The following is a 576,716-nucleotide window of genomic DNA, read 5'->3' on the forward strand; positions in this document are numbered from 1 at the left end:
TAAAATTCTTCAGGTCGAGAAAGATATCCTGAAAAAAAAAAGGGTATAATACGGGCCGCTACTGTTCAGTCTATACATCGAGGGAAGCAATGATGGAAATAAAAGGAACATTCAACAGTGGGATTGAAATTGAAGAGGGAAGGAAAACAATGATAAAACTAGCCCATGACATTGCTACTAATGATTAGAAGAATTATAGGATCTGTTGAATGGAATGAACATTGAAATAAATACAGAATATGGAATGAGAGTAAACCGAAGAACGAAGGAAGTAATAAGAAGTAGAAGAAATGACAGTATGGAGAAGCTTGATAAGAAAACTGCTGATCACAGAGTAGTCGAAAATAAAGAATTCTGCTACCTTGGAAGCAAAATAACCCAAGACGGACGAAGCAAGTAGTACATAAAAAGCAGACTAGCTCTGGCTAAAAGGGTCTTCTGATCAAGAGAAGTCTATTAGTATCAAACAGGGGCCCTAATTTCTGAGGATGTAAGTCTGAAGCACAGCGTTTGTGGTAGTTAATCAAGGACTGTGGGAAAACCGGAACAGAAGAGAATCGAAGCATTTGGGATGTATTGTTACTGAAGAATGACGAAAATAATGCGATATTGTTGTGCTTGTGTTGTACAGAAATTCAATTCAAAATTCCTTTGGACGCGTATACATGACAGAGGAAAGTCACTTCAGCGAGCACATCCGATATGAAATACATGAAATTTATTCGCATTTGCGAATATGGACAAACATCAGCTGTATAATGGGATGACGATAACGAAAATTTGTGCCGGATCGGTACTCAAATCCGGATTTCCCGCTTCTTTCGAGCGGTCGCCTTGCCAATACGCTATCCGAGCAGGACTCACGGTCAGACCAAAGCTTCAACATGCCGTCAGCCATGCTTCAAAACCAGTACTCGTTCATTGATTTTGTATACTTCCGTAGAGGGTAGACATTTAAACTGAAAGTCGCCTTCTCGGCGTCGGCTGATAAATACGATATCGCAGTGGCTGTGTAGTTCAGAAATACGATGCAATGTTCCTTCGGACATGCATGCATGCATGCGACACCGGGCAAGCGACTTTCCGTTACAATGTCTCCCCTGTACAGAAATATACACAGTGATTATAGCAGTACATGTTATTGACACATACACTACTGGCCATTAAAATTGCAACACCACGAAGATGACGTGCTACAGACGCAAAATTTAACCGACAGGAAGAAGATGCTGTAATATGCAAATGATTAGCTTTTCAGAGCATTCACACAAGGCTGGCACCGGTGGCTACACCTACAACGTGCTGATATGAGGAAAGTTTCCAATCGATTTCTCATACACAAACAGCAGTTGACCAGCGTTGCCTGGCGAAACGTTGTTGTGATGCCTCGTGTAAGGAGGAGAAATGTGTACCATCACGTTTCCGGCTTAGATAAAGGTCGGATTGTGGCCTATCGCGACTGCGGTTTATCGTATCGTGACATTGCTGCTCGCGTCGGTCGAAATCTAATGACTGTTAGCAGAATATGGAATCGGTGGGTTCAGGAGGGTAATACGGAACGCCGTGCTGGATCCGAACGGCCTCGTATCACTAACAGTCGAGATGACAGGCATCTTAGCCGCATGGCTGTAACGGATCGTGCTGCCACGTCTCGATCCCTGAGTCAACAGATGGGGACGTTTGCAAGACAACAACCATCTGCACGAACAGTTCGACGACGTTTGCAGCAGCATGGACTATCAGTTCGGAGACGATGGCTGCGGTTACCCTTGACGCTGCATCACAGACTGGGTGCAGACCTGGGTGCACGAATGGCAAAACGTCATTTTTTCGGATGAATCCAGGTTCTGTTTACAGCATAATGATGGTCGCATCCGTGTTTGGTGACATCACGGTGAACGCACATTGGAAGCGTGTATTTATCATCGCCATACTGGCGTATCACCTGGCGTGATGGTATGGGGTGCCATTAGTTACACGTCTCGGTCATCTCTTGCTCGCATTGACGGCACTTTGAACAGTGGACGTTTCAGATGTGTTACGACCCGTGGCTTGGTTCAAATGGCTCTGAGCAGTATGGGACTTTACTTCTAAGCTCATCAGTCCCCTAGAACTTAGAACTACTTAAACCTAACTAACCCAAGGACATCACACACATCCATGCCCGAGGCAGGATTCGAACCTGCGACCGTAGTGGTCGCGCGGTTCCAGACTGTAGCGCCTAGAACCGCTCGGCCACCCTGGCCGGCAACCCGTGGCTCTACCCTTCATTCGATCCCTGCGAAACCGTACATTTCAGCAGGATAATGCACGACCGCATGTTGCAGTTCCTGTACGGGCCTTTCTGTATACAGAAAATGTTCGATTGCTGCCCTGGCCAGCACATTCTCCAGATCTCTCCCCAATTGAAGACGTCTGGTCAATGGTGGCCGATCAACTGGCTCGTCACAAACGCCAGTCACTACTCTTGGTGAACTGTGGTATCGTGCTGAAGCCGCATGGTCAGCTGTACCTGTACACGGCATCCAAGCTCTGTTTGACTCAATGCCCAGGCGTATCAACGCCGTTATTATGGCCAGAGGTGGTTGTTCTGGGTACTGATTTATGAGGATCTATGCACCCAAATTGCGTGAAAATGTAATCACATGTCAGTTCTAGTATAATATATTTGTCCAGTGAATACCGGTTTATCATCTGCATTTCTTCTTGGTGTAGCAATTTTAATGGCCAGTTGTGTAGTTAACGACATACTGAAGTTCGAATGTGGCCGGGAATAGTGCTCGGATAGCCTAATGATTTGGTGGCCGATAGCGTTAAGTGAAAAACACGGGTTTGAGACCCGGTCCGGCACAAATTTTCACTGTCGTCATTCTATTATGTTGTTGGTGGTTGTCCACATTCGCAACTGACAATACATTTTATGTGTTGAAAGGACTGGTAAGGCAGGGAATGAGAAAGTAATCCGCAGAATCGTCGAAGAAAGGAAGATACGGGAAACACTGGCAATAAGACGTGACAGGACGATAGGACATGTTTTAAGCCATCAGGTCGTACCTCCTTGGTACCTGAGGAAGCTGTAGAGGATACAACCTGTAGGGGAAGACAGCGATTTGAATATAAAAAGTAAATAACTGAGGACGTAGGTTCCGAGTGCTACTACGAGACGGAGAGTTTGCCACAGCAAAGTAATTCGTAGCTGGCAAGACCTCTGTTTGCGGAATCCAAGTTGATTTCTATAGAGTGGATTTCGTCCTCCAAAAACTTCGTGTGAGAATAAAACGTACTGTGTAATTCTATAACAGCGTTATATGCCTATAATTATACGGCCGTCCGGAGTGGCCGTGCTGTTCTAGGCGCTGCACTCTGGAGCCGAGCGACCGCTACGGTCGCAGGTTCGAATCCTGCCTCGGGCATGGATGTGCGTGATGTCCTTAGGTTAGTTAGGTTTAATTAGTTTTAAGTTATAAGCGACTGATGACCTCAGAAATTAAGTCGCATATTGCTCCGAGCCTTTTGAATCTTTATAATTATGGGCATCTGATAAACGACCACTCATGAAAACGGGAACAACCTGTGCTTTTTTTCCCAATCGCTATCTACCTTTCGTTGCACCTGGGACCAACTGTTTAGAAGTGGAGAATTACATCATCTCTTTAACAACAACTTTAAGATTTTTTTTGTTACTAAAACCGCATTATAGGACGTGCTTCACATTTGGCGATATTTGAAATAAAACGCTTATCTAGGACGCCTGCTGCGCGAGAAGCAGTGGGACTTTTCTCGGTATCACAGCTCTAATCACACATGACGTGGCGTCTCGGGCACGTTGACATTGTTCCGTTTCGTCGCCAGTCGCCCTGTTACGCAGGGTAGCCTACTCTCCGTGTCTGCGGGTTGGGATTCTAGTCTTGCCGTGCGTAGACTGCAGACACTGGCAGAATAATTTTTGTTTGATTCTTAAAGTGCTCAAGGAAGTTAGGTCTTAGCCTATCGACTTGGAAAACTGAACTTCTCTCTTATGTGAGAAGGGAAATTCCTGTGAGCTGCGTTTTTGCGGCACTCAGTGCATTCACTTCCATTAGATCGTCGCTGCTCTCCAAATGACCCTCTTCTGCATTTATTTTGTGACAAACAAGATGTGCCTGCAGTGGGACGAAGCAGCTTCCAGATGGAGACGGCCTTGCAGGTAGCGCATAATCGCGAGAAGACTTGGCGCTGATCTTGCCGGCAACTTGTTACTCATGGTTTGCTGTTTTGCGGATAACTCTGTCAACTCAGATTCTCGTAATTGTTTCAACTCTGAGTCGGCCAGAAGAGTCGCTTCAGCAACGCGACCTCTTGCTCTAATGACGCATTTATATGACTTCCTGCAAACGACTTCACGTCACACTTGCCCTCATCGTAAGGATACTAGGCAGTTAAATAGTTAATTACTTGTTTTGTTGATATTATTAACGATCAAAGTGGGCTGTGGAACGTATCAACGTAACAATGATGGAATATGAAATACAGAGGGGGTGTGAACACTGACAGATGTTTAGTGGTCACTATGATGGATAAAATTTATTTTTAATTTTTATTTATTTTACTGTCTGATCTGTCAATTTGAGACGAGATTTTCTTATTCCTGAACTGTTTTTTAACTTTTATGAATATTTTACAACACTGTTTATAATATTCATTTATTCTGGATCCCTAAGAGCGCCACCCATTTTATACAAGTCCATGTTTCGCTGTAAACAGTCACCGATACCTGTAGTGATCGAAGAAGGTATCTCTAATGATTTTCCATTACTAAATTTAATGACCTGTTTAGGAACACTACTTTCAAATATATTTAATATATAGTTACCATTAGGTTCATTGTAAACTTTAATCCTAGTCAACATGTGTTAATTTTTTTTCTCAGAATTCCCTATAGTTTTTTCATTAATCAGCTTCACTGATTTCTTAGAGTGTTTCTGAACTGTACGTGGAGCTGAGGCACATAAAGTGACTGTGTATCGGTATCTGACAACTTATTAATCTCAGGAACAGGACAGGCACATGTCGTTTTAATTTGCAGCTTGTTGCATGAATGTAATACCTTTTCAGCCTTCAGTAGCACTGGCAGGAGAATCTATGGCTGATACTAAATTGTAAGTTGCTAGAACACTTTTCTTCTCAATTTCCTTTAAGATATTTGCATTAAAATCACCACAATTCAGTAATCCCTTTCTTTTGTCCGACAGCCAGCACAACGATCCATCAAAAGTTTTCATGAACATTTCCCATTCACCCAGTGGTCATCTGTATACTGTAGCCATCACATGTATTTTCTAGTATTAACTCACCACCACATGCACCTATGGTGTGAGCTGTACATAATTCACTGATTTGTAAATTTTTCCGTTGATATTCCTTCTTTTATAAAAGCAAAAACTTATCCTCTATCCATGTTGCATCCACATGAATATGCAGCTAATTTACGATCACTTACATTAAAATTTTCTACACTTTTGGTTGCATATGCAGCTAACTTGCAATCACTTACATTGTCTTCTGTTCCTGTGTTTACATGGTGTTCAGACAGACGACGTCGATTTCTTTCCAACTACTAAGATCTTACAGATCAACGACCCATTTATTTTATCTTTGTGATTGGTGCATTTAATGTTTGTGGCACACGACATGTATCTTACTATATACATATTGTGCAGGTGCAGGTAGAATGCCTAACTCTTTACAGATGTGCCTACAACATGACTTCGAGTGAGTACCACACATTTTTCTTACTATTCACTCTTGTGCAATCAATACTTTCTTCCTAAATGATAATTTACTCTAGAAAATTATTCCATAAGAAATTATTGAGTGGTTCAAATGGCTCTGAGCACTATGGGACTCAACATCTGAGGTCATCAGTCCCCTAGAACTTAGAACTACTTAAACCTAACTAACCTAAAGACATCACACACATCCATGCCCGAGGCAGGATTCGAACCTGCGACCGTAGCGGTCTCGCGGTTCCAGACTGTAGCGCCTAGAACCGCTCGGCCACACCGGCCGGCAATTATTGAGTGGAATTATGCGAAATATATTAGGAGCTTGATTGGTTTGTTTCCGACACAAGTAATTATACGACGACCAGGATAAGCGAATGCATGTTATACGTAGAGAATGTAGATCTCGGTTCCGTATTAGGTCCTACCCTTGTTTCATTCTACGTAAATACCATTTTGTCCTACTGAAAAAAAAAAAAACCACATGTGTGCTGATGACCTCCATTTGTCTCTAACTGAAAAACCAACAAAAATCTATCGAGGACCTGAAGACCGACGTTGTCCACTATCTAAAACGGAGCGGAATATAGGGTTAAAGCTGAAGCCAACCAGAACCCGAGCGGTACTATTTGGTCATTCTAGGCTCATTAGCTCGAAATATCTGGAATACCTGCTGTCTTTCACTCTAAACGAGACAAATATCAAGTTCTTTCCTTCAGCAAAGAGTCTAGGAGTAATAAAGTATGAAAAACTAAATTGCACTGAACGTGTAAGTGTAATGTACAAGAACGCATCAGTGTCTCTACATGTCCTACAAAAATAAAAATATAAAAATTGAATAAAAAAAGGCGATTGGTTGCAGTGATGCCTGAAAACTCTTACAAAAACTATTTCCTCTTGACCTGAAAAAGAAACTTGTAAAAACACTTATACATCCAGTTATTGACTAGAACGATGTTGTTCTGAAAGGTCTTTCTCAGAAAGCTCATGGTATCTGGAACTGGTTGTGACTACCTGTGTTTGCTATATCTATGATGTTCGACTCTTTGATCATATTTCACCATCATGTGCATAGCAGATCCATTGCGTACAGACAAGCGCACAGATTTTCATAATTTCTGTCTCCTCTACTGTCTTATGGACGAACACTGTCCGTCATATCTCTCCTCGACCTTAACACTCTTATCAGAACAACTTGGCAGAAACACATGTCTCCATCAGAGCTAAATCCTTTCTGAGCCACTCGATCGTTCACACACTTTCTCCAAGTCTTTCTCGGCAGCAGGAACCCGACTCTGGAATAACGCAATGTGTTATATGAGAGAACTGAATAACATCTCCAGCTTTAGAAGACAGTTAATGATATATCTACCAAAGCAACCATAAGGGTCACCATTGCTCCTGTATGCTCTCGTTACCCGCGTACATTATTCTTTCCAAACAGATCTTCCTCATTTCTCTTATATTTACTTTCCACAGAACTCGTTACATCAACAAACATCTATTTTATACACCTATAAATTCTTTTTATATCTGCCACTATTATTGTTCTTGGCGAATTCTCCCTAGTAATGGACGACGCTAAGCAAATAACTCGATCAATTTTTCTTTGAGTTCTTCTTGTTCTTCCAATAGGCTTTCATTCTTTCCGAAAAGGCTTGTTTACGTTCATCTGACCACTTTGGTCTCTACTGTTTTTCTTTTGGTTGCTCTGATATAACTTCCAATTTGTGTACTTTGTGTCTGAAGGTGTCTCTTTCTACAATGTCGGCTGGTCTTATGTTTGCATTATTTAGGTCCTTTCGAATTTCATCTAGCCAAGGTGTGGAATTCTTAAGTGAGGTTACAAAATATATTATTCTCTTCGTCAATAGATTTTCTGGTAGTCGGCTGAGGTGGCCAAAGAATTACATTCTCCTTTTCCTAATATCAGTTTCGATCCTTGAAAACTTTCCTGTTGTTTTAATTAACTGTAGCCTATAACCGTCGTGGGTATGTCGTCCTCCTAGAATTTTCCTGATGATCATTCTCTCTTATTTTCTGATGTCTTCAAGTAGTTGTTTTCTGTTAAGGGTTAGTGTTTCATTTGCGTAGAGGACTGCTGGCTTTATGAAAGTAGACTAGTGCCGAATTTTTGCTCTCTTGACATTGAGTTTTTGTTATAGAGGTTGCTTTAACCCTATTCCATTTTTAATTTTTTGGAGGCGATGTTGCTGTGAGATTTTTTCAGTACCTGTCGGTTCGATGAATTCTCCAAGATATTTAAAGAATGGGACCCTGTTTATTTCACCATATTTTGTTTTCAAGCTTGCAATTTCTGTTATGAACAAAATAATTCAGTTTTCTCAAATGAAATTTGTTAACCTGCTTTTTCTGCACATTCTTTGTGTATTCCAGCTGTTTGACTGCAGTCTGCTCATTCTCTGTTAGTATCGCCAGGCTGTCTGATGCTACTACTACTACTATTACTACTACTATTATTATTATTATGACTATCAGTTGCAGCAGCAGTAGTACAAGTACTGCTAGTAGAACTTCAATAGCTTATAGTCACTATTCAGACATTCAAATCATTTTAATACAATTTGTCATATTAAAATAATTATTTCTTCGGAAAATATGGAGTAAAAAGGTACTGTAGGTATGAAACCCTCTTCAGATCTGAGAGAGGGCCTAATGACCATAATCGGATCATATTAAATAAATAAATATATAAAAATGAATATATCTGAGTTCAGAACAGATTTCTAACCTAACTTTCCCCCCTCACTTTTTACGTTTGAAAAGTCCCAATATACGTGATTAATGCAACACACAAATTAACATTACTAAATACGCTAATGATCGACCACATAGCGACAGAGTTCAGCATTGACATAATACCGGCTAGTTAATTCTGACCTGAGAGGGTAATGACGGAAGGAACGCTCCATCGCGTCAATTAGTTTCTGACCTCGCGCTCGCAAAGCTTCGGTTCTGGCTTTTGTTTAAGCCCTACCGACAGCAGAAATTAATTCATTCCAGCAGCTAATGGATTGCTCATTTCCTGGAAGGAAAAGCGCAGATTGACGTCACAGGTGGGGAATTTCCATCAGAAATGATTTCCTGCTAATGTGTATTTTAGAAAGATTATTTCGAGTTTCGCTGTTGGCTGCGCCGTTTAATAGCGTTCGCGTGGCTTTGAAATTGCCAATATGGCCTCGATTACGGTGCGCGCCGCTTTCCGGTAGCCTGCAGGTCAGCTGCAGGTGGGTGCAGCAAACACACCGAACGCACGTCTGACGACTGCTAGTCACTCAAATGGTTTCTGGGCGGAGATCGGAGGAGAACTATCAATTGGACTCAGAGTTTTCGTGTTTCTACGAGTGTATTTATTCAAGTCTCGTACGAGTCTTCTTTCTGTCAGATGGCTAACAACTAACGAAGCACCAGCTACGCTTAAGGCCCTCTGCGAATCATGATTACTGTGCAGTTGAAGAGACAACTTGTCGTTTTTAGTTTATTGTGTAACATCCAACAAAGAATAAAAGCACTGCATGAATTTATCGAAATGGCTAATTTGTTGTAAGTTCGTTAATCACCGAAGCCTCTAATTCCTCAGGGTATTTCCGTTCTGTCATTGCAACTAAAAGGAAATGCGGTTTTTTTTTTCACATCAGACGCGTTTCTCTTTATTGAGGTAAAGCATCATCAGTGGTCTGTAGTTAAAGATATTTATAATCTGATTTGTTTACAAGATCGAAAAACAGTTCGTTAACAACACGTTGCTTTTTTACTTACCGTGATTTCTGCTTGGTTTCTCGCCTACATCGGGGAATGCCGTCTGCTAGCACGTCTTTGGAGTTTGTCTTCATTAGACACGGATAGCCCTACTTGTAGCCTAATTTTTATATTCTCTGCAGAACCATTCATTTCTCATGTTTTACACACCACGCTTTTTCGCACACCAATGTTTTCTGTTTATTTTCATACTTCTAAATATGTATGGTGGTTTGTGTTTTGTAGTATTGTCAACATAACATTGCCACTAGTTTGTCTTTCACCTATACTCTTCTTTTTGTTTTTAGTTAATTGTACGTGAGTTCAAATGGCTCTGAGCACTATGGGACTTAACTTCTGAGGTCATCAGTCGCCTAGAACTTAGAACTAATTAAACCTAACTAACCTAAGGACATCACACACATCCATGCTCGAGGCAGGATTCGAACCTGCGACCGTAGCGGTCGCCCGGCTTCAGACTGTAGCGCCTAGAACCGCACGGCCACTCCGGCCGGCTGTACGTGAGTAACTCTAATTACGTGACTGTGTATTCATATACTGCGTAAGAATAATGAAGTAGTACTGCTCTTTTTTGTGGGGGAGGGAGAAACCGTGATGAGGAAACGCGTCTGGTGAGAAAAAACACACACATTTCTTTGTAATGGCAACGACACAATGAAAATACCTTCAGGAATTGTATAGCAGTTACGGACTATATGGCCACACAAATGGAGCCTCTAAATGTACTGGTAAAAGGGACCTTTAACGTAAATTTAAGTTGTTACTTGCTCGGTTCTTTAATTTGATTAGTTTTTGTTAAATGATAAGAAGGCGACATTGCATCGACGAGAGGTAAAAGTGATTTTGTTCTGTTATTTTACTAACTAAATACGCTTCCTGACAGAAAAGCGAATAACTCAGAAGATATGGTCCGATTTCAATGTCATTTTGTGGGCGTACACAGCAACGGCGTCTACGTAAATGATTATAGTTACAATTTATGATCTGTGGCAGGTAGAACGTAACAGGTAGGAAATTTTCACCAGCAGTGATTTCCTGCTTATGTGTATTAATGTTGTTTGTGTTTAATGTGCATAACAGGCATGGTAGGATAGATAAGAGATCGTTGACAGCGACAGATGTCGACTATGAGGGACACGGAGACGCTGCGTAACAATGTGAGACAATGTTATCAGCACCTCACAGATTTTGGAAGGGACCTCAACATAGGTCTCAGTTTACCCATATGGTCGAAACGTGCAGTATCCAGAGTTGTGAGGCAATAGGATGCGACTGTGACCCGACGCTGGAGAACCTGGGAACGTGAGTGCAGGTATACACCTCGTGAAGGTTCCGATCGATCACGTCTGATAACCATGAGGGAAGATCGCCGCAACGTCCACCAAACACATTCTGTTGGTGTTGTTTTGTAGTCTTCAATCCTAATACTGGTATGATGCAACTCTCCTTGCTAACGTACTCTGTGCAAGCCTCTTCATATTCGAATAACTATATCCTGTGCTTACTGTATTCATCTCTTGGTCTTCCTCTGCGATTTTTACCCTTCACCACACTTCCCTCCAGTACTAAGTTGGTGATCTCTTGACGTCTCAGAATGTCTCCTATCTGCCGATCCCTTGTCTTAGTCAACTTGTGCCACGAATTCCTTCTCTCCGCAGTTCCGTTCAATACCTCCTCATTAGTTACGCGATCTACCCATCTAATCTTCAGCATTTTTTGCAGGTAAGACTTTTCAGCACTTTCATCTATATTCGATGTTAACAATTTTCTCTTCTTCAGAAACGCTTTTCTTGCCATTTCCAGTCTACATTTTATATCCTCTCTACTTCCGCTAGTATCAGTTATTTTGCTGCCCAAATAGCAAAACCCATCTAGTACATTTTAACCCAGCACATCTCTACCTGCTACCGGCGAACACGTGCTGTACTCTCTGCAACCTCCTGTGCCATCGACAACCACTGATCGGAGACCAGTGGCAGTTGGACTAGGAAATTGCGGTTGCATGCGTAGACTGACTTTAACATTATGTAACCTCCCCCTTACTAATCGGCCGACTGGATTGCGATATAGCTGACAGTGATCGCGTATGCCTGACCAAGTTTTAGAGTCAGTAAGGCTGTAGTTACCCAAGGAAAATAATAGCGGTTAGTAGGAAGAAAGTGTACAACCGCCCCTTCTGAAGTAAGAATCTATTCTAAACCTAAACTAAATACTGATGGTAATTCTGAAATGGGTGGAAATTTAGTGATCGCCCATGTAGTACACGGGGGAAAAAGGGTACCTCGTAATATTTTTAATACAAAAAATATTGATAAAACAAAAAAATTACTGATTAGCTAAAAAAGAGATAATTAAACACTCCCCAGTCCACTAGGGCAATGAATCTCCAGAAGCTTAAGAAAGATAAATCAAAGAAATTTAAGCAAATAATCACTGCCGTGGCAACAGAAGGTAGTCATTCTTTTCCACAGCACATCAGTTCAAGAGAAAATAAATGAATGATAAAGCATTGATTTTGCAGTTACTTATTCTGAAATACTAAATTCTGAAAGTAAACTGAAATGAAGTTACTAGTTAAATAAATACAACTAAAAGTTTGTTCTGTAAGAAACAAAAAATATTTTCAGTAACTTCAGTGTAACGTAACACAAAATTTAGAAAAAGGGAACCAATTTGCTCTTGGTTATTGAAAGACTGAACATCACACACATCCATGCCCCAGGCAGGATTCGAACCAGCAACCGTAGCGGTCACGCGGTTCCGGACTGTAGCACCTAGAACCGCACGGCCACACCGGTCGGCTAACTATTGTAGGTTATTATTCAAGTTAGTCATACTTTCTGAAAGAAATTTAATTGGGTAATGCCTGTACGTATTAGTTGCACTGTTGGTTAACGGTCTTACGATGTTGTAGTTGTGCTAACGACGAGGAATGTAGCCGACGAAAATTCTGAGCTATCGCTGGTGCTGCTGCTGCTGTTCTATGAGAACCCCGGGTCGTCTCCAGAGCCACTGAGAATTGTGGGACAGGCAACAGTCGGAACTGCAGCTTCCCCCGCCTGTCTACTTCTACTGGGCTCTCAATAGCCACGAGTTAACGACTTTGCTGATCCTACATTGGCGTGATCAAAGCTGCACACTGTGTCGTTGGGAGCGCCCAACAAACCCTTTCTCTTTCTTTCGTAACTCTAGCTGCTCTGCTTCCTCTCTGCGTGCAGTGTGACGGAGACCCTCTATACGCAAAGATAAAGAACGACACAGCTACTGCGATTTCGTCTTTGCTATCGATATATTAAAATAAATTTCGTTTGGCTAATACCCAGCAATTTACAGTATTTACATGATAATTATAGCGAGCAAGCAGTAAAGGAAACAAAAGAAAAGTTCGGAGTAGGCATTAAAATCCATGGAGAAGAAATAAAAACTTTGAGGTTCGCCAATGACATTGTAATTCTGTCAGAGACAGCAAAGGACTTGCAAGAGCAGTTGAACGTAATGGACATTGTCTTGAAAGGAGGGTATAAGATGAAGATCAACAAAAGCAAAACGAGGATAATGGCATGTAGTCGAATTAAGTCGGGTGATGCTGAGAGAATTGGATTAGGAAATGAGACACTTCAAGTAGTAAAGGAGTTTAGCTATTTTGGGAGCAAAATAACTGATGATGGTCGAAGTAGAGAGGATATAAAATGTAGACTGGCAATGGCAAGGAAAGCGTTTCTGAAGAACAGAAATTTGTTAACATCAAGAATAGATTTAAGTGTCAGGAAGTCGTTTCTGAAAGTATTTGTATGGAGTGTAGCCATGTATGGAAGTGAAACATGGACGATAAATAGTTTGGACAAGAAGAGAATAGAAGCTTTCGAAATTTGGTGCTACAGAATAATGCTGAAGATTAGATGGGTAGATCACATAACTAATGAGGAGGTACTGAATAGAACTGGGGAGAAGAGGAGTTTGTGGCACAACTTGACTAGAAGAAGGGATCGGTTGGTAGGACATGTTCTGAGGCATCAAGGGATCACCAGTTTAGTACTGGAGGGTAAAAATCGTAGAGGGAGACCAAGAGATGAATACACTAAGCAGATTCAGAAGGATGTAGGCTGCAGTAGGTACTGGGAGATGAAGAAGCTTGCACAGGATAGAGTAGCATGGAGAGCTGCATCAAACCAGTCTCAGGACTGAAGACCAAAACAACAACAACATGATGATTACAATTAATTATATAAATTCAGAAATAATTACACTATAACATCCATTACATTTTAAATACAGTTTTTGCAATAAAGCTTATAGTTTCAGAATTAGAAGTATATTACAAGTTATCAATGGATATTAATCAGCGAAAAATTTTGGATGGTGCAGAAGGTATTTTATCTGCATTTTCAGTGGTACAATCACAACACAAATGGCCACATCTGGAGCGGTACCGAGACTGGGAAGGTTTGACGACCGATGAATAGTGTCGCACGATGTTCAGCGATGGATTCCGCTTCCATACTACCTCAGACGATCATCGTCGGCGAGTATGGTCACGATTGACTTCCGGTCATGGCTGATAGTGACTGACGGAACTCTGACGGCAAGTGCTGGCACGCCAGGGACACCCTGTGTACTCCTGTCCTACCTCTCATGAGTATCGTGGTGCTTTTTTCAGTAGATTAATGCTCTTCTACGCATGAGAGGTGACTCTAAGAACTGTCTGCGTGATGCCGAGGTACTCCAATGGCCACCAATATTCCCAGATCTCTCCCTGACACAACTTGGATGGGACCAGAATGAGATTTTCACTCTGCAGCGGAGTGTGCGCTGATATGAAACTTCCTGGCAGATTAAATCTGTGTGCCCGATCGAGACTCGAACTCGGGACCTTTGCCTTTCGCGGGCAAGTGCTCTACCATCTGAGCTACCGAAGCACGACTCACACCCGGTACTCGCAGTTTTACTTCTGCCAGTATCTCGTCTCCTACCTTCCGAACTTTTTTCGATGGGACGAGTTTGCACGTCAGTCCGTTACAGTACCTCGTTCAAAGATATCAAGGACCAGTTACAACACCTGTGGTCCAGCTTGCCTCAGGAGAGGACACAACGGCTTTATGATACGGTTACAAACGAATCAGTGAATCCGTCCACGCCAGAGGGTGTGTAACGTCGTACTGATAAGTGCGTTTGTAGTGACACGTTCGTTGTAAATTTGTCAAACAGTGTCGGCTATAGTATAGATCACATTAATTTTTCTTTTCTGTAATGCACAGTTTCGACTGAATTACGGCATCTTCAAGTCTAAACTACAGAAAGAGATGGAAGCTGGTCCCGACGTCGTCTAGACCATTCGTCACAGCTCAACGTTTGCTGGTGACAAAGCGCTCCAACCGACTCCGATGATAGGTGCCGACCTCTTCTGTATTCTGTATCTGAAATTGGTCTAATTCGATCAAAACTATTCGTCAGAGTAACAAAAAAAATGTGAACTCGACTGAGTTCTCTTCATTATGATTTGTGATAACACCATATCAATAAGTGTGTGTGAAGTGTACAGATATTATGCTAAAATATTTACGCTAATTCCGAGTGCTACATACGTAGCATCTTCAATTAACCTTTTCTCTTACTCTTGGAATCGTGTATCCGATTGTACGGTATATCGCCCGAAATCATTTAAAGTAATAAAATAAAATAAACCTACAATGACTGAAAGAAAACATGTATCTTCGTTTCATTTTCCTCTTGTTGATGTTTGTAGGAGCTGAGTAAAACAATAAAAACTGTCATGATTCTTGCAGGTACTGCAGAAATCAAAGGAACTGTTTCAATAATATGGACTAGTACTTCATTCACAGATGAAATGATCCAGGCATACACTCATTACACTATAATTTATGTACGAAAATAGTGTTATTTAGGTAATTAGTCGGCGACTGGAGAAACAGTGAATCATGTGAGAAGAGAGAAGTCGGAGGGGTCGATGACACATGTCTTCATTAAAAGTGTTGAGAATGATAGGAATAACGGGATACTCAAAATAAAACACATTCATCCTAGAAGAGCCCTAGTATTGCACTATAGTCGCACATACAAAATCAGATGGAAGTATTAGGCAAGAAGAAAGGATGGATGGAAAATTAAGGCTAACTTCCCGTCGATTCCGAGGTCTTTAGAAACGAAACATACGCTCGGAATGTCTGAAGGCTGGGGAAGAAAATCGGCCGTGTCCTTACAAAGTGACCACCGCGAGATTTTCCTGCAGTGATTTAGGGAAATCACGGAAAATCCAACTTTTATTCCGTCATTCTAGCCTTGAAATTACTTATCTCATTGCTCCTCCATTCACTGTACGAGATGTCGTGAGTTAATGTTAATATGTAGTGATTTCCGTGTTTATTATGTATGGGTGGTTATTGCGTTTTCAAATGTACTACATTCGCTTTACTTGAGTTTAAAGCCGATAGAGCGTAATTTGACATTACCAGTCATCACATTTTATTTTAAAAATATTTTCAGCTAATCAGTTAAGTCTGTTTTACTGTTGAACTTCAAAACATGCGATAGTAGAGGCGAAGACTTCAAAATAAATTTCTATTGTTACGTTAACTTAGATCTTTCCAATTTACTAGGTGCTGTGGGACAAAGAGAGCAAAAATATTTCCACCACATAAGTTACGTAAGATGTACTTCCTGGAGTTGTGTAGTTAGCAGCTGTATAAGGTCTACTGTAAGGACTATAGAACCACTTTTGTCTAAGTTTAGCTCTTGTTAAACCCCACTGTAGTTACTCCGTTACGTTTTGTGAATTTTCTTACCACTTGTTACTACGATAGACTGCGCATCTTCACATTTGGGTCAGATTCTATATAAAAGAATATGTTACACGGCATGTGTCATAGTCTCTTATGAACTGACAGGTTAAAGTAAGAAGCACTAGAAGGCCTTAACAGGACCGAAGAAGGCAAACCATCAGTTTAATAACTCATGGTTGCAAAATAGCAACAATAATTATCAACAGACGGACGGGACGACTGTTAGACGCTGACGTGGTGGAAGATCAGTTTGGGTTCCGTAGAAATGCAAGAACACACGAGGCAATACTAATATAATGAATAAGCTTAGAAGATAGGTCGAAGAAAGGCAGAACTACATTTACATCATATGTAGATTTAGAAAACGGTTTTGGCTATGTTGACCGGAATACACTATTTGCAATTCGGAAGTTATGATGAATGAATTACCGGTCATGCTGTCTGAGTAACATCAGACATGCCGTGTCACCTGGTTGCATAACCTGCGAGGGGCTGGCACCATTGCTTCGTGTTCGTTCACCGTTCCTCCAGCATTCGAAAGATGCCCTTCAATGGTCCATTCCACTCACTATCCTCGTGCGACTCATGGACACGCAGTTACCCTTCGGTCTCTCTTACAACAAATGAAACTCCTTGCAAAAGTTGAACCATAAGTCCAGTCTTTTCCCAGGTAACATCTCCGATCTGCAGTACCCAACAGCAGAACCTAAACGAAACGCTGTTGCTTTGTGTTTCCTGATATTCAGAAATGTTCTTATGGATGGAATCGAGGGACTTTAATAGGATACATATCAGACAAGAAGGTGATATAGAGTTTTAGTCTATGTTATTCAGTCTCTAAATTGAATGATCAGTAAAGGAAACTGAGGAGAAATTTGTAATTGGTATTACGGGTTACCGATGACACTGAAATTCTGTCAGGAACATCAAAGCACTTGGAAGATAACCTGAAGGTCATGGATGGCTTCCTGAAAAGAGGCAACAAAGCGGACTTAAACAAAAGTAAAAATACTGTAATAGAATGTAGCCGAATTAAATCAAATGAGCTTGGGGAGATTAGATTAGGAAGTGAGTCTCTATAAGTAACATATGTTTTCACTTGGCCACAAAACTACCTGACGATGGTCTGAAATGCAGACATCCCAGAATGGTCCTTCCCATTCACTATCCACGTGCGACTAATGGTTACTCCTTACTTTCACTCCCCGTTGTAACAACTGAACCACGTTGTAACAGTTGAAACAGAAATCCGGACTCTCCTCAGGCAATATCCCTGTTCTGCACTACCCAACAGCAGAATGTAAACGAAACGCCGTTGCGTTATGTTTCTAATATCCACAAATGTTCACGCTGTTGGACAAGTTCTAAGAGTCCTGGGACATCAATAGGAGACATAATAGACGAGGGAGTGATGTAGGGTTGTAGCCTACGTTATTCAATATGTACACTGAGTAACCAGTGCAGAAACTGAGGATAAATTTGAGAATGGTATTACGGATTGTCGGTGATACTGTAATCTGCCAAGGATTCCAAAGTTCTGGGAAGACAACCTGAAGGTAATGGATGACTTCCAGAAAAGGGCCGTAAAATGAACTTAAACAAAATAAAAAATACTGCAATGGAATGTAATCGAATTAATGAAGTGATGGTGAGGAACTTAGACTAGGAACTAAGTCTCTATAAGGAACCCATATGTTTTACATTTAAGCACCAAAATACCTAACGATGGCAGAAATAAAGATTATCTTGAATGATGACTGGCAACAACAAGGAGGTAGAAGAATATTGCCATTGAATATAAAAATAAAAGTGTTAGCTAGCTTTTTCAGAAGGTATTTTTCTGGAATGAAATCTTTAATATATGTGAAATGCTGACAAGGGTCACTGCATTGTACTTAGGAAAACACAGGCACTGCAGTATCGTATTAATCCGCCGACATTGGGCAAGCGACTTTCAATTAAAATGTCTTCCCTGTACGGGATTACACGTAAAGGAGGTACGAGTGCAGGTTGTACACACATGGTTGACGACGTAAGAAATTTGGGTCTGGCCCTGAGTCGTGCTGGGATAGCTAGATGGTAACGTGACTGATCGCGATAAGCGGGAAATCCGGGTTCGAGTCTCGGTGCTGAACAAATTTTCACCGTCGTCTTTCCACTATACACCTGACGTTAATCCACAACCGCAATTGCGAATACTTTTCATGTATTTCATAACGGCTGTATTCACTGCAGTGCCTATTCCTTAGGACATGAATGCAGGATTGTGGGAACATTGTATCGTACGTCTCAATAACAGAGGAACTGCAATATCGTAGCATTCATTACTGCTTTAAGAGAATTGATATATGACACAGAACAGAAATCAAATATACCACACACACACACGTTACTCTCCCCGCACACGACCAATGTCTACTGATCAGAACTCGCCAGACTTCTTTTTTCAGCTTTAAAAATTCTCGCGATACTCGATATGTGTCGTGACAAACGCTAACTTGAAGATTTTCTAATATTTCAGTTACTGCCGAAGTGAAAATTATGCTTTTACTGTGAGTTTCGAAGCCACTAAAGTAGACTAAACACCGACAGACGAGACAGAACACGTTGTAACCTAGTATCCACCGAAATTGAGTCACAACTCAGCCACAAATTTCATTTCAGTAACTCATAACATTTTAAGTTGATATTTTAATTTTTTTGATGACAGACGCTCATGACAGAGCGAGGTGGCGCAGTGGTTAGCACACTGGACTCGCATTCGGGAGGACGACAGTTCAAACCTGCGTCCAGCCGTCCTGATTTAGGCTTTCCGTGATCTCCGTAAATCGCTTCAGGCAAATGCCAGGATGGTTCCTTTGAAAGGGCACGGCCGACTTCCTTCCCCATCCCCCCCCCCCCCCCCCCGCCACCTTATCCGATAGGACCGACGACCTCGCTGTTTGGTCCCCTTCCCCAAATCAACCAACCAACAGACGCTTATGCCTTTCCAGATGACGTATTTTATGCTGAAAAACGACACTAAATATAGGAATATACAGCGACTATAAAATAAAAGTTGGCCGCGCAGGGTAGCCACACGATCTGCGGCGCCTTGTCAGGGTCCGTGCGGCTCCACCCGTCGGAGGTTCGAGTCCTCCCTCGGGCATGGGTGTGTGTGTTATCCATGTGTAAGCTAGTTTAAGTTAGATTAAGTAGTGTGTAGACTTAGGGACCGACGACCTCTGCAGTTTGGTCCCAGAAGGCATTACCACAAATTTTCAGTTTTTTTTGTTTTTTTGTTTTTTAAAGTTGCTAAAGATTATTCCCACATATATCTGGAACGAAACTCTGCGACACATATTAACATATTCTCGTAATTCGATGTAACGATGTTAATTTTCAACTTTTAGAATAAAGAAATCCACTGAAGATGACGGTGTTCCCCTGAAAATTGTGCAATTAAAAGCAAAAAGTGCCTGCATCAAGGCGGACGCACAGGACTCGATATACAGGGTGAACCAGAGCACCAGAGACAAACTTTCAGAGTTGGTAGTACGGACTGAAACGTGGAAAACATGGGTTCTGAAACGCATACCTTAAGAGCTATCAGTACTTGTTCAGTAGAAGAGGGCTTTCACAGTAATGAAGATGAACAATTGCTGATAGCTCTTAGGGCATGCGCTTTAGAACCCATGTTTACTGGATTTTTTTTTCTTGTTAAAGCCCATACTACCTCGTCATAAACTATGTCTTTGGAGTTCTGGTTCACCCTGCATATTTTAATGTTTATCCGAAACTGCCTGATTGTTTGTATTTAGTTGCCACCTCATTTCGGCAGCTCGGCTCCCCACCTTCTTCTTCTTCTTCTTCTTCTTATTCTTTTTTTTTTTTTTTTTCCTGGAGGTGGTTGAGCAGTATTGTTTCCGTAATGCATCTAAATGGATGATTGTCTGAGCCTAATTAGGCTCGTTTAAAGATATAATGACATAGTTAATTCAAGACAGGGACATACGTTCCAAACACACACTATCAAATCATAAAGACACAACACAATTTTCTCTCTTTTATTTGTCAACTGGTTTAATCATTCGAGTTTTAAGTATTTCGTGGTATACACAACTGTTCTCAGTGCTGGGTATCCCGGAAAGAGTGGCCAATATGTAGGGCTATGAAAGGAATAATAATACCAAGCAAAAATGTGTAGTAAGAGATTCGTTTTGCAGTATCGAAAATGAAGTAGTGCTTAGAGCTCCTAGGGTATACGTTGTAGAACCCATGTTTACTACTTATTTTTGAGTCGAACGATTGTTCCTGTTATATCCCAAACCATTTCTCTTGGGACAACCTGTGTTTCACGCATGAGTGTGGTGCAGAGAACTAGTTGTGTCAATGTTTTTACATGATCTGTGCAAAGTTATTAGTATTTTATTATTGTTATTTTTACTTTTTCTTTAATCGAATTTTGATGTTGTTCACAAATTGCAATACCGTCTAAACGTTTCACGCTAATTAAGGCCATAAAAGCATGGTCTTCTCCAAATATACTTCTGGACAAAAAGCGATTCTGGTAGCTGGAGTCTAAGGTTTTTTAAATCATGCTTTTAGCGTTTTTGTTCCGACATTTCGATTTAAATTTTTGTCCCCTTACCCATATTTTTTTACATCCAACCGAGAAGTGAAATACCGATTTTCATAGATTTAGCTTTAAAATTTTTTAATACAACGAAATATTATGGTAAAAATTTTCATCCTCTTTTTGACACCTTTAGGGCTTGAATTTCCAAAAACACTGAAACACGTATTTTTTATTTCTAAATGAGAAATCAGTTACCACTTTTCATGGATGCGGCTTTAAATAGTTTCAGTAGTTCTTTACTAATGATTTGTTTTAACCCCTTAATGGTTAAATTTCCAAAAATACCGAAACACACGTTTTTTAAAATTTCTGACTGAGAAACCGAATACCAAATTTTGTAGTTCTGGCTTCAAAATTCTCTTAGTGAAGCGACGTGTTTTCAAAAAGCATTTCATCCTCTACACCACTCCCTTAGGATTGGAATTTAGAACAATCCCTCCTTAAACTATGCCTACAGTGTAAGATCCACACCATCTCCATGCTGCTGTTCTTAGCGGTTTGGGCTGGGGGATGACAGGTCAATAAATCAGTCTAGCCGCATTGAACACTTTAGGTGTTGAATTTCCAAAACCAGTGAAACATGCAGTTTTTCTTTTCCAACAGAGAATCCAAATACCAGTTTACATAGATTTAACTTTAAAAATGCTTTTGCGATGAAATATTTTCATAACTGCATTTCTCCCCTATTTCAACCCCATAGATGTTGAATTTATGAAAACACAGAAATATGTATTTCTTTCCAACCGAGAGGACGTACTCAGATTTTCATATAGTTAACTATAAAAATGCGTTCATAAGGAAATATTTCATAAAAGTAAAACATTTCATCCCCTATCACCCCCTTAGAAGTTGAATTTCCATAAACACTGACCCAAGAATTTTTTATTTGTAATCGAGAAGTGAGCTACCAATTTTCATAGATGTAGCTTTAGAAATACTTTAGTAGTTCTTTAATAATGATTTATTTACAAAAGACTTTCACCCTCTGTTTTTCCAGCATGGGAACTAAATTTTCGAAACTGATGACTACTGATTCATGTATTTGTTTATTTCCGACCGAGAATTCAAACACCACTTTTCGTAGGTCTAACTTCAAAATTGCCTTAAAAGCGACATATTTTCAACAGCATTTTGTGCCTTGTTTCACCTCCTTAGGGGGGGGGGGGGAGGGCAGGATTTCAAAAACATCCCTTCTTACACGGCGCCTACAGTATAAGATCAAGACCCTGTCCAAATTTCAAGTTTCTATCCTTAGCAGTTTGGTATGGGCGATGTTCAGTCAGTCATTGAGGACATTGCCTTCCAAAGCAGAATGAGTTGCATGAAACTAAAAGATCCACAACACTTTTGGTGACATGCCAAAGAGAACGGCACTGGGGAGAGGAAAGAGTTCTATACTGCTAAAAAGAGTAACAGCCTATGGTCTGGGGCTGACAGTCTTTGTTGTGCGAGTCAGTGCACGTGAATACGGCTATGTACGTTACGGTGATTGGAAGAAGGCACGTCAGGCAATGCATGTGTACTGGCAGTCTGTCGGGATGTCGGAAGAAGAGAACTGTCACACTGGATTACACTACAGCAAACTGCAACGGGAGTGCTGAGGGCGAAAGCAAGCATCTACCACTAAATTCGCGATGTCCATTGCAACATTTCAGATAATTTGAAAGACAAACTGCGGAGTGTGGCTTCTCAATGACTATTTCCATACGTTCTTCACTACAGATTCATTACAAGATAAAGATATTTAACGAACTTGCTTATGGTTAACACAGCCGAAACCGGTTATAACGACATCGAAGGGACCGACGGCTTACGGTCACTAGTGCCGATAGTCGCACAAATTTGTTTTTCGGCTTTTTTTTGATAAAAAATTGTATCTGTAAATTTTAAAATTTTAAGCCGCCTTAGAGCTACCACTTCAAAAAGTAGGAGAAATATAGTACACCTAAACTATTGACAATTCAATATTTGTGGAGGGGGATTGAAGAGGTAATTTTTCTTGTGTTTATGGAGTACATAGAGCAATGAAAGTCATAAAAATGCAAAAACCTTTAATAAGTAGAGAAAGTCATAGTGACAACGTAAATTGTTCAATAATGTGGAACACGGTCTTGGATAATGAATGAGATAAAATGTTGAGCATGTTTAAAAGTTACTGGAAATGGTGTACCGTATAATAAACATGAATGCCACAACCTAATTCCATTTGCTCTGTTATAAAACGTGATTAGCAGAAGCAAAATGAAATACAGTATTCTATATATAAATTACTCGAACGCCTACGCTTTCTCCTGTGTTTCTCTTTAAAGTATTGTGATATACTGTGCCTAACACGTTGAAAATATCTAACACATAACAACAAAAAGTCAATGACGAATATATAGTATTCCAGTTCCGTAGTTTGAAAAAATAACACATATTAGTATTTAATTTTCTAGTTTTCTACAATCACAGCAAAGACAGGGTTGTTTAATTTTTTAACGAGTTTCTTTAACTTTAAAATGCAGTACAGTAACGCATGCTATAGTGTACTGTCATACTTGATGTAATCAGTTATCTCTGTTTGCTTTTTGCATTTAAGCTGCGCGTACGCATTTGGCAATACATTCGTTTTAACGCCGTATATGAAACCAACAAACAATCTGCAGAAAACAAGAGCTGAAAATAAGCGTTACATTGTTGTTAATAATCACCAAATACGTAACAAACTAAAATGAACACTGGACGTTATAGCCGAAGTATTTCTCCGAAAATGCAATAAAAGTACATCGTTTTACACGATATGTCGCAATAAGCGATGTCGTGCTGGGCGATTTTTTAAATATAGTGTTTACGTAGAATTTAGACGGGTCTTTTGGATTTCACTGTTATGCCAATACGTCGTTTAAAGCAATGTCGCTATAAACAGTATCGACTGTAATTTATCCCAGAACCTGTCATCACAAAACAGTAGTAGCTATCATTTGAGAAGATAAAATTGAGATAATTATTATTTGAAGTCACTTTGTTAAAATATATTTTTATAATATTTTAAACTGCATTGTAGTGATATAGTAGGTTTCACGAGCTGTATGGTATGATTTGTATAAATATTGACGTTGTTTAGTGCATGATTAGTACAGTAATTTACGTATATTGATATGTGAATCGTGATATATTATTATGCCATATTGCAGGTATTCAAGGCTGTACTGCAGGAAATTACATCATTAGCAATACCTACGTTAACCTTCCAGTTACGAACTATGTTTTCTTTATATTTTAATTTAGTTTCTAATTTTTATGCATGTAGAAGGAAGATATTATTACCGTGTATACTTTAAATTTCTTTAAAATACGGCGTTGGGTATCCGATGCTCGCGGCCATTTTTCTTAATTAAGGAGGATAATTAAACAGTAAATGTCGGCGTCCGGGTTACAAGGGCTTGTTATTTTCCATGCTGGCCATTGTTTTCCTACACCCATTGGTAAGAAATATTCTGAGGTTCCCGGCGGCAAGCTGAACATGGTAGAGGGAGCAGCAGCTGCCCTGAAGGCTGATTAGCTGAAAGGATTGAAAGTTAAAACAACTCCGTGCACCGATGTGGAACTCATGAAACCGGCAGACCTGATCAGATACAGAAGTAGTGTGCCCTCTGGGTCGGAGATGCTGATTCCGTAGTATATTTCTGAAGGTGGCAGCTGGCAATCCTTTGTCGACAACTAAGTTGTTTCTTGCAATACGAAAACTGAGAGAATCCGAAAATGCGTTCCCGTGAGAGGGCGTGGATACCTGGTTCAGTCTTTGCCGATCTACACTCCTGGAAATGGAAAAAAGAACACATTGACACCGGTGTGTCAGACCCACCATACTTGCTCCGGACACTGCGAGAGGGCTGTACAAGCAATGATCACACGCACGGCACAGCGGACACACCAGGAACCGCGGTGTTGGCCGTCGAATGGCGCTAGCTGCGCAGCATTTGTGCACCGCCGCCGTCAGTGTCAGCCAGTTTGCCGTGGCATACGGAGCTCCGTCGCAGTCTTTAACACTGGTAGCATGCCGCGACAGCGTGGACGTGAACCGTATGTGCAGTTGACGGACTTTGAGCGAGGGCGTATAGTGGGCATGCGGGAGGCCGGGTGGACGTACCGCCGAATTGCTCAACACGTGGGGCGTGAGGTCTCCACAGTACATCGATGTTGTCGCCAGTGGTCGGCGGAAGGTGCACGTGCCCGTCGACCTGGGACCGGACCGCAGCGACGCACGGATGCACGCCAAGACCGTAGGATCCTACGCAGTGCCGTAGGGGACCGCACCGCCACTTCCCAGCAAAATAGGGACACTGTTGCTCCTGGGGTATCGGCGAGGACCATTCGCAACCGTCTCCATGAAGCTGGGCTACGGTCCCGCACACCGTTAGGCCGTCTTCCGCTCACGCCCCAACATCGTGCAGCCCGCCTCCAGTGGTGTCGCGACAGGCGTGAATGGAGGGACGAATGGAGACGTGTCGTCTTCAGCGATGAGAGTCGTTTCTGCCTCGGTGCCAATGATGGTCGTATGCGTGTTTGGAGCCGTGCAGGTGAGCGCCACAATCAGGACTGCATACGACCGAGGCACACAGGGCCAACACCCGGCATCATGGTGTGGGGAGCGATCTCCTACACTGGCCGTACACCACTGGTGATCGTCGAGGGGACACTGAATAGTGCACGGTACATCCAAACCGTCATCGAACCCATCGTTCTACCATTCCTAGACCGGCAAGGGAACTTGCTGTTCCAACAGGACAATGCACGTCCGCATGTATCCCGTGCCACCCAACGTGCTCTAGAAGGTGTAAGTCAACTACCCTGGCCAGCAAGATCTCCGGATCTGTCCCCCATTGAGCATGTTTGGGACTGGATGAAGCGTCGTCTCACGCGGTCTGCACGTCCAGCACGAACGCTGGTCCAACTGAGGCGCCAGGTGGAAATGGCATGGCAAGCCGTTCCACAGGACTACATCCAGCATCTCTACGATCGTCTCCATGGGAGAATAGCAGCCTGCATTGCTGCGAAAGGTGGATATACACTGTACTAGTGCCGACATTGTGCATGCTCTGTTGCCTGTGTCTATGTGCCTGTGGTTCTGTGTGATCATGTGATGTATCTGACCCCAGGAATGTGTCAATAAAGTTTCCCCTTCCTGGGACAATGAATTCACGGTGTTCTTATTTCAATTTCCAGGAGTGTATGTGGGCGAGAGGTGCTGATTTGCGCGTGTGCGCACGGGCAGTAAGCAGAAGCCTGAAATTTATTTGTTTATTGCTTACAACCTGGATCCGACCACGAATTGCTGTGACTCAGTCTGCTTGAACAGGAAACAAAGAAGAGAGAACTCACGCGTTCCTCTAAAATGAGTGAGAACTGGACATACGTCACAATCTCCTTTTCTCCCTTGTCTCTGTCTATCTCCCCTACCCCTTTCTTTGTCCATATCCTCCTCCTTCATCCTCTCTGTGTCTATATCTACCTTCCAGTTTTCTATGTTCATTTACTCCATCTCTCTTCCTCCCTCTGTCCCTCTGACTCACCTTGAGCCTTGTTTATTGTTATTACAATTTCAGGTCTTGTAGCAGTATTCTAATCATAAACTAATAAGCCATAAATACAACTGCCCTGTTTCCTAACAATATTTCACTATACTATGTGATCAAATGTATCCGGACACCTGGCTGAAAATGACAAGTTCGTGGCGCCCTCCATCGGTAATACTGCTGGAATTCAATATGGTCTTAGGCCACCCTTAGCCTTGATGACTGCTTCCACTCCCGCAGGCATACGTTCAATCAGGTGCTGGAAGGTTTCTTGATGAACGGCATCCCATTCTTCACGGAGTGCTGCACTGAGGAGAGATATCGATGTCGGTCGGTGAGGCCTGGATCGAAGTCGGCGTTTCAAAACATCCCAAAGGTGTTCTATAGGATTCTGGTCAGGACCCTGTGCAGGACAGTCCATTACAGGGATGTTATTGTCGTGTAACCATTCCGCCACAGGTACTCGATCAGACTGAAATATGCAATCGCCATCCCCGAATTGCTCTTCAACAGTGGGAAGCTAGAAGGTGCCTAAAACATCACTCTAGAACTGTGCTGCGATAGTGCCACGCAAAACAACAAGGGGCGCAAACCCCCTCCATGAAAAACACGACGACACCATAACACCACCGCCTCCGAATTTTACTGTTGGCACTACACACGCTGGCGGAGGACGTTCACCGGGCATTCGCCATACTCACACTCTGCCATCGGATCGCCACATTGTGTACCGTGATTCGTCTCTCCACACAACTTTTTACCACGGTTCAATCGTCCAATGTTTACGCTACTTACACCAAGCGAGGCGTCGTTTGACATTTACCAGCGTGATGTGTGGTTTATGAGCAGGCGCTCGACCACTAAATCCAAGTTCTCTCACCTCTCGCCTATCTATCAAAGTGCGGATCCTGATGCAGTTTGGAATTCCTGTGTGATGGTGTGGAAAGATGTCTGCCTATTACACATTACGACCCTGTTCACCTGTCGGCGGTCTCTGTCAGTCAACAGACGAGGTCGGCCTGTACGCTTTTGTGCTGTACGTGTCCCTTCACGTTTCCATCCCACTATCACATCGGAAACAGTGGACCTAAGGATGTTTAGAAGTACGGAAATCTCGCGTAGAGACGTATGACGCAAGTGACACCAAATAACATGACCACGTTCGAAGCCCATGAGTTCCGGAGTTCCGCAGAGCGCCCCATTCTGCTCTCTCGCGGTGTCTAATGACTACTGAGTTCGCTGATATGGCGTACCTGGCAGTAGGTGACAGCACAGTGCAGCCAATACGAAAACTTGTGTTTTTTGGGGGTGTCCGGATGCTTTTGATCACATAGTATAACACATTAAAAAACAGAGGCAAAAAGGGTATAAGCTTGGGCCAAGGAAAGAACAAATTTGAAGTGAAATGTTTAGCCTTTGCGTATGATATGACATTGATAACTGAAAACCGAACAGACGCAACAGTTATGCTTGATCTGTTACACGAGATTGCTGAAAAGACTGGGCTAAAATATCCTATGAAAAAACCGAGTATATAGAACGCAAACATAATACAGAAAAGTTTATGAAAACAAAGTATGTGTAAGTAGGCTGTTTAGGTTTTTATATTGGTAACGCCACGTAGCGCTCTGTATGAAAATCACTGGCTGTGCTGTGTGCAGTCTGTGGCTGGGTGGCATGGTTGGAATAGTCGCTTTTGTAGTGTTGGGCAGTTGGATGTGAACAGCGCGTAGCGTTGCGCAGTTGGAGGTGAGCCGCCCGCAGTGGTGGATGTGGGGAGAGAGATGGCATAGTTTTGAGAGCGGATGATCTGGACGTGTGTCCATGAGAGACAGTAAATTTGTAAGACTGGATGCCATGAACTGATATCTATATTATGACTTTTGAACACTATTAAGGTAAATACATTGTTTGTTCTCTATCAAAATCTTTCATTTGCTAACTATGCCTATCAGTAGTTAGTGCCTTCCGTAGTTTGAATCTTTTATTTAGCTGGCAGTAGTGGCGCTCGCTGTATTGCAGTAGTTCGAGTAATGAAACTAAGTGATTCATGAAAGGTGTAGGTTATTGTTAGTCAGGGCCATTCTTTTGTAGGGACTATTGAAAATCAGATTGCGTTGCGCTAAAAATATTGTGTGTCAGTTTAGTGATGATCAAAAAAAGTAAAGAGAGAAATGTCTGAGTACGTTCAGTTTTTCTCAATTGTTTGAAAATCAAATAACGTAATGGGTTTATCATCACAGTAATTCACTGATTTTTCTAAGGGTACGTTTCATATGGAAAAATTAAAAGAGTTGATAGATTCAAATAGTTGGGGGAGTGGCTCCAAGCCAATGGACTGGATAACACAACAAATAAAGAAAGAATAAAAAAGTTAGAATTTGCATAAAATTTAACACAAAACTACTACAATAATAAATCAATATCCATACAAGCGAAGATTAAACGTTATAATTCAGTTACTAGGACACAAACAACGTATGGATCAGAGTGCCTAACATTGAATAAGATAGTCGAATTAAGAGAACTAGAAAAAAGAGAGAGAAAAACACTAAGAAAAATTCTAGGTCCTGAGAAAAACAAGGAAAATAGGTGGATTAAAAAGGAGAAATGAAGACTTATACAAAAATGCAGAAAAGATCACAGATACAATGAGGAAGAGACGGCTAAAATTTTATGGAAATTTAAAAAGAATGGAAGAAACACAGATTACAAAGAAAATTTTTAATTACGTTAGTAAGCTGAAAAAAACTGTAGGATGGATAGATGCAGTAAAGACAGACGCCAACAAAATAGGCGTTACAGAAGAAATAATACGTGACAAGAATCACTTCAGGCTACTGATAGAAAAAGCAAACTATGAAGAAGATGAGCCAAAACCTCGACCCATGAGAGTGTGGACAGATGAGCAGAGACGAGCAGTTGGCGAGAAAATGAAGTACTGGGAAGAACGGAAGAAAAAGGAACACCATAAGTCTTAAGTTGTATGAGGTCCATAGCTGGCCAAATATATATATATACACACATTGCATTAAGGTCCTCTCTTGCAACACGTATCAAAGATATTACGAAACCTTCCACATAACACTAATTCTAATACTACTACTACTACTAATAATAATAATAATAATGATGATGATAAGGGTACTAGTTTCTGACATTTTATTATTTTGTTTTATTATTTATTTTATGGCCTTCATTGGACCACTCTAGTTAAAAATACAAAGTTCAAAACAAGTTGTTACATAGAGATACAATTTGGTTCCACAATAACTTAATATGATATTTAGGTAATATAATTATTAGAGTCTATTCTTATATGAAAGGTGTTTTGCTCTTCTGTCTGCCCAATATTTCTTCATTCTTTCAGATATTTCTTTTTTTCTTCATCTGAGACAACTCTTCCTGTACTCCTTTTATTGATTTTCATTTTTAGTCTGGTTTGCGGGTCTTGCAGTATTCTCGTTTTCTCTGTCTTGTTTTTTAGGTCATCTACTGTAATTTGAAGTTCTTTTATATCTTCCTTAATTTATGTGATCCACTTAATGTCGCTCTTGCTATTCCACAATTTTTTTTATTATTTTTTGACTAATTCTGTTTTCTGGAGTTCTCATCAGAAGTCCAAAGAATGAGATGCGTTTCTTCCTGATTGTGCTCATGACTGGTTCTATTTTCTTATATACTGTTTCATTTGATGCTATTCTCCAATGTCCATTTACTTTATACTGTTTATTTATACATGTCCTAATTATTCTTCTTTCTATTTTTAGTATTCTGTCAATTTCTGCTGTATTAGTTGTTTTGAAGATAGTTTCAGCTGCATACGTTATTTCTGGTTGTGTAACTGTTTTATAGTGTTTCAATTTTGCATCTATAGATAGGATTTTTTTGTATGTAGTTTTGGTAATGTAATTTGCATAGTTCAGTTTTTTTATTCTATTCTGCCATGATGGCTTCTCATTTAGATTGTATGTTATTATTTCGCCTAAATATTTAAATTTATCAACAATTTTGATTTCCTGTTCTCCTATTGTAATTTTGTTTGCAAGTAGTGGATGAGTTAGCATAATCTCCGTTTTTTCAAATGATATTCTAAGGCCTACTTTCTCTGCTATTTCTTGTAGTGATTTCACTTGTTGCCTGGCTTCTTGAACGGTGTTGGCTAGGAGAGCAAGATCATCAGCGAATCCCAAGCAGTTTAAGCTAATATCATCTTTTGCATTTCCAATTATTATCCTCTTTGGATTGTCCTTGTACCATTCTCTCATTATGTATTCCAGTGCACATTTGAACAGTAATGGTGATAGGCAGTCACCTTGTCTTATGCCTGTTTTTATGAGGAATGGTTCCGCAATTTCTCCTCTAAACTTCACTTTTGATTTGGTTTTGGTTAGAGTGAGTTGTATTATTTTGATTAGTTTTAGATGGAGTCCTAGATTTCTTAAAATTTTTAATACTGAAGGTCTGTGGAGACAGTCATATGCTTTCTTAAAATCTACAAATGTTATTGCCAGAGGTTTCTGACACTAATAACAATAACAAAATAACAATAATAGTAAAGGGAATTTAGAATGATATAGATTAGCTTACCACATTTGAAGTCATGTGTAGTATCATCGGAAACGGAATGGATAAAGGGATAACAGAAGACTGTAGTGACAGTGGTAGTGGCTGTTGGGAAAGAGCAGAACGTAAACAGGGAACTCTGTCGATAAGGGGTAGGGACAAGTTCTGGGAGAGAGGGGCTGGCGAGAGTCATCTGCACAGAATGTGGGAGAGATGGCTATTGTGACAGAACGTGGACCATTCGTTGTCTTTTTAAGTTTAATTTTGAGAAAGAATGGTCCATAGTCGACTTCCTGAAACAGGAAATGATTTAGAAACTCGTTGAAGCCCAGTAGCTAACTGGATGGTGTTGCGTGATAAACGAGACTGACTCGACGATATTTAATTCAAGCTCATAAACTACACTCCTGGAAATGGAAAAAAGAACACATTGACACTGGTGTGTCAGACCCACCATACTTGCTCCGGACACTGCGAGAGGGCTGTACAAGCAATGATCACACGCACGGCACAGCGGACACACCAGGAACCGCGGTGTTGGCCGTCGAATGGCGCTAGCTGCGCAGCATTTGTGCACCGCCGCCGTCAGTGTCAGCCAGTTTGCCGCGGCATACGGAGCTCCATCGCAGTCTTTAACACCGGTAGCATGCCGCGACAGCGTGGACGTGAACCGTATGTGCAGTTGACGGACTTTGAGCGAGGGCGTATAGTGGGCATGCGGGAGGCCGGGTGGACATACCGCCGAATTGCTCAACACGTGGGGCGTGAGGTCTCCACAGTACATCGATGTTGTCGCCAGTGGTCGGCGGAAGGTGCACGTGCCCGTCGACCTGCGACCGGACCGCAGCGACGCACGGATGCACGCCAAGACCGTAGGATCCTACGCAGTGCCGTAGGGGACCGCACCGCCACTTCCCAGCAAATTAGGGACACTGTTGCTCCTGGGGTATCGGCGAGGACCATTCGCAACCGTCTCCATGAAGCTGGGCTACGGTCCCGCACACCGTTAGGCCGTCTTCCGCTCACGCCCCAACATCGTGCAGCCCGCCTGCAGTGGTGTCGCGACAGGCGTGAATGGAGGGACGAATGGAGACGTGTCGTCTTCAGCGATGAGAGTCGCTTCTGCCTTGGTGCCAATGATGGTCGTATGCGTGTTTGGCGCCGTGCAGGTGAGCGCCACAATCAGGACTGCATACGACCGAGGCACACAGGGCCAACACCCGGCATCATGGTGTGGGGAGCGATCTCCTACACTGGCCGTACACCACTGGTGATCGTCGAGGGGACACTGAATAGTGCACGGTACATCCAAACCGTCATCGAACCCATCGTTCTACCATTCCTAGACCGACAAGGGAACTTGCTGTTCCAACACGACAATGCACGTCCGCATGTATCCCGTGCCACCCAACGTGCTCTAGAAGGTGTAAGTCAACTACCCTGGCCAGCAAGATCTCCGGATCTGTCCCCCATTGAGCATGTTTGGGACTGGATGAAGCGTCGTCTCACGCGGTCTGCACGTCCAGCACGAACGCTGGTCCAACTGAGGCGCCAGGTGGAAATGGCATGGCAAGCCGTTGCACAGGACTACATCCAGCATCTCTACGATCGTCTCCATGGGAGAATAGCAGCCTGCATTGCTGCGAAAGGTGGATACACACTGTACTAGTGACGACATTGTACATGCTCTGTTGCCTGTGTCTATGTGCCTGTGGTTCTGTCAGTGTGATCATGTGATGTATCTGACCCCAGGAATGTGTCAATAAAGTTTCCCCTTCCTGGGACAATGAATTCACGGTGTTCTTATTTCAATTTCCAGGAGTGTATGTTTTTTTCACGGAAACTTGAAATGTGGTGTTTCAGTGTGAGCTTTTTCCGTAGCACTTACTTTGAAATACACTAATGGAAAAGAAATAGCAACTCCAAGAAGGAATTGTGCGACATAAACGAAAGTTAGTAGGTGTGTTTCTACATCTGACATGTCACTCCAGTAGCGTAAGAGTCGTGCCAACAGTGCCACTCTGAAAATGTGAATTAGGTTTGCTTTAAATATACGCTTTAACGGTCGTGAGCATTAGTTGCCTTTGAGAGTGGTCGTGGTGAGTTGATATTACTCATATACGAGTTAAGACGGAGAAGACACCATTATCATCATACAGGGTGTTTCAAAAATGACCGGTATATTTGAAACGGCAATAAAAACTAAACGAGCAGCGATAGAAATACACCGTTTGTTGCAATATGCTTGGGACAACAGTACATTTTCAGGCGGACAAACTTTCGAAATTACAGTAGTTACAATTTTCAACAACAGATGGCGCTGCAAGTGATGTGAAAGATATAGAAGACAACGCAGTCTGTGGGTGCGCCATTCTGTACGTCGTCTTTCTGCTGTAAGCGTGTGCTGTTCACAACGTGCAAGTGTGCTGTGGACAACATGGTTTATTTCTTAGAACAGAGGATTTTTCTGGTGTTGGAATTCCACCGCCTAGAACATAGTGTTGTTGCAACAAGACGAAGTTTTCAACGGAGGTTTAATGTAACCAAAGGACCGAAAAGCGATACAATAAAGGATCTGTTTGAAAAATTTCAACGGACCGGGAACGTGACGGATGAACGTGCTGGAAAGGTAGGGCGACCGCGTACGGCAACCACAGAGGGCAACGCGCAGCTAGTGCAGCAGGTGATCCAACAGCGGCCTCGGGTTTCCGTTCGCCGTGTTGCAGCTGCGGTCCAAATGACGCCAACGTCCACGTATCGTCTCATGCGCCAGAGTTTACACCTCTATCCATACAAAATTCAAACCCGGCAACCCCTCAGCGCCGCTACCATTGCTGCACGAGAGACATTCGCTAACGATATAGTGCACAGGATTGATGACGGCGATATGCATGTGGGCAGCATTTGGTTTACTGACGAAGCTTATTTTTACCTGGACGGCTTCGTCAATAAACAGAACTGGCGCATATGGAGAACCGAAAAGCCCCATGTTGCAGTCCCATCGTCCCTGCATCCTCAAAAAGTACTGGTCTGGGCCGCCATTTCTTCCAAAGGAATCATTGGCCCATTTTTCAGATCCGAAACGATTACTGCATCACGCTATCTGGACATTCTTCGTGAATTTGTGGCGGTACAAACTGCCTTAGACGACACTGCGAACACCTCGTGGTTTATGCAAGATGGTGCCCGGCCACATCGCACGGCCGACGTCTTTAATTTCCTGAATGAATATTTCGATGATCGTGTGATTGCTTTGGGCTATCCGAAACATACAGGAGGTGGCGTGGATTGGCCTCCCTATTCGCCAGACATGAACCCCTGTGACTTCTTTCTGTGGGGACACTTGAAAGACCAGGTGTACCGCCAGAATCCAGAAACAATTGAACAGCTGAAGCAGTACATCTCATCTGCATGTGAAGCCATTCCGCCAGACACGTTGTCAAAGGTTTCGGTAATTTCATTCAGAGACTACGCCATATTATTGCTACGCATGGTGGATATGTGGAAAATATCGTACTATAGAGTTTCCCAGACCGCAGCGCCATCTGTTGTTGAAAATTGTAACTACTGTAATTTCGAAAGTTTGTCCGCCTGAAAATGTACTGTTGTCCCAAACATATTGCAACAAACGGTGTATTTCTATCGCTGCTCGTTTAGTTTTTATTGCCGTTTCAAATATACCGGTCATTTTTGAAACACCCTGTATCACCGAGTTTGAATAACGTCGTGTAATAAGGCTAAGTGAAACTGGACGTTCCTTCTGCGATACTGCAGAAACAACAGGCAGGAATGTAGCCATTGTACATGGCTGCTGGCAGTGCTGATCACGAGAATATACGGTCGCAGGAATGCCGGGCTCTGGATGGCCACATGCCACTACCGAGAGGGCGTACGGCTCTAATGCATCGTACTGCGCCTGCAGCAGCAGTCTGAACAGCAATTGCCACCACTGTGACGCAACGGACTGTTACAAATAGCTTACTTCAAGGACACCTAAGAGTCAGACGCCCGTAGGGTGCACTTCATTGACCCCAAAACACTGCCGTTTTCGACCAGTGGCGTCAAGCGAGAGCTCATTGGAGGTCTGGGTTCGGGTGTCTTGTGTTTTCTAATGAAAGCAGATTCCGCTTCGGTGCCAGTTATGGTCGTGTGTTGGTTGAGAGGAGACTAGCTGAGGGCCTATAACCAACCTGTCTGTGTGACAGACGCACCGGACCTACACCTGGAGTTACGGGCTGCGATGCGATTTCGTGTAACAGCGAGAGCACTCTCATGGTTATCTCACACACCATGACTGCAAATTTGTACGTCAGTCTGGTGATTCGACATTTTGTGCTGCCATTCATGAACAGCGGCCGGCCGAAGTGGCCGTGCGGTTCTAGGCGCTGCAGTCTGGAACCGCGAGACCGCTACATTTTGTGCTGCCATTCATGAACAGCGGCCGGCCGAAGTGGCCGTGCGGTTCTAGGCGCTGCAGTCTGGAACCGCGAGACCGCTACGGTTGCAGGTTCGAATCCTGCCTCGGGCATGGATGTGTGTGATGTCCTTAGGTTGGTTAGGTTTAACTAGTTCTAAGTTCTAGGGGACTAATGACCTCAGAAGTTGAGTCCTATAGTGCTCAGAGCCATTTGAACCATGAACAGCATTCCGGAGGGTGTGTTCTAACAGGATAACGCTGGCCCACATACCGCTGTTGTAATTCAAGATGCTCTACAGAGTGTCGACATGTTGCCTTAGCCTGGTCGATCGCCAAGTCTGTCTCCAATTGAGCACATATGGGACATCATCGGACGACAACAGCAGCGTTACTAAAAACCAGTATTACCAATCCCTGTATCGACCGACCAAGTGCGACAGGTGTGGACTCTATCCCACAGACTGACATCCTTCACCTGTACATCACAATACTTGCACGTTTGCATGCTAGCATTCAACATGCTGGTGGTTAGACCGGTTACTGATGTACCGGCTATTGACATTTGCAATGGCTTATCTCGTACTTACATTAACCTGTGATCTTGCAATGTTAATTTCCTAAAAATGTTACCTACACAAACGTATTCCCGAAATGTCACGTTTCTACATTAATCATCTTTTGTGTTGCGATTTTTTCAGTCAATGTATTTTATATTTTTTTGCTGTAGATTTTATGGTCAAAGTTGCTAGGATCCGGCTGGAAGACGTGCACGAAGTTTTATAAATGTACATTTTACAATCTAGTGTTTGGATCACGGAATGGTTCTCAAAAAAGAACTTACATTTGTTACTTTTAATTCTTATTGACGTTGGACTGGTGAGAGGTTTAACCCTGTCTTACGCATCAAAGCAAAACTGGCGACCGTGATTTATAATTAATAGCGTAGCACACCGAGGATTAACCCGGGTCAGCCGGTTAATGTTTCCCATTAAATTCGCGGAGCAGTTCGTCGAGTAATTTGTGTCGCACGCCACATGTCGCCAAGAATGGTGTGGATTCCGGCCACGAGCGCGGGTGTAATTTCGCGCGGAGCCACAGGACAGATCCTTAAAAATAACTGACGAAATGTCGTCGGCCAACCAGTCAAAAGGCCTTTGGATATGGCTCCATATCAGTAATTTTCCACTTCTTCTCACGTCATCTCCTTTCTATACCGACCTCGCTAGGCACCCAGTGGTTTTTCAGATAGTGTAACAAAGTTAACAAATTTGATAATATTCCAGGTGCTGCAGAGTTGAGCGTACATTCTACCATTTTCCCCACCCCTTTGTTTTTTCCCCCTCAACCCGAAAGTGGTCGCTCTCACTCTTACTTCCTCTGTTGTTGATGCCAGCCTTTTGATGGTGTTGTATCTTCTGGTAGCTTTTGTTGCACTCAGTAAACCCTGCCTGGGTTGTCCTGTCTTTCTCCTTCTTTCCCTCCACCATTCCCTCGACCAGATTAGTGAACTACGACCGAAGGCTACTTTGAGTTAACTCCTTCCCTGTCGTGCTCTTCTCAGCACTCCATCGCTGTACTTCTGTCACCCTACGCTCTCTTCAACGTTACCCTCCAGCACCTGTTCTCGAAAGCTTGTAGGCTTCCCTTTTCCTCACGGCGCGGGCTTCAAATTTCTTCCCGTTACAAACACATGCTTCGTATGTACCTCTCTAACAGTAGTTTCCTAGCACACTAGCAGATACTATTTTTGACGTTAGTGGAGTTATTTCCTGGAGAGGTGATTATTTTCGCTGACAATGTGCCCTGACCTCTATATTCGGTTTCGATTTTTCTGGTCAAACGCTTTCTATAGCACCTCCTCTATCCTGGACAACAATGTCATCTGCAAAACAAGGAGTTTTGAAGCATTCCCAAGCCGATTCCTACAAATGAGGACGTCTAGCAACTCTTTGCCTTACAGTATTTTTCGCTAGACAGCAGGCCGTGTTTATTAAGATATACCTGGAATAATTATAAAGCAAATACAGACAGTATGGCCACAAAACGGAACGAACTAAGCTGAATTTGTACAAAGAATTTGTTGAATTTTCTCCCGGCGCTCCAGGGTTCTATTCACACTTACGCACACACACACACACACACACACACACACACACACGTCACACGTCAGCTCCACTTTACAACGATTCAAAACTGCCCGTCCATAAAACATTCAACTGTTCAACTGCCTGTCATGTTGTTTTACAATTACAATGAATATTTAAATAATGCAATTTGTCACATTGGAGACACGAGGAAAAGTAAGTGAAACATATTGCATACACAGACATAAAAACATACGCACACAAAAACAAAAACTTTAATATAGGATTAATTAATGTCAGGACTATCCATAACATCCCCAATCGTAAAACTGCGATGTAAACAGTTCTTCACTATTAAGTTCTATTTGGCTGCAGATGACGAACAGTGAAAAGGGGGAAAAAGAGAAATCACAGTATTTGGTGACAAGATGACTAAAAAACATTTGCCTATTTTCAGTTTTGCAGATACTTTCTTAAAAACTATAATTTATTTAGATAGAGGCAGTAAGGAACAGTTTTCCGGTTTTTAATAGGAAGACAATAAAAACCCATTGATGGAGCTCAAGCTTCACCGAAACATGCCTGGGCAATTAAAAAAAAGAAAAATTGTGTTTTTCTCAATGTGTATGTCATCCAAAAACGAATTTATGTGTAAGTAATCACGGACAGAACAGCTTCAACCTCAAGATGAATAACATACATAGTTCAAAGAATCCTATGGCACAGCGGATAGTTCGGAATAAATGTTCGTACAATCTATACACATAGGGGCTCACCAGATAAGTCTAAACACCGCCTATAACTACAGCTCACCTAATCCCACTTCGCCTGCGAATTCAGTAGACACAAAATTTCCACTAAGTCTCAGCGGCGTGATTCCCGGGCACGTAAGTGTGGTATTCGACTTCGGAAAAAGCTCGTAGCATCCACGTGGTACACGACTGACAACTCCTGCCCTTGGGTGGCCATTCCTGTAGTTATCGATGGAGGAAAATGACTGAATGGGGGCTCTTGCGCATTACCATTAACCCCATAATCTACATTTAAGTTCCAACGGCTCGGGCCCAAACTGTAAATAAGTTCGCCCGACCTTCGAGCTATTCCGCGGTTCGACATCTCTGTCCCACGTTGAATGAATGGAACATGACTTACGACATGTAAGATCCAGCTGGTTTAATTCTGTGAAATATCTCATAAGTAATCACTAGCTCACGTAATAATTGTGATAATTGTGTTAGAAATACCACAAAAGATTTATTATCAATCAATACAATGTGAGCCTGCCGGAGTGGCCGAGTGGTTCTAGGCACTACAGTCTGGAACCGGGCGACCGCTACGGTCGCAGGTTGGAATCCTGCCACGGGCATGGATGTGTGTGATGTCCTTAGGTTAGTTAGGTTTAAGTAGTTCTAAGTTCTAGGGGTCTGATGACCTCAGAAGTTAAGTCCCATAGTGCTCAGAGCGCAATACAATGTGAGTCAATAACATTTATCTCCAATTCCTGAAAACACTCACAAATTCACATAAATAGCACTATTACAGAGAGCAACTACACAAATCAATAATCGTCAAGGGTGTGATATCGTTGGAGTCATACGGGTAAATGTAATAGAACTCTGCATCTCTTGCAGTCCCTCGTTGTTTCACTACTTCTTTTTATGTTTTGTGCAAAGTTTACCCGACCGACGGACGATGGGCCACGCTCGTGAAGTCAAATTTGGCCCGGATACCGGACTACGAGTCCCACACGTGGTTGTAGGCTAAAGAGTTCAGTCGGCGCGGCAGAGTAGTGGGACACGAAGGAGGTGGTTGCCTAGCTACAGAGGCAAACAGATCATACCACGCCTCAAGTCCATACCGGAGCACCACATGGATCAGTCCATATGGAAGCAAGCAGGCAGGCAGGCAGGCAGGCAGGCAGACAGAGAGAGAGAAAGTTAGGAGGCGGCAGCAGTTGGGGGCCTCCTCCGCTTCCGCCTCCGCCCCCTGGGGGCGGAGCCCCCGCCCGCCCACCCACCGCCACACACTTTGTCCGCTGGCCGCGCTGCCTGCGCGTGTTAATTAAAGCCCACCTGCAAATCCCGCTAACGATGAGTTACGAGGGAGTCCGCCGGCAGGCGGGATCACCGCTAAGGATGATTCACACCCTCCGCCACCTACCGCCGCGCCGGCTTTCTCCCCGGACGCTATTAGCAGCCGGCGAGGGCAGTCCCTGCCGTGCCGCGGTGCCTGGGGAAACCTCGTCCACCGACTCCCGCACCGGAAAACACCGCTACTTGTCAAACACACGACCCTAATGCAACAGCCATAAAACAGTGGTCTAATCCCTGTCTGCAGTTGCTAACACCTTGTTCACTAATTGGATAAACACGGACGGTTTCTCCAGCACAATGCCCTCTACAGATCCTTACTTGTGACACAAACAGCAGGGCACTGAAGTGTTTTACACTATCGGACTGCAAATGTTATTAAATCTTCAGTTTTTGAAATATGAAACTTAAAGATTTAAAACACAAATTTTCCGTTTTTTTCTTTTTACTGTTATATAGGTGGACTTAAAAACTGCGTTCCTGTAAGCTGTCTAAATTGTACATTACCGCATTGTAGTCATTGATAACAGTGCAGTCATCACGACGCTAGCGCCTTACTCCATGTGCTTAAGGTAATGTCTCTTCCGTCTGGTGATGAGCCTCCACAGGCTCGGAAACTAGTCACAGGTACAAAGAATAAAAAGTAAAGAAATACAAAAATTGGCCAGGTGCTAGATGGACTCGCGCCCTGAACGTTCCATTTAAACTTAATTAAGTATACAGGGTGAGTCACCTAACATTAATGCTGGTTATATTTCGTAAACCACATCAAATACTGACGAATCGATTCCACAGACCGAACGTGAGGAGAGGGGCTAGTGTAATTGGTTAATACAAACCATAAAAAATGCACGGAAGTATGTTTTTTAACACAAACCTACGTTTTTTTAAATGGAACCCCGTTGGTTTTGTTAGCACATCTGAACATATAAACAAATACGTAATCAGTTCAGTTTGTTGCATTGTAAAATGTTAATTACATCCGGAGATATTGTAACCTAAAGTTGACGCTTGAGTACCACTCCTCCGCTGTTCGATCGTGTGTATCGGAGAGCACCGAATTACGTAGGGATCCAAAGGGAACGGTGATGGACCTAGGTACAGAAGAGACTGGAACAGCACATTACGTCCACATGCTAACACCTTTTTATTGGTCTTTTTCACTGACGCACATGTACATTACCATGAGGGGTGAGGTACACGTATACACGTGGTTTCCGTTTTCAATTACGGAGTGGAATACAGTGTGTCCCGACATGTCAGGCCAATAGATGTTCAATGTGGTGGCCATCATTTGCTGCACACAATTGCAATCTCTGGCGTAATGAATGTCGTACACGCCGCAGTACATCTGGTGTAATGTCGCCGCAGGCTGCCACAATACGTTGTTTCATATCCTCTGGGGTTGTAGGCACATCACGGTACACATTCTCCTTTAATGTACCCCACAGAATGAAGTCCAGAGGTGTAAGATCAGGAGAACGGGCTGGCCAATTTATGCGTCCTCCACGTCCTATGAAACGCCCGTCGAACATCCTGTCAAGGGTCAGCATAGTGTTAATTGCGGAATGTGCAGGTGCACCATCATGCTGATACCACATACGTCGACGCGTTTCCAGTGGGACATTTTCGAGCAACGTTGGCAGATCATTCTGTAGAAACGCGATGTATGTTGCAGCTGCTTGGGCCCCTGCAATGAAGTGAGGACCAATGAGCTGGTCGCCAATGATTCCACACCATACATTTACAGTCCACGGTCGCTGTCGCTCTACCTGTCTGAGCCAGCGAGGATTGTCCACGGACCAGTAATGAATGTTCCGTAGATTCACTGCCCCGTGGTTTGTGAAACCCGCTTCATCGGTAAACAAGTAGAACTGCAACGCATTCTCTGTTAATGCCCATTGACAGAATTGCACTCGATGATTAAAGTCATCACCATGTAATTGCTGATGTAGCGACACATGAAACGGGTGAAAGCGGTGACGATGCAGTATGCGCATGACACTACTTTGACTCAGTCCACCGGCTCTCGCAATGTCTCGTGTACTCATGTGTGGGTTCATGGCAACAGCAGCTAACACACCAACTGCACCCGCTTCTCCTGTGACGGGCCTGTTACGGACCCGTGTGCGTGCTACGACCATACCTGTTGCATACAGTTGGCGGTAGATGTTTTGCAATGTGCGGCACGTTGGATGCTCTCTGTCCGGGTACCGTTCTGCGTACACCCTGCAGGCTCCAGCTGCATTTCGTCGACACTCGCCATAGATGAGTATCATCTCCGCCTTTTCAGAGTTCGAATACACCATGGTCACAGTTCCTACAACACTAAACTATCACAGACGTCTGGTAACAAGATGTACTACAGTTGGTCTGCGTGCGGAGACGAATGCAGAATAACAATAGCAGCAAGCGCTACATGCGGGCACTGCGACAGCTAGACCAAACCACAACAAACAGTGCACTACAGCCACACTCGTAAACACGGTCGTCATCGTAAACATGTCCCTGCAGATGCTGCTCGCCGACCGTGTCCCTTGTTTGTTACAACACGCAACTGAACGTCGGAGGTTTCAAGCGTCAACTTTAGGTTACAATATCTCCGGATGTAATTAACATTTTACAATGCAACAGGGACCGATGACCGTAGCAGTCTGGTCCCTTTCATCCCCCAAACCAACCAACCAACAATGCAACAAACGGCACTGATTACGTATTTCTTTATATGTTCAGATGTGCTAACAAAACTAACATGGTTCAATTTAAAAAACGTAGGTTTGTGTTAAAAAACATACTTCCGTGCATTTTTTTATGGTTTGTATTAACCAATTACACTAGCCCCTCTCCTCACGTTCGGTCTGTGGAACCGGTTCGTCAGTATTTGATGTGGTTTACGAAATATATCCAGCGGTAACGTTAGCTGACTCACCCTGTATACAGAGTGGTCCATTGATCTTGACCGGGCCAAATATCTCACTAAATAAGCGTCAAACGAAAAAACTACAAAGAACGAAACTTGTCTGTCTTGAAGGGGGAAACCAGATGGCGCCATGTTTGGCCCGCTAGATGGCGTTGCCATAGGTAAAACGGATATCAACTGCGTTTTTTAAAATAGGAACCCCCATTTTTTATTACATATTCGTGTAGTAAGTGTTGTGCTGTGCACGCGTGGGTTCGAATCCCATCCTCGTCGCCAATGTAGTGTTGGCTGAAGAGCCAACACCGTGTTACAACTGGAGGCCGAAATGCACGCGTTTTAGCTCACGCAGGATGGCGTGAGGAGGGAAGAACTATACTGACGTGAGGTCTGGAACATGACAAGGAATGAGAGTTCAGAAAGCGGACATAATTAGTTTGATAACTTTAATCCATTAATGATGAACGTCGCTTTGATTGTACATGAGTCACAATATTATCTGTTCAGAAGACATAGTAACTGAATATGGCGCCTTGCTAGGTCGTAGCAAATGACGTAGCTGAAGGCTATGCTAAACTGTCGTCTCTGCAAATGAGAGCGTCTGTAGTCAGTGAACCATCGCTAGTAAAGTCGGCTGTACAACTGGGGCGAGTGCTAAGGAGTCTCTCTAGACTAGACCTGCCGTGTGGCGGCGCTCGGTCTGCAATCACTGATAGTGGCGACACGCGGGTCAGACGTATACTAACGGACTGCGGCCGATTTAAAGGCTACCACCTAGCAAGTGTGGTGTCTGGCGGTGACAGCACAGTACGTAAAGAAATATGAATGTTTTAGTTGGACCACTTTTATCCCTTTGTGATAGATGGCTCTGTAATAGTCACAAACATATGGCTCACAATTTTAGACGAACAGTTGGTAACAGGTAGATTTTTTAAATTAAAATACAGAACGTAGGTACGTTTGAACATTTTATTTCGGTTGTTCCAATGTGATACATGTACCTTTGTGAACTTATCACTTCTGAGAACGCATGCTGTTACGGTGTGATTACCCTAAATACCACATTAATGCAATAAATGCTCAAAATGAGCCTACAGATCTGCTTCCAAAATAATGCCACAGACACACAAACAACTGGTAAATTGTCAAAACAGTGCAAGTAAAAGACTCAGCAAACACACTCACAACGCTTAAACAGTCAAAAATAATGCTGTGCACAAACACTCCATGCATGTAAAAAACGCTTTCGAACTAGCGTCAATCGCGACGTATCAGCGAACTGTTGCAATGCGTGCACATGTCGACGCCGCCGTCACCACACAGGTGCTTTGCAACCCGTAGCCAGCACATGAAAGTCGCATCTGTTTTCTGGTATACAAAAAAATGGCTCTGAGCACTATCGGACTTAACATCTATGGTCATCAGTCCCCTAGAACTTAGAACTACTTAAACCTAACTAACCTAAGGACATCACACGACACCCAGTCATCACGAGGCAGAGAAAATCCCTGACCCCGCCGGGAATCGAACCCGGGAACCCGGGCGTGGGAAGCGAGAACGCTACCGCACGACCACGAGCTGCGGACTTTAGGGTATACAGTTAGAGTTCTTTAAGTATTATACTGACATCACATGTCTATATGAATAAAAGCCAAGTCAGCCTCGTCACCCTCTGGACACACATGCCAGGCAGCATGTTCACGCAGCTCCCATATGTGAGACGCTTCTGAGCCGCACACGTGTCTTTACTGTTGCTGGCGTGATACCTGTCTACCTATGGACACTGATGTCACAGGTCGCGCTATAGATATCCTTCCAATGCTTCCCAGAATAGCACAGGGTGCATTGTTCCTAGCGATCCTAACAGGACATACAAACTGCATCTAGCTGTGTACGCATTTACCCCCCAAGTGTGGCTGATGCATAGCCATGAAATATCCCAGAATAACATTGACTGCATTCTTCCTGATGGTCCTAATGAGGCACTTCGTCCATTACTTGTTACTCTTCCTACAAATCGTTAAGTCCTGCTTTCAACAAACATCTCTGAGACACAATGTTCTCACCGCTATGTAGAGGCTCCTATGTCCAAGTGCACAGTATGTCTTGTGAATGACTGCATCCTGATTGACTCCTACTGAATTTACCTGCCAAATTACTGATGCTGCTGGTGTGGAAGCACCATCCGCCTTTTTTTCTGCAGTGAGATTTTCAGCAGCAAAAAACTATTTGGTACAGATCACCATATTGCACTGACAGTTAAACCGTGCAAAAGTGATCTACAGATAGTCAAATATACCCCGTGTCACTGTGCAGCGGCAATGGAGGAAACTACCAACGTAAATGTGGCCCATGACCACAGCCGTGGAAGAGTGTGTCAACCAGAGAGAGAGGCCAGCTGGCCATGGATGACCCCACATCCTGGGAGAACGCTGTCAACGCTCCCAGTGCAAACACTTGTCATATTTAATCTTCACAAATTTCCGCAGAATTATAACCATGACACACGATGTCCTGAAGGCAACTCAACATAAACTGGGTATTATATCACTATTCATCCGCCCAGGGGACGCCGAAAACCAAATCATCTTAAGCCATATGCTTTATTGGACTCTCTGAACTGATGTACAAAGTATGGGAAAGACCCATCTCGGAAGAAAGGCGTTACTGTTTCCGGCTCTGACCTGCTTGCTTACTGCTATGCTTTCTACGGCCATCTTCAGACTCAAAAGAATATTGGGAACCAGACAAATAGTTATCAATGCAACTACAATTAAATATTAGGATTTCAGCCATAGTCTGACACCGAGCAATGTACGGGATATGTCTCCTCTTTACGACCATGGTTCTGGAACGAATCTCAGAATCTATAGCCCGCATAATTTTCCACATAAAAAAGTCTTTCATTCCTCTTATGGCTATCGATGTGCTGAATCTATACCTCCTTCACGACAGGACACTCAGTAGCGAGCACCAGACACTCGTACATATACCGCGAAGACTGTTGTACAAAGGCTGGATCAATTTCCCTTGGAACAAAGACATCACTGCTTCTCGCCCTGACCTATTTGCGTGCTTAATTGATTTCTACACACATCTCCAGACTCTGGGATTACAAGAACACACATATTTCCTCATGGTTTGCCAGAATAGTATACTATTTACGCGATACTTCTCGATATCAAGGACATAGCAGTATACTACCGATTGCTCGCGCAACATAATTTTGAAGATATAGACTGGATATTATTTCTCTACAAACCTGAAGCTTTAGTGAGGTGTAGCATGCTGTAAACCATTGAGTAACTATAAACTTTTCCCTTCTACGAAGACCTTTACGCGAAAACTCGAAAAAAAATAGAGGAAACTGATATTTCCACTGGCGAGTACTGATGTCGGTGGTATAATAGATTCCAAATCATCCTTATAATTTCCAAAGTCAACTAAGGTGTTTCTCATGTCCAGAGAACCAGCAAATGTGTCCTCCACCCGTCTTTGACCTGCTATATACGCTCAACTCAGAACACAGTCGATGTTCTCTCAACCAAATAAAGACAGAAGCAGTCAGTCGAACAATTTACATGGGAGGGAATAACAGTCAGCGCAAACACATGTCGATATTGAATCTTCTCTAATTTCATCGTGCGATCACGAAAGCTGTCCAACACATATTAAGTATTAATTTGCTATTCGGCCGTCTAGAGAACGACTCATTCAAGTCAGCTACATTCCTGCATCCCTACAGGCATTTCCATTCGGACGGCTTGTGCTGTTAATGGGAAACATAAATCATTCTCGCCACAGGCCACTGCTGGTGCGCCACGCACCCCTAGGACAGAATCGTCCTAGGAAATCGGTCACATATATAATTGATCGCTATACTTACAATTAAATGTTACTATTGCGGTCTCAGTTGAACGACATTCGACAATGAGCAAAGTATCGGAAATACACCCTTCTGATGGCTATGGCTCTGGAAAGAGAAATATCTGTACCATTCTTATGACTTGACATACTCTTCCCTCTGCTATCACAGTAACCCACAGTCATCTCCTTTCCACATGTCAGAACACAAACACATATTTTATAAGCCTGATGCTCAAGGTGAACCTATCACACATCCCCCTACTACTACTAAGTATAATACTTCACCAATAAATGATTGTCTACGATACAAAATAATACTACAGAAAATCAGCGATGGGTGGACATGTCCCGTAAGTTTTTCTTGCAAGTGCTACCACTGTGTCTTAGAAAGAGAGACGTAATCGATCAGATGTTAAAAAACCCAATCGCAACAGCTACTGTATGTTACTGTCCCAAGCGATCTTGCTTCTACAAGTGCACACAGGTATCCATGTTAAAAGCTATACTAGCTTTATAAATCGATGTACGACATTACCTCTGAATGAGGTGGTTTTTCTGGATAAATACCGAGACAGTGATCGTAGGAATGTGTATCATCAGACCAGCACTCAGGTTACATGTAGTCCACGATGCAACCTCGTGATAAAATCGCTAAATTTTGAAAGTGATTCAGCTAAGGAACATTATATGTAAGCGATATTTTCGACTCCCTCACGCTGCCGCCACTAGACATTTCTCCCGTATTTGTATTGCATTCTGTCTAGATGCCATGTCAGAGGTTCCGTGATATATCGACTGGGTTATAGGCGATGGTTGGTGAGAAGGATCACAAACAGTAGATGGTGTGCTGATTGAGGTCGTAAGAAATGTACACTAGATTTTCAGATCTATAGTGCTATACTATCCGCTAGAAATTCTGTCTGGGATTTGGAATCAAGTCTCTCCAATGAACCACATACCTGCATTGGATCCTATAGAGAAGTCCTTCAATCATTACAGCCACTAGTGAATCATATTTGTGACACTCTCATATCTCGAAAAGAGACACCTTTCTATAACCTATCTGCTACAGTAAAATTTCAACGTCATTTTAGGTAGTCCCTATGCATCTTGCAAGTGCTGCCTTTTCTGCAGCTTTATGCATCTCATCTTTCCAATTTAAGTCGGAACTGAGTAGAAGTCGGAGAAAGCTATATCAACCACCTTCTGCAACCCATGTAGAAACAGGCTAAGCTGAGTTACTGCAGCAGGACTGTATTTTGACCATTCAATGGAAACAGGAACATATTGTGATAGCTCCACCAATTGTGCATGCGGGTAAGGTTAGTACCAAACGAAGCCCACTCATGCAACATGAAGTAGTATATAAGACGGTATGGGAACTGGGAGAAGAACGAGGATTTTGCTACTACATTATGTTGCATCCCCAAACTACATACGGTACTGCTGTCCAAAACAGATCCGCATCCCTCAGGACCCATTCACGTCTATCACCCCAACATGCTATCTTCGTTATTCTGTACCATCCAACAGAGAAAAATTACGAACTATATAAGCTCCCCTACCTTCCTCCGATAGAGAACTCGATAAGATTTTTACCACATCTCTCTCCTTCCATGTATCGAAACTAAATACCGTCTTCATACCAGCATCAAGCACATGTGACGGTCCCATTAAATATAGAGCTATTGATCCATTGCATGGACCAGTGTAAGGGTGCATCGCCTGTACTGTAGGAGGCTGACAATATCCCACAAACTATACTATAAGTCGAGGTGACATCCCTGTGACCCTGTGTCGTTGTTTGTAACAATTTTTTTTTCTGTTGTAACACACTTTGTACACTGCCATACATTTTGTTTTTTGCACCACGACTTCGAGTTCTGAGTTAGGTTCCAAACTGACATTAACACGTTCTGATCCACTGCTTCTCACAGAAAACTAGACGTCGCACGATATACGTCATGTTGTTACTGTGCTACCATACACACTGGGCGATTTTAAATACAACATAAGGAAACTGGAAGAGTCTGGCGGTGTTGGAGAGTTTCCAAACTACTTTCCGAAGGTGATGAAGACATCTACATTTAAACTCATCTGTAACAGTGATGGAAAAGCTGATCGCTCTGCATTCTGTTTCGACTGATTCCTCGCATTGCAGTCAAGTATGCGATCACTGTTTTGCTGCTAGCCATCCTCAGAAGGTGTTGCCCCTCCACCAAACTCTTTCTCCAACTCAAAAAATCGATTTCAGTCAATCATTATGTGGTAATCAACAGCGTACCAGTGGACAGATGGGATGGAAAAAGACACCGTCGATGTACTGAAATAATAAGCATCACAGTTGATAGTGCAAGCAGTTTTAGCAATTTCAACACCGACTGAGGATGCGATAGCATGTTTCCCAATTTCAGTATCATAGCTAAACCGTCACTTGTCTACTTTGCGAGTATCATTGCGAATGTTGATAGATGATTGAGCAGTATGTCCATTCATTGTTAATTCTCGAACAAATACATCATCAAAGTATACCAGACAGCACTCTACATATTTCTAGCACCTCTAGCATAGTGCTTAATTTATGATCTGCCTCTATGCGGACGGTAGCCACAGAGTATTCTCGCAGTCTTAGGATAAAATTAGAGACTGAGAGACCCCCTCGCACTGTCTTTGACCAACCTGCCCTGCAGCACTGTCAGCGATTTAATCTGCAGCCGACCAGAAGTAGACCGCTACATTCCACGTCTCGTGAATGAATGGAGCTTCCCGAATCTTCACACATCCAAGTGCACAAGATTTCTCCAGATGCACCTATGCCGAGGTGGTTAGCACTCCTTATCGATGTGTAATAACAGTTTTGAAAGTGTTATGATGTGATAGCAGATGGTTAAGAAGAACAAGAAACGGGTGATTTTTATGTATGATGGAGCTCCAGATGGATGGAATTCGAAGCATTTTACGTAAATCAACTACGCTATCAGTTTTAAAGTATTCTTCTAGTGTCTGGGATCAGTACCAGTATGGAACATAAACACACGCACTCCTAAGGCTACGCGGTTCTGCACTTACAGCAGATTATAATGTTAGATCGCCTCAGTTTCCGACCTATCAGTCATGTGGAATGCAGCGCTGTTAACATTCCAATGTAATAAATATTTTTCCAGCGCATGACATACCTTTCTGCAGGTTTCTCTTCGATAAACTATGGTAACAAACTGTAAAATGAAAAAAACTAGTTCCTTAAAATATCGGTTCTGTGTGATACGTGCACAATGTAGCTTTCCAGAGATGTATAGCGTCCACTGTTCACATCGGATCATGGTTCAGAAATTATACTATGCTCGCAACATTCCTATATAAAATGATCGTTAGTAACGAAGAATACCTCTTACAAGGAAACAGATAAATGCATAGCAGCGGCGTCCTACATGTGAGATTACACGTCATGCCCCCACTAACTCTGTAAACAGCACACCTGTCGAACAGATGTATACACGGGAATTGCAGTGTCTCATAAACACCTATTGCTACTTAGAAGCGCCAGAAAAGGCAGCAGTTGCAAGATGCATAGTGACTACCTAAAACGACGGAATTTTACGGTAGCAGATAGGTTCGAGAAAGGTGACTCGTTTCGAGATATGAGAGCGTCAGAAAAGGCATCAGTTGCAAGATGCATAGTGACTACCTAAAACGACGGAATTTTACGGTAGCAGATAGGTTCGAGATAGGTGACTCATTTCGAGATATGAGAGTGCCAGAAATATGATTCGCTAGTGGCTGTAATCATTAAAGGACTTTTTCATAGGATCCAACGCAGGTATGTGGTTGAATGGAGAAACGTGATTCCAAATCTCACACAGCATTTCTAGTGGATGCTTAACACTAGAGATCTGACAAGCTAGTGTACATTTTTTATGACCTCAATCAGAACACCATGTACTATTTGTGATCCTTCTCAATCAACCATCGCCTATAACCCGGTCGATATATAACCGAACCTCTGACATGGCATCGAGACAGAATGTGTTACAAATGGAGAAATAGCTAGCAGCGGGGGCGTGAGGGAGTTACAAATACCGGTTTCATACCACCATAGGTGGGTGGTTGGTTTCCTCTCACTACAATACAAAATGCGTTCTTGTTTAAAATATACTTTATTACAGGAACCAATTGAGTACTAAACTTCAGTGATGTACAATCGGATGTTCTGCAGTTAACAGCAATCAAATAACATGTACTAATTCTTTAATCTTGTCCGTGTCCAAGTCACAACTATATACCATAACTAACGCTCCCTCACAGCTAGCTAAGGTGCGAGGCGAGGCGAGGCGAGCACACTGCGACGTACTGAGGTGCAGTGCGAGCTGAGTCCCGATGCGACTTACTGAGGTACTGAGATGGAGAGATTGAGATACCTCGGTCTGCGGCGTCGGCCTATATGCACGCTGCCCAGGGGGTGTTATCGGAGCGTAGCCTGGGGGCGTGTCTTGATCTTTTCGTATCATAGGTGCGCATAGGTGCGCCTAGTTAAGCGCGTGCTATACAGTTTTTCACAGTGCCTACCTGTGTGATGGCGAAGGCGTACGCCAGCACAGTTCCGTGTTGCAAAATGATTCCTATTGCTCAGAAAGCTTATATCATTATGCACAAGTGGTTTTGGAATCTGGAGTTTCTCCAGCTTTTATCCTAAGTGTGACAAGACGTCAGTGTCGTATGCTTGTGAAGTCTATGAACGCAGTTATCATATACTCGTAATTATTCCGAGAGAAATTTCGCAATATGTCGGTAACTAACTGTAAAAGGATTTCAGTTGTCCATTTTCCTTTTCGAGGCCCAAGTCGTTTTTCCGCTAATAGTTTCTTGTTTTCATACAACCATTCGAAGCACCGCTTAATAATCTTTTCCATGATCTTCGCCGAACACTGTAGTAAGATGATAGACCAACATGACACGGGGTTATCACACCTTTTTCCCGATATGTGGCTGGGGACGACGCAATATATTGTTAACGAGTCGATTTTGATTTTCCTTGTCTATATACTACTGTAAATTTCGAGCAGCAACAGTTTTCCTTCGTGTGGAATGTATCGTAGCATTGGGTAGTCAGTATAATCTGGATCATGTGCAGTACCCTTAACTTGGAAGAGCGCATTCTGGATTTCTTCCATTGAAAGCGTTATGTAATGACACTGTTGTCCTTTCCATAGTCCACCTCGTCTTCCTTATCCATTACATCAGGTGTAGCTATGATATACAAGAACGACTCTAAAAGTTTATCGGATGGTGGATGTGTGTGCATGTTCATTGTCAGACCGATTTTAATGCTCCGTATTACATTACATATCCTCATTAATCGATATTGTTTCTAGACTGCAGCGTAGAAATTCTGTCGCGATTTTCTTTTTGTGCTTCAGTATTTCCTTGGCTGCAACTAGTGCCTTCTTAAGAGCAAGAAGGTGTCTGTACTTAGAGAAATTTTTATGTTTTTTTAGTGCCACCCTCGTTCCTTGAAGGGCTGCGTCACATTCTGAATCCCACCAACATGATGATGGCCGATGAGCAGTCAGTGTATGTCCGTTTTGAGGTATTCAGACTTCCGCTGCTTCACTGATAAACGTTACCAAGATCTCACGGACTCTTTCGGGATTTTCAATTTCGATGATCGATTCCAGTTGTCTACCAGTAGCTTTTCATATAGTTTCCAGTTGGCTTTGCCTGTGTTACATTTCCGGATAATTGTGTGTTTGACTGTGTCCCTAGGTTGTGCCTTTATTATGACCTGAATTGGCAAGTGATCCGAACCTAAAGTACCCTGCATCAGTTCCCTTGTTGTTTCGTTAGACAGTGCAAGGGATGCTATGCTGAAATCCACTGCCGTGAGGTCTTCATTTGGTTTAACTGTTCGTGTAGGCGGCCAGCTATCACTTAGTAACTGTATGGTTTTCCGAATCTAGTAGATCCACTAGTATTTTTCCCATTGCTTTGGCATTTCCGCAGCCCCACAGCGCATGGTGACCGTTAAAGTGACGTAGTACCAGAAGGAGTTTTCTGAGGGAGGCAATGACTGTTGTTCACTGTTGTTTGGAAAGTCTTCCGTCAGATGATTTGTATGCTGAGACCAAATTCAGAGGGAGGTCCTTGATCGATAGACGGACACCCACCGTATGCGGTGTGCCATGCTGATTGCCTGTATTGACAACAGAAAAGCGGCTGTCCTGTTTTACCAAAAACACTGCACTGCCGTAGCTATCACCTCTAATAACAGGGTAGGATGGGAGTGCGAAGAGTTCATTCGGTTTTAACCATATTTCGGTGATGTCACAAATACCTACATGAATTTCGAGCAGAAAATGTCAAAGGCTACCACTGTTTGCCTTGAGCGGTCTTGCGTTCCATTGAATGATTTTATAGACCATTTTGGGGTTAAGAAATGGGGTCAACATATTTTGGGTTGACATCCGAATCGAATCTCTTTGTAGTACTGGCGTGTGCCCGTTAGTAGCCTGCTGATACGATTACGATATATCAATTCATCACTGCCACAATTATACTCAAAATTACTGAAAGCTGTCATTCCGTTTAGGCAGTACCAAAAATATTTATATATCTCGGTTGAAATTTTGATTTTTGTCACCATCAAAAGGTCTGGAAGCAATCAGTCACACCCTCGCCCCCCCCCCTCCCCTCACACACACAAAATTATATAAAGTTTACAAATAGCACCATAAAAAATTTGTAATTTCTTATGTGTAGCAATGGAGCAATGGTACCCACTTAAAAACATCAATTGTCATGTACGGCAACATGGCACCGAACATTCCGAAATAAACACCATACGATGGTGTAAATCTCTACATTCTTTCGAACACCACGCGAGAACACGTATCACCACAGGTTAAAAAATGACAAACACTTGACATGATGAAAAAGCCCATGTTCACAATAGACAAAAGAGACAAGTCCCACTTAATCAGCGTGGTGAAAGAAATACAAAAGTTACCTAAATGTTACAACACTAACTGGAGACTGTTTTCTTACCTTTTCTCCGTCCAGAATTACAATTTTATTAAATCTCCTGACAGGAATAACTTCGCAGCAACATGTCATTTTTGCTATCAATTGGCCGGCCGCGGTGGTCTCGCGGTTCTAGGCGCGCAGTCCGGAACCGTGCGACTGCTACGGTCGCAGGTTCGAATCCTGCCTCGGGCATGGCTGTGTGTGATGTCCTTAGGTTAGTTAGGTTTAAGTAGTTCTAAGTTCTAGGGGACTGATGACCACAGCAGTTGAGTCCCATAGTGCTCAGAGCCATTTGAACCATTTTGCTATCAATTCGTCCTCCGTAAGAGAGGTTTCAACATTACTGATCATATTTTGTTTTGTAGTGAAGAACTTCTAAATGTAGGCCCCTAAATTTGCTTTGTCTAAGTGCTGAACTAAGGTATTAGCAGTTAATCCAGACATAAACTCAATTTTCACACGGTTTTTCGCAGCCGACGTAATATTTCTTATGTGCTTCAATAATGACTCGCAGTCCCGCCCAATGAGTTTGCCTAGTGCAATAGGCAACGTGGTACCGAGCATTATAAAATAAACAACATATGGTGGTATAAATCTGGTAATATACGTTTGGAGCACAGCAGTGTGTGGTAGTGAAACATGGGCTATGGGAAAACGGGAACAGAAGAGAATCGAAGCAATTGAGATGTGGTGCTACAGACGAATGTTGAAAATTAGGTGGACTGACAGGGCAAGGAACGAGGAGGTTCTGCGCAGAATCGGTGGAATCGGAGACGAAAGGAATATGCGGAAAACAATGACAAGGAGAAGCGACAGGATGATAGGACATCTGTTAAGACATCAGAAAATGTCTTCCATGGTACTAGAGGGATCATAGATGGTAAAAACTGTAGAGAAAGACGAAAATTGGAATACGTACAGCTGATAATTGAGGATGTAGGTAGCAAGTGCTATTCTAAGATGAAGAGGTTGTCACATGAGAGGACTTCATAGTAGGCCGCATCAAACCATTCAGAAGACTGATGACAGAAAACAGTACTATAGGGTGCCATAGGGTGGAGGTTACCTATGTTTCTGTCTCTGCTTTCAACAAATAAGATGAAAGGCCCTTTGTGGGTAACTGCGTATAAGTAAGCTAGGCAGCTTACATATTGGTTGATGATGGTTCCTTCTTCTGTGAAGTAGATACGTATCACTTTCTCCATTTCGTCCCGTTGATCAACTTGTCCTTTCACTGCGCGGTCCCACCGGTGATCCTGCGAAGACTGCAGGTCTCTTGCTAAAGTTGTATCGATAGGTGAACACACACACACACACACACACACACACACACACACACACACATATATATATATATATATATATATATATATATATATATGTGTGTGTGTGTGTGTGTGTGTGTGTGTGTGTGTGTGTTCACCTATCGATACAACTTTAGCAAGAGACCTGCACACACACACACACACACACACACACATATATATATATATATATATATATATATATATATATATATATATATGTGTGTGTGTGTGTGTGTGTGTGTGTGTGTGTGTGTGTGCGTGTGTGTGATTGCGCCGCTAATCATTTCACTGAAGAATGGAAGAAATCCTTCAGTACCGATTGCGTCACTGTGCGGCTGGTTTTGTGAAGTTTGTGGAGAAGGAGAGGGGGACGGGGGCGTCTGTTACAATCGCCACCGTCTATGATAGTGATCACAGCATAACAAAAGTTTTAACGATTCGGCAGAGTCTATGGAAGGACAACAAATGCCGGAACGAATTATCACTGTATACTCTTTGCAAGCACTAGCTAGGCGGGAAGTGTTTATACCGTTGCGCGCCAATGCTGTTGTCTCTTCCGCCTCCAGGAGCGAACTCCACTTGTTCTGGTTCATGTGATAGAACGAGTCCGGCTGGGAGGGCCGTGCGAGTGACTCTGCCACAGGCGGTGTAATTCTCGGCGTCATGTGAACACGCGAACATCTCTGCCTGCACGGCAAACATTACGGTACGGAGTGTGAATGGTATTCGTGTCCCTTTTCTGACAGATACGTGATGCACGTCTTGTCATGACACTTGATTGCCACTCACACGTAACGTCGTCTGAAAAACGTTATACACCTAATCGCTATACAGGGTGTTACAAAAAGGTACGGCCAAACTTTCAGGAAACATTCCTCATACACAAAGAAAGAAAATATGTTATGTGGACATGTGTCCGGAAACGCTTACTTCCCATGTTAGAGCTCATTTTATTACTTCTCTTCAAATCACATTAATCATGGAATGGAAACACACAGCAACAGAACATACCATCGTGACTTCAAACACTTTGTTACAGGAAATGTTCAAAATGTCCTCCGTTAGCGAGGATACATGCATCCACCCTCCGTCGCATGGAATCCCTGATGCGCTGATGCAGCCCTGGAGAATGGCGTATTGTATCACAGCCGTCCACAATACGAGCACGAAGAGTCTCTACATTTGGTACCGGGGTTGCGTAGGCAAGAGCCTTCAAATGCCCCCATAAATGAAAGTCAAGAGGGTTGAGGTCAGGAGAGCGTGGAGGCCATGGAATTGGTCCGCCTCTACCAATCCATCGGTCACCGAATCTGTTGTTGAGAAGCGTACGAACACCTCGACTGAAATGTGCAGGAGCTCCATCGTGCATGAACCACGCTGACATTAGGGTTATCGTCAACTGCACGAAGAATTCCCTCGTCCATTGCAGGTGTCCTGGTCGTTCTAGGTCTTCCCCAGTCGCGAGTCATAGGCTGGAATGTTCCGTGCTCCCTAAGACGCCGATCAATTGCTTCGAACGTCTTCCTGTCGGGACACCTTCGTTCTGGAAATCTGTCTCGATACAAACGTACCGCGCCACTGCTATTGCCCCGTGCTAATCCATACATCAAATGGGCATCTGCCAACTGTGCATTTGTAAACATTGCACTGACTGCAAAACCACGTTCGTGATTAACACTAACCTGTTGATGCTACGCACTGATGTGCTTGATGCTAGTACTGTAGAGCAATGAGTCGCATGTCAACACAAGCACCGAAGTCAACATTACCTTCCTTCAATTGGGCCAACTAGCGGTGAATCGAGGAAGTACAGTACATAGTGACGAAACTAAAATGAGCTCTAACATGGAAATTAAGCGTTTCCGGACTCATGTCCACTTAACATCTTTTCGTTATTTGTGTGTGAGAAATGTTTCCTGAAAGTTTGGCCGTACCTTTTTGTAACACCCTGTATAGCAGCATTTGCTAAAAATGACGAGAAAATTGTAACTTCAGTTTCCTGCCTCATATTTTATATATTTCTTCGTGTGTCTTCAAGTCCACTTGAGGGATATTACTGCCAGTAATGCTAGAGGAATCAGAAGATAATAACAGCACTCGAAACATTTAGCTCGAATTTCCTCTTTGCTGGGCATAAAAGCAACCGTTTTAAAAAGCAGCTTGTACTTTCAAAAGGAGAGGGACAATTGTTCTTACAGAATGCACTGCCACAGCAATTATCTTGTCTCGTCCGTTCCTTTTTTCTGTCTTTTTTACAGACATTTCGCGAGTGCAATATTTATTCCCTAATGAGAGCTGCTGCGCTTTCATTTTCGCCGGAGAACTGTCGCAGACAAAAGGCGCGCTAATTGAAAATGGGACGTTCGTTTTAAGTTCATTTCAGAGGATGGAAAATGGGACCGTTTCCGTCGCTGCTCTGCTGTTTGACATTTTATCGACTTTCGGAACATTCAGATTCTTGTCTTTCTTGAAAACGTATTCGTCTAAACGCTACTACAGTCCTCGAAACTCACTGATTGAGACAAAAGTTTGTAAGATACATTAAGTAAAGTCAGCAGGCAGCATTTTACGACCACTGCCTGTTGGGTAGTGGGACGCTAGGCGTCTTTTTGCTGTGCCTTCTTTCTAAAACCGTACAAGGAAAAACTGTACAGTACAAAGAAATGACAGCAATATTTGCACACAGATTCGTGAGCTAGCGTCTGAGAAGTAGCTAGCTGTTTCGCTCAGAAGAGAGCCTGGTCAGGCTAGAGTTCTCCAGTTCAGAAAGAAAATGTCTGGAAAGTAACCCACTCTGACAGCACTTTGTCCCCTCCACCATTGCTTTAATGTCACGTCGACAGCCTGGTCGCTAGACAGAGCACAAGCTCAGGGTAGGCTTGGATGGGGAAGAAAAATGGCCGTGCCCGTCTCAAATGAACCAGCCATTGCTTTTAGAGCGAGTTCAAAAAAATCCTACAGAATTTGCTCTCTTTGTAGCTTACGTTTGTTAAGAGTCCCTTCCGACGAACATACTCACTCACTCACGAGCTGTAAGCATGAGGTATATGCACGGCAGGTCCTGTGTCACTGCAAAAGCTGATACAAAAACAGATGTGAAGTTATATGTACTATGCATAGGCGCTGCTATCAGGCGATTCTTCTAGACTTCCAGGCACTGGGCATATGGGTGGAGAATGTGCTTCCTTACTGTGGGTCATATTACAGCTGAGGCAATTGTGCGTCTTGTATTTCGCTGACAACGGCATAAGCACTTCCTTACCTCCACGGTCATCCCCTTGGCCTCCCTAGGTCATCAATGGTCACAGACCAAAGCCAAGGAAGGAAGTGGGAGGACGAGGGAGGGGGAGGCGGAGTGGGAGGGGGAGGGGACCAGGAATCATATGATATTAGAAGCAGCACCATCTTATCTCCAAGACCATTCCAGGATTCATGACATCAGCTGCAGTGCAGGCAGCCACGTGCTAAGGGGATGCAATAGGAGACACCACACACACCTGTTCAGCAGCCAAATACAATGAAGCGTTTGAACAGTATGAAGTACCAAACAATTTTTAGCATTACTGACTTCCAAAAATTCGATTAACGACTGGGTCACCAGTCACAATGGTAATTTTTTTAAATGTGTTATGGTAGAATACAGGATCACCAGTCTTTCGTGGACTAACTGTGTTGGTACGGCAGAAAATTTAACCACAGGGCAGTGACGCTGCGTCACTGTAGTACACTTTGGAGATGTGGCAGTTGGACTTGGAGTCTCGTACCATCCTCCAACAGTGACGGTACTCATCAGTCAGGCAGAAAAATTTAACCCGACATGGGCAGGTAGTGTGGGAAAATATTGGACGTAGAATGGGTGGCTAGTCCCGCCGAAGGATGTAGCCATGGTGCGCGTGCCAGGCGTTGGCTAAGGTCGGTATCCGATTCCTCTAGGATGGTTAGAGGAACCGGATGCCGATGCCAGCAGCATGGAAGTGTGGTCCCAACGTGGCGTAACCCATGGACAGTGTCCCGAAGCGCATCCACTTTATCATAGAGCCGCCGCGCATTGTTGCGTATGGTCGTCTTGAGGGGAACGACATCCGCTTCCTCGGGGAGAGTCACAATTCTCGTGAGTGGTGGGGAGTGCAGGCTCCATCAGAGAACCTTGTTCTGCAGGCGCTGCAGCGTTCGCAACTTGGTGACACTAATCGTGGCCCACGCAGCTGAGCCATACGTGAGGGCAGCCAGAATAACTGCCCGGTAGTTTTGGAGCTTGGTACACAGGTTAAGGGGTACAAAGCCCTGGTCAGCTTTTGCCACTTGCTGGAGACATACTCCGCATGATCTTGGAAGAGCAACTTGTGGTCCATCCAGAGCCCTAGATAGGTGGTCGTCGGGGACCAGGGCACCTGCACGCCTGCAATCGAAATATTGCGTCGGAGGACTGGGCGTCATTGGCTGAAATGGACTGCGTAGTTCTGGCGGCATTAAGAGCGATTTTGTTTGTCTGGCACCAAGTGATGGTGGCGTCCACCTGTCGCTGGAGGCGGGCGACGACGGCGACAGTGATATGGCCAGAGGTATACAGGGTGGTCAATTGATAGTCACCGGGCCAAATATCTCGCCAAATAAGTATCAAACGAAAAAACTACAAACAACGAAACTCGTCTAGCTTGAAGGGGGAAACCAGATGGCGCTATGGTTGCCCCGCTAGATGGAGCTGCCGTAGGTCAAACGGATATCAACAGCGTTTTTTTTCAATAGGAACCCCCATTTTATTACATATTCGTCTAGTTCTTAAAGAAATATAGATGTTTTAGTTGGAGCACTTTTTTCGCTTTGTGATAGACGGCGCTGTAATAGTCACAAACGTATAAGTACGTGGTATCACGTAACATTCCGCCAGTGCGGACGTTATTTACTTCGTGATACATTACCCGTGTTAAAATGGACCGCTTACCAATTGCGGAAAAGGTTGATATCGTGTTGATGTATGGCTATTTTGATCAAAATGCCCAACGGGAGTGTGCTACGTATGTTGCTCGGTATCCTGGACTACATCATCCAAGTGTCCGGACCGTTCGCCGCATAGTTACGTTATTTATGGAAACAGGAAGTATTCAGCCACATGTGAAACGTCAACCACAACCTGCAACATATGATGATGCCCAGGTAGGTGTTTTAGCTGCTGTCGCGGCTAATCCGCACATCAGTAGCAGACAAATTGCGCGAGAATCGGGAGTCTCAAGAACGTCGGTGTTGAGAATGCTACATCAACATCGATTGCACTCGTACCATATTTCTGTTCACCAGGAATTGCATGGCGACGACTTTAAACGTCGTGTACAGTTCTGCCACTGGGCACAAGAGAAATTACGGGACGATAACAGATTTTTTGCACGCGTTCTATTTAGTGACGAAGCGTCATTCAGCAACAGCGGTAACGTAAACCGGCATAATATGCACCATTGGGCAACGGAAAATCCACGATGGCTGCGACAAGTGGAACATCAGCGACCTTGGCGGGTTAATGTATGGTGCGGCATTATGGAAGGAAGGATAATTGGCCCCCATTTTATCGATGGAAATCTAAATGGTGCAATGTGTGCTGATTTCCTACGTAATTTTCTACCGATGTTACTAGAAGATGTTTCACTGCATGACAGAATGGCGATGTACTTGCAACATGATGGATGTCCGGCACATAGCTCTCGTGCGGTTGAAGCGGTATTGAATAGCATATTTCATGACAGGTGGATTGGTCGTCGAAGCACCATACCATGGCCCGCACGTTCACCTGATCTGACGTCCCTGGATTTGTTTCTGTGGGGAAAGTTGAAAGATATTTGCTATCGTGATCGACCGACATCGCCTGACAACATGCGTCAGCGCATTGTCAATGCATGTGAGAACATTACGGAAGGCGAACTACTCGCTGTTGAGAGGAATGTCGTTACACGTATTGCCAAATGCATTCAGGTTGACGGACATCATTTTTAGCATTTATTGCATTAATGTGGTATTTACAAGTAATCACACCGTAACAGCATGCGTTCTCAAAAATGATAAGTTCACAAAAGTACATGTATCCCATTGGAACAACCGAAATAAAGTGTTCAAACGTATCTACGTCCTGTATTTTAATTTAAAAAACGTACCTGTTACCAACTGTTCGTCTAAAATTGTGAGCCATATGTTTGTGACTATTACAGCGGCATCTATCACTAAGCGAAAACAGTGGTCCAACTAAAACGTTCATATTTCTTTACGTACTACACGAATATGTAATAAAAAATGGGGTTTCCTATTAAAAAAACGCAGTTGGTATCCGTTTGACCTATGGCAGCGCCATCTAGGGTGCTAACCATAGCGACATCTGGTTTCCCCCTTCAAGCTAGACGAGTTTCGTTCTTTGTAGTTTTTTCGTTTGACGCTTATTTCGTGAGATATTTGGCCCGGTCACGATCAATGAACTACCCTGTATAGCGCTGTGTCATCAGTAAAATGGTAAACTTCATTTGACTCTATATACATTATTCACCATGGAATTCTGGAACGAGTAGACAGCATATTTATGTATAAAAAATTAAAAACCAACATTTGCTTATAAAATATGAATAACAAATTATGCATTCGTATTTGTTGAGAATGAATTTTACCTTAACTACCATCCCCCAAACCCTGAAAATGTGAAATAAAATCAAGCCCTATTGCACACCACAGTTGGTCCTGTCATTAGCAATGTCTGCACTGTAGAAATCAGTGTTCTTGTCACCATCAGATAGCTAGACTGTAGAAAACCACCAAAGTTTCTTCTTTGTACTACTATTCACTTTAGGCTTATTACCGTCACCAGCAGATGGCTCCACGTGGCAAATAGGAGTGACTTCCAGAATGTCCATGGAGTTAAGGAAGTGCCAACACTGTTGACAGTGCAATATATTATGCTGAATTGTCTCAGCTGTAATATGATAGTGCAGATAACATAATGCTAATGCTCATGTAAGCGCATTCTCTACCCATGTGCTGAGTGTCCCACTACTCACAGCTCCTTGTACCTAAGGGTGAAGGTTAACAAATGAAATGGTAAAAAGTGGTACTGTAAAATCGTTTGGCTGAAGAGCGGTGGACTGTGCTGCTGCCGGCCCTCTCCTGGCTGTGTGGGGCAGGGGCATTAAATTACAATAAAGAAAAAATAAATAAAAAGTGGCAGAATGTCATAGAAGATGGTATTCGAAGTAAGTATCCCATTATTTGATGTGATGAAGTAGATTACTTTGAAACATAAAATTGCTACACTCTCCTTATTTCTCCGTTTGAGTGTGGCAACCTATCATAACCCGTCACAGTAGACTGTGAGATGTCGACCACCCATATAAGGGTCATCGAGTAGAGCACTCATACGACCTCGGTTCTGAAACAGAGAGCTATTACGTCTGCTGCTAGTAACTTGCAGTCAGAGAATTAAGAAGGAAGGTGCACATGAAAAAATCGTAATAAATCTTTGTCCTGGGTACACCACTTACACATGCACACTTGGCTATTCTGCTATCAAGGAAAGCACGATTTGTAATGAAGCCGGCCGCGGTGGTCTAGCGGTTCTAGGCGCTCAGTCCGGAACCGCGCGACTGCTACGGTCGCTTGTTCGAATCCTGCCTCGGGCATGGACGTGTGTGATGTCCTTAGGTTAGTTAGGTTTAAGTAGTTCTAAGTTCTAGGGGATTGATGACCTCAGCAGTTGAGTCCTTTTGTATATGTATAGTGTGTGCAGTATGTAGCAGTAAATTATTTTTCAGAATGAGATTTTCACTCTGCAGCGGAGTGTGCGCTGATATGAAACTTCCTGGCAGATTAAAACTGTGTGCCCGACCGAGACTCGAACTCGGGACCTTTGCCTTTCGCGGGCAAGCGCTCTACCAACTGAGCTACCGAAGCACGACTCACGCCCGGTACTCACAGCTTTACTTCTGCCAGTATCTCGTCTCCTACCTTCCAAACTTTACAGAAGCTCTCCTGCGAACCTTGCAGAACTAGCACTCCTGAAAGAAAGGATATAGCGGAGACATGGCTTAGCCATGTCTCCGCTATATCCTTTCTTTCAGGAGTGCTAGTTCTGCAAGGTTCGCAGGAGAGCTTCTGTAAAGTTTGGAAGGTAGGAGACGAGATACTGGCAGAAGTAAAGCTGTGAGTACCGGGCGTGAGTCGTGCTTCGGTAGCTCAGTTGGTTGAGCGCTTGCCCGCGAAAGGCAAAGGTCCCGAGTTCGAGTCTCGGTCGGGCACACAAATTATTTTTCCTTTACTAAATATTTATTTACAAAATAGAAGAGTACACTAAAGATAAACCGAATGAGGTTTAGCTGTTTTAAATATGACAGGGGCTGTATTCTGGAATATTCAGGTTCCAGTATGGACAGCAAGTGTGTCCGAGCCTAACTCCAAAGGCGAACAAATGATGAGGTCGAAACCCTGACTCTAGCCTTTCCTAAGTCCTAACCCCACATAGACGCTGCTTCAAGACCGAGAATCTCCACCTGACCTCGGAGCGGTGTGTCCTTGACTTGCCCCCGACCAGTTGCTGGGCAGAAGTGAGATGCAGACACCAGTGGAAATAATTAAAAAAAAAAAATTATCCTCCCACTAGCGGATTCAGCAAAATACAAGCCTGCCACACCCGCCCTCATCAAAGGCACCCTTCCAACTTCCTCTAACCACAGGAATTTAGCCAATTACCAAACATGCGATTCTGAGTTTTTATCTGTTATTATAAGTCCTTTTCAGTAGTTGTAGGGGCAACAGTCTGGATCATTGACTGATCTGGACTTGTAACACTAACCAAAACGGCCTTGTTGTGCTGGTACTGCGAACGGCTGAAAGCAAGGGGAAACTACAGCCGTAATTTTTCCCGAGGGCATACAGCTTTACTGTATGGTTAAAAGATGATGGCGTCCTCTTGGGTACAATATTCCGGAGGTATAGTCCACTATTCGGATCTCCGGGCGAGGACTACTCAAGAGTACGTCGTTATCAGAAGAAAGACAACTGGCGTTTGTAATGTCTCTTGCAACGGTCTCTCCGCGATATTTTCACAAATTTTATAAATTATATAACGCAGTACATATCTCGAAATATCTCTTCGTATCTTACCGATTCCTAAACTTTAATATACGATGATTATCAATGCAAAGTAGTTTCAAGCCCTATTATTCCTTGGAGCGTGCATTTACTCCATGGAATAGCTTCTCTGCTATCTATGTTTTCTCTTATGAAAAGAATGATTGAGAGCTTGCCGATTAGCCGTGAAGGAACGAAGATGTATACGTATGTATTGTTGAGCTAGTCGCCATCTTGATGAGATTCTGTATGAGAAGGAATTTAATACATGAACTAAACTAAAGTAAGTGTGTTCGCGTATTATTTAACTGATTATGATTGACAGTGTCTGCTTACTACGTTGTGTTGCACGGGATCAGTGGGAACGTCTGATTTACACTGGACGAACCTGCCGTTTTGTATGCTCAAGATATCCAGTTTATTACTTTCAATAAATGGGCTAACACGGTCTTACCAGCAGATCTCCGGTCTTCCCCATGTGATCACCGAAAGTTAATAATTATTACAAATGTTTTCAGGAGATCGACTGACAATTTTCTTCGCACCGAGAGTTCGAAATTGCTTCACTGCCTTATGAAATTTAAGTTAAGCTCTATTTAATCACGATAGAACAGTATTGAACTGTGTGAATACGATAACCCTGCTTTGTGAATGAAAATTCCCTTAATATACGCGTGTTTTTTACTATCCTGATCAGTGAAGCTAAATCAGGCCGTGTGAGAGAGTTTTTTAAATTTCAGATCCCACAAAAAATATTAAACGTTCTACGGATCGGAGGGTGGAATGTCAGATCCCTTAATCGGGCAGGTAAGTTAGAAAAATTTAAAAAGGGAAATGGATAGGTTCAAGTTAGATATAGTGGGAATTAGCGAAGTTCGGTGCCAGGAGGAACAAGACTTCAAGTCAGGTGAATACAGGATTATAAATACAAAATCAAATAGGGGTAATGCAGGAGTAGGTTTAATAATGAATAAAAAAAATAGGAGTGCGGGTAAGCTATTACAAACAGCATAATGAAAGCATTATTGTGGCCAAGACAGACACGAAACCCATGCCTATTGCAGTAGTACAAGTTTATATGCCAACTAGCTCTGCAGATGTTGAAGAAATTGATTAAATGTGTGATGAGATAAAAGAAATTATTCAGGTAGTGAAGGGAGACGAATATTTAATAGTCATGGGTGACTGGAATTCGAGAGTAGGAAAAGAGAGAAAAGGACACTTAGTAGGTGAATATGGATTGGGGGTAAGAAATGAAAGAGGAAGCTGTCAGGTAGAAATCTGCACAGAGCATAACTTAATCATAGCTAACATTTGGTTCAAGAATCATAAAAGAAGGTTGTATACATGGAAGAATTCTGGAGATACTAGAAGGTATCAGATAGATTATATAATGGTAAGACAGAGATTTAGGAACCAGGTTTTAAATTGTAAGACATTTCCAGGGGTAGGTGTGGATTCTGACCACAATCTATTGGTTATGAACTGTAGATTAAAACTGAAGAAACTACAAAAAGGTGGGAATTTAAGGAGGTGGGACCTGGATAAACTGACTAACACAGAGGTTGTACAGAGTTTCAGGGAGAGCATAAGGGAAAAATTGACAGGAATGGGGGAAAGAAATACAGTAGAAGAAGAATGGGTAGCTTTGAGGGACAAAGTAGTGAAGGGAGCAGAGGATCAAGTAGGTAAAAAGACAAGGGCTAGTAGAAATCCTTGGGTAACAGAAGAAATATTGAATTTAATTGATGAAAGCAGAAAATACAAAAATGCAGTAAATGAAACAGGGAAAAGGAATACAAACGTATCAAGAAAGGGATCGACAGGAAGTGCAAAATGGCTAAGCAGGATGGCTAGAGGACAAATGTAAGGATGAAGAGGCTTATCGCACGAGCGGTAAGATAGACGCTGCGTACAGGAAAATTAAAGAGACCTTTGGAGAAAAAGAGAGCCACTTGCATGAATATCAAGAGCTCAGATGGAAACCCAGTTCTAAGCACAGAAGGGAAATAGAAAGGTGGCGGGAGTATATAGAGGGCCTATACAAGGGCGATCTACTTGAGGACAATATTATGGAAATGGAAGAGGATGTAGGTGAAGATGAAATGGGAGACATGATACTGCGTGAAGAGTTTGACAGAGCAGTGAAAGACCTAAGTCGAAACAAGGCCCCGGGAGTAGACAATTTCCATTAGAACTACTGACAGCCTTGGGAGAGCCAGGCCTAACAAAACTCTACCACCTGGTGAGGTGAGGAAGATGTATGAGACAGGTGAAGTACCCTCAGCCTTCAAGTAGAAAATAATAGTTGCTAACCTAAAGAAAGCAGGTGTTGACAGATGTGAAAATTACCGAACTATCAGCGAAAGGCTATTTACAATTTGTACAGAAACCAGATGGCAGTTATAAGAGTCGAGGGACATGATAGGGAAGCAGTGGTTGGGAAGGGAGTGAGACAGGGTTGTAGCCTCTCCCCGATGTTATTCAATCTGTATATTGAGCAAGCAGTAAAGGAAACAAAAGAAAAATTCGGGGTAGGTATTAAAATCCATGGAGAAGAAATAAAAACTTTGAGGTTTGCCGATGACATTGTAATTCTGTAAGAGACAGCAAAGAACTTGGAAGAGCAGTTGAACGGAATGGACAGTGTCTTGAAAGGAGGATATAAGATGAACATCAACAAAAGCAAAACGAGGATAATGGAATGTAGTCGAATTAAGTCGGGTGATGCTGAAGGAATTAGATTAGGAAATGAGACACTTAAAGTAGTAAAGGAGTTTTGCTATTTGGGTTCAAAAATGGCTCTGAGCACTATGGGACTCAATTGCTGTGGTCATAAGTCCCCTAGAACTTAGAACTACTTAAACCTAACTAACCTAAGGACATCACACACATCCATGCCCGAGGCAGGATTCGAACCTGCGACCGTAGCGGTCGTGCGGTTCCAGACTGTAGCGCCTTTGACCGCTCGGCCACTACGGCCGGCTGCTATTTGGGGAGCAAAATAACTGATGATGGACGAAGTAGAAAGGATATAAAATGTAGACTGGCAATGGCAAGGAAAGCGTTTCTGAAGAAGAGAAATTTGTTAACATCGAGTATAGATTTAAGTGTAAGGAAGTCGTTTCTGAAAGTATTTGTATGGAGTGTAGCCATGTATGGAAGTGAAACATGGGCGATAAATAGTTTGGACAAGAAGAGAATAGAAGCTTTCGAAATGTGGTGTTACAGAAGAATGCTGAAGATTAGATGGGTGGATCACATAACTAATAAGGAGGTATTGAACAGAATTGGGGAGAAGAGGTGTTTGTGGCACAACTTGACTAGAAGAAGGGACCGTTTGGTAGGACATGTTCTGAGGCATCAGGGGATCACAAATTTAGCATTGGAGGGCAGCGTGGAGGGTAAAAATTGTAGAGGGAGACCAAGAGATTAATACACTAAGCAGATTATGAAGGATGTAGGTTGCAGTAAGTACTGGGAGATGAAGAAGCTTGCACAGGTTAGAGTAGCATGGAGAGCTGCAACAAACCAGTCTCAGGACTGAAGACCACAACAACAACAGCAACAACAATGATATGTCCAGAGGAGATGCTATCAGTCCTGCAAGCTCAGCCGCCTGCATTCCTCTGTCTGAGACTTAAAGGCACTACTATCCTGGCGCCCCTCGCCTGACTCACACAACTGAGAGCTGAATTCAATCTCCTGACGCTACACCTCTGCACTGTGTGTTCATTCCATCTAAAGGGAAGGCTACAAAACCAGTCTGGCCAGGAACAAATAAAACAACGCGTCCTCTTGTTTGCAGACCCAACTGCGCCACAGATGTAGTTCCTGAAGCCGCTTACAAGATGCCCAAGCCCATTCCTGTAGAGTGCCTCCATGCCAGCCACCTGACAGGTAAGGACTCGCTCTTCAGTTTGCATTGCGCAACACAGGTGGCTGAACCAAACTTCATCCAGGAAGCTACTCCCCAGAACATCACATGTACTATTGGAATCCTAACTGCAAGATGAAACTTTGAAAGAAATTAAATGAAGAACCCTTGCACATGAACATCAAGCCACTCATTGATTGACTGAGAAAAAAAGAAGCTGAAACTAAAAAGGAAACAAAGTTGTGTACACTAGAATTTATTTTGTATCAACCTGAAATCAAAGCTGGAGGGGTAGGGATCACCCAGTCCTACACCTCACATTACCCTTACCACGACGGCAAAAATTGACGCCAAAGTGGTTATACTGAGTAGAGGGATGTAGCCTTTCCTAGTCGATTTATTTCCTGAGGCACCTGTAATGAAGAAAAACAAAAAGGATTGGTGGGTATGAAAAGAAAAGTTATTTAGGGCTCTCTTCCACATAAGCAAGCTTCCCACATCCGTTCATCTTGGGCCACCATCACACACACACACACACACACACACACACACACACACACAATGCTGGTGGACTCCCAACACAATTTATTAACCAACAATATAGTGTCCAGCTACTAATCCCCTTTCATTTCAGTTTGTTACAACAATGTGGGTTTAACATTAAATCTACTCATACTGCTTTACATTAAAAAGGCAAGACTTCAGTGTTTGATATCAAACGTTCACTTTCTTTCATCCTATGATGGCTCCAGACTACTTGGGTTAATGCAGTGCTACACTGTTCCATTCACCTAACACCAAATATTAGAAACTCAAGCATACACATAAATGCTTTAGAGTTGTAGATTAAAACAAAATTTCAAAAATTCATAAACATAATACAAGCAGCATCCATAATTAACCAATGTTAGATTTATCTTCACAAATTCTAGATTATTGTTTCATTGACATGAATAAATATTATCTATTCAGTTATGCAAACCATCAATAATCCTGTTTAAGTAAAGTAATTAAATATACACGCATTTTCATTAATTGGGTTTACATTATAGAAAACAAGGTTGTTTTTTTCTCCTAGTTAGTGCATCACAGTAAAAGCATTTAGTGTCACAAGAAAAACAATAAATTTACATCCCATAATTAATGCAAATCATAATTCCTTAATTTTAAGCGAAGATTTTCGTATGAACGCACTGTAAGTGCATTCATACGAAAAACTGGTATAGGCATGCGTATTCAAATATACAGATATGTAAACACGCAGAATACAGCGCTGCAGACGGTAACGCCTATATAAGACAACAAGTGTCTGGCGCAGCTGTTAGGTCGGTTACTGCTGCTACAATGGCAGGTTATCAAGATTTAAGTCAGTCTGCACGTGGTGTTATAGTCAGCGCACGAGCGATGGGACACAGCATCTCCGAGGTAGCGATGAAGTGGGGATTTCCCTGTACGACCATTTAATGACTGTACCGTGAATATCAGGAATCTGGTAAAACATCAAATCTGCGACATCGGCGCGGCTGGAAAAAGATCCTGCAAGAACGGGACCAACGACGATTGGAGAGAATCGTTCATCATGACAGAAGTGCAACCCTTAGGTAAATTGCTGCAGATTTCAATACTGGGCCATCAACAAGTGTCAGCGTGCGAACCATTCAACGAAACATAATCAATATGGACTTTCGGAGCCGAAGGCCCACTCATGTACCCTTCATGACTCTAAGACACATAGCTTTACTCCTGGCCTGGGCCCGTCATCACCGACATTGGACTGTTGATGACTGGAAACATGTTGCCTGGTCGGACGAGTCTCGTTTCAAATTGTGTCGAGCAGATGTACGTGTCCGGGTATGGAGGCAACCTCATGAATCCAAGGACTCTGCATGTCAGCAGGGTACTGTTTAAGCTGGTGGAGGCACTGTAATGGTGTGGGGAGTGTGCAGTTGAAGTGATATGGGACCCCTGATACGTCCAGATACGACTCTGACAGGTGACTCGTACGTAAGCTTCCAGTGTGGTCACCTGCATCAGTTCATGTCCATTTGCATTCCGGCGGACTTGGGCAATTCCAGCAGGAAAATGCGACACTCTACAAGCCCAGAATTTCTACAGAGTGGCTCCGGGAACACTTTTTTGAGCTTAAACACTTCCGCTGGCCGCCAAACTCTCAAGACATGAACATTATTGAGCATATCTGGGATGCCTTGCAACTTGTTGTACAGAAGAGATCTCCACCCCCTCGTACTCTTACGGATTTATGGACAGCCCTGCAGGATTCATGGTGTCAGTTTCCTCTGGCACTACTTCATACATTACTCGAGTCCATGCCCCGTCATTTAGCGGCACTCCTGCGTGCTAGCGGGGTCTCTACACGAAATTAGGTAGGTGTACCAGTTTCTTGGCTCTTCAGTGTAGCTAGTCATTCTGCCAAAACATAATCGAAGGTGTTTATTGTGTTTCCTCAGGGCTACAGTCTGTTTCAAAACAGGTTGTTACATTACTTACAGGTACGGTACATGTAAGTGTATCAATGCACATTCCAGTACATCGCACAAAATTGAAAATAAATAAATAAATCGTGTTGAATGTTCGATGAAATGAACAACTGACATTATAAGATTGAAATTTCGTCCCTCGGAGGTCCGATACTATATTTCATTTGCTTTGAAATAAGCTCTAGTTTTGTATACAATGTCACACAGGATTTGCACTGCGCGCGTGCAAGATTTCTGTTTCTGACTTCCAACTTAACAGTCTGCATTGCTTCGTTGACCGTTGGTCTGGCGATGGGGTCTGATCGGCAACACTCACTGTTTTAGACACACACACACACACACACACACACACACACACACACACACACACACACACACACACACACAACCATTATTCAGTGTGAAAATTACTATCCCTCAAAGAAAACACCACATTACAAATTATGCAAATGTGAGGCTGGCATCATGACGCAAATACGAAGCTGAAACTGCATTAATCTTGCAAGATAAGTTTACAAAAAGTGAATACTTTGTAACATCTAACGCTTCCAAAATATCCGTGAGGTCTAAAATATTCTGGCAGACGCCCCAACGTTTTGTAACTCTGTGATGGGTCGAATTTTTGCCGTATAACATGGACTTTCTGTAGCTGTGACCTTCTTATTAAACGAAGACAGCACAGTACTCAACATAGTCTACCTGTTCCTGAGTCCAAAATCGCCGAAAGTCCCACGATTATTAAGTAAAAGTTCTACTCTTATTTTGTATCATGAAGAAAAAAAAGGACCCCAACGGAAATCTGAAATCAAAGTACTGAAATTCACATCCACCGATCAGGGATTACACTTTACTTAATACACTCTAAAAAGACAGAGAGATACGACGCACGAAGGAAATATCCGAATGGGACGGAAATTTGTAGATGTGACATGCGTTTACAGACAAACAAATCATTACAATTTCAGAAAAATTAGAAGATTCTTTAAAGAGAAAGAGCTTCGCAAACTGAGCAAGTCAATGACGCACTGGTCCACCCGTGGCTCTTATGCAAGCAGTTATTCGGGTCGGAATTAATTGACAGACTTGTTGGATATCCTTCTGAGGGATGCCGTGCCAAATTTTGTCCGAATGGTGCGTCAGATCGTCAAAATCCCGAGCTGATTGGAGGGCTCTGCCCGCAATGTTCCGAAGGTCCTCAACTGCGGAGAGATTCGGCGGCCTTGCTGCCCAAAGTAGGGTTTGTCAAGCGCAGAACCAAGTAGTAGAAACACTGTGTGTGGGCGGATATTATCGTGCTCAAATGTAAGACCAGCATAGCTTGCCACGAAGGACAACAAAACGGGGATAAGGGTAATGCGGAAGACAACTTAAAGGGTCCTGCTGAGAAGCGAAGTGGCGCTCCAGACCATCACTCGGTTATCAAGCCGTATGGTGGATGACAGTCACGTTGTTTTCCCACTGCTGCCCGAGGCGTCTCCATAACGTCTTTGCAGCTCATCGGGACTCAGTTCGAAGCAGCATTCATTGCTGAAGACAATACTACTCCAGTCAATGAAATTCCAGGCCGAAGACGGATGTGGAGACGCTCCGCATGGCGATGGAATGCCGACGTGACTCTCGCCCGTCATATAGTCCGAAGAGTAGCAGCTATAATCTGGTATACAATTTCTTTTCACAAAATGGTTCAAATGGCTCTGATCACTATGGGCCTTAACTTCTGAGGTCATCAGTCCCCTAGAACTTAGAACTACTTAAACCTAACTAATCTAAGGACATCACACACATCCATGCCCGAGGCAGGATTCGAAACTGCGACCATAGCGGTCGCGCGGTTCCAGACTGTAGCGCCTAGAACCGCTCGGCCATCCATGCCGGCTTTCTTTTCACAGCAGGAACCTTTGTCATTCAGGACCCCTTCAGCACAGAGGTACTTAGACGATATTGTGCCCCTCGTTTTGCTGCCCTTCATGGCACGTCATCCTGGGCTTAAATTTCAGCAAGACAATGCCTGCTGGCACGCATTGAGAATATCTACTGCTTTTCTTCGTGCATGATAAACCCTATCTTGACCAGCAAGGTCGACGACTCCGTCCCCAGCTGAGAACGTTTGGAACGTTGTGGCAGGAACCTTCAACCAGCTCGCGATTTTGTCGATCTAACAAGACCAGTCGAACAAACTTTGGAGCGAGATTCGTCAGGAGGACATCCTTCAACCCTATCAATCAATGCAAAAGCGTATAACTGCTTGCATATGGGCCAGTGCTGGACCAACGCGTTTCTGACTTGCTCAATTTGTGAAGCTCTTTCTCTTGAATAAATTCATTCAGTTCTTTCTGAAATTGCAAAAATTTGTTTGTATGCACATGTACGTCATATCTACCGAATTCCATTCCTTCGGATAATTCATTCTTGGTGTGTCGTTTTCGTTTTTATTATTTACTTACGAGGTGTTCAAAAAGTCTCTCCGCAGTGCCGTATGATTGTTAGCCGCGCGTGTCGTATGCCGCAGTGAATATACAGAAATGAAACTCAATGAAATACAAGTTATTAATTTATTAAATATTCATTTTTACTAAAAAAATTTCACATTCAGTGTTGAAAGTGTCCCCCCCCCCCCCCCCCTGTTCTGGAATACACAATTCAATTCGTCTAATCATGTTTACAAACACAAGCTGTAACACTTCTTCTGTAACAGAAGCAGTGAAAGTGGATATTGCAGTTTTCAAATCATCGATGAATTTTGGTCGGTTTTTATAGACAGTTGCTTTCGCTGCACCCCAGAAGAAAAAGCCGGGTGGTGCTACGTCAGGCGATCGTGGAGGCCAAAGTCCCTGTAAAATTATGCGATCACCAAAAATATCAGCAAGCAGTGACATTTATACGCGAGCTGTATGCGCGGTTGCACCATCTTGTTGGAAATAACCGTTCAGTATTTTACTTAACACAAGTTCTCCTATGAATGGGTACAGAATATCACTGCAGTATCATTGTGCGTTTATTGTTTCGTTGAAAAATATGGGACCCACAATCCGACGTCTAGAAACTGCAATCCAAACACCTATTTTCACAGAATGAAGTGGTTCCGCAAGAATACACAATGGATTTTCAGTACTCCACAAACGAGAATTTTGCGAGTTCATGTACCCGGATGAATGAAACCACGCCTCATCAGTGAAAAACGTTTCATAAAGAATATCCCTTGCATTTTGTTGAACGAAATTTTTGAACCATTGACAATAATGCAGTCTCTTGCCTTGATCTGTATCTTTCAGTTCTTGCACGACTGTCACTTTGTATGGGAAAAGTTCTAATTTTTTCCTTACAGCCATGTGGGCTCTTCCGACACTAACATCCATTTCCTGGGCGAGTTTTCTTACAAACTTGTTCGAACTCCTGGACATTTTATCGGAGATATCGAGTAGTTTATCCTCAGACAAAACGCTAAGACGAGCACTTCTCGGTGCATCTGTCACTGAACCCGTACTTCGAAATATGTTAATCAAATCTCGCACAGTATCGCGATGTGGCAACGTTGTCTCCGGGAAAACTGAATTAAATGTTTGACGAACTGAAACTGAGTATCCACCGCCAGCTTTGAACACTTGTTCGACTAAAAACACACGTTCTTCAATGGTTAGCATTTTAACAGTGACAATAACGAAACAAACGAACAAACGAACTAAACTTAAACGTTCACGTCAACACGTAACGACACACACCAACGATACTACTGACGCTGGCTGAGATAAACGAAACAGTGGAAAGTTGGGAGAGTCCACTTGAAGGGTAGTAACCCAGGCAGGCGAACAATCATGCGGCACGCGCAGCTAATAATCATACGGCAGTGCGGAGAGACGTTTTGAACACCCCGTATTTATTTAGAACGTATTTCGAAGTAATTTTCTCTTAGAGGTTGCTTGAGGTTAGAGATCACAAGATGAGGGAAGGCGTGCTGGTATGCAAGTTGTGACGAAGTCTGAGGAAGTAAATAGCTGCATGAAACACTTTTATTCACAAAGATGTAGTGCACTACGGGACTGCATTTAACATGGGATACAAATGAAACCTGGCACCCTGCCATTATGGTGCCTTAAAAACAAACGTCAAATCGTCAAAGCCGACTTGCGACACCCGCGACAGGAATCATGAAAGTTAACTGGGCACACAATGCGGGATGTGAATCGTAGCTGATTAAACAGCAAATTTGGTTCCATGTGAGCCTAAATAAATCGGTAAGGGAAATACACTACTGGCCATTAAAATTGCTACACCAAGAAGAAATGCAGATGATAAACGGGTATTCATTGGACAAATATATTATACTAGAACTGGTATATGATTACATTTTCTTTGGGGGCATAGATCCTGAGAAATCAGTACCCAGAACAACCACCTCTGGCTGTGATAACGACCTTGATTCGCATGGGCATTGAGTCAAACAGAGCTTGGATGGCGTGTACAGGTACAGCTGCCCATGCAGCTTCAACACGATACCACAGTTCATCAAGAGTAGTGATTGGCGTATTGTGACGAGCCAGTTTCTCGGCCACCATTGACCAGACGTTTTCAATTGGTGAGAGATCTGGAGAATGTGCTGTCCAGCGCAGCAGTCGAACATTTTCTGTATCCAGAAAGGCCCGTACAGGACCTGCAACATGCGGTCGTGCATTATCCTGCTGAAATGTAGGGTTTTGCAGGGATCGAATGAAGGGTAGAGCCAAGGGTCGTAACACATCTGAAATGTAACGTCCACTGTTCAAGGTGCCGTCAATGCGAACAAGAGGTGACCGAGACTTGTAACTAATGGCACCCCATACCATCACGCCGGATGATACGCTAGTATGGCTATGACGAATACACGCTTCCAGTGTGCATTCACCGCGATGTCGCCAAACACGGATGCGACCATCATGATGCTGTAAACAGAACCTGGATTCATACGAAAAAATGACGTTTTGCCATTCGTGCACCAGCTTCGTCGTTGATTACACCATCGCAAACGCTCCTGCGTGTGATGCAGCGTGAAAAGTAACCGCAGCCATGGTCTCCGAGCTGATAGTCCATGCTGCTGCAAACGTCGTCGAACTGTTCGTGCCGATGGTTGTTGTCTTGCAACGTCCCCATCTGTTGACTCAGGGATCGAGACGAGGCTGCACGATCCGTTACAGCCATGCGGATAAGATGCCTGTCATCTCGACTGCTAGTGATACGAGGCCGTTCGGATCCAGCACGGCGTTCCGTATTACCCTCCTGAACGCACCAATTCCATATTCTGCTAACAGTCATTGGATCTCGACCAACGCGAGCAGCAATGTCGCGATACGATAAACCGCAATCGTGATAGGCTACAATCTGACCTTTATCAAAGTGCCGGCCACGGTGGCCGATCCGTTCTAGGCTCTTCAATCCGGAACCGCGCTGCTGCTACGGTCGCAGGTTCGAATCGTGCCTCGGGCATGGATGTGTGTGATGTACTTAGGTTAGTTAGATTTAAGTAGTTCTTAGTCTAGGGGACTGATGACCTCAGATGTTAAGTGATATAGTGCTCAGAGCCATTTGAACCATTTTTATCAAAGTCGGAAACGTGGTGGTACGCATTTCTCCTCCTTACACGAGGCATCACAACAACGTTTCACCAGGCAACGCCGGTCAACTGCTGTTTGTGTATGAGAAATCGGTTGGAAACTTTCCTCATGTCAGCACGTTGTAGGTGTCGCCACCCGCGCTAATCTTGTGTGACTGCTCTGAAAAGCTAATCATTTGCATATCACAGCATTTTCTTCCTGTCGGTTAAATTTCACGTCTGTAGCACGTCATCTTCGTGGTGTAGCAATTTTAATGGCCAGCAGTGTATATCTCGCGAGGATCTCGCACTGCTAACGACAGGGTTAATCGTTATACATAATTCTGACTCAAAACTGAAGAAACTCGAGTCCAAAATCGCGGTTCAAGTAAGCAATGAAGCCGCGCATCACCCTTACGGAAGAGCGACTCACTGCTGCGACTTGTTTCGTTCGCGTCTAGACAAATACTGTCCAAAACCCAAACTTCCTCGCATTTACGTATGGAGAGCGAACAAACTTGGCGTGGAAACGCTGACCAATCAACAAGATGAGTTAGCCGGTAATGGCAGGCGTTGCTCCTCTTAAGCCTCAGAATTATGCAGTCGGTTTAACGTCCGAAATTCGAATAAAGCGACAATGCCGTGCGATCTGGGACAGCCAGTCTGGTACGAAGACTCGCGCCAAAAACCCTGCAACTCCAGCCAGACTGGTGGCTCGATCCAGCTTAGAAAATTTAACTGCCGTTCCCAGGCTGCTACAGCGAGGTTAAAGGGCGAGATTTGGCTTGAATTCAACCATTCGCATGTGTTCTGAATCATAACGGCTTGCTGCGTGGTCATCCGCAGACAAACGTTTGCATGTTGAATAAAAACTGCTGCAGCTGTTGGAAATCCTTTGGTAAAGGGATCACCAGTTTAGCAATTTTAAATTGCTTCATCAGATGCCAGTCTGAACAGAAAGAAGAAAGAGATTGTAAACAATTTTACGCATACGCCATCTGACTGTGACAAAAGTGTCCGGAAGACCCAATACCTGTGTTATGCCGAGCGAGGTGGCGGAGTGATTAGCAGACTGGACTCCCATTCGGGAGGACGACGGTTCAAATACGCGTCCGGCCGTCGTGATCTAGGTATTCAGCGATTTCCATAAATTGCTTCAGGCAAATGCCGGGATGGTTCCTTCGAAAGGGCACGGCCGACTTCCTTCCCCATCCTTCCTTAATCCGACGGGACCGATGACTTCGCTGTTTTATCCTCTCCCCCAAATCAACCAACCGACCGGCTTACGTGATCGGACTGTGACGGTTGTCTGGTCACATGAGGTACCTTCTGTCTTCTGGACGCTTTTTGTCAGAGTCAGATGGCGTTTACGTGAAATTGTTTACGTTCTCTTTCTCCTTTCTATTCAGATTTTCACCTGATGATGTAAGTTAAAATTACGAAACCTGTCGTGACTTAAATAAAGGATTTACAAGAGCTGCAGTGCTTTTTATTCAACATGTGGTTTTCAGTTACACCAACATTCATTCACTCCAGCAACCATTCACGTGGATACCCGTATATAATATTTAGTGTAGCAAAGATGAACATAAAACTGACTCAGTTCCGGTTCCCAGTATGTTCCTCCTCCATGGCATGTAAAATATGAAAAAACACGTGCAGAGAAAAGACGCTTTGTGTACTTCACCGAGCCATGAAATTCTAAAATTACAAAATTATGTGAAGTTGGACTGCTAGACGCCTTACAGTGGGTCGATATTGGTGCCAAGAGGAGTATTATCCAGGCTTTAATACGGGAATCGTAACTGATATGCACTCTTAAGTTCAACTGTAGGAGGTAGTAGCTGCTTCCAAAACGTCGGAGGTTCATTTTCGGGATTTTTATTAACATTTGAAATTATCACGTTCTGCCAACACTGTAAGTAGATGAGATGACCTTGGCTCGCCTAGTTTCGAGACGACCACTACACTCGTTTTGCTAAAACCAATACGCCACTTGCGACAGTCCAGAGAACAGGTCAGAGCTGCATTTGGCGACCAGACGCTGTCTCTCCAGCGTTGGTACCTGCGCAGCCATGGACACAGCGATTGTTTCATACGTGAAATACGGTGTGCTTCACTCTGTTGGTATGAGGAACTGGTCGGAAGAACCTGTAAAGCTGGAAATCAGGACTGTAGGCTCACCAAGGGATGTTGTCAAATGTGATAGCTTGATATTTCTGTGGGATCACTTGGAGTTTCTTTTGACTACGCCACTTGAGCTGATCATTCGACACACCATAGCCGGTGCACTTGTAGAGGCGTCGGAAGCGGAGGGCTTCTACGTCACGTGTCTGCCTCACCTGCTCTGTTTGTTTTACTCTGGTGAAGTCTGCTCTCGCCCACCGAAACTAACGTTTATCAGTCTAGATAACGGTTCGAAAGTTCTCCAGCCTTCACGTCCGGGCGTTTTCTTAATAATTGAAACCGGAAACGGAGAGGAAGGACGTAATTTGCATGCGGGTTCCCCAATAATTAGCCAGAGATAAGTGTGGCCCCGCATAATCGAGTAAGGGGTGGAGAGGGGGAAGGGGGGGGGGCGATCCAGCTGGCGGCTAGTGGGTCGGCTCCGTTGATAAGCCTGGCGCATGCGCAGTGAGTCACGGCGGCGGACTGTTATTAGGGAACACGGCGTATCTTCCTGGTTAGCGCGGAACGCCGCAGCCAATAATTAGCGGCGCTGCGCGGACGCCTGGGGGCGAATTTATGGGGTCCGGGGGGGCGGTCACGTCCGGGGGCGGGGGGCAGCGAGCGCCCGGGTCGTGTAAGTGCGCCGGGCTGCTGAATAACTCCTTATAAGCCATAAATACTGGCCTGCCGCGCTGACGTATAGGGCGCCGGCACGGAAACCTCTCCAGGCCGGACACTTGCCGCTGGAGAGCTGAGAGTCCGTCTTCTCACTCTCCAAACTGTGAGCAAGACCTCAAAAAGTGAGAAATATAGAAGAGGGGATCCCTTCTTTGGTATACTTGTCTTAATGCAGTCAGTGGGCAATCTTTCCTGCGTCTATGCCTCAATTGACGGGACCCGAAAATTTCGGTAGATCGGGGACCACATCATTTGACATGTTCGTGGGTGCTTTACGTGTTCCCACCTCTGGCCATATGAGATATAAAGCTACGTCCGGCACTGTGCAACGTGAACGTATTGGTGGTCCAGCTGTTATGGAGGGGTTGGCTCTGAGCACTATGGTACTTAACTTCTGAGGTCATCAGTCGCCAAGAACTTAGAACTACTTAAACCTAACTAACCTAAGGACATCACACACGTCCATGCGCGAGGCAGGATTAGAACCTGCGACCGTAGCGGTCGTGCGGTTCCAGACTGAAGCGCCTAGAACCGCTCGGCCACACCGGCCGGCTTGTTATGGAGTGGAGAGGCAAAATGTTGCATGGGCATACTCGAGTTCAGATCTTTGAACATAGGACACTCTCTGGACAACGTTACTATCACACTGTACTCTTTCGCCCCGTTTGCCTTTTCAGAGCTGCCTTTTGCCCTGAGGTCATACAGGGTGATTCAAAAATGACCGGTATATTTGAAACGGCGATAAAAACTTAACGAGCAGCGATAGAAATACACCGTGTGTTGCAATATGCTTGGGACAACAGTACATTTTCAGGCAGACAAACTTTCGAAATTACAGTAGTTACAATTTTCAACAACAGATGGCGCTGCGGTCTGGGAAACTCTATAGTACGATATTTTCCACATATCCACCATGCGTAGCAATAATATGGCGTAGTCTCTGAATGAAATTACCCGAAACCTTTGACAACGTGTCTGACGGAATGGCTTCACATGCAGATGAGATGTACTGCTTCAGCTGTTCAATTGTTTCTGGATTCTGGCGGTACACCTGGTCTTTCAAGTGTCCCCACAGAAAGAAGTCACAGGGATTCATGTCTGGCGAATAGGGAGGCCAATCACGCCGCCTCCTGTATGTTTCGGATAGCCCAAAGCAATCACACGATCATCGAAATATTCATTCAGGAAATTAAAGACGTCGGCCGTGCGATGTGGCCGGGCACCATCGTGCATAAACCACGAGGTGTTCGCAGTGTCGTCTAAGGCAGTTTGTACCGCCACAAATTCACGAAGAATGTCCAGATAGCGTGATGCAGTAATCGTTTCGGATCTGAAAAATGGGCCAATGATTCCTTTGGAAGAAATGGCGGCCCAGACCAGTACTTTTTGAGGATGCAGGGACGATGGGACTGCAACATGGGGCTTTTCGGTTCCCCATATGCGCCAGTTCTGTTTATTGACGAAGCCGTCCAGGTAAAAATAAGCTTCGTCAGTAAACCAAATGCTGCCCACATGCATATCGCCGTCATCAATCCTGTGCACTATATCGTTAGCGAATGTCTCTCGTGCAGCAATGGTAGCGGCGCTGAGGGGTTGCCGTGTTTGAATTTTGTATGGATAGAGGTGTAAACTCTGGCGCATGAGACGATACGTGGACGTTGGCGTCATTTGGACCGCAGCTGCAACACGGCGAACGGAAACCCGAGGCCGCTGTTGGATCACCTGCTGCACTAGCTGCGCGTTGCCCTCTGTGGTTGCCGTATGCGGTCGCCCTACCTTTCCAGCACGTTCATCCGTCACGTTCCCAGTCCGTTGAAATTTTTCAAACAGATCCTTTATTGTATCGCTTTTCGGTCCTTTGGTTACATTAAACCTCCGTTGAAAACTTCATCTTGTTGCAACAACACTGTGTTCTAGGCGGTGGAATTCCAACACCAGAAAAATCCTCTGTTCTAAGGAATAAACCATGTTGTCTACAGCACACTTGCACGTTGTGAACAGCACACGCTTACAGCAGAAAGACGACGTACAGAATGGCGCACCCACAGACTGCGTTGCCTTCTATATCTTTCACATCACTTGCAGCGCCATCTGTTGTTGAAAATTGTAACTACTGTAATTTCGAAAGTTTGTCCGCCTGAAAATGTACTGTTGTCCCAAGCATATTGCAACAAACGGTGTATTTCTATCGCTGCTCGTTTAGTTTTTATTGCCGTTTCAAATATACCGGTCATTTTTGAAACACCCTGTATTTATGGGTGACAACGCGCGACCGCACCGATGAGTTCTTCAAACGAGAGGATGTTTGGCGATCGGTCTGGCCCGTCCACACCTGCGACTTAAATCCCATGGAGCACGTGTGGGAAGCGGTGGGGAGACTTATTGCAGCACACCCACACTCCCCGACGGCCATCCAGCAGTACTTAACTGCACTGATGGAGGAATGGAATGCCCTACGACAGCAATTTTTTACAAACCATGTGACCCGCATGGCAGCACGTTGCAGAGTACACAAAATGCCTCTCTGTTGAGCAGGTACGCGGGTGCCGATGGTACTGTTACCGACGACTGTGCCGCTAAATCGGAGTTATTGAACGCAGTTTTCCGAAATTCCTTCACCAGGGAAGACGAATGGAATATTCCAGAATTAGAAACACCAACAGCTGCTAGCATGAGTTTCTTAGAAGTAGATACCTTAGGGGTTGCGAAGCAGTTCAAATCGCTTGATACGGGCAAGTCTTCAGGTCCAGATTGTATACCGATTAGGTTCCTTTCAGATTACGCTGATACAATACCTCCCTACTTAGCAATCATATACAACCGCTCGCTCACCGATAGATCTGTACCTACAGATTGGAAAATTGCGCAGGTCGCAGCAGTGTTTAAGAAGGTTAGTAGGAGTAATCCATCGAACTACAGACCTATATCACTGACGTCGGTTTGCAGTAGGGTTTTGGAGCATATACTGTATTCAAACATTATGAATCACCTCGAAGGGAACGATCTATTGATACGTAATCAGCACGGTTTCAGAAAACATCGTTCTTGTGCAACGCAGGTAGCTCTTTATTCGCACGAAGTAATGGCCGCTATCGACAGGGTATCTCAAGTTGATTCCGTATTTCTAGATTTCCGGAAAGCTTTTGACACCGTTCCTCACAAGCGACTTCTAATCAAGCTGCTGGCCTATGGGGTATCGTCTCAGTTGTGCGACGGGATTCGTGATTTCCTGTCAGGAAGGTCGCAGTTCGTAGTAATAGACGGAAAATCATAGAGTAAAACTGAAGTGATATCAGGTGTTCCCCAGGGAAGCGTCCTGGGACCTCTGCTGTTCCTGATCTATATAAATGACCTGGGTGACAATCTGAGCAGTTCTCTTAGCTTGTTCGCAGATTATGCTGTAATTTACCGTCTAGTAAGGTCATCCGAAGACCAGTATCAGTTGCAAAGCGATTTAGAAAAGATTGCTGTATGCTGTGGCAGCCGGCCGAAGTGGCCGTGCGGTTAAAGGCGCTGCAGTCTGGAACCGCAAGACCGCTACGGTCGCAGGTTCGAATCCTGCCTCGGGCATGGATGTTTGTGATGTCCTTAGGTTAGTTAGGTTTAACTGGTTCTAAGTTCTAGGGGACTAATGACCTCAGCAGTTGAGTCCCATAGTGCTCAGAGCCATTTGAACCATTTTTTTTTGCTGTGGCAGGTGGCAGTTGACGCTAAATAACGAAAAGTGTGAGGTGATCCACATGAGTTCCAAAAGAAATCCGTTGGAATTCGATTACTCTATAAATAGTATAATTCTCAAGGCTGTCAATTCAACGAAGTACCTGGGTGTTAAAATTACGAACAACTTCAGTTGGAAAGACCACATAGATAATATTGTGGGAAGGCGAGCCAAAGGTTGCGTTTCATTGGCAGGACACTTAGAAGATCCAACAAGTCCACTAAAGAGACAGCTTACACTACACTCGTTCGTCCTCTGTTAGAATATTGCTGCGTGGTGTGGGATCCTTACCAGGTGGGATTGACGGAGGACATCGAAAGGGTGCAAAAAAGGGAGCTCATTTTGTATTATCACGTAATAGGGGAGATAATGTGGTAGATATGATGCGCGAGTTGGGATGGAAGTCATTAAAGCAAAGACGTTTTTCGTCGCGGCGAGATCTATTTACGAAATTTCAGTCACCAACTTTCTCTTCCGAATGCGAAAATATTTTGTTGAGCCCAACCTAAATAGGTAGGAATGATCATCAAAATAAAATAAGAGAAATCAGAGCTCGAACAGAAAGGTTTAGGTGTTCGTTTTTCCCGCACGCTGTTCGGGAGTGGAATGGTAGAGAGATAGTATGATTGTGGTCCGATGAACCCTCTGCCAAGCACTTAAATGTGAATTGCAGAGTAATCATGTAGATGTAGATGCAGATTCCTCCTTTGTTATACTTGTCTTATGACAGTCAGTGGGCAATCTTTCCTCCGTCTATGCCTCAACTGACGAGACCCGAAAATTTCGGTAGATCGGGGACCACATCATTTGACATGTTCATGGGTGCTTTACGTGTTCCCAACTCTGGCCATATGAGATATAAAGTTAGGTCCGGCACTGTGCAACGTGAACATTTTGGTGGCCCAGCTATTATGGAGTGGAGAGGCAAAAGTTGCATGGGCATACTCGAGTTCAGATCTTTGAACATAGGTCACTCATTGGTCAACGTTACTGTCACACTCCTTAGCCCCGTTTGCCTTTTATGAGCTGCGTTTTGCCCTGAGATCATATATGTGGATGACAACGCGCGACTGCACCAAAGAGTTCTTCAAACGAGAGCCCGCATCTCGTGGTCGTGCGGTAGCGTTCTCGCTTCCCACGCCCGGGTTCCCAGGTTCGATTCACGGCGGGGTCAGGGATTTTCTCTGCCTCGTGATGGCTGGGTGTTGTGTGCTGTCCTTAGGTTAGTTAGGTTTAAGTAGTTCTAAGTTCTAGGGGACTTATGACCACAGCAGTTGAGTCCCATAGTGCTCAGAGCCATTTTTCAAACGAGAGGATGTTTGGCGATCGGTCTGGTCCGTCTACCTGCGACTTAAATCCCATGGAGCAGGTATGGGACGCAGTGGGGAGACTTATTACAGTACACCCACATTCACCGACGGCCATCCAGCAATACTTAACTGCACTGATGGAGGAATGGAATGCCCTACGACAGCAACTCTTTACAAACCATGCGACCAGCATGGCAGCACGTTGCAGAGTACACAAAATGCCTCTCTGTCTAGGAGGTATGCGGGTACCTCCAGCGAACTTCTCAATATATCTAAGACCCAGAACCACTCCTCCAGTGACACTATGGTGAAAATTACACGCAACGGATTGCAAACACAAATAACAAGAAATGTGACCGTGTGTAGTGTAATTGAAGATCACAGATTGTAATTTGTTTTCCAAGACTATTCTTATTATTCCCAAATGGAAATGAAGTCCCATGCTCCGTGACAGAGCGCAGGGGAACGATGCGGGAGACCCGCACCGCCGTACTAGGCAAGGTCCTAATGGAGGTGGTTGCCGTTGCCTTCCTCCGACCGTAATGGGGATGAATGATGACGATGATGATGATGACACAACAATATCTAGTCATTTCGGCGCAGGTGAAAATGCCTGCCGCCACTGGGAATCGAACCCGGGACCCCTTGCTCGGTAAGCGAGAACGCTACCGCGAGACCACGAGCGGCGGACTTATTCCCATATATATTACTAAGACGAATAAACGGATCATGTATAGGTGAATAATGGTATTCAGTATCACCACAGGTTTATTTCTAACAAGGGAACCTCCCCATCGCACCCCCCTCAGATTGTATGGAACTATGAAAAAAATAAGCAAAATATAAAAACTGAGTAGTCCATGTGCAGTATAAGCAACATCAAGTAGTACGTGAGCTCAGGAGCGCCGTGGTCCCGTGGTTAGCGTGAGCACTTGCGGAACAAGAGGTCCTTGGTTTAAGTCTACCCTCGAGTCAAAAGTTTAATTTTTTATTTTCACACAATTATCAAAGTTCAGGCACTCACACATAATCAACTTCGCTCTCCAAAATTCCAGGACATGTTCAGATTTGCTTGGACATATGCAGGATTTGACGGTCCACACACGGAAAAATTTGAAAACGTTAAAAACATATGTTTTGACAGAGCACAGGGAAAACTGTGCGACTGTGAAAAAAAAAAAAAGAAATGGTTCAAATGGCTCTGAGCACTATGGGACTTAACATCTATGGTCATCAGTCCCCTAGAACTTAGAGCTACTTAAACCTAACTAACCTAAGGACAGCACACAACACCCAGCCATCACGAGGCAGAGAAAATCCCTGACCCCACCGGGAATCGAACCCGGGAACCCGGGCGTGGGAAGCGTGAACGCTACCGCACGACCACGAGATGCGGGCGCGACTGTGAAACTGTTGCATTCATTTGTTGCAGTTTATGTGACAAACACCTATGTTTTCATCACTTTTTTGGGAGTGATTATCACATCCACAAGAAAACCTAAATCGGGAAAGGTAGAAGAATCTTTTTACCCATTCGCCAAGTGTACAAGTTAGGTGGGTCGACAACATATTCCTGTCATGTGGAGCACATGCCGTCACCAGTGTCGTATAGAATATATCAGACGTGTTTTCCTGTGGAGGAATCGGTTGACCTATGACCTTGCGATCAAATGTTTTCGGTTCCCATGGGAGAGGCACGTCCTTTCGTCTACTAATCGCACGGTTTTGCGGTGCGGTCGCAAAACACAGACACTAAACTTATTAGAGTGAAAAGAGACGTCAATGAATGAACGGACAGATCATAACTTTGCGAAAATAAAGAATTTAAAATTTTCACTGGAGGGATGACTTGAACCAAGGACCTCTCGTTCCGCAGGTGCTCACGCTAGTCACGGGACCACGGCGCTCCTGAGCTCACAATATCCTTGATGTTGCCTATCCTCCACATGTACTACTCAGTTTGTACATTTTGCTTCTTTTTTCATAGTTCCACACAACTTCTTCCTGTTTTCTCGATTGATCTGTGTTTAGTTTTTCAAGGCCTATCCACTGTGCCAACTTATAACTAAATCTGAGGGGGGTGCGATGGGGAGGTTCCCTTGTAAGAGATATGAGTTAAATGGAACATAGTTCAATATAACACATCGATTATATTCTTCCACCTGTACATAAAGTGACGTGTTCTGATAGACAGTTGACAAAGGTGAATGAAGACTCGTGACTTGACTGTAATTCTGACTTTAAAAATGGGTAATCCGATCTGAATGTGATTAATGTGAATGACAGTGATTGTGAGCTTTACCCCGAAAGAAACTTCCACAGTACATCTGAATGAGACAGCGAGTCGTGCTGCTGCTGTGAAGCAAAAGAAATTCACTCTACAGCTTCCCAGGGCTGGTGCTGCAAAATGCTCTATACGAGCAGTTAGAAATCTCCAGATGTGGTGTCCAGTGCAGCTCAGCAACGGATCGAACGGTGGGTCCACGTCTCCAGTTTCGCGACCAGACTCCAGTGCCAGAGCTCTTCTCCACGACTTAATCAACTACTCTCCCCCTCAGAGCACGATCGAGTTCCCGGCTTCGACACATATAGTTTGCGCCAAAAACCGAAAATCACCAGCTGAAAAGCGGTAAAAAAAAGAAGAACGCCACAGCTCTCTCGAGCACCCAGTGGCCGCCCTCCTGCAGTGTCGCCCCACTTCGGCCAATCCGCCGAAATGTTTACCGATCTTACAGAAAGGTGGGAATTTAAGGAGATGGGACCTGGATAAACTGACTAAACCAGAGGTTGTACAGAGTTTCAGGGAGAGGACAAGGGAACAATTGACAGGAATAGGGGAAAGAAATACAGTAGAAGAAGAATGGGTAGCTTTGAGGGATGAAATAGTGAAGGCAGTAGAGAATCAAGTAGGTAAAGAGATGAGGGCTAGTAGAAATTCTCGGGTAACAGAAGAAATATTGAATTTAATTGATGAAAGGAGAAAATCTAAAAATGCAGTAAATGAAGCAAGCAAAAAGAAATACAAACGTCTCAAAAACGAGATCGACAGGAAGTGCAAAATGGCTAACCAGGCATGGCTAGCGGACAAATGTAAGGATGTAGAGGCTTATCTCACTAGGGGTAAGATAGATACTGCCGACAGCAAAATTAAAGAGACCTTTGCAGAAAAGAGAACCACTTGTATGCATATCAAGAGCTCAGATGGAAACCCAGTTCTTAGCAAAGAAGGGAAAGCAGAAAGGTGGAAGGAGTATATAGTGGGTCTATACAAGGGCGACGTACTTGAGGACAATATTATGGAAATGGAAGAGGATGTAGATGAAGATGAAATAGGAGATATGATACTGCGTGAAGAGTTTGACAGAGCACTGAAAGACCTAAGTCGAAACAAGGCCCCGGGAGTAGACAACATTCCATTAGAACTACTGACAGCCTTGGGAAAGCCAGTCCTGACAAAACTCTACCATCTGGTGAGCAATATGTATGAGACAGGCGAAATTCCCTCAGACTTCAAAAAGAATATAATAATTCCAATCCCAAAGAAATCAGGTATTGACACATGTGAAAATTACCGAACTATCAGCTGAATAAATCACGGCTGCAAAATACTAACGCGGAAAACTGGTAGAAGCCGACCTCGGGGAAAACCAGGTTCCGTAGAAATACTGGAACACGTGAGGCAATAATGACCCTACGACTTATCTTAGAAGATAGATTAAGGAAAGGCAAACCTATGTTTCTAGCATTTGTAGACTTAGAGAAAGCTTTTGACAATGTTGACTGGAATACTCTCTTTCAAGTTCTGAAGGTGGCAGGGGTAAAATACAGCGCGCGAAAGGCTATTTACAATTTGTACAGAAACCAGATGGCAGTTATAAGAGTCGAGGGATATGAAAGGGAAGCAGTGGTTGGGAAGGGAGTGAGACAGGGTTGTAGCCTCTCCCCGATGTTATTCAATCTGTGTATTGAGCAAGCAATAAAGGAAACAAAAGAAAAATTCGGAGTAGGTATTAAAATGCATGGAGAAGAAATAAAAACTTTGAGGTTCCCCGATGACACTGCAATCGTGTCAGAGACAGCAAAGGACCTCGAAAAGCAGTTGAACGGAATGGGCAGCGTCTTGAAAGTAGGATATGAGATGAACATCAACAAAATCAAAACGAGGATAATGGAATGTAGTCGAATTATGTCAGGTGATGCTGCGGGAATTAGGTTAGGAAATGAGACGCTTAAAGTAGTAAAGGAGTTTTGCTATTTAGGGAGCCAAATAACTGATGATGTTCGCAGTAGAGAGAGTATAAAATGTAGACTGGCAATGGCAAGGAAAGCGTTTCTGAAGAAGAGAAATTTGTTAACATCGACTATAGATTTCAGTGTCAGGAAGTCGTTTCTGAAAGTATTTGTATGGAGTGTAGTCATGTATGGAAGTGAAACATGGACGATAAATAGTTTGGACAAGAAGAGAATAGAAGCTTTCGAAATGTGATGCTACAGAAGAATGCTGAAGATTAGATGGGTAGATCACATAACTAATGAGGAGGTATTGAATAGAATTGCGGAGAAGAGGAGTTTGTGGCATAACTTAACTAGAAGAAGGGATCGGTTGGTAGGACATGTTCTGAGGCATCAAGGGATCACCAATTTAGTACTGGAGGACAGCGTGGAGGGTAAAAATCGTAGAGGGAGGCCAAGGTATGAATACACTAAGCAGATTCAGAAGGATGTAGGTTGCAGTAGATACTGGGAGCTGAAGAGGCTTGCACAGGATAGAGTAGCATGGAGAGCTGCATCAAACCAGTTGCAGGACTGAAGATCACAACAACAACAACAACAGGGAGCTTCCCAGAATACAACGTGAGGAGCCTTGTCGAAATGGTGGAATGCGATTCATCTCGTCCGGGAATCATTATCACTTCCTCAGCGCATCGCAACTTGGCGAATGCAGTCGTGAAGTGTTTTGCCATTGGCCTCAGGCACAGTATACTGTGGCCGCTCTCCAGGCCCCCTCGTGGCTTATGCACAGTCCTCGGCAGTGGATTCCGCTGTGGGAAGGTGCAGGCCTAGGTCCCCCTTCACTGTCGCTCTATAATTGCCACTTGCTGTGTTCTCAGAACTGGCATCACCAAGCGCCACCTGCTACAGCCAAGGCTGTCCACCTGTAATGACCTCATGCATCTGACTACCAATAAATTCGGTATCATAACCACTGTCAACCCCTTCCTAATAGCCTCACTTACCATGGAGTCTGTAACTGTCTGTTCGATTGGGTAAATAAATGAAATAAAAGGGGGCTCGAAATGACCTGTCTCCTTTGAAGCATGAACTGCCGTTTGTGATGACTGCAACAGTATTAATAACTTTGGCATGCCTTTTATAATCTTGAGGGAGCCTTCATAAATCCCAGTAACTTCAGTGTAATTACTGTCTTTGAATAAAAGTGTCATTTCTGTTTGTGTCATTACGTAATTCTTTCAGCTACCTCCTGTACTATACTGTAATAATACTTTGTATGTATGGTTCAAGTTTCATCGAGCTACGTCACAAAGCAGTTACAAATTATGCAAAAGTTATTTTAGTCTTAATTTTTGCGCACCAGTGTGTTACATCAGTTCATTATGTCACTAGGGAAATGTAGTTTCTAAAACACGTAGGACTGCTGATATTTGTAAAAGTATTGGGAATCCGATGTATCGATATTAAAATAATATTGTCGGCCTTCGATGTGTCGCGTATAACAAACGATATATCGACGAAACCAACGTCGATGTACCGGCCTATAAAAACATTGGCTGCAGATCGAAAATATACTGCCGGTTTTAGGGCTCTATATTTAAGTATTGATTTATTATTCCGTAGTCTGTACATCAGTAACCTAGCAGCCTGCCTATTCCCCCTTAGAGCGAACTGAAAGGAGAACGATGCACGTTCACGCTTGGCGATAACTACTTTCCGAACTGTGGTAACTGCATGCAAGTGGCGCAACAAAAGCTGTCCGATGGGTCCGTCGTTCGGTTTTGTCACAAATCGGATTTCTCCGGAATACTTCATGTTGACTTCCCATTTTTTTCCAACGCCAACGATCGAGCAGTTGTAGTGTCAAAATTGCTTGGTGAAGCTAAATGTTGCAGTTTCTGTTGGTATCGCCGAGAGCCGATTACGTCAGCATTTCCCCTCAAACGTCTCCGCCCACCGCACAGGCCAGTCTTGTGATTTAGATTTTTGTTCGTCAGTTTCAGTAACTGTCCGCCCAGATAGCCGGCACGGTAGCTCAGGGTGTTCGGTCAGAGAAGCGGTGGCCCTCTGTAACAAAAAAACTGAGTAAAGGAATCAACGATCAACTTGAACGGATGTCATATGACGTCCGCCCACACCAAACGCAACGGACAACATCGAACAAAATAAAGAAAAAAGGAAAAAAGAAGAAAAAAGATAGCTGATAATTAGCGCGGCGGTCTGTCACGCCAAGGGGCCCGGGCTCGATTACCGGCCGGGTCAGAAATTTTCTCCGCTCAGGTACTGGGTGTTGTGTTGTCCTCATTATCATTTCATCATCATCATTGGAAGGCAACGGGAAACCACCACTGCAATCACTTCCCTAGACGCTCATCCGGTGGACCTCTCTGAGGAGGCTTCCCCCTGTAAGGCAGAACACTTAAGTTTTTCTTTTTAGTAACTGTTTTTGAAGAATGAGGATATGCAGGAATTGCACACTAGGTGCACTACAAATTGTTTTTTGAATCAACTGATCTGCTATTTATGGACATCGTAAATGCTGTTATTCCACTAACACAGTCCCGCCCCCGCCCCCTCCCCACTCGGACTTCTTCTTTTGTGCCACATGTTCTTTCTTCACACAGAAAGACTGGACGTGATGAAACCTCAAGAAGTATTAAGATTCCTTCACGAAGTGAAAATAAAATTACGGTCTACTATAATTTCGAACGAACAACTTCAAACAGTTACCGAAAATTGTTGGAAAAATATAATATGGAATAAAAAAATCGGCATTCGATATTGCCATTTTGATATGGACATATCGTTGGTAGATATACCGTTGATGTATATCGATATTTATTGTAACAATATCGATATATATATCTTTATTGTATCAACAGCCCAAAAACACGTCGGCATTGATGTGTCTGATCAGAGAACGTCGTAAGAGGCTTTGAATAGAAAACAGTTGACTGGTGGGGGAAATTTGAGTTCCATTGTTTCCTTACGTGTCGGGTGAATCGTTACATTCTCCATAGTAAACTAAAATATAAGAAGGTACCTTTGTCTTAATTCGTACATGTACCTGTGCGCTGAATCACTAGTGTGCCAAGACACTCCCAGACCGAATTCTCTACTGCCAACTTAGCAGCCTGTCTGCACGAATGACATTCCTGGAAGACAATTCTGTCTCTGCCAAGTAACACAAGAACCCATAAGATGTGCACGGTAAGCTTAGCTAAATGCAAAAAAATAAAAAAAAGCCTAACCAGAAAGGCTGCCGGAAAACACACAACATACTAGTTAGTGCAGGAGTGAAAAGTCACCTGTGCAAGTAACCATGTTTCAGAATGTATCATGTAGAAACATTATACTATGTGGGAATAATGTCGAATAATTTATAATTAGAGTTTCTACATATTATTTTTCAGTTACTGAAATGAGAATAATAAATTAATAGCACTGGAATGACTGGTATGCACATTAAAATTTTTTTTACTTTGGTATACCACCTTTTTTCTTGGAAACGTAATATTTCTTAAAATGTAAGGAAGAAACTAAGCATCCAAAGAGGCGTAACCCAGGGCGAGATGTCTTAGGATTTAATAATAAGTATCATACATACGCGTCTTCGAAGACTCTTACCATACATCTTGAATTCTGGAAGTATCGACGTTTAAGAGATTGCGGAAATCTGATGCATTTTTACCAATGACTCTTTGCGATTCTACAAAACCACAGAGTAACCATTTCGGAAAGCTGTGGGAAATTTTGTGGCTTTGATTGTTTGATGGTCACACTGTTGTGCCACGGTTGGCACTGTTTCAACGTATGACGTAAGTTGGCAATGCTTCCACAGTCTGCGACTCTCGAGATCGCAAGCAGAAAGTGTGTGTATGTGTGGGCGTCGAGGGGGAAGTGGACAATGACAGTGGGGAGCGGGAGGGAGAAGCGGGCGGCTGTGAAGGATTTCCTCCTAAAGAGACGACCACAGCTGGTCTAGCGTGCCCTCAAGTCTGTGCACTGAAAAATCGCATGTCGGATGTCTGTATCCTGCTGGGACTGTACGATGGAGAAGTGTGCGCTTGTATCGTATGTAGCGAGCCTGGGCTGCGCTTTCTCGTCGTACTAAAAGGTACTCTCACAGCTGCTGAGTTCTGTCCTGGATGGTCGTGAGCCGTAGTGAGTCCACCGACAGACTGTGTTCCTGTATTAAAGAACAGAATGTTTCTTCAGGCGCTGACATTTCTGCTTGCTGATTACGTATCCGAGTTGCACCCGCGTGATTAACTGTCGGTTGCTGGGTTGTGTACTGATTTTTACGCTGGCCAGCAGTTGTGAAATGAAGACTTGTTGAACTTCCTTGATGTTCAAGATAATGATTGCTGGCTATTAATTATAGTATGTTGCAGGTTCGATTCCATTTACATTTATTACTTGAAAGAATCGATGCGCTAAATGCCTGCCACATGTGGGAAGCAGAGGGACGCTGGTGTAGCATGCAGCGGACAAGGCAAGATAACGTTGTTTATGGCTTCTCATGAGTGTACTGTACCTATTATAATAGTATTTTCTAATTTAGTTGGATGTGTTGAGAGATAGTTTTCCTTAAGACTGCTGTAACAATCTCTAAGCAGCTTCATTCCCAATGTTGACATAATAATGTGCCGAAGAGAACCATTTGATCAAGAACTACGTTTGGTAGTTATGTCTGTATGTTTGTACTGTCTGGTTTAATTTTTTGCAATAGTCCGCACTTGCTGGCCAGTCTTAAATAAAGCATATTTCCCTCAAGGACAGTAATTCTTTCTTCAGATAAGAGTTTTTGAGTGTTGCGTTACGTGCCGGCCTTTCCTTTCTACAATATTGTAATTAGTGTTTTCTGAATTCAATGTTAATAGTAAACGCGCTTAAATAACTGAGAGGCATGTTGGATAAAGCTGTCTTGATGAGAGGTTATTTGCTGAATTGTTGTCTTAAGTGATTCATACAGGTGAAGGCTTGAGTCTTTTAAGTAATTTTTGCTTGTTCTTAAATTCGCATTTTTTTGAGGTGTGAATCCATGTGAGTTGGCTTTGGCATGTTGAAGTGGATTAATACTAAATTTAACAAAAGTTTCAATAATGTTCAAATGTGTGTGAATTCCTAAGGGACCAAACTGCTGACGTCATCAGTCCCTAGACTTGAACATTACTTAAACTAACTTCAATTAACATATACTAAGAACAACACACACACACACACACACACACACACACACACACACACACACACACACACACACGACGGACGACTCTAACCTCCGGCGGGACGGGCCGCACAATCCGTAACATGGCGCCTGAAACCACGCGGCCACCCCTCGCGACACAGAAGTTTCAATATACCTTATGCGGCGACAGTTTCGGAGCTGTCCTGGAGACAAGACGGATATGATTCTTCACAGAACAATGCCAGAGCAATTTCTCCAACGTTCTTTCTCTGTCGCTTACTCGTACAGTCCTTACCGAGTTGCCTGCAACCACCAGCCCAACGCCACGGCGTACACTTTCGAGCAACATTTCTGAGCACAACGAAAACATGTTCATGTTAGCAGTATACTTCTCCGACCTCCGTCCCCAATTCGCACAGGGTGGCCCCCTCCCCCTATAAAACAATCACCACACTAGCTTACCACTTGCCTGTACGCATTCCTGTTTTACAAGCAAGAGCTATAGCAGTAGACTGAAGAACTCGGCCATTGCGTATACTGTCGGTTTCTACATAAATGTATCTACGGATGCCAAGACACAAGTTGATAAGAGAGAGAGAAATGTTTAAAATTTTAAATTCGGAGGACGATCTCATCTGCAGTGAATGAGACCTCTTCACACCCTCAACGTCATCCAACACAGCGCAGAACGCAGCCATGGTTGCGAACCCAGCTGTCCAGTTGGCATCGCTGCACAATGATTTCTCAAACCGGGGAGAGGGGTGGGAGGACCACGTACGCTCGTACTTGGCTGTCGGGAGTTGTTTCTACCGGCCAATATGACGATGGCTGTAAGAGGTTTTCCACTTTCATCTAGTCTGTCCCTGAATAATGCTTTACCCAAACAATCCAAAAAATCTACCGGTCAAAACACATTTTTCTCAAATTTTGTCGTGGCATCGACAATAAATAATAATAGGAGGCACGGAAGTAATGCAATAAGGCTATCAACATAATCAGATGTGAAGCTTTGTAAACAAACAAAGTACAGTGAGGTGACAAAGGTCATGGGATAGCGATATGCGCATATACAGATGACGGTGGTATCGCGTACACAAGGTATACGAGGTGTGATTAGAAAGTTTTAAGAATGGGTTTGTAATTGTTAAATGGTGGTACTTACATGCCACTGTGATGCATCTCCTTTAAAATAGTTCCCTTCTGACTAAACACACCGACTCCAACGGTGTTTCCACTTTTGGAAACATTCCTAGAAATTTTTTCCTGGAGTGCGTTAAGGACGCTCTCCGCATTTGCCTCGATGTCGTCAATCGAGTCAAATCTCTTCAATTTCAGTGAAAATTTCAGTTTAGGAAACAGGTAGAACTCCGCGGGGCCAAATCAGGGGAATATGGTGGTTGTGGAAGCACAGGAATTCTGAATTTGGTCAAAAATTCAACGATGGAGAAGGCACGATGAGCCGGAGCATTGTCATGGTGAAGCACCCAACTCTTGTCTCTCCACAATGCAGGCCTTTCTTTCGGCACCTTTTCGTGCAAACGCTCAAGGACACATTTGTAGTATTCCTGGTTAATTGTCTGTCCTCCAGGGGTAAATTCATGATGCACAATACCGGTAGAATCGAAAAAAATCACCAACATTGTCTTCACCTTAAACCGACTTTGTCGTGCTTTTTTCGGTCGCGGTGAACCTGGAGTCTTCCACTGCGAAGACTGCTCTTTGGTTTCAGGATCATATCCGTGTACCCACTATTCGTCACCCGTAATTACCCTATTTAACTAATCTGGGTCATTTTTAGTCCGATTAATCAGTTCTTGGCACACTTCAAGTCGGTATTGTCTCTGGTCACTTGACAACACTTTACGAATGAATTTTGCGTACACTTCACGCATGATCAAATCTTCAGTTAAAATTGCCTGAACTGCATAGAAACTTAAATTAAGTTCATCAGCCATCTTCCTAATTGTAAGTCTACCATCAGAGCGCTCTAAGTCGCGAACTTTCACATTTTCATTGGTTTTTGAGGTGGGTGGCCGGACCGTGGTTCATCATCAAATGATCGCGGCCATTTTTTCTGTTGACCCAGACAAAAACATTTGACTGGCTCATCCAATTATCTCCGAAAGCTGTTTTTAATAGGTTGTAAGTCTCACAAGCTGATTTCTCGGTTTTAAAACAAAATTACACACATACGCGTTGCTCCGTTTTTACTTCCATTTTCACGCAGACACAATCTAGCAACAAGCCCTAACAGACCCGCACGCAACCAGCTGCCACAACGAACTGAATAAAGGAAACGCAGTTTTCTGTTAGAGTGAATTCAAGGACAAGGCAATGACTTACTCCCCACCCTCCGTGTACCTGCCCACCAAACTAGTAAGCAGTAGCCGATAAATTCTTAAAACTTTCCAATCACACCTCGTAAAAGGGTAGTGAACTGGCAGAACTGTCATTTGTACTCTGATGACTGATGTGAAACGGTTTCCGACGTGGCTATGGCAGCACGACGGAAATTAACAGACTTAGAAGGCGGAATGGTAGTTGAGCTAGACGCATGGGACATTCCATTTCGGAAATCGTTAGGCAGTTCAATATTCTGAGGCGCCGCGTGTCAGGGGTGTGCCGAGAATACCACCTGCGAGCATCACCTCTCACCATGGACAACGCTGTAGCCAACGGCCTTCACTTAACGACCGAGAGCGGTGGTGTTTGCTTGGAGTTGTCAGTGCTAGAAGACAAGCAAAACTGTGTGATATAACAGCAGAGATCATTGTGGGACGCTCGACGAAAGTATCCGTTAGGACAGTGCAGCGAAATTTGACATTAATGGTCTGTGGCAGCGGACGACCGACGCGATTGTCTTTGCTAACACCACGACATCGCCTGCAGCGCCTCTCCTGGCTTCGTCACCATATCGGTTGGACCACAGGCGGCTTGAAAATCGTGGCCTGGTCAGATGCGTCCAGATTTCAGTTGGGAAAAGCAAGCTGGTGGTGACTTCATGATGGTGTGGGCTGTGTTTACGCAGATTGGTTGAGTCCTCTGGTCACAGTGACTGAAAGTGGTTATGTTCGGTTACTTGGAGACAATTTTCAGCCATTCACGGATTTCACATGCCCAAACAACAACAACTGGGTCAAAACGATTCGTGATTGCTTTTAAGGACATTCTGGCAATTCGAGCCAATGATTTGGCCGCCCAGATCGTCCGATATGAATTCCACCGAACGTTTATGGGACATAACCGAGCCGCCTGGGGTGGCCGAGCGGTTCTAGGCGCTTCAGTCTGGAACCGCGTGACCACTACGGTCGCAGGTTCGAATCCTGCCTCGGGCATGGATGTGTGTGATGTCCTTAGGTTAGTTAGGTTTAATTAGTTCTAAGTTCTAGGGGACTGATGACCTCAGATGTTACGTCCCATTATGCTCAGAGCCATTTGAACCATTTGACATAACCGAGAGGTCAGTTTGTGCACGAAATCCTGCACCGGCAACACTTTTGCAATTATGAATTGCTACAGAGGCAGCACGGTTCAGTGTTTCTGCAGTGTAATTCCAACGACTTGTCGAGTCCTTGCCATGTCTAGTTGCCACACGTCGCCGATCAAAAGCAGATCCTGAATGGTATTAGGAAGTATCGTATGACTTTTGTCACCTGAATATATTATACTTGTACGTAGCATCAACTTTAAGCGTTTTTATTTCTATTTTTCCACTTTTAGGAATATTCATGCTGTATGTTTTGCAGATTTTTTTTTTTTTTTTTTTTTTTTTTTTTTTTTTTTTTTTTTTTTTGTTGGTGAGATGTGGTGTAATTGATGGTATAGCTGTTCAGGGCAGGATCTCTACGCCATTCGCGCCGGTGCGGGAACGTCAGACCACGAGAGACGGATGCGCCCTCTGCACGTCTTTCCGCACTCTTGTATTATAATCTGACAATGTCTCGGTGTGATTCGCGCGGAATTTTGAAACTGGGACGGATGAAGCAGTCACTGAGTACTTATTGGCTGTCTTCTGTAATGGCTTCCGTGTTAAATACCACGCGGCAAGTGGATTATTTCCAATCAGACTGTGACAGGTGTATCGATGATCTCCACTTTGGACGACCAACTTCCTTGACTGAACTTTAGAGATGGAAACTACGAATCGTCCTCCCCGCTTTGCGTAAAAAGTAGTATTTGGGACCTCTGAAACAGCACTAGTAGGAAGGAACATTTCTATTATTCCATTTTTAAATCAATTAGGGAGTATAAGTGACTTGATGGTAGCGATTGTAAAATTTTTAATTCAAGTAAACTAAGAAAATTGATGATATTTTAGCTAATGATTTGGCTGGCACGGTTAACTACTTCCGTTAGTGGATTCTCCGGCACAGTTCAACTAAGACGGAGGTTTCACGCTTTCACTTCAACAATAAGCCTGCAAACACGGAACTTAGAATTCCCTTCAGCAATCTCAACTGACAATACAATTTAATATTTATGAAAAATCCGCCTCGATTGCACAAACTACCTGGTGTTTACCTAGGTTTCAGCGTGGGTAACCACGCCTTCTTCAGAACAAATATAAAACAGCTTGCCTAAATAGGCATAGTCAAAGACTAAAATCAACACCTACAGCGGCAAGACCCCATAAATTTTTTTACAAATACACGGTACATATGTACCAAGTCAATAATATTACTTATCTCAGCCCTGTGTGTGCTGCTTCGCCCCAGCCAACGTCCCATGGTCACAGGCTCTCCACCGAACTGAGGCACCGCAGGCTGCTCACGTGCCCGGCTATCGAAATCACTGCTCATGCGCGCGGCCAGGAAACTCTCTTCTTACGCATGGGAGCGGGATTACAAAGTTAACACGGATCGGGACCTAACTGATAGCAAAAGTTGTCGCACAAATAGCAAATTGAGCAAATGATAAAAGCGATGATGCGGGAATTAAGACATATTTAACAGCAACGAACGACAAACTTTGTGCACGGATGGTAAATCAGCCACAAGCTAATATGGAGGCCCTAGAATTAAGTAGAAATTACAACTAAACTAAAAAGCCAGCTATGCTAAGGACGTTATTGTTAATGGATAAGACCGCGCTAATAATATCTGCAGCTGAAACAACCACAGTCGCTACATCGCTATAATACTAAGCGGCCGACCAGGCCGTAATCAGAAGACGTTAAAAATTTATAACATACCTTGGCTCCATAGTCTTATAATTACACAGAAGCCAACGAAGATACATAAAATACCTCCTAAAAGCGCGCGGCAATAAGAAAATACAAATGGTGTTCTTCTTGGCTAACCAAGCCCTCAACACAGTAAGAGGGAAAACGCACAAAAATGGGGGGGGGGGGGGGGCTCGTTACCATCCGTGAACAATCAACACCGTGCGCGTGCATCAACCTACTTCCACGTCATGAAACTTAATGTAAAGAAATTTCCGTTTTTTAATTGGCGCTGATCGTTAAGGACATCGTCTTTGGCATACTGCAGGTGTTTAAAAATCTGCATTTCCTCTAAGATGTCCAATTTCGAACCCTTAACTTCAGCATGAAGCAACTCGATATTAGACGGAGGACTCGGCGCATGAGCCACTTGTGTAAGGTGTTCTGCATAAGTGGAACCCCTCGTGCCATCACCGCTTCTAGTGGGGAGGGGGGGGGGGGGTGCTCTTTATATCTAGTCGTGTGAGCTCGGCCTGTCTGACCTATGTAAAATTTCGGACAGTCACAGCAAGTAATTTTATACATTCCAGACTGAGACAGTTTATCATCTGTGATCTGCAACGAGTGGATTAAATTCTTGTGCAGATTATTGTTGGTGGAAAAGGCTACTCTAAAGTTATAGGCTCTAAGCAAACGCCCTAATTTGTAACTAACATTTCCTACAAAAGGGATAGATACTCTTGCCTTTGGTTTGTCATTTACTAAATCTCCTAATACGGAAGTCCTACAATTATTTTTATTTATTTTCTTATTGTACAAACGTCTTACCAGTTGCGAACTATAACCATTATTTCTAGCGATAGCCTCTAGTGTGACCAGTTCGGTTTCTAGCGCCTCCGGTGACATGGGGAAAGCTGTAGCTCGGTGTATACTCGAATGGAAAAAGGCCATCTTATGGGCATGCGGATGCGCCGAATCTACAGAAATCTAGGTAAACACCAGGTAGCTTGTGCAATCGAAACGGATTTTTCATAAATATTTCGATACTTACGATTGCTGACGCGCTGTAATGCTGAAAGTTCTTAGACAATACAGTTCCTATGTATCTAAAAGTAAGTTTAGACAGTACTTTAAGGAACACCTCACAGACAGCTGCAAAACTCCCTACAGGAAACCGTATCATACAGAAGCTATGAGGCGCAACATGGGGTTACGAACAACAACTTCTGCTCTGCTCTAACCCACAACAGAAGACTGCTGACCCATCTGGCCGCACGAAGACGATAGACATCTTAGTAGATGAGATAACTCGAATGATTTTTGGCACGTTAAGAGGACTCCCACCATTTGGTTACTAGTCACAAGCATCTACCTACGCCACAACTGCGAAGACAAGTACTTCCTGTAGACTTCACAAAAATTCAAAACTTTCATTCGGTCTCTGATCACATAAATATTTATCTGCGGTGATTGTTTTTGCTAGCACTGTTTTGTTATTGTCACGATTTTTATGATGGCAGGTTTAAAGCGAACAACTTGCATCTGTTAAATTTTGTTTTCTACTCGGTAAAAATGCTTCTGTAACTGTTTCAATGTTGAACACAGGTTACTGAGATGTTGCTATACGAAAAACTCAAGTGTACCTGTGCTTCGCTTGATTTCAGCTGCCCGAATCGACGAAAATATTGAAAAAATTCGAGAGCTTGTCCTCACAGACCGTCGACGGACAACTATCAACAGTTGCAGATTAGTGGGTTATCTTTGCGCTCTGTTGAGCGAATTTTAACGGAAGGGTTGGGAATGAAAAGTGTTGCTGCCAAGTTTGTTCTCCGGGTTCTGGCTAATTTAATGTATTATGATTATTGGTTATTTAATTTAAAATATTATTTATTTATTTATTATTAAAAATAAATATTCTTTGTGTGTTTTTATTTTAATGATTGGTTTAGCTGTTGGTTTTAGTTGGTTTAGTTTAATTCCTTATTTCCTTTTATCTTTATTCTCCTGAAAAACTGAAAAATATGAATGTTTCGTTTTAAATACCACGGGAGAGCAATAGAAGTATTCCGCAGCGGCGATCTCGCGGAAATTTCTCGTCGTTAACTGCTCCACCTGAAATCTCTTAAGACCTTTACTCGCCGGCCGTTGTGGCCGAGCGGTTCTAGGCGCTTCAGTCCGGAACCGCGCTGCTGCTACGGTCGCAGGTTCGAATCCTGCCTCGGGCATGGATGTGTGTGATGTCCTTAGGTTAGTTAGGTTTAAGTAGTTCTAAGTTCTAGGGGACTGATGACCTCAGAAGTTAAGTCCCATACTGCTCAGAGCCATTTGAACATTTGGACCTTTACTCCCTACGCAGAACATTCGGCACAAACATGTGCTATGTTTTTTGATAAGTCTGGATGATAGGTCCACCTATTTAGCAATTTAAAGTTTATTAATTCGGAGATAATCTTTCGACGAATTATGACCGCGAAAAATACAGGTTCGCACTATCGTTCCAAACTTCACCTCCAAACGATCTACATCTCGTAATATCTGTAACGTGAGATACAAATGGAGGTATACACACCTTGATTACTTGATGTTAGTTGTGTGTGTGTGTGTGTGGTCTTCAGTCCAGAGACTGGTTTTATGCAGCTCTCCCGGCCGGAGTGGCCAAGCGGTTCTAGGCGCTACAGTCTCGAACCGCGCGACCGCTACGGTCGCAGGTTCGAATCCTGCCTCGGGAATGGATGTGTGTGATGTCCTTAGGTTAGTTAGGTTTAAGTAGCTCTAAGTTCTAGGGGACTGATGAAATCAGAAATTAAGTCCCTTAGTGCTCAGAGCCATTTGAACCATTTTTTTGATGCAGCTTTCCATGCTACTTTATCCTGTGCAAGCTTCTTCATCTCCCAGTACCTACTGCAACCTAAATCCTTCTGAATCTGTTTAGTGTATTTATCTCTTAGTCTCCCTCTACGATTTTTACCCTCCACGCTGCCCTGCAATACTAATTTGGTGATCCCTAGATGCCTCAAGAATATGCCCTACCAACCTATCCCTTCTTCTAGTCAAGTTGTGCCACAAATTTCTCTTCTCTCCAATTCTATTCAGTACCTCCTCATTAGTTATATGATCTATCCATATAATCTTCAGCATTCTTCTGTAACACCACATTTCGAAAGCTTCTATTCTCTTCTTGTCTAAACTATTTATCGTCCATGTTTCACTTCCATACATGGCTACACTCCATACAAATACTTTCAGAAACGACTTCCTGACACTTAAATCTATACTCGATGTTAACAAATTTCTCTTCTTCAGAAACGTTTTCGTTGCCTTTGCCAGTCTACATATTATATCATCTCTACTGCGAACATCATCAGTTATTTTGCTTCCTAAATAGCAAAACTCATTTACTACTTTAAGCGTCTCGTTTCCTTATCTAATTCCCGCAGCATCACCCTATTTAATTCGAATACATTATATTATCCTCGGTTAGCTTTCGTTGATGTTCATCTTACATCCTCCTTTCAAGACACTGTCCATTCCGTTCAGCTGCTCTTCCAAGTCCTTTGCTGTCTCTGAGAGAATTACCATGTCATGGGCAAACCTCAACGTTTTTAATTCTTCTCCATGGATTTTAATTCCTACTCCGAATTTTTCTTTTGTTTCCTTTACTGCTTGCTCAATATACTGATTGAATAACATTGAGGATAGGCTACAACCCTGTCTCACTCCCTTCCCAACCACTGCTTCCCTTTCATGACCCTCGCCTCTTATAACTGCCATCTGGTTCTGTACAAATTGTAAATAGCTTTCCGCTCCCTGTAATTTACCCCTGCCACCTTCAGAATTTGAAAGAGAGTATTCCAGTCAATATTGTCAAAAGCTTTCCCTAAATCTACAAATGCTAGAAACGTAGGTTTGCCTTTCCTTACCTTTTTTCTAAGATAAGTGGTAGGGTCAGTATTGCCTCTCGTGTTCCAACATTTGTACGGAATCGAAACTAATCTTCCCCGAGGTCGGCTTCTACCAGTTTTTCCATTCGTCTGTAAGGAATTCGTGTTAGTATTTTGCAGCTGTGACTTATTAAGCTGATAGTTCGGTAATTTTCAAATGTGTCAACACCTGCTTTATTTGGGATTGGAATTATTATATTCTTCTTGAAGTCTGAGGGTATTTCGCCTGTCTCATACATCTTGCTCACTAGATAGTGGAGTTTTGTTACGCCTGGCTCTCCCAAGGCTGTCAGTAGTTCGAATGGAATGTTGTCTACTCCCGGGGCCTTGTTTCGACTCAGGCCTTTCAGTGCTCTGTCAAACTCTTCGCGCAGTATCATATCTCCCATTTCATCTTCATCTACATACTCTTCCATTTCCATAATACTGTCCTCAAGAACATCGTCCCTATATAGACCATCTATGTACTCCTTCCACCTTCCTGCTTTCCCATCTTTCCTTAGAACTGGGTTTCCATCTGAGCTCTTGATATTCATGTAAGTGGTTCTCTTTTCTCCAAAGGTCTCTTTAATTTTCTTGTAGGCAGTATCTATCTTACCCCTAATGAGATAAGCCTCTAAATCCTTACATTTGTCCTCTAGTCATCCCTTCTTAACCATTCTGCACTTCCTGTCGATCTTATTTTTGAGACGTTTGTATTCCTTTTTGTCTGCTTCACTTACTGCATTTTTGTATTTTCTCCTTTAAATTCAGTATCTCTTCTGTTACCCAACGATTTCTGCTAGTCCTCGTCTTTATACCTACTTGATCCTCTGCTGCCTTCACTATTTCATTCCTCAAAGCTACCCTTTCTTCTTCTATTGTATTTCTTTCCCCCATTCCTGTCAATTGTTCCCTTATGCTCTCCCTGAAACTCTGTACAACCTCTGGTTCTTTCAGTTTATCTAGGTCCCATGTCCTTAAATTCCACCTTTTTGCAGTCTCTTCAGTTTTAATCTACAGTCCATAGCCAATAGATTGTGGTCAGAGTCCACATCTGCCCCTGGAAATGTCTTACAATTTAAAACTTGGTTCCTAATTCTCTGTCTCACCATTATATAATCTATCTGAAACCTTCTAGTATCTCCATGGTTCTTCCATGTATACAACCTTCTTTCGTGATTCTTGAACCAAGTGTTAGCTATGATTAAGTTATGCTCTGTGCAAAATTCTACCAGGCGGCTTCCTCTTTCATTTCTTACCCCCAATCCATATTCACCTACTACGTTTCCTTCTCTTCCTTTTCCTACTCTAGAATTCCAATCACCCATGACTATTAAATTTTCGTCTCCCTTCACTACCTGAATAATTTCTTTTATCTCATCATACATTTCATCAATTTCTTCATCATCTGCAGAGCTAGTTGGCATATAAACTTGTACTACCGTAGGAAGCGTGGGCTTCGTGTCTATCTTGGCCACAATAAGACGATCACTATGCTGTTTGTAGTAGATTACTCGCACTCCTATTTTTTTATTCATTATTGAACCTACTCCTGCATTACCCCTATTTGATTTTGTATTTATAGCCCTGTATTCACCTGACCAAAAGTCTTGTTCCTCCTGCCACCGAACTTCACTAATTCCCACTACATCTAACTTTAACCTATCCATATCCCTTTTTAAATTTTCTAACCAACCTGCCCGATTAAGGGATCTGACATTCCACGCTCCCATCCGTAGAACGCCAGTTTTCTTTCTCCTGGTAACGACGACCTCCTGGGTAGTCCCCGCCCGGAGATCCGAATGGGGGACTATTTTACCTCCGGAATATTTTACCCAAGAGGACACCATCATCATTTAATCATACAGTATAGCTGCATGCCCTCGGGAAAAATTACGGCTGTAGCTTCCCGTTCCTTTCAGCTGTTCGCAGTGCCACAACATCAAGGCCGTTTTGGTTAGTGTAACAGGTGCAGATCAGTCAATCATCCAGACTGTTGCCCCTGCAACTACTGAAAAGGCTGCTGCACCTCTTCAGGAACCACTCGTTTGTCTGGTCTCTCAACAGATACCCCTCCGTTGTGGTTGCACCTACGGTACGGCTATCTGTGTTCTTGAGGCACGCAAGCCTCCCCACCAACGGCAAGGTCCATGGTTCATGGGATCAGTGCATCGTGCTGATAATGAAAAGAGAACGTCGAGCTGAAACATCCCTTATTCCAGACAACAGCTTGAAACTTATTCAGATCCTCTGTCCAAGACCATTATTGGTGATGGTTACGACTCGAAATCAAAGCAACAGTTAAACCAGTGGAAGACGACATAGGCCCCCGGTCTACAAACAAATGTCGTCAAGTCAAATCCAACATCAAAGCAATGCTGATTTGTTTTTTTGATGCCAAGGGGATAGTTCATTCAAAGTCTGTTGCCCCAGGTCAGACCGTCAAACAAATCTTTTATTTGGAAGTTTTAAGAATATTGCACAACAGTGTTCGTCAAAAAAGACCCGATTTGTGGCAGACAGGGGACTTGTTCTTCCACCAAGACAATGCACCTGCACACACAGCCATCTTTGTTAGACAGTTTTTTGTTAAAAATTGCTCGGTTCCGCTGCCCCGCGCACCTGGCCTGCTTCCGCGTGACTTTTTCTTATTTCCACGCATGAAAAGTGGCATTAAAGGTTTGACAACATTGAAGGTAAAGTCAAGAAAAAAACGTGGGAGGGGCTGTCAGCTATTTCTAAAGATGAGAACAAAAAAGTTTTGAATAGTGGAAGTTCAAATGGCTCTAAGCACTATAGGACTTAATATCTGAGGTCATCAGTCCCATAGACGTAGAACTACTTCAACCTAACTAACCTAAGGACATCACACACATCCATAGCCGAGGCAGGATTCGAACCTGCGACCGTAGTGGCAGCGCGGTTCCGGACTGAAGCGCCTAGAACTGCTCGGTCACAGTGGCTGGCGAATAGTGGTAGTACTACCGGTGGGAGAAATGTTTTAGTTGTAATGGAGAGCATTTTGAAGGGGATAAGGTGGTTTTGTAAACAGTTTGAAAATACACCGAAGAGCCAAAGAAACTTGTACACGTGTCTAATATCGTGTAGGACCCCTGCGAGCGCGCAGAAGTGCCGCAACACGACGTGGCATGGACTCGACTAATGTCTGAAGTAGTGCTGGAGGGAACTGGCACCGTGAACCCGTAAGAGTACGAGGGGCTGGAGATCTCTTCTGAACAACACGTTGCAAGGCATCCCAGATATGTTCAATGACGTTCATGTCTTGAGAGTCTGGTGGTCAGCGGAAGTGTTTAAACTCAGAAGAGTGTCCCTGGAGCCACTCTGTAGCAATTATGGATGTGGGGGGTGTGGCATTAACCCGCTGGAATTGCCCAAGTCAGTCGGAATGCATATTGGACATGAGTGGATGCAGGTGATCAGACAGGATGCTTACGTACGTGTCACCTGTCATAGTCGTATCTAGACGTATCAGGGGTCCCATATCACTCCAACTGCACACGCTCCAAAGCATTGCAGAGCCTCCAATAGCCTGAACAGTCCCCTGCTGACATGCAGGGTCCATGGATTCACGAGGTTGTCTCCACACTCGTACAAGCCCATCTGCTCGATACAATTTGAAACGAGACTGGTCCGACCAGGCAACTGATACCAATCGTCAAGAGTCCAATCAATGTCGGTGTTGACGGGCCCAGGCGAGGTGTAAGGCTTCATGTCGTGCAGTCATGAAGGGTACACGAGTAGGCCTTCAGCTCCGAAAGCGCTGAGTGGTTCGAACGCTGACTCTTGTTGGTGGCCAGCATTGAAATCTGCAGCAGTTTGCGGAAGGGTTGTCACGTTGAACCATTCTCTTCAGCCGTTGTTGGTCCTGTTCTTGTAGGATCTTTCTCCGGCCGCAATGAAGTCGGAGATTAGATGTTTTACCGGATTCCTGATATTCACGGTACGGTACACTCGTGAAATGGTCGTACGGGAAAATCCCCGTCTCATCGCTACCTCGGAGATGCTGTGTGCCATCTTGATAACGTGCCATTGCAGCAGCAGTAACTGATCTAACAACTGCGCCAGGCACTTGTCGTCTTAGATAGGTGTTGCCCCCCGCAGCGCGGTATTCTGCCTGTTTACATATCTGTGTATTTGAATACCTATGCCTATACCAGTTTCTTTGGCGCTTCAGTGTATATACCTTTTAAAAAATAATTGCGGTTTTTTCGGGTCCCCCTCGTATGCTAAAAAAATATTGTGCAATACTGGAAGAAAGCTGCTAAGATACTGTAACAGCGGATCTCTAGAAATTCCGATGTATCTCTGAAAAGGCGACTGTTTTCACCCCAGGAAAATTCTGGGTGCGGACTCACTTTATAAATGGAAACTAATCACGTCTCCGAAATGCGACTGTGAAGGGGAAAAGCAGACGCTCCAGCTTGTAGTGCAGACATGTTCTCTAGAAACCGACACGGGACAGTTTAAAGTCTTCCTGACTATGACTGACAGGGCTTCATATTTTTTTACTGGGTTGCATTTAGACAAGTAAGGCCCACCATCTGATAAAATATCAGAACGGATACACGTGTCCAGTTGAAATTTATACCCCATACTAAGGTGTACAGTCCTTGGCAGTGTAAAACTCTCAATCTTATAACTCAATGCAATCAAAAGATACTGCCATTTATGTCACGTATTTCGACACTCGCAAACTCACTCATCAAAATCAGTAAGCTACTTCCCGTTGATATAGAATCAATTTGGCAAGAAGCAAGGTTTGGCAGTACAGGTAAAAAAAAATTGTTAAATTGTAATTACATCATATAAAGAACATATTTTTGCCGTTAGAACCTTCGTTGCATTTATTATCCGTCAAAAGCATAAATGAAACATATTACTGCATGCAAACATAAAATGTAACTTGTAGTCATGATGTTTTAAGAAAATAAAAAATATTTCACTAAATCTTCTCTCTCTCCCTGCATATGTAAACGATCTCCCCCTATACCGATGTCTATACTTTAGTCTTCTTCTTGTTTCTTGTTTATCCGGGCTTCTTGAGATCTCTTGTGAAGAGACACGATACTACACGTTCAGTAGTGGCGCGGGAGAATCAGTGAAGTTACACAACAGTTAGTAATTTATCTTTTGAAACCGCCGGTTTATTGACATCCCTGGAAATAAAATCACTCTCATACTCTCATCCGGTCAGTAAATTTCGTGTAACAGTTTGTATCTGTAACGGGACTTATTACGTCGCAAATCGATCTAATGAATTAATCGATGTGCATTACAGTGTTGCAAGCAACGTGATCAACGAGGCGATATGTGTCTCAATTAAAACAGAACGTCGATATTTTGAATAAACTTTCGGTTCATTTTTTTCAAAATCAGCACTTCTCTCAAAATTAATTTCCAACTTCGTGCATTAATTCCAAGCTAATTTACAACCATTGTACGTGATTCACTGGACAACTCAATCACGTACTAGCGTGTAAAGTATTTCAAATCGAGCGAGCAGATTACAGTGGTCCCTAATGGGCTTAACGACTCTTTTGTAATAACGTGATGTGTCTATCTCACGTAAAGTCTAAATGAAACTGGATTTACTATCCATTCGGGTCAACACCACAAAATAAAATTCACTGTGCAGGTCAGCGAACTGTACACGCGCACTTTTTGCACTCTACGTGATAACTCGTCTCAACGTAGAAGCCGCACATAGATCCACACTTTTCATGCACACAAAATTCAAAACACCTTTGTATTAAACAGGTAATTTATCGCCTGCAATTACTAATTAACATTTCCCATTCTGAATAAACTTCAAGAACTTGTATTTCATAATCAATAAAATTTCATCGCCTGAAAGAAACTATTATGTTATTCTTAGTTTATATTCATTAATGTGATTTGTAATATTGTCTCACAATAAATAAATACTTAATTAAAAAACATAATCTTGCTTTTATAAAAATGTGTGTTGAGGCTGTCAGTAGACAATACTATTTTCCCTTTTTAATGAGAAATTGTCTTACAAAACTTCCCTGAAGGAGAAGTTGCAGTTCTAATTAAAGACACCTGAAAGAATCCCACAAATTTAAGTCTTACAGAGACAGTTTTTCTTCCAGTACATGGTGTTTATAAATTAACTGTATCTTAGTAACCTTTAATTGTGAAGACGGGAAATAACTAACAGAAATGCTTGAAACAGGACTGAATGCAGTATGTCTACAAGTTTTATTCCCGCTTAACACAGTTAGTTTCAGACGTTCCCGGTAGGTGGCATGTGCGTATTAGCTATTGCAACGGTCACCATAGACCATCTCGTCCGCATTGTTTATGGTTTCATGAATCCAAATTGACTACTACAGTTCAGAGACAGTTCACAACTAAATATTGCAAGCCACGACCTCAGAAACAAACTGTTATTATTATTATTTTCACTCGTTGCCGTTGACTCCGCACAATGTCTCGATACAGTTGACATCAATAATTCCTCTCCTTTCCATCTCCCCACTCCATCTTCAATTTACATAAAATTGTTGTTAACTGGTACAGTCGTTTCATGGAAATTGGCTGTCTACCACACAGATTTCCATGTCAGTGTCGGCCAGCACTCTTTGACGCAACAATTGAACAAATTTTGGATGTTTTACGTTCATAGTCTGGGTAAGTCAGCGAGCCGTGTCAGCTTAGAGCTGAATGTGCCTAGTGTTACAGTGTAGAAGGTACTACGGAAACTCCTGTCATTCAGACTCTACAAATTGGGACTGATGCAAGCTTTAAGAGAAAGCGACAAGCAAAAACGAATTAAGCTTTTGTAGAAATATCTGACAAAATGCACACTGAAGATGATTTTCTTTTCTTAATAAAATTGTGTTAAATGACGAAGCTACTTTACATTCCTGCTGTAAAGTGAATCGACATAATGTTCGGATATGGGACGAGCAGAAACCAAGTCACATAATCGATTGTGTACGGAATTCGCCTAAGGTAAACGTTTTTTGTGATCTAAGTTATGACAAGGTTTATCGTCCTTTCTTTTTTGCCGAGTCGAGTGTAACTAACATATCGCATCTGGACAGGCTTGAACATTATCTACTGTCGCAATTACGACAGGATATCGGCACAGACTTTCTTTCGTGGCGAGATGTTGCACCACAACATTATGATCGAGACGTGTATCTGTACGAATGTCCGACGTGAACTGACGTTGCGGTACAATATGTTACCCACCAAGAGCACCCGTTTTAAATCCAATGGACTTCTGTGGATGGGACTACATTAAAGACAGGGATTTGTTCCTCCGCTTCCGGGAGACGTAGACGAGCTGCGACAACGAACACCACAAGCAGTTGCCACAGTGTATCAAGACTTGCTTCATAGGATTGGAGTTGTTTGTGGGAAGAGACCAAACTGCGAAGTCATCGGTCTCGTCGGATCAGGGAAGGACGGGGAAGGTAGTCAGCCGTGCCCATTCAGAGGAACCATCCCGGCATTTGCCTGGAGCGATTTAGGAAAATCACGGAAAACATAAATCAGGATGGCTGGACGCGGGATTGAACCGTTGTCCTCCCGAATGCGAGTCCCGTCTGCTAACCACTGCGTGCTTCATAGGATTTGGCAGGAAACTGATTACAGATGGGACATTTGTCGTGTTAAAATAAGATAGCCAGATCTAATATTTGTAAATAAACCTTGAGGATATACTGCATTCAGTGCTGTTTCAAACATTTGAGTGAGTTATCTACCTTTTTCGCAATTAAAGGCTACTCTTGTATAACTAATTTACATTTATCCTGTATTTTTCATGTATCATTTACACTACACAGTGGTAACCAGAGGTAATGTCGCAGCTGGACTATATAACTAGGCAGAACAATTGGACCAAAAAGTATTTCGTAAAGAGAAAATGTAAGTACGTGGTCCGTTCAAAATATTCCGCAACCTCGTCTACAATTTTTTTCTACGTTTACCTTTTACTTATTGTGTGCACAGTCTCCTTCGAAATACTCTCATCCGCAACTGATACACCGCTCCCAACGCCGTTTCCACTTTCGGAAGCAGTCTTGGTACGTCTCTTTCTGGATCGTCCAAAGCGCCGCCTGTGAATTTTCCTTTATCTCGTCTATCGTTGCAAATCTTCTTCCTTTCGATGGGGTTTTTCAACTTCGGAAGTAAAATAAAGAAGGTCCACAAGGACTAGATCTGGTGCGTACGAAGGAGGAGGCAGCACAGTGATTTCGTTTTACGAGCAGTGGACACGCACCAAGAGGGATGAATGTGCGGGTGCGATATCGTGAATTGTCTCGCCACATTTCAGGCCGTTTCCTTCTCATATTTTCTCACAGACGTCGCAACACGTCCGGATAGGACCATCGATTAACAGTTTGTCAAATGGCTCTGAGCACTATGGACTTTAAATCTGAGGTCATCGGTCCACTAGCACTTAGAACTACTTAAACCTAACTAACCTAAGGACATCACACACATGCATGCCCGAGGCAGGATTCGAACCTGCGACCGTAGCAGTCGCGCGGTTCCACACTGTAGCGCCTAGAACCGCTCGGCCACCCCGGCCGGCAACAGTTTGTCCTGGCAGGAATTAATGATGAACTAAAGCTTTAAAGTAAAAAAAAAAATCAACATGGCTTTGGCATTTGACCTTATCTGACGAGTTGTTTTTGGCACTGGTGAACCTATCCCGACCCGTTGTGAAGATTGAACCTTGTTCTCGACATCATAACCTTCGACCCACGATTTTGTTAAGGAACATCTCGTTCTCATTTGCGCTATCCAAAAGCTCTTCACAGATTCCGAAGGAAAGGTCTTTCTGGTTTTGACTCATGCGCCGTCGGTCGATTTTGGTTGCAACACGATGCATTCCAAGATGCTGTGTCAGGACTTCATGACATGATCCAACTGAAATGGTATATTCTTCTGCAATCTCTCGGACACTCAGTCTCCGATTGGCACGCACATTTTCGTTGGCGTTCCCGACATGAGCGTCGTCGTTAGACATCGAAGGGCGTCCTGGACGAGGGTCATCTTTAACTTCTGTCCCGCTATTTTTAAATCGTGTGAACTGTTCGTAACACCGAGTACGGCTTAAGCACTCATCACCGTACGCTTCCTGCATCATTTGGTGTGTCATTTGTAAAGGTTTTTTGAGTTTCATAAAAAGTTTAATGCAGACGCGTTGCTCCTCTAACTCTGCGTTCTCGAAATTCGCAAACTGTGCGACACAACGTCCTACTCCATACAGCACTCAACATAACTAACAGACATACAACAAAGTGACTTCCGGTAGTTACACATTAAACACAGGTATGCGTAGAAATGGCAACCACAATTCGCTCCAATACATCATCAGCGCGAAATTACGAATTTTCGATTATTTTTGAACAGACCTCGTACATAATCCCCTCGACGAAAAATGCCGCCGCATCCGCGCAACAATGTCACCGCAAAGCCGCGAGCAGCGGTGGAAACTTCAGAAAGCCAGCGGCGTCGTTTTAGGGTACGGTTCGACTACCTGGGTCCCCCCGCTGCCGACACACACAGCCCCGCTGGCGCGGCGCTCTCGCCCGCCGCCCTCGCCGCTGCTTCCCCCACTTGTTCCCCCTGTCCACCCCCACACGCCCGCCCCTATCACACGAGTCCACACCTCAACGATAGCGCCGTGCCCACGCCTGTCGCGAAGCGATAGCGCAGTCGGCGTTGAGGGGGCCGAGGGGTCGCTACTCGCTTCCCCTCGTGGTGGCTTCGCTCTGGCGCAGACATATTGCGCGGCAATACAACACAGGTCAATCCCTACCCCCAAGTCAAATACAAAGCGCAGAGAATCCACTTGCAAAGCTTACTGTTTCCTAATGTAATGATACGGTTCGATTATACAACGTGTACCAAGAGAGCGGCTAGAATTCTACATCTACATTTATAATCCGCAAGCCACCCAACGGTGTGTGGCGGAGGGCACTTTACGCGCCACTGTAATTACCTCCCTTTCCTGTTCCAGTCACGTATGGTTCGCGGGAAGAACGACTGCCGGAAAACCTCCGTGCGCGCTCGAATCTCTCTAATTTTACATTCGTGATCTCCTCTCGAAACCTGGCGAGCAAGCTACACAGCGATGCAGAGCGCCTCTCTTGTAGAGTCTGCCACTTTAGTTTGCTAAACATCTCCGTAACGCTATCACGCTTACGAAATAACCCTGTGACGAAACGAACCGCTCTCCATTGGATCTTCTCTACCTCCTCTGTCAACCCGACCTGGTACGGATCCCACACTGATGAGCAATACTCAAGTATAGGTCGAACGAGTGTTTTGTAAGCCACCTCCTTTGTTGATGGACTACATTTTCTAAGGACTCTCCCAATGAATCTCAACCTAGTGGCTGGGGGCTGGGCTGTTTGGAGAAGGAGACCAGACAGCGGGGTCATCGGTCTCATCGGATTAGGGAAGGAAGTCGGCCGTGCCCTTTCAAAGGAACCATCCCGGTATTTGCCTGGAGCGATTTAGGGAAATCACGGAAAACCTAAATCAGGATGGCCGGACGCGGGATTGAACCGTCGTCCTCCCGAATGCGAGGCCAGTGTTCTCAACCTAGTACCCGCCTTACCAACAATTAATATTATATGATCATTCCACTTCAAATCGCTTCGCACGCATACTCCCAGATATTTTTCAGAAGTAACTGCTGCCAGCGTTTGTTCCGCTATCATATAATCATACAATACAGGATCCTTCTTTCTATGTATTCGCAATACATTACATTTGTCTATATTAAGGGTCAGTTGCCACTCACTGCACCAAGTGCCTATCCGCTGCAGATCTTCCTGCATTTCGCTACAATTTTCTAATGCGTCTCTGTATACTACAGCATCATCCGCGAAAAGCCACATGGAACTTCTGACACAATCTACTAGGTCATTTATATATATTGTGAAAAGCAATGGTCCCATAACACTCCCCTGTGGCACGCCAGAGGTTACTTTAACGTCTGTAGACGTCTCTCCATTGAGAACAACATGCTGTGTTCTGTTTGCTAAAAACTCTTCAATCCTGCATTTCGCAGTCTGATATTCCGTAGGCTCTTAGTTTGTTTATCAGGCGAAAATGCGGAACTGTATCGAACGCCTTCCGGAAGTCAAGGAAAATCGCATCTACCTGGTAGCCTGTATCTAATATTTTCTGGGTCTCATGAACAAATAAAGCGCGCTGGGTCTCACACGATCGCTGTTTGATTCCTACAGAGTAGATTCTGGGTTTCCAGAAATGTCATGATAGGCGGGCAAAAAGCATGTTCTAAAATTGTAAAACAGATCGATGTCAGAGATATAGGCCTATAGTTTTGCGCATCTGCTCGACGACCCTTCTTGAAAAATAATGGTTCAAATGGCTCTGAGCACTATGGGACTTAACATCTGTGGTCATCAGTCCCCTAGAACTTAGAACTACTTAAACCTAACCTAAGGACATCACACACATCCATGCCCGAGGCAGGATTCGAACCTGCGACCGTAGCGGTCACGCGGTTCCAGACTGAAGCGCCTAGAACCGCACGGCCACACCGGCCGACGACCCTTCTTGAAAACTGGGACTGCCTGAGCTCTTTTCCAATCATTTGGAACCTTCCGTTCCACTAGAGACTTGTGGTACACAGCTGTTAGAATGGGGGCAAGTTCTTTCGCGTACTCTGTGTAGAATCGAAATGGTATCCTGTCAGGTCCAATGGACTTTCCTCTGTTGAGTGATTTCAGTTGCTTTTCTATTCCTTGGACACTTATTTCGATGTTAGTCATTTTTTCGTTTGTGCGAGGATGAGAAGGAACTAGAGTGCGGTCTTCCTCTGTGAAACAGCTTTGGAAAAAGGTGTTTAGTATTTCAGAATTACGCGTGTCATCCTCTGTTTCAATGCCGTTATCATCCCAGAGTGTCTGGATATGCTGTTTCGATCTCCATACTGATTTAACGTAAGACCAGAACTTCCTAGGATTTTCTGTCAAATCGGTACATAGAATTTTACTTTCGAATTCACTGAACGCTTCACGCATAGTCCTCCTTGCGCTAACTTTGACATCGTTTAGCTTCTGTTTGTCTGAGTGGTTTTGGATGCGATTAAATTTGCAGTGAAGCTTTCTTTGCTTTTGCAGTAGTTTCCTAACTTTGTTTTTGAATCACTGTGGGTTGTTCCCGTCCCTCGCAGTTTTACTCGGCACGTACCTGTCTAAAACGCATTTTACGATTGCCTTGAACTTTTCCCTTTTGTCGCTTTGTGATAATAAGCAATATTGGCAGCGTAATAATGTTAACTGTGCTGAAGGGAAACGTATCGTTAGTGGCTTCTGGTGTAAGATTTGCTGCGGCGGAACCGACAGACGGTGCAGTGACGCACATAGGTGGTCGAAGTGCTATGAATACGGGACAGCAGAAGTCCTCACCTGGTGGCCTACTGATTTGCAAAAACGTTGTGGCCACACGCTGACCAGTTTCCGTTGTCCACGCGGTGAGCGTTTCTGGTCCGACGAATCTGCATTTTGCCGGCCGCGGTGGTCTAGCGGTTCTAGGCGCTCAGTCCGGAACCGCGCGGCTGCCACGGTTGCAGGTTCGAATCCTCCCTCGGGCATGGATGTGTGTGATGTCCTTAGGTTAGTTAGGTTTAATTAGTTCTAAGTTATAGGCGACTGATGACCACAGATGTTAAGTCCCATAGTGCTCAGAGCTATTTGAACCATTTCAATCTGCATTTTCGTTCGGCGGTTGCAAATGGATTACACCGCCATTGTTCTGTGCCCAGTGTGGGATAATTCCGGAACCTAGTCGTCTGAATGATGTCACCCAACCCATACGGGTTATTGGCATAGGCGCTGGAGCGTAAATGTGTAGACTAATGGCGGAGATCCAGCATACAGGGTTTTTCCTTAAGAGGGTGCAAAAATTTAGGAGGACATAGAGGATGGTGCACTGAACAACTTGAGGTAGAGAACCTGGGGTCGGAGAAGCCAGCAGGAGAAATATAATCACATTATTGTGTACTTTTTTTATTTGCATTAACTACCGTTAATTGCTAATACCACACAATGAACGTGCCATTTGTAGTGTATCTTACAAAATCTGCTGAAACTGACGGTCATCAACATCAATGCAAGCATGACATCGGCGAACAAGATTCTGACGCACCCTGACAAATATTCCTGGCGATTTCGAATCACATCACTGACAGCTAAAATTCTGGCACCTAATTTCATCTCCGTATCCACTGGAGTCTCGTACACAAGTGACTTTAGATGTTCCCGTAGGAAATAATCAGGGGGAGTCAGGTCAGGTGACCTCGCAGGCCATGGAATAGGAGATACTGTACGGTATAGCTCCATCGTATTGTAGTGTACGTCTCTCAATAGTGTAACAGTTGTGTTACTAAATGTGACACTTCTGTCACTAAATGTAACTGGGTTTTCTCTTTTGATGCTGTCAATTGTCAGGATGAGCATTCTAAAGCATTCTGTCAGGGTGAAAATATTAAATAAATTAACTTTTCTCTCTTAACAACATGTGGGCAGGGTGGGTTCTTCCTTGGCTCGGGTATAAGGTCGAATGAAACATCATTTTTACATAAGATAACTTTTATTGAAGATTCGTACAACTGTATCTTACGGGATGTTCTGGTTCGGAGAGCGGCAGCTGTGTCGTTTGTGAAGTCTTCTGCTGCGGCAGCGGCGGCGGCGGCGGCGGCGTCTGATTACGCGTAGCGGTGTGTATCTCGTGTCGCCGTCTCGCCCAGTTGACTGGAGACACGCAGCGCGAGGTGGCCCGTTTAATTATTGCGAGCGAAATCGTGCATCGGATGATACCTTGGGTGTCGCGTCCCAGTGTTTCTCTTCTCTAAGCGGCCGCGTGTGTTCTGCGTCGGCCAGCGGAGCGGCGCGGCGGGGGAAGGCCAGTGTGGCGGACTCGAACCACGGACTCCCGCTTGCCAGTCTTCGGCTGTCAGGTCTTCATCCCAGCTCACAGGTGACTGCTGATGTGAGGCCGTCTCCTTCCCGTCCTCACGAGTCACCCGGGTATGTAAAAATCCGACTTCAAATACCTTTTAACTTCTGTCTTCTGGCGCCGCGGCTGCTGCTTGCTATTCCATTACAGCGGCGGACTTGGTGCGTCTGTGCATGATGCAGTCTCTTCTTGCATGACGGTCTTCAGCACCGAAACTGACTGAAAACTTCTTCGTCTTCTTCGTCTCTCCTCTCCGTCTCCGTCTCCGTCTTCCTCTGTCTGCCCCACTGTGTCTCGCGTATTTATTCACTTCAGTTTACTGGAGGTGAACGACTTCACGGTCATTGCCTCTTCTGTCACGTTGAGAAGCTCCTCGAAGAATCTTCTTAACGTCGGTCATTGGCTCTTGGAATGTAGGCGAGGGCTTTTGATCCCATGTGACGACTGAGAAACACGTGAGCCGGTCATTGCCTCTTCTGTCACGTTGAATAGCTTCTCAAAGAATCTTCTTTACGTCGGTCATTGGCTCTTGGGATGCAGGCGAGGGCCTTTACTCACATACGACAACTGAGAAACACGTGAGCCGGTCGGGCGATGCCCTGACGGCTGAATCGACAGTGCCCGCTTATGTGGAACTTGCTGACTTCACGGTCATTGTCTCTTCTGTTCTGCTGTTCGGCCCGCTGTTTGCGAGTATGTAACTCTCTAAACTAAACCAAGTTTTTCATTTATATTCTAATTTCTAGTTCACTTTGATTTCACTAAATTATTTACTTAAGTACCACTCAACATTCCTCCACCCTTCGGAGAAATTCGCCCTCGAATTTACCACTCAACATTCCTCCACTCTTCACACGGCAAAAGCACAAGCAATGAAAACTCTCGACCTAGAATATTGCACACGCTTCACATTAAGTATATTGAAAATACTTTCTCACTTTACAAAAGCACTGTACGCTCATGAATCACGTAGTTCACACATAAAAGGTTGTAATATGTGTAACAAATCTTGATGACAATGAATAACAAAAATATATTATTCACTTAGAAATTTACATAGCAACACCTGTTTAATCAACCCTATATGAATGCAAAAATATCTATTCTACAGTATTGTTTACTTTAACATAAGACTGTTTAGTAAAGAGTGAAGTACAATAAACAAAATTAATACACTAATACTCAAAAGTAACCACTGAAGTACACCAGTTAAGAGTGTGGTATCCAATTAACAGGGATTTGATGAAGTGGTATATTATTATTTGGCTTATTTTTTCGTCTTAACTAAAAGAAAACTGTACAAAGTAGAAACACCAACACAAAGTTTCCAGATATACCCGTTCCTAGCATTATAATTTTAGTTTTGCGTTCACCTTTTAATTTTAAGACATGTTTCATCATAACATTGGCATCAATTTTGCCTTGCTGTGAGTTTATGAACGTATCTAATGACTTCAGAAGGGAACTGTCAAGGGAGTAATTGAGGTAGGATAGGTTTTGTGTAGGAAATGCTTTGCATGGCGTTTCCTGAAAAGAGCAAACAACATGGTTATGAACCTACCAATCTAGTAAAAACAAAAACAAAGAAAAGAAGGAATACATTGTTAACTACAAGATCTACATGTTTCTACGTTCAAATTTATTTTCTTAGAAAATAAACCATTATAATTTATTAATTATTTACATTTGTATACTGTCCACAGTCTACTAAGATTCAACTAGGACATTCGCACCCTTGATCGAAGATTGTATGGTGCCATGTCTGTATGTTGTGCTGGCGTGGCCACTCTTTTTCCTTTACGGGAACTTCCTCCACCCTTCGGAAAAGCAGACACTATTGTTGAAGGAATTACATCTGGAGCGCCCTTAAAAGGTTTTAAACGACTTGCATGGACAATGGTAGTTCGGGTGGGCAGTTGCAGTTTAACGTTGACTGGTGACGTGATCTCAATAATTTGATAAGGACCTCTGTAGTTTGTTACAAATTTCTTCGTTTTTCCTCTCACAACATATGGAGTTGACAACATAACCCACTGACCGATTTTGTAATTTGGATATTTAGCTTGGGTATTACCTAATCTTTCCTGTCGTTCCAAAGCCTTTGTATTAGATTGTTGAACCTTTTTCCATACATCCTTCATCATTCGACTGAAATCTCTTACTGTTTCTCCGACTTTTCCGTTTTTCTGCCTGATTACATCAAAAGGGGACGGCATTTTTCTGCCATAGACCACGTCATAAGGTGACATGCCAGTTGCTTCATGCGTTTTGGCGTTGTATACCGACACGATTATTGGTAAATACGTATCCCAATTAGAATGTTGTTCGTTAATATAATAACTAAGCATCTTGCCAATTGTCCGATGAACTCTTTCTGTGCGCCCGTTGCACTGCGGGTGTAACGGAGTTATGCGTAATTTACGTATTTTTAGTAAGTGGCATAGCTGTTTCATTAATTCAGACATAAAATTAGATCCCTGATCTGTGATAATAGCTTCAGGTACGCCAAATTTAAGTATCCAGTTGTTAACTAAAGCTTGGGCAACTGTATTTGCTTGCTGATCTGGGAGACTCACCATAGCTAGATAGCGTGAAAAGTGATCTATAATTGTAAGGACATACTTATTACCAGCCGGTGTTTTATGAAATGGCCCGTAGAGATCCATTCCGCAGATTTGATATGGACATGAAGCCTCGGGGAGCCTCTGTAAGGGTATTTTTGAACGAGAAAGTTCAGCTCGTTGTGCGCACGCAATGCAATTACGAACGTACTGCGCAACATCCTGCTTTCTGGTTTGCCACCAAAATCGCTCTGCTACACGTCTTTCGGTTGTCCGCTGTCCACCGTGTCCTGCAAGGATATGATCATGGGCCTCTGCCATTATTTCTTGTCTAAGGTGTAGGGGAACAACAATTCGCGGTCCAAGTTTTGTTTTACGGCATAATACACCATCTTCAAATCAAAATTGTTTTTGAGTTGCGTATTTTTTGCATTCTGTATCCTCATCTTGTGCCTTTCTCCAGTCCTCAGTATCTCGGCCTGTTGCTTCCAAAAGTGCTATTTTCCGACTTAGGCAAACTGCATTCGTGTGTTTTTTGCCTGGTTTATGGATAACTTCGAAATCCATTTCGGAAAGACATAGGGCCCAACGCGTAAGACGACTAGATGGATCCTTTAACCCAAGCAACCATTTTAAAGCTGCGTGGTCTGTAATAACCTTGAATTTCCTACCATACAAGTAGCATTTAAAGTATTTGATGCCATAAATAACACTTAACAATTCTTTCTCCGTTGTTGAATAATTTCTTTCTGCCCTTGTTAGTTGTCTCGAAGCGTAGGCTATGGGGTGTTCCGTGCCATTAATATTCTGACTCAAAACAACTCCTACTGAATGACCACTTGCGGCACAGGATAAAATAAATTCTTTATTATAATCTGGGTAGGCTAATACTGGACTATGTGTTAACTTATCTTTAAGGGTTTGAAATGCTGATTTACAATCTTCAGACCAATGAAATTTTGCACCCTTTTTCAATAATTGGGTTAAGGGTCGGGCAATTTCAGCGAAATTTTGAACATATTTCCGGTAGTACGATGCGAGACCAATGAAACTTTGTACTTCCTTAACGCGTTGTGGTGTTGGGAAGTCCTTAACTGCCGAAATTAATCGAGGATCTGTTTTAATTCCTTGTTCACTAATCACATGCCCTAGGTATGTAACCTCTGTCAATGCAAAAGTACATTTTTCCATATTTAATGTTAATTTAGCTTTTCTAAGTCTCTGAAAAACATTACGCAGACGCACAGCATGTTCATTAATGTCTTTAGAGAATACAATAATATCGTCTAGATATACACAACATTGCTGAGTTTTGAGTCCTCGCAATACTCCATCGAGTAGTCTTTGAAAAGTTGCTGGTGCATTTTTCAAACCGAAAGGCATTCTTTTAAATTGCCAATGGCCTCCAGGGGTAGAAAATGCTGTTTTATGCCTATCTTCAGGTGCAACTTCCAATTGATGATATCCGCTACGTAGATCGATTGTTGAAAAGTATTTACTGTTACCCAAACTGTCAATGATATCTGTAATGTTTGGAAGAGGATAAACATCTGAGATAGTTTGTTTGTTAAGGTGTCTGTAGTCACAACAAAATCTATATCGTTTCGTACCGTCGGGAGACTTCTTTGGAATAATTACGATATTTGAATTATAAGGCGAATCAGAATATTCTATAATTCCATCTTTTAGATGCTGTTCTATAAATTCATCCAGTACTGGCTGTAAGTGATGCGCAACTCTATACGGCTTCCTATAAACTGGGGGGCTATTTCCTGTTGGGATCCTATGCTGTGTGATATCTGTTGCTGGCAGTGGACCTTCTGCATTAAATAAATCTTGAAACTCAACTAAAACTGCTTCTATCGTGTCTCTATCATTTCCTTTCAAATGCTCAATCTTCTGGCGTAATGCGGTTTTATAGGTGTCTGGTTTCTGACCATCGTTAATATCTGACCAAATGAAATCTTCTTCTTCAAAAGTACTGACTGTAGCTACTAATATTCCCTTATGCAACTCTTTGTCCTCCACTCCGAAATTGTCAATATGTACCGGTACTTTTCTTTCACCCTCAACGTCTTGAATCCGTACAACACTCCTACGTACAAAACAATGTGATACATCTAATTCCTCATTTTCCTCTAAAGGCTCTATTAGACACACTGTATCTGTAGGTACTTCGGGGTCAACGGTCATCCAGAAAAGTTTTCCTGAGCCAGATGGTATCTGATCCCGCGAATCAACCTTCAAGGACGTTGCACGCAGTATAGTTGATTTCGCCTTCCGGTTAGGGAAATCTTGCGGCAGCGGGCCCTTTGCAGCGGTGTCACCTAGCTGAAACACTATTCCGCTAAGTTCTACAGTTTGCTGTCTGAGGTCGATTTTAGCGTGATGTTTATTCAGGAAATCCAGTCCTAGGATCGCGTCGTACCCGTCAGTTACCTTTGTTACCACTTCTACATCTTCTTGAAATTGTACACCGTGAATATAGAAAATCAGTGATGTACATCCTAATGACTTCACTGTACCTCCTCCTACTCCACTCAATCTATACCTTGGAGGGTCATATTTCTTTTCTCCAATACATTCATTACTTACTATTGATACGTTTGCGCCTGTATCCACTAGTATCCTTGCCTCTTTATCCTGTATGGTAGCAGATAACCAGCATTCCGCCTTCACATTCGCCTTAATGGCATGAAATTTTATTGGGAACGCCTGGCGGCGGCTCCGGCATTCCCGTTTGAGTTTAACTGATTTCTATTTCCAAACACTTTCTTAGACCTGCATTCCTTGAATGTGTGACCTATTCTTTGACAATTAGTGCATTGAGGTTGTCTGCAGTTTTTTGCTGTATGTCCCTGTCGATCGCACCTAAAACATCGTACTCCTGCTGAAAATACATTTCGCTTCTCCTTGTATCTGGTGGCAATGTCTATTTCTTCGAAAGCCGTCGCCACAGATACAGCTTCCGCTAAATTTTTAGGAAACTCTGCCCTGACACGACGGGACGTTTCAGGAGGTAACCCACGTAAAAATGTATCCAGAGCTCTATTTTCTGCCTCTTGTAAAATAACTTTATTTGCTTCATCACTAGTTGTCAACTGATAGGTGTTAATATTAACTTTTCTAATCCTATCTACAAAGCTTTCTAACGACTCGTTTTGCCTCTGAGTGATAGTGTTTAACTGTTCCCTATAAAATCTACAGCTGTTCTGTTTATGAAAGCGTTTAAGCAATCCTTTCTTCAATTCCTCAAATGTTGGAGCATTCCGTAATTCTTCATGGTATAAGACGTGTGCTTTAGCCTCTCCTGTCAATCTTAACTTTGTCTTTTGTAAGAGCTGTTCATCTGACCATGATCCTAACTTTGCAGCTGCTACTAAATCATCAAAAAAGGCTGTTATGTCCTCGCCAGGTTTACCTGAAAAAGGAGTTACTAAGGCTGCTGCCGAGGAATCTAAGGTGGGAGGGATTGAACTGGTTTGCCTAACCTCACACAACTGCTTAAATAATGCATTATTATCATTCTTAAGCTGTGCTATCTGATTAACTAAGCTCTGAATAGCTTCCTCAGTAGAAACCGCTTGTGGTGCTGACTCTGACTTTGTACGATTTCGTGTCATCATTTTACAAACTATTAGTTACACAATATTACCACACTGAATTCAAAAGATGTTTAAATATTATCGACAAACTCTTAAAATTATGAGAGAGAATACACTTCTAAATAAAGAAAATATTACGACTGCTATGCAAACCCCTGTCCTTTCACACATTAAACAATACTAACTGTGGACCTTTACTGACTGTCATTCACACCTCATATTGAGCCAAGGGTTTTTTCTGACACCAAATGTAACAGTTGTGTTACTAAATGTGACACTTCTGTCACTAAATGTAACTGGGTTTTCTCTTTTGATGCTGTCAATTGTCAGGATGAGCATTCTAAAGCATTCTGTCAGGGTGAAAATATTAAATAAATTAACTTTTCTCTCTTAACAACATGTGGGCAGGGTGGGTTCTTCCTTGGCTCGGGTATGAGGTCGAATGAAACATCATTTTTACATAAGATAACTTTTATTGAAGATTCGTACAACTGTATCTTACGGGATGTTCTGGTTCGGAGAGCGGCAGCTGTGTCGTTTGTGAAGTCTTCTGCTGCGGCAGCGGCGGCGGCGGCGGCGGCGTCTGATTACGCGTAGCGGTGTGTATCTCGTGTCGCCGTCTCGCCCAGTTGACTGGAGACACGCAGCGCGAGGTGGCCCGTTTAATTATTGCGAGCGAAATCGTGCATCGGATGATACCTTGGGTGTCGCGTCCCAGTGTTTCTCTTCTCTAAGCGGCCGCGTGTGTTCTGCGTCGGCCAGCGGAGCGGCGCGGCGGGGGAAGGCCAGTGTGGCGGACTCGAACCACGGACTCCCGCTTGCCAGTCTTCGGCTGTCAGGTCTTCATCCCAGCTCACAGGTGACTGCTGATGTGAGGCCGTCTCCTTCCCGTCCTCACGAGTCACCCGGGTATGTAAAAATCCGACTTCAAATACCTTTTAACTTCTGTCTTCTGGCGCCGCGGCTGCTGCTTGCTATTCCATTACAGCGGCGGACTTGGTGCGTCTGTGCATGATGCAGTCTCTTCTTGCATGACGGTCTTCAGCACCGAAACTGACTGAAAACTTCTTCGTCTTCTTCGTCTCTCCTCTCCGTCTCCGTCTCCGTCTTCGTCTCCGTCTCCGTCTTCCTCTGTCTGCCCCACTGTGTCTCGCGTATTTATTCACTTCAGTTTACTGGAGGTGAAAGACTTCACGGTCATTGCCTCTTCTGTCACGTTGAGAAGCTCCTCGAAGAATCTTCTTAACGTCGGTCATTGGCTCTTGGAATGTAGGCGAGGGCTTTTGATCCCATGTGACGACTGAGAAACACGTGAGCCGGTCATTGCCTCTTCTGTCACGTTGAATAGCTTCTCGAAGAATCTTCTTTACGTTGGTCATTGGCTCTTGGGATGTAGGCGAGGGCCTTTACTCACATACGACAACTGAGAAACACGTGAGCCGGTCGGGCGATGCCCTGACGGCTGAATGGACAGCGCCAGCTTTTGTGGAACTTGCTGACTTCACGGTCATTGTCTCTTCTGTTCTGCTGTTCGGCCCGCTGTTTGCGAGTATGTAACTTTCTAAACTAAACCAAGTTTTTCATTTATATTCTAATTTCTAGTTCACTTTGATTTCACTAAATTATTTACTTAAGTACCACTCAACAATAGCACTGAGTAATGAATGGATCTGTCGTTGATTCATAGCACGTTCTATCATGGGACAATATAAATACGGCACAACAGAGCCACCTTATGGACAAGTAAAGCAAACAAAACCTGCTCATGACTTCCTGTCAATCAGGTTCGTCATCATTGTTTCCTTGCAGGAAATAAAGACTGTACATGTAAATAAACAGAGCAATACGTGTAAACTTGAACGCATGTTAGCTGTACCATAAATAAGCTGGAAATCGGTAATGCTAGACAAAGGGGTATACACAAGTTTATTTGCGTATCTCCTTATTACTCGTGTTACTTATTCAGATTTTGGAGCCGGGTTTAACTTGTGTTTGCGAACTGCACAGAGTTTCGAAAGCCAGTCGCGGTTCCATAGCAATCTTCTGTTCAATTACAGGTTTTCACCACTTGTTCAGAAAAAATTCGCTGAAGGAATCATTTATTGTACTTTTGAGTCCATTAGCGTGCGTTCCATTGTGGAATATAATTTGTCGGATTTTCCAGTAGTAACTACTCTTTCATTGTGCTTCAAGCAAGCAATCATTTTTGTCTCAATTACGAAGAAATATTCATGTTGATTGTGAAGCAATATAGAGGAATAAATTCATTGTTTAAAAGAATTAGTAACTTTTGAAAACATTACTGTAAATTATCAGCGGTCTGGTAGATACATAAAATACTAATCACCTTTGCTGACGCGGCCTTGCGATCAACATTGGTTAGTATTTTAATGTATTTACTTATTTAAAGGAATTGATTTTTTTCCCGTATTATGTTGTCCTACAACCGTTCAGGTCAGGTGAGACTCATAAAAGAACAAATACGACCGATTTATTCTCCAATAATGATTATGCTCTCACTGTTGCGGCATTCCGTTGCAAAGCAGGTGCCAATCTCTATACATGTGTGGTAGAAATATTGCTTCATTTATGTAAGAATTGAGTAATGAAAATTCCTCTCATTTGCATTCAGTGTAGTGTTGAGATGAAACAGCTTTTTCATGTACTATGAAGTGAGGTTTACAATAGCGCTGAGCGTTGAGTACGTAACTATGACTGCCAGACAGCCCTCCCCTATTGTTGATCCCCAGGAAGTCACGCTCACAGCAACAACGGACAACAGACGCTGCTCGTTTCGCATTGCGAACACTTTCTTAATGGCTAAAGTGTCGGTCCACCTTTGGAATGCATTATAGGAGTGATTCTGCGTGTCATGGATCCTACAAGATCTTCATAGGTTTCTGGAGGTGCCTGATACCGAGGGTCCACGCACAATACGCAATTCCTTAAATCATGGGCCGGTGGTTAACGAGTGCGGAGATGGCTCCTGGTACCGTCCAGATGCGTTCCATGGGGTTCAGATCGGGTGAATCTGGTGGCCAAGACATCAACCTGAGTTCACTATCGAGCTCCTCGAACCACTGTGCCACCATTCTCGCCTTCTGACTCGCACAGTTTGCAACACTTTTCGCACAGTACTGATCATTTCACTTCACAATTAGATCGGTAGCCGAGCTCAAAAACTCGTCGGACTATTGTCATTATAAGTTCAACTGATAAGCTTTCGCTACAAGTGAAACATTAATACTCGTAAGCGGAATATTAAGTTCCTCTATGCTGCCCATGATGGTAACGTCCACTTATGTAATAGATGATTTAATCTCTTCCATCTTGCTACGTTTGATGACAAACCTAATTTCCTACCAAGACTGAAACCACGTAATAAAACAATACTAATAAACGGTGAAGCAAATTAATGCACAATGATTCTCAATCTAGTCTGTTACTGACCACAACTCGTAATTAGCCTTCAGAAATTTCGTAACACAAAAACTGTTTGCCTTCTCAGAAGTTTATATCTCACTAGAAAGATCAGGCGACCGAGAATCAAGAAAACTCCCATTTCCCTTCATACTTGATGGACTGAGGATTATTCGAAATAGGAAAGACATATACTGCGCCGTAAATAACACATCCAAAACACAAATGAATTACCTCGATGTCAAACCAAAATTCCACTTACATTTTTATGCTATTAAATAAATCAAACATAAGTAGTAAAGTCACAGATTAAAAGAAAATAAATTATAAAACTGATGATCTCACACACAATTTCACACTCTAGTCGAATTAAATGTACTGTTGACAAACCAAATTGTAAAATCATATTTCCATATTTAAGTGACGATATTGTTGTTGTTGTGGTCTTCAGACCTCAGACTCGTTTGATGCAGCTCTCCATGCTACTATATCCTGTTCAAGCTTCTTCATCTCCCAGTATCTACTGCAACCTACATCCTTCTTAATCTGTTTAGTGTATTCATCTCTTGGTCTCCCTCTACGATATTTACCCTCCACGCTGCCCTCCAATACAAAATTGCACAAACTTCTCTTCTCCCCAATCCTATTCAATGCCTCCTCATTAGTTATGTGATCTACCCATCTAATCTTCAGCATTCTTCTGTAGCACCACATTTCGAAAGCTTCTATTCTCTTCTTGTCCAAACTATTTATCGTCCATGTTTCACTTCCATACATCGCTACACTCCATACAAATACTTTCAGAAACGACTTCCTGACACTGAAATCTACACTCGATGTTAACAAATTTCTCTTCTTCAGAAACGCTTTCCTTGCCATTGCCAGTCTACATTTTATATCCTCTCTACTTCTACCATCATCAGTTATTTTGCTCCCCAAATACCAAAACTCCTTTACTACTTTAAGTGTCTCATTTCCTAATCTAATTCCCTCAGCATCACCCGACTTAATTCGACTACATTCCATTATCTTCGTTTTGCTTCTGTTGATGTTCATCTTATATCCTCCTTTCAAGATACTGTCCATTCCGTTCAACTGCTCATCCAAGTCCTTTGCTGTCTCTGACAGAATTACAAGGTCATCGGTGAACCTCAAATTTTTGTATTTCTTCTCCATGGATTTTTATACCTACTCCGAACTTTTCTTTTGTTTCCTTCACTGCTTGCTCAAGATACAGATTGAATAACATCGGGGAAAGGGTACAACCCTGTCTCACTCCCTTTCATGTCCCTCAACTCTTATAAATGCTATCTGGTTTCTGTACGAATTGTAAATAGCCTTTCGCCTCCTGTATTTTGCCCCTGCCACCTTCAGAATTGGAAAGAGAGTAATCTAGTCAACATTGTCAAAAGCATTCTCTAAGTCTACAAATGCTAGAAACGTAGGTTTGCCTTTCCTTAATCTATTTTCTAAGATAAGTCGTAGGGTCAGTATTGCCTCACGCGTTCCAATATTTCTACGGAATCCAAACTGATCTTCCCCGAATTCGAGTTAGTATTTTGGAGCCGTGACTTATTAAACTGATAGTTCGGTAATTTTCACATCTGTCAACACCTGCTTTCTTTGGGATTGGAATTATTATATTCTTCTTGAAGTCTGAGGATATTTCGCCTGTCTGATTCATTTTGCTCACCAGATGGTAGAGTTTCGTCAGGGCTGGCTCTCCCAAGGCTGTCAGTAGTTCTAATGTAATGTTGTCTACTCCTGGGGCCTTGTTTCAACTCATGTCTTTCAGTGCTCTGTCAAACTCTTCACGCAGTATCATATCTCCCATTTCATCTTCACCTACATCCTCTTCCATTTCCATAATATTGTCCTCAAGTACATCGCCCTTGTATAGGCCCTCTATATACTCCCGCCACCTTTCTGTTTCCCTTCTGTGCTTAGAACTGGGTTTCCATCTGAGCTCTTGATATTCATGCAAGTGGCTCTCTTTTCTCCAAAGGTCTCTTTAATTTTCCTGTAGGCAGTGTCTATCTTACCGCTCGTGCGATACGCCTCTTCATCCTTACATTTGTCCTCTAGCCATCCCTGGTTAGCCATTTTGCACTTCCTGTCGATCCCTTTTTTGATACGTTTGTATTCCTTTTCCCTGTTTCATTTACTGCATTTTTGTATTTTCTGCTTTCATCAATTAAATTCAATATTTCTTCTGTTACCCAAGGATTTCTACTAGCCCTCATCTTTTTACCTACTTGATCCTCTGCTGCCTTCACTACTTTGTCCCTCAAAGCTACCCATTCTTCTTCTACTGTATTTCTTTCCCCTATTCCTGTCAATTGTTCCCTTATGCTCTCCCTGAAACTCGGTACAACCTCTGGTTTAGTCAGTTTATCCAGGTCCCATCTCCTTAAATTCCCATCTTTTTGCAGATTCTTCAGTTTTAATCTACAGTTCATAACCAATAGATTGTGGTCAGAGTCCACATCTGCCCCTGGAAATGTCTTACCATTTGAAACCTGGTTCCTAAATCTCTGTCTTACCATTATATAATCTATCTGAAACCTGTCAGTATCTCCAGGCTTCTTCCATGTATACAACCTTCTTTTATGATTCTTGAACCAAGTGTTAGCTATTAAAAGATTTAATTTGATATTAAAAGAAACTTTAATATCTGTTCTGATTTTAGAGCAATATCTATTTGTTCTGAACGGCTGCGCGAGAAAGTAATATTGTATGAGTGCGTTTGCTACTGGAAGTTTTCCAACGACCTGAAACATTTCTGAGGTAAATCTCTCAAGAAATGTGTACGTGCTGAATGTTAGATATATGCGAAAGCTGCTCTGTGAATTTAACTACCGCGCAGCACTGGTGGAAGTGTTACAGTGCACACACTGTGTGACTATCTGCCTGCCAGAGAATAAATCGAGATACCTATGTATGTAATGGCCTTTTTATTTGTTTAAGAGAGAAAGGAGGCCATTAATATATAAAAGCCACGGAGAACTTCGAATCTGGGAAAAACTATGCAACTTAAAGAAAACAACGCACAAAAGGTAAGTACCGAAATTTTATACTTGTTGTCACCCAGTTGTCTTGCAGCAACGGATTTTGTTGTGCGAATCTCATGACCTATGAAAGCACGTACCAATAGAGACAAGGAAACCGATTGCAGCTTACAAACTATCGTGCTGCAATACGCCATCGCTACACGCGAAGACATCAAGAGTCAGGGGATGCACAAGTTCTACAGTAATGTTCAGGCAGCCGACAACTGTCATGGCGCCCTAGGTTACCACCACAGGCTCCATGGAGGCTCAGAGGAATGTCCTCTGAAATCATAACACTGCGCCAGCCATCCTGCATCCACGTAATAAAACTTAAAACATGAGCAGCCGTCTCTTTCGAATTTAATTTATTTTCACGACCAATTTCCGTGTTCCATTATCCATCTTCTGGCGCCTAGAAATTGGGACGCTTTCAATATCGTGTGCAGTCCTAACAGGAGCCGAATTAAGCGAACGGTTACCGTAGATCTCTGGTTTACGGTACACTATCCCTCCGTTCATCAAGTGTCGTCGATCATCTTAACCGTCGATGACGAGGATAGACATACAAAGATCGTGCATCCGTGGAGCCGTATATGTTTCGAGTCACCATTTACCTGCATTACAGCGTGTTCAGACACATCCGTCGATCTGGTGTGACAAGAAACATGATTAGTTGGACCAGGCGATGTGTTTTCACTGCTCCAGATCCAATCTCGACGATCCCAAGCCTACGGCAGTCGTAGCTGAAGATGGTGTTGGCTGAAAATGGGGCACGCAGGGTCACCATGCACTGAACGGTGTGCTCCAAAAAGCTTGTGCCTGCACCAGCACTGTACTCTGTCTTCAAGTCTGCCACACAACGTCCACCCATCCTGCATTACAGAACGGACAAGCCTCCCTTGGTCCTTCACGTTCTGTGACGCGCGGATGTTTAAACCTTTGTCGCCTACTCGTGGTCTCATCATCCTTCAGCCACTTTCTACAGATATTCACCACGGCATAATACGGTCATCGGGTCGTCATCTTCCCAAAACTCTCGTTCCCAGATGCCGGCCCCTGATAACCTGCTCTTTGCCAAATCCTCTCATATCTGTGGATTGCCCCCATTTGCAGCCCATATCGTCGCAAGAGTGATTCTCCACTCGTTTCTGCTTCGCTTATACACACGCTAAGACGAAAAAACGACGAACCACGAAAGAATTACCCGCATGGGACAGAAATCGATAGATGTGACGTATATGTATAGACAAACCAGTGATTATTATTTCTGAAAAATTTGATGATTTATTCAGTAGAAATGGCTCCACAAACTGAGAAACTCAGTAACGGATTAGTCCACCTCTTGCCCTTATGCCAGCAGTTACTCGGCTTGGCACGGACTTTTAGATTTCTTGGATCTACAGGGTACCCTCCGCCGTGCACCGTACATTGGTTTGCGGAGTAAAAGTGGATGTAGATGGCCTCCTGAGGGATATCGTGCCAAATTCTGTCCAATTGGCGCGTCATATCGTTAAAATTACTCCAAACGTTCTCAACTGGAGAGCGATCTGGCGACCTGGCTGGCCAAGGAAGATTTCGACAAGCACGAAAACAAGCAGTAGAAACTCTCGCCACGTGCAGGTGGGCAATATCTTGCTGAAACGTAAGCCCAGGATGGAATGCCATGAACGGCTCCAAAACGGGGAGGGGGGGGGGGGGAGGGTGTAGAATATTGGCGATGTACCGCTAAGCTGTTAAGTGTCGCCGATGACAACCAAACGGGTCCTGTTATGAAAAGAAATGCCACTCTAAGCATCATTCCTGGTTGTGGGGCCGTATGGTGGGTCACAGTCATATTGGTATCTCACCGCTATCTAGGGTGTCTCCATACACGTCTTCGATGGTCATACGGCTCAGTGCGCCCATCACTGAAGGCAGTTTTATTCCAGTTAATGACATTCCAGGCCGAAGACGTGTCTGCAGAGGCCGCGGATAGCGGTTAGATACAAACCTGACTGTTGCCAGCCGTATGGCCCGATAACCAGCAGTGATGGTTTCGTGTGCCATTTCATTTCCTACCAGGACAGCTTTGATTGTCGTCCGCTGCACCCTTACAACAAAGCGGTACGTCGACGATATTCTACGCGCCGTTTTCTTTGCTCTTCAAATTGGAAATTTGTGGTAAGGTGTTATGAAACCAAACTGCTGAAGTCATCGGTCCCTAACCTTACGCGCGGGCCGGGGTGTCCGAGCGGTCCTACGCGCTACAGTCTGGAACCGCGCGACGGCTACGGTGGCGGGTTCGAATCCTGCCGCGGGCATGGATGTGTGTGATGTCCTTAGGTTAGTTAGGTTTAAGTAGTTCTAAGTTCTAGGGGACTGATGACATCAGAAGTTAAGTCCCATAGTACTCAGAGCCATTTTTGAACCTAACCTTACGCACTACTTAAACTAACTTACGATAAGGACAACACACACACGCATACCTAAAGGAGGAATCGAACCTCCGACGGAGGGCGCCGCGCGGACCGTGACAAGAAGCCCTAGACCGCGTGGATACCCCGCGCGGCCTTGCACTTCATGGTAAGCCATCCTGGGCTTACATTTCAGCAAGAAAATGCCCATTCCACACGGGGAGGGTTACTACTGCCTTTCTTCATGCTTGTCAAACCCAACAGCCAGCAAGATCGCCAGATCTCTTCCGAGTTGAGAAAATTGAGAGCGTTATTGGCAGGGCTCTGCAACCAGCTGGGGATTTTGATGATTGACGCGCGAATCGGAGAGAGTTTGGCCCGATATCCCTCGGAAGGTCATACGACAACTCTATCAATCAATGCCAAGACGTGTAAGGTAGCAAATTTTGCACCTCACATGATGCTAAATCACTACTAATACACCGAATAATAATTGATAATTGGCCCACCGGTAGGAGTGAATGGACACAGAAAAGGAAGTTGTGTGTGTCATGTCAGATTAACGAGATGGGCTCAGAAGCTGGAACACGGCCGGAACCCCTAAGGAAGGTGTTTATGTCGTGTCAAACTAACGGGATGGCCGCGGCCGGACCCCTTTGTCGGCTGGCACTTCAGACCACCAAAGACGTTCGGAGAGGCTGGGCCATCACAACAAGAAGCGAGAAGGAGCTATATGCGAAAGAGAGAAAGACGATTTCGCGCCACAGTGGAAAATTTGCGGAAGACTGTGACGGGATTGGCGCAGAGCGCGTAGAGATACGTGTTAAAAGTTTGGTCGCAACAGTAACCGCAGGAGAATTCTGTGTCGTGGTTGGGTACAAACGCGCACGGATACATGGAAGTCTGTGTCGTGACTGGCTACCAACGCGCAAGGATCCATGCGGCGAAGAACGGCCAGGTTTGCAAAAACTCTGAAGGAGGACTCTGGGGTCGGCTGTGGAGGAGAGCAGTCGCGGTGTCTGGCTGCCCTGCTTGGAGAGCGTGGAGAGAAGTAGGTTGGAGAAGTTACCGGCATTGAGTCCAGTGGTTACTCTCCAAGTCTAAATAGTGTAGAGCATACGACTCCACACACGTAGCATTATCTGTTCCTCTGATAAGAGAAAGAGATTTGTGCTAACTTGTCGTGTTCATATGCAGTCTGAAGTGTACCTTTGCTGCCGCGCGCTTGAGTCGACCAACTACTCTTGGCATATGTGCAAGTAGCTTGAGCATTGACTAGTGACGGAGTACGCAATTGAACACTTCCGTACAGGAGTTTACGGACACAAACCACGTCCACGTTGGAGGTTAAAGCCAAGCTCGCTCACCGGAAAGACGGCATCACGACGTTGGCTGGGCCGACCGTGGTAGTCATCACGGAGAATTACGGTGATATTAGCAATCTTCAGCCAAAGTAGGGACTGTAATTCTAAATGCGTTCTTATTCCGCTAGATCTTTGACTGGCGCTCTCTAAGTCTGTGTCCGTTCAGGCAGAACTTCAATAGAGTCACTTGCGGGTTCAGTGTTGACTTAAGTAGCCAATGATAGGCTAGTTAGGTTAGCGAGTGTATTGTATTGTCATGTTAGGCTAGAAATATTGCTCATCCTGTTTTCTGAATAAATCTTAATTTGGTATCATATGCTAATCACCGCATTATTGATTTCGTAGCTAGCAATCACCATATTTTCGTTTAATAGTGTAACGATAATTTCGATGCGAATGATACTGGGGGCATAACCGCACGTTTAAACAGAGACAACTTAAGTCAGATAGCAACTCATGGTCGACTAAGACTACCAATAGATATTTTTCAATATATCGGTAATTTTACAATAAAATCCCCGTACGTTGCAGACGAATAACTGCTTGCATGAGGGCCAGAGGTGGACCAACGCGTTATTGACTTGCTCAATTTTTGAAGCTCTTTCTTTTGAATAAATCATCCATTTTTTTCTGAAATCTTAATTATTTGTTTGGCTTTACATGTACAGCACATCTATCGGTTTCCGTACCATTCTGACAATTCCTTCATGGCGCGTCGTTGTTTGTTTCATTAATTTTCATTGACCCCTCTTCTTCATGCCATTTATGAAAGTATTAATATATATCCCACATTGAGTACGGTTATTTGCACAAAAGGCAACGTAAAAAGCGAAAATAAAAAAAAAAGTTTCCACCTAGGGACTCGACCCCACGAGCCGCAGATTAGCATTCTGTAATTTTTCCTCTGCGCTAATCACAGCCTGGAAACTAACTAACTAAAATAAATTGCTTATGCCTTGCCTTTCCTACGCCAAAATGGAATTTAAACGGTTGGACATCAGGATCTGCCGTTTCTGTCACCTTAATTTCTGGCCAAGCGCTGCATGTACTATTAATATGCAGTAAGTTTGGTAAGGCGCGGACCCTTTGTCGGACTAAACAGCGTATCGCATAGTGACGCAATTGTCAGCAATACATGGGTTCCTGTCCGAGCGCACGCCGTTGCATAGCAACAGTCTGAGTGGAGGCGATTAGCGAGCGACATGAATGTGCCCGCCCCAACTCAGGAGCATCTCAAGAAAGCCGTGAAGCCCAGTGAGGGCACGGAGCAACGGCAGCAGTTAGAAGGTGAGCCATCAAGAAACATTTGAATCCTGGTAATTCTGAACACTCAAAACACACCATAAAATCGACTGTACCTTCCTGAGGGCGCACAACACAAATAATCACTTGGGTACGTACGTAATGAATATGCAGGTTTTTCTACAGGGTTATTATATTCAGGGTAATCTGGATATGCAAACCAGTCGACCGAACAGTTTATCACGGCTTGTGGGGTACACTTTATTTTGGAGAAGCTTGGAGTTTAGAAATATTTTACATTCAAGAACGTCGCTCTAGTATAAATTATCCACTCTCTCCTACGACGTCTCCGTTCGAAGTGCACTTCTGTACACGCTCGTGTAAATAATGTTCGACCAGTCGAGTGTATCACCAAAGTCTTTTTTAATACACATTTTCAATGCATTCGTCATAAGATATAATACGTTTTATAAACATTCGGAACGCATTATAAATTTATTTCGTGCTGTAAGCCCCATTTTCCCTTAAAAAGTAATTTGCGTTTAAAATCGAAGGCGTCTGGTGGAGTTCGGCGGTAATTATCAAGAATGATACCCTATCGAAGTTCCGGTGTCCAAACGATACATATCGTAAATCGATCATGTCACACTGGTGGTGGGCGTTGTGATCAATTATGTGTGATCGTCATTTTTATCTGTTTTCCGTCGTTCCCTCGCTCTAAATCACATACCTCCGCGAATTATGTGTGAGTTGTCGGGAATCTCAGACGATTTACGTCGTTAGTGAGTGGGATGTCTGGTGTTCTTGGCGTTTGTTCGGCGGATTCTCTCACATGGAAAAATCTTATTCCATGTTTAACCGGCGTACGAAATTGTTCGACTTTTAGTGGAAAATATGGAGTACCACCGAACTAGGAAAGAAGGGACTGTGTAGACTGTAGTGGTGCGAAGCGTGTAAAACTTCGTGAGAACAGTTTTGATGCTGAAATACCGTTTACAATTTCATTGCGGACAGTGCGGAAAACGAACGAGCATCAGGAAGAATGCATGGTTCGACTTTTCCAAATTATCCATCCAGACCACCGTAAAGGACTATCACATCACTCCTTTGCAATTAGAAGTACTTTTGTAATGCTCTTCTTTTGTCGTTGCTGTAGCGAGCACCGTAAACATACTCATAACGCCCGCTACCAGTGTCGCATGATCGATTGACGATCGCACGTCAAATACGTATCGTTTGGACCCCGCGACTTCGATAGGCAATCATTCTTGGAAATTACCATTTCGGCTATTAACGGAACGAAATGCGATATGGTGCTTGTGTTGAAAGATAATTAAATTTATCGGCTGTGTTTCACTGCAGTTCGTACCCTCAGTCCCAGTTGAATGCGACAGTATTTTCAAGACATCTGGTCTCCTTAATACGAGATAGGTAGAGGTCGCTTCCAGCTTCGACGTTCAAACAGAACTGTACGTAATAGATGTGACACTAAAGTGGACATTGCCTACTGCTCTGTTTCATTTCGGTGGAAAATCACATCAAGTAGTCCCGTAGATGATTCGTTCATTAAGGACGCAACACACGAACGATAAATCGCTGCCAATATCGGCAGCAACACCGACTGCGATCGATCGCTCTCACCGGCCCCGCCACACACGATGACTTAAGAAGGAATTTCCACCCGTACTTCGAATGCTACCTCGTCGAGAAGTTCCGTCATATTTAGCAGCAGTGGCAACTGAGCTGCGTATTCGACACAATACCAGGTAGTTATTGTTAAACTGCAGCTACTGACGGACGTCTAGTGTGGGTTATATTTATCGTATGGCAGCGGAACTTGGTAGATATGTTAATGCATTACTGCTGGACCGATTTATAGTGCAAACAAATTAGTTACAGTTGTGGCCAGCAGGAGCAAAACTGGCGCTCTACACTGTTTGACAATCCGCAAAATGAGTCAACAGTATGGCTATCGAGAAGAGAGACCGTTGTTATTAAATGGTTTAAAGAAAGTGAGAATGAAATTTGAAAACACGGGTGAGCATAGTGAGGCACTTGGAAGAGGCAGGCTCCCTATACTGATGGAAGTTATTCACGATGTTGCCGTAACTGGCCACGCAGTAAGTGCGCAGGGTAGTGCGCTAGTGCTCGTGCACTGTGAGAAGAATTTTCCATTCCACCGTCAACAGCACGGCAAGTTTTGAGGCCCGTTTTACACTGGTACCCGCAAAAAATCCATACAGTACAGCAACTGAAACATCATGATCCGCAACAACATTCTGAATTTGATCATCGGCTTCTGGCACAACGCGGAGTTGATGACTTATGGCCGGGCAGTAGTCTATGGAGTGACGAGGCGCATTTGGCGCTACAGGGTGCAGTGAATACACAAAACTTTCGAATATTGGGTGCCACGTGTTGTGCACCAAGAGCCATTGCACTCGCCGCATGTGACTGTGTGGTTCCCGGTCCGTTCTCCTTTGAAGAGAATACTCCCAGAGCCCATATCAAGCGTATCGTGGTGCCTCCACGTTGTTGATATCTCCTCGTACAGCATATGATCCCTGCTTTCTAAGAGCGCAACTGTGTGGAAACCACAGTAGATGTAGATGTTTTCATACAAGATGGGCAGCACTTTACAACGCTCGTCCGGTGAAAATCTTGCTTAATGCAACCTTCCACAAACGTGTTACCTCCAGAGATATTCCGAATGCAAGGCCTTGTTTGACTTTTTCTGCCTACTTGCCGTTCCTAATCCATTACCTAAGGGAACATTTCTATACTTCTATTTTGCATTCACAGCTCCAGATTTGCAAAAGAAATGGTTCAAATGGCTCTGAGCACTATTGGACTTAACATCTGAGGTCATCAGTCCCCTAGAACTTAGAACTACTTAAATCTGACTAATCTAAGGACATCACACACATCCATGCCCGAGGCAGGATTCGAACCTGCGACCGTAGCAGTCGCGCGGTTCCGGACTGAAGCGCCTAGTACCGCTCGGCCACCGCGGCCGGCAACAAAATAGCACTTTCAAGGGAATCCTTTGACGCTGGTACTGCTCCTCCGAGGGATGTCAACTAGGAAAGCTTTAACAGATAGGAGGAACTCCTACGCGACAACTCTCTAAGATAATCCAAGAACGGATTGTATTAATTTTTGCAAACGTTTAATGGCAAAGCACGACTGGTCATACTGACATCTCTTACGCCATCTTCTGCGTACTCACAAACTAAACCGGGACACTTCACAAGCTTTAGAAAAGTGAGGGGATGTTGCATCCGTACTGTAGGTTGAGCAGGATTCAAAAAATAGTATCTGCACGGTACTCCTACGTGAACAATGTTTTACACACGAAATTACCACTTCACAGTTTACTCTTTTGCTGCCTCCTACTGCTGTTCCACACTGGTCGACAGATGGCTGAGTAGTTGTTGAGTGCAGTTCGAGTGTTTGGGATTCGAAGCAGGTCGGATTAATGGAAGACACCGAAGCAATTCTCAGGTGGGCTGCTACATTTGCTACCGGTAGATTCGAACAAAACGTAAGTACACTACTGGCTATTAAAAATGCTACATACGAAGATGACGTGCTACAGACGCGGAATTTAACCGACAGGAAGAAGTTGCTGTGATATGCAAATGATTAGCTTTCCAGGGCCTTCACACAAGGTTGGCGCCGGTGCGACACCTACAACGTGCTGACATGAGGAAAGTTTCCAACCGATTTCTCATACACAAACAGCAGTTGACCAGCGGTGCCTGGTGAAACGTTGTTGTGATGCTTCGTGTAAGGAGGAGAAATGCGTACCATCACGTTTCCGACTTTGATAAAGGTCGGATTGTAGCCTATCGCGATTGCGGTTTATCGTATCTACATCTACATCTACATCTACATCTACATCTACATCTACAACCATACTCCGCAAGCCACCTGACGGTGTGTGGCGGAGGGTACCTTGAGTACCTCTATCGGTTCTCCCTTCTATTCCAGTCTCGTATTGTTCGTGGAAAGAAGGATTGTCGGTATGCCTCTGTGTGGGCTCTAATCTCTCTGATTTTATCCTGATGGTCTCTTCGCGAGATAGACGTAGGAGGGAGCAATATACTGCTTGACTCCTCGGTGAAGGTATGTTCTCAAAACGTTAACAAAAGCCCGCACCGAGCTACTGAGCGTCTCTCCTGCAGCGTCTTCCACTGGGGTTTATCTATCATCTCCGTAACGCTTTCGCGATTACTAAATGATCCTGTAACGAAGCGCGCTGCTCTCCGTTGGATCTTCTCTATCTCCTATATCAACCACATCCGGTACGGATCCCACACTGGTGGGCAATATTCAAGCAGTGGGCGAACAAGTGTACTGTAACCCACTTCCTTTGTTTTAGGATTGCATTTCCTTAGGATTCTTCCAATGAATCTCAGTCTGGCATCTGCTTTACCGACGATCAACTTTATATGATCATTCCATTTTAAATCACTCCTAATGCGTGCTCCCAGATAATTTATGGAATTAATTGTTTCCAGTTGCTGACCTGCTATTTTGTAGCTAAATGTTCAGAGATCTATCTTTCTATGTATTCGCAGCACATTACACTTGTCTACATTGAAATTCAATTGCCATTCCCTGCACCATGCGTCAATTCGCTGCACATCCTCCTGCATTTCAGTACAATTTTCCATTGTCACAACCTCTCGATACACCACAGCATCATCTGCAAAAAAGCCTCAGTGAACTTCCGATGTCATCCAAAAGGTCATTTATGTATATTGTGAATAGCAACGGTCCTATGACACTCCCCTGCGGCACACCTGAAATCACTCTTACTTCGGAAGACTTCTCTCCATTGAGAATGACATGCTGCGTTCTGTTATCAAGGAACTCCTCAATCCAATCACACAATCGTCTGATAGTCCATATGCTCTTACTTATACTCGAACATAATACGTGTTCCAAAATTCTACAACTGATCGACGTTAGAGATATAGGTCTATAGTTCTGCACATCTGTTCGACGTCCCATCTTGAAAACGGGGATGACCTGTGCCCTTTTCCAAACCTTTGGAACGCTGCACTCTTCTACAGACCTATGGTACACCGCTGCAAGAAGGGGGGCAAGTTCCTTCGCGTACTCTGAAAATCGAAATGGTATCCCATGACGGCCGCGGTGGTCTCGCGGTTCTAGGCGCGCAGTCCGGAACCGTGCGACTGCTACGGTCGCAGGTTCGAATCCTGCCTCGGGCATGGATGTGTGTGATTTCCTTAGGTTAGTTAGGTTTAAGTAGTTCTAAGTTATAGGGGACTGATGACCACAGCAGTTGAGTCCCATAGTGCTCAGAGCCATTTTAACCATTTTGGTATCCCATCAGGTCCAGCGGCCTTTCCCCTTTTGAGCGATTTTAATTGTTTCTCTATCCCTCTGTCGTCTATTTCGATATCTAACATTTTGTCATCTGTGCGACAATATAGAGAAGGAACTACAGTGCAGTCTTCCTCTGTGAAACAGCTTTGGAAAAAGACATTTAGTATTTCGGCCTTTAGTCTGTCATCCTCTGTTTCGGTACCATTTTGGTCACAGAGTGTCGGGACATTTTGTTTTGATCCACCTACCGCTTTGACATAAGACCAAAATATCTTAGGATTTTATGCCAAGTCAATAGATAGAACTTTACTTTCGAATTCATTGAAGGCCTCTCGCATAGCCCTCCTCACACTACATTTCCATTCGCGTAATTTTTGTTTGTCTGCAAGGCTTTGGCTATGTTTATGTTTGCTGCGAAGTTCCCTTTGCTTCCGCAGCAGTTTTCTAACTCGGTTGTTGTACTACGGTGGTTCTTTACCATCTCTTACGATCTTGCTTGGGACCTTGCTGCTCGCGTTGGTCGAGATCCAGTGACAGTTAGCAGAATATGGAACCGGGTTCAAGAGGGTAATACGGAACGCCGGGCTGGATCCCAACGGCCTCGTATCACTAGCAGTCGAGCTGACAGGCATCTTATCCGCATGGCTGTGACGGATCGTGCAACCACGTCTCGACCCCTGAGTCAACAGATGGGGACGTTTGGCAGACAACAACCATCTGGAGGAACAGTTCGACGACGTTTGCAGCAACATGGACTATGAGTCGGAGACCATGGCTGCGGTTACCCTTGACACTGCATCACAGACAGGAGCGCCTGCGATGGTGTACTCAACGACGAACCTTGGTGCACGAATGGCAAAACGTCTTTCTTCGAATGAATCCAGGTTCTGTTTACAGCATCATGATGGTCGCATCCGAGTTTGGAGACATCGTGGGTAACGCACATTGGAAGCGTGTATTCGTCATCGCCATACTGGTGTATGACCCGTTGTGATGGTATGTGGTGCCATTGGTTACACGTCTCGGTCACCTCTTGTTCGCATTGACGGCACTTTGAACAGTTGACATTACATTTCGCATGTGTTACGACCCGTGGCTCTACCCTTCATCCGATCCCTGCGAAACCCTACATTCTAGCAGGATAATGCACGACCGCATGTTGCAGGTCCTGTATGGGCCTTTCTGGATATAGAAAATGTTCGACTGCTGCCCTGGCCAGCACATTCTCCAGATCACTCACCAATTGAAAACGTCTGGTCAATGGGGGCCGAGCAACTGGCTCGTCACAATACGCCAGTCACTACTCTTGATGAACTGTGGTATCGTGTTGAAGCTGCATGGGCAGCTGTACCTGTACACGCCATCCAAGCTCTGTTTGACTCAATGCTCAGGCGTATCAAGGTCGTGGTTGTTCTGAGTACTGCTTTCTCAGGATCTATGCACCCAAATTGCGTGAAAATGTAATCACATGCCAGTTATAGTATAACATATTTGTCAAATGAATACCCGTTTATCATCTGCATTTCTTCCTGCTATAGGAATTTTAAATGCCAGTAGTGCATTACGGAGATGCTTCGGGAACTCAAATGGGAATTACTGGAGGGATCAGAACGTTCTTTTCCAGGAGTTCTATTCAGAAAATTCAGAAAATAAGACCGACTGCAAAGCGATGCTACTGCCGCCAATGTGCATCTCGCGTAAGGACCATGAAGTAACGACTAGAGAGATTAGGGCTCATACGGAGGCATATAGACAGTCGTTTTCTGCTCGCTCTGTTTGCGAGTGGAACGGGGAAGGAAGTGACTAGTAGTGGTACAAGGTAGCCCCCGCCACGCTCCAGACGGTGGCTTGCTGGGTATCTATGCAGATTTAAATGTAGAGTAGCGGCCAAGGATCTAGTTGTGGGTGTTACGTAGGACCAGGATTGTATGTGTTTCTGGGCAAGATCTTTCGCTAACGTGTGACTGTGAAGGTAAACGCACAGATTTCAAGTAATGTTTCCTTATCGACGTCTCTACTTTCTTATTTCACCGTAAAGTACAACGATCTCTGCCTTCTGCAATTTTGTTGCTAACCACCGTCTTTAGTGTTTGAACTTGGCAGTCTCCGTTTGCGCTGTCAGTGCGGGCTACTCTGTACGGACTCCACGCCTAGGGGTGGGGGTGAGCGAGGGGTGCGAGTAATTAGAGGCTGGTGTCGGCGCACCTAAGGGCGCGCCGCAGGAACCAATAAAACACTAGGGGGGTGGGTGGGGTGGCGACACAGACTGGCTGCCTCGCCTCGTGGCTGCAGACAGCGCGCACGACACGGGGTCGTTTGTCTGTCGGCTCTTAAAGGGGTGGCTCGGGGGAGGGGGGTGGATGTGGAAGGCGGGGCGCGAATTAAAATGACGCACGGCCCGCCGCCGGTTATTTCTGGTGGCACCTGCCAGTAGCTGCGCTGCGTGGCCTAGAGAGGAGGGAGGGAGAGAGCAAGGCGTGCAGGGCAGAAGTGCGGCGCTGAAAAGGGGTCAGCAGAAATCCGTGGGGGAGGTTGTCATCTATCAAGCTATCGTTAACTGGCCAAGTACTGGAAGCACCCATGCATGTAAATCTGTAGATCGCAAAATCCATAACTTTCACAGCTATACTTAACTTTTCAGCGCATTTTGTCTTCCAGATTTATGTAGCGTACTGCATATAAATCACGTGTGATTGCATACGAAGTATAGAAAAGAACTACTACAACAGCAGCTAGTAATGGTCAAAACTACCAGAAAAGTTCATATAATAACACACTGACGGAAAAAATCGCACCACCATTAAATAATTAATGCAGAGCAATGATATCTTGGGACTACCTTTGTCTACGTTAAGCACCATCGGGCAGAGTTAGTGAGGCAAACTGAGGAGCTACTTGACTGAGAAGTAGCGGCTCCGGTCTCGTAAACTGACATACGGCCGGGAGAGCGGTATGCTGACCACATGCCCCTCCAAATCGCATCCAGTGACGCCTGTGGGCTGAGGATGACATGGCGACCGGGCGGTGCCGTTGGGTCTTCATGGCCTGTTTAATTTAGTTTGACTAGGTAAAATATAGGGTGGTCCACTGATCGTGATCGGGCCAAATATCTCACGAAATAAACATCAGACGAAAAAGCTACATACAACGAAACTTGTCTAGTTTGAAGGGGGAAACCACATGGCGCTATGGTTGGCCGGCTAGATGGCGCTGCCATAGGTCAAACGGATATCCACTGCGTTTTTTTAAATAGGAACCCCCATTTTTTTTATTACATATTCGTGTAGTACGTAAGGAAATATGAATGTTTTAGTTGGACCACTTTCTTTCGCTTTGTCATCGATGGCGCTGTAATAGTTACAAACATATAGCTCACAATTTTAGACTAAAAGTTGGTAACAGGTAGGTTTTTTAAAATTAAAATACAGAACGTAGGTACGTTTGAACATTTTATATCGGTTGTTCCAATGTGATACATGTACCTTTGGGAACTTATCATTTCTGAGAACGCATGCTGTTACAGCGTGATTACCTGTAAATACCACAGTAATGCAATAAATGCTCAAAATGATGTCCGTCAACCTCAATGCATTTGTCAGTACGTGTAACGACATTCCTCTCAACAGCGAGTAGTTCGCCTTCTGTAATGTTCGCACATGCATTGACAAAAAATGCGCTGACGCATGTTGTCAGACGTTGTCGGTGGATCACGATAGCAAATATCCCTCAACTTTCCCCACAGAAAGAAATCCGGGCACGTCAGATCCGGTGAACGTGTGGGCCATGGTATTGTGCTTCGACGACCAATCCACCTGTCATGAAATATGCTATTCAATACCGCTTCAACCGCACGCGAGCTATGTGCCGGACATCCGTCACGTTGGAAGTACATCGCCATTCTGTCACGCAGTGAAATATCTTGCAGTAACATAGGCAGAACATTACGTAGGAAATCAGTATACATTGCACCATTTAGATTGCCATCGATAAAATGGGGGCCAATTATCCTTCCTCTCATAATGCCGCACCATACATTAACCCGCCAAGGTGACTGATGTTCCACTAGTCGCAGCCATCGTGGATTTTCCGTTGCCCAATAGTGCATATTATGCCGGTTTACGTTTCCGCTGTTGGTGAATGTTGCTTCGTCGCTAAATAGAACCCGTCATCGTCCCGTAATTTCTCTTGTGCCCAGTGGCAGAACTGTACACAACGTTTAGAGTCGTCCCTATGCAATTCCTGGTGCATAGAAATATGGTACGGGTGCAATCGATGTTGATGTAGCATTCTCAACACCGACGTTTTTGAGATACCCGATCCTGGCGCAGTTTGTCTGCTACTGATGTGCGGATTAGCCGCGATAGCAGCTAACTTGGGCATCATCATTTGTTGCACGTCGTGGTTGACGATTCAAATGTGGCTGAACACTTCCCGTTTCCTTAAATAACGTAACTATCCAACGAACGGTCCGGACACTTGGATGATGTCGTCCAGGATACCGAGCAGCATACATAGCACACGCCCGTTGGGCATTTTGATGACAATAGCCATACATCAACACGATATCGACCGTTTCCGCAATTGGTAAACGGTCCATTTTAACACGGGTAATGTATCACGGAGCAAGTACCGTCCGCACTGGCGGAATGTTACGTGATACCACGTACTTATACGTTTGTGACTATTACAGCGCCATCTATCACAAAGCGAAAAGAGTGGTCCAACTAAAACGTACATATTTCTTTACGTACTACACTATGCTATAAAAATTGGGGTTCCTATTCACACAAACGCAGTTGATGTCTGTTTGACCTATGGCAGCGCCATCTAGCGGGCCAACCATAGCGCCATCTGGTTTCCCCCTTCAAGCTAGACGAGTTTCGTTCTTTGTAGTTTTTTCGTTTGATGCTTATTTCGTGAGATATTCGGCCCTGTCACTATCAATTGACCACCCTGTATATAAGTGATTTAACACTGCACGCTCACAAGTTAAAGTAAGTTGCAGATAAGCAATTGAAAATGTGAAATGTTGGTACATTAATAACTGGTGGAACAGCCAGAATGCTGAATGCAAGCACTCAGACATGCATACATTGTGTTGGACAGGTGCCAGCTGCCAGTTCATTGGATGGAGTTCCATGCCTGTTCCACTGGTCGGACAATACAGCGTCGGTTACTGCTGTTTGTGGATAATGCTGGACGTCCGATGATATACCGTATGTGCTCGATTTGAGGCTGATGTGATGATCGAGCAGGTCAAGGTTGCATATCGACAGTCTGTAGAGCATGTTGGGCATCAACAGCGATATATGCGTGACCGTTATCTTGTTCCAGAAAAAACCCTGGAATGCTGTTAATGACACCACAACAAGTCGAGTCACCAGACTGACACAAAAATTTGCAGACTGCGTGGGATAACCAAGAGAGTGCTCCTGCTGTCATACGAAATCGCACCGGAAAACATAACCTCAGGTGTAGGTCCAGTGCGTCTAGCATGAAGACAGGTTGGTTGCAGGCCCTCTTCTAGCCTCGTTCTCGTCAATAGTCAGGCACCACTGGCACGAACTCAGAACCAGCATTCATCAGGAAACACGATAGACCTCCACCCTACCCGTTAATGAGCTCTCGCTTGACAACACTGAAGTCGCTGATGGCGATGGTTTGGGGTCAGTGGAATGCACCCTACAGGGCATCAGCTTGGTAGCTGCCCTTGAAGTGACCGATTTGTAACAGTTCGTTGTGTCACTGTGGCGCCAACTGCTGCCCAAATTGCTGCTGGAGATGCAGTACAATGCGCCAGAGCCATACTCTGACCACGATGATCTTCTCTCACTGTAGTGCCACTCGGCCGACCGGAGCCCGGACTTCTTGCCACCGTACCTTCTCATAACCACCGCTGCCAGAAGTCATCTACAGCGGAGCAATTCCGTTCACGCCTTTCTATAGTACCGCAGACGGAACATCGAGCTTCTCGTAGCCCTATTACACGACCTCCTTCAAAGACAATGAAGTGTTGATAATGGCGTCTTTGTCGCCTTAAAAGCATTCTTGACTAACATCAACCCACCATGTCTAATCTCAAAGGTAACTAACGCCCACGACCACTACAGCGCGTATTTAAAGCAAACCTGGTCTGCCTCCTCAAGACTGGAAACCGTCGAACATCAATTCACGAATACAGACAGCACTCAGAACAGCTGAGCCTTGGTTGGAGCGATGGCGCATTAAAGTAAACGTCGACAAGTGCGAAGCAGTTCTGTTCACACGCAGACCGAAACTACTGCGCAAACACCAACACTGTAGACCGATAACACTACATACACGCCCAATACGTTTCCGAGAGAAAGTCAGGTACCTTGGTGTCTGGCTGGACCGGAAACTTACATGGGGGGACCACATCGAATACGTTGCCAACGGAGCGCACGCGAGGCTCAAACAGCTCTGCCCAATGCTCAACAGGGAAAGCATACTGAATAGGAGGGTGTCGAGGTCCTTATACATGACACTGATTAGACCTTTGATGACGTACGCAGCTCCCGTCTGGGGATATGCAGCTCCTACACGACTGCGCCGCCTGCAGATCATACAGAACAAGGTGCTACGAATCATTAGCAACGCTCCACGCTACACACGCACCGTGGATCTTCACCATGAATACCGCCTTGATACCCTCAAGGAAGTATTCAAAAAACACGCCACACGACTATACAGGAACTCGAGACACTCGAACTATCCTTTCATCCTCACTCTGGGAAACTACGATCACAACCACAGGTGGAAGCACAAGCGGCCAAAGACACTGCTAGCTAGGGCATAGCCACCTATGTTAAACTAACATACGCAAACAGCGACAAACGTCGGCAAGCCCCTGCATATCAGCAACACTGACTGGCAACTACCAGCTGCTATCAGAGCCGACTAACAGGCCGCAGCAGGGACACCGACGAGCTCGCCCACAGACGCACAAACAATCTGCCAACATTCCCTCACACTGTGCTTCCGGTATATGACCTATCGGACACAAGATCGATAACAAACCTAACTGTTGCAGGTTGCTGACGCTGAACGAGGACTCTGTACCAGCACCCAGCGCCAGCCGCCGAGCAGCACAAACGCACAACGTTAAGGTATCGACATGCATGATACCCACTACTAACAAAGCCTATCCTTGTACAACCTACCGCAGGCAGCAAGACAACCGCTACTGCTCTTACCGCCCGACCTAACTTTCGCAGAGGTTTTTTTCCCCTGGCTCTTGCCTTGGCACTTTTTTTCCTCTGCCCTTCAAACCGCTACCCTTCGTCAGATTTCGACCAATCTATCTCCAGATGAGCGCGTATTAATGGTTAATCCTAACCAGACGTACGCAAACATCGCAGTACCCACATCCTGCGACACCTCACTTTAGTGAATACTAACCCTTATGCAGAGATGGCAGTAGACCTTTTGTGTTGGCCATCATGCCGGTGTGGGCGTGGAGGGGCTCCACTTCTTATAAAAAAAAGCCTCCTCATAGAGGCGCTACTACAGAAAGACAACGACCACGGTTGTCGTTGGAGAGGGCACCACCCAGTTTTCTACTGATCCTGCTACAGTACTTCAGTGCAAAGTTTCATGGGCGATGAATTGGTCAAGGTGGTCCGCTAGCGTGACCTCCGCGTACACCTGCCCTGAGGCGGCTGGATTTCTGGCTCTGGGGACATTTAAAGGCAATGGCGTGTGCCCACAACATCGACAATGCGCTGACGTTACAGGAAGCTGTGGCCAATTCATGTGAAGCAACCCAAATGCAGCGTGCATGATTCACTGCGAAGAAGGGGTGAAGTACGCATCAGGATGCGTGACAATCGAACGCAGCATTGCTTACAGTGTTTATTTGTAAGTAACAAACAGATGGCAATGCAACAGACAGATGGCAATGAGAGGACTGGCTGGCTCTGAGCACTATGGGACTTAACTTCTGAGTCATCAGTCCCTTAGAACTTAGAACTAATTAAACCTAACTAACCTAAGGAAATCACACACATCCATGCCTGAGGCAGGATTCAATGAGAGGACTGGCGAGCCCGTATCTCAACAGCTACTAGTTTCAAGGAGTATCATTATAGGGACTCTTCTTCTAGTTTTGATCACCTACGTCCTACAGGAATATGAGATAATTTTTTTTTAAACTCACTGTTTACATCGAAAGCAAACCTTTTGTTTTAGTCTGTAATTGGTTTACGCGATTACCAGTTCGTAGGATTAGCTCCGTATACCATGTAATCACCAGTATCGTGCTAATAATAATTTTCGTCGACGAGATGGGGGACTGGATGAGGGCATAAATACGCAAAAGTAGGCATGTTAAGTGATGGAAATATTCTAGAAAAACTTCTAGTGTCTATAAGTTAATCCTACGGTACACGTGGTCACGACAAACCAAAAAGTAACTGTAAAATAATGTAAATATCATGCAGCACAGATCTGCATGTAGTGTCAGAGGTACACGGGTAGAAATTACAAATAAAGAGGAGAATACAACAAATGCCATAACCCGATTTTTCAGGAACTTCGCTCAATGGAAATGGAGTCGAAATAAGCGATCATTTGCCCCAGCTTATCCGTATATACTCGACCGTTTCTGAGAAAACGACGGTCAAAGTTTTGAGAGTAATTTAGATGTGTTTTAGCGCACAACAATCTCAGTCGAAATGGTGGCATTGTGGCCACCGGCGTGGTTTCCCCGCTTACGTACCCTGTGCTCGAAACAAGATTATTGTTTATATTTATTTTATTTGTTCATTTATTTACCCAAATCCGTAGGCGTTTCTATACGAATGTTTCTTTTCAAGTTAGGGGATACAAGGGCGTTATATTATTGTAAAATTATAACTGCATTTCGTAATATGTATCATACATTTATTATATGCGTCTGTATAGTATTGTCAGGGTTTACAATCTTTTTAAATTGTCATAACCTTATGTTTCATTCATATATCAATTCTTATACTAATTTTTATGTTTTATTCTTATGTTTATTCTTCAGGAAGGTTTGGTGCATTCCATTGGATGATACAGACTGTAGAAACATTCGAAAGATAGAAATTCCGAACACCATGAGCATTGCGTGAAGGCGGGTTGGCCGCAGTGACATTTATTTATATGAATATTGCCGGGGAAAGAAAGGTCGTTAACAAAGCTGAAGATTTCCCGCGTTGGCAATAATTTCGCGAAGACCACGGATAACGAATCACTTTACTGATATCTCGCGCTTGTAATTGATTATAGACCAAGATACACTACAGAAATTTCATTAAAAATAATTTCAAATAACTTTCTCATTCATTTACTGTTTTTTCAAATTCGTTCATCAGACATACAGTTAGTAGACGAATGAGGACAACATTATTTCAGTGTACGCTGGAAAACATTCATGTAGTAATCTTCTACGGACATGGGTAAGTAAATGAAAAACAAAAATAAAAATAGCAATCGGGTTTCGAACACGGGGCTGAAAATTGTAAAGCTGCGACGTCCGGCACTGTGCCAGAGCTTCAGCTGAGCTATGTACTCGCTATGTGGCACATGATGTACCTAGAAAGCTTTGGCCGTCGTTTTCTCAGAAACGGTCGGGTGTCCACGAAAAAGCCGAGACACGGATTCGCTTAACGTGGCTCTAAGCACTATGGGACTTAATATCTGAGGTCATCAGTCCCCTAGACTTATAACTACTTAAACCTAACTAACCTAAGGACATCACACACATTCATGCCCGAGGCAGAATTCGAACCTGCGACCGTAACAGCAGCGCGGTTCCGGACTGAAGCGCCTAGAACCGCTCGACCACAGTGGTCTGCGGATTCACTTATTTTGACCCCTCTTTCACTGAGCGGAGTTTCTGAAAATCGGCTTATGGCACTGGTCGTGTTCTCATCGTAACAGGTATAAATATGCTAGCGTAGCCTTAGCACAGCCACGTACTCTTTAAAGATAATGAGCAAGCAGCCAATAATAAGAATAAAAATAATACCGTGGTGGGTTCAGAAAGGACCGCTCCTGTTTAGAACAATTTGAAACTCATCTTAAGGAAATATTGCCTGAGAACAAAAATCTTATTTTAACCTTTGTAGGTGACTTCACGTACGCCCATGGCCCCGTGAACAGACAGACACTCTCAAATACTCTATAAGAACTCGGAAAAAATACCTTGGTCGTAAATAAAGAAACACTGATGGAAGAAAAGTCCGAAATAAAATTATGCGTAGAGATTTCGGAACCATTTGAAATCAAAACTGGTGTTAAGACGAGGTGATGTCCTCTCCTCAATGCTCTTTAGTGGCGTTTTCGAAAAAGGTAATAAGGGAATGGAAACTTAGACTCCGAGAAGAAGGAATTCTCGAAATGTGATTGGGATATAACACCTCCAACGTCAAACTTCCCTTGGTAGTCTTTACAGGTGATTCAGCAACATTTTCCAGAAACGTCGATACAGCAACTGAGCAAATCGACCTGTTAAAAGAGATGGCGGGAAAGGTTCTATCACAAATTTCTTTCGAGAAGACTCAAATCATAACGAACATGGAAAATACACAAAAATTCCAGAGCAGAAGAGGTGGTAGAATCAACAGAGTGAATAAATTTACGTACTTCGGAGAAGTAATAAAGCCTAACAATCTAGGTAAATAAGCAAATAAAATCAGAGCCCAATAAATGGAAATGGCTTATCAAATAACGAAATCACTCTCAGTAAAAAGTCCAGCAGTCATAAAACAGGAATATCTTTGAGCAGCGGAACGGTTACTCCTCAACAAAAAGGGAGGAACGGAAGTGTTGGAGATAAAGGAAATGTAGGTGCTACGAACAATTCTCAGTCCAAAAAACGTTGAAAAAGTACGAGTTTTTACCTAAATGATTAGCGGCTGGGATTGGCAAGTCGAGTTTGCGAAAGTACAGAGGCGGCGATTTCGGATATGACGCCACAGGACTCCCTGGTGAGTTTAAAGTGTGCTTACAAAGCTCATTGTCGATTCCTAATGCGCATCCTTTTGTCCACTGTTCAAGGGAAGTGTTACCCAAGTGAAAATTATTTTTGGCGTCTAATGTTCAGTGAACAAATGTTTAATTTTCTTCTAAATGAGGTCGGTTTTGTAAAGAACGGATCCCATGACGGAGTGTACGTAGATGAATGGCTGTGTTTAAATTCTGAATCGCCTGAACAATGGCATACACCATGTGGCATCACATATCTCGTTAGCCCATGCTCCCTTTTTTTGGGATAAGAATATGATTGATGAGTTCATGAAGGCGGCACAAAACGTAACACCATACGAGATAACAGAGCGAAGGTAATCAAAGTAAACAAACCTTTGTGTTTCAGTGTCGTGAGACTGAAGATAAATAATTCTTGCAGCGAAGATAGCAACAATCGGTTTCTGCACAATATACGGGGTGATTTGGCTGCCCCTGCCAATGGGTTTTATGCAGCCCGCAAGGCCTTCTAATACCATCCAAAAGATTATCACGTTCTCTCGATTGCTACATGCAAAATCCTGCAAAAGAAATGAACAGGGCCTTTTGCGGAAAATTTAATGTAGTTAAATTTTTGTACTGAGATACGCTTTCGCTGGTTGCCACAATTTTTGGGTTATTCAAGGAATACGCATTTGAATGTTACTTTTGTACATTTTTCTTAAAATAATTCCTAAACTACAGCCTGTAGCGAAAACGCAAAATTTAACTCTACTACTTTTCCTACAAAAAGGTACAGTTCATTTTTTCTGTAGTTTGCATGCGGAGAGTGAAAGAATGTGAAAATCTTACAGGTGGTAAGCTGGTATATGAAGGTATAGTGGGTTGTATAAAACCCAGTGGCTGGGACAGCTGAATCACCCCGTAATGAATGCGAAGTTTGCAAGAAAGATTCTCATCCAGCCTCAGTGCTAAGAAGCTTAAAGCGCCGTCTTCATTAACCGCTTAGCTGTCTTTGGAGATAAAGATTTCGCTTCTATAATAGTTCCGTATGAGAAACTGTATGCATTGCGTTTTCTTCCAGTTAAGCATTAATCTGTTTGTAAAACCATAAATGCAGATAAGATACCTTCTGAACCATCCAAATTTTTTTGCCAATTAGGATCTGTTGATAACATGTCATATACTATTATTTCTGAGTCTGTAAGCTTTATTACAGAATCTACATTTAATACGTAAGGTACGTAATAGTGCATTTATTTGTGAACATGTACAATTGATTGTAATCATAATGTAAATATTGTAAATTTCTGGGTAATCACCAAGAGAACTTTGTTTAAATGTATCGATATCAATGACGAAATGGCAGTAGCTGTGGTTTTTTTTTTATCTTTGCGTTTGGAAAGTCTCTGTCGCGCAGCAAGCAGAGAGAAGGCACAGCACCCCGAGTCTTGAAAGAGTGCGGAGTGTTGTTTAGGCGCGGTGTGGAGCTATGATCATGCCAGTGTAGGAACACCTGCCTTATTAACCAGCAAGTATTGAGAGTAGCTCGAAGTAGACAGGTGGAGGAAATTGCAATTCTAACTATTGCCTTTCTCATAATTATCTGTGGCTCTGGAGATGACTCGGGCTCCTCAACCAGCAGCAGCAGCGGCTGCTCAGCATTGTCGTCGGCTACATTCTCCACCGTCCACGCAGCTAAAACATCCTAAGACTGTCGACTAACTGCGTTTAATTAATATTGTACAAGCGTTACCAAGTGGCATGTCTTTAAGAAACTTTAATGACTAATTTCCTCGAATAGTAACCTGCAATAATTTAAACTTGCAGGGAACCTGTGTTGTCACTGTCCTCAGACATTATTACCAAGTAGGGTCTGTTTCCTTATCCACGCAATCACAGAGTGTCGTAAAAATATGACAACTCGTTAAGTATTTACCGCCAGTTTTGTTTGTTTGCTAATGACCAGTTTCAGTGTAGATTTCGCTGCCTCAGTAACTGTTCATTCTTCACTACGAATTTGAAATTTGTAGTGTTAACTTCACTCACTTAAAGTAACATAAAATTTCACAGGGAAATCCAATAACTAAAGATACAGCACAAATTAACAGTGCATAATTTCATTTATTCTGTATTTAGCTTATCGAGTGACTTCTACTGGTTTGTTAGGTATTTTATTGTTCTTATGTTAAAACAAAGCAATTGCTCATTTGCTTAAGGTAAATTAAATTCAATCTTTCAATAATTCAAGTTAAACTGCTTGATTTTTCCAAATTTTGCAATACGTTACGCTGAGGTTACTGAAAGTCGTTTCTTAATAACCAACTTATTCATTGCCCTAGTGGGCTGGCGAGCGTGTAATCGTCCCTTTCGTTGCTGCTCGGTATTTTAAGCATTACATATTACGTGGTACCCTTTACTCCCCCGGGGGGTTCGTGAGCGATTGCGCTAAATTCCATCCACTTCAAAATTATTATCAGTATTTAGATTAGGTTTAGAATACATTCTTCCTTCAGAAGGGCCTGTTGTACACTTACCTCCTAGTAACAGCTATTATTTTCCCTCGGTAATGAGACCGTAATTCACTGTAAAATTTAATTAGGCATACACGATTACGGTCATTTGTATCGCAATCCAAAAGGCCGTTTAGTGAGGGCAAGTTACATGTTCTCAGAAAGCCAGGGGAGAGTGTAGAGTTTATTTCGATGAGATCGTGCCAGCTGAAACTGAGCGTTGCTTCTCGAAACCGATAAGTTGTCCTCGATGCTGAGTGTTAATGGGAGGTGAGGGTATCATCTGGAGTGCCCCAGGGAAGTGTGGTAGGTCCGCTGTTGTTTTCTATCTACATAAATGGTCTTTTGTATAGGGTGGATAGCAATGTGCGGCTGTTTGCTGATGATGGTATGGTGTACGGGGAGGTGTCATCGTTGAGTGACTGTAGGAGGATACAAGATGACTTGGACAGGATTTGTGATTGGTGTAAAGAATGGCAGCTAACTATAAATATAGATAAATGTAAATTAATGCAGATGAATAGGAAAAAGAATCCTGTAATGTTTGAATACTCCATTAGTAGTGTAGCGCTTGACACAGTCACGTCGATTAAATATTTGGGCGTAACATTGCAGAGCGATATGAAGTGGGACAAGCACGGAATGGCAGTTGTGGGGAAGGCGGATAGTCGTCTTCGGTTCATTGGTAGAATTTTGGGAAGATGTGGTTCATCTTTAAAGGAGACCTCTTATAAAACACTAATACGACCTATTCTTGAGTACTGCTCGAGCGTTTGGGATCCCTATCAGGTCGGATTGAGGGAGGACACAGAAGCAATTCAGAGGCGGGCTGCTAGATTTGTTACTGGTAGGTTTGATCATCACGCGAGTGTTACGGAAATGCTACAGGAACTCGGGTGGGAGTCTCTAGAGGAAAGGAGGCGTTCTTTTCGTGAATCGCTACTGAGGAAATTTAGAGAACCAGCATCTGAGGCTGACTGCAGTACAATTTTACTGCCGCCAAGTTACATTTCGCGGAAAGACCACAAGTATAAGATGAGAGAGATTAGGGCTCGTACAGAGGCATATATATAGGCAGTCATTTTTCCCTCGTTCTGTTTGGGAGTGGAACAGGGAGAGAAGATGCTAGTTGTGGTAGTGGATTGCGAAGTATGTATGTAGATGTAGATGTTTGAATGAATGCTATGTAAAGTAACTGGGTTAGTGTTCTTACTCGTCTATCGTTCTGTTTTCCGCAATCACGAAGTTGTTCGTAATTTTCCTTATGGATAAAATTAGCGACTAGGAGTACTTTCTGTGAGCTACGACAACTACCAAGACTCTAAAGACAATTCCTCCTGATGGAACGCTGTTTGGACGTTTCGCGACAGACTGCGAAAGCTATAACGGTACGGCACCGTTTTGCAGAGGCCCGATATTCCCACCAAGGCACTGCGATTCGTCGGAATGCTGGCGCGCCTGGGAAGGTGCGACATTTCAAGTTTTACGGAGTGGACGGCATTCTCAGTGAGAGAAACGACCGACCGACTGACTACACCTACTCTTCCCCCCCCCCCCCTCCCCCTCGCACTCTTATCTTTCCGGTCGCCACTTATCGCGGGAGATTTCCCTGGCCAAGCATTCTCCCCCCTCCCCTCCCTCTTACTCGGCCGCGATTTGCTTTAATTGCCTTAATTAAAACAATGGGGGCGGCGATACGCTACTCTCGCGGAGGCAATGTGCTGAGACCGCTTTAAATTAACGGAAAATTGTACCAAATCTAATTACGACCACTCCACTTAGCTCTCAATTGCCGGCGAGAATTAATTACCTGAAACTTTCTGCCCGGCAATTCATAACTTAATTTTTGGTGCGCGGGGCAAGTTGTCTGGCCGCGGTTCAGGCTGCGCGCCGTCTGTTATCGATGCGAGATGCCAGGGCAGAGAGAGGAATGCTGGCATTATCTGCGGTGTTCAGACAGCTCACCCCACCGCCGAATACTTGCGCCCAACAGGATTTCCGATATGAACAGGTCCCTCAAAACTCCCTGCATTTGGTGGTAAAGTGAGGCTAAGGACAGCAACGCAGTTATTGCTAAAATACGCGATCCTTCGTCCACTGCATACCGAATTACTTCCGTGGTAGCCAATCGGGCATAGAAGACCTAAAACAGTAGTTACAGTACGATAAAAACAGAACAGTTACTCGGAAGCTAACAAGAAATGAAGAAATACTTAAATTACATTTATGTACAGTAACTGCTATAAACAGCAATTCGTCGAAATGTGCATCTCGTCAAAATGTAATAAAAATTTTATATAAAACAGGTAACCAATCATAATCGGTTATGAGAACACCGATACCCATGTCTGGGCATTTATCGCAAACACGTAGATTGTGTGCCAGCAGAGATAGTGGTTCAGTGGCGCCAATGGTTCCCATGGAGGCGGTATGTCGCATCGATATGCGCCATTCTGCAGAAGAATGTTAAATATGTACTGGCTTGCAGGTCGACCTGTACAAATGTATACCGGTATTTCAGATTGCTCCTAGATAGAAGTGGCATTAAAAATACTGCTTGAGTTACGCCCTTATTTACCATGGTAGCGGCGTAGAGGTGTCGATATGCACGTTTCATCAGTAGACGAATTCATAGTTGCGACAACGACTACTCGATGCAAATACTGGAATGCGAGTAAGACGATTGTTGTAATATGTGTCAGATATCTCAGATGACGATGACCAAGTAACCAACGATATAAAAAGTAAAGTAGGGTATATAACAGATAAAGCATTGAAACATATGTTACATCAAAAGAACTGCGACACAAAATCTGATTGACGCACTGAGCTAGTCAAAAACATGTGATAGAACAATGGGCATAAGAAATTGATGTTTAAAAAACTGTAAACATAGTTGTTTACAGTCATAGACATTCCACGAAATTCCATAACACAGATGTACATAATGTCAGATGTACGGAAATGTAGATTACATCACTACAGTATAATACATCATACACCCATATAAGCAGTCATAAGTGTAAAACAAATGCTTAAGCAGCCAAAAGTTATAAGATACTGTGAATATAGTTCTTTACAGTCACGAAAAGTCCATAAAATAGAAATAAGCGTGAAGCTACAATTATTATTTGGAGAAACAAAAAAGAGGAACAGAAATGAACAGAAGTAAAATAGTGTTCTTTAGTTACCCTAGAGTAAAATCATGATATTACATGAAGGTAGGCACTGCACAGCAATTGTCGTAAAACAAACTGGGACATATAAGGTAGTCATGAATAAAAAATAAAAAACATAATGACGCAAGAGTTTAAAACATATTGATCAAAATTTTATACAATAATGAATACATTTCATAAAATGTAAAAGTAAGAGAATACGAGGAACAGAAGAGCAGGAACATTCTACAGCAAGTCTTTAAAAAGACCACATAAATATTATTCTTTGAGGTCTAATTGCTCGTTGAGCATGGACGAAGGCATGTTTTTGAAGTGATCATAGATTTCTATCTCTTCTAATGTGTTAAGTAACATTTCTTTAGTGCATTGTGAAAAACTTTGGCAGACTGTTATAATTTGTTTAGTTCTTTTTGGATCGCATCTGGTTCCAGAGGTAATTTAAGTAGTCTGTGAATTACAGATTTGAAAAAGGCTTTTTTTATTTATAAGGATGACATCAATTTGCATTAATAATTACATCAGCGGCAGTTGGCTTCCGGTAAATGACAAAACAATTTTTACCTCTGCAATTCGAAATGGTTGGATCAAAAATGGTTCAAATGGCTCTGAGCACTATGGGACTTAACATCTGAGGTCATAAGTCCCCTAGACTTAGAGCTACGTAAACCTAACTAACCTAAGGACATCACACACATCAATGCCCGAGGCAGGATTCGAACCGGCGACCGTAGCGGTCGCGCTGTTCCAGACTGAAGCGCCTAGAACCGCTCGGCCACACTGGCCGGCGAAATGGTTAGATTCAAAAAGTTAATGGTATTGTTGTTTCTGTGTTCTACTGTAAAAACAAAATTAGGATAAACGTTATTTAAAATGTTGGTGTGTGAATACACCTCGTCTCTGGAATCTACGTATAACAACAAAGTATTATCAACATATCTCTTAAAATATAAAATTTTTATTCGTGCTCTGCGGACTGTTCTTGCAAAAACTGTAATTCTGCAAGGTTAACCAACACGCCAGCTATTGGTACCTGCTAGTGAATTGGTCATGGCTAATCTGTCTTTTTGGAAATAGATAATGTCATTAAATGAAAAATAGTTGAAAGCAGGAATATTTTCAAGTGACTCAATGAACTCTGCTGTTCCTCCTGTAATCATAATCTTATTTTGAAGTAAATTATTTGTAATAATGGCTATTGTTTCGATGACTTGTATGTTCGTAATGCCTTATGACAGCAATCTAGCATCGCCAGGAATTTCATTGTTGTAGATTGACTGTGCTACTTCATAGCTGTTCTTTATGCTGAAATTCTCTTCAAAAACGTAAAAAGCTTTCAAAATTCATTCAGTTTTTTGTTTAGGTTGTGCGATGGACAGTTTATATTATTAACAATTAGAGGAAACGGTTTATTAAGCTTACACAGCTGTAGTTGGGATCTTCATTTATGTACTTGAGGATTCAACATCTTTTTTTTTCGGTAAAAGAAGTAAATTATTATCATCAATCGGTTCTTTAGTCGTGTTTTGAAATGTCGGAGCTGGATCCTTCTTAATTACGATAATGTCATTTTCACTAAAAAACGTCAAAGTCTTTGAGATATAACCATTTTCATTAATTTTGGACAAATATATTACCTGTATCTGGCTTTGTCACAATTGCTTTGTTAATTGTAAGCTTGACATTAAATTTTTTTAACTATTTGGGATTCATTTTCTCTTTTGTGTTTACTTTTTTATGATTATGTCTTTAGGTTTTAGGACAAGTTTGCAAAACGTCTGATTTACTCAAATGGGATCGTTCCTTCGCAAGGGGACTGATGACCATAGATGTTAAGTCCCATAGTGCTCAGAGCCATTTGAACCATGGCTTGGCTTGGTTCCTTCGCAACTTCAACATTTGATGTTTACATCGTTAAGAGTAGGCGTTAAATTATATTTTATTCTTGTGTTTAAAAGGTCTGTTTCAGCGCGAGTAAAATGAATGCCAGGGAAATTGAAAATCCTTGGATAGAACGTATGCACACTAATGAAGGAATCCCATGCTACTTTATGTTGCTGGCCGATAAGATTATTTTTTTTTCTTCTGACGCTTATTCATGAGTATTTCCCACAAAAATTAATTTTTTTGGTAACAAGACTGAGCAGTGTACAGAATAGAGAAGATCAAAGTACACATCTTCTTACTTAAGCACCGGGCTTGGCTAGCGCTTGGATAGGTCACCCGTCTGGGTCTGCCGAGAGTTGTTGGAAAGTGTGAAGCCAATTGAAGATGTACTTGACTGATAAGTAGCTGCGCCAATCACGAAAACTGACAACTCTGTACTGATCTCGTACCCCTCCATATCCGCATCCAGTGAAGCCTATTGGCTGAGCATGACACGGTGGTCGGTTGGTACCGTTGGGTCTTCCGAAATCTATTCGGAGGGCGGGAGTCATTACGATAACAAGTGTTGATTGTACACTATCTGTAGCGGAATTGAAACGTCCCCTTAGAAAAATTACAAATGACTGTGCTTATACTGACACACAATATTTTTAGCGCAACGCAATCTGACTCTCAGTAATCCCTACAAAAGAATGGCCCTGACTAACATTAACCTATACCTTTCATGAATCACTTACCTCACAAAAATCTTTGTTACTCGAACTACTGCAATACAGCAAGCGCCACTACTGCCAGCTAAATAAAAGATTCAAACTACTGAAGGCAGTAACTACTGATAGGCGTAGTTAGCAAATGAAAGATTTTGATAGAGAACAAACAATGTATTTACCTTAACAGTGTTCAAAAGTCATTATATATATATATATATATATATATATATATATATATATATATATATATATATCAGTTCATGATATCAAGTCTTACAAATTTACTGTCTCTGTCCAGATCATCCGCTCTCAAAACTCCGCCATCTCACTCCCTACATCCACCACTGCTGGCGGCTCACCTCCAACTGCGCAACGCTACGCGCTGTTAACATCCAGCTGCCCAATACTACAATGGCAGACAACAATGCAAACTAGCCACAGACTGCACACAGCACAGCCCTTGAAGATGAATGTGTAAGCCTTCGAATTATGTCGCGGGAGAAAATAAAAAGTGACTTAACACACGTAACTGTTTTAATTTACCTCTACATTGTCATCGTCTGGAGAAACTGCACATAGCACTAAAACAGTGCATCTGCGACTTTCAGTCCGTGTGCGAAAAGTTGCACTAATCGGGCTGTCCTACCTTGCACTGACCTTAACACCACGTGGTTTACCTACATTTTGTACAAAGTATGGTTCTCACCTGCTTACGTGCCTACCTCTCGCAGAGGCACAGAAACTGAACGCTTTTGAGAGCCGTATCAGGAACATCCCCTCGTGTAATGGAACAAAAATACGGTAAATTAAACGGAAACCATCTGCTGTTTACTGAACCGCTTGTAGCGAAATTGCGTGTAGTGGGAGGAACGTTCGCGCCCACACACGTGAACCCGTACCGCGGACGCAAACTAAAACGCATTTCGCTCGATTTGCTGCTAATGGCTTTGTGGTGTCGGAGCTGCAGATATACCCAGGTGGTGATTCCATCTCGCCGAGTTCCCGGCAACCGCCCCGCTGCCGCCGCGACGCAGGGTCACGAGATCGATGCCTCACGAAGACCTGCACAAAATTTCGCGACCGACTGGGAAAAACGCAGGGGGACGCCAGAAAAAATGCAATAATCTCTGTTAAATCACACAATCATTTCGCCTTCGCTTCAGTTTATTGACTTCTCCAAGACCTGTTGCATACTTACTGAAACATAAACCGTAAAACACATTGTGAAGGACTACAGCAGCTAGACAATTACAGACTTAGTAATGTAGTCGACGTGAAAGCGAAAATTATAACTGAAGAAGTAAAAATGCGCATTATACGACTTCAGTTACATCGGTATGTACATACACTGAAGTAAAGAGTGTGAAACAGGAAGCGAGTGGACTATAATGCTTAGATTCACCCTCTACAGTGCTTAGATTTACCCCCTACACTGGTGTACATAAAATATACTTAGATTATACATCGCCTCACACAGGCTGACAATTATTGAACTATACGAAATAAAATCGTCTTAACTTCTGTACGGTTTGCTTTAGGACGTTCAAACTGCACGGCTGGCAGCGGGGCATGATGGAAATTAGTATGAGCATGCATGGTTTGGTGTAGCGACGAAGCCCACTTTCATTTGAATGGATTCGTCAATAATCAACACTCGCACGTTTGGGGGACTGATAATCCGCATTTCGCTATCGAGGAGTCTCTTCACCGTCAAAAGGTGACCGTGTGGTGTGCAATGTGCAGTCAAGGAATAATCGGTGCGATATTCCTTAATGGAAGGGTGACTATGGAACAGTACGTGAAGGTTTCGGAAGATGATTTCGTCCCCTTTATACAAAGTGACCCTGGTTTCGACAAGATATGGTTCATGCAAGACGGAGCTCGATTCCATCGAAGCAGGAGAGTTTTTGATGTCTTGGAGGAGCTCTCTGGGGACCGCATTCTGGCTCTGGGGTACCCAGAGGCCACTGCCATGGGCCTTGATTGGCTGCGTTATTCTCCTGATCTGAACACATGCGACTCGACTCCTTTTTGTGGGTCTATATTAAAGACAAGGTGTACAGCAATAGACCCAAAACTATTGCTGAGGTGATGACAGCCATTCAGGAGGTCATCGGCAGCACCGATGTTCCGACACTTCAGAAAGTCATGCAGAGTTGACGATACGCATGTCGAATATGTCATAACCTAAATCCGAATATCTCTAGTGACGTTTACATGTTGATTAAAGTGTGTGCACGCCGTAGTTTGTAACTAGTTTACGTTTTTTCCTCTAATAGTTCAATAATTGTCACCCTCTTCATCCAGGTACATAAAGGGTGAACCCGAGCTCCATCGACATAATGTCGGAGGTTGTTCAGGGATATTTTCTGAATATTTGGTATGAGAGACCCGTGGTCTCCAGCAGAATGATACAAAGTAATAATGTAATTAGGATGTATTCGATTTTTAATCTAATTTGTGATTGTTTCTTTGAGAATGCCATCGCAAAAGTGAACAAGTGTGTAACATGCAATTATCATAAACTACAGCACAAAAGACAGAGTAATGCTACAACGCTCAAAACACCTTTATCACAGAGTGCACGAACTATTCCATCGGTGTATCGTACAGTTCATAAAAAATACGGAATTGTCTTCTTACACGTATTATTCAAACTGAAAACCACCATGATCACGGGATAGTGTGTGGGGCCGCACCATCATCTGTCTTACACGCTCATGTTGTAAGTAGGCTGTTTAGGTTTTTTATTGGTAACGCCACCTCTGTATGAAAATCACTGGCTGTGCTGTGTGCAGTCTGTGGCTGCTTTGCATTGTTGTAATACTCGCCATTGTAGTGTTAGGCAGCTGGCTGTGAACAGCGCGTAGCGTTGCGCAGTTGGAGGTGAGCCGCCAGCAGTGGTGGTTGTGGGGAGAGAGATGGCGGAGTTTTGGAATTTGTCTTGAACTGCTGTATATATTATGACTATTGAGGTAAATACATTGGTTGTTATCTATCAAAATCTTTCATTTGCTAACTATGCCTATCAGTAGTTATTGCCTTCAGTACTTTGAATCGTTTATTTAGCTGGCAGTAGTGGCGCTCGCTGTATTGCAGTAGCTTGAGTAGCGAAGATTTTTGTCAGGTGATTTGTGAAAGGTATAGTTTAATGTTAGTCAGGGCCATTCTTTTGTAGGGATTTTTGAAAGTCAGATTGCGTTGCGCTAAAAATATTGTGTGTCAGGTTAAGCACAGTCATGTATAATTCTTCAAAAAAGGGGACGTTTCATATGTCGACCCTTAGCCGAGGATACCTCACTGGAATCTTCTGATTTTTTCTTGTAGTTTGTGTAATTAGCGTAGATTTTGTTTATTGCTAGCGCGTAATTGTAGAGAGAATCTCCTTTGTAGTTGCAGTCTTTCATTGTTGTACAGTAAAACAGTTGTGACATGCATGTAGATTTGCACCAAGTATTTAAGTAGACATTATTTCCATTTCTATGTTAATGTGTTATCTTATTTTGCTTTTCAAATTGTGCTTTTCTGTGTTATCGTGTGAAATATTGTGACAATAATGGCGTGTGAAAAACGTAACACTAGGCTCCAAAGTAAACTGAGAAATAATAGTGACGTAGCTTGCGTAGCTTGCCAGCACCACTGTGTAATGAATTAACAGACGTTCAAAGTAGTAATTTGGTAACTGTGCATAGGGAAATGGAGCGGGCTGCAAACAGTGGCGTAGACAGTGAAACAGGTAGTGAACAGGGAAGCATTATCGATCGATCGCTCGGCAACAGCTCGCCTCAGGAATCCGAAATGACAGGACACAATTTTGCAAATACTGTAGATTCAGGTTTTGCGTCCTCACCGTTTTCTCAAATGAGTCAAGACACATTTTCCGCTTGTCAAAATGTGAATGTTGCCGGTGCAAATTCACTGCCGAAAAGCGCTAAGGAACATGTTTCAGACACCAGTGCATTGTTATTACAATTAATGCAACAAATGGGACAAAAGCTTGAAAAGTTAGACACAATGGAACAAAATCAGAGACGAACACAGCAACAGTTAGACGCAATGGAACAAAATCAGAGACAAACACAGCAAAAGCTTCAAAAGTTAGACACAGTGGAACAGAATCTTAAAAAGTTAGACTCATTGGAACAAACTCTTGAACAAACACGTGAATATTTAACTACTGAGTTACATAACATTGAATCGAAATGTCAAAAAGTCTGTAATGACGTAAAAACTCAAATTTGTGAGCATTTCCAACCTATTTTTTCGCGTCATGAAAATGCATTACAGAATCACGAAGCAGCCATAAAAGAACTGCAAACTATTGTTCATGAAAATCATGAGACCTTGCAAGCCAAATTTGACTCAGTTGCATCTACCGATTCGGTTACGCAACTTGCAAAAAGTCAGGAAAACTTAAAGGACACAGTAGATACTCTGAAACTTGGTTCAGAAAAACACACTGAGGAAATAAGTACACTATCGGAGAAAGTAGCCGAACTTTCGGATCAGTTCACTAATTTATCTACGAAGGTAGATGATAATCTGAATGACACAAAACCGGTAGTCTTTAATGAGACAGAAGAGTGCGAACAAATTAGAAAACTGTAACAAAATCTGAATCAAATTAATACGCAACACCAAAGAGAAATCCGGGAAGTACAAGATCAGCTGACACAGGTAATACAAGAATTACGTATTTCAGAGGACACTCGCGCCCCAACACGGGAAGAGGGACTTAGAAATACGGAACATCCACAAGATAATAACACAGGACACTTCGGAAATTATGGAAGAAATTGGCAAGGTGCACCGAATTTTGAGATGGAACCGCCGACACTACGTAACAATGACAGATATGCTACTCGCCGACACGATGATTTTGACTATAAGCTGTTTATTACTGCACGTAAATTCAAAACATTTAAGAATTCTGCCAACGACATTCATCCACAAGCGTGGCTCCATCAATTCTCTCATTGTTTTCCTCCCAACTGGTCATTGGAGCACAGGTTAGAATTTATGTGTGGCTACTTGGAGAATGAACCAGCTGTAAGAATGCGATTGCTCATTCACGACTGTCACAGTGAAGGAGAATTTTTTCATGCCTTCCTCTCAGCATATTGGTCTCAAGCTACACAAGACCGAGTAAAACATAGCATCATCATGAGGAAACATTTCGAACAATCTGAATTTTCCAGTCTTGTGATATATTTTGAAGACATGTTGCACAAGTATCAGTATCTGTCAAACCCATACAGCCCCTCAGAACTCATCCGCATTTGCTTACTCAAATTACCTGAACATTTACGACACATTATTTTGGCAGGACGTTGCAAAGACAACATTGAAGCTTTTCAAGGACTCTTACAAGAATTAGAAATTGACACAGAGAGTCGCCGGATGCGCAAAACAGGAAAACAATCACTACAGGTCACATACGTCACACTTCCGTGACGACAGAAACAATAACTGGACACGACAAGACTATTCTCACAACACAAATCGTGACCAAAACAGACACCACCCGTATGACAACCACTGGCAGAGTAATAGTTACAGAGAAAGATCGCATTTCCGTAGTAATGAATATGACAGAAATAACCATAGAAACAGACACTATGGTAATCACAACTATTATTATCAAGGGAGACAGAATAATTTCAGATGCAACAGTTCAGCGCGCAGTTACGATTCAGGGAGAAATACTCCACCACATGACCGACAAACAAGAAACTATGTAAACTACCGACATAACGACAGACCTGAATTCCATCAGAACTGGCGGGATTCAAACAGAGCAGGGTAGTTTCGACAACGTGAATTTGTAGAAGCTAGGTCTCCTAATCCCAATAACGACGCGCGCCAACAAAGGAACAGACAATGACTCGCACCGCAGGCAGCCACCTGCGCCAGCTGGCTCAGAGAAAAATAACACAGACGCTAACCTTGAGAAAAGATTTAGCATTCCTTACCGACGTATAAAACATGACAATTGCTTTTCAGTTGAAAGTCTGCGTACTAGGAAGAGTAAAGGCTTACACCACATTTCACATGTAAAACCGTTTATTGAATGATAATCTGCTGTTTAACTTAGTCTTTGCCATAAAACTTTTCACTTCACATTTCTAGTATGCTTTGTCAGACTTAGAATCTGCTAACATGCAACAATGTTTGAAGTTAAATATCCAGTCAAGAACCAAGAAAACTTATTTAAACAGAAATTACGGATGCATTGTTATTGTGAACAGACGACACAGTGTTATTGCGTGTGTACATTCTTGCTTGTTAGTTGCACGATTACGTAACGACTATCAGGCTTACATACTTAGGACACATACTGGTACTGCTAATGAGATTTTCATGCAACATTTTGGTTTACTTGAAAAGACATTCTTTGTTTGAAGTACTTTCTGTGGGACTAAAGATGACTTAGCACTTGGTTTCTTTGACAGCTACACAATTATATCACGACGCTACTAATGTGTGACGCAATTTACACAGTTGCTTTTGTGCTGTATCTGCTTTATATCTGCACAGTTTTTTTGAATTCTTCTGGAAAGTAAAATATGTTTTAGTAGTAACTTTTGTGGTATAGCTACAATGAGACTGCCTTTTCCGTAGCACAACAATACGTTACAGCACAGTACTTTCTTCATCATGCCAATAAGCGTAATAACTAAGATATCTATATGCAAAGCATTTAACTTTTGTTTATCATGAGGTAAGTACATTGACTTCTGCAGCACTTAGCTTTCGGAAGACGACAACTACGACACTTCCACAGAGATTATGTTGCAACAAGACACACAGTTTAGCGCTACAGGACACGTATTTGAGTGATTAATTTTGCACTTAAATCATTTATTTTTAAAGATATTTGAAGTACAATGATACAAAGGTTTTCCGTGATACATTTCATTCCACTGCTGTAATCTGTAACACCTGAGGGTATAATTACGTTAATCCTCTGGGGAGTACACACTTACTTTGTGTACCATGTGTTTGGCAAGCACAAGGAGCCCTAGCTAATATGGTATTTGCTTATACAACTTTACACATCGGTACCATATTTCTCTAACACACAAATTACACAGCTATCTGATCATGTAACTGAGAGATAAACATTTTTTTACTACATCAGTGACAGATGCTGGATAACTTCACACTTATGAAATTGTATTTTGTCTGTACTTTGTGAAATGTTCATATTTTTTCGGAACCATTGTGATACTATGAGAGCTTTGAATGATGTATTTGGTAAGGGATCATGATTTTTAAAGTACATTTGAGGTAAATGACACTACTGACATGAGCAGAGAATTTTTTTAGGTTTTCAAACTATTGGAGGAAGCTACGACGATTTTGAGATTTGTCTGAGGTTTTATGATGTTATTATTACAATGATGATGTGTATTATGCTGTTGAGGTACGTTTATGATCAATAAGCTGATGCTATATGAGAAATCTGATTATGCTATGTAGTTATTATGATGAAATATTGAAGACATGTCGACGAATATGTATATGTGTAATAAGGTAAGGAATAATGAGTAGTGGTTAGGGACTCTGGTTTGTGAAAAAGGTTGTTGGAAACCAAGGATCATACTTTAAGAGTTATGAAATGTATGTACCTGCGCGAATGTATCACAATGCCGGCGAAAATGTTTTGGGCACTGTTATATTTATAGAATTTTGTTTCTACACATTTGTAACGCAAATTCTCGACCTGTGAAATTTTTATATGAGACTGTCACTGTAGCGGAAACTGCTGTCGTAAATATTTCGGTAAGAAAGCTAAGTGACCTTGATGTAATGCGTTGTGGCGCCCAGCTGGGCCAGCCGCCTGGAGAAAAAGCCATTAGGTGGAGAAAAAAAAGAGGCCATTAACCTCGCTTCTGACATTCCTTTGTAGAAAGCATCGCAAATACGACACGCTCATTACTTGGAAACATATCGTACTTTGTGCTACTTACTGAAATGCTTATGAATTGATGGAAATATTCTTACATCTGCAAACCTGATAATGACAAGTGTCTTTCTACGAGAGTTGAGAGCTACTGACTTACGAAATGCCACATAGCTATTGAATGATGTTTTTATGCTTTGGTTTGCGTAATTGCTTATTTCATTTGATATCTGTTTTCCAGCTGTGTTGCAGCATTGGTTTTATAAAATAAACTTAAATGCATTTGCTAATGTGAAAACTTTCTGTCAACAGATCTATTAAATAATTATTTTATGATCCACATTCTTCGAAAAAAAAGGAGCTCTTGGAATGGAAAGAAGAATAAGAAGGGACTAATAACAGTAACTGCATATATAATTTTCTTTTCAAGTACTTGGTAATTTTTTGTAGAATTAGTTTTTGTGGTGCACCACTTTAATTACATAGACATTAAGATGTGAATAGATGTTTCCCTTATATTCATTGTTGTCTTTACTGTAATACTTTTTCTGCTTGAACTTTGTCATGTTTAGGTATAAGTTATGCTGTTTTCCAGGCATAGTGCTACTGAATTTTAATTTGTGTTACTCTTCTAAGCCAGTTTACTACTGATTTATTTTTCTTGTTTGCTGCATATTGCCTTATATTAGTTGTAATATTGCAATTGCTTTGCTAATTTCTATAATGCTGCTTGCTTCGCAAATCTGCACTTTTTTTCATTGCTGTTTGCGTTAATTGTTTTGTGCTGCTGCATTGCCTCGTCCCTTAGTTTAGCATCTGAGCTCAGTAGATTTAAGTTAGCTTAAGAGGGGGTAGAGTATATAAGAAACTGACTATGGAGAATAGGGAAAGAATGCATTGAGAAGTTATATGAAAAAGATTTGGGCCAAAATGAGTATTGTGCACTGAGAAATAATTATTTTGAAAGAAATATGAATAGAATACAGGAAGGAGGTATAGATAGGACTTTTTGGGAATAATGATGAATGAATGGAGATCTCCAAGAAGTAAAGAAAGTTTTGTTTGCAAAATACTGCAGTAAAACAAACCCCGTTCTTTCCTTGCGTTATCCCACTATGTGTTTGTGTACCCTTGCGTATTTGTCTTTTTCCTGTCTTTATGTGTTTAGCTAATAAGATTTATGTTGTAGAATTGTTCAAATACTATGTTATTTTCTTCATAAAGGTGTTTAGACATTATTTATTCTGTTTTGTTTTAATGCTTATGTGTAAAGTTGATGTTTCAAACGTTATTCTGATATTTTTTCATAATTCCTGTAACACTGATGTATATGTTTATTTCAATTCTTTTGTAAAGCCTGTACTACAAATGTTATCTGTATTGTTATGTTCTTTTATGATGTATTTTGTACCTTTGTTATTGTATTCCCATGTTATAAAATTGTAATTGACACCAGTTCATCAAATTAAGCAACTTGTAAGTTACATTTCACTGCACACGTTTCTGTTGGTCATCGTATATGGACAATATGTGAGAAGTAGAGACTGTTAGTGTTTGCACGTGTGTTAATAATTCAGCAAGGGACTGGATAACAGCATTGCTGGTTCTAAGGACAATTCCAAAAACTTTGTGAGTGCACGAGTGGTGGTTTATGGATTTGCTATATTATCTGCAAGACTCTTCAATGGTGATTGTGCACCTGCACAGTCACAACAGATGGCTGCTGGCCATCTCTACAAGGACTGCAGTGGGTCTGCACCTCTGGTGGCACACCAGTACCGAATCTCTACAAGGACTACAGTGGGTCTGCATCTTTGATGACCCACCAGTACCATTATCTCTACAAGGACTACAGTGGGTCTGCGTCTTTGCTGACTCACCAGTACCATTATTTCTACAAGGACTGCAGTGGGTCTGCGCCTCTGTTGGCCCACCAATACCGTAATCTCTACCAGGACTACAGTGGGTCTGCTCTGTGATGACCTACCAAACGATATTCTTCAAAACTTCGATTGACTCTGCTGTGGGTTTGCTCTGTTGTGGCCCATTACCTGTCAGTATGTCAAGAGTCAGCACTGTCTTTCCATTGGAAGGACAGCACTACTTCTTCAAGACTGCATGGAAATCCACTACTTCTGTGTGCAATTTCTTTTACTAATGAGACTTCGTGAAAAAAAAAACTGTAATTACTATTATGATGAATGATCAGGACTATCTTTATGGACTGTGAGAAAATTTTAGCTTTTGACCAACATTGTATCAATAAGTGTGTGCATTTGATTTCTTTGTTATTGTAATTACGATTATGAAACATTTTAACAAATATGTATTGCCCAGTGCCCAAAACAATTTGTAAAATTTTTTGTGGGGAGCATGGGGCCTATGTAAGTAGTCTGTTTAGGTTTTTTATTGGTAACGCCACCTCTGTATGAAAATCACTGGCTGTGCTATGTGCAGTCTGTGGCTGCTTTGCATTGTTGTAATACTCGCCATTGTAGTGTTAGGCAGCTGGCTGTGAACAGCGCATAGCGTTGTGCAGTTGGAGGTGAGCCGCCAGCAGTGGTGGTTGTGGGGAGAGAGATGGCGGAGTTTTGAAATTTGTCTTGAACTGCTATATATATTATGACTATTAAGGTAAATACATTGGTTGTTCTCTATCAAAATCTTTCATTTGCTAACTATGCCTATCAGTGGTTAGTGCCTTCAGTACTTTGAATCTTTTATTTAGCTGGCAGTAGTGGCGCTCGCTGTATTGCAGTAGCTTGAGTAGCGAAGATTTTTGTGAGGTAAGTGATTTGCGAAAGGTATAGTTTAATGTTAGTCAGGGCCATTCTTTTGTAGGGATTTTTGAAAGTCAGATTGCGTTGCGCTAAAAATATTGTGTGTCAGGTTAAGCACAGTCATGTATAATTCTTCAAAAAAGGGGACGTTTCATAATGTATCTCAGGAGATTGGCGTATCACTTCGGCTGCTGCAAAAAACCTGGCAACGAGATCGCTCTGAATACCGACCGTAGTCTGGTCCCCTAGGCTTTTCAGATGACCCCTGAAAAACATTGGTGCCACGTCTTGTACACGAACTGGCCATGGAAGTGGATCACCGTCACCAAGCCATTGTTATCCAAGCTGTTCTTGCTGGGAGCAAAATGAAGTCCACTACCCCTCACGCCCCCCCCCCCTCCCTCCACCCGCCCCAAGATGAGGAGGAAACGAAATTAAACTTCGCGGATTGAGACGGTATGTGATGGTATTTCAGTGATTACAAAACCGAGTCCAGCTTACAAAGAACTTGGCAGTATAAGCCGACTTAATACGCAGTTGTACCACCCTCTGGCCTGGATGCATACACTGATTCGGTTGGGAAGGATACCATGAGGCCGTCGTATCCTGTCATGAGGCAAGATGGTCCACAGCTGTTGTAGTAACTGGTCCTGCTTAGATATTCTGTATACTGGCTCTGGGACGCAGATGACGTTTGAACCGGCCCCACACGTGTTCTACTGGGGACAGAAGTGGAGATCATGGTGTCCGCAGTAGTATCTCAGCATCGCGCAGACGCTTTATAGAGACATGTGCCATATGTGAACAAGCATTGTGGTGTTGAAAAATGGCATGACCACACCGTCACATGAGCCGTAACACGTGAGGGCAAACGATGTCCGTACCGTTCTGTTCTGCCGTCAGTCACCCCCTGATGGCTCCACACACCGTGACACCGAGGGTAACAGTGCTGCGCGTCTTGAAAACATTGGAAGTATGGGACCTCTGCACAGATTGCCACCATAGCCACCGACGATAGTCATCCGGTGTAGTATAGAATGGCGATTGATAGCTGAAAGCAATGCAGTGCCATTCGACGGCACTGCGTACTCCCCAGCGACGTCTCCACTGCTAGAGCATTCGTCTGTTTTATGCTGTCAATGGCAGCCTACACATGGAACGGAAATCCGCTAGTCCGGCTGCTGCAGTCTTTCGATTGCTGGTGCAGAATGACGCAGAATACCGCACTAATTCCATTACTCGTTATCGGACAGCAGGCGAAGATTCGAAGAGGTTGCGATGAGCTGGGTGCAGAAAGCGGCGATCCACCCTTACGGTGGTCAGACTTGGTCGATTGAAACTTTTACAACGAGCACTCCTGCGCTCACGTCTCCGTGCAGTGCGTTATCAGACCACTGTCACACCCGAATGCTCCAGCGTATCCGACTTTCTTGCCAAATGGAGTCCCACAATGTAGCCCCTTTCAAACTCTGTTATGTGCTGATAACGCTGCCTCAAACTAGTAGGCCACAACTCCTTCGCAGTGTACACTTAAAATCTGACGCTATTCACGCCCCTCATTTAGGCTACCAGACCTGCGAACAACACTAGGCGACAGCGATAGTAATGCCGTCTTGTCGCCATTCTACCTGTGACAGGGAATTGTATCTCTGATCATCCACATACAGTTCGATGACGCCTACGTGTACCAACTTACACTGACATGCAACCATATCTTCTAGGTGCTTCATTCTTTGTCAGGCAATAGACACTGATGAGCCAAAACGTTATGCCCACCTGCTTAGCAGATTGTTTGTCCGTCTTTCGAACTAAATGCATCCCTGATTCTGCGTATCAGCGATCCGACAGTTTTTTGGTAGGTTTGTGGAGGTATGTGGTTTTAACTGTCTACACACAGGTCATGTAATTCGCCTAAATAAGGGACCGCTGATTAGCGTACGCGGTGATGGTACGCGCCAGTGACCCAGATGGCTCACACAGAATGTAAAGCATTCGAATTTGGTCGCCGAGACATCAACCGGAGTTCACTGTAATACTCTTGAAAGCACTGTTGCACGGTTCTGGCTCCGAGATACGGACAATTATACTGCTGAAAGATGACATCGTTGACGGGGAAGACATGAAGCGTGAAGCATGCAGGTGGTTCACAGCTGTCAGCTATCTTCGGTTACTACCGCACGTCTCACGCAAGTGCAGGAGAACATCTCCCATGGCATAACACTGCTGCGTCCGTGGCGCGCTGCACGTTCCGAGCCGCCGTTCACCTCGATGGCGGCGTATGTGGAGACGACCATCGACCTAGTGTAGCGAAAGTGTTATTCACCCGAAGAGCCGACACGTTTCCATACATCGACGGTCGAATCCCGATGGTCCCGTGCCCACTGCAATCGTAATTGCCGATGTTGTTGGTCAACATGTGGACACTTAGGGGTGATCTGATGTCGAGCTACATGTTCAACAATGTACGATGATCGCTGTGCTCCAAAACACTTGCGTATTGCGGACTTTCAAAAAAAAAAAAAATTAATGGTGGTCCTCTACTACGTACCCTCAGACTCGGAGTTGAAATATTAAAAGCTTTGGCTGGTTTCGTTGTCTAGGCGCTGGGATACGTAGTTGCCGCATTAAAAGCCAAATACTGTTGAGTCTACAGTACACAATATGAATATACACATGAATCGAATGGTCGAATGTTCCTATCACTCGACAATTGCGAACTTTGAATGTAACATAGAAATTTATAAATGAAAGATTGCAATTAAATAAAATCTGCTGGTACTATTTTTATCGACTTTATATAATGAGTACGATAGCAGAAGTACCTTTAAGAATGCCGTTTATTACTGCAAAACACTTATTGGTGTCGATGGTCCAGCAATTAAATAAAATATAAGTTGAATAACAGGGAAACAATAGATTTCTACGTCACTTAATTAGTTATGAGCAACAACATAACTCGCGAGATATTCACTTCTAAACGCATACTACGTCTTCACTGAGAAGCCACGGAAATCTCACAAGTGCTCCAGCCGGCACTACGAACTGTTTCTATCTCTCGCGAGCACGCGCAAACTGCTCAACACTCTCCAAGTCTTTCCCACGACTGTCCGTCGCGCCTTTCCGTCCAGCACTCCCCCGTGTCCTGTGCGACCCGATGCTCCTCCCCCACTTCCATACAGTCTCTCCATTGACTTCAGTAGTCACCTACAGTTGTAACGAACGCTGTGATTGGATAGAGCGCTCCCGCTATGTCTCCTTCATTGACAAAAGGCACAGTACTCGACACAGCATCAACACAGAATTCCCCTCTTGCTACGGCTAATGTTCGGCACCACGCAGTTTCTGACGAGCCCCAGATTGCCAAGCGGCCTGTGCAAACAACTCGCCCGTTACCTCACAGCCTGCACCAGTACTGTTCTCTTTCGGCAGAGATGCCACAGAACCAGCTATCCTACCTCAAAGGGCAGAGAGGTCTCCTAATCCCAAGATCTGTGATAGTGCTTAGTGGTAGTTGCACTCTCCTTTTACGTGTTTCCGTAGATGCTCGCGACAGTAGCACGCGAGCATTTGACCATCTTCGCCGTTTTCGGGATGCTCATTCACAAGCTCTGCGTGATAATCACCTTCCTTTCATCAGAGTCTGTTATCTCTATGGATTTCCTCATTTGCAGCCCATATATTAACTACAGTTATTCCCCATCTGTGTCTGCTCCGCTTAGATACTTTGGTTATCACACATACCCGCAACGCCAGCATGTGGCGTCCAATGTCGAGGTGGGCAGTGACCATAATGTTTTGGCTTATGAGGGTATGTATAAGTACACAGTACGCGACTGCATCTAGCACTGTTGTTTTATGTACCAGTCAAGCACAGGTAACAAAAAATACTTTTTTACGCGCTTTCAACTGATTCAAAGATGGTAAAGGTTCCGATCACCCATAGTTGCATGTAAAAGATCACTGCTGTGTCGATATATCTTACCTCTTCATCCGTGCAGAAGTGACACCAAAACGGAGATATGCGACCTCACCCGCAGGACCACTGTTTGAACGCACAGAGGAAGGGGCAGCTGTGACAGACCACGCAAAATAAACTCATGATGGGTAAATGTAAAGAGGTGCGAGGTTCTCTGAGCTATGGTTAGCAGTGCGGCGAGTGCTCTACTGTTGTAAGTAGGCTGTTTAGGTTTTCTTATTGGTAACGCCACGCAATGCTCTGTATGAAAATCACTGGCTGTGCTGTGTGCAGTCTGTGGCAAGTTTGCATTGTTGTCTGCCATTGTAGTGTTGGGCAGCGGCAGCTGGCTGTTAACAGCGCGTAGCGTTGCGCAGTTGGAGGTGAGCCGCCAGCAGGGGTGATGTGGGGAGAGAGATGGCGGAGTTTTGAAATTTGTAAAACTGGATGTCATGAACTGCTGTATACATTATGACTTTTGAACACTATTGAGGTAAATACATTGTTTGTTCTCTATCAAAATCTTTCATTTGCTAACTATGCCTATCAGTAGTTAGTGCCTTCCGTAGTTTGAATCTTTTATTTAGCTGGCAGTAGTGGCGCTCGCTGTATTGCAGTAGTTCGAGTAACCAAGATTTTTGGTGAGGTAAGTGATTTGTGAAAGGTATAGGTTAATGTTAGTCAGGGCCATTCTTTTGTAGGGGTTTTTGAAAGTCAGATTGCGTTGCGCTAAAAATATTGTGTGTCAGTTTAAACACAGTCATGTAAAATTTTTCTAATGGGATGTTTCATATGTCGACCCTTAGCCGAGGATACCTCATTGGAATCTTCTGATTTTTATCTTGTAGTTTGTGTAATCAGTGTAGCTTTTGTTTATTGCTAGCGCGTAATTGTAGAGAAAATCTCCTTTGTAGTTGCAGTCTTTCATTGTTGTACAGTAAAACAGTTGTGGCATGCATGTAGATTTGCACCAAGTATTTCGCAGCTGCAATTAACTAGATATTATTTTCAGTGTTATGTTAATGTGTTCTCTTATTTTTGCTCTTCAAATTGTGCTTTTCTGTGTTAGCGTGTGAAATATTGTGACAATAAGGGCGTGTGAATAACGTAACACTAGGCTCCAAAGTAAACTGAGAAATGACAGTGACGACGAGCGTAGCTTACCAGCACCGCTGTGTAATGAATTAACAGACATTCAAAGTAGTAATTTGGTAATTGTGCATAGGGAAATGGAGCGGGCGTCAAATAATGGTGTAGACAGTGAAACAGGTAGTGAACAGGGAAGCATTATCGATCGATCGGTCGGCAACAGCTCGCCTCAGGAATCCGAAATGACAGAACACAATATTGCAACTACTGTAGACTCAGGTTTTGGGTCCTCACCGTTTTCTCAAATAAGTCAACACACATTTTCTGCTTGTCAAAATGTAAATGTTGCCGGTGCAAATGCACTGCCGAAAAGCATAGAGGAACAGATTCCAGACACTAGTACATTACTATTGCAATTAATGCAGCAAATGAAACAAAATCAGAGACAAACACAGCAACAGTTAGACACAATGGAACAAAATCAGAGACAAACACAGCAAAAGCTTCAAAAGTTAGACACAATGGAACAAAATCAGAGACAAACACAGCAACAGCTTCAAAAGTTAGACTCATTGGAGCAAACTCTTGAACAAACACGTGAAGATTTAACTACTGAGTTACATAACATTGAATCGAAATGTCAAAAAGTCTGTAATGACGTAAAAACTCAAATTTGTGAACATTTTCAACATATTTTTTCGCGGCATGAAAATGCATTACAAAATCACGAAGCAGCCATAAAAGAACTGCAAACTATTTTCATGAAAATCATGAGATCTTGCAAGCTAAAATTGACTCAGTTGCATCTACCGATTCGGTTATGCATCTTGCAAAAACTCAGGAAAACTTAAAGGACACAGTAGATATTCTGAAAATTGGTTCAGAAAGACACATGGAGGAAATTAGTTCACTATCAGAGAAAGTAGTCGAACTCTCGGATCAGCTAAATAATTTATCTACGAAGGTAGATGATAATCTGAATGACGCAAGACCGGTAGTCTTTAATGACACAGAACAGTACGAACAAATTAGGAAATTCAAACAAAATCAGAATCAAATTAATACACAACACCAAAGAGAAATCCGGGAAGTACAAGATCAGCTGACACAGGTAATACAAGAATTACGTATTTCAGAGGACACTCGCTCTCCAACACGGGAAGAGGGACTTAGGAATACGGAAAAGCCGCAAAATAATAACACAGGGCATTTCGGAAATTATGAAAGAAATTGGCAAGGTGCACCGAATTTTGAAATGGAACCGCCGAAACGACGCAACAATGACCGACATGCGACTTGCCGACACGATGATTTTGACTATAAGCTGTTCATTACTACACGTAAATTCAAAACATTTAAGAATTCCGGCAACGACATTCATCCACAAGCGTGGCTTCATCAATTCTCTCATTGTTTTCCTCCCAACTGGTCATTAGAGCACAGATTAGAATTTATATGTTGCTATTTAGAGAATGAACCAGCTGTAAGAATGCGATCAGTCATTCACGATTGTCGCAGTGAAGGAGAATTTTATCATGCCTTCCTCTCAGCATATTGGTCTCAAGCCACACAAGACCGAGTAAAACATAGCATCATAATGATGAAACATTTCGAACAATCTGAATTTTCCAGTCTTGTGATATATTTTGAAGACATGTTGCACAAGAATCAGTACCTGTCAAACCCATACAGCCCCTCAGAACTCATCCACATTTGCTTAATCAAATTGCCTGAACATTTACGACATATTATTTTGGCAGGACGTTGCAAAGACGACATTGAAGCTTTTCAGGGACTCTTACAAGAACTGGAAATTGACACTGACAATCGCGGAAATCGCGGAACGCGAAAACAGGAACACAACAATTACAGGTCACATCCGTCACAATTCCGCGACGAAAGAAATAAATACTGGACACGGCAAGGCTATTCTCACAACAAAAATCGTGACCAAAACAGACACCATCCGTATGACAACCGTTGGCAGAATAATAGTTACAGAGAAAGATCGCTTTTCCATAGTAATGAATGTGTCAGAGACAATAATAGAAACAGACACTATGGTAATCAGAACTATTATTATCAAGGGAGACAGAGTAATTTCAGACGCAACAGTTCAGCGCGCAGTTACGATTCTGGGAGAAATTCTCCACCACATGACCGACAAAAAAGAAACTATGTAAACTACCGACAAAACGACAGACCCGAATTCCATCAGAACTGGCGAGCTTCAAACAGGGCAGGGCCCTCTCGACAAGGTGAATTTGTAGAAGTTAGGTCTCCTAATCCCAATAACGACGCGCGCCAACAAAGAGACAGACAATTACTCGCACCGCATGCAGCCACCTGCGCCGGCTGGCTCAGAGAAAAATAACATAGACGCTAACCTTGAGAAAAATTCCAGCATTCTTTACCGACGTATACAACATGATAATTACTTTGAAGTTGATACTCTGCGTACTAGAAAGGGTAAAGGATTGCCCCACATTTCTCATGTAAAACCATTTATTGAAAGATAATCTGTTTTTTAACTTAGTCTTTGCCATAAAACTTTCACTTCACGCATTAGTACAATTTGTCACACTGAGAAACTGTTAACATGCAACAATGTTTTGAAATTAACTGTCCAGTCTAGAACATAGGGAACATTTTTAAACAGAAATTACGAATGCATTGTTATAGTGAACAGACGACACAATGTTGTTATTTGTACATTCTTGCATGTTAGTTGCACTATTATGTAACGACTAAAAGGCTCACATACTTAGAACATTTACCAGTACTGCTAATGAGATTTTAATGCAACATTTTGGTTTACTTGAAAATACATTCTGGATTTAAAGTACTTTCTGTGAGATACCAGATGGCACAGTGGTTAGCTTATATGACAGCTACACGATTTTATCACGATGCTACTAATGAGTTACAATTTAAAATGTTGCTTTTGCGGTGTTTCTGTTTTATATCTGCACAGTTTTTCTGTATTATTCTGGAAAGTAAAACATGTTTTAGTAGTAACTTTTGTGGTATAGCTACAATGAGACAGCCTTTTAAGTAGCACAACAATACGTTACAGCACAGTACTTTCTTCATCACGGCAATAAGCGTAATAACTAAGATATCTATACGCAAGGCATTTCACTTTTGTTTATCATGAGGTAAGTACATTGACATCTGCAGAACTTAGCTTTCAGAGGACGATAACTACGAGACTTCCACAGAGATTATGTTGCAACAAGACGCACATTTAGCGCTACAGGACACGTATTTGAGTGATTAATTTTGCACTTAAATCATTTATTTTTAAAGATATTTGAAGTACAATGATACAAAGGTTTTCCGTGACACATTTCATTCCACTTCTGTAATCTGTAACACCTGAGGGTATAATTACATTAATCCTCAGGGGGTACACGCCTACTTTGTGTACCATGTGTTTGGCAAGCACAAGGAGCCCTAGCTAATATGGTATTTGCTTATACAACTTTACACATCGGTACCATATTTCTCTAACACACAAATTACACAGCTATCTGATCATTTAACTGAGAGAGACAAATATCAATTTTACTACATCAGTGACACATGTTTACGCAATTACACAGTTGGGTAACTTCACACTTACGAAATTGTATTTTGTCTGCTGTGAACTGTTCATATTTTTTCGGAGCCATTGTGATACTATGAGAGCTTTGAATGATGTATTTGGTGTGGGATCATGATTTTTAAAGTAAATTTGAGGTAAATGACACTACTGACATGAGCAGAGAATTTTTTTAGGTTTTGAAACTATTGGAGGAAGCTACGACGATTTTGAGATTTGGCTGAGGTTTTATGATGTTATTATTACAATGATGATGTGTATTATGCTGTTGAGGTATGTTTATGATCAATAAGCTGATGGTATATGAGGAATCTGACTATGCTATGTAGTTATTATGATGAAATATTGAAGACATGTCGACGAATATGTATATGTGTAATAAGGTAAGGAATAATGAGTAGTGGTTAGGGACTCTGGTTTGTGAAAAAGGTTGTTGGAAACCAAGGATCATACTTTAAGAGTTATGAAATGTATGTACCTGTGCGAATGTATCACAATGCCGGCGAAAATGTTTTGGGCACTGTTATATTTATAGAATTTTGTTTCTACACATTTGTAACGCAAATTCTCGACCTGTGAAATTTTTATATGAGACTGTCACTGTAGCGGAAACTGCTGTCGTAAATATTTCGGTAAGAAAGGAAAGTGACCGTGATGTAATGCGTTGTGAGCGGCCAGGTGTGCCAGCCACCTTGAGAAAAAGCCATTAGGTGGAGAAAAAAAAGATACCATTAACCTCGCTATTGACATGCCTTTGTAGAAAGCATCGCAAATACGACACGCTCAAACTTGAAAACATATGATTACACAGTGTAGCTCTTAATTTATGATATTTACTAAAATGCCTAATGAAATGATGAGAAACATTTTCCACCTATTGTCTTTGTAGTTGAGAGATTGCTCATTGTGTTTAATATCTAGTTTCTAGCTGCACTGCAGCATTGGTTAAAATAAAATTTTATAGATGTACTAATATAAATATTTTCTGTCTACAGATCGAGTAAATAATAATTTTTTTCAAAAAAATGAGGGAGCACAAAAAAGACATTTACCTTCACAGGAACTGCATTCATAATTTTCTTTTCAAGTACTTGTTAATTTATTTTTGTAGAATAAGTTGTGGTGCACCACTTTAATTACATAGACATTAAGATGTGAATAGACATTTCCCTTATCTGCATTGTTGTCTTTAGTGTACTATTTTTTCTGCTTGAGCTTTCTCATGTTTAGGTATAAGCTATAGCATTTGCTGCTGCTGTTCGCCAGGCAGAGTGTTACTGAATTTGACTTTGTATTACTCTGTTAAGCCAGTTTTACTACTGATTTATTTTTCTTTTTTGCTGCACAGTGCCTTATATTAGTTGTAATATTGCAATTGCGTTGCCCATTTGTATTTTTTTTTGTCATTGCTATTTGTATCAATTGTTTTGTGCTGCTGCATTGCCTCGTCCCTTAGTTTAGCATCTGAGCTCAGTAGATTTAAGTTAGCTTAAGATGGGGTAGGCTATATGAGAGAACGAGTTGTGATGAATTGGAAGAAATGCATTGAGAAGCTATAAGAAAATGGTTTGGCCAAAAAAAAAGTATTTTGAAAGAGGATATGAGCAAAAAAGTAGGGTTTAGGGACAACAGGTTTAGGTAGGATTTTCTTGGAAATAAATGATGAGGTAAGATAATGGAAAATAAATAATGAGGTAAGAAATATGTGAACATAAAAATACAGAAAGCATGCTTGGATAGGATTTTTTTGGTGGAAACAAATGTTGAAATAAGACGAAAGATCTATGGAATGAAGTTTTGGGTTGGACTGCAGTACCAAATGTTAACTGAAAACGAACCCTGTCCTTTCCATTGTGTTATTCCCCTATGTGTTTGTGTACCCTTGTGTATTTGTTTTCTTCCTGTCTCTGTGTACTGTTTCATAGAATTTTTTTTCTCTTCTAATACTAAGCTACATTCACTATGATGAGGAATACTGTTATCCTCAAATACAATTGGCATTAATAATATGTTATTTACTTTGTAAATATGCTTAGACATTATTTATTCTGTTCTGTTTTAATGCACATGTGTGAAGTTGATGTTTCGAAAGTTACTATCATCTTTTATGTATGTATTCATGTCATAATTCCTGTAACACTGATGTATATGTTATTTCGATTCTTTTGTAAAGCCTATACTACAAATGTTATCTGTATTATTATGTTTTTAATTATGTATTTTGTACCTTTGTATTTGTATTCTTATGTTATAAAACTGTAATTTACACCAGTTCATCATATTATTAAGTTGTAAGTTCCATTTCACTGCACACGTTTCTGTTGGTCGTAGTATATGGACAACATGTGAGAAGTAGGGACTGTTAGTGTTTGCACGTGTGTTAATAATTCAGCAAGGGACTGGATAACAGCATTGCTGGTTCTAAGGACAATTCCAAAAACTTTGTGAGTGCACAAGTGGTGGTTATGGACTTGCTATATTATCTGAAAGACTCTTCAATGGTGATTGTGCACCTGCACAGTCACAACAGATGGCTGCTGGCCATCTCTACAAGGACTACAGTGGGTCTGCATCTTTGATGACCCACCAATACCATTATTTCTACAAGGACTCCAGTGGGTCTACACTTTTGATGACTCACCAATACCATTATTTCTACAAGGACTACAGTGGGTCTGCACCTCTGGTGGCCCACCAATACCATACTCTCTACCAGGACTACAGTGGTCTGCTCTGTGATGACCTACCTACCAATATTCTTCAAAACTTCGACTGACTCTGCGGTGGGTTTGCTCTGTTGTGGACCAATACCTGTCTGCATGTCAAGAGTCAGCACTGTCTTTCCGTTGGAAGGACAACACTATTTCTTCAAGATTGCATGGAAATCCACTAGCCCGCATCTCGTGGTCGTGCGGTAGCGTTCTCGCTTCCCACGTCCGGGTTCCCGGGTTCGATTCCCGGCGGGGTCAGGGATTTTCTCTGCCTCGTGATGGCTGGGTGTTGTGTGATGTCCTTAGGTTAGTTAGGTTTAAGTAGTTCTAAGTTCTAGGGGACTGATGACCATAGCTGTTAAGTCCCATAGTGCTCAGAGCCATTTTTTTGAAATCCACTACTTCCGTGTGCGTTTTCTTTTACTGCTCAGACTTTGAGAAAAAAAAACACTGCAATTTTACTGTGATGGATGATCAGGACTGTCTTTATGGACTGTGAGAAAATTTTAGCTTTTGACCAACATTGTATCAGTAAGTGTGTGCATTTAATATCTTTGTTATTGTAATTATGAAAAATGTTATCAAATCATTATTGGCCACTGCCCAAAACAATTTGTAAAATTTTTTGTGGGGAGCATGGGGGCTATGTAAGTAGGCTGTTTAGGTTTTCTTATTGGTAACGCCACGTAGTGCTCTGTATGAAAATCACTGGCTGTGCTGTGTGCAGTCTGTGGCAAGTTTGCATTGTTGTCTGCCATTGTAGTGTTGGGCAGCGGCAGCTGGCTGTTAACAGCGCGTAGCGTTGCGCAGTTGGAGGTGAGCCGCCAGCAGGGGTGATGTGGGGAGAGAGATGGCGGAGTTTTGAAATTTGTAAAACTGGATGTCATGAACTGCTGTATACATTATGACTTTTGAACACTATTGAGGTAAATACATTGTTTGTTCTCTATCAAAATCTTTCATTTGCTAACTATGCCTATCAGCAGTTAGTGCCTTCCGTAGTTTGAATCTTTTATTTAGCTGGCAGTAGTGGCGCTCGCTGTATTGCAGTAGTTCGAGTAACCAAGATTTTTGGTGAGGTAAGTGATTTGTGAAAGGTATAGGCTAAAGTTAGTCAGGGCCATTCTTTTGTAGGGGTTTTTGAAAGTCAGATTGCGTTGCGCTGAAAATATTCTGTGTCAGTTTAAACACAGTCATGTAAAATTTTTCTAAGGGGACGTTTCACTGTACTCGTACGCAGCGAGTGTGCACTTGTTTGAAACTTTCTGGCAGATTAAAACAGTGCACTGAATCGAGATTCCAACCCGACTCTTGGCTTCCGTGGGCATCGCTTTTATTGACGAAGCCATAAGATACAACCATGATGAGCCGTGGAGGGTCGTTTCGGGTTGATACGCCGGCCGCTGTGGCCAAGCGGTTCTAGGCGCTTCAGTCCGGAACTTTGCGGCTGCTGCGGTCGCTGGTTCGAATCCTGCCTCGGACATGGATGTGTGTGGTGTCCTTGGGTTAGTTAGGTTTAAGTCTTTCTAAGTCTAGGGGACTGATAACCTCAGATGATATGTCTCATAGTGCTCAGAGTCATTTGAACCATTGGGGTTGATACATCGCTACTTGGTTTGACCAGCTGGTGTATCGCGGGCAAGAGGTAAGCTAAGCGAGGAGGAGCTGGTGTAGCGGCAGAGAGGCAAGTGCGCCGAGCCTGCCTAGGCCGTTTACGGGGAAGTGCGTACTATTGGGCGACCTACACGTCGGGGGTAGCTCAGCCGCATGTTCTTTTTTTTTGGGGGGGGGGGGTTGGCAGCATTTTTACAGGCGTTACTATCCTGGTGGTCGTGTGCAGCAGTTTGGTTGCATATTGGCCAATGGGCGGAACTGAATTTTGGTTCAAAATGGTTCAAATGTTTCTAAGCACTATGGGGCTTAACATCTGAGGGTATCAGTCTCCTAAAACATAGAACTACTTAAACCTAACCAACCTAAGGACATCACACACATTCATGCCTGAGGCGGGATTTGAACCTGCGACCGTAGCAGCAGCGCGGTTCAGGACTGAAGCGCCTAGAACCTCTCGGTCACAGTGGCCGGCTCATTTTTGGCATCTTGTGTTTGTCCATTAAGGGGGAACGACAGGTTGACGGTTGAAAAACTCGATTTTTTTTTGTAACGCAGTTTAAATGTATATAAACTGAAGAATTATTCCCTAAAATATTATGCACGAACTCCAACTAACGATTCTGTGAGCGCTACAGTCTGGAACCGCGCGACCGCTGCGGTCACAGGTTCGAATCCTGCCTCGGGCATGGATGTGTGTGACGTCCTTAGGTTAGTTAGGTTTAAGTAGTTCTAAGTTCTAGGCGACTGATGACCTCAGAAGTTAAGTCCCACAGTGCTCAGAGCCATTTTTGATTCTGTGAGCGTTTGAATCTGAGTGTGCACGGTACGCCTAGGCGTTAGAGGACCTGTTGTCACAAGTCGTTATCGATGCCATCACCCCTATTTATACCGGTCTGACTAAATATAGTTTGCTGGAGTGTTGTCTGGCAGGTTTTACTCAAAATGTGAACGAAAGTTTCAGTAGTCTCATTTGGAGATACGCACCAAAATAACATTCAGCCGAAATGAAATTGTCTACATTGCTCCAAATTTGGTAGTATGTCTGTTCCATGTAGGCCATACTGAATTAATGCACATGGCGCATGCCCTTTTCATCAAAAGCGCCGACGAAATGCGCCGATTCTGTGAAGATAGAGACGCCAGTGGCGATGCGCTCAGGGACGAAAAGGGCATTGAGGACTAAAATGAGAGCTCATCAGGTAAATGTAAATGTAAATGTCGTGTGACTAGGGCCTCCCGCCTCCCGTCGGGTAGACCGTTCGCCGGGTGCAAGTCTTTCGATTTGACGCCACTTCGGCGACTTGCGCGTCGATGGGGATGAAATGATGATAACACAGCACCTAGTCCCTGAGCGGAGAAAATCTCCGACACAGCCTGGAGTCGAACTCGAGCCCTTAGGATTGACATTCTGTCGCGCTGACCACTCAGCTACCCGCGGCGGACGGCTTATCACTTAAAAGTAGCAGAAAGCGGCCATCCACTAGCCGGAGCAACAGTTGTTATAGACAACGCATCGAAGATATCTCGTAAGTTTCAAGCTTTGTTCCTCTTTTTTTTTTTTTTTTTTTTTGATAAATACTTGTCAAGCTATAACGCGTTTTTCTCAAAACCATGTTTTTCGGTATGGTTGTCGTCTTCTACGCTACAATTTTCAGGCGATTTTAATGATTGTTCGTTTGCCTTGAAGCAAACTGAATTCTCTTCAGTTCATCGTAACTGATTTTTTTACGTTTATATTTAGTATCTTTTTCGGCCAAAAAACTAGGAGCCCAAAAATGGCAATTTTTCCAAATATCTATAAATTCGCCAATTTTTTTTTTTTTGCAAATTACATCTGTAGCTAATTTTGCCAATTTCTTTTTTTTCAAATCCCCACCATGAACTAAAATTACATCTGTAGCTAGCGGGGTGATATGATAATTTCATGTTTCAGATAACACAACCACAGTTACAGAGACAACCGACGGTCTACCTCCTTTTAGAGCTGCCTCGGGAAAATCCCAATTACACAGTGAAGATATTAATATTTTTCAATCAAAAAATACCAATAAAAATTTCAATGTATCCTTTATTCATTGCTGCAAAGCCCATTTCCCTACTATATTCCAGTATGGATAAAAAAATCCTAAATTTGTCAAAATTTTCGTCCGTCACCCTGTCGTTCCTCCTTAAAGCCATATTTTTGGAGAAGGAAGCCGATATTCCGGAAGCGCAGGTATTAGTGTTCAGGACCCCGTGTCCAAGCGTTGTGATTGTTTTCTTCTGGACTTGTACTGGCATCGTGACTGAGAGCTGGCTCGAGATTTTATTTTACGTGACTGCCTTTGCCTGCTTTGGCTCCGGCTGCGACTAATGTGACGTAGTTTAAGTTTGCATGTGAACGATTTGTTTTAAATCCATGTATTTTTTTACTGAAGTTTTTTGGAAACGTTGATGTGTTCTTGTATTGCCAAGTGGACTGCTAAGATTAAACTACGGTTACGTCACTTGTCCGCTGGGTGTATAAGACCTGTTATTTACTCGTGAGCTCACTGGTGGGACTCTGATAAACTGTAAGCTATTGAACCTTAATGTGTCTTGTTTTAAGTTCTCAAATATTCATGATTTAGTCATTTATATATTTGTTTTCTTGAAGAGACACATCGCGAGGTCTTGTCACAATGACGATAATCCACACACCGCACTGCTGTTTCGCGATGTTTGCAGTAAACGAAAATCATGCCCATTTTTTCGAATGCCGTACACGTTGTGAAAATCTGAAAATCTGAACAGCTTCACCAACAAAGTTGTCGGATCGCGATAAGAGAAGAGCACAGACCGACGGGCTTAAAAGACGAACACACAGGCATTTGGTACTGTAGGGGAGAAGTTTGTGCCAATTCTTCTGCTAAGGTAAAGTAGTTTTAGACGCCGCTGCCTTCTTACTATTTGATCAGCTGACAAGCCTGCTATGTCATGAAGTTCTATTTGAATGCTCTTTCTGACGCCACGGGAGAAAGTATAAAGTTTCATAAAAAAGTTGTCGTAATTCGTTAAAAATTACTTCCGTACGTCAGAAAATTCTCAATATTATTCGCAAGAAGTGCTCCATCTCCGTTCTATATACGTACTGCGATCCTTTAACTTGTGTCTTGCACGTTCTGTGTAGAAGACAACTGAACACGGGCGAAAATTTAAAAATGAAAGAAATGATCAGATAAAAATCGTTCCATCTGCATGGACAGCCACATTAAAAAATACGATCGTCTCTCTCTCTCTCTCTCTCTCTCTCTCTCTCTCTCGCTCTCACTCACTCACACACACACACACACACACACACACACACACACACACACACACACAGAGAGAGAGAGAGAGAGAGAGAGAGAGAGAGAGAGAGAGAGAAATGGTTCAAATGGTTCTGATCACTATGGGACTTAACTTCTGAGGTCATCAGTCCCCTAGAACTTAGAACTACTTAAACCTAACTGACCTAAGGACATCACACACATCCATGCCCGAGGTAGGATTCGAACCGGCGACTGTAGCAGTCGCGCGGTTCCGTACTGAATCGCCTAGAACGGCACGGCCACTCCGGCCGGCAGAGAGAGAGAAGGAGAGAGAGATCACGAAAACACATTCAGTAATTGGCAATAACTATCGACACCTCCACTGTAAGAAGTACTCAGTGCTGTAAAATGTTTTCACGTTATTTGGCATTTACCGATTACTTAAGGACAAAAGAACGCACCATAACCACAAAAAACACCGCCATACTGTACTACCACGTCCTTCTTACTTCACTGTTGCCACATCACACGAGGGCAGATAACGCTCTCCAGGCAACCCAGTTGTTAGCACAATGGACTCGCATTTGGTAGACGGTTCAAACCCTTTGGTTCCTTTGAAAGGGTACTGCCGACTTTCTTCCCCATCCTTCCCTAATCCGATAGGTCCGATAACCTCGATGTTTGGTCTCTTCCCCAAGCCAGGCAAATAACCAACCAAGCAAACAACCGACCAGCCAGGCAACTGCCTTACCAAAACCCTTCCATCGGATTAAAACACCGTATAGCGTCAAAAAAATGGCTCTGAGCACTATGGGACTAAACATCTGAGGTCATCAGTCCCCTAGAACTTAGAACTGCTTAAACCTAACCAACCTAAGGACAACACACACACCCATACCCGAGGCAGGAATCGAACCTGCGACCGTAGCGGTCGCGCGGTTCCAGACTGAAGCGCCTAGAACCACTCGGCCACACAGGCCGGCCGTATAGCGTCATTCAACATTACAAATCGCTCCTGTCAAAGCATCCGCTGTTTACGGCAACACAAGCGTCGCGTAGCACTGACCGCGGAAACATGTGGCTTATGGCGAGTCGCTCGCCCATTGTAGCACAAGGATTGCCTGGTCTTATGTTAGCTATGGCTGTTCCTTCGCTTTTCACTTCGCAGTCATATCGCCAGCAGTCGATTGGGCAGGTTTAGAAGGGTTGAAATATCCCTGATGGGTTTGCTGCTTAGGTGACAATGTCGAACGACTACTTTGCGTTCCAAGTCACTGAGCTCTCCAGACCCACCCATTCTGCTGTTTCTGCTCCTCTCCTTACAACACGGTACCCCACGCCGTTTATACTGGCGGATCCGCCTCCTGTGACACCTAGTCGTCAACTTGGCACTACACAGGTGTGTCCAGATTACTTTTGATCAGGCTGGCCTGAGTGACCGAGTGGTTCTAGGCGCAACAGTCTAGAGCCGCGCGACCGCTACGGCCGCAGGTACGAATCCTGCCTCGGGCATGGATGTGTGTGATGTCCTTAGGTTAGTTAGTTTTAAGTAGTTCTATGTTCTAGGGGACTGATGTCCACAGCAGTTAAGTACCATAGTGCTCAGAGCCATTTGAACCATTTTTGAATTTTTGATCAGATAGCGTCCTTATTAATATCCTTCGAGAGCGACCTAATGTGAAACGACCACTTGAAAGTAATTGTGTTAGAGGCAGATTGTAACCTCCCCCTCAGTTATCGACCTTAATGACAGTGAAAAATTAAACCGCGTGTACCTAATGGAAATTTGGGAAAAGCAATCGTCACCGAAGTTAATCTGTCGGTAAAGAGGGAGGAAGGGTTACATCTAAATAAAAGGTGTAAGAGGTGAGGTATGCGCTATATGTGCTGCCTGCAATAGGCAAGACTTAGGAGAGTCTCTGACCAGAGAGCAGTACGTCGTTAGTTGTTGCTTGTCGCTACTCTTGAGTAGTCTGCGCGTGTCGACAGTAGTCTTGAGTAATCTGCGTGAGTCGGCGGTAGTCGGCGCGTGTCGGCTGTCTGCTCTGCTCGGGACTCTGGTCAGGACTCTGGAGGATGAGTATTGTTGTAGAAGGTAAAGAAGCAGCCTTGCGCATATCTAGTAATGTATCTTAACTGTCATTTAATTTCTTTCAAAAAAAAATGCCCCAATAATAATTTTTGTAATATGAAGTATTTTTTTTAAAAAAAGCATTCATTTCAATTTAAAGATTTTATCCAATGAATAATTAATTCCTTTCACGAGTCACAAAGCATAGGCCAGCACTGCACGGAGCTGTGCCGAAAATTTTTTTAGGTAAGAGCAGATATATTCACAGGTTTTACTGAGGTAAGAATTTTTGCTTTTTTTATTCAGAATACAGGGCCGAGGCGCAGCGCTGCTGTCGTCATAAAATTTACCAGGTTACTGAATATTTTTTATTATTTTGGTGTTTAGGAATTTTTCTGTTTCGAACTTAACATTAAATGAGAAAAGAATTTTGTGGGAACATTAAATGTGAATGCATTTCTGCACAGAGATTATAAATGGGTGCCAATTTTGTTCAGAGGTTACAATATTAAAAATTCATTTAATTATTATTGTTGTGGGGAGTTTACGCATGGTTCATATTTTTAAATATTAAATAAATTCTGTGGGGAGGCTACACTTGGCGACATCTGGCCAGGATCGTATTTCTTTGTGAATCTTCTGATAAGTAGTCATATATCTGCTCTTATTTACTTAAATGTAGATTGCATCTGGCGCAACGCATTTACTAATTTGTCACTTGTCACTCTTTCTTTCACAGATCATCGGCAATTTGTTGCTGTTTCTTGTAATTGTGTGTGTGTTTTTTTTTTTAAAAAAATTTCTTTATTTCATAACACAATAATAATTATATAAGATTGACCCACCACCTTATTGATTAGTGGGTCCTATGTTCCTACTTTATACAATAGCAGCTTTTACATTATACTTAATTACAGACAGTTATGCGGTTAGTACTAGGCAGACTACTTCTTATTTTAGTTTGCTTGAGTTCTAGTTACTACAAAAGGGTTAATTCTAACTGCCTGCAGCGTTACAATTGTGCCAGTGTAATTATAAACCTACTTTGGAAGCCTTGCCCATAGAGCTAATCCCTATGGGCGTGCCCCTGGCACCGGGCAGGCAAGGGTGGTTTATCGCTGCAGGTTCCTAATTTACTATCCTATTCTAATTACCTAAATCTACTTTTTATTCTACATCATGGTTTAGTGCGTTGTCATATTCGGGATCATCCCTGTCCCCCTAGTCCCGGTCGTGGCGGATTCCAACTGTTAAGTCGACCTATCCACGAACGGGCGGTATGGGACCAGAGCTGTGGTCGCAATCGGTGTTTTCTATTTAGCTAGGCTTGTAGGTCTCTCAGAAAAGCTTTTAATACTTTTTGTGATACCTCGTTGGCTAGTATGTTTAGTCTTTGAAAGGTCTCCTCTTGTCTCAGAAGGTCATAGGTATTTGTACTTGGTAGTTGTCGTCTCAGTGTCCCGGCTACATCATCGAAAAGGGGGCACTCGTAAACCACATGGTCAGGAGTACCCTCCGGTGCACCACAGTCACACGCAGGCGTCGCCCTTTTCCCAAACCGACTTAGATAAGTCGGATATGGACCATGACCGGTGAGAAAGTGAAACAAACCCCTAGTTGGCTCAAAATACTTCATTTTTAGTCTTTCCTTGACGTCTGGTAGGAACTGAAAGGTTCTTCTACCAGTTTCGTCCGACTCCCATATCTCCTGCCATAGATCTGTCCCTCTTTCCCTTATCTCCCTTTTTTCCCTGACTATTAGCCCCATAATTTCCTCTACCTTGGTGTTAATACCCTTTCTGGCCCAGTACCAAGCGGCCTGTTCCCTGATCTTAATATCTAAAGGGCAGAGCCCCATTATGATTAGCAGTGCCCCACCCGGAGAAGTTCTATATGCTCCCACGGACCTTAATATCATGTTTCTTTGTACTCTTCTCACCGTCATGGCAGGCACCACCCTCGTGAGCCTGTGGGCCCAGACTCCTGAGCCGTAACCCACTATTGATGTCAGTATACTGTTGTGGTAGAGCTTGATTAAGTGAGGCGGGAGGTGGAATCTCTTGTGTCCTATAGAAATCAGGTTATTTAATAATTGTAGGGCTTTCTGGGTTACGGTTTCTATGTGCCTTGCAAAGTTCCACCTTTCATCGATGATGATTCCTAAGTAGCGCGTTTCTCGTCTCCGTAGTACGGGCGTACCGTCAATTCTCACGGTCGGGTTTCTCGTTAATTGTCCTTTAAGTAGCAGGTAGGTCGACTTGGTTGGTGAGATCGTCATTTTGGTGTTACGGCACCATAGTTGTAGTTTATTTAGTGTTCGCTCTATTTTAGGTTCTATATCCTCGCGACTTCGGCCGCCGACCAGCAGGAGGAGGTCGTCAGCGTAGGCTATCACCTCTAGCACTTCTTCGCTCTGTTGCAGGCTTTCCAGAAGAGGCTCCATGTGGATGTCCCAAAATAGGGGACCCAACACGGAGCCCTGGGGGCAACCCTTGGTGATGGTTTTCCGGACTTTCCCGCTAGGGGATGATAGCCATACCTCCCGATCTTCACAATAGCTCCTCAAACAGCCATATAGCAGCCCTGGACACCCCTTCTCCCGAAGGCAGGAGAAGAGCGAAGGCCACCATAGGTTGTCAAAGGCGCCACTGATATCCACCATGATGCCAAAAACATACTTACACGGGGCTGAGCTGCAGGTCTCGGCCGCCAGGGCGATTGCATCAGATGCCGATCGTCCCGGCCTAAAACCGAACTGTCTGTTGCTCATCCCCTGCAGCATGCGGTGAGCAGTCAGTCTGTTCGCTAACAACTTTTCAAGGAGTTTGCCAAAGCCGTCCAGCAGGCAAATGGGCCTGTAGGATTTGGCCTCAGCGGGGTCCTTCTCGGGGCCTTTTTTGATGATTACCACGTCTGCAGTTTTCCATATTTCTGGAAATTTGCCTTGTCTAAGGCATGCATTATAAAGATGTGTAAGTGGGGCAACTAGTTGTGGGGCCAAGAACTGCACTACCTCCGCCACAATGCCATCTGGTCCGGGGGCTTTCCCTCTCTTTAAGGACTTGATAATAGCAGCAACTTCCTCTTCCGAGAAGGGGAGGACCGCTTCGTCGTTTACGTACCTATGAAGGTCTTCGTTTCGTAATTGACGCTGTTCTTCGGTGTCATTATTCCTGTCATCGTCAGGCAGCAGCGACTGAAGGAGGACCTCGGCAGTTTCCTGTGTTTGTTGCATTTTGCATTCTCTTTGTTTCATTTGTGCTTAATTTTGATTTGTGTAAAAAAGCCGCGAAAAAAAGGTTAACAGTACATCGCGATGTGTAATGAGTGAAATAGCCGACTCAAATAATTTGACCGATAGTACTTGCGACACTCAGTGTAATGATGACAATCCTCCATTTACAGACAATCATTGCGTACCGACCACTAGTAATGATTTTGATCCTAGTGATGAACAAACATATTCAATTGTGTCCTCTGGTAATTTAACGACAACTGATGACGCGGGACGTTCTGTTACAATGAACGCTGCCCAGTTTGACACGCCCGGTTTGCAAAATTTACGTAACGAACAGACTAATTTTTCTAACGAAAATGAACAGTGTAATCAGAATACGTCAGATTTATTTAATTCCGAGGTAGTGACCAACAGTACACATCCGATTAGCAAACATTTTCAAGAATCACAGAATAACCAAATGGTTACACAAAGCGTGACACATGCAAATACACCATCACACAGTACAGAGAATAGAGTAGGTAATATTGGCTTGGATCAAATTATGGCATTATTGCTACAAGTTACTGAATCGAATAAACAACTTAATGAAAAACTAGATAACAATTCCAAACAGTTGAATGAAAGTCTCAAACAGTCGAATGATAAGCAAGACAACAATCACAAACAACTTAGTGAAAATCTCAAACAACAAATTAATGAAATTAATGAAAAACAAGGCAACAACTTCAAACAACTTAATGAAAATAATGAAAATCTCAAACAACAACTTAATGAAAAACAAAACAACCTTAATGAAAATTTCAAACAACTTAGTGAACAGAACAAACAACTTAATGAAAAACAAGACAACCTTAATGAAAATTTCAAACAACTTAATGAAAAACATGACAACCTTAATGAAAAATTAGACAACAATTCCAGACAGCTTAGTGAATAGGTTACAGCCGTTGCCGCGCAGTGTCATGCTACTAAGGAACAATTACGTGAGGAAATTAAGGCTTGTGCTAGGAAAAGTAGTGAAGAAATTAGATCTGTTGCCCAAGAATTAAGGAATACGCAAGCAGCTACAACAGAATCACTTAGAGACGAAATTAGTGCAGTCGGTAAACAATGCTCTGAAAACGCAACACAGTTACGGGACGAGTTTAAATTAATGTCAGCAGAACTTCCGCGCACACTGGATGCAAAAGTAGACGCGAAATTCGACCAACAGAACAGTCAAATTGACGAACGTTTTAATCACCACCTACAAAACAGTGAAACGCGTTACCGTAAATTTATACAGGAACAGAATAAAGTAAAGCGACAAGTAATGGAAACAATTACGGCACAGAGACAGGAAGATAAGCGTAAATTGTTTACGAAAGCGAAAACATACATAGACAACAATATTGCTACAGTATCAGACGAAATTAATGCTATCAAACAGTTGAACACCGAATTGCATGATGAAATCTCCGATCCAGAGACACACAGAGTAGACTTTGAGACAGTGACCGACAGACTTGAACAATTAGAACTAATACAGGATCCCAATGTCATCAAAGCAGACGTTAAAAAATTGAACGAAACCACGCGTAAAATACAAAAACAAATTAATGCTTGTGACAATAAAAACGATGATCAGGTAAAAATACTGACTGAAAAATATGATGAATTGGCCAGTCGTATTGATGTTATCGAAAGTAATGATGACAGCAAATCAGACGATACTTCACCGATTTCGTTTAATCAAACTCCTGAATTCCAAAATTTACAGCAGACGATCAGTGAGATAGATTCGTCCAATAATACATTACGTAGAAAATTGTCAACTTTACAGCATAAAGTGACAGAGATGAAAAATATTTCAGTCAATAACACGTCACAGCATACGGCACATTCCGAACATTTGTCACACTCACACAGCCAGTATAATTTAGGTAATTTACAGAGAGTACGTAACTTAGACTTCGAACAATCGCAGACAAATAGATTCTCATACAATCCTGAACCTGTTCAGACGTACAGAGACGATAATTTTGATTACAAACATTTTCTATCCGTGAGAAAATTTACAGTATTTAAAAATGACAGAACACAGATTCACCCATTGGATTGGATACAACAATTTAGCTTTGCTTTTCCACCGACTTGGCCCGTAACACATAAACTTGAATTTACTTGCAGTTTTTTGGAAGGCGAACCGACAACTCGTATGAGACCGATCGCGAGACAATGCTACTCGGTAGAAGAATTTCAGAATGCTTTTCTGTTAGCGTATTGGTCGAAGACGACACAGCGCGGAATTAAGGATCAATTAATTAGTTTACCGAACTATGAGAACTCGAATTTTCCCAGTGTCACGCAATTTTTTGAACATATGGTCCAACAAAACCAGTACTTAAGTGAACCATACAGTGAATCTGCACTTATTCAATTATGTATTTATAAATTACCACGATCATTAAGAGTGTCACTTTTAACGGGTCAGCAGAAAGAAAATATTTCGGCATTCAGAGATCTGTTACAGCTTTTGGAAGTGCAGCAATCGGATTATTCCTTTATAAACAAAAATTTTTCATATAATAACCAAGGTCAACAAACATACAGCAATTACGATCAGCCACGCAATTTCAATAGCAAAGCTAATAGACGCTTTAGGAACGACAACCACCAGAACTTTAATAACAGACAAAATTTTAATTATCAGTATCAACAAAATTATCAGCAACAGGAACCACATTTTGGTAACTATAGACGTTTTTCACCGCAACAGCATGAAAGCCAGCCGGTTAGCATACCTAACCAACAATGTAATGTACAAGGTCAACCAAGCTTTAATGTTTCGCCGCGTACGCGTATAGCGTCGGCCCCAACAAATAGTAATGCACAGCAACACAAGGAAACCAGTACGTACAGAAAACACACTATTTCAATTCCTATCGCAATGCACCGTATAGAAATGACTATCATGACAGACGTAAAAGTAATGAGCACAATTTTCAGCGTACGTTTAATAACAGTCGGTCTTACCAACAGCAAAATCATCCGCAACAACATATTATCATGAATGAACCAGACAGTAGGTATCATCCCGAACGTAATACGTCAGGAAGAAATAACAGAACAGTACAAATAGTTGAAATGCTGCAGCATCCTCCTGAGAATAATAGCACGTCAGATAGAATTTGACTAGATAGAGTACAGGTTGCATCTTCCAGTAACACAAGCAATACTTTTGACACGCAGAATATTGTTCACGAAAATGTTATTACTTTTGACGACATCCGAGACACTCTTTAGCAGGAAAGACCAGTTATTCAAAAAACCATTTCACACCCTGTCATAGAAGTAAAAATTGGATCATCCAAATTTTCAGCAGTAATCGATTCTGGATCTCCTATGTCAGTCATAAATGAGGAAACTTCCAACGAATGTAACAAAGAGAATACCTATCCTACGTTACCATTAGGCAAAACTAAAGTAAAAGGAGCAGTATCTGGTAAACGAGTAGATGTAAAATTACAGACACATTTACCATTTTCTGTTGCAGGTCATACATTTCACTCAAATTTTTGGATTGTTCCCTTATTGACGACAGACGTTATTTTAGGTACGAATTTTCTGGTACAACACGATGCAATTATTGATTTTCAAAACTCCTATTTAATGTTAAAGGATGAAAATGTACAACTGGCTTTAGAATTTCAGCACTCTTTATCTGCAGAAGAACAAACAATTGATCGTACAGAGGTCATTTCCGTATCACGTAACATAGACTGTCATTCCACATTGTTCACAGATACGTACGTACACAACCATAATACTCCAGACGAAGCCGACTATGACGTTATACAGATGATTTCTGATATAGTTGAACAGAGCAGTGCAAATACAGACGACGAACGCACACAACTACGCAAAATTCTTTTACAGCAAGCTCCAGTTTTTGACAACGTGCCTGGTACTATGTCCGGTTTTATGTATGAATTTCAAGTTAAACAGCACGACACATTTAAAGCCAAACATTATCCCATTCCGTATATTCACAGAGAACAAGTTAAGAAAGAATTGCAAGCTATGCTTGACCAAGGAATTATTGAACCGGCAGTTAGTCCGTACATAAACCCGCTCCATATTATTAAGAAAAAGGATGGTTCACTTCGCCTCGTACTTGATTCGCATCACATCAATGACATTATTATTAATGAAACAGATCGCCCACAGACACTAGAAGAACTTCTACAGAAATTTCATGGTACTGCTATTTATTCCACATTAGATTTGAAATCGGGATTTTGGCAAATTCAGCTCCATCCGGACTGCAGAAAGTACACGGATTTTCTCTGTTTTGGTGACTGTTATCAATTTTGTAAATTACCGTTCGATTTAACTATTTCTTCAGCAACATTTATTCGCGGTTTGAATACAATACTTCCGACAGAACTTAAAGACAGAATCACAACGTATGTAGCCCGCATCTCGTGGTCGTGCGGTAGCGTTCTCGCTTCCCACGCCCGGGTTCCCGGGTTCGATTCCCGGCGGGGTCAGGGATTTTCTCTGCCTCGTGATGGCTGGGTGTTGTGTGCTGTCCTTAGGTTAGTTAGGTTTAAGTAGTTCTAAGTTCTAGGGGACTTATGACCACAGCAGTTGAGTCCCATAGTGCTCAGAGCCATTTGAACCATTTGAACCACAACGTATGTAGACGACATTCTTATTGCAGAAGCTAACTGGACTGAACACAATCTGATTCTTGAACAACTGTTGCAAACTTTTCGTGCACAAGGACTCACAGTTAATCTCAGTAAATCGCACTTTGGCAAAACTTCTATAAAATTTCTTGGACATGTAATTTCAGCAGAGGGCATTTCGCCTGACCCGGAAAAACTTCACGCTTTACGTTACATTACTGTTCCTACGACGAAGAAACAACTATGTAGCTTTTTGGGTTTAATTAACTTTTTTCGTAAATTTATTCATTTCTCTGCTTTAGACACCCCTAGATTATGTCAATTGACAGGTAAAAACACTATTTGGTCCTGGGATAAGCAAGCACATTCTGAATTTGTGAACCTGAAACAAGCTTTGTTAAATGCACCACTTTTATCACACCCAGATCTTACTAGAAATTTTTCCATTGCCACCGACAGTTCTAACACCGCTTTAGGCGTACACATTTTTCAGGAAATTGAAGAAGATGGCACTACAGTAATTAAAAACAGCCTTTGCGAGTCGCATTCTGTCACCTGCTGAACGCAATTATTCTGTTACAGAACTTGAAACATTATGTGTTGTTTGGGCATTTACGAGATTTCGGCATTTCCTTTATGGAAGACATACGACCGTTTACACAGACCATAGAGCGATACAGTTTTTACTTTCGGCTAAATTTACACACGACAGATTAAGCAGATGGAAACTTTATTTACAGGAATTTAATTTTACAATTGTTCACATTCCCGGCACACAAAATATTGTAGCAGACGCACTATCCCGTTCTCTCAGCAACAATCAGCAAGACATCGCAACCAACTTCTGCAAAGCAAATTTCAGCGTCATGTACATTCAACAAGTTGCATTTGAGAATTTCATTACGTCGTCATTACAAGATATAGCACAAGAGCAGAGTAAAGACAACGTATGGAAAGAAATTAAACACCTTTGGCAAGATAGGAATAATGTTACCATTAGAAACCATTACACTGTACGCAATAATATTCTGTTTCACCGCTCTCACCCTGACAGCAACAATTGGTTATTATGGATTCCTGACTAACCTGTTAACAAATTAATCTGGTATACTCATTTAAGTTACGCACATTACGGAGCCAAAAAATGTTTTCTTATACTGAGACAGAACTGTTATTTTACCAACATGGAGAAACGTATTCGACGAGTTTTAGCGTCATGTAAAATCTGCCAGAAAGCTAAGTCAGATACGACTTCACATTTTCCTCCATTACATCCCATTGTACCTGTTAAATTGAGACACATGGCCGCTGTAGACATTTTTGGTCCGATTCCCAGAACTAATAGAGGTTTATGCTACATCTTTGTCGCTGTTGAACTCACTTCAAAATTTGTTACCTTCACTCCGTTACGCAAAGCTACTGCTAAAACTGTTTCGAAAGCATTTGTAAAACATTTTGTATTTCATGTAGGACATGTATTGAAAGTAATTTCCGACAATGGATCACAGTTTCGATCTGCTATATGGACACGTATGTTACGAGCTAGAAACATTTCTCCGATCTATATATCCAGGTACCATGCTTCTTCGAACCCTTGTGAACGATTAATGAAATAAATTGGTAAACTGTGTAAAATATACTGCCATAAAAAACATATTGATTGGGACACACACATACTCTCATTCCAAGATGTAATTAATTCCATTCCAAATGAATCTACTATGCTATCTCCGTCTGTTATACTGAAAAATGTTGAACCACCTAACAAAATTAAAGAATTAGTAACCTTTCCTACATCTTGTCGACTACGACACCATGAAATAATTGACATTGCGCTGAACAACATCAAACGTGCCGCAGAGCGCCGGAGAAGACAGCAAAAACAGGTTTGTACACGCCGTGACTTTCACATTGGACAGAAGATATTAGTACGTACACACTATCTATCCAACAGAGGCTTTTCTTGTCGTTACACATTAGACCGTGCACATTTTTCCAGATGAACTTGCACATTTTATGACCAATTATGCGAGTCTATCTAGTGACATATTAATTTTATCAAATTCTTTCTCCATTAAAATCTTCAACTCTCGCCTCTATCAACTACACAACATACAAGCTGAACAAAGAGAGGCATTTCTTGTTGGTACACATCAGACTGTGCACATTTTCCATTTTTTATGTATGTATGATTGTTTTACTGTTTTGTTTGTATGCACTATGAAATATTTAAGATATAACAAACACCAGTTGACTTTGACATTTTGCCTTATGATATCTCAACATCGTGACTATTTTTACATTTTTTGCTGCTACATTGTGATGTTCTGTGTACATTTTTGCATCTGAACACTGTCTATGTTTTCTGACATATTACGTTTTCTGTCATGCTACGCTGTATGCTCAATTATATCACTAGAAACCAGCTTTTATTTAATGGGTATATTGTCCATTATTTTCAGAAAGAAATAACGTGTAAAAGAAATACATTAAACAGAAATGGGAATTTCACCTTCGGAATGACCGAAAGAAGATACAATACCTCGTCACGAAGAGTAAATGGATCAGAATTAATAAGCATTAACAAGAATATACGATACACATCGTATGATAGCAGTCTTAACTAATTTTTTCTTTCAGAATACGAAGCGATTGTTGCAGACTGTCAGACAGAACTACACATCTTAGTTTTAGTGATAAAATATGCTAGAAATAAGGAACTCTATACTATGAATAGTTGTATAATAAATAATGAAGTGACTTTTTTGCAGATGATAATAAATGATGATGAATCGTTGTATGAAGAATATGGTAATATGAGTAATGAAGTTTTTGTTTGCAGGTGATGATAGTGATGAAGTTATGATAATATGAATAATGAAGTTTTTCTTTGCAGATGAGAATAATGATGAAGTTTATATATTTACTATTAGTTAAGAGATGATATGTAGTTATTTAAGTATTTGTTGCAGTTCCTTTTGACAGTATGTCTTATGTCGCATAGTATAATGACTGAATGTTTTGGGAAAGACAGCTACAGTACACAGATATTGAGTACACGTTTCATTACCTGTTAATTCGAAGTTCACTACTTTTCAGCATAACATGCATTTCTTCTTTCAGCTCAATAATCCACTTTGTATTTTTTCCAGGAGAAGCTTTTCATGATACTTACTAAACCTGTTACTTATTAAACCTGTTCTAGTACTTGCATTTTTTTAGCCATTTGTGTGTGTCATTCATGAATGTGATCACATATACTCTACTTGTTTCATAAACTTGCAACAGCTGACTCATGACGAATCACGTTATTAATCCTTATCTCCAGCAATAAGTCAAAAGGAAAAATATTTTCATGCCCCAGCAATTAATTATCGATCCCAACACAATGCATTGCTAGCAAAAAAAAAAAAAAAAACAAAAAAAAATTTATTACCAGTCCCAATTATTACCAGTATACAACCAAATAATGCTACCAGTTTAAGATATATTTCTAGTTCTAAATATAATACAAATTTCTCTGTTGTATTGAATCCATTATGTTTATGTATTGGTCGACTACAGACCTTGAGTAATAGTTACAATGTGTTACATTTTAAATATGTCCTATGTCACTTGAATGATGAGTTCTGAGTAATACTGAATGATGACTTATGCATTAATGCTATTCCAATAATTAACTCTTGTTTTGAATGATGGCTTCTGAATAATACTGAATAATGTTTTGTAAAACTATATGAATACTTTGTAACTGGCCAATGAGTGCCAATAATTACTGCAATCAGATGATTTATGAATAGTGTTTTGTAATATTCAATACTTGCTACATGTTTAGTAATTGGCCAATGAGTGCCAATAATTATTTTTAAATATGTCATATGTATCTTGAAAGACGAAAAATGTTTTGTAATAATCAATACTTGCTGACCAACGAATGCCACTGTTTCTTATACTTTAAATTTATGTTATGTCACTTTTATGCTATATATATGAATTAGCTCCTGTTTTGAATGATGACTTGTGATGATTTGTAACTGGCCAATGAGTGCCAATGTTCTCTGTAAACAGATAACTTATGAACATTATTCTGTAATACTTCATACATGGTACAGAAATGTTCAGTAACTGGGTGATGAGTGCCACGAATTACTTAAAATCAGTTGATAGACTAGTAATTATCAATGATGATTGGCATAAGACTTGATGTACTTCACCTTCTAACCTAATTACCAGAAATTACTGCAATATCCGTTTTTCCTGTCTATCCTCATGCTCATGGAGCACTATATTTTGTTTTTGCACTAATTCTACGTTGGTGTACCTTATAAGAACGTGGTGTTGACACGACATGCTGTCCACCACCTTGAGCGATGGAGATATTATTATGGTCCCACTGTTTGGTGTACCTAATGTACTACCAAAATGAGAACATGGAATATTAATACGACATTTCAGTGTCTTGGCTACACTGATTAATACTTCAGGGAAAAGAACTTCAGATTGTCTCACTTGGTGTCGTGCTTCTGTAGAAAGATATGGACTTTCAGTGCAGCTGCGTGCAACCTAATGTGCTACAACCATGATGCAATCCTTCCCATTCCTTTCCTAGTTCTTGTAAAATGATAATGACATATACAGTGCGTGTGCACTTCATTTCATTTGTTAACAAGATCAGTTGTCCTAAATATGCTAAAGACTTTTACAGTGCGTGTGCACTTCATTTCATTTGTTAACAAGATCAGTTGTCCTAAATATGCTAAATACTTTTACAATGCGTGTGCACTTTATTTCACTCCATGATATGTTATGTACAAATGCTAAAGACTTCTACAGTGCGTGTGCGCTTTATTTCACTCCTTGATATGTTTATTTGTTGTAAAAATGCTAAAGAGTTTTACAGTGCATGTGCACTTTATGTCATTTGTTAATATGATTTGTATTCATTGCGTATACATTTTGTGATTTGCTGATATGTTCTGAACCATAGTGCGTGTGCACGTATGTCATTTGTTAATATGATTTGTATTCATTGCGTATACATTTTGTGATTTGCTGATGTATTCTGAACTACAGTGTGTGTGCACTTTATGTCATTTGTTAATATGATTTGTACTCATTGCCTATACATTTTGTGATTTCCTGATATGTTCTGTTCTACAGTGCGTGTGCACTTCTTGTCTTTTGTTGGTATGTTTTGTACTCATTGCGTATACATTTTGTCATTGCTAGATATGTTGCGTACTATAGTGCGTGTGCACTTTTGCCATTTGTTAATATGTTTTGTACTCATTGTGTACACATTTTGTCTTTGCTTAATATGTTCTATACTCAGTGCATATTGCTCTATATTTTATGTTCTGCACTTATGTATATATTCTGTGGTTGTAAACTTAGTTAATTAGGAAAAAATTTGTTGCTCATGGCAAGCCCGATTGACTCACCATCGCTGCCAAATTTTTGCCCCCCCAGTGGAGGGTTATGTAAGAGGTGAGGTATGCACTATATGCGCTGCCTGCAATAGGCAAGACTTAGGAGAGTCTCTGACCTGAGAGCAGTATGTCGTTAGTTGTTGCTTGTCGTTAGTCTTGAGTAGTCTGCGCGTGTCGACAGTAGTCTTGAGTAATCTGCGTGAGTCGGCGGTAGTCGGCGCGTGTCGGCTGTCTGCTCTGCTCGGGACTCTGGTCAGGACTCTGGAGGATGAGTATTGTTGTAGAAGGTAAAGAAGCAGCCTTGCGCATATCTAGTAATGTATCTCAACTGTCATTTAATTTCTTTAAAAAAAATGCCCCAATAATAATTTTCATAATATAAAGTAATTTTTTTAAAAAAAGCATTCATTTCAATTTAAAGATTTTATCCAATGAATAATTAATTCCTTTCACGAGTCACAAAGCATAGGCCAGCATTGCACGGAGCTGTGCCGAAAATTTTTCAGGTAAGAGCAGATATATTCGCAGGTTTTACTGAGGTAAGAATTTTTGCTTTTTTTATTCAGAATACAGGGCCGAGGCGCAGCGCTGCTGTCGTCATAAAATTTACCAGGTTACTGAATATTTTTTATTATTTTGGTGTTTAGAAATTTTTCTGTTTCGAACTTAACATTAAATGAGAAAAGAATTTTGTGGGAACGTTAAATGTGAATGCATTTCTGCACAAAGATTATAAATGGAAGCCAATTTTGTTCAGAGGTTACAATAATAAAAAAAATTCATTTTAATTATTTTTTGTGGGGAGGTTACAAAGGAAAAACGCAAATGAAATTGGTGGAAATTAATTTTGAAAAAAAGGTAAAGTTAATAAAGAAAGTAAATGTGCAGTCGTTACGTTAACAATTAACTGACGTTAATTAGATATTTGAGATTTGGGGAAAATTACGGTCGCCAGTCCTATGGACAACTACTATAATAACTGAAAAGGAAAGGTAGATGCACATATAATTAGCACTAAAAGCGTGGCAACTGAAGGTTGACACGTTCACGTTTTGTGTGAAAACAGAATTTTTCTCAGAAGTAATAAATTTCGCTACACTCTGACTTAATTTAGCAAAAGAATTAATAAAACCGGAAAATTGAAAGTTAATTTAGTGATTGAAATTAATAGTGAAGTTTGTTTCTGAAGCACTACGAAATTAAATAAAATTAGGTTAGTCTTGGCCTACCTCAACAGCAATCTACGCAATTTAGAAATAAGAGATTTAACTTTGAACTCGAATTAAATGATTTTGAACAATTAACAATAGTAAAATTTAGTACATACCAAGCTGAGCTGCAGTCACAGGTAAGCTAAAATATGGTAACAAAACTCGCACCCTTAATTTGTCCTTGTGTAATCTAAATATAATTCTGTTTGGTTATGTAGCCAGCTATGAATACTTTAACTGAACTCTGAAATTAATGCAGTGAAATGGAATGATATTACTTTAATGCTGGCGTTTTAATTTCATTGACACTGTATTTTATTGATTCAAATGGAACAGTTTGAAAAGGTGGGGTTTGCCATACAGTTCTAATACTTTACGTGCTATCAGTCTTCCTTGTTGGTTGATTGAAGGTTTGAAGTCATCGACCGAGGAGGTGGCGACAATCACTTATTGCCGGCCATCGCTGTTGCAGAAGCTGGATGTTGGCGCGCCTTCTTCTCGACACAGTCACCAGCCGAAACGGACTGTTGATGTGTGCCAGCTAATTTTTCCCGTCCGCGACACCATGCCAGAAACTATCATAGCAAGTCGAGCGCAATTAAATGTTGCCAAACCCCGAAAGCCCGGCAACTCGCGGGAGCATTACTCAACACACCTGCTCCACCGCCCTACTCCAGTCAGACTCTGCTCTGCCCGCGCTCCACGCGACAGAGCCAACACTACCAAAGATCCTAAACACTTTGGTTCTCCACACGACCTATCGATGTAAAAGTTTGATGTAATAGTTTTCCCTAGGCAAGACTCAGCGTAAAAATACAAATAATATTTACAAAACAAACCAATTATACATCGATATATATATATTAACAATGAAGATCGTTTTGCTTTTGTTGATGTTCATCTTATATCCTCCTTTCAAGACACTGTCCATTCCGTTCAACTGCTCTTCCAAGTCCTTTGCTGTCTCTGACAGAATTACAATGTCATCGGCGAACCTCAAAGTTTTTACTTCTTCTCCATGAATTTTAATACCTACTCCGAATTTTTCTTTTGTTTCCTTTACTGCTTGCTCAATATACAGATTGAATAACATCGGGGAGAGGCTACAACCCTGTCTCACTCCTTTCCCAACCACTGCTTCCCTTTCATGCCCCTCGACTCTTATAACTGCCATCTGGTTTCTGTACAAATTGTAAATAGCCTTTCGCTCCCTGTATTTTACCCCTGCCACCTTCAGAATTTGAAAGAGAGTATTCCAGTTAACGTTGTCAAAAGCTTTCTCTAAGTCTACAAATGCTAGAAACGTAGGTTTGCCTTTTCTTAATCTTTCTTCTAAGATAAGTCGTAAGGTTAGTATTGCCTCACGTGTTCCAACGTTTCTACGGAATCCAAACTCATCTTCAGATTATATATATATATATATATATATATATATATATATATATATATATATATATATATATATACTCCTGGAAATTGAAATAAGAACACCGTGAATTCATTGTCCCAGGAAGGGGAAACTTTATTGACACATTCCTGGGGTCAGATACATCACATGATCACACTGACAGAACCACAGGCACATAGACACAGGCAACAGAGCATGCACAATGTCGGCACTAGTACAGTGTATATCCACCTTTCGCAGCAATGCAGGCTGCTATTCTCCCATGGAGACGATCGTAGAGATGCTGGATGTAGTCCTGTGGAACGGCTTGCCATGCCATTTCCACCTGGCGCCTCAGATGGACCAGCGTTCGTGCTGGACGTGCAGACCGCGTGAGACGACGCTTCATCCAGTCCCAAACATGCTCAATGGGGGACAGATCCGGAGATCTTGCTGGCCAGGGTAGTTGACTTACACCTTCTAGAGCACGTTGGGTGGCACGGGATACATGCGGACGTGCATTGTCCTGTTGGAACAGCAAGTTCCCTTGCCGGTCTAGGAATGGTAGAACGATGGGTTCGATGACGGTTTGGATGTAACGTGCACTATTCAGTGTCCCCTCGACGATCACCAGTGGTGTACGGCCAGTGTAGGAGATCGCTCCCCACACCATGATGCCGGGTGTTGGCCCTGTGTGCCTCGGTCGTATGCAGTCCTGATTGTGGCGCTCACCTGCACGGCGCCAAACACGCATACGACCATCATTGGCACCAAGGCAGAGGCGACTCTCATCGCTGAAGACGACACGTCTCCATTCGTCCCTCCATTCACGCCTGTCGCGACACCACTGGAGGCGGGCTGCACGATGTTGGGGCGTGAGCGGAAGACGGCCTAACGGTGTGCGGGACCGTAGCCCAGCTTCATGGAGACGGTTGCGAATGGTCCTCGCCGATACCCCAGGAGCAACAGTGTCCCTAATTTGCTGGGAAGTGGCGGTGCGGTCCCCTACGGCACTGCGTAGGATCCTACGGTCTTGGCGTGCATCCGTGCGTCGCTGCGGTCCGGTCCCAGGTCGACGGGCACGTGCACCTTCCGCCGACCACTGGCGACAACATCGATGTACTGTGGAGACCTCACGCCCCACGTGTTGAGCAATTCGGCGGTACGTCCACCCGGCCTCCCGCATGCCCACTATACGCCCTCGCTCAAAGTCCGTCAACTGCACATACGGTTCACGTCCACGCTGTCGCGGCATGCTACCAGTGTTAAAGACTGCGATGGAGCTCCGTATGCCACGGCAAACTGGCTGACACTGACGGCGGCGGTGCACAAATGCTGCGCAGCTAGCGCCATTCGACGACCAACACCGCGGTTCCTGGTGTGTCCGCTGTGCCGTGCGTGTGATCATTGCTTGTACAGCCCTCTCGCAGTGTCCGGAGCAAGTATGGTGGGTCTGACACACCGGTGTCAATGTGTTCTTTTTTCCATTTCCAGGAGTGTATATATATATATATATATATATATATATATATATATATATATTGTAAAACAATTACAGTATATAAAGACACAGAAATGTCATGTCTTCAGGTAACAAAATAAGGAAAGAATTTATAGTACAATAGATGGAAATAGGAGGATATGCATTTCCGGCGTTACAAGGAGTCGGATTCAGTAGAGGAATCTTACCAGAAATGTAATCGATCCACCAAGGAAGTGCCTTACGAAACACTCGGTCGACCAATTCTTGAGTATTACTCGTCGCTCTGGGAATCTTACCACGTTGGATTACTAGAGGGAATAGAAAAGATCCGACGAAGAGCGACGTGTGTTTTGACAGGAGGACGTTCAGTTACCTCCAGTGCGAAACGGACATACTCATCAAAGTCCAGTGGCAGACGCTACACAAGAGGTACTGTGCAACACTGGGGGATCTACTGTTGAAATTCCGAAAGCGTGCGTTGCGAGGACTGTCGGGTGGCATGTTGCTTCCACCCACGAAATGACAACGATCTGCAAAATCTGAGAGTTAGCGTTCATTCGGAGGTTTACCGACAGTCGTTCTGGCAAGCACCGGTGGCAACTGGAACAAGAGGGAGGGGAGACGCCAGAGAAACACATACCATAAACTGCTGACGGAGTTTAGACGTTGTTACACGAATGAGCTCTTTTTGACAGTTGATATTTAAAATGGAGATATGAAACACTTTGTGTCACCATACACATTTCTCGAGCATATAGTAATTGACACTGCAACGTAATTACTACTTTTCATACAAATATTTACGGTATTGTCTGCAGTAATGACATGGTTGTGTGGAAATTGTGACCATATTCTCCAACCTTCCTTTGTGATCGTTTACAAAAAATGAAGTTACTTATTAGAGCTTTTTTGTGAAAATCCACGAATCAGCTTGGTTTTACAAAGCATCGCTCGTGCGAAACTCAGCTTGCCCTTTTCTCACATGATATAATCTGGACAATGGATGAGGGACAACAGGAAGATTACATATTTCTAGATTTCCGGAAAGCATTTGACACGGTGCCCCATTGCAGGCTGTTAACGAAGGTACGAGCATACGGTATGAGTTCACAGACATGTGACTGGCTCCAAGACCTCTTAGGTACAGAACACAGTATGTTTTCCGTGACGGCGAGTGTTCACCATAGACAAGAGTATCATCAGGAGTGCCCCAGGAAAGTACAGGGTGGTCCAAAAGTCCTAAAACACCCTGATAAAATCCAAATGGAGTATCAAACAAGGAAACAGAGTCCCTACGCACGAGGAACGGGAAGGGGGAAACTTTATAGGCTATACCATCAACATGGCGGCCATCTTGAAAGCCGCCATCTTTGATTCAACTCCCAAAATTTCCAATGGGAATGTGGTCATGTGACACATCAAACAGATAGAGAATTTCACCAGAAAAACAATGCCGTTGTTATTTTAAGCGTGAGTATTACGTACTGAGAAGTCATAAAATGGAGTCTGGTTCAAATGGTTCAAATGGCTCTGAGCACTATGGGACTCAACATCTATGGTCATCAGTCCCCTAGAACTTAGAACTACTTAAACCTAACTAACCTAAGCACATCACACAACACCCAGTCATCACGAAATGGAGTCTGAAACGATGCAAAGTGACTATCCCATGCCTGATATGTTACATGTGTTTAACTGTTAGGTATCATTTACTCATGCTAACGTTTTAATAATTGTTTCCTTATTTACAGGTTACAAAATGCCCTTAACACATGAAGAACGCATTGAAATCATCTTGATATCAGGAGAAAGAAGCACACATGTCATTGCTGAGGATTTCAACAGTCGTCATCCGACCAGACAGCCCATCACTCACAGCGCAGTTGCCAAGCTTTTGGCCAAATTCCGAGCAACAGGTTGCGTCGCAAATAAACTTAAGGCTGGAAGACCAAAATCCGCCACCGGTGAAGCAACAACAGTGAGCGTGTTGGCATCATTTAGCAAGAGTCCGCAACGGAGTACTCGTCGCCTGTCACAAGAATGTGGGGTTAGCCGTACCTCCATACTGCGAATTTTATCGCAGCACAAATGGCACCCGTACAAAATTCAGCTGCTCCAACACCTGAACGAGGATGTCCCAGACCGTCGGATACAGTTCGCAGAATGGGTGACACAGCAGCTGCAGATAAACCCACGTTTCCCCTATCAGGTGCTGTTCAGTGATGAAGCCAATTTCTTTATCAATGGTGGAGTGAACAAGCAGAATCACAGATACTGGTCCGACACAAATCCGCACTGGATTGATGCTTCCAAAACGGTTGACTCACAAACAGTGATGGTCATGTGTGGTGTGTGGGGTACCAAAGTAGTTGGACTTTTTTTTATTGATGGTACGTTAACAGCCAACGGTTATCTGAGGTTATTGAATGAAGAAATGTTTCCCTCGTTGTTAACGGAGGACGGGATATTTCCGGAATTCTTCCAGCATGATGGAGCCCCACCACATGATAGGCACAATGTGCGAGCATACCTGGATGTGCAGTTCCCTCAAAAGTGGATTGCTCGTAGGGGTGCTGTGGAGTGGCCACCACGTTCACCAGACTTGACTCCTTTGGATTTTTATCTTTGGGGTCACGTCAAAGCTCTGGTTTATTCTGTGAAAATACGGGATTTGCATTATCTAAAGCAGCGCATTGTTGATGCATGTGGTCAAATTCAGCCAGATGTGTTGATCAAAGTTCATCAGGACTGGGTTCGGAGGATATCATTAACAATCCAACATAATGGACAACATATCGAGCCATTCCTATGACTGTTGGTGGTCTCTCGAGACTGTGTAACATCGGCGTAATGTCTCTTCGGCACATAAGACACATGCTGCCGAGCGTCCCACCGCTGCCACATGTAAATGGCTATAACCCGAGAATGAATAAAGCTATGTTTTAATAACAACGGCATTGTTTTTCTGGTGAAATTCTCTATCAGTTTGATATGTCACATGACCACATTCCCATTTGAAATTTTGGTGTTGAATCTAAGATGGCGGCCTTCAAGATGGCCGCCATGTTGGTTGGCATAGCTTATAAAGTTTCCCCCTTCCCCTTCCTCGTGTGTAGGGACTCGTTTGCTACTCCATTTGAATTTTATGAGGGTGTTTCCGGACTTTTGGACCACCCTGTATAATGGGAGCGCTGTTGTTCTCTATATATCATTTGACGGACAGAGTGGACAGCAACTGCGGTTGTTTGCTGACGACGCCGTAGTGTACGGTAAGGTGTCGAAGTTGAATGACTGTAGGAAGATTCAGGACGACTTAGACAAGTTGATGTGATGAATGGCAGCCAGCTCTAAATGTGGAAAAATGTAAATTAACGCGGATGAGTAGGAATATCAAACCTGTAATATTCAGATACAGTATTACTAGCGTCCTGCTTGAAACAGTCAAGTCGTTTAAATAGCTGGACGTAATGTTGCAAACCATCCCATGAACCATGGACCTTGCCGTTGGTGGGGAGGCTTGCGTGCCTCAGCGATACAGATGGCCGTACCGTAGGTGCAACCACAACGGAGGGGTATCTGTTGAGAGGCCAGACAAACATGTGGTTCCTGAAGAGGGGCAGCAGCCTTTTCAGTAGTTGCAGGGGCAACAGTCTGGATGATTGACTGATCTGGCCTTGTAACATTAACCAAAACGGCCTTGCTGTGCTGGTACTGCGAACGGATGAAAGCAAGAGGAAACTACAGCCGTAATTTTTCCCGAGGACATGCAGCTTTACTGTATGATTAAATGATGATGGCGTCCTCTTGGGTAAAATATTCCGGAGATAAAATAGTCCCCCATTCGGATCTCCGGGCGGGGACTACTCAAGAGGACGTCGTTATCAGGAGAAAGAAAACGCATTCTACGGATCGGAGCGTGGAATGTCAGATCCCTTAATCGGGCAGGTAGGTTAGAAAATTTAAAAAGGGAAATGGATAGGTTAAAGTTAGATATAGTGGGAATTAGTGAAGTTCGGTGGCAGGAGGAACAAGACTTTTGGTCAGGTGATTACAGGGTTATAAATACAAAATCAAATAGGGGTAATGCAGGAGTAGGTTTAATAATGAATAAAAAAATAGGAGTGCGGGTTAGCTACTACAAACAGCATAGTGAACGCATTATTGTGGTCAAGATAGACGCAAAGCCCATGCCTACTACAGTAGTACAAGTTTATATGCCAACTAGCTCTGCAGATGATGAAGAAATTGATGAAATGGATGACGAGATAAAAGAAATTATTCAGGTAGTGAAGGGAGACGAATATTTAATAGTCATGGGTGACTGGAATTCGTCAGTAGGAAAAGGGAGAGAAGGAAACATAGTAGGTGAATATGGATTGGGGGGAAGAAATGAAAGAGGAAGCCGCCTTGTAGAATTTTGCACAGAGCATAACTTAATCATAGCTAACACTTGGTTCAAGAATCATAAAAGAAGGTTGTATACCTGGAAGAATCCTGGAGATACTAATAGGTATCAGATAGATTATATAATGGTAAGACAGAGATTTAGGAACCAGGTTTTAAATTGAAAGACATTTCCAGGGGCAGATGTGGATTCTGACCACAATCTATTGGTTATGAACTGCAGATTGAAACTGAAGAAACTGCAAAAAGGTTGGAATTTAAGGAGATGGGACCTGGATAAACTGAAAGAACCAGAGGTTGTAGAGAGTTTCAGGGAGAGCATAAGGGAACAATTGACAGGAATGGGGGAAAGAAATACAGAAGAAGAAGAATGGGTAGCTCTGAGGGATGAAGTAGTGAAGGCAGCAGAGGATCAAGTAGGTAAAAAGACAGGGGCTAATAGAAATCCTTGGGTAACAGAAGAAATATTGAATTTATTGATGAAAGGAGAAAATATAAAAATGCAGTAAATGAAGCAGGCAAAAGGGAATACAAACGTCTCAAGAATGAGATCGACAGAAAGTGCAAAATGGCTAAGCAGGGATGGCTAGAGGACAAATGTAAGGATGTAGAGGCTTGTCTCACTAGGGGTAAGATCGATACTGCCTACAGGAAAATTAAAGAGACCTTTGGAGGTAAGAGAACCACTTGTATGAATATCAAGAGCTCAGATGGCAACCCAGTTCTAAGCAAAGAAGGGAAGGCAGTAAGGTGGAAGGAGTATATAGAGGGTTTATACAAGGGCGATGTACTTGAGGACAGTATTATGGAAATGGAAGAGGATGTAGATGAAGATGAAATGGGAGATAAGATACTGCGTGAAGAGTTTGACAGAGCACTGAAAGACCTGAGTCGAAACAAGGCCCCGGGAGTAGACAACATTCCATTAGAACTACTGATGGCCTTGGGAGAGCCAGTCATGACAAAACTCTACCATCTGGTGAGCAAGATGTATGAGACAGGCGAAATACCCACAGACTTCAAGAAGAATATAATAATTCCAATACCAAAGAAAGCAGGTGTTGACAGATGTGAAAATTACCGAACTATCAGTTTAATAAGTCACAGCTGCAAAATACTAACGCGAATTCTTTACAGACGAATGGAAAAACTGGTAGAAGCGGACCTCGGGGAAGATCAGTTTGGATCCCGTAGAAACGTTGGAACACGTGAGGCAATACTAACCTTACGACTTATCTTAGAAGAAAGATTAAGAAAAGGCAAACCTACGTTTCTAGCATTTGTAGACTTAGAGAAAGCTTTTGACAACGTTAACTGGAATACTCTCTTTCAAATTCTGAAGGTGGCAGGGGTAAAATACAGGGAGCGAAAGGCTATTTACAATTTGTACAGAAACCAGATGGCAGTTATAAGAGTCGAGGGGCATGAAAGGGAAGCAGTGGTTGGGAAAGGAGTGAGACAGGGTTGTAGCCTCTCCCCGATGTTATTCAATCTGTATATTGAGCAAGCAGTAAAGGAAACAAAAGAACAATTCGGAGTAGGTATTAAAATTCATGGAGAAGAAGTAAAAACTTTGAGGTTCGCCGATGACATTGTAATTCTGTCAGAGACAGCAAAGGACTTGGAAGAGCAGTTGAACGGAATGGACAGTGTCTTGAAAGGAGGATATAAGATGAACATCAACAAAAGCAAAACGAGGATAATGGAATGTAGTCAAATTAAATCGGGTGATGCTGAGGGGATTAGATTAGGAAATGAGACACTTAAAGTAGTAAAGGAGTTTGGCTATTTAGGGAGTAAAATAACTGATGATGGTCGAAGTAGAGAGGATATAAAATGTAGACTGGCAATGGCAAGGAAATCGTTTCTGAAGAAGAGAAATTTGTTAACATCGAGTATAGATTTAAGTGTCAGGAAGTCGTTTCTGAAAGTATTTGTATGGAGTGTAGCCATGTATGGAAGTGAAACATGGACGATAACCAGTTTGGACAAGAAGAGAATAGAAGCTTTCGAAATGTGGTGCTACAGAAGAATGCTGAAGATAAGGTGGGTAGATCACGTAACTAATGAGGAGGTATTGAATAGGATTGGGGAGAAGAGAAGTTTGTGGCACAACTTGACTAGAAGAAGGGATCGGTTGGTAGGACATGTTCTGAGGCATCAAGGGATCACAAATTTAGCATTGGAGGGCAGCGTGGAGGGTAAAAATCGTAGAGGGAGACCAAGAGATCAATACACTAAGCAGATTCAGAAGGATGTAGGTTGCAGTAGGTACTGGGAGATGAAGAAGCTTGCACAGGATAGAGTAGCATGGAGAGCTGCATCAAACCAGTCTCAGGACTGAAGACCACAACAACAACAATGTTGCAAAGCGATATGAAATGGAACGAGCATGTCAGAACTGTGGTATGGAAAGGGAATGGTCGACTTTGATTTACTGAGAGAACTTTAGGAAAGAGTGGTTCACCTGTGGAGGAGACCGCATATAGGACGCTGGTGCGACGTATTGTTGTGTATTGCTCGAGTGTTTGGGACCTGTACGTGGTCGGATTGAAGGAAAACATCGAAGCAATTCAGAGGTAGGCTGTTACCGCTAGATTCGAACAACACGTAAATGTTACGGAGATCCTTCGGGAACTCAAATGGGAATTCCTGCAGGGAAGACGACGTTCTTTTCGAGAAACACTATTGACAAAATTTAGAGAAACGGCATTTGAAGCTGATTCCCAAACGATTCTATCGCCGCCAACATACACTGCGCTTAAGTCCCACAAATATAAGATACGATAATTCAGGTTTCATACGTTGGCATGTAGACACTTGTCAATTTTCGTCGCTCTGTTTGCGAGAGGAGCAGGAAAGGAAACGACTGACAGTGGTGCAGGGTACCCTCCGCCACGCACCGTACGGTGCCTTGAGGGGCATCGATGTAGATGTAGATGCAGAAGTAATAATGTAGTAATTTGCAACCTTCTGGACCAAAATGTAATTATGAAATATGAACCTGTTCGTTCTGAATTTCTGATCGCTACGGACAACGAACGTAAATTATATATATCGTATTCAAGAGGAAACATTACCTAATAACTCCACAGTATGAGATTTGCTAACGCTTTATCCCACTGACTGAAGACTGGAAGGACTTCATCTTCAGATGTTTAATTTCTGTCATAGCATTATTAAACCGTAAGGCTGTCAAGAACGTCAGGCATATCTGCAGAAAACGACGTCCACAATTCATTAGCCGAGTCTGATGCTCTCTCTGATGTTTCGCGACAATTTATCATTCCAAGTTGCGTCAGCATATTTCATTAGAAAGACTTTCTTGCCGTCGTTTGTAAATGACTCTACTGTATTCTTTGTATTTGAAGCGTAAACGACAATTACATTTCGACGAGGAAGACATTAAAAGAACATTAGCACCAACAATGGAAGTTTCTTTCAGAAAAGAAAATTGGATGCGACAAGTGATTATTGATATGTCTTTGTGGTGTAGCAGGGGGTAAATACATGACATATATCTATTGTACTGTTACACTCCCAATATTTACACATGGAAGACACTCTGGAAAGTATGGGGAACGAGTGACAGGTCTGTCAAACCTTTTAGGAAGTATGCACATAGTCTAAGGTGACAAAAGTCATGGGATAGCTACGTGCACACATACAGATGACGGTAGTATCGCGTACACATGATACAAAAGCACACTGCATTCGCGGATCTGTCATTTGTATTCACGTGATTCACGAAATGATTTCCGACGTGGTTATGGTCGCACAACGGGAATTAACAGACTGTGAACACGGAATGGTAGTCGGTGCTAGGCACATGGGACATTCCATTTCGGATATCGTGAGGGAATTCAGTATTCCGAGATCCACACTGACAAAGAGCGTGCCGGCAATAGCAAATTACAGGCATTACCTCTCACCACAGACAACGTAGTGGCCGACGGACTTCATTTAACGATCGAGAACAGCGACGTTTGTGTATAGTTATCATTGTTAACTGACAATCAACAATGCGTGAGATAACTGCAGAAATCAATGTGGGACGTACGACGAACGTAGCCGTTAGGACAGTGCGGCGATATTTGGCGTTAATGAGCTATGGCAGCAGACGACCGACGCGAGTGCCTTTGCTAACAGTACGACGTCTCTTGCAGCGCCGCTCCTGCCTGGGCTCGTGACCATATCGGTTGGACCTTAGACGACTGCAAAATCGTGGCGTCGTCAAGTGAGTTCCTATCTCAATTGGTAAGAGCAGACTCCAGGGAGCCATAGACCAAAGACCAAACTTGTCAACAAGGCGCTCTGCAACCTGCTGTTGGCTCCATAATGGTGTGGTTTGTGTATACGTGGAATGGACTGTGTCGTCTGGTCGAACTGATCATAGACTGGAAATAGTTATGTTTGTTTGTACTGCTCTCGGCTCTCCAGCCGGGTGCAGTCGTTTTCAAACCACGATATTTCGACAGCGTTCCTTGCCGTCATCTTCAGGTGATAACCTGCAGACTGAGCGTCTCCGTGTTTTAAAAAAGAGGTGGAGCCCCTCCACGCCCACACCGGCATGATGGCCAACACAAAAGGTCTACTGCCATCTCTGCATAAGGGTTAGTATTCACTAAAGTGAGGTGTCGCAGGATGTGGGTACTGCGATGTTTGCGTACGTCTGGTTAGGATTAACCATTAATACGCGCTCATCTGGAGATAGATTGGTCGAAATCTGACGAAGGGTAGCGGTTTGAAGGGCAGAGGAAAAAAAGTGCCAAGGCAAGGGCCAAGGGAAAAAAACCTCAGCGAAAGTTAGGCCGGGCGGCAAGAGCAGTAGCGGTTGTCTTGCTGCCTGCGATAGGTTGTGCAAGGATAGGCTTTGTTAGTAGTGGGTATCATGCATGTCGATACCTTGACGTTGTGCGTTTGTGCTGCTCGGCGGCTGGCGCTGGGTGCTGGTACAGAGTCCTCGTTCAGCGTCAGCAACCTGCAACAGTTAGGTTTGTTATCGATCTTGTGTCCGATAGGTCATATACCGGTGGCACAGTGTGAGGGAATGTTGGCAGATTGTTTGTGCGTCTGTGGGCGAGCTCGTCGGTGTCCCTGCTGTGGCCTGTTGGTCGGCACTAATAGCAGCTGGTAGTTGCGTCAGTGTTGCTGATATGCAGGGGCTTGCCGACGTTTGTCGCTGTTTGCGTGTGTTAGTTAACCATAGGTGGCTATGCCCTAGCTAGCAGCGTCTCCGTTGAATCTCCTCCCCTTTATACTCTGATCGCTCCCCACCCCTTCTCCCACGTCATGCCGCACGTGGCGCTGCGTGGAGTGGTGGTGGGGAGGGGGGAGCTGCTGGCTGCTGGCTGCGAACTGTGGACCATCAGATGTCCTGTGGCCTTCGTCGGGCGCGGAAGTCGCTTTGGGTCGGCGCTGTGCTTTTAGTTGGCTGAGTGCTAGGTCGCATGCTTTGCTGAGGTTGAACCCGGCGTCTCTGTTGATCAGCCCATCACCTACACGTATTTCAACGCCTCCTTCAGAACACAGTCCCAAAATGACGAGGCCTGCCGTAAAAGTTCCGTTTCCGCGTACTCCGTAGTATCTCCAGTATCCAAGTAATGTTCTGCAAACCGCAGATTTTGTAGGCTGCTTCAGTTCAGTGTGCCTTCTGTGTTCCTGGCATCTTTCTACGATTGTCCGTACAGTTTTGTCGCGAATAAATTACGAATAGGCGTATGTTAAGCTCTCTGTGAAGTTACGGTCCTGTGACATAGCAGTAGCCGCTGTTATACGCATTAAAGTGCTTCGACAGATGGAAAGCCTCCACACAAGGTTAGCACACAACGGAAAGAGCCGGCGCGGCGTAACGCCTGATAACAGGAAACTTCCACTCAGAGCGGCTACGTGACAGACCCGGGGATCGGAAGGCAGCCAGAGGAAGATTCCCCAAGCATCATAGTAACGTCACAGGAGACTATATAAACGGCAGCAACAGCCTGTCGAGGATTCCGCTAGTATTCTGCCTCGGACGTGGTCACTGCGCTACTGTGCCTCAGGGGCGGGACTTAGACTCTCGCGGCATCTAGTTGCACAGAGTAGTATAGTTACACCTCCCATAGTTTGGTTCAGGTGTCAGTGCCTCGTAAGCTTGAGTAACGTTTACTCTAACTCTCTCTCTTCTTCATTAGAAGCTTATTCACGATCACACCGACTTCCCTGGTTTAAAAATTATTCCAGCTTTACAGCTTCTGTTCCAGAACTACGAGCTGGACGAGCCCACTCCGCCTGAGCCAGGTTAGTGTCTATCTCCCTCTTCCTGATCCGCTCGCAGGAAACCAGTCAGACACGACAGTTTGCCCGATGTATGCCTTACCGCATTTACACAGAATACGGTAAACACCCGGTTTGAGGAGCCCCAGGTCATACTTTACTGAGCCTAGCAGGGCACGCTTTTTCAGAGATGGGCGCAAGACACATTTGATGTTATGCCGAGCCAGAATTCTGTCGATTTTGTTGGTTACTTTGCCGGCATAAGGCAGGTACGTCATTGTCTTCTCGTCCTCTTCGTTCTCTCTCTGCTGGGCTTGTGCATTCTGCCTGAAAGCACGTCGAATTTGACTCTCGTTATATCCGTTCTTCTTGAGAACGTCCTTAAGGTGGTTAAGTTCTTGTAGGCTTTCCTCATCCGATATTGCGCGGGCCCTGTGTACCAGTGTTTGCAGTACACCCTCACGCTGTGAAGGATGATGGCAGCTGGTAGCGTTGAGATACAGAGCAGTGTGGGTTTCTTTCCTGTATACACTGTGTCCCAAGGTGCCATCCGCTTTGCGCCTGACTAGGACGTCCAGAAACGGGAGTTCACCATTCTCTTCCATCTCCATGGTGAATTTGATGGCCGCACGGGATTAGCCGAGCGGTCTTAGGCGCTGCAGTCATGGACTGTGCGGCTGGTCCCGGTGCAGGTTCGAGTCCTCCCTCAGGGATGGGTGTGTGTGTTTGTCCTTAGGATAATTTAGGTTAACTAGTGTGTAAGCTCAGGGACTGATGACCTTCGCAGTTATGTCCCATAAGATTTCACACACATTTGAACATTTTTTTGAATTTGATGTTAGGATGTAGAGAATTCAGATGTTGGAGAAACTCTTGAAGTTTTTCTCTTCCATGTGGCCATATCACAAATTTGTCATCAACATGTCTGTAAAAGCGCATAGATTTCAGTGCTGCAGTTTCCAGTGCTTTCTCTTCGAAGTCCTCCATAAACAAGTTTGCTACCACTGGTGACAGGGGACATCCTATGGCAACACCATCCGTTTGTTCGTAATAGTTTCCATCGAAGAGAAAGAATGTTGATGTGAGGACAAATTCGATATTATTAGTCATTGTCGGGTTGAATTTCTCCCTAATCAACTTAAGAGAGTCATCAAGCGGCACTCTGGTGAAAAGCGAGACCACATCGAAGCTCACCATGAGGTGCTGGTTAACGGGGCACAGCTCCTGCAACCGTTGAATTAAATGTACAGAATTCCTGATGTGATGCTGACATTTCCCGACGTAAGGGCTTAATTCTGCCGTTAAATATTTGGCTAGCTGGTACGTTGGAGCGCCTATGTTGCTGACGATAGGGCGCAAAGGAACATCCATTTTGTGCATCTTTGGTGACCCATAGACCTTGGGGGTGCAGCAGTTCGAGGACGGAGCTTCTTGACGATTTCCTTCAGCAGGCACTGGCGTAGAAGTTCAATAGTCTGCTTTTTCACCCTGTTGGTCGGGTCTCCGTTCAGTTTTCTGTATACTGGATCCTCGAGTAGGTCGTACATTTTGTGATTGTACTCTGATAATGGAAGCAGTACAGTTGCATTTCCTTTATCCGCTGGTAAAATAACTATTTTAGGATCATTCCGTAGTTCTCGAATGGCAGCTCTTTCTGCTTTCGTGATGTTCGGCCTCGTGTGGAGCGGCTTTGGTAATCGCACGGCATGTTTCCCGACGTATCTCTTCTGCTTCTTCGCTGGGAAGGGTGGAAATTACTTGTTCTATACCACTGATGACGTCTGCGATGGGTATAGTAGTCGGCGTTGGTGCGAAATTTAGTCCCTTTTCCAGAACTGATTTTGCCGCGTCGTCAGTGTCCTTCCCAGTGAAGTTGGAGACCTGTTTAGAAGTGGCTCTGTGTCGAGACAGGACCGCATGAACCCAAGAGACAGTGTCGACCCACTCCCAAGAGTAGGGCGAGAGCAAACAAGCCATCTCTAAGTAGAGTGCGAGTAATTCCTTAGGTGTCGTGTCTAGCCGCCGACGAGTGTACCGTATCCTTTCCCTTACAAGTGCCAGACTAGCTCTCCTTGTGATCCTGTGGGCGGCCGCGGCACCGCATCAAGAAGGCGAGAGATCTCAGTAGACGCTCCTTCCGTTCGCGAAGCTTATCCAGCTTCTTGAGTTGATGTTTCCACAACATGAATAACTTTAGAGAACCAGGTCTCGCGACAGAAAGGTTCTGCTAACACCGGTGTGCATTTTGGAAACTTAAGGGATTACCGGGGCTCGTACTGAGGGATGCAGGCAATACTTATCCCTTTGATATATTTGCGAGTGAAACAGTAAAGCGAATGTGCAGCAGTTTTACGAAGATGACGATATTCCCCCTCAATGAGGAACGATGTAAGTCGTTGACACTGCGACAACTGGACGAATAATTAATTTCCTTTTACATTATAATGTTACAATTCGTCATAACCTTGTTACTTTTCATTTCCTGTAACATAAATTCTACCATTTGTTAATAACAATTTTGTTTTTACCTGACGACGATGATAACTTTATACGGGCTGTATACGGGCTGCCCGGTCTGCAAGTGTGCAAGAAATACGTAATGAATCATAGCTGGGCGAGAAGTAGCAATGAATCATATTGTATCAATTCTGAAAAATAGTAAATGAAGATTTTTTTGTGACGCTGCAATTGGTTGTGCATACAACTTCTATTTTATACCAAACGCTGTAGTATCACGTATAGTGAATTTGATATTTCGCTGTATTCTCTGTCTTACGACGCGTGTGGGAAAGTGTTACCGCGATGGAAATGTTTCTTATATTGTGTTAAAAGATGGTGTTGGCCCAATATCTACTTCGCTTATGTTTTGAAATGTAATGCATAATATTTTTTTGTATTTACGTCCGATCTGGACAGCTATACAATATTTTTGTATATTGTATCTCTGGCTTTGTTAGCCGACTTGGGTGTAATTTCTAATTCTGTTTTGTATTGTGTTGTCTTCCTAGGGGCGTAGAGAGACATATATATTGATGTGTGAAAGGGATAGTCCGCTATTGCAATCAGCAGTGTAACTTTAATGTTTGGTGTCTATACAGAAAAGGTGGAAGTACTAAAAGGCATTATAATTCGAAAGAGCTCATCTTGATGAATAAACGGCGAATATAATCATCGTCAATGACAGAAAAACAGGAAAAGGTAATTCATTGTTTTAAAAACCCGGCACTTCACATTGGAGATTATGTATGTTTGTTTTACCACGAAGATTTACATCCTGTGGCGAAAATAATTTCAAGAGCCTGCATCGACTTTATAATAATATGGATCAAAACCAGCGACGAATGACACTGCCGTCTTCCCTCAAAAGTAACCTTCAATAGCCCGTACGTGGATTTATTCCCGCTACAACGATTAAGGATCTGCTGCCATTGTGATTGCCCTCCCGTTTTTCTTTGAGATTGTGCAGAACCATCAGTGAGAAATCGTCGATCGCCGCAGCTGTGGAGCCCCGGAATCGACATCGGCGGGATTCAGAAGAAGAATTCTTCCTCCAGCGAATCTCTATTGCTGGAGATACAAAAATAATAATTATTATTATTATTATGACGCCACAGAGATAAACGTCGAAGGATATGAGAGGGAGGCGCTAGTTGAGAACGAAGTGACACGGCTTCGTAGCGCACCGCCCTCTTATTCAGTCTGCACACAGATATAATTGTAAAGGAAATCGAGGAAACATGTGGAAAATAAATTAAATTCAGAGAGAAGGAATTACAACTTTAAGGTTTGACGATAAAATTGTAATTCTGTCGGAGATGGTAAACGACTTGGAAAGTCATTTGGACTGAATGGATAGCGTCTTGTTAAGACGTTATAACTTGAACTCAATAAAATTAATGTAGTGTAGTCAAATTAAATTAGGCTAAGGTGGGGCAATCGGAACTAAACATGATATGCTTTAAACAGTAAAGCTCTTTCACTGTTCAGGCAATAAAATAAATGAACGTGGCTGAAGAGAGAGGATATTAAACGCAGACTCGCGATAGCAAGTAAGGCTTTCAGAAAAAGCAAGAAGTATTTAAACACTGAATATCAGTTTAAGTGTTAGGAAGTTTTTTTGTCAAAGTGTCTGAACTGTAGCGATGTACGGATGTGAAATGTGGACAGTAAATAATAAAGACAAGATGAGCATAGAAGCTTTTGAAATTTGGTGCTACAAGACAATACTGGAGAATAGGCGGGTGATAGAGTTACTGATGATAAGGTAATTAATTACGCCTCCATAGCTGAGGTAGCAAATGCATGCTTATGCGCTGGCACTCGAATCGGAGGTAAGCAGGTTCGAATCCTGGTGGTGGATGAAATTTTCAGTGCCCGTATTTGGCAGACAATATGGTCGCTCGTAGTTTATGGTCACCAGTCTTTGCGTCACTGTCCTGGATTAAATTCCAGACCTCTCCACAGTGTCTCATGGACTGATACGAAGCTTACGCCAAAGGATGTCTGCGACTGCCTGTTGTGACGTCACTACCTGAGTCCTAGATACTGGCACGGGTGAGACGGCTTTAATAGTCCACGGTGCCGTTTCCAGTTGGAAATTTCGGTGTGAAGATGTAAACCGCCATGCATCGTACGTTTTACGCAGATTACACAAGAGCTGTAAAGAACTGAGAAAGTGGAATTGATATTACAACCACTTTTGGCGGTATCAATACAACATAGCTCAAAAGCAATTACTGAAAAGTTTGCTTCAGTTTCGAGCTTTTGTGAAACGTGCAAGCCTGGAACTTGACCTAATGTCGGAAATAATATTTTATATTGCATTCGAACCGAAAAAAACTGAAAAGAAGGAACGCAGACCACTGCACATAGATGTGGATTTCTTTCGGAAATTTAAGTAATTTACGTCTACTGTTGGTTACAGGGCTGCCGTTCCTTATTTTAGACTAACTATGTGTGAAAATATTTCCCAAAATATAGATGTTTTTAACGTTATATCTTCTACGTCTTTACCGCCAATGCATGTCTCTGAAAAGTAACACCAATGAACTGTCGTTTCTAGAAGCTGTTTGAAAACTGCCGTATAATTTGACACTAAGTCAGTAAAATAATACGAAAGCCACAGGAATCCTGTACGAAGTCACTTAAACGTAGTTCATTCACTGTATTTGTAAAAGCATTATAGTTAGTCATTTCGTCCTGCACACACATTAAACTGAAATTTCGTTGCTCTCGATACAAAATCTTCTTTGCTCTTTCCTCAGGCGATTTTCTTTCATTACATAGATGAACAGACATGTAGGATGTTTGTCCAGATAACAGATGGAACAGTTTCACGTGACGACTTGTGAATTTTCCTACGAACTGTTAGCACAAAATCATTTGCTCTCTTCGTTTATCTTCAGTAATTATGCGCTTCTTTGTGAAATGCTTAGCACAAACTACACAATTCTCAGCTGTGAAATTTGCGAGATGAACTGCTCGCAACCACTTAGTCCTGGCGTTTGCGTCGTTTGGAAGTGAAGATATTGAAATATTTTTTTCCTTGCTTCGTCCTACAATTTACAGTACAACCTGTTACACAGCAAGAAGCCTCATTTCGCACACCTAGAAGAAGTAACATACCGATATCCGTTTCAAAAGCAAGAAAAACATGCTAATCACGATTAAGCAAGGAGTGTTTGTGCTTACCTAGTATGTTCATCAGTTTTGTGGACTCTTATGAAGACACGTACGTCTTGAAACAAATTCAACTCAAGAAAAGCTCACATGTAGGCGGTGGTGCTCAAACTGTCGCTAAAAGCTTACTGAACACACGAATCCCGCACCGGAAGCGTAAGGGACTTCCCCGTTGCTCCGCACTCAGTTTGTGACGTCACACGGACTACCTGTCAGTTGTCGCAAGTTCTATACCCCGTAGGCTAGGACTGAGAGCAAGCGACATTGTTGACAGTGGTCCGTCCGCCGGAAGGGACCTTCAGATCTGTGGCCGCCTTGGTGCTACTCGAAGGAGGAGATTAGTGTTTAACGTCCCGTCGACGACGAGGTCATTAGAGAAGGAGCACATGCTCGAATTGGGGAAGGATTGGGAAGGAAAGGGGCCGCGCCCTTTCGCAGGAGCATGTCGACATTTGCCTTAAACGATTTAGGGAAATCACGGAAAACCTACATCAGGATGGCCGGACGCGGGTTTCAACAGTCGTCCTCTCGAATGCGAGTCCAGTGTGCTAACCACATCGCTCGGCTTGGTTGTAAGAGAACCAAGACTACGGAATTTATTGCTTGCGCATTCGAGCATATGTAGCTTCGATGGATTGCTCACGCGCTGCCTGCGGTATGTAAGCTACAATAGAATCACAGACCAGAGGGCAATGTCGGCAACAGTAGCAGTGGTAGCTCGCAGTCGGGCGGTTGGGTCAGGTCGCTCGTGGAGAGCAGTTGTCGGGCAGAGAGCACTTGTGTGCTGCAGTTCGGACAATGCAGTCCAATAGTGGTGTTTTGTAGCTCGAGAAGAGCAGTAGAGTTATGGAATTACCAAGGCCGGTCGTGGAGAACGATGGCGGTGCCTGAGCGATGTAGTATAAGGTTAAATAAAAAATTATTGTTCTTTATTGCCGCTCGCCTATGTTAATTGCAACAAACGGATTTTTGTACTATTCTTATATCAAAGTCCCATGTAAATGTTTTCAAAAACCTTTCAATAATAAGCTTTCTTATAAAGATAACTTTTGACAGTCATTCATCTGAATTTAAAGTTTTTACTAATTTCTCCTATCCATAGTCATGTCGATTATCGTAAAGAAAATCAGTTGTTTTTCATACATAATAAAATCTAGTGGCCAGCATTGCAGTGGGCTGTGCCAGAAAAATTTCTTATAGGAGCAGACATATACGCGTTATCCTGAGGTAAGAATTTTCAGTTTCTTCATAATGATTTTTCAGGGCCATGACGTGTAACGTTCTCTGGCAGCACGCATCCAAAGTGAAAGTTGAAAGAACATTTAGATGTATAATGCTCACTGCAACAAATAATTTATGTGTATTTCTGTTAGTTGAATTTCAAAAGGACACTAAATGTTTATTCAAAGAGTGTGAAATACTATCTGTGGCCGGCCGCGGTGGCCGAGCGGTTCTAGGCGCTCAGTCCGGAACTGCGCGACTGCTACGGTCGCAGGCTCGAATCCTTCCTCTGGCATGGATGTGTGTGATGTCCTTAGGTTAGTTAGGTTTACGTAGTTCTAAGTTCTAGGGGACTGTTGACCACAGATGTTAAGACCCATAGTGCTCAGAGCCATTTGAACCATTTTTTGAACTATCTGTGGCGGAGGATGTGAAAACCGCCACGGAAGGACGATATGTAATGAGAAATGACAAAGTCTGTACAAGAATTAGTTAAGATATAAATAGGCAATATATTGTAATAGAATCGCTTGTCTTCTGCACGGACTGAATGGAAGAGGAACCCGTGACGTTGCATTAGGCTCTTAGGTAGTCTTCATTTGTCATAAGTCGATGATCGACGCCATTTGTAGCTGGGATTGTTAAAGGTGTGTAAAGATTTTAATTGTTTCTGTTAAAATATATTTATCTAGTAAAATCTATTTGTCACAATTACTGCAAAGTTCGCACCGGACATGACCCACTTTATTTAAGGAATTTCAGTATTTTATTGGATATCGCTGGTACACGTGGAGGTGAAGGAAAATAATAAAGTATTTCTGTTCACAGCATTCCAGACGTAAAATAAAAAGAGATATTAGATTTTATCTTGTGCATTCACAGGTGGATACAAGCTGCAGCCTTCGTAAATTTTCATTCAAAAAAGTGATAAATTCTGAACATATCGTAAAGTGTATTTAAAAGTTGATAATTTTCATGAGAGCTTAGCAATATATGAAAAAGAAATCAATTTCATATAGTAAAGATAGTCTTATGCTTCAAAGCTAGTCAGGGTATACCCAGTTGAACAAAAATCCACTGCAACGTGAGAAAATGTTTGCTGAGATCGATGGACATTAATGTTTTCATTCTCGCACAAACAGCTCTAGTACTTGAATAAAAGTAAAACTTGAATCATTATTTTGGAATATTCCAAGAAATTCATTTTTATTGACCTGCAACAGAATATTTCGTACGTATAGAAATAATCACAGATGAAAAATATATTGCAACCTTTCATTTCTCATGTCCATCCATGTGTATGTTAAGTTCAGTCTCAACGGTTTCCCAATCAAATTAAACGACTCCCGAATAATTAAAACAGACAGAATCCCATTAAAGACGCAGCACTGCTGACGTCCAGATTTACCAGTTTAGATTCACAGTTAGTTAATTATTGAAAGGTTACATTACGAGATTTCTTTTGAAAGGTTATATATGAGTCACATTTTTATTGGGAGGTTAATCACATTTTTATTGGGAGGTTACGGAAATCATCTATTGGAAGGTTACAAGGTGTCACAAGTGCCAACATCTGGTTTCATTGTCTCTCTCCCTCCTCTCATCTTCATCACACAGCACTGCACTGTAAATGCATGCATTACACTCACCCATATTTGACAGATACACACACACACAACACAACTCTCACATATCCACAGGCAGAACGGCCAGTGAAGGACACAATGGTTGTAGCAGACCTTAACCACATCATATTGGCATGCTACCAGTACACGACTGCACAATCAGGCTTGTATAAGAAACTGGTTGCGAGGGATTACCTCCTTCCCACCAGTGTTCCTGTTTTATTCCACCGTTTCAATCTTGCTGACAGAGTATTTGAAAGCCACCGGCATCCAAATTCCATTTACGAATTACCGAGGTCTTTATTTTCACATGGTATCAGCCCAGTTCCAGCCATTATTGTACTTACTGTATGTTCTACGCTGTTTACACTTTCATGTTTTGTTAATCACTATAAGAGCATATGCAGCCGGCCGCTGTGGCGGAGCGGTTATAGGCGCTTCAGGCCGGAACCGCGCTGCTGCTACGGCCGCAGGTTGGAATCCTGCCTCGGGCATGGAGGTGTGTGATGTCCTTAGGTTAGTTAGGTTTAAGTAGTTCTAAGACTAGTGGACTGAGGACCTCAGATGTTAAGTCCCATAGTGCTTAGAGCCATTTGGACCATTTTTGAAGCATATGCATGTTTGTCACAATGTTGCTGTATACTGCTGTCTGTAATTCTGCTCGAGTATCGTTGTCATCAGTGCCGTCGGCTGTCTGGTGTTCGTATATTTGCGCTATCATTTTACTGTAAGAGTGTTTTGTATGCTAACTTCGTAATTTTTTGCTATTTCGCTTTTTTTGCGATTATGTTTCTTCGCACTTTATAAGCTTTGCTTGCTGTATGGTCTTGTAACCCAAAGCAAAAATAAAGAAATTAAAAAAAGAAAAGGCCAATGTACGAGGTGGAGGAAGACGCTTTAAGCCAGGTGGCGGAACCCACAGCGCGGGATATTCGAGCAGACAGTGCCATACGACGTTAACAGTAGCGGATAATGAAGCGACTGAAGGAGAAGAAAGCTTTGTGGGTCAACTTAAAATAAAGCGATCTGTTGATATGACATACGCTATGGCATGAACGGGTAGTTCATTTGGCACTGGAGGGAAGTGTGGGAGATAGCAACTGGAAGACGTGGCCGAGGCTCCACTGTAGTAAATCGTAAAATCGAATGGCATGGTTGGTTAAGAGATCCCGAAGGACTGGTTCAGCTGTCTAGTTCGGAAGGTTTTCGTTTCCTTCACACGCAAAGGCACTTCTCCTTTTTGAAGAGCGAGACTTGTGTATTTAAGTATAGCTGATAAGAGCAGGCCATTCTCGTGCGAGCGCGCGCCCGCGAGCGTCTGTGTGTGTATGTGTGTGTGTGTGTGTGTGTGTGTGTGTGTGTGTGTAGTGTACCGTCATGTCCCGCGCAGATGATGACGGTGACGAGAGAAGGAAGAGGATGAATGGCAGTGCCCGTACATTGCCTACAGCTAAAGTTGCGACCTGCCAAGACTACAGCTCGGTATCCTTGCTACAGTGCGAAAATAACGTAGCAAATGGTAGGTTTGCCGGTAGTATTGGGAGCTTTGGCAGGGAAAGAAACGTAACTGAATGTGTGAGAGAGAAACTGGGAGCCGGCGACTTTTTGTTTGTTTGCTTGCTTGTTTTGCACATAATTAGAACCGTACGTCTTTCAGTCTTAGTCCTTTGTGTATTTTATATCCTTACAAAATATAAATTGCATTTTAGCAGTAAGAAAATCTAGTTCCTGGCGTAACTTCTGAGCTCTTATGCAACCAAAACAGTTATCGTTGATGCAAGTACACTTTACGTGCACAAACTCAAAAAATCTTTATAATTATTGTTGTTATTTTGTACTCTGTAGAATGTTCGTCATCACGATCGAAGGCAAGAGTTGCCTTTTATGATTAATAAGTGCGAAAGTTGTTTAGCAATAACAGAAACATGGTTTATATAAGCTCGACAAAGTAGTGAAGGAATGTTTGATATGTTTTGATTTTGCATTTATTTTAATTTTACGTTTCTTTTGTTTTTGAAGAAATGCATTTTCCATCTCTGTGTGATAATTCTGGTTTTATTTTTTTACTTTTTCCACAACATCCTTCTGTTTCACGATGTTGTTGTTGTTAAGGTCTTCAGTCCTGAGACTGGTTTGATGCAGCTCTCCATGCTACTCTATCCTGTGCAAGCTTCTTCATCTCCCAGTACTTACTGCAACCTACATCCTTCTGAATCTGCTTAAACCTACATCCTTCTGAATCTGCTTAGTGTATTCATCTCTTCGTCTCCCTCTACGATTTTTACCCTCCACGCTGCCCTCCAATGAAAATTTGTGATTCCTTGATGCCTCAGAACATGTCCTACCAACCGATCCCTTCTTCTAGTCAAGTTGTGCAACAAACTTCTCTTCTCCCCAATCCTATTCAATACCTCTTCATTAGTTACGTGATCTACCCACCTTATCTTCAGCATTCTTCTGTAGCACCACATTTCGAAAGCTTCTATTCGCTTCATGTCCAAACTACACTCCTGGAAATGGAAAAAAGAACACATTGACACCGGTGTGTCAGACCCACCATACTTGCTCCGGACACTGCGAGAGGGCTGTACAAGCAATGATCACACGCACGGCACAGCGGACACACCAGGAACCGCGGTGTTGGCCGTCGAATGGCGCTAGCTGCGCAGCATTTGTGCACCGCCGCCGTCAGTGTCAGCCAGTTTGCCGTAGCGTACGGAGCTCCATCGCAGTCTTTAACACTGGTAGCATGCCGCGACAGCGTGGACGTGAACCGTATGTGCAGTTGACGGACTTTGAGCGAGGGCGTATAGCGGGCATGCGGGAGGCCGGGTGGACGTACCGCCGAATTGCTCAACACGTGGGGCGTGAGGTCTCCACAGTACATCGATGTTGTCGCCAGTGCTCGGCGGAAGGTGCGCGTGCCCGTCGACCTGGGACCGGACCGCAGCGACGCACGGATGCACGCCAAGACCGTAGGATCCTACGCAGTGCCGTAGGGGACCGCACCGCCACTTCCCAGCAAATTAGGGACACTGTTGCTCCTGGGGTATCGGCGAGGACCATTCGCAACCGTCTCCATGAAGCTGGGCTACGGTCCCGCACACCGTTAGGCCGTCTTCCGCTCACGCCCCAACATCGTGCAGCCCGCCTCCAGTGGTGTCGCGACAGGCGTAAATGGAGGGACGAATGGAGACGTGTCGTCTTCAGCGATGAGAGTCGCTTCTGCCTTGGTGCCAATGATGGTCGTATGCGTGTTTGGCGCCGTGCAGGTGAGCGCCACAATCAGGACTGCATACGACCGAGGCACACAGGGCCAACACCCGGCATCATGGTGTGGGGAGCGATCTCCTACACTGGCCGTACACCACTGGTGATCGTCGAGGGGACACTGAATAGTGCACGGTACATCCAAACCGTCATCGAACCCATCGTTCTACCATTCCTAGACCGGCAAGGGAACTTGCTGTTCCAACAGGACAATGCACGTCCGCATGTATCCCGTGCCACCCAACGTGCTCTAGAAGGTGTAAGTCAACTACCCTGGCCAGCAAGATCTCCGGATCTGTCCCCCATTGAGCATGTTTGGGACTGGATGAAGCGTCATCTCACGCGGTCTGCACGTCCAGCACAAACGCTGGTCCAATGAGGCGCCAGGTGGAAATGGCATGGCAAGCCGTTCCACAGGACTACATCCAGCATCTCTACGATCGTCTCCATGGGAGAATAGCAGCCTGCATTGCTGCGAAAGGTGGATATACACTGTAGTAGTGCCGACATTGTGCATGCTCTGTTGCCTGTGTCTATGTGCCTGTGGTTCTGTCAGTGTGATCATGTGATGTATCTGACCCCAGGAATGTGTCAATAAAGTTTCCCCTTCCTGGGACAATGAATTCACGGTGTTCTTATTTCAATTTCCAGGAGTGTAGTTATCGTCCATGTTTCACTTCCATACATGGCTACACTCCATACAAATATTTTCAGAAACGACTTCCTGACATTTCAATCTATACTCGATGTTAACAAATTTCTCTTCTTCAGAAACGATTTCCTTGCCATTGCCAGTCTACATTTTATATCCTCTCTACTTCCACAATCATCAGTTATTTTACTCCCTAAATAGCAAAACTCCTTTACTACTTTAAGTGTCTCATTTCCTAATCTAATTCCCTCAGCATCACCCGATTTAATTTGACTACATTCCATTATCCTCGTTTTACTTTTGTTGATGTTCATCTTATGCCCTCCTTTCAAGACACTGTCAATTCCGTTCAACTGCTCTTCCAAGTCCTTTGCTGTCTCGGACAGAATTACAATGTCATCGGCGAACCTCAAAGTTTTTACTTCTTCTCCATGAATTTTAATACCTACTCCGAATTGTTCTTTTGTTTCCTTTACTGCTTGCTCAATATACAGATTGAATAACATCGGGGAGAGGCTACAGCCCTACGGAATCCAAACTGATCTTCCCCGAGGTCGGCTTCTACCAGTTTTTCCATTCGTCTGTAAAGAATTCGTGTTAGTATTTTGCAGCTGTGCCTTATTAAACTGATAGTTCGGTAATTTTCACATCTGTCAACACGTACTTTCTTTGGGATTGGAATTATTATATTCTTCTTGAAGTCTGTGGGTATTTCGCCTGTTTCATACATCTTGCTCACGAGATGGTAGAGTTTTGTCATGACTGGTTCTCCCAAGGCCGTCAGTAGTTCTAATGGAATGTTGTCTACTCCCGGGGCCTTGTTTCGACTCAGGTCTTTCAGTGCTCTGTCAAACTCTTCACGCAGTATCGTATCTCCCATTTCATCTTCATCTACATCCTCTTCCATTTCCATAATATTGTCCTCAAGTACATCGCCCTTGTATAGACCCTCTATATACTCCTTCCACCTTTCTGCTTTCCCTTCTTTGCTTAGAACTGGGTTTCCATCTGAGCTCTTGATGTTCATACAAGTGGTTCTCTTATCTACAAAGGTCTCTGTAATTTTCCTGTAGACAGTATCTATCTTACCCCTAGTGAGATAAGCCTCTACATCCTTACATTTGTCCTCTAGCCATCCCTGCTTAGCAATTTTGCACTTCCTGCCGATCTCATTTTTGAGACGTTTGTATTCCTTTCTGCCTGCTTCATTTACTGCATTTTTATATTTTCTCCTTTCATCAATTAAATTCAATATTTCTTCTGTTACCCAAGGATTTCTACTAGCCCTCGTCTTTTTACCTACTTGATCCTCTGCTGCCTTCACTACTTCATCCCTCAAAGCTACCCATTCTTCTTCTACTGTATTTCTTTCCCCCATTCCTGTCAATTGTTCGCTTATGCTCTCCCTGAAACTCTGTACAACCTCTGGTTCTTTCAGTTTATCCAGGTCCCATCTCCTTAAATACCCACCTTTTTGCAGTTTCTTCAGTTTTAATCTACAGGTCATAACCAATAGATTGTGGTCAGAGTCCACATCTGCCCCTGGAAATGTCTTACAATTTAAAACCTGGTTCCTAAATCTCTGTCTTACCATTATATAATCTATCTGATACCTTATAGTATCTCCAGGGTTCTTCCATGTATACAACCTTCTATCGCCGGCCGCTGGTGGCCGAGCGGTTCTGGCGCTACAGTCTGGAACCGCGCGACCGCTATGGTCGCAGGTTCGAATCCTGCCTCGGGCATGGATGTGTGTGTTGTCCTTAGGTTAGTTAGGTTTAAGTAGTTCTAAGTTCTAGGGGACTTATGACCTCAGCAGTTGAGTCCCATAGTGCTCAGAGCCATTTGAACCATTTTTTTTAACAACCTTCTATCATGATTCTTAAACCAAGTGTTAGCTATGATTAAGTTGTGCTCTGTGCAAAATTCTACCAGCCGGCTTCCTCTTTCATTTCTTAGCCCCAATCCATATTCACCTACTACGTTTCCTTCTCTCCCTTTTCCTACACTCGAATTCCAGTCACCCATGACTATTAAATTTTCGTCTCCCTTCACTATCTGAATAATTTCTTTTATTTCATCATACGTTTCTTCAATTTCTTCGTCATCTGCAGAGCTAGTTGGCATATAAACTTGTACTACTGTAGTAGGTGTGGGCTTCGTTTCTATCTTGGCCACAATAACGCGTTCACTATGCTGTTTGTAGTAGCTTACCCGCGTTCCTATTTTCCTATTCAATATTAAGCCTACTCCTGCATTACCCCTATTTGACTTTGTGTTTATAAACCTGTAGTCATATGACCAGAAGTCTTGTTCCTCCTGCCACCGAACTTCACTAATTCCCACTATATCTAACTTTAACCTATCCATTTCCCTTTTCAAATTTTCTAACCTACCTGCCAGATTAAGGGATCTGACATTCCACGCTCCGATCCGTAGAACGCCAGTTTTCTTTCTCCTGATAACGACATCCTCTTGAGTAGTCCCCACCCGGAGATCCGAATGGGGGACTATTTTACCTCCGGAATATTTTACCCAAGAGGACGCCATCATCATTTAATCATACAGTAAAGCTGCATGCCCTCGGGAAAAATTACGGCCATAGTTTCCCCTTGCTTTCAGCCGCTCGCAGTACCAGCACAGCAAGGCCGTTTTGGTTTTTTCTACAAGGCCAGATCAGTCAATCATCCAGACTGTTGCCCTTGCAACTACTGAAAAGGCTGCTGCCCTCTTCAGGTTTCACGATACAAATCAACAATTTTGAATAAAAGCTGATTTAAAACAAATATATTTTCAATGTTTCTATGAATACTGTTTATTTTGAAGTAACATGCCATAGGATAACTATGTGGGATAAAAATGTTCCGTAGGTTGTGCAGATTTTACCCACACTCAGTTTTTAGAAGGTTCATCGCTCCCAGTTTCAGGGGGATTCCAGTAAGACACTGATCGCACATTCAGTCAAAGCAATCGAAGTGAGGTAACGCCTGATAGGTATGCAACACACCTAACATACAGGTAATGCAGTTATGATCTAAACCGACGAAATCTAGTGGGAAAACTACCACATTCTACTGTTACTTTCGGTAGTTTATGGTAGCCTACATTAGTTTTGCAAGTCTATGTACGCCCTGTAGAGTAGTACCAAGGCGCCACCGAGTTTAACGTCACCATCTGGCAGACAGATAACCATCAGCAGAGTCACGTGATCTCACTTCAGCAAACAATGCGCAAAGGTTCGGAATTTAATCCAGAGTACTGACGTAAAGTCTGGTGATCAGGAACTGTGCGCCACCACCCTTCCTCGCCTTCGCCATAAATGTTACGAGAAGCGCCTGGCCTATGGGGACGGTTACCCATCCAAATGTCGACCACGTAAGACCTTACATAACTTTGGTGATCTCATGGGAACTGGTGCGTTCAACGAGGCAAGTCCAGTGGTTTCTATAGTAAGCAGTATCAAATTGATTTAAGTTTCAGTACTTACACAGATATGAAGAAACCCTCACAGGGTCGATTACCGTGAGAAGTTTTATCGAACTTGTCCTCGGCGTCCAAGCCCACCAAACCAACACCCTCACAGGCGCCGCGGTCTGTCACCGGCAGATGTCTCCGAGACGAAGTACAGGCTGAATGGGATCGTACGATGTGACTGCAAGGGGTGTAAGAGAAAAAGAAATTATACGGCGGTTGAGGCGGTGCATCTTGGCGACACTAAATTACGGCCGTAAATACTGTCAACGGGGTATAAAAAGAGATTTTTGCGAGAATGAGTGGATAAGGCGCGCAGGCCACTTGGCTGGCGACTGCCGCTGACACCAGAGGGACCCTCTGTCCCCCCCCCCCCATCCCTTCCCCCACTCCCGTCCTCACCCCTTTTCAGAGCCCCATAAATCGGCGACTGTCTGGCTCCTTCCACGCTCCAGCGGCAGAGACGCTGGAAAGATGGCGGCCCGCGCTGGCTCGCCTTTCCGCGCTATTACCGCCTCCGATGCCGTCCGCTCATTACAGACGCGGAGCGTTCCGACGCCAGCGGAATTACTAATGGCTCCTTCTGCGCGCGCCGCATCTGCCTCCGGCTGTTCCAGGCGGCTGCCCGTCCCTGGCTGTAAATAAGGCAGCAAACACGAGGAAAGCAGGCGCGGCGGGCAGCTCTGCGCGAACCGGAGACACTTCTCGCTGGTGGCTCCGTTATGTTTCAGGCTGTCGCCGAGCAACCAAAGACTGTGTGCAGGCGTGGTGTGGGTCCAGAATTTGGATCTGAGGGAGGCGGGTGACTCACACTTTGTTCCTCTCAGCCCCATTTTTAATTTGGCAAAAAAAAAAAAAAAGTAGAGGATCATAACCCAGGGAGGGGCAGTCAAGCGGGAAGATTTGAGGATTGTCTGGCCACCATGGTGGAGGATTTTAGCGGAGCGGAGGACATGACTTTGGGCGTGTGGACAGGCAAAAGGTTTAGAGACCATGCAGCGTTGGTCAAGTGTGGAACGTGCACTTGCTGCTGAAATGTATCACAAAACTCGGATAATTGTGTTGTAACTCAGTACAATTTAATTTACTCCGACGGGATTCCGTGCCGTCTTCGAACGCTGTCAACCCTTTGGTTGAGAAACTTTGCAGTCACTGGTCGCTCTACAAACAAAAGAGTGTCATAGTGTAAAACTAAGCCGAACGCAAAAGAATATTCATCGTGTGCGTAAACCTTTACGAAGAACTTTGGGAAGATTAGTCAGAAGTTACAGTGCAGATGTTCAACTCAGCAATCGATTAGTGAGTAGAGTGTCAAACAATAATCTCCACTGCTATCCATAATCGCTTCTCTTCAGTAACTCGAAAATCGCGACCTCTAGCGGAAACGTATGTCAGCACAAAATTAATCCATACTAAAATTCCTACCAAAAAAGATCCTATTTACTTTTCGTCTAGAGCCACTAGTTTACTTGCAGAAAGCTAGACAATATTGAAAATCTCGCGCACCGAGCGTGCACTGTACCTTAGATGGCTTTTGTGGGCCAATTATAGGCTGTTTCCCGATTCAATAGAGAAGAGGTGTCTTACAGCCAGTTGTTCGTCTCGACTTCCCTACACCACTGTTCTATGTTGCGAAGTTATCACTTACACCCTCCATCCAAAAACCATTTATCAGGTAGGATCAGAAGTACTATGTGAACTTCAGAGAAAATCAGCAGCACTACAGATTATTCGCTGACTTGCTGTTGTATGTAATAAAGCACTTCTGTCCGTCGACAGTCAGGAAACGCAAAATATGTAGAGAAGGATTCCTGTTTCGTATGACTGAAATGTGGATACACGCAAGATAATTTATATGATAAAGGGAAACAACGCCATAGTGTCCGATTAGCAGTAAACATCTTGAGCGCGTCACACCGTATAAGTATTAATGATTAATATTAGGAACTCTTGTGAAATGCAATGATCACGCGAAATCAGTGAAGGGAGAAGCGAATGGATTTGTTGAAAGTGGTCTGGAGAAGCGAAGCGTACCTGTAAAGGAAATTTCGTACCAATCTGAGGTACTGTGTAAGTAGCCTCTTTATATGTTGTATGTTCGCAGCGCTGTAGACTGTAGTTAATATCGCTGACAGCGCTCTGCGCCCTCGGTAAGAGACTCTGTGGTTGGACGGACTCGCAGTTAGCAGATAGCGAGCGAACGGCTTGGACATGTGTCCTTCATGGAGACTCAGTGTTGGTAGGACATGCATTGTAAAACGATAATGGATGTAGTTGGTAATGTTTGGGTAGTGAAACTATTGACGACTTTATAATTTTTGGAACTGGATGTCATATGAATTAGGTAAAATCTGCTAAATAAATTGTTTGCTCTTCAACAAAATCTTTATTTTGCTAACCATATGCCTCCTAGTAGCTAGAGCCTATAGTAGTTAGAATCTTTTTATTTAATTGGCTGTAGTTGCTGCTCGCTCTAATTGCTGTAGTTAGCGTTATGAAGATTTTCCGTGAGGTAAGTGCCTTATGAAAAAGTGCCGGTTATTGTTAGAATTTCTTCCAATTCAGGGCTATTCCTTTGGGTTAATTATTTGAAGTCATGTTAACATTTTAGAGCAGTCAGATTGAGTTGCGCTTGTATATTGTGGGTAATAAAAGAATAGGTTAAGTTTGAGTTGTCTTTGTCAGGGAAAATTCTGTAGGTCAGTGTTGAAATGATAAAAATAAGCAACGAGACAGTAGGTTCCGCTGCACTAAGCAGTTTAAGTAAACACTAAGAAGTTTCACCCACTCAGATATTTCAGTGGACCCAAACAAAGAAGTTTCAATTGTTCAAAAAAATGGTTCAAATGGCTCTGAGCACTATGTGACTCAACTTCTGAGGTCATCAGTCTCCTAGAACTTCTTAAACTTAACTAACCTAAAGACATCACACACATCCATGCCCGAGGCAGGATTCGAACCTTCGACCGTAGCGGTCGCGTGGTTCCAGACTGAAGCGCCTAGAACCGCTCGGCCACCGCGGCCGGCTTTCAATTGTTCTGGCGTTTGGAGTTCTTATCAGGTAGTCTTGTAGTCATGACAACACACGTCGATTGGATTCAGAAACGCTCTGCTATGTTCACAACAGGTCGATATAGCGGTGAAGAAAATATAACAGAAGTGTTCGGGGAAGTTAAATGGTAAGAGTGACGACGTATTTCTCGAGAAGCCCCGTCGGAAAGCTATAAATAATCTGTATTCGAAGAAGTCTAAACTGGTATACTGCTACCGTTTTCCTTTTATTTCGTAGTGGTCATGACAAAGAGAAATGAAGTACGACATGCACAGAGACGTATGGATAGTCATTTTTTTCCTCGCTGCGTACCCAGCAAGAACAGGGCACAAAATGGCTCACCACGATAAAATAAGGGAAATCGGAGCTCGGACGGGAAGATATAGGTGTTCATTCTTTCCCCGCGCTATAAGAGATTGGAATAATAGAGAATTGTGAAAGTGGTTCGATAAGCCCTCTGTCAGGCACTTAAATCTGATCTGAAGAGTATCCATGAAGATGTAGATGTATATGTATTGACACGAAGTACCCTCCGTCATGCATTTTACGGTGGCTTGCGGAGTATGTTAGTGAATAGGCAGGTAAAAACCCAGAGGAAGGCGATACGTAAGCCGACCATAAACAAGATATAGTCAACAGTTCCATTACATACAGAGCAGGATTTCTTTTACCGAGCCTTGTTCTGAAGTAGAGTTGGGTTGGGTTGTTTGTGGGAAGAGACCAAACTGTGAGGTCATCGGTCTCGTTGGATCAGGGAAGGACGGGGAAGGAAGTCGGCCGTGCCCTTTCAGAGGAACCATCCCGGCATTTGCCTGGAGAGATTTAGGGAAATCACGGGAAACCTAAATCAGGATGGCCGGACGTGGGATTGAACCGTCGTCCTCCCGAATGCGAGTCAAGTGTGCTAACCACTGCGCCACCTCGCTCGGTGTTCTGAAGTAGAAGCAGAAGAAGAAGACAAAGAAGAACAAAAAGAGCAAATAACTTTAGATTGTTATTTCATTCACTCACACCTCACGAATGAGGGCAGTTCAATGCAAATTCCACTCCACTGAACTGTGAAATCGCCGGCCGGGGCGGCCGAGCGGTTCTAGGCGCTACAGTCTGGAACCGAGTGACCACTACGGTCGCAGGTTCGAATCCTGCGTCGGTCATGGATGTGTGTGATTTCCTTAGGTTAGTTAGGTTTAAGTAGTTCTACGTTCTAGGGGACTGATGATCTCAGTAGTTAAGTCCCATAGTGCTCAGAGCCATTTTTTGAACTGTGAAATCAATGCTGTTTTTAAATATTTCTTTAAAGGATGATATGCTAATGTATCGTAGGAACAGTGTCGATGAAGGTGAAGATATTGGTGAGTGGAACGTTACATTGAATGAAAGGACCAGACTGATGGAAAGATAATTTAGGAGATGGGTAGTGAGTGCATATTGACATTGAGAGAAAACGTTGAAGTAAATGAGTTGGCGTGTGGAGATGGATTTTATGTGAAGAGAGTGTAGTCTGCATGGGAGAGGGGGACCTGTAGTAACTGCACGGGATCAAATCACATGCCGTGGTTATGGAAACGAGAGAAATGGATAAGAAGAACGGGGATGAGACGTACGGTAAGAGAAGAAAAATATTATGGGTTTTATATACACACACTGGAGAAATCTTACAGACGTCCATGAAACACCACGTTAATATTGCATATCACCCGCTGTAGCCTCGATAACGACCTCAACTCGGCGAGGGAGAGTGTCCTCAATTTCTGTTTTTTTTTTTTTTTTTTTTTTCTTCAGGTGTGCCACATTCAGTTGAAGCTAATGGTTATGTACCATATAGCTAACGAATACTGGGGGTAGTGATTGTTATGTTTCATCAGATGCTCCTTATCCTGTCAGAAATTCTCTATTGGATTAAGTCCGCCAGTCGAAGTGCAATACGCTGTCTCATTGTTCATGGAAGCAGGAACGTATGCACGTAACCGTCTGAAGATGGCTTTTGGCATCTTGGAAGGCCTAAATCACCAGAGCGTGCCCATCTCGTGAGGTTTCAGCTTCCCCAGATGTCGAGTTATTTTTATTTTTCCTTTCCATTATTTACATCTCTGGTGATTTACGTGCTACACAGTTATAGTCTCACGCAGTTTACTTGATTCGAGTCTGTTCGTGGAAGTAATAGGGCTCAGTGTGAAACGGAATAACATTGTTGATGATATGTGGAGTGAAATATGTATACAGTAGCGACACTGCGCGTTTTGGCAAACACATTTTCGCTTCTAGGGTGTGCGTCGTGCTCTTTCCTGTTTAGCTGGCGCGTCTTTGTTCACAGTGCAGCAACACACCTCCATATAAGAACATGCATCACGGTTCAGAACTACACTGACAATGTCGTGGTCGGGCCAAAAATATTTCGAAACTGTGCTTTATTGTCGGAAAACAAATGTCCACGCCAGTATTACGTCGGGGAAGATCAGTTTGGATTTCGTAGAAATGTTGGAACACGTGAGGCATTACTGACCCTACGACTTATCTTAGAAGAAAGATTAAGGAAAGGCAAACCTACGTTTATAGCATTTGTAGACTTAGAGAAAGCTTTTGACAATGTTGACTGGAATACTCTCTTTCAAATTCTGAAGGTGGCAGGGGTAAAATACAGGGAGCGAAAGGCTATTTACAATTTGTACAGAAACCAGATGGCAGTTATAAGAGTCAAGGGACATGAAAGGGAAGCAGTGGTTGGGAAGGGAGTGAGACAGGGTTGTAGCCTATCCCCGACGTTATTCAATCTGTATATTGAGCAAGCAGTAAAGTAAACAAAAGAACAATTCGGAGTAGGTATTAAAATCCATGGAGAAGAAATAAAAACTTTGAGGTTCGCAGTTGACATTGTAATTCTGTCAGAGACAGCAAAGGACTTGGAAGAGCAGTTGAACGGAATGGACAGTGTCTTGAAAGGAGGGTATAAGATGAACATCAACAAAAGCAAAACGAGGATAATGGAATATAGTCGAATTAAGTCGGGTGATGCTGAGGGAATTAGATTAGGAAATGAGACACTTAAAGTAGTAAAGGAGTTTTGCTATTTTGGGAGCAAAATAACTGATGATGGTCGAAGTAGAGAGGATATAAAATGTAGACTGGCAATGGCAAGGAAAGCGTTTCTGAAGAAGAAAAATTTGTTAACATCGAGTATAGATTTAAATGTCAGGAAGCCGTTTCTGAAAGTATTTGTATGGAGTGTAGCCATGTATGGAAGTGAAACATGGACGATAAATAGTTTAGACAAGAAGAGTAGAAGCTTTCTAAATGTGGTGCTACAGAAGAATGCTGAATATTAGATGGGTAGATCACATAACTAATGAGGAGGTATTGAATAGAATTGGGGAGAAGAGGAACTTGTGGCACAACTTGACTAGAAGAAGGGATCGGTTGGTAGGACATGTTCTGAGACATCGAGGGGTCACCAATTTAGTATTGGAGGGCAGCGTGGAGGGTAAAAATCGTAGAGGGAGATCAAGATATGAATACACTAAGCAGATACAGAAGGATGTAGGCTGCAGTAGGTACTGGGAGATGAAGAAGCTAGCACAGGATAGAGTAGCATGGAGAGCTGCATCAAACCAGTCTCAGAACTGAAGACCACAATAACAACAACAACATTAGCTTTCGTTTTGTTTTCAAGCTGTTTGCAACGTGCCGAAGGTCAAAGAGTATTCAGCAGACCTCAGAAATGCGGTAAGCGACGAGGTAAGTCTCAGACACATGTTGTTCTTGATCTTGGTTTGTCCAGATAAGTAGTGAGTGTTTAGAATAAGAAGAAACGATCAACAGGGGCCACAGATAATACACAAAGAACGGGTAGGCTCAGCAAAGTCACACTCCGAACGAAAAATCTCATGCAGGGGGACCCAAAGAAGACTGCTGTTGATATAAACAAAGAGCTGTTTCAATTCTACTACGTGGAAATATCGAACAGTACCTTAAAACGGATCCTTGGAGAGTCTAATCTCCATGGCCGACGCCCAGGCAAAGAGCTGTTAATTCGGTGAAGAGCAGCAAGGCTCGATTTGAGTTTGCCAGAGCGCATAAGGGCTGGACACGTCAGCAGTGGTCGCGCGTGCCCTGGGTCGACGGAGGTAATTTTAATATGTTTTCTTCCAATGGGAATGGATATGTTTGAACACCAGTCAGTGCAAAAAACGATGTCTGGTATCAAGTACCCACTGTTAAGCGTGGTGGTGCCAACGTAGTGACATAGGCATGCTTCGTCCGTTCAGGTGCCTATTGAAGCCATTACGGATCGTTGAAAATATTGTAAAATATTGAGAACGCACCTATCCCGCTTGCCAAAGATAAAATTGGACGAAACTTGATATTTCAGCACAACTCTGCTCTTACGTGCACACCTGCTCATGGCTTAGACTTTTTGAGAAAGATGCGAGTAAGGATGCTTAAGTGGTCTAGACAAAGCCCAGATCCCATTCCGATTTAACACGTTCTGGAGGAACTGGATCGAATGCTAAGGCGACGAAAAGTCTCCAGCGCGACTAGTTATTGCACATCTTTCTTTAAACAATTGCAGAAAGTTCCCCCTGCATCGTTTGGCTGCCCTTGTTGACTCCATCCATCATGCTGTGCGGCTGTAAGTAAGGCGAAAGGCTATGCAACCAAGTGCTAATGGCTGTGTATACTCATTCGAGTTCCACAAATATTTTAAGCAGTGACATGACTTTCGTCAGACTACAGAAATTTTAGGATGCGGAATTTCACCTTATGCAAGACACCTTTTCATTTCTGTTTTACCCAGATATTTTTCAGCACTTTTTGTACTACCTTTAGTGGGTTATTTTATTGTCCTACTTATATGAAGCTAGTGGATATTTATGTTGGTACCTATGTCGCGGCCCAAGCGTGGGTATTGCGAGGGATTGAGCGACACGGTTCGTGAAAGGGATTTAACCGGTTGACCTTAGTGGGAGGGAGACTTTTTGATCTGGCTTAAGATGTGGAAATCCCCGGTGTGAAGGTACAAGCCTAGGAAGCGGTGCAGTTTATTCCGAATAATTACAGCTCACCCTAATTGCGTGGTGATTGCATTCACAGGAAGGCCAAGTCTAATAGAGACGGTGACTAAATCCACCGTTCCGACTGCCTACTAGAAGCTGTGCAATACTTCCTAACGCCCTACGTCAGAGTCCCGCGGCTACGCCTTAACGCTCCTCAGCGACTATGTCCGGCTGCCTGCCTACAGCCTGTTCCTCAGCCCAAGTCGGCTGCTGCTATCACGTTGACTAACGACCCGACAACAACATCGCAGAGCGGCGTGCTCTCGAGTTTTGTTAGAGTTCCCCCTTCGACCCCGCCAGAGCTTAGCATGACGTAGCGTCGAAGGCAACTTGTCCTTATTCGGTAACGTTTAAGTATTATTGTTGCTATTGTTCTTCAGAGGCTGGGTGGAGGGATAGAGGCACCTCTCCCTATATGGTCAAGCACTGCGTCCTGAGCCCTTTACTGGCTTCTCATGACGTAGCGCTGTCCCTACCAAGGACCCTCTTTCTGTCTCTCTCCACTCCCAGACTTCTCTCTGTAGCCAGGAATGCTTTCTGTTGATACTGTTAATTGAATGCTTATCATGAGTCCCTACACAGAGCTTCGTTTGCATCTGCTGGCTGTTTGCATTCTTATCAAGCGCCGCTGCCCAACAGTTTGACTTCCGCCTCGGGTGACCCTTCGGCCACGCCAGGCGTCCAGCGCTACAGTTTTAACTCCTTCCTACGTACTATTCTCGGCGTACTGCCTGAAACGACTGTAATTAGACTTGGCTTGTTCCTGCGGTTACAACACCACCCCCGCTAGGTAAATTGGCGTTACTCCTCAGAGTAGCGTCAATTGTTTCTCTCTCATTTTATTTCGGTTATTTGCTTACATTTTCTTTGTTACATCAACACTTGACATGTTATTTTCTTTCATTCGGTACAATTAATTCCATTAAGTTCTTTGTTAGACACAATTATTTTATACATAGATAACGTTTATCAAACATACATTTATCAAGGTACATTTTTTACAAATCATTTATACAACTACTATTTATCAAACATACATTTATCAAAGTAAATTTTTTAGAAGCATTGATACAAAATACCATTTTCATTCAACGTTGGTAATTACTATTACATAGTAGGTACAATTTCATAAAACATGGACAAAACACTAAAATTGATTACACTTTTTTATAAGACACTTTTAATATATTTTATCTTTTGATTTTACTTAACGCCTGTTTCTGAACAGAACTGACTCTTCTCGGTTTTTCCCACATCTTTCATATATTACTACGTCTTCAGTTTGCCGGCCGAAGTGGCCGAGCGGTTCTAGGCGCGTCAGTCCGGAACCGCGCTGCTGCTACGCTCGCAGGTTCGAATCCTGCCTTGGGCATGGATGTGTGTGCTGTCCTTAGGTTGGTTACGTTTAAGTAGTTCTAAGTCTAGGGGACTGATGACATCAGATGTTAAGTCCCATTGTGCTCAGAGCCAGCCATCTTCAGTTTCTTTATTACTTTGTCTTCTACCTAAGCTAGTCTCTGGGTACTGATTTACTGTGGAGTTTCTTATTCATACTTTACCACAAGAGTCACTATCGTCAAGCTTTTGAAGCATTCTTTACAGCATCTACAGTTTTTACAGCAACATGTTATTATAATAAAAATGACTATTGTTATAGCTACATATGTAGTTGTTGAGTAATGTGTAAAATATCTGGAATATTTGAGTTCTTCCTCCCGCCTTTCTGCCATTCGCCGGACATCATCCAGTCTTTTCCCAGCGACTTTCAAATCGTCTAATTGTGTTACTACCTGATCCAATGGTAATTCTAATGTTAGCATTGAGACATTTTTCTTTTCTTCGTTTACAACACAACAGTCAAATTCTAAATTAATCTGAGGTTTTATATCTCTCTTTGTTACGTTGCAATGAATTACTCTATCTGTCTGTATGAACACTCTCGTTCCATACCCTTCACATTTACTATAAAAACTTATTTTTCCTACCCCTTTCATTAATAAGTCCTTTGGGGGTTCCTTTCCACATATGACTGTTTGTCCTTCTTCCTTATGAGCTACATATAGCCATTCGTTACTGTTTGCATGGGTCCAAAGGCTCTGGTTCAGTGCGACTATTTTTCGCACACAATCTTCCGGAATTTCTCTTACCGGTTGTAACAATTTGGCTTCGCATTCCTCATTGTCGAATGTCGATAGCAATGCGTATGACTGTATGCACAGTGGCCTATTCTTACTGAGTTCTTTACATTTTAGGTCATCCGCATAAAGTTTCGCGTACTGCCTTTTGGATTCATCTATCAGTAGAAATTCTTTCTCTGGCTGTATGTATACGTACCTTCCTTTCATATCTGCGATCTCTTTTGGTACTGGGAGAACTCTGTACAGATTAAAATTATTATTATCTATTAAAGGAATGTTAATTACGTACCCTAGTATCCTACCGGAAATGAAAACAACTAAATCAATCATTCTTAACAAGAGGTAGCCTGACGACTCGGCGAGAGGAACAGGAAACTTCACATCTTTTAGTTCGTCTCGTATTAAACTTAGATATTTCACAATTTGGACTGCATTAATGATGTGAGGTTGCAATATCCCCTTTTGAGCGTTTACAATGGCGTTTATCATCTGCTCGTATTCCTCTTCGATTTGGCCAAACACTGCCGCTAATTGTAATACTTGTTCCGTTACCGTGGCAAAAGATGCTACTCGTTTAAATCCCATATCTGTTTCCTTCACGTATTCCTTCATGAACCTTTCTAGTCTCTGCATGCCTGTCTTTAGAATGCGTTCATTTGATTCTAGTGTATATACTGTTCTGTTTACTCCCGCCAATGTGGCCCTTACCACTACCACCTGTTCCTTAGTTAACCTCAGCAACCCTTCACAGTTCCTCTCCATAGCGTCTATTCTTTCTTTATACTACGTTGCGTCCGCTTCGTCCAACGTTCCGAACAGTATCTTACTTACCTGTCCGACGAAGTTGAATACTCCTCTCTTTCTTCTGGTTTCGTGTTTTGTGAGTTGGTGTACCAGTTGCTGCAGACCTGTGGTCTTTTCTACGTGATATGTAACTTGCTGATCTAATGCTCTACATTCTATTAATCAAGTTTTCAAGGTTTCTCGGCACCTCTGTACCGCTGCCTTACCGTACCTCTCTGCTTTCTGAAATCTTTCTGTTATTACATCTAGGTTTACATATGTGACTATTCTCCAAGTGGTACTGTATATTTATACTTGTCCTATGTTATCGTAATATAGTCCTGATGAGCTTGGAATTGGGGTCACTTTGAAATCGTTCGTTTCATACCCTGATGCATCGAAGCTGTATGTTGTTACCACTACGATGAGTTGCACAACTTGCCCCTTGAGTGCCATACCTGCAATTTAAAAGAACTGTTTCAGCCTGTTGGCATGTACTTTGGTTTCCTTATTTCTCTTAACTCTTATGGCTACGTTAGGACCTTACACTTTTAACACTTCAAATGGACCTCTCCATTGTGAATCTAGTTTCCGAGATCTACCACGTCTCACTGACTCGTCGTGCCATAACACTTTGTCTCCTACCTTGAAATTCTTTTCGGTTCTGTTTCAGATCATACTGTCCTTTACTGATTACCTTATTCCCTACAGCCGAATCCCTAGCCACTCTGTGGGCTTCCTGCATTCTTGCTCTTAGCTTATTGAAATACGAATCATAATCGTAACTTACCTGCGGTGTTTCTTGCTACAGTACTCCTGGTATGTTAACCTTCCTTCCGTAAAGTAACTCGAATGGTGTATAACCTGTGCTGCTGTGTGGTGTAGGGTTGAACACAAAAATTGCATACGGCAGCCATTTGTCCCATGAACTTTGATCTGCTGTTACGAAGTGTCTGAGATAGTCTACAATTGTTCTATGACTCCTTTCTAGTGCACCATTTAACTCAGGGTGGTACGCTGTGGTATTTATTCACCTTCAACAATTTACATACTCTTTTAAACACGTCACTCAGAAAATTCGATCCTTGGCCTGTTAACAAAATTGATGGTATCCTATATCTTAGTACCATGTTTTCTACAAATGCTTCCGTACTGTTTCAGCGTCTTGCTTTTCAATCGGAACTGCTACGGTGAATTTGCTCAGGTCGTCCTGGAATGTTAACATGTATCTTTTTCGTTTGCTTGATACATCTAGTGGACCCATTATATCCATTGCACATTTTGCAAATACTCTTTCTGCTGTGCCCGTAATTTCTAAGGGCATCTTGGTTTTCATCTGTGTACTTTTGTTATTTTGACATGATGGGCACTTCCTAATGTAATTTCCAATGTCCTGCTTCATTCCGCGCCACTGCTTGTACGCTTTTATCCTTTCGAATGTCCTATGCATTCCTTGGTGCCCTACCAAGGGATTATCGTGCATCTATTTTAATATGCTCTCCTTTTCTTCGGGGCTAATTTCCTCACTGCTATTAGTTTCCTGATCTATCTCACCTGACACTTGCGCTTGCCGCACGTTTACGGAACTCTGTTCCACCTTTGCTTGTGCTACGGTGGTTCGTTCTGCCTCCACATTTCGTTTTGGACCTATCTCTTCCTTTCCTTCATGTATTATCCGGCTTAACGCGTCCGCATTACTGTTTAGCTTTCCTGGGTTATATACTATCTCGTAGTCGTACTCTTGGAGCTTCAGTCTACACTATAGGAGCCTCGAACTCGGATCCTTCACACTAAATATCCATGTTAGTGACTTATGGTCTGTCACCACTGTGAATTTTCGCCCATACACGTATGGTCTAAACTGCTTTACCGCGTACACTATAACCAACAACTCTTTTTCGTTGTACTATAGTTTTGTTCTGCTTTGTTTAGTGCTCTGGATGCATATGCAATGGGCAGATCTTCGCCAATCTCCTTCCCTTGCGATAACACGGCGCCCAACGCTGCGTTACTCGCGTCCGTTGTGATTATAAACGGTTTCGTAAAGTCAGGGTACTGAAGTAAAGGAGGATTCACTAATTTCTCTTTCAGTTCTTCGAACGCATTGTTCTGTCGTTCTCCCCATTGGTACTGTGCTTGTTTCTTTAAGAGCTCATGGAGAGGTTTCGACATTTTTCTGAAATTTGCAATGAAACATCGGTAGTACCCTATCAATCCTAGAAACCCTTTTAGTTCTTTCGTTGTTCTCGGCTGTGGGAAGAACTTCACCTTCTCCACCTTTGCCATATCCGGTGATATTCGCTTGTCAGTGATACAATGACCTAAGAAGATTACCTCCTTCCTCAGGAATTCACACTTCTCTGGTTGCAGCTTCAAATTTTGCTCTCGCAACCTGTCAAATATTTCCCGGAGTTTTTCGTTATGCTCCTGCAGGTTTTTCCCATAACATACCATGTCGTCCAAAACAAAACATTTCACACCTTGCATACCTGCCAAGACTGTGTTCATCAGTCTCTGGAAACATCCTGGGGCTCCCTTCAGTCCCATGGACATTCTTTTGTATTCGTAGTGTTGATAGTTTGAGCTGAATACCGTTTTCTTCGTGTCCTTCTCGTCCGTCAATATTTGATGGTACCCGCATGCGAGGTCAAGCGTCTAGAACTACTTGGCTTGTCCTAATAGATCCAGGATATGGGAAATATTCGGTGGTCGAAATGCATCGCCTACCGTGATGTCATTTTATTGTCGGTAGTCTACTACGATTCTCCATTTAAGCTTCTCACTGGCATCTAGCTTCTTTGAAACTAATAGTAACGGTGCGTTCCATGCGCTCTTGCTTTCGACAATTATGTCATCCTTGAGTATCTGTTCTATTTGCTCTTTTAGCACTTCCTTTTGCGCTTCAGGGTTCCTGTACGGTCTAGCGTTCACTACCTTCCCCACGTGTTCCGGCGCAATCACTGCAGAAGTATAGGACAATTTGTCCCTTGGTAAATGAAATTCATCTCCGTATTCCGTGCAGACCTCTGCTAGAGCGCTCTTTTCTTCGACGGTCAAATGATCCATTCTAAGTTGCCTTCGCAACACACTAGCACGACTTTCCGTCTTACCTATTGCATCAGTGCTACATTTTACTTCGCGTACTTTAGCTGTTCTTTCTAATTCTTCCGTTAGTAACCTGACGTTTCCTAGTCGAACTCTGTCCTCTGACACGTTCAATGCACTTACTATGCATTTCCCATTTCGCACTTTTACTAAGGACTCAGGTATATGCACCACTTGTACAATCTCCTGCCTTGGTATGACCATTTCTTTTTCGATTCCCCATGGTACCTTTCCGTCCACTTTCTTCCCGGGGCCCTATCTCCCCACTTATTTCTGAATCTGCTTCTATCTCTTGTCCATTTGGTTCTTCCTCTACTACTAAGGGTATATCTCGCCCTTTTAGCCGTATTACTTTACCTGTATAGTCCAGCTTGACTCTATGCTCTGTTAAGAAATTTCTTCCTATCAGTCCGTCGTACGGAATGTCTAGTCCTCTACCGTACACGTGGAATTTCTGTCTCACCTTTTCGGAGTTGTCTATACTTAAGTGTATTTGTATCGTGCCTATTGTGCTAACGGCTTCACTGGTTACACCGTTCAACCGAAGCCTTTCTGCTATTGATTCCAAGCGTACTCTTTACCGGAATACTCGTCCTCTTGAGCCAACACAGTTGTGCACCGGTGTCTATTAGTAGCTTCAAACACTTCTTTAACTCTACGCAGTACAATACTACCACATCGTTTTCTGTTGCACAGTCGATTACCCTAACTGTGGATTTACCTATTGCAACAAGGCCCGACTGCGCGGCCCTGCCGCCTCTTAGTTTCCCTGTACCACCTTGCCGGTTTTACTCGATACTGGCACCCTGCCTATTCTCCAGGCGAGCCAGGGCCCTTCGTGGCAATTTTCGCGTAGTGACCCTGCCGCTTACACTTCAAACACGCGACATCCTTTACTCTCGTACACGGAACTCCGCAGTTCCGTGGTAGATTACACTGTAGGCATCACCACTCTCGTAACCCTCCATCGGTTTCTCTGTGATTTCCTCTGAATGGTTCAAATGGCTCTGAGCACTATGGGACTTAACTCCTGAGGTCATCAGTCCCATAGAACTTAGAACTACTTAAACCTAACTAACCTGAGGACATCACACACATCCATGTCCGAGGCAGGATTCGAACCTGTGACCGTAGCGGTCGCGCGGTTCCAGACTGTAGCGCCTAGAACCGCTCGGCCACCCCGGCCGGCAGTTCCTCTGAATTCCCTTACATCTATCGGATGAACTTTTCTTAACCGCACCCGGCATTCCATGTCTGTGTGTCCCGGCTTGTCGCACCCATAGCAAAAGTTTGTAAACTCTTTGCCGTCATTGCCCGTACTCTATGCTCTGACCTGTTTTTCCTACACTTGCTTGCTATGTGGCCTCTCAACCCACAATTGAAACATTTCAATTCGCTAATTTCTCTCGCGCTTTTTACCGCTTCCTTACTTCGGGTGAACGTTACCCTCAGGGCTAGTCCCCGCTCTTTCATGGACAATATTGCACTCTCTTCCTGCAGTGACAACTCCACTGCTGCTGCCAACGTAATTTCGTCCCCTCTGCTTCTCACTATTGTTTGTATCCTATCGTTGCTTAATCCTTGTATAAAGCAGGCTGTTCCTAACGAATCAACCAGTTCTATCGCACCCTTCAAGTTTTCTCTGGCCGTAACTCTGTTTACTGCTTCTCTAAATTCTCTCTGCATTTCGTCTATTCGGCTTGCCCACATTGCAATTGGTTCCCCCTGTCCGTGTCTTGCTTGGAAAATCTTACATGCATAGTAGTCTATGGTTCGCTTACTCGCATAGGTTTCTTCTAGAACGCGTTTCACCTCCTGCCACGTCCCGGTGCGCTCACGCACTTGCAGTCTCGATCTGGCCTCACCGGTTGTCTTTGCTTTAACGAACTTCAGTAACGTTTCGTGTTCCTCCGCATCTACATTTTCGATAAATTCCCTTAAATTCTTTTTATTCCCTTCGAACACTTTTGAAACAATACATAAGGCTTCCTTCACTGACATCTTACTATTAGTGGAGGATGACGCAACTTCATTAGTTTGGGGCACCTTAACTATGTTAACACTTTACACTATAAAGATACAATACTCTTAAGACAATTTTATAAGTGCCGCTTCTCTTGTGGTGCGCCGTCTGCTTTGTTGATCCATCCGCGCTGTTCCGCACTGCTCCGCGGTGTCTCTGTGCCCGCGCTGTCCCGCGCTGCTGCGATGCGCCGGCCGCCGCTCTGCTGGGCTGTGCCGACCCCGTCGCTCTCCTCGGCTGCCGCTGCTACGGCTGCTGCCGCGTCTGCCGCTGCTCGGCCCGGACCCTCGGTCTCGAACGCTGGCTGCTCAGGCACTTCTGTGCCTCGTCGCTCCGCGTCGCGCTGCCGCTGTCCTGCGTTGCCCTACACCCGCGAGGACCACCTTTCTGGACTCTGACGTGGTGGGGCTACTAATACTGAAAGTTGCGAGTCGCCACAACTTCCTGCACTTGCCACAGTCGCTGTAGCCAAAATCTACTGGCTCCTACCTCCTATTTGCCTATGCGCCTTTGTGGTACCCCACACCTGGCACGAAAAGTTTTATTTATGTCTCGTGGTCGTGCGGTAGCGTTCTCGCTTCCCACGCCCGGGTTCCCGGGTTCGATTCCCGGCGGGGTCAGGGATTTTCTCTGCCTCGTGATGGCTGGGTGTTGTGTGCTGTCCTTAGGTTAGTTAGGTTTAAGTAGTTCTAAGTTCTAGGGGACTGATGACCATAGATGTTAAGTCCCATAGTGCTCAGAGCCATTTGAACCATTTTTTTTTATTTATGTCGCGTCCCAAGCGTGGGTATTGCGAGGCATTGAGCAACACGATTCGTGAAACGGATTTAGGCGGTTGACCTTAGTAAGAGGGAGACTTTTTGATCTGGCTAAGATGTGGAAATCTCTGGTGTGAAGGTACAAGGCTAGGAAGCGGTGCAGTTTATTCCGGATAATTACAGCTCACCCTAATTGCATGGTGATTGCATTCACAGGAAGGCCAAGTCTAATACAGAGACGGTGGCTGAATCCACCGTTACGACTGTCTACTAGAAGCTCTGCAATACTTCAAAAAAAAAATGGTTCAAATGGCTCTGAGCACTATGGGACTCAACTGCTGAGGTCATTAGTCCCCTAGAACTTAGAACTAGTTAAACCTAACTAACCTAAGGACATCACAAACATCCATGCCCGAGGCAGGATTCGAACCTGCGACCGTAGCGGTCCTGCGGTTCCAGACTGCAGCGCCTTTAACCGCACGGCCACTTCGGCCGGCTCTGCAATACTTGCTAGCGCCCTACGTCAGAGTCCCGCGGCTACGCCTTAACGCTCTTCAGCGACTATGTCCGGCTGCCTGCCTACAGCCTGTTCCTCAGCCCAAGTCGGCTGCTGCTATCACGTTGACTAACGACCCGACAACAAGACCTCAGAGCGGCGTGCTCTCGAGTTTTGTTAGCGTCCCCCCTTCGACCCCGCCAGCGCTTGGCATTGCGTAGCGTCGAAGGCAATTTGTCCTTATTCGGTAACGTTTAAGTATTATTGTTGCTATTGTTATTCAGAGGCTGGGTGGAGGGATAGAAGCGCTTTCTAAGAATTGTTGTTAAACATGACATGACGCTTTCTAAGAATTATTGTTAAACACGAAATGGCGGTGAAAATTCCGCCCATTTTTGAAAATTCGTAGAAAGTGAGTTGTCAAACGACCATAAGCCACACGAATCACCATATTCACCTTGCCTAAACATATGAGAAAACACTGCAACATCAAAGCCACAACAAGCTGCAGATCTTGTAGCAGACTAGGTGTTGTAACTGCAGGAACAAGCCAAGTCTAATTACGGTCGTTTCAGGCAGTACGCCGAGAATAGTACGTAGGAAGGAGTTAAAACTGTAGCGCTGGACGCCTGGCGTGGCCGAAGGGTCACCCGAGGCGGAAGTCAAACTGTTGGGCAGCGGCGCTTGATAAGAATGCAAACAGCCAGCAGATACAAACGAAGCTCTGTGTAGGGACTCATGATAAGCATTCAATTAAGAGTATCAACACAAAGCATTCCTGGCTAGAGAGAGAGGTCTGGGAGTGGAGAGAGAAAGAAAGAGGGCCCTTGATGGGGACAGCGCTACGTCATGAGGAGCCAATGAAGGGCTCAGGACGCAGTGCTTGACTATATAGGGAGAGGTGCCTCTATCCCTCCACCCAGCCTCTGAAGAACAATAGCAACAATAATACTTAAACGTTACCGAATAAGGACAAGTTGCCTTCGACGCTACGTCATGCCAAGCGCTGGCGGAGTCGAAGGGGGAACGCTAAGAAAACTCGAGAGCACGCCGCTCTGAGGTCTTGTTGTCGGGTCGTTAGTCAACGTGATAGCAGCAGCCGACTTGGGCTGAGGAACGGGCTGTAGGCAGGCAGCCGGACATAGTCGCTGAAGAGCGATAAGGCGTAGCCGCGGGACTCCGACGTAGGGCGCTAGGAAGTATTGCAGAGCTTCTAGTAGGCAGTCGTAACGGTGGATTCAGTCACCGTCTCTGTATTAGACTTGGCCTTCCTGTGAATGCAATCACCACGCAATTAGGGTGAGCTGTAATTATTCGGAATAAACTGCACCGCTTCCTAGCTTGTACCGGGGATTTCCACATCTTAAGCCAGATCAAAAAGTCTCCCTCCCACTAAGGTCAACCGGCTAAATCCCTTTCACGAACCGTGTCGCTCAATCCCTCGCAATGCCCACGCTTGGGCCGCGACATAGGTACCAACATAAATATCCACTAGCTTCATATAAGTAGGAAAATAAAATAACCCACTGAAGATAGCACAGAACGCACTGAAAAATATCTGGGTAAACGAAACTGAGAAGGTGTTTCGCATAAGGCGGAATTCCTCATCCTATTTTCATAGCGAGCATGGACATTAGAATAAATGTAACACTACAAGATGATTACAGTTATTTTATAAAACTACCTGTGACACTGCCAGCTCTGGAATATAATGTTCCTTATTTTTTGATATTAGCGCAGGTACCACAGTTAACCAAGTGACATACCAGTTATAAAGATTTACCTTTGAATAAGTTGCTTTTCTTATCCATTTTTAAAGCTAACTTTTACGTTCAAGGAAAAAATCCCATCTCATTCCCAACCGTAAACGAGAAAACTGATAATAATTAACAGTAACTTGAGTCACGTTTGTTAACTGTGAAAGGGGAGGAATTAATATGGCGTTATTCGGTTTACAATGTAAAGGCAGGCAGTGTTGTAAATATGACGGAACCGGGAAGAAGACAACGAGAGCAGCAAACACATCTTCGGAGACACGGCAGTATTTCCTCCAGCAGGATAATTTTGAATGCTATTGTACAGAGATGCATCGAACACTGAAAAGGACGAATGTTGAATATGGAGTGAACCATCATATTTCTTACTTGACTGCGTGTGCCGAGATCAAATTAAAAAAAAAAATGGAGATTAATAATTAAAATTCAATTATTGTATGGACCATCCCGTTCGCGACACTGGCAGGTAATACAAATGCGTAACTAATAATAACATCGTACCTAAGTCACATATTATCAATTTAGCCCTCAACACGCAGTCCAGGAGTTATTTAACAACTACGGTCATAATTTCGCCTGCAAGTCCAGTTTTAGCGACATGAATGTTATGATTCGTTTCCACACAGCCGGAGGTATGTTAGTGAATCAGTGTTAGGTATGTGTAGCTGACGTTTTATAAACAGGAGAATGAAAGCGAGGCGCCGATTTGCCGGCTCATGGACTGTGATTGCGTGCCGGGACGTCCTTATGCAGTGTAACTCTGTATGGAGACGAACTGAGAGCGAGGTACTTGAGTTGAGACTCAGCTGGGAAGGCACAGATGGTGTCGGTCACATAACTCAAACAGAAGTCGACGTTTCCAGGAAACCAACGTGCCGACAGAGAACATCATTAGGTTGGAAAAATGGGGGTGTGGGGTGGTGGTGGGGGGGGGGGGGGGGAAATCGAGTGCGATAGAATCTCTGAAGCCAACTGCCGAAAACAGAGCTACGATTTCCTAGGTCCAATACGGGGCCACCTCTGGATAGTCGATGTTAGGCAGTGGACGTGTCGCAACAAGACTACGTAAAACGCATTGCAGTTTTACTTTTTAAACTGTCTCTGCCTGATAAATGTTAATTTTACTGCCTATTTGCGCTACGGAATTTATATCTCTTCGTGTGATATATCTGACTGCAGTGAAATGTAAATGTCAGAATCTGTAACACGCAATATTTAATCTTGAGAAATGAATTCCATAGTCGTTATCTTGAAATAGTGTTCCGATGTATCGTGCATGTTTGAAGAAGTATTTTGCCACACATGCGTGTAATATTCTCTTAGTTACCTGCAAAATGCTAGTGAGCTCTGTTTGAGAGCGTCAATCTTTTCTGGAAGATGATTGGTACAAAAATTGTTAAATGGAAGAAGAGACGTACTGTTAACATACCAAATTAGCACCGACTGAAGTTCATTGTTTCACGATGTTCCACACTTTACCAAACAAATCTTTTGAGATTGCTTTTCAGTTGCGATAGTCTCTCGTGTCTATTCCCTCAGTATTCTATCTCCTAAATGTTAAATTTCTAAATAATTCTACCCGCACGCCCATGCAATTCGTCGACGTTCGCGCTACCTTCTGACGTTTTCGGCGCCCCAGCTACCTGGCCTGTGTTGTGACCTGCTGCAGCGAGTAGGAGTCCCTGCGCCACATGCTACGCTTACGTAAAGCTCCCACGGGGTTGACCTCCACAAAACGCACACGTGCCGTTCCCGTGATCTGCCGATATGTGTAATGTTCTTCTGAGCAGTTTCCTTTTCTTAACGGCGCTTTCTATCATCAAACTGTGTAAGGAGCAAATAAAATACAGATATAACTAAATCTTGTATTCAGCTCATAAATTAAAGGTTTGCCGTCGAAAGGACAAATCACAGAAGCGATAGCATCACGTTTTGAACTTACACACAAACCTTACAGGTTTTTTAGATTAGCGATATTTTCGAGCTACGTGAGGCATCAAAAATGGCTCTGAGCACAATGGGACTTAACATCGGAGGTCATCAGTCCCCTAGAACTTAGAACAACTTAAACCTAACTAACCTAAGGACATCACACACATCCATGTCCGAGGCAGGATTCGAACCTGCGACCTTAGCGGTCGAGCGGTTCCAGACTGAAGCGCCTAGAACCGCTCGTTCACACCGGCCGGCACGTGAGGCATCCACTCTAATTTTAAAACAGAAATTAGATCCACTATAAATTACGCTATTCAGACAGTTTCATAATAGACAGTTGATTAATATGAACCCTCAACCTCCAAAGTTACGTTCTAAGTTTAAAGTTCACAAAATCCGATTCGTCCGATTTAGTATTGTATAAATAGTGCTTATCAAGACCTATCAATGTTTCTTTATGACAAGTTAAAAATATCTTATGTCTCTCAAAATAATTGTTCAGTTTCCAACAGTCAGAATCTCGTTAGTAAAATAAAAGACTTGCTTTGCGACCAAAATACCGAGCTGCTAAAGCTCGATATTAAAAATTCAGTACTACAGAAATAGTACAAAAATTTTACCTCTTCATAAAAAAGGGGTTTCTAATGAGCCGATTATTGAGTTCATGAATTTAATTCAAACTGTAACCAAATATAACGGACAATTGCATCAACAGTCTGACGGTCTTGCTATCGGTAATCCATTAGCTGCTATATTCATAATTTCCTTGGAAGAAAAATTTTTTAAAAATTTTTCAGCCACCGCCCTTGGTATTCTTTCATACTCCAGATATGTACATGATATTTTGATCATTTACATAGGGCCTAAGAACGGCGCTGATCAGCTCTTCAAAAACGTTAATGGTCTTCACGAAAAAATTATTTTCGAAAGTAAGCTCGAAAGCGAATTCCGTCAGTGACATTATTTTGATCTAACTTTAACTATAGCTGATAACAAAACTTCTTTCAATATTACTCACAAAGAGAGAGGCGCTGATCAAGTAATACCGCCCTGTTGGAACACGACCTCACTCTGACAAAAGAGTCTTTCTTTATTCTTCCATCCACAGAGCTGTCACCACTCCTTTAATCTGACGAAAATCTCGATGCTGAAATCAACTTGATTAAAACTGTCGCAGTCAATACGAATCAACGGAAGTGGACAATATTTTGAAACATAAAACCAATTATAGAACCACCACTATTTGCACTTCTTCTAAGAACGAACGTAATGAAATGAAAATAAACCTGTATAATTTTTAGCCGGCCGCGGTGGCCGTGCGGTTCTAGGCGCTGCAGTCCGGAACCGCGGGACTGCTACGGTCGCAGGTTCGAATCCTGCCTCTGGCATGGATGTGTGTGATGTCCTTAGGTTAGTTAGGTTTAAGTAGTTCTAAGTTCTAGGGGACTAATGACCTAAGATGTTAAGTCCCATAGTGCTCAGAGCCATTTGCATAATTTTTAGTGCATGTCTTTTATAGGATTCAGCGTCCCCTCCGAAACGAATACGATTGTAAAGTAGCATTTTCTACTAGCAGTAGTTTGAAAAATAACCTTATTCATAATTTGAAACCAGTGCATCTCCCTTACAAAACTCAGGTGTCTACAAAGTTAGTTGTGACACATGTCCAGCCTATTATACTGTGTCCAGCCTATTAAAAAGGATAGACAGGACGAGCAATTGCTGTCATTTCAAACAGAACCTGTATCTTAACACGAACTACGAATCAGTTTTACTACAACTACTCGTACTTAAGGAGGAAACTAAATTAACGGTTTTCACCGTCAATCTGCTTATAGAACAATGTTCATTCATCAGTACCTATGGCTTGATACCCCCATCGATCAGACGACCAGTAGGCGATAGCCGTTCCAGTTTCTTTCCAGGAAGCCAAATTACTACTTAGCGGGATAATTAATATTTGAGTGCAGACGTGATTTGTTTAATAGCCTACAGCCAACCCGTTGCAACAAGATTTTGACCTCGTTTCGACACGAGCTGTGGGTATCCTCATAAGGAAAACAAAAATCAATTACCTATAAAGATAACGAAACCAATAAAATAGAGGAAAATCAAGTACAGATGGTTATTACACCGAACAAGTTTGTGGGATGGCTGTATTAACATGTGCTGAGAGATGGAAATAGATTTACGAGCAAAGTGGTCTCGTATAAAATAACTTCTTAAAATCTCGTTTAAAACCATATAAAAATTACAGGTACAAGAATTGAGATAACGGTGGTACTTGTCAGCAAAAATTATAGCTGCTTGACGTAGCACAAACAGTACGCTGCTAAGGGCTGTACAAGGAAACAGGTACTGCAGGTGGCTTCATACCAAGCGGCTCACACGCCGAAGTTGCCACAACGTGGACGCGGAACAAGACGCGCCATCTAGCAACAGTCGCAGAAATCAGGAGATTACATTAACAAAAATATTTTAAATAGCATTTGAGCCAGTGTTCAAGACAGAACGAGTTATATGTGTTTGTACCTTTATGGCCTGGCCTAAGAGGTGTTCTGTCCAGAATCAGAAACCGTTCACACAAAGTGTTTCCTGCGGTTGTGTAGATGACCACTCTGCAGTTCACACTTCAGTGCCTGGCAGAGGGTTCACAAAACCACTTTTAGACCACTTCTTTACCGTCCCATTCGCGAATAACAGTTGGGAAAAATGAACACGTAAATCTTTCCGTGAGAGCTCCGATATCTGTTATTGTATTACGGTGGCCATTTCTCCCTAAATAAGTCGTAGTCAACAAAATACACACATCAAAAAACGTTTTGCATCACCCCGGTTCCCAGAACTCCTGGAGATAGACGTTGACTGTGGATATTGTATCACAGACACACTCCCTTTGACTGTTCAGAGATGTCACTAAACCTGCCCAAAGAGTAGTTCAACTATACCAAGACGGTCAATATCGCGGTTAGAAGACGTCCGCATTGTTAATTTGTGCCAGAAGGGCTCTCAACAAGGGAAGTGTCCAGGCGTCTCGGAGTGAACGAAAGCGATGTTGTTCGGACATGGAGGAGATAAAGAGAGACAGGAACTGTCGATGACATGCCTCGCTCTGGCCGCCCAAGGGCTACTACTGCAGTGGATGACCGCTACCTATGGATTATGGCTCGGAGAAACCCTGACAGCAACGCCACCATGTTGAATGATGGTTTTCGTGCAGCCGTAGGACGTTGTGTGACGACTCAAACTGTGCGCAATAGGCTGCATGTTGCGCAGCTTCATTCCCGACGTCCACGGCGAGGTCCATCTTTGCAACCACTACACCATGCAGCGCGGTACAGATGGACCCAACAACATGCCGAGTGGACCGCTCAGGATTAGTATCACTTTCTCTACACCGATGAGTGTCGAATATGCCTTTAACCAGAAAACTGTGGGAGACGTGTTTGGAGGCAACCCGGTGAGGCTAAACGCCTTAGACACACTGTCCAGCGAGTGCGGGAAGGTAGAGGTTCCCTGCTGTTTTGGTGTGACATTATGTGGGACCGACGTACGCCACTGGTGGTCATGGAAGGCCCCGTAACGGCTGTACGATACGTGAACGTCATCCGCCGACCGATAGTGCTAACATATCGGCAGCATATTCGCGAGGCATTCGTCTTCATGGACGACAATTCGCGTCCCCATTGTCGACATCTTGTGAATGACTTCGTTTAGGATAACGACATCGCTCGACTAGAGTGGCCAGCATGTTCTCCAGACTCGAACGCTATCGAACATGCCTGGTATAGATTGAAAAGGGCTGTTTATGGACGACGTGACCCGCCAACCACTATGAGGGATCTACGCTGAATCGCCGTTGAGGAGTGGGACAATCTGGACCAACCGTGCCTGGATGAACATGTGGATAGTATGCCACGACGAATACAGGCATGCACGAATGCAAGAGGACGTGCTACCGGGTATCAGAGGTACCGGTGTGTACAGCAATCTGGACCACCACTTCTGAAGGTCTCGCTGTATGGTGGTACAACATGCAATGTGTGGCTTTCACGAGTAATAAAAAGGGCGCAAATGAGGTTTATGTTGATCTCTGTTCCAATTTTCTATACAGGTTCTGGGACTCTCAAAACCGAGGTGACGCAGAACTTTTTTTTATGTATGTATTATCGCATTCGGAGGAGAAAGTTAGTGACTGAAATTTCTTGAAAAGATCTGGCAGCAACTAAAACGCCTTTCGTGTAATGATTGTCACCCTAGCTCGCGTGTGATATCCGTGACACTCTCTTCTCTACTTGGTGAAAACGAGCCGCCATTCTTTGAAATTTTTCGATGTCATCTGCCAATACTACCTGGTAAGGATTCATCACCGCGCAGCAGTACTCGTAACACAGGACGGAAAAGCGCAGTGCAGGTAGTCTGTTTAGCACATGGTACAAAAGAGTAGACTCTTTTTTCTTCTCTCGTTAAGCACATTGCGCTCCGTCATCACAAAGGCCTGTGAGTTTCGCCCCGAGTTCACTTGCTCGTCAAAAAACAATGCGGCTGTTTGCCTAGCCTAATGGCAGTGTGCCCAGCCAACAGGAGCCCGCCCACTCCCGTGTGCTGTGATCGGAGGCGAGCCAAATAAAATTAACTGACGTCCACCCGGGGTCATCGGAAGGGTGCTCACTGCAGCCGAGGCAAACACTCCGCTAATGACATTCTGACCTTTACACGTCTCTCACTCCCCAAAAGAAAAACACTTCAGTGGCGAAAAAAGAAAAAAACTACCGCAAACTGTTCCATCTGCCTCTGTACCGCTCGTGTCCGAACTGTTTACGGATTCAGATGTTTCTCTGGTGGTATCAGGGCGGGAGGAACTTTACGCAGGCAGAAACAACACGTAAACAGCGTTCTTTTTTGCGTGTTTCTATAGACTGCAAAAATTTTGCAGAGATGAAAAGTAACTCATCGTCAGTGTAGGGGTACGAGGAGAACAAGGCAAGTGCCGTTACTCGATTTTCGAGAAACTTGGCTCATTGGAAGAGGCGTAAAAATAAGCGAACACGTGTCTCGACTTGGCCATAGATGCTCCACTATTTCTGAGAAATCTAGCGTCAAAGTTTTCGAGGTCCTTTATGTGCGTTTCCGTGAGCAAATATTCAGCCGAACCATTGGCACTGTGGCTCACATTGTGGCTTCACACTTTTGTGCTCTGTGTTCGAAACCCGGTTTTAATTTCAATTTTTCGTTTTCTTTTATCCATCCATGTCCGTAGAGGATTACTATATGAACGTTTTCCAATTTATATTGAAATAACATCGACCTCATTCGTCTACTAATTGTATTTCTGGTGAATGAATTTAAGAAAACGTAAATGAATGGAAAAATTACTTGAAATTGTGTTCCGTGAAATTCCATGATTCATAATCATATGCAAGTGCCAAGTTTCGGAAAAGTGATCCGTTATGCGTACTCTGCCGCAAAATTATTGGCAACGCATAAAATCTTTAGCAGTCTTAACGATGTTTCTTCCGTGATTGCGATTCATACGATCAAATGTCGCTGTGACAATCCTGTCTACGCGCAATGCTCGTGGTGTTCACGATTTTTATGTTTGAAATGTTTCTACGATTGGTGTCATCCTAGGGAACGCTCCAAATTTTCCTGAAGAATAAACATAAGAATAAAATATGTAAAGTTGATGCATTAAGTTGTTCTGAAAGCGGTGCTGATATTCAAGATAATAAAAGCACGTTAAAAGCTGTGAGCTATCTGGGGAAGTTATCCTTGCATTACTGAGCAACTGTTTCACCAGGTATCCAGTCTAGTTTACCAAATCCCCAACCAGACTAACATTAATTATAATCTTTTAATAGTCATCTTACGACAACCGGTTAGATAAAAAGAAATAAATCAGTTTATATTTAGACATTTATTTTAACATTGATCATTGTACCGTTAAAATTTCAGCATATTAAACTTGATTCATAACCAAACTGGTGCCTTATTTAGGATTGTGTAAATGTGAGTTTGTAATTTTACGGAACACATCAAATATGGAGCCAAGATTGGGAGACTGCATACAGCAATGCATTCATAAAATAACACACGAAGAACGTTGAAACATATGCAGGAGGAAATTGACCACAACCAACCGATTCAATTTTCACCCAAAGAAGTTACGGTCGTAGCGCAATCCTGTCCGTCATGAAATTACCACACACTGGTATACTAAATTCATACTAATTGTCTGTGAAATCTTCCCGAAAAGAATAGCTGAGGGCTACTTTGATGATTACACCACATGCTTCACGTGGTCAACTTGTTTTGCACAAAGAGTGTAACTCCACAATAATTTTGAGAATTAAAATAAATTAAATCGAAAAGAAAAACCTCGAACTGGTTACTATCATCATACTATTAACCTGATGGGCCAAACAATTATATAAACACATGGTACTGGTCTCACAAAGTACACTCCACGTTGTTTGAACATAAAGAGAAGTTACTATATTGAAAAATATTGTCAAGACTAGACGTTATAATCTCACGCAAATTCGCATTTAAGATTGATGAACTTAGTTAGAGTTACGGATCATCAACATGTGGTTCCACTTTACTCACAAAGTAGTGACAAACCAACTACTGGAAGATATTCTGAACTTCACACTCGAATTACACTGCATTGCAATTTAAGATAACATAAGATATTTTAGATCTAAATCTGAAATAAAGGTGATTAAATTTTCAGTTAGGCTTAACTTAAGAAATCCATTGTCCTACGGACGTAGCAGAGACGCGCTTAGTCGGAGATCTTACCACTTCAGATGTGAAAGAATTCTGGTGTCAATATTTTTTTTTATCTGCTGTATATTATTTTCTTGTTTAGCGTTAAGTGGACTCTCATGGCGAGAATATTAATTATGAAAAGGTTATATAAAAATGTGCATTCTATGTAATTAATTATTAATTTGCGTATTTTGAGCTACTTATTTTTATGACCATGTACTCTGATTAATTTTGTAAATAGTATTCCATTTCTGCATACTGTTAGGAATTTTGCCGATTTTAGAATAGCTAAACCTTTTTCTATGTTTTCTATGAATTTTAATATATTGTCAACCTGTTTTCTTTTGTGTAAGATGACAGAGTAGAATAGAGTTAGGAGTGACTCCACTCAATTATTACGGTCTAAAAATTGGTTTATGGTTAATTAGCCTAATGCTAAATTTTCTTAATGTTTTGAGAATATGCATTTTCGCTGTTTTTTTCCTTTTTGGGACATTTTCTGAGTCTGTTTACGTTACACGAACATCCTCAGACAATGTGGGGCACGTGTAACGCCGGAAATGCATATCCTTCTATTTCCATCTATTGTACTATAGATTTTTCCTTATGTTGTTACCTGAAGATATGACATTTCTGTGTCTTTATATATTGCAATTGTTTTACTATATATATATATATATATATATATATATATATATATATATATATATATATGTCGATGTATAATTGGTTTGTTTTGTAAATACTATTTGTATTTTTACGCTGGGTCTTGCCTAGGGAAAACTATGCTATCGAACGAATACATCGATAGGTCGTGTGGAGAACCAAAGTGTTTATGATCTTTGGTAGTGTTAACTCTGCCGCGTGGAGCGCGGGCAGAGCAGAGAGAGAGTCTGGCTGGAGTAGTGCAGTGGAGCAGGTGTGTTGTGTGACGCTCCCGCGAGTTGCCGCGCGTTAGGGGTTTGGCAGCATGTAATTGCGCTCGAATTGCTATGATAGTTTCTGACACGGTGTCGCGGACGGGAAGCATTAGTTGGCGCACATCAAGAGCCCGTTTCGCCTGGTGACCGTGTCGAGAAGAAGGCGCGCCAACATCCAGCCTCTGCAACAACGACGGCCGACAATGAGTGACTGTCGTCACCTGCTCGACCGACGACTGCAAACCTTCAATCAACCAACAAGGAAGACTGGAAGCACGTAAAGCTTTAGAACTGTATGGCAGACGTCAGCTTTTAAAATTGTTGCATCACAAAATTACAGCAACTTAGCATGAACCTTTGTTGCTCATTGTCGCAATTGCATTACCAAGCAGGGTCCCTTCCTTTTCCGAATAGAACGCGAGTGTCGTTGAAATTCAGACGCCAGCATTAAAGTAATATCATTCCATTTCACTGCTTTCATTTCAAAGTTCAGTTAAGGTATTCATAGCTGGCTACAATATTTAGATTACACAAGCACAAATTAAGAGTGCGAGTTTTGTTAGCATATTTTAGCTTACCTGTGACTGCAGCTCAGCTTGGTACGTACTAAATGTTACTATTGTTAATTGTCCAGAATCATTTAATTCAAGTTCAAAGTTAAATCTCTTATTTCTAAATTGCGTAGATTCAAGTAGCTTTTGAAATGAGGTAGCCCAAGACTAACCTTATTTTACTGAATTTCGTAATGCTTCAGAAACAAATCTCACTATTAATTTCAGTCACTAAATTAACTTTCAATTTTCCGGTTTTATTAATTCTTTTGCTAAATTAAGTCAGAGTGTAGCGAAATTTGTTACTTCTGACAAACTTTCAGTTTTCACACAACACGTGTCAACCTTCAGTTGCCACCCTTTTAGTGCTAATTATATGTGCAATAAACTTTCTTTTTCAGTTATTATGGTAGTTGTCCATAGGACTGGCGACCGTAATTTTCCCCAGATCTCAAATATCTAATTAACGCCAATTAATTGTTAACGTGACGACCGCACATTTACTCTCTTTATTAATTTTGCCCTTTTCTCAAAATTAATTTACACCAATTTCATTTGCATTTTTCCGTTCATTTAGATGTAACCCTTTCCTCCATCTTTACCGACAGATTAACTTCGGTGACGATTGCTTTACCCAAATTTCCATTAGGTACACGCGGTTTAATTTTTCGCTGACATTAAGGTCGATAAGTGAGGGGGAGGTTACAGTGTGACAGACCGTTCTTGATTATGTGTAAAAGTAACACGTTGCACTGCTCAGTCTCCTCCCAGATAGAGTCAGAAACACCACAGTGAATTTAGAAATGGAATGTATGCCGTAAATGACAACAGATTTAAGAAATTAATATGAAAGGAATCCAACACAGACCTTTCAAATATAAGAAGTAGGAATGGGTATAACATCGTAAACCATGAAAATACCATAGCAGCTATATTATATAATAAACATGCGACACTTGTTAAGAAAACCTGTTGTAGTTTTCCAATTAATATGACGATCCCCTGGAAATGACATGAGCGTACGGCATTGTGGGCCAGGAGTCCCTCATTTGTGGAAGTTCGGCCGCCGAGGGCAAGCACTTATTGCATTCGTCGCCACATTGGGCGACTTGTACGTCGGAGATGGAGATGAAATGATGATGAGGACAACACAACATGCAGTCCCTGAGCGGGGAATATCTCCTGCCCTGGCCGGGAATCGAACCCGGTCCCCTTGGCGTGGCATTCTGCCGCGCTGACCGCTCAGCTTACGGGGACGGTCGACGATCCCCTAATTTGATAAGAAACCTTCGTGTAGTAACCTTCTACGCGTATGGGTAGAAAAATGAAGAGAATAAAATAAATAAAAACAATAATCGGATCTCGAACACGGGACGAAAAAATGAGATATAGCGACTAGCCACTATGCCGCCAGCGGAGCTGCACTTGTCTCTGCTGGAAGGCATCTAAATTACGTAGAAAATTTTTGACGCTCGTTTTCGCAGGAGCGATAAAGTATTCACAGGTAAGCAGAGACGCGTGTGCTCTTATTTTGACCCCTCTTCCAATGAGCGAAGTTACTCGTTAATAGGGCTCTGGCATTTGCCTTGTTCCTTTCGTTAGTTCATTGTTCCGCTTTGGCTAGCTGTTTTCGATCGTTTGGTCCTTGTGATGGTATACACGGCAGGCTTTGCTCTGTTTCATAAATGTCACGTGGACATGACATTTTTACCACTTGAAAATGTCCACAAGGCGTCACCAGATGGTCCAGGGGAAATAATAGACTGACTGATTCAAGAGTAAAGCGGCCTGGATGGAAAAAGAACTGGTTTCATACTCAGTGAACATGTGATTCTTTTGGGTCGGTCGCCAAATAACAGTGACCAGCCATTGTAACACTAATGTTAAAATGAGTATCGAACATCCATAGTTTTGTGCAGTATGTCGCAAGACTCGAGGTCTGGGCAGAAGGACAAGGGTTTTTTTTCTAGCGTAGCGGTTAGCTGATGTGTCATGGCGTCACCCATCCTGTGAAAGCGCCCTCGCTTGCTATTGGCCAAGCAAAGCTCTACTATATACAGTGGCAGGAAATTTCCTGTGCTGTAGTTGTCTAAAATACTAGAACCAAACACTGCCTTGTGTCGAGAGAAACTCCGTGGCGTCGTTGTTGTTCCGGTAGCGCGGACCTCGGTGGACACAGTCGACGGTCGTTATCAGTTATGGTTCTCTCGAATTTTAAGAAATATTCCTTATGAAGCATCTATAACAGTGGCTGCCTACCTGGGGGTAACTGTCCCATGAGGAGCAAAACGCAATTTTATGAGGGTTAAAAACAAAAGCGTTCAATTGCCTTTCGGTCACGAAACGAATTTTTTTTAAAATCGGCACTGTTTCGTAAGAATGTAATACTGATTACATAATTGTCAATAATCACATTTTTTTGAAATTCATATACTAGTGTTAAAGCACGAGACCCTGTGGTGCAGTTTACGGCATGTGTTACGAATGTATCAACATCTTCCTGAAGTAACCCATCCACTACACATATACTTGCACGATACATCTACGAGACTAAAAGCGAGATATACGAGGGATGGAACTTAATAGTGACAACTATTTATTTACAGCTCGTACAAAATAGATACGTCTTTCAAAGTTTTACTGACTTTCAAGGTAGTCACCAGCATTGTGTATAACCCGTTGCCAGCGATGTGGAAGTCGTAGGATACTCTTAGCAGTGCCAGTTGTGTTGACAGTTCTAGCGGCGCGGTCTGTTGCCCAACGAATTTGTAGCAGTTCTGAAGAGAACGCCGTGAAGTGTTTCCTTCAGTGTAGAAATCGAGTTGAGCTTACGAGGGCTTAAGTCAGGGGAGTGCAGTAAGTGGTATGGCACTTAGCAGCCCCATCAGTCAAAAAAATCAGTACCAACTTGCACTGTACCTGCTTGAGCATTGTCCTGCAAATTGACGGTCAGGTCCTGCAGAAAGTGTCATCACTTCTGTCTCTAAGCTGGTCGTAGGTTGTGTTACAAAAATGAACAGCAACGTGTGACCTCTCAGAGCTTTAGCTAGACGTATCAGGATTCCCAAATCACTCCAACTGCACACGCCTCCACCATTACAGAGCCTCCACCAACTTGAACAGTCCCCTGTTGACATGTAGAGTCCATGGATTCATGAGGTTGTCTCCATACCCGTACACGTCCTTCCGCTCGATACAATTTGAAGCGAGACTCGTCCCAGGGCAACATGTTTCCAATCATCAACAGTTCAATGTCGGTGTTGGCGGTCCCAGGCGAGACGCAAATCTGTGTTTCGTACAGTCATCAAGGGTACACGAGTTGCCATTCGGCTCCGAAAGCCCATATCGATGTTGTTTCGTTGAATGGTTCGCAGACTTTATGTATCACAAGCTTTTTTTTTTAACTAAGAACAAAATTATGTAAACGACAAGAAAAATAATACCAGCGAGAGAAGCTCTAGAGAAAGACGAAGTGCCTGTCTCTGCAGCCTGTTACTAACTTTTGGTAGTAAACGACCCACCATAGCTACCAAGGCGATGGGTTACTCTGTAATGTAAATAAATAAATAAAAATTTCTTAGAGTCTCGCAGTATCTTACAAAGTTTATGGTCGTGCTTTTAGGTATGAATCCCAAATGTACTACACGTTGACCATCTCAGAACACTGTGAGCATGACTTTACCGTATGATGGATCAGTCTTGAACTTTACTTGGCGTCATTAATTCCTTCTGGCGGAACTCCATTGCTGCTGTCTTCTTTTTGGAGTCAAAATGGGGAACGCAGTGTTCATCACTCTCACGCTAAAAACGCAAAAGAAATTGTTGACAAATGTCGACGTGTCCACAGTCCTTTGTTTCGTGTCAGGAGTGAGCATTCGAGGCACAAACTGTGCATACAATTTTCTGTACCGCGGTTTTGCAGTGATGGGCTCTCGTTGTATGCTACACTGACCTGAGAGCCGTGTCTGTCCTATGCAACGATTTTCCCTGCTGAGTTCTTGTCTGATGAGTCTCCCGTTTGCCGTTCGCGGTCCTCCACTCCGAGTCCGTCACAGCACAGACGTTGAGGTTGGCACCCCTGTTTCCTTCATTACGAGCGCGAACAACCCCACGTCGCACATTACTGATGTCGATACAATCATCATCGTACACAGCTTTCATTCTTCCATGGGTTTCATTTCGAGGCACGTTTTCTCTGGTTACAAACTCGATAACAGCACGTTGTTAGTCGCGTGCCGACTTACAATGACGGGAAAATAGTTCACAGCATCAATAAGTAATGAGTCCAGAGTAATGAAATTCTGGGAATACATTTGTCTAGGTAACATAGTTAACTGATTAACATTGGCAGAGCACAGGTTATTGTAAGCGCAAGGTAATACGTTCCAAATGGGAAATGCTGGTACATTAATAATTGGTGTAACCGCCAGAATGTTGAATTCAAGGATGCAGACAAACATGTATCGTGTTGTACAGATGCAGTATGTCAGTCTGTCGGATGGAGTCTCATGCCTGTTCCACTTCATCGATCAATAATACTGTTTGTGGATGACGCTGAATTGGTCGTCCGATGATGTCCCATATGTGTTCGATCGGAGACCGATCTGGTGATCGAGCGTGCCAAGGCAACATGTCGACACTCTGTAGAGAATGTTGAGTTATTACAACTGCAGCATGTGACGGAGTGTTATCCTCTTGGAGAACACCACTGTAATGCTGTTCATGAAAATTACCAAAACAGGTCGAAACACCAGATTCGTTTAAATTTTGCAGTCAGGAAGCGTGGGACAGTCACGAGGGCGGTCTGCTGTCATACGAAATTGCGCCCAGGCTATAACTACTGCACTAATGTTGGGTGGTACTTAAAATAGTTAGATAAATTAGTGAAACCTGTAGTGTCGGCAGACTTGCCAACACTACGCACACTAATTGAAAGAGGCGGCCAATATGCACGCGCTAACTCACGAAGGGTGGAGTGAGGTCTGAAACAGGATACGTAATGAATGTTATAAAGAAAAGTACGTAGCTGCTATAATACTTAACTTTAATCCATCCTTTGTATACATCATTCTTGATGAGACATCTGGAGATTGTGGCGATACAAGTGAGACTCTTTAGATACAAGCTATCTAAGGCTAATGGCGCCTTGCTAGGTCGTAGACATGGACTTAGCTGAAGGCTATTCTGTCTCTCGGCAAATGAGAGAAAGGCTTCGTCAGTGTAGTCGCTAGCAACGTCGTCGTACAACTGGGGCGAGTGCTAGTCCGTCTCTCGGGACCTGCCGTGTGGTGGCGCTCGGTCTGATCACTGACAGTGGCGACACGCGGGTCCGACATGTACTAATGGACCGCGGCCGATTTAAGCTACCACCTAGCAAGTGTGGTGTCTGGCGGTGACACCACATTCCTCCCCCGCAAATCGGCGAACGGTCGTGTGATAAGGCTTCCGCCCGCCGTGGGGAGGACCCCATGTTGACGTATGCGATGAGGTGGGGAGCCTAACAACAGGCGAGGCTGTGCCACCCGCACCCTGCCATTTGGACCGAGGGGAGCTAGGAAACGCCTGAAAACCTAGTCCAGGGTGCACGTCAATATGCGGTGTATGCGCCCGTAGAGAGACAGGAGGGGCCGAAGGGTCGACCTCCATGTGGTTGGGGCACCCGACGGGCGAAGACGACATCTGGTCCGGAGCGGGCAAGAGTTCCATGGCGGAGGACATCTGGTCACGGGAAGCGATCGGTGGCGCGTGACCCAGAGAGGCCCTCGACGGCTGCTGCTATGCGTCCACTGCGGGCGGCGCCGGCGGGAGAACAGGCGGCGGCGGCAGCGGCGCCATGGGGCAAAATGGAAGGCAGCGTCGGTAACACCTGGGGATGAGGCGAGCCAGTAGATGGGTCCCCAGGGCGCTGACCGGACGGCACCGTCGCTGAAAGCAGACGGGGGGTGGCAGAACCCAGGCGACGGCAGAGGCGCAGCTGATTGAGATGCCGACGCACCTCACCAGAGGCCCCCAAAACCAAATACATCGCCCGGCCGAGGCAGCGAAGAATGCGCCCTGCTAGCCAACGCCGTGAACCGCGATAGTTGCGATAGAATACAACGTCGCCTGGAGCAAAAACAGGAGTCTGCCGCTGCACAGGAACCTGATGCTGCGGATGCAGCAAAGACATCAAGGTTCGATGAGGACGACCGGGGAGCAACTCAGCTGGCGAGCGACCATCGCGGGGCTGAGAGCGATACGAAGACAAAAAGAGCAACAACGCGTCCTCCCGAGAATGCGACTCTGTCAACTTCAACATCTGTGACTTGAAAGTCCTGACCAATCTTTCAGCGGCACCGTTCGACTGAGGCGAAAACGGCGCGGATGTCAGATGTTGAATACCATTGGCCTTGCAGAATGACTGAAATTCCGCAGACATGAATTGTGGGCCAGTGTCGGAAACAATAGTCTGTGGAAGACCTTCAATGCAAAAGATAGCAGACAACGCTTGGATGGTGGCAGATGATGTCGTGGAAGACATCCGGACAACAAAGGGAAAATTACTGAAAGAATCGACCACAACCAACCATCGAGCATTCCAGAATGGACCAGCAAAATCTATGTGCAAGCGTTGCCAAGGGGAAGTGGCTTGTGGCCATGCAAAGAATTTCCGCGGCGGTGCGGATTGTTGTTCGGCACATGCCATGCAAGAAGAGCACATATTCGTAATCGCAGCATCGATGCCGAACCAAGTACAGTGCTGACGAGCAAGTTGTTTCGTTCGAACTATACCCCAATGTCCTTGGTGAAGAAGCCATAAGACAGAGGACTGTAACGAACGTGGGACCACGACTCGGGACTGATCATTATCAGAACGCAACAGCAAAACACCACGTCGTACAAAAAGTCTCTCCTCGTGAGCAAAAAATCGGCGAATCAACGGATCCTCGATCCGTGACTTTGACAAGGGCCATTGCGTAGCAACAAAACGCAAAACAGTAGCAAGGACAGGGTCAGCAGCTGTGGCTGCAGCTACACGACGAAAATCAATCGGAAACGATTCGACCACGTTATCGGTTTCCAAATCAATGAACATGCAAGCAAGTTCGGAAGAATCGAATGCTTTACCCTCAGCAACAGGCAAACGGGACAACGCATCAGCGTTTCCGTGCTTAGCAGTGGACCGATACAAGATATCGTAGCGGTTGGCGACCTCATAACGCAATGCGTGGGGAATATTGCGCGCTCTGAAAAATTTCGGTTGCGCGTTCACTTTCAGTTCCAAAGGTGCTTTATAGTTCTTAGCGCAACCAAGGCCTGGTGCAAAAATGTCTGCAAATTCGGCACATAAACGAGAAACACTGGCTGAAGGCACAGTCTGATTCACTGATAGGACCTGATTTACGATTGACAAGTGAAACAACTGAAATAAATCTAAACCAAACAAGTTTACAGCAGAAGAAGAACGAAGAACGTAAAATGACACAAGTTTTGTTTGTCCCTTGTATGTGGCAAGAAGAGTGCACTGTCCTAACACAGGGATCTGCTGTCCTGAATAACTATTTAACGTAACATTTGCGGCACGCAACGGAGGTTTGCCCAGTTGTTTGTACGTGTCGTGATTGATCAATGAAACAGCAGCTCTGGTATCGAGCTGGAATGCTATCACTTTGCCTTCAAAGTCCAAGTCGACAAAAAGTTTATTGTCCTGCTGACAAGAGCGACTTTCTCGTGCAATTTGAACTGATACAGTTACGGAAGCACTTGGGGCTTTACGGGATTTCCGGCGACGTCGACGCACAGCATTTGTGGGACGAACACAGTCACTGTTTGAGATAGTGGCACTGGACGGGGTGGTATTAACTACATGAATGTCCATGGGCGAAGGTTCACGAGCCCGAGTATTCCGGATTCGATTCCAGCGCGAAGCAAAGGGCCTGGAATGGTTTTGAATGTCTGAGCTGAGCTTTTTCTGGCAAACACTATGAACATGTCCTTTCTTATGACAGTAAAAGCAAATAGCTTGGCGTGACGGGCAATTGTCACGCGAATGTCTAGTTGCACACCGCGGGCATGATTTCACTGCATTTGCTTGCCTACGCGGCACACGTGTTTGAGAGCTAGTCCGCAGCTGCGCGAGGGCTGTTTAGTGGTCCGTGCAGCGCGCCCGGCGGGCCGGTTAATGTGACACACGGCTGGCGAAGTTTCAAATGATTCCTGAGCAAAGTCAAGTGTGTCTTGCCTATCCAATATGTCTATCACTTGTTGAAGGGAGGGATTGACTAGTTTCAAAATCTGTTCCCTTATGCGAACATCAGAAACGTTCTGTGCTATTGCATCACGCACCATTGTATCTGAATAAGGGAGTCCACATTCACACTCAAAAGCACAATCCCTTGTAAGGCCTTGCAATGTTGCAACCCACTCCCTATATGTCTGACCGGCCGTACGTTTTGTACGAAAGAACGTATACCTTTTTGCAACGACATTGACTGTTTCTTTGAAATAGGCATCTAACGCTGACAAAATTTCTTCATAGGATAGAGTTGCTACATCGCGTCGGGGAAACAATTTCACTATCACACGGTAGGTGGACACACCTACACACGAAAGCAAAAACGGCTGCCGCTCATTACCTTGAATTCTGTAGGCGGCGAGATGGAATCCAAATTGGCGTGACCACTCCGTCCATGTTTCGTTGGCTGCATCATACTGTCGAAATGGGGGTGCAACTGCATGTTGTGGCTGCGGTAGCGGTGAAGCGGCGGCGCCGAATCGGTTTGCAGCGCACGTTGACCCTGGACGAGATGTCCAAGGGCATCCAATAACGCCTGCCTCTGCTGATTCTGCAAGCGATAAAATTCGGACAGTACATCTGGCGAAGCCATGATACAAGGAAATGTAAGCAATTAGAAAGAACAAAATCCTGATTGATCCGCGTCGCCAAAAATGTAGTGTCGGCAGACTTACCAACACTACGCACACTAATTGAAAGAGGCGGCCAAGATGCACGCGCTAACTCACGAAGGATGGAGTGAGGTCTGAAACAGGATACGTAATGAATGTTATAAAGAAAAGTACGTAGCTGCTATAATACTTAAATTTAATCCATCCTTTGTATACATCATTCTTGATGAGACATCTGGAGATTGTGGCGATACAAGTGAGACTCTTTAGATACAAGCTATCTAAGGCTAATGGCGCCTTGCTAGGTCGTAGACATGGACTTAGCTGAAGGCTATTCTAACTGTCTCTCGGCAAATGAGGGAAAGGCTTCGTCAGTGTAGTCGCTAGCAACGTCGTCGTACAACTGGGGCGAGTGCTAGTCCGTCTCTCGAGACCTGCCGTGTGGTGGCGCTCGGTCTGATCACTGACAGTGGCGACACGCGGGTCCGACATGTACTAATGGACCGCGGCCGATTTAAGCTACCACCTAGCAAGTGTGGTGTCTGGCGGTGACACCACAAAACCAATGTGAAGCGAAGTAGAAATTAAAAAATAAATGAAAAACTTAGTTTAGTTTAACACTGGCAAACAGCGGGCAGCTGTCGATTCAGGCTTCAGGGCATCGCCCGACCGGCTCACGTGTTTCTTAATTGTCACTTGTGATCAAAGGCCCTCGCCTACATTCCAGGAGCCAATGACCGACGTTAAGAAGATTCTTCGAGAAGCTTTTCAACGTGACAGAAGAGGCAATGTCCGTGAAGTCGTTCACCTCCAGTGAACTGAAGTGAATAAATACGTGAGACGCAGTGGCCCAACAGAAGAGTAATTTTCAGTCAGTTTCGATGCTGAAGACCGTCATGCAAGATGAGACTACATCGTACACAGAAGCACGAAGTCCGCCGCTGTAATGGAATAGCAAGCAGCAGCCTCGCCGCCAGATGACAGAAGTTAGAAGGTATTCGAAGACTGATTTTTACGTACCCGGGCGACTCGTGAGGACGGGAAGGAGACGGCCTCACATCAGCAGTCACCTGTGAGCTGGTAATGAAGATCTGACAGCCGAAGACTGGCAAGCTGGAGTCTGTTGTTCGAGTTAGGGACACTGGCCTTCCCCCGCCGCGCCGCTCCGCTGGCCGACGCACAACACTGACACACGTGGCTGCTTAGAGAAGAGAAACACTGGGACGCCACCTCCAAGGTATCACTATCCGATTCACGACTTCGTTCTCAATAATTAAACGGGCCGCTTCACGACGCGTGTCTCCGGTCGACTGGGCGAGACGGCGACACGAGATACACACCGCCCGGCGTAATCAGCCGCCGCCGCTCACGGAGCATGGCTTCGCAAACGACACAGCTGTCGCTCTCCCAGCCAGAACAATCCAGTAAGAAAACCGTTGTAAAAAACTTTCAATAAAAATTATCTTACGTAAAAATGCTGTTTCATTCTACCTCATACCCGAGCAAAGGAAGAACCCACCCTGCCCACATGTTGTTAAGAGAGAAAAAGTAATTTATTTAGTTCAAATGGTTCAAATGGCTCTAAGCACTATGGGACTCAACTGCTGTGGTCATCGGTCCCCTAGAACTTAGAACTACTTAAACCTAACTAACCTAAGGACATCACACACATCCATGCCCGAGGCAGGATTCGAACCTGCGACCGTAGCAGTCGCGATTTATTTAGTGTTTTTCACCTTGACGTAATGCTTTAGAATCAAATGCCCTTTGCAGTAATGCTCATCCTGACAATTGACTAGCATCTGTGGTGTCACCGCCAGACACCACACTTGCTAGGTGGTAGCCTTTAAATCGGCCGCAGTCCGTTAGTATACGTCGGACCCGCGTGTCGCCACTATCAGTGATTGCAGACCGAGCGCCGCCACACGGCAGGTCTAGAGAGCCTTCCTAGCACTCGCCCCAGTTGTACAGTCGACTTTGCTAGCGATGGTTCACTGACAAATTACGCTCTCAATTGCCGAGACGATAGTTAGCATAGCCTTCAGCTACGTCATTTGCTACGACCTAGCAAGGCGCCATTATCATTTGCTATTTGTCTTGTGATGCATGTACCGTCAAGAGCGATGTTCACCAATTATGGATTAAAGTTAAGTATTCCAGAAGCTACGTACTTTATTTGCTAGTCCCCATTACTTGTCCTGTTCCAGACCTCACGCCATCCTGCGTGAGCTTAAACGCGTGCCCTTCGGCTTCCTCTCATTGTGGGTTGGCGCTCTGGCCAATCCACAACAGCATCAAAAGAGGAAACCTAGTTACACTAGGTCCAGCGTATCTAGTACACAGGCCCTTCTTTCTAACCAACTACACTGCCATCTCTGGCACCGAGGAAGAACCAACTTTCATCAGGAAACACAACAGACCCCCACCCCGCCCTCCAATGAGCTCTCGCTTGACACCACTGAAGTCGCAAATGGCGATGGTTTGGAGTCAGTGGTATGCACGCTACGGGTTGTCTGCCTTGGAACTGTCCTTAAAGTAATCCATTTATAACAGTTCGTTGTGTCACTGCAGTGCCAACTGCTGGTCAAATTGCTGCTGCAGATGTGGTGCGATGTGTGAGACCTAAAGGCGTAACACGATGGTCTTCCCTCTCGGAAGCGCCACGTGGACGTTCTGAGCCCATCTTCTCGCGACCGTACATTCTCGCGACCATCACTGCCAGCAATCATATACGGTGCCTACATTCCAGCCAAGTCTCTCTGGAATATCGCAGAAGGAATGTCCAGGTTCTCGTACCCTTATTACACGACGTCGTTCAAACTTAGTAAGATGTTGATAATAGCGCCTTTGTCACCGTAAAGGCATTCCTGACTAACATCACCTCACCATGTCCAGTCACAAAGGTAACTGACGCTAACGACCATTACAGGATGTATTTAAAGATAACCTGATTTGTATTCCCATAGCGGTGCTAGTAGCGCCACTGTTACACGAGTGGCCCGAAATTTGAATAATCATCTTTCAGACGTGGAAACACGCCTAGAAACTTACGTTTATGTTGCGCAACTCCTTCTTCGTCTTGCGATTTTTTTTCACTGAGTGTAGTAAATCCTGTCCTGTTTCCGGGGCTGGCATTGAGTATCCAGACCGTTTAGTTTTTTTTTTTTTTTTTTTTTTTTTACATGAGTGGGTTGGTAGCCCTCTGCACAACCCCCAACCTGGAGGACCAGGAGTCTTGATTTTGGGGTTGCCTTCACCGCGGGTGAGCGAGCCTCTGCTCCCCGTGCTAGTTTTGGTCCACCCCGGGTAATTTTATTTCCCCGGTACCCTCTATATCTAGAGAGCATTCCCCTATCCGCCACCTGGGGAGGCGCCCGATGGGGGTCTAGCAAACCCCACACTTAAAAAAAAAAAAATAAATAAATAAAAAATTTGAGTCCGTAAGGAAGACATAAGGGATCTACATCTACATGATTACTCTGAAATTTACATTTAAGTGCTTGGCAGAGGGTTCATCGAACCACAATCATACTATCTCCCTACCATTCCACTTCCGAACAGCGCGCGGGAAAAACGAACACCTAAACCTTTCTGTTCGAGCTCTGATTTCTCTTATTTTATTTTGATGATCATTCCTACCTATGTAGGTTGGGCTCAACAAAATATTTTCGCATTTGGAAGAGAAAGTTGGTGACTGAAATTTCGTAAATAGATCTCGCCGCGACGAAAAACGTCTTTACTTTAATGACTTCCATCTCAACTCGCGTATCATATCTGCCACACTCTCTCCCCTATTACGCGATAATACAAAACGAGCTGCCCTTTTTTGCACCCTTTCGATGTCCTCCGTCAATCCCACCTGGTAAGGATCCCACACCGCGCAGCAATATTCTAACAGAGGACGAACGAGTGTAGTGTAAGCCGTCTCTTTAGTGGACTTGTTGCATCTTCTAACTGTCCTGCCAATGAAACGTAACCTTTGGCTCGCCTTCCCCACAATATTATCTATGTGGTCTTTCCAACTGAATTTGTTCGTAATTTTTACACCCAGGTACTTAGTTGAATTGACAGCCTTGAGAATGGTACTATTTATCGAGTAATCGAATTCCAACGGATTTCTTTTGGAACTCATGTGGATCACCTTACACTTATCGTTATTTAGCGTCAACTGCCACCTGCCACACCATACAGCAATCTTTTCTAAATCGCTTTGCAACTGATACTGGTCTTCGGATGACCTTACTAGACGGTAAATTACAGCATCATCTGCGAACAACCTAAGAGAACTGCTCAGATTGTCACCAAGGTCATTTATATAGATCAGGAACAGCAGAGGTCCCAGGACGCTTCCTTGGGGAACACCTGATATCACTTCACTTTTACTCGATGATTTGCCATCTATTACTACTAACTGCGACCTTCCTGACAGGAAATCACGAATCCAGTCGCACAACTGAGACGATACCCCATAGGCCCGCAGCTTGATTAGAAGTCGCTTGTGAGGAACGGTGTCAAAAGCTTTCCGGAAATCTAGAAATACAGAATCAACTTGAGATCCCCTGTCGATAGCGGTCATTACTTCGTGCGAATAAAGAACTAGCTGCGTTGCACAAGAACGATGTTTCCTGAAACCATGCTGATTACGTATCAATAGGTCGTTCCCCTCGAGGTGATTCATTATGTTTGAATACAGTATATGCTCCAAAACCCTACTGCAAACCGACGTCAATGATATAGGTCTGTAGTTCGATGGATTACTCCTACTACCCTTCTTAAACACTGGTGCGACCTGCGCAATTTTCCAATCTGTAGGTAAAGATCTATCGGTGAGCGAGCGGTTGTATATGATTGCTAAGTAGGGAGCTATTGTATCAGCGTAATCTGAAAGAAACCTAATCGGTATACAATCTGGACCTGAAGACTTGCCCGTATCAAGCGATTTGAGTTGCTTCGCAACCCCTAAGGTATCTACTTCTAAGAAACTCATGCTAGCAGCTGTTCGTGTTTCAAATTCTGGAATATTCCATTCGTCTTCCCTGGTGAAGGAATTTCGGAAAACTGCGTTCAATAACTCCGCTTTAGCGGCACAGTCGTCGGTAACAGTACCATCGGCACTGCGCAGCGAAGGTTTGACTGCGTCTTGCTGCTTGTGTACTTTACATACGACCAGAATTTCTTCGGATTTTCTACCAAATTTCGAGACAATGTTTCATTGTGGAACCTATTAAAGGCATCTCGCATTGAAGTCCGTGCCAAATTTCGCGCGTCTGTAAATTTTAGCCAATCTTCGGGATTTCGTGTTCTTCTGAACTTCGCATGCTTTTTCCGTTGCCTCTGCAACAGCGTTCGGACCTGTTTTGTGTACCATGGGGGATCAGTTCCATATCTTACCAGTTTATGAGGTATGAATCTCTCAATCTTCCCCCCATGAACCATGGACCTTGCCGTTGGTGGGGAGGCTTGCGTGCCTCAGCGATACAGATGGCCGTACCGTAGGTACAACCACAACGGAGGGGTATCTGTTGAGAGGCCAGACAAACGTGTGGTTCCTGAAGAGGGCAGCTGCCTTTTCAGTAGTTGCAAGGGCAACAGTCTGGATGATTGACTGATCTGGCCTTGTAACAATAACCAAAACGGCCTTGCTGTGCTGGTACTGCGAACGGCTGAAAGCAAGGGGAAACTACGGCCGTAATTTTTCCCGATGGCATGCAGCTTTACTGTATGATTAAATGATGATGGCGTCCTCTTGGGTAAAATATTCCGGAGGTAAAATAGTCCCCCATTCGGATCTCCGGGCGGGGACTACTCAAGAGGATGTCGTTATCAGGAGAAAGAAAACTGGCGTTCTACGGATCGGAGCGTGGAATGTCAGATCCCTTAATCGGGCAGGTAGGTTAGAAAATTTGAAAAGGGAAATGGATAGGTTAAAGTTAGATATAGTGGGAATTAGTGAAGTTCGGTGGCAGGAGGAACAAGACTTCTGGTCAGGTGACCACAGGGTTATAAACACAAAGTCAAATAGGGGTAATGCAAGAGTAGGTTTAATATTGAATAGAAAAATAGGAACGCGGGTAAGCTACTACAAACAGCTTAGTGAACGCATTATTGTGGCCAAGATAGATACGAAGCCCACACCTACTACAGTAGTACAAGTTTATATGCCAACTAACTCTGCAGATGACGAAGAAATTGAAGAAATGTATGATGAAATAAAAGAAATTATTCAGATAGTGAAGGGAGACGAAAATTTAATAGTCATGGGTGACTGGAATTCGAGTGTAGGAAAAGGGAGAGAAGGAAACGTAGTAGGTGAATATGGATTGGGGCTAAGAAATGAAAGAGGAAGCCGCCTGGTAGAATTTTGCACAGAGTACAACTTAATCATAGCTAACACTTGGTTTAAGAATCATGATAGAAGGTTGTATACATGGAAGAACCCTGGAGATACTAAAAGGTATCAGATAGATTATATAATGGTAAGACAGAGATTTAGGAACCAGGTTTTAAATTGTAAGACATTTCCAGGGGCAGATGTGGACTCTGACCACAATCTATTGGTTATGACCTGTAGATTAAAACTGAAGAAACTGCAAAAAGGTGGGAATTTAAGGAGATGGGACCTGGATAAACTGAAAGAACCAAAGGTTGTACAGAGTTTCAGGGAGAGCATAAGGGAACAATTGACAGGAATGGGGGAAAGAAATACAGTAGAAGAAGAATGGGTAGCTTTGAGGGATGATGTAGTGAAGGGCAGGGCTAGTAGAAATCCTTGGGTAACAGAAGAAATATTGAATTTAATTGATGAAAGGAGAAAATATAAAAATGCAGTAAATGAAGCAGGCAAAAAGGAATACAAACGTCTCAAAAATGAGATCGACTGGAAGTGCAAAATGGCTAAGCAGGGATGGCTAGAGGACAAATGTAAGGATGTAGAGGCTTGTCTCACTAGGGGTAAGATAGATACTGCCTACAGGAAAATGAAAGAGACCTTTGGAGAGAAGAGAACCACTTTATGAATATCAAGAGCTCAGATGGCAACCCAGTTCTAAGCAAAGAAGGGAAGGCAGAAAGGTGGAAGGAATATATAGAGGGTCTATACAAGGGCGATGTACTTGAGGACAATATAATGGAAATGGAAGAGGATGTAGATGAAGATGACATGGGAGATACGATACTGCGTGACGAGTTTGACAGAGCACTGAAAGACCTGAGTCGAAACAAGGCCCCCGGATTAGACAACATTCCATTGGAACTACTGACGGCCTTGGGAGAGCCAGTCCTGACAAAACTCTACCATCTGGTGAGCAAGATGTATGAAACAGGCGAAATACCCTCAGACTTCAAGAAGAATATAATAATTCCAATCCCAAAGAAAGCAGGTGTTGACAGATGTGAGAATTACCGAACAATCAGTTTAATAAGCCACAGCTGCAAAATACTAATACGAATTCTTTACAGACGAATGGAAAAACTAGTAGAAGCCGACCTCGGGGAAGATCAGTTTGGATTCCGTAGAAATACTGGAACACGTGAGGCAATACTGACCTTACGACTTATCTTAGAAGAAAGCTTAAGGAAAGGCAAACCTACGTTTCTAGCATTTGTAGACTTAGAGAAAGCTTTTGACAATGTTGACTGGAATACTCTCTTTCAAATTCTAAAGGTGGCAGGGGTAAAATACAGGGAGCGAAAGGCTATTTACAATTTGTACAGAAACCAGATGGCAGTTATAAGAGTCGAGAGACATGAAAGGGAAGCAGTGGTTGGGAAGGGAGTAAGACAGGGTTGTAGCCTCTCCCCGATGTTATTCAATCTGTATATTGAGCAAGCAGTAAAGGAAACAAAAGAAAAATTCGGAGTAGGTATTAAAATTCATGGAGAAGAAATAAAAACTTTGAGGTTCGCCGATGACATTGTAATTCTGTCAGAGACAGCAAAGGACTTGGAAGAGCAGTTGAACGGAATGGATGGTGTCTTGAAGGGAGGACATAAGATGAACATCAACAAAAGCAAAACGAGGATAATGGAATGTAGTCGAATTACGTCGGGTGATGTTGAGGGTATTAGATTAGGAAATGAGACACTTAAAGTAGTAAAGGAATTTTGCTATTTGGGGAGCAAAATAACTGATGATGGTCGAAGTAGAGAGGATATAAAATGTAGACTGGCAATGGCAAGGAAAACGTTTCTGAAGAAGAGGAATTTGTTAACATCGAGTATAGATTTAAGTGTCAGGAAGTCATTTCTGAAAGTATTTGTATGGAGTGTAGCCATGTATGGAAGTGAAACATGGACGGTAAATAGATTGGACAAGAAGAGAATAGAAGCTTTCGAAATGTGGTGCTACAGAAGAATGCTGAAGAATAGATGGCTAGATCACATAACTAATCAGGAGGTACTGAATAGGATTAGGGAGAAGAGGAGTTTGTGGCACAACTTGACCAGAAGAAGCGATCGGTTGGTAGGACATGTTCTGAGGCATCAAGGGATCACCAATTTACTATTGGAGGGCAGCGTGGAGGGTAAAAATCGTAGGGGGAGACGAAGAGATGAATACACTAAGCAGATTCAGAAGGACGTAGGTTGCAGTAGGTACTGGGAGATGAAGAAGCTTGCACAGGATAGAGTAGCATGGAAAGCTGCATCAAACCAGTCTCAGGACTGAAGACCACAACAACAACAACAATCTCTCAATTGCTGTTGCTACTATATCTTTGAATTTGAGCCACATCTCGTCTACATTTGCATAGTCAGTTCGGAAGGAATGGAGATTTTCTCTTAGGAAAGCTTCTAGTGGCACTTTATCCGCTTTTTTCAATAAAATTATTTTGCGTTTGTTTCTGGTGGATTTGGAAGAAACGGTATTGAGCCCAGCTACAACGACCTTGTGATTACTAATCCCTGTATCAGTCATGATGCTCTCTATTAGCTCTGGATTGTTTGTGGCTAAGAGGTCAAGTGTGTTTTCGCAACCATTTACAATTCGCGTGGGTTCGTGGACTAACTGCTCGAAATAATTTTCGGAAAAAGCATTTAGGACAATCTCGGAAGATGTTTTCTGCCTACCACCGGTTTTGAACAAGTATTTTTGCCAACATATCGAGGGAAGGTTGAAGTCCCCACCAACTATAACCGTATGAGTGGGGTAATTATTTGTTACGAGACTCAAGTTTTCTCTGAACTGTTCAGCAACTATATCATCTGAGTCTGGGGGTAGGCAGAAGGAGCCAATTATTAACTTAGTTCGGCTGTTAAGTATAACCTCCACCCATACCAATTTGCACGGAGTATCTACTTCGACTTCACTACAAGATAAACCACTACTGACAGGCACAAGCACTACACCACCAATTCTGCCTAATCTATCTTTCCTGAACACCGTCTGAGACTTCGTAAAAATTTCTGCAGAACTAATTTCAGGCTTTAGCCAGCTTTCTGTACCTATAACGATTTCAGCTTCTGTGCTTTCTATAAGCGTTTGAAGCTCAGGGACTTTCCCATCACAACTACAACAATTTACAACTACAATTCCGACTGTTCCTTGATCCAAGCACGTCCTGTATTTGCCATGAACCCTTTGAGATTGCAGCCCACCCCGTACTTTCCCGACGCCTTCTAACCTAAAAAACAGCCCAGTCCACGCCACACAGCCTCCGCTACCCGTGTAGCCGCCAGCTGAGTGTAGTGAACTCCTGACCTATTCAGCGGAACCCGAAACCCCACCACCCTATGGCGCAAGTCAAGGAATCTGCAGCCAACACGGTCGCAAAACCGTCTGAGCCTGTGATTCAGACCCTCCACCCGGCTCTGCACCAAAGGTCCGCAGTCGGTTCTGTCAACGATGCTGCAGATGGTGAGCTCTGCCTTCATCTCGTAAGCAAGACCGGCAGCCTTCACCAAATCAGATAGCCGCTGGGATCCAGTATTAGAGTCAGAATTTAAAAGAGCTATGAATGACTTGAGATCAAATAAAACAGAAGAGACAGGTAACGTTCCATCTGAAATTCTAAAATCGTTGAGGGAAATGGCAATAAAACAACTATTCGAATATACGACGAAAATAACATGGAATGGAGAATAAGAAGAAATGAAGAATTAAGAGGGCTGTACAAACACCGTAACATCGTCGAAGTGCTCAAGAGGAGAAGGTTGAATTGGGCAGGCCATATAGCAAGAATGACAGAGAATAGACTACCTAGATTGGCATTCAGCAGAACAATAGAAGGAACGAGAAGAAGAGGGAGACCCAGAATCAGATGGCGGGATAACATTCGGGAGGATACAATGAGGATGAACGGCAGCAGCAAGTGGACAACAGCGGATTGGACAGGCAGAAGTGGAAGAGGCTCATAGAGCAGGCGTATGGTCGATAAGACCCTTGCCACATGTAAAGTAAAGTAAAGTAAAGAGTGTAGTCACGTCGCACACCGGCATGTTATACACTCTGCAATTCGGAGCCCTCTAGCGGCAGAGTGCTGGAAATGTGTGAACATGAAGAATAAACATGTAGAATTTTAATTACGTCTGTTTCGTTTCACAAACGTTAAGAGTATACACATGATAAATTCTCAGTCATTACTTTTCGTCACGGCGTCCTACATGTGCACGTTCAGCATATGTGTTTCACATGCTCCGTAAAATTTTACAGGGTTGTTTAACAGCTCTGGTAGCGTAAGTTGAAGAAATGAAAGGAATAGGATCAGTAGAGATACAAATTCAGCGCCTACGTCTAAATCGCTACATACATAAAACACATATTAGAAAGACACGACTGTTTGAGTAGTTTCCAGCGCTGGGCCATTACTGCAAAGATATTCTGGCAGCCTCTGAAAATTTAAAAAGTCCCTATTAGACGCGGGTTTACTCAAAGGAAGAAGAATGGTGGCAGTCGTAGAAAAGACTGTTTTCAGACGACCTACTTGTCTGTGCCTCCCTCTCCCATTTTGCACAGGTGACAAAACTGGAGTCTACGGCATTATGAAACGTCCCCTTAGAAAAATTAATGAATTACTGTGCTGATAAACCTCTACGTTATTTGATTTTCAAACAGCTGAGCAAAACTGAACGTACTCAGACATTACTCTCTTTACTTATTCTGATCAACACTAAACTGACACACAATATTTTTAGCGCAACGCAATATGACTTTCAAAAATCCCTACAAAAGAATGGCCCTGACTAACAATAACCTCTACCTTTCACGAATCACCTCACAAAAATCTTCGTTACTCGAACTACTGCAATACAGCTAAATAAAAGATTCTAACTACTGAAAGCACTAACTACTGATAGGCATAGTTAGGAAATGAAAGATTTTGATAGAGAACAAAAAATGTATTTACGTTAATAGTGTTCAAAAGTCATAATATATATATATATATATCAGTTCATGATATCCAGTATTACAAATTTACTCCTTCTGGCGGACACACGACCAGATCGCCCGCTCTTAAAATTCTGCCATCTCTCTCCCCACATCCACCACTGCTGGCGGCTCACCTCCAACTGCGCAACGCTATGTGCTGTTCACATCCAACTACCCAACACTACAATTGCAAATATTCCAACAATGCCAACCAGCCACAGACTGCACACAGCACAGCCAGTGATATTCATACAGAACGCTACGTGGCGTTACCAACATAAAAACCTAAACAGCCTACTTACAGCATTTCTAACCTGCTTCCGTGTTTCTGGGGAGTAAATTCGACGGTTGTGCTATCCATGTCTGGTCTTCAGTTTGATTTGAACGTTAATAGCGCTTGCCAGGGTTACATTGTTCCCCGTTGCACTCACAAGGGAACCTCCCCATCGCACCCCCCTCAGATGTAATTATAAGGTGGCACAGGGATAGGCCTTGAAAAACTGAACACAGATCAATCGAGAAAACAGGAAGAAGTTGTGTGGAACTATGAAAAAAATAAGCAAAATATACAAACTGTGTAGTACATGCGCAATGTAGGCAACATAAAGGAGAATCTGAGCCTATGAGCGCCGTGGTCCCGTGGTTAGCGTGAGCAGCTGCGGAACGAGAGGTTCTTGGTTCAAGTCTTCCCTCAAGTAAAAAGTTTAATTTTTTATTTTCAGACAATTATCAAAGTTCAGGCACTCACACTTAATCAACTTCGCTCTCCAAAATTCCAGGACATGTTCAGATTTGCTTGGACATATGCAGGATTTGATGGTCTACACACGGAAACATTTGAAAACGTAAAAAACATGTTTTGTCAGAGCACAGGGAAAACTGTGCGACTGTGAAACTATTGCATTCATTTGTTGCAGTTTATGTGACAAACTCTTATGTTTTCATCACTTTTTTGGGAGTGATTATCACATCCACAAGAAAACCTAAATTGCGCAAGGTAGAAGAATTGTTTTACCCATTCGCCAGGTGTGCAAGTTAGGTGGGTCGACAACATATTCCTGTCATGTGACGCACATGCCGTCACCAGTGTCGTAAAGAATATATCAGACGTGTTTTCCTGTGTTGACCTATGACCTTGCGATCAAATGTTTTCGGTTCCTATTGGAGAGGCACGTACTTTCGTCTACTAATCGCACGGTTTCGCGGTGCGGTCGCAAAACACAGACACTAAACTTATTACAGTGAACAGAGACGTCAATGAATGAACGGACAGATCGTAACTTTGCGAAAATAAAGAAAGTAAAATTTTCACTCGAACCAAGGACCTCTCATTTCGCAGCTGCTCACTCTAACCACGGGACCACGGCGCTCCTCAACTTACATTCTCCTTGATGTTGTATGTCTTGCACATGGACTACTCAGTTTGTATATTTTGCTTATTTTTTCATAGTTCCACACAACTTCTTCCTGTTTTCTCGATTGATCTGTGTTCAGTTTTTCAAGGCCTATCCACTGTGTCAATTTATAACTAAATCTGAGGGGGGTGCGATGGGGAGGTTCCCTTGTCAGTAATGCCAAACCTACAGTATACTACAATCTCAGGCAATAATTTCCGGGAGTCTGTGAGAATTCTATAGTGAATGGAGAGTGTGCAGCCCACATTCCAGAAGGGGACGGTTACCCTGTGGGTGCTAGGCCATCGGCTTTTGCAGCCGCCCCTGGCTCGGCGCTGGCGGGGCCGTGCCGTGTTATGGCGGTAACGAAGCTTCCAGCTGGAAAATAAGCCGGCGTCCGGGGCGGGGCAGGGCAGCAGCGAGGGGTGGGGTGGGGTGGGGTGGGGGGAAAAAACGTCCTTAACGTAGTAATACGGGCGGCCTCATTAACAGCTCGGTAAAAGCCATTAAGCGCTCATAAACGTCGTTTCGGCCGGCTTTGCGGAAACCAGCTAGGCGGAGGTCGGGGTTCGACAACACGGTTAGGGCGTCAGGGCGGAATTTAGAATTACGGCTAACGGCGTTGCCGTGCCGCTATTAATGGCTGAGAAAACAGGCCCGTATCGGATTACAAATTACACCCCATGCGGCGGCGCCTACATAGCTCGCTCGCCCGCTGCCATCGGCCTTGGACGATAGCCGATTAATCAGGGGACGCTGGCACTATAGCTTGTATAAACAGCGCGGCGGCCGTATTATATGTGCGTTTCATGCGACGCTCCAACAGAGTGTAATCCACTTCATCAAGCTTACTGACTCTCCCTCTCACCACCGAAACACCCCACGATTTCTTACATATAGAAAGTACGAAACAACATGTCTGAGTCCATGCGGTCTATGAAAGTGACTACTCGTGAATTTTTGTAGAAATGAATGTTGCACTGAGTAAGGCAATGCCAGTAATCCGATATATCCAATACCAAAGTATCTAGCTCGTAACCGAAACCTACTGTTGGACGGAATCTGAAGAAAAGGTCATAACAGAAATCAAAAAGTGATTGTTACCCACTGAACATGTTAACCTATTAGTCAGTTCAACGTCTCTCTATCCCAAATTAAGGAACAAACACTTTCAAAATGATTTAGCATGTTGGAAGCCAATCAAAACCGCCAAGGATTTGCTTGCAGCTGTTGAGGTGAGTCTCAGGGAGGGTAAGCAACATATTAATACATTGCAGGTAAACAAAGAAACTCAATTTGTTTTATGGAGTGAACATTATAAAGTAGCCCAAGGAAAGAATAATTTGCAAACCGGAACAGAAACGGACCTGCCATAACAGTTGAGTTTTTATCTGAAATATCATTTTCTAGGCAAGGTCCGTTACAAGGATGAAATAAAATAATTTTTACTACCTACACAAAGCTACGAAAATTTGTTAGAGACGCTTTTCAAAGAATTATTAAGTGGTTGTCTTAAAACAGACGCTCCCTAAATTTTGAGAAAACGCCCTACATTCATTTCTGCTTAATCACAACTGATGTAGCACATGAACAGCTACAATGCTACAAATTTTTCTGTGTACTGTAACAACTAAAACGGCTTCTGATACCAAATGTAACTGGGTTTTCTCTTTTGATGCAAGTCAATTGTCAGGATGAGCATCCTAAAGCATTCTGTCAGGGTGAAAATATTAAATAAATTAACTTTTCTCTCTTAACAACATGTGGGCAGGGTGGGTTCTTCCTTGGCTCGGGTATGAGGTCGAATGAAACATCATTTTTACGTAAGATAACTTTTATTGAAGATTTGTACAACTGTATCTTACGGGATGTTCTGGTTCGGAGAGCGGCAGCTGTGTCGTTTGTGAAGTCTTCTGCTGCGGCAGCGGCGGCGGCGGCGGCGGCGTCTGATTACGCGTAGCGGTGTGTATCTCGTGTCGCCGTCTCGCCCAGCTGACTGGAGACGCGCAGCGCGAGGCGGCCCGTTTAATTATTGCGAGCGAAATCGTGCATCGGATGATACCTTGGGTGTCGCGTCCCAGTGTTTCTCTTCTCTAAGCGGCCGCGTGTGTTCTGCGTCGGCCAGCGGAGCGGCGCGGCGGGGGAAGGCCAGTGTGGCGGACTCGAACCACGGACTCCCGCTTGCCAGTCTTCGGCTGTCAGGTCTTCATCCCAGCTCACAGGTGACTACTGATGTGAGGCCGTCTCCTTCCCGTCCTCACGAGTCACCCGGGTATGTAAAAACCAGACTTCAAATACCTTTTAACTTCTGTCTTCTGGCGCCGCGGCTGCTGCTTGCTATTCCATTACAGCGGCGGACTTGGTGCGTCTGTGCATGATGCAGTCTCTTCTTGCATGACGGTCTTCAGCACCGAAACTGACTGAAAACTTCTTCGTCTTCTTCGTCTCTTCTCTCCGTCTCCGTCTCCGTCTTCGACTCCGTCTCCGTCTCCGTCTCCGTCTTCATCTGACTTCATCTGTCTGGCCCACTGCGTCTCGCGTATTTATTCACTTCAGTTTACTGGAGGTGAACGACTTCACGGTCATTGCCTCGTCTGTCACGTTGAAAAGCTTCTCGAAGAATCTTCTTAACGTCGGTCGTTGGCTCTTGGAATGTAGGTGAGGGCCTTTGATCACATGTGACGACTGAGAAACACGTGAGCCGGTCATTGCCTCTTCTGTCACGTTGAAAAGCTTCTCGAAGAATCTTCTTAACGTCGGTCATTGGCTCTTGGGATGTAGGCGAGGGCCTTTGCTCACATACGACAACTGAGAAACACGTGAGTCGGTCGGGCGATGCCCTGACGGCTAAATCGACAGCGCCCGCTTATGTGGAACTTGCTGACTTCATGGTCATTGTCTCTTCTGTTCTGCTGTTTTGCCCGCTGAATGCCAGTATGTAACTCTCTAAACTAAACCAAGTTTTTCATTTATATCCTAATTTCTAGTTCACTTTGATTTCACTGATTTATTTACTTAAGTACCACTCAACATTCCTCCACCCTTCGGAGAAACTCGCCCTCGAATTTACCACTCAACATTCCTCCACTCTTCACACGGAAAAAGCACTAACATAAGCAATGAAAACTCTCGACTTAGAAGATTACACACGCTTCACATTAAGTATGTTGAAAATACTTTAGCACTTTACTAAAGCACTGTACGCTCATGAATCACATAGTTCACACATAAATGGTTATAATAAGTGTAACAAACCTTGATGACAATGAATAAACAAAAAATAGATTATTCACTTAGAAATTTACATAGCAACACCTGTTTAATCAACCCTATATGAATGCAAGAATATTTATTCTACAGTATTTTTTACTTTAACATAAGACTGTTTAGTAAAGAGTGAAGTACAATAAACAAAATTAATAGACTAATGCTCAAAAGTAACCACTGAAGTACACCAGTTAAGAGTGTGGTATCCAGTTAACAGGGATTTGATGAAGTGGTATATTATGATTTGGCTTATTTTTTCGTCTTAAATAAAAGAAAACTGTACAAAGCAGAAACACCAACACAAAGGTTCCAGATATACCCGTTCCTAGGATTATAATTTTAGTTTTGTGTTCACCTTTAATTTTAAGCCATGTTTCATCATAACATTGGCATCAATTTTACCTTGCTGTGAGTTTATGAACATATCTAATGACTTCAGAAGGGAACTGTCAAGGGAGTAATTGAGGTAGGATAGGTTTTGTGTAGGAAATGCTTGCATGGCGTTTTCTGAAAAAAGCAAACAACATGGTTATGAACCTACCAATCTCGTAAAAACAAAAACAAAGAAATGAAGGAATACATTGTTAACTACAAGATCTACATGTTTCTACGTTCAACTTTTCTTTCTTAAAAAATAAACCATTATAATTTATTAATTATTTACATTTGTGTAGTGTCGACAGTCTACTAAGATTCAACTAGGACATTCGCACTCTTGGTCGAAGATTGTATGGTGCCATGTCTGTATGTTGTGCTGGTGTGGCCACTCTTTTTCCTTTTCGGGTACTTCCTCCACCCTTTGGAAAAGCAGACACTATTGTTGAAGGAATTACATCTGGAGCGCCCTTAAAAGGTTTTAAACGACTTGCATGGACAATAGTAGTTCGGGTGGGCAGTTGCAGTTTGACGTTGACTGGTGACGTGATCTCAATAATTTGATAAGGACCTCTGTAGTTTGTTACAAATTTCTTCGTTTTTCCTTTTGCAATGTAAGGAGTTGAAAGCATAACCCACTGACCGATTTTGTAATTTGGATATTTAGCTTGGGTATTACCTAATCTTTCCTGTCGTTCCAAAGCCTTTGTATTAGATTTTTGAACCTTTTTCCACACATCCTTCATCAGTCGACTGAAATCTCTTACTGTTTCTCCGACTTTTCCGTTTTTCTGCCTGATTACATCAAAAGGGGACGGCATTTTTCTCCCATAGACCACTTCATAAGGTGACATGCCAGTTGCTTCATGCGTTTTAGCGTTGTATACCGACACGATTATTGGTAAATACGTATCCCAATTAGAATGTTGTTCGTTAATATAATAACTAAGCATCTTGCCAATTGTCCGATGAACTCTTTCTGTGCGCCCGTTGCACTGAGGGTGTAACGGAGTTGTGCGTAATTTACGTATTTTTAGTAAGTGGCAAAGCTGTTTCATTAATTCAGACATAAAATTAGATCCCTGATCTGTGATAATAGCTTCAGGTACGCCAAATTTAAGTATCCAGTTGTTAACTAAAGCTTGGGCAACTGTATTTGCTTGCTGATCTGGGAGACTCACCATAGCTAGATAGCGTGAAAAGTGATCTATAATTGTAAGGACATACTTATTACCAGCCGGTGTTTTATGAAATGGCCCGTAGAGATCCACTCCGCAGATTTGATATGGACATGAAGCCTCGGGGAGCCTCTGTAAGGGTATTTTTGAACGAGAATGTTCAGCTCGTTGTGCGCACGCAATGCAATTACGAACGTACTGCGCAACATCCTGCTTTCTGGTTTGCCACCAAAATCGCTCTGCTACACGTCTTTCGGTTGTCCGCTGTCCACCGTGTCCTGCAAGGATATGATCATGGGCCTCTGCCATTATTTCTTGTCTAAGGTGTTGGGGGACAACAATTCGCAGTCCAAGTTTTGTTTTACGGCATAATACACCATCTTCAAAGCAAAATTGTTTTTGAGTTGCGTATTTTTTGCATTCTGTATCCTCATCTTGTGCCTTTCTCCAGTCCTCAGTAGCTCGGTCTGTTGCTTCCAAAAGTGCTATTTTCCGACTTAGACAATCTGCATTCGTGTGTTTTTTGCCTGGTTTATGGATAACTTCGAAATCCATTTCGGAAAGACATAGGGCCCAACGGGTGAGACGACTAGATGGATCCTTTAATCCAAGCAACCATTTTAAAGCTGCGTGGTCTGTAATGACCTTGAATTTCCTACCATACAAGTAGCATTTAAAGTATTTGATACCATAAATAACACTTAACAATTCTTTCTCCGTTGTGGAATAATTTCTTTCTGCCGTTGTTAGTTGTCTCGAAGCGTAGGCTATGGGGTGTTCCGCGCCATTAATATTCTGACTCAAAACAACTCCTACTGAATGACCACTTGCGTCACAGGATAAAATAAATTCCGTATTATAATCTGGGTAGGCTAATACTGGACTGTGTGTTAACTTACCTTTAAGGGTTTGAAATGCTGATTCACAATCTTGAGACCAATGAAATTTTGCACCCTTCTTCAATAATTGGGTTAAGGGTCGGGCAATTTCAGCGAAATTTTGAACATATTTCCGGTAGTACGATGCGATACCAATGAAACTTTGTACTTCCTTAACGCGTTGTGGTGTTGGGAAGTCCTTAACTGCCGAAATTAATCGAGGATCTGTCTTAATTCCTTTTTCACTAATGACATGCCCTAGGTATGTAACCTCTGTCAATGCAAAACTGCATTTTTCCATATTTAATGTTAATTTAGCTTTTCTAAGTCTCTGAAAAACATTACGAAGACGCACAGCATGTTCATTAATGTCTTTGGAGAATACAATAATATCGTCTAGATATACACAACATTGCTGAGTTTTGAATCCTCGCAATACTCCATCGAGTAGTCTTTGAAAAGTTGCTGGTGCATTTTTCAAACCGAAAGGCATTCTTTTAAATTGCCAATGGCCTCCAGGGGTAGAAAATGCTGTTTTATGCCTATCTGCAGGAGCAACTTCCAATTGATGATATCCGCTACGTAGATCGATTGTTGAAAAGTATTTACTGCTACCCAAACTGTCAATGATATCTGTAATGTTTGGAAGAGGATAAACATCTGAGATAGTTTGTTTGTTAAGGTGTCTGTAGTCACAACAAAATCTATATCGTTTCGTACCGTCGGGAGACTTCTTTGGAATAATTAAGATATTTGAATTATAAGGCGAATCAGAATATTCTATAATTCCATTTTTTAGATGCTGTTCTAAAAATTCATCCAGTACTGGCTGTAAGTGATGCGCAACTCTATACGGCTTCCTATAAACTGGGGGGCTATTTCCTGTGGGGATCCTATGCTGTGTGATATCTGTTGCTGGCAGTGGACCTTCTGCATTAAATAAATCTTGAAACTCAACTAAAACTGCTTCTATCGTGTCTCTATCATTTCCTTTCAGATGCTCAATCTTCTGGCGTAATGCGGTTTTATAGGCGTCTGGTTTCTGACCATCGTTAATATCTGACCAAATGAAATCTTCTTCTTCAAAAGTACTGACTGTAGCTACTAATATTCCCTTATGCAACTCTTTGTCCTCCACTCCTAAATTGTCAATATGTACCGGTACTTTTCTTTCTCCCTCAACGTCTTGAACCCGTACAACACTTCTACGTACAAAACAATGTGATACATCTAATTCCTCATTTTCCTCTAAAGGCTCTATTAGACACACTGTATCTGTAGGTACCTCGGGGTCAACGGTCATCCAGACAAGTTTTCCTGAGCCAGATGGTATCTGATCCCGCGAATCAACCTTCAAGGACGTTGCACGCAGTGCAGTTGATTTCGCCTTCGGTTGGGGAAATCTTGCGGCAGCGGGCCCTTTGCAGCGGTGTCACCTAGCTGAAACACTATTCCGCTAAGTTCTACAGTTTGCTGTCTGAGGTCGATTTTAGCGTGATGTTTATTCAGGAAATCCAGTCCTAGGATCGCGTCGTACCCGTCAGTTACTTTTGTTACCACTTCTACATCTTCCTTAAATTGTACACCGTGAATATAGAAAATCAGTGATGTACATCCTAATGACTTCACTGTACCTCCTCCTACTCCACTCAATCTATACCTTGGAGGGTCATATTTCTTTTCTCCAATACATTCATTACTAACTATTGATACGTTTGCGCCTGTATCCACTAGTATCCTTGCCTCTTTATCCTGTATGGTAGCAGATAACCAGCATTCCGCCTTCACATTCGCCTTAATGGCATGAAGTTTTATTGGGAACGCCTGGCGGCGGCTCCGGCATTCCCGTTTGAGTTTAACTGATTTCTATTTCCAAACACTTTCTTAGACCTGCATTCCTTGAATGTGTGACCTATTCTTTGACAATTAGTGCATTGAGGTTGTCTGCAGTTTTTTGCTATATGTCCCTGTCGATCGCACCTAAAACATCGTACTCCTGCCGAAAATACATTTCGCTTCTCCTTGTATCTGGTGGCAACGTCTATTTCTTCGAAAGCTGTCGCCACAGATACAGCTTCCGCTAAATTTTTAGGAAACTCTGCCCTGACACGACGGGACGTTTCAAGAGGTAACCCACGTAAAAATGTATCCAGAGCTCTATCTTCTGCCTCTTGTAAAATAACTTTATTTGCTTCATCACTAGTTGTCAACTGATAGGTGTTAATATTAACTTTTCTAATCCTATCTACAAAACTTTCTAACGACTCGTTTTGCCTCTGAGTGATAGTGTTTAATTTTTCCCTATAAAATCTACAGCTGTTCTGTTTTTGAAAACGTTTAAGTAATCCTTTCTTCAATTCCTCAAATGTTGGAGCATTCCGTAATTCTTCATGGTATAATACGTGTGCTTTAGCCTCTCCTAGCAATCTTAACTTTGTCATTTGTAAGAGCTGTTCATCTGACCATGATCCTAACTTTGAAGCTGCTACTAAATCATCAAAAAAGGCTGTTATGTCCTCGCCAGGTTTACCTGAAAAAGGAGTTACTAAGGCTGCTGCTGAGGAATCTAGGGTGGGAGGGATTGAAGTGGTTTGCCTAACCTCACTCAACTGTTTAAATAATGCATTATTATCACTTTTAAGCTGTGCTATTTGATTAACTAAGCTCTGAATAGCTACATCAGTAGAAACCGCTTGTGGTGCTGACTCTGACTTTGTACGATTTCGTGTCATCATTTTACAAACTATTAGTTACACAATCTTACCACACTGAATGAAAAGGATGTTTAAATATTTTCGACAAACTCTCAAAATTATGAGAGAGAATACACTTCTAAATAAAGGAAATATTACGACCGCTATGCAAACCTCTATCCTTTCACACATTAAACAATACTAACTGTGGATCATTAGTGACTGTCATTCACACCTCATATTGAGCCAAGGGTTTTTTCTCTGACACCAGAGCTTCTCGAAGAATCTTCTTAACGTCGGTCGTTGGCTCTTGGAATGTAGGTGAGGGCCTTTGATCACATGTGACGACTGAGAAACACGTGAGCCGGTCATTGCCTCTTCTGTCACGTTGAAAAGCTTCTCGAAGAATCTTCTTAACGTCGGTCATTGGCTCTTGGGATGTAGGCGAGGGCCTTTGCTCACATACGACAACTGAGAAACACGTGAGCCGGTCGGGCGATGCCCTGACGGCTAAATCGACAGCGCCCGCTTATGTGGAACTTGCTGACTTCATGGTCATTGTCTCTTCTGTTCTGCTGTTTTGCCCGCTGAATGCCAGTATGTAACTCTCTAAACTAAACCAAGTTTTTCATTTATATCCTAATTTCTAGTTCACTTTGATTTCACTGATTTATTTACTTAAGTACCACTCAACAGTACATTTTGAAGGAAACATGAACTAGAAGACACACATAATAGAAATCAAAAATTGATTTTTACCCACTGAACATGTTAACCTATTAGTCAATTCAACGTTGCTCTATCCCAAATTCAGGAACAAACACTTTCAAAAAATTTTTAGCACGTTCGAAGACAATCAAAACCGCCAAGGATTTGCTTGAAGCAGTTGCAGTGAGCCTCAGTGAGGGTAAGCAACATATTAATACATTACAGGAAACAAAGGAACTCAATTTGTTTTATGGAGTAAGCGTTATAAAGTAGCTCAAGGAAAGAATAATTTGCAAACAGGAGCAGAATCGGACCTATCGTCACAGTTGAGTTATTATCTGAAAGATCATTTTCTAGACAAGGATGAAATAAAATAATTTTTATTACCTACGCAAGGCTACGAAAATTTGTAATTAAATATTTGTGCTGTTTAGCCACATGGTCAGTTTCCAAAAGACTGTTATCAAAAGCTGGACGTAGACTCTGTCAAAAAGGCAACAGATTCAAGGGGGACCGTCCTGAAGGACGTTATGATTAGTCTGTATACAAAGAAAATGGAATATTGTGACAAACATGTTTGTTTGATTGATCCTGAGGGGAACCGTTGTGATGTAGTTGAGCATTCCTGTTTAACCCAGGACATCTTTGATAGATAGGTCTGGCTGCCGGCTTTGATGCTCGTTTAGCACCGCCCAGGACGATCTGGCTTTGGCCACTCACCAGAGAAGACCTGAAGCTCATGAACAGATACTCTTTGCAGATCTAACTACTATGCGTGAATACTTCAGAAAGTGGACATTAACATCAAATTCAGCGAAGACCGAAGTTAGTTGCTTTCATCTTGATAATAGCATGGCCATGCAAAGCCACATGTCACCTTCAATGTTCAGGTCCTACACCACTAAGACTTCCCAAAATACCTAAGAGCAACTCTTGATAGAAACTTCTCCTACAAGAAACACATAACGAAGCCGAGATCGCGTAATAACATCATGCACAAGCTAAGTGGTTCCCCGTGGGATGCAAGAGCTGCGACGCTACGATGTTCATCATCAGGACTCGTGTACTGCACTGCTGAATGCTGTGCTCCAGTGTGGCTTAACAGCTCACATGTGCGAAAAATCGATGTTCTGATAAACACAGCGATGACGTCAATAAGAGGTTGCGTCAGATGTACCGCTCTTCACCAGTTACCAACTCGAAGTCACATTGCGCCACCAGATCTTCGAAGACATAAAAGAAAAAAGAAATATGAAAAGTTAATTAAAGTTTCTCATCTCCCGATCCATTCTGACGTGCCTAAGTCTATTAAAATCCAGGCACTCATGTCGCATCGGCAGAGTTGTTACAAGCAGTGGATTTAAACATGAGAAGGTAGTGGTCAGAAACATCGAGCTGCGTTGCCCATGAAGAATATTGGACAAGCATAAGACCTGGTACAAGGCCAGCCAACACGTAATTACCACAACGTGCTTAGAAAACGATTAACAAGATTCATACAGGCCTTAAAAAATGGATCAAATGGCTCTGAGCACTATGCGACTTAACTTCTGAGGTCATCAGTCGCCTACATACTGGCCTTACCCGTGCAGAAAGCCTCCACCGATGGTGAAAGGCTTCATCCTCTCAATGTGATCGTGACAATGAACATGGGGCTATCAGACACACTGTAACAAGCTGTAACAGATGAGCTTTCCCCGGAAATTTATAAGATTTATTTGAAGTGACAGAAGCAGCCGTTGAATTGATTGATAATTTATATATTAATTTGTAAATTTAGTCGTTCAGTTGTATTTACTTTGTAAAATTACGTAATCCGTGCATGTGACTTGCATATCAGTTTTTACTGCCATACGCTGAATAAATAAATAAATGTACACAAAAAGTTGTAGGATATGCAATGTTAATTATTGCTGTATTTGTTGATTATTAAATATTATATTGGATGTAATTGTCCGTTGCTTTTTGCATTACTCTACAAACTTACCATTTGCCATCGGTGTTTTTAACACCGATTACTGTATAGAATCGATATTTAGAAGTCAGTGATGGAATCTAAAGCAGCAACAATTATTTTCCAACGTCCCACATTCCTAGTACACTGTGAGACGGACGATGGTGGCAGTTTTAACGGCCGACCAGCTTTAATGACACCTTGTGCAGTCGTTTCTTCGTCGCTGAGTTTGCCGCCTGCAAGAGTGCCGTGTGGTCTTTGATAAATACACGTCTTATTTGCTGTCGATGCCGTATTCGTACCAACTATCTAGGTAAGTAAGTGCAGGTTAAGGTTAATTGCCATGCCATCTTTCTTAATTTTGTACTTAAGTTTCATGGATCTCATGGCTGTAAAAACAACCAGTCTAAACCAAAACAACCAGTCTAAACCAAATTTAAGAAACAGAGTGAAAAACGTTGTGTGGAATAGTGCATTCGATCTCGAAAGCCGGCCGCGGTGGTCTAGCGGTTCTGGCGCTGCAGTCCGGAACCGCGGGACTGCTACGGTCGCAGGTTCGAATCCTGCCTCGGGCATGGGTGTGTGTGATGTCCTTAGGTTAGTTAGGTTTAAGTAGTTCTAAGTTCTAGGGGACTTATGACCTAAGATGTTGAGTCCCATAGTGCTCAGAGCCATTTGAACCATTTGATCTCGAAAGAAGAGAGAATTTCGGTTACTGGGAAAAATCAGGGAGGGAGTCCAAGGTTTCTTTTCGGTCCTCTGCTATTCCGTATACGCTGCACTGAATGAATTACTCGACATTCATCAAGTAGAAGTGAAACCTTCTGAAGACGATACTAGTGTTATAACAAGAGAGAAAGTCACCGAAAACTCCGTTAATGATGCTTTTCAAAGAATTATTAAGTGGTTGTCTCGAAACAAACGCTCCCTAAATTAATGACACCAACAACCGACGTAGTGCATGAAGAGGAGTCTCTGAACGAGGTACAATGCTTTCAAATTTTTCAGTGTACACATTGAAGGAAACTTGAACTAGAAGAAACACATTACTGAGCTGCTCAAAAAACTAAGCTTTTCTTCTTCGTGTAATTGCCAGTCTACGTGAGAAACGAATCAGTCTCCGAGCATGTTTTGCCTATTTCCACTTAGTAATCTTCTACGCAATAATTTTCAGAGATTACTCCTCACTAAGGAAGGAAGCATTTGTTGGGCAATAAGTGGAGATCTGCTGCATTCATCTTGTCGGTACAATCATCTTGCGGGTTCAGTTTGATTAGAATACTGGTGTCCATAATTACAACGCTAGAAGAAAGAGCTGGCCAGATGTCAGTAGCATTCACGCACTGAGGGTTCCGTACAAAAAGTATCTATACAGACAGTTCATCCACGCTGGGAATCGAGAATCTCGGTATTTTTGTCTCTTGTAGACGTTGATACTGGCAAGATATCGATTCCAAGACAAAAGAAAAAACAAATGACAAAAGATACATTATTCTTCCAGTTTAATTACAAATTAACGATTTTCTGATTTTTTTTCCTTTACTGGTATTGCGAAACCTGGCTTCTCAACAAACTTCATGAGTTTGCTAGAGTCAAAGTATGTGGCATAAATGGTCCTATCTTTTGGCTCCGCTGACGTAGAAGCTTCAATTTTGTGCACCGCCAAGTAACAGTAGAAATTCGTTTGCGAAATAAACTTCAGCTTAATACCTCTACCAGTTCCTGACAAAAAGGAGTCTTGACATGCGAACGGACAGACGGATAGTCGGATAACAAATTACAAAAATGTTTTTGTGCGATGTAACTACAAATTCACAATTTTAGGATTTTTTTACGTTACTTGTACTGTGAAACCTTACTTCTTGCCAAATTTCAGTATTCTGAGCTAGCGGGAAGTACCCAATAGGTTTTGATGACTGAGTTTGCAAGTATCAAAATATATAACGTAAACGGCCGCATGTTTTGATTGCACTGATGTACAAGCTTACGTTTATTACACCGCGAAGAAACCATACACCTTAGTAAGTGACATAAATTTCAACTTGATATAGAAGTTTTCAACAGTCGGACGGACAAACAGACAATAAATCGATCCAATAACAGTTCTGTTTTTACCGACTGACGTATGGAACATTAGAAGTGGCCCTCATTGCCCCCTTCTTGAAGCTGTCAGTGGCTGAGAGAGTAGTTCAATATATGCCAACAAAAATTTCTGAGTATTTACCCTCTAACATATATTGTCTAGCAGGCAGCGAAGCGAGATTTGAATCCAACCTAAAACCATTTCTTCCGGACAAATCCTTTTATTACAGTGACAAATTTTTATTTAAAAACTGGTAACTCGTAAAAAATTAGTTTTTAATCGTAGGTGCAAAAACAGACACAAAAGTAAAATAATATGTTCAGCGACGTTAACACTAATCATGTGTACATATCATACAAACTCTCTCGTTCCATATCGTTTAGATAAAAGAAATAGTTGAAATGAACTATGTAAAATATAAGTAACTAATGATGTGTTACTCTTTATTGGTTTTTAAGCTACTTTCGTCAACTATAAAATGTAAACTTCCACTGCCAGAAATGTCACAATTAGTAAAATATTCCGGACTGTTCTACCGTTGTGGAATGGCTTTGACATAAAAACCCAATGTTTCGTCCCCGTCTGTGGAGGACGTATTAAAGCGGGGATCGTAGTTTCTTTGAGTGTCCGATTCACATTCTGGCTTTCTGCAGACAATGCAGCAAGATTTCGTTTACGAGTGCTGCCTTGCAGTTGCTTTGAATGCCCAAGCCCTATAGGCCGTTGTCGGTTGCCGACGTCCGCTATTGTTGTCACCCCATTGGTCGAAGGCTGGTACACATACCTTTCATCGCCGGGATCCAGATGTCATTCAGTTCCACGCCCGCCTCCTTCCTATTGAAATACGTGGGATGCTTAACGGGCTCTATGGGCACTCTGTACAACCTTTCATGGTATCCGCTTGAGGCTGCCAGTACCTGACTCCTATCAAAATGAACATGGTGGATTCCTGGCTGCCAAGCATGATCCGCAACAGCTAATCTGTGTCCCCTTCTGCTCTTCTAACCGTTTTTTTTACCTTTCTTTTTGTAGTACCCACGTACACCTCACCACAACTACACGGAATCCCGTAAATTCCTGCCTTTTCCAGCGGATTGGGAGCATTCTTCTCCAGTTTTAATTGATCATATATCTTCATGGTGGATTTTTCCTATGCGGTCAGCAACGTAACTTTCGATGTCACAGGCGCTTGTGCATCGCTACGAGTTCTGCGTGGTGTCTTAACACTCTTTTTAACTCAGCGAGCGATTGACCATTCTTCAGCAGAGCACCGGTGAGGTATTTTAATTCCGCGTCAAACAGCTCCGGTTCGCATTGTTCCTTGCTTTATGCCAATACGTTTTTATGATGCCTCGCTTTTGGTGTCGTTGGCGGTTTGAATCCTGGTGTAGATAAATATCTGTGTGCGTGGGTTTTCGGTAAACTGTGTAGCCCAAGCCACCATCTCCTTTCTTGAAATCTGGCACATCAAGAAAATTTAATCTTCCGCCTGCTTCGTCCTCTATGTTAAACTGAAACTTCGGATTAATCATGTCGAGACCCATAGAACCAAACATACGGTGCTTCGTTAGTTGTTCCCAGTGGCTGCTCCTCGAATTTTTCGATAAAGAAATTCGCTACAACTGGGGTCTCCAAAGCCACACGAGCAGTCTATTCGCAGAAACTCATCATCATTGGGGTGTTCAAAGCATATGACGTCACGCCACTGCGCGCGATTACACGTAAACGGAACTTTGCTACAGTCAGCAGCAAGTTAGAGTGTGAATCAGACGCTCAAAGAAGCTACGATCACCCTTGGGAAGGCCTCCGCAGGTGTGGGTTTTAGTGTTAAATCCATTCAGTCGTGGCATAATAGCCCAGAATACTTTATTAATTGTGTACTTTTTCAATACTATGAAAAAATGCACTTAAGTACCGCGGACCCTTGAGTGACGTCACTGTTTAAGATATTCACACGTAGACGATAAAGTCCCATGAAGATTGTTCGCGACTATGCTGTTGTCTACAGCAGGGATGCAACGACAGAAGACTGTAGCGAATTACAGGAAGACTTGTAGATGGTCGACCACTGGTGTAGGGTATGGCAGGTGAATATGAACGTAAATAATTTTAACTTATTGGCCGGAGGTAGGGGAAAAGGTACGTTGCGGTAAGTTTGCATGATTGGCGAAATACCACTTGAAAGAATAACGACTGTAAAATATCTAGGAGTAAAGAGTGACGACCCTAAAATACCTATGAGTAAGGAGCAGCGATCGTAAAATACCTAGGAGTAACCATTCGGTGCGACCCACAGTGAAATGACCGGAATTTCAAACGTGATTTCTGAGTTTTTCTCGTTTTTCTTATTACTTGTCGTCTTTTCCCAGCTCCCATTGTCTTTTTCCTCCTTCAACCTACCTAACTCAAAACACGCCGTTTCTAATTCAGCCTGAAGGGCCTTCGCTGTTCCATAACTCTTGTCTTGACTGCATAGTCTCATAATCTCCCCACTACAATCGCCCCTATGAGTCACCAACCCACAATCCTGACATGTTTCTGCCATACTGGACAGCCTACTACAACATGAACACTTATCAAATGTTACTTTCATAGTAAATGGAAAAACACTAACATTCGCAATGCAATGAAGTAAGAACCAGTGAGTACTTATCAAGCGATGTGTTTCGCAGCTAACTTATAGAAGGCGGGCAGATGTAAACACGAGAATGTAAACACCACACAGGTATTCTCTGAACGTACGTTTTTGGCTGCAGAAAACACGAAATGAATGGAAACTAAGAAGGACGACCTTTTCAACAATCATACAAAACTGATACTATCTGGAAATTATTAACAGAACTGTTATGTATCTGAAACAAGACGTAGCGTGCTGCACTGCACTGCTGGTGCTCGAACACGAAAGGACTGGAACTAACAGTGATACAGTAAGTGTACTCGTCCACACACCATAAACTTGTTTGCGCAGTGAGGTAGCATATGGTTCAAATGGCTCTGAGCACTATGGGACTCAACTGCTGTGGTCATAAGTCCCCTAGAACTTAGAACTACTTAAACCTAACTAACCTAAGGACAGCACACAACACCCAGCCATCACGAGGCAGAGAAAATCCCTGACCCCGCCGGGAATCGAACCCGGGAACCCGGGCGTGGGAAGCGAGAACGCTACCGCACGACCACGAGATGCGGGCGAGGTAGCATATAAAACGTGAATATTGCTCCTTAGGTCGGGATCCGCACAAGGTAGCGTTAACGTAGGAGATACAGAAGATCCAAAGAAGAGCAGCAGCTTTCGTTAAAGGTTCATTTAGTAAACGTGACGGAGATACTAAGCCAACTGCAGTGGCAAACACTGCAAGAGAGGCATTCTGCGTCACAGTGTGGTCTTCTGTTCAAGTTCCCGAGAGCGTACGCTCCTAAAAGAGTTAAGTAATACATTGCTTGCACCTACGTATAACTCGCGAAAAGAGAATTAAAGTAAATTTAGAGAGATTCGAGTCCACACATGAGTTTACGAGAAATCATTCTTCGCGCGAACCATACGCTAACTGGAATAGGAGAAGGATCTTACTGACTGTAGATGTAGATGCAGATGTAGATACAGGGGCGTGTGTACACAGCTCATTAAGAAGTTACGTGGTGCAATGCGGCTGCAAACCCGGTTACGAGAGTTCCGCAACCTGTACAGAAATTTGGAATAGAGACGAACAACGTTTCCGCCCCCCCCTTTTTTTTCTTAATGATAACCGCACATTGCATCTTGTACAGCGAGACCTTCATAGGTACCTCTGATACCCAGCAGCACGTCCTCTTGCATTGATGCATGCCTGTATTTGTCATCGTATACTATTCACAAGTTCATCAAGGTCCAGATGGTCCCACTCCCTAACGGCGATTCGGCGTAGATCCCTCAGAGTGGTTCGTGTGTCACGTCGTCCATAAACAGCCCTTTTCAATCTATTCCAGGCATGTTCGATAGGGTTCATGTCTGGAGAACATGCGGACCACTCTAGTCGAACGATGTCGTTATCCTAAAGGAAGTCACTCACAAGATGTGCACGATGGGGGTGCGAATTGTCGTCCATGAAGACGAATGCCTCGCCAATATGCTGCCGATATGGTTGCACTGTCGGTCGGAGGATAGCATTCACGTATCGTACAGACGTTACGGCGCCTTCCATGACCACCAACGGCATACGTCAGCCCCACATAATGCACCCCAAAACATCATGGAATCTCCACCTTGCTGCACTCGCTGGACAGTGTGTCTAAGGCGCTCAACCTGACCGGGTTGCCTCCAAACACGTCTCCCACGAATGTCTGGTTGAAGGCATATGCGACACTCATCGGTGAAGAGAACGTGATGCCAATCTTGAGTGGTCCATTGGGCATGTTGTTGGACCTATCTGTACCATTCTGTATGGTGTCTTAGTTGCAAAGGTGGACCTCGCCATGCACGTCGGGAGTGAAGTTGTACATCATATAGCCTATTGCGCACAGTTTGAGTGGTAACACGACGTTCTGTGGCTGCACAAAAAGCATTATTCAAAATGGTGGCGTTGCTGTCAGGGTTCCTCCGAGCCATAATCCGTAGGTAGCGGTCATCCACTGCAGTAGTAGCCCTTGGGCGGCCTGAGCGAGGCATGTCATCGACAGTTCCTGTCTCTCTGTATCTCCTCCATGTCCGAACAACATCGCTTTGGTTCACTCCATGACGCCTGGACACTTTCCATGTCGAGAGCCCTTCCTAGCACAAATTAACAATGCGGACGCTATAGAACCGCGGTATTGACCGTCTAGGCATAGTTAAACTACGGATAACACGAACCGCTTACCGCCTTCCTGGTGGAATGACGAACTGATCGGCTGTCGGGCCCCCTCCGTCTAATAGGCGCTGATCGTGTATGGTTTTTTACATCTTTGGGTGGATTTAGTGGCATCTCTGAACAGTCAAAGGGACTTTGTCTGTGGTACAATATCCATAGTCAACGTCTATCTTCAGGAGTTCTGGGAACTGGGGTGATGTAAAACTTTTTTTGATGTGTGTACGAAAGACGTGTCTGGATTTACAAATAACACGTTCTAACTGGTAATTAGTACCTTATACTACAAATACTTTGGTTTGGTATGCCATTGATATTACTAGCAGGAGAGCAAGGACATAATGTAACCTTCTAATTTTATAAACAACTGAATAGAAAGAGTTGTAACGTATAAGCTTAGAAATCTGGAAAGAAGTGTATCAAGAACACATACGGGCGGAAAAAGACTTTTTTTTGTTTGCTCACTTCTTTTCCGTGAGCGGCAAAAAAGAAAAAGAAAAACAAGTGCCGTTCCTGTCTACAGAAGCAAGGCAGGTTCCCTCTGATAAAATATTTCCACGCCGTTAGTACACTGAAACTGTAAAAGACTCGTTATAAACATTGCTGGGAACGTTCACGACAAACATCAATCATTATTATGATAAGCGCACAGCTCATCATCAAATTATCGTTTTCAGAACGCACAAAGACACAACGTGTAAACACGCAGACATTAAAGTGACAGGGACAAAATTCGAGCAGATACGGAGACAGTAGTCGCAATCCTCCCGTCGACATCTCGTCCGTTACGCACGGAGCACTAGCTACTTAAGCTGTACTGCGGAAAGGAAGTCGACAGTGTCCTCGAAACAGTTGATTTGGTACCCGCATCAACAACTACATTAATACTCTGCAAACCACTGTGAAGTGCACAGCGGAGGGTACTTCCCAGTGTATCACGTATTAGGGTTTCTTCCCGTTGCATTCACCTGTGGAGGATGGGAATAGTGACTGCAAATACCTTTCTGTGAGCCCTGTATTAGCGTAATGGTGCCTCTGTGCCTCATCCTTCACTTGAAACTGTTTCCTGAAACTTAAAGCTTTCATGGAATGATTTGGCGTCCATCTTCAAACATCAGCCAGATTATATTTTCCAGTATTTCGGCAATGCTTCCGCGTTGGTCAGACAAACCTATGGCCATTCTTCGTGCCATTCTGCGTACTCTTTCAGTATTGCCTGTTAGTACTGTTGCTATGAGTCCCACACACTTGAGAAATAATCTAGGATGGGTCACTGGAGTGTTTTGTAAGCAATATCTTTGGTAAACTATATTTCCCCAGCATCCACCAAATAACCCAAAGTTTCCCGTTTGTTTCACCCTCCGCTCAGTGTATGTGGTCGGTCCATTCAACATAACCGTTAACACTCAGGTATTTGTGTGAGTTCACTGACTGATATTTTAGTTCACTGGAGTGCACAACTCTTCATCTCAGAGCAATCAAAGCAAGTAGACAGCCTTTGCATCATGTTGACATCTCACAAGATCTCACAATATTTGTGTAGTAGTCATTATAGAGATTTGGAGATTTTCATAATCTCCAAAAGTTCTCAGTGTAACAAAATGTGGGTGGTGGACCTAGCGGAAATGATCAAGTATGCAAGTGATATCCTGAATTCGTTTTGTTGAAAATAGTATTAGTCGACTCTCAAGAAAACACACGTGTAACATAAGTAAAAAATTGTCCGACCCAAGAACCGTAGAACTTCAGCCATTCACTATTAATACGTCCTTACTAAAAAAAAAAACAAAGCTCTTCAGCACCCATGAACAAGTACAACCAATAAATTATTTAATTATTATTCGATGGCATTAAATTTGTTTATCCATAGACGTATAACACAAGTACAGACCGATTATAGGTTTTTGTGGTCCCAAAACTACATTAATTTACAAGAAAACTCTAAATCCTCATACATAAACAAAAATAAATACATAAATACTTCCAAACACATGTTCCACTCCAGTGGAAATATAATCACTGAAGCTCTCAGCCAGTAACAACATATCACATATTATGGGTAGTGGATGGGTACCAGGAGGTCCTATACTAAAACTCGGCGAGAACTTTCCAAATGATTTATTTCTCCGTTCACCTCGGTCTGTGTCACAGGGCTCCGCAATTCTGAGGAAGCACCCAAGTGGCCTATGCAATGCAATGCTGTGTCGTGCCGGCCTTGGCCGGGCCGCTGAGTTCCAATGATGTCAGGATGGTTCCGCCAGCAGCCGACCTAGCGGCCACCACCCTCATTGTTTCCGCGCTGCTCCGTCGGGAGCCATAGGCCGGCCCTGCTGCTGCATCTTTCTAGCTTGCTGGTGTAGGTGAGAATGCGGCGGCAACGACCACCCATGATCTGGTATCAGAATCTGCGGCCCTCGCCTCGGAAGTCTCCGGTGTGTGTCGGGAGCCGAGACGACTGCCCGCGGTAGCGAGCCGAAGAGTGGCTCACCCTGGCTGGTTGCGGACCCCGCGTCAGCCTCAGAGGGTCGAACCAATGACCCGCTGTGAACTGGGACGCTGGCGCCCCATCTGTTGTTGCGTGTAGCACCGCGGTGTGACACACTAAGCCCTCCAGAAGAGCTGCCACACTTGAATGAATCTCGTTAGAAAACGGCACCTATTATACTCGGCTGTGCGCCTCTGTTTTGCCAATAGTGCTGCTTCGCGTCACGTATGCATAACACTTACGTTGGCCAGTGGCCCTCTTCTGCCTGTGCCTTGCGCCATGGAAACTGCTGTGTGTGCCCCCCTCTGGCAGTTATATGCCCCTGTGGTCTCTATTTGCCTTCGAAACTGCTGGTATGTGTAACTTACTGCAATCTGGCCTGCACGTAGTTGTAACTCATGCTCCGATTCAGAAAGATCTATTACACTCTTATTTGCAACAATGGAAATTTGTAATTTGGACAGAACGTTTCCAATGGGTGTCTCTACCATAATCGAAATTATAAGGAAATGTGTAGTAAGCAGTTTCGAGAAAATATCAACTTAATGTTTACCTTGTTGGTCCCGTGCATAACAACAGCGACGAATAATGGCTGTAACTGCAATTTATGGGTACTAGTTGGTGCCGTGCATAACAACAGCGACGAGTAATGACTGTATCTACTATTTATGAGTACTAGTTCGGCACCTATTTGCAAAACAAAGAAATGTTAAATACCGTTTTGTTGCAATCTGACATTACTTCCAACCATTTGGCAATCTCTACTGCCGTTATATTTACTTTCACATACTCGGAAATCCACTGCTCGCCAATTTTAAATCTTTTGTAGCCTAACGGATGTAGGAAAGCATGGTCCTGTAGTTTTGTATCGTGAGTTATGTGGGTTTCAACAGTAATCGTTGCTTAATAACGATAGGGGAGGAGAAAGAAATTTTCTTAATTACATAATAAACAATTTTCACATACATTAATTTTATTTTAAGTAGAGAGCACGAAATACAAACTTCCTCACATAAGAGTTTGCTTTCAGTAACAGTCTGTCACAAAAGTTGGTTGCTTTTTACCTTGTAGATGGACTGCAACTTTCCGACGACAGTAGTAATTCCAGATTTTTTTTTTTTACGAAATTTATTCGCAGTTGCGAATTCTTGTGGTACCAGCTGTATTAGGTATGGAACTATTGCCGCTTGGTCATACATGAAAACTTGTGCCAGGCGAGAACTCGAAACGGGATTTTCGCTTATCCTGCAAACCTCCGTATCCTACCCACTTCTCGCAACATTACCTGGAATCCTGCAGCAGGCTTAAAGAGACAGTCGCTTTCAATGTATTATTATCGTCATGCTACCCGTCTAGTCTTGTAATAGTTATTTTACAATATATGTTCCTTCAGCACGGATTTCAAAAACACCGATCATGTGAAACCCAACTCGCACTTTTCTCACACGACATACTGAAAGCTATGGATCAAGGCAACTAGGTAGATGCTGTATTTCTTGATTTCCGAAAAGTATGTGACACAGTACCACATCTACGCTTATTGTCAAAAATTCAGTCATATGGGGTATCAAGTGAAATTTGTGAATGGATTGAGGACTTTTTGGTAGGGCGGATGCAACATGTTATCTTGGATAGAGAGTCATCGTTAGATGTACAAGTAATTTCAGGTGTCCCCAAGGGCAGCGTGCTGGGACCCTTGCGGTTCATTTCGTGTATTAATGACCTTTCAGGCAATAGGAAAATCAGACGTTTTGCAGTTGATGCAGTTATTTATAATGAAGTACTATCTGAAAAGAACTGCATAAATATTCACTCAGATATTGATAAGATTGAAAAGTGGTGCAGAGATTGAAAAATTGATTTAAATGTTCAGAAATGTAAAATTGTGCATCTCACAAAACAAAAACCGTAGTCTCCTATGACTATAATACTAATGAGTCATTGTTGGAATCGGGCAACTAATAGCTATACCTGGATGTAACACATTGTAGGGATATGAAATGGAATGATCACATACGCTCAGTCGTGGGTAAAGCACGTAGTAGACTTCGGTGTATTGGTAGAATACTAGTGAAGTGGAATCAATCCACAAAAGAGATTGCTTACAGATCACTCTTGAGACCGGTTCTGGGATATTGCTCTATTGTTTGGAACCCGTACCAGATAGGACTAACAGGGGGGGGGGGGGGGGGGGGCAATTGAACGTATACAGAGAAGGGCAGCACGAATGGTCACAAGTTTGAATGACTCGTGGGAGAGTGTCACAGAGATACTGAAGGAACTGAACCAGTACACTCTTGAAGACAGGCGTCAGCTATCTGGAGAAAGTGTGTTAACGAAGTTTCAGCTATCGGCTTTAGATGATGACTCTAGGGATATACAACAACACCCGGTGTATCGCTGACACAGGGATAGTGAGGATAAGATTAGAATAATTATTGCACGCACGTAGGCATTCAGACAAACATTCTTTCCACGCTCCATAAATGAATGGAACGGAGAGAAACAATAATAAGTGGTGGAATGAGACGCACCATCTGCTATGCACCTCACGGTGGTTGCAAGTATAGATATAGATTAGGTATAGACTAATATAGGTGCAGATCTGACTTTTCCTTTAGGCTTGCATGCATGTCTGAAGGGACAGACATTGTAAAAAGAGTATAAATATCAGGATTTTTCATCCATTCGTTTCAGGTAATGTTCAGACTAATATCCTCTCGGTTTGTTCGTCTAAATTTTAATATTGCAGGCTTTCGATTTCAAGACAGGCAAAATGTGAACATGACACAAACAGTAATCTACAGAGCGTCATTGCATATTCGCTGTCCCAGCCCGCAGTAGTCACGAATCGGCATCCAACCAGTTAGTTTCAGTATTCGCTTCACAGTTATACCACAGTTAATTACAGTACTAGTGCACATTGATGCCATTCACACATTGTTTCAACTGCAAACGTACGAGTGCCACCCGTAGTACGCTTGTCCTTGTCACAGTCATTCAGCGTTAACCACTGTCTTCCTGCCGTTTGCATTAATCCGGTTCTCTTCATTTTCAGCACGAGACAGCTACCCGCAACGAAGCTACTCCGTCACCATCTGTTGCCTGGCTGTCCACACTCAACAATTCATTCTCCACTCATGTACAAAGTTTCATAACAAAGACTACCTACTCATGCACTTCAACTCTACGTCCATGGTCTCACAGGTATATTTACAGATTTTTAAGAAACAATGGCACTTACAACTATACACTGTAAGATAAAATGAAAGAAGAACGTATTATTCCTAGAGCTGTGTCATTATATGAGGTTACCATCAGTACTGTCCATGATTTAATTTATATACAAAGTCAAGGCCGAGGGTCCCATGACACTTCTCTGGGGCATGTTTGAAGTTCCTTCTGAAGCTCTCGATGACTCTCGATCCAAGACAAAGTAATGCGAGTAGTGCTAACCAGAAATTCTCAATTCAAGGATAGGTTTTGTTTTCGGTCCCATACGATAGTACTATCGTTAATAAGCATTGCTGTGATGCCGAGTCAAATGCTTTTCAGACATGAAGAGATGATGCACCCACCTGACTGCCTTGATCAATGGGTTTCAGGATGCAGCGTAAGAAATGGGCGAGTTGTCTATTGCTTGACCGACGTTTTTTACGGAATCCGTGCTGGTGGGCGTGCAGGATGTCACACTGTTGCAGCCTTCTCATTACGTTCGAGCTCAGAATGTGTCGGAACATTTAGAAATGGATGAATACAAATGACATTTGACGCAAGTAAGAATGTAACGGGATAAGTAATTCGCAGAAACCAGTAAAAACTTAAGTCGGTATTTACGGATGGAGACAAGAACTCAGAGATTGTCCTGAATTCTCATTGTACAGGTACGTAAGGATGGCGTTCTTGTTCACAGCGCAAGAGCCATGAAAGTGGCGCCTCTGAAGAGTCACTGAACCATATGTGTTTCTGTGTGCAACACGGCAGCAGTTTGAGAGGAGGTGGCTTTTAATACTTATGCGTAGCTTCCAGAGTGAGCTCGTCTCTCTTGGCAGAGGACATGTGCACCAGCCACCGTTTTATTATGTATGTAGAGTTCACACGTGCTTGTGTTTGGACCATCGTACTTGAGACAGCTTCTAAGCTGACTACGTATTCAGTATTCAACGTCTTTCCAATCGGTGTGGTAAAAAAACGTTTTACCGCTAATTATTGGTGTACTGTTGCTCATCTACAGGCCAAAATTAACGTCAGAATCTTTTTCTTATCATTCCTGCTGTCTCCAGGACGGCAGAGTTCGCACGTCAGCACAGCAAAGGAAATTAATCCTTTCGCTACCAGTCTTTCTCGGTGAAAGGCATGTGCCATATGGCTAATTTAATTAATGTTGTCAGAAATAACAATTGAGAGGTGGCTTGAGCCCCCTCTCATATTTCTATGTTACTCTGAGTAATCCGATTTGGGGAAGTATAGCCGAGTATGGGCATTACAAGGCTAGTATTGAGAACTCAGAAGATATGAATATTTTCCTCTCTAATTGCATGCGGTGAAAAGTTGCTATTCCTTCACACGCGGACTTCCCACGCAGCGTCTCTCGTCACCCGGGTGGTCTGGTGACAGGCGGGTTCTGTTGATCTTGAAACGGTTATGCCGACAGGTGTGAGGGAGCCGAGTGGATGCTGTCCACACGCCAACATTGTCATAAGAGCGGGGGCGACACGCCCACAGGGACCAGAAGAAGAGGCTGTGCTTATAGATTCCGTTACTTCGCAGAAACTTAGTGAAAACACTTTCTGACGTGCTATGAGCGAGGCGTGGGAATGACTTGTGTTCCCAGGCAGTTTTGGCGGTCAAAGTCCCGCGTTTTCTGCAAAATCATAACTGTGATTGACTTGCTCAGGGGATAGCTCCGTGACGTAGCAAAATCGGGGCAGAAATTGGCGCCAAGTATCTCCATTGGTGGAATAGTAGTGCTTCAGCAATAGAGTGGAATTTTCCGCCTGTTTTCGAGTTGCTAATTGGCACGTTTAACCACGACCACGGTCGTGGGGGCGGGAATGTTCTGTGTTCGGCTTGTACAGGTGCTCTTGAGAGAGTCGGCTCTCGCCTTTCGGTCAGAGTAGGTCACAAGACTGAGCTCTCGCTGCTCTGGACAGCCTGCCTTCCGTTGGCTGTCTAATGTACTTGCATTTAATTGTAACAGTTTGACGAAGTTGCTGAAGTTTCGACTTCAACGGAACTTTCCTAGTACAGTTGGAAATTGAGCGTTCTGCGTAAAAGCGGTCTATGTTGTATGTCTTGAGCAGTTTTGGCTAAAGTTGACTGTATTGGAGTTACTGTGTGACTTCACTTGTTAAAATCAATCATTGTACCGTCAGTGATTGTATAGCGAGCCTTCTTTGTCTCCCTCAGAGGCGCATTTGTGTTGCTAGGAAGTCTTTAGTCTGGAACAACCAGCCAGGATGATTTGTTTCGGGCTATGCTCGCAACATCATCACCACGACGGGACGTCGAAGCAACAAGCCATCGCTTCCGGTACGCCAGATCGTGTTCTGGCAGTTAAGAAGACAGTTTGGTAATGTATGTCCACAGCACCGGCAGATAGGGATTTTCCTAGGTGATAATCAGAGCTCAGCAGAGCGCGTCTGTTCCCGTCTTTTCTAACGTGGTTCTGTCTTGGGTGTTCATTGTCTGAGTTCTCACTACTGTAGCAGCAATTAATGTTGGGTTGGCTGGGTGTTTCTCTTAAGATTTGAGTTGCAAGGAATTGGTCATAAATGTCACTATCTAGTTTATGAACAACTTCACCTTCACAACATTTATTTGAGTATCCGGTTTGACGTATTGTAAATGTTTCATGTGTTTTGTTTATTATTATGAGTTTAGTCATAATAAATCAAATTGTTATTTTGGACAGAACTTTCATTCTGTTGATCGGTAGAGAAACCCTTCCATTTCTCACTACGTTAATGAAACTTTCCTTTATCAAATTAATTTCTATCAAATTAAATTATTGCAGGTGCCAAACTCTTTTCTACTCCACTTAAAGGGTCGATGACAGTCAGTTCGCGTTCCTTCTTAATCCATGTGCAACAGCAAAAGTCGGAGTTAGAAAAGGGGGAGGGCTTAGAGCATCATTTCCATATGAAGATTCTAGAAGAATTTAGTGTTAAATACACTGCTAGCCCCGGCACCTCACACAATGTTGTTGTTGTTGTTGTTGTTGTTGTTGTTGTTGTCTTCAGTTCGAAGACTGGTTTGATACAGTTTTCCATGCTACTCTATCCTGTGCACGCCTCTTCATCGGCAAATAATTACTGCGAACTTCATCCTTCTGAATCTGCTTACTGTATTCATGTTTTGGTCTTCCTCTACGACTTTTACTCCCCACACCTCCCTCCACTACTAAATTGGTGAACCCTTGATGGTTCAAATGGTTCTGAGCACAATGGGACTCAACTGCTGAGGTCATTAGTCCCCTAGAACTTAGAACTAGTTAAACCTAACTAACCTAATGACATCACAACATCCATGCCCGAGGCAGGATTCGAACCTGCGACCGTAGCGGTCTCGCGGTTCCAGGCTGTAGCGCCTTTAACCGCACAGCCACTTCGGCCGGCAACCCTTGATGTCTGAGAATGTGTCCTATCAACCGATCCCTTCTTTTGGTCCAGTTGTGCCACAAATTCCTTGTCCCCACGATTCTATTCAGTACCTCATCATTAGTTACGTGATCTACCCATCTAATCTTCAGCATTCTTCTGTAGCACCACATTCGAACACTTCTATTCTCTTCTTGTCTAAACTTGTTATCGTCCATGTCTCACTTCCATAGATGGATGCACTCCAAACAAATACTTCAGAAAAGACTTCCTGACACTTAAATTTCTATTCGATGTTAGCAAATTTCTCTTCTTCAGAAACGCTTTTCTTGCCATTGACAGTTTACATTTTTATCCTCTCCACTTCGCCCACTATCGGTTGTTTTGCTGCCCAAATAACAAAACTCATCTACCACTTTAAGTGTCTCGTTTTCTAACCTGATTTAATTGCACTACATTCCATTATCCTTGCTTTGCTTTTGTTGATGTTCTTCTTACATCCTCCTTTCGAGGCACTGTCCATTCCGCTCAACTGTTCTTCGAAGTCCTTTGTTGTCTATGACAGAATTACAGCCTCTTTGGCAAACCTCGAAGTTTTTATTTCTTCTCCCTTCTCCAAATTTTTCTTTAGTTTCCTTTGCTGTTTGCTGAATACACAGATTGAATAACATTAGGGATAGGCTGCAACCGTGTCTCACTCCCTTCCGAACCACTGTTTCCCTTTCGTGCGCCTCGATTCTTATTACTACCGTCTCGTTTCTGTAGAAGTTGTAAATAGCGTTTCGCTGCCTGTATTTTAGACCTGCTACTTCCAGAATTTCAGTAACGCTATGAAAACAAATATTTCTGTGTGTTTCGTTTTCCAACACCGTGAGTATTGGGATGTATGGGTTGACTCATACGTGCCTGCGCGGTTTCGGAAGATGACTGGAAAAAAACAATACGGAATACAGGAAATAGACACACGTCAGTGGATAGAGCATCTCTGCAAGTTTTCATCTCACATTACAGGTGCTCGATATGTGTACCGTTTACGATACGTAAGACTTCAATACTCTCCCGGAATTCATTGAGACAAAATTTCCGGGAAGGGGCCACGGCAGCTCGCTTTTCAAATGTGTTCATTGTGTTGTCCGTTTGCAGGCGCGAATTATTCTCGCCATCACACATTAAACATTGAAATTTGAAGACAGCACAACCTACAGGTACAGTCTGTAGCTACAAGAATTCTGCAGACTATTAGCAGACCTGCCGTTTATCAGCCGGACATCCATAGGCAGCAGTAACATACAGCAAATTCTCTCTTCTCTGACAACCTATTGTGGGAGACATATGTCTTTGTAGTAGTGAAAGGGTTGAATGGAAGAGGGAGGAGATGTCGCAGGCGGGAAGGAGCCGACAATGTTGCAAGCTGCAGCCGGCTCAGACCGAAAACATGACATCAGTTGCGATTGTAGTAACATACTCTCTCGCTTGTGCGTCGTCAGGAGTTGCCGCTCCTCGTACGATGTTGCTGTTTATTATGTTGTAGTCCCACTGACATGGCGTCCGTCCCCTGTAGTTGAGTGGACAAGTTATGTTCATTGGCACGGGACTTACCGTGGAGTGCTTTACACCTCTCACCACTGTTGATACCATTCGCTGTTTAGGAATAGATTTTTCATCTGATCTCCGGCGTTCAGCCACCATCAACTGCCGACGCCTCCTTTTAATGACAAGAACAGAACTTATGGACCATCGCCTTCGATCCCTAGATATTATCCAACGAGCTCGATATGTCAATACATATATCGCATCCCGAGTTCCCCATGCAGGACAAGTTCTACCTCTCCCGCTTACTGTGGCACGTCGCATGTTGGCAGCGATGGCATCTTTCGTCAGCTCTGGGCTGTTGTCCAAAGTTAACTATGCAGACCTTACTCTTCCCCGTGAACGAGGTGGGATAGGTCTGTTTCACGTGCCGGAAAGAGCTTGCGCCCTATTTATCAGCTCCCAGACGACGGCATGGACACGTTGCCCAACGAGCCTCACTGGTCTCCTCCTGTCGGCATGTATGCTGGTCTCACTGTCAGCCCCAGTGATGATCTCGGATTTCCAGCCCCGTTCCATTATATACGATACTTCTTTCTTGAACTCAGTTATCTACGCCTCACCTTACCAAGCCAGCTTTTACTCAAGAAAAAGGCAGTATACAATGTCCTCCAATTAGGTCGTCCACCTAACCCGATTGAACAAAAGTTCCCCCAGGTTGACTGGCGTCATGTATGGCGCGCGGTGTTCGCCTGTTACCTTGATACGAATGTTCAACCTGTCTGGTACCTAACTGTCAATGGTAAGCAAATCAACCAATTTCGCCTTCATCGTATCCACCTCGCCCAATCACCTCTATGTTCCGCGTGTGGAGTGCCAGACAATTACGAACATCGGTTTGTTTGCGGACCGGTGGCGGAGGTTTGGCACTTGATACGTCGTAATGTGGCTTTTCTAAAGCAGGACATTCCGGATCGGATTACTCCCGTTTCATTATTATTCCCGGAACGTGACTATTTTCCTCGGGCAAAGACCAATGCTGTGAATTGGATTCGCGGACATGCCATTTGAGGTGTCACCGCCAGACACCACACTTGCTAGGTGGTAGCCTTTAAATCGGCCGCGGTCCGCTAGTATACGTCGGACCCGCGTGTCGCCACTGTCAGTGATTGCAGACCAAGCGCCGCCACACGGCAGGTCTAGAGAGACTTCCTAGCACTCGCCCCAGTTGTACAGCCGACTTTGCTAGCGGTGGTTCTGTTGTGGACTGTTAAGGCAGCCAGTCCACAGTGAAGTAGCCGAAAGGGCACGCGTACACACACGCCGACTGGCGCGAAGTCTGGAACAGGATTCGTAATGAATGTGATAAAGAAAAGAACGTAGCTACTAGAGCACTTAACTTTTATATTGGCCTTTGGTATACAGCAGTCTGGATGATACAAGTGAGACTCTATCTTGAGGTACATGCAACGTTACAAATGGTTAATGGCGCCTTGCTAGGTCGTAGCCATTAACTTAGCTGAAGGCTATTCTAACTGTCTCTCGGCAAATGAGAGAAAGGCTTCGTCAGTGTAGTCGCTAGCAACGTCGTCGTACAACTGGGCGAGTGCTCGTACGTCTCTCGAGACCTGCCTTGTGGTGGCGCTCGGTCTGCGATCCTGACAGTGGCGACACGCGGGTCCGACATGTACTAATGGACCGCGGCCGATTTAAGCTACCACCTAGCAAGTGTGGTGTCTGGCGGTGACACCACAGGTTCACTGACAAATTACGCTCTCATTTGCCGAGACGATAGCTAGCATAGCCTTCAGCTACGTAATGTACTACGACCTAGCAAGGCGCCATTATCAATTGCTAATTATCTTGTGATGCATGTACCGTCAGACCGATGTTTACCAATTATGGATTAAAGTTAAGTATTCCAGAAGCTACGTACCTTTTTTGCTAGTATAATTACTTTACCTGTTCCAGATCTCACGCCAGCATGCGTGAGCTTAAAGGCGTGCCTTTCGGCTACCTCACAGTGGCTCGGCTGTCTTGCCAAGTCACAACACCATTCACTACCTATTTGGACAAACTGTACACTCTGTACTCGATTTTTGGACATACCTCAATGACCGTCATTATGTCGTTGTCCGTCACCCAAAATACAGACAATTTTTCTCGAACTTCCTAGGGAGTGCTTTCCACGACCCGCCTCGCAGCTGGAATGTGTTAAGCCAAGAGAGAAGAAGGTTTCCTGTTTGAACCAATGAACATTTCTGAACAATTGAACGGAACACATCAATTTCGGGAATACGTGACTCAACATATTACCAGCGGGGCGCAGAAGGCCTCTGATCAAGGCGCAGAAGGCCTCTGATCAATTACACAACAAAACTAAACAAAAAAGGAAAACAATAAAAACAATAAAAATAAAACTACAATTCAGAAAAAATAAGATTTTGTTTTGTTTGTAAGGATAGCGCTAACCTTGATTTCCCATATTCCCTCTGGTATATAGGCAGCTCTCTGGAGTAGGTTTAGTCGGGAGCCAACGCCTGAAGTGGATCAGATTTTTTTGGTATAGGATGAAAAGTGGCGGTGGCACTTGGGTTCTTTTTTTGTTTTTTGTAGTTCCATTTCCCTAAAAAAAGAAAAAAAGATGGAAAATAAAAAAATAACAAAAAAAGTTGGTAGAACACTTACCAAAAGAAAAGTGGTCAGCGCGACAGAATGTCAGTCCTAAGAGCCCGGTTTCGATTCCCGGCTGGGTCGGAGATTTTTTTCCGCTCAGGGCTGTCCTGTTTTCCTAATCATCATCATTTCATCCCCATCAACTCCCAAGCCGCCGAAGTGGTTTCGACTAGCTAAGGAATTATGACGCATTTACACCGAAGACAGCAAGGTCACATAATTAAATGGATACGTCGCTTTGAATTGGGAGACGGAGGAATGCCAGTGTTTTAACCTTCCTTCGACGACGAGGTCATTAGTGCCGGACCACAAAGCTCGAAAAGAAAATATACTGTCTCGTTTTCAATGATGCTATCGCGACACTCAGTTTAAAGTATATAGAAAACACCCATAAATACTGAGGCTAATCAGTCAGTTGACCTGCGAATGATAGGTCAGTGTTTTAACCGCGTGTGAAGCTCGTTCACCTAACACTATGACGGGACGCGACCACTGTGTCTAAAAAGCCGAAACTACGCGGACCCTTGTTCCTTCTCGACCTCCGGATGGCTTTCGTCACAGTTCCACACTGTCGCGCTTGTGACTGGTTTGATGCTCACTCCACGACTTCGTCTCCTGTGTCTACCTCTTCACATCAGAGTAGCGCTTACAAACAACGTCCTAGATTTCTTGTTCGATACACTGCATTCTTTGTCTTCCGCTACAGTTTGTGCTCTCTGTTATTTCCTTCAGGCGCCATGCATGTTATTCCCCAATGTCCCATCGCATGTCCAGTCATCCTGCCTCTTCCTCTAGTCAGTATAGCGTTTTCTACATGTTACTTTCGTCTTCGTTTCTTCCGAGGACTTTTTAATTTCTTATTTCACCGGCGCACTAAATTCTCAGTATCGCTCTGTAACTCAACATCATTAGCGCTCCGACTATCTTCTTTTCCAGTCTCCCCACAATCCACTATTCATTTCCATAAAATTCTGTGCTCCAAACGCACAATCGCTCAAAACTTGTTCCTGGAATTAAGCCCTATATGTAATAGACCACATTAAGCAAATAATGTCCACGTTGCGCGTGGTAGTCTTCTCCTTATCTCTTCCGTGATTCATCTGGGGTGCGTTATTTTCATATCAAGGCAGCAGAATTCCTTCAAATCGTATACTTCGTGGTGTCCAATTTTGGTGCGAAGTTTATTGCTAAAGTCTTTGCTTCTAACTCCTCAGTGCTTTCCTCTTTCAGTTGTTTACTCTCATACCATGTTCAGTGTTCATCAGACTGTTAATTCCAGTCAGTTCAACAAATGCTGTAAGTCTTCGTTATTTTCACTAACGACAGCAAAATGTTTAGCGAGTCTTATCAATGATATCCATTCACGCTGAGTTTTAATGAGACTCTGGAATCTCTCATTTTTCCATCACTGCTTCGCCGTTTCTTCAAAGAAAAAAACTAGATGTTTAATTACCACGTTGACGATTAATCAGCGCAATCGCTAACAACAGTAAAACATCTAGGAGTAGTGTTCTGAAGTTCCCTGAACTATAAGTGAAAGTGGCTTATTTGTGAAATAAGTAGATTGCAAAACACTTCTTTATCTGATTCTTAAGTATTGACCCTGTGAATTAAGAGAAGACAAATGAGATCCAAAGAAGTGCGAGAGTTTTCGCCATCGGTCGTTGAATGACAACGAAAGAATCACGGAGATGGTCAGCAAATTCCTGTGCCAGACGCTGCAAGTGATCCATCGTGCATTGTGGGCCTGGAAAATGAAGACGTGGGGTGGCGTCGCACGTATTTAATCGCGTATCGATGTCCTGCAAACTGACTTGTTCCACACCATTTCGATGAAACAATCATTCAAATCATGTATGAAACATTCGACAGAGAAGCTAAATAACTAATGGACACGTTTACTCTTTATATCTCCAGAGGGCGCATTCAAACAACCGGCCGCAGTGGCCGAGCGGTTCTAAGCGCTTCAGTGTGGAACCGCGCAGGTCGCAGGTTCGAATCCTGCCTCGGGCATGGATGTGTGTGATGTCCTTAGGTTAGTTAGGTTTAAGTAGTTCTAAGTTCTAGGCGACTGATGACCTCAGATGTTAAGTCCCATAGCACTCAGAGCCATTTTTGAGCAATTAAACAAGAGTCGAGCAACGCACAATATCAAAAGATATCCGGAAACGGCTATGTAGCTTGGAATTCACCACTAGATGTCACAATAGGCAGATACGCGAATACAAAGAAAGGCGGCAGGTATTTTGTTGTCTGTAGAGAAGTCACACGCCATAAGTGAATGAACACGCTCCTGTTTAAAAATGGCGCCACGATTCCGTCGCATGAAGGGTAACACACGAGGACGAAGAATGTACGTGACTTATCGTCGTACTGCCAATACCACCCGAACTGGCAGGTCAGAACTCACTGACTTTAAGGTTCGTTGGTCACCGGATGTCGCCTGAATAACAAAGCTACCAGTGGCATTTCGAGCCTTTTAAAGCTGCCCAAGTCGACTGCTGGAGAAGGAACAACCACAGCTAAACCAAGACCAGGAAGAACTCACCTACTGACGGACGGGCCGGCCGCTGTGGATGAGCGGTTCTAGGCGCTACAGTCCGGAACCGAGTTGCTGCTACTTTCGCAGGTTCGAGTCCTGCCTCGGGCATGGATGTTTGTGATGTCCTTAGGTTAGGTAGGTTCAAGTAGTTCTAAGTTCTAGGGGACTGATGACCTCAGATGTTAAGTCCCATAGTGCTTAGAGCCATTTGAACCATTTTGAACGGACCGAAACCTCCGAAATCTTCCGACGGTGGTTGTAAGAAGAAGCATGAATTAAGTGGAAAGATATGGTTCGTGAGTTACAAAGAGGTACCAGCAGGCTGTCTGACACAATGACTGTGCGTAGGCAGTTGAAACAATGTGGTACAACGGTGGAGCGGCTTCCCACAACCCACACATTTCTGCAGTCTGTGCTAACCTACGCTTGAGGTGGTGGGCATTCCATGGCTGGAAACGAGTGACACAATTTGGCAGTCCGATGGATGGGTTTCGGTTTGGCGACTGCCTGCAAAACTTTACCTGCCATCATGCCTAGCACAACAGTGAACTACCGAAGTGGTGTCGCTACGGTATGGGGGTGTTTCTCGTGGTTAGGGTGTGGTCGTCTTATTGCATTTAAGAAAACTCTAAATGAGGAAGGATATGAACATATCTACAGCATTGTGTATTGCATGCTGTGGAGGAACAGTTCAGAGACGATAATCCAAGCAGACTGACAAGGGCATAAGCCAACATCTGCGGGGACATAAAACGAACGTATCTGTTAGGGCAATGCGGCGAAATTTGGCGTTAATGGGCTGTGCCAGCAGATCACTTAAGGGTGTGCTTCTGCTTACAGCACGACATCGCCTGCAAGCATCTCCTGGGCTCGTGGCCCTATCGGTTGGATCCTAGACGACCGCAAAACCGTGGCCTGGTCGGATGAGTCCTGATTTCATTTGGTAAGAGCTGATGGTAGGGCTAGAGTGTGGTGCAGACCCCACGAAGTCATGGACCCAAGATGTCAACAAGGCACTGAGCAAACTGGTGCTGGGCTGTGTTTACATGGTATGGACTGGATCCTCTGGATGTTCAGCTACTTGGAGACCGGCTGCAGCCATCCATAGACTTCATGCTCCCAAAGAACGATGGAAATTTTTCGGACGACAATGCTGCATGTCGCCGGGCCACAACTGTTCGCGATTGGTTTGAAGAACATTCTGGACAGTTCGAGTGAATAATATGGTCACCCAGATCGTCCGACACGAATCCCATCAAACACTTATGGGACATAATCGAGGGTTGAGTTCATGCACAATATCCTGTACCGGCAACACTTTCGCAATTATGGTTGGCTGTAGAGGCAGCATGGCTCAAAATTTCTGCACGGGACTTCCAACGTGTTGAGTCCATGCCAAGTCGAGTCGCTGTACTACTCCAGGCAAAGGAGTTCCGACACGCTATTAGGTGGTATCCCACGACTTTTGTCACCTGAGTGTGTCACGAAATAGCCAAGAAAAGAAAATGAGAGAAACCAGCGCTCGTACAGGGGCTTACGGTTCAGTCGTTTCCACCACGCGTCTCTCGCGCTTGCAACAGGAGAGGAAGGAAATGTATCACGGTACCAGGAGTGAATGAAGTTACCAGCAACTTACGAGCGTTGTAAAGTGGGATTCTTTTATTTCCCTGTTCTCCTGAGTCACAGTAAAATTTAAGGCGCAGATACAACGAGCACTCGCTCGCTCTTAGCATTCCAGACGGGGACAATTCTATGCGAGAAGTTCCGCCTGGAAGACGACCACGTGGGGTGGCGCCGCACGTATTTCCGCCCTCTCGTAAGGGCCCGGGCGGCTCCGCCCCCACGTGCGCGGCGCAAGTTTCTGATTGGAATTTTCCAGACAATTCGGCGCGGCTTCCGAGGCGACTGCTGTCTCACGGCTGACACACAACTCTTGCCTCCCCTTGTCCGGACTCCAGAGTTCTTCTGCCGTCCCCTCTTTGGCAGCGGGCGCTGTTAATTCACGCGCCGTCTTTCTGTTCTCTCGGGCTAAAATACTCGCACACGTGCTCATTTCTTGGTGTTATGCTAGACTGCTAAGGAATGTCTGCGTAGAATGGTTTAGGGGAATCGGCTGCGTCATTTTGTAACGCAAAAAACAACTGCAAAACAAGACCGAGGATTCGATTGTCTTCTTAACAACCGAGCTTGCTCACCAGCCCGATGAAGACCGCTTTCTTGTTTTTAGTATTTCACAATGACAATCAAAAGGATTTCGATCAGACAGACACTAGTGTGCAAGCGTCTGCACTTACGAGAAGAGAAAGATCCTTTTGTGTATTCAAAAGTGTCATGAAAATAAAAGTTGCTTCTCAGGATTTAGGAACGTTAGTAATGAAGTACCTGAAGCCTTTGCATTAGCCCCTCAGTTATTCTATTTTTTTCCAAATGATGTGCCGTTCAACTTTCCAACAACAGGGTCAATGTTTTCCACTGCGGCGTTCGCTGTGTTATTGGGGGATTTGGTATTTTATTAATTTGTAAATGAAAATGATAATCTTATTTTATTACATTCAGTAATTATTAAATAATTTTTCTCTCGGCTAAAGATTTGGTCAAGTTGCTAAAGAACTCCAAGTTAACGTTCTGTTAAAGTGTTGTCTGTAAGTTGTGTAAGTGTCACTAAGTCACAGTTCATACAACAGATTCTATACAACTATTGATTATGATGGAAACAGTTATCTTCAGCAAAATGATCATTAAAACCACCGAATATCAGTCGCGCACAACACTGACGTATATTACCTGAAACAATATTCTTCGCAACTCGTGCGTAATTAATTTCGGCTCCATACATCAGCTAGAAAAGTTTGTTATAAGGATTGTGCTATGAGCACTGTTTTTAAAGAACCAATCTGATTCGAATTATTTTCATTGGTTCAAATGGCTCTGAGCACTATGGGACTTAACATCTATGGTCATCAGTCCCCTAGAACTTAGAACTACTTAAACCTAACTAACCTAAGGACAGCACACAACACCCAGCCATCACGAGGCAGAGAAAATCCCTGACCCCGCCGGGAATCGAACCCGGGAACCCGGGCGTGGGAAGCGAGAACGCTACCGCACGACCACGAGATGCGGGCAATTATTTTCATTAAAATGATTTGAAGACCACCGGTGCACATTTATTTTTACACATTTGTATTACCTTCGGCATTTATGTCTGCAGAGTTGCGTAATTTGAATTTGCCGCTGAGATAATTGTTAAGATGGCGGCAGACAATTGATAGAAACTTTCTATTGTTAGAGCAAATAGGATAAGTATTTCAAATGCTTATTAAACTTTACTTTCGTGTTATGCACTATTTAGACTTCATCAAGCAAACATTTGATTTTTTTCTAAGGAAAACACAGACAAAAACGCGATACAAATCGCTATCATCAATGGCTGCGCTTCTTGCAGCGGAAAGAAATAATTAACACAGATAATGCTTACTGAGAGAGGAATTAAAGTTACAAATAATTATTCACTCATATTTATAATAATAATGAATTCTATTCTCAAGCAATAATTAACAAATAATTACAATTTCTTAACAGACCTCAGTTTGATATGCGTCTTGCGTCCTGAACCTACAAAAGCCAACCAACAACAGGTAAAAACAAAGGAAGACAAACGCAGATCATAAAAGGAATTTACAGTAATCATTGTCTTCGTATGATACACATCGATATGTCCAATTACATCATAAAATATTATATAAATAATTAATACTTATTTCACTGTTTTTTCATATGTCGGATAGATAATGTTTGTAACTGTTAGAGGCTTAATTTCCTCTCGTGGCCTGTAGCTAAAATTTATCACGTGGATGTTACACCACACACGATTTTCATTAGAGGACTGTATAAACCTGATTTGCAGCAGAAAACATCTATGACAACAGAAAAAGCAGAAAGATATTTTAGTGACAATTGTATGGTGGTAAACCAGAAGCTAAGGATATGGATGTGCTTTAGAGACAAGACAACAAAAGCTAGAAGGAATATAATCTTAAAATACCCGATCTGTACCACTGGAAAAAGATCTAATAAAAAGTTTTTGTGTGCTTCGTGAAGTGATATTTTAAGATGGGAAGAACGTACTGAACTGCTGTACAAAAAGTTGACTAAATAGTTACGTCTTCAAAACGCTTGACAAGACAGTAACAATGATATGGATCTCTGTTCTCACTAGGTATATGTGCGTAGCGTGTAACGTTGTGGTGTGATGTTCCGGGGAAACGTAAATCTGGCAAAAGAGTCTCTTAAAACTCAAAATCGACCAACAACAATAAGGACAGACGTTACCAGCATGAAACAATACAGGAAAATTTTTAAATAATTTAAGTATTTTCACTCTTCTTGGTTTATTTGGAGGTACTTTTCCGCACTTAATAATCAAATTTACGATTATCAAACTAGAATTAGGAATTATTTTCCTAGATAACAACATAACAAGAACATTGGATAATATTAACCCAAAATAATCTTCAGTTACGCCCAAAAATAAAGAATATAAAGAATTAGGAAATATTAGTTACACTCAAGACAGGGTGGAAAATATTGATGATATTTAATTATTTCTATAGCTATGCGTTTTTATTTATTTAGTTTTTGAGTGACCTGTCATCTGTCTGATTTGATGCGGCCCTCCATGGATTCGTCTCCTGTGTCAACCACCTCATGTTAGAGTAGCACACTTGCAACGTACGGCCTCAATTACTTACTGGATGTATTCCAATCTCTGTCCTCCTGTACAGTTTTTGTCTTCTACAGCTCCAGCTAGTACCACGGAGGTTATTCCTTGATGTTTTAACTCATGGCGTGTCATCTTTTCCCTTCTTCTTGTCAGTGTTTTCCATGTATCCTTTCTTCGGCAATTCTGCGGAGTGCCTCCCCATTACTTACCTTATCAGTCCACCTCATTTTTAACATTCTTCTGTAGCACCACATCTCAAATGCTTTGATTCCCTTCTCTTCTGGTTTTCCTGACAGTCGATGTTTCATTATCGTACAATTATGTGCTCCAAACGCACATTCCAGAAATTTCTTCCTCAAATTAAGGCCTATTTTTGATATCAGAAGACTTCTCTTGACCAGTTTGTGGTACTCATACACTGCACATACTGGGATAGGTCTCCTGCATTCTACAAGATCAGTGATGCGTTTTTCCATTGCCTTGGTATAAATAATGTTTTTACGGCTGCTTATTTCTTTGCATGGTTTCAGATATTCAGCTGTTGGAGTAAGACTGGCCAAAAATGACAATAACTGTGTGCCTAAAATTAAGTGTATGAAATAGTATGTTTGATGTTAATACATATGTATGTGAATCTGCATGTCTGGTGTGTGTGTGTGTGTGGGTGTATTTGTGCAATATGAGACATGTACGTTCAAAAGGTTCAAATGGCTCTGAGCACTATGGGACTTAACATCTGAGGCCATCAGTCCCCTAGAAATTAGAACTACTTAAACCTAGCTAACACAAGGACATCACAGACATCCGTGCTCGACGTAGGATTCGAATCTGCTACCGTAGCGGTCATGCGGTTCCAGACTGAAGCGCCTAGAACCGCTCGGCTACACCGACCGGCGATATGTACGTAATTTATACAATACCTTGTATCCATGTCTTATGTACATCTACATATACATTCTGTAAAACACTGTGAGGTGCATGTCAGAAGACGGTTAGCTTAGTACGGCATATTAAGTGTTTCTCTCCGTTCGACTCGGGTGTGGAGAGCGGAAGGAATACCCACTTCAAAGCCTATACGTGCCCCGTAAATTGTCTAATTTTGTTTTCGCGATCACTAGAGTAGCGATACTTAGAGGACTGCGGAATATCTCTATCTTCCTCACCTGACACTGCATTTCTGGTGAGTCACACTAACCTGTGACCAAACATCCAGACCGTCTTGGTATACGTTTAGTTTCCCTATAAGTACTGTTATGTACGGTGCTCATAAATCTGTGTAATATTCTAACACCGGACGCACAATTGCTCTGTAGGCAGCCTACTTCGCAGGCTGTGTCAAGTTTTGCCTCATTGATATTGGTAATCATAGAGTTTTTTCTGGGTTTTGTGATATGCTCAATTTTACATCTGTGTTCAGTTTAGGCACTGAGCAAGCAATAAATGATGCCGAACAGAATTTAGGAAAGGTAAATAAAGTTCATGAAGAAGAAATAGACACTTTTAATACTGTCGATGACACAATGATTTCGTCATAGGCGGCAAAAGACTCGGACGATCAGTTGAACGGAATGGATAGTGTCTTGAAAAGAGATTGTAAGATGAACACCAATAAAAGTAAAAGAAAGGTGATAGAATGCAGTCGAATTAAATCAGGTGATGTTGAGGGAATTAGATAGGGACATCAGACATTAAGAATACTGTGTGATTTTTGCTACTTAAGCACCAAAATAACTGATGGGGGTTGAAGTACAAACGATACAAAGTGCAGTTTGTCAATAAAAACAAAATCATTTCTGAAAAAATGTGGATTGGTTAACATCTAATAAAATTTCAAGTGTTAGAAAGTCTTTCTCGAAGATATTTGTCAGGAGTGAAGTCTTTTACAAAGATGAAACGTTAGGGATAAGCAGTCCCGACAAAGAAGAGAACATAATCTTTTGAAATGTTGTACTACAGAAGACTGCTGAAAATTAGATGAGCAGATGAGTGGGGAAAACATCAGTTTATGGCAGAACTTGACTAAATGTAGGAATATGCGGGTAGAAGACCTCCTGAAACATAAGGAAATAATTAAGTTATCTAGGGAAGTGCGTGGGGTTAAAAATTGCAGAATGAGACCTAGTCATGAGTACAGAAAGCACTCTTCGAAGTGGAGAACCAATAAACAACATTCAAAGCAAACTGTGTTCTTTGTTTCACTTTCAGGTGTTATCCACATCTGACCGCATATTTGTGCTGCATTTTCCAGATTATAGTTCATTATAGATAACTGTATCAGACCGGAAAAATCTGAAGTTACTATAAATATTGTCTGCCAGTCACTAATGTACAACACGAACAGCAAGAGTCCCTGCATGCTTCCATAGAGGAATTCTTGACATTACTTCTACATTTGTCGAAGACTCTCCATCCGAGATAACAACTTGCGTCCTCCCTACTAACAAATTCGCAAGAAAGTGACAAATTTTGTTTGACAACACATATAATACTACTTTTTTTGGCGTCGTACCAATTCTAAAGCTTCTCGGTACTCATGAAATACCGCATCCACATCGCTGCCTCGAACCACCGCTTTCAGGATGTCGTGTGAAAAAACCGTGAACTGAATTTCTCATGACTGGTATTTCTGGAATGCACGCAGGCCGCCATGTATGAGATCATTCCGTTCGAGATGAGTCCTTATGTTTGGGCTCGTGAAAAGAATTCTACAAATGATGGGCATCAACGAAATAGGTCGATTGTTTTATGGACCACTTGACTACCTGTATTGTAATCGGTGAGAACTGTGCTCTCTTCCTGCTATTGGACAGATTTTTTCCTTTTACTTTTCTTTTCTTGCCAAACTGAGCAAGTAGACTGTACCTCAATGCTAAGAGCTATTCGATCTTTCACTTGCGCCTTTGCAGGACACACTCTCATACTCCCTCACCCTCGCTTTTGATTTCACTTCAGATGGTTCTAACATCTATCTTTGAGTTGAGGCTTCAGTATGAGATCATAAAGAGCTTTAATCTGATTTTAAAGATCGCAAAAGTAGTAATTTTCCACAGCACTGTTTTTCTTCTACTATCACCTACCTAAGATTGACGAGTTCATTTACTTGCCTGAATGGTGTCTTCGCAGGTTTACTGCGTCTTTCAAACTACTATAGATGGAAATACCACTCACTGCGGTGTTCTAGAACATTCTCGAAGCTCTTGTGGGCTCTCCACGTGGCAGCCTTCTGATCGCGTCCGGCATAAGTACCTGTCTCTTCTCCAAGAGTGCGCCTCCTATGTCACATTTAGCATTCTCTCTGCCTCTCCAACACAAAATGCGCCTCCCACGCGGCTCCTTGCATTATGGCGTCCCGTACATTTGCATTAACTTAGTTACCAGACTACTTCTGCCAATACACATAAAATGGTTGCATCAGACGTTTCAGGTAATTGTGACCTTTCATCTGGGAGAATTAAGATTTGTAACGGTACAGTTACATACATTTTTTATCTCTGCTAAAATACTTTCAAATGAACTGAGAGCACGATGAATTTTTAAACTGTCGCTGACGTGGGATAAGAGCGACAAATGGAAAAAAAAGATCCTTTTATTCATCTGCTTCTTCTTCTTCTTCTTCTGCATCTACATCTACATCTACATCTACATGGATACTCTGCAAATCCCATTTAAGTGCCTGGCAGAGGGTTCATTGAACCACCTTCACAATTCTCTATTATTCCAATCACGTATATCGCGCGGAAAGAATGAACACCTATATCTTTCCGTACGAGCTCTGATTTCCCTTATTTTATCGTGGTGATCGTTCCGCCCTATGTAGGTCGGTGTCAACAAAATATTCTCGCATTCGGAGGAGAAAGTTGGTGATTGGAATTTTGTGAGAAGATTCCGTCCCAACGAAAAACGCCTTTCTTTTAATGATTTCCAGCCCAAATCCTGTATCATTTCTGTGACACTCTCTCCCATATTTCGCGATAATACAAAACGTGCTGCCTTTCTTTGAACTTTTTCGATGTACTCCGTCAGCCCTATCTGGTAAGGGTCCCACACCGTGCAGCAGTGTTCTAAAAGAGGACGGACAAGCGTAGTGTAGGCAGTCTCCTTAGTAGGTCTGTTACATTTTCTAAGTGTCCTGCCAATAAAACGCAGCCTTTGGTTATCCTTCCCCACAACATTTTCTATGTGTTCTTTCCAATTTAAGTTGTGCGTAATTGTAATACCTAGGTATTTAGTTGAATTTACGGCTTTTAGATTAGACTGATTTATCGTGTAACCGAAGTTTAACGCATTCCTTTTACCACTCATGTGGATGACCTCACACTTTTCGTCATTTAGGGTCAACTGCCACTTTTCGCACCATTCAGATATTTTTTTCTAAATCGTTTTGCAGTTTGTTTTGATCTTCTGATGACTTTATTTGTCGATAAACAACAGCGTCATCTGCAAACAACCGAAGACGGATGCTCAGATTGTCTCCCAAATCGTTTATATAGATAAGGAACAGCAAAGGGCCTATAACGCTACCTTGGGGAACGCCTAAAATCACTTCTGTTTTACACGATGACTGTCCGTCAATTACTACGAACTGTGACCTCTCTGACCGGAAATCGCAAATCCAGTCACATAACCGAGACGATATTCCATAGGCACGTAATTTCACTACGAGACGCTTGTGTGGTACAGTGTCAAAAGCCCTCCGGAAATCCAGGAATACGGAATCGATCTGAAATCCCTTGACAATCGCACTCAGCACTTCATGTGAATAAAGAGCTAGTTGTGTTTCACAGGAACGACGTTTTCTAAACCCATGTTGGCTGTGTGTCAATAGACCGTTTCCTTCGAGGTAATTCATAATGTTCGAACACAATATATGTTCTTTCTTTGACGCTACAGCGTTTGATAAGCCCTGGCCACCTCAACAGTCTGCCTTCACACGTCCCGGTTCTCTGCTTTTCTCTTCCATCCCGTATCTCCACCTCGGTAAGGTCAGCCAACGCATCGTCCATCTACCACGCTCTTGTCGTCCCTTCCTTCCGGTGGAACACGACCTGCCTTTCATTGTTCGTTTGGGCATCCAGTAATCTGCCAGCCCCTCCATATGTCTGAAACCAACGTATTCTTCGAGATTTAACAAATTTCAGTAAATATTTCCCTTGTATAAGTTCTTCTATTTCATGGTTGAATCTTCCAATCCTCCGCCCCTCTCACAGACTTTGCCCTTAGTTTGTTCATATCCGTTATTGTCGTCGACCTCATTTGTGACCCACACCTGCATGTAACGATCGGTCATACAAGAGAAAAGTATACTCTTAACTTGGTTGTTCTTGTAATTAGAGAATTCATAAATACCTGTAAGTTCGCGTAATAGGTTCAATTTCCCGCTTTTAGTGATTAGTGGCTTAGGGAGCTAAATAACGAGAATCCTTTCTCTAAAGCACTGTCGTATTATTATAGCTGTTTATAAGGACATCTACGTAATGGGGATAGCTGACAGTTTTAAAACATTTATTAGAGGCCTTTAAGTCATGTGACGTTCTTTTAGTCTTAGAATTGGACGTTGCTACGTGTTTTGTCTTGCTTTCGTTTACAGTAAGTGGAGTTTCCACTCCTTGTACTTTCATTACTTTGTACACTTCTTTAATGATGTTTACATCTCTTGCCATAATAGAAAATATTATCTGTATATGCACATATCTGACTGGATTTAATCGTTATTGTACCTATATTATTTTTATAGCTGACTGGATTTCATTATTATTGTACCTATCATATGTTTTTTGTATCATATTAGGCAGTGCTACATTAAACAGGACTTGCAGAGAGACCATCAACCTGTTTCACTCCATATGTAAAGTAAAAAGTTCCTGGTCATTTTGTGGTTCACCTTTACTTTTGCCTCTGTGTCCCTCATTATCAACTCATCTAACCTCCTTAACTTGTCACAGTTGCTCAGTCCATTTTGTGCTTTACACAATAACGACCTATTAACACAGACAAAAGCTTGTTTAAAATCAACAAACACGAAGTGGACATGTACGTCATATTCATCATTTTTTCATTAGTTGTCTCATAAAAAAGAACTGATAAGAAGTGCTCTATTTGTCCGAAAACCACAATGATATTCACTTTTTAATCTTTTTTTTTCCAGTTCCCTGAAAATATCTTGTAGGCTATAGCTTCCAAAATTTTCATAGGCTAACCTTTTTCCTTTCTTTATTTAAGGTTGAATAACAAGTTTCACTTTTTTATATACACGGCAATTTTGTCCCACTGTTCGAGACCTCTTGCATGTTTTCATTCTCCTGTATGTTAGAAAGTGCATGTATTTCACATATTACAGATTGACCGCCAAATTTTGTAAGTTATTACACTGCCCCATCTTCATGAGACTCACAGTTATTGTTCAATTTATATATCATCGGCTACACCTCTTGAACTGATGGTTTTTCTTCTTCTGCCCTTCCGTCTTCTCTTGCTCCTGCTCTTGTGAAACTCTTGATACCTGGCCTGAGTTGGCATTGAGCAAATCGTCAAGAGATTCTGCGCATCTCCACAACATTTATTATTCGCCTCTTAATATCTTACTATGTCTATTTTTACATGCATTTTGTGTTGGTAATTTTTCCTCGTCTTTCCTACTGAGTTACTGAACTTTTTTGTTTCATTCTGTTCCTTTAGTTCTTTTATCAATTGAAACTTCGTTTACAGCCATTTCTTTTTCTTTTCCTTACACATCCAGTAAGCGTTAGACCTTAGTTCTTTACACATCTTCACATTTCTTATTGTCTCTCCCTGTAGCATTCTCAGTTCCCAGTATTATCGCATTTTTATATTCTATTGGTAGTCTATGTTCGTTAACAAATATTTCATTTCTTTCCTTTTTTCTCATCTCAGTTATATCTTCAGCTGCGTCTTTCACCTCTTTCTTGGTTTCCTACTGCTTCCTCGCCTGGTATCAGAAAACCTTTAATTATTATTTGGTGTGATTTACAGTTTCGAAAATACTCGGTTATTCTATATTTCAGTTTGCTATTTTTCCATTCCAGTTTTCTTCAGCTAGACATCTCTCTCACTAAGCTTTTTACAACTTAGTGGACTGAATCATAATTTGCACATTTGTGGACTGAATCATAATGTGCACCCCTGCAGCTCTCTACAGCTATGATTACTAACACATGGTCTGTTTTGTTATCTACTTCACTTTAGATTTTTACGTTCTCCAATGTATTTCTTGTGTGCAAATCTCACATAGCATAGCTCCATTCTCATAACTTTCTTCATGCAAAGTGAATCTCCTTAGTACACTTCCACATTCATTTCGCCCAACCACTACATTAAAGATTCCCAAAACTGGCAACAGATCGTAGTTTTGTGCTTACTTAAACTGCGCAACAAAATCAAAGTGGCACTTTTTCAAGCACTGTAACTTTCTCTCATCGCGACACAGAAGTTCGAAATTTCGCTCCAAAGTGCGTACAGCCTTCCTCTGTAAGGGTGCAAAAGCGTGGCACTGTGACGTCACCGTCGGGCTCACCGACAGGTGAAAAAAAAGTGAGAGGTCAGAAGATCATTTAAAGTGTCTGCCCAACGCCACCGCAAACGTTTCACCCCATGGGAGCGTCGTTACACCTCCCCTTACCGGTATCTGACTCCTTCTCTTGGCGTCTCTGTGACGGAGACCCAGAGTTGAAGTTGAGCGGTTCTCCTATGGGAAATCCCGCGCAACATTTCGGGCACATCGCTGCTCAGGGGGATGGCCGTGCGGTTTTAGGCGCTACAGTCTGGAACCGCGCGACCGCTACGGTCGCAGGTTCGAATCCTGCCTCGGGCATGGATGTGTATGATGTCCTTAGGTTAGTTAGGTTTAAGTAGTTCTAAGTTCTAGGGGACTGATGACCTCAGAAGTTAAGTCCCATAGAGCTCAGAGCCATCTCAACCATTCGCTGCTCAGAATCGGCACGAAAACGCTTCAGGAGGTGTCACAAAGAGCGTGAATGAAATCACCCCTTCGCTTGGGGCGTTCATTTTCACAGATTTCGCGGTCGAAAACGACATTTTGCAGTGCGCAACAGCGCAACATCCTTGTTAACCTTTGTCACCGCTGACACTATCCGGATGATTGAACCCGTCTCTAAGGACACCTTGGGTCTCTAACCCCATCGAATATGATCTCACTCCTTTGGAGAATCATATGTAACGTGTATGCAACAAATGTGTAGTGTCCAGAATGAGATTTTCACTCTGCAGCGGAGTGTGCGCTGATATGAAACTTCCTGGCAGATTAAAACAGTGTGCCCGACCGAGACTCGGACTCGGGACCTTTGCCTTTCGCGGGCAAGATCTCTACCATCTGAGCTACCGAAGCACGACACACGCCCGGTACTCACAGCTTTACTTCTGCCAGTACCTCGTCTCCTACCTTCCAAACTCTCCTGCAGGAGAGCTTCTGTAAAGTTTGGAAGGTAGGAGACGAGGTACTGGCAGAAGTAAAGCTGTGAGTACCGGGCGTGAGTCGTGCTTCGGTAGCTCAGATGGTGGAGCACTTGCCCGCGAAAGGCAAAGGTCCCGAGTTCGAGTCTCGGTCGGGCACACAGTTTTAATCTGCCAGGAAGTTTCAAATGTGTAGTGTGTCTACAACCAATATTGCCTATGTTCGTCAGTGAAAATTTACTCGATAAGCAACCTGAGCTATCTGTGAACTGAAGCTGATCTGCATAACACTGTGTGCGAGTTGTATGAGTGTCAGTTTCACCGCCATTTAAGCCCTCAACAGATCGTTACATGAAAAACTTAAAACTAACATTTGGATAAGCTATCTGACCGCGTATTTGAACAAGAACTTACAAGTGATACAGAATCTGGCTAGTGCAACGGAATTTACTGGATTAGAGAACATGATTTGTTATGGTGTGTCAGTGTCTCCGTTTTGGCCCTAAGCTTTGCACTCATCTCTTTAGATGACTACCTTTTTCCATGTGGTTCACAGCAATTCGCAGCAGCATGCAGCAGTAGCGGCTGGAGTTTATTGTTGCTAAGAATGAATTTAATAAAAAGAGGTTTGCTAGGGTCCTGTTAACTTCTAAATAACTTGTGAGAAGGGATTTCATAAATTAAGTCTATAAAAAACTTCAGGATCATCATGATCAATAATAGACAATGACAGTTACAGTGACATAGGTATCAATAATGGCAGACTGCCAGATTGACAAATTATTTGAATTTCAAAGTTACATTAACATTAATAACCAGAGCATTTATATATTTATTAGATGTGGAGAATAATAATTATTATTTGGAGGATAAGGAGGCTTCTTTAACTGACAAGCAAAACATGGGATTATGCAAAGTCGTACTAACAATCACGAGCCTAACCCTGAAATTGCTCTTGCGCTTGTAACACCAATATCGATTGTAAGTAGTTTATGCTGTGTAATTCTATGTATGTGACTATGAACTGGTTGTTCTTTACTGATTAAGTTCAATGAGTTGTCAAAGGAAAGGTGATATGTATAATATATGTAATATAAAAACTTAAATTTTTTTTATAAATGATGAAATTTTGTAAATTATGCCCGTTTATAAAAGAGAATTGTAATTTGAATACTGGTTGATACATAGGGAAATTGTATGATTCAACTTAAAAGATGTAGGGAACACCCTCCGCTACGGAAGGGGCTTGGCGTGTGGGAAAAGGTGGATCTGGTGGTCAATCTGGGCGGCAAGAGAGAGAGTACTTTACGCAGTCAGTGGCTAGACGTTGTACTGTTACCAACGCGAGTGCCAAGTGAGGAATCTAGAAGCAAATTGATGATGAAATTGCCTTGGATGTGGTTTTGGCTGTTGTATGGTGCTCTTGTTATTATGGAATGGCTCTAAAACGAAGATAATACGTCGCCAAGAATAATTTATAAAGAGCATACAACAGCAAGAGTGTGAAACCAGATAGCAGCTACGTGCTTGCCACAACTATTGCGCCACTGCTCCACCGACTGCAGGAGTTCAGATATGTATCACAGTGAATAGAATTAGGGAGAAGAGAAATTTGGGGCACACCTTGACTAGAAGAGGGGATCGGTTGGTAGGACATGTTCTGAGGCGTCAAGGGATCACCAATTTAGTATTGGAGGGCAGAGTGGAGGGTAAAAATCGTAGAGGGAGACCAAGAGATGAATACACTAAGCAGATTCAGAAGGATGTAGGTTGCAGTAGGTACTGGGAGATGAAGAAACTTACACAGGATAGAGTAGCATGGAGAGCTGCATCGATCCAGTCTCTGGACTGAAGACCACAACAACAACATGGACCAGTATATTGATATTACTGTTTTTCTATAATAATTTCAATTATAAAAAATTCGTGTTTGAATTTTGAAACCAAGCAGGGTCCTATCTTAAACGTGCTAAAGACCGAGTATCCTGTTTATGAAGAACCACTAACTTATTTCTATTTGAATGTGCCTAAGTTTCAGTGTTAAAGCATATAAATGTTGCTAGTTAAATTACTTATTTCACAGGTAAAGAGAGAGGCACATAATTTGGAACTTAATAAAAACTTTATTTTGCTATGAACTGTTTCTACTTTGAATGTGCCAAAGTTTTAGTGCTAAAGGGCATAAATGTTGTTAGTTAAAATCACTTGTTTCACAAGTAATGAAAGAGGCACACAATTTTGAACCCACTTGAAACTTAACTTTACGTTGAACTTATGTCGGAAGTTAATTAAGAATACTGTTAGAGTAAATTGCTATAAAGCATTAAAAGATAAATAATTTCTAGTGGTGTTAAAAATCAGCATTAGTGTGATCCAAACTGTTTATGAAATGTGTAGATTGTTTGCGTATAAAGGAAGTGACTGTTTATGGGTACCCACTATATTCTTTTCTATTATGAGAAAGTTAAACTAAAGATTGTTTTGCTAGAGAAATCTGAAGTATTTCCATAAATGAGAGAGAGGGTAAAAAAGTGTTTGTACAGTGTTATTTATCTGCATTTGTGGTGTGACTCTTGTCATACTTTATTTAGCCTCGTGAGGCCTTTGATAACCTTTTAGTGCTGAATTGGTTAATGGTTGAGATGGTGATGATTATCATCTTTCTGTGATTGCAAGTTTATGCCAATGATAACTACTGTTTACCACGGGTCAGTTCGTCTGGTATTTGTGTGTGTTCACTGCACTTTACCAAGAGAGAAAGAATGAAACCCCCTTTTTGCTAACTTATATTTAAATTCTTCGAGCTTAATGTTTCAAATTATTATAACTAATTAGGCTGGCGACCCTTTAGTATGTCATTTACGTGAATTTTACTAGTTTCGTTACTTACAAAATTAAAGTCTTTCAGTTTTCTACTAATTGCCATAGTAACGAAATTCATGTTCCATACCCTCTGCCCATTAGGTTAACTCACGGTCAAACTTGAAAATTCCTCCCAGAGGGAAACACTTGTTGTACGTTAACGTCATATTTGGCACAACGTACGTACATAGGTGTTGTACGCTATGCTTGCGAATTTTACTTTGAATTCCATCTTCAAGCGTAATTAAGCCATCTAAATCTCTCCTGGCTATATAAGTGAAACCAGGACTTCAGTGTGGTAAGATCTGCCATCAACGACGTGAGGGCAGCGTGACACGTCTTCTGTCTCCCAGCTCTCGACCGACACTACTACTTCCACCCTCGCAGACAGACCTCGTCTAACGACAATGCTCAGAATCTCCCTCTCATGTTTCGCTCTCAGATTGTTACTGTCGATATCGGAGTGCTTACACAATGCAAAGAATAGCGTTAAGTTGGATATATTGTTTTATGTAATGGAGAGTTCTGGCTCACTCCTTACAAGTGTGACTGCAATTTTTGCTCTAGTATACAGGATCCCACCCTTTAGAACCACACGACGAAATCTGAACGCGATCCGAGCAAAAAAGGGTGACTATGTTTTCTCACCCCTCCGTTTTCGCTCTCTCCTGTGGCGCATGCATAAAGGGGAGGGGAGGAGGTTGCGACATTGCCACGCATGTGAATAGAACGGCAAAGGGTGCCTATCACCTCTGTTTGCCACTCTGAAAATGTCCTCCTGCAGAGGCACTCATACACCGATTCCCAGTAACTCTTTCCACAGCCCTCGGAATTCGCATTCAGCGAGCAAGCTCTAGCACAGTAGCGTAGCACACTCGGCCGTTTTGTTTTGATACTCAATCAAACAATTCTGCAGACAGCTCTCACAGAATGTGCTGTGTGTGCTCGTCGTGTTATTGTCATTGTTTCCAGTGTGTGGTAAGGGTTCAGCTAGTAACGATCAGTGCCTTAAGCTTTGGCTCATCTCAGTGCCGGAAAATTGGTGTGTCTGTTTTGTTTTATAGAATTGTAGTATGAGATAGCTGTCTTACACTGAGATTAGCAAAGATTAGCAAAGCAGTTGCTCTGTCTGAAGATGTTCTAATCCAGTCACAGAGTGTGGTAGAAAGGATGCTGGAACGCCATCAGGAGATGTGTCTTACTACGCATCCTCCAGGTCAGGGCTGACGCCGCTGCCCAACACCGTGGGAGGATCTCGCTGTTGGGCAGGAGCATGGACTCGGGCAGTCGCCATGCTCCTGATGCTCGTCAAGTTTAAATGGTTCAAATGGCTCTGAGCACTATGGGACTTAACTTCTGTGGTCATCAGTCCCCTAGAACGTAGAACTACTTAAACCTAACTAACCTAAGGGCATCACACATATCCATGCCCGAGGCAGGATTCGAACCTGCGGCTGCAGCGGTCGCGCGGCTCCAGACTGTAGCGCCTAGAACCGTTAGGCTACTCCAGTCGGCTACTCGTCAAGTGATGTCAGCACATACACTTAAGTGAGGGTTGCGGGAATTGTTCATTCATGTGTACAAGTGAATGAAGGTGCCCAATTTGACTTGTGCTTATCATGTGGCCAGAATACACTCGCCAGGCAGCATGTGCAGTGCGGTATAGAGCATTGGGTCAGGTGCTCTTCACAGGTAAGTCACGCTTCTCCAGGTAAGAGCATTATGGCAGAATGCGTATTTGGAGCCGCAAAGTGGAGGTAAGGAATCATCTGAACGTAATTTTCACACAGACTGCTTTTGGGAACGGATCTGTCAAGAAATGTGGAGGCATCAGGCTAAACAGGATAACACCTCTCATCATTGTGCCACCTATAGCGTTGAACGTTCAGTGTTACCAGTGTGAGGCAGTGGAGCCATACGTCAGTCCAGAAGCTGCAGTGTTTGGGCCACAATTGGCACTGAAGCAGGGCGACGACGCGTCTCAGAGTGCCCGGGTTGGTCAGCAGGTCAGGAATTGGCTGATGTATTACAAGACATCTGGCGTATCATATCTCAGGCCTACATCAATTCCCTGATCTGCAACTGCAGCCGCCGTTGCCATAGTTTCATCATTGCTAGAGGTGGTACCACCTGCTACAGAATGTTCATTCAAATCGTTAAAATCAGAATGTGTATTCTCCTTTGCCCTGAAAATGATATGGTCGTTCATCGAAACAAAACAGCCGAGTGACAGTACACTGCTGCACCAGTTCTCGCTCGCCACGTGCGAAGTGTAGTGGGTGTCGAGAGGCTTTCTATCTTGCTGGCGCTTTTGAATCGGTCTCCTCGGCCATGGATGTGTGTGATGTCCTTAGGTTAGTTAGGTTTAAGTAGTTCTAAGTCCAGGGGACTGATGACCTCAGATGTTAAGTCCCATACTGCTTAGAGCCATTTGAACCATTTGAATCGGTCTATGAATTCTATGTTCAAGGGCATCAGTTTTCAAGGTTGAGAAGTGGAATGAAAATTGAACGTTAAAAAATACCAAAGATAAGATTCATTGATCACATTGCTATCATCAGTGAGAGTGAGATAGAATTAAAGGGCATATTTAATAATATCAGCATCGTCTGAGCAAGGAATATGGGTTGAGAGTGAACGAAAGAAAGACTAAAGTAATGAGATTAGCTATAAATTTAACACCACAACTAGGAACAACAGAGCAGACAGAGTGTTGGAATTCTTATAGGAAGGAAGTAAAATAAAATGCTGTGTATCACTTCATATACAACAATGAGGAGGGGTGGAAGAAAGTAAAATAAAATGCTCTGTATCACTTCATATACAACAATGAGGAGGGGTGGAAGAATGTAAAACAAAATGCTGTGTATCACTTCATATACAACAATAAGGAGGGGTGGAAGAAAGTAAAATAAAATGCTGTACATCACTTAATATACAACAATGAGGAGGGGTGGGCTACAGAGTGGTGCAGCAACTGCCATTGTACGAAAGCTGGATAGGGGCATAAACGTTTAGCAAACACGTTAACTAAGATGAGGCTCACTGTACTGTGTGTGAACGGTGGTGCCGCAGCGATGAGGCTCCAAGTGCAAGTGGGCTGAATGGCTGCCGCCGGCTGTCCTACATTGTGGCAGCAGAGGCCGCTCTGGTATGGAGCCACCGGAGGTGTGGCTCAGTGGGAGCGCACCATTGGCTCCATCACATCCCGCGCGACCGCTATCGGCATCAGAAGGAAACTTGCTGTTCCTTGACCGTCTGAGCACGCAATATTGATGGAGAGTGAACCAAAGAAAGACGACCCGCTAACCGGGTCGTAGCGTTACGAGGTGCCACGTAAAAACATGGCAGATGAAGCAAAGAGGGCATAAAAAGCATACTGGCTCACGTAACGAGGGCTTTCCTGGTCAAAAGAAGTCTACTAGTATGAAACCCTTGATTTGATGAAATTTCTCAGAATGTGCGTTTGTAGCACAGAATCTGGGACTATGGGAAAACCAGAAAGGAGGAGAATCGAAGTGTCTGAAAAGTAGTGCTACAAGAGACAAGAGAATATTGAAAATACGATAGACTGATAAGATAAGAAACGGGGAGGTTGTCTGCATAACTGGCGAAGAGAGGAATAACAAGGAGAAGGGACAGGATGAGAGAACACCTGTTATGATTTCAAAGAATAGCTTCTGTGGCACTAAAGGGAGATGTAGACCATTGTTAGTCAAGCAGCGGCCGCGGTTCTAAGCCGTATTTTATGACAACATGCATTTAGCGACGATCAACCGAAACCAATTAACTTTAAGAGCTTCTTAACAGAGTAGTTTTCCTGCTTACAAGGGAACCTCCCCATCGCACCCCCCACAGATTTAGTTATAAGTTGGCACAGGGATAGGCCATGAAAAACTGAACACAGATCAATCGAGAAAACAGGAAGAAGTTGTATGGAACTATGAAAAAAATAAGCAAAATATACAAAGTGTGCAAGATATGTCACATTAAGGTACCTGGTCACTGAAGAGCACCGTGGTCCCGTGGTTACCGTGAGCAGCTACGGAATGGAAGGTCCCTGGTTAAACCCTCCCTCGAGTGAAAAGTTTTAATTTTTTATTTTCAGACAATTATCAAAGTTCATGCACTCAAACATGATCAACTTTGCTCTCCAAAATTCCAGGACATGTTCAGATTTGCTTGGACACATGCAGGATTTGACGGTCTACACACGGAAAAACTTGAAAACGTTAAAAACGTTTGTTTTGACGGAGCACAGGGAAAACTGTGCGACTGTGAAACTGTTGCATTCATTTGTTGCCGTTTATGCGACGAACTCAATGTTTTCATCACTTTTTTGGGAGTGATTATCACATCCACAAGAAAACCTAAATCGGGCAAGGTAGAAGAATCTTTTTACCCATTCGCCAAGTGTGCAAGTTAGGTGGGTCGACAACATATTCCTGTAATGTGACGCACATGCCGTCACCAGTGTCGTATAGAATATTTCAGACGTGTTTTCCTGTGGAGGAATCGGTTGACCTATGAATTTGCGATCAAATGTTTTCGGTTCCTATTGGAGAGGCACGTCCTTTCGTCTACTAATCGCACGGTTTTGTGGTGCGGTCGCAAAACACAGACACTAAACTTATTATAGTGAACAGAGACGTCAATGAATGAACGGTCAGATCGTAACTTTGCGAAAATAAAGTAAGTAAAATTTTTGCTCGAGGGAGGACTCGAACCAAGGACCTCTCGTTTCGCAGTTGCTCATTCTAACCACGGGACCACGGCTCTCTTCGTGTTACATAGTCCTAGATGTTGGATATGTTACACTTGGACTACTCAGTTTGTATATTTTGTTTATTTTTTCATAGTTCCACACAACTTCTTCCTGTTTTCTCGATTGATCTGTGTTCAGTTTTTCAAGGCCTATCCACTGTGTCAATTTGTAACTAAATCTGAGGGGGGTGCGATGGGGAGGTTCCCTTATTAGTAACAAGCAGAATTACAGAGAGAGTAATATTGTAACATGCGATCAACTGTCACTGACGTTGCTGAATTCAGCCCTTACCGCAGGGGCATACGGGTAACTTCGGGGATGTGAGAGGGGTAATGTTTTGTTCTTTGTCTTCCAGTACTGTAATCTGACCGGCGTCCGCGAATTACACCGATCAGCTACTATGGTATAAATCTCAAAAGAATGTAACACGGTGTAAGGCGTATGCTTCGCTGGCGATGGGCGAAGCATGACAGAATCTTTGACCAGAGAGTAGTTTATAGTTAGTTGTTGCTTGTCGCGTGTCTGCGCTTGACTGCGCGAGTCGACAGTAGGAGTCAGTCTGCAGTAGGAGTCGGTCTGGTGTAGTAGCGAGTCGGAGTCTGTCGTATCAGTCGGATACAGTAGTAGTGGTTCGGCTTTAGTAGCGAGTGGATGGTCGCAGTCTGCGGGTGTCGGCATGTGTCGGCGGTGTGCTCTGCTCGCGACTCTGGTCAGGATTCTGGACGATGAGTATTGTTATAGAAGGTAAAGAAGCAGCATTGCGCATATTTAATAATGTATGTTAATTGTAATTAATTTGTTAAAAAAATGCCCCAATAATAATTTTTTTATAAAGTAACTCTTTTAAAGAAAAACATTCATTTCAATTTAAAGAACATTTCCAATGGATAGTCACTCCTTTCAATAATTCAAAAAAAAAAATATATATATATATATACGCCAGCATTGCACGAAGCTGTGTCGAAGAATGTATAAGTAAGAGCAGATATAGTTGCAGTTTTATTGAGGTAGGAATTTTTGCTTGTTTTATTCAGAACACAGGGCCGAAGGTCAGCGCTGCTGTCCTTATAAAATTTACCAGACATTATTATTTCTGTTAGGAGGTTACATTTCCTACATGGTTCATTATTTAATCAATATTATTGTGTGGTTTAATGGTCAATTTTCATTCCTTAATTTTTGTGTGGAGGTTACGCTTGGCTCCATTATGCATTTTCATTTCATTATATAAAATTTCTCTGGGGAGGTTACACTTGGCGACATCCGGCCAGGATCGTATTTCTTTGTGAATCTTCTGATAAGTAGTCATATATCTGCTCTTAATTACTTAAATGTAACTAGTATTTGCGCAACGCATTTACTAATTTGTCACTCTTTCTTCCACAGATCATCGGCAATTTGTTGCTCTTTGTTATAATTGTGTTTGTTGCATTTTGCATTGTCTTTGTTTCATTTGTGAATAATTCTGATTTGTGTAAAAATGCCGTGAAAAACTGTTAACAGTACATCGCGATGTATAATGAGTGTAATAGCCGACTTAAATAACTTGACTGATATTACTTGCGACACTCAGTGTAATAATGACAGTTCCCCATTTACAGACAATCAGTGTGTACCGACCACTAATATTGATTTTGATCTTAGTGATGAACAAACGAATTCGATTGTGTCCTCTGTTAATTTAACGACAATTTATGACGCGGGGCGTTCTGTTGCAATGAGCGCTGCCCAGCTTGACACACCCGGTTTGCAGGATTTACGTGACGAACAGACAACTTTTTCTAATGAAAATGAACAGTGTAATCAGATTACGACAGATTTATTTAATCCCGGTGTAGTGACTAACAGTGCACATTTGATTAGCACACATTTTCAAGAATCACAGAATAACCAAATGGTTACAGAAAACGTGATAATTGCAGATACGCCATCAAACAGCACAGAGAATAGAGTAGGTAATATTGGGTTGGATCAAATTATTGCACTATTGCTACAACAGAGTGAAGATAACAAACAATTTAGAGAAAATTTCAAACAACTTAGTGAACAGAACAAACAACTTAATGAAAGTTTCAAACAGCGGGATGAAATGCTAGACAACCATTTCAAACAACTTAATGAACTAATTGATGAAAGTTTCAAACTGACGAACGAAAAACGCGACAACCTTAACGAACAGAACAAACAAGTTAGTGAACAGATTACAGCTGTTACCGTGCAACGCCACGACACGAAAGAACAAATATGTGAGGAAAGTAAGACTTGTGCTAGTAACAGTAATGAAGAAATTACATCTGTTGCAAAAGAATGAAATAATACACATGCAGCCACAACAGAATCAGTTAGAGATGAAATTAGTGCAGTCGCTGAACAATCTCCTAAAAACGCAACACAGTTACGCGACGAGTTTAATTTAAAGTCACCAGAACTTTCACACACTGTGGATACGGAAGTCGATAAAAAATGTGAACAGCAGAACAACCAAATTGACGAACGTATTAAAGTGACAGAAATGAAAAATGTTTCAGTCACTAACACGTCACAGCATACGGCACATTCCGATCATTTGTCACACTCACACAGCCAGTGTAACTTAGGTAATTTACAGAGACTTCGCGACTTAATATCCGAAAAGCTACGCGATTTAAAATCCGAAAAGACTCAGACAAACAGATTCTTATGTAATCGTGAACCTGTTCACATATTCAGTGATGAGAACGTTGATTATAAACAATTTGTATCTGTAAAAAAATTTAAAGTATTTAAAAATGACAGAGCACAGGTACACGCTTTGAACCGTATACGACAATTTGTTTTTGTATTCTCAATAGCATTGCCTGTAATACAGAAACTACAATCAGCATGGATACAGCAATTTACTTTTGAATTTTCACCAGCACTGCCTGTAACGCAAAAGCTAAAATGTATTTGCAGCGCGTAATAGACCTCAGGGGATTCATTACGCTTTAATGAATATGTGCCGTAGCGTGCATAGGGCCCCGAGCCGTAGTAGTGCTGTTTCATCTTTAGTTTTCTGCACTGCTGCCTTCTCTTCTACTATCCTTTATATCTATTAAAACAGCTCTTCAACTATTGCTCTAGCTAGGATTAAGAAAAGTGTAAAGAAAACCCGATAAGACAAGTTTTTACCGAAAGCGACAATTTTGATTAGACACTCACGAAATGACAACTATCGCCGTAACTTTAATAACAGAGAAAATTTTAATCATCAGTATGTACAAAATTTTAAGCAGTCGCAAACACATTTTGGTAACAATAGACGTTTTTCACCGCAACAACATGAAAGCCAGCCGGTTAGCATACCTAACCAACAATGTAATGTACAAGGTCAACCAAGCTTTAATGTTTCGCCGCGTACACGTATAGCATCAGCTCCAACAAACAGTAACGCACAGCAACAAGGAAACCAGTACGTACAGAAAACACACTATTTCAATTCCTATCGCAATGCACCGTATAGAAATGATTATCACGACAGACGTAAAAGTGATGAACAAACAGCAACAAGGAAATCAGTACGTACAGAAAACACACTATTTCAATTCCTATCGCAATGCACCGTATAGAAATGACTATCATGACAGACGTAAAAATAATGAGCACAATTGTCAGCGTACATTTAATAACAGTCGATCTTATCAGCAGCAAGAACATCAGCAACAACATATTATCAAGAATAAACCAGACAGTAGGTATCATCCAGAACGTAAGACGTCAGGAAGAAATAACAGAACAGTACAAATAGTGGAAATGCCACAGCTTCCTCCCGAAAATAATGACACGTCAGATAGCATTTGACTAGATACAGTACATGTTGCATATTCCAGTAACTCAAGCAATACTTTTGACACGCAGAATCTTGTTCACGAGAATGTTATTTGAAACATGCTTTTTTTGAATGCACCACTTTTATCGCACCCAGATCTTACCAGAAATTTTTCCATTGCTACCGACAGTTCTAACACCGCTTTAGGCGTACATATTTTTCAGGAAATTGAAGAAGATGGTTGTACAGTAACTAAAAACATCGCTTTTGCAAGTCGCATTCTGTCACCTGCTGAACGAAATTATTCTGTTACAGAACTTGAAACATTATGTGTTGTATGGGCTTTTACCAGATTTCGGCATTTTCTTTATGGAAGACATACCACCGTTTACACAGATCATAGAGCGATACAATTTTTACTTTCGGCTAAATTTACACACGACAGATTAAGTAGATGGAAACTTTATTTACAGGAATTTAATTTTACAATTGTTCACATTCCCGGCACACAAAATATTCTAGCAGACGCACTATCCCGTTCTCTTAGCAACAATCAGCAAGACATCGCAACCAACTTCTGCAAAGCAAATTTCAGCGTCATGTACATTCAACAAGTTGCATTTGAAAATTTTATTTCGTCGTCATTACAAGACATAGCACAAGAGCAGAGTAAAGGCAACGTATGGAAAGAGATTAAACACCTTTGGCAAGATAGGAATAATGTTACCATTAGAAACCATTACACTGTACGCAATGACATTCTGTTTCGCCGCTCTCATCCTGACAGCAACAATTGGTTATTATGCATTCCTGACGAACTTGTTAACAAATTAATCTGGTATACTCATTTAAGTTACGCACATTACGGAGCCAGAAAATGTTTTCTTATACTGAGACAGAACTGTTATTTTACCAACATGGAGAAACGTATACGACGAGTTTTAGCGTCATGTAAAATCTGCCAGAAAGCTAAATCAGACACGACTTCACATATTCCTCCACTACATCCCATTGTACCTGTTAAATTGAGACATATGGCCGCTGTAGACATTTTTGGTCCAATTCCCAGAACTAATAGAGGTTTATGCTACATCTTTGTCGCTGTTGAACTCACTTCAAAATTTGTTACCTTCACTCTGTTACGCAAAGCTACTGCTAAAACTGTTTCGAAAGCATTTGTAAAACATTTTCTATTTCATCTAGGGCATGTGTTGAAAGTAATTTCCGACAATGGACCACAGTTTCGATCTGCTATATGGACACGTATGTTACAAGCAAGAAACATTTCTCCGATATATGTATCCAGGTACCAGGCTTCTTCAAACCCTTGTGAACGATTAATGAAAGAAATTGGTAAACTGTGTAGAATTTACTGCCATAAAAGACATATTGATTGGGACACACAAATACTCTCATTCCAAGATGTAATTAATTCCATACCAAATGAATGTACTAGGCTATCTCCGTCTGTTATACTGAAAAATGTTGAACCACCTAACAAAATGAAAGAATTAGTAACCTTTCCTACATCTCGTCGACTACGACACCATGAAATAATTGACATTGCGCTGAACAACATCAAACGTGCTGCAGAGCGCCGGAGAAGACAGCAAAAACAGGTTTGTACACACCGTGACTTTCACATTGGACAGAAGATATTAGTACGTACACACTATTTATCGAATAGGGGAAAAGGTAGGTGTAGTAAATTTGAACTTCTATACGCAGGTCCATATCGGATTCGCAGCATTCCTCACCCCAATGTAGTACACGTCGAAACTTTGAGAACCAGAAAAACCAAAGGGAACCACCACATATCGAACATCAAACCTTTTATTGAATGAACATACTTTATGATTTATCACACTGTAATGCCATTTCCTAATTTTTTATGACCACTTATGCAATTATATTCACATGAACACTTACTGATGATTATCATATTTTTTCTTCGCAAGTGCCCGGCAAGGTAAGGTTAGCAGGTCGCTCTTCTTGTCGTTACACATCAGACCGTGCATATTTTCCATTTTCCGTGTATGTATGATTGTTTTCCTGTTTGTTTGTATGCGCTATGAAATAGTTAAGATATAACAAACACCAGATGACTTTAACATTTTTGCTATATGATATCTCAACATCGTGACTACTTTAGTTTTTTTGCTCCTACATTGTGGTACACTGTGTACATTTTTGCTTCTGAACACTGTCGATGTTTTTGACATATTACGTTTTCTGTCATGCTATGCTGTATGCTCAATTATGTTACTATAAACCAGTTTTTATCTAAGGGGTATATGAATTAAATGCAAGACATTAATCTTTGTTCATCATTTTCAGAAAGAAATAACATGTAAACGAAATAAATTAAACAGGAATGGGAATTTCACCTTCGGAATGAACGAAAGAGGATGCAATACCTCGTGATGAAGAGTAAATGGATCAGAATTAACAAGCATTAACAAGAATATACTATACACATCGTAGAATAGCGGTCTTAACTAATTTTTTCTTTCAGAATACGAGGCGATTGATGCAGACTGTCAGACAGAACTACACATCTTAGTTTTAGTGATGAAATATGCTTTAAATAAGGAATAGTTGTATAATGAATAATGAAGTAACTTTTTTGCAGATGATAATGAATGGTGATGAATAATGATGAAGAATATGCTACTATGGATAATGAAGTTTTTCTTTACAGGTGACGATAATAATGGGGTTATGATAATATGGATAATGAAGTTTTTCTTTGCAGATGAAAATAATGATAAAGTTTATATATTTGCAGTTAGTTAAGAGATGCTCTGTAGTTATTTAAGTATTTGTTGCAGTTCGTTTTGACAGTATGTCTTATATCGCATGGTATGATGACTGAAGGTTTTGGAAAGGACAGCTAGAGAACATATATATATATATATATATATATATATATATATATATATATATATATTTCACTACCTGTTAATTCGAAGTTCACTACTTTTCAGCATAATATGCGTTTCTTCTTTCAGTTTAATAATCCATTTTGTATATTTTGCAAGAGAAATTATTCATGAAATTAATGTGGTATAAGCACTTGTTTATTAAACCTATGTCGTTTATGAATGTGATCACATATGCTCTACTTGTTTCATAATCTTGCTACAGCTGACTCATGACGAATGACGTTACACATCTTCATTTGCAGCAATAACTCAAAAGCTAACAAAGGAATTACCAGTCCCAAATAATGCTACTAGTTTAAGAGAGTTCTGAGTAATACTGATCAGCTCTGAAAAATGCATAAAAAAATGCTTTGTAACTGGCCAATGAATGCCACTGTTTACTGTAATAAGATGACTTATGATGCCAATGATTACTATAATTAGACTAATTATGTATAAATGCTATGCCAATAATTAACTCATTTTGAATAATGACTTCTGAAAAATGCATTTAAAAAAATGCTTTGCAACTGGCCAATGAATGCCACTGATTATTGTAATAAGATGACCTACGATGCCAATGATTACTATAATTAGATTAATTATGTATAAATGCTATGCCAATAATTATCTCATTTTGAATAATGACTTCCGAAAAATGCATAAAAAATGCTTTGTAACTGGCCAATGAATGCCACTGATTATTGTAATAAGATGACCTATGATGCCAATGATTACTATAATTAGACTAATTATGTATAAATGCTATGCCAATAATTAACTCATTTTGAATGATGACTTCTGAAACATCCAAAAAAAAATGCTTTGTAACTGGCCAATGAATGCCATTGATTATTGTAATAAGATGACCCATGATGCCAATGATTACTATAATTAAGTGAATTATGTTAATACTATGCCATTCGTTAGCTTCTGTTTTGAATGATGACTTCTGATGGTTTGTAACTGGGCAATGAGTGCCAATAATTACTATATTCAGATAATTTATGAACATTATTCTGCAATACTACATACATGGTACAGAAATGTTCAGTAACTGGGCGACGAGTGCCACCACTTACTCAAATCAGTTGTTAGACTAGTGTAATTCTCAATGAAGACTACTATGTGACTTAATGTCCTTCACCTTCTGACCTAATTACCAGAAATTACTGCAATATCCATTTGTCCTGTCTATCCTCATGATCATGGAGCACTATATTTGGTTTTTGCACTAATTCTACGTTGGTCTACTTTACAAGAACATGGTGTTGACACGACATGCTGTCCACCACCTTGAGCGATGGAGATGTTATTATGGTCCCACTGTTGGTGTACCTAGTGTACTACCAAAATGATAGCATGGAATATTATTACGACATTTCGGTGTCTTGGCTACACTGATTAATACTTCAAGGAAAAGAACTTCAGATTGTCTCACTTGGTGTTGTGCTTCTGTAGAAAGATATGGACTTTCAGTGCAGCTGCGTGCAAACTGAAGTGCTACAACCATGACGCAATCCTTCCCATTCCTTTCCTAATTCTTGTAAAATGATAAAGACATATACAGTGCGTGTGCACTTCATTTCATTTGTTAACAAGATCAGTGGTCCTAAAAATACTAAAGACTTCTGTAGTGCGTGTGCACTTTATTTCACTCCTTGATATGTTTATTTGTTGTAAAAAAAGTATTAGAGAGTTTTACAGTGCGTGTGCACTTTATGCCATTTGTACTCATTACGTAAACACTTTGTGATTCCCGGATATGTTTTGTACTACAGTGCGTGTGCACTTTTGTCATTTGTCAATATTATTTGTACTCATTATGTTTATTTGTTGTAAAAATATTAGAGAGTTTTACAGAGCGTGTGCACTTTATGCCATTTGTACTCATTACGTATACATTTTGTGATTCCCAGATATGTTTTGTACTACAGTGCGTGTGCACTTTTGTCATTGGTCAATATGATTTGTACTCATTGCCTATACATTTGTGATTTCCTGATATGTTCACTACTACAGTGCGTGCGCACTTTTGTCATTTGTTAATATGTTTTGTACTCAGTGTGTATACATTTTGTCTTTGCTTGATATGTTCTGTCCTCAGTGCATGTGCACTATATTTTATTTCATGTTCTGCACTTATATATATATATATATATATATATATATATATATATATATATATATATATACACATATATATATATATATGTATATATATATGTATATATTTTGTGATTGTAAAGTTAATTAATTATGAAAAATTTGTTGCTCATGGCAAGTCTAATTGACTCACCATCGCTGCCAAATTTTTGCCCCCCCAGTGGAGGGTTATGTAAGGCGTATGCTTCGCCGGCGATGGGCGAAGCATGACAGAATCTTTGACCAGAGAGTAGTTTATAGTTATTTGTTGCTTGTTGCGTGTCTGCGCTTGACTGCGCGAGTCGACAGTAGGAGTCAGTCTGCAGTAGGAGTCGGTCTGGTGTAGTAGCGAGTCGGAGTCTGTCGTATCAGTCGGATACAGTAGTAGTGGTTCGGCTTTAGTAGCGAGTGGACGGTCGCAGTCTGCGGATGTCGGCATGTGTCGGCGGTGTGCTCTGCTCGCGACTCTGGTCAGGATTCTGGACGATGAGTATTGTTATAGAAGGTAAAGAAGCAGCATTGCGCATATTTAATAATGTATGTTAATTGTAATTAATTTGTTAAAAAATGCCCCAATAATAATTTTTTTATAAAGTAACTCTTTTAAAGAAAGACATTCATTTCAATTTAAAGAGCATTTCCAATGGATAGTCACTCCTTTCAATATTAAAAAAAAAAAAAATTATATACGCCAGCATTGCGCGAAGCTGTGTCGAAGAATGTATAAGTAAGAGCAGATATAGTTGCAGTTTTATTGAGGTAGGAATTTTTGCTTGTTTTATTCAGAACACAGGGCCGAAGGTCAGCGCTGCTGTCCTTATAAAATTTACCAGACATTATTATTTCTGTTAGGAGGTTACATTTCCTACATGGTTCATTATTTAATCAATATTATTGTGTGGTTTAATGGTCAATTTTCATTCCTTAATTTTTGTGTGGAGGTTACGCTTGGCTCCATTATGCATTTTCATTTAATTATATAACATTTCTCTGGGAAGATGTTCGTGAATGTACATTATAGAGACGGTAATCTTCAAATGCAGTGCATACATGGTGATTGTGTGATGATGTTACAAACTTCCAGGAATATTGGAGAAGAGTAAATGTATCAATTTGAGGTAAGAAACGCTGGTCCGGAAACGACCGAGTCGAAAGTTACATGTAAATCTCGTTCTGATAGCTCTGGCAGTGGAATATACGCACCGGTGCTGTTGTCGCTAAGACTGCAGGGTGGGCAACTTTCAGCTGTAATAGTAACTACCAAAATAAGAGAAAAATGTATGGTAAATATGGCCCCTAAAATTTATACCTAAGAAACGATGAACACTTGTTCAGCTCAAGAAATGTGTCATAGTAGCGAAGATGAAGAGGTGGTCATAGCTCTTAACATATGTACTTTAGACCTCATGATTACCACACTTTTTCGTATTTTGGTTGTTACTACCACACCTGAAAGTTGTCTACCCTACAGTCTTGGCAACAACAGTACCGGTACACGTATTCCACAGTCAGAGGTATCAGAATCGTTTTCGCTTATAACTTTTGACCCGGTCGTTTCCGGACCAGGGGCCATTACCACAAATTGATACGTTTACCCTTCTCCATTATCCTTGAAAATCTCTATATCATTACGGAATCACGCTGTGAAATTAAATTAAAGCAGCTGTAAATTCATAGAAGAAAAATTACATTCAAAACGCTTGGTAACCATTTGCGATCGTGTCTGATAGTGCATAATGGATTTAAATATAATTACTGTTATTAATCAGTTAATCATCCACTTACATAGGCAAAACAACAACGCCTCGTCAGGCCGCTGAGGTTGGTAGGAATCTGAAATTGAACAGTCGGACGAAACGTTCCGAATGGTGCCGATCAGTACTTGGTGGTCGGTGGGTAACTTTTCACGTCCTTTTTATACACTGAAGCGCCAAAGAAACTGGTATGGGAATTCATATTCAGATACAGAGATATGTAAACAACAGGATACGGCGCTGCGATCGGCAGTCCCTATATAAGACAACAAGTGTCTGGCGCAGTTGTTAGATCCGTTACTGTTGCTACAATGGCAGGTTATCAAGATTTAAGTGACTTTGAACGTGGTGTTGTAGTCGGCTCACGAGCGATGGGACACGACATCTCCGAGGTAGCGATGAAGAGCGGATTTTTCCACACGACCATTTCACGATTGTACCGTGAATATCAGGATTCTGCCAAAACATCAATCTCCGACATCGGTGTGGCTGGAAAAAGATCTTGCAAGAACGGGACCAACAACGACTGAAGACATCGTTCAGCGTGACAGAAGTGCAACCCTTGCGCAAATTGCTGCAGATTTCAGTGCTGGATCATCAACATGTCAGCGTGCCAACCATTCAACCATTCAAATAAACATCATCAATATGGGATTTCGGAACCGAAAGCCCACTCGTGTATCCTTAATGACTGCACTACACAAGGCTTTGCGCCTCGCCTGGTCCCGTCAACACCGACATTGGACTGTTGATGACTGAAAACATGTTGATGGTCGGACGAGTCTCCTTTCAAGTTGTGTCGAGCGGATGGTCGTGTACGGGTATGGAGACAACCTCATGAATCCAAGCGTTTCAAGCTGGTGGAGGCTATGTAATGGTGTTTGGAGTGTGCAACTGGAGTGATAAGGGATCCCTGATACGTCTAGATACGACTCTGACAGGTGACACGTAAGCTTCCTGTCTGATCACCTGCGTCCATTCGTGTCCATTGTGCATTCCGACGGACTTGGACAATTCCAGCAACACAATGCGCCACCCCACACATACAGAATTGCGACAGAGTGGCTCCAGGAAGACTCTTATGAGTTTAAACACTTCTGCTGGACTCTAAACTCCCCAGACATGAACGTTCTGTTTACAGCATCATGATGGTCGCATCCGTCTTTGGCGACATCGCGGTGAACACAAATTGGAAGCGTGTGTTCGTCATCGCCATACTGGCGTACCACCCGGCGTGATGGTATGTGGTGCCATTGGTTACACATCTCGGTCACCTCTTGTTCGCACTGACGGCACTTTGAACAGTGGACGTTACATTTCAGATGTGTTACGACCCGTGGCTCTACCCTTCATTCGATCCCTGCGAAACCCTACATTTCACCAGGATCATGCACGACGGCATGTTGCAGGTCCTGTACGGGCCTTTCTGGATACAGAAAATATTCGACTGCTGCTCTGGCCAGCACATTGTCCAGATATCTCACCAATTGAAAACGTCTGGTCAATGGTGGCCGAACAACTGGCTCGTCACAATACGCCAGTTACTACTCTTGATGAACTCTCGTATCGAGTTGAAGCTGCATGGGCAGCTGTACCTGTACACGCCATGAAAGCTCTGTTTGACTCAATGCCCAGGCGTATCAAGGCCGTTATTACGGCCAGAGGTGGTTGTTCTGGGTACTGATTTCCCAGGATCTATGCACCCAAATTGCATGAAAATGTAATCACATGTCAGTTCCAGTATAATATATTTGCCCAGTGAATACCCGTTTATCATCTGCATTTCTTCTTAGTGTAGCAGTTTTAATGGCCAGTAATGTAACTGGTTAGCGCACCGCTGGTGAGGGAGACAATTGAAGGCTCTCCCCGATGTGCTGTGCCGCCCACGCACTGCGCATGCGCGGCTGCTCCCGCGCCGGCGTCGCGGCTAACTGCTACCCGGAGGCGGCCGTGCGCGCGCGCGCCGGCAGCAGTCGGTCGGCGTCGCGCCGCGCCGCGTCCTGTTATAAGGGGCGCACCGCGGCCCGCGGCCGGAGACAGCGGCGGACCGGCTGCGTCCGCAGGCGTCTGGCTGGCCTCGCTGCGCGTCCGGCGCCCGGCGTCCGGCGTCGCTACGCACTGACGCGTCACCACGACACGGCGGATCTTAGCGTGCAGGCATAAGCGCTACGCTACTACTGCAGGTACTGGTCCATGCACCGTTCCTTACAGTTGCTCTAGTTCTAGCCAATGGGAGCATTTATTCATTACTGTGCACCCCGGTATTTTTGTAGCCTTTTTTCCTGCCCTCGTTTGCGGATTAAATTCAGTATTTCGAAATGCATCCTCAGCAAATATCTATTTTCCTATATTAGTTTATCAAATTAAACTTCTCTTTCTTGCTGCAAGGGTAATATGCAGGGCGTTAGTGGTATAACTGCAGATATTTATGTTGGCTACTGACGATGGTGTACTAAACAACATTACGTATTTATGTCATTTGGACACTAATAATCATAGTTGTAAGAAGTAGTATGTTTTCAGGTTGGCTAGTACCTCCAAATACATGTGGTAACAGCAAGTCATTAATGATTATTTTCCCCTTGGTTGCCGGCCGGAGTGGCCGAGCGGTTCGCAGGTTCGAATCCTGCCTCGGGCATGGATGTGTGTGATGTCCTTAGGTTAGTTAGGTTTAAGTAGTTCTAAGTTCTAGGGGACTGATGACCTCAGACGTTAAGTCCCATAGCGCTCAGAGCCATTTGAACCATTTGAATCCCTTGGTTGAAGTGTGCAAGAATGGACGCAAAAAGGTTAGTCTATAGTAACAGGCGTAGTTCACTTAGTGGTGCAGTTACGACTGCGCAGAAAACATCAGGTAGTAAATTATGTGACGTGTTCGTGGGAAGACTGTTGAACACAGCAAAAAGCAAACAGCATAGTGACGTGTGTACATATTAAGACGCCGCTAACAACCTGTACAGTTTCCACACGCGTTTGATTGTCCACGTTTTCCAGTCCGTATGTGAAGGCTAATCTCAGCAAGTATTGTAGGGATTTTGATACGGTTTCCACAAATAGACTGACTCACGAGGAAGGATTGTGTCTATAATTTATCACCCCTAGCTAGACAATTTGTCTGGCAGTACATACTTAGTGCTACCCATGCGAAGCCAGCGTGGGCCGCTAGTTTGTGTTAAATACGTCTCCGGCGGATTTCTTTGCATACGTCTTGAGCATCCGTCCGCTGAATTTTGTTTGCATGAGTGTGCATCACCAACGGTTTCCGTAATTTTTGGACTCGGAGTAAGTATATTTATAAATCATGCTGAGAAATCATTTTCACAAAAAAGTACTTAGTACAACACATACTGGTCAGAAGCAGCGATGATATCTTCCGTTTAATAGATGGACAGCCAGCAAAGATTGATCAACCACATGGCGATATATACTTAAAAATTAAAAGTGCGTCTCTTAATATAAAGACGCATCAGACGTGGTGGTGAAATAATTAGGATAGACAAAAAGCAATGTAGCATTTTACGTATCTCGGTATCACGATGCGACCTGTTTCACATCCGTGTGTGAAAACAAAACTGTACATCACTCCAGAAAAATCCAATGCAGATACCTTTAACATAAAAGGCGAAATCACTCCATTTGCTATTGAAGCAGGTAAAAGGCGTTTCATTTATAAAATGAATGTTTGTGCTCCTACTGCGGAAGATGACTACAGCAACGACCATAATCCACTTTTCTCCTCCTTTTTCCTTTTGACCACCCAGATAAGTTTCGCCGCGCACTTGAATTCTACGGGTATCCGTGTCTGTTGCTACGATCGGCAGTTTCATTATTTATTTGTCAGAAGATACTGTTTTCGTATACGACTGTGTACGGAATAACACTAAGACATGTAAAACGCTACCATGGTTCGCTAAACGCAAGTTATTCCTCACTGTTACTTCTGAATACTTACCTTTTTCGTTAATATAATGAGATGCAGGTTCTTTCCAGTCTTAGAAAAATCTAGAAGACGAATATTTGTTATTGATAAAACCGGCATGCCCTTTCATGATAATCAAAATCCATTACTTCTCTTTCCTTTTATATCATTTTCCAGAAAAACTCAGAGATAATCAGATACTCAGGACAGCAGTCGCTGCACATGTGCCGACTTATTGCTCGTGTTTTACTCTCATTGTTCATCTTTCATGTATCAGAATCTTCCACATGTTCTGTTTTACTGGCCACCACCCAGGATTGTACTTCCTGGCGTTAATATTTATCAATGATAAAACTCTATCACACCTTAAATATTCCGTGCTCATCTAAATCAAGTTTCTCCTTTCGTCTCATTTTGATACCATTATTTAGTGTGGGATGATACATTCCGGGAGTATGCTGCTAGTTCTTTTACACTAAACTGTCTGGGTGCATCTGGCGCCGTAACTGCGGTGTTGTCGTTTGGTGTGACAGTGAAAGTAAGCGGCCAGACTTCGATAGTTCTGTCTATAAAACTTGCTAAGTGTTTGTTCCAAAATTTTGTAAAGTAGCTGCAATGTGTTTGTTTAGTGCTCTAAGTCCCAAAAATGAATGTATACCACTATCTAAAGTAGCGTTTATTTCGCTTAGTGAAAGACAAATACCACTAAAATACGTTGTATTATAGCACTCTGTGCATGTTGTTGTTGTTGTTGTGGTCTTCAGTCCTGAGACTGGTTTGATGCAGCTCTCCATGCTACTCTATCCTGTGCAAGCTTCTTCATCTCCCAGTACCTACTGCAACCTACATCCTTCTGAATCTGCTTAGTGTATTCATCTCTTGGTCTCCCTCTACGATTTTTACCCTCCACACTGCCCTCCAATGCTAAATTTGTGATCCCCTGACGCCTCAAAACATGTCCTACCAACCGATCCCTTCTTCTAGTCAAGTTGTGCCACAAACTTCTCTTCTCCCCAATCCTATTCAATACCTCCTCATTAGTTACGTGATCTACCCACCTTATCTTCAGCATTCTTCTGTAGCACCACATTTCGAAAGCTTCTATTCTCTTCTTGTCCAAACTGGTTATCGTCCATGTTTCACTTCCATACATGGCTACACTCCATACAAATACTTTCAGAAACGACTTCCTGACACTTAAATCTATACTCGATATTAACAAATTTCTCTTCTTCAGAAACGATTTCCTTGCCATTGCCAGTCTACATCTTATATCCTCTCTACTTCGACCATCATCAGTTATTTTACTCCCTAAATAGCAAAACTCCTTTACTACTTTAAGTGTCTCATTTCCTAATCTAATCCCCTCAGCATCACCCGATTTAATTTGACTACATTCCATTATCCTCGTTTTACTTTTGTTGATGTTCATCTTATATCCTCCTTTCAAGACACTGTCCATTCCGTTCAACTGCTCTTCCAAGTCCTTTGCTGTCTCTGACAGAATTACAATGTCATCGGCGAACCTCAAAGTTTTTACTTCTTCTCCATGAATTTTAATACCTACTCCGAATTTTTCTTTTGTTTCCTTTACTGCTTGCTCAATATACAGATTGAATAACATCGGGGAGAGGCTACAACCCTGTCTCACTCCTTTCCCAACCACTGCTTCCCTTTCATGCCCCTCGACTCTTATAACTGCCATCTGGTTTCTGTACAAATTGTAAATAGCCTTTCGCTCCCTGTATTTTACCCCTGCCACCTTCAGAATTTGAAAGAGAGTATTCCAGTTAACGTTGTCAAAAGCTTTCTCTAAGTCTACAAATGCTAGAAACGTAGGTTTGCCTTTTCTTAATCTTTCTTCTAAGATAAGTCGTAAGGTTAGTATTGCCTCACGTGTTCCAACATTTCTACGGAATGAAAACTGATCTTCCCCGAGGTCCGCTTCTACCAGTTTTTCCATTCGTCTGTAAAGAATTCGCGTTAGTATTTTGCAGCTGTGACTTATTAAACTGATAGTTCGGTAATTTTCACATCTGTCAACGCCTGCTTTCTTTGGGATTGGAATTATTATATTCTTCTTGAAGTCTGAGGGTATTTCGCCTGTCTCATACATTTTGCTCAACAGGTGGTAGAGTTTTGTCAGGACTGTCTCTCCTAAGGCTGTCAGTAGTTCTAATGGAATGTTGTCTACTCCTGGGGCCTTGTTTCGACTTTGGTCTTTCAGTGCTCTATCAAACTCTTCACGAAGTATCATATCTCCCATTTCATCTTCATCTACATCCTCTTCCATTTCTATAACATTGCCCTCAAGTACATCGCCCTCTGTATACTCCTTCCACCTTTCTGCTTTCCCCTGTTTGCTTAGAACTGGGTTGCCATCTGAGCTCTTGATATTCATACAAGTGGTTCTCTTCTCTCCAAATGTCTCTTTAATTTTCCTGTAGGCAGTATCTATCTTACCCCTAGTGAGACAAGCCTCTACATCCTTACATTTGTCCTCTAGCCATCCCTGCTTAGCCATTTTGCACTTTCTGTCGATCTCATTTTTGAGACGTTTGTATTCCCTTTTGCCTGCTTCATTTACTGCATTTTTATATTTTCTCCTTTCATCAATTAAATTCAATATTTCTTCTGTTACCCAAGGATTTCTATTAGCCCTCGTCTTTTTACCTACTTGATCCTCTGCTGCCTTCACTACTTCATCCCTCAGAGCTACCCATTCTTCTTCTACTGTATTTCTTTCCCCCATTCCTGTCAATTGTTCCCTTATGCTCTCCCTGAAACTCTCTACAACCACTGGTTCTTTCAGTTTATCCAGGTCCCATCTCCTTAAATTCCCACCTTTTTGCAGTTTCTTCAGTTTCAATCTGCAGTTCATAACCAATAGATTGTGGTCAGAATCCACATCTGCCCCTGGAAATGTCTTACAATTTAAAACCTGGTTCCTAAATCTCTGTCTTACCATTATATAATCTGATACCTATTAGTATCTCCAGGATTCTTCCAGGTATACAACCTTCTTTTATGATTCTTGAACCAAGTGTTAGCTATGATTAAGTTATGCTCTGTGCAAAATTCTACAAGTCGGCTTCCTCTTTCATTTCTTCCCCCCAATCCATATTCACCTACTATGTTTCCTTCTCTCCCTTTTCCTACTGATGAATTCCAGTCACCCATGACTATTAAATTTTCGTCTCCCTTCACTACCTGAATAATTTCTTTTATCTCGTCATACATTTCATCAATTTCTTCATCATCTGCAGAGCTAGTTGGCATATAAACTTGTACTACTGTAGTAGGCATGGGCTTTGTGTCTATCTTGGTCACAATAATGCGTTCACTATGCTGTTTGTAGTAGCTTTCCCGTACTCCTATTTTTTTATTCATTATTAAACCTACTCTTGCATTACCCCTATTTGATTTTGTATTTATAACCCTGTAATCACCTGCCCAAAAGTCTTGTTCCTCCTGCCACCGAACTTCACTAATTCCCACTATATCTAACTTTAACCTACCGCTTTCCCTTTTTAAATTTTCTAACCTACCTGCCCGATTAAGGGATCTGACATTCCACGTAGAATGCCAGTTTTCTTTCTCCTGTTAACGACGTCCTCTTGAGTAGTCCCCGCCCGGAGATCCGAATGGGGGACTATTGTACCTCCGGAATATTTTACCCAAGAGGACGCCATCATCATTTAATCATGCAGTAAAGCTGCATGTCCTCGGGAAAAATTACGGCTGTAGTTTCCCCTTGCTTTCAGCCGTTCGCAGTACCAGCACAGCAAGGCCGTTTTGATTAATGTTAGAAGGCCAGCAGTCAATCATCCAGACTGTTGCCCCCGCAACTACTGAAAAGGCTGCTGCCCCTCTTCAGGAACCACATGTTTGTCTGGCCTCTCAACAGATACCCCTCCGTTGTGGTTGCACCTACGGTACGGCCATCTGTATCGCTGAGGCACGCAAGCCTCCCCACCAACGGCAAGGTCCATGGTTCACGGGGGAAGTCTGTGCATGTTATGGGTAGAATTAACGAAGTTTTCTATTTAACCTGACAGTACTCTCAATAAAAACAAAAAGTCATACCTACGATAGTGTAATAAGATTAAATAAAGTATAATTACGAGATGATGTTGTCCTTCATGGTTTTACACTTTTATTGCTCTCAGTTTAGTTTGATGTATGTTCTTAATTTATATTCTATCTCTGTACTTTAGCCTTATTCTTCTAAGGAATGTGAACATCTTATTACTGATGAGTATCTACACCGAAACTGATGCATTTAATGTTTTCGTTCATTTTAAAATTATAATTAGTACTATAGTCCTTCGTAATGTTAAGCCATTTTCCTATATAGAACTTGATTAAACTCATGTCTTTAACTCATTTCCACATACCAGATCACTGACCGTGGGATTCATAGAATAAGACTGGTGTAATGTAATTATACAAGCATAAGAAAGTGAAGTATTTCAAAACATACCATTACAGTTATCTCCAAATTGTTTAAAAAAATTGAAAGTTTGTTGATATATACCGTATAAAAGGTACATGGCCAGTGCGGCTCTTCGCTACATCATATCCATTTTTGTGACAATGATGACATTTTCACGGACAGTTGCCAGTACACCAATAGGACTTTTAAAGAAAGTCGGAGTGCGGGCTACTGGTAGCAGCTTTCTCTTGAAGCAATACACCACATTAACTGGCGCATTTGTAAAATGCTGTAACCAACTAGGATTTCAATGAAGACACCTCAAAAACGTAATGTTATTACGCGGAAAGGCATTACGGAGGGTGCTGTAGGCGTGTCAGCATAACTACAGTTCTGTTGACAACTGGTTAAGTTTATGATTACAATAAACTGATATGACGTCAGCAGTTCGCCAGTTGCGTAACACCCTTCACTGTATTTCCACATCTTGTTAGTCCGCCATACCTATTGCCTTTAGTCAAGAAAGTCATCGCTTTTATGTTTCTCGAATATCCCGTGATCTGCTCGGTGCCGTGAAATTAGCGCTGCGGTGTTACAGACATGCAGCTGCACTGCATACAGCTCGGCGTTCTTAGCGCAGCACGCAACTGAATACAATCTTCTCCTGACGATTGTGACAGAGACAGCTGTCGAAACCCCCACAGACCCCACTGTTCGCAACGTGTCATACAATGACGCAGAACACATACTACAGTTTCACAATATAGTCCACCTTGTCAAGCCTAATGATATGCTTACCCTCTGACCAAGAACTGTTTTGAATCCCTTTCATACACTTTAAGGATACTTATGTGTCACGCATATATGGAGTTTCAGAAAGAGGAAAAAGTGTAACAAAACTAGGAACGTAGTGGATGATACATAAGTTTCACAGTACAGCAACATCGATTTTTGTTAACAAAATACGTACATTTGAAACTTTTTTAAAATTCTTTCTCCTCCCTGACAAAATCGCAAAGGTAGTCACTAAAATTCTGATTCAGTTTAGAGACTACATAGCTTACCAAATAGTTTTTTCTCTGCTTTAAATCATCGCATATCGTATGCATGACTCTAGAGGTTTCATTCTAATTTGCACAACATACGCTGCCAGTTTTTCAGTGCCGAAACACTTGATTTCGTAATTTTCAATACTTGTTTTACTATTTCCTCGACATTTCCCTTTTTTCCCAACTGATAGGGTACTGGGTGAGCCATAAATTACTCATTTTTTTCTTTATATGCACAGAAAAACTATGACAATGTTATTATGGTCTTGAGCTCTCCATACCAGACTCTGGTGCACACTCTGATCATCCGTGGGTGGCGGCCGTGGTGGCCGTGCGGTTCTAGGCGCTACAGTATGGAGCCAAGCGACCGCTGCGGTCGCAGGTTCGAATCCTGCCTGGGGCATGCATGTGTGTAATGTCCTTAGGTTAGTTAGGTTTAATTAGTGAAACGTCCCCTTTGAACAATTATACATGACTGTGCTTAAACTGACACACAATATTTTTAGCGCAACGCAATCTGACTATCAAAGATCCCTGCAAAAGAATGGCCCTGAGTAACATTAAACTATACCTTTCAGAAATCACTTACCTCACAAAAATCTTCATTACACAAACTACTGCAATACAGCGAGCGCCACTACTGCCAGCTAAATAAAAGATTCAAACTACGGAAGGCACTAACTACTGATAGGGATAGTTAGCAAATGAAAGATATTAATAGAGAACAAACAATGTATTTACCTTAATAGTCATAATATATATAGCAGTTCATGACAAATTACAAAACTCCGCCATCTCTCTCCCCACATCCACCACTGCTGGCGGCTCACCTCCAACTGCGCAACGCTACGCGCTGTTCACAGCCAGCTGCCTAACACTACAATGGCGAGTATTACAACAATGCAAAGCAGCCACAGACTGCACACAGTACAGCCAGTGATTTTCATACAGAGGTGGCGTTACCAATAAAAAAACCTAAACAGCCTACTTCCATTAGTTCTAAGTTCTATGCGACTGATGACCTCAGAAGCTAAGTCGCATAGTACTCAGAGCCGTTTGAACCATCCGTGGGTCCGATGTACACCTGTGTTTATTTACTATGGTCATGACTTGGCCTCCCTGTCCAAAATTTACTCCCCACATCTCCTTCCCGTACCAAAATAGCTGTTCCTTCACGTCTCAGCATTCGACCTAGCAACATGTAGTCAAGTTTTGCCATGCACGTCTTTTCCCCCATTTCCTTTCAGTATCTTTTCATTAACTACTCTATCTCACCACCTAATTTTCAGCAGTCCTCTGGAACACCACATTTCAATAGCTCCTACCGTCTTGTTGTCTGTACTGTGTCTCACCAACATTTCGCTTTCACATGAAGTGACACACCAAACAATACAGTCAGAATCGTAAATATTTCAATGCCTATTCCATTTTACTTATTAACCTTTCATAGGAAAACTTTTCTTACTAATTATCTGCATACATGTTATGTGCTCTTTATTTCGACGACAATTTTTTTGCACCCACATCGCAAAACGCATTTTCTACTTTGAGTGTCTCATTTCCTAATCTAATTCCCCCAGCATCGTCTGGCTCAATTCGATCGCATTCCAGTGCCGCTGTTTTAATCTTGTTTATGATTATTTTAAACATATTTACATGCCACTGTCCATTGCGTTGAACGGTTCTTCCAAGTGGTTCTCCGTTTGTGATAGAATTACGATGTAACTGGCACACTATAAAGTTTTCGATTGTTCTCCCTGGACTTTGATTCACTTTCCAGCTTTCTCTTTGATCTCCTTTACTTCTTGCTCAACGTCTGTGTTGAATAATGTGCGGGATAGGTCATAATTCTGTCTACATCTACATCTACATACATACTCCACAATCCAACATACGGTGTGTGGCGAAGGGTACCTTGTACCACAACTAGCATCTTCTCTCCCTGTTCCACTCCCAAACAGAACGAGGGAAAAATGACTGCCTATATGCCTCTATACGAGCCCTAATCTCTCTTATCTTATCTTTGTGGTCTTTCCGCAAATATAAGTTGGCGGCAGTAAAATTGTACTGCAGTCAACCTCAAATGCTGGTTCTCCAAATTTACTCAGTAGCGATTCACGAAAAGAACGCCTCTTTTCCTGTAGAGACTCCCACCCGAGTTCCTGAAGCACTTCCGTAACACTCGCGTGATGATCAAACCTACCAGTAACAAATCTAGCAGCCCGCCTCTGAATTGCTTCTATGTCCTCCCTCAATCCCACCTGATAGGGATCCCAAACGCTCGAGAGGTACTCAAGAATAGGTCGTATTAGTGTTTTATAAGCGGTCTCCTTTACAGATGAACCACATCTTCCCAAAATTCTATCAATGAACCTAAGACGACTGTACGCCTTCCACACAACTGCCATTACATGCTTGTCCCACTTCATATTGCTCTGCAATGTTACGCCCAAATATTTAATCGACGTGACTGGGTCAAGCGCTACACTATTAATGGAGTATTCAAACGTTACGGGATTCTTTTTCCTATTCATATGCATTAATTTACATTTATCTATATTTAGAGTTAGCTGCCATTCTTTACACCAATTACAAATCCTGCCCAAGTCATCTTGTATCCTCCTACAGTCACTCAACGACGACACCTTCCCGTACACCACAGCATCATCAGCAAACAGCCGCACATTGCTATCCATCCTATCCAAAAGATCATCTATGTAGATAGAAAACAACAGCGGACCTACCACACTTCCCTGGGGCACTCCAGATGATACCCTCACCACCGATGAACACTCACCATCGAAGACAACGTACTGGGTTCTATTACTTAAGAAGTCTTGCAGCCACCCTTATACTTGGGGACCAATCCCATACGCTCGTACCTTAGTTAGGTGTCTGCAGTGGGGCACCGAGTCAAACGCTTTCTGGAAGTCAAGGAATATGGCACCCGTCTGATGTCCTTCATCCATAGTTCGCAAGATATCAGTGAAAAAAGGGCGAGTTGCGTTTCGCAGGAGCGATGCTTTCTAAAGCCGTGCTGATGCATGGACAGCAACTTCTCTCCCTCTCCTTCCTGTCTCTCTCCCTTCTAAATTACCCCCTACCATTGCGTGATTCTCGTCGGTTATAACTGCTGTCTGGTTTCTGTACAAGTTGTAGATAACGTTTCACTCCTTTTCTTTCATACCTTACAGCTTCAGTATTCGAAAGAGCGCACTCTAGCCAGAATTGTGAAAATCGATATGACGTACACAAGGTGGGTGTTACACCACTGCGAAGAGACTAGACGCGCTTTATTGTTATGCTGTGCACGTAGAGTGACGGATGAGGAGCCAGTTTATGCACGTACCCTAAACTCGCGATGCGGCGCCCCCTGCTTGCAGCTCGGCCGGCGCACTACGTCACCGGGCGGCCGAGCCAACAAGTGCCTGGCGACGCAACAGGTCGCGGCGGACACCCCCACCATGGACGCGACGGCCCTGGCTTGCGCGTTGCTGGCCGCCGCCGTCTACTGGAACACGCTGGACGCGGGCTTCGTCTACGATGACAGGTGAGTGCCGGCCAGCGTTCGCTCTCTCCAGTCACTCTGCTGTTGTTTACACCGTGTTTCTCACAAACTGTCAACCACGTGTGGCCATACGTTACAAGCATCTCCGCAGCCTGAACGGGCGCAACAGTTACGCACCGAGTCCGTCGTTATACTTACACACGTTGTATACGCTGCTGTTGTGGGTGTACTTTTAGGCTATACGTACACTACTGGCCATTAAAATTGCTACACCAAGAAGAAATGCAGATGATAAACGGGTATTCATTGGACAAATATATTATACTAGAACTGACATGTGATTACATTTTCACGCAAATTGGATGCATAGATCCTGAGAAATCAGTACCCAGAACTACCACCTCTGGCCGTAATAACGGCCTTGATACGCCTGGGCATTGAGTCAAACAGAGCTTGGATGGCGTGTACAGGTACAGCTGCCCATGCAGCTTCAACTCGATACCACAGTTCATCAAGAGTAGTGACTGCCGTATTGTGACGAGCCAGTTGCTCGGCCCCTATTGACCAGACGTTTTCAGTTGGTGAGATATCTGGAGAATGTGCTGGCCAGTGCAGCAGTCGAACATTTCCTGTATCCAGAAAGTCCCGTACAGGACCTGCAACATGCGGACGTGCATTATCCTGCTGAAATGCAGGGTTTTGCAGCGATCGACTGCAGGGTAGAGCCACAGGTCGTAACACATCTGAAATGTAACGTCCACTGTTCAAAGTGCCGTCAATGTGAACAAGAGGTGACCGAGACGTGTAACTAATGCCATCTCATACCATCACGCCGCGTGATACGCCAATATGCCGATGAAGAATACACGCTTCCAATGTGCGTTCACCGCCATGTCGCCAAACGCGGATGCGACCATCATGATGCTGTAAACAGAACCCGGATTCATCCGAAAAAATGACGTTTTACCATTCGTGCACTCAGGTTCGTCGTTGAGAGCACCATCGCAGGCGCTCCTGTCTGTGATGCAGCGTCAAGGGTAACCGCAGACATGGTCTCCGAGCTGATAGTCCATGCTGCTGCAAACGTCGTCGAACTGTTCGTGCGGATGGTTGTTGTCTTGCAAACGTCCCCATCTGTTAGGGATCGAGACGAGGCTGCACGATCCGTTACAGCCATGAGGATAAGATACCTGTCATCTTGACTGCTAGTGATACGAGGCCGATGGGATCCAGGACAGCGTTCCGTATTACCCTCCTGAACCCACCGATTCCATATTCTGCTAACAGTCTTTGGATCTCGACCAACGCGAGCAGCAATGTCGCGATACGATAAACCGCAATCGCGATAGGCTACAATCCGACCTTTACAAAGTCAGAAGCGTGATGGTACGCATTTCCACTCCTTACACGAGGCATCACAACAACGTTTCCCCAGGCAACGCCGGTCGACTGCTGTTTGTGTAAGAGAAATCGGTTGGAAACTATCCTCATGTCAGCACGTTGTAGGTCTCGCCACTGGTGGCAACCTTGTGTGAATGCCCTGAAAAGCTAATCATTTGCACATCACAGCATCTTCTTCCTGTCGGTTAAATTTCACGTCTGTAGCGCGTCATCTTCGTGGTATAGCAATTTTAATGGACAGTAGTGTATATAAAAAATGTAACCAGTTATTTAAGTTTATTTCTTTAACCCTACAACACTAAAGTGGGGAAAATGTTACATTGCTACTAAACCATCATAAGGTTTACTAATCGATATTTTATCCGGCGAAAGTCATAATTTATAGGTTAAGCATTAGTTCATTACAATCATTAGATGTCCAGTGGTATGTTACATACCAACGAAAATACCAACTGTCCTGATTTTACGCCCTACCGCAATCGTAAATTTTAGGGGTGTTTAGTAATCTAGGGATAATGGTTATCCGATTTATAGTTGCGTCGGTTTCCTTCTCCCTCATTTTTCTTCCATACTGATGTTCTCCCGGAGTTTGTTTCAACTATCAAGACACAAAGGAATTAAAAAAGTTAGCTGCCAGAGTCTGTTGATATAAATCAAAGAGGAACTTGAAAATTTGTGCCTGAGCGGCATTTGAACTCGGGTCTCCTGCTTACTAGGCAGATGTGCGTACCACTTCACCATCTAGACACTAGAGAGCCTCCTGTGAAATCCAAATTCTCGCCACCTCCAGACACAACTGACGTAGTGCCCATCGCTCATTGTCCTCACTACTCGCGGCATTTCGCCGATTGTCCTCAGCTCGTGGTCTCACGGTCGTCTTCTCGCTTTCCGAGCACGGGCTCCCGGGTTCGATTCACGGCAGAGTCAGGGATTTTCACCTGCTTCGAGATGACTGGGTGTTTGTGCTGTCCTCATCGTTTCATCATCATTCATGAAAGTGGCGAGATTGGACTGAGCAGTGGTTGGGAATTTGTACATGTGCTGATAACTGCGCAGTTGAGCGCGCCACAAACCAATCATTATCATCATTTCGCCGATTCCCGTAAGATTTCAAGTTTGGTGTGCATCTCCACTGACGGTGTAATTCGCCCTATTCACCTTAATTATATAGTCCAGATCGCATAGTGGTTAGCACATCTACCTAGTAAGCAGGAGATCCTAGTTCAAATGGCGCTCTGGCACAAATTTTCAAGTTTCCCTTTTATTTAAGTCAATATCCACTGCCAGCTAATGTCTTTAATATCTTTGTGTCTTGATTCATAGCGACTACAGGATCAAAAATGGTGTCTATTCTTTTTGGACATGGCCGAAAGGACAGTCACCACATATATAACCTAACTATATTGACAATATTACATTCAAAACATACATACAAACATTCAAATACACAATGTCGATACAAGTAGAATTTCCACACTTTTGAACATTTCTACTAGTGCAATTACGAAGCCACACGTTGTTAAATAACTAAATGTCGTGTGACTAGGACCTCCCCGCTGGTAGAACGTTCGCTGGGTGCAAGTCTTTCGATTTGACGCCACTTCGGCGACTTGCGCGTCGATGGGGATGAAATGATGATAATTAGGACAACACAACACCCAGTTCGTGAGCGGAGAAAAATCTCTGACCCAGCCTGGAATCGAACCTGGGCCCTTTGGATTGACATTCTGTCGCGCTGACCAGTCAGCTACCGGGGGCGGACCTAAATGCGTTTATTGCTGGCTACAAAATAATTCTATTCGAGCGAGAAGAGGGAGCTGTTCTATATCCGACCCACAGTAGAGTCGCGGTTCTTTTCAGCCTATTATCAAGAGACTCGATAGTCGAGCAGCATGGAGGATCGTAATTGGGAATAACTGGAAGGGCGACTGCCTTTTCCGCTATATACCTGTCAATCAAGGGATACCTCCCAAAAGCCTTGGTGTGCACTGGAGCATTGGACCTAGCATAATTTATTTCCGGAGCAATGTAATTCATTGTCCCAGACAATTACTACAATCTTGTGTATAAGTTTTGAATGTGTTTGTCGTGTATGTGCGCTTGTGTTACTGTACAGTGCGCCTGCGGTAGTGCTCCTAAAACAATTTTATTAATTAAATATTTATTTTCGTTCTTTCGAGTCTCTGTGGCTTCACGCGAAATCACATTCGCAGGGGTGGCCTGAACTCCTGGCGATGTGCGGAGCGCGACACCAAAGTCATGACCATCTGCTCCGAGTACTGAACCAAAACACTTTATTAGCAAACCCAGAATAATTGCCTGCAGTGCCACATTACCAAATCAGTGTAAGTAAGCGTCGCCAAACTGTCTTTGACCCGCTAAACAGCGTTAAACTTCGCAGCCCACAAACCAACAATTACAAAGTCCTGTAGCTATCTAACTACTTTCAGAAGCGATTCCGAGGTCCGACCGGTGGATTAGAAGGATTTGTCGCTAACAATTCAATAAATCACCTTCACCTGGCTATTAGGAATTGCCATCTATACAGTGGCTATTTTTTTCCCAAGCTCTGACCGGTCGCTTAATTAAAACCACAGTGAAAATCTGATGAAGCTTTGCACAGATGTGTTGTGCAGTGTCTCCAGTATACCTTTCGATTCATTTGCACCGCACTTTTCATTTCTGAATGCACAGTGAGCAAATCAACGTGCCTAGAACAGCCTATCCCGTCAAGAGAGAAGTGGGTACTGGCGGTAGCTGAGGGATGCCGCCTGATTTGATGCAACCCGCATAACGTAACAATCATGTGTGACAGCAAAGTGCGGCGATGATCACAGGAATTCACTGCAGATGCAACATAGTCGCTCCTGCAGCGTTTTCGATGGGAAGTGTTTTGATCACCCATCATGCAGGCCAGACATGGCTCCCTGGCTCCCTCTGATTTTCATCTCCTTGCTCATATGAACCGCTGGCTACAAGGACAGCATTTTAGCGCAGCAGCGAGCCGCAGACCAGCGTAGAGAATTGGAACAAGACACAGGCGGATGCCTTGTATGACGGGGTATTAGAAAATTGGTACTACACTGTGACAAGTGTCTAGGTCGGAGTGGCGACTATGTAGAGAAGTAGCTGAAAGGTCTAACTAAATGTTGCAAATAAAACAGTTTTGATTTCCACTGTCGTTTCCATTTCGCGACTGATAGGAGTTTGGAAAAAAGTAGCCCTTGCAATTACCCTAACAACAAATACGAACAGTTCAAATTCAGCAGGGGAAAGGCCTCTCAAGAAGCCGCGCCCTCAGATTTTCACGGGTGCAAATGAAATTCATTGTCATGACTTAACCCTAGCCAAAACACCACTACAGGTTCCACTCTGTGTTCTGATGTCTGTAGTTACAAAACAAATCCACGCTCATTAATACGCAATACTCGCCTAGGAAGAACAGGAAGGTGTCTGGGCAGAATACCACGCCCGCGCACGGTTACGCCCTTCAGATCCTCACAGTCTTCCTACTGCACTCAATAGCTCGGCTGATCGCAAAGCATCACCTACTCGCGACTTGCCAAATACACAACGAACTCCCCACATTCCCCCCAGACGGCTCACCACTATTGGCACCCCACAAGGTCTACAGGCCGTCTTCTCAGTTCCGCCAACCCTTCAACGCACCGCGAAATAATTTAGCGTTCAGATCATTCGACCAATCAGACTCAATGGGCGCATGCAGGCAATTTGATTAGTTTTAAATTTATCGATGTTATATGGATGTTCTTTGGAGGCAGTGGCTGTGTTGTTGGATTTTTATGAAATAATATATATGGCAACTGTCACCTGATATTAATATTTTAATAGAACGACGCGTTTCGGCAGCATGGTGCCATCGTCAGGTGCATTTATAGTTACATTTGCATTGTAATTAATATGAAGTGAGGTTGGTTTCCTCTGCAGTGTGTGCCAGTGAGCTTAAGCGTCGAAAAAGACGCCTGTTCATGAAGATAAATATGTTGTAGTGTCTACATTTTGTGATAAGTATGATTAGTCAATTTGTTATTGCATTCACGTACATTTTTGTTCGTAGTTTCGTTGTCTGGCACACAGAGCATGGTAATAAGTATCTCATCACTTAAAACTTTCACCATAATTTGTTTTCGTCAATTCAAAGAGTCTTGAAGGATAAGATAAACTAGTTTCTATTACTATATCAGTAGTATACAGTGAATAGGATACATTTCCATCTCGATATATTTATATAACGGCAAATATTAGATGAGAAGCTGGTAAAACAATTTTTTTCTCCAATTAAATAGGCATTCAACAATGGGGAGGTTTTTAAAGAAGTTAATATTATTAATTTCAAGTTTATCAATTAATAACATTTCATTAGTGATTCCTCGTTCATGCTAACAGCGCTTATGTAAAGTGCCGACTCCTGGCAGGCCTTTAAGAACCCTTTCTACAAAGACCTTGCTGGAAAATCTCTCTCCCCGTAGGCCAGGGGCGGGCAAACGTTGCACGCGGCTCATGAGCGCACAGCGCTGCACATGTGCTGCTCGTGTGCAATCGTCGAATGGGACAGTGGCGACAGCCGGCAGGTTACGGCAGTGTAGTGCCAGGCTAAAAGTCGCGGACGCTGATGCGAAGCGACCACTACGTAGTGAATGTTGTATTTCAAGAACCGGAAAATGCAGAGTGAAACAAGGAAACGGAGAAGTGGAGATTTGCTATCTTTTAAAAAGTAATGGGAGAATCATTTTTTTGTGCAAAAACGTGAAAATTCGAATTTTTTAATATATGGCAGTATTCTCGCTGGTCAGCGGAAGTTTAGTATTGAAGCCCATTATAATAAATTTCACAAGGACGAGTACAATTTATTGTCGGATTCTGAGCGGATGGGGAAATCGACTGAGCTTAAGAAGAGCGATCTGACGATATTTGATGAATCTAGTCCTAGTTGCTGTTGTCACGAGAGATCTGCGACTTTCTTTCGCCATGTCTCTCATCTAACTGATTTAACATTTTATGGAGCACAGTTTTCAATTTTTCAGGACGATAACAATAATGGCCCAGCGGTACGTGAAAGTTATAAAATTGCGCTTAATATCGCGAGAGCTGGAAAACCATTTGCTGAATTAATAAGCCTCGGTTTAGAGCAAACATAAGTGATGAAAATTTACGTAACTGTTTGCGCTTGTCTGTACGTAGAAATTTTGTTCCAGATATTAAACGTATTGTAAACTCCACCTGTGATAATTAAATAAAACGTAACGTAGTTAATAGATACTCTTTCAAACCATGATTTCTTTCAAGCACTCCTACTAACCTTATTCCATCATTCAATAAAGCAAACTAGGAAACAAAACACATTACAGAGGAAGGAGTGGACAGAGGGTATGGTGGGGAGGGGAGATAGGCGGGTGGCCAGCTTGCCCCTGTGTGCACGCAGTACACCTGTTAACTGCACGCGTGCAAGTGCACCGCACACGTGCAGGATTCCTGCCCGCCCCTGCCGTAGGCCATACGAGTCGGCTCCAACCGGCACTCGTTTAGGGCTATTAGGGAAAATACAGATCGCCTTCTTAAGGGCCAGGAAAAGCCCCCTTCGCTTTGCTCCCGGAAACTGGCTGAGACGATTACAATACCGAAAAGGGTCTACAAAACCTGGGTAGCTAGGAAATGGTACACTGCACGCTATTTGCTTTCTCCACTTTGGCTGTCAGTCTTTTCGATGCACAAAAATGTAGACAAAGAAGTCTCTCCTACCTTGTGACGTATGAAGACGGCGAGTGATGCTGCCATCTATAGGTTCGCTGACTTGGCTAAGATGACGTGGCACCTCTCTTGATTTATTGCGAATACACACTAAAATAATAATTGACGCTCTTGTGTGACAAACTAGCTTGCATTAAACAGCTTTCCTGAATAGTAAAAGTAAATTTGGAGGAGTATATGAAGGAACTTAGAGATGGGACTAACATTTTAACGCGCTATCTATAATTATTGACACCCTTGCAGGACAGATTGGCTTAAATCTAAGAATTTTCTTTCGGAAAAGTACAAATAAATTCGGAAGAGTACTTGGGGTCAACAGCCATAAGCCTCACTCACCATCAGAGACAAAGCGTTACTTAGCTACTCCACTTAGTCATTTTTCCTCCACAGAATTCTGAGAGTCATGCTGAAAAACAGTATCACACAGCGATGTTTGCTATTAAAAAAATCAAGTTTTAAACTAAGGTATAAAATTCAATGTATAACTGTGGTCACAGGAACTAAATGTAAATCGCTCCAGTGTTATAAAGTACTCTGATGACGAAAAATGTTATGACCTCCTGCCGTGTTTCGTAATGCAGTACCGCAGCAGTTCTGTGTGGTATAGATTTGACAAACCCTTTTACATCTGCATCTACATGACTGCTCTGCAGTTCACAGTTCAGTGCCTGGCAGAGGGCTCATCGAACTACCTTCAGTCTATTTGTCTGCTGTTCCACTAGCGAACAGCGCACAGGGAAAACAAACACTTAAATCTTTCCGCGCGAGCTCTGATTTCTATGGTTTTATGATAGTGATCATTCCTCCCCACGTAGGTAGGCATGAACAAAATATTTTCTCATTCGGAGGATAAAGCTGTTGAGTGAAATTTCGTGAAAAGTTTTCACCGTAACGATGAACGCTTTTCTTTTAATGACTGTCACAGCGAATCGTGTATCATCTCCGTGACAGTCTCTCTCCTATTTCGCGATAATACGAAACGAACTGCCTTTCTTTGAACTTTTTGGATGTCCTCCGCCAATCCTGTCTGGTAAAGACTCCAAACTATACAGTAATAGTCTAGCAGAGGACGGCGAAGCGTAGTGCAGACAGCCTGTTTAGTGGACTTGTAGCATTTTATAAGTGTCCTGCCAATAAAACGCAGTCTTTGGTTCTCCTTCCCCACAACGTTTTCTCTATGATCTTTCCCGTTTGAACTGTTCACAATTGTAATCTCTAGGTATTTACTTGAATTGAGAGCCTTTAGATTTGTATGATTCATCGCGTTACCTAAGTTCAACGAAGTTTCCTTAATACTTATGTGGATGACCTCACACATCTTATTGTGTAGAATTAATTGCCGCTTTTCACACTATACAGTTATCTCGTCTAAATCATCTTCCAGTTGGTTTTGATCATCTTGTATCATTACGAGACGGTAAATAATAGCATCATCTGCAAACAATTTAAAAAGCCTGCTCCGATTGTCTCCTAAGTCGTTTATATAGACTAGGAAAAGCAGAGGGCCTGTAACACTTCCTTGTGAAACGCAGGATATTACATCTGTTGTGCTCCATGTCTTTTTGTCAGTTATTACGAAGTGTGACCTTTCCGTCAGGAAATAAAGCATCCAACCGCACAGCTGAGACGATGTGCGGTAGATGTGCAATTAAATTAGGAACCGCTTGTGGAGACCGATGTCAAAAGCATTCCAGAAATGTAGAAACGCGGAACCAATTTGAGATACCCTGCTAATAGCACTCATTACTTCGTGCGAATAAAGAGACAGTTGTGTTTTACAAAAACGATGTTTTCTGAATCCGAGCTGACTATGTGGCATTAGATCGTTTTGTTCGAGGTAATTCATAATGTTACGAAATGCTACTACAAGCAGATGTCGATGATATTGGTGTGTAATTTTGCGTATTACTTCTATTGCCTTTCTTCACTGTTGATGTGATCTGTGCAACTTTCCAGTCCTTAAGGTACGTATCTTTCGTCGAGCGAGCAGCTGCATATGATTGCCAAGTAGGGAGCTGTTATATCGACATACTTTGAAAGGAATCTAATTGGTGTACAGTCTGGAGCAGAAAACTTGCCTTTATTAAGTGACTTAAGTTGCTTCGCAACACCGATAGTATCCGTTTTTAAGTTCCCCATGTTGGCAGCCATTCTTGATGGGAATTGTGGAATATTTGCTTCGTCTTCTGTGGTGAGGGAATTTCAATGTTTAGTAGTTTAGTACCTCCGCTCTAGTGGCTCTGATGTAAGTAACATTGTCATTGTTGTCTCGCAGAGAAGGCATTTATTGTTTCTTGCCGCTGGTGTACTTTACATACAGCCAGAATCTCTTTGTAGTTTCTGCCAGATTTCGAGACAGGAATTACTTTCTGGAAATTATTAAAAGCATCTCGGATCTAAGTCCGCGCTAAGTTTGTAGCTTCGTAAAAAATCGCCAATGTTGGAGATTTTACTTTCTCGTAAACATGGCACTTTCGTTCCTTCTGCAACAGTTCTGATACTTTTGTGTACCACGGAGGACCTTTTCCGTCTTTTATTAATTTATTTGGTATAAATATTCAAACTGACGTCGATACTTTTTATTTTAATTCAAGCCACAACAGGTCTAAGCTTACATAGCAAGTCTTGAAGCAATGGAGACTGTGTCTCAGGAAGGCGTCCAGGACAATTTTATTTGCTATTTAAGTAGATATATTTTGCATTTATTTTTAGTGGATTTGTATGTTACGGTATTCAGTTTCATTACAACGACTCTGTGGACAGTTAGTCCTGCATCCATAATGGTGCTCTCAATTTTCTCTCAGTGTTTCTTGTTGCTAAAAGGTCAAGAACGTTATTGCAACCACTGGACTCCTGTACCAGTTGCTCAAAATAATTTTCGAAGAAAGCATTTATCACAATTTCGGACGACACTTTGTGCATACCACCGAATTTAAACATGTATTTTCGCGAATATAAGGAAGTTAGATGGAAATCATCACCTATAGTAATTGGGTGAGAGAGGTATCTATTTTAAATGGGACTCACGATTTCTTTGAACTTTCCAGCAACTGTTTCAAGTGAGTTGGAGGGTTTGTCCGTTTCCGGATTTATATCACGCCACATGTCTACTCACAAGCCTCGAAATTCCCGTAAACTACGACCCGGTGGTTTGTGAACACGGAGCTGGTGCCCGATAGAATGGAAAACGAGTTCCATCGATTTCAGATCACTTCACTGCCGTGCTCTTCAGACCATTGTCTTGTGCTGGCCTTGTTGTTCGGGTGGTTACCCTGCCAGAAGATGTCATCGCCATAGAGGAAGACATAAAGCATGGAGGACTGCAGGTGATCTGCAGCAATGTTCTCATAGTGTACAGCTGTCCTGGTGCCTTCGTTTATTACCAGACGTCCGATGGAAGGCAATGCGAATGTTTCCCATAGCATAATACTACCTCCATTGGCCTACGTCCGACATTAACCGACAACATGTTATTTATTTCGAAAGCAGACGACATTAATGGGATGACTCCTCAGTTTGCGTCTAATTACATCTACATTGCATGTATACTTTGCAAACCACAGTGATGTGCATGACAGAGGGTACTTTCCATTGTTTGTTGTGGTCTTCAGTCCTGAGACTGGTTTGATGCAGCTCTCCATGCTACACTATCCTGAGCAAGCTTCTTCATCTCCCAGTACCTACTGCAACCTACATCCTTCTGAATCTGCTTAGTGTATTGATCTCTTGGTCTCCCTCTACGATTTTTACCCTCCACGCTGCCCTCCAATGCTAAATTTGTGATCCCTTGATGCCTCAAAACATGTCCTACCAACCGATCCCTTCTTCTAGTCAAGTTGTGCCACAAACTTCTCTTCTCCCCAATCCTATTCAATACCTCCTCATTAGTTACGTGATCTACCCACCTTATCTTCAGCATTCTTCTGTAGCACCACATTTCGAAAGCTTCTATTCTCTTCTTGTCCAAACTGGTTATCGTCCATGTTTCACTTCCATACATGGCTACACTCCATACAAATACTTTCAGAAACGACTTCCTGACACTTAAATCTATACTCGATGTTAACAAATTTCTCTTCTTCAGAAACGCTTTCCTTGCCATTGCCAGTCTACATTTTATATCCTCTCTACTTCGACCGTCATCAGTTATTTTACTCCCTAAATAGCAAAACTCCTTTACTACTTTCAGTGTCTCATTTCCTAATCTAATCCCCTCAGCATCACCCGATTTAATTTGACTACATTCCATTATCCTCGTTTTGCTTTTGTTGATGTTCATCTTATATCCTCCTTTCAAGACACTGTCCATTCCGTTCAACTGCTCTTCCAAGTCCTTTGCTGTCTCTGACAGAATTACAATGTCATCGGCGAACCTCAAAGTTTTTACTTCTTCTCCATGAATTTTAATACCTACTCCGAATTTTTCTTTTGTTTCCTTTACTGCTTGCTCAATATACAGATTGAATAACATCGGGGAGAGGCTACAACCCTGTCTCACTCCTTTCCCAACCACTGCTTCCCTTTCATGCCCCTCGACTCTTATAACTGCCATCTGGTTTCTGTACAAATTGTAAATAGCCTTTCGCTCCCTGTATTTTACCCCTGCCACCTTCAGAATTTGAAAGAGAGTATTCCAGTTAACGTTGTCAAAAGCTTTCTCTAAGTCTACAAATGCTAGAAATGTAGGTTTGCCTTTTCTTAATCTTTCTTCTAAGATAAGTCGTAAGGTTAGTATTGCCTCACGTGTTCCAACATTTCTACGGAATCAAAACTGATCTTCCCCGAGGTCCGCTTCTACCAGTTTTTCCATTCGTCTGTAAAGAATTCGCGTTAGTATTTTGCAGCTGTGACTTATTAAACTGATAGTTCGGTAATTTTCACATCTGTCAACACCTGCTTTCTTTGGTATTGGAATTATTATATTCTTCTTGAAGTCTGTGGGTATTTCGCCTGTCTCATACATCTTGCTCACCAGATGGTACAGTTTTGTCATGACTGGCTCTCCCAAGGCCATCAGTAGTTCTAATGGAATGTTGTCTACTCCCGGGGCCTTGTTTCGACTCAGGTCTTTCAGTGCTCTGTCAAAGTCTTCACGCAGTATCTTATCTCCCATTTCATCTTCATCTACATCCTCTTCCATTTCCATAATATTGTCCTCAAGTACATCGCCCTTGTATAAACCCTCTATATACTCCTTCCACCTTTCTGCCTTCCCTTCTTTGCTTAGAACTGGGTTGCCATCTGAGCTCTTGATATTCATACAAGTGGTTCTCTTCTCTCCAAAGGTCTCTTTAATTTTCCTGTAGGCAGTATCTATCTTACCCCTAGTGAGACAAGCCTCTACATCCTTACATTTGTCCTCTAGCCATCCCTGCTTAGCCATTTTGCACTTTCTGTCGATCTCATTTTTGAGACGTTTGTATTCCCTTTTGCCTGCTTCATTTACGGCATTTTTATATTTTCTCCTTTCATCAATTAAATTCAATATTTCTTCTGTTACCCAAGGATTTCTATTAGCCCTCGTCTTTTTACCTACTTGATCCTCTACTGCCTTCACTACTTCATCCCTCAGAGCTACCCATTCTTCTTCTACTGTATTTCTTTCCCCCATTCCTGTCAATTGTTCCCTTATGCTCTCCCTGAAACTCTCTACAACCTCTGGTTCTTTCAGTTTATCCAGGTCCCATCTCCTTAAATTCCCACCTTTTTGCAGTTTCTTCAGTTTCAATCTGCAGTTCATAACCAATAGATTGTGGTCAGAATCCACATCTGCCCCTGGAAATGTCTTACAATTTAAAACCTGGTTCCTAAATCTCTGTCTTACCATTATATAATCTATCTGATACCTATTAGTATCTCCAGGATTCTTCCAGGTATACAACCTTCTTTTATGATTCTTGATCCAAGTGTTAGCTATGATTAAGTTATGCTCTGTGCAAAATTCTACAAGGCGGCTTCCTCTTTCATTTCTTCCCCCCAATCCCTATTCACCTACTATGTTTCTTTCTCTCCCTTTTCCTACTGACGAATTCCAGTCACCCATGACTATTAATTTTTCGTCTCCCTTCACTACCTGAATAATTTCTTTTATCTCGTCATAAATTTCATCAATTTCTTCATCATCTGCAGAGCTAGTTGGCATATAAACTTGTACTACTGTAGTAGGCATGGGCTTTGTGTCTATCTTGGCCACAATAATGCGTTCACTATGCTGTTTGTAGTAGCTAACCCGCACTCCTATTTTTTTATTCATTATTAAACCTACTCCTGCATTACCCCTATTTGATTTTGTATTTATAACCCTGTAATCACCTGACCAAAAGTCTTGTTCCTCCTGCCACCGAACTTCACTAATTCCCACTATATCTAACTTTAACCTATCCATTTTCCTTTTTAAATTTTCTAACCTACCTGCCCGATTAAGGGATCTGACATTCCACGCTCCGATCCGTAGAATGCCAGTTTTCTTCCTCCTGATAACGACGTCCTCCTGAGTAGTCCCCGCCCGGAGATCCGAATGGGGGACTATTTTACCTCCGGAATATTTTACCCAAGCGGACGCCATCATTATTTAATCATACAGTAAAGCTGCATGTCCTCGGGAAAAATTACGGCTGTAGTTTCCCCTTGCTTTCAGCCGTTCGCAGTACCAGCACAGCAAGGCCGTTTTGGTTAATGTTACAAGGCCAAATCAGTCAATCATCCAGACTGTTGCCCCTGCAACTACTGAAAAGGCTGCTGCCCCTCTTCAGGAACCACATGTTTGTCTGGCCTCTCAACAGATACCCCTCCGTTGTGGTTGCACCTACGGTACGGCCATCTGTATCGCTGAAGCACGCAAGCCTCCCCACCAACGGCAAGGTCCATGGTTCATGGGGGGACTTTCCATTGTATCAGTTATAAAAACTTCTTCCTGTTCCATTCGCATATGCAGCACGGGAGGAAAGACTGATTAAAAGCCTTAGAGGGCGCTGTAATTAGTCTAGACTTAGAACTACTTAAACCTAACTAACCTAAGGATATCACACACATCCATGCCTGAGGCAGGATTCGAACCAGCGACCGTAGCAGCAGCGCGGTTCTGGACTGAAGCGCCTAGAACCGCTCGGCTACAGAGGCCGGCAATTAGTGTAAACTTACCGTCGTGATCTCTACGGAAGCGATACGTAGGGGGACGTACCGGCTGCTTATGGCTAATGTGAAGGTGTTACGAGTGCTGCAGTTTGGGTTGCATACATAGCAGGAGGCTGAAACATCGTAGGTACCTTCATTGTTCAGTACACTCGCTGCACTTTCTGCCTCTAGGTGAAAACATGGCACTGCAAGCAATCGGAATGTGACATGCTTCAATATGCTGTTTGTCGCTTGTTTGACGTGTTTTGGTTTCTTTTCTGAAGTGACTGTTGATCTAAAGGCTTCAGAAGGTGGGAGTTTCCCATACAAAACACAATGGCTGTTAAGAAAAGAAGACCGTGCACTGCTGGCAGATTAGGGAATACCGCCGACAGAAACAGCTGTGAAGTGGCCCGATGTCAATAACTGGGCTAAAAAATAATGATCAAGAAATTTGAATAAACAGGTGAATTAGAAGGTGCAACGTTCCCTTGGTAGCTGTTGATGAAGTTGCTGTAACTATAGCTGCTCGTGCAGCACCTGACTCAAATTGTGCAGCCAGTGGTCGAGCAGTGTCACAGGAATTGTCTCTCCCCAGACCGACAGTTCAAAACATTTTGCGGCACATTTTATACTAATATCCCTACAAGATTCAAAATGTGCACCAGATGAAGCCCCAAGATGATCTAAAACGCCGTTACATTGCCCTTCGTTCTCTGGCACGCACGGAAATGAATAACATGTGCCCAGGGAATATTCTCTGCACGGACGAGGCACATTTTACGCTACCGTGAATGCGCACAACTGACGCATACGGGGATCTACTTCGCCACATGTTGTGCAGGTACATCTACAGCACTCAGCTCATGTGACTACCTGGTGTGGTTTCACAGTTTCCTTCATTCTTAGTTTGTATTTCTTCGAGGAGGTGACACGTCGCAGGCCTGTTATAAGGAAGGACCTCCTTGTGCAACTCGTGATTGTAACCTTGCAAAAACGCAGCTGTGTTCACACCACTATTTTCACGCAAGGTGGAGAAACACCACATGTCCCCTGCCAGGTGAAAGATTTTTTCGAGAAACCTTCGATAACGTACTCATCGTCTCTATGCAATTTCAAGATGTGTGGCCTTCCAGGTACCCCGACCTTAATCCATATGACTTCTTGTTGTGGGGATATCTGAAAATCGTCTCTGTCACGGATGTATCCGGACTGTTCCTGATCTGGAGGATAGCACACGACAGCGTAGCGCTTTTATTACATCAGATATGCTGCGAGCGGAAGATTAAAGTACTGTGCTGCACGTGTTAGCCTTGTAAGTAGCCATATTTGTAACTTTTCTTTTAAGAAGGTCAGTTTCCTGAAAGATTACTCAGTAGTAAAGCCGCTTTATAAAAATGGAGAAAGGGTTAATATAGACAATATTAGACCTATTTCGATTTCATCAGTGTTTGCTAAAACTATTGAAATGGCTGTGTATGTAAGGATATTTGATGATTTTATATCACACAGTATGCTATCAAATGTACACTTCCGTTTTAGAAGTGGTTTAACAACTGAAAATGCTATATTCTCTTTTCTCTGTGAGGTGCTAGATGGGTTAAACAAAAGGTTTCGAAAGCTAGGCATCTTTTTTGATTTGACTAAGGCATTTGATTGTATTGATACAAAATATTGCTCCAGAAGCTGGACCATTGTGGAATATGGGGAGTGGCTCACAATTGGCTCACCTCTCCCTTTAACAACGGACAGCAAAAGGTCATTATTCACAGTGTTGAGAGTGGCTGTGATGTGGGGTATGAGTAGGGCATGGTCAAATGCGAGGTACCCCAGGGATCTGTGTTGGGACCACTCCTGTTCCTTATTTATATACGTGATATGCCCTTCAGTATTACAGGTAATTCTAAAATATTCCTGTTTGCCGATGACGCTAGCTTGGTAGTAAAGGATGTTGTGTGCAACAATGGCTCCGTTTAAAATAGTGCAGTTCATGACATAAGTTCACGGCTTTCGGAAAATAAACTAACGCTAAAGCACAGTAATACTTAGTTTTTATACACACAATTCCACAAAACACATTGTTTCAATTTCACGGAATGGGCGTATGATTAGTGAAACTGAACAGTTCAAGTTTCTAGGCGTTCAGGTAGATACTTAACTGTCGTGGGAAGCCCAAGTTCAGGATCTTGTTCAAAGACTTAATGCTGCCATTGTTGCTATTCGAACGGTATCTGAAGTAAGTGATCGTTCGATACGAAAAGTACTTTACTTTGCTTATTTTCATTAGGTTATATCGTATGGTATTATATTTTCGGGTAACTCTTCCCATTCCCAAAGGGTATTTTTGGCTCAGAAACTGGCACTTCGGGAAATAAGTAGTGCAAGTTCGCGAACCTCTTGTCAACCCCTGTTCACTAGTCTGGGTATTGTGACATTGGCCCCTCTCTCTCTCCCTCTCTCTCTCTCTCTCTCTCTCTCTCTCTCTCTCTCTCTCTATATATATATATATATATATATATATATATATATATATATATATATATATATATATTCTTTACTGTCGTTTCTTGTTAACAACATCAGCTTGTTCCCAAGAATTAGCAGCTTTCACTCAATTAATACTAGGCAGAAATCCAGTCAGCATCTGGACCGCACTTCCTTGACTGTTGTGCAGAAAGGTGTGCAGTATACTGCTGCATCCATTTACAAGAAGCACTCATAAGAATTCAAAAATCTTTGCAGTAATTCACGCGCGTTTAAATCGAAGGTGTACAGTTTCTTCATAGAACACTCCCTCTATTGCGTAGTTCCTTGAATCATTAAACTGATTCCTATGTTATATTGTCGACTACGTTTAAACTTATGGCTTGTCTTCTATTTTATATGTTATTACTCTTCTGTTGTAACTTCATGTACTGACACGTTCCATGAGCTTGGAGATTTGCTCCTCAATTTCGCCTTACGGAACTAGACGTGTAAAATAAAAAAAAATCATACCGTTTTAGGAATGCACTGTGTTGCTGAATTGGGACAGCGCACTGGGTACGTTGGAACTTGCGACCTTATCCTATTAAATGTGCCAGAAGCACCGACATCATGACTGTGATCGACCCTCCCCTTTTCCTGGACCCACACCATGTTTTGTCTGCTTCCAGCGCCGTATTTTCACGTGGTGGCAGAGAGTAAAACTATTGTTTTTTCAGCATACTACGTGACTGCGCCGATTAATGAACGTACCTACGATATGTCAGCGTACTGTTGTAACCTCCCCACAAAATTCATTTACATTTAATCTAAGCTCAAAATTCATTCACATTTAGCGTAACCTCACAACAGAAAAATTCCTAAATCTCTCAACAGTAAAAATTATAATTATGTCGTTCACATTCAGTGTAACGTCCCAATAAAAAATAAATTCAATAACCTGGTAATAAAACAATGTAACTAACCTCTCAATTAAATTGTCTCTCACTTATGACTTTTCAATAATTCACTGTGAATTTAACCTGGTAAATTTTGGACGACAGCAGTGCTGCGTCATGGCCCTGAAAGATCATTCTGAATAAAAAAGGAAAAATTCTTACCTCAAGGAACTCGCCGGATATATCTGCTCTTACAATAAATTTTTCCGGCACAGCTCTGTGCAATGCTGGCCGACCTATCTTTCATTTATGAAAGGAAGCAACTGATTTTTCTATTGCAATAATCGGGATGATCATGGATGTGAGAAATTAGTAAATTCTTTAAATTGAAATGAATGGTTGTTAAAAGTTACTTTTTATGAGGAAGATTATTATTACGATATTTGTAAAACATTTACATGGGACTTGCGATAACATTACTACATATGCGCGAGGCTACTTTTTACCTTATACACTCCTGGAAATGGAAAAAAGAACACATTGACACCGGTGTGTCAGACCCACCATACTTGCTCCGGACACTGCGAGAGGGCTGTACAAGTAATGATCACACGCACGGCACAGCGGACACACCAGGAACCGCGGTGTTGGCCGTCGAATGGCGCTAGCTGCGCAGCATTTGTGCACTGCCGCCGTCAGTGTCAGCCAGTTTGCCGTGGCATACGGAGCTCCATCGCAGTCTTTAACACTGGTAGCATGCCGCGACAGCGTGGACGTGAACCGTATGTGCAGTTGACGGACTTTGAGCGAGGGCGTATAGTGGGCATGCGGGAGGCCGGGTGGACGTACCGCCGAATTGCTCAACACGTGGGGCGTGAGGTCTCCACAGTACATCGATGTTGTCGCCAGTGGTCGGCGGAAGGTGCACGTGCCCGTCGACCTGGGACCGGACCGCAGCAACGCACGGATGCACGCCAAGACCGTAGGATCCTACGCAGTGCCGTAGGGGACCGCACCGCCACTTCCCAGCAAATTAGGGACACTGTTGCTCCTGGGGTATCGGCGAGGACCATTCGCAACCGTCTCCATGAAGCTGGACTACGGTCCCGCACACCGTTAGGCCGTCTTCCGCTCACGCCCCAACATCGTGCAGCCCGCCTCCAGTGGTGTCGCGACAGGCGTGAATGGAGGGACGAATGGAGGCGTGTCGTCTTCAGCGATGAGAGTCGCTTCTGCCTTGGTGCCAATGATGGTCGTATGCGTGTTTGGCGCCGTGCAGGTGAGCGTCACAATCAGGACTGCATACGACCGAGGCACACAGGGCCAACACCCGGCATCATGGTGTGGGGAGCGATCTCCTACACTGGCCGTACACCACTGGTGATCGTCGAGGGGACACTGAATAGTGCACGGTACATCCAAACCGTCATCCAACCCATCGTTCTACCATTCCTAGACCGGCAAGGGAACTTGCTGTTCCAACAGGACAATGCACGTCCGCATGTATCCCGTGCCACCCAACGTGCTCTAGAAGGTGTAAGTCAACTACCCTGGCCTGCAAGATCTCCGGATCTGTCCCCCATTGAGCATGTTTGGGACTGGATGAAGCGTCGTCTCACGCGGTCTGCACGTCCAGCACGAACGCTGGTCCAACTGAGGCGCCAGGTGGAAATGGCATGGCAAGCCGTTCCACAGGACTACATCCAGCATCTCTACGATCGTCTCCATGGGAGAATAGCAGCCTGCATTGCTGCGAAAGGTGGATATACACCGTACTAGTGCCGACATTGTGCATGCTCTGTTGCCTGTGTCTATGTGCCTGTGGTTCTGTCAGTGTGATCATGTGATGTATCTGACCCCAGGAATGTGTCAATAAAGTTTCCCCTTCCTGGGACAATGAATTCACGGTGTTCTTATTTCAATTTCCAGGAGTGTACAATAATACTCAGGCTCCGACATCGCTGCACCGCGACCGGGACAGCCAACACGATACACCAGACCAGAGCAGACTCCAGACTAGCAACAACTTACTGCTACAGCTACACAGTTCCTACTGCAGTCAACACTGCTCTCTGGTCAGAGACCTTGCATATCGCAGGAAGCGCATGAGCAATACATCGAAATTACATCTGCTCGGACATCTTACATAACCCTCCACTGGGGGGGGGGGGCAAAAATTTGGCAGCGATGGTGAGTCAATTGGACTTGCCATGAGCAACAAATTTTTCTAAAATCTACTTAAGTGACTAAGTTTACAGACACAGAGTATATACATATATATAAGTGCAGAACATGAAATGAAATAGAGTGGACATATCAAGAAATGACAAAATGTATACGCAATGAGTACAAAACATATTAACAAATGACATAAAGTGCACACGCACTGTATATATTTTTTACCATTTTACAATAACTAGGATACGCAATGAGTACAAAACATATTAATAAATGACATAAAGTGCACACGTACTATATATATATATATATATATATATATATATATATATATATATATATATATATATATATAGTAGCTTTACAGGAGACACGTTTTACAGATGAAGAAACATCAGATTATGGCAACTATCGCATCTTTAAGAGCAAGACGGATAAACGAATCGGAAGAGGAGCCCCCCATCTCGGGATGGCGTTTATCATACACAAGAGCGTGCTCAGCTCCATCAAGGAAGTTACTCCCGTAAATAATAGGATAATGACGATGCGCTTACAATGTGCCAACAAAACATACACAATGGTTAATGTTCATGCTCCCACAAACGGAGACAACAAGAAAAACCCCATAGAAACAGAAAAGTTCTGGGAAAATTTGGAGAATATAATGGCCAGGATTCCAAAAGATGATACAAAAGTTCTACTCGGCGATTTTAATGCCCAAATGGGTAGAGAGAAAATCCACCAAAAAACCGTAGGCAAATATCCTGCACATAAATTTACCAATAAAAATGGTACAAGGCTCGTCGAACTATGTAAGCAGAATAACCTGAAGATAATGTCAACACCTCTAAGAAAATGTCCAAGAAAACAAAAGACATGGAGATCTCCTATACAACAAATTGGCGAGTTTCAAATAGATCATGTGGCGATTTCATACCGAGTACAAAAAGAAATTTACGACGTCCAAGTACGCAGAGGAGCAAACATTGATTCAGACCATTACCTAACTAGAATTAAAATCAAGTTTACAGCACGAAGAAGTCATCAGAAGAAAACAGAAATACAGAAATATGACACCAAGAAGATTAAAGAATCTAAAGTAAAAGAAGAATGGGAGAAGGAAAAGGCAAACACATGGGAAGAATTTCATTCTAAAATCACGCGAATAGCTAAGGAAACTATTCCCTTGAAAAAGATATTCAAACACCCTTGGTGGGATTCGGACTGTGAAAATGCATTGGAAAGGAGAAAAAAGGCATTTCAAGAATATAACAGTAAAAAATCACAAGAAAGTCTACATTTATTTAACGAGGTTAGAAAACAGGTTTCAAAATCTATTAGGCAAGCAAAAAGGAAGTACACAAAGGCGCAACTGGATGCCATAGAAGAAAATTTCCAAAACTATAATACAAGAGACTTCTACAGAACTTTCGCAGATAAAATACGAGGATATATCCCTCAAAATTTATGTTTCAGAAAACCAGATGATAAATTAGCCCTAACAAACCAGGAAAACTGTCAAGTATTGGCTCAATATTTTTCTAACCTACTAAATTGCCCAGAACCTAGTTTAAGGTTTCCCAAAGAAATCTGTGCCAACGCTCAACCGGATTCATTACCACCAACACAGGAAGAAATCAAATGTCACATTAAAAACTTAAAAAATAATAGAACATCTGGCGAAGATGGCATTGTTGCAGAGCTATTAAAAAACCTAGGACCAAAGACGTTGCAAGAGCTCACAAAAATAATAACAAAAATATGGGAAACAGAAAAATTACCAGAGGAGTGGAAATGTGCCCTTATTCACCCGTTACATAAAAAAGGAGACAGAACAAATGTCAATAACTACAGGGGAATCTCACTTTTACAAGTCATCTACAAAATTCTCTCAACATGCCTGCTGAAAAGAACACATGAGCAGCTGGAATGCCAAATTAGTGATTATCAAGCAGGCTTCCACCCCGGTCGCTCATGCATAGAACAAATATTTAATTTAAAGACAATATTAAAACACAAAGCAATTAGAAATGCCCCCATAATTTGTACATTTGTAGATTTTAAGAAAGCCTATGACTCAATTGACCGGCAATCTTTGTTTAACATTTTAGAGGAACTTGGACTTGACTCCAAAACACTAAGGCTTATCAAAGAATCACTGACAGACACTGTATCTAAAGTTAAATTCAGGGGAGAAATCTCTAAACCTTTTCTCATAAAAACTGGAGTACGTCAAGGTGACGGGCTATCTCCACTTTTGTTTAATATAGTCCTGGATAAAGTCATTAAGGAATGGGAAAAAGAATTAAAAAATCAATCCTACTGGAAACCAATCCATCTTGGTAGAACCAAAGACAACGTGGAGATATCTTGTTTAGCATTCGTGGACGACTTGGCCATACTTGCAGATGATGAAGAAATCGCCACCAAACAAATAGAGATCCTTAAGGAATGCGCGGATAAAGTAGGTTTACAAATTTCGTTTCAAAAGACAGAATTTTTCTGTACAAAATTCCATATACACAGTTTGAACACAAAATATGGAAAAATAAATAGAGTAAAACATTTTAAATACCTAGGTGAAATTTTGGAGCCAACCGGAGGAGAGAAAGTTGCACAGAAGATCAGACAACAGAAAATGAAGAGAGCATATGGTATGACACATGAAATATACAATAAAAAATGCATCTCCTCGAACACAAAAATCAGACACTACTGCGCAGTAATTAAGCCAGCAGCTCTATATGCTAGTGAAACGCTCACACTCCACACAAAATGTGATTTAGAAAAAATACTAAAAGAAGAACGAAAAATTATGAGAAAGATTTTAGGTCCAAAATTAACAGAAGAAGGATACCGGATACAATCAAGAAGAACCACAGAAACTATATCAAACCTGGCAGCAGACATAAGAAGGCGAAGATTAAAATTTTATGGACATGTCACTAGACTTCCCCCCACACTACTCACCAACAGAATTCTCACTTACATAGAAAAAGTCAAATCAACAACACCATGGATTAGCCAAGTAAAATTAGATTTACAAAAATTAAATATTGAACTTAAAGATGTCAAAGATAGAAAAACTTTTAGAAATAAGGTGGAAAAGTGGAATGTATTGTCGGAGAAGGAAGCAATAAGGAGACCAGGAACAAAATGGACAGAAGAAAGAAAAAGAAAACATGGAGAACGAATGAAAGAAGTATGGAAGAAACGACGTCAAAAAGCTTTGCGTGATCCTTCTGGGTCCATTCGCGATAAGTAAGTATATATATATATATATATATATATATATATATATATATATATATATATATATATATATATACATATTACCATTTTATAAGAACTAGGAAAGGGAAGGATTGCATCATGGTTGTAGCACAATAGGTTGCATGTAGCTGCACTGAAAGTCCATATCTTTCTACAGAAGCACAACACCAAGTGAGACAATCTGAAGTTCTCTTCCCTGAAGTATTAATCAGTGTAGCCAAACAATGGGACCATAATAACATGTCCATCGTTCAAGTTGGTGGACAGCATGATGTGTCAACACCACACTCTTGTAAGGTACACCAACGTAGAATTAGTGCAAAAACTAAATATAGTGCTCCATGATCATGAGGATAGACAGGACAAACGGATATTGCAGTAATTTCTGGTAATTAGGACAGAAGGTGAAGGACATTAAGTCTTATGCTAGTCATCATAGAGAATTACACTAGTCTATCAACCGATTTGAGTAATTGTTGGCACTCATTGCCTAGTTACTAAACATTTCTGTACTATGTATGGAGTATTACAGAATATTATTCATAAGTCATCTGGTTACACTAAATATTGGCACTCATTGGCCAGTTACAAACCATTTTTATGCATTGTTCAGAAGTCATGATTCAAAACAAGAGTTAATTAATGGCATAGTATTTACCTAATTCATCTAATTATAGTAATCATTGGCACTCATTGGCCAGTTACAAACCATTTTTATGCATTATTCAGAAGTCATCATTCAAAGCAAGAGTTGATTAATGGCATAGCATTAACATAATTCATCTTGTTATAGTAATCATTGGCACTCATTGGCCAGTTACAAACCATTTTTATGCATTGTTCAGAAGTCATGATTCAAAACAAGAGTTAATTAATGGAATAGCATTAACATAATTCATCTAGTTATAGTAATCAATGGCACTCATTGGCCAGTTCAAACCATTTTTATGCATTGTTCAAAAGTCATCATTCAAAACAAGAGTTAATTATTGGCATAGCATTTATAGAGTACAACAAAAATATTATTTACAGAAATTATTGGCATAGCATTTATGCATTATTACAAAACATCATTCAGTATTACTCAGAACTCATCATTCAAGTGACATAGGACATATTTAAAATGTAACACACTGTAACTATTACTCAGGGTCTGTGGTTAGAAAACATCATTCAGTATTACTCAGAACTCATCACTCAAGTGACATAAGACATATTTAAAATGTAACACACTATAACTATTACTCAAGGTCTGTGGTCCAATACTACATAGATATAATACATCTGAGAAATTTGCATTATATTTAGTACTATAAATACTTCTTAAACTAGTAGCAACATTTTTTTGTGCCAGCAATGCATTGCGTTGGGATCGATAATTAATTGCTGCGCCATGAAAATATTTGCTTTTGACATATTGCTGCAAATAAGGATTAGTAACATCATTCGTCATGAGTCAGCTGTAGCAAGGTTATGAAACAAGTAGAGTATATGTGATCACATTCATGAATGACACACACAAATGGCTAAAAAATGCAAGTACTAGAACAGGTTTAATAACTAACTGCTTATAGCACATTAATTTCATGAATAGCTTCTCCTGGAAAAAATACAAAATGGATTATTCAGCTGAAAGAAGAAACGCTGAAAAGTAGTGAACTTCGAATTAACAGGTAATGAAACGTGTACTCAGTATGTATGTACTCTAGCTGTCCTTTCCAAAACATTCAGTCATTATACCATGCGACATAAGACATACTGTCAAAACGAACTGCAACAAATACTTAAATAACTACATAGCATTTCTTAACTAACAGTAAATATATAAACTTCATCATTATTCCTATCTGCAAAGAAAAACTTCATTATTCATATCACCATAACTTCATTACTATCATCACCTGCAAAGAAAAACTTCATTATTTATATTAGTATATTCTTCATATAACTATTCATCATCATTCATTATCATCTGCAAAAAGACACTTCATTATTCATTATTCATATTACCATTTACTTCGTACAACTATTCATAGTATAGAGTTTCTTATTTCTAGCATATTTCATCACTAAAACTAAGATGTGTATTTCTGTCTGACAGCCTGCATCAATCGCCTCGTATTCTAAAAGAAAAATAATTAGTTAAGACTGCTATCATACAACGCGTATAGTATATTCTTGTTAATGCTTGTTAATTCTGATCCATTTACTCTTCGTGACATGGTATTGCATTTTCTTTCGTTCATTCCGAAGGTAAAATTCCCATTTCATAGTAATCCACTGTGGTTTGTTTATTTCTTTTACACGTTATTGCTTTCTGAAAATGATGAATAAGGATTAATATCTTGCATTTAAATCATATACCCATTCAATAAAAACTTGTTTCTAGTGATACAACTAAGCATACAGCATAGCATGACAGAAAACGTATTATGACAAAAACATAGACAGTTTTCAAGTGCAAAAAACAAATGTACACAGAGTATCATAATGTAGTAGCAAAAAAAAAAAAATGTAATATAGTCACGATGTTGAGATATCATAAGGCAAAATGTCGAAGTCAACTGGTGTTTGTTATATCTTAAAGACTTCGTAGTGCATACAAACAAAACAGGAAAACAATCCTACATACACGAAAAATGGAAAATGTTCACGGTCTGATATATAACGACAAGAAAAGCAACCTGCTAACCTTACCTTGCCGGGCACTTGCCAAGAAAAAAATATGATAATTATCAGTAAGTAGTCATATAAATATAATTGCATAAGTGGTCATAAAAATATCAGGAAATGGCATTACAGTGTGATAAATCATAAAGTATGTTCATTCAATAAAGGGTTTAATATTAGAGACATGGTGATTGCCTTTACTTTTTCTGGTTCTCAGAGTTTCGACGTGTACTACATTGTGGTGAGGAATGCTGCGAATTCTATATGGACCTGCGTATAGAAGCTCAAATTTACTGCATCTACTCTTTCCTCTATTGGATAAATAATGTGTGCGTACTAATATCTTCTGTCCAATGTGAAAGTCACGGCGTGTAAAAACCTGTTTTTGCTGTCTTCTCCGGCGCTCTGCGGCACGTTTGATGTTGTTCAGCGCAATGTCAATTATTTCATGGTGTCGTAGTCGACGAGATGTAGGAAAGGATACTAATTCTTTAATTTTGTTAGGTGGTTCAACATTTTTCAGTATAACAGTCGGAGATAATATAGTAGATTCATTTGGTATGGAGTTAATTACATCCTGGAATGAGAGTATGTCTGTGTCCCAATCAATATGTTTTTTATGGCAGTATATTCTACATAGTTTACCAATTTCTTTCATTAGTCGTTCACAAGGGTTCGAAGAAGCGTGATACCTGGATATATAGATCGGAGAAATGTTTCTTGTTCGTAACATCTGTGTCCATATAGCAGATCGAAACTGTGGTCCATTGTCGGAAATTACTTTCAATACATGCCCTACATGAAATAAAAAATGTTTTTAAAAATGCTTTCGAAATAGTTTTAGCAGTAGTTTTGCGTAACGGTGTGAAGGTTACAAATTTCGAAGTGAGTTCAACAGCGACAAAAATGTAACAAAAACCTCTATTAGTTATGGGAATCGGACCAAAAATGTCTACAGCGGCCATGTGTCTCAATTTAACAGGTACAATTGGATGTAACGGAGGAATGTGTGAAGTCGTGTCTGATTTAGCTTTCTGGCAGATTTTACATGACGCTAAAACTCGTCGTATACGTTTCTCCATGTTGGTAAAATAACAGTTCTGTCTCAGTATAAGAAAACATTTTCTGGCTCCATAATGTGCGTAACTTAAATGAGTATACCAAATTAATTTGTTAACCAGTTCGTCAGGAATACATAGTAACCAATTGTTGCTGTCAGGGTGAGAGCGGCGAAACAGAATATTATTGCGTACAGTATAATGGTTTCTAATGGTAACATTATTCTTGTCTTGCCAAAGGCGTTTAATTTCTTTCCATACGTTGTCTTTACTCTGCTCCTGTGCTATGTCTCGCAATAATGACGAAATAAAATTTTCGAATGCAACTTGTTGAATATACATTACGCTAAAATTTGCTTGGCAGAAGTTGGTTGCGATGTCTTGCTGATTGTTGCTGAGAGAACGCGATAGTGCGTCTGCTACAATATTTTGTGTACCGGGAATGTGAACAATTGTAAAATTAAATTCCTGTAAATAAAGTTTCCATCTGCTTAATCCGTCGTGTGTAAATTTTGCTGAAAGTAAAAACTGGATAGCTCTATGGTCTGTGTAAACGGTCGTATGTCTTCCATAAAGAAAATGCCGAAATCTCGTAAATGCCCATACAACACATAATGTTTCAAGTTCTGTGACAGAATAATTGCGTTCAGCAGGTAACAGAATGCAACTCGCAAAGGCGATGTTTTTAATTACTGTAGAACCATCTTCTTCAATTTCCTGAAAAATGTGTACGCCTAAAGCGGTGTTAGAACTGTCGGTGACAATGGAAAAATTTCTAGTAAGATCTGGATGTGATAAAAGTGGTGCATTCAACAAAGATTTTTTCAGATTGACAAATTCAGAATGTGCTTGGCTACCCCAGGACCAAATAGTGTTTTTACCCGTCAGTTGACATAATCTAAGGGTGTCTAAAGCAGAGAAATGAATAAATTTACGAAAAAAAGTTAATTAATCCCAGAAAGCTGCGTAGTTGTTTCTTCGTCGTAGGTACAGTAATGTCACATAAAGCTTGAAGTTTTTCCGGGCCAGGCGCAATGCCTTCTGCTGAAATTACATGTCCAAGAAATTATATAGAAGTTTTGCCAAAGTGCGATTTACTGAGATTAACTGTGAGTCCTTGGCACGAAAAGTTTGTAACAGTTGTTCAAGAATAAAATTGTGTTCAGACCAGTTAGCTTCTGCAATAAGAATGTCGTCTACATACGTTGTGATTCCGTCTTTTAATTCTGCCGGAAGTATAGTATTCAAACCGCGAATAAATGCTGGTGAAGAAATAGTTAAACCGAACGGTAATTTACAAAATTGATAACAGTCACCAAAACAGAGAAAAGCCGTGTACTTTCTGCAGTTCGGATGGAGCTGAATTTGCCAAAATCCCGATTTCAAATCTAACGTGGAATAAATAGCAGTACCATGAAATTTCTGTAGAAGTTCTTCTAGTGTCTGTGGGCGATCTGTTTCATTAATAATAATGTCATTGATGTGACGCGAATCAACTACGAGGCGAAGTGAACCATCCTTTTTCTTAACAATATGAAGCGGGTTTATGTACGGACTAACTGCCGGTTCAATAATTCCTTGGTCAAGCATAGCTTGCAATTCTTTCTTAACTTGATCTCTGTGAATGTAGGGAATAGGATAATGTTTGGCTTTAAATGTGTCGTGCTGTATAACTTGAAATTCATACATAAAACCGGACATAGTACCAGGGACGCTGTCAAAAACTGGAGCTTGCTGTAAAAGAATTTTGTGTAGTTGAGTACGTTCGTCGTCTGTATTTGCATTGCTCTGTTTAACTTTATCAGAAAACATCTGTATAACGTCATAGTCGGCTTCGTCTGGAGTAATATAGTTGTGTACGTACGTATCTGTGAACAATGTGGAATGACAGTCTATGTTACGTGATGCAGAAATGACCTCTGTCCGATTAATTGTTTGTTCTTCTGCAGATAAAGAGTGCTGAAATTCTAATGCCAGTTGTACATTTTCATCCTTTAACATTAAATACGAATTCTCAAAGTCAATAATTGCGTCGTGTTGTACCAGAAAATACGTACCTAAAATAACGTCTGTTGTCAATAACGGAACAAACCAAAAATTTTGAGTGAAATGTAAGACCTGCAATACAAAACGATAAGTGTGTATGTAACTTTACATCTACTCCTTTACCAGATACTGCTCCTTTTACTTTAGTTTTGCCTAATGGTAACGTAGGATAGGTATTCTTTTTGTTACATTCGTTGAAAGTTTCCTCATTTATAACTGACATACGTGATCAAGAATCGACTACTGCTGAAAATTTGGATGATCCAATTTTTACTTCAATGACGGTGTGAAATGGTTTTTTGAATAACTGGTTTTTCCTGCAAAAGAGTGTCTCGGATGTCGTCAAAAGTAATAACATTTTCGTGAACAAGATTCTGTATGTCAAAAGTATTGCTTGCGTTGCTGGAAGATGCAACCTGTACTGTATCTAATCAAATTCTATCTGACGTGCTATTATTTGCGGGAGGATGCTGTGGCATTTCAACTATTTGTACTGTTCTGTTATTTCGTTCTGACGCATTAGGTTCGGGATGATACCGAGTGTCTGGTTCATTCAAGATATCTGTTGTTGTGGATGATTTTGCTGCTGGTAAGACCGACTGTTATTAAGCGTACGCTGAAATTGTGCTCATTACTTTTACGTCTGTCATGATAATCATTGCCATACGGTGCATTGCGATATGAGTTGAAATGGTGTGTTTTCTGTACGTACTGATTTCCTTGTTGCTGTGCGTTACTATTTGGCGGAGCCGACGCTATACGTGTAGGCGGCGAAACATTAAAGCTTGGTTGACCTTGCACATTACATTGTTGGTTATGTATGGTAACCGATTGGTTTTGTTGCTGTTGTTGGGAAAAATCTCTATTGTTACTGATGTGTTGGCAGAAGAGCCAACACCGTGTTGCTATAGGAGGCCGAAATGCACGCGTTTAAGCTCACGCAGACTGACGTGAGGTCTAGAACAGTTAAAGGAGTTATAGTAGCCAAAAATAGTACATAGCTTCTGGAATACTTAACTTTAATCCATAATTGGAGAACATCGCTCGTATGAATTATAATCTCAATATAAACTGGTAATGGCGCCTTGCTAGGTCGTAGCAAATAACGTAGCTGAAGGCTATGCTAACTATCGTCTCGGCAAATGAGAGCGTATTTGTCATTGATCCATCTGTGGCAAAGTCTGCTGTACAACTCAACTGGGGCGAGTGCTAGGACGTCTCTCTAGACCTGCCGTGTGGCGGCGCTCGGTCTGCAATCACTGACAGTGGCGACACGCGGGTCCGACGTTTACTAACGGACCGCGGCCGATTTAAAGGCTACCACCTAGCAAATGTGGTGTCTGGTGGTGACACCACAGTTACCTAAATGTGGTTCCTGTTGCTGATAATTTTGACGATACTAATAATTAAAATTTTGTCTGTTATTAAAAATTACGCTGATAGTTCTTGTCATTTCAGGATTGTCTAAAGAAAACTCACTTTCGGTAAAATTTGTCATATCAGGTTTCCTTTACTCGTTTCTAATTCTAGATAGATCGATAGTTGAAGAGCTATTTTGATAGATATAAAGGATAGTAAAAGAGAAGGCAGCAGTGCAGAAAACTAATGATGAAATAGCACTACTACGGCTCGGGGCCCTGTGCGCGCTACGGCACATATTCATCGATGTGTAATGAATCCCCTGAGGTCAATTACGCACTGCAAATAAATTTTAGTTTCTGCATTACAGGCAATGCCGGTGAAAATTCAAAAACAAATTGTCGTATCCAGTCCAATTCTAGTTTCTGCATTACAGGCCAAGCTGGTAAAAATACAAAGGCAAATTGTGGTATCCAGTCCAAAAGATGTATTTGTGTTCTGTCATTTTTAAATACCTTAGATTTTTTTACGGATAAAAATTGCTTGTAATCAAAATTTTCGTTTCTAAATGTCTGAACAGGTTCATGATTGTATCCTAGTCTGTTTGTCTGTGACTGTAAATTACCTAAATTAAACTGGCTGTGTGAGTCTGACAAATGTTCGGAGAGTGGCGTATGCTGTGATGTGTTAAAGGGTGAAATATTTTTCATCTCCGTCACTTCATGCTGTAAAGTTCACAATTTTCTACGTAATGTATTATTAGACGAACCTATCTCACTGATCGTCTGCTGTAAATTTTGAAATTCGGGTGTTTGATTAAACGAAACTGATTTAGTGTCATTATTACTTTTGATAACGTCAATACGACTGGCCAATTCATCATATTTTTCAGTCAGTGCTTTTACCTGATCATCGTTTTTGGTATCACAAGGATTAATTTGTTTTTGTATTTTAAGTGTGGTTTTGTTCAATTTTTTAACGTCTGCTTTGATGGCATCCGGATCCTGTATTAGTTCCAACTTTTCAAGTCTGTTGGTCATTGTCTGAAAGTCTAATGTGTGTGTGTCTGTTTTTGTTTTAAGATCGGAGATTTCATCATGCAATTCGGTGTTCAACTGTTTGATTTCGTCTGATAATGTAGCAATATTGTTGTCTACGTATGTTTTTGCTTTCGTAAACAATTTACGCTTATCTTCTTGTCTTTGTGCAGAAATTGTTTCCATGACATATTGCTTTACTTTATTATGTTCCTGTATAAATTTACTGTAACGCGTTTCACTGTTTTGTAGGTGGTGATTAAAACGTTCGTCAATTTGGCTGTTCTGTTGGTCAAATTTCGCGTCTACTTTCGCATCCAGTGTGCGTGAAAGTTCTGCTGACATTCATTTAAACTCGTCGCGTAACTGTGTTTCGTTTTCAGAGCATTGTTTAGCGACTGCACTAATTTCATCTCTAAGTAATTTGGTTGTGGTTGCATGTGTATTACTTAATTCTTGTGCCACAGATCTAATTTCTTCACTACTGTCCCTAGCACAAGCCTTAATTTCCTCACGTAATTGTTCTTTAGTATCATGACATTGCACGGAAATGGCTGTAATCTGTTCACTAAGCTGTTTGAAATTGTTATCTTGTTTTTCATTCAACTGTTTGGAATTGTTGTCTAGTTTTTCATTAAGTTGTTTGATTTGTTCATTAAGTTGTTTGAAATTTTCATTAAGGTTGTCTTGTTTTTTATTCGACTGTTTGGATTGTTGTCTAGTTTTTCATTAATTTGTTTGTTCGATTCATTAATTTGTTGTTTGAAATTTTCATTAAGTTGTAGCAATAATGCCATAACTTGATCCATGCCAATATTACCTACTCTATTCTCTGTGCTGTTTGATGGCATACCTGAAATTGTCACGTTTTGTGTAACCATTTGGTCATTCTGTGATTCTCAAAAAGGTTTGCCAATCGGATGTGCATATTTTGCAAATCAGGCGTGTCAAACTGGGCAGCGTTCATTTTATCGGAAGGTGCCGTGTCTTCAATTGTTACATTTACTGTGGACATAATTGAATTTGCTTGTTCATCATTAGGATCAAAATCATTACTAGTGGTCGGTATGCACAAATTATCAGTAATTAGAGGGTTATCGCTATTACACTGTGTGTCGCAAGTATTATCGGTCAAATTATTCGAGTCGGCTATTTCACTCATTGCACATCGCGATGTACTGTTAACAGTTTTTCCCGGCATTTCTCACAAATCAAAATTAAGCACAAAATGAAACAAAGACAAAGCAATAATGGAACAAACACAATTGCAACAAAGAGCAATAAATTGCCGATGATGTGTGAAAGAAAGCGTGACAAATTAATAAATGCGTTGCGCCAAATGCAAACTACATTTAAGTAAATAAGAGCAGATATATGACTACTTCTCAGAGATTCACAAAGAAATACGATCCTGGCAGGGTTGCCAAGTGTAACCTCCCCACAAAATTCATTTACATTTAATCTAAGCTCAAAATTCATTCACACTTAGCATAACCTCACAACAGAAAAATTCCTAAATCTCTCAACAGTAAAAATTATAATCATGTCGTTCACTGATTTTTCTATTGCAATAATCGGGATGATCATGGATGGGAGAAATTAGTAAATTCTTTAAATTGAAATGAATGGTTGTTAAAAGTTACTTTTTATGAGGAAGATTATTATTACGATATTTGTAAAACATTTACATGGGACTTGAGATAACATTACTACATATGCGCGAGGCTGCTTTTTACCTTATACAATAATACTCAGGCTCCGACATCGCTGCACCACGACCGGGACAGCCAACACGATACACCAGACCAGAGCAGACTCCAGACTAGCAACAACTTACTGCTACAGCTACACAGTTCCTACTGCAGTCAACACTGCTCTCTGGTCAGAGACCTTGCATATCGCAGGAAGCGCATGAGCAATACATCGAAATTACATCTGCTCGGACCTCTTACACTGTGATGTATGCAGCACGCACTGCAGCACTCGCACCATCATCATCATCATCATCATCATCATCAGTTTAATTATAATCACGCGGTAATATATTCCTAGTTTCCTGTTTCCTGAAACTTTGTATGTAGCGTTTCAATGTTATAGGTTGCGTCTGTCTGCAAGTGCCTCCCATTTCATTATTTTTAGAATCTTTGTGGCCCTCTCCCACGGGTCAAAAAAAGCGGCAGACATTTCTGCTGCCCTCTTCTGTATACTTTCAGTACCTGCTCGTACTCCTATTTGTATGGGTCAAGACGCGTGAACAATATTCTAAGACGGGTCGCAAGAGTGTTTGGTAAGCAGTGAATTTGATATACCGACTGCATTTCCTGTAATGAACCGATGTCTTCCACCTGCATGCACTTTGAAATCTTATCGAGATTAGTCTGGATATTTTCGCAGATTTTATCAGGGAAATGCATCATCTGCAAGAACCTGAGGCTGCTATTAATATCACCCACAAGGCCATTAATACTAAACATGAACAGTAAGGCCTGCAGCACAAGTCCCTGAAGCACGTTTAAACTTAATTTTACATCTGTCGAGGACTCTCCACCCAAAATAATACATTGGTCCCCGTCTACCAACAAATCCTCAATCCAGTCACAAAATTTGTTTGATATCCTATACGATCGTATTTCCCATAATAAGCGTAGGTGTGGTACTGAGTCATATGCAGTTTGGAAGCCAAGAAATACAGCATATACCCGTCTTGCTCGAGCCACGGCTTTCAGGATGTGACATGAGAAAAGTACGTACTGGCTTCCAGTTGTACCGCAAGTTTACAGTTTGCAGTATTACAATGAATATGATACCGTACAATAAACGTGACCAATAAGGAATCATCCGCACAGGGCTATCAACTTCCAGTGATTTCACTTGTTTCCCATAGCAACTCCAGCATCATGTAGTTAAGACAGGGGACGGTTTTTTAAGGTAGAACGGCGTGAGAGAACCGTTAAACACCAGACGAGACGGGTGTCACATCGGAGAAACAGGGTGCTCAGGATATGAGGAAGAGAAAAATATTTCGAAACCGTGTGTGTGTGTGTGTGTGTGTGTGTGTGTGTGTGTGTGTGTGTGTGTGTGTGTGCGTGTGCGAGCGTGTGTTCGGTACGCTTGTTACAACGTGGCGGCCGCTCTGAACAGAGGTCGCTACACAGCCGCCCCCACGCCATGTGGCACGCTAATTGCCTTATAATTTGATTCCAGCAACCCCGGGCTCTGTGTAAACAATAATTTATCGCTTCATTAATTAATACACACAACATTATTGGCAATCAAACTGCAGTCTTGCTCTTCTCATTCGCAATTGGCGACTGGCACTAACAACAGACATTTCGAGCGACAGTAACTTGTTTCTGCCGAGGCCATTACTGTTACTGTTTCGGCTATTTTAACTTCAATTTTAAACCGTCAGACACGCTTCTGTCATTTCTTTCTCTCAAAATAGACCTAAACTGTGGTGCAGTTCAACTGTTGCTCTTCGCACACGAAATACTGAGTGCCTTGGATAGAGGAAGCCGAGGTGGATAAGTTTTCCTAGACGTTCAAAATGTTTTTGACACAGTACCACATCTCTAAGGATATCTCTGGTATACCCAACCAGGCTTGTAAATTAATGGAAAATTCGCTTTTCCTACTGCGTGCTGCTGTTGCCAATTCATTTCCGTTCGTCCTAGACAAATTGAATGGTCGAATCTATTGCCTTGTTTTTGCGGAATATACGAATTGGTTACTTTTGTTTTCGACAGCGAAACCGCGAAGGATAATTGATACGGTTCTTATGGATTATAAAGTTCGTTATTGGTTTTCGGAATATCACGGAATCTCTAGAAATACTGTTCGTAATCCAGTGTTATAGTTTGCTTGTGAGTGGTTGAAGCCAATGAATGTGACGAGAGGAAAAAAGCTGTGGCGATGGACCGATCTGTAGCCTAATCCGGCGATCGTTTCCAAAATTTTGTGGGGTATTTTCAGAATGTCGCGATTTCCGAGATGGTGGTTAGGCGGGAACCTAACGGCACAGTTAAAATTTTACGGATTATTCTTTTTTATATGACAACAGTAAAGTATGCCTCCTCTGCACGATTTCAGTGGACATACACTCCTGGAAATTGAAATAAGAACACCGTGAATTCATTGTCCCAGGAAGGGGAAACTTTATTGACACATTCCTGCGGTCAGATACATCACATGATCACACTGACAGAACCACAGGCACATAGACACAGGCAACAGAGCATGCACAATGTCGGCACTAGTACAGTGTATATACACCTTTCGCAGCAATGCAGGCTGCTATTCTCCCATGGAGACGATCGTAGAGATGCTGGATGTAGTCCTGTGGAACGGCTTGCCATGCGATTTCCACCTGGCGCCTCAGTTGGACCAGCGTTCGTGCTGGACGTGCAGACCGCGTGAGACGACGCTTCATCCAGTCCCAAACATGCTCAATGGGGAACAGATCCGGAGATCTTGCTGGCCAGGGTAGTTGACTTACACCTTCTAGAGCACGTTGGGTGGCACGGGATACATGCGGACGTGCATTGTCCTGTTGGAACAGCAAGTTCCCTTGCCGGTCTAGGAATGGTAGAACGATGGGTTGGATGACGGTTTGGATGTACCGTGCACTATTCAGTGTCCCCTCGACGATCACCAGTGGTGTACGGCCAGTGTAGGAGATCGCTCCCCACACCATGATGCCGGGTGTTGGCCCTGTGTGCCTCGGTCGTATGCAGTCCTGATTGTGGCGCTCACCTGCACGGCGCCAAACACGCATACGACCATCATTGGCACCAAGGCAGAAGCGACTCTCATCGCTGAAGACGACACGTCTCCATTCGTCCCTCCATTCACGCCTGTCGCGACACCACTGGAGGCGGGCTGCACGATGTTGGGGCGTGAGCGGAAGACGGCCTACCGGTGTGCGGGACCGTAGCCCAGCTTCATGGAGACGGTTGCGAATGGTCCTCGCCGATACCCCAGGAGCAACAGCGTCCCTAATTTGCTGGGAAGTGGCGGTGCGGCCCCCTACGGCACTGCGTAGGATCCTACGGTCTTGGCGTGCATCCGTGCGTCGCTGCGGTCCGGTCCCAGGTCGACGGGCACGTGCACCTTCCGCCGACCACTGGCGACAACATCGATGTACTGTGGAGACCTCACGCCCCACGTGTTGAGCGATTCGGCGGTACGTCCACCCGGCCTTCCGCATGCCCACTATACGCCCTCGCTCAAAGTCCGTCAACTGCACATACGGTTCACGTCCACGCTGTCGCGGCATGCTACCAGTGTTAAAGACTGCGATGGAGCTCCGTATGCCACGGCATACTGGCTGACACTGACGGCGGCGGTGCACAAATGCTGCGCAGCTAGCGCCATTCGACGGCCAACACCGCGGTTCCTGGTGTGTCCGCTGTGCCGTGCGTGTGATCATTGCTTGTACAGCCCTCTCGCAATGTCCGGAGCAAGTATGGTGGGTCTGACACACCGGTGTCAATGTGTTCTTTTTTCCATTTCCAGGAGTGTATTAACGATGACAGTGCTACTAAAGCAGAGTTACTAAAACAGCCTTCCGAAATTTTTTCACCAAAGTAGACGAAGTAAACGTTCCAGAATTCTAATCAAGAACAGCTAACAATGAGAGTAACTTAGATGTAGATATTCTCGGAGTAGCGAAGCAATATATATCACTTAATAAAAGCGAGTTTTCCGGTTAGAAAGGGACATCCTCCTCTAGCATTACTTTTCCTCAACAGTAGATGTCGATACCAGTATTATTTTTCGAATTTTGGACAGGTCAATATTATCTCAGTTACTTTCCTGAAACTTCCGTATAATTTTATACACAGTATGCTATACTAAGCTAAAATTACTTTTTTAGGAGCATTTGAAATTAAGATTTATTTGCACACTTAAAATTTCTATTATGAATTAGGCAATCCTGTACTGCTTACTATGTTTATTTCTGGATTCATTTATGAAATAATAATCGAAAGTAATAATGTAACAAAACTAGTAGGTATTCATTTGTAAAGAAAAATTGTAAACCATTTGGAATATGGTTATTTCCGCGGAGTTGAGAGTAATATGCTTGCTTCTGATGTGATCGGACGTATTTTTCAATAATAGGTGCGGACAATGTAATTTCGGCTTTGTTAATGTGAGAAATCAAAATACTGTATGATACACTAAAATGTGAAAAAAAACATACTTACGTAAAAAATCTTCAAATTTATTTAGTTCAAGCCAACCGTGAGGACCTGATGTTAGATTTTCAGCTTCAAGAAGAACTAAAGCCATCTCAACATGACAACCTAAGTAAACCTGTAAGTTAATTGTAATCTTCACTCCTCTCGAATCTTCATAAAAGACTTTGCTAATTAATTACTTGGACGGGGCATTGTCTAATATGGACAGTAATATTGTTGACTCAGACGTACATAAGGAGAAACGGTCATCATAATAAAATAAGGGAAATCAGAGCTCTTGCGGAAAGATATAGATGTTCGTTTTTTCCGAGCGGTGTTCGAGAGTCAAATAATGAAGAATTAATGTGAAGGTGGTTCGATGAACCGTCTGCCAGGCACTTAAGTGTGATTTGCAGAGTAGTCATATAGATGTCGATTTTGCACAGTGTATTCCATTATATTGTCGCGTAATGTCATGCACTCGATGACATGACGGCGTTTGTCGTAGGCCATTTTTTTCTCAATGGTTCCGCCATCTTGCCTAGTCATCCGACTCATGATTCGCCGTCTCCACTTCCCATCATCCATTGCGTAAGCAGTTACCAGGTGCAGCACGGAACGGCAAATCCGCACCGACATTCTAACTACACTTTTTGCGAAAAGTTCTGTAGTATGGAAGGCGCAGCATGCTGTCCTGTATCGAGATATTGTCTACAGATACCGAAGCATAACGTATTTTTAACGCCAGTGGGCTTAGGAAGCTTGACTGAGTTTGTCAGAATTTGTCCCTTCCGTGTTGTGATGTTCTTTTTGAATTCATCCCCATGAAATCAGAAATAAGTTATCTCTCAGCTTGCTATGTTTTACTTTGGTCAGCGTGCAGTCAAGTCCACTTAAAATGCGGAACCTGCAATCCATTCCGGATGTTTTGATTTTCGTTCCTACACTCCTTTTTCCCTTATAAATTCAGCAATAGAGGTTTTAAATCGGAAAACTGGTCTAGTCATGCCCCTTGGCTTAACCAACGTACTTTACAGTAGTGTACAAAGTCTCCACACTCTTCGTTCAATTCCATATAAACTGTTGCACTTGTCGGTACAATAATGTGTGCCATTTCAGAAATTTTACTATCCACAGCACTAATTTCTACACGTGCTCCATCCCTGCAAACGTACCACAAAGTTCTCCTTGATGTATAGAGCACTGAATCCCATCTGACAGTCATTGTAATTTTTTGCTCTTTCATTGTCAACTAGATTGTTAAATCCGTTCTGCATGATATCGTAATGTCGTTTCATAGCAGATTTCCAGTATCGGCTGATTATGCGAAGGCATAATAGATCTACATCTAAGTCCAAGTAGATACTCTGCAGATCAAACTGAAGTGCCTCGCAGAGCATTCATCGAACCTCCTTCATAATAATTCTGTTATTCCAAGCTCGAACAGCGCTCGGAAAAAAACGAACACCTATATCTTACCGTGGGAGCTCTGATTTCCCTTATTTTATTTTGATGATCGTTTCTCCCTATGTAGGCTGGTGTCAAAAAAATGTTATCACATTCGGAGGAGAAAGTTGGTGACCGAAATTTCGTGAGAAGGTTCCTCCGCCAACGAAAAACACCTTTATTTTAATTATGTCCACCGCAAATCCTTAATCATGTTCGTGATACTCTCTCCCCTATTTCATGATAATAGAAAATATTCTGCTCTTTTTTGGACTTTCTCGATGTACCCCGTTAATCCTATCTGGTAAGAATCCCAGACCGTGCAGCAGTATTCTAAAAGCGTTCGGACAACCGTAGTGTAGGTAGTATCTTTAGTACAACTGTTACATTTTCTAAGTGTTCTGCCTATAAAACGCAGTCTTTGGTTAGCCTTCCCCGCAACATTTTCCGTGTATTCCTTGCAATTTGAGTTGTTCGTAATTGTAATTCCTAGGTATTTAGTTGAATTTCCGGCCTTTGTATTTGACTCATTTATCGTGTAACCGAAGTTTGAAGAATTCCTTTTAACACTCATGTGCATGACCTCACACTTTCCGTTACTTAGGGACAGTTACCAATTTTCGCACAATACAGATTTTTCTAAATCGTTTTGTAACTTTTCTCGATCTTCTGATGTGTTATCTAGACGATAAATGACAGCATCATCGGCAAACAACCTAAGGCGGCTGCTAAGATTGTCTCACCAGAAATCACTTCTGTTTTACACGATGACTTTCCGTCAGTTACAACGAACTGTGACCTCTCTGACAAGAAATCACGAATCCAGTCACAACTGAGGTGATATTCCATAACCACGCAATTTCACTAAAAGCCGCTTTTGTGGTACAGTGCCAAAAGTCTTTTGGAAATCTAGAAATACGAAATAAATTTGAAATTCCGTGTCAATACGACTCAACGCTTCGTGTGAGTAACGAGATAATTGTGTTTCACAAGAAAGATGTTTTCTAAATCCGTGTTGACTGTGTGTCAATAGACCGTTCTATTCGAGATAATTCATAATGTTCGAACACAATATACACTACTAGCCATTAAAGTTGATACACCAAGAAGAAATGCAGTTGATAAACGGGTATTCATTGGACAAATATATTATACTACAACTGACATGTGATTACATTTTCACGCAATTTGGTTGCATAGATCCTGAGAAATCAGTACCCAGGACAACCACCTCTGGCCGTAATAACGGCCTTGATACGCAATTTCACTAAAAGCCGCTTTTGTGGTACAGTGCCAAAAGTCTTTTGGAAATCTAGAAATACGAAATAAATTTGAAATTCCGTGTCAATACGACTCAACGCTTCGTGTGAGTAACGAGATAATTGTGTTTCACAAGAAAGATGTTTTCTAAATCCGTGTTGACTGTGTGTCAATAGACCGTTCTATTCGAGATAATTCATAATGTTCGAACACAATATACACTACTAGCCATTAAAGTTGATACACCAAGAAGAAATGCAGTTGATAAACGGGTATTCATTGGACAAATATATTATACTACAACTGACATGTGATTACATTTTCACGCAATTTGGTTGCATAGATCCTGAGAAATCAGTACCCAGGACAACCACCTCTGGCCGTAATAACGGCCTTGATACGCCTGGGCATTGAGTCAAACAGAGCTTGGATGGCGTGTACAGGTACAGCTGTCCATGCAGCTTCAACACAATACCACAGTTCATCAAGAGTAGTGACTGGCGTATTGTGACGAGCGAGTTGCTCGGCCACCATTCATCAGACGTTTTGAATTGGTTAGAGATCTGGAGGATATGCTGGCCAGGGCAGCAGCAGAACATTTTCTGTATCCAGAAAGGCCCGTAGAGGACCTGCAACATGCGGTCGTGCATTATCCTGCTGAATTGGAAGGTTTCGCAAGGATCGAATGAAGGGTAGAGCCACGGGTCGTAACACATCTGAAACGTAACGTCCACTGTTCAAAGTGACGTCAATGCGAACAAGAGGTGACCGAGACGTGTAACCAATGGCACCCCATACCATCACGCCGGGTGATACGCCAGTATGGCGATGACGAATACACGCTTCCAATGTGAGTTCACCGCGATGTCGCCAAAGACGGATGCGACCCTCATGATGCTGTAAACAGAACCTGGATACATCCGAAAAAATGATGTTTTGCTATTCGTGCACCCAGGTTCGTCGATGAGTACACCATCGCAGGCGCTCCTGTCTGTGATGCAGCGTCAAGGGTAACCGCAGCCACGGTCTTCGAGCTGAAAGTCCATGCTGCTGCAAACGTCGTCGAACCGTTCGTGCAGATGGTTGTTGTCTGGCAGACGTCCCCATCTGTAGACTTAGGGATCGAGACGTGGCTGCACGATCCGTTACAGCCATGCGGATAAGATGCCTGTCATCTCGACTGCTAGTGATACGAGGCCGTTGGGATCCAGCACGGCGTTCCGTATTACCCTCCTGAACACACCGATTCCATATTCTGCTATCAGTCATTGTATCTCGACCAACGCGAGCAGAAATGTCGCGATACGATAAACCGCAATCGCGATAGGCTACAATCCGACCTTTATCAAAGTCGGAAACGTGATGGTACGCATTTCTCCTCCTTACACGAGGCACCACAACAACGTTTCACCAGGCAACGCCGGTCAACTGCTGTTTGTGTATGAGAAATCGGTTGGAAACTTACCTCATGTCAGCACGTTGTAAGTGTCGCCACCGGCGTCAACCTTGTGTGAAGGCTCTGAAAAGCTAATCATTTGCATATCACAGCATTTTCTTCGTATCGGTTAAATTTCGCTCCTGTAGCACGTCATCTTCGTGGTGTAGCAATTTTAATGGCCAGTAGTGTATGTTCCATAATCCTGCTGCATACCGACGTTATTGATATGGGCTTGTAAATAATAGACACTGAGAATTTTCGTCCGTCGCTTCTGTCATGCCCATTCATTTTCGATGGCCCGTGACGACAGTTCGCTAGACTGCACCTTTTTGTGCAAGGGGCCGATCGACTTGTGAACGTCCTCCATACCACGAACAAATAGTGAAGGTTGAACAGCACTGACACCACGGTTCTGCAGAACTGAAGAAAAGTCGTGCCGAGAAATGCGACACCGCAGTGCTAAATGAAATTTCTGGCTCAACCGGGCACTTCAGAGAAGCGCCGAGCAAAGCCGAGGGAGGCTGGTCTTCGACCCGCTCGCGACCTGCGCATCCCGTTCGGATGAGGTTTGTCACGCCGCGGCCGACCCTGGTGTACGGCCTTTGTAGATTTAGAGAAGGCTCTTGACAATGTGGACCGCACTGCAGCGCTTGAAATAATGAAGATAGGAAGGTTACAATACAGGAAGCTATGTCATCAACAACTTGTACAGAAGCAAGATTGCGCTTGCAAGAGCCGATGGACATGAAAGGGAAGCAGCGATTGGAAATCTAGTGAGACACGGGTGTAGCCTGCCACTGATTTTATTCAAACCGTGATCTGAGCAAGCAGTAACGGAAACCAAGGAGAAATTTATCTCGATGTGTGTGAGTGTGGGGGTGGGGGTGGGGCTGGGCGGGGGGTGTGTGGAGAAATTCAGCGAGCTGAAATTAAAACTTTGAGTTTTGCCGATGGCACTGTAATTCTCTCAGAGACAGCAAAGGACTTGGACGAGGAACTGAATCGATAGTATATTGGACAGATATTTAGAGAATAAAGATCCGTTTCAGTTACCAGTATTAAAATGACTTTTATTCTATAAATATATCCTCAGTTCCGGATGCTCGCTTGATCAATTATTTTGTACATTCGAATGATATTATAAGATGAATGTCGAAACAAATTAAAACAAGCGTAATTGAATGTATTTGATTTAAATCGGGTGAGGGTGACGGAATTACATTAGGAAACGAGACACCGAAATTAGTACATGTGTTTCACTGTTTGGGCAGTAAGACAACTTAGAGAGTTTCCAAAAAAGAGCGATCTGTTAGCATCAAGTTTAAATTTTTGTGTTATAAAGTCTTTTATGAAGGTATTTGTATGGAGTGTAGCCCTGTTCGGAAATAAAGCGTAGCATTAGATGACTGGATCGCATAACTAATGAATAGGTACAGAATTAAACCTGCGTTGATGGAAGGGCAACGTGGACAATAAACAGTAGAGATACGAACAGATGTTTTTGATAAGTGATGCTACGGGAGAGTGCTGCGTATCCGACAGGTAAATTAGGTAACTTCCATGCAGAATATAATATGTAAAGAAAATAAATGAATAAAATTTGTGGTGCAACCGGAGTAAAGGAAGTTACCAATTGGTAGGAGCGATAGTGAGTAATGAACGAATCGTGAACTGACAAAGGAGGGTAGTGAGGGGATAAAAACTGTAAGAGTGAGGCTGAGATTCCAATATATCTGTTTATTTATTTATTACTTAAGCTGATTTGATTAAGGCCGTCGGGCTATATCTTACATCACTGCAGGGTTTCAAACATACAGTACCTCTTTTACATCATAGTTTCCTAAGAAATAACAATTTTAATATAACAAATAGCATCAAAATAATCACAGTGTCTGAAGTGGCAATGTGAGTAAATATTACAGGCTATGAACTAGTGAAGTTAATATTGGCAGTACTTATACTACCGCTGCTGCCACTAATAGTGATAACAGTAATAATAATAAAGACGGTAATAGTAACACGAGTAATGATAGCGACAGATATAAACAGAATTTGTATGTGTACAAGAGAAATGTTTGCTGATATGGCGAGTTCTGGGGAAAGCAAATTTAAAGAGACTACACCGGCTAAAAATACTGGGAAAAGATCTGGTTGGGAAGATGGATATAAGACGGTAACGAATGCATACAGGGACAGTGATAGAAGTTACTGTTGCTATACCAGATGTGTCACGGAATCTCTTCTGAATCTGGAGATGTTCTCTAATATTATGCAGGTGTTTCTGTCATGTTGTTTTGCCAAGAACGCTAAAGTCGAGGAGAAATGTGAGGAACAGTATTCGTTCATAAGACAGTACAGAAGACAGAGTCTATGGAAATGTCTGCGCCTGTCTGCACACAGCCAGGATAGCTGTGCATATGATGGTGAAATGTGATCAAAGAGCCGAAAATTGCAGATAAGAAGAACATAGGCATTCATAACCAGTTCTCGCCATCGTGAGCTTTCATGAGAAAGGCCCTATGAGATGACACCGCTGTAATCAATAACTGGAAGTAGGTGTTTGTCCATGTTTCTTTTGTTTTTTATAGAGTATGGAGAGATGCTGATGCTTACCCACCAGGGTAGACGAGAGCGCTAACGCGCTGCTTCCTGGACTCGGGTAGGCGCGCCGGTCCTGGATCGAATCCGCCCAGCGGATTAACTCTAGGGCCGGTCTGCTGGCCAGTCTGGATGTGGTTTTTAGGCGGTTTTCCACATCCCGCTAGGTGGATAAGGGGCTGGTTCCCACGTTCCGCCTCAGTTACACGACTCGCAGACAATGGGAAACGTTCGCACTATTCCATGGCTTACAATACACGCAGACAGCTGGGGTACAGTAATTCCGTCCCAGGGGGTTCGGAGTGGCGGCAGGAAGGGCATTCGGCCACTCTCTGCAACGAACACTGCCAAATCAATAGTAACACGGCCGGCCCCGCGGTGAAACGGGACAAAGGCCCCAAGAAAGAAAGAAATGGAGAGATGCTGATGTCTTCGTGTTCACTGCAGTTACATGCTAAATCCAATTTATTATTTTCATCTATTATTATTCCTAGGCTCTCTGCTGAAGGAGAGAAGTCGATATTTGTTCCATTTAGTCTTAAAGATTGTAAGAATTCCCGATATTTCGGGCAAATAAGTCTACGGTGACCAATCAGTATCCCTTTGGGTTTTGATGGGCTGAGCTTTAACCCTATATCCTGTGCCCATTTTGGTAATGAACACGTGTCCTTACTGAGGTTCTCGATAGCTTTTTTCGGGTTTATTGGTTTTGCTCTTAGATGCCAGCAGAGGTAATCACCGTATGTGTCGTATTTGCAGTAGAACCAAACTGATGACATCAGTTAAGTAGGATTAAACCTTCGGGGACGCCTGGTACTACCTTGCCCCCGTAGTCACTTTCGGTGCCGGACATGATGCATTTCTGGCGAGATGTCAGTTATGACCGAAACCATTGCACTGCACTTGGCGAGAAATTTAGGCAGATAAATTTGGCAAGTAAAATGCCGAAGTCGACAATGCCACAGGCTCTGCTGAGCTCTAAGAAGCATACGAGATTTGTCTCTTGTGCATCCATGGTAAGCCTCATGTTATCTGTTACCTTTATTAAGGCAGATGTTGTGCTGCGATGTTTACAGAAACCTGATTAGTAATACAGCAAGCAGGTTGTAATAGGTATCAGCTGTAGAGCTGAAGAGGGTTGCAGAAGATATACTGGCTGCATCATACTGCGGGGCGGAGGGTTAATAATAAGTAATCAGATAAGTACTCTCAATATTTGTTATGTCAGCCAATCACATTACCACAAGTAATTTAGGCTAGAAATTTCGTAATTCCGAAACTAAATAAAATTTAATGAAAACAAAATACGATTCCTTTCCACAAGATAAATTGATAATAAAGTTACTACTCCACGTCTCTTCTGGCTGCACTAATCCAACTCACTCGGACATACGTCACAACTTCCCCTACTGGACAACAATTTTCTCATGCATATATTTATATAGTTTTAAAAAATATCGCATTCTCACTTGACGTTTGGCCTCCATTTACTCTCTCTCTGTCTCTCTCTCCAAAACACCCACACAACCAAAACACGATGAAATAATAATTTTCCAAAGTACTTTTAATTACGTCAGAAATCTGTGGTAATGAAACTAAAGAAAATTGGATTGTATGAACCTATAGTCTTGGTTGCAGTTTCAACTGATACTATAGATGACTACATTACCGTCCCTAGCTCAGTTTCACAATGCCAGCACGGTTATTATGTGTTTTACGTACAAATTTATACCTCCGAAAGTAATGAAGTTATTGATTTGAAATTTTCACAGTATGGTTGTGATACCCATAGAATTTAGTGTGAAAAAGATCGATTCACATTTAATAGTACTTATTCAGATTCATAGAGAAACTATGTAACATATTGTAACATATCGCACGCGGTGTTAGTCAAGTACAACAGCTCGCTGGGGCCAGTAGCCAGCGTCGGCTGTGCCAGCGTGAGAAACAACATCTGTGCTCTCCTCCCCGGCTCTAATGCTCGGTTTACACGAGCAAGTTATTGCAGCAATTTACTTGCGTGGAGGTACTTGCTGCGGGATTTGCGAGTGTAAACATATCGCCAAGTCGACTTGCGACCGTAGTAATTTATTGCGGAAGTGACTTGCTGCACGTTTTCCGCTACCAGTGTGAACACCACGCAAGAAGTATCTGCAAGTAACTTGCAGCTTTTAGGATGTATTTCTATTTCCTGCAAGTAGGAAGCGCAAGTTATAAGAAGTATGTCGTCTGCATAACACTCATATTTAACATTTTACTTAATGTGGTGACTTAATTTTATGCAAACATCATACGTATTATATGCAAACAAATTTCAGAAACGGAGGAGAAACGGGAATGGATGAATCAGGATGCAGAACATTTTATTGAAGCCGTGGAGAGCTACGCCGAAATACGGAACGTGCACAACCGGGACTTTAAGAATAGAGCGAAGAAGATGAGCACATTAAATGAAATCTCGTCGATATACGACACATCTGTGAAAGAAGTACAGAGAAAGTAGCATAACTTGAAGACACAACCCCTTTGCCACCTGTATCCACTCGCTTGTTGTTTTAGGAGTCTACAAAAAGATGATGTGTAATTATTACGTGTCCTATTTAATTAGCTTGTCACTTTCCATTTTATGAGCATTAGAAAAAACATTTTTATAAGCATATCATTCTGCAAAATGCAGTTTATTTAAATAAAAATTTAATTTCATTGTTGTGTTTTCACATACCTTCAAATAATTTTCCCTTTTCAAGACGTCAAAAGTGGCTCCACATATCGTGCTGACGTGAATATGAAACAAGTACATTAGGGACTTGTATGAGTCTCCTACAAAGAAAAGATTTCAAAATTCAAACTTTTTTCGGTTGTATGTTTCACATAAATACATTAAATGCCTATTTTATTCGTAGCTCACCTGTAGCTATAAATCGTAGAATGACTAGCAAACGTTCCTTTGCTGAAATAGCAGTACAGAAGTTTGTGTATCGTCTTGAGATGATGGGCGCTATTAACGTCAACTAATACTCCAGATCATTGGTGGACATTCTGCAAAAGTTTTCAAAAGTATCCATGCTCTCGATACTAAGTTCTTGCAAAAGGTTATTATAGGCACCATTATGCGATCTTCTTATTATCCACTCTCTAACCCAAATACTTCTCTTTTCCTTTTTCACGTTTTTCATTACAATTACAAGAGCTGCAGCATATATCACCCGCCTACTTGTCATTTAATACTTCGGCTGACACTCGTAGTGGTACTGAAAGCATATGTAAACAGTATCAGCAAGTTGTTGACGCAAGTTTCTTTCCAAAGAACTTGCGGAAGAATCTTGCTTAATTCTTGCGCTGCTGTGTAAACACAGCTGCAAGCGGCTCGCAGTAACTTGCAGCAATAACTTCTGCAAGCGACCTGCTAGTGTAAACCCAGCTTAAGGCAAGCTACGCTACCAACACAAGGTGACAACTCGTAGCAATTTGTTACGTTAAAAACTGACCCCTCCTACTAGTCAGGTTGTACCATAAATTTCTTTCAACTATAATCGCGGTACAGGCTTCATATTTTAGTAACTTTTACAGTAGTTCGGCTTATTAAATATTAAAAGCTTTATTGAATGTGTGTCTGTTGCATTACAGAGTACCGAAGGAATTAAATGTGGGTTTAGTACATACTTCTCTTTGATTTTGGCAATAGGGACCTGGTAAACGCGTTAGTCTTTCCTCTAGGTGCTGCTTAGCGTAAGGGCCTCAACAGTTATTTTTGATGGTCAGATATTTATATTACGAAAGCTTGGAGTAAAGTTGTTTCAGAGTTCAGTATCGTACGTTGTAAAGAAGCCTTAGACGTTAGATTTCAGTGCGTGTGTTGTCACAGTCTTCAATGATGAAAAAATAGATCCATCGAGCCGGCCCTTGTGGCCGAGCGGTTCTATGCGCTATAGTCTGGAACCGCGCGACCGCTGCGGTCGCAGGTTCGAATCCTGTCTCGGGCATGGATGTGTGTGATGTCCTTAGGTTAGTTAGGTTTAAGTAGTTCTAAGTTCTAGGAGACTGCTGACCTCAGATGTTAAGTCCCATAGTGCTCAGAGCCATTTGAACCATTTTTTTGAGATCCATCGAAAAATAGGTTGCCCAATAGGTTGCCCTAAGATAACGTGAGTGCAAATTATCATACCCTGGCAGGCTTTTGCCAATGTCTTCGAGATTTTTTTATTATCAGTTCTGATATCAGGTTAAGCAACTCTTCAAGCATTTGGTTCATGTTTACATCTTCTTTCACAACAGTTTGTAGACTATAGCGAACTGAAATACGCCTAACATGTTGCGTTATCAACCGTCGAACTCGTCGCATTGTCTAGACTTTACTAGTCAACTATGCTACATGATATCATGACAGGAAGCGTAAATCATGCGCTGCGCTTTGTCTTCACCGCAAATCCTTATTTTTAAAACGATGAGCAAGGGGGCCGTTTAGTGTTCATTTCGCCGTTCTGTTTCTCTAACAGAGGTGAAAGTTTATTGGCTGTCACACCGACCTGATATCAGCAAACAACGCAATTACAAAACAAAACTAGCACCAGAGCTTTTTTCAGCAGTCAATTATACGAAAACTTTATCCGTTGACATTGGCTCCACAACGCCACAACGATTGAAAGCAACACAATGTGGTACTTTAACTGAGATTATTATTGTACACAAATTGAAATATATATATATATATATATATATATATATATATATATATATATATGTGTGTGTGTGTGTGTGTGTGTGTGTGTGTGTGTGTACAAACTGATATTAATTCATGCCTACTGTGGTGTTCATGTCTTCTTACTTTACTCCTGGTATCAGGTACTGTAACAACTCCTTTTTTCTTCCCAACATTATTACTGCCCCATCTGTTGCAACTGAAATAAAATTTTCTTTCAGGAACTCGTTTCTTATGGATTCCAAACAGTTTAGCAATGTGTTACAAATACCTTCAGAGGTAATATTCAGCTCAACAGTATCATCGAAAATATTTGTGGGCTCTCTCATGTCAGGGAGTTTGATTCGTAAATACATTATTAAAGACGATAACTGGCTAATTGTTGTGCTCTCATCAATAATTAATTTTTTTTGCAATATGATTAATAACGTTTGTACACGTATTTACAAAGTGTAAAATGCGGCCCTTGTCAGCTTCTATAAATTTTTGCAGGTAAATTTCGGTCCGAAATCCTTGAAAGATTGATTCTTTCTTGCGGCTTCAACCCTCACAATACCGAATGAAGGGGACTGGATTATTTTGTATCAATCTTTTGAAAATTTCGTAATTTGTCTGCTAATTTATTTTTTTAAATTCATAAAAAAATATTTATTAACGAGTTTGTTTGCGTGGCCATCCTTCGCAGAAAACACAGAAAAAATTTGTTTTGTAAATAAAAAACACATTCCCTTGCTGCACTGAAGTTCATTCTCCCAGACGCGCTTCGCCTTTTTTCACCTTAAGGCATCACCAGTGGGATCTACAATGATACAGTTTTGTTTTTAGATATATTATTCGTACATTATAAAACAGTTCACTTCTAGTTTTTTGTGTATATTAAGCAGTCAATTTTTATTTACATAGAAAGCGAGAAGTGTACTGTTTTATAATCTACGAATAATACATATCAAAACAAAAGTCTATCATAAATGTATCTTTATAGATTCCACTGGTGAGGCCTCAAAGTGAAGAAGGCGGAACGCCGTCTGAGAGGATAAAATACAGTGCAAAAGAAGAACGCGTTTTTATTTACAATACAAAAAATAATTATTGCTGTTAATGATTTCTTATATTTCGTAACTGTATTAACTTTTCCACAGTCTTCTCCCTAGCACAAAGTAATATTTGGCCAACTGCTTGATGATCGAAACGTTCTTCTGGCTTAAAAAAATTTTCCCGCAAAGAAACCATCTCCTCTTTTCTTGAATCACCTGAAGATGACACAGATACGAAAGCCCGAAGTTGTGCACAGTTGACTCAACGTTTATTGCTTTCTACTTCTTTGCAAATTTTGAAACCAAGTCCAGTTACTTTTCTCACAAAGCCCAATTTCGTGAATCAATGTCATTTGATTTGGTATTTTACACACGTTCGTTCTCCGTATTTTCGCAAGCGGGATCAGCGTTCAGGTTTACATTTTCACTTTTATCATCTATAGACAGTGGCAAAATTCCTGAGTTTTTCAACGGTTGCCTGCTGATCCGAAACGATCGAAACAGATGCGCTCGTGTAGGTTTTCCCACCACATACTGCACTGGTATCGTTCGTACTGCGACTCTGGAACATCATAAAGGAGTAACTTTGGTGACAGAAATGTTTTCGTGTACGCTCCCCCCCCCCCCCCCCCCCACGCCCCCCACCCCAGCGCTCTTGCAGAAAAAAAGTACTGACGGTTATACACAGCAGTACTACGACAGGGTTGCTGATAAAGAGCTAGACGACATGCACCTCGTCTATGGGTTCACTGAATGCAGTGGAATGAACCGGTACAACGCGTCTGTGCTGAGCTGTTCCCCTAGCAAGGACGATCACCGTCTCGATACTTACCTATGAGAGGACTGTTGCATTACGGTATGTTTTGTGTTGTGCGTTTGTCTGATTATATATTATAGGCTTTCTCACACTTGTGAAGGTATTTTCACAGAAACAAAAAAGAATTGGCACAACAAACGGAATAAGTCGTAACTACATCATTACTCTGCCACTAGGCACCAGAGAGCACGTGTCCGTTACACCAAATTCTCAGTAAATGTTAATGTACATCTTCCGAAATGTTATCGGTTGATTTCGGTATCACCCATCGTATTACCGTCTACCAGAAGCCAACTGAATGGACGGGTGGCAAGAAAACTAAAATTTAAACATCTGTAGATTCTATTCATAAGTGGCCATTTCTTTTCAGCTACAATGGATAGTTTTAGAATAGCTGCTATAATATTCCATAACGTACACCATATTTACTAAAATTGCCAACAGTATACGAAAATACTGTTAATTTAATGGAGCTTCATGGAGGGTTTAACCTCCAGCCGACGTCGTGGTCACTAGAGACGAACCATTTTCTAGTGTAGGTAGGGGCGATGATAATGAGATTAGGAAGCGTACACATGCATAGATGCTTGTCCTCCTCTCTCAGTCTCAGATCGATAATATTCATATGCAGTACTGTCCGATATATTATATGTGGTGATTCTTATTAACGTTTAAAAACCCCAGAACTCACGTAGATCACGCTGAGGCAAGTAATTTAATATGAGCCACATGGAGCCGCAAATACGGGAAATACTCCAAAAGTGAATGACAGACTTTGAACATGTGACATCACCAGTAGACATACCTCGCCAAACATGCAGCTATGGAGCCTCTCAGTCTGTCGCACCTGGTCATCCCAACCCAAGTCAACTATCCACGTCGGCGTGGTTTCGGGTCAACGTGCGCGACTTTAGCGCTTGGGGCTGAGGGTTCCAGCCTTGTGTCTATTAGGCCGTATTTTTTTGCATTCCTTTAGACAATTATATGTTTACATTGAGATAAGATTTATTATTTTATTTACTGATCTCGCGATCTCCGTTAGTTAATCGAGAAGTACAGTGCAACAAAAACCTACCGTATTGCGTCACAAGTAAATATGTATGATCTTCCAAATTCCGTCGCTAGTAGTAAATGATCTACATTGTCTTTACTAAATAAAGTCTGTAAACGATAAGGAAGGGACGAAAGCGAAGAAACACAAAATATGAACAGTTTTTGCTTGCTTACAGCGAGGACAATAATTTTCTAACTTCTACGTTTACAACATATAACATTTACAAAAGTGTTCAGAAACAGAGTAGCTTACCGGAGCGGTGTGCAGCATTACTGCCACCTACCGGCCAGGGTAGGGTCGACAGGTCCAGTCACTGCACGTACGGCGAGGTACGTCGTCTGGTTTGACGTCGCGTGTCCAACGTTTGTCATCCGCTTGCGGTGTAGTTTCAGAAATTTGCGGCGCCAAATACCAGGTGGCCCACTCACGCCGTCCTCCATTGACGTTACGTAATCCCGGGTACCACAGACGCCAAAAGGTTTGCCTAGGCAGAACATTAAAGGGGACTCCATACCAACAGAGAGGAGACCCTGCTAAACGTATGACCAACGATGGAAAAACGAACGCTTTACAGCTATACCCCGTCCTACAGCTCGTCGCTAGAAAACTTCCTTGCTGTAGAAGGGGGTTCCGGGTTCGATTCCTGTTCTTGAGAAAGGTGTCGGTGTAGAAGAATGACTGTCCCTGACCGAAACAATAGGCAGAAAGGCTAAAGCATATTAATTGTCTATTTCGAGGGATATCAATGTTGTTGTTGTTGTTGTTGTTGTCTTCAGTCCTGAGACTCGTTTGATGCAGCTCTCCATGGTATTCTATCCTGTGCAAACTTCTTCATCTCCCAGTACTTACTGCAACCTACATCCTTCTGAACCTGCTTAGTGTATTCATCTCTTGGTCTCCCTCTACGATTTTTAGCCTCCACGCTGCCCTCCAATGCTAAGTTTGTGATCCCTTGATGCCTCAGAACATGTCCTACCAACCGGTCCCTTCTTCTTGTCAAGTTGTGCCACAAACTCCTCTTCTCCCCAATTCTATTCAATACCTCCTCGTTAGTTATGTGATCTACCCATCTAATCTTCAGCATTCTTCTGTAGCACCACATTACGAAGGATTATATTCTCTTCTTGTCCAAACTATTTATCGTCCATGTTTCACTTCCATACATGGCTACACTCCATACAAATACTTTCAGAAACGACTTCCTGACACTTAAATCTATACTCGATGTTAACAAATTTCTCTTCTTCAGAAACGCTTTCCTTCCCTTTGCCGGTCTACATTTTATATCCTCTCTACTTCGGCCATCATCAGCTATTTTGCTCCCCAAATAGCAAAACTCCTTTACTACTTTAAGTGTCACATTTCCTAATCTAATTCCCTCAGCATCACCCGACTTAATTCGACTACACTCCATTATCCTCGTTTTGCTTATGTTGATGTTCATCTTATATCCTCCTTTCAAGACACTGTCCATTCCGTTAAACTGCTCTTCCAAGTCCTTTGCTGTCTCTGACAGAATTACAATGTCATCGGCGATCCTCAAAGTTTTTATTTCTTCTTAATGGATTTTAATACCTACTCCGAATTTTTCTTTTGTTTCCTTTACTGCTTGCTCAACATACAGATTGAATAACATCGGGGAGAGGCTAGAACCCTGTCTCACTCCCTTCCCAACCACTGTTACCCTTTCATGCCCCTCGACTCTTATAACTGGCACCTGGTTTCTGTACAAATTGTAAATAGCCTTTCGCTCCCTGTAGTTTACCCATGCCACCTTCAGAATTTGAAAGAGAGTATTCCAGTCAATGTATGACAGCTAATTCATTAGCAACACATAAAACACCGATTCATACTTCACAATTGGCAGTATTACATAAACGCCATCATGTCATCGATTGCAGTTAAGAACAATGAATATCGTACATGATATTCCTTTAAACCTATTTTATAGACTGACAGATCTTTATAATTGTGTTGTTGAGATATTCCCTAAACCCTCTACAATAATGGACTGGTGTACCATAGTGATGAAGCCAGTGCCTCAGAGCTAACCGATGTGGGACGTCGTCTAGGAGATGCCCAAGACTCAGCTCATTCTGCAGGAATTGCAAATGCAGCCGACCAATTACTCTGCGAGCCAAATAAACTGCTCCAATGTGGTGGTCTGCTTGTAAGGTGTCAGGCGAATCCAACACCTTCCATGAAAACCCTGACATGATAGCAAATCCGGCAGTATGTCACATAGCTCCGAATAAATCCTGGCATTAAATTAACAAAAGTAATACGATCAACGAGTGAGCAAATGGAATACCATAGACTAACACAAGAAATCCTAAATGCATGTCATACCTTCCCACCATGAAACAGACACAGTTCCGAGGGGAGAAACGAGAACAGAAGCTGAGAGCAGCTTAAGGGACGGACACCCACATCGCCAAGGGCAGCCCCCAGCCAATGTTAAAAGATAGAGCCCTACAGAAGAACACTATAGATCTTACGATAACACTAAAAGGGCCACACCAGCTGCAAGTTTTAGCGTGAGACTATACGCGTCTCTGTTACGTTGCAAACATTAAAAACATTGCCCCACCACGAAAAGTATAACGTTTCTCATTGGATGGACAGAATTTTTATAGGCGGAGCTTAAGGTTAACATTGAGACCCTGATTGGTCAGTTGAAAACACAGACAGATACCTTTTTCTTAAACCCACTTCAGTAAATTGTAGCAAAGAGAAGTTAGAGAGAGTTGCTAACGAGACGGCGAGGTGTATGGAGCTGCGCCGCCCGCCGACACTGACGCTGCCTAACCACCGACAAGGTAATGAACGCACGTGATGCCGCATAAGAGTGCATAAGGCTTCACTCAGAACTGCAGAAGTCTCATCTGTTACATAACCTTTTTGCGTAATACTAGTGTTGATCGTCAATTAAAGCTCATGGTATTCACATTTGCTACTTGAAATGTGGTGCTATAGACGCATGCTCAAAATAAAATGGATCGACAAGGTCACAAACGAAGTGGTTCTGGAAAGAGCAGGTGAGAAGAGAAGCTTCTGGAGTTTCATTGTTAAAAGAAGAGTGCAATTTACAGGCCATCTATTAAGACATAAAGGACTCCTGAACACAATCATAGAGGGATATGTCGAGGGAAAAAGACCAAGAGGAAGACCACGACTGAGGTACATGGATCAAATCGTGAAAGATGTGGAATGTAACACCTATAAAGAAATGAAGAGAAAAGCTGAAAGACGCACAGAATGGAGACAAGCTGCCATTGTAGCTGTTGCAAACCAATCCTTGGATTGACCACTACAGAAGAGACTTGAAGTTAAAATCTGAAACGTGATGATTTTTCTGTTATGTAATTATTGAGAAGCCACATCAGTCACTGTAATTTCCGACAAGTTAATTACGTAATTAAAGATAATTGAGGGTCACTGTGGACCATTTTTGATAGTTTTCTCTTTTATGAAACTTAACTTAAACCTAGATTATAGATGTGATATGGAATAGGTCATCCTTTGATCCATTATAGAACTTTGAAACCCATTCAGGGAATATTCGTTCACATTTTTGTTGAACGCAGTTGGTTTTTATCATCCTGTATTAAAATATTTCCTTTTATCAATAGTGCAATTTATAAACAATGTTTTGTGAGTAGAATAAAAATTCCAATGGTAAACGTAACTGATTTTTCGACGTTATTTTACTAGCTAACTAAAAATAGGAAAGCCTTAAACCCCTTCCACTAAATTTAGTTAATATTAAGATTCTTTTACAGGGAGTGCAGACGAGCTGACGATGTAATCATTAAGTATTTGATTATATCACTGCTAGTCTCACTGAACTCTTCTGAACTCTACATGTTATGTGTGGTCTGGTGTCTCCTTACCAGCAACAGGTCCCAGGTTTAAACTAGTCAATTCCCTAAAAAACACGCTCAGAGCGTCGTTGCATGAAAGTGGTATGGAGACACGGCTCAGAACAAACAGACACCACGCAGAATGTTAGATCTTAGAATGCTTCACCTTACTTTAACACCCCAGCGCGCTTGCATGTGATGTGGTCGTAACCGGTGAGGATTTGCAGTAGCCCAGTAATGTAGCTTGTGCCTATTCACAGTCGCGTCATTGGCGAAACAGCATTCATCTCCCCATAACACCGGCCTGATGAAGTCCGGATATACATTTTCCTTATTTCTAAGACGTCCTATAGTTATTGGTGTAGATGCAACTTAAAGGATGCAGTTTTCGTTCCTCCAGAATCCTTTGCACCGAAACCGTCGATATCCCCATGTCTACTGCAGATCATCTTTGTCCTAATTATGATTAGAAACAGGTATTACTGGGCGAGATCTAATGACTTTCATAACATTAATTATAATGACCATATTATTATTATTATTCTTTACTTTCTCAGACGTTAAGTCTGGTTAAAAATGAAAAGTGACGCGGACCTTGATCAGGCGTCACTTCCTTTTAACTGTATGGTATGTGTTATATTGCATTTAGGAACTTTCGGGTAATTGAACATGTATCAATAATTACTGATTTCTGTAGTTGTATATATACGTATGGATGTAGCTGTATTGCGTTGATGTACTGGTGGATATTGTGTGGTATGACTCCTGTAGTTGATAGTATAATTGGTATGATGTCAACTTTATCCTGATGCCACATGTCTTTGACTTCCTCAGCCAGTTGGATGTATTTTTCAATTTTTTCTCCTGTTTTCTTTTGTATATTTGTTGTATTGGGTATGGATATTTCGATTAGTTGTGTTAATTTCTTCTTTTTATTGGTGAGTATGATGTCAGGTTTGTTATGTGGCGTTGTTTTATCTGTTATAATGGTTCTGTTCCAGTATAATTTGTATTCATCATTCTCCAGTACATTTTGTGGTGCATACTTGTATGTAGGAACTTGTTGTTTTAAAAGTTTATGTTGTAAGGCAAGCTGTTGATGTATTATTTTTGCGACATTGTCATGTCTTCTGGGGTATTCTGTATTTGCTAGTATTGTACATCCGCTTGTGATGTGATCTACTGTTTCTATTTGTTGTTTACAAAGTCTGCATTTATCTGTTGTGGTATTGGGATCTTTAATAATATGCTTGCTGTAATACCTGGTGTTTATTGTTTGATCCTGTATTGCAATCATGAATCCTTCTGTCTCACTGTATATATTGCCTTTTCTTAGCCATGTGTTGGATGCGTCTCTATCGATGTGTGGCTGTGTTAGATGATACGGGTGCTTGCCATGAAGTGTTTTCTTTTTCCAATTTACTTTCTTCGTATCTGTTGATGTTATGTGGTCTAACGGGTTGTAGAGGTGGTTATGAAATTGTAGTGGTGTAGCCGATGTATTTATATGAGTGATTGCTTTGTGTATTTTGCTAGTTTCTGCTCGTTCTATAAAGAATTTTCTTAAATTGTCTACCTGTCCATAATGTAGGTTTTTTATATCGATAAATCCCCTTCCTCCTTCCTTTCTGCTTAATGTGAATCTTTCTGTTGCTGAATGTATGTGATGTATTCTATATTTATGGCATTGTGATCGTGTAAGTGTGTTGAGTGCTTCTAGGTCTGTGTTACTCCATTTCACTACTCCAAATGAGTAGGTCAATATTGGTATGGCATAAGTATTTATAGCTGTGGTCTTGTTTCTTGCTGTCAATTCTGTTTTCAGTATTTTTGTTAGTCTTTGTCTATATTTTTCTTTTAGTTCTTCTTTAATATTTGTATTATCTATTCCTATTTTTTGTCTGTATCCTAGATATTTATAGGCATCCGTTTTTTCCATCGCTTCTATGCAGTCGCTGTGGTTATCCAATATGTAATCTTCTTGTTTAGTGTGTTTTCCCTTGACTATACTATTTTTCTTAGATTTGTCTGTTCCAAACGCCATACTTATATCATTGCTGAATACTTCTGTTATCTTTAGTAATTGGTTGAGTTGTTGATTTGTTGCTGCCAGTAGTTTTAGATCATCCATGTATAGCAAATGTGTGATTTTGTGTGGGTATGTTCCAGTAATATTGTATCCATAATTTGTATTATTTAGCATGTTGGATAGTGGGTTCAGAGCAAGGCAGAACCAGAAAGGACTTAATGAGTCTCCTTGGTATATTCCACGCTTAATCTGTATTGGCTGTGACGTGATATTATCTGAATTTGTTTGGATATTAAGTGTGGTTTTCCAGTTTTTCATTACTATGTTTAGGAACTGTATCAATTTAGGATATACTTTGTATATTTCCAATATTTGTAGTAACCATGAGTGGGGTACACTATCAAAAGCTTTTTGGTAATCAATGTATGCGTAGTGTAGAGACCTTTGTTTAGTTTTAGCTTGATATGTCACCTCTGCATCTATTATCAGTTGCTCTTTACAGCCTCGCGCTCCTTTGCAGCAGCCTTTTTGTTCTTCATTTATAATTTTGTTCTGTGTTGTATGTGTCATTAATTTCTGTGTAATGACTGAAGTTAATATTTTGTAGATTGTTGGTAGGCATGTTATGGGGCGATATTTAGCTGGGTTTGCTGTGTCTGCTTGATCTTTAGGTTTCAGATAAGTTATTCCATGTGTAAGTGTATCAGGGAATATGTATGGGTCTGCAATGTAACTGTTAAATAATTTAGTTAGATGTGAATGTGTTGAGGTGAACTTCTTTAGCCAGAAATTTGCTATTTTATCATTTCCAGGGGCTTTCCAATTGTGCGTAGAATTAATTGCTCGGGTGACTTCATGTTGCAAAATTATCACTTCAGGCATTTGTGGTATCATCTTGTATGTATCTGTTTCTGCTTGTATCCACCGTGCATGCCTGTTATGTTGTACCGGGTTTGACCATATGCTGCTCCAGAAGTGTTGCATGTCTCTTATGTTTGGTGGATTGTCTATTTTTATGTGTGTGTTATCTATTGTTTGGTAAAATTTCTTTTGGTTTGTGTTGAATGTTTGGTTTTGTTTCCTTCTATTTTCACTTTTTTTGTATCTTCTAAGTCGTTTCGCCAAAGCTTGTAATTTTTGCTTCTTTTCATCTAATTGCTCTATTGCTTCTTGTTGTGAGATTTTACCTAACCTTTGTCGTTTTTTGTCTGATATTTCATTTCTTATAAATTGTGTTAACTGTCCGATGTCTTTTCTCAGTTTTTCTATTCTGATCTGTAGCCTGTGTTGCCATGCTGGTTTTGTGGGTTTCTTCTGTGTGTTGGTTGGTTCTGATATCTGCCTAGTGTGTATATTTAGTGTAGTGAGTGCTCCTACATAAACCAGTAGTTGTAATTCTTCCATAGTTGTGTATTCATTTATTTTGTTGTGTATGATTGTGTTGATAGTTTTTATTGTTGTTTCGACTTGTGGGCTATTTGGTGGTCTATGCAAGAATGGTCTAATGTCTGTATTTGTGTCTTTGTATTCTATATATGTCAACTGAAATTTTTCTTCTATATCTAACATGTGTGTCACTTCGTGTTCTATTTGTGCTTGTGCTGGTGGCTGTCTTAAAATTTCATTTTCCTCTGATTGTTTAATTGATGCGTGTTGTTCTTTGTTTGTTTGCTCTGGGATGTTTGAGTCCATTACTGTATTTTCTTCTTCTTCTAATTGCACATTATTTTGTTCCAGTATTTGTTGTACTTGTTGTTTGATGTTTTCTAATTCTGACTGGGGTATCCTGTTATTTTTTATTATTACACGAATCTGATCAGCTAGACGTTGTTCTGTTAAAAATTTTAATTCTGGGTATCTGGTAATAAATGTTGTGTATACTTGTGATCTGTATCCAGTTGTGTTGGTTCCTAGGTTTGTTGCTTGGTAATAACAGAACATGAGGTGTCGATTAACTTCATCTGACCATCTCATCCTCTGTCTTTGTTTTCCTTCTAGGGTGGTTGCAGGAAGCATATCCTGCAAAACACCTCTATTTGGATTTAAATCATTTTCCAGTTGGCTAGCAGTGTGATTACCATTGTGGGCGGGCATAGGGTTCAAGCGCCGTCCCCGACCATGACGGCGCTTGTCCGAGGCTTCTTTAGTTCTGTCCTGAACCAAGTAATCACACTAAAAGGGGGGTTAGCCCTATTAGTGGTTTGTTCTTTTCGTCGCCTTTTACGACTGGCAGAACATACCGGAGGCCTATTCTTTTCCCGGGCCTCCACGGGGTTTTATTATTATTATTATTATTATTATTATACAGGGTGAAAAGTATTTAAACCGACAAACTCTGGGAGGTTGTAGGCGACATCAAAACAAATATTTTTCCCCAATGTCATATTTTCCTATGAGGATTATTTAAACCGGTGGAGGCCGTATTACGCTCTTCCGTTGATAGAGGCCGTATTACGCTCTTCAGTTGTAGGCAACTGCTTTCCACCAGTGTAGTAGTGCATTGTCTCTGTTTACTAATGGAGCGACACACCTGGAGTGAGTACACTGATATGGTTAGTGCGTACGACGTAGCGCACCACAACGGACGAGCTGCACAGTGGGTTTATCAACAACAATATCCTACTCGCTGTGTCCCGCATCATACGACCTTTGCTGCTGTCTACCAACGTCTGCGTGAGACCAGATCATTTAGCAGATTACCTGGACAGCGATGCCGTCGCACGGAAAGAACACTGCAATTTGAGGAAGCTGTCTTGCAGCATGCGGAGAGGGATCGTTCAATCAGCACTCGTGCAATTGCACGTAACATGGGGCCGAATCATACGAATGTAAGAACAGTCCTTCGAGAGCAACTGTTACGTCCATTTCACTTACAGCGTGTCCGCAACCTGAAACCAGTTGATTGTCCACCCAGAGCACAGTTTTCGCAGTGGTACCTGGAACAGTGTGAAATGCACCCTACATTTCCATCCTCTGTGTTGTTTAACGAGGAAGCAACGTTCGGGTGATGAAGTCTTCAACATGCACAATTCGCATGTTTGGAGTGTGGATAACCCACATGCCACAGTTACTAGCGCTCATCAAGTGCGGTTCTTCGTTAATGTGTGGGTCGGCGTTGTTGGGGGCTGTTTAATTGGGCCGTATCTGATAGCTAGGCCATTAAATGGCAGGCACTATTACAATTTTCCCGCCAGAGCATTGCCATTATTGCTGGAAGACGTCCCACTCCCTACAAGACAATGCATGTGGTTCCAACATGACGGGGCGCCGGCACATTTCAGTCGTCGTGTGCGTCGATTCCTGGACCGACGGTTCCCAGAAACGTGGACTGGCAGAGATGATCCTGTACCATGGCCTGCTCAATCCCCAGATATGTCCCCTCTGGACTATTTTGTGTGGGGACAGATGCGCAACCTTGTTTACGCAACTCCTGTTGCATCAGAAGAGGATCTGGTTGCCCGGATAGTAGCAGCAGTGGGAACAATTCAGGATACTCCTGGGGTTTTTGCCCGTGTCAGACAAAACATGGCCCGACAGTATAACCTTTGTTTACGCGTCAATGGATGTATTTTTGAAAATCTACTGTAATTGAAATTGGGCTGTGTTAATGTGTTGTCTCGTGGTCATAAAAAAATGGAAAAGTGTTTCTTGGTTTAATTAATTTGCCGCCAGAGAAATCTTCCTCTACCGGTTTAAATACTACTCATAGGAAAAAATGACATTAGGGAAAAATATTTGTTTTGATGTCCCCTACAACCTCCCAGAGTTTGTCGGTTTAAATAATTTTCACCCTGTAGATGCAAATAATACTGCAACCTACATTCAACAGCACGATAAAACTTCCGTTTGTACTACATTTGCGTACGCGTTATTTTCATTTACGCTACACTTACCGTACGTGGGATGTGCTCCAAAATAGTCAATAACGTTCCGGGCAACATCTGGTGCGTCGCGAATTCATCTGCGCACGACACGTAGTACCTGGAAAGCTCTCTGGTTCTTAAACGTACGTCTAAAAACATGCGCTGAAGGTAGACGTCGCGTTCGAAAACGCCTTCTGGCGTCAGCTGCACTGCGGTGCGTCTCCCCATAGATCATAATCGTATTTGTGCACTCTTCGCTGGAGTACATTGCAGTTGTTACCTGTTTGGCTGTAAGACCTGATTCGATCTACAAACAGACGGCCACGCGATCTTATCGGAACGGAACCAGGAGGACAACGCACGCAGATGGCGTCACAGCTCGGTGTTTTGCTTGTACCTGTACTACAGTCCGCCCCGGTTAGCTGAGTGGTCAGCGCTGCGGAATGCCACGCCAAGAGGCCCGCGTTCGGTTCCAGGCTGGGGCAGGAGATTTTCTCCGCTCGGGGACTGGGTGTTGTGTTGTCCTCAACATCATTTCATCCCCATCTCCGACGCGCAAGTCGCCCAATGTGGCGTCGAATGCAATAAGTACTTGCCCTCGGCGGCCGAACTTCCCCGAATGGGGGACTCCCGGCCCACAATGCCGTACGCTCATTTCCATTTCCCTTTGGACAGCAGTGACGGGTCAGCCCTTCTTGCACTAATGTATGCGGGACACATGAAACCATAGAGTACAGCTTGCGTAGACCACCTGGCACATGCAGACATCTGTTGAGCCAATGAGCATACAACATACTTGTAATTCAGATCAATTATAGTCAACTGATCTGCATTATGGGTATGTATGTTATAGTCAATTGATCTGAATTTCGAGTATGTTGTAGTATCCTCTTTGGCATCATGATATTACATTACTTCACATTACTTTCATCATGGTAGTGATTTATCGAGTTTAATAATGCTGTTGAAGGACAGCGTCACCAGGGCAGGTTCGAGATCATTCTTCCACACAAGTGACTTATCTTTCGCCCCTCCCCCCCTCTCTCCTCCACCCTCCGTCTCCTCCCGCCATACCCTCTCGCACGCTTTCAGCCGTGTCAGTATTCACTACATATTGGAGTACACACTGTGTACAAATCTTGTACCGCTACTGACTGATCATCTTCGTGTCCCAAGCGGCGGTTTGTCCACACGAGTGCCTCAAAACGGCCCTGCCCATCACTGGAATTGGGAGTTTCAAGTAGAACCCCCAGCCCGCCTAACTATTAAACGCAGTATTGATAAGTCTGTGGCTCATCGAACGACTGCTGATATTCATAAAGAAGGTCTGAAAAAACGACTACAAATATAAGCTCTGCTTCGTCGGCTCCTTAGCTGGAAAGGTTTGTTCTTCTCCACAGAAGTAAGCGAGGATTAGCAGTGCGAATCTACAACGAATTCTAGAAGCTGGTAAAAGGAAAGTTTAGGTCGCACGAGTATTGCTCGCGGTTAATGATGAGGATCGCAATTTTGCGAACGGCGCCAGAAAAATAACTGAAGATGTAAAACTTGTGACGAAAGTATAGTTGTCTGACGAGGCGTAATTTAAACTTAATGGTACAGTGAATCGCGCGAACTGCACCCACTGGACACAGGAAAATTCGCATGTTCACATGGATAAGGGGGTTCAAGAGTGGCGTGGACTATGCGACGGTGAAGAGCTAATATTGGCGGGGGGGGGGGGGGGGGGGAGGAGAGTGAGGCAATGTTTATTTGATCCCGGACGGGACCAACCATATGCGAAGTAACTTGTGGTAATATTTGGGGGAAAAATATTCATTCTAAAATTTTCTGCCCTCCATGCTGCTTGCCTGTTAAAAAAATAAAAGACCGATGGTGACTTTATTCACTGTTGCTTCTGCCAAATTCGACTCGTTTCTAATACTTTGAGGCCCGACGGTCATCGCGCGTCATAGGTGCCGTCACCCACTGACCACGCTGCAAACTTCTTCAGGCTTAGCTCGGCGCGCAACTGTCAGAGCCCTCTACACCTGCCGACTCGGCTGCCAGTGTTACGTCAGGACGTGCGCGCACGGCCCCGTCTGTTGCTTAAGTTTCCCATACGACTATTATGGATTTATCGTCTCAGCTATCATCTAACACTTACAATGGGGTGCCACGACATTGGGATCACGAATTTATTTCAAACTTTGCACACCTTTATTAGGCCATTAAAGCAACATAACCTCCAAGTAGTTACGTGCACTACTGTGGCAATTACGAGAAAATCGCAAGAGAAGAGTCTGTTATGTGACTGATGTATCTATGCGAAAGTATCTGCAATAAGAAGTCAGTGTGGTCAAGCGATTAGCGTTCGTGCTTAGCAAGAGGATCGTGTAGGAGGCGATGGTACGAATTCCGCGAACACTTGTTTTCTTAATATATGTTTTGTTCGTCACTGGTGACATTATTTAATTTACTTGACATTTGAGAGGTAATATAATGAAAAAAAAAGCCACGTGAATTTTCGTGAGGTTGTAGTGAACTTCGTATGTTATTTGACTATTTATTATTTCTAATTAAATTTTCAAGGACGAGTGACAGGTATGGAAAGCCCAAGTCAAACCTCGATAAATAATGATGCGAGTGATGTTATTCACAATCAGTAATGCAGTAAGTCACAATGTGCCAGACCACAAGGGTAATGTACAGTTACTCGTCGGATGTGCTCTCGACATCACACGTTGCAGGATGATGTTTGACATATAGACATGGAAAACACAAATAGAAACGTCGTACAAATATAAGCCGTTTATTATATTACTTTTCCAATGTCATATATACTGAATAATATGACCAGTGATGAAAATAAAATAAATTTATAATTAAGCTCGATCGGGAGTCGAACCCTCGCCTCACGCATCTTTTTTTTTCTTGTAATTTCATTTTGTTCGCTATAGTTCGTTGTAATTGTTCGTGGCGGACGTCCCCTGACGCCCGTTGAAGTTCATTATTGATCCAGTCACTCAGTTCTTTTTATGACATAGGGCAGCTAACCCTCTGACCAAACACGCTGAGCTACCGTGCCGGCGATCTTCGTCTTACGAAGTTCGAACACTGATCACTTGACCACCGTGAACACCAACGACCAGCCCCTACTCGCACAGATACATAAGTCACATAATCAGAGCGTAAAACTTCCCTCGCGATTTTCTCGGAATTGCCAGAGTAGAGCACCTTATTACTTGCACACTGTGTTGTTTTAGTGGCCAAGTAAAGGTGTAAGGAGTCTGAAGTATATCTACGATCCCAACGTCGTGGCCTCCCCTTGTTAGTACGACCAGTTTCCTTTGTAGGTAATATCCCTGGAAAACTGGACATGGAAATGCTGGGGGAATTAATTTTAGCCGGTGTCAGTGCGCTTTATGGAGCTGATGATGAGATCTTCTTCTAATAGGATGCGACTGCACCATGCTACCACCTAGCTGCACGAGCTTTCCAGGATGGCAGTCTGCAGGAACACTGGACTGGGTAAAGAGGGTCCATCGAGTTTCCCTCCCTGTCTCCATGTCTAACCCCTATGAACTTTTGCTTGTGGCGAATTGTGAAGGATCAGGTCGAGGTAAGAGCTGCGCACGTTGCAGGACCTTCACCAGGAGACAGCGGCACTTGCAGCCATCTCCACTGAACACTGACCGATGTAATAATGCGGTGGCTGGACGTCGTTCCGCTGTGTATCTGGCCGCCAGTGGCGGACATTTTGAACCTCTAACAAACCCTTATTATAGAAATGGAAGAAGACGTAAATGAAGCGGAGATGGCAGAGACGATGATACGAGAAGAATTAGATAGTGTACCGAAACACCTACCGCATTTTACCGACTATAAGACGCTACGCACTATAAGGCGCACCTTAATTTTTAAGCCTTCTTTTGGAAAAAATAACATTTTACCATTCTTATTATTAGATTGCAACGTCAGACTAAAAAAAAGGCCTACTTTATAAAATCGAACTGACTTTTAAAACCCCTGAAAATCATCATCTGAATTTTCTTCTTCTTCTTCTTCTTCTTCCTCGTCTTTGTCGACATCTTTGACCTCTTCATACACAAGATATTTTTTGTTGCCGTCGAGAGCATTACTTACCCTGCACTTCTTGAAAGATTTAACAACAATTTCTTCTCTCACTCTAGACCACGACCGTTTTATTTTCAGTTCAAGTCCACTGGCACCGTAGACTTCAAAGACGTACAATAGGCTAGACTTTTTTTTTATGATGGCGGGGGAGGGGGGAGACACTGTTAGCACGCTTGTGACTCCCCGTAACTCATGTTTGTCACATCGGTGCACTGCTGCTGCCAGTTGAGTCCACTGTTGCCAGATTCCCGCGACATCGAATATATGGTCAATTTTAATACTGGCGGGTATTTTAAATCAAACACTGGATGTTTTTATATTACATCTCGAGTAAAAGACGCATCTGAATTTTGGAGGCAACTTTTTGAAGGAAAAAGTGCCTCTTATAGTCCGTAAAATACGATAATTCGAAACAAGGTCCCTGGAGTAGACGACGTTCCGTCAGAACTACCGATATCGTTTGGAGAGCCAACCATAACCAAACTTTTGCATCTGGCGAGCAAGATGTATGAGATAGGCGCAATACACTGACTTCAAAAAGAATGTAGTAAGTCAAACTCCAGAGAAAGCATGTGCTGACAAATGAGAATATGGGTTAAATACACTGAAGCGGCAAAGACTCTGGTATAGGCATGGGTATTCAAATACAAAGATTGTAAACAGGCAGAATACTGCGCTGCGTTCGGCAACGCCTATATACTGTAAGACAAGTGTCTCGCGCAGTTGTTAGATCGGTCCCTGCTGCTGCAATGGCAACTTATCAAGGTTTAAGTGAGTTAGTGATATAGTCGGCGCACGAGCGAAGGGACACAGAATCTCTCAGGTAGCGATTAAATGGGGATTTTTCCGTACGACTATTTCACGAGTGAACAGTAAATATCAGGAATCCGGTAAAACATCAAATCCCCGACATCGCTGCGGCCGGAAAAAGATCCTGCAAGAACGGGGCCAACGACGACTGAAGAGAATCGTTCAACGTGACAGAAGTGCAACCCTTCCGCCCATTGTTGCAGATTTCGATGCTTGGCCATCAACAAGTGTCAGCGTCCAAACTATTCAACGTAACATCATCGATATGGGCTTTCGGAGCCGAAGGCCTACTCGTGTCCCCTTCATGAATGCGCGACACAAAGCTTTACGCCTCACCTGGGCCCGCCAACACTTACATGGACTGCTGATGACTGGAAATATGTTTCCTGATCGGACGAGTCTCGTTTCAAATTGTATCGAGTGGATGAACGTCCAGTCTTAGAGTATTGTTCGTCTGTATGGGACCCTTACCAGTTGCGTCTAATTCAAGAGATTGAGAAGGTCCAAAGAAGAGCGGCAAGATTCGTAACTGGTACATTTATCCATCGCTAGAGCGTTACAAATCTCATTGGAAGTTTGAAGTGGGACACACTTGAAGATAGACGACGCGCCAAACGGAAGGGGCTGCTCACTAAATTCCGAAATCCGATCTTCGCCGAGGGTGTAAAACATACATTATTACCACCAACTTTCAAATCGCGCAATGATCACCATTCAAAGATAAGGGAAATTAGAGCTCGTACTGAGGCGTTCAGACAGTCATTTTCCCTCTCGCAATCCGCGAGTGGAACAGAGGGGGGAATATGACTTTGGCGCGAAATGTATCCTTTTTAATATTCAGCATTCTTCTAGAGCAACACATTTAAAAACCTTCTATTCTCTTATTCTCTAAACTGTTTATCGTCCACGTTTCGTTTCCAAACATGCCTATTCCCCATACATATACTTTCAGAATAGACTTCCTAACACTGAAAATCTATATTCGGTGTTAACATATTTCTTATTCAGAAAAGCATATCTTGCCATGGCCTGCATACATTTTATATCTTCTCTACTTCAGCCATCATCAGTTATTTTGCTGCCAAATAACAAAATCATCTGTTAAAGTGAGAGACTCATTTCCTAATCTAATGCCCACAGCATCACCCGATTTAATTCGGCTACATGCCATTGTCCCTGTTTTACCTTTGTTGATGTTCGTGTTATATCCTCCTTTTAGAGACATTGTCCATTCTGTTCAACTGCTCTTCCAGTTCCTTTCCTGTTTCTGAAAGGATTACAATGTCATCGGTAAACCTCAAAGTTTTTATTTCTTCTCCCTGAACTTTAATTCCTAATCCAGAATTTTATTTGGTTTACTTTTGCTTGCCCAACGCACAGATTGAATAGCGTCGAGCATAGGCTACAACCCTATCTCACTCCCATCTCAAATGTTGCTTCCCTTTCATGCTCCTCGACGCTTGTAGCTGCCGTCTGGTCTCTGTACAAGTTGTAAATGGCCTTTCCCTTCCCATGTTCTACCCCTGCTATCTCTATAATTTCAAAGAGTGCCCCATTCAACATTGTTAAAAGCTTTCTTTAAGTGTACTTCAATGAGAAGTTGTACGGTGAGTATTGCCTCGAGTGTTCCTACATTTCTCCATTCTCTACATTTTTCCATTCTTCTGTAAAGGATTCGTGTTAATATTTTGCGACCATGACTCACACAGAAGATCCAAAGGAACTGATACACCTGCCTAATATCGTGTAGGGCCCCCGCGAGCAAGCAGAAATGCCGCAACACGACGTGTCATGGACTCGACAAATGTCTGAAGCAGTGCTGAAGGGAACTGACACCATGAATCCTGCAGGGCTGTCAGTGAATCCGTAAGTGTACGAGGTGGTGGAGATCTCTTCTGAACAGCACGTTGCAAGGCATACCAGATATGCTCAATAATGTTCATGTCTGGACAGATTGGTGGCCAGCGGAAGTGTTCAAACTCAGAAGAGTGCTCCTGGAACCACTGTGTAGCGTTTTTTGTCGTGTAGGGTGTCACATTGTCTTGCTGGAATTGCCCAAGTCCGCCTCAGAAGAGTGCTCCTGGAACCACTGTGTAGCGTTTTTTGTCGTGTAGGGTGTCACATTGTCTTGCTGGAATTGCCCAAGTCCGCCTCAGAAGAGTGCTCCTGGAACCACTGTGTATTTTAAGCAATTTCCTTTGTTGAAGGACTGCATCGCTTCAGAATTCTACCAATAAACCGCAATCAAGAGTTCGCCTTGCCCGTTACTTGTGTAATCTGATCTTTCCATTTGAGATCATTTCGAATAGTCACACCCAGATACTTGACGAATGTTACCGCTTCCAAAGACTGGGCATTTATTTTGTACTCTTACATTAATGAGGATTTTCGGCTTGTTATACGCAGTAGGTTACACTTACTAATATTGAGAGAGAACTGCCAGTCGTTACAAATGGTTCAAATGGCTCTGAGCACTATGGGACTTAACATCTGAGGTCACCAGTCCCCTAGAACGTAGAACTACTTAAACCTAACTAACCTAAGGCCATCACACACATCCATGCCCGAGGCAGGATTCGAACCTTTGACCGTAGCGGTCATGCGGTTCCAGACTGAAGCGCCTAGAACCGCTCGGCCACCCCGGCCGCCCCAGTCATTACACCACACATTTATTTTCTGCAAATCCTCATTGATTTGTTCACAACTTTAGTGTTATACTACTTTCCGGTAGACTATAGCATCATCGGAAAACAGGCTAATGCCGCTGTCAATACCATCAACCAGATCGTTTATATAAATCGAAAAATGCAGCAGACCTATTATGCACTATTCTGCTGCATCCATTTTCAATAAGCTACCACAAGAACTAAAAAATCTTAGCAGTAGACCAAACACTTTTAAGTCTAAACTGAAGAGTTTCCTCATGGCTCACTCCTTCTATTCTGTCGAGGAGCTCCTGCAAGAACTGAAAAATTAAGCAAATTCCAGTGTTGCATTGCTGATTTTCTTTATTTAAACTTACGAATTGTCGCCTGAATACCTTTCTTATATTTAATTTTATCTGTTTCTACTATCGTGTTATAATTTCATGTATTGACTCGTCGTATGACCATGGAGACTTCTTCTTAATTTGGTCCCACGGAACAATAAATAAATAAATAAAAAATAAAAATAAATGCTGCGCTGGGGCACACCTGAAGTCGCGCTTGTTTCTGTTGAAGTCACCCCATTCAGGACGACATACTGCTCTCTGTCTGTTAGAAAACTTTCTATCCAACGGCATATGTCATCGAATAGACCGTAAGCGCACACTTTTTGGAGCAAGCGACAGTGCGGAACTGAGTCGAATGCCTTTCGAAAGTCGAGAAATATGGCATCAACCTGGGAGCCGGTGTCTAGAGCCTGTTGCATATCATGCACAAAGAGGGCCAGCTGTGTCTCGCATGACCGCTGTTTCCTAAAACCGTGCTGGTTTCTGCAGATGAGCTTCTCACAGTCTAGAAAGGTCATTGTGTCTGAACACAAAATATGTTCCATGATTCTACAACAAATCGGTGTTAGTGAAATTGTCCGGTAAGTATGTGCATCCGATTTTCTACCCTTTCTATAGATTGCTTCCAGTCCCGTGTAACTTACCGGTGTTCCAATGATCTCTGATAGATGATGGATAAGAATGGTGCTATATTTGTACCATAGTCAACATATAATCTTACGGGGATACCGTCTGGGCCCGATGCCTTCCTGGCGTTTAAGGATCTTAACTGTTTTACAATCCCAGATACACTAAACACTATGTCAGCCAACCTTGCGTTTGTTCGATAATTGAAAGGGGGAATGGTGCTGCAGTCCTCTACCGTAAACGAGTTTTTGAAAGGTAGGTTTAAAATTTCAGCCTTCTGTTTATCATCATCCGTTACTTTACCCGTACTGCCGGCAAGAGAAGGTACTAAATTATTTGTAGCGTTCATAGATTTTACGTACGCCCAAAATTTTAAGGGGTTATTTTTAGAATCTGCAGATAAAATATTGCTTTCAAATTCGTTAAAAGAATCTCTCATTGACCTTTTGACAGCTGCTTTCATTTCGCATAATTTCTGTTTGTCAGTGGGGCAGTGACTACGTTTAAAACGACTGTGCAAAATTCTCTGCTTTCTCAGCAACTTCCTAATATGTTTGTTGTACCGAGGTGGATCCCTTCCCTCTCTTAAGATTAGATGGATAGATTACTTAACTAAGGGGGAAGTAATGAACAGGACTGGAGAGAAAAGAAATTTGTGGCAAACCCTGACTAGGAGGTATCGGTTGGTACGTCACATTCTGACACATCAAGGGATCACCGATTTAATGTTGGAGGGAAGTGTGGAGGGTAAAATTCGAAGAGGGAGACCAAGAGATGAATACAGTAAGCACATTCGGAAGGATGTAGGTTGCAGTAGTTACTCTGATATGAGGAGGCTTGCACAGGATAGAGTAACATAGAGAGTTGCGTGAAACCAGTCTTCGCATTGATAGCCACATTAATAACCAGCTCATAACCATCTGCTTAACTGAGGGCAGTACTACATGTGTGTCAGTATTTAAATACATAACGAACACGCACCAATTAGCTCTCGTTGGTTAACAGGTGTACACATTTTTTCGGCGGACTTTGTAGATGCTTGCTTGTTTCTGCCCTCCACTGCTCCCATCCTGGACCCCTCGTTGTTCCCAGCCCCGATTCCCTTCTCTCAGCCTCCTATTTATTACCAACCTACTGTCTTCCTCCCCTCGGCTCTACATTTTCTGATAGCCTCTTCACCATTTGAGTTCCTCCCCTCTGTTTTTTCTTCGGAATAATTGAATGTTTCTCCAGTTTCTGTTTAAGGGGCGTTCTCCAGCTCTTTCTTAAAAAAAAAACACAACCGCCTCCAGTACAGACCGCCTGATACATTGTGGCTCTCGTCTTGATGGGTCCGTTGCGGCAGGATGTGTTTGTGAAATTTCAGTCACCAACTTTCTCTTCCGATTGCGAAAATGTTCTTTTGGTGCCCACCTACATAGGGAGGAATGATCATCATAATAATACAGGAGAAATCCGTGCTCGCACAGAGAGATTTAATTCTCCGTTTTTCCCGTGCGCCGTTCGAGGGAAAACTATGGAGAAATAGTTTAAAGACGGTTCGATGAACGCTCTGCCAGGCACTTAATTATGAATTCAAGAGTAATCATGTAGATGTAGATGCAGATCATTGTATCTGACGATTCACCATCAGCTGTGAGTTTTTTTGAGTCATCAGTGTCCAGATTGATTTGACGCGACCCGCCACAAATTCCTCTCCTGTGCCAACCTCTTCATCTCGGTGTAACACTTGCAACCTACGCCCTCAGTTGTTTGTTCGATGGGTATTCCAGTCTCTGTCTTCCACTGCAGTTTTTGTATTTTTTTTTCTCCCTTTCAACCTTCCCAAGGACAGGGAACACTCAGCGTAACTGCCAGTATCGCCAGTATCTGTAGCATTCAACAATTGTTGTTCATGGACAACGTGTGATTTTACTTTATAATTATTTACGCATTCACGTGTCTCAGAGAGAAATTACTTATTCATCGTGCTAGGAGCAAATTCGTGCAAATATAGTTGTGTGATTCAAAACGCACTTTAATGCAGAAAGCGTTGTCTTGAAATTCACGTGTTAATCAGCCGGTTGTCGGTTACATACCAAATACAGAAATGGCATGAGAAGAGGTGATATTACATTCAATCAGGTATTGATCATAGGGCAACATATGTTGTCCAACATTGTTTATTGTGCTATGCTATAACGTGTATTTTCGTACATTCCGTTACGTGTGCAGTTTATAATTCGTATTTTCGTTTTTTTCCTGTCGCCACACTTATGGATCATTGTTTTGATATTGGTGAGTAAGACGTAACATTACTTGAAAACGTCACTCTTTTTTTTCTCAGTCTGCACAGAATAACGTTGTTTAGAGTTTATGCAGATATTTAGTACTTGTTTCGCGTTTCACTATGTTTTTATACGGGTGAAAGTTATCTTGACTTGTGACTGGTTTCTGGTTGTTAATTAAAGTGAAAGGAGTAATGTCTGTAAGCTAGAGTTTGAACCTGCGCAAGAAAGTCGTCAGCATATGTGGAATGATATCTGACATTCTCAGGCTGTGCTCCCTCCTTAAAAACTGTGCTTCGTAGGGCGCTTCCCAGCAATCCCAGTAGCCTTGGTGTATACCTGCTTTTGTCTATGCATCTGTGCGCTGACTTTTGTGCTCTGTCTAATATTTTATTGTAACGTGATTCTATTTTTCTCGTACATTGTTTTGACACTCCGAGAAACATGGACTTTGCCTAAGTAGGGTTACTGACGTCACTGGAGGATACAGAAAGCCGTATCGTAGGTGCAAGCACATCAGAGGGGTATCTATGGAGGTGCCAGACAAACATGTGGTTCTTGGAGAGGGCGGCAGCCTTTTCAGTAGTTGCAGGGGCAACGGTATGGATGATTGACTGATATGATTTTGAAACATTAGCCATCATGGTCCTGCTACGCAGGCACCATGAACTGCTGAACTTAAAGCAACGGGAAAATATAGGCGCTAATTTTCCCGAAAATATGCGGCTTTACTGTCTGACTCAATGACGATCGGATCCTACTGGGTAAAATATCGGGAGGTAGAAAAGATCCCCATTCGGATGTGCGTATGGAAACCACTCGGGAGGATGTTCCCATCAAGAAGTTTGGTAACGGAGGAAATATGTATGTGTGTGTGTGTGTGTGTGTGTGTGTGTGTGGGGAGGGGGGGGGGGGTATAAAAATTGTGGAGCGAGAACAAACTTCGGCAAACATTAAGCAGGTTAAATTGGATGTAGGATGTAGTAGTTATGAAGAGATGAAGATACTTGCACTGGATGGACTACCGTGGGCCGGCCGTAGTGGCCGAGCGGTTCTAGGCGCGACCGCTACGGTCGCAGGTTCGAATCCTGCCTCGGGCATGGATGTGTGTGATGTCCTTAGGTTAGTTACGCTTAAGTAGTTCTAAGTTCTAGGGGACTGATGACCTCAGCAGTTAAGTCCCATAGTGCTCAGAGCCATTTGAACCATTTGACTACCGTGGATAATTCCATCAGGCCAGTCTTCGCACTAAAGACCACAACAACAACAACATTGTTTTGAAGTCCTGTTTTGTAAAGATATATTCTACATTGTTCTTAGAAAAGTGGCGTCAATCGGATTATATGGACAAGGAAATGTGTATAACTCACGCAAAGCAAACGCGATGGGATTCCTGTAGCATTCCACATCTCACAGGAATGTACCGAATGTCGCTGGAGAAGTGACCTAACTGCAAAAATACGGTCATTCCCGTTTTCAGTAAGGGGTGTCGAACAGATGCAGATATCCGAATGCTACAGAATTCTGAAACATGTTTATGCTCGCGTATTATGACGTTGGTTTTTTTGTAAATAACTTTTCTGCAACCGATATATTATATTTTACACGACGGGTTTCGGGAAATGATTCCCATTTTGTAGCGCATTTTTCTCTGTATACTATGCCATTTTTACACCGTGTTTTTGATGTGTGAGGTTCTGCTTTGACCGCGCTACTTTTTGTTGATTATCAATCTTTATGTGTAGGTAGTAGAGAGATTCGAACTTGTACTTGCAGTTTTCTTAGGGTCCATTTGTGCAGAGTTTCACACATGTTAAAAATCACACATATTTTTCTGTGCACAATATACATTGAGTATAACTAACATGAACAAACAGTTATGAAGTTTTTTTTAGATGTAGTCAACAGGGATAATATTATAGGTCTTCCAAAGAGTACGGTATACTTTTGTACAGAGGGTGTTTATCTTAACAATGATAATTTGTTTAGCTCTGTTTACAGTGACGCTTCTTTCTGTGTGTTACTACTTTTATTTAAGAATACTGTCGAAGCATCTGAAGAAATTCACTTGTTCACTTTTAAGTTTTTCTGTTAATATGTTATCTTCATTATTTCATTAATGTGAATTTATCTCCAGTTCTTCTAACAAACCCACTTTATGCCCTTTATTTAGTCGGTAAGTGCTTCGACAGTTTTCTCTGCTTTTCCAAATTGGTGTCCTGTGTTATGTATGTGTGTGTCGCCATTGCTGATGTGTGTCTGTTGAGCGTCTGTTGCGTTTGTAGCTTTTACTGTGAGCTGTGTATCTGGTGTTGAAATTTCGGCCTGTTTACACTAGGTACAACATGAAGCATTCCTGGTACATTATTTTTTTTTATAATCCAGAGATTATGTATTAGTTTTTGTTGTAGTTTATTAGATGCAGAAGACCCCATTTTTGCATTGTTGTTTTGAAAATATTTGCAGTCTTTTATGATATACTGCCAATGTATGGGATGCTAAATATACATTTGTTTTCGCCTTTTTCTTTGTGAGGGGCAGTTTGTGTGTGAGACTTCCTTTATTTCGTCATTTGTGACTGTACCAATCATAGTAGCAGTGTAATCATTGGCAACTCTAATCTGTTTTACTGTGTTTATCTCTTGTCGTATGTTTTCTTGGTTCAAAGTTTATTTGCACTATTTAGCACTGACCCGTATACTGCCTGTTTATGAATGTTTGGGTGACATGAGGTTTCGAGGAATGTGTGGCAGTCGTATTTTTTCCTCTGAAGTTTTGAATGTGTATGTGTTGTTGTGTCTTCTAATATGTAGATCCATGTAATTAATACTTTCGCCTTGTTCATGTTCTACTGTAAATGTAATTTTCTCATGTAGATTATTGAAGCAATTTAGAATGTATGTTATGTCTTTAGTATCCCCTTTCTCTAACAGCAGTGCATCATCCACGCATTTCCTACAAAATTACATTTTCTTTATGCAGAGTTCTTGGCTACGAAAAAATTTTTGTTCCAAGTGATTTCTGTATATGTCAGCTATCGTACAAGATATACATGATTCCATTACAAGGCCACCTAGTTGCTTATAAATGTACCCATAAAAGGTATACTGGTTGTAAGTGTGAATGCAAGTTTATTTCGCATACGGTTTTTTTCTTGGATTATTGTTACAACGTCTTGTGTTGGTATGTTTGCGTAACAGCTGGGAATGTCAAGTGATAAAAACTGAGCATCTTGTAGGAGTTTTTTGGCTTTTCGTTCTTCATCTAGTATCACACTGCTTTTATAGAATATGTTGTTTCACATGCACAATTTTTCATTAGTATTTTATTCAGTTTCTGTGACAGTTTGTATGCTGGGCTATTTATGGAACTTACCACATGACATATTGGATTACCTTCTCTGAGTATTTTAGGCTGTGCTCATAGGCATGGAGCTTTTGGATTCATATATGTAAGATATATCTTTACTGTTTCTGTCAATAGGAAATGTTTGCTCTTTAGTTGTTCCTTAATTTCACTTTGAAAGGTTTTTGTTGGGTCTTTTTCAATGTGTTGAATATTATTAGCGTCAAAGAATTCATGTATTTTGTCCATGAATTTCTTTTGTTTTCATCACAACTAATGTATTGCTTTCATATGAAACTACGGATTTGTTGCTTTTCATTTTATTATTTATGGATTTTTAGGGTTTTTGCATCATTTATCGCATATTTGGATCTGTATTTGTCTTTCTTCATTTCTTTCTCAAGTAGTTTACTTACTTTGCGACCTGTTGTTACTTTAATAGGAAATGTTTGCTCTTTAGTTGTTCCTTAATTTCACTTTGAAAGGTTTTTGTTGGGTCTTTTTCAATGTGTTGAATATTATTAGCGTCAAAGAATTCATGTATTTTGTCCATGAATTTCTTTTGTTTTCATCACAACTAATGTATTGCTTTCATATGAAACTACGGATTTGTTGCTTTTCATTTTATTATTTATGGATTTTTAGGGTTTTTGCATCATTTATCGCATATTTGGATCTGTATTTGTCTTTCTTCATTTCTTTCTCAAGTAGTTTACTTACTTTGCGACCTGTTGTTACTTTTGTATTTGAATTTAATAATGCAGCTTCTGTTACGTTTTTAGTTGCAACTATGATCTGTTTTAGTGTATGAGTTTTGAGCTTAGGCTTTATGTTGTATTTTAGTGAAGGGCATAAAATGGATTTATAAGAAGAACTTGAGATATATTCACATTACAGAAAATGCCAAGATGAAATACTAAATGAAAAATTTAAAAGTGAATCAGTGAATTTCTTCAGGTGCTCAGACAGTATACTTAAATAAAAATAGTAATACATAGAAATAAGCACCATTACAAAATAGATATAAGAGAATTATGATTGTTAGGATAAACACCCTCTGTAAAACAGCATATCGTACTGTTTGGATGACCTTTAACATTACATCTGTCGACTACACCTAAAAACATCTTTGTAACTGCCTTTTAATGTAAATTATTCTCGATCTACACTGTGCACAGAGAACTGAGTGTGAATGTTTAACATGTTTGTGAGATCTGTGCAAATGGAGCATAAGAAAACTGTCAGTACATGTACTTATAATTTCGTCATTGCCTACACATAAAGATCGATAACCAACTACAAACAGCGCCCTGAAAACAGAACCTCATGCATCAAAAACACTTGTAAAAATGGCAAAATACACATAGAAAAATGCACTAGAAAATGGAAATAATTTCCTGAAACGCGTCGTGGAAAACGTGAATAAAAGAATCGTGACTGTTAGCACGCCGGCCGAGGTAGCCGAGCGGTTCTAGGCGCTTCAGTCCGGAACCACGCGGCTGCTACGGTCGCAGGTTCGAATCCTGCCATGGCATGGATGTGTGTGATGTCCTTAGGTTTAAGTAGTTCTAAGTCTAGGGGACTGATGACCTCCGATGTTAAGTCCCATAGTGCCTAGAGCCATTTTAACCGTTTTGAACTGTTAGCACAAAGTTATTTGTAAACATATCCATTGTTTTCACAGTTGCAGGCTTTCACAAGCCATTTATACGGGCTCAAATCAGTTTATTATGAAATTCTCGCAGAACGAAAATCTCATCTGTAAAACTCAATACACAGCTCGCCCGCTCGCTCGCTCGCTCTGCTGATCCACGAGACTCACAAACCAGCAGATACCTACGCACAGGTTGATGTCGTATTCCTTAACTTTCAGAAGAATTTCTATACAGTTGTGCACTTCCGCCTATTGAACAATATACGAGCGAACAGAATATCATATCAGTAGCGTGATGCGATTGAAGAGTTTCTAGCAAATAGAATGCAATATGTCGTTCTCAACAAAGAGGTATCTGCGAAAATAAAAATTATTTCGGGCGTTTTCCGAAGGAGTGTTACAGTACCCTTACTTTTCACAATATACTTAGATGATCTAGTGTATACTATCTGAAATTCCATGGGTCTTTTTGGGGATGATACTGTTATATGGTTCAAATGGCTCTGAGCACTATGGGACTTAACAGCTATGGTCATCAGTCCCCTAGAACTTAGAACTACTTAAACCTAACTAACCTAAGGACATCACACAACACCCAGCCATCACGAGGCAGAGAAAATCCCTGACCCCGCCGGGAATCGAACCCGGGAACCCGGGCGTGGGAAGCGAGAACGCTACCGCACGACCACGAGATGCGTGCGATACTGTTATACACAGAGAAGCCGCATCGCCAAAAAAAATTGTAGAGAAGTAGACGAAAAATTGCGGTAGATTCATACTTTTGGCTAGGGACTGGAAATTGGCCCTCATAATTAAACAAATGTTTATTATTGCTCATAAAGAGGCAAAAAGACCCATACTATATCATCACGTGGTTGCAGAACAATCATTGGAAGGGGTCACATCCATGAAATACATTGAAGTATGTGTAAGGTTTACCGAGCGATTGCAAGTAGAGCAGTGACATAAAAGTAATCGTAGGTAAGACAGATACCAGACTGAGAGAAATTAGAGGAATTCTCAGGAAGTGTAGTCTGGACGCGAAAAAAGTAGCTTACAGAAGCCCTATTCGACCAACTGCTCGTATGTCTGGTATCTGTACCAGACAGGGTTCACGGAGAAAATATAAAACATTCGGAAAAGCCCAGTGCGATTACTCTCAGGTTCGTTTAGTAAACGCGAAAGAGTAAAGGAATGTTCCCCCAGTGGCAGCCGCTACGAAGAAGGAATTGTGCATTACAATGTGCTTACCGTTACAGTTTGGAGACCGTACGTTCCTAGAAAAGTTAACCAATGTATTGCTTCCTGGTATATATCTTGCGGAAACACCGTGAAGGTAAAATGAAAGAGATCTGAGTCGACAGAGGGGGTTACCAAGACGCTCTTCCCCCTAATTGTTCGCGACTGAAACAAAAATGCTGGGAGGTAACGTAGAATGTGCCAGCGTGGTTAGCCGAGCGGTCTAACGCACGGCTTCCCGGAGCGGGAAGGAGCGCCTGGTCAACGGCACGAATCCGCCCGGCGGACTTATGTCGAGGTCCGGTGAGCCGGCCAATCTGTGGATGGTTTTTAGGCGGTCTACCATCTGCCTCGGCGAATGCAGGCTGGTTCCCCTTATTCCGCCTCAGCTACACTATGTCGGCGATTGCTGCTCAAACAATTTCTCCACGTACGCGTACACCACCATTACATTACCACGCAAACATAGGGGTTACACTCGTCTGGTGTGTGACGTTCGCTGGAGGGGTCCACCCGGGGCCGTATCGCACAATAACCGTAGGTTCGGTGTGGGGTGGCGGAGGGGTGAAGTGGACTGCAGTAGTCGTCGTGGGGTTGTGGACCACTGCGGCTGCGGCGGGGACGGAGCCTCTCTGTCGTTTCTAGGTCGCCAGTTCACATACAACATACAACATACAACGTAGAATGTACGCTCCACCTCACATCATAAACTTGCTTTCAAAGTGTAGATGTTGTAGAAAGAGGCTGTTACACTCAGTTCATTGCTGGATCTTGTTTTCTGTATTGCACAGATACGTTGTTGTTCTAGCCTAGTGTGAAATAAAACGTTAAACACCGGCGGTCCATACAGTGGACCGCATGACAATGCGAGAGATTAAGTCATTACGCCACCATTAACGACATAGGTGCGAACTAATCTCACGACAAGACATTCAATTACCACCAGTAGAATGCCAGTAGGTCAAGCATGCTACCGGTACAGGGGGGGGGGGGGGTAAAGTAACACCCAAACCGAGAGATATGTCAAAAGAAACAACAAATATATTGCGCTAAGCAACAAGATGTCTGAAATGTTGAATGAGCACTAAGAGTGCGTTAGTGGTGAATGTGATAAAGTAAATGGATCTTCTTGAAACATTGTTATACCATTGTTGATTTGAAGGAGCTAGTGTTGTGACGTTCTGACGTCCGCATTGAGCCAGAAAATAACTCTGTCTGCCTGATGGTCGGATTACATTACATGGAGCACTACACGTGGAGAGAACTGTGAGACATGTTTACAGCGCAGCTGAGGGGAACGGTCAAACAGGTCAATGAATGTATCGCCAAAGTGCCCCTGCAGCAAGATGTGCGCATTATCGCACACTTACTACAGTGCACGTTCGGGTGGGCGATACTGGCACACTGTGGGTGAGCACACATTCCAAATGGAGGCAGAGCGCGGGCGGTGTGTACTTCGGCTTTTGAGGAACACATGCTATTACGCACTGTCAACAGGCCTGAGGCAAGCAGATGATCAGTTGCCTCATAGTTCGGTAGTTTAATGAGCAAACATAAACATAGCCAACGCCATGCAGACAAACAAAAATTACGCGAAGCGAAATGTAATGTGAGGAGGGTCATACGAGAGGCGTTCAATGAATTCGAAAGTAAAGTTCTATGTACTGACTTGACAGAAAATCCTAAGAAATTTTTGTCTTATGTCAAAGCGGTAGGTGGATCAAAACAAAATGTCCAGACACTCTGTGACCAAAATGGTACTGAAACAGAGGATGACAGACTAAAGGCCGAAATACTAAATGTCTTTTTCCAAAGCTGTTTCACAGAGGAAGACTACACTGTAGTTCTTTCTCTAGATTGTCGCACAGATAACAAAATGGTAGATATCGAAATAGACGACAGAGGGATAGAGAAACAATTAAAATCGCTCAAAAGAGGAAAGGCCGCTGGACCTGATGGGATACCAGTTCGATTTTACACAGAGTACGCGAAGGAACTTGCCCCCCTTCTTGCAGCGGTGTACCGTAGGTCTCTAGAAGAGCGTAGCGTTCCAAAGGATTGGAAAAGGGCACAGGTCATCCCCGTTTTCAAGAAGGGACGTAGAACAGATGTGCAGAACTATAGACCTATATCTCTAACGTCGATCAGTTGTAGAATTTTGGAACACGTATTAAGTTCGAGTATACTGACTTTTCTGGAAACTAGAAATCTACTCTGTAGGAATCAGCATGGGTTTCGAAAAAGACGATCGTGTGAAACCCAGCTCTCGTCCACGAGACTCAGAGGGCCATAGACACGAGTTCCCAGGTAGATACCGTGTTTCTTGACTTCCGCAAGGCGTATGATACAGTTCCCCACAATCGTTTAATGGACTAAGTAAGAGCATATGGACTATCAGACCAATAGTGTGATTTGATTGAAGAGTTCCTAGATAACAGAACGCAGCATGTCATTCTCAATGGAGAGAAGTCTTCCGAGGTAAGGGTGATTTCAGGTGTGCCGCAGGGGAGTGTCGTAGGACCGTTGCTATTCATAATATACATAAATGACCTTGTGGATGACATCGGAGGTTCACTGAGGCTTTTTGCGGATGATGCTGTGGTATATCGAGAGGTTGTAACAATGGAAAATTGTATTGAAATGCAGGAGGATCTGCAGCGAACTGACGCATGATGCAGGGAATGGCAATTGAATCTCAATGTAGACAAGTGTAATGTGCTGCGAATACATAGAAAGAAAGATCCCATATCATTTAGCTACAATATAGCAGGTCAGCAACTGGAAGCAGTTAATTTCATAAATTATCTGGGAGTTCGCATTAGGATTGATTTAAATTGGAATGATCATATAAAGTTGATAGTCGGTAAAGCAGATGCCAGACTGAGATTCATTGGAAGAATCCTAAGGAATTGCAATCCGAAAACAAAGGAAGTAGGTTACAGTACGCTTGTTCGCCCACTGCTTGAATACTTCTCAGCAGTGTGGGATACGTACCAGATAAGGTTGATAGAAGAGATAGAGAAGATCCAACGGAGAGCAGCGCGCTTCGTTACAGGATCATTTAGTTATCGAGAAAGCGTTACGGAAATGACAGATAAACTCCAGTGGAAGACTCTGCAGGAGAGACACTCAGTGGCTCGGTACGGGCTTTTGTTGAGGTTTCGAGAACATACCTCCGCCGAGGAGTCAAGCAGTATATTGCTCCCTCCTACGTATATCTCGCGAAGAGACCATGAGGATAAAATCAGGCATACCGACAATCCTTCTTTCCACGAACAATACGAGACTGGAATAGAAGGGAGAACCGATAGAGGTACTCAAGGTACCCTCCGCCACACACCGTCGGGTGGCTTGCGGAGTATGGATGTAGATGTAGAATGTGCTGCGTTAACAGCTGTTTCATCGTTTCCGTCCTACCAGAGTACAGGTCTTGAGACCAGATGATTATTCACCTCGACTGCAGGGTGAAAAGTATTTAAACCGACAAACTCTGAGAGATTGTAAGGGACATCAAAACAAATATTTTTCCCCGAATGTCGTTTTTTCCTATGAGGAGTATTTAAATTGGTAGAGGAAGATTTCTCTGGTGGCAAATTAATTAAACCAACAAACACTTTTCCATTTTTTATGGCCAAGAGACAACACATTAACATAACCCAATTTCAATTACAGTAGATTTTCAGAAATGCTTCCATTACACCGTCGGGTCGTGTTCTGTCTGACACGGGCAAAAACTACTAGAGTATCCTCAATTGTTCCTGTTACTGCTACTACCCGGGCAACCAGATCCTCTTCAGATGCAACAGGAGTTGCGTAGACAAGGTTGCGCATCTCTCCCCACACAAAATAGTCCAGAGGGGACATATCTGAGGATCGAGCAGGCCATGGTTCAGAACCAACTCTGCCATTCCACATTTCTGGAAACGTCGGTCCAGGAATCGACGCACATGACGACTGAAATGTGCCGTCGCCCCGTCATGTTGGAACCACATGCGTTGTCTTGTAGGGAGCGGGACGTCTTCCATCAATTCTGGCAATACTCTGGCAAGAAAATTGTAATAGTGCCTGCCATTTAATGGCCTAGGTAGCAGATACGGCCCAACAACATCGACCCACACATTAACGAAGAACCGTACTTGATGAGCTCTAGTAACTGTGGCATGTGGGTTATACTCACTCCAAACATGCGAATTGTGCATGTTAAAGACTCCATCACGCTCGAACGTTGCTTCATCGGTAAACAACACAGAGGATGGAAATGTAGGACGCATTTCACACTGTTCCAGGTACCACTGCGAAAACTGTGCTCTGGGTGGATTATCGACTGGTTCCAGGTTGTGGACATGCTGTAAGTGAAATGGACATAACAATTGCTCTCGAAGGACTGTTCTTACATTCGTCCCCATGTTATGTGCAATTGTACGAGTGCTGATTGAAGGATCCGCTCCACATGCTGCGACACATCTTCCTCAAATTGCAGCGGTCTTACCGTGTGTCGGCGTCCCTGTGCAGGTAATCTGCTAAATGACCCGGTCTCATGCAGATGGTACACAGCAGCAAAGGTCGTATGATGCGGGATACGGGGATTAGGTAGGATATTGTTGTTGATAAACCCGCTGTACAGCTCTTCCGTTGTGGTACGCTACATGGAATGCACCAACCATATCAGTGTACTCACTCCAGGTGTGTCGCTCCATTAGTGAACAGAGACAATGCACTACTGCACTGGTGGACAGCGGTTGCCTGCAACTGAAGAGCGTAATATGACCTCTAACAACTGAAGATCGTAATACGGCCTCTAACAACTGAAGAGCGTAATACGGCCTCCACCGGTTTAAATAATCCTCATAGGAAAAAATGACGTTAGGGAGAAATATTTGTTTTGATGTCCCCTACAACCTCCCAGAGTTTGTCGGTTTCAATACTTTTCACCCTGGACAGTGACAAAATTCATTTGTTGAGTGTCTGTCATCACGTCTCTCAGTTTGGGCATTGAAGTTGTCGACTCACTCAAATCCCGATGTCATTCGGACGAAGAAGCAGACATAAGAAATGTAGTCCTGGTACGCTGAAAAATCTCTACCCAACAAAACAAAGCGTATATGCCTATCGGAAAACTGGGCATTCTTCAGCCAACACGTGCAACCACTTCCCTGTATACAGCGGTTCACCAGCGTACCACGCGATGTCACTTTAATCAAAGATGCAGCTATTTACGCGTGACATTTAATACGCTATAATTAAATCAGATACGTATGTAACACATATGTACTAATGTAAAATGTCAACTTTAAATGTTAGTTTAACACAATCTGTTTCTGAGGCGGTTGACATCCAGTTTGTGATTTTACATAATTCTAAATAATAAAGAAGAAATAGAACATTCAGTGAACATGTCTGGGTATGCACACAGGTAATTCATTTTAATTTACGAACGTATTTCTCTTAATGGTTTTTCTGTTAAATGACATGGCCTGAAATTGTTTTCGATGCTGGAAACTAGTAAACATGCGAAAGTACAGCAAAAATTAGTTGGTTCAGATTAAACTTATCCATTTGTGGTATACTTGAACACCGTCACTGGATATCAGTTCAAATAAATAAAAAAGAAAGTGTTAGTTTCTTTAAGATCGTGTACACCGGAGAGTTCTTTACAGATTTCTTTGAAATTTTGCAACAACGTTGCACTCGAGTACCAGCGTTTTCTCTTATACCTATGGGTGTGCCATACCTTATCTAAATATTCGTTTATATTGCATATAATAAATAAAAACATAGTGTTTGTACATTTTATATCTATTTGTATATCATGTGGTTCTCCAGTGGTTATATAAAAACATGCGCACTTTCGAAAGCAACGTTGTGTCGAAATTTTAAGGCAATCAATGAATAACCTTCGGAGACAAACGAACGTTTACATCCATATAAGTATTTATGTAAGTGTTACTTGTTCAAAATCTTAAATCTCTGAAAGTTCTTTATCGATTGTTTTGAAATTCTGACATAATGTTGCATTCGATTTCGCGCACGTTTCGATACACCTATTTTTTACACATATATATCTGTAATATACACTCCTGGAAATTGAAATAAGCACACCGTGAATTCATTGTCCCAGGAAGGGGAAACTTTATTGACACATTCCTGGGGTCAGATACATCACATGATCACACTGACAGAACCACAGGCACATAGACACAGGCAACAGAGCATGCACAATGTCGGCACTAGTACAGTGTATATCCACCTTTCGCAGCAATGCAGGCTGCTATTCTCCCATGGAGACGATCGTAGAGATGCTGGATGTAGTCCTGTGGAACGGCTTGCCATGCCATTTCCACCTGGCGCCTCAGTTGGACCAGCGTTCGTGCTGGACGTGCAGACCGCGTGAGACGACGCTTCATCCAGTCCCAAACATGCTCAATGGGGGGCAGATCCGGAGATCTTGCTGGCCAGGGTAGTTGCCTTACACCTTCTAGAGCACGTTGGGTGGCACGGGATACATGCGGACGTGCATTGTCCTGTTGGAACAGCAAGTTCCCTTGCCGGTCTAGGAATGGTAGAACGATGGGTTCGATGACGGTTTGGATGTACCGTGCACTATTCAGTGTCCCCTCGACGATCACCAGTGGTGTATGGCCAGTGTAGGAGATCGCTCCCCACACCATGATGCCGGGTGTTGGCCCTGTGTGCCTCGGTCGTATGCAGTCCTGATTGTGGCGCTCACCTGCACGGCGCCAAACACGCATACGACCATCATTGGCACCAAGGCAGAAGCGACTCTCATCGCTGAAGACGACACGTCTCCATTCGTCCCTCCATTCACGCCTGTCGCGACACCACTGGAGGCGGGCTGCACGATGTTGGGGCGTGAGCGGAAGACGGCCTAACGGTGTGCGGGACCGTAGCCCAGCCTCATGGAGACGGTTGCGAATGGTCCTCGCCGATATCCCAGGAGCAACAGTGTCCCTAATTTGCTGGGAAGTGGCGGTGCGGTCCCCTACGGCACTGCGTAGGATCCTACGGTCTTGGCGTGCATCCGTGCGCCGCTGCGGTCCGGTCCCAGGTCGACGGGCACGTGCACCTTCCGCCGACCACTGGCGACCACATCGATGTACTGTGGAGACATCACGCCGCACGTGTTGAGCAATTCGGCGGTACGTCCACCCGGCCTCCCGCATGCCCACTATACGCCCTCGCTCAAAGTCCGTCAACTGCACATACGGTTCACGTCCACGCTGTCGCGGCATGCTACCAGTGTTAAAGACTGCGATGGAGCTCCGTATGCCACGGCAAACTGGCTGACACCGACGGCGGCGGTGCACAAATGCTGCGCAGCTAGCGCCATTCGACGGCCAACACCGCGGTTCCTGGTGTGTCCGCTGTGCCGTGCGTGTGATCATTGCTTGTACAGCCCTCTCGCAGTGTCCGGAGCAAGTATGGTGGGTCTGACACACCGGTGTCAATGTGTTCTTTTCTCCATTTCCAGGAGTGTATAAAGAGAAAACGTTATTACCAAAGCTCTCTAAAAGTTATTGAGCAATTAACTTGAAATTTTTGCACAATACTCTGATCGATATACACTGAAGAGCCAAAAAAAGTTGGTACACATATCTAACACGACGTGGCATGGATTCTAATAATGTCCGAAGTAGTGATGGAGGGAGATAACACCGTGAATCCTGCAGGGCTGTCCATAAATCCGTAAGAGTACGAAGTGGGGATCTCTTCTGAACAGCACGTTGATAGGCATCCCAGATATGCTCAATAATGTTCACGTCTGGGAAGTTTGGTGGCCATCTGTGTTTACACTCAGAAGAGCGTTCATGGACGTGTGGACTGTCTTGTTGGAACTGCCCAAGTCCGTCGGAATGCACAATGGACATGAATGGATGTAGGTGATCAGACAGGATGTTTACGTACGTGTTACCTGTCATAGTAGTATCAACACGTATCAGGGGTCCCATACCACTCCAACTGAATACGCCCCACACCATTACAGAGCCTCCACCAGCTTCAGCAGTTCCCTGCTGACATGCAGAGTCCATGGATTATTGAGTATATCTCCGTACCCGTACATGTGCATCCTCCCGACACGATTTGAAACGAGACTCGTCCGACCAGGCAACATGTCTCCAGTCATCAACAGTCCAGTGTCGGTGTTGTCGGGCCCAGGCGAGGCTTAAAGCTTTGTGTCGCGCAGTCATCAAGGGTATACGAGTAGGCCTTCGGCTCCGAAAGGCCATATCGATGATGTTTTTTCGATTGGTTCGTACGCTGATACTTGTTGATGGCCAAGCATCGAAATCTGCAGCAATGTGCGGAACGGTTGCACTTCTGTCACGTTAAACGATTCTCTTCAGTCGTCATTGGTCCTCTTCTTGCAGGATCTTTTTCCGGCCACAGCGATCTCGGAGATTTGATGTTTTGCCGGAATCCTGATATTCACGGTACACTCGTGAAATGGTCGTACGGGAAAATCTCCACTTCATCGCTACCTCGAAGATGCTCTGTTCCATTGGTCGTGCGCCGACTGTAACATCACGTTCAAACTCACTTATATCTTGATAACTTGCCATTGAGGCTGCAGTAACCGATCTAACAACTGCGCCGGACACTCGTTGTCATATATAGGCGTTGCCGACCGCGCACCGCCGTGTTCTGCCTGTTCACGTATCTTTATATTTGATTACGCATGGCTATACCGGTTTCTCTGGCACTTTAGTGTGTATAATATAATATATATAAAATATATATAAACAGACAGAGGAAAGGAGGACACGGACAGAGATGGGGGCAGGAGGATATGTAGAGAGAGAGAGAGAGATAGAGAGAGAGAAAGTACAGAGAACGGGAGCCTGTAGGTCACTTGTGCAATACATAATGGTCGCTATCTGATATCTGGTGACGCCCAGTATTTGTAGTGAATAGTGCTTAATTTTGCTTTCGGTAGGCAACGAAAATGGAAGCTGTCATTCTCACTCATTCATTCACCTCAACTCACTGTCATTATCTCTTTGTGTCTCTCTGTCACTGTCTCCTGTCTCACTCCCACAGTCTCCTTCGTTCTGTCCTACTACTACTGTCCCCTCTCGCTGTCACTGTTTCCCTCTTTCTCTCTCCTACTGCCCTTATATCAATCATTCCTTCCCACCGCTGCTGCCTCATCTCACTATCACTCTCTCTCTCTCTTCGTCGTCGTCACTGTCGTAGTCTCTCTCTCTCATTATCACTGACTCTCATCCAATTTCACTTTCTCCTTCTCTTTATCCCTCTCCCTCTGCCACTGTTTCCTTCACTCCTATCCTGGCATCCTTTGTCTCTGTCAATTACATTCCACTGGCAGTGTGTCCCTCTCTTTCTTTCACATTGCCATCGTCTACTTCGCTGCTTCTATAACAACACTGTCTTCTGACTTCCAATATTTATTATTTTTCATTCTCTTTCCCACTGCAATTATCTCCCTCTCTCTCAGCATAAAAAAGGACGAATACATTAGCATGCCAAAATTTTTTGAGAAAACTTTTAAAGTTGCTGAAGAAGGTAGAATGATACAGCTGGTACCCAACTTTTCAATCGGAGTCTTTTAAGCAGGAGCATATTTGTCTTGTATGTGCATTTTTCCACTGGTTTCCTTCTTTTCCCTGCTGTGGCAGGGCACGTCACTTACATCAAAAGAACTTTATGGGTTATTAAACTTCTGATAGTTTACTTAAGTGAAATTTAAATAACTCAAAACCAATTTTGTAACTCAGAAAGGATTTTACTTGCACAAAAATTTTCCACGTGCTCTCGTACCACAACATGGGATTCCTAGAACCCTTATGATGATTACGGAGACACTTTGCAGCTTATTTCTCCGTGCTGCGTCACTTTATAACGATTTTTTCGCCTCACGCCGGATTTTACGTACGTATCTTATGTGTACGAGTACGATAATATTGAACCTCTGTATCTTGGAAACGGATAAAAATGTCAACAACGTTTTCAAGAGCGTTCGATATCTGGATCGTAGTGATACATCGTAAAAATTACAGCTATTTTCTGTGCACAGTCCTCTTGGAAACCGCGGATCGGTTGTCTTACCCAAAAACCACGTTTTAGGGATGTTTCTTGATAAAAGACAAAGATTTTTGAAAAAGTAAAGATGGCACTGCTAGATAAGTTCCTAGCGCATGTACCGTTAAAATTTCAGCAGTTCCAGTTATTTAGATATCCGCTGCTGAAAGCGAAAAATGGTGCAAAACGCTTTTTTGGGTTTTTTGAGGAACCGCCCATCAAGTAATCCACTAAAGGCACAGAGGAGACAACGACTGATGCCAAATGAACCAATAGATTTGCTCCATTTGTCTAAGATGCAGAAAGTGTGTAATTTTTAAACTTTGACCCTGTACTGTAGGACAGTACAATAAGACGATGATTCTATTTGTTTTACAAATCGTCCCTATCCCAAGAACTATCCAAAACACTTATCCCTGTCTTTCTATCACCAGTACAATCCGAGGTATGAACCACCGAAAAAATCCTGTTTTTATGCGCGGATAATAGCCCATCGCAGAACTGCAAAAAAGGTAGGAATTTAAATAGATGAGACCAGGATAAACTGAAAGAACCATAGGTTGTAGAGAGTTTCAGAGAGAGCATTAGGGAACGATTGACAAGAATGGAGGAAATAAATACAGTAGAAGAAGAATGGGTAACTTTGAGAGATAAAATAACGAAAGCAGCAGAGGATCAAGTAGGTAAAAAGACGAGGGCTTGTAGAAATCCTGGGGTAACAGAAGAGAGATTGAATGTAATATATGAAAGGAGAAAGTTTAAAAATGCAGTAAATGAAGGAGGCGAAAAGGAATAAAAACATCGTAAAAATGAGATCGACAAGAAGTGCAAAATGGCTAAGCACGGATGGCTAGAGGACAAATGTAAGGAGGTAGAGGCATACATTACTAGGGGTAAGATAGATATGGCCTACAGGAAAATGAAAGAGACCTTTGGAGAACCACTTGCATGAAAATCAAGAGCTCATGTGGAAACCGGTTCTAAGGAAAGAAGGGAAAGCAGAAAGGTGGAAGGAGTAAATAGAGGGTCTATACAAGGGCGTAATATTATGGAAATGGAAGGGGATGAAGATAAAATGGGAGATGTCATACTGCGTGAAGAATTTGAGAGAGCACTTCAAAAATGGTTCAAATGGCTCTGAGCACTATGGGACTCAACTTCTTAGGTCATTAGTCCCCTAGAACTTAGAACTAGTTAAACCTAACTAACCTAAGGACATCACACACATCCATGCCCGAGGCAGGATTCGAACCTGCGACCGTAGCGGTCTTGTGGTTCCAGACTGCAGCGCCTTTAACCGCACGGCCACTTCGGCCGGCTGAGAGAGCACTGAAAGACCTAAGTCAGAAAAGGGCCCCGGGAATAGACAACATTCCATTTGAGGTACTGATAGCCTTGGGAGAACCAGCCATAACAAAACTCTACCATCTGGTGTGCAAGACGTATGAGACAGTCGAAACACCCTCACACTTCAAGAAGAATATAATAATTCCAATCCCAAAGAAAGCAGGTGTTGGCAGGTGCGAAAATTACCGAACTATCAGTTTAATAAGTCATGGTTCAAGATACTTACACGAATTCTTTACAGACGAATGGAGAAACTGGAAGAAGCCGACTCCGGGAAGATCGCTATGGATTCCATAGAAATGTAAGAGCACGCGACACAATACTGACCCTACGACTTAGAAGCTAGGTTAAGGAAAACAACCCTACGATTCTAGCATTTGTAGACTTGGAGAAAGCTTTTGACAATGTTGACTGGAATACTCTCTGTCAAATTCTGAAGATGGCAGGGGTAAAATACATGGAGCGAAAGGCTATTTGCCGGCCGCTGGTGGCCGTGCGGTTCAAGGCGCTTCCGTCTGGAACCGCGCGACCGCTACACTCGCAGGTTTGAATCCTGCCTCGGGCATGGATGTGTGTGATGTCCTTAGGTTAGTTAGGTTTAAGTAGTTCTAAGTTCTAGGGGACTGATGACCTTAGATATTAAGTCCCATAGTGCTCAGAGCCATTTGAACCATTTGAAAGGCTATTTACAATTCATGGCAGTTATAAGAGGAGAGGGGCGTGAAAGGGAACCAGTAGTTGAGAAGGGAGTGAGACAGGGTTTTAGCGCACCTCCGATGTTATTCAATCTGTATATTGAGCAAGCAGTGAAGGAAACAAAGGGAAAATTTGGAGTAGGAATTAAAATCCATGGAGAAGAAATAAACATTTTGAGGTTTGCCGATGACATTGTTATTCTGTCAGAGACATCAAAGGGGCTGGAAATGCAGGTGACCGAAATAGACAGTGTCTTGAAAGAAGGATATAAGATGAACATCAACAAAAATAAAACGAGGATAATGGAATGCAGTCGAATTAAATTAGGTGATGCTGTACAGGAAATTCGATTAGGAAATGAGACACTTAAAGTAGTAGACGAGTTTTGTTGTTTGGGGAGCAAACTGACTGATGATGGTCGAAGTAGAGAGGATATAAAATGTAGACGGGCAATGGCAAGGAAACCATTTCTGAAGAAGAGGAATTTGTTAATATCGGCTATAGATTTAAGTGGCAGGAAGTCGTTTCTGGAAGTATTTGTATGGAGTGTAGCCATGTATCGAAGTGAAACGTGGGCTATAATTAATTTAGACAAGAAGAGAATAGAAGCTTTCGAAATGTGGTGTTACAGAAGACTGCTAAAGATTAGATGGGTAGATCACGTAAGTAACGAGGTGGTACTGAATAGAATTGGGGGTAAGAGGAAACTGTGGCACAACCTAACTAAAAGAAGGGACCGGTTGGTAGGACACGTTCTGAGGCATCAAGGGATCACCAGTTGCGTATTGGAGAGAATCGTGGGGAGTAGAAATAGTAGAGGGAGACCAAGAGATGAATACACTAAGTAGGTTCAGAAGGATGTAGGTTGTAGTTGTTACTCAGAGATGAAGAAGCTTGCACAGGATAGAGTAGCATGGAGAGCTGCACCAAACCAGTCTCTAGACTGAAGTCCAGAACAGCAACAACAACAACAAGTATCTCATCTTTTCGCATGCATATCGAATTCCATAATTATCAAAGTCAGTGGATTAGCACGAGTTATAATTTGTTGTCAGAATTCTTTACAGAGGTATCCTGCAATGTTGCTTCTGTCTGTTAACGTATAACTTGATTCGTTCCGCATCCCTGAATTATGTGGTTTACGAATCACGATGTGCGAATGACACGATGTGCCACTGACTGAGTGCCACTTCTCACACGAAAACACGCCTTTCAGCATGAGAGTCAAAGGTTTCTAAAAGCGTAAAAGTTTCAAACTTTTGAGAACAGATAGAGCAGAATAGGAAATTCTTGCTCAATATTGCGAAAGTGAAATAATTTTTTCCCTCTGTCGTAAATAAATGCACGGTAAGACAACACTGATTGTGTGTCGTACGAGATAGCTGTGAGGTTTTTAAATACATCCTTACTAGATAAATGCCACTGTTAGCCTGATCTGGTTTCTGAGACTGAATAGGTTATCAAATATCGCTGAACCACCTACCTTGTGGCTGCTATCAACTGTCCGTAGGCTGTACGTATTTGTCTTCCGCGAAAGTACGCTTGTGCGGCCGCTCTCTCGCCGGAAAGTTTTGCTTCGGACTGATGCTAGGCAACGGTACGATCCGCTTGGCGTAGCACTGCATTGTTGAAACGACTTGGATGTGGCACCTGTGTGCGACAAAACGCGCGGTACTAATACAGTCTGGAGGCAGTCAAACGCTCGGTTCTGTTCTAAAGGGGAGTCCCAGGAAGACCGCCACCAGACGTTTTGGAAAGCTGGTGATATCTTGTTAGCTATTCGCAATACAGAAGACTTTAATTAGACAGCTATAGGGATGGAGGCTTGAGCGCCGCATTTGTCAGCTTCAGATGTATCAGCGTCTGTCACCGATCGTCTTTAATGAACAGAAAAGCGAAACGTGTGGAAATTATTACACCTGTCGAACTTCCAGTGTGAGTTCCACGCAGTGCAGAGTGACATATCAAAACAGGTGACATTTGAGAAGCACATATTCGCATGGAGTATATGTACTCAAGGAAAGATCATAAAGACAACGAAAAAAAAAAAAAAACGAAAGACAAATAAGAATTAGCGAATTGTGGGATACTTCGTTATCTGCCAACGCATTTTCTCACGGTTAATTTCGGAATTTTCGACTCGTATTGGTTCTGGGTTTGGAACATATACAGTGAGTACCACTGTTTCACATAACTTGGACTTCTGTCCAGCCTTAGCTATTGCTCGGGGCGTCCGCCACTGCAAATACGTTACTCTCCATAAAGTCACTTTGCTTACCTTTTCATACTGACAAGCTATGGGACTGAACTATGTAGCCAAATAACGTAATTCCATCATTGTGTTGGTATAAGGATCAGCAACTCATTATACAGGGTGGAGAAAATGGTGTTACGAAATTGTAACACTGGATAGCTGATGCCGGTAGGAACCAAAATTACCAATGTTCTGTAGGTCGACAACGCACCATTTTTAAACTACCGGAACTTGGCGCCACGCTCTCCGATTGGGATTGTCCTTTTGCCGTTCGTCGGTTGACGAGCAGCGCTATGGTTGTCGGCTCACACATACAAACGTCCCTCGACCCGTCACTGCCCCAACGTGATACGCACACGTGTCGAATAGATCTTGCTGTTTGTCTCCATCTCACGTCAGAGGCATTAACACGTAAGCTTCGCTTTGGAGCGCACACGCGTCACCTGCGATTTAGTCGTACAGTAAGCATGGCAGCATTCTTTTGAAGAACAAGGAGATGTGGTTTCTGTTTATGGACTAGCCGACGGTAATGCGTACGAGGCTCGACGGTTGTATGAAGAACAGTACCCAGAAAGACGCCCCCCCCCCCCCCTCACACCCACACCCACAACCGTTTATAGCAATTCACCCGCGACTTGGTGAAACAGACTCGTTAGCGGGATATCATGGTGATGCTGGAAGATCTCCAACACGACGGGATTCTGCATTTGAAGAGACTGTTCTCGAGCGCTTAGAGGAAGCACCTACTACAAACACTCGAGCGGCTGGACACGACATGGGGGTCACTCAGCGGCTAGTCTTTGAGGTTTTGAGGGACGACGGCCAGCATCCATTTAGTTTCCACCTTGCCCAAGACCTAAATCCTGTGGCGGACTATGAACACAGGCTAGGGCATTGCCAGGGGGTTTCTGCGACTTGTTGCACTGGATCCCGACTTCCCCGCCATTGTGCGCCGGCCGCTATGATCGAGCGGTTCTAGGCGCTTCAGTCCTGAACCTCGTGGCTGCTACGGTCGCAGGTTCGAGCCCTGCCTCGGGCATGGGTGTGTGTGTGATGTCCTTAGTTTAGTTAGGTTTAAGTTGTTCTAAGTCTAGGGGACTGATGACCTCAAGTGTTAAGTCCCATAGTGCTTAGAGCCATTTGAACCATTTTCTTTCCCGCCACTGTGTTGTTTACCGACGAGTGCACCTTCCATCGGGATAGTCTTTACAACACACAAAACATTCATTACTAGGCTCTGATTGGGCTGGTCCGTTTACTTCCTCGACTTACTGGGGCAAATTACCTTCACTTTTTGCAAGAAACTCTACTCGGCCTACTGGAAGATGTTCCCTTGGACATACGGCTACGCACGTGGTTGCAGCATGGTGGGGCGCCCGCACAGTCGTGCTGTGCGTGGATGTTTAAATGAACTCTTCGACGGCCGGGTAATTGGCAGAGGTGCTACTAGGACACGGTCCCCGCCATCACCAGACCTCACGCCACCGGACTTTTTACTTTGGGATTGTTCAATGTTCTAGTTCACCCACGCGGACACGAACCACCTAGAAACGAAGAGGAATTAATGGGTCGCATTCAGCATGCCGCCAATCACATGAGGGCAATGCCAGGAACCTAAACACCGTTCGACGTTACCAAGCTTGTGTCGCGTCAGAGGGTCGCCAGTTCGAGCACCTGCTTTAAGTAAACAATGTCCTAGCTACAAAAAGTTCCTTCTCAGGCCGACACAATTTGTAAAAGACTTTCTGTACGCGAACTAACAGCTGTTGACGGTTTTGTTCCCGGTACGTCTTATCATGAAACTACAATGGATGTGTCGGGACCTCGGCGGATTCGCCCCCAGGCCCCCAGAGTGGAAGGCTGGCGCGCTACCACAGAGCGTGTGGGCCGCCTCGGGTACATCGAGATCTCCGGCCGGCAAAGCATTCGCGGTCATGCGTTGGTCCGCAGCTCGTGGTCGTGCGGTAGCGTTCTCGCTTCCCAAGCCCGGCTTCCCGGGTTCGATTCCCGGCGGGGTCGGGGATTTTCTCTGCCTCGTGATGACTGGGTGTTGTGTGATGTCCTTAGGTTAGTTACGTTTAAGTAGTTCTAAGTTCTAGGGGACTGATGACCATAGATGTTAAGTCCCATAGTGCTCAGAGAGAGTCATGCGTTGTCAAGAGCATCTGGCCAATCGGAGTGTGGTGCGCCAAATTTCCGTAGTTTAAAAATAGTGCGTTGTCAACCTACACATTAGTAATTTTGGTTCGTACTGCACAGCTATCCAGGGTTAAAATTTTGCGACACGACTTTTCTCCATCCTCTGTTTGTAATTTATGAATTAAGGTTTCAATCAGTGTTGCATATAATATTTCTATTAGTGAGTAGTTTCGAACATTTTCGTTCATTCTCAAACGATTAGATACATTTGTAATGTTTCACTGTACGTAATTCATTTGTTTTATTTGTCCAATGAAAAAACAAACGAAGATGTGATCTGATAAATCTGATAAATACACTCGACCTCTGTAGTATCGATATAACCATAATCTTTGTAAGTCTGTGTTTTGAGACAAAAATGTTAGATTAAGGCAGACAGTTGTAGTGTGGAGTGTGTGTTGGACAGTCTGGCAATGTACTTGATTTGAAAAGGATGAAAGCTTACCTGCCATGTAAGGGAGGCAGCATTACTTGAAAAGGTATTTAGTAAGAATACGTTTTAAGGAAAGTTACTCATGAGACTATATTAGTGGAAGAATGGTAAAATCCAACTAGAGAGAAGACGGTTCCTGGAGATTTACTATGACCGTCAATTTGCAATCAGAAAATGTTTAAAGAAAAACTACATTGAGTAGATTAGTGTTGTATAAGCCCCAGAAACCCGTTTTACTCCCGGAAACTTTAAAAGCAAACCTCTATATGAGAAGTTCCCCAATCCTATTAAAATTCTGATAATATGTAACACCCCACCCGTCACTTATCTGGTTTTGGCGTGTGTTCACCCCAGCTAATTGACTAACAGATCAACAGAGAGTGCAAAACTGCCGCAATATCGGATATCGCAAAGAAAGCAATAAGGCCCTGTGACTCCAGATTGAACTTGTTGTGTTGACATTAATTGATTCAGAATTGATCACTTTTAATTAAAAAGGGGTGCACATTGATGTTATATTCAGCTATTGAACATGAGATGCAAATGTTGAACATAAAATTAATTAAGAAAATGACTTGGGACTTTAACTACTTGATTGAAAACAGATCCAGTCGATTAGCACAAATTTATTTTAACTCCCGACCTTCCATCATCACATTACATGACTCTCCTATCAGGAAGTGGTAATAAATTGCGTTTACTTGGAGTAAAGCGCGATAAATCAAAATTAATTCCTATCGACTGACCCAGGTGTAATGCAAAATGCGAGAAGAATTCCCCAATACATGGTCCATGAAATCCTCGTGGAAACTTTGCCGACGTGATCCAACAAACTAATGTGGCCTAATTCAAGCTGGAGTGGGTGCAGTAGGTATCTTGCTCAGTACATAGCTGAACCAAAACTTTCTATCTCCAAGCTCAATCTTTCCATTTGCTAAGTCCTAAACTGAAGAGATGCTCACTCTTTCTCAGGCAAGCTGAGTCAAGAACGCCACGTCCGCACTGTAGGCAAGCTGGGAACGGAAGACCACTACAGAGACTTCAGTTTTCCCTCCAGCAAAATCACTTACGCCAATTGCAGCACAAGTCGCGTTAATTATCCGTCACTTCCCAGCGCCGACCAATGCCTGCTCTGGGAAGTGAACAAATTCCCACAAAATTTTCCTTCCTCTCAACTCTATTTAGCTCCTCCCAGGCCACCCACAAGGTTAGCGTCTGCACAAAACACCAGTTTTTCTGGAATTCTGACTCCCAGGAGAGTACTTCAAATTCCTTGTCCTACGTTCACATCGGAGGCCGGCGTATTTAATTCTGTCGCTCTTCACCTGATTTACTTCAGACTCTGTGGACCGCGAATTCAGCATGAATTGCTATAGTCACGAACAAGCATATTTTGGCCTCTGTTGACCGCTCCGCCATAGCTTTGCGTGGCTTTCTCGCATGTTTCACTGAAAACGGGACGACAGACATTTATCAACAGGCATACAAGTTCTCCGTCTGCTTCCCAGTACACCAGCATGCGGTCAACCACCCACTCACTGTCACTTATCTTAAGGCAGCTGGAGGCCGCGCCCCTTTACCACTTTCTCAGAGCTTGAGCCGCCCTAAGCTGCCTATTGTCCCTTCCCTTCGCCGCTTCCCAGGTGGCCACGTTCAACTCTGAATACTTCCCTTGGATAAACTAGCCTCCAGTAAATCGACGCATTTCCACAAAGTTTTCATGTCGAGTGAATTATTTTACATCACCCGACATTAATTATTCCAATACGTCCATACTATACCCTCTACAAGATGCATTGTGCCTTGTCAGTCATTTTTGTTCAGACCCACTGTTCGCTCAATGTGAGTTAGGTGATCTTTAATGACTTCATGTAAGGGGCATAGTTCTTGCCATCTTACAAATAAAATCCTTTGATACAGGAAAACAGTAAAACACTTTGAAGCTAATTTGATAAATAATGACACAGTATACTGTACTTCTGCTTACCAGTAACAGTTAAACCCAGATAAATTTGCATCTAATCATGAATGAATCGAAATATGACGTTAAGTGGCATCTAAACAAAGATCGCGTACTTAGACAGCTGTCAGATTCAAAGTTTCCTCTAATACGCTAACTTGAACCAATGGCGAGTAAGCTTCTTCTTTGTAATTGGTCGGTGTAAATAAATTTAATGGAGGATGCCTCAACTTACACGTCTGGCCATATTTCACAGTACAACACATAAATTCTCCTGCCTAAATGACTGTATATACACGTCAAAGCACACCCTTCCAAAAGACATACAACGTATGCAACGTCTAGTACAAATAGAATGAAAAGGAAAAACAAGTAAATGATGGCCATAACTACTGTTACTGGTGGGGTCAACGATCACTGGTGGTGAACAGTCTTTACAATAAGCTAATTTTATTTACAGAGAGAAACGTTACGAAATAGTCTATTACAAAGCAAAAAGAAATTAAATTGTTTACATTCTGAGTTTCTCGAAGAGAGGAACGGTTTTGAGTCTTATCTGTTCGGGGTCGGCGTGATGAGGCGACGGCGGTAGAAGCAGTTTGAAGTTGCTGATATGAATCCTGTAATTTCATCCAGTCGTGTCCCTGGCATTAATATATCCTTTTTCCTTACATCCTGTTTCGGCTGGTGGTGGTAATAAGTTGCGTAGCATCCATTTGTCGTAGGCCGGAACAAAGTAACTGCTTATGCAGCACTTGAAGGTCGTATTAGTTCAACTTTCACACATGGCAGTTTGGCACAGTCCGTACAACGTGTTTAGATTAACATTCCATTTGCTATTATTTGCCAATTGCGAAGTTAGACGGTCCCTCTAGTGTTAATATTCACGGTTCACGACAGCAATGTTGCTGCGAAAACAGTCACTTACGTAGCAACACATTTCACAGTTTCCACATTGGCAGCTAGTGCTTTAGCACACGTCATATATCGTAGTCAAGAAAATGAGCAATATTAAATTCACAGTTCAGGTAATGCAGCTCAATTCTAAACCGACGACAATACTGTCTGTTCACGAGTGCATTGTCATTGCCACAAGCATCGTTTTGCAAAAACCAACAGCATTTGCGTAAAACAACGTTCGTTTAGGATGTCCATCATCAAGTCAAATTTCAAACCGTGTCTAAGGCACGAAAGTCCGGAACTAATACCGCGTTAAACGCACACTAGTACTACAAACAGTACTAGCTTCAATACCGCCACACACTGTTCGACTCGACAACTATCGCTATCTGCCTCGCTCCACAGTTCTTACCACACTTCTGCCTATTGCTCTCCACTTCAGACAATACATTTAATAAAACTATTTGAAAGATCATCAAAGAAAATATAAGTCTGTACATAAGGAACTCGTATAGAAAATAGGAAAGTAAACATAACCGCACACACTTATGTTCTACACTATATACCCAAATGAAAAATATTCCTCGTCATCAGAAATATATATATGAAGTTGTTGTTGTTGTGGTCTTCAGTCCTGAGACTGGTTTGAGGCAGCCCTCCATGCTACTCTATCCTGTGCAAGCTTCTTCATCTCCCAGTACCTACTGCAACCTACATCCTTCTGAATCTGTTTAGTGTATTCATCTCTTGGTCTCCCACTACGATTTTTACTCTCCACGCTGCCCTCCAATACTAAATTGGTGATCCCTTGATGCCTCAGAACATGTCCTACCAACCGATCCCTTCTTCTAGTCAAGTTGTGCCACAAACTCCTCTTCTCCCCAATTCTGTTCAATACCTCCTCATTAGTTACGTGATCTACCCATCTAATCTTCAGCATTCTTCTATAGCACCACATTTCGAAACCTTCTATTATGTTCTTGTCCAAACTATTTATCGTCCATGTTTCACTTCCATACATGGCTACACTCCATACAAATACTTTCAGAAGCGACTTCCTGACAGTTAAATCTATACTCGATGTTAACAAATTTCTCTTCTTCAGAAATGCTTTCCTTGCCATTGCCAGTCTACATTTTATATCCTCTCTACTTCGACCATCATCAGTTATTTTGCTCCCCAAATAGCAAAACTCCTTTACTACCTTAAGTGTCTCATTTCCTACTCTAATTCCGTCAGCATCACCCGACTTAATTCGACAACATTCCACTATCCTTGTTTTGCTTTTGTTGATGTTCATCTTACGTCCTCCTTTCAAGATACTGTCCATTCCGTTCAACTGCTCTTCCAAGTTCTTTGCTGTCTCTGACAGAATTACAATGTCATGGGCGAACCTCAAAGTTTTTATTTCTTCTCCATGGATTTGAAACGTCGCCTTTGAAAAATTAATTAAGATTTTAATACCTACTCCGAATTTTTCTTTTGTTTCTTTTACTTCTTGCTCAATATACAGATTGAATAACATCGGGGAGAGGCTACAACCCTGTCTCACTCCCTTCCCAACCACTGCTTCCCTTTCATGTCCCTCGACTCTTATAACTGCCATCTGGTTTCTGTACAAATTGTAAATAGCTTTTCGCTCCCTGTATTTTACCCCTGCCACCTTCAGAATTTGAAAGAGAGTATTCCAGTCAACATTGTCAAAAGCTTTCTCTAAGTCTACAAATGCTAGAAACGTAGGTTTGCCTTTCCTTCATCTAGCTTCTAAGATAAGTCATATGGTCAGTATTGCCTCACGTGTTGTAACATTTCTACGGAATCCAAACTGATCTTCCCCGAGGTCGGCTTCTACTAGTTTTTCCATTCGTCTGTAAGGAATTCGCGTTAGTATTTTGCAGCCGTGACTTATTAAACTGATAGTTTTGTAATTTTCACATCTGTCAACAACTGCTTTCTTTGGGATTGGAATTACTATATTCTTCTTGAAGTCTGAGGGTATTTCGCTTGTCTCATACATCTTGCTCACCAGATGGTAGAGTTTTGCAGGACTGGCTCTCTCAAGGCTGTCAGTAGTTCTAATGGAATGTTGTCTACTCCCGGTACCTTGTTTCGACTCGGGTCTCTCAGTGCTCTGTCAAACTCTTCACGCAGTATCATCTCACCGAATTCATCTTCATCTACATCCTCTTCAATTTCCACAATATTGTCTTCAAGTACATCGCCCTTGTACAGACCCTCTGTATACTCCTTCCACCTTTCTGCTTTCCCTTCTTTGCTTAGAACTGGGTTTCCATCTGAGCTCTTGATATTCATACAAGTGGTTCTCTTCTCTCCAAAGGTCTCTTTAATTTTCCTGTAGCCAGTATCTATCTTACCCCATAGTGAGACAAGCCTCTACATCCTTACATTTGTCCTCAAGCCATCCCTGCTTAGCCATTTTGCACTTCCTGTTGATCTCATTTTTGAGACGTTTGTATTCCTTTTTGCATGCTTCATTTACTGCATTTTTATATTTTCTCCTTTCATCAATTAAATTCAATATTTCTTCTGTTACCCAAGGATTTCTACTAGCCCTCGTCTTTTTACCTACTTGATCCTCTGCTGCCTTCATTACTCCATCCCTCAAAGCTTCCCATTCTTCTTCTACTGTATTTCTTTCCCCCTCCTTGTCAATTGTTCCCTTATGCTCTCTCTTAAACTCTGTACAACCTCTGCTTTAGTCAGTTTATCCAGGTCCCATCTCCTTAAATTACCACCTTTTTGTAGTTTCTTCAGTTTTAATCTACAGTTCATAACCAATAGATTGTGGTCAGAGTCCACATCTGCCCCTGGAAATGTCTTACAATTGAAAAACTGGTTCCTAAATCTCTGTCTTACCATTATATAATCTATCTGAAACCTGTCAGTATCTCCAGGCCTCATCCATGTATACAACCTTCTTTCATGATTCTTGAACTAAGTGTTAGCTATGATTAAGTTGTGCTCTGTGCAAAATTCTACCAGACGGCTTCCTCTTTCATTTCGTAGCCCCAATCCATGTTCACCTACTACGTTTCCTTCTCTCCCTTTTCCTACTGACGAATTCCAGTCACCCATGACTATGAAATTTTCGTCTCCCTTCACTATCTGAATAATTTCTTTTATTTCATCATACATTTCTTAAATTTCTTCGTCATCTGCAGAACTAGTCGGCATATAAACTTGTACGACTGTGGTAGGCGTGGGCTTCGTATCTATCTTGGCTACAATAATGCGTTCACTATGCTGTTTGTAGTAGCTTACCCGCATTTCTATTTTCCTATTCATTATTAAACCTACTCCTGCATTACCCCTATTTGATTTTGTGTTTATAACCTTGTAGTCACCTGACCAGAAGTCTTGTTCCTCCTGCCACCGAACTAAGGTAGTAAAAGAAAGGAAAGAAATTATATCTCGTTGTTAGTCATTGCATCATGAACTTTTAAAGGTCAATCCAGTTTATAAACTGTGTAGTTCCTTATTGTTAGAACATTGTGCATGGTTAAAGTCTGCTGTAGAAATTTTATAGTGAAGGATGTGGACTTGTCTGACAGTTGAAATAAACGTCTATGAAGATAATTGTACTCAAGAAAGTGATAAAGAAAAATTTTGTTAATTGGTCTAGGTGTCAGAACTTTATAGGTGTAGTGTAGTCATGGCTTAATGAAGCATAGTTAAACTTGGAGTCTTGTTCTCATTTATCAGTCGTTTAGTTTCCCGTTTTCACTTAATTTCATGACTGCCTTTGCATTCTCGCATTGCACATCACGAGTTGTGTACTGAGAAGCATTTTGTAAAAACTGGTAAGGTACCGTCTTGCATTGTGCATCACAAGCACGGCAAATGAAATTTTGAGTTCTGACAGTCTCATCATTATCGTAATAGTGACAGGTTGCAGAGAAGACGAACGTTCCGTGGACATAGGTAGGCCAATAAATTTTATTAGTACCAAAATTCCTGTCCGTTGTAAGATACAGTGATTGTCTGAATGTATTTGTGGAAATAATGTATCAGTTCACAGAATTAATATCAGTAGAAGATTTCAATAAATTGCTATCTTGTGAATTTTCAAGCAGTTGTATCCCAAAATCAGATACGTTAATTTTTTTTTCATTTGCTCTGTAATTACTATAACAGTTGTGATATAGTGATTGTTTGCAAGACTAAGATAAAGATTAGCTATATTCAGCGCCAACATTTGAATCTGAATCACCCGTTTTGCAGTCAGGTGGCATATGTAAATTTGATTGAAAACGGATTGCTTTCTCTCAGACGAATTGCAGTCTGGATTTTAGATGATGCAGCGTGGGCTCCACATATTTTCCGTTCAAAATTAAAATTTACATACAGTTCTGGCTCTCTGGACTGTGAGTTACATAGTTCGATATCAAAATAAGATTTACACATTTCTCAGAGACCAGCCTGACACAGACAGGAGTTTAAATAAATATGAATACGTAATAAGTTTTACAATTTCTTTCTTTTTGACCTGTCCATTGTCCATGTAGATTTTGATCGAAGTAGGATAGGATATCTCTACGGTAGTGGAGTGGAACGTCGTCTTGTTGTACGTAAAATCTTTCGTTTGCAAACACCCCTCGGATAGAAAATAAAATCGATGTGTGCAGCATTGAAGATACATTTCTCCAGTTACGGTGCATTCAAAGAAGAATTGGCCAACCAAACCGTGACCCCTAGACTTAGAACTACGTAAACCTAACTAACCTAAGGACATCACACACATCCATGCCCGAGGCAGGATTCGAACCTGCGACTGTAGTAGCAGCGCACCTGACTGAAGCGCCTAGTACCGCTTGGCCACAGCGGGCGCCCATGACACCACACATTAACACCCGGTAGATTAACGTGGTGTCGTGAGGATTTTCAGGACTCCAGTACACGTGGCTGTCGCGATTTACAGTACCGATCAGCTTGAATTGCGCCTCATCAGACCAGATAACGATCTCTGCAAACCGTTCGTCTTCGTGAAACATGTCTTCCAACCACTTGGAGTACTCCACCCTTCGATCTGGTTCGTCCACGCTCATAGCGTGCATCGATCTTGGGAAGAACACTTTCCACATTGCAGGCTTCAGAATTTGTCGTACGTTTGATCCGCTTACCCCGCTCTCACGTGCACCCTGCTTCAAATTTTTTAGGTGGCCTAGTAAAATGTTGCAAGATAGCAGCTCTGGAAGCTGTACTTGTTGACGTTTTGGCTTGGCCAGACCTTTCCTTATACACATACTGCACAGTACCGTCGGCTTCAGATTTATCCCGAATACGATAATTTATTGTTACGAGTTGGTGGCTGAGTTCTGTACACATTACTCCATTGCTGTTGTACCTTCATCATGCTTTCGTACTTCCAGTACTACTTAAATATGACCTAGCGTTGCTCAAACGACTATCTTACTTCATTCATTGCTGCACTGTCTTCTGTTAGAAAACGCACGCCAAGATCTGTCGAAGAAACAAGGACTAAGCTACCGCGCAAAATTGCAGCGATGTGTCATTTTGTTTCACAGATATTGACTATCAAAGAATGTCTACATTCTTCTGGTTCCCTCTGTATTTCTGTCAGTAGATCAGCCGGTGTGTGACCCCGTCCCGGAAGCAGTTTTCTCATCGGAAGTTGCCAGCTTCTCACGCCGCTCTGGGCTGAGTCTGCAGACAATACGAGTCTGGAAGGGCTACGGCGGAGAAAGGAAGGGAAGACAAGAGAACGAGGGCGGGGTTGAGCTCCTGCGCCGATTTGGCGCCACTTCCCTCGGAAGCGGCCGAGTGCCCTTCTGAAGGCGGCGGCGGCACCAAATGCGGGCCATTCTCGCGAGATCAAAGGCGCCGACACCGGAAGGCGCCGCTAGCCAACACCGTATGCGGCGCGAGTCCCCTGTAGAGCGTTAGAGGGGGAAGGGGAGTAGCGGGTTACGTGTGTAGGCGGTGGTGGGGGGCAGGTTGGCGCCGATGCTGCCAACAGGCGCCGCGGCGGTGAGGGGCCGGCGGGGGATGGGAGGAGAGTGGAGGGGAAGGGAGTGTCGGTTCTTAGAGATCAGACGCGCCGCCGTGCGAATACCACGCAACACCTCCGCCACGTCGGCACCCCGACTCTAATATCTTTTTACTGTTGCGGCGAGGAAAAGAACGCCTCTCGACAGCCGAGAAACGAAATTAAATTCCATCCTGTCTGTCTCACGTTACGATCTGCCACCTCAGTTGCGTTCCTGACGCCAAGACTAAAATAACGTGGTTGTCTTGCAGAATTTTCCGCTTTCAACAGCTCCCATTCCTATTTGGAATTCGTCTCTGTATATTTTTCGAGTCGATCTGAACTTGTACCTATATTGAATCAAAATTAAGTGACAATACAGTGTACTTGCCTCACAGTGTCCCCATTTTGCAGTTCGCCAGAATTATCTATTTACATATTCGTGACATTGTCAGTGTGGGCGTGATCTGCAATGTATGGTAACTGAAGAACACTTTACAATCCAAGGTCGTTGAGAAACAGCAGCTTTATTGGATGAGCTATACTACCATCGGATCTATTTGTTGTTCAGTTTTTTATGGTTATATTTATTTGTACTCATCTGGTCCCGCTGCGTCGCGTATGTCATATAAGGACATTGTATATTACGCTGTGAGACCGAGACCTGCTACAGCTCCATTAACATCAAAGGAGCAGACTTATACTCTAGTGACAGCAATTAAGACAGCGATATCCTGTGGGTATCAAGACCACCTAGTGTACACAGCAAAGCTTGATTATGTTCCATAATACTTTAAGCTTAATTCTCTTCCACTCTATCTTCTCCAGACTCTGAAATATTGTACCAAACCATGTATTTCCACAGATAACCTGAAGATGTTAATCACGCCATAATAGGCCTAATGTAATAAAAAATACAATCGAACACAGCAGCATAATAGTTATGTTTACGTTTCTTTACAGTTGTATTGTATTGTATTGTATGTTAACTGGGGGCCTAGAAACGACGGAGAGACTCAGTCCCCACCGCAGACGCAGTGGTCCACAAACCCCACGACGACCCCTCCGCCGCCACACACCAAACCACTCTTTCAGTGTTGTTGTGCGGGAAAGTCTCACACCAGACGAGTGTAACCCCTATATTTGCGCTGGCATGGTCCTGGCCAAAACATGAGGCTTTCGCGAGAAAACTGCCCCCAGCCATTGTAAAAAGAGTGAGAGTCCGTCGCTCTGGCCGCTGAGACACGACATCAAAAGAGAGAGCCGCCAGCCAGGGGACAGCAGGACAGGACTCCGTCCGCTGTTCCCAGTGACCGGATCTTCCCCCGCCTACTGACCATTCGCTGCTGCTAATAAGAGCAGCTGGTCTTCTCACCGCCGAAAACTAGTCACTCGTGTACAACGTGAAATGAATTGACTTCTCATATGTATGCATCCTAGTCCCAGTCAATCATGATAGTTGCAAACTGACATTAATTTGCATGTATGCAAATTCATATTTTATAAATGGAGGATAGGCTGCTTCGAAGGCCCTTAACAAGGGTATTAGGGTCTGCTGCCTTTCAAACTCACGGTCCACGAATTTACCACGTACACAAAAGTGCAGTCATTGAGAAACCGCATTCTACACATTCATTATGGAGGTAACCGACAATGATTCTGTCTTTAATTAGAAGTGGTATGATTGACGTAATGACTGAGAGCTAAGACCAACACATGACCACTCATGATGGCCTCCACCAGCTCACTGCCTGTACAGCTCCTTTTACAATTCGCAAGGAACCGATTGCTTGTTTTTCTGCCAATCAGTGCTGCGGAAGTTTTGTCTGACTATATGAATTGTATCCAGGTTCCGCTACTGGCATTCTTTTACATGGCTGACGCAATGTCACCTCACAAAGATGCACTGTACTGGAACTTACAAGAAATTTCTTATTCACAAACAATAGCGACAAACGAGACATGTTTTTCCAAAAAAAAAAAAAAAAAAAAAAAAAAAAAAAAAAAAAAAAAAAAAAAAAAAACTTCTTTTCTTAAAAAGCGTGCCTGCAGACGTTCGAATATCGAAATACGCTGCAGCAGGTTAACCAACATATGAACCCTACATTTCTCTACAAAGCACAAAAAATCTAACTCTCTAACTCTAAAACAGCCGGAATCAGACATTTTACGAAAATGGGTCGAAAATTATTACAGAGTGACATAAAATTTAAAAAAAATGATAGTGTAAATATAAGTGGTGGACAGCAATAAACATATAAAAGTTCATAAAACAACATAGCATCTAATTACGGGAAAAATTCAAAATTGGTTTTCTGAAAAATTCAGCCTACTGCCCTACCTTAAAAGTGAAACTGGCTTACTTACACCGATGACTTGAAGTTTTCGGTAGTTAAAACTAATATTTGTTTTCATTTTTTATTTTTGGAACACATGTCCTCTCTACATACAGCAACACATGTGGTGTCTCCGAAAAGGAATAAAGTTTGCTCCTTTCACTGTGTACAAATGAACGTAATTCCGTCGCAACTTCATGAACTATTTACCACCCTCTTTGTCTCAATATTTAATTCTCATCCTACAATCACTCAAGTAATTTCTCAACAAAACCGGGAAGCTTTCAAACGCTAAAGCGCTCCAGTTTAAGTTTTTCTTCTGTAGAAATTTCACAAGTGTCACCGCCGTGTTTTGAATTCACCGCTTCGAAAGAACTCCAGAACTTCTGTAGATAATTACGAGAAAAGTTTTCAGCTCTTTTCAGGAATGGAAGAATGATTATAATTAAGAGATACAAATGCTTGGCACCCTCAGCACTGCCTAGGCTGAAGCAGTTGGGATTCTGTTTTCCAAACTCTTTCAGCGAAGCTTTTGTTTCTATGCCCCCCCCCCCCCACTCTTGCCCCGGTAGAGGACATCTTTTCCTTCTAGTTCTTATTTTATGTTCCTGTCTCTTCCATCCTCTTTCTCACTCTTTCATTCTTTTCCTATCCATTTGTGGAAAAGCTGTACTGCACTGCTAGGAATGAAAACGCCGTACTTCCTATAAGCGTCGCAAACTAGTCGAAATTTAGTAAGCACATAAACCGCATATTGAAGACTAACGAAGTAAACGGAAAAGATTTCCATACATCTTAAAGGAAGAGGTAAATTGCGAACGAATGTAGGTAGCAAGTGATAAAAAAATTCGAGATGCATTGCAACATGTACCATACTGCTGTACACTTTAGGATTACCCTGTCTTCCACAGAGAACCTTAATTTGTTGAAGTGTATCACTGTAAAAAGAAGACACTATTGCAAGGTAACTTATGGTTCATATTACGCTTACGTATTAATTATTTCGATATGTGTTCCATAAGCCATAAATGAATACTGCCGAGAGGCTACATTGCAAAAATTTCCAGGCCATTAAACAGACGTACCATATGTTATTGGAAACATAAAATCACGCGTCTCGAAGAGGCAGAACTATATATACACTACTGGCCATTAAAATTGCTACACTAAGAAGAAATGCAGATGATAAACGGGTATTCATTGGACAAATATATTATACTAGAACTGACATGTGATTACATTTTCACGCAATTTGGGTGCATAGATACTGAGAAATCAGTACCCAGAACAACCACCTCTGGCTGTAATAACGGCTTTGATACGCCTGGGCATCGAGTCAAATTGAGTTTCGATGGCGTGAGCAGGTACAGCTGCCCATGCAGCTTCAACACGATACCACAGTTCATCAAGAGTAGTGACTGCCATTCGTGTACCCAGGTTCGTCGTTGAGTACACCATCGCAGGCGCTCCAGTCAATGATGCAGCGTCAAGGGTAACTGCAGCCATGGTACCTGAGCTGATAGTCCATGCTGCTATAAACTTCGTCGAACCGTTCGTGCAGATGGTTGTTGTTTTACAAACGTCCTCATCTGTTGACTCGGGAATAGTGACGTAGTTGCACGATCCGTTACAGCCATGCGGGTAAGATTCCTGTCATCTCGACTGCTAGTGATACGAGGCCGTTGGGATCCAGCACGGCGTTCCGTATTATCCTCCTGAACACACCGATTCCATATTCTGCTAACAGTCATTGGATCTCGACTAACGGGAGCAGCAATGTCGCGACACGATAAACCGCAATCGTGATAGGCTACAATCCGACCTTTATCAAAGTCGGAAACGTGATGGTACGCATTTCTCCTCCTCACACGAGGCGTCACAACAACGTATCACCAGGCAACGCCGGTCAGCTGCTCTTTGTGTATGAGAAATCGGTCGGAAACTTTCGTCATGTCAGCACGATGTAGGTGTCGCCACCGGCGCCAACCTTGTGCGAATGCTCTGAAAAGCTAATCGTTTGCAGATCACAGCATCTTCTTCCTGTCGGTTACATTTCGCGTCTGTAGCACGTCATCTTCGTGGTGTAGCAATTTTAATGGTCAGTAGTGTATATAGCATGAAGAAAAAATGCCACATTTGCGGTCGGCAGGCGATTCCTAGTCCTAGTTAAAGAGAAAAGTGTATGTAGCAAAACCTAGTCCCGCCAATAGGTTCAGTAGAAATACGTCTTAAGAAACGAGACTCCGGCTGCGCTGTAACAGCGATGCAGCGTGGCCATGAACAGATACCATGAACTCTGCGCCCTGTCGGGGCTGTTCCATTACCTCAGTGAGGCGAGGCAATGCCGTGACGTACGGATATGCATTCATACTCACCGATGTTTGAGTCGCGTTCAGATAAAGTAATAAATTATATCCAGTTTACAACTCGACAGTGTGTTATCTTGTGTGGCCATTAAAATTGCTACACCACGAAGATGACGTGCTACAGGCGCGAAATTTAACCGACAGGAAGAAGATGCTGTGATATGCAAATGATTAGCTTTTCAGAGCATTCACACAAGGATGGCGCCGGTGGCGACACCTACAACGTGCTGACATGAGGAATGCTTACAACCGATTTCTCATACACAAACAGCAGTTGACCGGCGTTGCCTGGTGAAACGTTGTTGTGATGCCTCGTGTAAGGAGGAGAAATGCGTACCATCACGTTTCCGACTTTGATAAAGGTCGGATTATAGCCTATCGCGATTGCGGTTTATCGTATCGCGACATTGCTGCTCGCGTTGGTCGAGATCCAATGACTGTTAGCAGAATATGGAATCGGTGTGTTCAGGAGGATAATACGGAACGCCGTGCTGGATCCCAACGGCCTAGTATCACTAGCAGTCGAGATGACAGGCATCTTATCCGCATGGCTATAACGGATCGTACAGCCACGTCTCGATCCCTGAGTCAACAGATGGGGACGTTTGCAAGACAACAACCATCTGCACGAACGGTTCGACGACGTTTGCAGCAACATGGACTATCAGCTCGGAGACCACGCTGCGGTTACCCTTGACGCTGCATCTGAGACAGGAGCGCCTGCGATGGTGTACTCAACGACGAACCTGGGTGCACGAATGGCAAAACGTCATTTTTTCGGATGAATCCAGGTTCTGTTTACAGCATCATGATGGTCGCATCCGTGTTTGGCGTCATCGCGGTGAACGCACACTGAAAGCGTTTATTCGTCATCACCATACTGGCGTATCACCCGGCGTGGTGGTAAGGGGTGCCACTGGTTACACGTCTCGGTCACCTCTTGTTCGCAGTGACGGCACTTTGAACAGTGGACGTTACAATTCAGATGTGTTACGACCCGTGGCTCTACCCTTCATTCGATCCCTGCGAAACCCTACATTTCATCTGGATAATGCACGACCGCATGTTGCAGGTCCTGTACGGGCCTTTCTGGATACAGAAAATGTTCGACTGCTGCCCTGGCCAGCACATTCTCCAGATCTCTCACCAATTGAAAACGACTGGTCAATGGTGGCCGAGCAACTGGCTCGTCACAATACGCCAGTCACTACTCTTGATGAACTGTGGTGTCGTGTTGAAGCTGCATGGGCAGATGTACCTGTACACACCATCCAAGCTCTGTTTAAATGATCAGGCGTATCAAGGCCGTTATTACGGCCACAGGTGGTTGTTCTGGGTACTGATTTCTAAGGATCTATGCTTGAAAATGGAATTACATGTCAGTTCTAGTATATTTGTCCAATGAATACCCGTTTATCATCTGCATTTCTTCTTGGTGTAGCAACTTTAATGGCCAGTAGTTTATGTTTATGTTAAGATTAAGACATAACATGAGATTCTTACAAACGTAAACGACCACTCTGTTTCTTTCATCACCAAAATAAACCCAATAGAGGACAACAGTGGATACAGCAACATTGTTTGTACACTATGAGGTACAAAAAACACAATAGGCAGGCTGTAGTAGACTCCACGCTATGCTACACACAATAACTAAATTCTCTATGTTCCGCGTGTAGGCTTGTATTCAGAGCCAGTACACACACATATTAGCAACGTTCTCTTTATATAAGATGTTCAAAGCGGCCACCTTGCATTTGAAAACACTTTGTCACTCGCTGGATCATACTTTGTTGGACCCTACGCAACAAACCTGCATCAACCAATGCCGAAGTGCCATGCACGCAGGTTATTTGGTCTTATACATCCATAAGTGGAGCACTATAAACCTGTTCCTTTAAATGTGTCCACAAACAAAAATCTAGTCGATTAAGGTGCAGGGAATGTGTAGGCCAAAACATTGGACCTCCCGTATCAATTTAGTTTCTTGGAAACATTTCATTTAAATAGTTACGCACATTTATTCCAAAGTGTGCCGGTGCACCATTATGCTGAAACCATAGTTGTCACATATCACCAAATGGAATGCGTCAGACAGAGTACTGAAAAAAAAATTGGGTTACAGTCAGCTTCACCGACGACAGGCAAGGGCCCAAAAGCACTCCTCCCACGATTCCAGCTGAGGTTTGCGCTGAAGTGTGCCTGAAATCCACTTTCACGGGTGTCACGTGGGTTGTGTTTCGAGCACCGATGGCTTTTTTGGAGGTTGAAAGTACCTTCACGAGTGAAGCTAGATTCGTCAGTCCATATCTCGTTATTTATAAAAGAATCATCATCTTCCACTTGGTGCAAAAGCCATTCACAAACTGTACTCGTGGAATGCGGTCTTCCGGCCTCTGGTGTTGAGTTAGCGAGTCATATGGATGCAGTTGTTAATGGCGCAGTTTTTGTGATATCTGGAACTGTCTCGAAATGTCACAGCTACTTCACTGACGTGATTCGTGAATGGTTTCAAGAATCGCGTCGTCTGTTGAGTACGTCTAGTCCTTGGTCGACCACTGTCCGTAGCGTGTGGACAAAGATAATCGGTTTCCTGAAGGCGTTGCTGCAGACGACGAACTTATCAGGGTACCGTGTAGCATACGTACGAGCAGCAGCAGCTTAGTTATAGGATGCATCCAGCACGAAAAGCATGTCGACGTATTCATAGTTTGTGCACTCCATCGGGAAGCCGCCTTATATGAACTTGACCGGACCACTGGTGGTTGTGGAGTGCGTGATTAGTAGACTCATGCATGCAGTTCAATGGATCCCATTGCCATGCGAGAGGCTATTGTCATGTGAAAAACTAAGGTCCTACTTATGAACGAGGAGAACTAAGGAACAGACAGGGATTCGAACAACAGCACCATGGTGGTTGTTGGTTTGATGTCTCAGCAGTCTTCTCAGTCAGCTACGACGGCTGGTGCAGTAGTGCGGTATGATGCACGTTCCTCTGGACATTCCGACGCGCTCCACAATGTGACACCGCTGCCAGCTCTTCGTTTTCATGCATGTGTTTTCAGAATGCACCCGACCTAATTCTGCTCGGTAAACTTCGTTAAACTTTGTCTTGAATCTGGACCAGGAATCGCATACCGATCTCAAAGTGCGGCATTTTTCTTCACCCTGGTATAAGTGGTTTCTACTGTGATCATCGGTACCTTAGTATGTGTAACCACTTCAGTGTGTTAGTCGTTTTTTTCTCAGCGTCTAACAGTCTAACTACAAATGCGCCACATAATTTACTACCTGATGTTGCCTGCGCGGTCGTAACTGCATCACTAACAATAAGTGCATTACGCCTGTCACTACAGACTAACCGTTTTGTGTCCACCCATTCACACTTCAGCACCTGGCCCGGTGCTCAGGGGAAAATAGGACATTAATGACTTGCTCTTGCTATATGTATTTGGACGTAATAAACCTAAAAACTTACTACTCCTAATAGCTATAATTATTAGTCCGCAGATGACGTAAATACTGAATTAATGTTGTTCAGTACACTGTCCGTAGTTGTCAATAGAAATATCTGCATTTATACGCCTATCACTCTGTACATATGATGTTAAGTACATGATAATAACTTATTTCTTGCTGTGAGCACTTCCATTTTAATGGAAACATTGCAGCAGAATGTTGTTCCTATTTGACGTTACAGAATGCATACGGACGAAGTATGTCGATTTCTTTATATACGAGGGCTATTCGAAAAGTAACGAACGATAGGTCACGAAATGGAAACCACAGTGAAAATCAAAACTGTTTTATTTGCGACAGTTAGCTACAACCTCCAGTTACTTACCTCCATAGTCTCCGATCCGACTTACACGTTTGTCGTAGCGTTGTACCAACTTTCCAATACCCTCTTTATACAAGGCAGCCGCCAGTGCTTTCCGCCAATTCTGTACTCTGGCCTACAGCTCGTTGTCTGTACCAAAATGTCTTCATAGCCAGCGGTTCATGTGAGCAGAGGTGAAACTCAGAGGGAGACAATTACGGGCAGTATTGTGGGTAATCAAACATTTATAACTGAAAACGATGTAGGAGCATCTTCATTGCCACTGGAGATTGCGGCTGAGGGTATTGTCTTGAAGAGGAAACGGCACGACAGTTATGTAATGTTGGCTGCATAGCTTCAGGCGAAATTTCTCACGAGACCCTCGTACTTGGCGGGAGACACTGTTGTTCTAGGTACCTTTATGCGCTCCCTGTGTGCTCAGAACTAAAAACAGCGACGTGACGTTATCGACGGGCATACTACAGACACTGCCCAACACACCTGTGCAAAACTTCATCGGATATTCACTGTGGTTTCTTTCCGCCACCGATGGTTCCTTACATTTCGAATAACCCTCGTACTTGAAAAAAAGAGACAGCATTGGTCGTATATTTTTTACTATTGCAAAATCGATTTTCTGTCACTGAGTGACCATCTTCAGTGCTATATTGTATAACTTAAATTGGGATGCACTGTTGTCACTAAGCTTACGGCGATCACATCAAGCTTAGTGACAACAGTGCATCCCAATTTAAGTTATACAATATAGCACTGAAGATGGTCACTCAGTGACAGAAAATCGATTTTGCAATAGTAAAAAATATACGACCAATGCTGTCTCTTTTTTTCAAGTAAACCTGTTATCTGGTCGTGGTGCACAGGACAACATGGAGTCGCCAATCAATAAAACCCTCGTACTTATCTCAGCAGCGTACAGCTAGACAAAATCTGAAAGTTACTGAATATAGCTTTTTAGAAGTTTCCAGAATGTATTATATTCTCATCTACAGACTCGACTTATGTTGTGCCCATTACATTCTGGAACAGAATAAAAATTTTTCTTTGGTATTAACGTTTAACGAGAAAAGATTTGTCAGAAATATTTTAGTATTTGATTCACAAATGTTTGCATACTCCAAGTTCCTCTAAATCTGACGACACTGAAATAACATAAATATCCTCACAGTCCCCGTGAAGCTTCATTTCGTTTCTCCTACCCTTCTGGATAGCTGATAATTTTGTTCTGGCATACTGGATCATTTCCGGAGGTCATAGGATGCCACCGTTGTAAGAGACTGCTGTGTGCTGCGTGCAATCAGAAACTACGCTAGCACTGAATGCCACCGTGCAGCTGAATCAAGTAGTTAGAATGGCTGGGAGCGAGCAGGCTTTTCAAGCGATGCCCCGGCCACATCCCACCAGCAGGTGACACGGAGCTGTGGTATTCCTTTACAGCGCTTCGCTGTCACGGTTCCGGTAATTCTGCTCTCTGCGTCGACAGTGTTGTCGCTTTGCTGCTACTGCTGCAGGTTTAATGTAGTAGGCTTCAGATTCCGCTAGCTGGCGGGAATGCGCTTTTCGAACGAGAAATACCGCGAGAAACAGAATAGCGAACGCTTTCCGGCGTCGAGTCAGTACAGCGAAAGACACCGCCAACCAGACTATGTTGCTTTGTACGACGGGCTTCAAATAAGAAACGCCATGCTTCTTTTTTTCTGAAAGCAGGTTGGATTCATTCATGATTTCAAAACACCATATTGCTTTTCGCTACAATACACTACTGGCCACTACAATTGCTAAACCAAGAAGAAATGCATATCATAAATGGGTATTCATTGGACAAATATATTACACTAGAGCTGACATGTGATTGCATTTTCACAAAATTTGGTTGCATAGATCCTGAGAAATTGGTACGCAGAACGACCACCTCTGGTTGTAGTAATGGCCTTCATACGCCTGGGCATTGAGTCAAACAGAGCTTGGATGACGTGTACAGGTACAGCTGCCCATGCAGCCTCAACACGATACCACAGTTCGTCAAGAGTAGTGACTGGCGTATTGTGACGAGCCAGTTGCTCTGCCACCATTGACCAGACGTTTTCAATTGGTGAGAGACCTTGAGAATGTGCTGGCCAGGGCAGCAGTCGAAAATTATCTGTATCCAGAAAGGCCCGTACAGGACCTGCAACATGCGGTCGTGCATTATCCTGCAGAAATGTAGGGTTTCGCAGGAATCCAATGAAGGGTAGAACCACGGGTCGTAACACATCTGAAATGTAACGTCGACTGTTCAAAGTGCCGTCAATACGAACTAGAGGTGACCGAGACGTGTAAGCAATGGCACCTCATACCATCACGCCGGGTGATACGCCAGTATGGTGATGACGAATACACGCTTCCAGTGTGCGTTCACCGCGATATCGCCAAACACGGATGCGACCATCATGATGCTGTAAACAGAACCTGAATTCATCCGAAAAATGACGTTTTGCCATTCGTGCACCCAGGTTCGTCGTTGAGTACACCATCGCAGGCGCTCCTGTCTCTGATGCAGCGTCAAGGGTAACCGCAGCCAAGGTCTCCGAGCTGATAGTCCATGCTGCTGCAAATGTCGTCGAACTGTTCGTGCAGATGGTTGTTGTCTTGCAAACGTCCCCATCTGTTGACTCAGGGATCGAGACGTGGTTGCACGATCCGTTACAGCCATGCGGATAAGATGCCTGTCATCTCGACTGCTAGTGATACGAGGCCGTTGGGATCCAGCACGGCGTTCCGTATTACCCTCCTGAACCCACAGATTCCATATTCTGCTAACAGTCATTGGATCTCGACCAACGCAAGCAGCAATGTCGCGATATGATAAACCACAATCGCGTTAGGCTACAATCCGACCTTTATCAACGTCGGATACCTGATGGTACGCATTTCTCCTCCTTACACGAGGCATCACAACAACGTTTCACCAGGCAACGCCGGTCAACTGCTGTTTGTGTATGAGAAATCGGTTGGAAACTTTCCTCATGTCAGCGCGTTGTTGGTGTCGCCACCGACGCCAGCCTTGTGTGAATGCTCTGAGAAGCTAATCATGTGCATATCACAGCATCTTCTTCCTGTCGGTTAAATTTCGCGCCTGACAAAAAAATTGTCATCTTCGTGGTGTAGCAATTTTAATGGCCAGTAGTGTACTCTACTTTCAACATAATTTCCTGTTCAATTAGCCGGCCGAAGTGGCCGTGCGGTTAAAGGCGCTGCAGTCTGGAACCGCAAGACCGCTACGGTCGCAGGTTCGAATCCTGCCTCGGGCATGGATGTTTGTGATGTCCTTAGGTTAGTTAGGTTTAACTAGTTCTAAGTTCTAGGGGACTAATGACCTCAGCAGTTGAGTCCCATAGTGCTCAGAGCCATTTTGAACCTGTTCAATTAGACGGCCTTACGACACCTTACTGGAAGGACCTTTGTGCCCTCGTATTACCACTCCGCTGCTCGACGTCGGAGCCAATGCCTTCCTGCATCAATAACCTTCCCATCATCGACGTAGTGCTTCCCGCGGAGTGCACCTTTTATTGGGCCCAAGAGATTGAAGTCGGAAGATGAGAGACCGGGCTGTAAGTTCGCGGAGGAAGATCAGTCCAATGAAGTTTTTTTTGTGATCTTCTCTCGGTGCGCAGTCTTGCTAGAGGCCTTGCTTTGTTATGGAGAACAAGACGTTCGTTTAAATTTTTGTGGCTACGAGCACGTTGAAGTCGTTTCTACAGTTTCCTGAGGATAGCACAATACACTTCACAGTCGATCGTTACACAATGAGGGAGGAGATACCAAACAGAAAAACCCCTTCGGAGTCTCAGTAGACTGTCGCCGGCTGAGTGTGCGGCTTTGAAGTTTTTCTTTGGAGGAGAGATGCTGTGGCGTCACTTCATGGATTGACCTTTTGTTTCCGGCTCGAAGTGATGAACCCACCTTTCATCGCCTGTGACGATGTTCGACAAAAAAATTGTCACAATCAGCCTGGTAAAACCCAAGCAGTTCCACACAGATGGTTCTCCGCTGTTATGGTGCTCTGTTAGACGTTGAGCAACCAAGTCGGCACGTAACTTTGCACGAGTGTGTCAGCACTAGAAAGCGCGACGTCCAGTTGCGCAGCGGAGTGTTTGATTTTGACCCGTCCATCATCTTCCATGACAGTGTCCTCACGTTCCAAAACTGCGGGAGTCAAAGCTGTACATGTCCAGTCGGAATGCGGGAGATCGGAAAGGCCTGCGCGACCCTGTTACGATGATGGCAGATGCGTCACCCAACGACTCACCGTGCTTTTGTTCACTGCTGGGTCTCCGTAGACATTCTGCAGGAGCCCCTCAATATCTGCGATGCTCCGGTTCTCTGTCTGCTTGGAAAGCACTTCCGTTAGAGACGTCGTGTGGAGGACTAGCTATAGTGCCGCCACCTATCGGAACTTCATGAAAATATAGGGGCTGAAGCGGGAATACTTTACGATGTCCCACAAGTTACAAAATTTTTTTTAATCGAAATTGGCCGAGAAAATAAAAGTGTTATGTTACTTAAATGAGGGCTATTCGGAAAGTAAGGAACGATAGGTCGCGAAAGGGAAACCACAGTGAAAATCAAAACTGTTTTATTTGCAATGGTTAGCTACAGCTTCCAGCTATACTTCTCTACACAGTTGCCGCTCAGACTACGACATTTGTCGTAGCGTTGTACCAACTTTTCAGTTACTTCGTTGTAGAATACAGCCACCAGTGCTTTTCGACAATTTTCTACTCTAGACTGCAGCTCGTTGTCTGTGTCAGAATATTGTCTTCATAGCCAGCGATTCATTTGAGTAGAGATGAACCTTAGGGGTAGCCAATTACGGGCTGTATTGTGGGTTATTAGACACTTCCCACGGAAAACGCTGCGGGAGCATCTTCATTGCCCCTGCAGAGCGCGGTCGAGAATTGTCGTGTAGAACGAATTGCATGACACTTATGTTATGCAGATTGCATACCTTCAGGCGAAATCTTTCGCCAGGCTCTCATACTAGGCGGGAGACGCTAATTTCCAGCCGTCTTTATGTTCTCACTGTGAGCTCAGAACTGAAATGAGCGACATGATGCGATCGGAGGGCGTACTAGACACATTGCCCAATACATCTGTGCAAAACTTCATTATTTTTCACTGTATTTTCCATTTCGCGACCGTTCGCTCCTTACTTTCCGAATAACCCTCGCAGAACACGACTCGTAATTGCAGAAGGAGTGATTTGTAAGGCACTTTGTGATTTGACTCTTGAAGCTTTCCCGGCGGATATGTTGTAGACAGTCCTCACGGATTGCCACCTGATGGCGTTGTACAAATATCTCAATATTTCCTCGGAGTAAATGTCTGACATCTGCAGCTGGTTGAACCTTACTGGTGGCTAGGTACGACTGACGGCATCCGCACTTCGATGCCCCTGTATAGAGAACACGCGCCGGAAGAATGCGCAGGTGGACTTCGAAGAAGAAGCACTACAGTCAGCCACTTTCAAATCCTCTTGTTTTTAAATGTATGAGGTTGACATACGAGGGTTGGCACTTTAATAGTGGCAAGTATTTATTTACAGCTCGTGCAAAATAGATATATGTTTCAATGTTTTACTGACCTTCAACGTAGTCACCAGCATTGTGTATAACCCGTTGCCAGCGATGTGGAAGACGTAGGATACTCTTAGCAGTGCCTGTTGTGTTGACAGTTCGAGCGGCGTGGTCTATTGCCCGACGAATTTGTAGTAGTTCTGAAGCGAATGCTGTGAAGTGTTTCCTTCAGTTTAGGATTCGAGTTGAACTCACGAGAGCTTAAGTTAGGGGAGTGGAGTAGGTGGTATAGCACTTAGCAGCCCAATCAGTCAAACAAATCAGTAACAGCTTGCCCTGTACGTGCTTGAGCATTGTCCTGCAAAATGATGGTTAGCCCCTGCAGAAAGTGTCATCACTTCTGTCTCTATGCTGTTCATTTTTGGAACACAACCTACGACCAGCTTAGAGACAGAAGTGATGACACTTTCTGCAGAACTTGACCATCATTTTGCAGGACAATGCTCAAGCACGTACAGGGCAAGCTGTTACTGATTTGTTTGACTGATTGTGCTGCTAAGTGCTATACTACCTACTGCACTCCCCTGACTCGATTTCTAAACCGAAGGAAACACTTCATGGCATTCACTGCAGAACTGCTACAAGTTCGTCGGGCAATAGACCGCGCCGCTCGAACTTTCAACACAACTGCCACTGCTAAGAGTATCCTATGACTTCCACATCGCTGGCAACGGGTATACACAATGCTCGTGACTCCTTTGAAGCTCAGTAAAACTTTGAAACACGTATCTATTATGCACGAGCTGTAAATAAATAGTTGCCGCTATTAAAGTTCCAACCCTTGTATTTGTGGTATGGCCAGATGGACTTGGTACTCTACCTACGTTTTTTCAGCATTTAAATTCGTTCAATCTGAATATAAATTTCACAATGGAAGTGGAAGAAGATGGTACTTCACCTTTTCTTCATGTTTTGGTGCGAAGGGAAACAGATGGAACCTTGGGATACAGCGTCTACCACAAGCTAATACAAACAGATGTATTTTGTGGGCAGCAAGTTGCCATCATCCTGCACACCACCACTTTGGCCTTCTTGCCGTAATTTGATACCATGTCGCCAAGAATCGGAAGAGTCCTCGGAATATATAACATTAAGTGTGTTTTCCAACCATCTGCAAGACTGAGAGACCTGTTGGGTGCTGTTAAGGATGATCTTGGCCTGAGGAAGCGTGTTTATAAGATTGCTTGTCAATGTGGGGTGGCATATATAGACCAGACATGCCGCACTGTACAAGAACTCTGCGGTGAATCCCGCGCCCGGATTCCCGGGTTCGATTCCCGGCGGGGTCAGGGATTTTCTCTGCCTCGTGATGACTGGGTGTTGTGTGATGTCCTTAGGTTAGTTAGGTTTAAGTAGTTCTAAGTTCTAGGTGACTGATGACCATAAATGGTAAGTCCCATAGTGCTCAGAGCCATTTTTTTTTCTGCAGTGAACATCAGCGTCATACATGCCTACGTCAACCAGGAAAGTAGGCAATTGCAGTACACTGTCTGAATACAGGGCATTACATTATTTATAAAAGACGGAAGTTTTATCCTCGGTATCATCTTTCTGTAATTGCGTTTTTAAGGAAGTAATACATATCAGTACAGCTGATAATCTCAACAGTGATGCGGGGTTTGAACTGAGCGCAGCCTGGAACCATGCATTGGCTGCTATTAAACCACGACGAGAAAATAAAGACATTTTTCGATAACAGAACCGTCATAACATTGGTATAGCAAGGTTCTTCAGTGAGAGGCGTCTGCCCGCACTTTTAGTAAACATAGCGTACAGCGCGCGCGCAGGAGGACCGATCTGTAATTTTCGGCAGAGGGCGTTTGAGTATGGCGCCATCTATTTGCAAATCGCTGCGCATGCGTGACTCCGCGCCTGCGCATTCATCGCGCGCGTTTTCTATATACCGTCAGTCGTACCTAGCCACCAGCAAGGTTGAGACACCTGAAGATGTCGGACTGTTGCTCAAAGGAAATATCGTTGAATTTGCACAACGTTATTCGGTGGCATACTCGTAAAGACTATTTACACACTTTGTGATTGCAAGAAAGCAGAAATATTCTCCACACTTCGAGTGAAGTCCGTTCAGTCTCGGTAACAAAAGCTGCTCTGCTTATCGGCTGGAAAATAAAGAACGAATATTAGGGATTAACGGTGCATCGACGACAAAGTCGTCCGCACCGGAATATGACTGCGCCGAAACGCTCTGGCGGTCAGACGTAACAGTCACGCTCTAATGAGCCAAACTCCTTTAACCGATAGGAAGAAATACTGCCCGGAAAGACATTTCAGTCGCAGCAGAAAGTCCTACATGGAGAATTACATAATCCCAAAACCGCGACACGTTACGTAACGGTGGGCGCTTAGAAGCAAGTGAAGCGTGTCTCGCTACGGCCGACGCCACGGCTTTTTTCCCCTCTAACGAGGAGACCACACGGCAATCTGATTAAAATTTTTTTATGTTTAAGATAAATGAAGTAAGGAGCTCATATTTCAGTTCCCCAAAGCAGTTTGATTCAACTATAAAAAAATCTGGAGGAAATAGACTTTGAAGTTTTCAAAGCCTGAATGAGATTTTCACTCAGCAGCGGAGTGTGCGCTGATATGAAACTTCCTTGTAGATTAAAACTGTGTGCCGGACCGAGACTCGAACTCAGGACTTTGGCTGTCGCGGGAATGTGCTCTACCATTTATTTTTATTTTTATTTTTTTGTTAATCTTATTTTCGTTCGGTATTATTCGTTGCGTTTGTTCGGGGCGGATGTCCCATTACACCCGTTGAAGTTCAGTGTTGATCCATGCACTCAGTTTTTTTATTACAAAGGGTAGTTGACCCTCTGACCACCATTGAGCTACCCAAGCACGACTCACGACCCGTCCTCATAGCTTCAGTTCTGCCAGTACGTCGTATTCTGCCTTCCAAGCTTCACAGAAGGTTTTCTTTTTCTAGGCCTCTTTAAGATCCTGAAGTAAGGCCATTTTTTCGGCAAGGTTTGTGGTAGGGTGTTCGCATACCAAATCGGCGGCCTAGGTTCGGTTCTCTTCTAGGGTAAATTTTTAAACAAATGTGCATATTCTACCAGCATTTCTGTAAAGCGTGTAACACATAATGATGACAAATAACTAAAATGGTTTTTAATTTAAATAGTGTTTTAATAACCTTTCGCACAATATCGGTAACTAAGAATTTAGATTTGGAATAAAAACTGCATTTTTGTGAGCGATATATAATTATAAATAATGAGAAGATGAGCATTTCTCATAAAAGTGAAAATTAGATACGTGTTAATTAGCATAGGTTTGATGAATTTCTTATTTATGACCGAACTGAATAAAACACCGAAAAAAATAATCACCTAAACGAGACTCAAACCAGTTTTCACTAGTCTCGAGCACTATCGAACTTATCTTAATTTTTTTTTTTTTTTACATTTCACGAAAATTCTCATAACATGCACTTTTATTATAATATTTGCATGGGAAATTTCTTAAATTTCAGTGTTCCCGGAGACAAAATAGGCAGGGGTCAATATCTCGTATATTGGACACACTGTCTGCGTTGCCAAACAGGAAGAAATGCAAAGTTTAAAGAGCCACAAGACAATACACATTTACTTATTGACAAAAAATAAATCCCCCTTTTTCCGTGGCGTGTCTCTGTACCCAGGATTTTAAAAGCAGTAGGGACATGTAATAATTGATTGGAAAACAAATAAACAAAACACAAGGGGGCACTTCTGGAAGCCGAACATCCGGCGGCGGTACTCCGCGGGAGCCGCCGCCCCATCTTCACTGCATGTGTTCCCTCAATATCGTGTAGGTAGTGTTCTCAGTTCAATCATCTACGTGTGGATGTATCAAATTCATCTCCTGCCATGAATGATCCAGCTGTGGCGCCGATCGTGGAAGATGCTTCGCAAGAAGTTGGAAACCTATTGGCTGTAATTAGGGTTCTTCACAATACCAAAATGACGATCGTTTAAATAGTTTCATGAGATCTATGATACCATCTCAAACAACTAATGAATCGTACTTTTCAATTCAATAAACTTTACCAGCAGCCGTACACTTTAAGATATTTTATTTTATTCTGAAAGCAACCAGTTTCGGTAATTCATTTTGTCGTCTTCAAGCCCCGTACGCTTTTTTCAAGTCAACTAACTTATCGTAAAACGCCATAAGATTGGATATCGTGAATTCCAATCGTTGTGTAGCTGTTTCCTACGAAATTGTCGCAGCCTTTTTCGTCTTAATGGTACAGCTTACCCAGTCACGTTTTCTAATCTTGACTTGTGCAAACCTTGGAGATTTTGAGGCTGGTCGGCCATCGCCGATAAAACTTGAGGTGCAGACCAGCATAGGGAGACACTGCTCGATCATAAACACTGACAAGGCTACGCCTGCAGCATTCTTTAGGAAGAGTGAAGGAGCCGTCTCGTACCTTTTAAATATCATTCCAGCTGTGAAAAACGAACCGAGTGCCGTCATGGGGCTCCCGTCTGTGTGTTTAGGCGTTGGTAGCGTCTGTGCTACTTGCAGTGTTCGTCATGCCTGACAGAAGTTTATACTCGTAAATTCGGTTCGTTGACGAATGTCCAAAGCCCGGAGATGTGGATCCACTAGCCCAGAACGGATATGTTGGCAGAGGCTCCGACGATTAAGGATCGTCTTGTGTGAAATGTCGTACTTTAAGTCGATACCAGGACAGCGGATTCTATTACACAGTTTCAGTAATCAAGGTCACCGATTTAAGTTCATTTACACAGCTTCCGAGGCTTCACCAGGCTCTGTGGACATTACGTTCTTCACGAAGTGTTAACATCAAGCCGGCCTGTGTGGCCGAGCGGTTCCAGGCGCTTCAGTCTGGAACCGCGCGACCGCTACGATCGCAGGTTCGTGTTAACATCAAGCCGGCCAGTGTGGCCGAGCGGTTCCAGGCGCTTCAGTCTGGAACCGCGCGACCACTACGATCGCAGGTTCGTATCCTGCCTCGGGCATGGATGTGTGTGATGTCCTTAGGTTAGTTAGGTTTAAGTAGTTCTAGGGGACTGATGACCTCAGATGTTAAGTCCCATAGTGCTCAGAGCCATTTTTTGTTAACATCATGTCATCTGCGTACGCGGTATGCCTAACAACGGTGTCACCGATAAACAATCCCGTGAGGCGGTGTCGCAGACCATACAACAATGATTCCACTGCTAAAGTTTACGGTATTGTCGATAAGTGGCATCCTTATCTAACAGAGCGGCGAATCTGCAAGGTATTGGACAGTCTACGGTTGAAAGCACTTTCGATGCTGCGCCAAGTAGGAGACGGGGCACCATCTCAACGAAAGGACCGGGTAGTTAATATTCTGAAGAACAGCAGTTAAATACGAGGGCTATCCACAAAGTACATTACGTTTTGGAATTAAAAATAAATAAAGTATTGGAATTTTTTTTATTATATACAGATGATAGCCACACTTCAATACTACTTTTATACATAGTTGCCTATTAAATTAAGACACTTATCGTAGCGATGGACGAGCTTGGAAATTCCTTCGTCGTAAAATTCGGCCGCCAGCGCCTTCAACCACGTGGTTAATCAGTAACCCGGTAGAAATACGATTTTTGTGGATTTCCTGGAAAGAGGCACTACAATAAACTCTCAAAGGTATTGCCAAACTCTGCACAACCTCAGAAGAGCAATACAAAACAAGCGCAGGGGAAAGTTGGGCTCAAAGATCTTGCTGATTCACGACAACGCCCGGGCCCACACGGCAAATGCCACTCGTGAAGTTCTCGAACCTTTTAAGTGGGAGTTGTTTCCTCATCCGCCGTACAGTCCCGACCTGGCACCGAGCGACTTCCACTTATTCCCAGTAATGAAGAAGTGGTTGGCTATGCAGCGTTTTGATGGCGACGCACAGCTTCAAGAAGAGGTAACCACGTGGTTGAAGGCGCAGGCGGCCGAATTTTACGACGAAGGAATTTCCAAGCTCGTCCATTGCTACGATAAGTGCCTTAATTTAAATGGCAACTATCTAGAAAAGTAGTATTGAAGTGTGGCTTTCATCTGTATATAATAAAAAAAAAATTCCGATACTTTGTTTGGCTCTGAGCACTATGGGACTCAACTGCTGTGGTTATCAGTCCCCTAGAACTTAGAACTACTTAAACCTAACTAACCTAAGGCAGGATTCGAACCTGCGACCGTAGCAGTCGCACGGTTCCGGACTGTGCGCCTAGAACCGCGAATAATTTATTTATTTTTAATTCCAAAACGTAATGTACTTTGTGGATAGCCCTCGTACATCACACTGATGCGATCAAATGCTTGGCTAAAGTCGACCCCCACCAGCGCTCCCGGTACGCGACGCTCCTCAGCGATGGCGATCAAGTTCCTTTAACGACAGTAGCACAGATATTATTCATTCCACCCATAGATAACTGATCCATTGATAGGGCACGAGACATCGCACGTCTAGGTGCGTTAAGATTTTCAAATCTCAGCTCAACAGTGCAAGTGATCCTCCGCGAGGTTTACGGGTCGGGATGATAACACCTTCCACAAAGGCAGCCGGAAGTTTTACCTCTGGTATCATGAGCTCTTGACACATAGTGGTCCCATAGGGTACCAGCAGCCTCCGGAACGTCCTACAAAATTCCGGGGGTAACCCATCCGGACCCGGTGTCTTTCTCAGCAGTCTTCTGACTAGTGTCATGTGGCCAGCCACGAATTCCTCTCCTGTGCCAACCTTTCATCTCAGAGTAGAGCTTGAAACCTACGTTCTCAGTTATTTGCTGGATGTATTCCTTTCTCTCTTTCCCCCTGCAGCTTTTACCCTCTGCAGCTCCCTCTAGTACCATGAAGTTATTCCGCCATGTCTTAACAGATGTCCTCATCCTCTCCCGTCTTCTTGTCGGTGTTTTCCACATACTCCCTTCCTCACCGATTCTCCGGAGAAGCTCCTCATTCCTCACCTATCAGTCCATCTAATTTTCAACGTTCTTCCGCAGCAGCACATCTAAGATGCTTAGATTCTCTTTTCATTTTCCCACAGTTCATGTATCTCTACAATACAATGCTGTGCTCAAAACATACATTCTCAGAAATTTCTTCCTCAAATTAAGACCTATGTTTGAGACTAGTAGACTACACTTTACCAAGTATGCCCTGTGCTAATCTACTTCTTATGTCCTCCTTGTTCCGTTAGTAGTGGGTTACTTTGCTGCATAGTTAGCAGAATTCCTTAACGTCATCTGATTCGCGATCACCAGTTCTGATGTTAAGTTTCTCGCTGTTCTCGCTATCAATCGCTGACATAGTGTAACTGAGGTGGAATAGGGGGAACCAGCCCGCATTCGCCGAGGCAGATGGAAAACCGCCTAAAAACCATCCACAGACTGGCCGGTTCACCGGACCTCGACACAAATCCGCCGGGCGGATTCGTGCTGGGGACCAGGGTCTCCTTGCCGCTCCGGAAAGCCGTGCGTTAGACCGCACGGCCAACCGGGTGGGCACAATCAGCCATAATGTGATACATTTATGAAAATTATTTAATTCTGTAGTAATGCAGGGAATCAAGCCACAGTAATTTTAATCTGCCATCCTCCATAAATTTTCATGGTGATCCCAACAAACTTGAAATTGATCATATCTACAATATTTTAGGATTTACTGTTAAAATGAAATTAACAAGTTTTGTGACAAAGACTTGAATGCTAAAATCTTAACGCTTTGGTCGAGCTTAACGATAGAACTTTCATATAGAAGCTCGTCATTAAAATGACAAACGTTGTAAATATCAATTCTGAAACTTTATTTGTTTAAAAGCTATAATAAATTCAAGTTATCAGTATTTTCAGTAAAGCATCTGATCATCATTTCCTCCTCACAAAACACATTGGACGATGACAGCATGACACCTTATTGAATCATTAGGTAATAGAATATTTCTTGTAAAGTTTAGCGCATAATAGTTATTTTTGTTCTGTATTTATTTATCAGAAAGCAAATTAGTGTAAGGCTACTGGCCTTGACATTCAAAGTTAAGAAGGAAACTGTATTGATTTCATTTAAAATAAATAACGTTTATTATGTAATGGATATTAATGTTACTTTATTTAGAACGTGAAAGTGGTCAAACTTTGATCATTTAAATATGTTAAAATGTAAAGTAATCTAGAATAAGCCGTAGCTAATCAGATGGACGGCTTCAGGAAAGGGAACTGCGCTATTCAGTTGAGCGAAGATGTTCGGCGCCCGGGAAACGCGGTCGGAGAAGGAAAGCGGACAGTTCGGCTGGAGACACCAAAGGGTAGAGACGCGAAAGCGGACAGTCGGTCTTTAGACAGCTAGGAAGTGAAACGACTTAGAAAATTTCACGTTGTGTGGTATCGCGGGACTTAGTCTCTGAGCGGTGAGCAGCCGCGTGCCTGGTGTGAAAACTTTCCGTGTAAGTGACGAGGTGGAGTATCCGACTTGTGTTTCGCGATGAGATTGTGAACGATCGAGCTGTGTCAAATGCATATGCGCTCGAGTGTACCAGTAACTCTAAATACGACCACTTTCGCTATTACTTTGGTTTCTGAATAAACATTATTCTAACCAAATCACAACTCAGTGGCCTACATCATTTATGGGGCGCTAATTTAGTTCCTGGTATTATTGTTATTATATGTTATATTAACTTTGTTTTTCGCAAACTCGCCATCAGCCAAACAATTTAACCAAAGGGTTACAAGTGTCTAATTTAGGGAGTGTAATGCGACAAGTGCGGTTCAACCCCCCTAGACGAGTTTGAGCCAAGACATTTCGACGAAGAGGAACCGCATGTGAACCTGAACATCTTTGGAACGTTAGCTCACAAGCACCAGATATTTTCCCGAAAGGTCAGGTGGTCATCCACTGCAGCCGACGGTCACATGTCATCCACTCCCGACGCATAAACAGAGCGCCCTCAGCGGACCGAAGTCACTCTCTTAACTGTTGTATAAAGATGGGCTCGTTCCGTCTTGTCACAAAGGCGTTACTGTTTCTGACCAAGACCTGCATGCTTGCTTTCTACACCCATCTCCATACTCTGGGATAACAAGAACATACGTAATTTCAGACCGTTTGTCAGAATATCATACCAATTATTCGATACTTCTCGATGTCAAGCACAAAGCAATATTGCTTGCATAGCAATAGTATCGCTCGCACAGTATAATTCCTAGGATATAGACTGGAAATTATTTCTCTAGATACCGGAAACCTTAGCGAGGTGTAGCGTGCTGTAAACCACTGAGTAAATAGAAACTTATCCCATCTGCGAACACCCCCATGCAAGAACTCGAAAAAGAATAGAGGAAACTGATATTTCCACTCGTGAATACCGATGTTGGGGATGCAATAGATTCCAAATCATTATTATAATTTGCGAATTCAGCTAAGGTGTTTCTCATGTCTAGAGCACCAGCAAACGAGTCTTCCACCAGTCTTTCACCTCCTAGATACACACACCACAATCGATGTCCCCTCAACTAAATAAAGGCGCGAAATGTGTAGAAGCAGTCAACCGTCCAATTCACATGGGAGCGAATAATGGTCCAGCGTAAACACGCGTCCATATTGAATCTTCTCAAATTTCCACTCGATGACGAAAGCTATCAAACACATACTGAGTCCGCTATTCGGCTGTCTAGAGGGCGCCATGGTTAAGTCAGCTACCTTCCTGCATTCCAACAGGCCTCTCTATTCTGACAGCTCCTACCGTTAGCCGGAAACGTGAATCATTCCCGCCACAGGACACCGGCACAAACAGAACCATCCTAGGAAACCGGCAACATATATATTTTATCACTGTAATTACAATTAAATATTACGATCGCGGTCTCAATTGGACCACATTCGACAATGAGCGACGATCGGAAATACACCCTGCTGACGGCTGTGGCTCTGGAAATAGAAATATCTGTACCATTCTTATGACTTGACATACTTTCCCTTTGCTTTCACGGTATTCCACATCAAATGGATACCTTCCTTATGACTGTACATAGTCAGTCCCTTTGCACATGTCGGAACACACACACATACTTTATAAGCCTGATGCTCAAGGCGAACCTATCACACACCCCCTACCACTAATTATAATACTTGCTGGCGATACGAAATAATACTGACCGAAAATCAGCGATGGCTGGAAATGTCTCATACGTTTCTGTTGTGGGCAAAACAATGCTGAGAGAGAATCAGCCATAGGTGGAAATTTCTCATAAGTTTTTTTCTGTGAGTGCCACCACTGTGTCTTAGAAAGATGCGTAATCGTCTTACAAAACGCTATACGTTAAAAAAAAAAAAAAAAAAAAAAACACGAACGCAACGACCATATTACTGTCAGAAGCAGTCTTGGTTCTACAGGTGCAGACAAGTATCCATGTTAAAAGCTATACTGGTTTTATAAATCGAGGTATGTCGTTACCTCTGAATGAAGTGGTTTTCCCAGATAAATACTGTGGCACTGAATATAGACGGTGATCGCCAGAGTGTATATTATCAGACCAACAGTGAAATCTCGTAATAAAATTACCGAATTTAGAAAGTGATTCGGCTAAGGAACGTCGTATGAAACTGGTATTTCCAACTTCCTCATGCCGCCACTCCCGTATTTGTAATGCATTCTGTCTCGATGCCATGTCAGAGGTTCTGCGATGTATCCACTGGGTTATGGCGAAGTTTGATTGAGAAGGATCACAAACAATAGATGGTGTGCTGATTGAGGTCTTAAGAAATTGCACAATCTTTACAGATCTCTAGTGTTACGCTATCTGCTAGGAATGCTGTCTGGGAGTTGTAATCAAGTCTTTCCATTCCACCACATACCTGCGTTGGATCCTATCGAGAAGTCCTTTAATGATTACAGCCACTAGTGAATCATATTTCTGGCACTCTCATAACTCGAAAGGAGTCACCTTTCTCCAACCTATCTGATATAGTAAAATTCCAGTGCTGTTTTAGGTAGTCCCTATGCATGTTGCTACTGCCCCTTAGACTCTGCGCTACCATCCCTGCAGCCTTGCGCGTATGATCGTTCCAATTTAAGTCGGAACTCAGTAGAAGTAGGAGAAAGCTATATCTACCACCTTCTGCAACCCGTCTAGAAACAGGCTGAGTTAGTGCGACAGGACTGTTTTGACCATTCGATGGAAACAGGAACATGTTGTCATAGCTCTGCCAACTATGTACGATGTGTAAGGTCAGCGCCAAACGAAGCCCACTCCTGCAACACGACTTAGTATAAAAGATAGTACAGAAACTGGGAGAAGCACGAGGATTTTCCTACTGCATTGTGGTGCTTCTCCAAACTACAAACAGATACTGCAGTCCAAAGCAGATTCACGTCCCTCAGGGCCCATTCACCTCTATCACTCCAACATGCTATCATCGTTATTCTGTACCATCCAACATAAAAATTACGAACTATGAAAGTTCCACTAACTTCATCCGATAGATAATTCGAAAAGATTCATACCGCATCTCTCTTTTCCCATGTGTCTAAAGCAAATACCGCTTGACTGGCAGCACCGAGCACATGTGACGATCCTATTAAATATACAGGTATTGATCAACAGTACATACAAGTTTATAGTTTCATCACCTGCTCTGTAGGAGGATGACCATATACCACAGACTCTACTGTAAGTCGCAAGAGATGCTCCCTGTGACCCAGTGTCGTTGTTTGTGAGGATTATAAAGTATAGGTGTGTGTTCTGACATGTGCAAAGTGACTGAATATGTCCAGTCGTAAGGAAGGTATGGATTTGATGTGGAATACTGTGTTAGCAAAGGGGAAAGTATGTCAAGTCATAAGATTGGTACAGATATTTCTATTTCCAGAGCCACAGCCGTCAGCAGGGTGTATTTCCGATACTTCGATCGTTGTCGAATGTGGTCCAATTGAGACCGCGATCGTAATATTTAATAGTAAGTAAAGTGATAAAATATATATGTGGCCGGTTACCTAGGGTGATTCTGTTTGTGCTGGTGTCCTGTGGCGGGAATGATTCACGTTTCTGGCTAACGGTAGGAGCTGTCCGAATGGAGAGGCCTGTTGGGATGCAGGAAGCTAGCTGACTTAACCGTGGCGTCCTCTAGACGGCTGAATAGCGGACTAATACTTAGTATGTTTTGGATAGCTTTCCTCATAGTATGGAAATTTAAGAAGATTCAATATGGACGTGTGTTTACGCTGGGCCATTATTGGCTCCCATGTGATTTGTCTGGTTGACTGCTTCTACACATGTGCGCCTTTATTTAGTTGAGGGGAATCGATTGCAGTGTGTGCATCTAGGAGGTGAAAGACAGGTGGAAGACACATTTGGTAGTTCTCTAGACATGATAAACCCCTTATTTGAGTTTGTAAATTATAAGAAAGATTTCAAATTGTTACATTCCCGACATCGGTATTCGCAACTGCAAATGTCAGTTTCCTCTAATTTTTTTCGTGTTCTAACATAAAAGTCTTTGCAGGTGGAATAGGTTTTTAGTTACTCAGTGGTTTACAGCTCGCTACACCTCGATAAGGTTTTGGGTTTCTAGAGAAATAATTTCCATTCTATGTCTCAGGAATTATACTGTGCGAGTGATACTACTGCTACGCAAGTAGTATTGCTGACAGTTTGAAATCGAGAACTATCTCGTAACTATCTCGTAAATGGTATGATATTCTGACAAACCATGTGAAATTATATATGTTCTTGTAATCCCAGAGTCTGAAGGTAGGTGTAGAAAGCAAGCAAGCATGCAGATTGGGGACAGGAACACCTTTCTGCCGAGGGGAAACGAGCCCGTCTTTGTACAACACTTTGGCAAGTGTCTTCATTCTGCTTAGGGGGCTCTGGTCACACATCAGGAGTGAATGACTTATAACTGTTGGCTGCGGTGGATGGCTACCCGACATTGCGAGAAAACATCTAGTGCTGCGAGGATTATACCTACAGTGCATGTGCTTATGCTGCCTGTCTTTTCGGTATATGTACAAGTGTTTGGCGGCACCCCGTCCATCACTTGTTACCCTTCCTAGAAATCATTACGTCATGCTTTCAACAAACTGTTTTGTACAGAGTGGCGGTTAGGACCATCAGGAGGAATGCATTCGGCCTTTATCTGGGCTATTTTCATAAACAGGTGCTGTTAGGACAAGAATTTCCATGCGGACAAGCTGAGACATCACGAAAGTTCCTACAAAAGCGACCGTTAACTATTTCTGTGACATTTTACAGGTCCACGTGGCTCTTATTTACATAGCCAGGTGATGTCAGTGTAAAATTGAGAACCTTCTAGATGTGTCTGCAGTGGTGAGTTGTTACACGAACATTTCCTGGCTGTGTGTCAGCCACTCAGGACAGGTAAATGCATGCATGGCTAGACACAGATCGCATGTCTCATTAGGATTGCCAGGAACAATGCACCCTTTGCTGTTTGGGATGCGTTGGAACAGATTTCTGTAGCGTGACTTGTGATGTCAGTATACCACTGAGAACCTTTTAACTACGTCTGTGAGGGTGAGTCACTCAGTAATTAGGTCTTCGCTGCACTGCAGGTGGAGAGGCGTTGCAGTAGCAACAGTAAAGACATGCGCTTCCAGAGGGTGACTTGGCTCTTATTTACATAGACATGTGACATCAGTACAACACTTGAAGAATTCTAGATGTATACCTGAAAACAGACACGACTTTCACCTGCTGGCTGTAAGCGACAGTGGCCTGGGAGCAACGGCTCACGCAGTGGCTTGCGGCAGCATCAACTCGTGCATGTTGGAGCCTCTAATATGTTGCAGTTGATGATTGTTCGAAAGCTTTTTTTAAGTGGAGTGAGTGTTTGTGCACTACATTATTTTGGCTGTTTAAGCGTTGTGAGCGGTTGGCAGAGCGTTATATATGCATTACTATGGCAGTTTTAACATGTAGTGGACATGTCTGTCGCATTATTTTGTGAACAGGTCTGTAGGCTGTGCTATGCATTATTTAGACAGTAGAGAATTAGCGAGTGTGTCTGCAGAGCGTTTTACATTCATTATTTTGACAATTTACAAGTTGTTTTCATGTCTGCACATCAGTGTACTGCATTATTTCAGTGACTTACGAGTAGTTTGCAGGTCTGTAGGCTGTGTATTGTGACCCCATGCATGTCACAGCGAGTGTTTTGTATCAGTGTAATAAATAAACTATGTTAAATCCATCCCTAAATAAATTGTTCCAAAGTAAATAAAGTCGAGTCCTTCCTATCGAGCAGCCCAGAACAGGTTGAGTCCTTCTCCCCCCATTTTTCCCACAGACCGCCATATTGGATTACGTCACAGAAGGGACGATGGCGCCCTCTGGTGGCGGTACTGTGCAGTAGATCAGGTGGACTCCAGACCTCGCAGTGAACATACTGGATGGAGCTACTGCCACAAAATGCTTAAATAAACACTACCTGCAAGATAAAGACTTACGTCCATATTATCCAGCATCCCAGCACAGTCTGAGTCCCTTTTCCGCCAATTCCTAGGATGAGGTAGCGGTCGGATGACTTAGGTTAGTGAAGGTAGCCCAAATTTGAACTTCCCATCAGTTTCTAGGGGAATGGTGGTTGGAGGGGAGACGTGGGGGTTATGTTAGTGGAGGTAGCCCAATTGACCTGCATTTCCGACAAAATTTGAACTTCCTGCCATGACGTCATTGCAACATTGCCGTATCTACCTCCGCCATCTTGAATAAAATAGGCAACAATGGGTAGTGGGGTTACGTCCTTGTTGTTCCACTACTAGTGTCTCCTTCCACTACAGCAACCAATCTTACCATTTAGATTTTTATTCATCATTTTCAGCAATTGTTTTTGTACATTCACTAAATTACCGCTGCTTCTCTGATAATGTACCATGGAACACATGCGCCCCAATGGCAGAGACAGCGCTATCCCTTTTTTAAATTTCCTTGTAAGGCTCTATAAAAAATGAGGAAATCTGCGCCAATGTGAGAAATGTGCAAAAATTAAGTGGCAAGACGGCCGAAATCCTTCGTTGGTGTATCAACACAACCAAGTATGGCTCTCATGCCAAGCTACGTCCTTGTAAGCAGTGCTGCATTAAAGACGAGGACATACCCGTAACTGAAATAGTTTTCCCGATCCACCTCTGATATCCTTAATGTTATCGTACAGTTACAAGAATCGCTGCTGACGCACCCCGTATTGCTCCCGTGTTAAGCCCGTGTTCTAGCTGCACACAGTTACGTAGTCTAGCGCAAACGTTTTGTTTACACCGCAACAGCACATTCCAACCGCTTTCGCACAACAGCTTCACACACACTTCTGAGATACCTTTCTCGACGGAATCGACGTCCACGTTACCATTACCAACTTTCATATAACATTAAAAATGGTTCAAATGGCTCTGAGCACTATGGGACTTAACATCTGAGGTCATCAGTCCCCTAGAACTTAGAACTACTTAAACCAAACTATCCTAAGGATATCACATACATCCATGCCCGAGGCAGGATTTGAACCTGCGACAGTAGCAGTCGCGCGGTTCCAGACTGAAGCGCCTATGGTAGAACTGGTCGGCCACCGCCATGTAACTTTACTTTGCATTACATTTCAGATGTCGAATGCCGTATATCGTCCCATTTCTTAAAAAAAGCTGGCCACGTTCTAGTACGACTGGCGTACTGAGGGTTCCTTACTAACTTCGTTATGTAAACAGACAGATAATCTATTCTGCAAATCGAAAATCACGAAAGTTTTAGCCTGCTATCGCTACTGATTCTGGCGAGATATCTGTCCTAGAGATTCTAAAATTTTCGAGAATGTTTTAATCTGTATAATATAAATGTGACATAATGTCATGCAGGAGGCACGCGGCAAATATTACACTCCTGGAAATTGAAATAAGAACACCGTGAATTCATTGTCCCAGGAAGGGGAAACTTTATTGACACATTCCTGGGGTCAGATACATCACATGATCACACTGACAGAACCACAGGCACATAGACACAGGCAACAGAGCATGCACAATGTCGGCACTAGTACAGTGTATATCCACCTTTCGCAGCAATGCACGCTGCTATTCTCCCACGGAGACGATCGTAGAGATGCTGGATGTAGTCCTGTGGAACGGCTTGCCATGCCATTTCCACCTGGCGCCTCAGTTGGACCAGCGTTCGTGCCGGACGTGCAGACCGCGTGAGACGACGCTTCATCCAGTCCCAAACATGCTCAATGGGGGACAGATCCGGAGATCTTGCTGGCCAGGGTAGTTGCCTTACACCTTCTAGAGCACGTTGGGTGGCACGGGATACATGCGGACGTGCATTGTCCTGTTGGAACAGCAAGTTCCCTTGCCGGTCTAGGAATGGTAGAACGATGGGTTCGATGACGGTTTGGATGTACCGTGCACTATTCAGTGTCCCCTCGACGATCACCAGTGGTGTACGGCCAGTGTAGGAGATCGCTCCCCACACCATGATGCCGGGTGTTGGCCCTGTGTGCCTCGGTCGTATGCAGTCCTGATTGTGGCGCTCACCTTCACGGCGCCAAACACGCATACGACCATCATTGGCACCAAGGCAGAAGCGACTCTCATCGCTGAAGACGACACGTCTCCATTCGTCCCTCCATTCACGCCTGTCGCGACACCACTGGAGGCGGGCTGCACGATGTTGGGGCGTGAGCGGAAGACGGCCTAACGGTGTGCGGGACCGTAGCCCAGCTTCATGGAGACGGTTGCGAATGGTCCTCGCCGATACCCCAGGAGCAACAGTGTCCCTAATTTGCTGGGAAGTGGCGGTGCGGTCCCCTACGGCACTGCGTAGGATCCTACGGTCTTGGCGTGCATCCGTGCGTCGCTGCGGTCCGGTCCCAGGTCGACGGGCACGTGCACCTTCCGCCGACCACTGGCGACAACATCGGTGTACTGTGGAGACCTCACGCCCCACGTGTTGAGCAATTCGGCGGTACGTCCACCCGGCCTCCCGCATGCCCACTATACGCCCTCGCTCAAAGTCCGTCAACTGCACATACGGTTCACGTCCACGCTGTCGCGGCATGCTACCAGTGTTAAAGACTGCGATGGAGCTCCGTATGCCACGGCAAACTGGCTGACATTGACGGCGGCGGTGCACAAATGCTGCGCAGCTAGCGCCATTCGACGGCCAACACCGCGGTTCCTGGTGTGTCCGCTGTGCCGTGCGTGTGATCATTGCTTGTACAGCCCTCTCGCAGTGTCCGGAGCAAGTATGGTGGGTCTGACACACCGGTGTCAATGTGTTCTTTTTTCCATATCCAGGAGTGTATAATAATCAGTAGTTCTCCATTCACGATAGTGGGTCTCAGTGGTAAAATTCAAACACCATACGACGCGTTTCGGAATTTATCTATCATCAGGTGTCGAGGAGCGATTACAGTACGTGGATATGGCGTTTCAAGTTGTGTCTGAAACAAACATTCGTAGAACGCCTGATCGTTTTAATTTGAAGTTTGATGTCAGATATCAAATTACAAAGAAATATTTTTTCGTGTGATATAATTAAAATTAAGTTTTCGTTTTTTCCCTTTAGGTTGTACTGTGAAACCTTGATCCTTGCTTAATTTCATGACTCCAGGTTAATTGGAAGTAAGCCATGCGTATTAATAAGCCAGTTAGCGAGTATCAAAATATGTGACCTAAATCGCCGTGTCTTTTGTATGCATCGAGTTAAAAGCTTACACCGTCAAGGCCTGTAGACCTTACTAGGTGATGTAAGCTTCAACTCGATACGTCTGTCTGTTCCTGGGAAAAAGGGAATCTTAACAGACGGAGGAACAGACAGGGTGTTAGATAAGGAACGATAAAAAGAAAACATCGTGTGATATAATTACAGATTTACAGTTTTCGGATTTTTTTTCTTTTTGTTGTACTGCGAAAGCATGCTTCTAGCCAGATTTCATGTTTCTAGGCTAACAGCAAGTGGACTGTAGGTGTTGATGAGTGAGTTTCCGCGTATTAAAATATGAGACGTAAATTGCATTATCTTATGATTGCATTGACTTAGAAGCTTCAATGTTTTACACAGCGTAGTAACTATAGACCTCAATATATGACTTAAATTTCAATTTGATTCCTGTACTGGTTCCTGAGAGAAATGGTTTTGAACATTTAGAAAGACAGATAGAGGGACGGGTGTGAAACAAAGTGATCCCATAAGGGTTGCGTTTTAACCGATTGAGGTATGAAACCCCAAAAAAAGAAAGAAAACATTGACGCTTTAGTATTTCGTTTGATACAGGAGTATCAAGAAGCAGAACAAAATTTCATAACCCTCTTCATTTGCGCAGAACCTCGAACCGAATATCTTGTGCTGTTCTTCCGTGACACAATGTGTACGTAGACATCTGTGTAGGGCTAGTTGCTAAGGCATCAGAAGTATTTCCGAAATTCGCTTCGAACAGAAGAACCTTAGCAGATATTTGTTCGTTAATAAGTATTACTTTCATTATTGTTAGAATGCTTTTTGAGACAAAAATACTTGACTTGATTTCACTCATAATAGACGATGTTTTTCGAAACACTGCAACTCTACCAATGAAATGTGAATAACGAAACTCTACACGATTTAACGTTTTTTCATGCGAAACACTACTTGTTTCGGAAAATTATTCCCATTTTCAAGTGACGTACCAGTTCACATTTGTGTTTGCTTGCGTGTCGTTCTACTTCGCTTGCCCTTTCTTCGCTTTCTATTGTTGTAGTGCAGTCAGAAAATGGGAAATAATCCATCTTGAAACTGCCAGATGCTAGTCTTAGAAACATTTTCGTGCGTACCTACTTATAAGTATTGTGCCTCCTTCAGTGCACAAATATTCGCAAACACGTAAAATCATGACGCGGCGCAAACGTACTGCAACAACATTACTTGCCAAAGAGTTTGAATCCAGTCAGAGATACTACATTTTAGTGGACTAAAATTGCATTTACGTTAAATTGTAGCTTGTGACTGCTTTCAGTAACAGCAATGATTGTTCAAATTAGCAGCTATGCTCTACGTTCTATTTTTAATCCCATTCTGTTGCAAATGTTGTGATAAATGTATGAAGAGTCGGACATAACGCGTGTTCAAATAAAACAGGCTCAGAAAGTATTTTCATAATCTTAAGACAGGCAACCCAATCAACATCGTCTGCAACTTGGGCAAATGATGTAAGTTAGGTTTTCTGTCTTAAGCTGCATGACATACTTTCTGAGCGAGTGTTTTCTTTTTTCCCTGTGTTTGCAGATGTCCCACGGTTATTATGCCCAGTAGAAACATTGGAAGAAATTAATCGATGTACTATATAGCTTGTCATTGAGAATTTTTTCTTTTGAACTTTTGCGGAGTACAAAAATATGTCTCAGTCGCCCATTGAATCGATTGTACCTGAAATCTGAAAGTGATAAGAGTATTTCAGTATCTTGTATGCTTATGAATCGGTGTACAGTGTTTAGCCGGTCGCGGTGGCCGAGAGGCTCTAGGCCCCTCAGTCCGGAACCGCGCCACTGCTACGGTCGCAGGTTCGAATCCTGCCTCGGGCATGGATGTGTGTGATGTCCTTAGGTTAGTTAGGTTTAAGTAGTTCTAAGTTCTAGGGGACTGATGACCTCAGATGTTAAGTCCCATAGCGCTCAGAGCCGTTTGAACCATTTTGTACAGCTTTTGTTGCTATGGCTGTTTTTGTGAACTTGTTATGCGTCTGTCAGTTGATGGGTTCAGCGTATTTCGGAGGAAAATTTCTGCCAGTTTGTTCCGTGTAGGAGGTTGAGAAAGTTTTACGTGTGGTCTGGTATGCCTCCGAATCTATGAATTTAATCTGTTCTAATGTTTAGGGTTCAAATTGTACGAGTACTTATTTTCACTCCGCCCTTGGCAGCAGCTCCACATCACGATGTCTCGTAGGCAAGAATTGACGCAGAGTTGGAGTCAGGGGCGTTGCCGAATAGTCGGAAGTGAGGGACAGATGGGGTGCATAGGGGGGAGAGGGGGGGACAAATGTAAGCCGCAAAGACACCGGCTGCACGCGATCCGCTACTTTGCGTCGCAGGGGGCAAGGGGAGGGGGAGGCGACGGCCAACATGGCGGTCGTTACGTGCGGACGCGCTATCTCGCCTCATCGGCTGCGGGATAATGCGTGGCTTTCTTGTCGGCCGTCGCGTAATCGTCCGCGGTCGACGAAAAGCCAGCGCCAAACTTGGCCCGAGTCGCAGCAACTTGGCTTTTACGGCCGCGTCGATCACGCATCGGCGCTGGCGTGAAACACTGACACAGTGTGTTTGTGTGTGTGTGTGTTTCTACCTAATGCATCGTCTGCCTGCCAACTGGACGGCGGGTTCGCAAAACGCGCGAGAAACAGCCGCACGGGACGTTTTTTACACCGCATCGATTTGACGCGAAATGGCCTGCGCGTTTGTATCTATAAATGTCCTCCGCTCCCCCACCGTCGTGCCACTGGATACTCTGACGACAGACTACGTTACAGTATCCCCACGACACGTGTGTTCAGCGAGCAGTCGTTCTATACGGGGTGTGAGAAACGAATGTTAGCTTTTTGTTTATGTCCTATACACTTCAACATACAGGAGGTGGTGCTTAATTATTTCACCCTAAGTAATTTTTGACTCGTTAAGGACATACAGGTTGTTGGGGGTGTAAGTACAGATATTTTTACTGCTGACTGCAGACAGCGTGCTGAACAAAATTGCATCAGTGTTTACTTCATTTGCAGACTAATAATTATAGGTACTAAAAGTAGTATGTTTTTACGTTGGTTGTATCCCCGAGAACATGTGGCGGGAGCAAGTCATGAATGCTTGTTTTCTTCTGGGCAGGAGGTCAGGTGTTGAAGTGGGGTCCCGTGGACGCAAAACGGTTAGTCTATACTAACAGATGTAGTCCACTTAGTGGTGCAATTCCGACCGTGCAGAAAACATCAGACAAAAACTACGTGACATGTCTGTGGGAAAACTGTTAGAGGCAAAGAAAAAAAAAAAACAAGTAACACACTGGAGTGGGTTCACGTTAAGGTACTAACTATCACAATACCTGCTTTTATACCCCTAAGTCTGTACGTAGGCCGCAACCGCTATCCATCTAGAAAAATAGTTCATCTACATCTACATTTATACTCCGCAAGCCACCCAACGGTGTGTGGCGGAGGGCACCCTACGTGCCACTGTCATTACCTCCCTTTCCTGTTCCAGTCGCGTATGGTTCGCGGGAAGAACGACTGTCTGAAAGCCTCCGTGCGCGCTCTAATCTCTCTAATTTTACATTCGTGATCTCCACGGGAGGTATAAGTAGGGGGAAGCAATATATTCGATACCTCATCCAGAAACGCACTCTCTCGAAACCTGGCGAGCAAGCTACACCGCGATGCAGAGCGCCTCTCTTGCAGAGTCTGCCACTTGAGTGTATTAAACATCTCCGTAACGCTATCACGGTTACCAAATAACCCTGTGACGAAACGCGCCGCTCTTCTTTGGATCATCTCTATCTCCTCCGTCAACCCGATCTGGTACGGATCCCACACTGATGAGCAATACTCAAGTATAGGTCGAACGAGTGTTTTGTAAGCCACCTCCTTTGTTGATGGACTACATTTTCTAAGCACTCTCCCAATGAATCTCAACCTGGTACCCGCCTTACCAAAAATTAATTTTATATGGTCATTCCACTTCAAATTGTTCCGCACGCATACTCCCAGATATTTTACAGAAGTAACTGCTACCAGTGTTTGTTCCGCTATCATATAATCATACAATAAAGGATCCTTCTTTCTGTGTATTCGCAATACATTACATTTGTCTATGTTAAGGGACAGTTGCCACTCCCTGCACCAAGTGCCTATCCGCTGCAGATCTTCCTGCATTTCGCTACAATTTTCTAATGCTGCAACTTCTCTGTATACTACAGCATCATCCGTGAAAAGCCGCATGGAACTTCCGACACTATCTACTAGGTCATTTATATATATTGTGAAAAGCAATGGTCCCATAACACTCCCCTGTGGCACGCCAGAGGTTACTTTAACGTCTGTAGACGTCTCTCCATTGATAACAACATGCTGTGTTCTGTTTGCTAAAAACTCTTCAATCCAGCCACGCAGCTGGTCTCATATTCCGTAGGCTCTTACTTTGTTTATCAGGCGACAGTGCGGAACTGTATCGAACGCCTTCCGGAAGTCAAGAAAAATAGCATCTACCTGGGAGACGGTATCTAATATTTTCTGGGTCTCGTGAACAAATAAAGCGAGTTGGGTCTCACACGATCGCTGTTTACGGAATCCATGTTGATTCCTACAGAGTAGATTCTGGGTTTCCAAAAACGACATGATACTCGAGCAAAAAACATGTTCTAAAATTCTACAACAGATCGACGTCAGAGATATAGGTCTATAGTTTTGCGCATCTACTCGACGACCCTTCTTGAAGACTTGGACTACCTGTGCTCTTTTCCAATCATTTGGAACCCTCCGTTCCTCTAGAGACTTGCGGTACACGGCTGTTAGAAGGGGGGCAAGTTCTTTCGCGTACTCTGTGTAGAGTCGAATTGGTATCCCGTCAGGTCCAGTGGACTTTCCTCTGTTGAGTGATTCCAGTTGCTTTTCTATTCCTTGGACACTTATTTCGATGTCAGCCATTTTTTCGTTTGTTATCGTTTGTTGTCGTTATCAAGGACAAATGAAACAATGAGCAATGTGATTTCGCAATCTCGTTGAAATCGAGATACACCAATTTTTCTATGGAAATATACTAATTTATGTGCCAGAGTAACAAATCTGTATCATAATACAACAGCTATTTTCACGATCGATTGTCTTAGATGGTGATGAATCGTCCGTGTTATTTCGTCGTAGCCCATGAAACATTTCCTTTCCTTGACATTTAATCTAGAACTTTGTTGAACATCTTTCAGGAGCGGTCCCGGTTCCGTTGAGTCTTGTTGACTGGTGGGCCGGAGATCGGAGAGCAACATAAAGACAGTGGAATGGGGGGCGTGACACAAGTTACGCGTGGTCGGCCAAATAATCCTTGTCAAAGGAGAAACTTAACTATCGAACTGTCATCTGTTAAAGATAAGAATCATCTGTCAATTCTGTAGAACCACTTCACATACGTGTACTACACTGCCTGACAAAGAAGAAGGCACCAATAAGGGGAATGAAACAAAGTGAAACTTCACAGCTTTAAAGGGTACGTGATGTTGTTTCACTGACTACCAAATCGAATCAAATTTGCTTTTAACTTGCCACCATGAGCTCACTTATCCGTATGACGTTGCATCCCCTCTATCTGGGTGCATGCACTGATTAGTTTCCGAAAGGTGTCGTGGGGGCGCTGTTACCTCTCTTGAGATAGACTGCCCCACAATTGTTGGAATAGGTCTTTGATATCCTGGATACTGCCACTTGGACAGAGTTGAATCTTGAGCTGGTTCACAAACACGTTCCGTCGCAGGCAGATCTGGGGACCTCGTTGGCCTCTGTTTGGCCACGGGGCTACATCACACAGATAGTTCATAGAGGCGTATGCTAAGTGAGGACGAGCATTGTGCTGTTGAAAAATTGCACCACAAAACTGTCACATAACAGGTAACACACGTGGACGCAAGGCGCCTGTGACCTACAGTTCTGCCGTCAGCGTTTACTCAACCACTGCCGGCCGCGATCTGGAGTCGTACTGGATGGCTCCCCACACAGTGACTCAAGGACTAACATCACCCTGCGCCTCTGTGATACTGGAACATTGGGACCACTCTGAGGCCCCCACCATACTCGCCGATAAAGGTCACCCTGGGAAGTGCAGAACAGTGCGTCATTGCTGAGCACAATGCACTGCCCTTCATTAAATGTGTGTGCTTCTTGGCCACAGCACCGCTCCAGACGCAACCACTTGTGCTTTAGTGTTAACTTCAGTTTGCTCATGGGACGGCAATTCCCTGGTCCGGCTGTTGCTGATCTCCGACCACTGGAGCGGGAAGCCATACAGAATATTGCTGGGTGTCCATTATTTTTTCTGGAATGGCAGTCGCAGATGGGAAGGTGTCACGATGTGCCTGGTGCACAATACGGTGATACTCAGGGGGTAGTCGATCAGAACCCTGTCGACAATTACGGGTGCCATCACGTTCCCATGCAGCAAAAAATGAGGTCGCTGTCACATCCGAATGCCTCATAGGAATGGATATCGCACGATTCCATCAGGCAGCCAATCGAGACCCACAATAATTCCTTTTTCAAATTGAGTCACGTGCTGATAACTGTCACACACACGGCGTCCCCGTGCCTTTCACAGTGATCACCGAACGTCTGCCACGGTTCACGACCCTTACACTCGCTACCAGCCCAGGTAACAACACTACACACAAATTGTAACCTCCCCCTCACTTATCGACCTGAATGACAGTGAAAAATTAAACCGCGTGTACCTAATAGGAATCTGGGAAAAGCAATCGTCACCGAAGTTAATCTGTCGGTAAAGAGGGAGGAAGGGTTACATCCTAAATGAAAGGAAAAATGCAAATGAAATTGGTGGAAATCAATTTTGAAAAAGGGTAAAGTTAATAAAGAAAGTAAATGTGCGGTAGTTACGTTAACAATTAACTGGCGTTAATTAGATATTTGAGATTTGGGGAAAATTACGGCCGCCAATCCTATGGACAACTACTATAATAACTGAAAAAGTAAGGTTAATGCACATAAAATTAGCACAAAAAGTGTGGCAACTGAAGGTTGACACGTGTTGTGTGAAAACTGAATGTTTGTCAGAAGTAATAAATTTCGCTACACTCTGACTTAATTTGGCAAAAGAATTAATAAAACTGGAAAATTGAAAGTTAATTTAGTGACTGAAATTAATAGTGAACTTTGTTTCTGAAGGACTACGAAATTAAATAAAATAAGGTTAGTCTTGGGCTACCTCAACAATCATCTCAAAAGCAACTTGAATCTACGCAATTTAGAAATAAGAGATTTAACTTTGAACCTGAATTAAATGGTTTTGAACAATTAACAATAGTAAAATTTAGTACGTACCAAGCTGAGCTGCAGTCACAGGTAAGCTAAAATATGGTAACAAAACTCGCACTCTTAATTTGTGCTTCTGTAATCTATGAATACTTTAACTGAACTTTGAAATTAAAGCACTGAAATGGAACGATATTACTTTAATGTTGGCGTTTGAATTTCAACGACACTCGGGTTCATTTCGGAAAAGGAAGGGACCCTGCTTGGTAATGCAATTGGGACAATGAGCAACAAAGGTTCATGCTAAGTTGCTGTATTTTAGTGATGCAAATGGAACAGTTTGAAAAGCTGAGGTCTGCCATACAGTTCTAAAACTTTACGTGCTTTAAGTCTTCCTTGTTGGCTGATTGAAGGTTTGACGTCGTCGATCGAGGAGGTGGCGACAATCACTTATTGTCGGCCGTCGATGTTGCAGAAGCTGGATGTTGGCGCGCCTTCTTCCCGACACGGTCACCAGGTGAAACGGGCTCTTGATGTGTGCCATCTAATGTTTCCCGTCCGCTACACCGTGCCAGAAACTATCATAGCAAGTCGAGCGCAATTACATGCTGCCAAACTCCGAAAGCGCGGCAACTCGCGGGAGCGTCACTCAACACACCTGCTCCACCGCCTTACTCCAGCCAGACTCTGCTCTGCCCGCGCTCCACGCTGCAGAGTTAACACTACCCAAGATCCTAAACACTTTGGTACTCCACACGACCTATCGATGTAATCGTTCGATAGCATAGTATTCCCGAGGCAAGACCCAGCGTAAAAATACAAATAATATTTACAAAACAAAGCAATTATACATCGACATAAATGCATATATATATTGTAAAACAATTACAATATATAAAGACACCCCTCCCCCCCCCCCCATGAACCATGGACCTTGCCGTTGGTGGGGAGGCTTGCGTGCCTCAGCGATACAGATAGCCGTACCGTAGGTACAACCACAACGGAGGGGTATCTGTTGAGAGGCCAGTCAAACGTGTGGTTCCTGAAGAGGGGCAGCAGCCTTTTCAGTAGTTGCAAGGGCAACAGTCTGGATGATTGACTGATCTGGCCTTGTAACAATAACCAAAACGGCCTTGCTGTGCTGGTACTGCGAACGGCTGAAAGCAAGGGGAAACTACGGCCGTAATTTTTCCCGAGGACATGCAGCTTTACTGTATGATTAAATGATGATGGCGTCCTCTTGGGTAAAATATTCCGGAGGTAAAATAGTCCCCCATTCGGATCTCCGGGCGGGGACTACTCAAGAGGATGTCATTATCAGGAGAAAGAAAACTGGCATTCTACGGATCGGAGCGTGGAATGTCAGATCCCTTAATCGGGCAGGTAGGTTAGAAAATTTAAAAAGGGAAATGGATAGGTTAAAGTTAGATATAGTGGGAATTAGTGAAGTTCGGTGGCAGGAGGAACAAGACTTCTGGTCAGGTGACTACAGGGTTATCAACACAAAGTCAAATAGGGATAATGCAGGAGTAGGTTTAATAATGAATAGGAAAATAGAAATGCGGGTAAGCTACTACAAACAGCATAGTGAACGCATTATTGTGGCCAAGATAGATACGAAGCCCACACCTACTACAGTAGTTCAAGTTTATATGCCAACTAGCTCTGCAGATGACGAAGAAATTGAAGAAATGTATGATGAAATAAAAGAAATTATTCAGACAGTGAAGGGAGACGAAAATTTAATAGTCATGGGTGACTGGAATTCGAGTATAGGAAAAGGGAGAGAAGGAAACGTAGTAGGTGAATATGGATTGGGGCTAAGAAATGAAAGAGGAAGCCGTCTGGTAGAATTTTGCACAGAGCACAACTTAATCATAGCTAACACTTGGTTTAAGAATCATGATAGAAGGTTGTATACATGGAAGAACCCTGGAGATACTAAAAGGTATCAGATAGATTATATAATGGTAAGACAGAGATTTAGGAACCAGGTTTTAAATTGTAAGACATTTCCAGGGGCAGATGTGGACTCTGACCACAATCTATTGGTTATGAACTGTAGATTAAAACTGAAGAAACTGCAAAAAGGTGGGAATTTAAGGAGATGGGACCTGGATAAACTGAAAGAACCAGAGGTTGTACAGAGTTTCAGGGAGAGCATAAGGGAACAATTGACAGGAATGGGGGAAAGAAATACAGTAGAAGAGGAATGGGTAGCTTTGAGGGATGAAGTAGTGAAGGCAGCAGAGGATCAAATAGGTAAAAAGACGAGGGCTAGTAGAAATCCTTGGGTAACAGAAGAAATATTGAATTTAATTGATGAAAGGAGAAAATATAAAAATGCAGTAAATGAAGCAGGCAAAAAGGAATACAAACGTCTCAAAAATGAGATCGACAGGAAGTGCAAAATGGCTAAGCAGGGATTGCTAGAGGACAAATGTAAGGATTTAGAGGCTTTTCTCACTAGGGGTAAGATAGATACTGTCTACAGGAAAATTAAAGAGACCTTTGGAGAGAAGAGAACCACTTGTATGAACATCAAGAGCTCAGATGGAAACCCAGTTCTAAGCAAAGAAGGGAAAGCAGAAAGGTGGAAGGAGTATATAGAGGGTCTATACAAGGGCGATGTACTTGAGGACAATATTATGGAAATGGAAGAGGATGTAGATGAAGATGAAATGGGAGATACGATAGTGCGTGAAGAGTTTGACAGAGCACTGAAAGACCTGAGTCGGAACAAGGCCCCCGGAGTAGACAACATTCCATTGGAACTACTGACGGCCTTGGGAGAGCCAGTCCTGACAAAACTCCACCATCTGGTGAGCAAGATGTATGAAACAGGTGAAATACCCTCAGACTTCAAGAAGAATATAATAATTCCAATCCCAAAGAAAGCAGGTGTTGACAGATGTGAAAATTACTGGACGATCAGCTTAATAAGCCACAGCTGCAAAATACTAACACGAATTCTTTACAGACGAATGGAAAAACTAGTAGAAGCCGGCCTCGGGGAAGATCAGTTTGGATTCCGTAGAAATACTGGAACACGTGAGGCAATACTGACCTTACGACTTACCTTAGAAGAAAGATTAAGGAAAGGCAAACCTACGTTTCTAGCATTTGTAGACTTAGAGAAAGCTTTTGACAACGTTAACTGGAATACTCTCTTTCAAATTCTAAAGGTGGTAGGGGTAAAATACAGGGAGCGAAAGGCTATTTACAATTTGTACAGAAACCAGATGGCAGTTATAAGAGTCGAGGGACATGAAAGGGAAGCAGCGGTTGGGAAGGGAGTAAGACAGGGTTGTAACCTGTCCCCGATGTTATTCAATCTGTATATTGAGCAAGCAGTAAAGGAAACAAAAGAAAAATTCGGAGTAGGTATTAAAATCCATGGAGAAGAAATAAAAACTTTGAGGTTCGCCGATGACATTGTAATTCTGTCAGAGACAGCAAAGGACTGGCGCTAATGACCATAGCAGTTTTGCGCCCTAAAACCAAACCAAAAAAAAAACCACAGCAAAGGACTTGGAAGAGCAGTTGAACGGAATGGATGGTGTCTTGAAGGGAGGATATAAGATGAACATCAACAAAAGCAAAACGAGGATAATGGAATGTAGTCGAATTAAGTCGGGTGATGTTGAGGGTATTAGATTAGGAAATGAGACACTTAAAGTAGTAAAGGAGTTTTGCTATTTGGGGAGCAAAATAACCGATGATGGTCGAAGTAGAGAGGATATAAAATGTAGACTGGCAATGGCAAGGAAAGCGTTTCTGAAGAAGAGAAATTTGTTAACATCGAGTATAGATTTAAGTGTCAGGAAGTCATTTCTGAAAGTATTTGTATGGAGTGTAGCCATGTATGGAAGTGAAACATGGACGGTAAATAGTTTGAACAAGAAGAGAATAGAAGCTTTCGAAATGTGGTGCTACAGAAGAATGCTGAAGATTAGATGGGTAGGTCACATAACTAATGAGGAGGTACTGAATAGGATTGGGGAGATGAGGAGTTTGTGGCACACCTTGACCAGAAGAAGGGATCGGTTGGTAGGACATGTTCTGAGGCATCAAGGGATCACCAATTTAGTATTGGAGGGCATCGTGGAAGGTAAAAATCGTAGGGGGAGACCAAGATATGAATACACTAAGCAGATTCAGAAGGATGTGGGTTGCAGTAGGTACTGGGAGATGAAGAAGCTTGCACAGGATAGAGTAGCATGGAGGGCTGCATCAAACCAGTCTCAGGACTGAAGACCACAACAACAACAACAAAGACACAGAAATGTCATTTCTTCAGGTAACAACATAAGGAAAAAATTTATAGTACAATAGATGGAAATAGGAGGATATGGATTTATGGCGTTACAAAATAACACTGCTGCACGCTGGTGGTCGTTCTACCTAACACAGACAGCTGCAGTTAGAATCATTCAGATACCCGCCGTTGGTATGTATTTATGCCATGATACATTGACATCGAACTACACTGAAGAGACAAAGAAAATGGTACTCCTGCCTAAGATTGTGGAGGGCCTCCGCGAGCACGCAGAAGTGCCGCAACACGACGTGCCGTGGACGCGATTAATGTCTGAAGTAGGGGAGGGGATTGACACCATGAATCCTGCAGGGCTGTTCATAAATCCGTAAGAGATAGAGGAGGTATAGAGATCTTCTGGATAGCACGTTGCAAGCCATCCCCCATATGCTTAATAATGTTCATGTCTGTGGAGCTCGGTGGCCAACGGAAGTGTTTAAACTCAGAGTATTCCCGGAGCCACTCTGCAGCAATTCAGGACGTGTGAGGGTCGCATTGTCCTGCTGGAATTTCTCAAGTCCGTCGGAATGCACAACGGACATGAATGGATGCAAGTGATCAGACAGGATGCTTAGGTACGTATCACATGTCAGAGTCATATCCAGACGTATCATGGGTCCCATATCACTCCAACACGCCCCACACCATTACAGAGCCTCCACAAATTTGAACAGTCCCCTGCTGACATGAAGGATCCGTGGCTTCATGAGGCTGTCTCCATACCCGTACATGTCCATCCGCTCGATACAATATGAAACGAGACTCGTGCGAACGGGGACAATTTTCCAGTCATCAACAGTCCAATGTCGGTGTCGATGGGCCCAGGCGAGGCGTAAAGCTCTGTATCGTGGAGTCATCAAGGGTACACCACTGGGCTTTCGGTTCCGAAAACCCGTATCGATGATGTTTCGTTGAATGGTTCGCACGCTGATACTTGTTGATGGTCCAGCTTTTGTATCTGCAGCAATTTGCGGAAGGGTTGCACTTCTGTCACGTTGCACAGCCCTCTTCAGTCCCCATTGGTCCCGTTCTAACTGGATCTTTTTCTTGGCGCAGCGATGACGGAGAATTGAAGTTTTACCGGATTCCTGATATTCACAATACAGTCGTGAAATGGTCGTTCGGGAGAATCCGAACATCATCGCTACTTCAGAGATGCTGTGTCCCATCGCTCGTGCGCCTACTATAACACCACTTTCAGACTCACTTAAATCTTGATAACCTGCCCTTGTAGCAGCAGTAACACATCTAATAACTGCGACAGACACTTGTCTCATTTAGGAGTTGCCGACCGCAGTGCCGTATTCCGCCTGGTTACATATATCTGTATCTGAATACGCATGCCTATATCAGTTTCTTTGAGACATCAGTGTATGTCTCTGGTTATTTCACTTTTTTAGGTACAGTATATATTTTAATATCTTCACACGTACTGCATTTTAAATATTTTATTTAGATGCTGCCGGCCACTGTCGCCGAGCGGTTCTAGGCGCTCCAAACTGGAACCGCGCTGCTGCTACGGGGCCGGCCGAAGTGGCCGTGCGGTTAAAGGCGCTGCAGTCTGGAACCGCAAGACCGCTACGGTCGCAGGTTCGAATCCTGCCTCGGGCATGGATGTTTGTGATGTCCTTAGGTTAGTTAGGTTTAACTAGTTCTAAGTTCTAGGGGACTAATGACCTCAGCAGTTGAGTCCCATAGTGCTCAGAGCCATTTGAACCATTTTGCTGCTACGGTCTCAGATTCGAATCCTGCCTTGGGCATGGATGTGTGCTATGTCCTTAGGTTAGTTAGGTTAAAGTAGTTCTAAGTCTAGGAGACTGATGACCTCAGATGTTAGTGCTTAGAGCCATTGGAACCATTTAGATGCTGGACACGAAAAGAAGTACGTATTTGACGCCAAGAAACCTTCCTTTAACATGATACAACGTCAGACGAAGAGTACCTATTACATATAATAGTACACGACAACTATTTTGGCTTATCGTGTTTCTTAACCGTTTTTAAGCATATGTAGGTCACTTGAAGATAGTCGTTTCACCGAAACCGTTTTCTCTATCAGTAAATACACACTGAAGAATCTTTCAGTGCCTCCATGACGCCGTTCTGTAAATATACTTAAATGTGCAACACAGTTTACAGAAAAAATATTACACATATCATAGAACACTCCTGTATTTTTAGAACTATGATGGAACACTCACATAAGTCCGCAATTCCAGAAGAAATTTGAACCTATATACGCACATTGTTCTGGAAATCCAGGAAAATTGATTTTGCGAGAGGTGCATGTCAGACGTCGTTTGGCGACATCACAGATTAATAGTGGAATTCGAGACGATTTCGCGACGTTAGTTCTGGTACGTTTAACCCTGCAAACGTATTACCCAAAGGACAACTGAGTGAACACAACGCGAAGTAGGTACTCACTACTTCTGTAACGCTTCCAGTAGAGTGCTTCGTATTTTCAGAACAGTTTCTACGCCCCTTCGCATGTTGGAGCTGCTACAATCTTATCGTCGCCATCTTGGCAGGGGCAGGCAGCTTATCAATACTCCCGCTGTTATGAGTCCGATAATAGTTCTCCGCCCCAATCGTAACACCTTGCGATGCCAAGGTCGAGAAAGCTACTGTACTCTCCGCTTGCGTGTCCGCCTGCAGCCAGCGGAACAAATGAAGCCCGAGGCACGCAGCACTCCCAGTTCTTACTTCATTTCCACACTGCAGTCGCCTTACACCTGCCACTGCGATTTCTGAGTGATTACTTTGCAACTGTTACGGTTGCTTGTAATTAGCAGCGAGCTAAGCTGTGAAATCGACTATTCATATGCACCCAAAAATGTGATCGAGAGCATTTGTACAGGATATGTTTCTGCTGAGAGAGACATCAAAATCAAAGTATCCTCATTCTATAATTTTACGCGTTTCCTATATGATTCTTTCGAACTTACATTTCATTTCAGTGTCTACATTGGCCATCATGGAAGATCTACAGCTCATCACGCTCCTTATCTCTGTCATATAACATTTGTTTTGTGCATCGTCCTTCCGAAAAATCCCAGCACTGTGGAGAGACAGAAACGTTCACCTTACGGACATAATGCCGAAAGTAGTTGAGTTGGAGGGGTGTGGAACTTCGGTTTATACTCGGCCTGACAAAAGAAGTGAAGCACGCAGAAGCCGCGGTCGGATGTCAATGTAACTTCATACAAGTCTTTGGCGGGTATGTAAATAATTAAAGTTGGAACAGGTAGAATGGCCACCACAGTGCATTAGTGGTGACCGTATGTGTTCTTACTTGGTATGTGCTGTACAGTGGTTCCACTCATACCTTACATTTCGCCAAAAGTGTGTGATCATTGGAACAAAAAGGTTGCAAAGGAGGGATGTAGTATCATGGGTCCCACAAGGATCAATACTGGGCCCATTACTCTTTTCATCATAGGTTAACGATGCGTCAACTACTCTCGCCCACTATATATAACGTATATGCTTCCGACATTCATTTATATCCAAGTGCAAGTCCAATAGGACTGTGCACAGCCATCCAGCGTGTCTATTTACTTGCCCTATCAGTGACGGCGCAGAGCGTAGGTTTGAAACGTAACTCATTTAAAACAAAGCAATCTTAGTCGCTCAGCATAGACTTATTACCCCTAAGTTCAGAGAATCTCTTCCACCATAAGTCCTAAACGCCACAGAATTAATATTTTCCTCTTCTGCAAAGAACTTAGGGACAATTCTCGTGCGTCATTTAGACTGGACAGAACACAAAACTGCAGTCTGTAATAAGCCATCAACATGACATTACTCACTACAGAAATACAAAAAAGTATTTCCTTTCGAGCTTGCGTAAAAAGCTCTTAGAGCCACTAATACTCCCCACACTTGACTATAGTGATGCCATCCTCCAAGCTCTTCCCTATAACATCGTGCACTGCCTCGCTGGAACTGAATTCCAGCCACAACGACGGAAACCTTTATACACCACGGACAGAGCACCGCGCGTGCGCGAGATGATGGGCAGCGCCTTCTGGCTGCAAGTAGACACGCAGCGCACCGGTGGGAGAAGACGGCAGAAACGATAAATCGAACAGCACTAGTTGGAAGAATCCAATGATCGAAAAGAAGACCGTTGTTGTTTAATGTCGGACAAAATCGGCTTCCATATCTTACTTAGAGGAAAACGTTTATCCCTGTTAATAATGTTACTTGATAATCTAATTTCAATGGATTCTATAAGAACACATTCCCAATAGCGAGAAGCATGAGAGATCAATTGTGTCTTGTCATACATCATCCTGTGTCCTTCGTTAAGGGAATGTTCCGCCACTGCCGACTTCTCAGGCTGGAACAACCGAGTGTGCCGATGATGTTCCACACACCGGTCCTGAATAGTTCGAATAGTTTGACCAATATACTCCTTTCCACAGTGACACGGAATTTCATAAGCCCCTGGCTTGCTCAAACCCAAATTATGTTTAACTGAGCGAAGAAGGACTCTTGTCTTGGCCACCGGCGTAAAAACACTTTTAATATCATATTTTCTTAAAATTCTTGAAATTTTGGATGATATACTTCCTGCAAAGGGTAAATAAGCAACAACTTCAAAAGTATCCTCTATTGGCTCGCGTGACGGACCAAACTGAAGAGCACGGCATATCTGTTGTTCCGTATATCCATTCTGTTTAAAAACAATCTACAAATGATCAAGTTCTTCTTTCAAATGTTCCTCGTCAGAAATGGCATAAGCTACACTTCCCTTTTCAGTGACCTAAGGACAGGGATCACCATCACCCTTCCTCCCTCTTCAAAAGGACTGCTGTCCGCAGCAGGCTATATTCGAAAATACATATAAAATACAATGCCTACTTAATCTATGCAAACCCAATGATACATGAGACGAAGAAAAACTACAAGTACTCTATTACTTTCTGGATCGCAAAGCATATGGTACTCCATGTTGTACCCTGTCTTCCTGCTTCTCTCTGTGCTTAGCACCGCTCTTCACTCTCTTTCTTCCTCTTTCCTTCCTGTGACACGCCTGGAACCACATCCGGGCAAGCCTTAAATGGCCGTAACCGCTCAATGTGTACTATCGTTGTTCTAGTTGGCAGCTGAATCTTAACATTAACGAGGGATGTGGTTTCAACAACTGGGCATGGCCCTTGATACCTTGTGAGGAACTTCTTCGTTTTCCCTTTTTGCGTATAGGGGCTAGACAGCATTACCCATTGCCCCACTCTATACTGCAGTGAACTTCCTTTCCAATTTACTTCGTCTTCCTGCCTTTCCAAAGCCTCTGTGGTCGCCTTTTCTACACATTTTCAAACATCCCAAATTGTCCTTGCGAATTGACATACAGATTCACGTCCTTCCTTTCTGTAGCCTCACCAAATCAAACGGTGACGGCATTTTTCGCCCGTATACTACCTCATATGAAGACAAACCGATATTTGTATAGATTTTTGCATTGTATGCGCGTACAATACGCTTCAAATACTCGTCCCATTGACGGTGATGAGAATCCACATAAAAATTCAGCATCTTCCCGATTGTTCTTTGTACCTGTTCTGTTCTTCCGTTGGCCTGTGGATGCAATGCGTTCGTCCTGAACTTCTTTATGTTCAACAGTTTACACAGTTCCTTCATTAAATACGACGTGAAGTTCGTCATTTGGTCAGTGATTATTGTCTCCGGCACATCAAACTTCAAAATTCAGTTGTTTACAAACGCTTGCGCGACCATTGCTGCCTATTGATTTGGCATAACCACCATCTCCAAATGCCTCAAAAAATGGTCTATTATTGTGAGAACGTATCTGTTCCCCAATGGTGTTCACCTAAAAGGTCCTGAGACATCAATTCCCAGCACAGAAAATGGACATGTCACTCTGGTAATTGTTGTAGCTGTATCTGTTTCCGACTCAAATATGCTCTCTGCGTGCATGGCATATAATTCTTGACATAGTGATCCACATCTCCTTTCCTACCTCTCCACCAATTCCTCTCCACCACTCTCCTATTCATCGCTCTACACCCTCCATGACCAGATAACACGTGATCATGTGCTTCCTTTAAAACCTCATCCCTCAACTTCGCTGGCACTACTACTCTTGGCCGTAACTTCGTTTCCCTGCACAGAAGACTGTCGTTTATATTAAATTGTGGCTGTGTACACTACAATTTACAGTCGTTGTCCGCGTCCTGTAATTTTTGCCATACTGCTAGGTCATAACCTATGACTTCTACTTTTGCCACCTTCCTACCTTCATTCCTCGGTGACTGGGCACACTGCCTCTGCAAAAGTCCCGTACGACCACTCTTAAAACATTTCACACCAACTGTAAACACTGTTTGCCTCTCGCGTACCCCTGTTGTCACGTCTATTTCCTCACATTGAATTGCCAGTTGAATGGCCAAATACAAATCCTTCAGAGTCCCTTCACGCACTGTCCGGGACATATGCGACCGTAATCCTCTCAAAAATACATCAAATGCCCTTTGCTCGGCCTCCTGCAATAGAACACTATTCGCTTCATTTCTCTGACCCAACTCGTAAGTATACTCATTAATTTCCCTTATCCTGTCCGCAAATTTCTCCATCGTCTCCCTATGTCTCTTTGACATTGTACTTAAACTCTCTCTAAAGTACCAAGAGCTATTCTGTTTTTTGTACCTTTGTAAAAGCCCTTCCTTTAACTGCTTAAACTGTCCTTCCTTCCTTAAGGCCTCAGAACACCTTACATATGTTTTCACTTCACCCGTTAATCTAATCTTGGCTACATGTAATAACTGCTCATCAGACCAACCATTCATCACAGTTGAAGTCTCCCAGTCCTCCACAAACGAACACACATCCTCAGTAAATGCCACGAACAAAAATATAATAAATCTTACTGCCCCAAATACACTAACACTTACTCTGACAACAAAAAATACTATTCCCACGCAAAACATCTAAAATGTGGGTCCTGGCAGGCCATACCCAAAACACAAACAAGAAAGAAAACATCCAACACTCAAAAGTAAACCGTTCGAAACTCACCACATCTTGTGACTGTAATGCAGGCGGTGGGCCCGAACGTCATACTGTACAGATGACGTCCGCTATTCTGACACCAAATGTAGTGGCGACTTCTGCCACCGAACGTATCAGGATGAACAAATGTGGTGGGAAGAGGTAGAAGGCACCATATTAAGACTCTTCCGAGCTTTCCAAATGATTTATTTGTTTTGACTACAGTGGACTGTTCACCTCGGTCCACATCACAGGGTCGCGCAATGCTGAGGAAGCACCCGAGCGCCCCATGCAATACCATGCTGTGTCGAGCTGGCCTCAAGTGCCGGTGGAGTTGCAGCGTCGTCAGGGCTGTGCTGGAGGCCGAGTCAGCCATTCCCATTGCGTCAACGCCACTCCGCTGGAAGCCGCCGAGTGGCCCGCTGCGTCCTTCCTCACTGGTATAGCAGAGATCGTGGCGGCCACAAGCGCTCGCGATCCAGCGTCCGAATCTCCGGCCCTCGCCTTGGGATGCCTCCGGCTTGCGTTTGGAGCCAAGACAAATGCCCGCAGTAGCAAGCCGAAGAGTGGCCCACCGCTGGCTGGCTGGCTACAGACCCCTTATCGGCCTCAGAAGGTCAACCTAGCGACCCGCCGTGGAGTGGAATGCTGGCGCCCCATCTGCTTCTGTGTGTAGCTGGTGGTGTGACACGCCCCACTGCCCAGGAGATGTCCCAGACTTGAATGAATGTCGTTAGAAACCTGCACCTATTTATACACGGCTGTGTGACTGTTTTGCTGACATGTCGCTCTGAGTCACGTACTCACAACACCTAAGTTGCACCAGTGGGCCCCATCTGCCTGTAACTTGCGCCCTGAAAAACACTGCGTTTACACTTTTCAGTGGTTCAACGGCCCTATGGCCTCTATTCTACTTCGCAACCGCTGGTCAGCGTAGCTTACTGTCAACAGGCGCCTGCCTGGCTGTAACTTGTGCGCTCAGAGATGTTGCACCAAATCTAACTTTCCTATCTTGAACATTGGGGCAGCTACACTAAAAAGGGTTTCTTTTTTTTTGCAGTGTATAGTGTTCTATTTGTTCCCCTCAGAAGCTGCAGTCTGTTTCTTTCAAAAGAAAATGGTTTACTGTCTGCATTCTTCCGTAGATGTAAGTGGCAGTTACATTCTTACAGCAAACTCGATATTAAGGAAAGAATACTTGACTTCCAGAACGAATTTGCACTCTGCAGCAGTGTGTGAGCTGATATGAATCTTCCAGCCAGATTAAAATTTTGTGCCATACCGGTACTCGAACCCAGGACCTTTGCCTTCCGCGAGCGAGTGCTCCAGCAACTGAGCTCGACTCACAACGTGTAAAGCTGTGAGGAGGACTCATGAGTTGCGCTCAGGTATCTGTGAGTCTGCCTTCAGCGACGCTACGGTGCGGGGCTGTGACTGTTGTGCAGCTAGCCGGTGCTTGTGTTTACTGCGGCCGTAACCGCATTCCGTCATTTACCTAACGATACACCATGGGATGCAACTACCTCAAAGCGACATTGCTATTCACTTTTATCCAACGATTCCTGCTCGATGAAGCAAAGATACCTCCAGATGATATCATAGGGATCCGAATTTACATAGTCAGTAGTACCGTCTATGTGGAGATGATTTCTGACATGGCAAATGACAAAATGATACAAGAAGGATTACGCTTCTGTCACTCTGACGGCAACATAGGACCCGTCACCGTTGACCATGCTCGTCTCGCTGTCAGAACGATCACTATGTTCGAATTACCATTTGAAATCCGAGCCAACGTTGTGGTCGAGGCTCTCCGACCCTACGGCACGGTCATAGAACACGTTGCCGAAAAGCGGACACAGTTCAGGACTTATCCTGTCTTAAACTGTGTTCAGCCAAGTTCACATCAAACTTCGGAGCCATGTGCTCTCCTACCTTCGGACTGGAGGTTGCAGGGCGATAATTTTGTACGATGGTCAACGATGTGTATGCTCTGGTTGCGGGAAAGAGGGCCATCTACGGCCAGAATGCATTGAACGACGTTTTACGCAGTTTCTTCTTATGAACGTGCCATCCCCGACCACAGCCATATATGCGGCGGCATCCATCGCAACGCCGGCCGAAGTGGCCGTGCGGTTAAAGGCGCTGCAGTCTGGAACCGCAAGACCGCTACGGTCGCAGGTTCGAATCCTGCCTCGGGCATGGATGTTTGTGATGTCCTTAGGTTAGTTAGGTTTAACTAGTTCTAAGTTCTAGGGGACTAATGACCTCAGCAGTTGAGTCCCATAGTGCTCAGAGCCATTTGAACCATTTTCCATCGCAACGATGACAGGCCCAAATCCGTCGCATGGCCACCTCGAATAGCGCCATACGTCTCCCCACGATCACTCGGACGTCGTTGCAGTCAGAAACAACGAGGAAGCCGCGTTACGGCCGTCTTCCTCAACCTACATCTTGGAAATGCTCACCCGCCTCACTAATCAACTTGGCGCACATTGCTCCAGCGCTGTCTCACAGTTCTACCTATTTTGATGAACTAAGTTATACACACGACATTCTTCCATCAACGCGCCCACCAAGGGCGAAACATTTTTGTAAGCTGTTGTTGATGTACACTTCCCGCTACATGTTGGAGCCGTAACGTCCGGACATCCAATTGTCGGAGATGTGGAAGGCTATCCATGCACATTTCCTTTTGTCTGACATGGGGGCGTTTTGGTACCACATTGTGAATGCCAAGTTTCGTAACAAACAGTGACTACACTGTATGGGTCTGGCTTCATTGCCACTTTGCCCAAGTTGTCTCTGTGAGGACACCGCCAAACACCGCCTTAAATGCGAGGTCTGGTTCCTAACACAATGTATATTGGCCTGCTACCTCCATGCCCCACCAATAATGGTCCACCCCAATCTGCTCCTCCTCCCGCACACCGCTCAAAAATGGTTCAAATGGCTCTGAGCACTATGGGACTTAACTTCTGAGGTCATCAGTCCCCTAGAACTTAGAACTACTTTAACCTAACTAACCTAAGGTCATCACACACAACCATGCCCGAGGCAGGATTCGAACCTGCGACCGTAGCGGTCACGCGGTTCCAGACTGAAGCTCCTAGAACCGCACGGCCGCACACTGCTCATTTTCCCCCAGATAATCACCACAGTATCACATGGTTCCAACGTCAGGCAATCATCTACCTTTTCCGTAATCACCCAAACTCCACACTTGATTTTTCATGCCATATACTGGTAGCTCATAGTAAGCCCGAACATTTCCCCACATATCGTCTTATCCCTGCCAGCTATTTGCACAGCGTGATCAACAACCACCTCCCCCCCCCCTCCACCTTCCCGTAGCTGTGGAGTACCCAACGTCCTACTTTCTTGCTTTCTTGGCGCGTGTAAGATCATTCTGTAAAGGTGCAGTGTACCAACATGTCCAGGCCGGCGACCTAATGTGTACAGAGGGAAATGCAGGGTCAGATGATGTTTTTTTTTTTTTTTTTTACTTTTGCCGGATTTAAATTTCAATACCTGTGTTTGTATGCCTGCGATCCACTGTATACTTCTTCCCCTCCCCCTCCATCCCTCTTTCTACGAATGGCCTGATATGGCGACCTATTCTTGTCTCGTCGATATGTATTTTAAAAAGTCCATAAATTAAATTAAATAAAAAATAACAAAAGAAAAAAGAAATACAAAATGCCTATCCCTAATTCCTTTCCCGTCATATCCGTCGTAGCGGGGGAGTGAGGGGTGGACATGGTGGCTAGGCATCGGGTTGCGACCCTTGGACCCTTGCCTGCCTCGCCCTCCTGCCCTCCCCATCACGACTCATTTTTTGTGATCAAGTAACAGGCTAAAAAAAGTCGGTAGAGCACTTGCCCAATTAAGGCAAACGTCTCGGCTTCAAGTCCTGGGGCTGCACACAGTTTTAATCTGCCAGGAAGTTTCAATATATGACTTTTTTTTTTCTTCAAGGACGCGTTTACGCATCAACTTCCTCTGATTAACTCCTCTCAGTTTCATCATCATCTTTTGAAATTTTTGTGAAATGGTTTGGACTAAATCAATTGATTTACAATTTGTCTAAGTCAATTTGATGCGAAACCCAAAAAGAGAATCAACTAGTTTGCATGCCAACTGCTTCCGCATCGATATAGATTTAAATTCATCTTTGAAAGCAGCGAACTCTTGGTTCGTAATTTTTCCGAAGAGTTGAGTTCGCCATCTGATGGTTCCATACAGTCAAGAGATATCCGCCGCACCTTTATTTTGCACTTTTATCTCCATTCTCATTGCAGACAGCCAACTAATCAGCTTTCGTCTCGTATTCTTCAAAGCTATTCCTTTTTGTTTCTGTGAAGCTTCTTAGGGATGTCGCTGCTGATGCAGCTGTGTTCACGTTCAGTCTACGGTTCTGCAGAATTTCGTTAGATTTTTTTTTTCGTTTTACTTGTCCCTTGGCCTGTTCAGACGGAGTTTAGTTTTCAAGATGTCATACAAAAATAATGTGTAGAGGCCATTTTCCAGCTTATTTTGTTGTGCAAACGTAAAGCAATAACATGTGATTTTTCCTAACTCTTCTTTGTCTTCTAAAGTTTAAAAAAATTGCGTTCTCTATTTCATTATAACCTTCAAAGAGACATTTTTTACGATGTGTTCGGAATGAACGACGTTTTACATTTTTTTGGCACTGGAATGAATTTGTCAGTTTCAACATTTTTCCCAAGCAATGAGGTACACCTATTAGTTGAAGCTGCAAGAAATATAGGAGTCGCTCAGTCGAACAGGTTTCATTTACCTGCTGATACAGAAACCTCACCAGCGACAATAATTTAAATATCAATGAAGAATTATTATGTAGATGTACGTCCAAATTATGTAGATTTATATGTAGATATTGCCATATCCTAAGTTCTGATGTTGCCTTTGCATGGAAAATAAAAGCGTATCATCATTGTTTCCTTTGGAGAAGTAGATAAACTTCTTCAAATGACGTCTCATACAACGTATCTTGGCCATAAATTATTCATTATTATTCTTTTTTTTCCTCTTGTCTTTTTCTCATACTCGCTACTCCAGACATACTGTAGTGGCAGCAGAACTGTCGCATAGTGTTTGTTCAATACCAGTATTCTCAATTTGCCCAAAAGGGTTTCACAGGAATAAGTTGCCTGTTTTTCAAAGATTCCCGTCTTACTTCCCCGAGAATCTCTGTTAGAGTTCCTTCGAGGTTGTATCAACCTGCTGTAACCATCACGTTCTATTTGAGAAGTGAAGAAAATATTTCTGAATTTTAAGTCAAGGACGAATGATTGTACCATATGATGACACACACGCCAACCTTCGCCGAGACGTCAGTATGAGGCCCAAGTGGAGAACATTTAGAGGAATCCACTGACTAGTGGAAGCGGAAAGGATGGCAATTCAAAATTTAAATGAAACGTATGAAAGTATAAAAAGACTTGAAAGAAGCAAACGAAACGGCAGAAAGGGACTTTGAATTTCGTACAATTGTGTCTGTATAAAAATGATTCCGAACAGTACAGAACAAATCTTGGTGGAAATAGTAACACATCGTGTTACGAACCCTTCTAAGAAAGCCACGTGCCGTGAACAGCACATGGCCGGTCTCGAAAGAATGGAAACGAGAGATGAGTCGAGAAATAATCAACGAATATATATTAAGAACCTTTAGCTGAGAAACAAATCGCTGCTGTACTCATAATTCGTATATCAATTTTATTTCGAAGTGCAGGGTGACAATTATTGAACTATAAGAAAGAAAAAGTAAATTAGTTACAAACTATCAACATGTAAACGTCACTAAAGATATTCGGATTTAGATTATGATATGGCCGAGCGGTTCTAGGCGCTACCGTCTGGAACCGCGCGACCGCTACGGTCGCAGGTTCTAATCCTGCCTCGGGCATGGGTGTGTGTGTTAGGTTAAGTCCCATAGTGCTCAGAGCCATCTTAACTATTTTTGAAATTATGATATGTTCGATATGCCTGCCATCATTGGCGATGATGTGGCGCAAACAGATAGCGAAATTCTGCATGAACCGCTGAAGTGTCAGAACGTAGAAGCTGCCGTTGACCTCCTGAAGGGCTGTTTTCAGCTCATCAGTGGTTTTGGGATTATTGTTGTACACCTGGTCTTTAACATAGCCCCACAAAAAGGAGTCGCATGTGTCCAGATACGCAGAATATGGCGGCCAATCGAGATCGATGCCAGTGTCCTCTGGATACCCCAGAGCCAGAAAGCGGTCCCCAGATAACTCCTCCAGGACATCAAACACTCTCCTGTTTCGAAGGGGTCGTGCTCCGTCTCGCATGAACCACATCTTATCGAAATCAGGGTCACTTTGGATAATGGGGATGAAATCATCTTCCAGACCCTTCATGTACTCTTCGGTAGTCACCGTGTCTTCGAGGAACATTGCACCGATTATTCCGTGACTGGACATTGCACACCACACAGTCACCCGTTGAGGGTGAAGAGACTTCTCGATCGCGAAATGCGGATTCTCAATCTCCCAAATTCGCCAATTTTGCTTATTGACGAAGCCATTCAAATGAAAGTGGGCTTCGTCGCTAAACCAAACGGTATTCACATCAAAGTCCTGTTCGTCAATTCTGTGGACAATACTGTTGGCGAAACGCAACCGTTGTTCCATGGCCCTGCGGCTTAGCGTCTGATGGATTTGAATTTTGTACGAGAAGAGATGCAGGTCTTCTAAAACTATTTGTCGCAGTGTCTCACGGTTGATTCCTACCTGCTGTGCAGCTCGTCTGATCGATTTCCTCGGTGGTTTCAGGCGTTTTCTCCCTTTTTGGACGATCGAAATTGTCAACACTGTCATCACGAACACTACCCGTTCTCTCAAACTTGCGAATCAAATTCTTGATTGTTAGGACACTTAGACCGGTTGTCTTCAGCTTGAACTCGGTCGCAAACTTCCTTTGAGACGGAGTTGGGCTGTATTTGCTCGCATAGTTGGCCCTCACAAGCGTATGACATTTTCACGTGCAAATTGACTACAACAACAAGGCGCGTGCGCATGCGTGTAGTAATTCCCATCATGCCTCGTGGTCAACCGTGCTTTTTGAAAGTCCTAACACAAACCGTTCAGAAGTTATGACGATTTTAGTTCATATAGTTTAATAATTGTCACACTGTACATAAAAATAATTATAATTAAAATGTTAAATTAAGTAAAAGGTTGCTGAGCATCTTGAGATGAAGCAGTACACTTAAGTCTGTGATATTTACTGCATTTGCTCTCAGGACAATCTGAGGTCGGCAACTTCGCATCTACGTACGCCAAATTGTCCTCCGCTGTCTAACCAGCATATCAAGCACGATTCTCTTGGTCTTCCTTTCCTGTTGTCCAACTTTGGCTCCTTTACAAATTGCCAAGTACCATTCTTTCCATTCAGCGCATATCTGTCTTTATGACGATTTCAAACTTGCTATAGTGCACTAATCAGAAGAGAAACCATACGGCAGACTGTTGTTCCCGAAATCTCAACTGTGTGCCGCAGCCTCCAAGAAGCTGTAAACGGAACGCAGTGTAGACTGGAACGGTGGCCCATTCCGGCGTCTGGGACAGCATTATACAGTCGCCCGCCCGGCAGTTCCATCTCCCCGAGTTCGCGAGCTGCGTGGGGAGAAAAATAAGGTCGTAAACGCAGCAAGTGGCCGGGGCAAGTCGGTTAGCCCGCGTCGTTTCCGGGGCAATCGGGAGTCAGTGGCACGCGGGCTAATTGCGGGCGCTGCTCGCTGCCTCTCTGGGGGCTGTAAAGCGGAACACTGGCCAGGCAGAGAAGGGGAAGGGGCTGGCCGCCTGTCGAAAACAGGGCCGGAGCTCTGAGCGCTGTTTAGCTAACGGCCTGCGGGTGGCGGAGGGGTCTGCGAATTAACTGCTCGCCTCTGAAGACGCCGCAACTCGGAAACTAGCGGCGCTCCACTTCCGGGTAACGAGCGGGACGAAGCGAGCAGAAACCAAAGAGGCTGCATCTCACTATCTGATCAAAACAAAAGTATCCGGACACTCCTATGTCATGCTGAACTGACCACTAAATCGTCAACATAAAAGATGGCGGGGATTGCTCTGTCGTTAGCAGAGAAGCGGAGAGATCAGTGACTTTTAACGGGGACTAGCCACTGAATTATGAAGATGCCAATGGTAAAACAAAGTGGGCAAAAGGCTATTTACAATCCTTACAGAAAGCAGATGGCAGGGCCGGCCGGTGTGGCCGAGCGGTTCTAGGCGCTTCAGTCCGGAACCGTGCGACCGCTACTGTCGCAGGTTCGAATCCTGCCTCAGGCATGGATGTGTGTGATGTCCTTTTGTTAGGTTAGGTTTAAGTAGTTCTAAGTTCTAGGGGCCTGATGACCTCAGATGTTACGTCCCATAGTGCTCAGAGCCACTTGAACCATTTTCGACACTTTCACGTCGTTGTATGAACGTTTCGTGCTTTGTACTCAGGTGACTGGTAAGAGGCGGGGTTGGGTACACTATGTAGAACATCTGAACCATTAAAACCACCATCTTGGCTTTTCTCTGTTTTTTATTAATTCAGTACCGAGACGTTTTGGACTGACGGCCTGCGTAGTTAATTTTCTTGTCCCGTCTCTGCCTCCGTGATTTCCCACCAGTGTTTCGTAGTGAGAATGATTTTTAAGTTCTATGCTTGAAGTAAAGTCGTGAACTGAATGTACTGCTTGCATGTTAGACAATAATCTGACGTGACCTAAAGGTTCGCTAAATGTACTGAGTTTGTTCTTTAAAGATAGTTAACTTTAAAGCGAACTAAACAATGGTGACTAATGCGCTGAAACTGAGCCCACTTCCTTGTTTGTCTTATAGTTACGCCCAATGAATATCATATGCCAATTTACCTTCTAGGACAGTGGTTCTCAGCCCGCCTTAGACCGTTATTGCTGAGTGCAATCAGATATCAGCTAGTAACCACCCCGCCCCTTCCCACATCGTCATGAACATCAGAGTTAGCTGCACTATAAAATGAAAAATAACTTTCTCTGAATGATTTTATTTTTAAAAATATGAAATATAAATTATATTTAGTATTTTTAGGTGGTTTATTAAGCCTCGATCTAATGAGACATTTGGTACTACTTATTTCTAGCAACCAGTTTTTACGGAATGATGAAGCAATTCTCACTGCACCTACAACTCCTCCTCAGAAAATACGTTGAAAGCAGCCTCATGTTACAAAACACGCTTCCTCTCCATCACTCCTCTCCCTAATAACATGCACCATGCACCCGATTCGAAATCAACCAAGCGAAAACGCCTGCACCATTCTTATTATTTGTAACTCACTTGATTGCTGGACTTCTTAGTTCTGAAATGGTAAAAATTGTAAGACTGCACACTTCCAATGCTTTGTATCGGATTACTACCACTAATAATAATAATATTAATTTTATGTAGGCCCTACAACAGTGTAACAGCCATTTCGAAGTTGCTATTGTGTTGTGCTCCCATTTAGTTCGCTTATTGCTGCGAAGTGATTAATGAACCAGTTTCTCATCTAATGCAAGAACTGCCTACAACTCTCACAATTCATTTTCATGAGAGATTTTAAATGTATGTGATATATATGTCTCAATTTTACTGTCATAGATGCGTGGTACGAAGTAGGAAGTATGTGTTTTTTGATTGACTGTGCGAGGAAGATGTTCATACATTCTTTTCATACGCTGTAACGTCCACCACACCGTTTCACACGCTAATGCTAGTTTCGAAATAAAAAATATAACTATTGGTAACTTACGTAATCTGTATCATACTCTTACGAAATAGTAAAAACTGGTAATGGCCCTTTCAAAATTATATAGCTTCTTGATAGAAATACAGCTCAACCTTTCGTTTTTACCTCTGAGAAAATTACGATTTGCCGCTCAGGGATTAATTACCCCCTGATGGAACCACTGTTCTAAGACTTCATTGTCTAGAACGGAAGCCACAAGGGATGTCTAACGGCCGCCTTGTCATCTTCTGCCTTGCGTCGTCGTGCGAATGAGGTATGGAGAGGCACCAGATCGGCACATCGCTGTCCAGGAAATTTTGCAGATTTTCCAGACCATGCAGCCGCTACTACTCTGTCAGGTAGCGCCGCAGTTGCATCACGAGGATGAGTGCATTGCGTGCCAGTCCCTCCACGGAGGAAACATCCCCCGCAGCACAAGAAATCCAACCCGAGTCCTCCACATGGTAGCCATCTAGGCTGACAGCTAGGCTACGGATGCAAATGATTACCTTATAAGCCGAAATAAAATATATTTATGTACCACTAGGTCCATTGTATGTAACTGAGTAAGCTGTCACAAGGCGTGTTTGTAACCAGTGGAACGATAGGACGCGAGTCAGGAAAAATCATGCTCGGGATAAAGAGAACGTTATCGAACATTTTTTATAATGCTCTGTGCTGAGGTGAATTGAATAGAAAAATAACAGGCCTTTCAACCACAGATCTTAATTCAAGTAGGCAATTCAAATATCTGGAGGCACGCGATGGGAGACCACATTTTACTGAGATGTAAATCACACGAACATATACATTCATCATAATCACAAAAAGCACCAAGAAATAACATCGAAAAAAATAAATAAGGAAGAATATGACAGACAAGGACTTCCATATCGCCTAAGAGACGGGCTGATTTAGCAGTCAGCTAAGATACGTGTTTCGGAAAATATACGAGGGCTATTCAGAACGTAACTTCCGATCGGTCGCGACATGAAAACCACTGAGAAAAATCAAAAATGTTTTATGTCCAAGAGGTAGATGCATCTTCCAGCTACAGCTCTACATAGTCATCTGTCCCAGTTTGACATTTGTCGTATCGTTGTATCAACTTCCAATACTCTCATCATAGAAGCCAGCCGCTTGTGCTTTCCACCAATACTCTATGCTGGTGTACAACTCATTGAGACTGTGCCAAAACGTTGTCTTCAAAGGCAGCGGTTCACGTGGGGAGAGATGAAACATCTTCATTGCCCTTGCAGAGAGCACCTGAGAATTGTCATGAAGAAGGAACCGCATGACAGTTGTGTTATGTGGGTAGCATGACATCAGGCGAAATCTTTGACGAGGCCATCATACTTGGCGGGAGACGCTACTTCCTTGGCGGCTTTAAGTGCTCTGTATGCACTCAGAACTGAAAAGAGCGACGTGACGCGATCGATGAGCATACTAGAGATACTGCCCAACACATCTGTGCAGAGCTTCATCTGATTTTCACAGTGGCCTCCTTTTCGCGACCTATCGGAACTTACTTTCCGAACAGCCCTAATACAACTTACAGTTGAAGTAAAAGTCTCACAATAAGGAACTAAGTGACAACGTCAATCTATAATTTTACCAAACTGAGGCATTCGATTCACTCAGACATTAGCACAAGGAAAAAGGGTGGTTAGGAAACATATTGGGCTCACAAAACGTCTGTTAGTTCTGCAAAATACACTACTGACCATTAAAATTGCTACACCACGAAGATGACGTGCTACAGACGCGAAATTTAACCGACAGGAAGACGATGCTGTGATATGCAAACGATTAGCTTTTCAGAGCATTCACACAAGGTTAGCGCCAGTGGCGACGCCTACAACGTCCTGACATGAGGAAAGTTTCCAATCGATTTCTCATACACAAAGAGCAGTTGACCGGCGTTGTCTGGTGAAACGTTGTTGTGATGCCTCGTGTAAGGAGGAGAAATGCGTACCATCACGTTTCCGACGTTGATAAAGGTCGGATTGTAGCCTATTGCGATTACGGTTTATCATATCGCGACATTGCTGCTCGTGTTGGTCGAGATCCAATGACTGTTAGCGGAATATGGAATCGGTGGGTTCAGGAGGGTAATACGGAACGCCGTGCTGGATCCCAACGACCTCGTATCACTAGCAGCCGAGATGACAGGCATCTTATCCGCATGGCGGTAACGGATCGTGCAGCCACGTCTCGATCTGCACGAACAGTTCGACGACGTTTGCAGCAGCATGGACTATCAGCTCGGAGACTATGGCTGCGGTTACCCTTGAAGCTGCATCGCCGACACGAGCGCCTGCGATGGTGTACTCGATGACGAACCTGGGTGCACGAATGGCAAAACGTCATTTTTTCGAATGAATCCAGGTTCTGTTTACAGCATCATGATGGTCGCATCCGTGTTTGGCGACATCGCGGTGAACGCACATTGGAAGCGTGTATTCGTCATCGCCATACTGGCGTTATCATCCGGCATGATGGTATCTGGTGCCATTGGTTACACGTCTCGGTCACCTCTTGTTCGCTTTGACGGCACTTTGAACAGTAGACGTTACATTTCAAATGTGTTGCGTCCCGTGGCTCTACCCTTCATTCGATCCCTGCAAATCCCTACATTTCAGCAGTATAATGCACGAACGCATGTTGCAGGTCCTGTACGGGCCCCTCTGGATACAGAAAATGTTCGACTGCTGCCCTGGCCAGCACATTCTCCAGATCTCTCACCAATTAAAAACGTCTAGTCAATGGTGTCCGAGCAACTGGCTCGACACAATACGCCAGTCACTACTCTTGATGAACTGTGGTATCGTGTTGAAGCTGCATGGGCAGCTTTACCTGTACACGCCATCCAAGCTCTGTTTGACTCAGTGCCCAGGCGTATCAAGGCCTTTATTACGGCCAGAGGTAGTTGTTCTGGGTACTGATTTCTCGGGATCAATGCACCCAAATTGCGTGAAAATGTAATCACATGTCAGTTCTAGTATAATATGTTTGTCCAATGAATACCCGTTTATCATCTGCATTTCTTCTTGGTGTAGCAATTTTAATGCTCAGTAGTGTAGTTGTACTTGCTTGGTGTGAGATGACTGCAGTAATTCTTTAGTGAATGAGAGTTGATTTCACAAGAAATCTCAACGATTCCAGACTCCTGTTAAGAGGAATGTTAGGCTGAAAGCCTTTCACAACACAGAATAGGATACCAAAAGTTTTCGTAACTATGTACACTCCTGGCAACGCGAACCATCTGACGCTCTCGCGACGGCACATCACCCTACATCACCTGCCACAGAAGTGCCTGTCCCGCGTTCACACCGAAGCCTTACTTTCGATATGGTCACCGGAACTGATGTCACATTCTCCGCTTCGATCATTGACCCACTATTATACTAACTATACGTTAATGATCTACAATTTTGTTTGAATTAAGAGGCAGAATTAGTATTGTTTGCATTGGAGTGAAGCCAAGAAACAAAAAGAAAGAGGAAATAGTAAAGTTTTTGAACGATTCTGGACGAATGGGCTATTTTTAAACTGTGGAAAACAAAGTTCACTTGTAAGGCGTTCATCACCCTGCTGGAGCAAATGTTATCTCGATGTATTGCTCACTTGCCAGAACGACAATTTACATGCGCTTCCTGAGACATAAAATATCTTTGCCCTGTTAAAAGAGAGTTGCAATAGAGTCGCAGGTCAGAGCAGTCTCTGCGGCAGTTGCAGTCGCTCGCTGCTAAAGTGTACTTGTAGTCTGTCGCTGGTACAGCGCAGTTTACAGTTAGTAGTTGTTAAAGTCACAGTGCAGAACAAATTGTAAAATTTTATTATATGGAACTGAATAATAATTGCGATCAGCTGCAGGGCTAAATGATACCATGGAATAAGATGATGAACACATAAATAATTGTTAATATAATGAAAAATCAACAGTGTAATTAAATCAACCATCTATTGTAAGGTAAATTTTATTATTTTTATGGGCATGTGCGTAGTTAAGTCACTTGTCTGAGATGTTAATATGAATTTGTTTCAATCTTTTCTTTTGTGATTCGTCAGCGCCAGTTGACCCAGATTTGTAATATATTCAATTTTTCGCGTGTAACGGATTGTAGATCTTTACCAATAACGTAAAAAATTTTCAGAATATAGTTGTTTTTACCAGTAAACTATAAAAGTATAATTTTCCCTTAAGTCATTGCCCGTCACGATCCAGTCTTTTATCTAAATTAAAATATTCCAGAATTTTTGTCAGATCATAGTCATGTGTTCTTTAGTAATCAGACGACCAGCTGTACAGCTGTGTCACTAAGTGAAGTCAGTTTTTCTCGTAATACAGATCTCAGACAAATGTTATCCAGTATTAGTAGATAGGCCAGCACTGCACTAAGCTGTGCCATTTACGAACAGATATACAGACAGAGTTATCCGGCGACACCATCACGAGGTAAGAATTTTTCAGTTTATTTCTCACGTACAGATTCAGATTGATTTCACACGGACATGGCGTAGCGCTGCTTACGTCAAAACTTATCAGTTTTTCGTGAGTTAAGCTTCATCGGTTTTCATACATCAGAATTTAATTATCCAACTTTGATTATTTTATATTTTTTTATTTATACGGGACAGTTTCACAATTTCGTACTGTCAGAAATATACTACTTCTTTCAGTTTAATAAGCGAAAATGAAATAATAAATAGGATAGAATGTTCTAAGTTCTTAGTTGTGCGTATTGATGAAATCCTTAACTGGAAAAGCCGTATAGTAGGCCTGCTAAATCTTTTGCTGCTTTTGCATTCTGAAAGGAGACAATGCGTTTAGAGCTTACTATCGCTCAGTAACTTATCAAGATGTTGAGATGAAACACTTCTTGCATTCTCTCGTACTCGATTTTACTGTGGTGTCTTTTGTACCTGAGTCAAGACACGTTGTTTGTTTCGCTTTGTCAGTAAGCTAGTTATATCGTTTCGTGAACCATAAATCATATTCACGGCGAACATTGTGATATGGAACATGTCAGTAGAAAAAAAAATTAAAGGCATATGCAGGGTGTTCCAAAACTATTCGTTCACATTGGAATAGGAGGTAGAGAAAACCGAAACAAATATGTTTGGTTATGGTTCATATGATCCCTGGTAGAAATTTCTGATGCTAGGGACCAGTTACACAGAAGGTAGTTTAGAATGCTAATTACAGCAAAGGGATTCAGAGGAACTGCTCGAATGTGCGACCAATGGCCTGTATCCTCGCAGTACATCGTCCGACCACTGATTCTTGTGCCAGTTGGAAGATTACTGGTATGTCCTCAACGGTACCAGCAGTGAATGTAGTTCTAGCAACGAGGTCTTTCTCTATTTCCACAACGGTTTCATACGCGCCGTGAGGTCAGTAGACCCGGTTGGCCAGGCCAAAGGGCCACTTCCGCAGATCCATCGATTTCCGAAGGTGGCTCTGAGATGACCGCTGACAGGAAAGTTGAAATGTGGTGGCGCCCCATCGAGCTGGAAGTACATAATTTGCTAACATTCAGTTGTAGACCCTGCAGCAGTTCTGGCAAGGGAAGTTCCACGAAGTAGCCACATCTCCATCCTTTGTGGTGGAGTGGAAGAATGTGTGGTCAAGTCAACCTATCACCAAGAATTCTGGCCCACCTATGAAACACCGAATCGCTGTTGATGAGCATCAGGTGGAGTACGTCGTGGATTCACGAGACGCAGACATGCCAGTTGTGGGTACTGAAATAGTCTTCACGAGTAAACAAAGCCTCATCGGTGTACAGGACGTCGGCTGGAAATAAGGGTTGCAATGCAGTCTGTTAGAAAAAACCGCTGTGCGAACTGCACACACTGGGGAAAATGTTAAAGTGCTAGTGCTGCCACACACTGAGGGTGTAATTTTTTTGTTTTGTTTTTCTGTAGGACATATAAACAACTTGGGCCATACGGGTCCAAGTCAGAACAGTAGAAGACGAAGAATAAGAGAGGGGTTAAAAACGACCGCAAGTTAAGCCCAATCGACGGAAGGAAAGACAGCTAAAAACAGGGACGTCGGAAAAGGAACAATTACCAAGATACGAGGACTGCAGCCTTGGCAGCATCGTTATCGGCCCCGTTTCCCAGGAACATACATAGCCGGAGGAGGGGCCGAGTGGTTCTAGGCGCTACAGTCTGGAACAAGGCGACCGCTACGGTCGCAGGTTCGAATCTTGCCTCGGGAATGGATGTGTGTGATGTCCTTAGGTTAGTTAGGTTTAAGCAGTTCTAAGTTCTAGGGGACTGATGACCTCAAAAGTTAAGTCCCATAGTGCTCAGAGGCATTTGAACCATTGTTTGAACCTACATAAACATCTCAGTGCCTCCATCATGAGTGAGCAAGTGACAGCTTTCCTGGACCCGTTGCCCTAAGGGATGGACCGTGTACAGCACACTGAGGCTCTGAAGGGCAGCGAGAGAGTCGGAGTAGATGACGCAATTCAAGAGCCTGTGTCGCCGGATGTACTGCGTGGCCTGATACAGGGCGAAGAACTCCGCTGTAAATACTGAGCAGTGTTCCGGAAGCCGAAGCCGGAAATGGTCGGTACAAATGACGAAGGCACACCTGACTCCACGATCAGTCCGAGAGCCATCTGTGTACACAAAGGTACTGTTGCAAAGTTCCGTGCGAAGTCCAAGAAACTTACACCGATAGATAGAGCCTGTAGTAGTGTCCTTAGGTAGCGAATGAAGTCCGAGGTGAACACGGGCCGCACGAAGCCAACGTGGTGAACGGTTCACACCCATCGGGAAAGTGGCAGGTAGCGTGAACTTAAACTGCCGGTGCATTAGCCGAAAGGGAAGTCCAGGGAGCAACAGGAACGCGCCCCATGCAGGCGATGAAAGGAGTCACCGAAGAAGGAGGCATAGGATGGGTGGCCACGCATGGCAGACAAACGGCTTGCATATCTCCTGAGGAGAAAGTCACGACAGTAGGACAGCAGCAGTTCGGCAGCTTCGGCATACAGGAAAGTGGAAAGGATGAAGCTGCTTGCCATGTATCACGTAGCACGCTACGCATACGTCCGAATGTTTGGTGTTGTGGAACCTGTCTGTTGGGAAGGCACTGTCGATACTCTCTCACTGCAGCTCCTCCATTTCCATTCGCAGAAAAGTATACGAGATACATGTCAGTCATTTCAACATACGTAAAACCGCTCCATGTTCACTGTTGTTGTCAAAAGGCGGTAGCTGTTACGACTGAACTGGTGTGTTTACAAGGAACTCACCGCTGTGTCACAACGGGGAGATGTCTGCGAATGAAGCAGTGTGTTTCCCAGCAGACCCCAGACGCAGCCGCCGTTATACAGAGCGGTTTTGAATATTAGTACACATTCCCAGTCAGTGACACAGACCAACAGCTTACGCTAGCACCACCAACAAAATGGTCCCTGACACTACAGAGACCGTATCTACATGGACACGCTGCAAATCACATTTAAGTGCCTGGCAGAGGGTTCATCGATCCGCCTTCACAATTCTCTATTATTCCAATCTCGTATAGCGCGTGGAAAGAACGAACACCTATATCTTCCCGTACGAGTTCTGATTTCCCCTATTTTGTCATGGTGATCGTTTCTCCCTATGTAGGTCGGTGTCGACAAAATATTTTCGCATTCTGAGGAGAAAGTTCGTGACTGGAATTTCGTGAGAAGATTGAACCGCAACTAAAAACGCCTTTGTTTTAATTATGTCCACCCCGAATCCTGTATCATTTCAGTGACACTCTATCCCCTATTTCGCGATGATACAATACGTGCTGCCCTTTCTTGAGGTTTTTTCAAGTACTCGGTCAATCCTATCTGGTAAGTATCCCACACCGCGCAGCAGTATTCTAAAAGAGGATGAACAAGCATAGTGTAGGCAGTCTCCTTAGTAGATCTGCTACATTTTCTAAGTGTCCTGCCAATAAAACGCAGTATTAGGTTAGCCTTCCCCAAAACATTTTCTATGTGTTCCTTCCGATTTAAATTGTTTGTAGTTGTAATTCCTAGGTATTTACTTGAATTTACGGCCTTTAGATTTGACTCATTTATCGTGTAACCGAAGTTTAACGAATTCGTTTTAACACTCATGTGGATGACCTCACACTTTTCGTTATTTTAGAGTGAGCTGCTAATTTTCGCACCATACAGATATCACTTCTAAATCGTTTTGCAATTTGTTTTGATCTTCTAATGACATTATTAGTCGATAAACAACAGCGTCATCTGCAAACGACATAAGACGGCTGCTCAGATTGTCTCGCAAATCGGTTATATAGATAAGGAACAGCAAAGGGCCTATAACACTACTTTGAGGAACGCCAGAAATCACTTCTGTTTCAATCGCTGACCTCTCTGACAGGATACCACGAATCCAGTCACATAACTGAGACGATATTCCATAACCATGCAATTTCACTACAAGCCGCTTCTGTGATACAGTATCAAAAGCCTTCCAAAAATCCAGAAATACGGAATGAATTTGAAATCCCTTGTCAATAGCACTCAACACTTCATGCGAGTAAACAGCTAGTTGTGTTTCACAAGAACGATGTTTTCTAAATCTGCGTATCGACGTTAAGAAACGGGCCTGTAACTTAGTGGAATACTCGTACTACATTTCTTGAATATTGGTGTCACCTGTGTAACTTTCCAGTCTTTGGGTACGAACCTTTCGTAGAGCGAACGGTTGTATATGGTTGTTAAGTATGGAGCTAATGTATCAGCATACTCTGAAAGGAACCTAATAGGTATACAGTCTGGACCAGAAGATATGCTTTTATTAACTTATAAGATGCACTCCGAGTATATTTTCTTATGCGTTATTCATGTTGGCAGTTGTTCTCGATCGAATTCTAGAATATTTACTTCGTTTTCTTTTGTGAAGGGATTTCGGAAGGCTGTGTTTAGTAACTCTACTTTGACAGCACTGTCTTCGATAGCATCTCCATTGCTGTCGCGGAGAGAAGGCATTGTGTTCTGCCGCTAGCATACTTCACATACAACCAGAATCGCTTTGTATTTTCTGCTAGGTTTAGAGACAAAGTTTCGTTGTGGAAAGTATTATAAACATCTCACATTAAAGTCCGCGCCTAATTTCGTACTTCTGTAAAAGATCGCCAATTTTGGAGTTTTTGCGTCTGTTAAAATTTGGCATGTTTGTTTCGTTGTTTCTGCAACAGTGTTCTAACCCGTTTTGCGCACCAAGGAGGGTCAGCTCCGTTGTTTGTTAATTTATTAGGTATAAATCTTTCAGTTGCTGCCGATACTAGTTGTTTGAATTCAAGCCACATCTGGTCTACACTTGTACACTAATGGCCATTGCAATTGCTATATTAAGAAGAAATGCAGATGATAAACAGGTATTCATTGGACGAATATATTATACTAGAACTGACATGTGATTACATTTTCACGCAATTTGGGTGCATAGACCCTGAGAAATCAGTACCCAGAACAGCCGTAATAACGGCCTTGATACTCCTGGGCATTGAGTCAAACAGAGCTTGGATGGCGTGTAAAGGTACAGCCACCCATGCAGCTTCAACACGATACCACACTAGTACCAGAGTAGTGACTGGCGTATTGTGACGAGCCATTTGCTCGGCCACAATTGACCAGACGTTTTCAACTGGTGCGAGATCTGGAGAATGTGCTGGCCAGGGCAGTCGAGTATTTTCTGTATCCAGAGAGGCCCGTACAGGACCTGCAACATGCGGTCGTGCATTATACTGCTGAAATGTAGAGTTTTGTAGGGATCGATTGAAGGGTAGAGCCACGGGTCGTAACACATCTGAAATGTAACGTCCACTGTTCAAAGTCCCGTCAAAGCGAACAAGAGGTGACCGAACGTGTAACCAATGGCACCCCATACCATCACGACGGGTGATACGCCAGTATGGCGATGACTAATGCACGCTTCCAATGTGCGTTCACCGCGATGTCGCCAAACACGGATGCGACCATCATGATGCTGTAAACAGAATCTGGATTCATCCGAAAAAATGACGTTTTGCCATTCGTGCACGTAGGTTCGTCGTTGAGTACACCATCGCAGGTGCTTCTGTCTGTGATGCAGCGTCAAGGGTAACCGCAGCCATAGTCTCCGTGCTGATAGTCCAGGCTGCTGCAAACGTTGTCGAACTGTTCGTGCAGATGGTTGTTGTCTTGCAAAAGTCCCCACCTGTTGACTCAGGAATCGAGACGTGGCTGCACAATCCGTTACATACATGCGGATAAGATGCCTGTCATCTCGATTGCTAGTGATGCGAGGCCGTTGGGATCCAGCACGACGTTCCGTATTACCCTCCTGAGCCCACAGATTCCATATTCTGCTAACAGTCACTGGATCTCGACCATCCCGAGCAGCAATTTCGCGATACGATAAACCGCAATCGCCATAGGATACAATCCGATCTTTATCAAAGTCGGAAACGTGATGGTACGAATATCTCCTCCTTACACGAGGCATCACAAGGCCGTCCAACTGCTGTTTGTGTATTAGAAATCGGTTGGAAAGTTTCCTCATGTCAGCACGTTGTAGGTGTCGCCACCGGCGCCAACCTTGTGTGAATGCTCTGAAAAGCTAATCATTTGCATATCACAGCATCGTCTTCCTGTCGGTTAAATTCCGCGTCTGTAGCACGTCATCGTGGTGTAGCAATTTTAAGGGCCAATAGTGTATTATGGTTCAAATGGCTCTTAGCACTATGGGACTTAATTTCTGAGGTCATCAATCCCCTAGAACTTAGAACTACTTAAACCTAACTAACCTAATGATGTCACACACATCCATTCCCGAGGTAGGATTCGAACCTGCGACCGTAGCGGTTAGCGCGGTTCGAGACTGTAGCGCCTAGAACCGCTCGGCCACCCAGGCCGGCACACTTGTATTATTAATTTGGGAAGAGTGGAGATTGTCTCTCAGGAGGGCGTCAAGCGAATTTTTATCCGCTTTTTTGAGTAGGTATATTTTTCGTTTATTTTTTGTAAGATTTGGGGATTACAATATTCAGTCTCGCTACGACGACCGCGTGTTCACTAATCCCTGTAACCGTTTTGTTCCTCGTTATTAGCTCTGTATTATTTGTCAAGTGCGTTTACAGAACCGTTTTCTGTTCGCGTGGCGTCCTGAACAAACTGCTCGAAATAATTTTCAGAGAATGCTTTTAGCACCATTCCGGATGATGTTTTATGCGTACCTCGGGAATTAAACATGTATTTTCGCCAACATATCGAGGAGAAACTAAAGTCACCACCAACTACAATCGTATGAGTCGTTTACGTGTTTGAAATTTAACACTAGTTGTCTTTGAACCTTTCAGCAATTGTACCACATGAATTGGGAGGTCGGTAAAAGGATCCAATTATTAGTTTATTCCGATTTCCAACAATGATCTCTGCCCATACTTACTCCTTATCGAAATATGATGCTCTGTAGCCCCTGCATTAATTTGAACGAATTGTTTCGGAAAGACTAGGAATATTTTTAAAATTAAAACAAGTGTTTACAAGCTTCATGCTGAGAGTTTACCTGCTTTTCTGCGTTAATGACTAATTATTTAAGGAGAAGTATCTGTAATCTTACTTCTCCTGTCCGTGGAACATTGTGACGGGCATCGCGATCAACTATACAGCGGCCTGAGGGCCTGTCAGCTAACAGGCTGCCTCCCCTCGCCGCTCGCTGCAAAACTCACCGGTCGTGCTTCATTTTTGAGAGCGGGCGCCCTTTCAGCATTGCTCCTCGCGGGCGGCCGGCACCAGTAGGCTTCCTGCTTAAATTTAACTGCCTCCTCGGCAGCGAGCGCTAAGTAATTGCGGAGCTCTTCGAGGCATGCCCAATGGACTCGCTTGAACGGGCGGCCGCTATGCTCGTAGCCGGCAGGCGCTGGAGTATGTGCGCGCCGTGTTGGACTCCAGTATTATCATAACAGAGCCTTCAGGTTCAAATCCTTACATCCGTGGAAACGAGGAAGCCTACGGTTCAAATAAGCGCTAGTCAGACATTTGTTTAATGATGGTGGTTCATCGGTCCTTGCACGACAGTGCACAGTATACATTTCTTCCAAAAATCCGCGCGCGAAAATGTGACTTTTCATAGTCATACCACAGTTTCTATTGATCACAGAGATATGAGGTCAAGTGTTTTGGCTAGCCATTGGCAGAGCCATCATTTGTATGCATATCGGAAGAACGCTCATACTGTAGCTATCCGGTCAAAATTTAAATATTACTCACTTCCTCCACTCAAATTCAGCAAATAGGTTGCTTCTTTTCCATTAGGTGCAGTCTAGGATGGGCTTCAGCCAGCATACAAAAGCACCATTTGTTCATAGGTCATTCGTGAGGAAGTCCCGGAAAACCATGCTTTATGAGGACGAATGGCGCCAATTATGGATTGGCCACTTCTGTAATTTTTATGCGTGGTATACCGTCGAAATTTTTACTATATGATCTCAAAGTGATATTCTCGAAGAACTTCGAAACTTTTTTCAAAATCATTATTCGTCACCCAGATCAAGAGAGTCAAATTTACCATACCTATACACGTAAATTATGTGCGTAATATCTGGTCTGAGGGTAAATCTAGTTTTAACTGCCGTAGGTTCAAATGGCACAAATGGCACTGAGCACTATGGGACTTAACATCTGAGGTCATCAGTCCCCTAGAACTTAGAACTACTTAAACCTAACTAACCTAAGGACATCACACAACACCCAGCCATCACGAGGCAGGATTCGAATCTGCGACCGCAGCGGTCGCGCGGTTCCAGGCTTAAGCGCCTAGAATTGCTCAGCCACTCCGGCCGGGAACTGCCGTAGGAAGTGATCATCTGGGAAGTGTTGTGGGGTCATCGCAAGGGTTCTGAGGTCACTAAACTATGCTTTAGTCACCATTTTTTCATCAATAAAACTTAATAAAGCGCAGTCTCTGTATAACGGCCACATCACGTCCATGTAGTGTGCCTCGACTTGAGAAGTATTCGCTGGTGCCACCTGGCAGAGAAGACACCTCACAAAAAATTATTCTTCTTGCTTAAAAATCAAAAATCGCATTTTTTGGTTTACTGTTGGTGTAACACAAAAAATTTGTACATTTTTATGTAAAGCAGTGTAAACTTAACATTTTTGGATGGTAGACGATTTTTTGTTTACCCTATAATTATGTCTAGAAATATGTCAGTCATCGTTGCAAGTTGTTTTTATCTATTTATTGGCAATGACGTGATTAGACCTAGTGGGAGATCTTCAGATTAACGGAAGAAGTAATGTGGTGAGCCAACATACCTCCTTTAATGCCAGCATTACTTGTTGCTTTAATCTAAGGATGCCCCACAAAGTCGTAACGCATCAGTATCAGTAAACAGATAAAAACAATTTGCGGCCAAGAGTATCTTATTTCAAGAAATTCATAACTAATCACTATACCAGGCGCCCAGCATGGAGTGGAACCAGTTTTCCTTTGAATATGTGTTTTTTATTTGTAGCTTTTCCGCCAAAGTACATAAATGTATCGAAGAGTATAAACAAATATGTCAAATCTTTAGTGACTTGCAGAATTCGATTTTTATAAGCAATACACCAGGGAACCAGCGGAAAACAGCTCCCGTCGGAGCACAAAAAAGGCGAATGTGCTCCCCTTTAACAGGGTCTGACAAAAAAATAGGGAACCATCTACCTAAATCCTCATTCTGCTTTCCTCCAATAATTTTGGCTTCCGGTCCTATTCGTGCTTTTTTGGGGTGAAAGAGAGTAGCATTACTTGTTGCTTTAATCTGAGGATGCCCCACAAAGTCGTAACGCATCAGTATCAGTAAACAGATAAAAACAATTTGCGGCCAAGAGTATCTTATTTCAAGAAATTCATAACTAATCACTATACCAGGCGCCCAGCATGGAGTGGAACCAGTTTTCCTTTGAATATGTGTTTTTTATTTGTAGCTTTTCCGCCAAAGTACATAAATGTATCGAAGAGTATAAACAAATATGTCAAATCTTTAGTGACTTGCAGAATTCGATTTTTATAAGCAATATACCAGGGAACCAGCGGAAAACAGCTCCCGTCGGAGCACAAAAAAGGCGAATGTGCTCCCCTTTAACAGGGTCTGACAAAAAAATAGGGAACCATCTACCTAAATCCTCATTCTGCTTTCCTCCAATAATTTTGGCTTCCGGTCCTATTCGTGCTTTTTTGGGGTGAAAGAGAGTAGCATTACTTGTTGCTTTAATCTGAGGATGCCCCACAAAGTCGTAACGCATCAGTATCAGTAAACAGATAAAAACAATTTGCGGCCAAGAGTATCTTATTTCAAGAAATTCATAACTAATCACTATACCAGGCGCCCAGCATGGAGTGGAACCAGTTTTCCTTTGAATATGTGTTTTTTATTTGTAGCTTTTCCGCCAAAGTACATAAATGTATCGAAGAGTATAAACAAATATGTCAAATCTTTAGTGACTTGCAGAATTCGATTTTTATAAGCAATACTCCAGGGAACCAGCGGAAAACAGCTCCCGTCGGAGCACAAAAAAGGCGAATGTGCTCCCCTTTAACAGGGTCTGACAAAAAAATAGGGAACCATCTACCTAAATCCTCATTCTGCTTTCCTCCAATAATTTTGGCTTCCGGTCCTATTCGTGCTTTTTTGGGGTGAAAGAGAGTAGCATTACTTGTTGCTTTAATCTGAGGATGCCCCACAAAGTCGTAACGCATCAGTATCAGTAAACAGATAAAAACAATTTGCGGCCAAGAGTATCTTATTTCAAGAAATTCATAACTAACACTATACCAGGCGCCCAGCATGGAGTGGAACCAGTTTTCCTTTGAATATGTGTTTTTTATTTGTAGCTTTTCCGCCAAAGTACATAAATGTATCGAAGAGTATAAACAAATATGTCAAATCTTTAGTGACTTGCAGAATTCGATTTTTATAAGCAATACTCCAGGGAACCAGCGGAAAACAGCTCCCGTCGGAGCACAAAAAAGGCGAATGTGCTCCCCTTTAACAGGGTCTGACAAAAAAATAGGGAACCATCTACCTAAATCCTCATTCTGCTTTCCTCCAATAATTTTGGCTTCCGGTCCTATTCGTGCTTTTTTGGGGTGAAAGAGAGTAGCATTACTTGTTGCTTTAATCTGAGGATGCCCCACAAAGTCGTAACGCATCAGTATCAGTAAACAGATAAAAACAATTTGCGGCCAAGAGTATCTTATTTCAAGAAATTCATAACTAATCACTATACCAGGCGCCCAGCATGGAGTGGAACCAGTTTTCCTTTGAATATGTGTTTTTTATTTGTAGCTTTTCCGCCAATGTACATAAATGTATCGAAGCGTATAAACAAATATGTCAAATCTTTAGTGACTTGCAGAATTCGATTTTTATAAGCAATACACCAGGGAACCAGCGGAAAACAGCTCCCGTCGGAGCACAAAAAAGGCGAATGTGCTCCCCTTTAACAGGGTCTGACAAAAAAATAGGGAACCATCTACCTAAATCCTCATTCTGCTTTCCTCCAATAATTTTGGCTTCCGGTCCTATTCGTGCTTTTTTGGGGTGAAAGAGAGTAGCATTACTTGTTGCTTTAATCTGAGGATGCCCCACAAAGTCGTAACGCATCAGTATCAGTAAACAGATAAAAACAATTTGCGGCCAAGAGTATCTTATTTCAAGAAATTCATAACTAATCACTATACCAGGCGCCCAGCATGGAGTGGAACCAGTTTTCCTTTGAATATGTGTTTTTTATTTGTAGCTTTTCCGCCAAAGTACATAAATGTATCGAAGAGTATAAACAAATATGTCAAATCTTTAGTGACTTGCAGAATTCGATTTTTATAAGCAATACTCCAGGGAACCAGCGGAAAACAGCTCCCGTCGGAGCACAAAAAAGGCGAATGTGCTCCCCTTTAACAGGGTCTGACAAAAAAATAGGGAACCATCTACCTAAATCCTCATTCTGCTTTCCTCCAATAATTTTGGCTTCCGGTCCTATTCGTGCTTTTTTGGGGTGAAAGAGAGTAGCATTACTTGTTGCTTTAATCTGAGGATGCCCCACAAAGTCGTAACGCATCAGTATCAGTAAACAGATAAAAACAATTTGCGGCCAAGAGTATCTTATTTCAAGAAATTCATAACTAACACTATACCAGGCGCCCAGCATGGAGTGGAACCAGTTTTCCTTTGAATATGTGTTTTTTATTTGTAGCTTTTCCGCCAAAGTACATAAATGTATCGAAGAGTATAAACAAATATGTCAAATCTTTAGTGACTTGCAGAATTCGATTTTTATAAGCAATACTCCAGGGAACCAGCGGAAAACAGCTCCCGTCGGAGCACAAAAAAGGCGAATGTGCTCCCCTTTAACAGGGTCTGACAAAAAAATAGGGAACCATCTACCTAAATCCTCATTCTGCTTTCCTCCAATAATTTTGGCTTCCGGTCCTATTCGTGCTTTTTTGGGGTGAAAGAGAGTAGCATTACTTGTTGCTTTAATCTGAGGATGCCCCACAAAGTCGTAACGCATCAGTATCAGTAAACAGATAAAAACAATTTGCGGCCAAGAGTATCTTATTTCAAGAAATTCATAACTAATCACTATACCAGGCGCCCAGCATGGAGTGGAACCAGTTTTCCTTTGAATATGTGTTTTTTATTTGTAGCTTTTCCGCCAAAGTACATAAATGTATCGAAGAGTATAAACAAATATGTCAAATCTTTAGTGACTTGCAGAATTCGTTTTTTATAAGCAATACACCAGGGAACCAGCGGAAAACACCTCCCGTCGGAGCACAAAAAAGGCGAATGTGCTCCCCTTCAACAGGGTCTGACAAAAAAATAGGGAACCATCTACCTAAATCCTCATTCTGCTTTCCTCCAATAATTTTGGCTTCCGGTCCTATTCATGCTTTTTTGGGGTGAAAGAGAGTAGCATTACTTGTTGCTGCGTTACGACTTTGTGGGGCATCCTCAGATTAAAGCAACAAGTAATGCTACTCTCTTTCACCCCAAAAAAGCACGAATAGGACCGGAAGCTAAAATTATTGGAGGAAAGCGGAATGAGGATTTAGGTAGATGGGTCCCTATTTTTTTGTCAGACCCTGTTAAAGAGGAGCACATTCGCCTTTTTGTGCTCCGACGGGAGCTGTTTTCCGCTGGTTCCCTGGTGTATTGCTTATAAAAAACGAATTCTGCAAGTCACTAAAGATTTGACAATTTGTTTATACGCTTCGACACAGTTATGTACTTTGGCGGAAAAGCTACAAATAAAAAACACATATTCAAAGGAAAACTGGTTCCACTCCATGCTGGGCATCTGGTATAGTGATTAGTTATGAATTTCTTGAAATAAGATACTCTTGGCTGCAAATTGTTTTTATCTGTTTACTGATACTGATGCGTTACGACTTTGTTGATAGAAGAGACAGGAGATGGAGCCAGTGGGAGAGAAAGGAGAGAGGAGACAGTGATTGTGGGAGAGTGAATGTGGCAATGAAAGAGAAAGAGAGATGGCTGAAGATAATAGAAGTGAGAGCCAAAGAGAGAGGAGATAACGATGGTCAATGATGGGCAGTTGCAGTGAAAGAGAAATGAGTGGAGATAGTAGCAGTGGGAGGAAATCACACAGGAGACAGTGGAATGGAAACTACAGATGAATGGAGTCCATACATTGGCTTTGGGACGTCTGTATCTCCCCCCCCCCCCCCCGCCCCTCCTCCCCACCCTGGAACGGAGAACTTTGACACGAGAAAGTCTGGTCACTTTCTCCCACCCCTATACCCACTTGTTAACGTCTCTCGATCCAGGGCTCAAAAGCTACAGCAAACGATCCACAATGACCTGGGTGGAGAGAAGACGATTGTGGCTGAACTGAAAGACAGCAGAATATAAGCCAGAAATAAGGAGACAATGCAGTGGGTTGGAAAGAGAATGGAAGAAAGGCAATCGCAGCAAGATAGCGACAGTGAAAGTGACAGAGAAGCAGGCAGTGCTAAGGAAGACCGAAAGATTGGGATGAAGACAATAACAGTGGGACAGACAGACAAGAGAAATTACCAATGTGAGAAAAAGGAGACAGTGAGAGAGAGATGCATAAAGACAGTGGCTGTGAGGGGAGATGCTGACTATAAAAGCTTCACTGCAAAGAGAGAATGGAGAGAGTTAGTAAAAGGATTTAGAATATGCTCTGTTAAAAGAGTGCGAATATGTTCGCATTCCAAAATTTTTGGTGAGGAAGTCAAATTGAGCTTTGGGGCAGATGGTTTCCTACTTTTTGCAGTCTTTTAAAGAGCAGCATTTTTTTTATCCAGACAGGAGCATTTTTCTGCTGGCATAAATTATCCTTAATAAATTATCCTTATCATTTCATCGATCGCACAGATTTCTGGAAGACATTATGTGCTGTTTTGTTCTCTGTATCGATAATCTGACTAACAATGGGTTGTCTTATGATAGAGCAACAGCGCCAATGCCAGATTCCCTTTTATCCATTCAGGCAGAATAACTTAGTGTTTACACGTCCGGAGTTTCATTTCACCTTATTCTGGAATCAGTATTCTGTCTATACTTTTTGACACTCTTACACATACAGGTATCCCAAGTACCTTCGATCAATCCCTGTTTTCCTTTATTCCGATGGTTCGGTGCAATCGCTTTGCCATTATCTTGTCCAATGATTACATTTAGATGTAATTAATGTGAAAAGATATAATGTATAACAGTTTTTCAACATACTCGTACTTGAACACCATCTCAGTTAGGAACATTTGTACATCAATTCTTTTGTATACATGTTTTTTGTATCATTGTTTCTTTTTTATATGGTCCACATCACTGAGTATTTTCTCACAACGGGTCTACGCTATGCACAGTGTATCTACATTGTTAACGGGTTGTAGTCAACATCTTTTATTCACGATTGGAGGTAGTGAAATGTTTTTATTGTTGTATCTATAAGAAAAACTTTTCTTATGCTTCTCAAACTCTACAAAGTTACTATAAATCTGTAACACATAATAAGAGAGAGCGTAACTTGTATCATAAAACTGAAGAAGGAACTATCAGTACACTGCAGAACACATCAAGAAAACTACAGCCGATTGCCTGTGTGTACGTAACTAACAAATGATTGGCTAAGTGGCAAGCTCCCTTTCTCTGTGTGTCATCTCCAGCATCTTAGTCAGCCTCACTTTGAGAACGGCTTTCTCTGAATACACTAGCGGTAAGAAGATTTCCTCATTTTTGTTTATTTCCGTCTCAACGAGATGTGAAACCCTAATCTTCCTTCCTCCCTTGCTCTTTTCTTTGTTTTTCCTTTCAGCCGGCCAGCCGTGGTGGCCGAGTTGTTCTAGACGCTTCAGTCCGGAACTGCGCGACTGCTACGGAGCAGGTTCAAATCCTGCCCCGGGCATGGATGTGTGTGATGTCCTTAGGTTAGTTAGGTTTAAGTAGCTCTAAGTTCTAGGGGACTGATGACCTCCGATGTTAAGTCCCATAGTGCTCAGAGCCATTTGAACCTTTCAGCCGGATGGATTTTCAGTTATGTTTATTTTTTTCTAATCCATGATCGAAAAGGAATAGCGTAGTTCTTCCCAAATAATTTTGCTTAGCACTTCCCAGTGCCTCGTCACTATGTCGTCTCTTTGTATACCTTATCCTTGATACTATTTTAGTAGCGCAGGATGTAAAGCGAAAGTGTGTAATGCATCTACCTTCCTCATACGCGCCATGTTTTGGGATGCATACGAGTGCCCGGCAGAAGGCTTTCTTTTCTTTTTTTTTTTTTTAAAAAAAAGCTGCGTCTTTCAGGCCTGACCGACTGTTGAGTCATCCTCGGGTAATGACGTCATCGAGATGAGATATGGCACGATGTGGGGTCAGCATGCCGCTCTCTCGGCCGTTGTCGGACCACTGCTGCTCGGTCCAGCAGCTCCTCAACCGGGGATCACGAGGCTCAGTGCACCCAGTTCCAATCCTCCGACCGAGGGAAAATCCCTCACAGTACCGGGAATCGAACCCGCGTCCTCCGGATGTGTCAGCCGTGCAGCCCACAGAGCTATGGAGGCAGACTAAGAAAGAAAGAGACGATTAATAATTAACAATCCTCCGTCTAATTACAGTTTCGAGATCTTTTCCCGATGTCTAACCCCAAGTGCATTCCTTTTGGAGGTATTTAATTTCGAGCTTTTTACAGCTTCGATAGCGGATTAATAGCTCAATAAAAATTCAAAGAGAAAGGGGACCATAATAAACAGATTCCTGAGGTACTGAGAAACTGAAATCAGAAATCGCAATTCAATCCCCGTCATTTAGAGAAAAGGTTGATAACTTGCTCAAAATGGTGGCAGCCGTTGAAAAGTGCACAAATTTCAAACGGGTTCTGGGAGGATCATAGGGATACAGGGGAAACCGTTTTCAGTGCTTAGAATTGATCTGTATGAGGAACCTCTATCTGCTAAAGACGTGGTGCTCAGTGTCCCTATGCTACAACAAGTTGTCTTTGGCTTTTGCTCCTCCCCTCCGTTCGAAACGACCCTATTTTTTGAGAGTCGGTAACTCACTGAAGTGCAGAGCCTCCGAGGCCATAATCGTCTGGAGCGTATCCTCGTTTCATCATTCGCTAGCCTGCGTCCAGACAGCGAGACACGAAAAGATGCAAAAGCGAACGCGCTTTGTACCTGGCATTTGTCACCTGGTAGCCATTCACAGGTTGCTTGCTCATTACTTTATGCAGAACATCATAATGCCATTCATCGTCAGACGTCATCGTAATTATTCGGCCGAACGCTGACAGCGCCAGCCACGTGGTAAGAAACCACCCCAACCACCTCTTTCGTCAAACGAACACGATTTCATGGGTTTAGAACTTGCGTGTATGTAAGGATGTGTGTACGTATGTATTAAACTGGGGACCTATAAATGACGGAGAGGCTTCGTCTCGCAGTAGCCCTCAGTGGTTCACAACAGACCAAAGCATTCCATCTACCCCGCCGCCACCCCACACCGAACCCCGGGTTAATGTGCCGTTCGGCTCCAAGTGGACCCCCCGGGAACGTCTCATTCCAGACGAGTGTTACCCCAAATGTTTGCGTGGTAGAGTAGTAATGGTCTACGTGTATATGGAAACGGTGTTTGTGCAGCAATCGCCGACATAGTGTAACTGAGGCGGTATAAGGGGAACCAGCTCGCATTCGCCGAGGTAGAGGGAAAACCGCCTGGAAAACCAGCCACACGCTGGCCCGCACACCGGACCTCGACACTAATCTGCCTGGTGGATTCGTGCCGGGGAGCGACATGCCTTCCCGCGCGGGAAGCTGCGTGTTAGACCGCGCGGCTAGCTGGACGGGCTGGTTTAGTTCTTTTAATTCTCTCTAGCTCTCTCTCTCTCTCTCCCTCTCCCTCTCTCCCCCCTCTATCTCTCTAGTCTGACAGTAACCATTCACGCACACTCTCTCAGGACCAGAGCTACTGTTGGTCTGCTTCAAATCTCCTTTGGATGGTTGATTTGGGGGAGGGGGATCAAAAAAGTGAGGTCATCGTCCCATCGCATTAGTGATGGATGGTGAAGAAAGTCGTCCATGCCCTTTCAAAGGAACCATCCCGTCATTTACCAGAAACAATTTAAGGAAGTCACGGAAAATCCAAATCAGGCTGCCTGGACGCGGGTTTGAGCCGTCGTCCTTCCGACTGCGAGTCCAGTGTGCTAACCACTGTTCCACCTCGCCTCGGACAAATCTCCTTTGTATATTTTTTTGACACACAGACTACTTGTCTCTGGTTCACGTCTCTATTGATGTATCCTGTATTACTTTGTACGGAATTTTTGTTGATAAAAACTGCTCTCAGCTCATGCTTGTAACTCTGTTCTCAGAATATATCCATTTTTAATCTGTAACTTGCTTTTAAATTAGAGGTTTAACCTTGACGCCATTTACCTCAGTCTCCTTGTCGGTCTTGGCTAGCACTTGGATGGATGGCCGTACGGCCGTGCCAAGCGCTGTTGGCATGCGGGGTGCATTCAGCCCTAGCGAGGACAACTGAGGAGCTGCTTGAGAGAGCCGGCCGCGGTGGCTGAGCGGTTCTAGGCGCTACAGTCTGGAGCCGCGTGACCGCTACGGCCGAAGGTTCGAATCCTGCCTTGGTCATGGATGTGTGTGATGTCCTTAGGTTAGTTAGGTTTACATAGTTCTAAGTCTGACCCGTGGTCTAGGGATAGCGTCTTTGATTCATAATCAAAACGTCTACGGTCCCGGGTTCGATCCCCGCCACTGCCTAAATTTTGATAAATAATCAGCATTGGCGGCCGAAAACTTCCGGCATGAGAAGTCAGCCTCATTCTGCCAACGGCCTTGTCAAAGAGGGCGGAGGAGCGGATAGAGGTTCAGGGCAATCTCTTGTCCTAGGGGTGGGAAATTGCACCTAAAGGCGGAAGAATCAGCAATGATCAACGACATGAGGATGCAGAAGGCAATGGAAACCACTGCATTAAAGACACGTAACGTGTATCCACAGGACATGTGGCCTGTAATTGAAGAAGTGTCATGATGATCTCTCCATTGGCAAAAGATTCCGGAATAGTCCCCCATTCGGATCTCCGGGAGGGGACTGCCAAGGGGGAGGTTACCATGAGAAAAAGATTGAATAATCAACGAAAGGATAACGTTCTACGAGTCGGGGCATGGAATGTCAGAAGCTTGAACGTGGGAGGGAAACTAGAAAATCTGAAAAGGGAAATGCAAAGGCTCAATCTAGATATAGTAGGGGTCACTGAAGTGAAGTGGAAGGAAGACAAGGATTTCTGGTCAGATGAGTATCGGGTAATATCAACAGCAGCAGAAAATGGTATAACAGGTGTAGGATTCGTTATGAATAGGAAGGCAGGGCAGAGGGTGTGTTACTGTGAACAGTTCAGTGACCGGGTTGTTCTAATCAGAATCGACAGCAGACCAACACCGACAACGATAGTTCAGGTATACATGCCGACGTCGCAATCTGAAGATGAACAGATAGAGAAAGTGTATGAGGATATTGAAAAGGTAATGCAGTATGTAAAGGGGGACGAAAATCTAATAGTCATGGGCGACTGGAATGCAATTGTAGGGGAATGAGTAGAAGAAAAGGTTACAGGAGAATATGGGCTTGGGACAAGGAATGAAAGAGGAGAAAAACTAATTGAGTTCTGTAACAAGTTTCAGCTAGTAATAGCGAATACCCTGTTCAAGAATCACAAGAGGAGGAGGTATACTTGGAAAAGGCCGGGAGATACGGGAAGATTTCAATTAGATTACATCATGGTCAGACAGAGATTCCGAAATCAGATACTGGATTGTGAGGCATACCCAGGAACAGATATAGACTCAGATCACAATATAGTAGTGATGAAGAGTAGGCTGAAGTTCGAGACATTAGTCAGGAAGAATCAATACGCAAAGAAGTGGGATACGGAAGTACTAAGGAATGACGAGATACGTTTGAAGTTCTCTAACGCTATAGATACAGCAATAAGGAATAGCGCAGTAGGCAGTACAGTTGAAGAGGAATGGACATCTCTAAAAAGGGCCATCACAGAAGTTGGGAAGGAAAACATAGGTACACAGAAGGTAGCTGCGAAGAAACCATGGGTAACAGAAGAAATACTTCAGTTGATTGATGAAAGGAGGAAGTACAAACATGTTCCGGGAAAATCAGGAATACAGAAATACAAGCCGCTGAGGAATGAAATAAATAGGAAGTGCAGGGAAGCTAAGACGAAATGGCTGTAGGAAAAATGTGAAGACATCGAAAAAGATATGATTGTCGGAAGGACAGACTCAGCATACAGGAAAGTCAAAACAACCTTTGGGGACATTAAAAGCAACGGTGGTAACATTAAGAGTGCAACGGGAATTCCACTGTTAAATGCAGAGGAGAGAGCAGATAGGTGGAAAGAATACATTGAAAGCCTCTACGAGGGTGTAGATTTGTCTGATATGATAGAAGAAGAAACAGGAGTCGATTTAGAAGAAATAGGGGATCCAGTATTAGAATCGGAATTTAAAAGAGCTTTGGAGGACTTACGGTCAAATAAGGCAGAAGGGATAGATAACATTCCATCAGAATTTCTAAAATCATTGGGGGAAGTGGCAACAAAACGACTATTCACGTTGGTGTGTAGAATATATGAGTCTGGCGACATACCATCTGACTTTCGGAAAAGCATCATCCACACAATTCCGAAGATGGCAAGAGCTGACAAGTGCGAGAATTATCGCACAATCAGCTTAACAGCTCATGCATCGAAGCTGCTTACAAGAATAATATACAGAAGAATGGAAAAGAAAATTGAGAATGCGCTAGGTGACGATCAGTTTGGCTTTAGGAAAATTAAAGGGACGAGAGAGGCAATTCTGACGTTACGGCTAATAATGGAAGCAAGGCTAAAGAAAAATCAAGACACTTTCATAGGATTTGTCGACCTGGAAAAAGCGTTCGACAATATAAAATGGTGCAAGCTGTTGGAGATTCTGAAAAAAAGTAGGGGTAAGCTATAGGGAGAGACGGGTCATATACAATATGTACAACAACCAAGAGGGAGTAATAAGAGTGGACGATCAAGAACGAAGTGCTCTTATTAAGAAGGGTGTAAGACAAGGCTGTAGCCTTTCGCCCCTACTCTTCAATCTGTACATCGAGGAAGCAATGATGGAAATAAAAGAAAGGTTCAGTAGTGGAATTAAAATACAAGGTGAAAGGATATCAATGATACGATTCGCTGATGACATTGCTATCCTGAGTGAAAGTGAAGAAGAATTAAATGATCTGCTGAACGGAATGAACAGTCTAATGAGTACACAGTATGGTTTGAGAGTAAATCGGAGAAAGACGAAGGTAATGAGAAGTAGTAGAAATGAGAACAGCGAGAAACTTAACATCAGGATTGATGGTCACAATGAAGTTAAGGAATTCTGCTATCTAGGCAGTAAAATAACCAATGACGGACGGAGCAAGGAGGACATCAAAAGCAGACTCGCTATGGCAAAAAAGGCATTTCTGGCCAAGAGAAGTCTACTAATATCAAATACCGGCCTTAATTTGAGGAAGAAATTTCTGAGGATGTACTTCTGGAGTACAGCACTGTATGGTAGTGAAACGTGGACTGTGGGAAAACCGGAACAGAAGAGAATCGAAGCATTTGAGATGTGGTGCTATAGACGAATGTTGAAAATTAGGTGGAATGATAAGGTAAGGAATGAGGAGGTTCTACGCAGATTCGGAGAGGAAAGGAATATGTGGAAAACACTGATAAGGAGAAGGGACAGGATGATAGGACATCTGCTAAGACATGAGGGAATGACTTCCATGGTACTAGAGGGAGCTGTAGAGGGCAAAAACTGTAGAGGAAGGCAGAGAGTGGAATACGTCAAGCAAATAATTGAGGTCGTAGGTTGCAAGTGCTACTCTGAGATGAAGAGGTTAGCACAGGAAAGGAATGCGTGGCGGGCGGCATCAAACCAGTCAGTAGACTGATGACCAAAAAAAAAAAAAGTTCTAGGGGATTGATGACCTCAGATGTTAAGTCCCACAGTGCTCAGAGCCATTTGAACCATTTGAGCTGCTTGATTGAGAAGTACCGGCTCCAGTGGCGAAAACTGAGAAGGGCCAGGGGAGCGCTCTGCTGACCACATGGCCTTCTATATCCTCATCCAGTGACGTATATCGGCTGAGGATGACACGGTAGTCGGTCGACACCGTTAGGCCTTCCGAGGCCTGTTCGGACGGAGTCATATTAACGTTGCTTGTCATGTAGACCACGAGAAGCTCTTTAGAAAGCGCCGTCGGTGGGAGCCGGTAACAACCAACGTGGCGACCGCTTACACGACGTGTAAGAAGAGTTGACGGGCAACGGATTTTACGACCCACTGCTGTTTCAGTTTAAATTCAGACAATGCCTAATAACAGAGGCAATTATCCGCGGTCGGTGACAGTGTCATGTAAACAGCATCCTGTGAAATCTTCGCACAAAAATGTCGAGGGAATGTCCACTGATCCCCACGTCGAAATTCTGCAACTTGAACGGCATTTAGAAGAGGCGAGGGCTCCCACCTGGTGTACTGAGGCACAGAACTAGAAATGCTCGAGCGAGAATCGTAATGATAAAATTTTTACGATCCGAAGCGATTACAATATATTTCATTTTCTCTCACACGCAGTCATAAAGTATTTACTTACGAGATTTCTGGGGCTCACTAGAAAACATAAAAGTCTAATTGAAAACACTGAATTTGAAAACTAACTTTTCTATTTGACAAAATATATTTTCAAATAAATATAGAGACAGCAGTCGTACATATCTTCTCCTTCTCGTTTGTCATAGCCCTCTGTATGCACATGCTCCATACGTTACTTCAAAATACTAAAACAATATTCTTAATAACTATAATGACTGTTGCCAAGTGGGAGATAATCGAGCATTATGAAATATATTAACTACGATATAATTTAAAAGACTAGAATACGGATCATAAAGTAACTCACGTAATAACAAGCAAAGAATTTTAGGCGACAATGCTTAACATGATTTTCACTGCATGGATAATAAAAGAAGAAAAAGCAGACTTTGAACGTTAATACTACAACCATCGCAATATACACTGAAGCGCCAAAGAAACTGGTACAAGCATGCGCATCCAAATACAGAGGTACTTAAACAGCCAGAATACGGTGCTGCGGTCGGCAACGAATGTGTGAGAAAACAAGTGTCTGGCGCAGTTGTTAAATCGGTTGCTGCTGCTACAATGACAGATTATCAAGATTTAAGAGAGTCTAAACGTGGTGCTATAGTCAGCGCACGAGCGATGGGAGGCAGCATCATCGAGGTAGCGATGAAGTGCGGATTTTCCCGTACGACCATTCCACGAGTGTATCATGAATATCAGGCATCCGGTAAAACATCAAATCTCCGACATCGCTGCGGCCGGAAAAAACATCCTGCAAGAAGAGGACCAATGACGTCTGAAGAGAATCGTTCAACGTGACAGAAGGGCAACCCTTCCGAAAATTGCTGCAGATTTCAATACTGCGCCATCAACAAGGTAAGCGTGCGAACCCTACAACGAAACGAATACGGGCTTTCAGGGCCCAAGTCCCACTCGTGTAGCCTTGGTGACTGCACGACACAAAGCTTTACGCTTCGCCTGGGCCCTTCAACTCCGACATTGGACTGTTGATGACTGAAAACACGTTGACTGGTCGGACGAGCCTCGTATCAACTTGTATCCAGCGGATCTACATCTACATCTACATTCATACTCCGCAAGCCACCCAACGGTGTGTGGCGGAGGGCACCTTACGTGCCACTGTCATTACCTCCCATTCCTGTTCCAGTCGCGTATGGTTCGCGGGAAGAACGACTGTCTGAAAGCCTCCGTGCGCGCTCTAATCTCTCTAATTTTACATTCGTGATCTCCTCGGGAGGTATAAGTAGGGGGAAGCAATATACTCGATACCTCATCCAGAAACGCACCCTCTCGAAACCTGGCGAGCAAGCTACACCGCGATGCAGAGCGCCTCTCTTGCAGAGTCTGCCACTTGAGTTTATTAAACATCTCCGTAACGCTATCACGGTTACCAAATAACCCTGTGACGAAACGCGCCGCTCTTCTTTGGATCTTCTCTATCTCCTCCGTCAACCCGATCTGGTACGGATCCCACACTGATGAGCAATACTCAAGTATAGGTCGAACGAGTGTTTTGTAAGCCACCTCCTTTGTTGCTGGACTACATTTTCTAAGCACTCTCCCAATGAATCTCAACCTGGTACCCGCCTTACCAACAATTAATTTTATATGATCATTCCACTTCAAATCGTTCCGCACGCATACTCCCAGATATTTTACAGAAGTAACTGCTACCAGTGTTTCTTCCGCTATCATATAATCATACAATAAAGGATCCTTCTTTCTATGTATTCGCAATACATTACATTTGTCTATGTTGAGGGACAGTTGCCACTCCCTGCACCAAGTGCCTATCCGCTGCAGATCTTCCTGCATTTCGCTACAATTTTCTAATGCTGCAACTTCTCTGTATACTACAGCATCATCCGTGAAAAGCCGCATGGAACTTCCGACACTATCTACTAGGTCATTTATATATATTGTGAAAAGCAATGGTCCCATAACACTCCCCTGTGGCACGCCAGAGGTTACCTTAACGTCTGTAGACGTCTCTCCATTGATAACAACATGCTGTGTTCTGTTTGCTAAAAACTCTTCAATCCAGCCACACAGCTGGTCTGATATTCCGTAGGCTCTTACTTTGTTTATCAGGCGACAGTGCGGAACTGTATCGAACGCCTTCCGGAAGTCAAGAAAAATAGCATCTACCTGGGAGCCTGTATCTAATATTTTCTGGGTCTCATGAACAAATAACGCGAGTTGGGTCTCACACGATCGCTGTTTCCGGAATCCATGTTGATTCCTACATAGTAGATTCTGGGTTTCCAAAAACGACATGATACTCGAGCAAAAAACATGTTCTAAAATTCTACAACAGATCGACGTCAGAGATATAGGTCTATAGTTTTGCGCATCTGCTCGACGACCCTTCTTGAAGACTGGGACTACCTGTGCTCTTTTCCAATCATTTGGAACCCTCCGTTCCTCTAGAGACTTGCGGTACACGGCTGTTAGAAGGGGGGTAAGTTCTTTCGCGTACTCTGTGTAGAATCGAATTGGTATCCCGTCAGGTCCAGTGGACTTTCCTCTGTTGAGTGATTCCAGTTGCTTTTCTATTCCTTGGACACTTATTTCGATGTCAGCCATTTTTTCGTTTGTGCGAGGATTTAGAGAAGGAACTGCAGTGCGGTCTTCCTCTGTGAAACAGCTTTGGAAAAAGGTGTTTAGTATTTCAGCTTTACGCGTGTCATCCTCTGTTTCAATGCCATCATCATCCCGGAGTGTCTGGATATGCTGTTTCGAGCCACTTACTGATTTAACGTAAGACCAGAACTTCCTAGGATTTTCTGTCAAGTCGGTACATAGAATTTTACTTTCGAATTCACTGAACGCTTCACGCATAGCCCTCCTTACGCTAACTTTGACATCGCTTAGCTTCTGTTTGTCTGAGAGGTTTTGGCTGCGTTTAAACTTGGAGTGAAGCTCTCTTTGCTTTCGCAGTAGTTTCCTAACTTTGTTGTTGTACCACGGTGGGTTTTTCCCGTCCCTCACAGTTTTACTCGGCACGTACCTGTCTAAAACGCATTTTACGATTGCCTTGAACTTTTTCCATAAACACTCAACATTGTCAGTGCCGGAACAGAAATTTTCGTTTTGATCTGTTAGGTAGTCTGAAATCTGCCTTCTATTACTCTTGCTAAACAGATAAACCTTCCTCCCTTTTTTTATATTCCTATTAACTTCCATATTCAGGGATGCTACAACGGCCTTATGATCACTGATTCCCTGTTCTGCACTTACAGAGTCGAAAAGTTCGGGTCTGTTTGTTATCAGTAGGTCCAAGATGTTATCTCCACGAGTCGGTTCTCTGTTTAATTGCTCGAGGTAATTTTCGGATAGTGCACTCAGTATAATGTCACTCGATGCTCTGTCCCTACCACCCGTCCTAAACATCTGAGTGTCCCAGTCTATATCTGGTAAATTGAAATCTCCACCTAAGACTATAACATGCTGAGGAAATTTATGTGAAATGTATTCCAAATTTTTTCTCAGTTGTTCTGCCACTAACGCTGCTGAGTCGGGAGGTCGGTAAAAGGAGCCAATTATTAACCCAGCTCGGTTGTTGAGTGTGACGTGTACGGGTACAGAGACAACCTCATAAATCCATGGACCGTGAATGTCAGCAGGGGACAATTCAAGCTGATGGAGACCCTGTAATGGCGTGGGGTGTGTGCAGTTGGAGTGATATAAGACCCCTGATACGTATAGATACGACTCTGACAGCTGACACATACCTAAGCATCCTGTCTGATCACCTGCATCCATTCATGTCCGTTGTGCATTCCGGTGGACTTGGGCAATTCCAGCAGGACAATTCGACGCCCCACGCGTCCAGAATTGCTACATAGTTTTCCAAGAATACTCTTTTGAGTTTAAACACTTCCGTTGACCACCAGACTCCCCGGACAGGACCATTATTGAGCATATCTGTGATGCCTTGCAACGTACTATTCAGAAGAGGTCTCCACCCCCTCGCACTCTCACGGATTTATAGACGACCCTGCAGGATAGATGGTGTCAAAAGCCTCCAGCACTACTTTAGACATCAGTCGAGTCCATGCCACGTCGTGTTGTGGCACTTTCTGTGTATTCGTGGGGTCTCGACACGATATTAGGCAGGTGTACCAGTTTCTTTGGATCTTCAGTGTACTATGTAACGTGGCGCACCATAGAACTTTATGGCTGCCATTGTTAGCGCTCTTGTTCTGGCGGCAGGATGTTTAGGTTTCTGCAGGTCAGACAGGGCGGCTCGGCACCTCACTGCCGGCACCAGACGAGACAAATCGAGCTGAAGTGAAGCGCAGCAGCCGGGCAGCTCATTATATTCACTGCTGTGGACGACGTCACCGTGAGTGCAGGTAGACCGTGACATGGTGAGAAGGTACTCTCCAAAAATACTGCGCGCAAATTTCAAAGATATTTGTATGGATTAAAATACCACTGGACGCAGTTTTTATACATCCCTCGGTGGCAGCCTGACAGTGATCGCCGCCGTATACCGCCGTCTGTGCGGTGGGCGCTAACAATGGGAGGGTTATAAGGCGCAAGATGTAAGCTGTAAGGTTTCTATGCAACAAAATTATTTTATTAGAATTGATGAAGAGGTTCACCAAGTGTTTTTACATGAACAGTCAAGACGCATAAGGAGAAATTCTTGGATAGTATCCAGATGTGGTTGTGGAGGGAAAATTCTTCAATTGAGATGGACTCACAGAATGAGAAATGAAGATGTGGTTATAAGGATAAGATAAGTACGTGTCAAACATCTTGGCTGACCCACACGTTGCGAAAAAACTGCCTCTATCCATCAAAAGAGAGATTGCACGGAAGATAGTGAGAGAGAATGGTTCAAATGGCTCTGAGCACTATGGGACTTAACATATATGGTCATCAGTCCCCTAGAACTTAGAACTACTTAAACCTAACTAACCTAAGGACATCACAAAACACCCAGCCATCACGAGGCAGAGAAAATCCCTGACCCCGCCGGGAATCGAACCCGGGAACCCGGGCGTGGGAAGCGAGAACGCTACCGCACGACCACGAGATGCGAGAGCATGGGAGTTGGAATGCTAGATGGTATATAAAATTGACGAAGTTAGGAGCAGATTGAGGAAGAGGCACAGCACAGATGAAAGTGTAGAACGTCCAGTTGACACTTGTAAGACAGGTAGTGCAAAGAAAAGAGAGAAATGAATAAAAGGAATCTAAAACTGATGGAATACTTCTCACGTTTACTTGCTAATGCATTCTTTGCACGGTATGCCAATCGGTAGCTGGAACAGCGACACAGTGCGTATATTTTATTGGTAAAGGTCATTGCGGAACATTTGGAACCACTCGTGCGCAGCGCTCGCCAGGACGCGCCTGCATTATTTAGCTGGCCGGCTACTGCATGAAGCATGGGGCTAGCCAGCGATTAGCGTCTGTGCCAGTCGAGGCTGCAATATACATCCGGGCCATTAGAATTAGATACCGGCCGATTTCGGTCGTTAGGGAGGCCTGCAAGCCGGTGACCGGCGGCCTTCGTGTGCGCCAGTAGTTACCCGCCACTGGCTGACGAAGGCTGTGTTTAGGCGCGGGGATCGTTTTGCAGCTTGATAGACACGGCAGGTGTGAGCGTAATTTTGTAGCGTTTACTCTCGGTCTGGCATTGGACTGGTCACCACGGAGCGATAATGTTGAGGTAATAAACACGCACTTGAGCTCACTGCGTGAAGGAGTTTATTACGACACTATGTGTACCCAGTTATTAGCTCACGTTAGGATTTCATGGTTCGGGCGATTTGTTATCATTGTGTAATCTACCCTTCTGGGCCGTAAGTAAATTCCCTTGCCACTGTCTACTTGCAAATCTCGCCTTTTCTTGATAGCATAGAAGCCACCACTTCGGCTATTTTCAACTTGCGAACGATTCTACAACAACACTAAGAACTCAAATGTTAACGGGTTGAAATAAAGGGACTCTATAAATGAAAGCTCATCATTTCATTAATCTGGTACTGAAACAATAACAATATCGGAGCGACTGTTAATTGAGTCCTTCATCTAGCGATGACGTGACTGAAAGGCGACGGACGTGCACTATCAGTTGTTCGTACCTTCTCCACTGTGAGCTCGAACTGTACATCGCAGCCGCTATGAAGCTATTAGACATCGTTTGAAATAGGTATCTGACTGGAAGATCTATGTCCAAGCAGGAGCAAGTGTGGGACATGATAATATGACATGTTCGACTCAGTCAAATGTCTTCCTGCGGCCGGCCGGAGTGGCCGTGCCGTTCTAGGCGCTACAGTCTGGAACCGAGCGACCGCTACGGTCGCAGGTTCGAATCCTGCCTCGGGCATGGATGTTTGTGATGTCCTTAGGTTAGTTAGGTTCAATTAGTTCTAAGTTCCAAGCGACTGATGAGCTCAGAAGTTAAGTCACATAGTGCTCGGAGCCATTTGAACCATTCGTCTTCCTGCGCCATATGAAATAAATAAAAATAGATATTAATTCCGAAGGGCGTCGTTGGTAGTAGTATAGTTTAGGAAATCACACATTGTGTTGGAACTTCTTTCCTGATTCGCACCGAGTAGCCACCTCCTTTTCAGAAGCTTGATTCTTGGGTATTAAGAATGTCTGGTGGGAGCAGGAGACTGTACTGGGAGTATGTACAATCCCGTGTCATGAATGTATTCGATAATGAGAGAATGAAAAATCACCAAGGGAACCACCGGGCTTAACGCACCCGCACTACGGACTGACAACCATCAACTGGGTCACATCCTCTCACTCCATGAGACACAGCGGAGATGTTTGGAATTTAACTCAGTATATTGGCGCAAAGGCTGATGATCTGGAATTCAACGAGACCAGCTCCCCTCTTCTTCCCCCGCAATACTGATCGAGGAAATTTTTCCAGCATTACTCTACAATGGTGTATAATTACACAGGTGAATACCATCGGTCACAGGTTTTTTATTTCCAATGTTTTCAAATGTTTGTTGAAGACCCGTGTGTGATGAAGATCAAACAATACAGACGAATTTCACCATGGATTGCCAGTGAATCTGATTCCCGGAAAATGGTGGTATATTGTAACCTGCAGTTTATTTTTCTTGAATGCTTATTTTTTTCCGTTTGTTGTTGTTGTGGTCTTCACTCCACAGACTGGTTTGATGTAGCTCTCCATGCTACTCTATCCTGTGCAAGCTTCTTCACCTCCCAGTACCTACTGCAACCGACATCCTTCTGCATCTGTTTAGTGTATTCATCTCTTGGTCTCCCTCTACGGTTTTTACACTTCACACTGCCCTCCAATACTAAATTGGTGATCCCTTGATGCCTCAGAATATGTCCTACCAACCGATCCCTTCTTCTAGTCAAGTTGTGCCACAAATTTCTCTTCTCCCCAATTCTATTCAATACCTCCTCATTAGTTATGTGATCTACCCATCGAATCTTCAGCATTCTTCTGTAGCACCACATTTCGAAAGCTTCTGTGTCTTCTCTTAAGCTATTTATCGTCCACGTTTCACTTCCATACATGGCTACACTCCATACAAATACTTTCAGAAACGGCTTCCTGACACTTAAATCTATACTCGATGTTCACAAATTTCTCTTCTTCAGAAACGCTTTCCTTGCCATTGGCAGTCTACATTTTATATCCTCTCTACTTCAACCATCATCATTTATTTTGCTCCCCAAATATCAAAACTCCTTTACTACTGTGTCTCATTCCCTAATCTTATTCCCTCAGCATCACCCGAGTTAACTCGACTACATTCCATTATCCTTGTTTTGCTTTTGTTGATGTTCATCTTATATCCTCCTTTCCAGACACCGTCCATTCCGCTTAACTGCTCTTCCAAGTCCTTTGCTGTCTCTGACAGAATTACAATGTCGTCTGCGACCCTCAAAGTTTTTATTTCTTCTCCATGAAGTTTAATGCATACTCCGAATTTTTCTTTTGTTTCCTTTACTGCTTGCTCAATATACAGATTGAATAATATCGGGGATAGGCTACAACCCTGTCTCACTCCCTTCGCAACCACTGCTTCCCTTTCATACCCCTCGACTCTTATAACTGCCATTTGGTTATTGTACAAATTGTAAATAGCTTTTCGCTCCCTGTATTTTACCCCTGCCACCTTCAGAATTTGAAAGAGAGTATTCCAGTCAACATTGTCAAAAGCTTTCTCTAAGTCTACAAATGCTAGAAACGTATGTTTGCCTTTCCTTAATTTATTTTCTAAGATAAGTCGTAGGGTCAGTATTGCCTCACGTGTTCCAACATTTCTACAGAATCCAAACTGATCTTCCCCGACGTCGTCTTCTACCAGCTTTTCCGTCAAATAATTATATGATTGTACAATTGATTAAAAATTATTATAAATAACTGTTTATTGCCTATTAAAAACCAATTTTGTGGAAGTCTTTATAATAAGAATACACCACTTTACTGTGCTGCACTCAAAAAGATAGGTCCTGCACGCTAAAAGGATACTCTGGGAGTGGGAGGGTTACGAGGGAATATGGAGCAGAATGTGAGAGAATGGGTTGGAGCACACAGGAGATGGATTTCCGATGGGAATACCTTAGACATTGGCAGTAACCAGCGGAAAAGGAGAAGGAGGTGGCTTGGGAAGATAGCTACCCCCTAGAAAAAACCGAAATCGCTTCGTGCCCCACGAGGTAGATCGACATGTAACTTCAGACCCGTCTGAAGAAAGGCGAAGTGCGTGATGGGTGCTGACTAGCAGCAAATGTATCCAGAACCATTTGTCGTGGAAACTCACTAATATGAGTACCACCCGCCCCCTCCTCCCTCCTACCCCGCCCTGTCCCTCATAGCTCAGATGAGAAGTAATACGAAGGAACTATGTAAGGGGATTTCACTGTCTGTGAAGTACAGCCTGTGGAATTACCGTTGGGAGATAACTTAGAGAATATGTGGATATGGTGGATGGCATGTGTTGATATTGTTTCGGCAGGTGTTACGATCGTCGTGTGACTAGGGCCTCCCGACGGGTAGACCATTCACCGGGTGCAACATATCTTTCGATTTGACGCCACTTCGGCGACTTGCGCGTCGATGGGGATGAAATGATGATGATCAGGACAACACAACACCCACTCCCTGAGCAGAGAAAATCTCCGACCCAGCCGGGAATTGCATCCGGGCCCTTAGGATTGATATTCCGTCGCGCTGACCACTCAGCTACCGGGGGCGGACGATTGTTACGATTAATAGCTACGAGTGAGTAGCCTAGAGGAGATAACGATGAGGTTGCTGAATTCTAGTTCACTGGGATTATAGCATTCGCAGAGATGTTCAGTGTTGTAGGTAAAGGAGGGAAATTGGGTGATGGAAATTTTGTGAGTGGCTGAAGAATTGGAGTAGAGGACTGGAAGGAGGTGTAAGCTCCATGTAATGAATTGCGTTCAAGAATATGGATGGGACCGGTGGACATCAGGAAAAGTAAACGTAGATGAGGATATGTCACAAGTGGGACAACATGACACACTCGAAGTCCCTAAAGTGTGGTGCAGAGGGCTGTGGTGATTCCTTGCCTCTGCCTGGAGTCCATCCTCTGGTAGTGATAGTATGTTACATTTCAACCACCGTAGTAGACATCTATTATTAACGAACCGGAGGCTCGGCTACCAACAGCACATCCCTGACAAGTGCCTTTAAATAAAAAAATTCTGAGCTCAGTGCAAAACGCACTCCGTGGCCAAAAATTAGGGCAACACACTGGATGTGACGTTGGCCATTGGCTGATGAAGCCTGTACCGTGGATCTGCCGGGGTTCCCGTGCCCCACTCTCAAATCGGCGGAGAACTGGCTCACAGCAGACCGTCGATAGCCCCCCTATGACTCTGATGAGGTGACGTAGATAAATAATGTAACACACGTAAAGAAAAACTAAGAAAAAATGTCATTTCACATTAACACTTTCGAATTCTAGTGTTTTTACCCTTTTTTCTCTTTTCGAAAATGCACTGCTAAAGCTCTATAATGTTTAATACGAAGGGACTTTAGGAATTCAGTTAGACATGTCGTACTACGGTAACACTATGGTGGTGTGTGGGCCAAATGGAATGTCGTGTCCAGCCATAGTGACAGTGGTTCTCGATTGGCTCCGTCACAATGGAGCGATTTTCTGTCGCCCAAGAACGGAGCGATTGATAGAAAGTCCCGACCGTTGTTAACAGACAGTTGATATCTACGTTCTCAGATAGTCTCGTGCCGACTGTTGTTAACAGACAGTTGATATCTATGTTCACAGATAGTCTCGTACCTCTGTGTCACTATGAATTGTACAGCGCCATTCAGAAAAGTTACTTGGCCTGGCATAATAAAGCGTAAGTTACTTTTGGAGCCCCCTCGTATTAAAATCTTATACGCTTTCTGATTTTCATGTCTCACTTATGATGGAGGGCCACTGTCTCAGTTTTTCAGGCAAGCAAATGGAAAGTAGCGATACACTAAATGGAATTCAAACATCGTCGCCATACTCCTAATGTCAGGTGATAAGCAGCGTACATTCTGTGCAGTGACGGGAAACGAATGGACAGTGTAGCACTAGCTTTTTACGTAAGCAAAGATGCACTGTACACTAGGGATAAACGGAATGAGGTTGAGCTGTTTGAAATAGACTGGCCTTGTTTTCGGGAGCATCGACGATCTAATCTTTACCTGCTCATCCTCATTTAGACTTTCCATCATTTCCCTAAATTACTTGACGATAATTTCTGGTTGGTTCCTAGCGTGTGATCACGTTCGACCAGTTGTCCCACCTATAACACATCAGCTGCCTGCTACTGCTGTACCATAACCTTAAAACTGGAAACAGGTTGTGAAATAAAACTATTTTGTTAAAGCAATTATGGTATGTAGCAACAGAGCAGTGTTACCCTCTGAGAGGAATTTTGTTATGTTGACCGTGTCGTACCTAACGGAGGTGGCTTATCGGAAATGAAAGTCAGAATTACGTAAATATTTGAACAGTAACAAACAAATTTTTGCCTATCTGCACTGTTTAACTGATAAAGAAAACGGTCGCCAGCCTAACTAGGCAAGAGAATGATTAACATTCTCGTTCAAGAAAATAGTTATTAGTAACTTTAATGGATAAACACAACCTATACTTGGCCTCACGCGAGTGCAATGAACTCTGATACATACATATGTTTACGTTAAGATTGAAGCTAACAACTGGAGCAGCACAAATTATTTGCAAAATTATAACAGATACCGAAACACACCATTACTTTCAGGGATTATACAAACTGAATGGTCTTTATAACGTTATTATTACTATTCACTGCAGAATACTTAATTGGATGTAGGTTAAGCCTCTTTCAGTTAAATACTTTACTATTAAAATGAAAGTTAATTGGAATCCACTAACAGGTTGCTTCTCACTATCATTTGAATAAAGAAATGATGGTTTTCATAATTAGTGGTCTTTACATTACTTGTTACCGAACATTAACACACTAGACAAACTGTGGATCCTGTTATACTGTTTATATGCACTTATAATACACAAGAGAGACGAACACTTAGTAAACATGAGTATATAACGTTTCACAACTGCAGTTTTCCACTTTTACTACAGTGCGACACAGAATTAACATACACTCCTGGAAATTGAAATAAGAACACCGTGAATTCATTGTCCCAGGAAGGGGAAACTGTATTGACACATTCCTGGGGTCAGATACATCACATGATCACACTGACAGAACCACAGGCACATAGACACAGGCAACAGAGCATGCACAATGTCGGCACTAGTACAGTGTATATCCACCTTTCGCAGCAATGCAGGCTGCTATTCTCCCATGGAGACGATCGTAGAGATGCTGGATGTAGTCCTGTGGAACGGCTTGCCATTCCATTTCCACCTGGCGCCTCAGTTGGACCAGCGTTCGTGCTGGACGTGCAGACCGCGTGAGACGACGCTTCATCCAGTCCCAAACATGCTCAATGGGGGACAGATCCGGAGATCTTGCTGGCCAGGGTAGTTGACTTACACCTTCTAGAGCACGTTGGGTGGCACGGGATACATGCGGACGTGCATTGTCCTGTTGGAACAGCAAGTTCCCTTGCCGGTCTTGGAATGGTAGAACGATGGGTTCGATGACGGTTTGGATGTACCGTGCACTATTCAGTGTCCCCTCGACGATCACCAGTGGTGTACGGCCAGTGTAGGAGATCGCTCCCCACACCATGATGCCGGGTGTTGGCCCTGTGTGCCTCGGTCGTATGCAGTCCTGATTGTGGCGCTCACCTGCACGGCGCCAAACACGCATACGACCATCATTGGCACCAAGGCAGAAGCGACTCTCATCGCTGAAGACGACACGTCTCCATTCGTCCCTCCATTCACGCCTGTCGCGACACCACTGGAGGCGGGCTGCACGATGTTGGGGCGTGAGCGGAAGACGGCCTAACGGTGTGCGGGACCGTAGCCCAGCTTCATGGAGACGGTTGCGAATGGTCCTCGCCGATACCCCGGGAGCAACAGTGTCCCTAATTTGCTGGGAAGTGGCGGTGCGGTCCCCTACGGCACTGCGTAGGATCCTACAGTCTTGGCGTGCATCCGTGCGTCGCTGCGGTCCGGTCCCAGGTCGACGGGCACGTGCACCTTCCGCCGACCACTGGCGACAACATCGATGTACTGTGGAGACCTCACGCCCCACGTGTTGAGCAATTCGGCGGTACGTCCACCCGGCCTCCCGCATGCCCACTATACGCCCTCGCTCAAAGTCCGTCAACTGCACATACGGTTCACGTCCACGCTGTCGCGGCATGCTACCAGTGTTAAAGACTGCGATGGAGCTCCGTATGCCACGGCAAACTGGCTGACACTGACGGCGGCGGTGCACAAATGCTGCGCAGCTAGCGCCATTCGACGGCCAACACCGCGGTTCCTGGTGTGTCCGCTGTGCCGTGCGTGTGATCATTGCTTGTACAGCCCTCTCGCAGTGTCCGGAGCAAGTATGGTGGGTCTGACACACCGGTGTCAATGTGTTCTTTTTTCCATTTCCAGGAGTGTATATGTAAGATAGTGACTCACCTTCTGCGATTTACAACAGGCAGTAATGTGATCATTCACCAAGCATAACTTTATAAGCCTCAATCTTAAGAACTTTTAATTTTGAAGTAGGCATCAGCACATTAATAAGCAGTTTTACTAGGAAAATTATTTTCAGCAAGCTACATTAACTTTAACTTTCCTTTTACTATGTTCAAGAGGCATCGATTAGCAAAACACTGGGATTTATTGTTATTTCAGTAGGGACACTCGGTAATCACTTTAGTTCAAACGGAGAGGAACCTGAGAGGTGTTATGATGAGGAGAAAAATCAAGGTAGGTACATAAATTCAGATATAAATTACCTTATATTTGAGCACATTAGCACATCCATTAAGCTGATCCTTCACTGTACATCATTATAGTATTACGTTCCAGTGATTGCGCAACGTGGTGGCAACTGCATGTTGGTAGGTGGTTTCGCAGACAGAATTGCTGGACTCTGGCCCTTCTTGGTGGCGATGATGAATACCAAATCCAGAATCGTTCCAGCTATTTATCCATCCATCCGAGGCATTGGAAAGTAGCAGAAAAGCCTCTCTCGGAACCAGCACAATATGCATCTTTTACATGGCAGTGCACAGTTTAGTAGCTCGTCCCCGACTGATAGCTCGTCCCCGACTGACTCTTGTTCCACCTTTTCTACCTAGGCCAACCACAATTTGCGCGCGCTACACAGTTCCGTTCCCAAGGGGAACCACAACAACTTTTACCTACAAACTGACTAAGAACCCTAAGTGAGGATCAGCAGTTTACATAACAGCAAACAATCATTTTAAACAAAACAGAACATTTGCACATATAGACATTTCTACAAAAAATTATTCACACAAATTTACAATTATATACAGTAGGATTTGTTCCCTCCAATTGAGACAAAGAATTTAAATAACAGATACACTACTTTGCATAGAACCAAACCATGACATCAAAGTTTGTACAAAGAAAGGAGTATACATTTTTGTGTTATTGATTCAAACAAACACATTTACAGAAGCTCAATGTTATAACATTAAACCAAAGCAAAAGGCAAAATAAATCCGTAGAGTATTAGATCTATGGTGTTACACACCCTTGTTAAGCTACATCTACAAGTATATAATTACCTGTCCAGCATTCTAATAACAGTGAGCTAGCTGCAACCTCTCCTGTCAACTTTATGATGATACGAGCCGGTTGTAACAGCCAGGCATTTCACGTGGACGCTGCAGGTGGGTATGTATAAGCTTGTTACGGCTTAGTCTGATCCGTCAAATATACTATCATTACATGTAAGCACAGTAAGTTGCGAGTGTTCTTCCCGCTAAGCTTACACCTTCTGCATCCGTGTCCCTTCTGCAGGTCGGACGTCCGTTGATACCACACTGCTAGACTGCGGTAAGAATCACTACAAATGTTTCACAGCCTGCTTCGATGTTGGCATTTGGAAATTAAATATGTTTCAGGGAAGGCAAGATATTTTTTTTTTATCACCAGAAATGTCCTTGTGCAAAGTACGAGAATGAAGCCACACCTTCGTGTCCGGCTGTTCTTGAGTCCCAATTCTCGGAAATCATAAAAGGCAACGGTTCCTTACTGTAAAGCGGCCCTCACACGGTGTATATTATTAGCACAATAAAATACTGTGTCAGTATATTCCGCGAAAGTGCGGGTCCAAGAAAAGCAGAATGTTGCTGAGCAATATTTGTGTCCGGAGTACGTCAGTTAAACCTACGCCTCCACAGCGAACATGATGGCGCTCGACATTGTGAAACTAGCAAATGTTGTGACCGAGTTACTTGCCTTGCGGAACATAAGCTAACATTGGTGAAACAAGTCCGAGAAGCTTTCGGTGAACATATCGAAGGACCAGATACTGTCTCATTGAAGTATACATTCGTAAACCATAACTACTAATTACACTACTGGCCATTACCAAGAAGAAATGCAGATGATAAAACGGGTATTCATTGGACAAATATATTATACTAGAACTGACATGTGACTACATTTTCACGCAATTTGGGTTTTCACGCAATTTGGGTGCATAGAACCTGAGAAATCAGTACCCATAACAACCACCTCTGGCCGTAATAACGGCCTAGTCAAACAGATCTTGGATCTAGTCAAACAGATACAGCTGCCCATGCAGTTTCAACACGATACAACAGTTCATTAAGAGTAGTGACTGGCGTCTTGTGACGAGCCAGTTGCTCGGCCACCATTGACCAGACGTTTTCGATTGGTGAGAGATCTGGAGAATTTGCTGACCAGGGCAGCAGTCGAATATTTTCTGTAACCAGAAAGGCCCGTACAGGACCTGCTACACGTGGTCGTGCATTATCCTGCTGAAATGTAGGGTTTCGCACGTATCGAATAAAGGGTAGAGCCAGGGGTCGTAACACATCTGAAATGTAACGTCCACTATTCAAACGGCCGTCAATACGAACAAGAGGTGACCGAGACGTGTAACCAATGGCACCCTATACCATCACGCCAGGTGATATGCCAGTATGGTGATGACGAATACACGCTTCCAATGTGCGTTCACCGCGATGACGCCAAACACGGATGCGACCGTCATGATGCTGTAAACAGAACCTGGATTCATCCGAAAAAATGACGTTTTGCCATTCGTGCATCCAGGTTCGTCGTTGAGTACACCATCGCAGGCGCTCCTGCTGTGATGCAGCGTCAAGGGTAACAGCAGCCATGGTCTCCGAGCTGATAGTCCATGCTGCTGCAAACGTCGTCGAAATGTTCGTGCAAATGGTTGTTGTCTTGCAAACGTCCCCATCTGTTGACTCAGGGATCGAGACGTGCCTGCACGATCCGTTCAGTCATGCGGATAAGGTGCCTGCCATCTCGACTGCTAGTGATACGAGGCCGTTGGGATCCAGCACGGCGTTCCGTATTACCCTCCTGAACCCACCGATTCCATATTCTGCTAACAGTAATTGGATGTCGACCAACGCGATGAGCAATGTCGCGATATGATAAACCGCGATCGCGATAGGCTACAATCCGACCTTTATGAAAGTCGGAAACGTGATGGTAAGCATTTCTCCTCCTTACACGAGGCATCACAACAACCTTTCACCAGGCAAAGCCGGTCAACTGCTGTTTGTGTATGAGATATCGGTTGGAAACTTTCCTCATGTCAGCACATTGTAGGTGTCGCCACCGGCGCTAACCTTGTGTGAATGCTCTGAAAAGCTAATCATTTGCATATCACAGCATCTACTTCCTGTTGGTTAAATTTCGCGTCTGTAGTACGTCATCTTCTTGGTGTAGCAATTTTATTGGCCAGTAGTGTACAAATTCAGCTAGTGAACTTTGTACATTATAGCGTTCATGTGCTGTTTTTTGTGAATCTGTCTACTGTAACTACTTTTACAAAGGAATATGTGTAATGTGAAAACAGTTGCAAGAACACTAAATATGTGTGCTCACTGGACAGCTGACCTGTTCTGTTTGCCAATTCTGAGAAGTGCTGAAAGTGATGTAAACGTTTGTGCTTGCTGTCATAAAACTACGATTTCAGATTCATATGGCGTATCCCAATCAGTTAGGAACTTCAGTTCTTCAAAGTAGCACACGTTGTTTTCATACAAATGTTCCGGCCCACTTCCTTATCTTTTCTCATTTGCTGTTTTGCATTTCTTTGTGGAAATTCGTTCGGAGTGAATTGAATGTCTCTACGTGTCACCACCAATATGCGGAAATTGTGCAGTACCATTGTATTACACACTAAATTGAACGAAGGTCAGGATTTTCAAGACTCTACCCCCTTTTTCAATACATTCAGTATTGTGGAGTCCCTGGAGGGCGCGCTGTCAACAGCCAATGGGAGAAGATAAAACGTATTTCTCAGTCACTTCATGTGCTCGGCCACGCACCCATCGCATCATCACGACGCAGTAAATGTCGATGTTTTGAGTTTATACCATATTACACAACACAAAAGTTTCCATATACCGAGTTCTATAGCTATAATAACTGCCTCTCAATAAACCAACATAGTAACATCGAAGTTATTCGCGACGCATACTTGTAGGAAATCTCGGTATTCAGTTTGCGTCGAATCAGAGCTAAAACGTGACCTTTCGAAGATCAATATCATTATCTTCGTCAGGAGATAACTGTCTGCCAGGAGCGAAATCTGCTTCCTTAACAATGGCGTTCAGACATCTTGCATTTGCCAATGCGAATACAATCTTCCAGATGACGTCACTGCAAGTAGGAGTTACAATACAAAGTCACGTCACCCGACCAGTGACAAGCCTGAACGCCATTATACACAGAAGAACCAAGGAAACTGGTACACCTGCCTAATATCGTGTAAGGCCCCGTCGAGCACGTAACACGACGTGGCATGTACTCGACTAATGTCTGAAGTAGTGCTGGAGGGAATTGACACCATGAATCCTGCATGGCTGTCCACAAATCCGTAAGAGTACAGGGGGTGGAGATCTCTCCTAAACAGCACGTTGCAAGGCATCTCAGATATGTTCAATAATGTTCATATCTGTGAAGTTTGGTGGCCAACGGAAGTGTTTAAACTCAGAAGAGTGTTCCTGGAGCCACTCTGTAGCAATTCTGAACGTGTGGAGTGTCGCATTGCCCTGCTGGAATTGCTCAAGTCCGTCGGAATGCACAATGGACACGAATGGATGCAGGTAGTCAGACAGGATGCATACGCACGTGTCACCTGTCAGAGTCGTATCTAGACGTATGAAGGGTCCCATATGACTACAACTGCAAACGCCTCACATCACTACAGAGCTTCCACCAGCTTGAACAGTCCCCTATTGACATGAAGGGTCCATGGATTCATGAAGTTGTCTCCATACCCGTACACGTCCACCCTCTAGGCATAATTTGAAACGAGACACGTCCGACTAGGCAACACGTTTCCAGTCACCGACAGTCGAATATCGAAGTTGACAGGCCCAGACGAGGCGTAAAGTTTAGTGCAGTCATCAAGGGTACAGGAATTGGCCTTCGGCTCCGAAATGCCATATCGATGACTTTTGTTGAATGGTTCGCATGCTGACACTTGTTGATGGCCGAGCATTGAACTCTGCAGCAATTTTCTGAAGGGTTGCACTTCTGTCACTCTGCAGAGCCCTCTTCAATCCTCAATGGTCCCGTTCTAATTGGATCTTTTTCTTGCCGCAGCGATGTCGAAGATATGAAGTTTTACCGGATTCCCGATATTCGCGGTACACTCGTGAAATGGTCGTTCGGGAAAATCCACACATCATCGCTACTTCAGAGACGCTGTGTCCCATCGCTCGTGCCCCAACGACAACACCACGTACAAACTCACTTAAATCTTGATAACCTGCCACTGTAGCACCAGTAACCGATCTAACTACTGCGCCAGATACTTGTTTTCTTACATAGACGTTGCCGACCGTAGCGCCGTATTCTGCTTGTTTTTCATATCACTGTATTTGAATACGCAAGTCTGTACCAGTCTCTTTGGCACCTCAGTGTAAAACAAGCGGGTATCACTCCTGGCAGAAAGTCATCTCTTGAGAAAGTGCGCGATGTTAGTCCGTGAAAGCTTGAGCCTTAACTCCAGTTTAGTGCGGTCTAAAGCCGTCGGCACACAGAACGTTCTGCCGAACGTTAACGATGAGCGTGCCGAGTTCCACGTGCTGCTAAACGCTCAGGAACGATGCGACTTGTGCATACGGTACGTGTGCCCCAACGTGGTAACCGCGATCGCAACGCACTCCAGCGGCAGTTGAGGGATGCTTCCAGCTCGTAATCACACTGTTTACTCAACGAGCGCGCGTAAAATTCCATGCTAGCTCTATTAAAACGCACATTTTCTCCATCGTCCACGAAAAGGAAAGTACCATGTCCAATTAATAAGGACACAGGCTTATAAAAGTTCCATTACAAACAGTGCATTACAAATTTGGGATACTTCTCCGCATAAGATAAACATTATTTCATCGTTTCCACATTTTATTAAAACCCCAAGGTCAGTCTTACTTGATCACTGTTCCTACACAGTAGGAGAATCTTTCAAACATGTGAATTATGAGGCGTAAAAGAAAAAGGAGCAAAATATCTTTATACAAGTAGCGCAAGCAGTCCTGTAGATTAAGCCACTCCAACAAAGTCACCCCCCCAAAAAAGGTGAACTTATATTTACACAACAAAAAATATTATAGTATATGCTTATATCAAACTAATAATAAAGTATCAGAACCTAATAAAAACGCGAATGGTAGGAAAAAAAAATTTGGAAGGGTCAAGACGCGAACCACTGCCCCACCATGAATCTCTTCGTAGAACAGTGGCTCCACTCATTACACTTTTTTTTTAATCTCATTTTGTTCGCTTTTGTTTGTTGCATCTGCTTGGGGCGGACGTCGCAAAACATCCGTTTAAGTTCGTTGTTGATCTATTAACTCAGTTTTTTTATTACAAAGGGCAACTAACCCTCTGACCGAACACGCTGAGCTACCGTGCCGGCAACGCTAAACCAACATCACAACTCTCATAACTAATCATGTTATGTTACCACTTGCTGAAAACCTTAATCGTAGACATGTTACTGATTGAAATTTAATTATAACAAATTGTACCAAGAACAATACGTTATGGGTGGATCTTCAGGGTGTCGCTGCCTTCAAATAGCCTACTCTCATAATACGCACTTTTGCCACGAATATGATGTTCTCATTATTTTATTGGAGCGAATCACACGGATAACAACGGTTTTTCCAGTGATTCTCAATTTGCTGGTGCTCAGAAACGGCATATATACATATATGCTTGAAATGAATGCCAAATGGCGCCTCACAACTCTGTACTGAAGGGAGACGGCGTGCTTGTGACGTAGGTGGCGTTGTGCCATCTCATTGGTCAACGCTCACAAGGGCAAGGCATCAGAGACGGCCAACCGATTCGACTCAGATTTGGCAGGTCGCTTGTGTACAACCTAAAACGAGGGACTCTAAGATATTTTGGGTCAACACCCCCACTTTTTTGAGAAAATCACCCCTAAAGGTTATGACGAGCGATCGACTCAGAATTGGCGGGATCAATAGGTAATTGTAAATGGAGCATTTTTCATGTGGTATGGGGTCCGAAAACGCATACTTTTCCAGAAATCGAGGTAAGAAACTTTTATAACTGCCGCGTCTGTACACACATGGTTAACGCGTCACCTACAGCGCCGATAGTCTCGGTCAGAGGGTTAGCTGCCCTCTGTAATAAAGAAAACAGAGTTAATCAATCAACAACGAACTTAAACGAATGTCTTACGACGTCCGCGCCGAGCAGATGCAACGACCAACAGCGGAAAAAAAAGCGCAACGGCCAAGGCAACTGGCTGGGAATCGGAAAACCCGGGTTCGAATCTCGAAGAAACCTAGCGGATGTTATTCTTTTCGTTTCTATTTTTCCCTATCTCAATTGATAGGGATAGGAGGGTTAACAAGGTAAGTAAATTAATAAGGAATGATAATAATAAAGTAGGCAAAATAATTTCCCAAACGCCGTGAGATAGTAAAGTATTAAACTTTTAAGCCTTGTCACATGAAAACTACTCCGAGTAAAAGTGCTGCGACTTCCTCACCAGGGATCACAGATAGCCAACCGTGCGACGCTTGTTTACAGCGAGGCACGGGATAGAATGCACGCGGGGAGAGTTATGTTGCCCCGGTTGCCTCTTTGTCATATCATAGGGGAGGAACAGTGTAGCTGTCGAAAGATTGCATTCATTAGATGCTCTTGGTGCCGTGAGTATATTTGTTTCGAATGTTTATATGACAAGTACCATCCATCTAGTTGTTCGAAGAAAAGTGAGGACACGTAACAGTGACTGGAAGAGTCATTGTAAAGTGACCTGGAGTAACATTTTAGTTGTTTACTATTCCAAGAGGTTTGAGTAATTTATTTGCCTACCTTATTATCATTGCTTGCTGATTTACTTACCTTATTAACCCTCCTATCCCTATCAACTGAGATATGGAAAAATACAAACCAAAAGAATAACATCCACTACGTTTCTTCGAGATTCGCAGCCAGTTACCTTGGCCGTTGCGCTATCGGTGCTCTCGGCGAAAAACGTTGACCATGTGGTACAGAAGCGGCAGTTGTAAAAGTTTCTTACCTCGATTTCTGGAAAAGTATGCGTTTTCGGACCCCACACCTGGTGATGAAAAATGCTCTATTTACAATTATCTATCGATCCCGCCAACTTTGAATCGATCGCTCGTCATAACCTTTAGGGGTGATTTTCTCAAAAACGCGGGGGTGTTGACCCAAAATATTTTAGATTTCTTCGTTTTAGGTTGTACACAAGCGACCTACCAAATCTGAGCCGAATCGGTTGGCCGTGTCTGAGGCCTTCCCCTTGTCAGACGCACGCTGAGAATATCTGACATGCCAGATATTTCTCTGCACGTTCGGAAAGACTCCCGAACGTGCTATTCCACGCTATGACGTCAGAAACTCGGAACGCCCAACGCTCAACTTGCGGATGCACGGCACGTGTGCCGACGACTTAAGCACCTAGAAAATCTTATAGAAAGCAGCACCATGTTTCAGATTGGCAGATTTCTGCACGAAGCATATTTCCGAGACTTTTACACTCTGCTGGATAAAACTGTTAGTAGCATGTGGTGCGTCGCCCGCAGGCGCGCCATCCTGACCAACCCGGACGTGGTGGGCAACGCGACGCCGTCGCTGCGGCGGCTGCTGTCGGCGGACTTCTGGGGGACGCCGCTGGGCCACTCCGGCTCACACGGCTCGTGGCGGCCGCTGGTGACGCTCAGCTTCCGCGCCAACCACCTGCTGGGCGGCGGCTGGCACGCGGCCAACGTGGCGGGGCACGCGCTCTGCGCGGCGCTGCTGGTGCGGCTGGCGCGGCGCCTGGGGGCGGCGGCGGGCGTCGCGGGCGCCGCCTTCGCGCTGCACCCCGTGCACTGCGAGGCGGTGGCCGGCCTGGTGGGCCGCGCCGACGTCGCCGCCGCCGCCTGCGCCCTGCTCGCGCTGCTCTGCTACCTGCGGCACGTCGACCTGCGGGACCGCCCCCGCTGCCGCCGGTGCGGCAACGCCGCCGCCCACCGCCGCCAGTCCGCAACACCCACCCCTACCCTGACCTCGCCCAGCTGGTGCCTGACGGTCCGACGATTCTTCGCCTCCCTCTACCACCCGGGCTGGGGTCGAGCGACAGGGGACGCCAAAAGTACCCACGACAGGCATTCACCATCACAGGACACCAAAAATAGCTGCAGCCCTACTCTGTCATCCAGCTACAATTATAACCACATTGCTGAACCTATCACTGAAGAAGAAAACAACAACATTCTGGACAGCCTTGAACCAGCTCCTTACCAAAACTTCAGCACATATTCCCCACAAGGTGACGAATTCAACAGCAAAGAAATCGACACTACCACATATCGAGAGGCTACCCACTGTCGTTACAACGTAGGCAATGGTCACGTCACCAGTTGTACTCTGGACGAAAACGTGCTTGACAGCTTGGAAACGGACATTGACCGACACTTTAGTAAGTATACCCTCCAAGCTAACGACCGCTGCCACAAAGAACTCGACACACTCACGTATCAAGACACTCCACACCGACCCCATCCGTTTGCTATGGCAACCGCTTCCTGCTACACCCTAGAGAAGAACGTTGTTGATAACCTGCAACCAGACACCGACCAACCCTTCAGTGCACACATTCTACAAACCAACGATCCCAACCGCAGACAAGTCGACACGTCCACACATCGAGACACTCCCCACTGGCCCAACCACATTACAAATGGCCATGTTACGAGTTGTACCCTGCACGCGACGCCTGTTCAGAACTGTCATACAAACTGCCACACAATTTCACCACACTGGTATTTTAGGTACTACGTCAGAAAGCTGTTTCAGTGGTCCTGTAGATCCAGTGCAGATTCGACGACGTATGAACTTACCAGACAGACAGCCAATGAGTCTCCTAGTGCACCCAAAACCGCCATGTCCGAAGTGTGCAGCCTCAACGGTCTTAGCAGTGCCTTCCTCTCTGACAAACTTCTCAAACCAATTCTCTGTGCAAACGGCGCAACGGTCGGTGGAACTCACCGGCAACACCTGTTGAACAACAACAACAACACGGTGACGAGCTGCGCACCTGGAGAGAACTTCAAGGAAGGAGCTTCAGTAGCAGAAAGGACAGCGACATTGCTGAAAAGGAGTTCACGGAGGGCGAAGAAAAGGAAACGCTTCCGTGTGGACCACACTGCAGACCCTATCACACAAAGGTAATTCCTGCCATTTTATTGTGTGCCTGTTCTCTTTTGCTTCAATATTTCGTTCCGGCCTTGTGAACTGGGGTACGCCCGATGTCTTCAGACCTGTAGTGTTTTGTGTGCAGTTGCTCCAAACCTTAGTCGTCGAAACGTACTGCGAGCGGTAATAATGTCACTATCGGTCTGAATACTGGGTTAAGTCTTGTTGTACCAACCATTCTTTGTGGTCAAGGGAACGCTGATGGAGTGCTCGGCATACAGCAGACAGCAGATATTACCAAATTTCTCTGTGGAGATACATAGTTATTCTCCGTCGATCGTTTTCACAAATCACAATCCACAGGAGTAATGGCAGCACTGTATGAGGAGGGCAGGAAGTGCTCTGTTCCCACTCCATTCAAGTACACCACACCCCTCTCTAATAAACGCTCAAGAAAAACTGAACACAGCTCTTTTGCTAATAACACTATCTCATCCATGTAATGACTGTTTTATTTATTACATCAGTACTTTGACGCCAGCTCAGACTAAACACGAGCTGATAGTGATTTGTTAAGACTAAATGAAGTAATAAGCAAACATAATTATTTGATCTATATGGTATTATACTTAACAGTTTATTAAATTATTTAGTAATTCCAGATTTTTTATCTTTATAATTAGTTTTGTAGTGCATTTTAATCGACTCGTCTGAATGGTCTTGATGAAATTATGGCGTTGGTGCATAAGTTCGTAACATTTTCCCATAAGTTTGATAAACACAACAGATACACATAACAGACACTTTAGTCATCAATAATATATTCCCCTTCACTATTTTACGACATTCTGCCAACACTGGGGTACCTTTTCGATTCTGCGACTGTATAATTCACGTGATTTTGGTTCGAAAAACTCGTCGAGTCATGTTTGGAGCGCATTTTCATCCGGAAAGGAAGTTTCTTGGAGCTTGTTCGATGGAGAGCGGAAAAGGTGAAAATCTGACGGCGCAAGATCAGGTGAATGAGGCGGGTGCGGAATGACTACCCAACCCAGCTCCTGAATAGTGTTTTTTGTCAGCCCGTCAGAGTGCAGCCGGACGTTATCATGTACTAGCATCACTTCACGCATTCTTCCTGGTCATTGTACTTGGACTGCGTCTGCAAGATACACTACTGGCCGTTAAAATTGCTACACCAATAAGAAATGCAGATGATAAACGGGTATTCATTGGACAAATATATTATACTAGAACTGACATGTGATTACATTTTCACTCAATTTGGTTGCATAGATCCTGAGAAATCAGTACCCAGAACAACTACCTCTGGCCGTAATAACGGCCTTGATACGCCTGGGCATTGAGTCAAACAGAGCTTGGACGGCGTGTACAGCTGCCCATGCAACTTCCACACGATACCACCGTTTATCAAGAGTAGTGACTGGCATATTGTGACGATCCAGTTGCTCGGCCACCATTGACCAGATGCTTTCAGTTGGTGAGCGATCTGAAGAATGTGCTGGCCAGGGCAGCAATCGAACATTTTCTGTATCCAGAAAGGCCCGTACAGGACCTACGACATACGGTCGTGCATTATTCTGCTGAAATGTAGGGTTACGCAGGGATCAAATGAAGGGTAGAGGCACGGGTCGTAACACATCTGAAATGTAACGTCCACTGTTCAAAGTCCCGTCAATGCGAATATGAGGTGACCGAGACGTGTAACCAATGGCGCCCCATACCATCACACCGCGTGATACGCCAGTATGGCGATGACGAATACACGCTTCCAATGTGCGTTCACCGCGATGTCGCCAAACACGGATACGACCATCATGATGCTGTAAACAGAGCCTGCATTCATCCGAAGAAATGACGTTTTGCCATTCGTGCACCCAGGTTCGTCGTT

The sequence above is a fragment of the Schistocerca nitens genome, chromosome 9, assembly GCF_023898315.1.
Source record: "Schistocerca nitens isolate TAMUIC-IGC-003100 chromosome 9, iqSchNite1.1, whole genome shotgun sequence".
NCBI classification, from domain to species: domain Eukaryota; kingdom Metazoa; phylum Arthropoda; class Insecta; order Orthoptera; family Acrididae; genus Schistocerca; species Schistocerca nitens.